Genomic DNA, 422,066 nt, shown 5'->3' on the forward strand with positions numbered 1-422,066 from the left:
GCTATTTCAGAAAACTGGTTGATCATTGGTTGATCTGATCCTTCACACGTACTTCAGTCAGGACCACTTTGTCAAAATAATCCTTTTTAATTTGCACAGTTTTATTTGGTGGTATGGTTCTGTTCTGGGACTGGGACAAAGACAGGAGGAGCTTGGGTGGAGGTGGGTTGCTAAATGCCAGCAGAGGAAGCAGGAAGGAGGTTAGGCTAGAGCTGTTTAAATAGACCACTCTGAATGCAATTTTCCAATACGAGGCGAACAAAGGAGTCAGCCGAGCCATCAGCTGATCTGCTACGATGATGATAACGAAGCTGTTAGAGCTTGATGTCGTGGCCTGCCTTAACTAATGCTACGCTGCCCTAACCCTAACTGTATCCACAACCCTAAATAAACCCTAACCCTAACCCTAACCACAACCCTAATTTAACCCTAACCCTAACCCTAACTGTATCCACAACCCTAAATTAACCCTAACCCTGAACACAACAGCAACCCTTATTTAACCCTAACCCTAACCCTAACCCTAACTATATCCACAACCCTGAATTAACCCTAACCCTAACCCTAACTGTATCCACAACCCTTATTTAACCCTAACCCTAACCCTCACTGTATCCACAACCCTAAATTAACATTAACCCTAACCCAAACCACAACCCTCATTTAACCGTAACCCTGACCCTAACCGTAACTGTATCCACAACCCTAAATGAACCCTAACCCTAACCCTAACTGAATCCACAACCCTAAATTAACCCTAACCCTAAATGTATCCACAACCCTAAATTAACCCTAACCCTAACTGTATCCACAACCCTAAATTAACCCTAACCCTAACCCTAACTGTATCAACAACCCTAAATTAACCCTTACCCTAACTGTATCCACAACCCTAAATTAACCCTGAAACTAACCCTTACTGTATCCACAACCCTTATTTAACCCTAACCCTAACCCTTACTGCATCCACAACCCTAATTTAACCCTAACCCTAACTGTAACTGTATCCACAACCCTAAATTAACCTGAACCCTAACCCAAACTGTATCCACAACCTTAATCTAACCGAAGTCCTAACCCTAACTGTATCCACAACCCTAATTTAACCCTAACCCTAACCCTAACTGTAGCCACAACCCTAAATTAACCCTAACCCAAGCTAAACTGTATCCACAACACTAAATTAACCCTAACCCTAACCCTAACTGTAGCCACAACCCTAAATTAACCCTAACCCAAGCTAAACTGTATCCACAACACTAAATTAACCCTAACCCTTATTGTATCCACAACCCTAAATTGACCCTTACCCTAACCCTAACTGTATCCACAACCCTAATTTAACCTTTACCAAAACTGGATCCACAACTCTAAATGAACCCTAACCCTAACCCTAACCCTAACCCTAACCCTAACTGTATCCACAACCCTAAATTTACCCTAACCCTAACCCTAACTGGATCCATTACCCTAAATTTACCCTAACCCTAACTGTATCCACAACCCTAAAATAACCCTAACCCTAACCCTAACTGTATCAACAACCCTGAATTAACCCTAACCCTTACTGTATCCACAACCCTAAATTAACCCTAACCCTAACCCTTACTGTATCCACAACCCTAAATTAACCCTAACCCTAACCCTTAGTTTATAACAACACTAAATTTAACCTAACCCTCACTGTATCCACAACCCTTAATTTACCCTAACCCTAACCCTAACTGTATCCACATCCCTAATTTAACCCTAACCCTAACCCTAACTGTATCCACAACCCTAAATTAACCCTAACTCTAACCCTAACTGTATCCACATCCCTAATTTAACCCTAAATTAACCCTAACTGTATCCACAACCCTAAATTAACCCAAACCCTAACCACAACACTAACCCTTACCCTAACCCTAACTGTATCCACAACCCTAATTTAACCCTAACCCTAACCCTAACTGTATCCACAACCCTAATTAAACCCTAACCCTTACCCTAACTGAATGCACAACCCTAAATAAACCCTAACCCTAACCCTAACTCTATCCACAACCCTAAGTTAACCCTAACCCTGACCCTAACTGTATCCACAACCCTAATTTAACCCCAACCCTAACCCTTACTGTATCCATTACCCTAATTTAACCCTAACCCTAACCCTAACTGCATCCACAACCCTAATTTAACCCTTACCCTAACCCCAACTGTATCCACAACCCTAATTAACCCTAACCCCAACCCTAACCACAACCCTAATTTAACCCTAACCACAACCCTAATTTAACCCTTACCCTAACCCTAACTGTATCCACAACCCTAAATTTACCCTTACCCTAACCCTAACTGTATCCACAACCCTAAATTAACCCTAACCCTAACTGTATCCACAACCCCTAAATTAATCCTAACCCTAACCCTAACTGTATCAACAACCCTAAATTAACCCTAACCCTTACTGTATCCACAACCCTAAATTTAACCTAACCCTAACTGTATCCACAACCCTAAATTTACCCTAACCCTAACCTTAACTGTATCCACACCCTTATTTAACCCTAACCCTAACCCTAACTGTATCCACAACCCTAAATTAACCCTAACCCTAACCGATCCACAACCCTAAATTAACCCTGACCCTAACCCTAACGTTATCTACAACCCTAAATTAACCCTAACCCTAACTGTATCCACAACCCTAAATTAACCCTAAACCTAACCCTAACTGTATCCACAACCCTAGTTTAACCCTAACCCTAACCCTAACTGTATCCACAACCCTAAATTAACCCTAACCCTAACCCTAACTGTATCCACAACCCTAAATTAACCCTAACCCTAACCCTAACTGTATCTACAACCCTAAATTAACCCTAACCCTAACACTTACTGTATCCACAACCCTCAATTAACCCTAACTGTATCCACAACCCGAAATTAACCCTGACCCTAACCCTAACTGTATCCACAACCCTAAATTAACCCTGACCCTCACTGTATCCACAACCCTAAATTTACGCTAAAGCTAAACCTAACTGTATCCACAACCCTAAATTAACCCTAACCCTAACTGTATCCACAACCCTAAATTAACCCTAACCCTAACCCTAACTGTATCCACAACCCTAAATTAACCCTAACCCTTACTGTTATACAACCCTAAATTAACCCTAACCCTAACCCTAACCCTTACCACAACCCTTATTTAACCCTAACCCTAACCGCAACCCTAATTTAACCCTAACCCTACTGTATCCACAACCCTAAATTAACCCTAACCCTAACTGTATTCACAACCCTAAATTAACCCTAACCCTTACTGTATCCACAACCCTAAATTAACCCTAACCCTAACCCTAACTGTATCCACAACCCTAAATTAACCCTCACCCTAACCCTAACTGTATCCACAACCCTAAATTAACCCTAACCCTAACTGTATCCACAACCCTAAATTAACCCTAACTGTATCCACAACCCTAAATTAACCCTTACCCTAACTTTATCCACAACCCATATTTAACTCTAACCCTAACCCTAACTGTATCCACAACCCTAAATTAACCCTAATCCTAACTGTATCCACAACCCTAATTAAACCCTAACCCTAACCCTAACTGTATCCACAACCCTAAATTAACCCTACCCTAACCACAACCCTAATTTAACCCTAACCCAAACCCTAACTGCGTCCACATCCCTAAATAAACCCTCACCCTTACCCTAACCACAACCCTAATTTAACCCTTACCCTAACCCTAACTGTATCAATAACCCTAATTTAACCCTAACCCGAACTGTATTCACAACCCTAAATTAACCCTAACCCTAACTGTATCCACAACCCTAAATTAACCCTAACCCAAACCCTCACTGTATCCACAACCCTAAATTAACCCTGACCCTAACCCTAACTGTATCCACAACCCTAAATTAACCCTAACCCTAACTGTATCCACAACCCTAAATTAACCCTAACCCTAACCCTAACTGGACCCACAACCCTAATTTAACCCTAACCCTAACCCTAACTGTATCCACAACCCTAAATTAACCCTAACCCCAACCCTAACCACAACCCTAATTTAACCCTAACCACAACCCTAATTTAACCCTAACCCTAACCCTAACTGTATCCACAACCCTAAATTAACCCTAACCCTTACTGTATCCACAACCCTAAATTAACCCTAACCATAACCCTAACTGTATCCACAACCCTAAATTAACCCGAACCCTAACTATAACACTAACCCTTACCCTAACCCTAACTGTATCCACAACCCTAAATTAACCCTAACCCTAACCCTAACTGTATCCACAACCCTAAATTAACCCTAACCCTAACCCTAACTGTATCCACAACCCTTATTTAACCCTAACCCTAACCCTAACTGCATCCACAACCCTAATTTAACCTTAACCCTAACCCTTACTGTATCCACAACCCTAAATAAACCCTAACCCTAACTGTATCCACAACCCTAAATTAACCCTAACCCTAACCCTAACTGTATCCACAACCCTAATTTAACCCTAACCCTAACCCTAACTGCATCCACAACCCTAATTTAACCCTAACCCTAACCCTAACTGTATCCACAACCCTAAAATTAACCCTAACCCTAACCCTAACTGTATCCACAACCCTAATTTAACCCTTACCCTAACCCTAACTGTATCCACAACCCTAATTTAACCCTAACCCTAACTGTATCCACAACCCTAATTAAACCCTAACCCTAACCCTAACTGTATCCACAACCCTAATTTAACCCTAACACTAACCCTAACCACAACCCTAATTTAACCCTTACCCTAACCCTAACTGTATCCACAACCCTAATTTAACCCTAACCCTAACCCTAACTGTATCCACAACCCTAATTTAACCCTAACCCTAACCCTAACTGTATCCACAACCCTTAATTAACCCTAACCCTAACTGTATCCACAACCCTAAATTAACCCTAACCCTAACCCTAACTGTAACCACAACCCTAATTTAACCCTAACCCTAACCCTAACTGTATCCACAACCCTAAATAAACCCTAACCCCAACCCTAACCACAACCCTAATTTAACCCTAACAACAACCCTAATTTAACCCTAACCCTAACCCTAACTGTATCCACAACCCTAAATTAACCCTAACCCTTACTGTATCCACAACCCTAAATTAACCCTAACCATAACCCTAACTGTATCCACAACCCTACATTAACCCTAACCCTAACTATAACACTAACCCTTACCCTAACCCTAACTGTATCCACAACCCTAAATTAACCCTAACCCTAACCCTAACTGTATCCACAACCCTAAATAAACCCTAACCCTAACTGTATCCACAACCCTAAATTAACCCTAACCCTAACCCTAACTGTATCCACAACCCTAATTTAACCCTAACCCTAACCCTAACTGCATCCACAACCCTAATTTAACCCTAACCCTAACCCTAACTGTATCCACAACCCTGAAATTAACCCTAACCCTAACCCTAACTGTATCCACAACCCTAATTTAACCCTTACCCTAACCCTAACTGTATCCACAACCCTAATTTAACCCTAACCCTAACTGTATCCACAACCCTAATTAAACCCTAACCCTAACCCTAACCCTAACTGTATCCACAACCCTAATTTAACCCTAACCCTAACCCTAACCCTAACCACAACCCTAATTTAACCCTTACCCTAACCCTAACTGTATCCACAACCCTAATTTAACCCTAACCCTAACCCTAACTGTATCCACAACCCTAATTTAACCCTAACCCTAACCCTTACTGTATCCACAACCCTAAAATTGACCCTAACCCTAACCCTAACTGTATCCACAACCCTAAATTTACCCTAACCCTAACTGTATCCACAACCCTAAATTAACCCTTACCCTAACTTTATCCACAACCCATATTTAACTCTAACCCTAACCCTAACTGTATCCACAACCCTAAATTAACCCTAACCCTAACTGTATCCACAACCCTAATTTAAACCTAACCCTAACCCTAACTGTATCCACAACCCTAAATTAACCCTACCCTAACCACAACCCTAATTTAACCCTAACCCAAACCCTAACTGCGTCCACATCCCTAAATAAACCCTACCCCTAACCCTAACCACAACCCTTATTTAACCCTTACCCTAACCCTAACTGTATCAATAACCCTAATTTAACCCTAACCCTAACTGTATTCACAACCCTAAATTAACCCTAACCCTAACTGTATCCACAACCCTAAATTAACCCTAACCCTAACCCTCACTGTATCCACAACCCTAAATTAACCCTAACCCTGACCCTAACTGTATCCACAACCCTAAATTAACCCTAACCCTAACTGTATCCACAACCCCAAATTAACCCTAACCCTAACCCTAACTGTAACCACAACCCTAATTTAACCCTAACCCTAACCCTAACTGTATCCACAACCCTAATTTAACCCTAACTGTATCCACAACTTTAACCCTAGCCCTAACCCTAACTGTATCCATAACCCTAAATTAACCCCAACCCTAACCCTAACTGTATCCATAACTCTAAATTAACCCTAACCCTAACCCTAAATGTATCCACAACCCTAAATTAACCCTAACCCCAACCCTAACCACAACCCTAATTTAACCCTAACCACAACCCTAATTTAACCCTAACCCTAACCCTAACTGTATCCACAACCTTAAATTAACCCTAACCCTTACTGTATCCACAACCCTAAATTAACCCTAACCATAACCCTAACTGTATCCACAACCCTGAATTTAACCCTAACCCTAACCCTAACTGTATCCACAACCCTAAATTAACCCTAACCCCAACCCTAACCACAACCCTAATTTAACCCTAACCACAACCCTAACTGTATCCACAACCCTAATTTAACCCTAACCCTAACCCTAACTGATCCACAACCCTAATTTAACCCTAACCCTAACCCTTACTGTATCCACAACCCTAAAATTGACCCTAACCCTAACCCTGACTGTATCCACAACCCTAAATTTACCCTAACCCCAACTGTATCCACAACCCTAAATTAACCCCAACCCTAACTGTATCCACAACCCTAATTAAACCCTAACCCTAACCCTTACTGCATCCACAACACTTATTTAACCCTAACCCTAACTGTATCCACAACCCTTCATTAACCCTAACCCTAACCCTAACTGTATCCACAACCCCAAATTAACCCAACCCTAACCCTAACTGTATCCACAACCCTAATTTAACCCTAACCCTAACCCTAACTATATCCACAACCCTAAATTAACCCTAACCCCAACCCTAACCACAACCCTAAATTAACCCTAACCCTAACCCTAACTGTATCCACAACCCTAAATTAACCCTTACCCTAACTTTATCCACAACCCATATTTAACTCTAACCCTAACCCTAACTGTATCCACAACCCTAAATTAACCCTAACCCTAACTGTATCCACAACCCTAATTTAACCCTAACCCTAACCCTAACTGTATCCACAACCCTAAATTAACCCTAACCCCAACCCTAACCACAACCCTAATTTAACCCTAACCACAACCCTCACTGTATCCACAACCCTAAATTAACCCTAACCCTAACTGTATCCACAACCCTAATTTAACCCTAACCCTAACCCTTACTGTATCCACAACCCTAAAATTGACCCTAACCCTAACTGTATCCACAACCCTAAATTAACCCTAACCCCAACCCTAACCACAACCCTAATTAACCCTAACCACAACCCTAATTTAACCCTAACCCTAACCCTAACTGTATCCACAACCCTAAATTAACCCTAACCCTTACTGTATCCACAACCCTAAATTAACCCTAACCATAACCCTAACTGTATCCACAACCCTAAATTAACCCTAACCCTAACTATAACACTAACCCTTACCCTAACCCTAACTGTATCCACAACCCTAAATTAACCCTAACCCTAACCCTAACTGTATCCACAACCCTAAATTAACCCTAACCCTAACTGTATCCACAACCCTAAATTAACCCTAACCCTAACCCTAACTGTATCCACAACCCTTATTTAACCCTAACCCTAACTGTATCCACAACCCTAATTAAACCCTAACCCTAACCCTAACTGTAACCACAACCCTAATTTAACCCTAACCCTAACCCTTACTGTATCCACAACCCTAAATTAACCCTAACCCCAACCCTAACCACAACCCTAATTTAACCCTAACCACAACCCTAATTTAACCCTAACCCTAACCCTAACTGTATCCACAACCCTAAATTAACCCTAACCCTTACTGCATCCACAACCCAAAATAACCCTAACCCTAACTGTATCCACAACCCTAATTTAACCCTAACCCTAACCCCAACTGAATCCACAACCCTAATTTAACCCTAACCCTAACCCTAACTGTATCCACAACCCTAAAATTAACCCTAACCCTAACTATAACACTAACCCTTACACTAACCCTAACTGTATCCACAACCCTAAATTAACCCTAACCCTAACCCTAACTGTATCCACAACCCTAAATTAACCCTAACCCTAACTGTATCCACAACCCTAAATTAACCCAAACCCTAACCCTAACTGTATCCACAACCCTTATTTAACCCTAACCCTAACCCTAACTGCATCCACAACCCTAATTTAACCCTAACCCTAACCCTAACTGTATCCGCAACCCTAAAATTAACCCTAACCCTAACCCTAACTGTATCCACAACCCTAATTTAACCCTAACCCTAACCCCAACTGAATCCACAACCCTAATTTAACCCTAACCCTAACCCTAACTGTATCCACAACCCTAAATTAACCCTAACCCTAACTGTATCCACAACCCTAAATTAACCCTAACCCTAACCCTAACTGTATCCACAACCCTAATTTAACCCTAACCCTAACTGTATCCACAACCCTAATTAAACCCTAACCCTAACCCTAACTGTAACCACAACCCTAATTTAACCCTAACCCTAACCCTTACTGTATCCACAACCCTAAATTAATCCTAACCCCAACCCTAACCACAACCCTAATTTAACCCTAACCACAACCCTAATTTAACCCTAACCCTAACCCTAACTGTATCCACAACCCTAAATTAACCCTAACCCTTACTGGATCCACAACCCTAAATTAACCCTAACCATAACCCTAACTGTATCCACAACCCTAAATTAACCCTAACCCTAACTATAACACTAACCCTTACCCTAACCCTAACTGTATCCACAACCCTAAATTAACCCTAACCCTAACCCTAACTGTATCCACAACCCTAAATTAACCCTAACCCTAACTGTATCCACAACCCTAAATTAACCCAAACCCTAACCCTAACTGTATCCACAACCCTTATTTAACCCTAACCCTAACCCTAACTGCATCCACAACCCTAATTTAACCCTAACCCTAACCCTAACTGTATCCACAACCCTAAAATTAACCCTAACCCTAACCCTAACTGTATCCACAACCCTAAAATTAACCCTAACCCTAACCCTAACTGTATCCACAACCCTAATTTAACCCTAACCCTAACCCCAACTGAATCCACAACCCTAATTTAACCCTAACCCTAACCCTAACTGTATCCACAACCCTAAAATTAACCCTAACCCTAACCCTAACTGTAACCACAACCCTAATTTAACCCTAACCCTAACCCTAACTGTATCCGCAACCCTAAAATTAACCCTAACCCTAACCCTAACTGTATCCACAACCCTAAATTTACCCTAACCCCAACTGTATCCACAACCCTAAATTAACCCCAACCCTAACTGTATCCACAACCCTAATTTAACCCTAACCCTAACTGTATCCACAACCCTACATTAACCCTAACCCTAACCCTAACTGTATCCACAACCCCAAATTAACCATACCCTAACCCTAACTGTATCCACAACCCTAATTTAACCCTAACCCTAACCCTAACTATATCCACAACCCTAAATTAACCCTAACCCTAACTGTATCCACAACCCTAAATTAACCCTAACCCTAACCCTAACTGTATCCACAACCCTAAATTAAACCTTACCCTAACTTTATCCACAACCCATATTTAACCCTAACCCAAACCCTAACTGTATCCACAACCCTAAATTAACCCTAACCCTAACTGTATCCACAACCCTAATTTAACCCTAACTCTAACCCTAACTGTATCCACAACCCTAAATTAACCCTACCCTAACCACAACCCTAATTTAACCCTAACCCAAACCCTAACTGCGTCGACATCCCTTAATAAACCCTAACCCTAACCCTAACCACAACCCTAATTTAACCCTTACCCTAACCCTAACTGTATCCACAACCCTAATTTAACCCTAACCCTAACCCTAACTGTATCCACAACCCTAATTTAACCCTAACCCTAACCCTAACTGTATCCACAACCCTAATTTAACCCTAACCCTAACCCTAACCACAACCCTAATTTAACCCTTACCCTAACCCTAACTGTATCCACAACCCTAATTTAACCCTAACCCTAACCCTAACTGTATCCACAACCCTAATTTAACCCTAACCCTAACTGTATCCACAACCCTACATTAACCCTAACCCTAACCCTAACTGTATCCACAACCCCAAATTAACCATACCCTAACCCTAACTGTATCCACAACCCTAATTTAACCCTAACCCTAACCCCAACTGTATCCACAACCCTAAATTAACCCAAACCCTAACTGTATCCACAACCCTAATTTAACCCTAACCCTAACTGTATCCACAACCCTACATTAACCCTAACCCTAACCCTAACTGTATCCACAACCCTAAATTAACCCTAACCCTAACTGTATCCACAACCCTAAATTAACCCTAACCCTAACCCTAACTGTAACCACAACCCTAATTTAACCCTAACCCTAACCCTAACTGTATCCACAACCCTAAATTAACCCTAACCCCAACCCTAACCACAACCCTAAATTAACCCTAACCACAACCCTTATTTAACCCTAACCCTAACCCTAACTGTATCCACAACCCTAAATTAACCCTAACCCTAACTGTATCCACAACCCTAATTTAACCCTAACCCTAACCCTTACTGTATCCACAACCTAATTTAACCCTAACCCTAACCCTAACTGTATCCACAACCCTAAATTAACCCTAACCCTAACTGTATCCACAACCCTAATTTTACCCTTACCCTAACTGAATCCACAACCCTAATTTAAGCCTAACCCTAATTGTATCCACAACCCTAACCCTAACCCTAACTGTATCCACAACCCTTAATTAACCCTAACCCTAACAGTATCCACAACCCTAATTTAACCCTAACCCTAACCCTAACTGGATCCACAACCCTAAATTAACCCTAACCCTAACCACAACCCTAATTTAACCCTAACTCAAACCCTAACTGTATCCACAACCCTAAATAAACCCTAACCCTAACCACAACCCTAATTTAACCCTTACCCTAACCCTAACTGTATCCACAACCCTAAATTAACCCTAACCCTGACCCTAACTGTATTCACAACCCTAATTTAACCCTAACCCTAACTGCATCCACAACCCAAAATAACCCTAACCTAAACTGTATCCACAACCCTAACAAAACCCTTACCCTAACCATAACTGTATCCACAACCCTTATTTAACCCTTACCCTAACCCTAACTGTATCCACAACCCTAATTTAACCCTTACCCTAACCCTAACTGTATCCACAACCCTAACAAAACCCTTACACTAACCATAACTGTATCCACAACCCTTATTTAACCCTTACCCTAACCCTAACTGTATCCACAACCCTAATTTAACCCTTACCCTTACTGTATCCACAACCCTAATTTAACCCTAACCCTAACCCTAACTGTATCCACAACCCTAATTTAACCCCAACTGTATCCACAACCCTAACCCTAGCCCTAACCCTAACTGTATCCATAACCCTAAATTAACCCCAACCCTAACCCTAACTGTATCCATAACTCTAAATTAACCCTAACCCTAACCCTAACTGTATCCACAACCCTAATTTAACCCTAACCCTAACCCTTACTGTATCCACAACCCTAATTTAACCCTAACCCTAACCCTAACTGTATCCACAACCCTAAATTAACCCTAACCCTAACTGTATCCACAACCCTAATTTAACCCTAACCCTAACCCTTACTGTATCCACAACCCTAATTTAACCCTTACCCTAACCCTAACTGTATCCACAACCCTAAATTAACCCTAACCCTAACTGTATCCACAACCCTAATTTTACCCTTACCCTAACTGAATCCACAACCCTAATTTAAGCCTAACCCTAATTGTATCCACAACCCTAACCCTAACCCTATCTGTATCTTTAACCCTAATTTAACCCTAACCCTAACTGTATCCACAACCCTAAATTAACCCTAACCCTAACCCTAACTGTATCCACAACCCTAAATTAACCCTAACCCTAACTGTATCCACAACCCTTAACTAACCCTAACCACAACCCTAACTGTATTCACAACCCTAAATTAACCCTAACCCTAACTGTATCCACAACCCTAAATTAACCCTAACCCTGACCGTAACAGTAGTCACAACCCTAATTTAACCCTAACCCTTACTGCATCCACAACCCAAAATAACCCTAACCCTAACTGTATCCACAACCCTAATTTAACCCTAACCCTAACCCCAACTGAATCCACAACCCTAATTTAACCCTAACCCTAACCCTAACTGTATCCACAACCCTAAAATTAACCCTAACCCTAACCCTAACTGTATCCACAACCCTAATTTAACCCTTACCCTAACCCTAACTGTATCCACAACCCTAATTTAACCCTAACCCAAACCCTAACTGTATCCACAACCCTTAATAAACCCTCACCCTAACTGCATCCACAACCCTAATTTAACCCTTACCCTAACCCTTACTGTATCCACAACCCTAAATTAACCCTAACCCTAACTGTATCCACAACCCTAACCCTACCCCTAACCCTAACTGTATCCACAACCCTAATTTAACCCTAACCCTTTCTGTATCCACAACCCTAATTTAACCCTAACCCTAACACTGTATCCACAACCCAAAAATAACCTTACCCTAACTGTATCCACAACCCTAAATGAACCCTCACCCTTACCCTAATCACAACCCTCATTTAACCCCTTACTACATCCCTAATCTAACCCTTACCCTAACCCTAACTGTATCCACAACCTTACCCTAACCACAACCCTCAATTAACCCTAACCCTATCCACAACCCTAATTTAACCCTAACCCTATCCACAACCCTAATTTAACCCTAACCCTAACCACAACCCTAATTTAACCCTAACCCTAACCCTATCCACAACCCTTACCCTAACCCTTACCCCAACCCTAACCCCAACTCAACCCTAACCCTAACCCTAAATTAACCCTAACCCTTTCTTTATCCACAACCCTATCCCTATCCCTAACCCAACCTTAAACCTCACCCTAACCCCAACCCTAAACCCTACAGGACAAAAGGCACAAAACAAAAAAAACAACTCAGAGCCAACATTTTCTCAAAGTTTGTAAAATGAACTACTTGTAAAGTCAACATGTAGTCCAAAGTATGTCACAGTTCATTCTTACATAGTATTAATATTATGCTTATCAATCTTACAGTTATGAGACAGTTGTCACACCCGGCAGGGGTCTGTGATATAAAATGTTTGAGCTCCTGTCTTAACAGAAAAAACAACCCTGTAGTTTTTCATGTGTTTATTTCTGAAGGTTCACAGGCAGCAAAAACAGATCGCAGAAATACTAACTCACACCTCACATTCTGATTTCCTCAGCCACACTCTGAGCTGTTCTTACATAAAGGTCCTGAGAATAAAAGGTCTGCTTGTATGCATGTTGGGAAATAATTAACATTTAGTCAGATGGAAACTAGTTCTTAAGTTCACGTGAGCTTCAATCAAATTCATGCTAAATTTTATTCATACAACAATGATTTATCTGGAGAAATTTGTTGTTTTAGCAGAACGAGCTCTGGATCAGTTTTATCCATGATAACTGAAGAAGATTAAAGAGATGCTAGTGCTCATCTTGACTTCAATTCTGAATTTTCCGATAAAATAGCAAACTTGTGCTTCAATGTTAGAATTTGGTATTGAATCTTATCTGTGAGTTTTTATGTAGTTTTACAGTGAAGTATGACAAAAAAACCATGCAAATTTAATCAGAAAGATAAAATGAAAGTTAACCTGCAGAGAATTCAATCATGCTTTTGTAACTCAGATCTTTGGAGGAATTGTCGGATGATTATCTTACTTGAAGAAATTTTGACCCTTTTTCCAAAGCAGTTAATGTTAAGTTGTGCAATTTTTTAACACAAAGTAAACGAAAACACCAAGAGTACAGAAGGAAGACAAAAGCAGAAAGGGGTCACATATGCACAGACATGATATAATAGCATTTCACAATCAGGTGATCCATGAAGCTTTTCACATGTCTTCATGCTTCTCCATCCAATCACCAAAACTGGATACCTGGTCCGCTGTTCTCCTTTATAAACATGTTGACTGAACCCTAATGCAAATAAGCTACATGTTTGCACCCCTTAATAGACAAAAAAATACAATCTAAAAATATCAGAAAAGGAAAAATAAATAATATACAGACTGTAATATATCCATCAACAGCACCATCATAGCTGATAGCAACCAGCAGGAGGCGCTTCATCATGAAACAGTCTCTGTGCGCTCTGTGAGACTTCAGCTGCTCATGTAGTGCAAATGTTCCCACAGAGGAAACACAAGTTCAGAAACACAAACAAGCCCTCAGTAGTTTTCAAAAGAAGCTAACCACTGTGTGTGTGTCAGCTGCTTCATGTGTGAACATGTTCAGAGTGTTCTGCATAGTAACATAAGTAGTGCTCCACTGATATGTTGACCAAATTTATCAGACCGTATTCTGAATATGTCTGTACGAGGCTCGAGTCACACCTGGACCCAGAAGCTTGCATTACGTTCAGCTCTGTCTAAAGCACATGATGCAGGTTTGAACCAGAATCTACTTACACAGTAAAATAATATTAAATAATCCTCTAACTAAGTCAGTTTTTTTATGACAGCAGTCCTCTGACTGCTTTCCCAAAGTCATGTCAAAGCATAATCTGTACACAGTCAACAAAGGACGGTCAGTTTTCATCCAAGCAGCGAAGAATAAAAAACATGAGATCAGTAAGTGTAATCTCAGATGTTTTTCAGCAGTAATGTAAATGTGATAAGGTTCTTTATGAATCCCTTTGTGCTCCTCACTTCAGTCAGAACAAGAGAACATCATAAAGGCATTCATTTTTAAAGCTGCACTTCATCTACTGGCCACTCTGTGCTGGCTTTAGTTAGAGACTGTGCATAAGAAGTGGATGAAGCCCAAAAGCACAGAGGTAAAAATTAACACCAACGCAGAGAGGTGTATAGGCTCTGTCCTCAGGAGTAACAAAAAACAGCAAAACTCCGGAGCTTTAAGATCCTGGGAACAAAGTTCTTAGTAGTGTTCTTTAGATGGCCAGCAGGGGGCGGCTGTACTTGTTCTATTGAATGAAACTACACGTAGAAACTTACCCTTCTTCACAATTACTACTTTGGAAAACATTTTTAGCTAAATTCTTAGTGTTGAGACTTCCATGAGACATCAGGCTGTTTTTTATATAAATAAAGATTTCAGCCTGGGTGAAATGTGTTATAGCAGATTCAACATTCATTCATTTATTGCAATTAAGTTTGCCCTTAGGAGTCCTGCGTTTGTTTTATAAGTACATTTGTTAAAAGCCTGTTTGTGCAACTTTAAATTAATGTAAAGATCTGATAACTACAGAAACACCATGCTAGCTAAAGAAGCCCTAGCCTAGCTTAGCTAGCACAAGATGATTTCAAGCTCCACCCTCCTAGTCTTACCCAATAACTCCTGAGTCTAAAAACGTAGCATGGAAACGACCCTGATGCTGAGTATAACAAAGGATAATATCGCCGTGGCAACCTCCACTTCTTCCACACAGTCAGTGACTTTGAGCAGACCCCTCACTCTGTCAGGTTTACTGGCTTCAGTAACTGAGGAGTTGTAGTCCATGTTCTCCTCTATTATTTTGTCCTGTGAGGCAGCTTTAGTGAAGGACTCTGGCCTGGAGGTGAATCCAGTATGTCCGCTGAGCGCCTCCTGTTATGTGCTTCCTAGCTGGTGATCTTCTTGCGAGGCAGGTAGGCATTAGTGATCTGGTTCATCACCACCAGGGCGGGGAAGAGGGGCAGCAGCAGAAAGGCCCACCAGGCGACTCCTCTGACTGTGGCCTGGAACCAGTCTGAGAACATGGCCGACACCACGGTGACCGTGGCCAGCAGGTAAACCACCAGGCCACATGTGGCGTGGTACAGCTTCAATCTAGGCGGGGAGGAGGGGGAGAGACGCAGCAGCTTTGGGAACTTCACACAGATACCGAACCCCGCCTGGAGTACGGTGGCTGCCAGGGTGCTGATGCCCAGGGTGCTGTGCCAGCTGACCAAGTGGGGGAGCTCTGACACGTTTTTACTGGCCACCATGAAGCCCAGCCCGGTGGCCGCCACGATCAGAACCAGAGCTTGACAGAACCAGTGGAGACAGACTTTATTCTTCCGAGATTTGCAGCAGAAAGGTGATCCTTCAGCCGAGAAGAGGAGGATGCCTTCAGTCAGACAGAAGCAGTACTGCAGGAGGAGAGGACACACACAGTCAGGATTCTCATCTTATTTCACAATTGTTTTCTCTCTTCTCCCCACATCTCCAGTCTCTTTACAGCTGTCCTCTCTTGAGAAGGACAAATGCTTTAAGAAGAATCTTCTCAAGCAAACAAAAAATAAAAACAAAAAGAGAAAAAGAGAAAAACCCATGCCAGATGTGTGTTAGTCTGCATGCTTCTTGTGGAAACAAGACATTTTCTCTCTTGGGTGAGATGGTATCAATTCTTTATCCCAAACTGAACGTAAACTCTGGGCTAAGCATTTTCTCAGGATCACTATCCATCCACTCATCTTTCTGCAGCTGTAGAAAGGAGAGAATGACTCATCAAAGTAAACATACGGCAGCCTGCTGCTGCACATATTTTAGGCACTATGGTCCCTGTCCATGCGTACGATGACAGACAAGCGGCAGAAACAACTGACTACGATTTAGTGTTATGTGTTACATTTCTGACTTCTCAGATAATTCCAGTTTTCTGATTCAAATTTGGGAATAAAAATATGAAATAAGATCAAAACTCTTTACTCATGTTCGAAATGTGGAAGTGAAGTAAAATCTCTGAAGTACAAAGAATCAGAGTCAAAGCAGTTCATGGTGCTGGGCGGTTTTCTCCTTTTCATGACAGATGGTCTAATAAGTTTACGATCTGTACTTCCTTCATGGGTGTAGCACCCTGCAAACCAAGATAATAAACTATGGTATGGTATTAACACCAATGTTTTTATATTGTAAATCTTTTTTTTTTCTTTGTACATTTATTTGATAAATCTCGAAAAATTATGACTTTATTCTAATATATTTACAACTTCATTCTCGTAAATTTATGAGATTAAGCTGTTAAATTATACTTTCTTCTTTTTTAAACATGGCCCTATTTCTCCGCTGTATAACAGTGCATGTAAATTTATTTGCCTTCAGAAAACAACAGTGGTGTAACACAAATCATGTAGATGCAGGGTATCAAAAGCTGCAGCATAGATTAAAAGATAAAGCCTCACACTTTTTAAAAGCCACACAATGTTGAATAACCATAATTTACTATACATGTAATATCTCTAAGGAGACAGTAACAGTGTTTTTGTCGCACTTAAAGTTTAAATCAAGACTTCCCTAATCTTGGGGCGCAGATGGCTCTGCGGTCTAGGTTGCACCCCCATGAGGTTTGCCCTCAAACGGGTTCAACTTCAGCCTGTGGCCTGTTTCCCATATGTCACTCTCCACTTTAGCCTCCTTTCCTACTCTACACAACATGGTTCTCCAACTCCTACCCTGGAGGGCCGAAAGGGTGCAGGTTTTCTTTCCAACCAAAAACTCCACCAGGCATACAATTCATTTCACTGATTACCTCACATTCAAGCAGAGAGCGGGGACTAATCAGTGAAATTAGCAGGGATCTCCAACTCCTATAGGTATAGGAGGTATAGGAGTTGGAGATCCCTGCTCTACACTATACTGTCCTTTCTCATCAAAGGCATGAAAAGCTCAAAAAAGTCTTAAAAAAAAGAAAACAGACTTCCCTGTTTTTTTTTCTAAAGTTAAACTTTTTATTTTGGCATTCATCTTTGAATATTAATCAAAAAAACTCCTTTTATATTAAAATGAGCAGCAACTGATTTTAATGTTTTCAGCAAACTTTCTGCTAATGGTCTGAAATATGTATTGTGCCATCCTAAGCTCAGTGTGTGTGTATGAGTGTGTGTGTGTGTGTGTGTGTAATAACAAAGCAATGAGTCATTAACAGGCTTGCATTGGAAAGAGAAAAAAGGGCAAATCAATCAAAAGTTTGCTGCTCAAAATAAAGTCTCTGTATCTGACAGGGAAAGGCATTGATGTGTGGACAGCTCCTCATCACGGCTGACACGCTGTGATGACTGACTGATGGATCACGCCTCACCACCGTGGCGGAGAAAGCCCGACACACAAAGTGCCTGAAGCCGCTCTGACAAACTGGCCAGTCCGTAACACAATAGCTGAGGCAGCTAGTTAGCATTAGCACTCCTCCCAACCTTCCTATCTATTATTCACAGTGGAAAGAAGACAGACACACAATGACCACAGAGCCTGAATGCCTCACCCACAAACAGTCAGAGGAGTTAATGTTCAACAGGACAAATACTGATCAGGTGTGTCTGTTTGATTTCTATATGTCAGAACTACTTTTAATATCTGGAACAATAACCAAGTAACCGCAAAGTCCAGCATCCATAAAGAATGCATCAGGAGAAGCCAGAAACTCAGCAGGAGAAGGAAGTGAATCTTTAATGTATTCAAATTTTGATCTACTTTACTGCATTGTGACTCTGATGGTAGACATAATCATGGAATATTTGTTGGAAAGATTTGTCAGGTTAAACCCACAGTTATCATCATTTTTAAGGATTATAGTGATCTGAAATTAACACACAACTCGGGGGCTTGTGCAGCTTTTGTGGTATTCAATAACGTGCATGTGTGTGTGTGTGTAGCTTTGTAAACTTACTGCAACAGACATACACACTGGATGCCAGGAAAAAAGACCTGGAACAAAAAAAGAAAACAGGTCAGCATCTAAAATAACCTGAAGTTTTCCAAGTAAACGTGTTAGTTTCACAAAAACATTGGTTTCCATATCAGAGCAAGTCTTCACTGAGCTACTTTAACTTTTTTATCGTGTATAGAACTGAAAAAATACAACAGTGTGTCGGATATCAGTTACTGTAAACACATTTTCCAAATTGTAATATAATCAACTATACTGTGTTATTGATGATCACTTCAAAAAAATATAAAGACACTAAAAAATCTTACAAGAGAGTTATAGAAATGTACTTTTACTTTAATAAAAACACAGAATATTAAAACACTGATGCATTAACTTCCCCTTAACTCAGCTTCAGAAGTCGTTAATGTTTTCATCAGATCACTAGACTGAAGTGGCTAACACTATTTACTACACATCTTTGTTACGCAGAAGGTTGTCTAGATCTAGATTTTAATTGGTGAATACTCCATGCACACTAGGAACTATACTTAAATCGTAATAACAAATTTGACCAAAATGATTTAAAATTTAATGGACAACAGAAGTTGACATCCATGATTCCTTCATATTAGAAACCCTTTCCACACAGCTAATGGCTACATGGAGAGGATATTTGAAATTACGTCCTATTTGTATTTGCTTAACAAGCAACAATAAACACTGGAGCCCCAGAAGTACACTAGCCAACTTAAAACTGAGACAGTTTCCACTTGATTCACGGAGCTTAATTTTTTTGTAGTTGCATTTATCTAAACTTAGTAATAAAAGTACACTCACTGGTTCCGGGTCTGGACAGCAGGGAGATGATGATGGTCAGACCCACTCCGGTGACATGAGCCGCTATCACCGCCACTCTCCGCAGCCACACATAGAGCCAGAAGTCCCGCATCCCAAGCCCCTCTCCCACCGGGCTGTATTCCACATCAGACGGCATGCTGCTCAACTGCCCACCGCTACACCTGCCGGGCTACCTGCACACGCCCCGCGTGAGGGTAAAAGGCGCGGTCAAACGGAAGAACAAGGCACATGCGCTGTAGAAACTTAACACGGTTTCCATGATGATTTTGTAAGAAAGTGAGAGCTGCCCTGAGAGGCACCGGACAAATAAACACCACCTGTACCTGCCTATACGCACCAAATAAAACAAACTTCCGGTTTACGCCTTTTCAAAATACTTCTCCAAATAATTTCTCTCAACCCAGTGGTAACAAGGAAGAATGAGTAAATGCGGTAAAATGTGTTAGCAGGATTTATAGTTACCTTTTAATATCCATACTTGGCCATTAGTTCCCATTGTTTATCCCTCTCAGCTTTCAGTTTAGAAATCCATGTTTGGTACTTTATTTTACTTTGAATAAAGAAAATCCGATTGATTTCCGGTAGTAGTATTTTTTATTTCTAAATACTTTATGAAACAAATTTAGAGACCGTTTTATCTCAGTGGGGAAAATAAAATTCAACAGTAGATTACAAACTGTTTTCCAACGAGTTTAATGCAAAAACGTCAAGCGTCCGTTTGACTCTCCTCCAATGGTTACGCACGCGCTCTGACAGGATTTGTCCGTTCACCATTTGTTGGTTTGTTGTGGTAAAATAAAATACATTCCCTTCTCAAAATAAAACCTCTATTCCGTTTGTGGAGATCCAACTGGCTCTGTGATTTATCCAAAATGACCTGAGACTGCTCGTCTCCAACTTCTCCTGCTAATAGTCCATGTTTTCATTAGACTTCCTGGTTGACGACAGAGATTATGACAGCAGCGGGATGACCCTCCTCCATTTCCTCCCCCTTCCAGCCTGTCCCCGTTCGGTGTCACTCATGAATTTTAACTTCTGGAAATTACACAGAGGATTGAATCTTTGTTTTTCAGTATTTAATGTACCCTCAAAATCAATGGTTTGACATGACCCACATTTTATGTTTTGTTTTTTTCTCTCTGCTACTTGTACAAAAATACGTTATTCTCTAGAATGCCATTTATCTCCTCTAAACTCCATACGTTTGATCATTTCTATTTTCTATCATTAATGTTATAATTTCACATCCAGGGATGGAACTAGAGGAGCGGTCACAAGTGGCCCTGACCCTTCCTGAACCTGGGTGGCCACCCGAAGTGAAACACCAAAAATAACTGCCTTTTTTGTTTTACCAGAGGTGAAACCTGTGATGAAGTCACAATCTTTTCATTTAGAATTTTTTTTTATACCACTTAGCTTATTTAGAAACATTTAATTTTTAAATCCTTATTTTGATATGGGCTCATGAATAGTTTTTCTGTCTCCTGAAAATGACAATGGCACTTTGACTTTTTTGTGGTTGTTAATGGTTGTTAAAATAGTTAAATTTAAGTAATGAGTCACAAGTAACATTAAAAACTGTAAGCAATTATAAAGGTGAATGTTAGATTGAAATAACTACTATCAAAACTGATAAACTAGAAAAGCACTCAGAGAGCGCAGACATCCGCCTAGGATATTGTGATTGTCACGCAACACTGAAGTCCTACTTTAATGTTGTACTCCCTTTCAGCAGACTGTCTGCTACAATTTGCTGTTAGTAACAGGTTTGTACAATAATTTTTTACCTGACAGTTGAAAATTATGATGACCCAGTACATATTTCATATTCCAGATCTTAGTATCCAGAATATTGCCAGGATCTGGATCATACTTTTACATCTGTTAGAAATTATGGTGACCTTTTCTTGTATTGTACAGCAAAGCGATCTGACCATTTATGGTGGAGTTATATACACAGATGGTGAAACTGGCTCTATCTCACAATGATAAAGAATCCTTTAAAAAAAAGTCCTGGATCCAGATGGTTGATCCGGATCACCTCCAAAACTTTATCACTTTTTCCTTATCCCATTTTGAACATTTCCTGATAATTTCATCAAGATCTGTTTGTTACTTTTTGAGTTATGTTGTTCACAGACAAAAAAACTATCCCAAAAACAAACTCCTTGGTGGAGGTAATAAATTGAAAGATAGGTAAGGTAAATATGATACCAATCTTTAAAATAAGTTGTCAATCTGTGAAAAACTCCAACAATAACAGTCATGCAAAAATATGTCATGCCACAACACTTTACAAGCTCCTGTTTCCTGTTTTAAAACCTGGTGGTGGGAAAAAAAAATCTAAAATGAACTAATGCTTTTTCATTGAAAAATTAAAAAAATGCAGTTTCAACTTCTGATATGTTGTCCAGGCACCTTTTTTAAGCAAATCTGTCTACCTGAATTCGTTGAACGTTTCTTCATCCTAGCTCCAAATAGAAGTCATGACGTATCATGCTGTTTAAGATACTTGAACATACTTTTCATACTAAACCAGGGTGACATTGTAACTTAAGTTAAACTAGGGGTCAAAATTTTTCCAGAGAGAGATTCCGTATATTGGGAATTTTTAGGATGAAACTAGAAAGCAATTTCTGAAGAAATTGCGCTGTGAATGCAGAATGCTGAAGCAGCTTGAGCTGAACTGCTAATGCAGAATGCTGAACATGGATGACTGAAGATATGTCTGAAAATGGCTGAATGAAGTCTTAAATAACTCACGCTGAAATGCTAATGCAGAGTACCGAACATGAATGACTGAAGATTTGTCTTAAAATGGTTGAATGAAGTCTTTAAAAGCTTGTGCTCAACTGCTAATGTAGAATGCTGAACATGAATGACTGAGGATACATCCGAAAATTGTGTAAAGAACTCCTGAAAATATTGCGCTCAACTGCTAATGCAGAATGCTGAATTAGCCTGCCATGAACTCTTGGATGAAAGGAAATGAATGGACGAGTAAATGGAATGGATGAATGAATTTAAAGTTGAAATGGTTGCCTCTATTCAAAAATTAAAGGAATTAATTAAATTTTATAGAACATTTATGGAAATAATGACCTGACTGAGGGAAAATGCAAGTCAGATATCTTAAACGCTGTTAAAATGTAATCCTGTGTGTTCTGTGTGTGTTTTTAATCATGTAAGCCTGTCAGCTGAGGCCCATCTGAAGCCAGATGTTGCCATGGTGATCATTGTTTACCAACTGCCATCAGAGAGCTGGTGGAGTCTGTTGATTCCCAACACATTCCCTTTGAAATCCGGGTGTAAAGGTGCTTGCAATTCTGACAAAAAGAATGATCATGAAGCGTGAAACAGTGTAATCGTAAATTGGATTTAAAAGTTTGAATGGCTAAATCAATTCAAGAATTAGAGTGAGGAATTTAAATTTAAAGAAAAAAATCTAGGAAAATAAAGAGCTGAATCAGGGAAATGGAAGTCAAATGCTGTTAAAGTTTGATACTTTCTGCCCTGTGTGTGTGTGTGTGTGTGTGTGTGTGTACGTGTGTGTGTGTGTGTGTGTGTGTGTGTGTGTGTGTGTGTGTGTGTGTGTGTGTGTGTGTGTGTTCAATCATGTAAACCTGTCTGCTGAGGCTTATCTGAAGCCAGATTTTACATTGGTGATCACTGATAAATAAACACACACATGCGTGTCTTTGTTCCTGGATGTTTTGATAAGTTAAAATAAACAGCTGCATGAGATCAAAGGTTTCCACGGAGACGGAGAGGGTGCAGGTGCAGGTGCACAACTTTGCCCTTGTTACTGTAATCTTCTGAAGATTTTGTGGCAAAGCAAGAGTCCGAATCTCCTGTCACCTTGCCAAAACCATGAGGGCTTGAATAAAAACTAGAAAAGCAATTTCTGAAGAAATTGCGCTGTGAATGCAGAATGCTGAAGCAGCTTGCGCTGAACTGCTAATGCAGAATGCTGAACATGGATGACCGAAGATATGTCTGAAAATGGCTGAATGAAGTCTTAAATAACTCACGCTGAAATGCTAATGCAGAGTACCGAACATGAATGACTGAAGATTTGTCTTAAAATGGTTGAATGAAGTCTTTAAAAGCTTGTGCTCAACTGCTAATGTAGAATGCTGAACATGAATGACTGAGGATACATCCGAAAATTGTGTAAAGAACTCCTGAAAATATTGCGCTCAACTGCTAATGCAGAATGCTGAATTAGCCTGCCATGAACTCTTGGATGAAAGGAAATGAATGGACGAGTAAATGGAATGGATGAATGAATTTAAAGTTGAAATGGTTGCCTCTATTCAAAAATTAAAGGAATTAATTAAATTTTATAGAACATTTATGGAAATAATGACCTGACTGAGGGAAAATGCAAGTCAGATATCTTAAACGCTGTTAAAATGTAATCCTGTGTGTTCTGTGTGTGTTTTTAATCATGTAAGCCTGTCAGCTGAGGCCCATCTGAAGCCAGATGTTGCCATGGTGATCATTGTTTACCAACTGCCATCAGAGAGCTGGTGGAGTCTGTTGATTCCCAACACATTCCCTTTGAAATCCGGGTGTAAAGGTGCTTGCAATTCTGACAAAAAGAATGATCATGAAGCGTGAAACAGTGTAATCGTAAATTGGATTTAAAAGTTTGAATGGCTAAATCAATTCAAGAATTAGAGTGAGGAATTTAAATTTAAAGAAAAAAATCTAGGAAAATAAAGAGCTGAATCAGGGAAATGGAAGTCAAATGCTGTTAAAGTTTGATACTTTCTGCCCTGTGTGTGTGTGTGTGTGTGTGTGTGTGTACGTGTGTGTGTGTGTGTGTGTGTGTGTGTGTGTGTGTGTGTGTGTGTGTGTGTGTGTGTGTGTGTGTGTTCAATCATGTAAACCTGTCTGCTGAGGCTTATCTGAAGCCAGATTTTACATTGGTGATCACTGATAAATAAACACACACATGCGTGTCTTTGTTCCTGGATGTTTTGATAAGTTAAAATAAACAGCTGCATGAGATCAAAGGTTTCCACGGAGACGGAGAGGGTGCAGGTGCAGGTGCACAACTTTGCCCTTGTTACTGTAATCTTCTGAAGATTTTGTGGCAAAGCAAGAGTCCGAATCTCCTGTCACCTTGCCAAAACCGTGAGGGCTAGAATAAAAATGAACACACCGTAGGAATCCTGAGACCCAGAGGAAGCTGTCCGTCTAAATTTCATGCATGAAGGTCAAGAACTGGACCCATTAGAGTGATAGATAGATGAGGGAAATTTGACTGATCTCTGAGTAAACCCCTCAGGAATTAACATGGAGGTATATGGTTTTTTTTTTTAACTTCTCATGACAGTTGGCCATTTTGTGAAAAAGTGCTCCATGCTTTTGCTTTAAAAACCACTTTGTCAGACGCAGGACAAGCCTACCTACGTTTTGACATATAATATGCCTATGTGGGGCAAAAATTGTGACAAAGAGAGCAGTTTTCGCAGAAATTTTCCAGGTTTCGTTTCCCCCTCTCCCCACTGAAATGCATCATGACCTTTGAAGGGTCATTGTGAAGAAACTATGAATGCTAGGAAACATTTGAAACCCACTAATTGAAGCCAAAAGATAGCTGAATATTTTGAAGTTTGAATGGAGTTTGTAGCTGAATGTATGACTGAATGAGGAGGGTTTGAAGCAGGCTGAAAAAATGTCCTGAAGGGAGAAAATTTTGAAAAATTCTGCATTCATCTCTATGGGACCGAAATTTCGTAAATCGTTGAACATCTCGGAAAGTATTTGTGAAAAGTTTCTGAAGAGTCATAGCCCCCTTGTCCCCACTGAAACACACGTTTTGAAATTTGAACGGTGAAAATCGGTTGAAGTTTGTAGGATCCTTAGCGGTCCAAAAAAGCGGGTGGAAGAATGAAGAAGAAGAATTTTTTTTGTAACAGAAGAACATGTGCTGTGAATGCATTGCTGCATTCACAGCAATAATGAAATAATTGTGTAAAAATTTTCAATAAACTGAAAAATCATGAACTAAAATCAAGAATCTAAAGAGCAGAAATAAAAAATAGAGCCTCAAGAAATCAATCACAGAAACCAAGTGTAAAGGACATTTTTAATCAATTTTTATAAACCGACATATTTAATTTAGCAGCATAACCGGATGGTCTTGAGGTATATCTAAATCCATACTCTGAATTTCAGCCCATCCTCCCACTCCCAGTTCTTCCTCAGACATCCGTCCAGACGACACATTCACACAGCGACACATCCAAACTGCACTAACTCTGCACATACACACAGCCTGACACACTCATACTGGAGCATTTGCTCAGTAGACAAAACACACACACACACACACACACACACACACACATTTGCACAAACACACATTTGAGTCCTGTTGGCTCAGTCTTGGACTGAGCAGAGCTGGCTCCCTCATAGTGGCTTGTAAGGCAGGCACACTTAATGGTGCAGTTTTGGCTGTTGGGAGAAAAGGAAAAAATGGATCAGTACTTCCATATGACCAATGCTTCATGAATTTATTCACAAACATGAAACCCAAGCAATGAAAAGATTTAAAGTATTTTAGACTTTCTCATCAACCGAGAAGTAACCTGGGGATGAGGAGCCAAAAGTTTTTATTAGTATGATCATCATCATCACTGTAACAGTGCTAATATTAATAGCAGTTCTAGTCTATTTGCTGTAAATGATACTTTCATCCCTGCCCCATCATTATCGTGATCGCTGCAAATGCTGAAATGTGACCTGTTGACTTTAACTACCCTGAATATTCAGATCAGTCTGTTATCATTACACTTCCTACGAGCACAACCCACACTTCCTCCTTTATTAACTGTAGCTTGCCTGAGCTGTTTTGTTGCTGATGTCCTCATTGTCTGTCTCCATCTCTCTTTCTCTCCAACACGATCCCAGCAGATGTCTGTGTAACATGAGCCTCAGTTCGACTCAGCGTTTCTGTCTGTTAAAGGAAGTTTGTCCTTGTAATTGTAACTCGCTAAATGCTGCAAAGGTCTTCACTCATGATGAGACTGGATCTTATCCTTTCTTGATGTTGGATATTTACTCGTAGCATAAAAGGGTATAGACAGTCCTTTTTCATACAGCATCTTGAGACATTAGTTTTAAATGTGTGCTATATAAATAAAACCAGAATGATTGACTGACTGACTGATTTAAAGCAGACTTTGTTACAGACAAGTCAGCCCACAGACCAAATGCTGAAACACGACGAGTACAGACTTTGATTTGACATTATGTTCGATGAATATGAGAGGACTGTTCAGTTTCAACAAACGTGGATTACTCTCCCATAATCAGTTTCACGTCTCTGTTTTTGTTTCTCATCCACCACCCTGATAAGAGGGGGAATCACAGAGTCACAACGCAGTTCGAAACACAGGGAAAACAATAATGATGAATAAGACTGACCTTCAAAGAGCAGGTGCAGAATCAATGTTATTTGAGTCACTATAAGGAGTCATGACAGAGCGACTCTGAACATCATTTGCAAATTTCACGACTCCATGTTGGTGTTTTGGTGGAACAGTCAGAGTGGGAGGCTCCCTACAAACTTAGTGACTGTATTGTGGGTCACTCAAGGTAAAGAGAGTAGGCCAAAATTTGAAGCAGCACTGGCAAATTGATGCAGGGTTAAATAAAAAGAGTGATAGAGAGCAAAGGATAGGAAGATGAAGCAGTAAACAGTACGCTGAGGTTATGTTCACACTGCAGAGAAAAGTGACCTGAATCTGATTTTGTCACTCAATGTGACCTATATCTGCTTTGTTCCTGACAGTCTGAACAGCTCAAATCACATTGAATCTGACATTTTGGAATCAGATTCAGGACTCATGGGCTACGTTCAGACTGCAGCCTTCAATGCTCAATTCCGATTTATTTCTCAAATCCGATTTTTGTGTTTAGCTGTTCAGATAGCACCTGTAAAAGTGACCTGACTGCAGACTGTGATGTGAACAGCTCACGCTTCAGAAGTGACACACATGCTCAGTTTAACATTAATGACATCACACACAGCACGGTGTGATGAGGAGCAACAAACAGAGCGAAACTGTGCTTCACAATGCAGGAAAGTTTGTTTCCATAACGCAAAGCCTGATGTTACAGCAGCTCACCTTGAGTAATCTCTTATTAAAGTAATTACGGCTATATTATATTTCTTATAACCCTTAAGGCGGACGCTCTCTCCCGCACCGGGGTCTCTCCCGCATCTCACAGCCGTAGTGTGCTGAACAGGTGAACAAAAAGGCAAAAACTTAGTTTTGTCATCTGTTCTGATGTTTCGTAGTTTGTCTGGGGGCAGATCAGACAGGAGCAGACGGATCTCTGACTGATGCTGTCTGGTAGGAAAGTACAGCAGCGCGCAAATACACACGGATGTAATGGACAGCAGTGGATCATCGGTGTCTCTGCGTCCTGTAAACTGTTATTTTAGCCTGATTAATCCATTCAAAAAGTTGGCGCAGTGTTAATAAACTAAGTTTGTTAGATATCATAATACAAACGTACAATTCATTCACCTTTATCCTTTATTGTGTGTAATGGAGACGCCAGTCGATCACCCCAGCGCTCCCTCACTTTTTCTCATCACTCATCCTTCTATGCATTGTTTAATGAAGCTTGTAGCTGGATAAATAACTAAAACTCTTCATAAAAAAAGCATACACTTTTTAATAATCACTTCTATATTAACCTCTAAATATGTTCTGTCCATGAAGTGACTTTGAAAACATTTGCCCTGAGGTAAACTGCGGCTGTAGAATGACGTCAAAGTCGCATTAAATGCGACCTGGCTGTTCAGACCGCGGTCGCATTCAGAAAAATCGGATATGTATCTGATTTAGTACCACATTTGAAAGCGGCCAGAGGAAAAGTGAAAGTGAAACTTAAGTGCATGTTCTTGTTTCTCCTTGCGGAGAGCTGGGGGAGAAACAGTCGGGGACTAATGTTCATCCGAGCATGTGGGTCACTTTAGTGAGCTTTTCACATCGCAGTCTGGAGACAGGCCACATTTAAAAATGTAATGTGAATGTTAATGTAAATAGGAATAGAGCATTAAGTCCTGCATTGTGAATGCAGCCTAAGATGTCATTTTCTGGTTTATAAATCTCTGCACAAATGTGCAGGAAGGAGCTAAATCGAGATTAAAGTTAGCTCTGTGGGTCTCTGCCCTCAGAGGAGCTCCCTAATCTGATGTCACAATCTACAGGTTTCCAAATACTAACAATTTGTTTCATTCCTTTAGTAACTCATAAAGATGCACAAAGATGTTTAACAGTCACAACCTGCAGACCATTCACTGTGAGCTAAAAACTGGGGTACAGAAGCAGACGCTAATAAAATGTCTGTTTTTTGAAAAATGTGAAAATACAGATAGACACCCCCACATGTTACTAATTCCAGGAAATCTTCTGAATTTTGCCTTTCATTACAATAAAAGTTAGCTAAATGTTGGTTTGTCCAGCAGAGTGTGTGGGTTAAAACTAAATACCTCTTAATTATCTGCTTTTGAGAGCTCAAGAGCTAATTTTTTGCTTCGGCAGTGTTAAAACAGACGTCATTTGATTTTTGCTTTTGCCACTTCCAAGTAAAAAAAAAAAAATCTGTATTGTAAAAATTTTAAAACCTTAAACTACCAAATACTTTATCAACCACTCTCAGGTCTGTCTCTCTTGCTGACTCACCTTCTGTGTGCCCAGTTTCTTCTCCACGCCCCCAGCCAGCCCCCCTCCTTTACTGTCCTTCCAGGTGTAAAAGTTGGAGCGCGGCGTGGAGGAGGCAGAGCTGGAGGAGGAGGAGGAGGGCAGGCGGTGCGCTGAGGGTTTGGAGGAGGGCGAGTGCTCCTCCATGCTGCCCCCTTTACGTTTCTTCACTAGCCCCTGCTCGAAGCTCCTCCCACTGCTCTGCCCGTGCAGTCCTGAGTCCCCCACGCCGCCCCGGCTGTGGGAGTTGTTGGTGGCAGAGGAGGAGTCTTGGGGTGAAGAATGGCCCAGAGGGGTGTGTGTTCGTTTGTAAGTCCAGACCGCTTTTGCGGCTGGTGAGTGTGATTCTGAGGGGGGGGGATGAGGGCGGGGTTTGCTGCTGGGGGAGAGAGTGCCATTGGTCTGTCCGTGTGGTAGAGGAGAGGAAATAGGGGGTTTTGAAGAGGAAGATGAGGAAGAGGATGAGGATGCGGCAGAAGGAGGTCGGCCCCGATCTTGAAGGAGTATGCAGTTCCTGTCGGGGCCTGAGTGTTCACCTTCCTGGGACGGGGCTTTGCGCTTTCGGAGGGCAGCAGCAGTGGCGGCCTCCTCTCGGAGCTTCAGCATCTGCTTACTGGGACGTCCCACGGGGTTCTTGAGTCTCCCCGAGCCCCCCTGACGCCCAACCACGGGTTTATTAGGAGACACCATGTGACCACCAGTGATGCTGCAGCCTCCGCTCCCCGAGTTCTCTGATGGCATGGCCGTGGAGGGTCTCCCTGGACCACGACTGGAGGAAGAGGATGAAGAGGAGGGTACAGTTTTGAGGGAGGAGCTGATGTGGCTTCCTGTACGGATCTTTGAATGTAATGAAGAGGAGGGAGACGAGGAGGTGATGGTCCTGGCCGAGGAAGGTGAAGATTGAAGGTCTGTGGCTTGAGGTATTTTCCTGCATTAAGACAAAACAATCCAGAAATCATTAGACAGACAGACCGGGCACTGCTGGATTCAAAAAGGGGGTTTGTTTTCTATCTCTAAAGCCACATTTCCACCAAGCGGTTCAGTTATGGTTGTCTCAGTAGAATACGCATTTTGTGGTGTTTCAGCTGACTTATCCCGGGACAGATCCCCAAATAATCGAGACGAGCCATTCCACTTTTTGGGACTCTCTTCTGACTAAACCAATCCAGAAGGTGGAGCTTTAACTCTGCAGTCCATTGATTGGTTGAAAGAATTACCACTTACTGTGCCATAGCGGCTGTATTTCTCTTTTGCAGCACAGTCTTCTGTGAAACAAAGCTTGATTGTGCTTTGTAACAAAGAGCCACATGGAAATCACACAGGAGGTGAATTGCGGGATGTACACTGCGTCGCGATGCTATGGCGTCATGCTGTTATGTAAGTGACTCAACTATCGGCACCTGGCTTACATGCCACCTACCACAAGGGGGCATGTTTGGTTGTGGAAACACAAACAGGATCAGGATCAACCAATCCAACCTGTACTGATTTAAACCAGACTGTTTGGTGGAAATGGGGCTTAAGGTAATCCTGTTATAGCTGCCCTTTTTTCTCTCACTGGTGTTGTAGAAAATTCTCATATCGGCCTCCATCTAGAAATGCCTCTTTTCAGCTGTTGTCTCTTTAAGGCTCCTTGCTCCAAAAACCCCCTTCCCTCTGATTGGCCAGTCCTCTGGAGGCTTGTTGAGGGCAGAGCTATCGGCAGACCTTGGTGTTTAAGGCCCACCCCTCCAAGTGTCATGAACCAGTGATGAGACCTCATAATTTCAGCAAGTCTCATTAGGACCTCGAGCTATTTCTATAGTGGAGCATTTTGATCAGTTTACTGACAGATCAGTAAATCAGGATCTTCAACATTTGTAGAGGTTTAAGAGTCAGCAAATATTTGGTATGAACATCCAGCATTGACACTTTATATCGTAAATATCTGAAATCATAAACCACAATTGAAACAGTTTGACCGAAAAGAACACAACTAACCCCAACCTTCAATAACAAAACTCTTTGACATCTCAGACAAAAACAGAACTGTGGGCGAAGGAAAGCTCTGATCATCAACCAGCCACACTGACGCACAGGTTTCTTTGTTCCCATGCTGCTGCAGGGCTCAAATGGCCTGAATTTCTTCATATGATCATGTAAAAAGCTCTTGGTCTACATCAGCTGATATTTTGTGGAATCAGTCTCCATCGCACTGCCAACTTCTCTGACTCCTCACCGCTGCTATTCTGGGCAGCAGGACACACCATCTGCTTCTTTTTTCAGTGACTAAGCAGTGAGATACACTCGTGTTCATCTGCTACCGTTACCAATGCTCAGCATCTGATCAAACCAGCCTCAGAACATTTACAGGGTGGGAGAATCTGAACAGGAAACCAAATGTGTGGAAGTGTAAATGTTAGCGTGGTAGAGAGATAAAAGCAGAGTTCAGTAACATACTTCCAAAGATGGGCGCTGATGTGCTGCTCCAGCATGCTGCTGAGAGCCGACCTCAGGTGATGAAGTCTCCTGTCAAATGTGTAGATGCCGTGACCCAACGAATGGCTGCCGAATGAACACACCTAGAGACGGAAGAGGAGGTGTTAAAGCTTGTTACAGCTCCTGTTATCTGAACCATGGGAGGCTCGGAGGCAGCTCTGACATCCTGCATTACTCTGAGGTCCAGCAGCTAAAGTCACATCACATTTCACCACTGTCTTTGTTTTATTTTACAGAGAAACGCTTTTAATTCATGCTTTTAATTCAAGAATCAAACAACACCAGGACTGCTTCTTTTTCCTTTTATGTTACATAAGAACTGCTATTTTAAAAACAGTCTATAGAATACAGGAATATATTGAGCACTGGACTGCTGTGGAGAAGAAAACAGAAAAATACATGGCTAGTGTGAAATATCTTCTATCCACACCTTTACTGTTATATGGGATAGACCAGCTTGTCCAACTGTTCCATTCTTCACTGATTTCTAATATCGTGTGATTTTAAAATATTTTCCAGTTTGATTTTGTTCTTCCCGGTCCTTCCAGTCGTCTACGTTCAGCTCTATCAGCTGGAGAAGGTTTATAAGTCATTGTATCAGGAGTGGTATGAATGGGCACATATGCCGTGCTGGAGACAAGGTGGTTGGACTGTTGCTATCCATTCTCATATCTTCTGGGAGTGTCCGTCAATGAGTGCTTCCTGGATAGGTGTCCAGGCTTCCTGGAGCAAGCACCTCTGAGTTTTCATGTTCTGTACCTGGGTCTTGCCTCTTTGTTGGAGCACAGATGTGAGATTAAGCTGCTGCAATTAATCTTGGTGGCAAGCAAAAAAAATTACAAGGAGATGGTTGAGCCTGATTCGGTCTTCCCGGGATGATTGGGGTGGAATAACTTGAGATATTTAGGATGGAAAAATTGACCTATCAATTAAAACTCCCAAAAGGCCAGTTTAAAAAAATGGAACAACTGGATCATATGTGTCTGTCATTTCTTTCCCCCAAGAGAGCAGATTTTATTTGATCTCACTGGTTATACTGTTTTGGAGTATAATTATTTTATTTTGGATGAGTTATTGACAACTGTTTTCTTTGACCGCAGCGGCAGGCAATCACTCTGGTTCCTGTTCATAAGTCCATGTACGCTGTTCTATCTTGATGTAAGCTGTAACAGAGTCCTTGTTAAATCAACATCTGAACCTGATCCAGCAGAGTTTAGCCCAAGCAAATTGTCAATACTGTCCTTGAGTGTATCCACTATTATTGTTTCTTTTTTACATCTCAAGCCACCTGAGAAAAGTGGACATTATAATGGACAAAGTAAATCAGATCTATGATTTATGACCTTACCTTGTTCGGTATCATCTGAGGTCTTTTACACACGTAGTTGGATATTTTCAAAAACAAATATCTCCCCCTCATTTGTTTTTAAGAATACTTGGGTCCACATAAACCTGAAACACTCGCCGATAAGTGCGGCTCAAAGCATGACAAATCCATATTTGGCAGTGTTTATCAGACGTGAAACCCGTGCCAATCCATCAGAATGAACCTCTGTCTTTCATTGGTGACGTTTGAGAACCAAAAACTCAGTTTCCCGGTGTATACATGAAGCGGTGAAACCCGATTTTTCCAAAATCTTCACTTTGGCCAGAGTTTTTAGAAAACATCATTTTTAGTGACATAAATCTGTGTTTTTGTGTGGATGACCGGCCTAAACATATAAAAATATATGGGTTTTCCTAGATACCCAGCTACATATGGACACGGCCTGAGAATAACTGACGTTGCATTTTTTCTGGATTTAAAACAAAACTGGAAGGACTTCTGTTTTCACTTTTACCTATGTTGCTATACTTTTTTTTTTATACCTGTCCATCCCAAATAAAGACACAACTGAAAAATAATAATTTTGTTTTTTATAATATAGGTCCCAAGTTTACGAAAAAAGGATACGTAGTTTGAATTTTCCCAGAGGGCAGAGGAGAGGAAGAGCAGCTAATGCAAATAAAGCAGAGAAACAGACAACTGAGTCATTATTTCCCTATGATTGTACCACAGCAGTGATGATCTAAAAAACTAATAAGCTCGCCCACACTACTGCACAAATGTGCAGGAAGGTGTCAGGTTTGTTTGTCTGCAGCCAAACTGCTTCACCCAGCTGCTGTGTGTTTCTCTGCTCTGCCCTCAGTCACATCTATAACTCTGATACAGACAGGCAGTACACATCGTCCTCAGTCTGTTAGCGTTTCTGAAGGATGTAGGCTAGTGTCTGCAGCAGACACATAGAGACAAGAGGAGAGATGCAGCCACCTCACCTGCTTGATTTAGGGCAGTTAGTCTAATGTCGTGGACTTGAACCACAACATAATGACTTCAGAGCTGTTGAAACCCAGCACTGATACTGTGAAAACCCAGCAGGGCTGTGATAAATCTGTGAGGGAGCTGTCAGTAGCTGAAGCACTCAGGTATGGAGAGTAAACCCTCAGTTTTTACAGCAGAAAGGTGCATGGATCACAAAGCAGCTCTGCAGCACACAGGATCTGTTGTCTGTAACGAGTCCTCACGAGGAAGAGGTACCTGTGAAACGGATCTATAACTTTCATTATCCTGAGGCTTTCTGTCTAGTGACACAAAACAACCTTCAAATATGACAAAAAGCAAAAGGGTGGCTCAACAGTTGTTTGAAGCAGTGTTTTTTTTATCAGGTGTGTTCACCCATAGTTTAAAAACCTGGTGTTTTTCAGGGTAATTATGACTTTCCTGTGGCACATATTCAGGAGTGGTGTTAAGTTTTTTTGCACATCAGATGGACAAACAGAAAAGTTAAATGAGACACTGGTTCCTCTTTCTACTCTGACTGTCTGAATGACACGCTCTGGTATTTGGAGAAACACAGACAGCATAACAATTTAAAAAGTTCACTGTGGGTGACGCTGATTTTTAGACTCTGCTCCCTGTAGACCAGAAAGAGCTCGGTGTGTCTTTGAAACAGTAAAATAGAAAATCTTTCTTTCATCGGTAAACCAATGCGTAAACTGCTCACCGCGAGCGGTCTGGGATGCGTCGCAGACGAGGAGAACTCCACATGCTCCTCGGCTCCTTCAGCGTCACTTTCATCGCTGGAGATTCGTCCGTGGACGAGAGGCGAGGGGGCTCGGAGGCTTCCTTCATCCTGACGTGGCTTCTCTTCCTCTGGGGTGCTCTCTGATGCAGCCGTAGACCGACTGTAACATGAAATAAAAATCAGCTGTTATTGAACTTCAGTACATAGCAATATCACATGTGCCTTCAAGATTTCTAACTGTTGCACCTGTCACCTCATAATTACTGGTTTTCATATGTGCAGAATTCTGACAACACTGCAAACATACATGTATATACATATATGTGTATATCTTTTTTTGTTCTACTCTGTACAAAGTTGATTATTCAATATTGTTATTATTATTTTCCCTACTACTTAGGCTCTATTTTTCCATTTTTTTAGTATCTAGTGTTTTTTAAGGGGCGTTTACACAACAACAATTTTAGGGTGAAACGCATAAGTTTTGTTGCGTTTCAGCCTCGCATTGAAACAGAAACGGTGTTTCAGCCGACCTAAAACTCAACTTTTTGAAGACTGCCTCCAGAGCGGGGTTTTTCTTAAACACTGGCATCACCGTTGCCGTGTAAACAGTAAGCTGGCGTTTTCAGTGGAAACGCTGACATCACACTCCACAAGAGCGCATACAACAGGACAACAATACCGTTGTTACGATCGTCGCGAACTACCATGTTGTGCTTGTGCTGCTCAATCTGCTGTATCTGCTGACTGTCTTTATACAAAATGTGCATCTGTTGCTCCACTTTAGCACTTAGTATTCCCCAATACACAAAATGATCAGCTCAACTCTACTTCAGTGGAGATCTACTAAAAGCGGCTTCTGGACAAGACAGTTATAGCGCCACCTACAGGCCTGGCATGCTTACTACAGTGTATTCAGTCCCTCGGCGTTTACGTGTAAACGCGGATTGTCTTCACTGCATTTTTTCTGCATTTCAGCGTTTTCAGGTGAAACGTTGTGTAAACGGAGCCTTAGTGTTTTCTATTACAATAATTGTACTGAGAGAGTGCAGTTTAAACCAAAGTCAAATTACTTGTATTCTTGGAAATACTTGGCGAATGAAGGCGATTCAGATTCTGATTCTGAACATTAAACTTGTCAGATCAAGCAATAAAGCATGCATTCACATGATTTGGTCAAACAGATGAAACTCTAGGAAGCCTTTAATTCTCTGCAGGTCATTGTGCATTCAGGAATCTGCAAAGTCAGTTTAAATTTCCTGAAAAAAAAACCTATGTGTAGGGACACCCCCTTCACAAAGCTTCAAGAATCAAAACATTTTTTCTTTGAAAATTTTGGCTTCACTTTTTCTGGTGTTCAGGACTGCTGCAGTTATTCACCAAATGATGTCCTTAGAAATCACTTCTCTTCCTGGTATCGCTCATTAGACTCTGACCAGGGCGGGGGCAGTGAGAGATTTGCCATGGGGGCAGTCGCCTCACAATCTAATATGCAAGAAAAAGTCTGACAGCTGCTGTTTTTGTGTCTTGCTGTCCTCTCATTGTGATATCAAATGTAACTGTTTCTCCATTTTCGAACCAAATATTCCTCTACGAACACTCTAAAACTCTGATTTACTTCTTGCACACCCCAGTTTTGAATAATGTTCCTGCACATCACAGATCCTCCTAACATCGTACGGGCATTGTGTAGCCGGGTTTTTAATCTGAAGATGCTGCTGTTCAGGATCTTCTTCAGAGAAAGAGACAGAGTGTAAGACAGTCTGAGTGAGAGTGTGAGAACCGCAGAGGACTGAAACTGTCAGCGGCTATATTTGGTGATTATGTAATGTGGTGCTTTGTAATTCAGAGGTTTAATAATGAGCAGAGAGCGGTCTGTGAACACAGTTTTATGTTGACAGTCAATAAGAAAAGGTTCAGCTCTAGTTCAGTGATTATTAAGCACACACAAACACACATCTGCTTCTGTAGGTAAGGATTCTCCCGCTCTTATTCATCACCGCTGTGAGCCAAATTATAAGTCTAATTCACTCCGACAGATCAAACTGTGAGTGGGCAGTAAAAGGTAGAGCTGTTTGAGACTTCAACCCTCCTCAGCTTCAAACTCTGCAAAGCGAAATGTTCTGCAGCTTTATTTTTAGATCCTATAGAGATGAAAGGTTGTCATGTTGCAGAAAGAAATGCACACTCTCACATGAATCATCAGGTAGATTTCTACTCACCTGAAAGCAGGAAGGCTGGCAAGAGGTCTCCTGCAGTGTGGAGCCCCTGCCTGCTCCCTGGGGGCCTCGGGACTGGGGGACCGGCCAGTGGAGGAGCCTCCATCCAGGGACTGGGCCCCTTTTTCACGAACCTTGGTTTTTAGTTCTGCCACAAGCTGGTCAAAGTTTTTGCTGCGGCCCAACACCTTCCTGCGCTGGTGGATGGAGTGGATCTGAAGGAGGGGGATGTGAATGATATGTCATTTTCAGATTAAAGATACAGACTTCCTGTCACAATCTAGCATCAGCTCTCCCAGACTTCACAAGGAAATTACTTAAAAAAAGTCAAATTAAAGTCTGGGAAAAAATGTCTTCTGTTTAAGTCATAAATGCAGCCCACTGAGGACATTTTTAAACTTTTGACCAGCGTTGTTCATGTGCCAGAGCAGCTTCAGAAACTAATAGGGGTGGGAGAAAAAAATCAAAAACGATTTATTGGAATTTTTTGTTTAAGAATATCAAAATTGTGATTCTTTATTAATATTTTTTTTTTTTCAAATTAAAATTCTTCATTTCAGTCTTTTTTATAAACTGGATTGGTAAAAGTTACAACTTTTATCCAGCAGGGGGTGAAAAGTTTCTCTCTGACTCACGCGATCTGCATTTTATGGGAAAATATGGCTCCTGATAGTCTGTAGACATTATCACCATTTAACTTTTTTACATTGTTTGGTGTTAAAAAAGAAAACTAAAAAATCCCCCAAATCATTAATATCAAAGAATCGCGATTGAAATCGAATCTGCTTCCAAAAAACTGCAACAGAATCGAATCACGAGAATAGCGTCCCAGCCCTTGAAACTAATCTTAAACATTTGAATAACAAATGCTGCAACATCGAACAACCTTCTTATAAACAGGAGGAACACAGTCAGGAGGCTTCACAGTGCAGTCACTGAACTCGTGCATCATTCACTTTAGTTGATATCAAAGTATAACCTCATGTCATTCGTCGTCTCTTGTAACAGGTGGAGGGAAAACACAGCCCTTCACTCCTCTCTGAGTGTGTTTACCTACACTTCAGGTGTGAACTGCAGCCTGCTTCCTGGTTGTTTTCCCCAGCACTCCTGTCGTTTCCTGTTAATCAGGTCATCCTGTCTCTGCTGGCCTGGATGTGGCCTCTCACACTCACTTCCTCCTTCACGCAGCAGCCGCCATATAAGGACTGAAGCTGCGCTGGGAGCCATTTTCAGCTCTCAGTTTCAGTCTGAGCTTATCAGAACATCTCTGACCTCACAGTCGCGTGTTTTCATCAGATTTACACGATAGACTTCAATGCAGCCATTAAAAACAATACATATTGAGAGCATCACTGAGTATTTAAATGACAAACTGACGGTCCCTGTTTATGAATCTGGACTTCAGGGGTCTAGACAGTCAGCATGAGAAGTGACCTGTTTTCTGTTTGTAGTCCGATGAGTATCAACCAATCGTGTGTCAGCAGGAAGAATCATTTCTCTCAGGACAGTTTATTAATCTCTAAAAATAGATTTTAACACACGAATACAGCTAGATGAAGAATTTTAAGGAGAGCAACATCTTTGCTTGTTGCTTTGCATGAAAACGAATCTGCGTTCAGACTTTCACACCTCCTGGGACGCATCAGAAGCAATCGATTTGACCTCTGTTTAACAAAAATTTTAAAATTAGACTACTGAAGAGGTTTCTTTTAAGAAGTAAGCCAGATTCACAAGGAATGTAGTTTTACTGATCAAGTAACATTGGGTTAGGAGAGATAGTCTCTCCATCCCCTTCCTTTCTTTTGATCAACAGGGCGCTGGGTGTCTCACTATTCGATTCAGGTCATATGAGAAGCTTGTTTCCCCAACAGAGGGGCGCAGAAAGTAGGATAGTACAGATCTGTTAACTTGGTACCTTTTCAAACGTTTGATAGTGGAAACGCCAACATCTGTATACCCTGCTGTACCAAGCCGAACCACTTGGTGGAAACATAGCTTTACTGTCTTCAGCTGCACTGAGAGCTACCTAAACAGAAGCTACTCCAGAGTTGTAATGGACCAAAGAATGGATGCACCATAAAATTTGCTGAGTGTTTCTATCGTCTGATATCAGCCTTGTGAGCTGATAATGGTAAATAATTCACTGATTGCAGTCTCTAATGTGTATCTGTTACATTAGTTTAATGGTCGAAGGTAGTGAGCTTTGCTAGAGTCCATCCATTCAAAGGATGTACTGATCAGAACCTGTTACAGGGTATCGATCTGATACTGACTGCAAACAACAAAGGGTTGGTCCAAATGACAGAGCAAGGTACACCCTGAACAGTTTGTCAGCCAGTGTTTCAGTCTGAGTCAGGTTACTGTTATTAGAAAGTCATCATGTATTTTGAATTGACAATTATTAAAATGCTACTTCTACAAGTTGTGCAAATTATTAACCTGAAGGATAACGGTTTTTATATGACTGAACTGAAACACTTATTGCTATTTTTGAAAAATAAGTGTGCAGACTGGCCAAAGTTTGGAAATAAATCCGAAATCACAATGATTTAAAGTAGAGATCCTGGTACCCATCCTGGTATCGGGTAGGGCTGAACAATTAATCGATTTTAAACCGACATTGCAATGTAATGGAATGCAATTTTCAAATCGCAAAGGCTGCAATTAGAAAAAAAATGTTTCATGTACACAGACCTGGAGGAAGTATAGTAACTTGAACTTGTCCTCCCTTAAAACCAGCAAAAGGCAAAATGCTGTTTTTTTTCTGGCAAAAAAAAACCCCTGTGGGCTACAAAGATCCATCCAGTAGGTCGTAGAGCCAGACCCCTTGTTCACTTTTTTCTGTATGGTTTGTTACTCTTACTGACAACAGGAGGTCAGTAAAATTTCACAGGGTTCCTTTTTCTTTTTCAATTAAGAAATGCAAAAAAAAAGTATTGTTTAAATGCTAACAGTATCTTTTGTTGGTTGGCCATACTATAGAATGACTTAAAACTTGTGATAAGTGAACAATGCAGAAGATAAAAGTTCCCCCCCAAAAAATCGTATGCTAAATCGCAATCACCATATTGGTTCCAAAATCGTTCAGCCGTAGTATCGGGTATCGGTGTGCCGGTGCCCCTCAAAGCTGGATCGGTATCAGTGGGAAGGGGCTGATCCAGGCAACGAGCTCTATGCCTTTTTTTGACAGGGTATAAAATGTTATAACTTTAAGAATTTCTGTACATTATGAAGCCTTCTTTTTCTGGTAACCACTCAAATATTTTGTAGTTTAGATAAATATTAACTTCAGCATTGCCATATGCTCATTTCTTGCTTTTTCCCCAAATCATTACCAGTCTTATGCCACAATTAGAGATGGGTACCTTTCACATTTGAACCGATACGGTACCGATGCCCGGTACCTGGTAATCGGTATCAGTGCTCAACGGTACCAATTTTTGGTACTTTTTGTGTTCATGTGGTAAAAAATGTCAATTTAAAAAAAGTAAGTAGTAATAAAATCTCAAATTTCTTTAACTTCACATATTTATTCTTCAATATATAACCTTGCAATGCTGTGTTCATGGCCAGCATGGAAAATTACCTACTCTTCCAGTCCCTCAAAGTCACAAGGATGCATTTAGGTACCTAAACATGGTGCCTTTTGATTTTCCATGAATCGGTACCCGGTACTTTTGACAGAAATTGGTTGGTACCTATAAAAGTACCTAATTCGGTATCCATCCCTTGCCACAATAAGGCATGCAGGTTATTATTTAACAGTGGTATCAGATCGGTATCGGTCGACACCCAGCGCCCAGGTATCAGTATCAGTATTGGAACTAGAAAACTTGGATCGGTATGGGGTAGGTACTAAATTAGGTACTTTTATAAGTACCGACTGAATTCCATCTCTAGTACCAAGTACCGAATGTAGTAGTACCTTGTACCTTGTACCTAAAATCAAAAGGTACCATGTTTTGGTACCTTAACATATCCTTGTGACTGTGAAGGAGTGGAAGAGTCGGTAGGCTGTTTTCCATACTGGACATGAACACAGCATGGCAAGGTTATATTTTGAAAAATGAATATGTTATACTAAAAAAAATAGATTTTATCGGTGAACAAATTCATATTTATTACCACAATAACTCACAAAAGTACAGAAAATTGGTACCATTGAGTACCGATACCAATTGCCAGTGCCTGATCGTTTTAAATGTGAAAGGTAACCATCACTATGGATCAGTGCATCCTTAGTTTGAAGTGATGTACTAATCTCAGCGTTAGGCTGAAAGATGGAAATATCTTAAAGTTGTGGTTGTATCAGAGTTTTTAACAGAGATTTTTGTTTGCTACAAGGTGACTTTCAATCTGAAATGCTCCTTCAACATGACAGCACTGAAGTGTGGGTGTGGCCCTCAAGATATCTTCAGTGAATCACAGGAAGGACATTTTACTGAGGGACTGCATCACCCTTTATGGCATAAATGTTGCCCGTATAACATAATCTGTCAACCATCTGACCATGGGGCGATCTCAAAACCCACAAGCCAAGCTGCAGCTCAGATGTTTACTGCACTGACACATAAAAAAAGAAGCCTCTTAACCTTTCCTGATCCAAATGGAGGGAAAAAAATAAAGGCATTAAAAAGAAAGACAGCAGAGACATGAGAAGCAGTGTGCGTGTTTCTGAGTGTTTGCAGCTTACATTGCATGTCAGGAGGCGAGTGCAGACCTTCTTCCTGTCCGGGTCAAGGACGCCGCAGTGTTTGTCCAAGTCGCACTCTCTCTCTGAGGAGACACACACAGATTCTCATCAACAACAACCTCACACAGGCAGCAAAGACTCCAAACATGTCCATATCTCTGCTCTTCACACAAGGCTTTATCATCTTTAAGAGAAGACTTCAAAAACTTTTAGACATTTTACACTTTTTCACAAGAACTTGTTACAAAAGCAACCTACAGCAAGTATTTCTGACACTGTGATACAGCCAAGTTTTTCAGGCATCCATCAGCCAAGATACGCCTCTACTTAATAAATTCTACACATCTACACTCGCTGTTAGAGGCTTCAGTTTTGCTTCTGACACCAATGTGTACAGCTTCATGAAAGATTAAAGCCTGTCAGGTTTTCCTGTTATTCTTCTGAGCAAATGCTGCGAGAGTAGAGTCAGAAATGCAAAACTTGACATGAAGACATCTTTTCTTTTGGTATTATAATCTGCAATGTGAAAAGTACAGATAATTAAACAGGATAGTCGTGTGTTGCATAATCATTTAAAGTCTATCTTTTATGATTCTGGACTTGTATTCTCCATTTTTCCACAGAAAAACCCTGCTTCTACTTTTTCCTCACTTAGATCATCCATCAGACAGAAACGGTCTTCTTCTTCTTCTCTAAGTGCTTCACACTGACCTCCTGTTTTACGTTGGTAACTACAACAAAGGTGACCTAAAAGCAAAGCAAAAACAAGGGACAACACCTCGACTTCCCTGAACACATCCTGTACTGAAAAAGGCTGCTTCTAATGTGTATTTCTATACAGCCTATATACACTTTGCAAAGTGTCTGTGATGAGGCTGGGCAGACAAGATTAAGTAGGTAGTAGGATCAGGCTCTGGAATTTATCATGGCTGTTTTTAAGACTATTTCAACCTAAAAACAACATTTTAAATCTATTTTTTAAAACCACTTTATGCACAAATTTTGACCTTTTCTGCACCATTTTGATTAAAAAACAACTATTGGCTGACCACTATTAGCTACTTGTCTTCAATAAAAGTTCTATTTCATACTGTTTTGGTAAAAATAACACAGGAGCTGCTGTGATTTGCTAAAGCTGTTTGTTGTGTAGTGCTTCTCTGACAGATCCTGAAATACAGCAGTAAGCTACAACTTAACAATGAAAAGACAAAGCAGCTGTGCCGCATTTCATATCTAATTAACTCTGGTCTCAAACGACAACTACGCAGCACAGATGCCACATTTTGTTAAATGCCTGTTGCTCTTCCTCGCCTCCTCTGCTCTCATCTTAGGTTGGAGGGACTGAGGCGTGAGGAGGAGGAGGAGGAGGAGGAGGAGGAGGTGAGGAGGCGAGGAAAAGAATCCAAGACGTACAAATCTAGAAATAAGCAAATGCTAATGTTGTCAGGCGGATATTAGCACAGCAGACACCACCATCACACTAAATGAGAGCAGGTTGTTGGTGGATACATGGGGAAATGAGCAGGAAATGAAAAATAAAGCGCTGGGTAAAATTAATCTAATTCACCTTTTGTTCTAGTTAACTTCATCCATCAAACCACGGCTGGGAAACAAACTCATGAACATTTAATCTTTGAGCTGCTGAAACAGATGAAACAGCTGATGCCATGACATCTTTCAGGGTTGTTAAATCCTGCACCATAGTATCATAAGACTCAAAAAAATGTTTACTCGTCTGGCATAAATGTTCCTCTATAAACAGTATTTTAAACGATCATTTCAGGGTGAGAAGAGACTGAAGAGACTGTGCTGTGTCTTTGGTAAAGGCTCACTTGGCTGCGTGATCTCAAATGTAAACATGTGATCAAAGTAAACAAAACGTGTCGTGCTGAGGATGTCAACCTTTCTTTGAACTGAAACTCACTTTCAGGTGAAAAGCAGATCTGAGTCTCACGCTGAGTCCTGTTTGTTAGCCAGGTGAGGCTGCATGTTTTGACTACCAAATGTCAGTTTTAATTACACGCCTGCATGCTTTCCTTTTTATCTGGTTGTCCATGCAGTGAAGCATTTTTTGTGTTTAAATCAAACGCCTCGACACTGATGACCTGTGCAGCAGAGTTAAACAGAGAACTAAGTGTTGTTCTCTGACAGTATTTAATGTTGTTTTACGTTATTGGTAATCATTAATCATCTAATCAGCGATTTCTTCTGTTTGAACCGCAATGCATGATGGTATATATTGCTCATATAGTGAGCATTGCTAACACACATTGTGGGATACATTGAGTGGACTATACAGTGAATGAACATGCTCACTCAGATTTCGAACAACACTACAAAACGGTGTATTCACTATATAGTGCACTATGTATCCTGAAAAGGGATTTTAGACACAGCTATAGTCTCCATGATGTTATCCATCTGTTCCTGAGCAGAAAAATAAACCAATCGTCAGCAAAGGTCATGTTAGAACTGCTGGCTAAAGAGGCGGACTTTGAGCTTCCTTACTAACAGCTACAGGGTGCCAGACCTGTCAGTCATGTTGGATATGCCTCTTATTTGGCAAACTTGTGATCTTAATATCTTCTAAACAACTGAGTTAGAAAACAATTGTATACCCATGTACAGTGTGTGCCGTTAGAGAAGTCAGCTATTCAGACCCAAACCGCCTTTTGAACCAGACTGTAAATGTGATTTTTTATGTTGTATAAGTCTGTTTTTCTGGCTTTGTTTGTATGTGTTTCTGGCCTTTCTGCAGCCTGCCTCAAGTGGACACTTGATGAACTGCAGCTTTTTGCACTTTGGCATAAGCTTCATTTTTAAAACCAGATGTTGTCTCTTGTCTATTCTTCATAAACCAGGAACATCTTCAATAAAACATACAAGGATAGCCAGACAGCATGGTGGTGGATGAAGGATTTACAATCAGTAGGGAGAGGGATTTGGTAATACTACGTAGGGAAATAAAAGTTGAAGTCTCTTAGCTGCAGAAGCTAGCTTTATCTAAAAAAATAAAAATAAACATCTGCCTGAAGCATGTGTGTATTTTTAATTTGTACTTACTGGAGGCCACTTTGTTGTAGGGTCGAGGGACCCGGTGGCCCGGCCCCACAGAGACTATAGGGGAGTCCTTCCTCTGACTCTGTGAGGGGGGTCTGTCGCTGGGCGATGGTCGACTTGGTGGGGTTCCTCCGTGCGGCCAGGGCGGATCTCTGAGTGATGGAGGCGGGGAACTCATCGGAGGCTCCAGAGGCGGAGGCTGCTTGAACACTGATGACTCTGTGTGGCTGCTGTGAGAGGATTTCTCCAGCGGGGAATGTCTGAGTGAAAGAGGGAGAAGTCCAAAGTTAACGTTCTGGCAAAACCTTGAACAACACGGGCAAGATCTGTTTTAAAGACAAAATCCTTCGAGTCAGCTTTTCGGTAGTTGAAGAGTTAAAGGAAATGTTCTGTCTTCCATCTCCTCAGCTAAAGAGAGCAGTTCATTCATTCAGTGAAATTATTCTGGCTTTCTTCAAAATATATACTGTCTGTGCCTTTCAGTGAGTGTTTCTCTGTAGGAGGTTCATCTGAGGTTGAAATGAGGAAATGCTTTTATAATTTTAATTGAGTGCATTAAAACATAATCCTAGAATACTCAATTTCTTATCCCTCCTGTGTCAGCCTCTTCATCTTGTTTATCAGGATTGAGGTCAACACTGAATGAAAATGCCTCCCTGCAACGCAGCTACAGTCGATGGAGACATAAGGAGCATAAAAACATTATTAGCTGACAGCGAATTGTTGAGGAGTTTTCACTAACTAGTCTAAAAAACGTCTAGAAACGCAAGGTAAACTTTTTAATTTGTGCTAAGAGACATGAGGTTTTCCTCTAGTGTGGGTTTGATCTTTTGAAGAGTGGTTTGGTGATATTCTAAATTTATGCATCATGGCTTATAGAACAAAAAACTCTGGCTGGCAGAAACGTAATTCAGAAGTTGTATCTCAGCTATCTCCCACGCTTTAAAATGTAATGGGCTGAAATAAGGATTAGCCAAAGCTGCCACCCAGGTTTGTATTCCTGAGGAAGAGGCTTTCTTTAGCATGGTTGTGAATAAAAAAAAAACAAAACAAAAAGAAGTTGTGGGTCGAGGGTCAAGAAACAACTCAGCGCTTAATCCTCCGCTAAGCTGCAAGTGTTGTTTTTAAACTTCAGTTTTCTGCAGATTAACCAAACAATACGTGGTAATAAGAAAGCTTGAGAGACGCTTGTGGCCAGATTTTGTTTGCTAAAGAAAGAGGACAGCCTATATGTGAGCCTAACTAACTTCCTACAGGGTTCATACAGATTTTTCATGGTCAAATTCAAGTACTTTTCAAGGAACTTCAAGGTCAATTTTCAAACTTTTCAAGTACTGTGAGCAGTTGTTAATTTCGTAATGTTAAGAAATCGATGCGCACACAAAATGGCAATTTCATTGTTTTGTGTTTAACAGCACATTTGTTCACAACTTCACAGAGAGGACTCGCATTTACAAAAAAAACAGCATTTTTTTTCCTGATTCTTGTCTTTTTACAACTTCTCAAAGAACTGATTCTTATCACTTGCTGACAAAACTGGTATCATTATCTTTGAAACTAAGAGTATTAGAAGAATTATGAGGATTTATATTAGTTTTATTATATTACAACAAATTTTTTAATGCAGCTCCCTCCTTTGTGAAAACAACATCCCTCCACAGTAGATTGTCCACAAACAGGGCAGACTGGGAGAACAAATTAAACGCACCCTTCCCAACACCGTGTATGTTAATGAAGCAGCTGACAGCTCAGTGGATCAGTCTGAAGACTAACAGTGAAGTCATATCTCCAGTTCAGACCCTCAGAATTAATCTGAACAAATCTGATTAAAAGATCGATCCTTGGACTTTATGAATCGATGTCAAATTTTGAAAATGAGGATCGTTTTTAATTTTGAGAATCGATTTTTTTTAACCCAGCCCTACTTTTTGTATCGAATTCTATGGTTTTTATTATTCTCAAACAATGAGTTAGAAAGCCACATCTCAGACGCTTATAATAAACCAAGCCGGTAGCGCGGCTTTAGCACGAACGAGCCATCTAACCTTTATGGTTTGATGCTCGGGGCAGGTTATCACATGACCGTTGTTCGTCTGTGCCGGGTCTCAATGAGAAACGCTGTTTCGTTCCTTCGTATGTACAGGGCGAGCCTCCCACTCCGCCGCGGCCGTATGCTCAGACCAGGCACGACCCGGTATTTGTAGACAAAACTTGTCACCGCCTGACCGCAGTAATTTTATAACCTGCCCCGGCAAACACCCGCAGGCAACACTACCTTTAAGTTAAATGGGACACTTCCTTCATCACTCATGCCTCGCATGTAGCATAAAAAGTTGGTTAGCTTCAACAGGTAGCAGGCTAAATGGCTAATTAACAGTAGGGCTAACAGGGTACTTTTCATGTGGCTGGCGAGTGCCGACTCGCCCATAGCTTCCACTGCAAACTCCTTTTTACATACATTGTAGTATGCTGCACGGGGATTTGCGCTACGTTTAATCCAAAATTTGTATTTTTCTTTCTCCAGTCAACGGTCATGCCTCCCGGCATGCTGTTAAAGGAACAATCCTCATGGGGGAGACGTCACAACGCACATATAAACAGACCAGTTATGTTACACCCGCGAGCCCAACACATGGAACGTTATTTTCCCGCCACAATTTTATTTTATTTCTCTCTATTGGATCGATCTGTTGAATTAGGAGGCTGAGTAGTTGTATACGATTATAAATTCAAGCATTCTCAAGCACTCAAATAGAAAATCAAGTACTTTTCAACCCTTGAAAACACAGCATGAAAAAATAAGCATTTTCAAGGATTTCAAGGACCTGTAAGAACCCTGTTACTAATACAGCTGCAGTGATTTATTTACTCAACTTCTATCTTAAATGCAGAGGTACCAAAACGTCTGCGAGTTAGCTTGGCTAGTCACAGTTTACATAGTTTTTCTTAACGTTAAAGATTCCAAAAGCTTGAAATGTTTGACTGGTTCATCCAAAAACAGGACCTCACTTCTCAAGCCTGGTTTATTTTTCTGCTTTGACTCTGTGAAACAGCTACGTTAGCCTTAGTTTCCAACACAACACACTTTAGGGCAAATCCCAATTCTAACCCTTAGCCCTTGGTTTTGAGCATGCAAGTGTAGTGAAGGGGTGTCCCAACTCCCCGTAAGATCAAGGGGAAACAAAGACAAACCGAGACCTCACGTGAAACCAAGAGGTATGACAAATTTCCCACAAAATCTTTTTTTTTTTTAATCAGATATCAAATCCTTTGCTACTTTACGTTAACAGTAGCCATTTTTTAACTGTTTTTTTTAAATCGTTTGTATAACGATCTTATTAACGTAGCTACAGCTATAGCTAATAAAAATTACACTGATGTCAGACAGGTTCGCAATGGATGGACTTCACTGCGGTGGGCTGCGTTTCATGAGTGATTGGACAGATAAACTGCATTCAGGAGATGCATCAGCTACGCAAGCTATGAAAGGCTAACGTTACAGTATTCAGAAGCTACATAATATAGCCTCTGAATGCCATAACGTTTGCTTAACGTTCGCTTTTCGTGATTGAACTGTCTCGTACTTATGTGATGAGATGCAGCGTGGGGGTGTCTGTTTGCTGTAAGTTTGTCACCTCAAAGTGATACTCCGGGATGGAACAAGTTGGGTCCTATCACAAGGTTTAGGGCAGAAATTACCCCTACAGCAGTGTTTTTGTGCAGCAGAAGCCCAGGGAACACGCAGCAAAGACCCCCTCCCTGCTCCTCTGCCGGTTTCCTCTGCACTCAGACGGGGCTAATTTTTACTTGACCAAAAACACAAATAAACGGACTCCTACCAAAAAAAAATCTGATATCGGTCTGCAATCACGCTTTATTTAGAGAATTTTAAGCACTTTCACACAAAAACACAGCTAAATAAGGCTCTAGTTCTCATCGTGTCGTAAAACGGCGCTACCTCCGCTGCAGAGCCACAGCTGGCTGCGAGGCGCTCGCCGCTTGGTGTATCAGTCCGCGCGCGCGGCGTGCCAGATATAAACAAACGCAGGTAGTCTGCCAGGACGAAGAGACACGATGAGAACTAGAGCCTTATTTAGCTGTGTTTTTGTGTGAAAGTAATGCGCTGAAAATTCTCCAAATAAAGTGTGAATGCAGACAGATATCAGATTTTTTCGGTGGGAGTCCATTTATTTGTGTTTTTGGTCAAGTAAAATATGGCCCCGTCTGAGTGCAGAGGAAACCAGCAGAGGAGCAGGGAGGGGGTGTTTGGTGTGAGTGCCCTGGGCTTCTGCTGCACAAAAACACTGCTGTAGGGGTCATTTCTGCCCTAAACCTTGTGATAGGACCCAACTTGTTCCATCCCAGAGTATCACTTTAATCTGACATCAGTTTATCATCAGTTTGTTAAAACGTGTTTTGGAAGTGAATAAAACAGTCGCTCTGCCTACGACAGCCAGCCAGCATCTAGGGGTGATGACGTAGCGGGGATCATTTTTAAGAAATGTTGTTTTTCCCCTTCCATTTGGCCATTAAAACAGAAGGCCGAAGGGAAGGGGTATAACGAAGGGGAAGGGGTAAGATTGTCAATTGGGATTGGCCAAAATACTTATGCCTTTGGGTGTCTGTGTCACTCTGCAGTACTCTGCCTTAACACGAGCTGGCAGTGCATTTTCTACAGGTGTAGTCATCTCATTAGTTTTCAGTAAGTCTACTTTCTCAGCTTGTTTGTGCACAGGGAACCACACCATCTGAACTTGGGGTGATAAATGCTGTCTGTGCTTGAGAAGCTGTGTGTACTGAAGAACAGCTAGACGCTAGCTGATGGAAGCGTTACTACCCGACAAAGAGCTCCGAAACCTGCGCTTACGTACCGTACTCCATCTTTGGAGTTCTTGGAGTGTCTGTACTGGGGCGGTGTAGAAGGCGAAGGTGGAGCTGCCCGTAGCTGTCCGACGCCCTGACCACGGCCCTCCCAGGATGAAGAAGCAGAAGCAGCGTTGGTCCCATGGGAAGGAGAGTGGCTGTGGTGGGGTCTCTGCTGGGGCTGGGGTGCAGGGGTGGGAGAGCGCAGTCTGGCGTACAGCTTGGCCAGGGGCCCGTGCCTGCGCTCGCAGTGCTTTTCAAACGCCTGTGGCTTCACCACTTGACCACAGTGGCTGCACACCACCAGGTAGAAGTCGTCATGGCCGGGGTAGAGCCCGAAGATGGACATGTCTGAGGAGAAAAGGTGAAAGGAGTGAGGAAAAAAAGAGTCAGGGTGTGAGGCGATGATGCTGTGTGATGAAAAGATGAAGAGCTCAATGAAAGAGTTATGATCAAAAACCAACATCATAAGAAGAAAATGTAACTTTAAATAGGGATACAGGGCCAAAAAGTGATGGCTTTGATGCTCAAACACCATCTGAGTGGGTTTCCTTCTGGACTCCACTGAAAAGTAGGTGTTGGCTTTTCTCAGAGTTTTGAATATGTATGTTTCTTCATAGCCAGAAAAATGACACTAAGGCAGATTTTAGGGATAGTTTGGATCCACTTGTCCTCAAACACTTACTTCACCTGGCATTACTGGATGTAGTGTGACCACAGGACCATTTGATCTTGTTTGTCTTTGTTAGTCACAACCCATAAATGAGAGACCTTCCAGAGTCACCAGAACCCAAAAGCCTTCATGTCTGGGTTTATGACATCAGTCAGGCTCAACATAGCTCAAAGGCTTCTTCAGGGACCGTGTTTGGATTTACTTACTGCTGCTGGAGGTGCTTGTGGTGTCTAGTTTGATGTTTTGAAACACAGGTCAGGCTTGGTGTGATTGTTGCCTGTAATTCCCAAAAACCACCTGCACTTTGTTTCCTCAGCAGATCGTCTTTTTGTCTTGGTTCTGAATCCACAGTTTAACTCTGGCTCATTCAAACATTTAAAAGATGCTTCTATGACTTGAATATGTAAACTGGCGTAGGTTTAAGTTATTTTCATGCTCATTGTGAAAATTCATGGTTTACCAGGTCAGTTTGTGAAATAAAAACTTCTGAAAAGCTGTTCCTGGAGCAACCCGCTGACCCCATTACTGATAGGTCCTCTGACACAGAGTCAGCAGAATACCTCAGCTGAGAAACAACGCCTATTTGTGTCATTAATTTCATCCAGTATCAATGAGTGTCTGACAAAAAAAATGTTTTTTCTGGATAAAACATTCTAAAAACATTGCTCCACAGCCTTTTTCAAAGACTGGTTCTACCTGAAGTTCTCTTTGTAAAAGAAACAAAAAGGCCACAAGACACTTCCATCCCAGCCAGTTGGTACATCTACAACTGTATGATAATAATAGTCCATGTTGACCTGAATGTAAGATGTTGTTTTTCATTGACAATAATGCTGAAAATGTGGGGGTCCTTTTATAACCGAGGTCTAGCTATCGACTCATGCTGATAGTTGTCAGGGGTCACTACATCTCCCCAACAGCAGAGAGCGCCAGCTTTTTGTAAAGTTAGTGATCTGACAGTGGCTGCAGTGATCTGTCAAACACAGCAGAGACACAGAGACAGGACAGGAGAAATGAAGAGGCGCGGTGATTGTCCAGAGCAAAGTGGACCAAATGTTGGGTAAGTTAACAGACAACTGAGGCTGAGTTATGGTGCTAATGTTGAGATAATGATGGTCAATGCAGAAGACATGTTAAACAACTGTCTGGCAGCCAAAAATATGAAGTTACGTTGTGTAGTATTGTCATATTTTTTTGATGTGACCGAAAAAAACAAAAAGAGCTCAAAAACTGTTAAAGAAAAGCATATCGTGGTCCTGAAAAGGCCTTTTCCAAGACACTGACAGGAGGGTGTGGGAGTTTATGGAACATAACAAAGGCACACACACTACCTGAGCTGCCATTGGAATAACATTTGAAACACAGATCTTAGTGATTGTATTTAAAACCAAAAATGAAATCAGTCTCTGTAATTATTACATCAATGATTTTCTCAGAGTTTAAATAAAAAATAATTAAAAAGTATATTTTGTTATTTATACTTGGCACACTTAAAAGTAAAGTAGCACAGCTAAACCCTGTTGTAACTTTAAATTTCCAGACATTTTTGGTTTTTCTAACCAACAAACAAAATCAAATCCTTTTTTTTTTAAGTTGGCTGCTGCGTGCTGGTGGGTTGTGTACAACTTCTGAATGCAACACACTTCTGCAGCTCCCCGCTGGCTTTGCCTTTACAAACTTTAAAGATGGAAGTCTACCAACCCACCTCTTCCTCATTGTTACTTTTATTTAGAGCAACGATGTGACGTAAAGATGCCCTGTAGTCATTTTAAACAGACTGTGAAGAAGAGGCGTACATAAGGAAAGGAAATAAGGAAACCTTAAAACCAAAGAAAATGAATGAACCCAGGCAGATTTTTTTTATTCCTCCATCTTTTCCAACTTTGATTTCTGATTTATTTTTACCTCGATGATAGACATTGATGAATCATGACTGAGCATTAGCATACTTTCACACATGCTGACACACATGACTGACACACACAAACACAAAGGGGAGCGTCTGTGAGGCAGCTGCTGCTTCGCGCCACCAGGCGAGGAGCCAAAGGTGCCTAAACAACACGCTACCCAGCTTAAATACTGGCCCTGGTCTCTGCAGGGCAGGACATCTGCTTAGTGAACAAGACAGGAGACCAAAGAAGGTACACACACATGCACACATAGGCCTGTCACAATAATCAATAAATCAATTAACCGAACGATAAATAAAAACGTCCTTGGTAAGTTTGCCAGCCTCGATAAACTGACACGTGCATGCATGTTTGTTTTCCTCCTCTCTTTCCACCAAAGAGGCTGAATGAGAAGATGGCTCACTACGTCTATCTTTCCTAACATTGGGGTGCATAGGTTCTACAGCGGATTTATAGCGGATTTATAGTGTAGTGAGCATCTGTCAAAAATGCGATCTTTGGGGTGAAGACTGGGCTGCTCGCGCGTACACATGGTGAAAGCTGAAGCAAGCGTCCTGAGGGGTAAGGAGGAAACACACGCTAATATGAGTGATGGCACCAAAGATATGGTTCTTAAGCCGCCTGCCACAGACCCAGTGTGGGAATATTTTGTTTTTTTATCAGAATGAACAAAGTGTGAGCTCATGAACACCAACGAGCTGATATGTCGCATTTGTTTGAAAATAGTGGCGACGAAGAAGAAGAAGAGGGAGGTGCAGCGGAGCCTTGTTCTTTGACAATCCGCTCTTACTGAGGCTTTTGGTCTGCAAAGTAAATAGAAATAAAAGTGCCAAATGGTGGGCGCTCAAAGACAGCTACATTGCCAAAGAAATGCAGCCCTTCAATACGGTTGAAAGCCAGAAATGTAAAAAATGTTTGACAGACAGTACGGATTGACTGGGAAAAAGTCAATTGTTACAAACAATTCAGGAACTGTATAAACTCCCTTTTATTTAGGCTATAGTTTTTATTGTTGTTGTTTTTTTTCGGAGTTTTGTTTTTTCTTTAGAGACAGGGTCTATGTTTTATTGTTTTTGATTAGTATTAATTATTTTCATTGACATGTATTTTTTTCTAAAAGAAGAGTCCATTTCATTTTCATTGTATTTTTTTCTCTTTCTTGTTTGTAAAATTTATTATATTTTTTGTTTAATTTATTTTATTTAAAAGATTCTGACCTTTTAATTACAGTTAAATACTCTTAAGAAATTTAAATTTCTTGCTTTTGATATGGTGTACTCACTTTATTATCCCATTTATCATAATTACATCAATGAAAACATGGAAAAAAATCAAAATTATATTGACAATAATATTGTTTATTGGCAATAATATTTTGGAAAATTATCATCTAGTAAAATTTGTTATCGTGACAGGCCTACGCACACATGTACTTTTATGGGTGTTTTACCTTCATGATTTTAGTCGTGATAAACTTTACTCTTTCTTTCAGATAAAAGTGTGCAGACTTACCCTCCTTACTGAGTGACATGGCCTCTGCAACCTTTTTGCCATTCTTGCTGCAGTCTTCCCCATCAGGCCCTGTAACATCAAACACAAAACACAAGTTCAGTAAGCTCCCCGAGAGGTCAGGTGTTTTCTTGAAGTTCATCAACAAGACAAGCCTCTTTGTGGCCCACAAACACAGACCCTTAAGCCGTGTTAAATTAAGAACTGATTTACGGGTTAACAGCGTCTCCACTGACTGCTGCTGGTGTTATGTTTCCAGTCACTTCAGGCACAATCTGCAAACAACAAGAAGTAGCAAAAGGTGTTGGGTGGCGGAGGAGGACTTCATTTGATTGTTATAGAATAACCGGCTCTTGTAGAGATGTCAGACCGTCAGATCGCTGACTTCAAGCTGAGACAGAAAACAGCACGATAAAGGCTGGTCCAATGTGACACTTTGTTGCAAACAAAAATGCACAGAGGTGTCCTGAAACATGTCAAAAAGGGGAATTAGAGGTAAGAAGTGCAACAAGCCACTTGGAGCTTTTCATTTATTCATCACTGTGATGGAAGCAAATACAGTTGTGCAAAAACTGCAGGATCCACTTGGCTGAAAACGCCAGATACCTCTTTTAATGCGATGGTTAAAAACTCACCGTAACAGCAGAAATAAACACGCTAGCAGCCTGATTTGTCTCGACATTTTGTCACTGTGTCTCGTTTTTCGTTTTTTTAAAAACTGTACAGAGAACACATTGTTTTTGAGACAAAGACGTATGCATAAGTTTGCATAATTAGGGGAGCTCCATCTCTTTGTCACTTTTAAACAGACTGAAATTTGAGGTTAAACCAGCATTTCCAGCATGGTGTCTGTCATGTTTTGGCCTCATAGTGCATAATCAGGATGGTGTCACAGAGATGTCAATGATTTATACAGTGTATGCAAGTGGTAGGTGTGTAGGGTAAAAAATGGTCAAATACAAAACTGCAGGAAAATTACAGTGTACTGACAAACTTCACACATTTAATAAGAAAAAAACTTTACGTTTTTTTTTTCAATGAACCATCTTCTTTTGAAGTCCTTACATAACCTCTGAAGATTCATGAGTTGCCACTAGTGGTGCAAAAGATCACAGTTTGACTACGATTCATTCTGATCGGCCCTGTTTCCCACAGTATCTGCCTCCGCTTTACATAGGGAAGTGTATGAAGAAGACGTCTGTCTTGGTAAGCCCCATGTAAGCTCAGAGTGTAAGAATGGGGAGGTTGTTACACAAACTACAGCGTTTGATAGTTAAAAAAAATAGTTTTGACCAGCAAGTGTAAGTGCATTTTGCCAAAATAAGAGGAATAATCTTCGATATGAGCTCCTGAAAAAAAAACATGACAAATAGTGATGGCAGCAGTGCGATGCCTGCACAGTCGGTATAAAATAGTTTCCACACTACACCGTGGAGATGATTGTTCATTGGTCCTCTCCTCCTCTTTTCCAATGGTTGAACAAAGCATCAGTGCTATGAAAGAAGGTCAACAGTCATGCAGTGCATATGTCCTCAAAGGTATAGTTTGAGTCATTTCGCCTTGAGATGTCCAGGTGTAGCCATAGCTTAGTAAGGAGTGGGGGGTTATGTAAACATCTCTTTCAGCCAATCCAAAAATGACCAGAACTGTGATCCTTTACCTGCAATACTAACACAGATTCATGCTTCGCCCCCAGTAACCAGAATAATGTGCTTAAGGTTAAGATTTGAACACAGAAAGACAACATCTGAATGATACTTTGATGTTAGAGGCTAAAGTGGATACGGTGAGTGGAAACTGAATGGATGGTTTAATGCTACCAATGCTATGTCTGTGCTCTCATACTTGATGCCACCCCTGCATAAGTCAGTGCTCCAGTTGGGCCACCTAAGTCGAAAAAGTCTGGACACGCCCCTGTCCAAATGTTAAAGGGAGATGAATGAAGGAGACGACGGTGGGTATCAAAGGGAACATTATAATTAAACGAAAAGAACACAGAGTAACGTTAGCCTGGATGAAAGGCTGGGCCAGCCAGCATCAGACTCCTCCTCCGTCACCGGTGTCTCCTCTCAATCCCCTTGCTGCTGCTACTAGCATTAGCACGCTAACTGCCTCGTCTAGTCTGGCTTGATGTTACCTAGCAGGCTAACAGCTAGCTTAGCTTTCCACGGTAAGAAGTTGCTCACCAAGGCATCCATACTAGCCTCCTTCCGCTCTGATGCCACCGCTGCCCGGCTGCTTTCACTAAATCAAACAGAACCACTGAACTCTGGCAGCTTGTTTCATTAACACAAATGCAAAAAACTTGCTCTCACAAATAAATCTACATTAATATGACAAGTATTGTCTTGAAGACAGCTTATGCAGAGGGACCTGGAAGAGAGCAACATGTTACCCACCCAGCGCTAGGACCCGGCAGGGTCTTTGTTTGGGTAACATGGTTAGCCCTGTCCTCCGTTTCCACGAAAATAAACCCCGCTGCTTTGATTAAATGGCTTTGTAGCTGCCAGTGTTTGCGTCAGTGTGCTTTCTTACCATCCGCCGCTGCCACACCGGCCCACTCGGCCCAGGCAGTCCAGCTTTGACCCACGAAATCATCGAGGCTAGGCACCCGCCGATCAAGAGCAGCCATTACTTTTACTGCGCGTTCACGCACCGCCATCATCACTGCGCGGCAAGCAGCTTACGTCATATTCCGCGTTCTCGACAGGACAGGAACTTCCTGCGTGCGCGTGCTGGGAACACCCACTCACCACAGACAGAGAAGGGTGGGGGAGTGGGGGTGACTGGATGAGGTCGTTCATACCTATGGTTTATACCTGTCAAACTTCCTGAAAGATGTCTGTTAAAAGACAAAAGTATGATTTTTATTTATTCTGAAAATAGTCTAATATTTATTCAGTGTGATGGACCATGAAACTATTAGGTTTTTTGGGGGGCTGGTTTCAAAGTTGGAAAATTCCATATAAAAGCTGTTGCGATCTGGACATTTTTTCAGGGACTGACACATATTATAAGATGCAAATCAAATAGTGGATACAACTTTTTATCTGTAAAATTAACATTACTCAGTCATTTAAGGGTTGGCTCTCTTGTACCACTTTCTTTCTATTTGGAGGCTAAAATATTGTAAATATACAATATCATGTACTAATAACAAAGCATGGGAATTTTTGTAAAAGGACTACAAACAGTCACTCCAGATAAAACCTCACAACTACTCAAAGATGAGATATGATGACAGGTCATTTCTCACCCTCAGCTTGACTGCTACACGGCCCACACATTGAAAAACTGGAATTGACATGTTGCAGTTGTTCTTTTCAATGCCTTATTTGTAAAAGTATGGTAATCTGTTTGTGTATCACTTTTGGTGTCCTTACCAGCGTTAATCTTTTACAGGGGATGTTCAAAATGATCCAAAAAGACCATTGTAGGCAAAGGATATGTCTGATAATGATTATGAGGCCATCGGATATACCGTATGTTTGTATTTTGTTGCATGTGACAGGAAAAGATGAATATTTGCTCCTAAAAAAAAAGGAGCCCTTCAGAAACATTCAGGGACCACTGCTGTTATGAAATCTAGGTTTTGTGTAAGTTAATTAATTAAGTTTTTTTTTTTTTTAGTTTTTATCACAAAAGAATTAGCTCCACATTATAAAAATATAATATGTTAATACTCAACTTTGAAATCAAATCTTGTTAAAGGTACAAAACAATAAAAACCAAATATATTGATAGTAAAACTATGCATGATGCAGCATAGAATATTAACAATCATACATAAAAGCACTCTACATTGTAAAGTAGTCATATGCTTAAATCAGTTTTGTTGGCCCTAATGACAGATTGACATTATGATAGGAAAATTAACAGCAACATTATGATTTTAATTTTGTACTCATAATGGTCAAAATAACTAGTCTCTGGTTTAATTGAGTGGGGTAAACTTTGTACAATATTTGCTTTGAAAATGTGACACAGAAAAAGTTAAACTAAGAATTGAATGTAAAATAAAGAAAGAACCTGAGGTTTATTGTGGAGTTTCTGAACTTTATGAAACTATTTGACTTCTTTTGTTTGATCTTGCTTTATCTCACGCCTTCGGTCTCTTTCATGTACTGATTTCCATGTCCGTCAGGTGAAGTGGTCCTGTCTGCGTGTCATTCATGTGTGTTTGCCAGTGTTTAAAAAGTATCAATTAGAGAAAAGCAGAGACAGGGAATGTTTCTTGCTGCATGTGTCCCCCTGTTTGAAATCAGCCTTTAATATTAATGTTCAAACATGGTCAAGCTGTGTCACTAAGTATTTAATTCTTTTTTTGTTTTCAACCTTTGCTTTGATTTAATATTAATTTTCAAAATCTCTTATTACAAAGTCATTTATTCTTTTGATAATTCATGTTTCCTCTCTATTTTCCCTTCAATCACAGTATAAAGCACTTTCATCTGATATTGATTTAAATGAAAAGTGCTGTAATAGCAGAGCTTTATTGATTAAGTGATCAGGACTGCATCTGAAGTACAGATGTATTTTGTTGACTTTGGGTCATCAGTTTGGGAAGAAAACATAAAATAACCCTTTGACATACAATTTTGCAGTTCTTTCTAACAGCATAAAGTGTAGCATTCAAAATAAACATGAGTGTGACATGATTTTAGATTCTCTAGGCTGTTGTTATAGTGTATCTCTTCAAAGGTAATGTCTCCATAATAAGTCCATAACCAACATCTGCTCAAGTTTGAAATGATGCCCACATTTTCTTCTGTTTTTTTTTTCCTCTGTTTTAGGCACTTCATCACTGCTTCCTGCACGCAGCAGATATGAGTCACTGGACCTGTCTACCTGTGAGTGACTCACTTCAGTAGTCATCACTTGAGGGGTGGGTCACTGCGCGTGGATGAGGCTATATGTTTGTATTCTCTTTACGCTTCTGTTCACTGGTGGAGTGAAGCAGGCAGAGCTTTTGCCTTCAGTAGTGATCAGAAGTCACAGGTTTGCACACGTGAACACACCTTCCCCTCTCCTAATCCCTCTAAGTAGTTAATCTGCTCACAGTTAGTCAGAGCGGTGCTCAAACACAAACACAAACATAAAGGCATGATATAAGTGTTCATCACATGGTCAGTGTGTCTCCTGAGCCCTTTTCTTCTTCTACTTTAACAGTTGTTCTGATTACAGCGATAACATGAAATACTTCCTTTGGTGCAGCCTAAAATGCAGTATCAGGTTTCTGATCTGGTTCTGTGATTTATCTGCTTCCTTACATCGTGTCTTGTTTCACTTCTTTCTTCAGGAGCCCTAACCTGCATCCATTAACATTATTTCCTTTATTTAAAAATTAAGTGTTAAAAAAAAAAAAAAAAATGAAGCGAGTGCACAAGTGCATGAAATCTGCAGTTCCGCCTATGTCCACTTGAGGCTCTATAAGACAAGAATGTCCCTTAAAGGTGCCTCTTCAAAACATTGCTTTTAATTCAATAAACATGTTAACAGCTTCCTACAACATAGTTAAACACTGTTTTCTCCATCCTTCATTTCTTCTCTTTTAAACACTTAACAGGAAATTGTTTTCCATAAATAGTCTATTTTGATGTATTGACTTAATTTGTATGAGGATTAAAATGAAATAGTTGATATAACAATCAGATCTTAAAAATGTATTTTTTTATTGTTTTTGCCAGCTCATGGTTGTAATGTGATACACCTTCTATACAGAGCTTGTAAGAGTTCTCAAGCAGTATGCTTTTATAATTAAACATTTATCTAAATTAGAAGCAGATGTACTAACTGCCAACAAATCAGCCAAGGTATTGTGAGATTCAGGATTGGATAAAAATGCAGAGACTTTTGCAGAACCAAAGACTTCTTGGAGGAATTTCTATAAGAAAGTAAATAAAAAAATAAATGAATAAATAATAAATAATTAAATAAATAAATAAATAAAAGAAAATCAAAAATAAAAAGGTTCAGTGCATACTCAGTAGAATTTGAAAATGAATCATTTCTATATCATTTCTAACTTGCCTATAATGCATAGTTCTTCAATAGTATTTCTCTCCAATAGTTCTCCATGTACTTGTGTCAACTAGAGACAGGGTTGTATTCAAACAATCAGTGACTGGTTATCAGTTAGTATCCAAGAGTACTTTTGCTAGCAAAAGAGTAGTACTCACTTTAAGGTAAATCCTATCCACGGAAACAACAGAAGATTTTATCAGAGAGAGTGACTAAAGTCACTCACAGTTTCAAACTAAAATCAGTGCAGCTCCAAAGCTTCACATGAACATAAGTCCAGAGATGCTTGAATCTCTGAATATCATTTAGCTTGTGACAATTTTTTCTCCTTTAAGCTTAACATTGATTGGTTTTGCTGTTTAAGCCTTAAAACACAAGGTGGGATCCCAGGAGAAAGCCCAGGTAGCTGAGATAAAGACAGGTGTAAAACAACCATAGTGAGACCAAACCTTTTTGAGCTCCCCCTGGTGGCTGGTTTTAAATGTGGGTCTTAAATCACGCCTTCATTGCGATAAATTGAACACTTATCAAGCTACAAATTTTTTTTTTTCTCAAACATGCAGTCAGTGAGAGCAATTCGTTTTAATCATTCTGATCAATTTCTTTGAATGTTTACTGTGTAAGTTCATCAATTTCCAAAAGTTCTGTTTCTGCTTAGAGGATTAGATGAAGGGCCAGTATGAAAAAATATGACACTGACACATCATGTGTCAGCTTCAAACTGACACAAGACTCTGTTCCTGCACTGACTTGAGGGGTCTTTAAAGTTTTATCAGTAAGTTTAATGCCTGTTTGGGTGACATCAGTCCGATGACTCCTCCACACATCCCCTCTCCCCGTGCCTTGTCTCCAGCAGCTTGACACGTTGGGGCCCTTCAAGGCAGTATTTTGGTGCCACATCACATCATATTGATATACAGTCAGTGGTTCAGACATACATTCTCCTTGAGGTAAGAAAGTGCAGAGCCTGTTCTCCCAGTTGTTGGAGGGTGTAGGGTTTCAATATGATAAAGAAAGGAGACAGATTCCAGCAGTTGCAGCTCTCATGTTTAACACATATCAATACAGATGAACCATTCTGCACAAACAAAGCATATAAAACACATAAAGACCAATTTCAATTAATAATTACATCAACATCTCACAAATCACTGAGCTCTAATTAACAGATTTATCTTTAAGAGTTGATAAAGCACCTGTGTCTAATTTTTAATGGTGTTCGAATATATTACTTTAGTAATAGTGCCTCTAACAACCCCTCATGTGTTCCCTACAGAGGCTTGGTGGTTAAAATAAAACAGCTGCACAGATTATCAAATCAAAACACGGGGGTAATTAGTTTCCAATGAGTGCAATGCAAATAGTCATCAACAGTTCAATACAAACCTTCACATGGACAGCATTGCCTTTCAAGCAGAGCAGAACTTTAGGCAGGAGTCATGAAGTGATACAGTAGAATAACATCTGGCAGTAAAATTTTCTGAGTTTGGATACACAAACTTATAATCATAGAATTTACTGTAAGGCATCTGTGTGGTGCAAAAATAATCAGCAAATCTGAAAATGTCACAAAAAAATCAAAGAGAAGCTGCACACAAAAATGAAAAATAAAGAGAAACCCAACATTGGTTAAAAAAATATGCAATGGACCAATTAATGTCGATAAAAATACATATGAACTGTTCATAAAAAAACGTCCCTGCAGGTTAATTTTCACAAAACAAAACGAAAAAAAAGTTCAGCTAGGATGTGTTCTAGTGTTACTGAGTAGTGTAAAGGTAACAATGATGAACAACAGCTGCTGGAGTAAACACTAAGAGTCTGCTATAGGCTGAATGAAGGCCAGCATACAGATGAGGGAGGCAAACACTCTCACAACCTTAAATAGCAACCAAAGTGATTTTCTTTTGCTTACAGTGTGTGATGTTTTTCCCTGAAAGTAAAGCCTAACAAAGTCAGGGTGTGTTGATAGAGCATGATCAACAAGGTACGAGTGTCTGTGGTGTAGAGGTAAGAGCTGGTGTGTTAATTTTAAGCTACAGAGACTCAAAAAGTCTCTGGAAAAACAAGATGTGTTGACTTTATTTGATTAAAACTGGTATCTTTTTTATACATGTGCTCAGATGATTTTTATGTTTTGAGGATTTCTTTTTTACATTCATGTAAAAGATTCCAGTGCTAACCTGATAAGATCAACACATCCTGTAAAACGCGGTTCACCTTAGAAGTGTGGGACCTTGGCCGTTTATTTGCTCCCACAGCCGCTGGTTGTTGTTCAAATTACAATGTAAGATTTGATAAACGTGGAGGTGCTCTGGTTCTAACTTGTGTTTTTTGTTCCCTGCTGAGGGAGAAGTTCAGATACTGGGTACTTGCATCACAGTTTCATCACTAGGTGGCTCCCCAAGGGGTCGACATGCAGTAAGTATATTGTGCTGCTGTGGAAGCAAATACACTGACAAGTGAACTCACTATTTCCTATTCTGAGCAGTGTGTCAGTGTTTGGTTTGTATTTAAACACAGCCTTACAGATAAAAGTTAATGGAAAAAAAACAGTGCTGTTCAGGTTAATGAGAGGGAGGGTTTTTTCTTTTTCAGACATTCTTTTGTTTCTATTTTTGCAGGTTAACATAAGAGACCAATGTTGGGCACAAAGCATTGCTGTGGGTGCAGAGCTGTGCATGAGGATCAGCGATGTGCCTAAGGACCAGGAGCTCCACCTTCCTCCATGGTGGCTGGTGGGCTTGGATCCTTGTGGAAAGGAGTTTCCTTGTAAATAAACCAGCAGTTACCACCCCAAAGGATCAAGTTCAAGAAGCCAAAGATCTGTGAAAACAGGACAACATGAGATGTTTACTGACAATGAGCAGGATTTTAGAGGGCTGGAAGTGACATGCAAGGTTATAACAGTTAACTAAAATGAAACTAAAAAGGAAAACTAAAATTTAAGATACATTGCAGTTAACTCAAACTAATAAAAACTAGAAAAGAAAACAAAAACGATAAGTAATATAAAACTGTATCTTGTGTTCACAAAACTACCTGAAACTAACCAAAATTAAAGACAAAATGTCCTTAGTTATAGTTTTTGACAATATTAATAGCCTTTAGGTTTTCAATTAATCCGACACATTTTCCCAACCAATTTTACGACAGTTTTCGGCAGTTGTCAGTGACGTACAACACCATCATAGGGACGTACTGGAACGTGCTTGTTTACTGCACTGACTGTCTGTGCGGTGTGCTGCAACAAAACGTAGAGGAGCAATGAATCAGAGAATCTGTAATAGTTTAATTTCATGTGAGTCTGACTTTATTGTTACAGAGTCCACGTTTCTAATTATTAAAGCTCATATTATATTAAGTTTATATTATTTTCTTGAGTTCAAGGCAGCAGCCAACATTTCAGTATCAGCATTGACTGAGCAGTGAGCACTATGTTGGACTTGAAAATCAACAGTATTAAAAAATGTTTACTGTGACCTTTTTGAATCTTGCACCTGGTTAATAAGGTATGAAAAAACTAAAACTAAACTGTAATTAAACTAGAACTAAACTAAAACTAAGCCTTGTTGCAAAAATCAAAACTAAATAAAAACTAGAATGCCTTCTCTAAAACTAATTAAAACTAAACTGTCATGGAAAAAAAATGTCAAAACTAACTGAAACTAAACTATATTGGAAAAAATGTCAAAACTAACTGAAACTAAACTATAATGACAAATCCAAAACTATTTTAACCTTGGTGACATGTAGGAAGGGTGCCACAGGCTGGACTTGAAGCCATGCTGCTCGCATGAGGCCTTGCCTCGGACAAGGGGCAAGGCCTTGTCCGGACAAGTTTTCCCAAATGATTGTCTTCTTTCTTTGTCTACATTAACTTTTACACATATTTTTCATCTCTCCATTCACACCAAAGTTTTTTTTGAAAAAGTTTTTTCAACCCAAACAACAACAGTGTACATTTAACAGGTGTTAAGTTGACCACAGATGAACACTGTGTGCTCATGCATGAAGATAAGTCCATACAGACATGGCTCCTAGACCACTTGGCTATAGCCCAGTGATCCTAGCAAGCTAGGTAGTGCCCCATGAGCTACGCCCTCAGGCTGGGGTTCCTTGTTTGAATCCAGCCTGTGGTTTCCTGCATGCCATTACCCACTCTCACCCTATTTCCTGTTCTATTCACAAGTCTATCCTTTCTACAAAAAAAAAGCCTAAAAATGTTTTTAAAAAACTTGTTGGCATTTTTTGAACTCTTGACATCATTAATTCTTTAACATTTAATTTTCTTCAGCATGACAACATTCACTATCAAACAAAGCTAACCCCATACTGCTGTGGCAAAGAGTGAAAACATCTGATTAGTGGAAGGGTATGACGATTCTTATTCTGAACACCAGGTGGCACTGTTTGTCCTTTGATACTGAGGCGCTCATGAACAGCAGTTTATCAAAGAAGTGGCATGTTTGAGTTGAAGTTTTATTGTGGTTATAAAATGTTGTTGTATTAAGGCCACAAATGTATGCTCATATTTTTGCTGAATTAGAGCGTGTGGACTCGAGTCTGATAAGACTAGCTAAAAATGGAGGGGAAAGAGCTTTCTGGTTTTTAGGAAGGATGTTTGAGGTGATTCTCAGACTGGGATACATACAGCCATAGAGAGAAAAGTAAACAAAAAAAAAAGTCAAGGCTTTTTCTTTTTTACTGTTAAAACGTCTCAATATTAATGGTACGGACATATAGACCTTCAGAACAAAGCATGATGCATTTTGGCTGAGATGGCTCTCACACCCAAATAAATCAGAAAATAAGGCTAAATGCAGCACAGTGAGTGTGAAAAAGCTGCAAGCATAACCAAGGTGTCTGAAGAGATCATGGTCCGGGTATGTGAAAGAAGGTGATGAGGTGAACACCATGAAGATTTGAAAAGTTAAAAATTGGAATTATTATCATTAATGACCTGTCATAAGACTGTAAAGACCAGCAGCTGTGCAGAGTGGTTTTGTCCAGGACTAAACTGGATCACGCTATTTGAAACTGACCCATTCATTTTGAGATGCTGTTATTTCGAATCATCTGCTCTGCAGCTGTCATAACTTCTGTAGCAGAGAGGCAGAGTTCCTCAATGCTAAAATGCGCTGAGTCAGAGGTTGTTTCCTTAGAGAGCAGATATCTCTACTTTCAGGAGTCTCTAAGTATACAGCCTCACTTTAACATAACTTACCACAGAGGCGTTGAGGCGGCCCATGGAAGGATATGCTCCTGGGGTGCAGATGCTCTTGCATTGCTCTGTAAGGTGCTCTGGGTTGGTGGCCCACTTGATGTCTGTCAGGCCTTTGCCCCAGGCTGCAGAAGACACAAACCACAGGAAGGCAAAGGCAGCAGTCACCACCAAGTCCTGGTGAAGGAAACACAAAAAACAAAAAGGATGTTAGTGTACACATGAAGAGGCATGAGTATTCAGAAGGCCCTAAGCTTATCTACTGATTAAATGATGTTAAAGCGTGAGCACTATCTTTTTGCATTTTGTTGTCACAAACCTGCAGTAATAATGATCTTTGATCCACCCCCCCTCAAAATTGTTAACATTGTGCAGTATGTTTAATGATTGATAATAATAATTAACTTTAATCATATAACATCAAGTTTTTCATCAACCCAGAGACTGCTGTTACTCTAGCATCCACTTGAAAAAAAAGAAAGGTCAGTGAACTTTTTTCTCAAGATTTCAAGTCCCACCTACTTTTTGAGGTTTTCCCCTCTCTCTTTCATTTTCAACCACCTTCAGCAGTCACAACACCAAGACTCCCCTGTTTTGCCTTTCAAAATCTTCATAACACAAGTAAGAATGGTTGAAAGCTTGAAAAACATGTCTCATAGAGTACTGAATTCAGCTGGGTGCAAAGTAAGTAGGTTGTTTCTCGTCCATCAGGGTTAGTTTATGACTAAATCCTGAATCACAAGTTACACCAAACTTGACTTTGACCAGATGTCACTGCGACTTCAGCAGCTGTGGCCAACATAAGACTAGCGAAAAAAAAATAGTAAAGGGCACGGAAAATGTGAACTCATAGAGTGTACATTTTCTTTCTCACAACAAAACTACACACAAAACAAACAAATACAAGCTTTAAATGGGGACTGGAGAAGGTATATAACTGAAACCGTTATTATAAAACAGCATTAGAATTTACACAGGACTTAACTTTAGACATGTTGTAACTTTCAGCACTAAGTGCAACATAAGCTAACACCAAGGCATAGTCCCAGCTGGTGCATCAGCCCCAGAACCCGTACATATTCTGGACAAAAGTCAGATTGTGTGCATGGACTGTTTTTTTTTTTTTTTTTTTTGTAAACTGACGTGTCCAACTGGGATTTTACACCCCGTTAATCAAGCCAAATGTCACAGGTGTCATGGTGGACTAGTACAGTACATTTTGCTTGTCAAAAAAGTGAGATACATAGTGATAAACTGTATAACTTTGAACACTATCAGCCTATAGGTAATATGTAATTAATCCAGTGTGTCTGTACGTTATGAAGCAAAATTAAAAAAGTGTAAAATGTGACTCCTCTCTTGTCTTGCCTTTCCTGAGTACGAGTTATTGTTTTTTTTTTCTTCTACGTTTTCCAACACTGGGGTAATATCGTCAGAGTAAATTTTTTTTATCTATTTTTTTTGGACAATTTTGTAGTTACACTGTCATATCCTGACAACCCTCCCCTGACCAGTCATGGGTAAGTGTAGGGGTCTAGAGGTCGTTGGGGTATTTAAAAAAAAAGGCTGAACCTAGCGGCAACCTCTGATCTAAGAATATAAGACAATGCAGAAGTGCTAAATTCTGTTGATTCTCAGCTTGAGGCTGGCTCCGGTACTAGAAGTCACATACACACCAAGCCAAAAAAGCATGTTCAAAGTAGAAATTAACCTATTTACAGCCTGGTTCAAAAAACACTCCTGTCCGAGTCGCTAATCTTACTATTGGCACACACTTTACGAGGGGTTAATTTTTTTCTAACTCGGCCGTTCTGAGGATATTAAGATTGCAAGCTCGCCCAATCAGAGGCACAGCTCAGGGTAATGTGACCAAGAGGCACCCTATGGCTGTACAAAAAGCCCTTACCACCACCACTATGGCCGCTAAAGTCGATGTGCTTCATTTCTTTTTCCGTTTCAGAAACAGACAGCTGACGTCGGGAGACTACGTCCATGTTTTATACTATGGGATGAACTGATGTGTGTACTCACCACAATGGGGCCACGGGTGGTCTGGCGGTACACGTGTTGGAAGCCCAGGTACAGGACCAGCGTGGCAGTGCAATAAAGGAAGGCAAACACGCCGATACACACAAAGAACTCAGCTGAGGAGGAGAAGTCGCCCTGTAGGAATTTGGGGTCGGACTCAGTGTCATTACAAAAGGGTATCCTGTATGGATTTGCTGACAACCTAAAATGACGTAAAGAGAGAGAAGAAGCTGTCAAATATTTCTCCAAGAGCTCCTGTTTTTACAGGTTTTACACAGCTTTTTGAGAGACGTCAAATGAAAACAAATCCTCACCTGGGATTCCCTTCTATCCAAGAGGCAAGCAGAAAAAATATACAGGGATTATACAAGGGATTTTACAAAGACTGTGAGCACAAACCGAGAGCAGTAGAAGAATAAAGCTGCATGGCTGAGGGGATAAAAACTTCATAGGGCACTGTTAATGTTTTGGTTTTTCTGTATTAGATATTTTATTGCCAGATCAGTATTTTGTGTTTGGGATGGGTTCAGGGTTGATTTTCTTGTAACACAGTGATGTAGCCAAACTTTCACCAGGCGGTGGCAGTATTTTACGACTGAGTTGTTTAAAAACTGGAAGAGGAGAGGAATCAAACGAGTGGTCCTCATGGCATGTAAGTATATGAACATTTGAGGTTTAAAAAAATCTTACTCTTTATATGACCTTCATGTCAAACTGCATTGGAAGATGCACTGAGAAAACGTGTTTTGTAAAGCACAGAAATCAGAGGGGCTTCCTGTTGTGATGCAGTACCTGAACGGGTAGGCAAACTCAGGCTGGACATCTAACTTTTCCTCCGGGCAGGTAATTTTAAAGTGTGTCATTCCAGAGTAACCTGCTGTGGTGGCAAAGGCAAAGATGGCGAAGACCTGCAGAGAGGAGAGATGCGTCAGACAGTACAAACCAACTGGCAGGGGTCTCCAGAAATTGCGTGGAAGACTAAATAAAGAAACAGACTAGTACTGTACTATCAAAGGTGGTCTTTTACATTTTAACTAAGACCATGGTATATTTTTTCTCCCTGAGATCACAAAAGCATCATTTTCAGGCATTTTCAAATGAACTCGCATACACTCTTCACTATCACTCTCTTCCCTGCTTTTGCTCCATCCAAACAGGAAACTAACCCTGCAACACTCACACACCCACACACACTCTCAGACATGCCACCATCTCCCTCTTTGACTCCGAAGAAGTATGACAAACTGTTTATTCTGAAACTGTTAAACCAAACGTTGAGCGCCAGCTTGTTAAGCTATCTAAAACGTCGATCTATGTATGAATGTAAATGCTTTATAACTGCATGTAACACAAGACACAAGACAGATAAAATACTAAGAAGAGAAAGAAATTTAAAAGAATAAAACACGCACAAGACAATTCAGATCTAAAATGTTGTATAGTAATGTTGGATGAGTATTTCACTGAGCTTCAGTTTTTTGCTTATTGCATCAGAATTTGTGTCCTTAGAAATCTCCGCTCAAGAAAGAAAAACACGCTGATATGTGCTGACAAAGAACAGACAGCAGCAGGAAAATGGAAAGTAAAGAGGAACCAGGACCACTTCCTCAAACACGCAACAGAAACTGACTGTGCAGAAAGTGTTTGATAAAATGAATCCTGCAGTTCCTACGAAATATTTACGAGCCCGTAGGAAAAAAATTCCCAGGGCTGCTTTATAACTGATGCCTTTGGAAAACATTTATCCAGCTACTTAGCAGTAAATTGAGGACAAGCAGACAATGTTGTTAAGACCCTGACTGCTTCTGTTTCATCCTATTTTTAAAGATGACACCACGAGCTGAAATAGAAACACAAAGTGGGAACAGAGCAGAGTGGGATTTCATACAGAAGTCTGTCGTACAGCCAACAGTGGCACACATTATACACATGCCACCCATGTCACTAATACCTGGGAGAGAGGAAAAAGAGTTTAGCCCCAGGTGGGAAACACATGACTGCTCTCTGCAGGACAGTGATGATCCAAAGCTAAGCCAAGCTTTCCATTTATTGTCTGTCTGTTGTGTAGATTCCACTTGTCACCTGGGGTCATGATTACTTCTCTATGACTTCATCGTATGTGTGGCTTCTCAGTTCAAGTGAAGTGGAACAATAGGTTGGTTTGATTTTAGTTTTGTCCCTTTAAGTGCAGACTTACCCAAGATCATTAACACCAGTAATGACTCATTAATCATACTGATTTTAACACATTTGTTCACATTTGTGAAGCTTTTTGTGGCTTCAGCGATATTTTTACTACTTTTCTCCTGTGTTTGTCTGGAGAACCTACATGTAACCATGGCTGCATTGTTTACATGTGAATTAGCTGTTAGCAGCCTGTAGCATGTCAATGCTAACTAGTGTAGGGCTTGATGATTTCCCTCGAGGTGAGGAGGAGGAGGTGAGGACGACATGCTGGTTCTCAGGTGTGAGCTGGGAGGTGATGACGTGGACCTGTCCTTCCATCCATCGTTGTTGGGAACGTGGGATCTATCTCCGCTAGGATAGACGAGCTAGCTGTGCTAGCCCAGCGGCAGAGGGGCTGCTGGAGGGCAGAGTGGCATCGTGCTGTTCATGGACGGGGCTGACGGAGCTGACATCGGGAGCCGGCGCCACATTGGAGGAGCTTCGCCTGCTGTGAGCAGACAGGATCCAGGAGACAGAGACTGAACAGACTGCTGGGGAGGCTCAGTCCTGGACCCTGTGGAGGTGGAGGCTGGCTGGGCTGGAGAGTGGTGGACGAGTGGTGGACGGGATGTTGTCATCTATTTTCTTGTGGACCTTTTTGCACTTTCTATACACTTTCTTACTTTTGTTTTCTTGATTGCTGCTGTGACTCCTGAATTTCCCTCGGGGATAAATAAAGTATTTTCTAGACCTGAGATGATAGTCAATAAATCAATTAATCATACTCAACTCTACTCAACTCAACTTCATTTATAGAGCACTTTAAAAACAACCACAGCTGATACCAAGTGCTATACACAGAAGAGGGTGCTTAAAAACAATTTAAGAACAATGAAAAAATTACTAAGAACAAAAAACAAAACATAAAACACTAAAACAAGAGTAGAGTCTCAAACTGGGTTTAAATGCCAAAGAATTAAAATGTGATATGATAAATAAAATGAACTTGATAATTTTACCGGCCTCAATATATCGCAAAGTGCATGCATGTTTGCTGTCCTAGTCTCTCGCCTCCAAAACAGGCTGGATATCAGGAGGGTCCACTCTGTGCATCGCTCTCAGCACCTGGGTGCATTCTTCCCATAGCAGAATGAACAGAGTGAACCCTCTTGTCAGTCATCCAAAATCGTTGTCTCAGGGGCTGCTAGCATCAGGCTAACATGAAACAGCATAAAATGTTGTGCGCTAACAGAAAGTGTATTCTGAACGCTTAAAAACAAGACAACTGGGCTGTTTATAGTTTGGGATGAAGCTGATGAAGCCGATGAGGGACAATATACAGTCCAGTAAAATTTGTAGGGCTGCAGCTATCGAATATTTCAGTATTCGAGTATTCTACTGAAAATTCCATCGATTAATCGAGTAATCGGATAAAATACATTTTTGTTTAGTTATAGAGCAGTTATTTTTCAAATGAAAATTTTTCTCTTTAAGAAACAGAATTTTCTGATACAGCATGTCAATAAGAGCACTTGCTTTTATAGCTCCAAAATCTGTAAACATACTTTACTATTTTGTAAAGTATTTTGCGCCTTGAACATCTCATCAAATGTTTCTGACCCAAATGGCACCCGTTTTGTAGAATGACCCATTAGTCTCCAAACTCCAGAAAAGAAGCTAGATTTGTTGCTAGTTGCTATTTTGTACAAGAGGTAGCTTGAGGGGTCTGAAAACTCTCTTAATATGGCCTCAGCTCTATTTGAAATTTAAAATTAAACGATTCCTCGAGGCGGAGAAAATTACTCGAGTAATTTTTGTAATCTAGTTCCTCGAATCATTCGAGGAATCGTTTTAGCTCTAAAAATTTGTCATCGGCCCTGGCCTACATTAGTTAATGTTGTGTGACATTATCACATCTGGTATTAGATATTATGAATGCATAATGGTCCATGAGGTAATTCATGGAATAGTTTATCCTTATTCATGCTTTTATTTGTGTTCTTGGTATCGAAAAGGGTCAAAAGCAAAAGGCAGACTTACTGAATCACAGTTTAGATCTGATAGTCCACAGTATGCTTCAATCCACTCAAAGTGTTAGGAAACTTTCCTTGAGTGCATGTAATCTTTAAACAGTAAGAAACTGCAAAATTAGTTTGATTTTTCATTGTCACAAGGGCACTTTTACCCCAAACCAACAGGGAAGGTTGCATTAATGGTGCTGTACAGTATGTGCTCTTAAGTATCTGAACACAGAGGGCTAAAGGGCAGTCTCCTCCACACACCTCTCCCCCTCCCAGGACATCCTTCTTCCAATAAAAAGCTCCTCATAACTGCATGTGATTCCTGCTTCCGCTCTTTCTCTCCAGAATAATGTCCTTTGTTCACTCACACCCACTTCTACCAAAGCGAGCGCAGTCCCAAACCATCAGGATCCCTTCAGCAGATGTACACAATAGGCTGAGGCACAGGAGGGAGGATTAGTGCAGTAAAGATAGCTGGTCTGACAGCAGAAATAAACACACAGAGAGAAACTGAGTGCAGTATTTAGCAAGCTTCACGCCCTCTGAGGATCTCCAGGAATGGGTTTCATCTTTCAGGTGTCTCTGGGTCCCCGCAGCATTTCTCAACTATCATCTGAGCCTTGTTTGACCCACCCAGACCAATCTGACAGAATCCCAAATAAGACCTGCCGGCAGGGTGAGGGTTCCCTGTCTGGGGTCTCGTATCCCATTCACACCCACCATTCCTCACTGCCTCTCCTGATCAGGGAGTGGCTGACAGATAAGAGACAGCAGCAGCCAGTCACAAGGTTCTGAGGGGAGCAATAATGCATTTTATAAGACCTTATTTGTCATGATGGAGATATAAAGCAATCGTGACCCAAAAAGATCCAGCAGGTCATGCTTACAGGAATAACCAACTCCCTTAGCGTGACAACCGTCCACCTGACACTGTGACAAACAACTGTTACTCGCTAATGTTCATGTTTACAGGATGAGGCACACGGACCAGTTTGATATTCAGTCCTATCATACTAAACATCTTCCAAATAGCATTACAGTGAAAGGAGGGGCAGTCCTTTTTCCAAGTGCTAAGATACTAAGAAAAGCCTCACCCTGGAGGAGTTCTTCCAGTTTTGGCCCTTTAAACCGCAAAGAATTTAAACTTTCTGTACTCCCTGGAGATTCTGAAAAAGGCTAAGCTTTGAGAATTAAAGCACCAATCGCTGGAGATCATTCAAAGCTCAGAAAACACCGGGAGCAAAATCCTGAAACTCAAAAAGCAGCACATCAATCGTTTTCCCAGAAAACTAGCAGCTAAATTTGTTCACAGAATTCAATCCACTGGACCTCAATGAGGAAATCAACAAAAGAGACAAACTTCAGAGAAAAACACACATTGAAAAATATATCAGACAGTTGCTCCAATTGTAAAGTAGAAATGTTATTCCTTGGAAATACTCCTCACACAGTTGAGAAAGAAATTAAAGCACAATAGATTTGGTTTTGTTTTTGTTCTGGAAGTAACTCTACGTCCTTGAGTTTGGTTTCACATTTGCAGGAGTCTTTGAATGAAACAATCTACACAATGGTTCCTCTTTAATAGTACTACTCTGTGTGTCGCAATTAAACGGACAAGCTAATCTCAGTGTTTAAAAATGATGCTAATGTGGAAGTAGTGCAAGGACAAAGACTCTCCATGAGTTTGCATTTTTACTGCAGAATCAGACAAGTTTAAAAACTGGTGCAAAAAACAGCATCTGTGGTTCGTGTTCTAATATGCAGGGTGATTTTTTTTTCAATAAAAATATACATTTTAAATACACATAGTTCGAGAATGGCTCCTTATTCTGCATAATTAGGGGTGTGTTTGATTGGTCATGTCAGTTGAACTTCTTCGAGCTATTTGTGAGGAGGTGAAAGGCCCCTCTCAGCTCCACCTCTGCCTGCTCCTTGACTGATTGAAGGTTAGACGGCGACAGCAACTGTAATATAGTGACCACCATTGTTGGGCTTCATCACACTTCTCCAGCAAGCGGTGACATCGCTAAGACTGTGTTGATGTTTTAAGAGCACGGTTTCAACCTAACTGCTATGGCAGTAATATACTATTTATCCAGCTTAACAATGAAGAAACCGAGACCCAAAGAAAAGTGCAAACAGCTAGCTTACCACAAAGAGCACAGATCTTTGGAGCAGAAGCAGCCATAAGGAATTCACGCATAAAATGCTGATAACGTTTTTGCAATGAAACTGGGCATACACCATGTGACAAAGGTATGCATGGCATGATCACACTCTTCAATACAGTGAACAATCTAATGTGGTTTAAATCAACAAAACCAAAGAACATATATTTACTATGAGTCATCATATTTTGTTTAATAAACAGTTCCTGTGTTTGCCTCCTCCTCCAAGCAGTGTAACAGCATAATCATCACTTATTATCTGACTGCAATAAATAACATAAGGCATTTTACCCTGGCCCCACATAAAAGGGAAAGAGTGCTCATGCTGAGTGAGAGTGCACACTGTGAGCACAGGAATTTTTCCCTTCATGTTGAATTCAGACTTCTACATGTCTTTATTGAAAATGCTAACATTGCAAAAATAACAAAAGATGTTTCAAAAATCCATTCACACATTAACTGTCTCTTGTCTGTTGTATTTCAACAGTAAGCTCAGGGAGATAAGCTTTTACATGTTTACACTGGGATATATCTTACTTTGACCTCTTTCTTGACTTTGCTTTCACTTAAGTAGATTACAGTAGTACACTTTCCAATCCTGGATACAGTACAAATCCTCAAAGAAGAATCAATACTACCATTTCTCACAGTATTTACAGTTCAATGGGGCACAGACTGGAGCTATGCTGCTTGATTCTGCACAGCTGGCTCTCCTTACAAGAGCAGTGTAAAAAGCTGGTCTGCATTAGCACTAAGACACACAGCATCAAAAACATGAAATTGCAAAATGATTATTATCATAGCTTGTCTATTCTGGAGGGCCTCATCTCTGGGATTTACTTGCTGCATACAGTTAAACTTATGAGGGAACAAGGCTTGGTAGCTCACAGTGGACGGTTGACATCATCTGGGTTAACGTTTTACTAAGGAAATCAGCCAGTAGCCTACATTTAGCATTGTAAACCAACGAACCATGGCCTAATTAACCTCGGAAAACCTAACCAAAAGCCCAGGCAACATAGTTAGAGATGAACAAGACAGATATAAAGTAGTCTGCATACTTTGACGTTGAGCTGCCTTCCAACAGAGCCCATGTACGGAAATATTTTTGCAGCAGTTTATAGTGGGCTGCATGGTATTTGGTGCATGTAGGGAAGAGTGTGAACATCGGGCAACAAAATCATGTCATAGGTATTAATGACTAAACTAGGTGACAAGGGTAACGTGGCTAGGCATCTTGGCATCTTGTTTAAGAGTTTTAAGATATTTTTTGACAGTACTTACCCATTCTAGGACACGAATAAACCCCAGGGGTTCCTTTAATGGTCCAAGATCCAGAGTAAATCCAGTCGTCAATTTCTGAGAACAACAAACACGGTTTTTGGAAATACCAACAAATAAACGAGGAAACGTCAGTTCACCCGAAAAAAAAAGACTGGATCAACTTTTCCAGTGCACTTGAACAACTTTCTCTACCTGTTTGTCACCTTGCAGCAAACTGGCCCTGCCCTTGTTAGCTAACCCCTGCTAGCAGCATGCTAACGCTAACTCATGCCAACCTGTTGGTTAAAGCTAACTCACCTACCTGAACAGTGTCCATGGAGACGTGCAACAGGAGGTTGTGTTTCGCTCCTAAATGTGTTGATTTGGTGGTTAAGTTCACTTTAAGTTAACCTCTCCGTTTGCACTCAACAAGTAGGAAGCGAAACGACGGTTACTGTCAGTCAGCAGGCGGCAGACTAACACAGTTTGTCAGAGACCTGCTGTCAAACCCTGAACAACCGGACTGCTGTCAAACCTCCAGCACAACCTCCGCTCAGACTTTTCAAAATAATGTTTTTATTTGCCGAAAAACAAGTAGTATTATTTTGAATATTGCCGAATAATTAGAGTTTAGACCATAAAAGTTATCCACTTTTTTATCTTTCACAATTTGAAAAAATTTCAGTTCTTGGCTCCAACCAGGGACCTGTCATGGGGTGGTCAGGGGTGGCTGGGGTCTCTCTGAACATCAGATATGAAAATCTTCCTAGGGGGACCTTTCAATGTATTAGGGCTGTGTTACACCCACAGACAAAAACACATAGACACAGCAAAAATACAGTCATTTATTTATCTATTTATTTTTAAATTGCTTAAAGTTTCTTTTCTTAAACAAATTTGTATGCTCGAGCATAAAGGTGAGTAAAACGTTGTGGCTATAAGATATTCCAGGAAAAAGAGCTATGGGATCCAAAGTTAAAACATTGCAGTCAGCACCTTAGTAACTTGGATGTCAAATTTACCTTACCCAAATAGTATTCACATTTTTGCCAGGGGTCAAATCAAGCATTAAAATGCAATAGACATACGTACCAGTCTTTTGGAGTCTGCTCCATGTTTAAATCCTGGTGTGACAAGATTCAAGGACAACAATTGTAGTTGTTACGTGCATGGGATTCATTTATTGGTGTATTTGGCATTATTTTAATTCAATCAATTATATCTTTATCTATGTCAGGGGTTCTCAAACATTTTTTGACCAAGGACCCCTTCCAGGTGAGATGTTTTTCCAAGGACCCCCTCATCATCGTAACACAGATAGCATATTTTAGTACTATGAAATAATGTACTCTGTTGTTTTTTGCAATGATAGAATTAAGCTACATTTATACCTAACGAGTAATTCCTTTTGTAAATCAAGAGTACATGTTGGTTCCAAAGTGTTTTTTTCCCCATTGTTGCGCACTATGAAGTGATAGGCATGTCATGATCATATCAGAATTGATGTTATGGCACAAACTAAATTGGTCTGGAGAATTGGGAAAACAAATGATTTTATTGATGCAAGAGATCCTAATTTGTTGACTTGCTTGTTGAGTGGTGTAGCAAACTTTTACAATCAATTTACAATTCTGCAGAATCCCCCCCAGCCATGGTTTGTACGACCACCCCAGGAAGTCTTAGGACCCCACTTTGAGAATCACTGATCTATGTTATGTTGTCTCTTGCCAGGTAATAGTAGCTGTTATCTGTGGATTCTGTATGGAGGATTATTCATACAATCTGTTCTGATTTATGGACAAGAACTTGGTTGTAGTTTGTTTAGTTTTCTAATTTCTTGTCTTTGTCAAATGTCAATAATTACTTCGTGAAGAACATGATAGTTTACTTGCCTTTGACCTGGAGTTTAGGATGTATGTGTTTGAAATATTACAAACCAAAAAAGCATTGTTTGCCGTCTTGTTTGAGTCAAGGTCTGCTGGCCAAAGGAAGAGAGAAGCTTGAAGTAAGGGGAACTCCAGTAGGTTGTGAGGCAACTGAAACCGCTGCTGGCTGAGGTACAGAGAATTAAGGTTTGGGAAAGATGGTTGGCAGACATGCTGAAACTGGTATGCAGCTGTCTAAGCTGCCTAAGCTACATTGGATGGTTGTCAGAAAGCTGTGAAGTTGTTGAGGGACCTTGAGGTGAAGGGATAAGGGTATGTTAGGTAAATGATTGAGAATATCCCTCAGCTGGTTGTGACTGACTGGGAGAACACCTGGTGCTCTTCTATCTCCTGAATCAACAGATCTGGCTAGGAAAAAGAAAGTGGTGGCTCAAGTAAAGCTGATATTTTAAACCAAAGGCAGCATTTAACATGGGCATACTCTTAGGGCATGGTCACACTGGCCATCCATACTGTGCCGAAGAACACCTCTACTCTCAAGTCCAGCTTGTTCGGCCTGTGTGACCGCACGAGTGCTAGGCATGGGCACGGTACACTTCTCTGCAAACTTTGGAGAGGTGTGCTACAGCACAGTGCACTTCATGCATGAGCACAAGCATGCATACACAACAAGGGCATTACATACAATCATAGTGACCACTCCTCTCGACAGTTGTTTTAAACATCAATTTGGGTGTTACAGGGCTGTGTCAGACCATAACACTTAATCATCAACCAAAAAATTTCACTGAATTCGAAGCAATACTTTTTGTGTCTGATTATACTGTGCTTTAGGTAAATAGATGCTTCGCGTTGACATAGGCGGCCATGCATGCCCAAGTCTGGTTCATTCTGGCCAGCAGGGGGAATGGTGCTGCAGGGGGGTGGAGGCATAGTGCTTGAGTATGGCAGTGAAATCACCCTCCAAATTATAAGGTTTACCAAGATGTAAAGCTGTTTCACATTGTCTCAAAACAGGCATTTTAAAGCAACAATTACTTTTAAGCCACATATACCTCTGTTGCCTCATGTAACTAAATAGCAACAATACCAGACATAAAATATTGCACATTTCACTTGAGTGTTAATTCATCAGCACAGTATAGCCCCAAAATGTTAAGAACAGCAAAAGCAACCTTGCTAAAAAAAGAGGCCCCTCATGTCAGAGTTAAATTTTTAGTCTCAGTCTTTGCAATATAGATTAATGTTGTGGATGAGAAACAGTTTTAAGTTACATTTTACATTTTTCAGCAAAAAGTGTCATACTTTATATAAATGAAATGTTTAGTCTTAATTCTGACCAAGTATATCAGTCTTATAAGATACATTCTTATTGTTTTGAGATAGTGTCTTAGAATGATTGACTTATGATCTTGCAACTCATTATCTTATCTTATTGACATTTTTCTGTATTGTTTTTTTTTTTTCTACAGGTGGAAACAGGTATGAGAAAGCAAGCGCCGACTGTTTAATTCCAGGAAAATTTGATGCCTGACTTAACAAGTTTGGACAACTGACAATTTTATGCAGCAACATGGATGGTAGCTGTTGGCTAGATGTTGCCTTTGGGGTCTTGTGTTGATAAAGGTAAGGGGGAGCAAATTGTTTTTTTTTACATAACGTGTTTCATACATTATACCAACTACTTATGCTTGAAAAATTAGAGACACACCATTATTGGTATCAAAACACTGTACTGAAATATTCAAATATACAATAGACATTAGGTACGTAAAACCAAAATGACGCTAAGAAGATTTTAATACAACTTAATGTGTAGTGCATTTAAATAAAGTTCAATAAAGTACAAGTACAATAAAGTTTAAATAAAAAGCAGATGAGGGGTAAATCAAGAGACACGAAAAGAAAAATGAACCTTAAGTCAGAGGAAAGAATTACAAACTTGGGAAAATTTCAATTTACAATTTTATGGTGGACGTCAACGCAGCACAGGATCTCTCCTTCGTATTTTCGTCCAGTCGACGCCATTTTGCTTTAGTCAAGTGAACTAGTGAAGCTACGGCGGTCAACGGCCCGGGACGTGTTTTTCCTACAATTTTTAAGTCTTTTTAAGCCTGAAACTGGTAATTAACACTACATACACTGTTTACATATCATATTCGCTACTTACACGGTAGCCTCAAAATATATTAATGTAAATACGTCAGTTATTACAAAACGATCAACCGTCTTTACACCGTTAATGCTAAGTTGACGTTAAGGTCGCGAGGGATCGGTGGGTTCGGTAGGCCTTGATATTATTATTGTTATATCAGTAGCTAAAATTTGCCTCACCGAGTAAGCGATATCTTGAACATGTCAAAACACGGCAATATGGGATTACAGAGGGTGTAACTCGTGTTATTGTGTGTATTTAACGTACGTCGTGTCATTGTATTCGCTTGACTACGTACAGCGGTGTTTCATTATTTGGATTGCTCAGCGGCCATTTTCGGTCTACTATTGTCATTCACAAGTAAGTTTATTTTTCTCTCTCTGTTTCTATTTGGAAAAAGACTTGGGTACTTCGGTTTACTCATTCCAAAGATTTTTTTTATTTTATTTTGCCATTTACGCTTAAAGGTACACCTTTTCAACTGTTTACTAACTCAAGCAGCCAATCACATGGCATCAACTCAATTTATTGAGACATCTATACATGGTGAAGACCAGCTAAAGTTAAAACTAAGCTTTGGAATGAGGAAGAAAGGTGATTTAAGTGACTTTGAACGGGGAATGGTTGTTGGTTCCGGACTGGCTGGTCTGAGTGTTTCAGAAGATGCTGATCGACTTGGATTGTCACACACAACCATCTCTAGGATTTACAGAAAATGGTCATTGAGGGTGAAAACAACCAATGAGCAGCGATCAGCTGGGCGAAAACGCCTTGATGATGCCAAAGGTCAGAGGAGGATGGGAAAAACTTTTGAAGATGATAGAAAGGCAATAGTAACTCAAATAACCACTGGTTATAATCAAGTCATGCAGGAGACCATCTCTGAAAGCACATGTAAAGCCTTGAGGTAGATGGGTTACAGCAGAAGGCGGCCTTTAATAATGACCCTTATGTCAGTCCTAGTTTGCTGCTGCAACATTCAGATGATGGGGTCAGTGTTTGGTTTAAAAAACATGAACGCAGGGACCCAGAGGCCTCCGTATTTGGAGTAGCTGCCCAGGGCTAGTACCCTGAAAGTGGACCATGTAGTTCTTTTTGATCCTGTGTAAAAATACTGGAAATATGATAACGTGGCAAGTGAATCCAGTCAAGAGTCGGGGAGTCATCATCATCAGGTTCTCAGTGACATCGCTAGTTTACATGAGCCCATAGTGGAGGGGTTGGGACGCAGTAACTCTGTGTGAAAATGTCTTCGTTGTATATGTGCGCATCTGTCTGTCTCCTATTAACCCTTTTCAGCTCTCTGGGGAGTGTTTTTTTTATTGATTTGTAGGTTTAAAACCATCCTCTTGGGCCTTTGGGGGGATCCCTGGATATGGATAGCTTTCCCCCTGTTGAGAATACATTGGCAGAAGATTTTTTTCTCTTCAGCATTGGTAACCAACAGCTGAAAACCCCTAGAAGCTTGAGTACCCTGCCCTGTTTTTTTCTACTGCCACAAAGTGTGCACAGTGCCTGCAAACCCAAGAAGAAGCTGAGGATTTTTTCAACTCATCATCCCTTTGTTGCCCTTTTTTTGCCACACCAATCTAAAGATTTTTGAAACCGTTTTTCTTTTTCCTCTCTGGCTGCTTGTGTCCCCTTATTTTTCCTTCTTTGGTTTAACCAAACATAAAAAAAAAGTAATGAAAAACCCCCAAAGGACTCTATGGTATCCACCATCAGTAATGCTTAGCAGTCCTGGCGGAGATAAAGATGTCTCAGAGAGTCTCAGAAAAGGGATGTCGTAGGAAGACAAGTGTCTCTGGGCGACCCACCCCCCTTTTCCTCTTATCTCACGGATCAAGTGTTCCTTCAGGACTCCACAGCACCACGAAGACTCTGCTCCAGCACTGCGCTCACGAGGGAGACCACTTCTCAGCCACCTCAGGTACAGGTGGCTCTGTTGTAAAACTCCAATTTGCTCTCAGTGTTTGTGTAACCCAATCAGGTGCTTTGTGCAATTAGAAAAAAAAATTGAGTTCATAACAAGGACAGGCAAAACATGGTATTTTGCAAAAGATCATTTTATTCAGAAATGCCCTGCGACTGGAAAGGCCAGCACTGCCTCTGTATTTCAGAACAGGACAGAAATTTTCAAATTTTTCCCATCAGATAATGCGGTAAATGAAAAGACAAATACATAGCATCCTAACCCTGCGTAACACCTGACAGAATGCTTTATACATGCAAAATATTTGTTAAGTGCTTGTTATTTTGTAAGTACAGGAGAGAAAAAATGACTAGCAGGCCTCTTGGCATTAGTTTTACATTTGCCAGCGTGTTAGGAAATTTATGATTATGATAAAATAAAATACATGTTTCCTGTTTCCAACATGTTCCTCTGCTCTGTGTTGTCAGGGAGAGTCCTATTGGCCCTGAAGAGAACCAACTGCTGGATTTGAAGACCAAGCCCACATCACCTCCGCCACTGAAGACGCATACCAGCATTACTATGACCAGCAATGGAGACGACTGCTTCTTCTTTTACTATTCCTTCTGTACCAAAGTAAGCAAAATGTGAACCCTGAGCCAGCACACACACACAAAAACACACAAGCACACACACCTTGTAACTCTGGAGAGCAACCACTGAATAGCCAGGTCTCATTGTTTGTTTGATTCAACTTGCAGGGAGACAGCTGCCCCTTCAGACACTGTGAGGCAGCTATGGGACATGAGGTCGAATGTAACCTCTGGAAGGAGGGACGCTGCTTCCGTAACTCCTGCAAGTTTCGTCACATGGAGATCACGGTAAGCAACATGTTTTTTGTAAAGGTGTTTTGTTTGGGCTTTTTCATCATCGTAATTAGATAGAAGAGGATAATGGATAGAGTAGGAAACAGGGTTAGAGATGAGGGAAACAAGCCACCCGGGGCCACCTGTTCGTGGGTGTACCTCATGGGGCACGATCTAATGGTGTGTTCCATTTGTACTTGGAAGTTGGGATTTACAAGTTCCGGGTGGGAAGTTTCAACAGGAACACCGCTTGAGGTCAGAATCTGACCAGTGTTTGTCACAATAAATCAGCCGTATACATAGTATTATTTGATGTTCGTTAGAGCCCGACTGATATGGGATTTTTGGGCCTGATGCCGATACTGGGGGCAAAAAGAAGCCGATATCCGATACATCGACTGATACCCGATATATTGACTGATATACGATATATCCACTCATATATATAATAAATTCATTGATGTACACAGGATAAATACTGCATATGAACACCAATTATTACCAGCTATTGAAAAGTTTCATCTTCCATTTGATGCATGGGACTTAAGTAGATTTTAGATAACAGTGTAGCTGCTTTCAAAACATGCAGTAAATACAATAATTACATCAAAATACATTGAAACATTTTCAAAAATTATTTAAACAAAGACAATAACTTGTAAACTAGAAAAGCAATTTCTGAAGAAATTGCGCTGTGAATGCAGAATGCTGAAGCAGCTTGCGCTGAACTGCTAATGCAGAATGCTGAACATGAATGACTGAAGATATGTCTGAAAATGGCTAAATGAAGTCTTAGATAACTCGCGCTGAAATGCTAATGCAGAACGCTGAACATGAATGACTGAAGATTTGTCTTAAAATGGTTGAATGAAGTCTTGAAAAGCTTGTGCTCAACTGCTGATGTAGAATGCTGATCATGAATGACTGAGGATATGTCTGAAAATTGTTTTAAAAACTCCTGTAAAAGCTTGCGCTCAACTGCTAATGCAGAATGCTGAACATGAATGAATGAGGATATGTCTGAAAATTGTTTTAAGAACTCCTGGAAAGCTTGCACTGAAATGCTAATGCAGAATGCTGAATTAGCCTGCCATGAACTCTTGGATGAAAGGAAATAAATGGTCGAATAAATGGAATGGATGAAGGCATTTAAAGTTGAAATTGTTGCGTCTATTCAAAAATTAAAGGAATGTATCAAATTTTAAAGAACATTGATGGAAATAATGACCTGACTGAGGGGAAAAGTAAGTCGGCTATCTTAAACCCTGTTAAAATGTAATCCCGTGTGTCCTGTGTGTGAGTTTTTTAACCATGTAAGCCTGTAGGCTGAGGCCCATCTGAAGCCAGATGTTGCCGTGGTGATCATTGTTTACCAACTGCCATCAGAGAGCTGGTGGAGTCTGTTGATTCCCAACACATTCCCTTTGAAATCAGGGTGTAAAGGTGCTTGCAATTCTGACAAAAAGAATGATGATGAAGCATGAATCAGTGTAATCTAAAATAGGATTTAAAAGTTTGACTGGCTGAATCAATTCAGGAATTAAAGGAAGGAATTTAAATTTAAAGAAAGAAATCTGGGAAAATAAGGAGCTGACTCAGGGAAATGGAAGTCAAATGCTGTTAAAGTGTGATACTTTCTGCCCTGTGTGTGTGTGTGTGTGTGTGTGTGTGTGTGTGTGTGTGTGTGTGTTCAATCATGTAAACCTGTCTGCTGAGGCTTATCTGAAGGCAGATTTTACATTGGTGATCAATGATAAATTAACAGACACATGCTTGTCTTTGTTCCTGGATGTTTTGATGAGTTACTATAAACAGCTGCATGAGATCAAAGGTTTCCACGGTGACCAGCTCGTCAAGGGCAGCAGGTGCAGGTGCACAACTTTGCCCTTGTTACTGTAATGTTATGAAGATTTTGTGGCAAAGCAAGAGTCCGAATCTCCTGTCACCTTGCCAAAACCGTGAGGGCTAGAATAAAAATGAACACACCGTAGGAATCCTGAGACCCAGAGGAAGCTGTCCGTCTAAATTTCATGCATGAAGGTCAAGAAACAAACCCACGAGAGCGATAGATAGATGAGGGAAAATTTACTGATCTCTGAGAAAACCCCTCAGGAATTAACATGGAGGTATATGGGGATTTTTTTGAACTTCTCATGACAGTTGGCCATTTTGTGAAAAAGTGCTCCATCCTTTTGCTTTAAAAACCACTTTGTCAGAAGCAGGACAAGCCCTCCTCCATTTTGATATATAAAATGCCTATGTGGAGCGAACATTGTGACCAAAAGAGCAGTTTACCCAGAAATTTTTCAGGTCTTGTTTCCCCCTCTCCGTGCTCTGTCGTTTGAATCTCCCACTCTGAGCCAAAACATTCCGTCCAATACACACCAATGTTAAAACGGCTCGAAGAGCTGAAATGCATCATGACCTTTGAAGGGTCATTGTGAAGAAACTATGAATGCTAGGAAACATTTGAAACCCACTGAATGAAGCCAAAAGGTAGCTTAATATTTTGAAGTTTGAATGGAGTTTGTAGCTGAATGTATGACTGAATGAGGAGGGTTTGAAGCAGGCTGAAAAAATGTCCTGAAGAGAGGAAATTTTGAAAATTTCGCATTCATCTCTATGGGACCGAAATTTCGTAAATCGTCGAATATCTCGGAAAGTATTTGTGAAAAGTTTCTGAAGAGTCATAGCCCCCTTGTCCCCATTGAAACACACGTTTTGAAGTTTGAACGGTGAAAATCGGTTGAAGTTTGCTGGAGTTTTAGCGGTCCAAAAAAGCGGGCGGAAGAATGAAGAAGAAGAAGAAGAAGAAGAATAAATTTTTTTGTCACAGAAGAACATATGCTGTGAATGCATTGCTGCATTCACAGCAATTATAAGCCCAGGTTAATCCTGCGTGGCATCATGAAGTGAGACGCTGTGTAGTAGCCTTATATTAGTCAACACACAGTAGCAGGAGCGACAGAATCTCCGCAGAGCAAAAAAAAAAATTTCAGCGGCTACATTTTGGCCGATGTTGATTAATCGGTAACAGGCTATAATCAGCCGTGGCTCTAATGTTTATGTACCAAAATATTGCTGTTATGGCAAGTTTTTTTCCGACTTAGCAACTGAAACACTTTAAACTCGGATTTAACGTCCCTCTTACTCAACAACATTTAAACAACTTGGAACCAAAGAAACCCGAAAACTCCCCCTTCAAGCTTTGCCCATTTGAGGCTGTTTGTGTCTTTAATGGCCATTAACGGAGGGTAGATTATAAGTCTCCCTGTAAACCTGAGGCGGGAGCTGCACTCCTGCCTCTGGACCTGTCAGGAGAAACACCTGGTGCTCTGTTAAAACAACCATATGTGATGTTAACTTGTCAGTATGTTTGGTTCTCTCTTTTTGAGCTTCTTGTCCCCTCAAATGTTTTTTTTTTTGACGGAAACATTTCTCCTGTGACTTCAGAGAAAATAGTGTTTATTTAATACATACAATACATGAATATATTGTCTGCATTGTCAGTTTTCACGAAAACATATGGAAGAAAAAAAATGCAGACTTGACACAGAGACTGTAGATTACACGTGAGTTTAAGAAACACATTAATAAAAGCTGAAGTTTGAGCTTGTTCCTGTGTAACACCTCCTTCAGATCTCACATTTTGTCCACCTAAAAACAGGATCTCCATGTGTATTTCATCAAAGATGTAAAGTTGCAATCTTCTAAAAAAACAAATCAAAACAGAAAAACAAGTTGCAAATGTTTGATCCACAGAATTGGGCTGGTTGCAAATATCTGATAAACATTGCAGTCGATTATAAGAGCTTTACTAAGTTTATAGTCTTTTCTGGGCAGGTATATCTGTTGAAGTGAAGTGGATAATTTGAGCTGAAGAGTCAGTCTCCTTTAATCATTCTATAACGTGTTAATTTCTTTCATCAACAGAAAAACAGAAAGGAGATCCCTTGTTATTGGGAGAAACAGGCCACAGGGTGCCAGAAGCCACACTGTGTCTTCTTCCATGAAAAGCCGCGCTGCATCGATGGAGTGTTTGTCCCCGCCAATAAATGTAAGTAGGTTTTGTTTGAGTCAGGATGACTTAACACCCTCCTATAAAGGACGCCTTTAATGATGATGTCATTCTCACAGCTCAAACCAAGATAGAAGAACAACCACTGGAGGAACCTGCTCCCCTGCCAGCTGCTCCTCTCCCTCCTGCTGCGACCAACCCCCAGCTCAGAGGAGTCATCAAGACCGAAGCTCAGGAGCCGGTACCGAGCCCCACTCACCCACCTGTAGTGATTAATCCAGCAGATGATGACGAGGATGAAGATGGTGAGCTGAAAGTCATCTCAGAGTGGTTTAAGCTCTCTTTAGTAGTCTATGTGAGGCAGGATGTGAGTTTGCTGTTTTATTAAGTGTTGATGTTTTTACAGACCAGTACTCCGAGGAGGGCGAGGATGGAAAGGTCGGCCCTTCTCCCAGAAAATTTTCAAAGTCAGGTGAGGATCTGTGCAGAAAGACAATGTTTTTATGAGCATCCTTCAAAATCATCCATCACCTTCATCTCACAAATGTGTGTGTGTGTGTGTTAACAGGCGACTCACTGAACTTTGGAGTGAGCACCCTGGAGGAAATCCGGTTGAGGAAGGCCCTGAAGGCCAGCATGAAGAAAGCTGGTTACCCCGTCCAGAGTGCTGACACATCGACTAACGGAGAGAAAGAGAACATCCGCTCACTCTTTCAACCTGTCACCTTTGAGCCAAAACATGGTGAAAAAGAAAAGACTCTTCTTGTTTCACACTTCTGTGGTTACGATTTCAAACAGTTCTCTTAATTGTTAAATGTTAGTAATTGTTAAATGTATTTGCTCGTCACAGTCACTGTAAGTTTAACAGCCCTAAAGTAGCGTCAGTGACTCACATTAAAGGATTAGTTTGGTTTATACAGCTTTTACATTGTTTATAGAATGAAGTAGAACAAAATACTCACCCAGAAGGCTTTCCTGATCCAAGCAGTGCTTCAGGAGATATTTAGATCCAAAATCGTGCAGCGGACGTCTGTATAATGGGATCCATCGGGGCATAGACAGCTCCTAAAACTGCATTAATCGTCCAAAAACTCATGTTTTTCACCGATATTCCATCATGGTCCGCTCCGGGTTAGTCCTTTGCTGCAGTCTGTGTCACTCCAGACAGCGCTGTGTGGCTGTACTGACCTCTGCGCACTGACTCCTTTCTTTGAGGGGCAAACGTAAACAAAGTCTTCGTCAGTTCAGAGGTCAGTACAGCCACACAGCACTGTCTGGAGTGACACAGACTGCAGCAGAGGACTAACCCGGAGCGGACCGTGATGGAATATCGGTGAAAAACATGAGTTTTTGGACGATTAATGCAGTTTTAGGAGCTGTCTATGCCCCGATGGATCCTATTATACAGACGTCTGCTGCACGATTTTGGATCTAAATATCTCCCGAAGCACTGCTTGGATTAGGAAAGCCTTCTGGGTGAGTATTTTGTTCTACTTCATTCTATTAACAATGTAAAAGCGGTATAAACCGAACTTATCCTTTAATGCTTTTGTCATTAGCTAACCCTCTGATTGTTTGCACTTGTTTTCCACCCTGGATGACTAACAAACAGCAAGTCCTTCAAGAATGGGTTTAGAGGCAGTTAATGTCAATAAACTGTTAATTTGTTAATGAAAAAAGTTTGACACAGATTCTCAGAACAGTTGACGTTTTTACCTCAGATGTCTGAACTGTTAAAGCCTCTTGCTCCAGGGTCTAATAGATATTTATGCAAAAGTCTCACATGCTTGCTAGCCAGTTATAATGACTGCAGTGCTCTGATCCGTAGGAGTTAAGAAAATAACCGTTTTGTACTGATCCTAATCAGCATCTGCTCTCTCTTTTAACCCAGAATCATTTGGCTTCGAAGAAACTGTGAGGCCAAGAGGCAGCGTGGCCGCCAGGTTAGGAAGGAAAATGCCTACCACGGGTAAATTCACACTCTTGTTTCTTCTAGTTTTCAGATTTCTCTTTGATGATATTGATAACTGTGAAAGGAATACAACATGAAAGCTCATCATTTATCCTTGCTGTAGATGTTAGAAGGGCAGAAGGTGTCCCACTGAAGAGGAGTTTGGCCGAGCGTCTGGGAAGAGTTGTGGAAGAAGATCCTCTGCAGCCACCTCTGAAAGGTGAGAATAAATAAAAACAAACTCACTGCCTGTAGTCTGCTTTATTGTTGTGGCTGACTTTACAAAGTCCTTAACTTTCGGTCTTTTGTTTCTGCAGCGTTGAAGCCCATTAAGGAGAGACTTGGATTGTCTGCTGGGTCTGTTTCACCCTCCCACCAAGGTAAGCAGCCTGCTGAACATGAGCAGCTGATATTCTGCTATATTTTGTCTCAAAAATATTTTTCATGTTCACTTGTGTGAAGTTTGGTTTATTGTTCTTCCTTCTTTTTCTGCACAGCTGACACTATCACTGAGCCCGTTACAGCTCCTGAGCAGATCCAAATCAAAACTCTGGAACAGATCAGACAAGAGAAAGCAGCAAAGTCTCAAAACCAGATAGACGGTTCAGGTTTGGCTCCAGAAGTCAACGTTACCAAAATCATCCCTAATAAAGCCACCAGGGGAAGTAAGAGAGGCATCACCATCAAAGATAACACCATTAGTGAAGTCAAGACGCTCTCTGAGATCCTCCTGGCCAAGAAGAAGAGGCAGGAGGCACAGCAGGAGCAGAACCTCAGCCCTAAGAGGGCCAAGCTCGCAGCAGAGAAAGCTCCAGGCAAAAACCAGGACGCAGCAGGACCTGGTTCTGGTTCTGAGGGCACTGCTGTGGGGGAGCTAAGAGTAAAAACCCTGGAAGAAATCCGTAGAGAGAAGGCAGCAAGGATTCAGACCCAACAGACCATGGGGACTGAAAACAAGAACTGTGACAGTGAGGAGAACTCTGAAGCCAAGAAGGCTCGCTTGCTGCACGTGAAGAAACCCAGTTCTCAAAGTAAGATGCCAATTTTGTTTCTTTTACTTTTGCTGTGAACTTTTTTCAGTTTGAATCATGTTTCAGGCCCTTGACCCTTCTAACGCACTTTTTAATTATGTCCAACAGGCAACAGCCCCCCAGAGAAGATTCCTGAAGTGACGGGGAATCCTCTGAAGCCTCTGGCCGCCCCCATGGTAAAGCCCCTTAAGGCTTTTCAGTATTGTCTGTTGCTTATTGGTCTCCTATTTTATGGGACTTAATGTGCTTAAAGTTGATTTTGCTTTGTCCTCAAAGGCCAGTGCTGCTAATGGTAATGGTGTCAAGGTAAAGACCTTCGAGGAGATCATGCGGGAGAAACGCCTCCGCAAGCAGGAGATGGAGGAGCAGGCTAAAAGCTCTGCTGAAGCAGAACCTTCTCAGAAACAGCTCCCTGAGGAACCCCTGAAGAGGAAGGTTCCTGTGAGAGTCAGCCTTAAATCCCCCGGCTCTACATCGCCTTCCTCCACCACTCAGGCCCCTGACACCACCGTCTCCAACCAGAGGCTCCCTGTTCGTAAGATGCTCCCGCTGAAATCCAGGGCTGCTTCATCCTCCAACAACACGACAGGTACCAGAGGAGCTGCCATCACTACTCCACAAGAGCCTGAGTCCAACTCAGAGAGCCCAACCAGCTCTAAGGAGGTCCAGGACAAAAACACAAAGACTGCAGTCACTCTGTCACCAGCCAAACAAGCAAGAGCAGCTCCCAGAAGTGCTGCTGCTGCTGGGGCTCCCTCTGCTGAGAAAACACTGAGCAGCAACAAAACGAATCCAGAAAAACCTGCAGGTACCAGAGGTACGACACTTTTTACTGTCAGAAATCACTTCAGTTTATTGCTCAAATTTGTGCCTGTAAAAGTCTGTGTTGGACTGTCACTGTTACATACACTGTGTGACTCTCCTTTGATGGCTTCCTGCACAAAGATAAAACTCCCCCACAGAGAAACAAATCCAGGAGTGTCTTTTGTTAAATGTCAGACTGTGACTGTCTGTCTTTCAGTGAGGCCCAAACTGAACGTGAAGCCGTCTGTGGTGAAGCCTGCTGTGCAGGTAAAACCAGGCCAGAAGAGGAAGGCAGCAGAGCGGTCTGCTGTGGCAGCTGTCAAACCTCTGAACAGCGCCTCCACAGTGCTGGAGGAGCCACTGCAGGAGAACGTGTGCAAAGAAAAACAGGTTTGCTCATTTTCTTTCTTTGTGGTAAATGAAAGAAAACACCCTTTTAATTGATGGATTTCATCGAGTCCCACCCCTACCATCTTGAGAGTTTGGTGTTTTAATGACCTCATGGTCCTCCTCTTCTTCTCCCATCAGGCGTTCCCATCCTCTAATGCTGAAGTTCTTCTGAGCTCTACTGTTCCTGGTAGTCCCAGCACCCTCCTGGACCCTGGCTGCAGCTCCAGCCCTCAGAGAGAAGACCTCCAGACTGTCCCTGTTTTCAAACAAAGTCTAAGCCAAGAAACCAAGTCCACAGTTAGTGTTCCTGCTTCCAGAGAGACCTGCACAGTCCCCCAAAGGTAAGGGGCCACACAGAGTTTTTAACTATAACAACACAGAACTTTGTAGGTTTGAAGAAACGTCCACCATGATAAAGTTTAGACTGTGAAGTGATGTCATGCAGTGGTTTGTGAGCCTCTAGTTTCTTGATGTAAACATAAAGTGTGCTGCAGACAAAGACTGTTAATGCTTCAATGAGAATACCTGGTGACATTTTCTTATCTGCTTCTGTTAGTTGTTAATTTATGAGCTTTTGCCCGTTTCAGCCCAGTCCTGAAGACTCCTCCTCAGCCAAAGTCGCGAAGACCAAGCGCTGCTGCTGCCCGTGCTGCCTCCACCTCCAGCATGACTGCCTCCACGTCTGCTGTGGACGACTTTGACGAGCTAATCAGCGAGTTCACTGATGACCACCTGGAGGACGATATGGACCCCGCTATTGGAGAGGACGATCTTCTGCAGGAACTCTCTGAGATGATTGACAGCTGAGGAGTCTGTGGAGTACAGATCAAAACCCTGCACTCAACCTCTTACTCACAAACACTTGTGACTTTTTATTTTATGAAACTTTGAGTTTTTATTAAATTTTAAGTTCTGGTTTGTTAGTCACATCATTGGTCTTCTCTCAGTTTCATTTTCCTCTCATGAGATCATCTGGTGGAGTTTTTCTGCAGGGCTTTCTTCGATCATGTCTGTTCATGATCGTTTCAAACTTATCAGGTTCTCAAAAAAGGCAGTTAAAAAATCTTCAGATGGTGAGAAATATGAGGAACATCTTAAATGTGAGGATGTTTAAGAATGGGAATGATTATTATGTTCTAGAGAAGTTGTATCTGTATACTGTGTATGCACTGGGGCAGAGGAAGCAATGTAGATAAAATGAGTACTGCTGCATGCGCAGTGGCCTGCCCTCAACTCTTTGTGTTTTATGTCTGATTGGATTAGACAGCTGTTTCTACTTTGATCTTTAAATTTGTGATTTCTTATTTCTTTGTTGCCTCGGACCTCAGCTCAGACCCTGAGAGAGAGAGAGAGAGAGCAGAGATTGATAATTGATAATTTCACATTAAGGACAGTTGGGTTAATGAGGTTGACGTGGTTTATATTTTTCCACCTCTGTCTGACTGTCCTTTTTTAATGTTTGTCTGAAATGTTTGTTTTTAAAATGAGTTTTTTTTTCAGAGGGAAAACTTTCAAACAACCAGTCTTATCTTTAACGTACACCTCAGGGACTGTTTCTGATCTTTCTGTAATACACAAACACTGTTACTCAGTTTGTCTTTTTCTAACCAGTGTGATGTTGGTTTATAAGTGTAGTCTGACATAGGATCAACTTGTTTTGGTCTAAATATGTTATGTCTCCTCTCTTTCCCTAACCCTTACTGTCCAAAGTGACCTGTACAGATATTAATGTAAATAAAGAATACTTTTAATGACCAAAGGGATATATGATGTTTGAAGGTGGGGGTGATTTTAGTTCTGACTCAGGATTGCAGATTGTCCTGTGTGAAATCAATCAGTCAAAATGTTGATTTACCTTCACACACACACAGGCAACTTCATTAGGCACACATGTCTAACTGCTCATCAACACAAATTTCTAATCAGCCAATCACATGGCAGCAACCTAATGCATTGATATATATATATATATATATATATATATATATATATATATATATATATATATATATATATATATAAAGACTTGTACTGTGTCCCCTCTAGATATTTTTTTTTGTATTTTTTTCAAGTACAGGATAAATCAAACAAAAGATCTTTCGCCAAGATATTTTGCTTTACTCTACACAGAAACTCCTAACATTTTGCCTCAGAACCTTTAAAATTTAAAGTTTGATTTACGAAGAGAGATAAATTATTTGTGTAAAGGTTGATTTAAACAGAAGAAGGAGAAAATATACAATGTTTTAGTTGTGTAAGTCACAGAATAGGGGAAAAAATCAGTGCAGTGTAGTATGCAACTTTGGTAAAAAGGCAACATTTACACAATTGTAATGGACAAGATGCACACCCAAAAAAATAGATTTGGATGAGGAAAAACAAAAATGAAGGTGTTATCGTAGATTTTGAAACAAGAAAAACAAATCAACTGGAATAAGTAGAAAGACTGAAACAAGAAATAAATCGTAACTGCTGGTGGTCACTGTGGGACGTGCTCTACAATAGGTGCCCGCACTACTAAGGTGAGTTAAGCCTAGTCATTGCAAGTGATAGTGATCTAATATCAAACATTACAAAGCTCAGCTCAGAAGGTCCATTTCTAGTGCTATCTGTCTTCCCGCTCAGCAGATGGCGGTAATGGTCAAGGACCCAGCCACACGTCATCACGCAGCAGCCGGTACTCTTCTACTTCCGGGTCTGTGGATGTAAACAGAAGGACGTTCCTCCTCTGGAGACCTCAGCGGCAGAAAACATGACCAAACTGGAGCTGCTGAACGTGTTTCTGAACGACAGACTGACGGCGGCGGCGCAGGAAATCTTCCGCGCCGTTAAGGATACCGTGGCCGAGTATCAGAGCGAAATCCTCCACACGAAAGAGGAGAACGAACGGCTTAAACGACTGCTCAATGTAGCTGTGCAGCGGCTCCTGCTGCAGCCAGGTGAGCACTGTGCTGAGCTGGTGCGGTTCCAGTCCTTCATGTACTTGGTGAACTTATTCAACAATGTAAGGTCGAATAAAGCGTGAAAAAGCTCAAAGTCTTTTGAAGGGGGTAATCCACGCAGTACCCGGTGTTTCGGTTCAACCGGTGACCCTGTTAACCTGCGGCATTGCCCTCGACGCCTCCTTGGCTTCTGTTCAAACAAAAAAAGTGTTCAAACGAACCCCCCATTTCACTATTTCATAGTTATGCTCACGTTTACTCAAAGCAGGGGTGTTAAATCAAACACAGGACAAGTAGGCTCTCGCAAGGACGTTCCAACAGATTTTGTTACTACGGTAACCACTGACGCATTCGAATCGAGGGTTAACAGGGTCACCCGTTAATCCGGAACACCGGTGGACATTCACCGGCTCTTTAGGTTCAGACATTAGCATCTACAACGCCAACAACAAGGATCTTATTATTCTCGTGTGTTTGATTACAACCTGCAATGTTCATTTTTCAGAATTAACGCACCTTTGAGCTGTTTCCAGAAGATACACTGTTTTCAGGAACTTGACCAATACAATGGGCTGTTTGTCAGAACAGATGAACTGGCAAAAGCATACAAGTCCAAAGCGTTATTTCAATGACTAACATTTTTTTTGGTTTAAGGAAAACAGTAACAAACATTTAAACAGTACAGAACTAAGTTTAAGAAAAATCAAAACACAAAGCTTACACACAGGATAACTTATTGCATAGACAACTATTAAGGAGGGAATGATCCACATCCTCAAAGACAGCTCTGTTATTCTCCTAAAAGACCGTCACAGGTGAGCTGGCTGTCTGTGTAGCTCCTTCCGCTCCATCAGCAGGAAAAGGAGGAGGTTTTCTTGACTTTCAACACTCAGTGTGATGAATAAGATACAGTTACTTCTGTATCACAATCAAAGGTTCAAGTTGCACCTGTTTTTCATTATTATTAAATCATATAGGTATTCATTCTGTCTACTACCTTCCTAATCTTTTTATTTTTATTCAATTAATTTATTAGTTGTCTGTCTGATAAGGTGTCAGAAATTGTGTAGACTATCTTTAAATAATGACACAATAACGATAAACACATTTTATTTATTGGGACTTTTATGACATTCAAGGTCACCTAAAATTCTTTAAACTGGAAACAGATTGTTTGGCAAAGCAGCAAAACACTTAAAGTATTAGATCAAAGCCCAACAGGTATATTTATAGTCATAGCTTGATTTCGGGTATGTTAAAGCTTCATAACAGTACCTGAAACATGCATGTGTAGCATATAAAAGCTATTGTTAGAACTGGATGTTTGCATTTATTGTGATACTTCATCTCTTAGGTATAAACAGAATAAGAATTTGCCAGGTATCTCCAAAAGTATACAAGGAAATTAACTGAATTTTTTATGCTCCATGTTCTGTCTTTACAAACATAAATAGACAAACATTAAAAAATCACAATTTTTTGTTAAAGCATAAAGTAAAATTGTGCACTGAATCAAATGACTTAAAAATGTGCAAAGGAGAAAATATACAAACAGGTTGTTGTATTATTCTTCTGTTTGATTCCACAGATTTACTGTGTGAAAAAATATTGAAAAAGTTTAATGACTTGTTAAAGATATTATAAAGAAGAACATTACTTTGTGTAATGAATCAGAAGATGTCATCTATTTGTGCATCCCTTAAAAAAAACAATGCTTGGCAAATTTGTTAGACCATCAACCAGTGTAGTGTTTTACTAAAAAGCAGAAAAATAGTAAAGCAGGTGATCATTTTTTGGTTGCCAAATTACAGTCATTTACTCGCTTTCCTAAACAGAATAATGTGTTGACCTTCTCGCTGCTGTTCAAAACTGTGAAGCGTAGAGAACTCACCAAAAAATGTTTTTCTCAATATCATGAGGGTGAAACACATGGTCATTTGGTGGAACTGATAAATGTCAATTCATACTACCAGTGTTGCTCATAAAAAATCTGATATTGTGCAAAAAAAAATCTATAAATATGATTTTAGCAGTGCACTACACTGTAAAGATGAATTTTAAAACTATTTTAAACCAACTGAGCCAAAAATATGGAGAAAACACTGATGTCCACGGCATACTGTCTTGGTCAGTACAACAAAAAACATTTTATCAAGTTTAGAAATGAAATATTTTAAATATGCTTTGAGATGATTTTTCTTAATAATTAACTTATTTCATCAGAACACTTGCATAACTTCTCAGAAAGTGAATTATTTAACATTCGTCATGTTTTTTTGCTCACACCATTTGACGGTTTAATGGTACTGATCCTTAAATTGTTTTGAAAAATTGTAGAAATTTCATATAAAATACTACAATGCAAACAGAAATGAAAACAACACATTTAAAAAAGTAAGCATCTAATGTTGTTTTCACAAGTTTAAAGCATATTTTTTAACCCAACCCTTATTGGTCACTGTTCAACGGCAGGTTGTCGTGTAACTCTGTTTAGCACTGTGTATAATCTTTTTTTACACAAACACTCCAACATAATTGTGTGATTGTTTGTGACCTTTCAGAACCTCGCCCTGTCTCCCCACAAGATGTTCTTCAGTCTTCTGAGTCTGAGTGGAGGAGCAGTGTGGATCTGCTGCCAAGAATTAAAGAAGAACCTAAACTCAGTAACCTTCATACAGATTGTTCCCAAGAAGAAAGTAGCACAGAGGAGGGAAACTGTAGTCACACTGAGCCACAGCAGAGGTCGCAAACTCCTCCAGCCCAAACTGTATGTAGCAGACAGAGTGTTTCTCCACCTCCAGTGACATCTCAGGAGATTAAAACGGAAAGTGAGAGACTAAAACAGCCAGAACACAGCCTACCGTCCTCTGCTGTGACTCTTTATTCAAATTGCAGAGCAACGCCAAGCGACAGCACTGCAAAAAGTCACAGAACTGAGAAAACAGACCAGCAGGTGAGAGGGACACTTCGCTCAAACGGGAAACAGAACACCCACATACTGCAGATAAAGAGCGTCAGGTCCCTGAAGCCACCTGCGCCCCGCTCCTCTCATCCGAGTCAGAGCATGCAGAGGTGGCACAGCTGCAAAGAGTGCGGGAAGGGTTTCAGCTTCGCCTGTCAGCTGGAGGTTCACATGCGCTGGCACACCAAGGAGAAGCCGTACAGCTGCGCAGTGTGCCGAAAGAGCTTCACCACGGTCAGCATGCTGAAGAGACACCACCGCATCCACACCGGGGAGAAGCCCTTCAGCTGCCACGTCTGCGGGAAATGTTTCAACCAGTCAGCCCACCTGAACACGCACTTCAGACTCCATACGAGAGAGAGGGCCGGCTGGAGCCGAGTGCAGCACTCTAAATGACTCACAACAACCTGACCACGTGTAAACCCAGAAAAATACTCCACATGCCCAACGTCAGGCTCAAACTGTGTACAGTAATGTCTTTGACTGTGTGTGTTGAATGTTGTGCAATAAAGTGTGGTACTTGAAGATTTCTCATCTGCTTATTTTAATGTAAACTATAAGCAACAAAGAGTATAAGAAGGAAAATCCACCATATGTTTTTACTGAGGTATCCAAATAAGTTTTTGTTGGCAAATGATTAAAAAGACACGGGGCAAGTACAGCAAAGTGAACTGAACAGTTTGACTGGTGGTCATCTGCTGCTTCCCACCAACAAAAACAATCAAGTCTGCCGGACAAGATCATCCACAGCAGCGAGGAGAAAAAAAATTTAGTTGGGTGGTCACCTGCTCAATTTGGTAGATTCTAGTTTAACCACTCTGCTTTTGTATAAATGTTGTGGAGAAAGATGGTGGCCTCTTTTGAGGGCAACCTGCTCCTAACACAGATTTAAAAAGCTAATTTGAAGTGAAAAAAGACATTAATTTTCATATTTAGGTGATTATTTACTCATACATATTCATGAATATTATGTTCTACTTTTATCATGTCCTTTCTGTTAAATGTTGCTTGAGTTCTACACACTGTGTCCTCAATATAAAATGCTTTTTGTTAAAAGTAACAAGAAGAAAAACAAAATAACAACAACAAAAAACAGGGTCACTTTTGCGTTACCCGGCCTTTGTTCTTTCTGCCTCTCGCAACATGTAAATGTTGATCACCACATGAAAACTGTAGTCAGTTTCCTGGAGGAGAGATGACATTCAGCAACACTGACATCTGCTGGTGATTTAAAAATACTACATATAAGAAACTACAATTAAGACTAAAGAGATTTTAGTAACGTCCTCCTTGTGATTCTGATTTTCAGAAATCTGATTTAGAGGAGGATGAGTCTCCTTTTACCCTCACAGTCACCAAACAGCTCCTAGATTTTGTTGAATTTGCTCAGTGTGTTTTTTTTTCCTGCAGCACTAAACATTAGCATTAGAGTAATCTTCATATCAAGGTTTGTGATCAGGGACAGGCTAAATAAGAGGGGCAACTTACAGATTGCTGAGAGCTTGTATTCTGGTGGTGATTGCTTTTTTTTTTTTCTTTTTTTTCTTCTTCTTCTTCTTTTTTTTTTTTTTTTTTTTTTTTTTTTTAATTTAAAGCCTTTTCACATTCCTGGCAACAAAATCACTAAGAACTCAAAGTCTTGGAGGAAAAAAAAATCCCTGGTTACACAGCCTTTTACATTCAGAATTAGAGTTAGCTTGGATTAAGGGTCGTAAAGCATGTAATGCACGTTTATTTTCAAGTTATTTATTGGTCTGTAGGGAGTTTTTTTTTCTGTTAAAGGTCCCTTATTATACAAAAAACACTTCAATAAGTCTGTTAATGAAATTTGTGGGTCTTTGGCTTTCCTCCCAGCCCACAAAATGTGATATTTCATGACAAAACCTGTACTTAGTAGTGCTTGTGAATGTAAAATCCTGACCTAAAACGAGCAGTTTGGATTTGGGGAATTAGCCAACGTCGGCGATTCCCTTTTTTGACATTTCAGGAGCAAGTCTGACCTGATTGGTCCACCGGAGCAGATACTCCCGAACCCCCTCCCGCCCACTCCAGCAGCCATCACTGCTATCACTGCTTTGATTTTGGCTCTAAACCAACTTCCAATCTCAGAAGAAGACAAGACTAAGTGGCTAGAGTTAATTTATCAAGGAAATGTGCCAGCTACACTCAGTAAAACTGTGCATGTGTGTGCTAGTCACTTCACTGCCGACTGCTTTTCCAACTTTAGACAGTACCACAGAGAGCTAGTGAATAGACTGGTCCTGAATCCAGGCACATTACCAACCATCCACCAACAAACCTCAGACCCTGGAAATGTGAGTATTTTAAATGCTTTGTGCTGTGGAGCAGATGTAAGAGCTTTTCCTCAGTGTCCCCCCTGTCTCTGTTAGCTTTGGGATTTTAACGGTAGCTGTGGTTAGCCTGTTGTTTTAGCCTGTAATGTTACGGTAAACGAGCTTCGCTGTTTTCTAAACATGCACTCGGAGCTCGTGGCGCTGCTCTCAGTGACGTGGAAGAGCGGGGCGCGAGTTTTTTTTTCCCCCTAGGATGAAATCGGGAAATCCACGCCCCCAATCCATGTGATTGGTTCCTGCAAAGTCTCTCACTTCAAGTCTCTCACTTCCACACGCTTCTACCTCGAATGCTCGAATTGTTTCTTAAATTTTCACTGCAATTACATAGTTGCTCCCACCACGCTGTGTTGAAAGTGTTTAGTTCTTGAATTGAAATTTGATATGTGGTAATTCTATAGTAGTGTGAAACTTTATGTTATTAATCTTTGACGCCTTTTTAGTTTGATGCTTTTACTTTTCATTAAAAAAATCAGCTTGGTTAATCATTTCTTTTTTTTTGTTAAACTCTGAAGCACTTTGAGCTGCATTTCATCTCATTTAAAGTGTTCTACAAACAGGCCTAGTATTATTATAACTATGTACACTTCATCATCACAATTATCACCACCATAACTACTTACCCAAATTGAATAACTAGATAATAATGCATAGATCTTCAGGTAATAGGATACTACATGGCTTCCTTGAAGTTGGACCACTAACACTCCATCAGTCAGAACCATATGTAGCCCAAACATTTTGAAGGAAACCGCATTAGCTTTGGAAGGTAGGCGCGCATTTCCACTAAATGCAAAATAGCATACAGATGATGCTGTTACTGAACGTAATTTAAGTGCAGAATATTTTGCTTTAACAAAATTTCTAACCTACAGAAGCGGACTTTTCGAGTTTTCGCCTCCTGGCCGCTTGCAATGCTGACAAAAGATAGCCATTACCACAGAAAAATATTCAAAATCCGCGCGATTTTAGTGCGTTTGTTCTTGTTCTGATTTTATATATCATTCTCTGATAGGTAAATGTAAACTACCTGTGAGGTGCCTCATTTCCCAGGGAGACCGATGGTGGCGCGTGTAATACACTAGATGACAAATCAGCAGGATTACACAGAAGAAGAACAGATGCTGCAGGAACCAATCACATGGGTTGGGGGCGTGGATTTCCCGATTTCATCCTAGGGAAAAAAATCTCGCGAGCGGGGTGTCAGCGGTGGCTCATTTACATATGAAGGTCACGCCCACTAAATCAGAGCGTTCTGAACAGAGGGGCTATGAGAGCCTGGAAACAATGCTGCTGTGCTTGATTTATTGGCTTTTTGGACCAAAACATTTTACTACCATTTCATGAAGACATCAATGATCCATATTAAACTGCAGAAAAGGAGCAGAATATGGGACCTTTAAGTTAACTATGTATCAGCATTATTCTTCGTAGAAATTGTTCCTAAAATTATTCAATATTTCTTTAGAACTTCACAGTTTCCCTGAAAAATTTACACCAGCTCTTTCAGTAAAAAGCATAAAGCTTGTGTCGGTAGGCTGTGCTCATACATTATTGAAGAATCAGACAGAGGAATAAGTTCTGACTGTGTATTGGTATCTATCTATGTTAGAAGTAAAACCCCCAAAGTTTATCCTCACTTAGATTTAATACAATTCGATAAAACAACATGATGTCAGCAAATGACATAAGAATAGTGGACAAATAGCAAAGGCCCTGAACTGTCAAAGAGAAGTTGGCAGATTTTGCTGCTGACTTTGGTATTTCTGACCCCAGCCTACATGTGTCAAGATTTCAAACCTTTTCTGTAAATAAAAGTACTGTTTACATAGCCCCAGTGCTTTGACATACCGAGGAGCTTAGATCTCCCAAATATTCTGGTCTGGTCTAAGAGCACGATCCTTGACTCCTGGGTGTTTCAGGCTCTCTGGTGTCAGGTTACTTGTTGTTGCTGTGACTGTTTAATTTGCATATCATTGTAGTCTGCATCTCCTCCTGCTCATGTACCTCCTGCAGGTGCATGTGATGCATTTCTATTAGCTTTTTGTTGTTGTTAAAGCCTGCCAGTAGAACACATTTCTCCCAGTGCGAAAAAGATGTTAGGGATAGGCATCAGTCTAGTCTAACATGATACAGAACAACATGCTGTGACAAAATGTGATTCATTTGCAAACAGTAAACCATATTGTACAATACAACAGGCTATGGTGCCATTATATACTTTACCACACAATGAGACAACAAATGACACGCTTGCAATACTACACAACTCACTCTGATACACTTAAGCAGGATTTAGTACACAAATCTATGGCCCAATAATATATAATTATATAGAATACAACACATCATGATACAATCTGGTTTAATTCAATAAAATAAATAAATAAATATGTGGCATACTTTAGCCCTTTAACTTTACCACCTTTTAAAGATTAGGACAGGATAGGATACAGTCAGCAGGACAGAAACTCTGTATATCTACCTGTATAACAAATCTTTGATAATTTTTGGTGAAATAAAGAGTGGACATCTTAAGTACTTAATATATTATTTAATTATTGTATTTATTTCACTGACTGAGTCTTGAAAAAAAAAAGGAACTCAGAAACACTTTGCTGCCAAAATACATATCCACTGAAACAGTTGTTTTTTTCTTTCTCTGGTTAAGTACCGTACTTGTTTACTTTCTCAGATTGTTTGGGAGAATTTTAATTGTCTTAAGACTGTTTTCAAGATGTGGTTTTAAAATAAGCCATTTATGTGCTTGCTGGGACACATGCTTTATGGTTGTATGTTTGTATTTTTTCATTTAAATAAATGAAATAAAAAATAAATATAAAAATAAATAAATATAAATTTAAAAAAATGATTTAAATAAATTATTTTTTTCATTTTATTTAAATAAATAAATAAATATAATACAACATTATAATAGAACATTATAAAGTATTATATAATAAAACCCTGAGTCCCATGGCATACTAGAAAATTTGCTATAATATGCTAAGATTGTATACAAATTGACATGCAATATGATATGAAAAATTATGTGATAGAACACAATATGATGATACAATGCACAATATGATACAAATAATTAAGTTGGCTCAGCACCATTGAATAAACTCAAGATAGAATAGAAACTTTCTGTGGATTGCATCTTAAAAACAAAGTGATTTGATGGACAAGCAAAAGCATTAAAAAAAATCAAACACAGAAATAATCCTCTTGTACCAACCCAACAGAAGAAAGGAGCTCAAACAAGAAAAGGAAAAGGACAATGAAATACATTAACACAGTTAATCAACTAAAGGACAGAAAAAGGATATAAAAAACAAAGAATCATATAAAACTGGTATAACTATAGCCCCATTAACAAAAGGAAAGAAATGATAAAACATGACATGATACTACTGTACCATGTGCTGTGCCATTCATGACTTAAAAAATAGTCTAACAGGTTATAAACCACGTTAGTCTGTTGTGTCAGCCTGATGAAAACAAAACATCTGTGTTTTCACAAAATATAATGAGAATAATTATGAGGAGGCTTTGGTGCTCATCCCCACCATTGAACTTACAAAACATCCACTCTCATAACATCAGCTTTTCAATTTCAAGATGAAGCTACAATCCAATTCAGAGCTATTTTTGGGTCAGCAGGGCAGACGAGGTAAAATCTGCATGAGATTTGATGGCATGTGGGTCTAAATTATGGAAGACAGATAAAGAGCAGCAAAAATTAAACTCAGTCCAGGTTTGCAGAGCAGTCTTTGAAAATGTGTGCCGCTCCAATGGAAAAAAATGGGGAGAAGGATTTTATCCTTAGGTTGTGCAGATGTCAGAATATTGAAGTGTAAAATATCGAATCCGGTGTTTGAGTTCTTTCGTTATAACATGATAGATGTGGACATGTGTGTTACAGACTCCAGGAAGAAATGAAAAAACTGCAACACTGAAGTATGTCTCCGTTTGTTGGGCAGGCGTTGCATCCTCCACCTGAACGCTAAACCCCTGGTTACGTGATGAGCGTGTGCACGCGCAGAAACATCCGGGGATGCGCGCTTGCAGACCGGAGAGAGAACAGCTGAAGGAGGGGAAGAGTGCAGAGAGTCCATCAGAGAGAGGGAGCGCTGCACCGCATTGACAGGAGACACGGAGTCAGAGGTCCGGCACCGCCGACAGCACAGCGGAGGTGGATAGTTTCTTATGCCGCTGCGGAGCTGACGGTGGCCGGTGCAACAGCTCGGACAGGAGCGGCGACCAGCGCAGGTAAGCGGACACTTTCTACTTTCTGCTGAGATGCTCTGTAGTTGTAGCTCCATCACACTGACGCAGCGGGTGGTGTCCCGGTTCTGACTGGGCCGGACCGGACTGGTGATAAGAACCGGGCCGGTGATGGATGAGAGCAGGGCGGGTCGCTTCAGCACCGGTTCGGCGCAGGAGGCTGGGACGGTGCTGCCCCGTGTCTCTGCAGTGTTATCCGGGCAGCCGGTGCACACGGGCCCCCGCCTCTCTGCGCATCTTCTGGATGATGCTGCGGTTTCGTGGGATTTTTGCTGCTCTGCGCAAACCGCAGATAAAGCTCTCAAAGTCCGGGAGAAATGATCGGGCCCGGGATTCCCGTGTGCATCTGCAGAGGCCTGTGTGTGTGTGATGTGTGAGGAGAAGTGTCATTGCGGAGGACGAGTGAACGGGGACGTTTAAAGGGCTGTCAAGTTGGTGTTGTTTAGTTAGGCCCTGGGGCTGCACACAGGGTGAGTCAGGTCTGTCTGTGCGCTGGATGAGGATCAGAGCCCATCACTGTGAGGGAGGAGACTCCAAAAAACAGGAGCATTTACAGACCATCATATCATGTCACATAAAGGACAACAGACACACACCTGAAAACACACTTCTCTAAGAAAGTCTTGTTTGTTAACATGGCTGCCTGCCGTGTGTTACTGAGCTGCATGAGCACAGTTAGTGGTGACCTTGTTGTGTTTGATGGGACTTAATTCTCTTATATCATCAACAGAGACTGAATGGCTTCATTTTTCTGGTGGTATTCATACACAGTCACTCTGTAGCCTGTGACAAGCTCAAATAAAGATTCATAGTCTGATATGTTGGAGTCATCCTGTCTCCTCAGGGGGTTTCCCTTTGTGAGCTCATTATGACCTTACAGATGTTACTTTATCATGTACTCTCTTCTTATCATATAGAGTTTTTTTTATACATTATGGAGGTGTTGTATTCACTCATAAGTGTGTTTCAACTGGCTGTGAATCTGAGCCATAAGCAGGGTTTGTCTCCTAAACATTTCTCATATTGCTTCTTTAGTTTGAAATGTACCTTAATTTGAGGATTGTTAGTAATTAAAATAATTACACATTTATTTATTATTGTTTACCTTTGGGTACAACCTCTGTGTTATTAACACAAAGAGTCAAGGGTTGTCTTCTTTCAGTGATTGCATCATTCATACTTTTTTTTTTCTTAATATCAATTTCACTGATTTAGGTACATATAAGGTGTTGTCTTGGGTTGTGATCTGATATATGAAACTATATACCCATGCTCTGTTAATATAACATAGATTGCAACCAGTGCAATCACTGCTAAATGAATAGACCGCAGATAAAAAGCACATTTCACTCTCACCATGGAGCAGTAGAAGTTTAGTAGCAAACAAATATCAGAAATACAAGTAGAGATAAAAACAGTCTTTGCTTTCTTGTCGTGAAACAGCAGCAATAAAAAACAAGTTAACATCAAAACACCTTCAAAATGGATTTTGCATATAATGTCCCCAAAGTTTTGCAGGTACGTCCATATAGAAATTCTACATTCTAATATTTGTGATCACCTGCACACAGCAAGAACTCACCTTTTACTAAGTGTCTTGTCTAGTCCTTACCCCTGGTATAAGCCACATTTACCTGAAAATTTACAGATATTTCATACAAAATATGATGCCACTGTTATTTCTCTTTGAGGGAAAACAGCTACCCGTGCAGCAAACAGTTTTAATTTAAAGATCCTTTGAGGAACTTTTTGTTAACAATGATTTTGGCGCCCCACACCAAAAAGTAATGGGTCTCTAATTTCACGTTTTTTTAATTTAAATCTGAGAGGACAGGACAGGACAGTGGGTACAGCAGGTAACAGGGTGAGACTGACATGCAGGGAAGAGGCTGTAGGCTGGGTTTGAACCTACCTGCTTGAAGGCTACCCTCATTGGGTGTGCACACTAAACCACTTGGCCGAAGCACTGCATGTTTTTTAGTGCGGTGTCTTGATACATTGTAATCACACTCTTTGCAGAGCAAACACACTGGTTTGGTTTTTAGACTTGGTGGTAAAAAAGTTTCTGGTTCACGTAGGATCAAACTGACGATTTTCCTTGCTGATTTTTTGTTTTATGGTAGACAGGGCGATGCTATTTTCACTTGTGTAGGACTGCTAATGTTAACTTTTCAGACGCACCTGCTCAATGACACAAAGCATTTTGGGTTAGTTGCTACAATTGCAATAGTTATATCGGTGTTGCAGTCAAAATTTGTAATAATGTTGGAATTTTTGTAAGAACTTGTCAGTGTTGGTGAAAGATGTTTTTCTCATCAGACACAAGTCTCAATCACATGGCAGCTGCTTTCGGGCCACATGTGGCCCACGGGCCGCTGGTTGAATAACGCTGCCACATATATGTACTTTTTTAAAGAAAAGGATCTCACCTTCCTATCGTTATTATTCAAATGTTTTTTTTTATTTATGGGCCATCTTTGGTGAGGAAAATGCCAAAGGATAAAGGTCATTAGGGGAAAAACAGTTCATCACTTAACCTGACACCATGCCCCACCTGAGGGTGAAGACGACACAAAGAAGACATCCATTTTTCCCTGGTCATATTTGTTGCTTTTATAGGTCATGAAGACGCATCAATGTTGATTTCAGTCCAGCTAAAATCTCCTCACAGGAGCTTTAAGTAATCCAGGCATCAGTTTTTATTTGTAGGATGTTGAAGTAAGGTGTTACCTGGACTCTGGCGTGTGAATGTGGCTCATGGAGAGTGCAAGGAGACATTTTGACTGGATAAAAGCACCTGGTAAGAGGTGAGGTTTATGCGGTGCAGTTACATATTTTGGAGGTCTTTGTCAAAATGTTGAGTACTGCTTCAAACAGGTTGACGTGTAGGTTTAGGGGCCACATACTCCTTCAGTACCTCTGAAACTTCATGTGACTTCCTGCACAGATCTTATTCAAGCTCTGAAAGTATTTTTGCTGCGGCTGTGTAACTGTATCAAAGGGTTTGCTTATTGACTTGTGTAATGAGAGCCTAATGCATGTTCCCAGCCATGGGAAGAGTGTGTGTATGTGTGTGTTTCAGTGTGTGTGTCCCAGCTGAATAACAAAGAGATTAAACATAAAGCCTGCAGGACAGCAGGAGGAGAAAGGGTTGAGCTCATTTTCCCAGCAGAGGACAGGGAATGAAACATCAGTTTTTAAAGTTAGCTCTCACTTTTACAGTCTTTATTCACAAATTGAACTCTTGATTGATTTTATTGATCACTGAATGAAACTTGACTAAAAGATGTCAATTATGCAAAAAATCTATTTGCACAAAACCATCTGCAGTGCAACGATTAGAGATAAACAAAAGCTTATTTGAATTTTCTCATTAGGTTTTTAATCTCCTGAAGACATTTAATCAGTGTTTTAGTTTAAGGACACGTTTAAGCTCATGCAGTCTTTAGGAAAACATAATTGTCTCTTTTTTTTGGTGTCAGGAATTCTGGCTTAAACTAAGAAGACGATGTGTAGAGCGGTCATTTCGTTCTGGAGTGAGCGTGAGCAGCAGTTGAGGACTGTAGAGGACTGTAAAGGTGAAAGTGGCAGCTCAGCAGTATTCACACAACAGGCCAAGTCATGAAGCATTCAGTGCAGTGAGGCTGTCTGCAGGCAATAAACACGAAGCAGCTCCGTCATGATCATCTGCAGACATGGAGTTCACGTTTCACACGACTCATTTATCTGGATTACTCTCAAATCTGATGTTTTTGTTAATTATCCATTTTAGTTATTACTCAGCTGCATCGCATACTTGACTCTGATTGGTCAAAACCCCAATAATTAGTCTGTCACATTCTCCTTCTGCCTGTTGACACTGTGAGAAAAAGGTTAGTGCCCATCTCAGGCTGGACACAGAGCAGGGAAATAATGACCGACAGCAGAGAGATGTGAGAATATCGTGAGGAGGTTCTGGTCCACAACTATCTCTGATGGAGACAAGAACAGAGCTGATGAGAGCACTTCAACTACTGGAAGAAGTGACAAAACAAAGTTCAAAGCTGAGATATTTAAATCCCTCATGTTTGAAGGCGATGTGAAAACTTTTAAGTCATCTTAAAAATACTCATGTTTAAAATTTGTTAATCTTTGACTACACCACGCCAGCCAGCGAAATTTAGCAGCAAGAAAAAAAATCTGTCAATTTTCTTGAAAAAAAAGGTTTGTTGAATTTATTTTTTAGTGATAGAACACGGGCTAAAACACAAGTTAAGTTTGTGATAACGGTCATTCCAACCATAGACTGTATAATTAATGGACGTAGTCGACACCCGTTTGTTTCTGGATGGCCAAAGCAAATTGCCTATTTCTCTCATGTCCCGTGACCTGAGCTGTGCCTCTGATTGGACAAGCTTGTGGTTTCAATATCCTCCAAACGGCTGAGTTGGAAAAAAATTCACCCCCTGCACAGTGTGTGCGATAGTGAAATTAGCGATTCAGGCAGGAGATGTTTTTTTGAACCAGGCTGTAAATGGGTTAATCTCTGCTGTGAAAACAGCTTTTTTCAGCTTGGTGTGTACATGACCTACGGTACTTCCGGAGCCAGCCTCAAGCGGACACTCGAGAAACATCAGATTTTAGCACTTCCGCATTGTCTTATATTCTAAGACCGGACGTTGCCGCTTGATTCCAACCCACATGCAGCAGTTAATCTGCAGTGGTCTGTTCAAACTTGAGAGTCTATCAATAAAATGAAAAGTGAGGTTACGTTAGCTCTGCTTGGTGAGGTTGGAGTTGGTAGATGAGCACTGGTAGGACATAAATAACCAGGAATCGCTAACGTTACTGACATGCCAAAGCACTGGGCAATGAGTAACACTAAACAGAAAGTCTCTTCACCTTCTGGACACTAAACTACAAACTGAGTTTAGAGAGTTTGATCGTCGTTTCAACAGTAGCGCCACATAACTACAAAAAGAATCTGTCTCAACCAAACAGCTACTGGCTGTAAAATGTGAGGGATTGTTTTCTGAAGGATTCGAAGCAATCATCCTCAGATCAGTAGTTTGTGCATGCATTGGGATGAACTGATGTTGTGTTGCCTCTTATATAGATATAACTGAGCCTTTTATTTTTTTTTACTGTGAGGAAGGTTTGCTCCTTGTCTCCTTAAAACTAAAAGATGTGATGAGCAGAAAGTGCTGCTGTACCTGTGAAGCAGCTGTTTGGTGCCTTCAAGGGTTGTTAAGGGACTTTGAGCAGTGTGTGTGAAAACACAACACAGATGTTGTCATCTTAGCTTTGTTCTGGGATTAAAATGTTCAGCATGATGGCAGGTGTGGGGTTTGAAAAAGTGGACATGTAGGAGGGAAGAGGACTAAAGATAGAATCTGTATGGTTACATAAGGTGAGGCTCTGTTGTCTACGCACACTTGTGACAAAATTTCTGGACTTTTAATCCCCTGTTTCTCAGGGATTTCCACCATATTTTTGTAGATCTGTCTGATGTTAGTCAGCGAACCGTGTGGCCAGACACACAGCGTGCAGGGCGGCTGCAGCCAAAATTTGATCCCAAAATTAAGAGGAAATGAATCACGAGTCTAAATGTTCTTCTGGACGACTATCTTCCATCTGTGAGGCATGTGGCCGAGCAAAGCCAGTCTTATCCATTCAGCATTCACTCTGTACTTCTCTATCATTTTTTTTTTATCTGCTCCACTCCACATCTGATCGTTACTCTTTAAAGTTATCACCTGACAGGGTTTACCACAACATATATCAGGCAATCATCCTGCAGCTTTCAAACTTTGAATCTGTGCTCCTCTCCACCCCATCTGACCCTCCTTCAACCCTTTCACCTCTCCTCTTTATGATCAGGGTCTAGGTTTAGCTCTTCAGATGTCCATGTGTCATCACACCCTGCATCCTTCACCACCAACACCAGTGTCTAGGCTGCTTTGTGGGGTTACCTCAGCCTGCAGTCTGCCTCATCTCCTCTATGCAGGTATAAGAACGCCTTAACGGGGTTAAGTTGCCATGACTTTGCACATTTATCATCTGGTCTTAAATTCTGTAATGCTCACTTGTAATTCAGTGGTTATTCCTGCATTTTATAACTTTAATCTAGTCTTGTGTCCTCTAATGCGATTTTTGAACTCTGTGAATAGCATGATGTTACACTGTCAGTGTTCCCTCTGGTGCTGGGTTAGCACCGCTAGCTTGCCCATTTTATTGAAGATTGACCTCACACTCCCCATAACGATGGATGGAAGGACAGGTCGATGTTGCCTTTTCTTAGGTAGCACCATAGCGCCAACACATTGCCCTTGCCTCCAGCTTGTGGTGAACATTGGGCCTGGCACCAGTTTGCATCCACATGCTATGAGCTGCTTACAGCTGATCTCATGTGGAAACAAAACAACCATGGTTAAGTGTAGGATCCCTGAACACACAGAGGAACAAACGCAGTAAAAAGACAGCTGCAAGTGTAAACAATTTGGAGACCATGGCCAACAAATAAGTCATAAAAAGTAATGACCAGCTTGAAATACACTAACACAAGATTAAAAAAGAAGAAACAAGATAAGGAAGAGAGAGCTATTTCACTGAGGAGCCACTCAATTAACGCTTAAAAAGACTTGAGAAATCAAACCTCACCCGTCCCTTTATCGTCTCTTGATACAGATATTAAGTGGTCTGTTTTCTGCAGTGTTTTGTGCTGTGTAAAATCAGAAAACTCTGCTTCTTCTTAAGGAAAAATGTTCACTATTAGGGGATGATATGGGGAAAATTTGTCAGGATCTTTTTCATGGCAGGATCAGGATCTGGATTTTGCTGTGAAAGTTTTTATGACTATTTTCTTATCCTTGATTCTTAATTTATCTTCATTTATTTGTGAGACATTACTAGATATACTTTGGTTTTTTTGTACGCCTCACAGATAATGTAAACATACACATAATTTAGAACAAGATTCATTTTAATGTCATAATTAATACATTATATAAAGTAAGCTATATAGGCCCCAAGTTACTGTGTACCTGTCAGTTCATAGCTGTTCTTAGCACTAAAGGAGTGCAAAATCATTTTCACTTGCTGAAAAAGTTCAGGTTCAGCCTGAATTTCTGGTCCTGAAGAACCGTTTACCATCATCTCTGTCTTACAGAGGATCTAATCCCTGAATTTGGATACAGTTGACAAGTAGTAGTAGACATTTGTGGCTCAGGAGGTAGAGATGGTCCTCCTGTTGTTGAAAGACTGTTTGATCTCATTGTCAGGGTGTCCTCAGGCAGGATACTCTGCCCTGAATTTCCCCTCAAGGTTGATTTAGCAGTGCACAAGCGTGTGGCCACTCGTGGTAAAATGGATGCAACCACATCCATTTACAATGAATGCAAAACAGAAATGCAAATACTTCAACGTCTCCATCTGATGCTGAACAATGTTTGCACGAATCTCATCAAAGATTCCCAAACAGAATAGATGAGGCAGTCAAAAGAGTCAAAAGATAAACTGTCATAAAAGAAGAGCATCCAGTGTGTAAATGACAAACACAGCAGCACACTGTAATAAGTATGTTAAACAGATGAATCCCCTTCTGCCCTGACGTCTGGTATTACTTCCATACTGAAAATGGGCCACAGCTCTCAGGGAGCTACAGATCTTCATCTACCTCGGTCTGCTCTGCTTCTGAATGTAATATGTTTTTCCACCATGAATTAAAGATGTCAGGGCGGTCGGAGCATCTTCAGTGTTTCTGCGACCTGCAGCGATGTTTTCTGAGGTGGGCTCTGGTGGGTTTGTGCCATGTGCCAGCAGTGCCTTCATGCTTGGTTTGCTTCTGTATGAAAGATGAACATGACACACTTTGAAATGCACCACGCACGTATCCAGCTGCAGGACCTTGTGTGTGTGTTTTCTTCACTTTGAAATCTGACCCTGTGGTGTCAGGTGTCAGCAGTTTGACTGAATCGCTCATGAATGACAGGAGAGGAAGCAGAGCGAACCTGGAGAAAAAAAACAAAGACAAACATGTCAGAATTTTGTGAGTCACCCTAGGGAGACAAGACCCACTTTTCTTTAAAGGAAATGCACTCTGTGATGTGTACGCAAAGCTGCTGTGACATGCCGACTTGTTGAGTTGGTGCTTATGTGACCTAATACAATGCAGTGAGACTCCAGTGTTGTCCTGACTCAAGCTTATCCTAGTAACTGCTGATTGTTAGATTTGGCTTTTAGTTAGCTAGTTTTCTTTTAATAAGGTGTTTTGGGTCTTGGTTTAATTAAGTTTTCTGTTACTTGAGCAGTTTGGGCTTCAGTGTGAATGTGAAGGTGTCCAAAAGAAAATGATGATTGAAAAAGTGTGCTAATGGGAACACAGTCTGACAGCTTTAGGTGAAGAGAAGCTCAGGGGAGACTAAAAATAATCTGATGCTGCAGAGAAGAAAAAGTTACACCAGTGATTTTAAAGTGAATCTTTGAACTATGACTTAATATTAAGAGTGTTTTACATGATAACGTTTTTTTACTTTGTGATAAAGAACGGAGAAGAAGAGAGAGGTCCTGTGGATATGAACTCTCTAAGTGTCTAAAATCCAGTAATAATTTCTCATAAGCCTCTCTTTGAAACGTTAAGCTCTCTTTAGGGTTTTTTTAATTCAACACTGATGTAGTTCAGGGTTTTGTCCAGCAGATGTCAGTGTGGTAACATACAACATGTGCAACCGCCAACTGCCACTTTGTCCTACATTCTGGGGACAAGTTTGGATTTGCATACGGTTGGGCCATTACGACTAGACTTAAACATGGCCTTAATTTGTATTTAAAAAAACATCTGTTGTGTTTGTCTGAGTCTTTGATGAAACAGTTTTTTCCACAAGTATTAACAAACAGTAAGAAAAAGAAAAAAAAAACATCTCAGACGTTCACAGCAAGAGCAAATATCTGGCTTGACACTGAAAGACAAAAGAGGTCAGCCATGAAACATCAAAATAATCCAGGAGTTTTTAAATTTTGATGCTTTTCTGGCTGTTTCAGCGCCATCCAAATGATGAAGGTATCCTGGTCTCAGCAATAACCTTCAAGGAAACAGATTATGTTTGCCACAGTTTAACCTGTTCTTCTCTGAGCCTTGTTTCGAGGTACATCTCTGAAATTACAAGCTCAGTGCTTCATCTTGGTATCAAAATCAAGGTAACACTTGTGATAGTTCACCAGAAGTGTAAGCAGCTGTGTGACTATAGATGCAGCTTTGCAGCAAGAGCATGCTGTGAACCATTGTGTTTCTCCTACCATTATAAAGGGAGGGTGGTCAGTCCCCTCAATGGAAACACCCACACTCCTGGAAGTCAAGTTATTTTTATTTTCCATATAGTGCCAGATCACAGCAGAAGCAATTTAGAGTTACCTGTCTCATATATCAGGTCTGTTCCTTGTCTTTTTTTAATTTAAAAGACTAAATAGGCTAATTTTATTTTTATTAATCTAATTTACATGATGGGACACCCTTGTGTTCACATTTTTCTTGTATGCCTGCCTCACTTCTTTAGCTCCCTGCTGTTTTTGATAGCATGTTGTTTAACTTTGTTTGATGGTCATAAAAGAGGGTTTGTATAAGCATGTTGTTGAGTTTCTTAGCTTTCTGTTGGTATGTCACGTCTAAATTTATGCATAACAGTAAATACTGTTTCAATGTGTGACAACTCCTGGTACAGGGGGTGTCAGGGAAGACTTACCCGCAGATTGTGTCCGTAGGAAATATACTTTAGACAACTTTTAAACCTTGTCAAGACGATTTTTGGCTCATGTCAAGCCAACAAAGGTTTTATAAGAAACTAAGTTGTAGATAAGTTCAGAAACAGCAGGTGGTGGTATGTGGTGGTGGTTTCACATGTAGAAAGGAAGAACAAGCATGGCCACAACAGGCTGATGAGAGATTAAAAATGGCATTGACAGTGTGAAGTGTCTTTAAATAAAAGAAAAAATGTTTCAGTGGATGAAATGATTGCTGCTTGCAAAACATGTGATTCTAGTGTTTAGAGAGGAGGAAAGAAATATTCTAGTTTTGACATAACCCATCTGCAAAGCTGTCATTCCAATAGAGACATGTTAAACAAACGTTAAACAGCAGTTCAGTTTACGTTTGAGAATTGGAGAAAGTTGACCAGACATGGTTCAGAGCTAAGGTTATAAAGTTAATTTGGAAAAGTATCTAAAGCTCTGTCACTCTGCAGAAGTATCCTTCCTTACCTATGAAAAAAGACATTATTGCAGCAGCAGTAAAATATTAACTTAATATTCTGTCTTATCATGAAGTGTGCAAGACCTACACATTTATAAATACTAAACTGAGAAACCAAATATTGCTCAATTGATATTGCATCAGGAGCAGCTTATAAATAGCAGAAAAACATCCTTATCTTACACTTTTGTGATAGTTTTAGTGTTTGCCTGACCCGTTGTATGTACACACAGCTATTCTAAGTCAACACAGCCCTGCTACTGAATATTAAACCTGTGAGCCTGAATGCTGAATCCGAGGCCCTGTCCTCTGGTGGGGTTCTCGCTGTTTGAGGAGCTGTTCAGCTCTTTACAGGAAGATAAACTAAACACATCAAAAAAATTAGTAGATATGTAACACTGGCACCAAAATGAAGGAGAGTCTTTGAAAACCTTTATTAGTCAGAGAGCAGATCACAGTGTGTACGTCGTGTAGTATACGGCAGCAGCAGGAGCCATATGGCTGCTTTCCCAGTGATCCCTCTCCTGGCTCACACTCAGCCAAACAGAGCCGCCAGTGCAGATGGGACTCAGCCAGCCCAGGTGGATTGTGGGTAAAATGGGGCGGTGCCCAGTGATGGGTGAGTTAATTCTGGATTAGGGAAGCCCACTGGCATCACTGTGATCACTTGGCATGTTGTGTCTGTTCAGGTATGTGTGTGTATGTGTGTGTTGCTAACCTGGCGTAGGTTTCAGAGCAGGCGTCCTCTTGAGTTTTAATGTTTCACCTGTGTGCAGATGTAGTCTGAACCACAGGTCAGCATCCAGTCTGAGTCTGCCAGAGGCGCAGACAGAGAGCTGGGAGCGGTCTCTGTCAGACAACAGGATGGAGCTGGATGCTTCTCTATGAAAACCTCTCCATAATTAATTATTTTTAGTTTGCTGATTTTAAATAACAAATTATTCTTTGAATTACTGCAGAGGAACAAATCAAAGCCAAACAGTTCACCATGTGCTCAACAATCCATCACAACAGAGCAGCATTTTAAGAAAACCTTTCACAAACTCCTCCTTATTTTAATACACAACCAACACATTGCTCTGTGTGCAGAGTGTTGTTTACAGGTTTAACTCTGTAAATTCATAAACGTCTTAAAACATCATCTGATGATGCTGTAAAAGCCTCTGGGAGCAAAAGGCAATCTTTAAGGATTTGATAAAAAGGACTATTTTTTTGTTTGTTTGTTATTGTTCATAGTCTAAAACTTAAGTTTGAGGTACAAGTCAATTTCCAGAAGATGACGGTTAGGGTTGCCTAGAAATGATGGTTTATATAGTCCGTAGACATCATCATCACTTTTTTTCTCATGGTCTGGTGTTTAAAAAAAAGTGGACTAAAGCAACAGGAATAAATGGCATGAAATTGAGAAAAAAATTTGAGGCATCATATCAATTGTCTGCAGCTATTCTCCTCCAAATGATGTCTTTGTAATCGTCTTCGTGGTTTTTCTGTCTTTTGCTGTGAAGAACTGGGTGCTGGGACACGAACACAGTCAAAGTTGAATTTTTTAGTTTGGGACTTGTCAACAACGAGCATTTTAATTGGTTGGATGTGTATTTGTCGCAAGTGAAACTTTGGAAAAATCAACCTAGGACCAAAAAAATGAAAGCTGCAATTTCACTCAGTGAAAGAACGCTGCTGGTGTGAAAGCTTGCATTGAAAAACAGTCGATTTAAAAAAAAAAAAATAACATGCGAAATATTTGCTCGAAAAATACACGTCTGGTGTGCAAAGGACTTTAAAATCCAAAGAACCGGAATTATCGCACTTAAATCGAATCAGCCACAAGTCTTTCAAGAACCGAATCTGGAGAAAAGCATGTCGCCCCAGCCCCAGTTTTTGTAGTATCGTATATTATGTTATTTGTGTTGTTTTTGTGTCACCTTGTGTCATGTTGTATTGTATCACGGCATGTCGTACAGTATCAAATGGTCTTGTATGATGTTGTGTTGGGTCATGCCTAGTGTAACGTAGTGTATTGCATCATTTTTTAACCTGTCTAATCTTGTTGTATTGAATCATATCTTATCAAGTCGTATTGTATCGTAAACTAATGGTGTTGTATCATTAAATCGTGTGGTATTTTAATTGTATCTTGAGCCATTGCGGTGACTCCAACCCCTATAAATGATCAATTCAACACCCAAATGTTGCAACTTAGGTAGCTTTTTATAGTCAAGTATTTTTGCGCCTTTCTATAAAAGTTGAGAAAAAAGAGTTATGAAGTTCTGTTTTTGTACAGATTAAAAGATGGCTGTTCAGGCTTTATTTATACTAAAATATTAGAGCAAAACAGGAACACTCCTGATGTCCAGACAGGTGCAGCTTCACCTCTATCTTTCTGATTCTTCCCTCCTGCATGCACCATCCCCCCGCTCCCCGCGGCTGTGCGTCGATGGCAAACCTTTTTCCTTCCATCTCCCATTGGTCTGCGGTTTCTCTCAGGTTACCTGTGCTGCTTCTTCAAGTGTCCATCAATTTTTCCTTTTCAGCAGCTTCTATTTTTAAACCTCCAGCTTCTGTTTCCTCAGAGGGCACAGAGGGATGAGAGAAGCAGAACAGAGGCAGGGGGAGAGATAAGAGGAGGGATGGAGGAGAGATGGAGGAGAGAGGAGAGAGGGAGGAGGAGGAGGCATGAAGCTGGAAGGATGGGAGCAGTAAAAACAAAGATTGTGAGTGTCTGGAGCGAAGGCCGGTGGCACAGCGGTGTCTGGCTGACTGCCAGGTGGAGAGGATAAACAGAGGATGGAGAGAACAGAGGGAGAGAAGGAGGGGAGAGTCTGGTACTGCTCCAGGCCCCGGTTTCCACTGAGACCACCGGCTGGATGGCGCGAAAACAGGGAGGAGTGTCTGACAAAACGACTCCTCTTGGACTGTGTGATTAAAGCTGCTTTTGTTCTAACAGTTCACAAAACACAGCCACAGAAAAATAATAAAAATCTGCCACTTAACCACGTCCTCATGGAGAGCAGACATCTGCTAGAGCTTCACGGGTCTGAGGAAGGAAAAGTCCTGAAAACACTTTCTGGGATCTTAAGAGGGATGGGGATCACATTCTGGTTCTTCAGGTGTTGTATTTACACGGTCATATTATATCTGTGGTTAAATCACAAACACACCTTAGTCATCTTGATGAAATTAAATCTCTAGCAGGTTGCTCAGTTGCTCGTGGAGTTAGCTATGTGTGTGAAAGAGTAAAGAAGATATTTAACCAAGGCAGAAGATAAAAGATAGATGCAGTTCATGTGGCAGAGCAATCTTACTGAGGGCAACACAACCTCTACCGAACTCTTTAGCATCATTCATTTCTGTAAATCAAAATGCAGAACCATCGTTTGTCTTTGGGTTGAAAAAGTCTGCCACCACTAGTTTTGACTGCTGCTGGAGGACAGTCATTATCTTCCTCAAATCAATCAATTAACTAATGGCTGTAATTAAACCAAACTTTGTAAGAAGTCATATTAGTAAAAATCTTTGCTTGTCAGGGTAAATTAAACATCAGCATAGACAAGAGAAACACCTTCCAACTACAATAACTAAAATTAAGCAAGTATGTTTGTATTTTTGAGTCATGTTCACCTAACAAGTAAAAAAAAAAAAAAAAAAAGACGTTTTTTAAGATATTGAAAATTAAAATGACACCAGAAATGGTCATAAATAGTTAAAAGAAAATTCACAAATGTACTTGTCTAGTTTCTGTTATTGTCATCTTTCTTAAAAAGTAAAAAAACAAAACAAAACAGGTACAATTTTCTTATCTGATTGGCAGATTTTTGTTCCCTCTACAAGTGATTGTGTCTCATTTTGTCTTTTAATATCCTAAATTAGACATTTTCTGAACATGTCTGGTGAATGTGCCTCAAATTAAATCTAATAAAGTTTTTTTCTAATAGAAATGAGAAGTAAACAGTTGTTTGGATTTCAGTTTTTCTGTGTTTTACTTGGACAGTATGGTTCTCGTCTTCCTACTAACTAATGGAAAAGGATGGAACTGATAAAGACTTTTGTTTATCATTTTAGTTTTACTAAAAAGGAAAATTTGACAAAAGTAGGATCAAACTTAAACATCACAGCAGAGTCTTTTCCTAAGAGGTAGGGATGGGTACAGAATTAGGTACTTTTATAGGTACTGCCTGAATTCTGTCGAAAGTACTGGGTACCGATTCACACAGTATCGAAAAATACCATGTTTAGGTACCTAAATAGGGATGGGTACCTTTCACATTTGAAATGATTGAGTACCAATGCCCAGTACCTAGCAATCAGTATTGGTACTCAACGGTACCAATTTGCGGTACTTTTATTGTGTATCTGTGGTAAAAAATATCAATTTGCTTAATAGCAAAATATAAACATTTTTAAACTCAACATATTTATTCCTCAAGAACCTTGCAATGCTGTATTCATGTCCAACATGAAAAATCACCTGCTCTTCCACTCCCTCACATTCACAAGGAGGCATTTAGGTACCTAAACATGGTACCTTTTGATCTTATGTGGATCGGTACCCGGTACTTTTGACAGACTTCTGTCGGTACCTATAAAAGTACCTAAGTCAGTTCCCATCCCTATACCTAAATGGATCCTTGTGATTATGAGGGACTGGAAGAGTAGGCAATTATCCGTGCTGGACACAGCATTACAGGCTTACATACTAAAGAATAAATATGTTAAAAGAATTTACATTTTATTATTAAACAAATTGGTATGTTTTGCCACAGAAACACAAAAGTACCGAAAATTGGTACAGATGAATACTGACACCGACTACCAGGTTCCGGTCAGGTACCGTATCGTTTCAAATGTGAAAGGTACCCATCCCTTCTCAGAGGCCACCATCACTTCCCTAAAGAGGGATGAGAAAAGGAACGTTGTAATCTACAATCTGACGGCTAGATAGTGTCTAATAATTCTATTCAGGGCTCAAGACTGCAACCTAAATGGTCACATAAGCTTCATACCTAAAGTGAAATAGCAAAAAAAAAAGTCCCTGTCAATCTTTACTTCATAGGATAACTATAACCTATTCATCAGCGTGCAAAAAAGCTGTGACCAGATATGTGCTGGTGTGAGTAACAGGGAAAGTTGGTAGCACCAGCGCTACCAGTGGAAAAGTTAGTGTAGAGCCCTGCTGTTTCTATTCTGTGCCTTTAAGTGAACATATAGCAGCCTGGAGGTTTGCAGAAAGAAGTGGCCAAAGTCTTTGCAGTTTGAATCTACCAACATGTAAATTTCCTCAGAGCTAAAGAAAGCTGATGTATCATGTCTCATTTGTGTCACTGTGTTGTAATGAGATTATCGAGGCTAAAGATCTGAACTATTCCCTCCGTCTGTCAAACAGCATCATATCAGAGATGAAACTCTCTGACTAGACCAGACCTGTTTTTAGATCCTCCAGTTTTGGCTTCATGTCTCAGAGTAACGCTGGAGGAGACGAAGAGACGAGTGATGAGGAGAGATAGAAGACAAAGGTCACCTCTCTGCTCAGTCGATTCACACTGAAGATTTTCCAACAGCTCCTCCTCAGGCGGCTTTCTAAATGTAGCTGCTGTGAGGTTCAGATTGGAACAGTCAGCAGATCTGATCCTCTGTATGTGGAGAAACTGATGTCTGGATTCAATTTATCTGGGTGATTACCAAGTGAAGGCCTGACTTATTTCCATGTCTTTATTTTCATGTGGATTACTCTTTTTCCTAAACCACTCAGACTATTATTGGTATCATTCACATGTAGACTCTGTATACAAGATTTATTTTTCACTTTCTGAAAGTCTGTAATTCACTTATTCTTCAGAAAAAAAGTGAAGATTGTGTGTTGTCTCTTAGTAATGACTTTCACTCATGAAGCTACAGTTTAACTTCTGTTTAACTTCTGTTTAACGTGGAGGAATCCTGACAGTTTTGCGGCACTTTCTGCACGTGTTCCTCCGTCGTCTCCTCCTCTGTTTCTGCGTCTGTGAGGGTGTTTGTGCGTGCCTTGCAGCATGACAACAGTCGGCCATGCATATGCATGAAGTGCAGCAGTGACACATGGCCTTTTCAGCTGTGATAAGGACAAAAAGTAGAAGAAACTCTCCTCTGATAACTTTCTACAGAGCTCCACACGCATACTAAACAGGAGTCCTCTGATTGACTTTGATGTCTGCTAAAACATTTGTTTTCTCATTTCTTGTCTTCATCGTGACTTTATTTATGATTATATGCTAGTTTTTTCTGTAAACCCAATCCTCTTTCACACATGCACTGTAGGAAGTTTCCAGAAGTGTGCTCCTTAAATTTGTCCCTGACACTGTGGAGTCTTCCTTCTTTGGATTCAGGGCTGCTTGGTGGCAGTTGCAGTGAACATGCATTAGACCATGGACTAACTAAAATATATAAAACTCTGATGAGCATTTTTGCTTTTACCAATGTCACATCTGATCTGCAGACACTGTCATTGTTCTTGTATTGAAAACCATTTCTCTTCAACCTCAGATGTTTCAACACATCGTGTTCTGTGTCGCTGTTCATGGTCGTCCACCTGTCCCATGATTCAGTTACTCACAGGCTCTGTAGCAGCTTTAATTTCATTGGCATAAACAATGATGATAAATGGTCCTCAACAACCTGTTTTTCCGTAATAAAGACAGGATGAGGAGATGAAATGACTTACTGATGTTAAAACTAGTGAACGTGCGTTTTATTTTCATTTACTAGACGATGACTGAAGGAACATGTTCATGGTGAACTGTTTGACATTTAAGCTCCGTTTCAGCCAAGCAGTTCAGCTCAGTTTGTTTTGGCACAGCACACATTTTACGGCCTTTCCACTGACTAATCCAGGGACAGATCCCCAAATAACCCAGACGAGCCACCTCACTTTTTTGGACCCTTCCGTAGGGGTGCCAGACTAAACTGTTCCGATCTTGGAAGGTGGAGCTACAACACTGCAGACCGTTAATTGGTCGAAAGAATCGTCACCTACCAGGCGACAGCGGCTGTATTTCTCCTCGTGGCACACAGTCTTTTCTGAAACAAAACTTGATAGTGCTTTGTAACAAAGAGCCACATGGAAATCACAAAGAAGAAAAATTAGTGGATGTCTCCCATGGTTGCTCTTTGTTTACCGTGTCACGTTTTTCTTCTTCATTGGATTTATTAGCGGGGTCCACTGTGTCTCGTCATTATTTAACCAATGCAGCTATCAGTATCCACCTTACACACCCCCTACCATAAGGAGGCACAGTTGGCTGTGGAAACGCAAACAGGACCATAGTTAACCGTGCCAACCTGTACCAAACCGTACTGATCTAAACCGGACTGCTTGCGTCATCTTTGTTTTCGTTGGTGATTTTATTGGAAAATTCTTTAATAGACTTCTATGAAATTAAAAACTGTTCACACATACGTCCCACTCCACTGAGCGAATGTAAATACAGCTTCAGTCTGAGGTTTTGTATCATCTAACTCTAATCATGCATCACAGTCTGTCTGTATGAAGTATGGATGTAGCCTCGGTTGCGCTGATGGAGAACCCGATGCCTCATAATGGTCGACAGCGTGTTGGGTTTGCTAACATGAGCTGACTGTGGAGAGGTGGAGCTGAGACAGATTTTAGCCTGCTGGCAAAAATCTACGACACAACCGCCTGAAAGTTACCTCAGCTTTGTATCTAAATGTGCAAGTTTTAGCAGTGGCTTCTGTCAGACAGCTGGAGTAACAGAGCTGGACTGTGAACGCACCGTGTGACAGGTGTGCAGCTGAAAAATGAAGAGGGTCAAATCTGTGTAAGCCCTTATCCTTCATTCCTCACTGGCATCAGGTCCTTTAGTGTCACTTGTATCTTTTTCTTTCATCTGTGTTCGTGTGTGTGTGTGTGTGTGTGTGTGTGTGTGTGTGTGTGTGTGTGTGTGTGTGTGTGTGTGTGTGTGTGTGTGTGTCAGTGATGACTGAAGACAGCTCCTGGCTATGAGGAGGAAGCAGATGCTGTGGCCGTGCAGAGGAAATGAGCCTCATTACAAAGGCTGCATGGTTAATCTATAAGCCGCTCCGTCCACTTTTATCACCTTCAGCTGAGAGAAAATCTGTTCTTCTCTCAGCTCGTCACTGTCTCTTTGTTCTCTTTGGCCTCCCTGTGTGACTTCAAGCAATAGTCACTCATTACGACTCAGCAGGGAGCTCAGACTGTAGCACTGGGTCATGATCCAAATCAGTTTGCACATCATGTCGTCCTAACACATTTAAAGCTTCTGCTGACTTCCTGTCTGTGTAGTCCAACAAAATTGTTTCTTATTCCATTCGACACGTCCAGACTCTGAAGGGAAACCCTGCAGCACATTCAGCCTTTTATAAGACTGACCATTGTCTACTCTAAGCTGAGTTTAGAGGTTTTACTTAAGGAAAACACAAGTCCTGATGTTAAGACTTCATGACATCGGATGTCCTGTTTCCATTACGCCTAGAATTGCACAAAACTTAGATATCACAATAAAAAATGTTAATGGAACGTTTAGAAAAACCTCCTAAATTTTGCTTAAAAGTTTTTACACTCTCATAATGTGTTTTTTCAGAAGTTTTTATAGTGAAGTTGATCACAAAAGTGCAATGGAAACACCTTTCTCGTGAAATTCCTGCAGTGTCTGGACGGAGGTTACGTATTATCATTTATAAGTTGAGTGCGAGTTGTAGTGGAAACACCAGCAAAGCACATTTGTGCTTTATTGAAACTTCAGAGATTTTGTTTTTATTTTGCAAAAAATGTAACAGAAACAAAGCTTGTGAGTGTTACATCCTGTGTGGATCATTACTATAATGCGTCATTTGTCTTCGAAAGATGCTTCTAACAAACTTATATCACAGAATCCTTAAGGCTACAGTAGATTCTTATGAATGAGTTGTAAATACTGAACTGGTTTAAAGATATTTCTCCTCTGTTTGACCTGTCAATCACCTTACTTTCTTCAAATAAGAGAAAAATGACACCTAATATCTGTTTCTCTATTGAAAGTTCATTGTTTTAACTTTTTATTTTATTTCTAAAAATTAAACTTTGGGTTTAAATTCTTGACTTTATGAGGGAATGCTGTAAAAACAGCAGGAGTGTCTTCCATCAACTTCTGTATTTAAAGTGTAATGAAGGGTCCAGCCTCCAGGGGGCAACAGAGAAGTGTCTTAGATTTGGCTTTGATCTGTTTCTTTTCCCCATCTCCACCTTTGATTACACCACAATAATTTTAAGAGTTATGTCCAAAGCTATCCATGTTTTCCATTCCCTTAGTTGTTCTCTAAAATTTTCTAGTGATATTATTCTAAAATATTGAGTTAATTTGCAGCTTTTGTTTAATAGTTGTTTTAATTTCTTGTGAAATAGTTTATTCCATCAGCAGAGTTTCAGGAAGAAGGTTTTATTTGCTTATATTGTCTCATAAAAGTCACACATGATGTGGAACGAAATAGGGATAACAAACAGTATTTCCCATGGGGTTTAGGTCTTTGAATAAATTATGATCGATCGGTTTCGATCAGGCTGTAGTTTCTCGCCTGAAAAGCCTCCATCTATTGGTGAGTTTTAATCTGATCCTCTGTGTCTGCTGCAACCTGTCTGAGTGTAACCAAAGCTGCGTGCCTTCAGGCCTCTTCCCACCGTATATCCCATCTGTCACCGCTCAGAGTCTTCCTGTAGCTGACTGACTGTGTCTGTCAGGTAGGTGAGGAGTGTTAGCAACAAAAGCTCTCCTTCGTCCTGAAGCTGACACACCTGAACGCGCCCACAAAGGACGAGCAGACGGCCCGCTGCGGTCGCCCTGCAGCTCTTTCCCACTGCTGTCACAGCTCCATTGATCACAGTTAACCCATCGCTGGATCAATAACAGTGTTCGCAGTCTGCCACCTGATATGAGAGGAGCTGACACCTTAGAGCTGCAGTGGAAGGGTGTGGTTTGTCACAAACACACACAAACTCAGGTTAAAAAAAGAGAAACCTGATGAATGTGACCTGAACACAGCAGAGAAAGAGAGAAAAAGGGCAGAGTGTTGATAAAGTCTGAGACACAGCGAGGCAGATCTTAGGTGTTTTCTTATAGGGTAAAGACATTTAAAGTGAAAAAATGGAGGGAAAACACACAAACGTGCATGATTTATTTTTTTCTTTTGGCTTTTGTTTGCACTGGTATAGTTTTGAGCTTTGAGTTTTAAGGATCATTGTGTCTGAGGTTACCTCCTTACAGAAAACATAACAGAGATTGAAACAGATTTTTAATCTAAACATGCGTCACAAACAACCCAAAGCTGCTGATCCTCAATAAGTTAGAATATATGGACGTGAATATGATATTTATGGTAGTTTTACCTTATTCAACTTTAGATTAACAGAGTACATTTTTAACTTTTATGGATAAAACTCACGGGCAAAGAGCAAATATCTCAGCTGGTTTCATCCATAGAAGAAAAGTTGTTTCTTTGGTATTTTAATTATTGTATTTAAAAATTTGTTTTTTTGATTTTTAAGAAAGAGGGGAATGGTGTGTTTGTTTGGGATTATTCCATCTGCAGATTAATCCACATTTGGTGCTCTGGTGAACATTTGGGGCAGCAAAACTGTGAATGTGTGATTCAGTGAAAATGAACTGAACATGTAACAAAGAAAGACGTCACCCAGAGCCACAGCGCAGCTCACTGATGAGTTTTTCAACTGTTACTGAACAGTAATGAGACAGAAAACAACACATCATTCCCAAATTGTCAAATAAGCAGATACAAAGTGGGAGACTTCCTCCCAAATCAGGAGTGTTGACAGCTTGCCAGCACTTCTGGTGTTAGGTCTGTTTGAAATAATGAGTTTATGTATGAGACAGATTGACAAGACAAGACAAAATCTAAAGACATTTGCTCGATAAATTTATCTTATTTTTATTAGGTTCTGTTAACCCCTAGGTTATGTTAACCATTAGGTTCTGTAACATTTTTAGCTAGTTATTGTTTTAAGTAATGCCTTGTTTTTATTTTCCTACTTGCTGTGAGGCTGCAGCGCTACCCGATGCGCCACTGTGCAGCCCCAACACATTTTTATTAACTATAATAATCCAGACATTTAAACACATGCATATTCATTGTTATTCTTTGCTTTTGTTTCAAAATCTTTTTTGTTGCCCTTTTTTAAAATAAAAGAAATAACCTGTTTTGTTATTCAGAACTTCAAACTTTATAAACAAACTTAATGTTAACAGTAAAATATTCAGCAATATCACAATTCCAGTTACTGCCCCCACAAAATAAATAATTAAATAAACAAATAAATAAATAAATAAATAAATAAAATAAAAAAAAAGTTTAAAAAAATAAAATTAAAAAATAAAATTACAAAAATATAATATAAAAAATAAAATAAAATAATAATGATGATAATAAAATAAAAAAAGGTACGACCAAATCATGAATAGTTGTTTCAATACTTCATCTTAGAGGATGGTGTCCATATAGCCTGACCTGCAACATGGATGTTTCTAGATTTTAGGTTAATTGAAGAACCTAAGATAATGTGAAAACACTGCTGAGAGGGTTTGTCTTTAAGAAATCGTCTTAATCTGAAATCTCTTCAAATGTTTGAGTAATGTGGGCAGCAGTCTTTGACCTACAATATCCTCATCAGTTAAATCACATATCGACACACAGAGGTCATTAACAGGCCGTGTTAATGGCTGCTGATGGGGGTAAGGTCAAAGGTCAAAGAGCTGCTTCTCCACTAAAGAGCCATGTGTTACGCAGATGTGTGTGTGTGTGTGTGTGTGTGTGTGTGTGTGTGTGTGTGTGTGTGTGTGTGTGTGTGTGTGTGTGTGTGTGTGTGTGTGTGTGTGTGTGTATATAGACAGAGCTTCTTCATTAGATTAATATTCCCTGTGATTAATGGGGTTTTGGATCTTCCTGCTCAGGAACCACAGATGTAAGTTGGCTCTATCACTAACCGAGGCTCAGCAGATGTGTTGTGTATATGATCCCTGTTTCATGATCTAAATCCAACTGAACATAAACACTTCAAGACAAGTGCTGAATGTCAACTTGACTTTGTTTTCAGAAACTGACATAAACACAGAAAAAAAATCAGTGAAAGAAAATACTTTTTAAAGGGTCTGTTAAGACTTTTTGTTTGGTGTTAATAGCAGTGACACCTCGGGATTAAATCAGTTTGTGTTTTTCTGGGATAAATACTGTTTTTATACATTTATGTTATGTGAAGATAATTCTCCACATCTGTCAAACACTCAGAAATGATTTTTCTCTGTCATCTGTTGACGGTCAAAGTCTGAACTTCCACATCAACACTTGAACCTCTGCTGTTTTTCCTCTAACTCTGACAAACTGTTGATAAAAGTCTGGAGGCGTTCATTAACACCACGTCCACTGTGGCCTGTAGGTCTGTGCTGGAGTCCACTATGGTGATACGCTACAGTACGTATACAATACACTCACAATGCACACACACACACCCACGCAATGCAAATCTACACACTTCACAATACCCACAATCCATCTGAAGCCTGAGATCTACTGTGCTCCTTTGTCTCTGTTCAATGCAGCCGTTTGACAGAGACACATAATGCAGAGAAAGTGAGCAGTGAATGCATTGAATGTGTACGCCTGAGCGCGCGTGTGTGTGTGTGTGTGTGTCCACTTAACAGAGACTGGCGTGATGTGCTCCATGTGTAACAAAGACAAACTCAGACCAGCTCCTACCAGTGAGCATATATTTAAATGTTTACATGTAAGAGTTTAGAGAAGGGATCTATATTCTAAAAGTTTTGTTTTTATTTTGTTTTAAGAAAACCTCTCTTCATCTGAACCTTCATCATGTTCTTTATTAGAAAACCACAAATTCACATATGATGGCCGTCATCTGTGGAGCTGAAAGGACAGAGAAGCTGCTCCTCTGCTTGATGTCAGAGAGAACAAAGCTCCTTTTTTCAGCAAGTGATAAATTATTGCTTCATGCAAGATGCTGTCCACATGCAAAGATTCAAGTGATTTAATCAAAGCTCAGAAATGCTTTTTGATGAAGTAAGCTAACGCTAACAGAGCTGTGAAGTGGGTACAGTAATTGACATGTCTTTTCTCAACTACAGGTTTTTGTCAGAGATTGTGTTGTGATGATGTCGCACTAGTTTGACCAAAGCAGGAGATAAAATGTAACATATTGATCATTTTGTGAAACAGCCTCTGGGTTTTAACACTGAAACAAAGTGCCTTGATTTATTTTGAAAGAGTTCAAAAGGCTGCTTTGTCTGTCTGTCTGTCTATTAGGCTGTGCCCCAAAAACAAACTCTTGATTTAAAGTTTCATTTAGTAACTGAAGCACAGAGCAGAGTAGGAGAACAGTACAGCTGGAAGACATCCAGCACGAGGTGGAGTTTGGTTGTCTGAGCGAAAATGTGACGTTGTCTCTTAGCAGGTGATGTAACCAGGTGGTAAATGTAATCTGTGGGTTTTGTTGGTGGGATTATCCACCAAGTCTTATAACAATCTGTTCTTATTCTGTTAGGCGTGTTAATGACTTACTTTCAGTAAAAATTATAGTATTTACGCTTTACGTAGGAACGCGCAAGGAAATGGGATACATGGAATCTGCATAAGAGAAAACATGAACCTTTTTTTACTTTTTAACACTCCACTCCGTAGGGCTGGGACGATTTGCTATTCTCGCGATTCAATTCTATTACTATTTTTGGGGTGCCAATTCAATTTAAATTGCAATTCTTTTAAATTTGTGATGTTTGTGATTTTTAGTTTGCTTTTTTTAACACCAGACCATTTTAAAAAGTTAATCGATGATGATAGTGTCTATAGCAGGGGTGGCCAGCCTGTGGCTTGCGAGCCGCATCCTGCTCTTTGCCTTTCGGTATGCGGCTCTTCAATCCGTTCATAAAAATATATATGTAGATATAGTTAAGAGTAGTGGTGTGCAGGGCCTTCTAAAATATTGATATATTGATGCCAATGTTGGGCTCACTATTGATCAATACTGGGGTGATGAGATTGATACTGAAGTTTCAGTTTCTCTTTTCTGCATGTACTCCTCTCAATCCCTCATGTGCTCATAGGTAGATAGATAGATAGATAGATAGATAGATAGATAGATAGATAGATAGATAGATAGATAGATAGATAGATAGATAGATAGATAGATAGATAGAGAGATAGATCTTGCTTTGTATTGACTATCATTTTATGTAATTTTGTTTAATTGTGAGAGGAAGCATGTTTGTAAGATGTGTGTAATGTGGCTCTTTGTAGTACCACAGTAATTTTTGTGGCTATTGGTCTCTGACTGGTTGGCCACCCCTGGTCGACAGACTATAACAGGAGTAGGGATGGGTACCGAATTAGGTACTTTTATAGGTACCGACCGAATTCCGTCAAAATTACCGGGTACCGATTCATGGAAAACCAAAAGGTATCATGTTTAGGTACCTAAATGCATCCTTGTGACTTTGAGGGACTGGAAGAGTAGGTAATTTTCCATGCTGGCCATGAACACAGCATTGCAAGGTTATATATTGAAGAATAAATATGTGAAGTTAAAGAAATTTGAGATTTTATTACGACTAACTTTTATTAAATTGACATTTTTTACCACATGAACACAAAAAAGTACCGGAAATTGGTACGGTTGAGCACCTATACCGATTGCCAGGTACAGGGCATCGGTACCGTATCGGTTCAATTGTGAAAAGTACCCATCCCTAAACAGGAGCCATATTTTCCCATAAAATGCACATCCCGTGAGTCAGAGAGAAACATTTCACCCTCCTCTGGAGAAAAGTGGAAACTTTTTTCCAATCCAGTTTTTAAACAAAGAGTGAAATGAAGAATTTGAATCTGGTTTTGATACTGTCAAACAAAAAAATCGTGGCATATTGATTTTTCGATTTTTTGTCCCATCCCTGCCACTTGGTGTCCATTCCCAAACTGCAGAGGGCAGTGTTTTGCAAATGCACATCTACCACAGTTCTAAACTAGAGTAGAAGAAGTTGTTTACACTGTTCAGCATTTTTTCTTTTGGCCAATTTCTCTTCTCAGCCGTTTTGCCGCAATGTCACGCTATTATTTGTTCATCACACAGTTCTCATGATGATTCCTATGTGATGAATCTTATCGCCAGTATTTTTGTTCGACACTAGAAGCTCAAAATTTTCGGAGGTGTGTGACGTGGAACCTCACGAACACTTCAAGCATAAGCCAAGCTTCAGTTTTAATTTTTACATTTACAGTATTTCAGGCCATGGTCATCATCATGCCTGCTTTTATGTTCACTTGAGATCCTGCAGAATCCTCCCTGTGGAAACTTTCATCAAGATAGGCCAGGTAAAGTCAGGCTAAGTGATGTTGCCCTTGAAAGTGTTGTTTATTACACTTAAATGAAGCTTAGCACTTAAGTGTTATAAATACCCACAGAATAAGTGACCATGGCTATGCTAGGTCATGTTAAACCATAGTTTGTGTTAATCTGTCCACCTCAGATTTAGGATTTTTGATGACATCACGCCCTCATCTCTGCAGCGACAGCTCTGTGTTTTCCTTCCTGTGTCGTTTCTTCAGCTCCATGGAAACAGATACTGGGGCTGATGGGAAGTGAAGTGTGCTGTGTCCTGTTTCTGAACCCTCCTGCATCATGTATGTGTTAGAGCTTTTGTAGAGTGGACTGAGAGAGACACACAAACACACAGTATCACAGTGTGTCTGTCTCTTCAGTCTGTCACTCTCCTCTGTTCACCCCCTCCTCTCCTCTCCTCTCTCCTCCCTCCTTCTTTTCAGCACCTCAGCAGATGGGCAGCAGTGCTCCCTCTCTCTGTTTTCCTCTCCGTCTCTCTTCGTCTCTGTCTCTTGGTGGGGTGCAGGCTTTTGATGCTAACACTGGCTCTGCGATCGACATCCCTCCCATCGCCTCGGGGGCTCCCTCCCTATTGTTTCTATTGTTTGGCCTTGAAAGTGGGTTAAGAAAGACAGCAGCAGCAGACAGAAGGGACGGAGGGCAGAGAGATGGATGGGGGGCAGTGATCGAGAGGAAGAAATGACCAAATCAAGGCGGAGGGGAGGAGGAGGAGGTGTCTTAGAATATGAATACAAGACATGGAGATGATGAAATGATGGGGGAGGATGATTTGTTAAAAAGAAACAGATTGCAGGAGAGATGAGATATGGAGGCCAGAAGGAGGTTAGTGGAGGAAGAGTTAAAAACAAGGGATGGAGGTGATGAGTCTACAAATCAGGGATTAAAGAGGCTTCAGACATCAGGAAGATGTCTAATCCGAGTCATTTCACTGTTTGTGTTCCTCATTACATGGAGTATGTAGCACTTCAGCCAAGCAAGCGATAAATCCAGCAATTATATCATCTTAAACCTGCATCATCTTCAAATCACCAGCATGGGACGACTTTCTTGGTGTGAAAAGATATTTAAAATTTGTGTCATGTTATGCTGTGATTGGCACATGTAGCATAATGGGATAGATTGGTAAAGGGTAAAGGCAAATTTGACCCCATCTTATAGATAAAATCAGCCTGAATCATTTTGTATCTCTATTTTGCATCAGTTCTTTAATGTACTGTTTAGTTAACTTATTTTGGCCAAAAGAGAAGGACTGCAACGCAACAAAGACATTCTGATATAGTTTGGACTTAAATAATTTGTAGAGTTTGCTAATGAATTTAAAGGGGCTGTAAGGACGATCTGTTTGAAGTGGGTTGCAGCAACACCTTTGGTCCGTAGTTGGCACATGCTGTTGGGATGACATGACTCTTAACAAGGCGTAAGACTTAACTTAATTTTTCAAGACAACTTTTTACCAGATGAAAGGACGAGGTTAGCCGTATACCAACAGTTAGATAGATAGTGTGACCCAAATCTCATACTTCCATACTCAAATACTCAAAATTTTGAGTATACTGCGTCAAAATGAAAAACAGTATGCATAGTATGCGAAAAATGAGTATGCAAAAGTACCCGGATGATGTACTCAAATCGGCCCGGATTTTGGGTATGCAGCTGTGGTCACTCAACGCACTCATTTCCTCCTCTGGCAGCAGTGGCGGAAGAGAGCTGTGGCCGTTGGCTCAGCACGGAAAAAATACAAATAAACAATACATACTGGGACATCTTTAGCCAGTAGGAGAAGGAGGAGATGTTGTTGGCGCCGATTACGGCGTAGCAAAGCGTGATTGAAATTCATTGTAATTACGATGAAAGATGGTGGATCTTGATATTTTGATCGTGTTATTAGCTGTGTTTAATATACTACTGAAAAGGCTTTGAAAATTTGCGGGCAAATAGTGGCGGTATTTGACGGAAATGCGCTGGAAGCCAGTCACAATTAGACGCAGAAGAAGAAGAGGTCGACATCATGTCGTCAATTCTCGGCAGTATGCGATTCGAGACAGCACTACACCCTCAAAATTCGTGCACTAAGCCAGTGAGTATGTAGTATGCTTAGTACACTCAATTTGAAAATTTTGAGTGCACAGTATGGAAGTATGTGATTTGAGACACACTGAGAGCTACAGTTTGAAACGTGACACCAAGCAACTTTGTCAGTTTGTACCATAGTTTAGTAGCCGTCTATATTTAGTGCTACTGACAGCCTGTTGCTGTTTGACGTGTTGGTAATGTGTAACGTTAGTGAATCCTGGTTATGTCCTATCAGCGCTCATCTACCAAGCAGAGCTAACTATCACAAACAGTTTAGCCTGTGTTTTAGCCTTTAGCCCTAGATTAGTCCAAGTAATTGTTTTTAGCAGAGAAAAAAAACACAGATCTTTTTCTCACTACTAAACTTAGGGACTGTTTGCACGACAACGGTTTTAGGGTGAAATGCAAAAGTATTGTTGCGTTTCGGCCTCACGTCTACACAGAAACGGCGTTTCAGCCGACGTAATACGCAAACTTTTGTACAACAGTACAACAGTACAACAGTACCGTTGTTATGATCCTCGTGGAATACCATGTTGTGCTTGTGCTGCTCAATCTGCTGAATCTGCTGAGTCTCTTTCAACTAAATGTGCATCTGTTGCTCCACTTTTGCACTTAGTATTCGCCGATACACCAGATGATTGGCTCAACCCTTCTTCGTTGGAGATTTCCCTTAAGCGGCTTCTGGACAAGACAGTCATAGCGCCGACTACAGGCCTGGCATGCTTACTACAGCATTTTCAGTCCCTCAGCATTTCCATGAAAACGCAGATTTTTTTTCACTGTTTTCCCTGCTTTTTAGTGTTTTCGAATGAAACGTTGTCCTGTAAACGGGGCCTTAACCCCCCGGCTTATTGTGACACAGTATTCCCGCCAGGCAGTGGCTATACAAATTTTTTGCTAACCTCATTAAAAAACAGAAAAAGAATGCTAACTGCTTAAAATAACATAAGAATCGACTGGAAATTCAGGTATATTGCTGTGAGATTCAGAAATAGAAAAATAGCAGAGGGTGAGTAAAATGCTGTAAAATGTAAACATTTTAGGCTGAAGTTGGCAATGTTCACCACTAGCTGCATCTTGCCCCCTGTGCTGGTTTACACTACTGGATGTCCAGTGTAGTCTTTACTTTTCATTTACTCGTCATTAAATATAAATTTGGCTTAAATTGCCCGACCCTGATTGAAAAGACTGCTCAGTTACTGATAAGTGAAGCCGAAGTTGGCTAATCTCATGAGTTTTCTCTACTTCGCCTCTGGTCAGTATCATATACTGAATAATATATGGAGGAAGTCTTAGTGATGTCACCCATTTTGTTCTGATTCAGAGTTTTTGGAGCCTGTCCTGTATATTGAATAAAGGTAATAAATGATAACAGCAGACAGAAACAGTCTCCTGTAACCAGCCGCAGCCTTCAATGAGACTCTTCACAGCCAAGCACAAAGTAATCTGAGGAGCATTCAGGCTTTTTTTCTGACAGAAACCTTGAAATTATCCAAAGAGCAGCTGCAGAGCAGGCTGATAGAAAGTAGAAGCCTTTTAGACGAATCAATGAGAGTCATTTTCTGACCAGGAATGACACTGACTCTGATAATGGGCAATTTAGACTTTAAATCACAGCAGACAGTCTTTTGGTTTGGTTAAATGTAGCATTTTACTGTCTGAATAAAACCCAGACATGTGATACACACACACACACACACTCACTCACTCACTCACTCACACACTCATATTCACAGCAGCACCGATTTTAAATGAAGAGGAAATCAGGCAGACAGATCAGGTCTGGAGTGGAAGAAAAACCCATGGAGAGCTAATGAGGGCTGCTGAGGTGTGTGTCTATGTGTGTGTGTGTGTGTGTGTGTGTGTGTGTGTGTGTGTGTGTGTGTGTGTGTGTGTGTGTGTGTGTGTGTGTGTGTGTGTGTATGTGTGTGTTCATGTTTTTGTGCAGGAAAGCTGACTATAAATCAGGCAGATATGTTTTGTATCTGAAACATAGAGGAAATCTGAATAATTGTTGCTCCTCACGTTGCTTTTGGTGTATTTGTCTCTCCACAGATGGAGCTCTGTTAAATTTGGCAGGGTTTTTTTTTTTTTTTTAATGAGAGCTAAACGCAGTTAACTGAACTCTTTCAGCGTCTGTGGCCTGTACTGAGCCGGCGCACTCACCCTGAAAACTACATAAAACACATCACATCTGTACTGGAACAGCAGCAGCTCTGGCTCTCTGCCGAACTTCTGTGGAGTCCAGCAGCTCAGAAAATATTAGATTACAGAAACTGATGAAGCACCAGCTTCATTCACAAGCACCATCAGCAAAATAAATAAAATGAATATATTATGAAGGAAAGGCTGATGCAGCATAAAGTGCACTTCATTTATTTTTTTCTATGTAAGCATTTTTCTTACCTGTATAGTTTGAAACCTTTCCCTTCTTAAGGTCATCCCCTTGAAACAGAAATTTTAAACGGCTCCACGTGTTCACATGTTAAACTACAAACACCTGACAGTTTAAAAATCATAGAAGTTTACTTTCACAGTTTCGGAGTTGCTACACCTTTGGTTCTGTGATCATGTTTAATGTGACAGCCCTTAGCTCCAGACACACTGTTGTGCACCATCCTAATTCATGAATAAGATATTCAAACAAACTTCCCCAAATACCAGGCAGTGATCTCTCTTTTTAAAATAAGACCCTTCAAACACACTTTCCACAAATCTACTTTATTCATGTCCTGTTTAGTCTTATCATTGGTGTTTAATTCATTTCTTTTTTCATTTCCTATTTCATTTATTTCATTTATTTCAAACAGTGCTATTAGAACTTGCTGGTCCAGACCGAGGACACTCTTAACTACCTACCCCTCTTAATTCTGTCCCTATAGGGGAGGATGAGGAACTACCCACCATTACACCCCTTTGTGTTTCATTTTTGATGTCAAAATCTATGAGGAAGCGCTAAAACTGCAGTTCATCAAGTGTCCACTTGAGGCAGGCTGCATAAAAACTGGAAACCACGTATACACCAAGCCAAAACATAGACTTTTACAGAATTAAAAACCTATTTAAAGCCTGATTTAAAAAACATCTTGGGTTCGAAACACTAATTTTGCTGTTAGCACTCGCTCTACAGGGGGTTCATTTTTTTTTTTTTTTAATAACCCAGCGGTTTAGAAGTTATTTGGATTGTTTGATCGTCCAATCTGAGACACAGCTCAGCTCAGGTGACTAACAGGTGCCCTTAAGCTGTTAGAAAGGAAGCTCAAAGCCCGTGTCATATCCAATGTGACTGTGACCACAGATTGGCTTCATTTCACTGTATCAGGAACAGACACGTGACGTCACAAAGACTATGTTCGTATTCTATACACTCTATGCAAAAAATAAAAAATAAAATATAAAAAACAGCTTTTACAGCAAAATAAACATATTTGCAGCCTGGTTCAAAACATGGTTTGGTCTTAATAGCTAATATCTCCATTGCACTCATTGAATTGGGGCTGAACTTTTACTCGGCTTGTATATATTATTAGTATAGTAGTAGTATAGTATACGTATACGTTTTGCCCACTTTTGAGGCTAAAGGTTTGCCTCTTTCCAATATGGCCTCTGTATATGAGAGGCTTTGAAACCCTATTTCAGAAACAAATTGGTGATGTCAGAGAAACTGTTCACATATGCTCAGTGGTCTTTAGCTGTCACAAGCTCAAAAAGATGACCTGACTGAAATATTCTAAAGACAATGTTTCATATTTGATAAGTATAAGGACAGATACAGAATTTACAGATACAAAAATCCATTCATTGTGATTTGGGGAAACAGCTATTTATTCAGACCTCTCTGTAATATGAGTTTTGAAAAACTGTCCTTGTGGGTAAAGATGTAAAACCTTGGCCCAAAACATGTGTCTTTCTAGATTTTTAGTCAAAACATTTAGTCTCCGTGGACTTCTCTCAGTCCCTCAGGGTAATGTTTTTCTTTGCAAAGCGTCATAAACTGGACTGGTTTTAATGGAGCCATTTGTTGTTAAAGCACATAGTATCTGAGCTAAGACCACAGCGTCTCCCAGATAGCCTTGATCACCACCCTCTACATGCAGGCTAAACAATGAGCTGTGATTAATTAAGGATTAATCCTGCTTTAAGCCCTGAGCGTGATAACCGAAGTGCCTCGTTCTCAGTAAAGAGGCCATTGAGCTAATTTGAAGAGAGGTCGCTTCATTCACTCAGCAAATAATGTGATGACTAATCTGTTCCCCTGGTCTATGAGCAGTGACGTGTTGTCAGTCACAGGGGACTGCTGCTCGTGTGTTTGTGTGTGTGTTCATGTAGTCTTCATTCTATAGTCATACGTGCAGTGGGAGTGTATCAGTGCTGTGAGTGACAGACGGTCAGTCTGGCCCCAAGCACTGAGCTGTCATCACAATCTGTGTGAGCCGACTCTGGGTTACATGCTCAAACTGATAATCTGTGTCCGTCTTGATTTTATTAATCTCAGGCTCTAGTGCTTCATGAACCTTGGTTTGTATTTCAGAAGCTGCAGCACTTTTTTATTGTTTGGATACACTTTTATTCCTTCCAGATCACAGGATATCTGTGTTTGTTTGTATACTGTCTCTGTCACTGGAAACTAAATAACCCTGTGAGCTCTTACCAGGATTTCAACATTAAAATTAGGTTGGAAATTTGGTTTTGAGTTCTAAGACTTTATGCTAACCATTTTTTGACTGTCAACATTGAAGTTACGACGTCAACATTTTGTTACATGATTTATTTAACAGGAACCATGACTATGTAAGCTGTGAGATGTTAAACAGGATCAAAAAGTGAGTGTTTTCAAATTTCACCTGCAGCTAAAGGAAACTGCATGTACAGGCTGTATTCAAGTCTTCTGAAGGCTGAAGTAGTTAATAAACACCTGAGAGTGTATGATAGTAAACAGATTGGCTGACAGTATGAAGTGCTTGAGCAGACAGGGTCATTGGATTAAATCCAGCTTTAGTATTTAATTATTTTACGAGTAGCTGTAATGCACTGTAATGTATTCATGTTAAGCTGGACATATACTTTGCAAATTAAAACTGATTCTGACCTAATTTTTAAATTAAAGGCTGATTTTAGAGACTGGACGGATAACAGCCTGGTCATGTATTATTTGACAAGAGTTGATTTCTTCTTGATTAGCTGCTGTCAACTAATCAGACAAATTTTGATGAACATGTCACTGGAAATGTTGAAAACAAACAACCATCTGAACTGACAGGCCATTATTATTAGTCCTCTACTTCCAAAGTGTCTAAAATGTCAGACTTTGTTTTTATCAGAAATACAACTTTAACAAATGAGAGGACGTCACAGAAACTATGTCCTTACTTTATACAGCCTATTCAAGGAAGGCAGTGAAACCAACAGAAGAAAAGCTTCACATTAAGCACTGATTTAAAGCAATCACCTCCAAAGCTATTATATGAACTCTGCCCTTTAGATTGTATAACATTTTATCGTATAAACTGTGTTGTTTAATTTTTTGCATGTTTATGATGGACTATAGACTGTATGAAACATGGACGTACTCTCACCGTCGTCACTCGTCTGTTTCTGAAACGGAAATTGAAGCACACTGGCTATAGCGGCCATATTGGTAGTGGCAAGGGCTTCGCCTACAGCCACAGGGCGGTCGGTCGCGTGACCCTCAGCTGTGCCTCTTATTGGGGGAGCTTGCGATCCTAACATCCTCTGAACGGCTGAGTTAGAAAAAATTCACCCCCCGTACAGTGGGTGCTGGTAGTAAAATTAGTGACTCAGACAGGAGACGTTTTTTGAACCAGGCTGTAAGTAGGTTAATTTCTGCTTTGAAAACAGCTTTTTTTTGGCTTGGTGTGTATATGACTTCCGCTACTTCGGGAGCCAGCCTCAAGCGAACACTCCAGAAACAGCAGATTTAAGCACTTCCGCATTGTCTCATATTCTTAGACTAGAGGTTGCCCCTTGTGATAGACTGTATGATACATGGATGAAGTGCTGGTGATGCCAGCCCTCTGTTTCTGATACAGACTTTGAACCCCATCTTCAGTGGGGCGGTATTCAAAAAGCTGAGCTCATCCCAACTTTTTTTGAGTTAAGATGAGGTAAAGAGGCAGGCCTTTAGCTTCTTCGCAGACAGCTGTATGCAAAAGACTAGACTGTATGTGGTCTTAGGTTTTCTGTAGCCAGCCTCTTGTGGATTTTCAAAGAACTGCAGTTTTTAGCACCTCCGCATAGGTTTAAGATTATTTGACTGTTAGTTGCCACTTGGCATCATTACCTCCCTTCTTAGTGGTGGAGGTATCAGATTAGTTCAACAACTGTTGCCCTTTAATTCAGCACTGAGACACTGTGATAAAATCACACAGGAGCATTAAACTTTAGAAGACCTTAAGCTGCAGAAATGTGTAACCATCCAGAGTAAATATACTGAAAGATCTCATCCTTAATTGTCCTTCCTCAGACAGCATCCACAGCCAGGCTGAAACATGTAATGAGACAAATAAACAGGCAGAATAGAGAGATGGAGGGAAGAAGAAAAGATGAGAGAGGAAAAAAAGAGAGAAAGCGGAAGATGAATACAGGAAGAGATGAGAGATGAAAGCCGACGAGTTGTTCAGAGGTCACCCGTCTGTTCTCGTGGTCCTGGCCCTCCAATTATCCCCGGACCTCGTTATCTCAGCGCTTAATTCAGCCCGAGCAGGCCGTCCACTAATTTGATTGGACAGGGCCACATCCTGGTCAGTGTGGACGGCCAATCGCCTGAAGGGTCATTCTCCTGAGGAAATGGGTACACAGAATTGTGTTTGGTTGAAGGATGATTGGGAGGTTAGAAAACACAGAGAGGCAGGAATGGATTCAGGATGAGGTGGAGCGAAAGCATGCACACACACACACACACACACACACACACACACACACACGCACACACACACACACACACACACACACACACACACACACACACATACACATACACACACAGGGATTGACTTATATGTGGATGCATCTGTTCATCAGGGCGTGGCAGAGGGCTGGTAAACCTTGATAAAGTTCATGGTCATAATGTTAAAGGTCAGTGGATCTGGATTGGAGATGAATATTACAGTGTTGATGGGTGAACTATTAAAATGTTTTGGGTAGACAGTTTAATCTCTCAAGTTTTCCAATTCAGTTCAGAGATCTACTTTTAATAAGTGAAGTGATGTACAACCCCTAAATTTAATCTCTGGGTCCAAAACAGGTACTAACATCAAGAAATGTTTTTTTTTACAGGTGATTAATTAAGATTTTAATACAGAAATTTCAATCACAGAGTCGTTACTTCAACAACTAAGGTACAAAAAAATACACATCCCCTCAATCTTTTTATGCTTCTGTCAAGTTTAAGCTACCAGGCTGTTCAGGTGACAAGAACACACCTATTGCTACCTCTTTCCAGTCCTGCACATCCAATAACACCCTCAGCATCATTCTGACAGAAAATGCAAAGTGATATATTAATATGATGATAAACACAGCACGATATCTGTCAGTTTTAAATCTGAAATGTATTATTGAACTTTTTAACATTAAGGCCCTTCTAATTAGAGCCCGACCGATATGGGATTTTTGGGGCCAATGCCGATACCAATACCGGGGGCAAAAAAAAGCCAATATATCGGCGAATATCCGATATATCGACCGATATATCGGCTGATATATATGATAAATTTATTGATATACACGGGATATATACTGTATATGAACACAAATATTTATAATACCCATATGATTCAAGACAGAGACAGAACACTATTAAATTAAAACAAGGAACTTTAATTATATGACTGTCAACATAAGAACTGTAGTGTAGACCAATGATGAATAAGAACAAGCTGTAAACACAATAATAAATAAAGAAGTCAAACTTTGAACACAGTAAGTAGAAAAAAATTAAAAATGTAAACACAATAATAAATAAAGAAGTCAAACTTTAAACACCTTAAAAAGTTAAGTGAAACTTTAAACACAGTAAATATATTAAAAAAAAAACGTAAACACAATGAGCAACTTAAAGGAAGTTAAAACACTGTATTATAGTCTTACATTATATAATGGTGGACGGAGGGGCCGGGCACTCGGGCAGTGTGCAGCCCAACACACAGACACACAGGAACAGGATAGACAGAATCTCCGAGGAGCAAAAATTTTTATAATTGGCTACATTTTGGCTGAAATTGATTAATCGGTGACAGGCATAATCGGCCCGATTAATTGGTCGGGCTCTGCTTCTGATACCAAGCTCAGAAGCCCTGTGAGGACTTGGGTCTACTTTTTACAAGAGAGCATGAATCCATTTAAAGTCTCGATGATGACACTACGCCGGTTGGCAAATTTTAGCTGTGAGAAGCAAGATCTTTCCTTTTTTTCCTTGAAGCAAAGGATTTGTCTTTTTGTGTTCACACATGAAGCTCACACAGTAAAATTGGGGAGATTTTTAGGAGTATGTGAATGTGTGAAAATGGCTCATGAAGTACTCTCTGTGACATGCAATAAATGCTTCAAGACCACAGGCTTTTAGAGGAGCTGAGGGAGGAAAGCTATGCTAATTTGTTCCTCTCACACTTATAATTTGTTTTGTACTTCTCAGCTTCCACCTGAGTTGGCCTCAAGATTTTGTCAAATTTACTAAGCAAGGAGTTGGACTGGCACAAAATAAACTTGCGACACAGCACCATTGACTTCCTACACCTCTTTCAAAGGTTGGATCATGTACACAGACACTGGCTGTGTCTCAGATTGTGTATTTCTGCACTTACACTTACTATTTGAGTGCACAAGTGCGTTCACGCTGACAGTTTGGAAAAATGCAGTGCACTTTGATTTCTCAGCTGGCGCACTCAGCCAAAAAGTGGAGTGAGGAACGGTGGACAGGGTTATGTAGAGGAAGGAGTGGGGACACTTCAAACGATGGTTGATGGATGTAATCAGCGAAAAGCAGAAGAACACCTGTGAAGGATTGTGAAATGCGATCATAGTTTCTGGTAAGTGTGAAGGTGCAGTGTTTGATTTGGTACAACACTACCCTGCAAGATTTTGTGCACTTTTCATGTGTACTTCATATAAGCCTGTGCAGACAGCCATCGATCATGTGTACTGTGTGCTCAGTTTATGTGTGTTTGTGTCTTCAGATACATCTTTACAATGCATGCTTGACTGCATTTCTAATACACGAACAAGGTAATCTGTTCCTAGCATCATCCCGTGTGTGTGTGTGTGTGTGTGTGTGTGTGTGTGTGTGTGTGTGTGTGTGTGTGTGTGTGTGTGTGTGTGTGTGTGTGTGTGTGTGTGTGTGTGTGTGTGTGTGTGTGTGTGTGTGTTTGTGTGTCTTCAGAGCTTTACTCCAGTGTGTGTACTGTAATCTGAGGTCAGTGGAGCATGGAAGGTCAGAATTGAATGCCAAGGCAGAGATTAGAGAAGAGTCAAGGGCATTAAACCCACACAATCACATCAGCCTGTGACCTTCAGACACACACACACACACACACACACACACACACACACACACACACACACACACACACACACACACACACACACACACACACACACACACACACACACAAAGCCCTGGCCTGGTGCTGACAGGTTAAAGTGTGTGAGTGATGCAGGTCAGCTCTAATGAACTGATCTCTTCCACGTGATGTGATTCTGTCCTTCAGTCATGTTGTACAAGCTCCTGTCTACACACCATAGCTTCACGCTTCATTAAAGAGTGTAGAGAGAGCAAACTATAAAAAAAGAACACCTTAAAATGAAATTATTTAGTAGATTCAGTACCCGGCACCTTTTGATACAGTCTTTTTATATTCCTAGTGACTCTTTGGAAGACAGTGACCACTTCATTGTTGAACGGCTATTGCCCTCTACTATGAATCAACTCACACACCATAATTGTATGCTAAGCGAAAGCACAGTTTTGATTTTTGTTACTTTTTCATTTTCTGAACTCCATGTGAAGACTTTGCTGCCTGGCAGCAGTGGAGGAAGCTTCAAGAAGTTGACCAATGGTAGAAAGTGAGATCTGCAGTTGTGTGGCTGGGCCTTTTTCATACTTCTACATCCAACTGACAATGTACCCTAGGACTGTGGAGTCTTTTTCCAAATCTATGCGTGTGGCCTGATGTGCAACTACTCCAAAATTTAACTCCATGTCAAAACGACACTGAGACCAAGCCCTGTCATTGGCGAGGTTGTGTTTCCTTTTGACCTTTTCTGCAACTGTCAAACATCCACCTTACATTTCATCTCCTCTGAAGTCTCCTCTGTCCTTCCCTGTAATAGTTTCTGTAAGATATACATGAATCAGCTTCAATATGGCATAACATGATTCATATTTTTTTTGAAAAAGCAGGAAACATAGTGGGGCCTATAGACAGTGGCTGAAAATGGTGGCTGAGGTTAGGCTCTTCAAAGACCGAGTAATGAATCATGTAAATCTTTTACAGAGGCATCAGAGGCTCAGTGTGGGGCCTGAGATGAAATTTAAGGAAACAAATTCTATCTGAAATTGATCAGGTCATTTTTATGTTATTTTGTTCTTGCAGAAGAGGAGGGTGCAGTTATTGGATCATGAGGATCCAGTTTTTACGAGATAGCCCCATCCAGTATTTTTATGGTCGCAAAGGAGCAGTGCTGTGTGAACTACTGAATTTTTGATGTATCTTCCATATTTTTTGGTGAATTTCTTTCTAAACTGACATTTTATATTTTCAGGCTTGCTGAAAACACACACTTTTATTTATCAGGAAACATCACATGATGGAGCTGCATTTTGTTCCTTTACTACCCTGTTTGATCCGTCATGGCTGAGGACTTCTGATGACTCATAATCCCTGCTGACAGCTTTTTAAATATTTACACAGGATGAAATCTTTGGCTTGAATCATTTTGAGTGGTTGGAATAAAAGTGACATCAGGAACATGAAAAAACTTCATGAACAGATTCATTTTTGATTCATTAATTCAAGTTTGTTAAAGCTGTTCAGGTCACAACAGTGACTTTACATGATGACAATAATCCTTCGTCTGAACCCTGTGTGTGAGTGTGTGTGTCCTTGCTGGTTGAGTTAATGTGTGAAGACCAAATATAACTGTGGCCCTGGGGTCTCACACTGCACTGACACATATAGGTCACCCAACCACCTACTTACAGTTTTTCTCCTCTTTCTTCCCTTTTCCCCCTCATCCCTTCCTTGTCTTCCTCAGTGCTTTCCTTCATCCTTAGTCTTTGTCTGCTAATCTAATCTGACCTCACCACTTGAGTCATAAAAATATGAATATGATGTGAGTCATTATAAAAAGATCAGAGCTCTCTTTGGTTAAAATTCAAAGCTGAAACTTCAGTACATTATTTACAGGACTCTGTGCTTTGATTTACTTTGTTAATTTGTTTTGATGATGAAAAGACTGACTATGAGGAGAGAAAGATCTGAATTATGTATCACAATCTGCTGTTTTTTTGTTTTTTTTTTTACATAGGAGGAGTTTTTTCACTAGACTGGAAGTCAAACCTTGTGTGTCTGGCTGTGAATCCATTAAATCACAACATGTAAAATTCACACTGAAGGAATTTAAACAGCTTTTATGGCTCCGTGTTAGAGGGACGCTTGAAGTCGGGAGACCAAGGAGTCCCTCATTGCCTGCCCAAATGATGATCCTCTCCTGGTCCATGTTGGGCTGGAAAGGTTCAAAACCTGTTGACTCCAGGGCCGGCTGCCCTCATTGTATTGGTTTGATTTGGAGTCAAGCAAAATACAATCTGGTTTTGGCTTGGCTTGTTTTATTTTGAAGGTCACTGGGTGTTTTTGGGCGATTTCTGAGCACAACTTCCTGTCCTGCTCAATCTGCTTTTTGTAGATTGTTGAGTCACTGCTCCAGCATCAGGCAAAAACAGGACCCTTGTGTATCTGATGTGTCTGACTCCAACTTGCTGGAGCAGGGACGCAGCCGGATCGCTACAGGCAAGATCCATTGAGTCAACATCTGGTGTATTTTGGTTGTTACTGAGTAACTTGTATGAAAGAATAGAGGCCTTCTTTAAGGGTTAAGGATTCTGTGCAGATTGCATAATATAATCAAGAATATGCCTTTGTGCTTTCATTCTCTCATTTTTTTATTTTATTTTTAAAGGAACTGCCTCTTTTGGTGAATTTGGTACCATATAATATTACCCTTGTCAGTGTCCCACGTGGAAACACTTAAGCATGAACTTTCAATCACCAGTTATTCTCTGATGATTTACATCAAATATCTGACTCCATTAGTAACATGGCTTAGCTTAGAGAATATTATTAGAACCATCTGCAGAAATCATTATCAGATCATCATAAATCCATGCAAAACTGCGTATCTGTCCAATTTCTGGGCCCCACTCTGCCTCAGGCTCCTCTACATCTGCAGTACCTCCTTCCACGGTTTTCCTTTAGCTGCGTTTCCGGTCCAGTCCGGGTCGGTTCAGTACAGTTTGGGACAGTTTGGTACAGTGAAGCCTGATCCCGTTTGCGTTTCCACAGCAGACTGTGCCCTCTCGTGGTAGGAGGCGTGTAAGCCGGATGCCGAAAGCTGCAGCTGTTAAACAATAGCGCGACGCCGTACCAGCTTACCCTGCTATTAAATCCAACAAAGAAGAAAAACGCGACACAGTAAACAAAGAGCACGGATGGAAGACATGCAGCATTTTGTCCTCTCTGTGATTTTCATGTAGCTCTCTGTTACAAAGTGCAATCAAGCTTCGTTTCAGAGAGTATGTGTGCCGCCAGGAGAAATGCAGCCACTGTCAGGGTAAGTGATGATTCTTTTGACCAATCAACAGTCTGCAGTGTGTTGCTCCACCTTCCAAGAGCAGATTGGTTCAGTCTGGCACCCATATGAAAGGGTCCCAAAAAAGTAGGTTGAATCGTTTGGTTTTTAGGGATCTGTCCCGGGATAAGTCAGTGGAAACACCGCATTTTGCACGCCGTACCAAGACGAACCGAACCGGTCTGCTTGGTGGAAACGCGGCTATTGTAAAGCTCACGAAAGTGTCTCTGGTTGGACAAAATAAAAGAGTGAGCTCAGTTGAAAGTTATCAAACAATCATCAAATCTATTAGGAACTGCCTGCCAACAGCTCCTTCTTCTTATCCTCCAAATCTTCCTCAGAAAGATGAGCTGTTACATCTGGAGTTTGACGGATGACTTACTCAGGGATAGGTCTAAGATTGAAGATGTAACCAGTCTTGATGTTAAACTCTCTCAGCTGTTCCACCTCTAAAACGTCAAAGCGTAAACGCTGTCCCATTTAGTACAAATCATAACTAAGTTTGTTTGGACTGCAGCACAGCTGATATGACCCTGTGCTGGACTTAAGTAACCATAAACTCTACAGTGAGGTCAGCCTCAGGGTTTAATCACGAGCAGAGAAACTCAACAGGTTAGTCCACCTCAGTTTGTGTCAGAGAGCAAGCTGCAAGAAGGAAATTGTCCTTTAAACAGGTACAGATGATTACAAACTACAAACCAAACACTCTTCTTCATCCTTTGTTGTACCAGAAAAACTAGTGAACACGCGGCTGAAGTGGAACTGAGGCAGACGTCTTTGTGTTCGCTCCGAGCAGTCTCATGAGTTCAGTTCATTAAATCCTAATGAACACAGGGAGACCGGAGACTTCACCTTCAGATACTCGCTGTTTTGTTAACAGATAAGCAGTGTCAGAGGGTGTGTGTGTGTGTGTGTGTGTGTGTGTGTGTGTGTGTGTGTGTGTGTGTGTGTGTGTGTGTGTGTGTGTGTGTGTGTGTGTGTGTGTGTGTGTGTGTGAGGAGGGAGACTAGTCTTGGGTGTAATTGGTTAAGGGACGTGTGAACTGTGCTCTGTTCCCCAGAATAACAAGCATGGCTGCAGGTGTTTCCCAGAAGTGGGGGAGGTGTGTGTGAGTGTGTGTTATCTCTTCCTCCCCACCAAGCCCTGATGTCTTTATAAGCTGTAGCGCACTTAAAGAAGAGTGTGATTGCTGATTATGTGTGTAGTTGTACTATGTGTGTGTGTTTCCTCGAGAAGACAAATGAGAGGAAATAGAAAATTATTCACATTTTGAGTCTTTTATAGAAAATAAAGCTTCTGTGTCTCTGAATCCTGATACAACAATCTACCAGAGGAAGTTTGATTAGCATTTCTTTAAAGGCACAAACCTCCTTGCATTCATTACACAGATAAATGTGTGCCACACTAATGTCATTCCTGAGCATGATTTTCTTCAATCCACAATAATTTCTACTCTAAATGAAGATAAAGGGCAGACATCATATGTACTGCACTTATGAATAATTTCCCAATGCCTCCTAGACAAACTGTGTTAAATTTCACATTTTTTTGTCTTTTCTAACAGACATATTGTGATAACAGGTTAGCTTTAGACATTGTCAAGTATTTTATTGTGAGTTAAGGATGGGTACCGAATTAGGTACTTTTAAAGGTACCGACTGGATTCTGTCAAAAGTACAGGGTACTGATTCATGAAAAATCAAAAGGTACCATGTTTAGGTACCTAGACACATCCTTTTGACTGTGAGGGACTGAAAGAGAAGGCAAATTTCGATGCTGGGCATTAACACAGAATTATAAGGTTATATATTGAAAAATAAATATGTTAAATTGAAAAAAAAATAAAAAAATAAAATACATTTTATTATTAAACAAATTGATATTTTTTACCACATAAACACAAAAAAGTACCCAAAACTGGTACCGTTGAGTACCGATACTGATTGCCAGGTACCGGGCATTGGTACTTTATCATTTCAATTGTGAAAGGTACCCATCCCTAATGTGAGTGCTTGTTTACTCTCTGCAACAAAGAGAATTTTCAAGACCTGAAACTGAGTCTCCCACTCTAGCTTATTATCTTTCTTTGTCTGTCTCTGCTCTCCACTGTTTCATACTGGTGGAAGAGTGGGTGATTTTCAAAGCTGGACATGAACACAACATTACAGGGTTATATATTGAAGAATGAATGTGTTAAATTGCAAAACTTTGAGATTTATCATCAAAGAAATGAATATTTATTACCACATAAACACACAAAAGTACAGAAAATTGGTACGGTTGACAACTGATACCGATTGCCAGGTACCAGTTTACATGACAATGGTTTTAGGGTGAAACTCAGAAGTTTTGTTATGTTTTGGCCTTGCGTTTGCATGGAAATGGTGTTTCAACAGACCTGAAACGTAAACTTTTCAAAATGGCCTAAAGCTTGGAATTTTTTCTGAAATACTGCCAACACGCAAACAGTAAGCTGGAGTTTTCAGTGGAAACACTGACGTCACACTCCGCTTTGCTCGAGCGCATACAACAGTCTAACAGTACAGTTGTTACGATCGTCTTGGACTACCGTGTTGTGTTGCTCAATCTGCTGTATCTGCTGACTGTCTTTATGCAAAATGTGCATCTTTTGCTCCACTTTTTAACTTAGTATTCCCTAATACACCAAATGATCAACTTTGGTGGAGATCTACCAATAGCAGCCTCTGAAATTTTTTTTATAGCGCCACCCACAGGCCTGGCATGCTTACTACAGCGTTTCAGTCTCTTAGCATTCCTGTATAAACACAGATTTTTTTCCCTGCTTTTTAGCGTTTTCGGATGAAACGTTGCCGTGTAAACGAGGGCTGAGACAGGGCAGAGTATAAAGTGCGAAACTGTGAAAAGAGAGTGCAGCAAAGGGACAAAGGTTAGAATCAAAGGTGAAGGTTTGAGTCTGCTCCAGCCCCAACATGACATGCTTGTTTTCAAACTCTTCCCATGAACAAACAAGTAGAGGATGTTGTGGAGCTTGAACCAAAGGTATAAAAATTGCACTGCTTGTTAGTTTAAAGGCAGCAACTGAGCAGCACAACACATGGTCCCTGAAGACTTCAGAGAAAGAGTAAACCATATGGTTTATATTTCAGTCAAACTAAAATCAGAAAAACATGTTTTTTATCTTGATTTGGTCAAATATTAAAACTGTTAATTCTGTGAATCAGTGGTTCAATGCTAACATGTACAGTAGATTTAAGTGGTTCTTTAAACAGGCAGGCCTGTCCTGGTTAACATGTGTACTCATGCATGTCCCTGTATGTAATTGTGTGTGTGTTTTAAGTGTGTGTGTGAGAGAGAGTGTGTGTGTTATTGATTAGCGCAGATGTTCCACATGCCACAGATGGCCAGTCAAGTCATTTTCTCTTGTTCTTATGTCGTCTTGGCACGTCATTAGACATGCAGGGGCTTGTACATTTTGCATCTTTAAGTTTGTGTGTGTGTGTGTGTGTGTGTGTGTGTGTGTGTGTGTGTGTGTGTGTGTGTGTGTGTGTGTGAGACTCCTATGGCTTCAGCTGACCAGCTGCTACGGGAAGCTATTGTGTCACCAGACGCCAGAGCTGTGTGTTTGTGTGTGTATGTGTGTATGTGTGTGTATATGTTGAGGTGCAGACATTGATGTTCTTGTGGATGTGAAAGTTATTTTTTTTGTCTTTTTGAGGTTAAATTGATTTTTTTTTTTTTTACTTGAACAGTAGCAGCACATCACATTTATCTTCAAGCTTGGATCAGTTTGTGGATTTGTGTGTGTGTGTTCCTGTTTATTTTTGTGTGCTTATAAATATGTGTTTACGAGTGGGTGTCAGGGGCCAGGGGCAGGGTGGGGGTGTTATCTAAGGAGGCTTAAAGGCTAAATGAATGAATGACCCGTGCCTCCGCTTGGCCCTTGTGTTCCTGCTAACTCATTAACTGTAGAAAAAAAACGACCACACCTCCTGTTGCTGGACACAAAGGCAAGAGTTAAACTCTGTGTGTGTGTGTGTGTGTGTGTGTGTGTGTGTGTGTGTGTGTGTGTGTGTGTGTGTGTGTGTGTGTGTGTGTGTTGGGGGCATGGTGGATAGGCAGGTTTTTTAGGAGGGGGCGGGGCTGTGGGGGTCAGAGTTTGGACAATAGGCTTGGCGCGCGACAACCTTTATTTGACTTGACAATCAGAAGTGTTTAAGGTCTGCCTTGTCCTGCTGTTGTCTGCGGGGGGCTCAGGGTCCCTCCCCCCTCCTCACTCATGTTGATGTTTGCCTTTTTATAACTCTCTCTGCTGTCTGGCCTGGAGCATACACACTCAAAAAAACTACTGTTCCTTTAATCACAAAATTATATTTTCCATTCTTTGTTCTTTCTCGTATATCATACATGGATATGAAGTAACAGTGAAGGATGTCCATACTGAAAATATTCCGTTTTTCCAAAGTGGTCCATTTTCAAAAAAGCATGAGATCTTCTCAAGACTTGCTGAATTGATGAGGTCAAGGATCTCCTTACTGGTTCATAACATTTTAAAGGGGCGGGCCTCAAACATCAAGGTCAGCTCATAACTCTTCCCTGACCAATCAGAGGGAAGTGTTTCTTTTGGAGCAGGAAGTCTGAACAAGCTGAATAAAGATACAGATTTTCTACAGGGTCACTAGAGGGACAGAATAAAGACAAAACCCCCTTCTCGAAGAAGGTATAACCCCCTGTGATTGTAAAACTAAAGACTGACTGATTTGATGCTCAATGTTTAAATTTTATCCATATTCATCTCCTCAGACTTCCTTTCAGTTTTCTTCTTTACAGAAGATTACAGCATTACCTGCTCTGTAGTGCTTCATCATCTCAGGTCTTCATCTAACACACATTTTGCTGCTTGTTAAGCCACACAAACATTTCACTAATTAATACAAACCACTGCAACACGGTGCAACAACTTCCATAATGAATGTGTTTAAAATGAAAGAGATACCACAGCTAAACGACTTTCAGGAAGTCTCTTACACCCAGGTATGAGGCTGTAAGCAGCCCTTTGTTTTTATTAGCATCTATTAGCATGAATTACTGTGCTTTGAATTATTCTGATGCTTGTGTTATGCAGATATTCAAACTGTTTTGTGGATAATATCAAGATTGACTTGAGTTTATGAAAATGTAGTATTGCTGGCAGATCACGTGACAGTTTTAATGGCTCTTCAACCAAAAACGGAGGTTAAAGTGTCAATAAATGCAGTGTATGAGTTGTGTTTCTGCACATTTCACTGATTCTTTCACTCCAGCTGGGGTTCAGTCGAGACAGGCTGAATGAATAAAAGATTTAGAAAGAAAAGGCTCAGCTCCTGAGTCTTCCTACAAACAGGATAATTGAGCCTAATTATTTTTGTTTGTTTCTCTCTCTGTTTCTCTGCTTGGGCTTGGGCGTAGACGTGATGTGCAGCATTGATGTAGCCATGATGATGGCTGCTCAATTACCAGTGTGTTTGTTGTTTACCTCCCGACAGCGAGGTGTCTTTCTTCTTCAGTGTCAGCAACAGCTGCTCCCTCTCCTCTCCTCTCCTCTCCTCTCCTCTCCTCTCCTCTCCTCTCCTCTCCTGTCTATGAGCCCAGAAATTTAATAAAAATGATCATAAAAAAGTCTTCTGAAGAAACCTAAAGCCTAGAAATACTGGTCACTATGGGAAGAGGTGACTCTGCCTTTATTCAGGCTAAAGATAAAGGAAAAAGCCATATGAGAGATGGAAAGGAGCCTCGTCTGGTCATTTGGCAAATCTGGCAAATGGAAACAACAGGTCATAATATAGTATGCAGCAGAAGTAAATGTTTAGTTAGAAGATGTATTCACTATTGTGGGCTAAACCGCTCAGGGTCATATCTTTTCAAATGGCTAAATGGCTTTGTTTTTCATGATACCCATCATCTTGGCATCTCCAAGCATGCGCTATTTCATTGTGAAGTGCAAAGTGGCTGGTCAATAGAAATAAAATTGTTACTACAAAGAACCATGGTTAAATTGTTTACACATGAGGTTCCAGCTGTGAGCAGCCTGTAGCATGTTGATGCTAACTGGTGCTGGGACAGGTGTTCACTGCAAGCTGAGGTGCTGCGGTGACAGCTAAGAAGACACTACATCGATCTGTCCTTCCATCCATCATTTTGGGGAATGTAAGATTTATCTGGTGTGTTGTGCAACAATTGAGAAAATGTCCTAAAAGCTCTTTAACAGTACAGTACCTCAATATAAAGCAGTGAACAGTTAGCCTCGATGTTTTGCTTGTTTTCTCTGAGTTGACTCTGTAGTCTGTGGGATGTCACTTTGTTTTAAGTATTTCAACTTGTCACCATGACTTTGTTTTGTCAGAGGTCAGATCTAGCTCTTCAACGCCTCTGGGTGATTCTCTTCCAGGTTCCAGGTTGTGCTGTGCCTGTTTGAACATCAGTTTTGTTTGGCATACGTCCCATTATTGTGTAATTCTGAATGTGGACATGTGTGTGACTCACATGTCCCTTGGCCGACTCTCCCAGAGCTCAGTGATTTAACCTGACGGGGTCGTGTAGGTGGATGGTCTGATTCATCCAGGAGAAGCCAGAAGTCAGCTCTGTGAGCCACACACAGGTTGCTGTATTCTGGGCTGACCGAGTCCTTGTTGGCCTGAAGGTTCAGGGTCCAAGGTGCTGACACTAAGAACAGACTTTCAGTGTTAGCTAATACAAACTTAAAGGTGCAGCTGTGACTTCCTTCATTATGTTGATGTGATTTCATTTGATTTAAGTGAAGTGTTTAATGTGAGAAATAAAAACCTCAGTTTAAACTGATTCCTACATCACTTAACTGACAACAAGCCTCTTCTAGCTCCATGACATCACATTACAAAACTGTTGCTCAATTTTTAAATTCTTCTTCTACATGATACATTAAAAAACACATTGAACTAAGCTAAAACAATGGTTTTTCATACCTTCAATTCTCATCTACAAAGGGATGGTCATGAGTAATCGAATGCTCACCGTTGGCCCCATTGTTCGAGTTACATTTTTTTATTTACGTACCTGTGCAAGCGCTGCTATGGCAACATAACTTAAACACAGCATTACATGTATGACCCAGCATTTTGTCTTGCCTAACTGAAGATATTTGGTGGGAAAATAATTAACGGATACAAATTTAGCAGAGCTAGATTTCAGCAAAAACAACTGTTTGACGACAGCTACAGCAACTCTCCAGGAACATTTAACCACAATGAAAGCAAAGGCATAACAACCTCCTACTACACCTGCGACATGTGAGTCAAGAAAAATTATGTCCGGAAATACTTCCCAAAAGCAACAAAGTTAACGTGCACTGCAAGACACGTGTTGTTAAACTTGCATGTCATAGAGTAAACCAGTTCAACGCTTCACCTCATGCGCTCAAAGCACAAGGAGAAAATAGTGGAGAGAGAAAACAGGAAGTCTTGCATCATGTCATTTGCTAGCTTGTTAGCACATCATTGTGACAAAACCAGAGCAGAAAAGATTTGCGTGCAAATAACCAAACTGGCAACTGGAGAAATGCTCCCATTAAGTTTTGTGGAAGGCTTCAGAGAGCTGATGGCGTTTGTAGAGCCGGATTACAAGCCACCGCCACGGAGAACAACATCTTAAAGAGTGGAACAGATGTATGTAAAGTCAATTACAGCCCAGGAGGTCCATGTCCAATGTTTACTGTATAAAAAAAAAAGAGAGAGGATTTGAGAGATTGTTCATTAGATACTTTGGGTAATCAAATACAAGAATTATAGTAAATTCTTATCCCTAATTCCTACATCTCTTAACTGACTAACGAATGGGAAACTGCAGTGTATGCATCAGAGGTCACAGCTGTTTCTTTTTTAAAAATTTATCTTTTAATTCTGTCACTCTAAAACATTAAAAAATGCATTGAACTGAGTTAAAACAATGTTTTTTCAAACCTTCAATTCTCATCTACAAGGCAGATATTTATGTTTGTTTCATGAGCAGCCATCTTGCCAATGATTCACTGAACACTTTGGAAAATGTGTGATGACACTTCATTTGGAGTCTGCCTCTGACAAATATATATTTTCAGGACCATGTAGCCTTCACACTTGGCTATACCTCTCTGCAAACGGCTGTAACTCCGCAACCCAAACATGAACGTGCAAAATTCATCCAGGTGGAAGGGCGATTGATATATCGAGACGGACGTGTCAGGTTTCAATAAAATGATAAATTTGTACCTTTTAACTTATCTTTGACTGTTGATCTCCTATAGTAGCTAATCTCTTGTAAGTTTGTTCGACCAAAGAGGCCAAGTAGTCACAAATCAGCAGAGTTTATAGAAAATCTTAAGTTCTTTAAACTGCTTTCAATGTCAGGCATTGGATGTTAAGTGTCAAATGCATTTTAATGGCATAAGAGCAGTCATCAGTGAAACACATGTAATTAGTTTCGTGATTAATTATGCACAACAAAGTGACATGAGAGGAAAGGGTTTGGTTAAATTTTTTTCACACTTGAACGTATCCAGTGCAAAATATTGAACAAAGGCCTGAGCTAACTAGCTGCAGTATCTCAGTTTACATAAAAAGGTAATTAAAAGGTGACATGTGGGGAAGTGTTTAACCTATTCCAGCTTTTTAAATGACAATCTGCCACTCTGCTCCAGCCAGGTTTACAACAGCTCTGTAAATATAACAAAGCTGCACATTTCACAGCCTGTTCTCGCCTTCTACCAACAGAAATCTAATTTTCAGAGAGAACATTGAACTTCCCTGAAGCACTAATCTGCTTGTTTGCTGACAAACATCAAAGCACATTTTTGGCCCAGGTCCTGAACTTGTTTGTTCTAATGAATCTGCTCGCTGGACGCCTGATTGAATTGAAATAAACAAGAAAGGAATTGTGGGAAGGTTCTGGGTGTCCTCTCTCAGGAAGCTGCGCTGCATGTGGTTGAAGATGTCTCTGCAGTCTCTCTTTTTCTCTTCATCTGTCTGACCTCCTCAATGAGTATTTTTAATCTCACGCTCCTGTGCTTCTCCTCCCACCCTTCCCTCCTAAATCTCTCCTTCTCTCCCTGTAAATTTTTAAACAGCTCAATTAGCGGGCAACGTGATACTGATGAAGAGGCCGCTCATGTGAGACCATGCATGTGTGAGAGCTTGATTGTTTGTTCCCATTTTCTTGTCAGAGGTGGAAATGTTGGTGTATTTCTGTCAGATGGTGTGACCTCAAATGCAGTTAGAGCAAATGAATTAACAACACCTTCTGTTGGACAGTTGTCGTGCATTATACCTCTTTAAAACACTGAGCCTAAGTGAGGCAGAATGCATGAAAATCCCATCAGTCGTAACTCAGCCAAAATGAAACAAACAGAAATCATCTGAAAACTTCTGATGGTTCAGTGGGCTGCATCGGTGCCTCACCTGGAACACTGTGTATCGGCTCAAAGTCCTCAACACAGCTGCTCCCTTCAGCTCTGTACCATCCTCTGTCTCTATGTTTTTCAGATGACTCCAAAACAATTACAATAAAAAGGTAAAAACTCCTCAAAACAAATGAGAAATATCCCCCACACAAAGGCAAGTTTATAATCAGTTTAACTGTATAGGTAACCAGAGCGATAACCCCATATGAAGCCATAAAATGTACTTGTTCTTATTGTGTTAACTAGGTGTATTGAAGTTTTTTCATGCTTAAAACAAAAAAATATGTCAAAATTTTTAATGTTAGGTTAAAAATTGTGAGCTAAACAAGTGTAGGACTGTTCCCAGGGTGAGATTTCAGGTTACTCTAAACAACTTGTTCAAAAAGTTACTTGTATACTTTGCCAAATCCTAAGTATGATTTCTGTCTCAGTCTGTCTCAGAGAGAAGGAGTACCACGCACCATGGATGCTCAACATCTTGACAGGTAGGTACTTCTGAATAATGCCAGTGGCCCAGCGCAGAGCTTTATTATGAATATTAATGGTCCGTTGAATAAGCTAAGACCCGCAAAGTAAAAGGAAATTCAGAAAATCCTCTGGACATAATTTTACAAACCAAAAAGGAGGACATGTCCTGGTGAAAGGGGACATGTGGTCGCCCTCATGTTAAGGAAAGTAACTCAACACCGCACAGAGTTCAGTCACAACAGATTTGTTGTCATGACCAGTAGTGCTCAGTTGTATATTCGGGGTCATAAAAATGTGTTTTTTCCTCTCAAACCGTAGATTAAGTAGCATATGATAAAGTTACTTTGATCTCACCCCATTGTTAATATTTGCTTTGAGCTACATATAAAACATTTCAGTGTTAGCTCCATTATTAGACACAGAAATTCACTTTAATCCCGACTTGTGCTGAATCCTCTGCTACTCCTAGGACAAGTTGTCTGTTTTCTGTGATTTTGTGTGTTAAAATAACCTCATTATTGCTGTTTTCAGTAAATTGTAAATCAGTCTTTAGTGCTCTAGCCCAGCAACCACCTGCAGCATTACGTTTCTATGCGAGAGAGACTCGAGAGCCATGCAACTGACCTGACGTGTTAGCACAAGCTAGTCACTGGTAATTGACTCATACTTGGTTAGCAGAAAGCCAACTCACATCATCTTTGCCCTGTGCTGCTCTCCAAGTGCCTGAAAGCGAGTGAAAGTTGAGCTAAGCTTCACCCTTGTTATGGAAAAACTTGATGTGTTTGGTGTTTCGTTTAACTTGGGTTGTGATTTGATTTTTCCGTGCTACGTCCACAATTAAAGTTCAGGATTAGCACACAAAGTCACTTACACACTGGGTGTGCCATGATTGGCTGAGGTTGCCATGTCCACTCTCCACCCAGAAATGTCCTGAAACAAGCGAAACATCAACACACAGGCTGAGGAGGGGATCAAGGCAGACACAGACACTAACACGCATGTTTAGAGGCCCAGAGGTGACGATTAAGCAGGATCATTCCTGTTAAAGTTGTCATTTTATTCTTTAAGGCACATCCTGCAGGCCCTACCTTTAAATTTCAATGGTGAACAAAGTACACAACTTCTTCACTTTAAGTATAGAAACTTCTGGTCATGTATTACTCCAATACATGTGACAGTTGCTCAGTAAAATTATGACTGAAGTTAAAATGTTGGAGTATTTTCTTTTAAAAATACTGAAGTATTCAAACTCCTCTTCAAAAAAGAAACTAACTCAAAACATTGTTGTACTGTAAAATATCTGACAAAATTTAACTTAAAGTTAATGTGACCTACCCACCAGACAGTAGAAAGATCCTACGCTTTATTTGATTTACTACCACACTTAGTATTCAGCGGAGACATAAGGTCAATGTAGGGTCATTGTCAGGGGGGCATGATATAATTTTGGTAAAATTCTGGCACAAAATCAAAGATGACGTAGAGTCTGACTCCATTTAATCAACAACGTAGTACAATCCCTGCCTGTCAGCCCATACAGAAACATCACAAGGATTTTTTATTTACCATGCAGTCCAATTATGAGCCGTTTAAGATTCCAGAAGAACAAAATGTCAAAAAGCCAGTGAGAGACAGATAGTCTTTGTGACTCCTTGGACTGATGGAAACTCTGAGCGTCTCATCTTACTTTGAAAATAACAGTATATGGGAATTCTTGCCAGGGTTTTTGCAGTAGGCCTGAAAAAAGCTGAAATATAGCAGAAACATCTGGAGGCTCAAAGGGTTCATTGTGCTGAATTACTGGATGTACTTGGCAGAAAAAGGGAATTAGGATGTCCTAGATCTTGTAATGTTGCCAGTTTTTTTTTCATTTTTTACCAAAAGGACTCTGCTTTTCTGGACACTATTTGACTTCAGCTTGTTTTGAGCTGGACGTCGCTCTGCCTTCATTGTTCATGAGCTGAACTTTAAACGACTTTCTGGAGAATTGTTCGAGTTCACTAACCATGTTAACTTTCTGTCAGTGGCGCTTGTTGCATGAGCTAACACTAAAGTACCTTCATGTAACGTACAAAGAGTTTCCAGGGGGTCTCGTGCTCTGTGCTGCGGTGGGACGATGCTGTATGTTATCTGAGAGGGGAAGCAGACAGACACAGTTTGTTCCTCCTCCTCCTCTTTGGCTCCATCCTCCATCCTCTGGACAAAGCCTTATTGATAGACGCCCACATACTGTATCTGCTTACCATGGATCAGCGCTACAATAACACACACACGCTGAGAGAAATGCTGACTTGAGAATGGGAAGTAATGGAATTTTCTGTATTTATGAGAAAAGGCAAACAAAAGGCCGACTTCCAAACACACTTAACCCCTGATAAACAGTGTTTCTGTGAGTCGCAAGTGACATTTGAAGTGTGTTGTTTTCTGTTTCATGTATGACGTATGTACACTGGTTCTGTCTAATGAGTTATTACAGCCACTGTTTTGTTCTGATTCATACAGCAGAGTGGGAGTGTTTGCTCTATTTTATTGTATTTGATCAAAAACTAACTCACCCAGTGCCCAGGGTGGGCTCGGTTCAATAACCACAGGATATCACTGTGTATGTGTGTTGTGAGTTCTGTATTTAGGGGTCAACAACACAGTTAATTAACTGCTGCACCCCTCTGGCAAATACTGTTATAAGTCCAGTTCTTGTCGAGCTGTAAAGCTGCCCTCATTTTTTCTGTCCTATATCCTTAATTTCCTCCAGCTTATTTGACACAGAGATCCTCCATCATTAGGCTGAAGAGAAGACGTTCATCAGTACACAAGCGCAGAGAGGTTTACACTGTAACCAAAGATAAATTTCTAGGCCGTGTTGATGTATGCATGGGTTGTCTGCATAGTAGAGACTATGAGGGACTCAGTGAGAATCTGAGTGGAGCTGGGTAGCAAAACTAATCTTTTCTTTTCTTTTAATAGTCTAATCTTTTCTCCGCTCTTCCTCCCGACATATTTTACTGTCCCTAAAAATTGCAAAAAAAGCATAGCAGCTGTCAATCATCGTTTAACGTGACTTAAAGGAACAGTTCAGTTTTTTTGAAGTGGGGTTGTATGAGCTCTATGTGACCACTAAGGACATTAGATACAGTAGAAAGTTGTCTCCTCTCCCTCAGTAAGACACAAACTGTAATCGATGGTGACGAGGAAATAGACGCTAACAGGGACAGACGGTACCAAATTCAAAGGCTATTTTCTCTGCCTATAAGAACTAAAGTCAAAAAGTAATACCACAGTTTAAGAGTACGCTACATAAAATAATTTTTAAGTGCATTAAGTCTTCAGAAATATAAACATTTATCTGGACCTAACTAACTGGTCATGTGTCCTTCCGCGCAGTGCTAGTGCGCTCCGTCCCCCCTCCTCCTTTCAGCTGTAGGGAATGTTAACAAGCTATGCTTCGAGCACCGGTTGTAGCCTCGTGTAAGTTTGATCAAGTATCATAATTCTTTTGTTTGTACTCTAAGGATTGTGAGGCAGCGTAGGAAATTCAAAATAGTGACTATGACAGGACAATGAAGTTCCATTCACTTTGGAACCAAAAGGATACCTGTATGAACCGGAGTACACAGAAGAAGAGCTGCTACAGATGGCGACTGAAAAAAATACAGAGCAAACATTCACGGACACTAATGTCCTTAGTGGTCACATAGAGCTCATACAACCCCACTTCAAAAAAACTGATCTGTCCCTTTAAAACCCAGTTTTTGATGTCCAAAACCAGTGATTTTTTTTTTTCGGAACAAAGAGGACTTGAACATAATGCAGTCGAGTATCTTCAAATCTCCACAGCATATGGATGTGAAAAACCTTTTTACGAGGTGTATTTTATTTTTTAAGTTTGACCACAGCTTAACTGGAGTGACTTGGATGACAGAGTTTTTGATCTGTACTACAACCTAGGGCTGGACAATTAATCAGATTTTAATCGTGATTTCAATTTTGCCATCTGACAATCATAAAAACAATATAATCGAAGAAAAACAATTAATATACCACACAATGTAGATGTATGCAAGTTCCTGTGCTTCATGGCTCTTCTGTGTTCCATGTGCAGCCACAGCGAGTGTGTGTGACTTATGTGTATCAATAATACTGTATGTGCCACTTGCTGGTTGTGTTTAAATCAGTACTGAAGTTTTTGAATAAGATTCAAATAATAAATGAATACTTGTGCATATTAATTGTGATTTTAATATCACTTAAAATAATCGGGATTCTTATTTTTACCATAATCGCCCAGCCCTACTACAACCTGTCACCAGGGGGGAGCTGTTATTGTGGCAACCTCACTTGGAGCCAAACAGATGATGTCCATTTTTTTCCCCAACCCCCATGGCTGTAACCCCTTGAGCTTGAAGTGGTCTGTTCTGGGATAAGGGGTCAGGGTCTATTTTACTTTCCCAATTTTTTTGAAATGAATATAAAGTAACAATGCTGGATGTTCATACTAAACGTGTGCAGATTTTCAGACTGCCAAATATCCACATGTAGAAATCTGTAAAATACTCAAAACACTCTGCTGTAAAAATAGCATGAAAGCCTAACTATATGTTCATGAGATCCTCACAAGATCTTCATGAGACTTGCTAAAATGATTGGGGGTTCGTGGAGGGACATTATTTGGACTAAAAAAGCTTGAAGGGATGACACCAGTGATCCTTCATGAAACCTGGCACAAAACTTCTTGAATCCAGTGCAAATGTCATAATGTTTTGTCTGACTCACACTGCTTAGTGTGGGTCAGCCATAGGTGTTATGTCTGTCCTGAGGAAGCAGAAAGCATCTATGCCTCAGACCAGCAAAACCCTGATCTTAAGTCCACAGCCACTGTTACAGTGCTTAACATAAAAACAGAGACGCACAGCAAAACAGACCACACTCTTTTCTTGAGAATCACATTGGAAACAGCAGATGAAGTAAGTCCCCATGTGACCCAGATTTAAACAGCTTTTTTTAGTTAATGCTCCCACTTGTAATAAAATATCCATGTTTATGCTCAGACAGTGGTGTGGAGTCTTTTTGTGGGACAGATTGGAGATGTGAGTATTTTTCCACGTCTCCATACTTACATCATGATGCTGCTTATTGGAATGGTAAAATCCCCCATTTACACACTCTTACACACAATTAAAAGGCATTGTTTCACAATCCTCTATTACGACCCTGTAACCTAGACCATGATGTCATCAGATATTAATAAAGACTAAAAGTCTCCTTTGCAGTCTGTGGAAAATACAGTGATGTGATCCTGTGCCTTGTGCATAGAAGCTTCTTTGCTGTTGATAAAGTTGTCTCTGCTTTTTTCATTTGCAGCCTGTCTCCTAATTCAATGTATTTACTTAGAAAAAACATGACGTCCACAAAACATCTCAAAGCATTGCTGTTTTTAATGAGCTGCTCTTTGCTCCCCTGATTGCCCCTCGGGGATAAATAATTTTTTTTCTGATTCTGATCTTGATTCTGTATCATCCACATAGACTTTTTTTTCCACTGAAGTAACAGAGGTTATCTAAAGACCTGAATTCACAGCCTACAATCTTAGAGTGTTTGATAACTTAATAATTTTAATCAGGCGAAATAATCCTCATCATTGTACAAGGTAAACAGCAAAAAGAGAACAAATCATCATCCCCAACCCTCCTTTAACCCCCTCAACAACTGCCACCTGAAATTTTATAAGCAAGGTTTGGTTATTTTAGCTCGATAAAAAGGAGATGAACAGGTGGCAAATTTTTTGAAACTCCTCAAGCACAAATCTAGTTCTCTCTAAATGATGCGTTTCTGTCATCTCAAATGTGTCTTAACTTGTGGATTTGACTTAGTTTGAGCAGGGATTTCTTTTTCTGTCACCTGCAGTTATTGACCTCTGTTTGATGGTGACTCCTTACAGTTTCTAAGACCTAAAATCAACACAGAATTATTCATGTAGTTGGCTACACCCTTACGAAAGAAAAATATATTGCAGCATATTGGAAAATATCATGTCATATATTAGGTAATATATTCCCATATATGAGATTTAGTATTTATATTTTGCAATATATTGCAATATATGGAAAGCGGCAATCAATTGTATATTTTGCAATATATTGCAATATATTTCATGAATATATAATATATTGTATATGTGCCCTCAATATGTTATTCCATGTGTGTCATAATATATCAATAATATATTACAATACATTTCAAAAAATATATTGGTACATATATTTTTCTTTCGTACGGGCAGGCTTAACCATTTTAAACTGATTCAACAAACTGTGGTGAAGCAAAGCCATTTTTCAGAGCTCAGTAGAAGTTAACAAGTGGTAATAACCTAACACTGGCAGAAGTATTACTCTGAGCTGCAAGCTTCAGGTCTAACAGGATGACTGATGAGGTGTGTGTGTGTGGGTGTGTGTCTGTGTGGTGAGGGGGGCTTAAGAGCACTTGTCTCGATGTCTGTTTGTCTGTTTGCTTGTCTGTTGCCGCTCTGAGCAGAGGTCAACTGACTGCAGTCCATCTGGGCACGAGTTGATGTTTTCTTGCTATTGTTTTTGCACTCTGAGTGTGTGTGTGTGTGTATGTGTGTGTGAGTGTGTCAATGTCTTAAGGCGCACGTCTTAAGGAGCAGCAGAGGGAGGGTGGAAGGTTATCCTATTGTTGTTCGGGCATATGTTTTAATGATATGCGAGGGTCATTTGCATGTCACAGCTAGCGGCGGCAGCGGGTGGTACTGGTTGGTTATTGATTGTTTGGGGGTGTGGTTGAAGACAGAAGGGAGCTGAAAATGTTGGCCAAGGTCAGGAGGTCAAGCTTAGATACACACACACACACAATTGCAAAATACACAAAGCAGAAATTTCTTTCTCCCTGAGCCTCAGGTCTTCCTCTACTTAACAAGAGGGAGGAGGATCTCAAGCAGACCTTACCCCCTCCCTTCCTTCACTCTCTACCTCTGCAGCTTCCTTTCCTTTTTCCTTTTTTACTCTCATTCCAACATTTTGAGTTTACTAAAAAAAGCACTAAAAGTCTCATGCCCTCATTTCCTGTTTGCGTTGCTTCACTGGTGTCTACAGGACACTTTCCGCCTTCATTATTCTCATAAAGACTGCAGAGGCGAGTGACAAAAACTGAAAGACTTCAGTGTCAACCACTGAATAAAATTCTTTCTGCAAATCAGAATCTCAGGACAGGATGTTGCCCCACTTCTCTCTCTCAGAGATGTTTAGGGTTCAGTAGCTCCTCAAGCTGCTCTTACATCTGTGCTAACAGCTAACTGTCATCATTTCCCCACTCTGAGAGCAGCCTGAGTGTGGGAGAGGAAACCGTCTAATGTAAAACAAACAGAGAAAACCAGTAAAGGGAAAGATATCCAAAAGTAAATACAAGAGAAAAATCTGACATGTTTGACATGACATCTGGTAAAATGGATTGTATCATGATGTTAAAAAAAATGGAAAAACGAATGGGAGCAATGATAACAGGCTGCTTGCTGCTTGCTTGCACTGTACAATTTGACAAAACAACCAAATCTGCTCATCCTGGTTTTGGACAAATCTCTTCCTGTAGCATGCCAATGGACAGACTGTGGACTTAAAAGGTGTGAATCCGTTTCTCAGCTTTAAACTCTTTACTGCTAACCTAAACTTTCATTATAGTGATTTCAAAACTGTCTTCAAACAGAAACATTCCTACACAAGTGTTGATATTAACCCAAAACAGTCACTATTACAGAAAGCTCTCTCTGTTCCTTTTTCCTGCTATGAGATGCATGTGTTTAAAGGGGAGTTCCCTGAAGATTAGGGATGTCCCGATGCGATACACTGATCGGTATTGGTATCAGATATGGCTATTTTTGGGGAATCGGATTGTATCGGATTTCATTACGTAATTGGGACCGATCCAGTTTTCATGTGTTTTCAGCACCGTCACGCTTTGCTGCTGCTTTAAATTAAACCACGTTGCAAACATGTCCGCTGTGTGGGATTACTTTTCTTTGGAAAGTATCTATATTAAAACAGCGTCTTGCGACATTTGTAAAGTGAGTGTTCCTTGAGGAGGTACCAACAGGGCTCACTTTAATACAACAAATATGATTCGTCATTTATAACGAAATCACCCAACATAGTACGGGATTTATCAGAGAAAGGTATTGGATTGGTATCGTCAAAACATATGAAACTAGAAAAGCACTCAGAGAGCACAGACCTCAGCCAAGCATGTTGTGATTGTTATGCAACACTTGAGTCCTACTTTAATGTTTTACTCCCTTTCAGCAGACTGTCTGCTACAATTTGGTGTTAGTTGCATGTTTGTACGGTAATGTGTTACCTGACAGTGTTGAAAATTATGATGAGCCAGTTCATATTTCATATTCTGGATCTTAGTATCCAGAATATTCCCAGGATCTGGATCGTACTTTTACATCTGTCAGAAATTATGGTGACCTTGTCTTGTTTTGTTTTGTTTAGCAAAGCAATCCAACCATATATCATGGAGTTACAAACACATATGGTGAAAATGGTCCTATCTCACAACGATAAAGAATCCTTTAAAAAAAATCCTAGATCCAGATGGTGATCTGGATCACCTCCTAAATTTAGTCACTTCTTCCTTATCCCATTTTGAACATTTCCTGAAAATTTCATCTGAATACATTTGTTAATTTTTGGTTTATGTTTTTTTGTAGACAAACTCTCCCAAAAACATAATCTCCTTGGTGGAGGTAAAAATGGGATCAGACCAAGTCAAAAAGTCTGTATCGGGACATCCCTACTGGAGATGTTATAAATAGTCCCAGTGATGCCAAGAAACACAGTTAAGTGTGAAAAAGGCTCATAGGAGCATGTTGAGAAACTGAAGAGAATAAGGAAGACTGCAGACAAGATTCTCAGAGAGCCCCAAAAACCTCAGCCAGGATTTGACCCTGCAGGATATTCAGCCAACAGTTTGACCTCAGTGTTTAATGAACCCTTTGAACCAGCCACAGCCTCTGAGGTCTCCCAAACCCTGGAGTTTACATGACCAGCTTCTGTGCCCATTAGGTTTGAGAGGGTAACAACCAATTAGGGGGACCCAACACTCAGCCGACAAGTGCTGTAACCCCATGAGCCAGTCAGTCAGTCAGTGAGAGGGGATCGTGTTTATGGCTCTGACCTAAGCCTGGAGGCCAGCGTGACATTTCTACTTTTTCTTAATGAACAGCTGGATGCACCGACTGCACGCAGCATCTTAAAGATCCTCTCCTCCAGAGCGTACACTAAACCCCACACCTGAGTCATGATCAGTTTGATTTCTGAAGATAAATCTGTTTGGATTACATGTTGGTGAAAATCTGTTTTTTCACAGTGTTGTTGAAGTGTTTTCTTCAATTTCACGTATCTGTCCATGAATGTACCCTGGGTTTTGCCTCCATACAGACATACACACACACACACTCCCACACACCGACCTTCCTCTCAGCCTTGTCTCGTCTATGAGAAAGCTCTTGTAGCCTCCAGCTGAGTGGGGGCATCCTCGCTCCCCCAACTGTATGCATGGACAACTGTGTGCATGTGTGTGTGAGATTTTGGTGTGTGTGCTCGCGTGTGCTGCATTCACGCATGGTCAGCCCTGTTTTCTCCGTGATCTGCGTGTGTCATGCATGTGAATGTGTTCATGCATGGCTGACGTGTGTGTGTTTGAGTTTTATAGGTTACACGTACATGTGGGGTGTGTGACTTCAGATTAGCCATAAAATAAAAAGCTTTTAATGTTGTCGTCTGAAAATTAAGAGCTACAAAACAGTCTCCTGAATGTCAGGTTAATAAATCAAAGTGATATATTCTCTCTGTTCTTCTCTTCCTACTTCACACAAACCACAATCAAACCCTCAAACCAGTGGGCTGCTGCTATGGAGAACAACGGACCAGTGCCATGACGTTTGGGTATAAAGACTGATAATGATAAAGTAGCCTTCTAGACACACACACTGTTAAAAATCAGTAGGCTGTGCTTACCATCTCCATAAACATGGTCATAACTGGACCTTAACAGTTGACCACTGAACAGAAAAAAACTTCGCTTATTTGAAAAACTGTTACAATAACAGGAAGTACAGACTAATCCTCATCATTTTATTCCATTGTTTAGAAGAGGTGACTCAATGTGCGCCCAGTCCTTGATGTCTTCTGGTTTTTGTTTATTGCTTAGGCCGGTGAGAGGGTCTTTGGCAAAGCTCTGCTGCTGTGGGCCCCTCGCTGGCCTGTAGCAAGGTGGGTGCCTTTGTGGAGGTGTCCTGGCCTGGCACCCGGGCAGATGGCCTCCTGTGGGTGTGTTTCCTGACCTGGCTCCTCTGTACTCTGCCACACATTTCTAAAGTCACGTAGCCTTTGAGTATGCCTGTGTCTGTGTGTGTGTGTGTGAGTGAGTGTGAGTTTACATTTTCACTGTATGAAAACTAATCTATAAATAAAGTTTGATTTGATTTGATTTGGTTATCAGCACCAATATAGGTTATTCTTAATTGCTACTTCTTAGTTTCCCAATTGAGCTGTCCAGGACGGGATTGATTTGATGCACACAAGTCTCTAAGACAACACCACTGGCTGACGAAGTTTAGGAGTGAGAAGAGAGATCTGTGTTTTTCTCTGCTGAAAATGATTTCTGTGATTAATTTTGTAGTGATGGTGTACACTGGAGCCTAAATGTCAGACAGAAAAAGGACAGGAGAGCAGAAGAAAGCTAAACGGGAGTCTGCTAGAGCACCAACTCAAACTCAACCTAAAGGCTTGAACACAGGAGCTAAAATGTTAGTGATCATGTTCATTCCAACCACAGTCAGCAGTTATTCTGCAGTAGTCTGTTCAAACTTGAGTCTATCAATAAAATGAAGAGTGAGGTTACAGACACATCTCACAGCACTGGGCTGCTTGTAGCTCTAAATATAGCTGACTACTACACTACAGGACAAACTCACAAAGTTTGCTTGTTGTCACGTTAGCCTTCAGATACATCGGAACACAGAGTTGCCATTAGCACGACATATAGCTAGCTACTGAGCTACGGTACAAAGTTTACTTGTTACGTTTCAAACAACAACAGTGCTACATACCTGTACTGATAAACACATTACCTCGCTGCTTTGTTTCCAGTAAAGTTGTCTTGAACAAACGAGAGTGTTAAAAAGAAGAACCGATTATTCATTTCTGAACCAAACACACACCTTGTCACGAGTCATGCCTTCGCTACAGAGTGTGTGCGAATCTTGGTCCAAACGTGGCACTGCAGTCCAATTAAACAGATCCTCCTCACAGTCTCTTTAAAGAAAAGAAAAGATATGAATGCAGATTGTTTTATCAGTGAACAGGGTTAAATTGCATGATTTATCCATGTGTTCAGAGTAAAAAGTTAAACTCATGCTATGGCTGCACACTCCCATATAAACCCATAATCCTCCCTCAAAAATCATAGTATTTATCATTTTTTTTAATTACACGCTTTGTTTTAATTAGTTTCCTTCAACAAGCATTTAGTTACTTTAATTTAACTTCTAAAAATATTTTGTTGTAATTAAGAAAATCTTTGATCTACTTTTTTTTTATCCTAATGTTTGAGCTTTGATTTACCTCCTTGAAAGATTGTTCATCTGATAACCTATAAAGGAAGGTTTTTTTTTTTCAATAATCTGATTGGTTATCTTCTTGAAGTGTGTTGGAGTTTCAGCTCTGGGCACAGATTAGGTCATGGTTTCATCATTTGAAACACCCTCTTTTCGTTTAACAACCAACCAAGGATTTCCTCTGAGAGGAAAAAAAACGTGCTTCTGTTTTTTATAATGAACACATGGCTGAACTGTACCGTCCACACACAGTGTTTGGCTTTAATGTGTGTGTGAGACGGTTGTTCATAGGGTTTAATATGTGTGAGTGTGTTTGACAGTGTCTATGTGCGTGTGTGTGTGTGAGAGAGAGAGAGAGAGAGTCATTAATAATTCATGAGGTGGGAGGGGTGAGGGTGAGAGGGCGGTGACAGATGGAGAGTCAGTGTGTGTGAGAGAGGGAAGGAGAGAGTGTGTGTGTGTGTGTACGGACGGGGAAACAGCGAGAGCACAGTGAGACAGGGAGAAAGGGTTGGAGAGAGTGAGGGACGGAGAAACAGATTGAATGAAAGAGACGGACAGAGCAGTGTTTTCATCCAGTTTTTAGTGCTTCATACGCCTGGTGTGTTTTTTCTCTCTGGTGGATTTCACTGACACACACTCAGTCTTTTTCTTTGCTTTTTTTTCCCTTTGGTTTCTTGGATGCTGAAGGACTGACGGGGATGGAGATACAACACAGTCACGCTGCACTGAAGTACACCTGGACGCCAGAGCTGCACTGACAGAGGTACTGAAACATGTTTATACTTTCAATGTATGTAAAAGAAGACCTGATCTTCCCACTGTCATGTTTGTTTCTTAGGTTTTTTTTTTTTTTTTTTTTAACTTAAGTCTGCTGGAGTAAAAATGACATTACAAGAACTTTACAGAATTTATAAAAACATAATCATGGCTTTCAAGTTGTATGAAAGAAGTACTCGAGATAAATTAGCTTAGCTCATTTAAGACAGTGATTTTGAAGGGCTTATGCTGGTGTGTATTGTCCATGTCAATCAAACAGTCTGTACTTACTGTACATAATAGTGTGTTTAATTATTTTTTTCCCATCTTTTGCACCTGGTTTGTCCACATTTGTCCACGCTGTCACACTATAACTTCAAACTACTCACCACTTTAGACACAAAGACTGCTCAGTCTAACGTGGCTCTGTTAGCTAGTTCTGAAACTTTAATTATTGCATTAATACGCTGCATGGTGTCTGCTTTCACTCTTTGGCTGTTATATTTGTGGTCTCTGTTGGTTAATAAGTGCCTCAGTGTCGGCTGCTTTCATTGATTCCTCAGGCTGATACAATGAAGAGAAATGAAATGTGGTTACAGCTGTCTGTACTGCTCCACTACACACACACTCTGATTAGACTGTCTGACACAGTTGATTGGAAAAATATTGATTATGTCTTGTGCGCAAGTTACCTCATTGGCCACAATTATACTTAAATGGGCCTGCCTGTCTACATTTCTGCATGTGTTTGTGTTGGTTAATCTGCCTCAGTCTCACATTGAAACTGGGAGCAGACTCAGCTTCAGGAGGTAGCTGGACTGGAGGCAGCCCGCTCTCATCACCACTGGCTGATAATAGTTCATTGTCTCATAGCCTTTGTTGGCTGTCTGTCACTTGTTAGCTCCTGATGTCAGGAGTGCAGCGTTGTAAGAATGAAATCACTGCTTGATTTCTGAAGCTTTTTTTTTTTTATCAAAGTGATGCCTGGAGGAGTGCTGGTATGGGTGTGTGTATTAGAAATGTAATATGGTTAGCATTTTGAAGCTAAGAAGATCTTGCAATGTTGACAGGCTTTGATTTTTAGAAAAGTAAAACCTCATCACAATTAGTAGCTACTTTTCACTTCATTTCCATCATCAGGTGTTCAATATCTACAGTTGAAATGCAGCAGTGTCCAGCAAAAAGTTGCTTTCTACGTTGGCCTGTTGACTATTTGACCTTTCAGCTCTATGGGATTTGGACATTTGCTCTTCAACCTGAACTGTTCACTCTGAGTATAGCCTCTGCACTTAAACTGCCCATTTCAACAGCTGCCCCCTGGGGACACTTGTCATAAAACAGTTTCTGACAACCTGGACAAATGAATATTTAATCAATATTCACACTCTTTACTGGAACTGGAACAGGAGGATGTTACCTTTGAATATTAGCTAGGCGTTGGATTAAGCTAACTCATGTTAGCTTTACTGGCTACTTTATAAGAATTGAGCGTGGTTTAAACATCTTCATTGAATTGATGTCGCACCCCAAGGCGTAGCTCTGTGTAGCCCATTTCAGTGCAGAAGCCCTCATGTGCACCTCTCTCCAAATGAAACTAGCTCTATGATTGGTCCACTGAGCGGGAATATGTTTCCTGTATTAAGAACATTTCCTGGATCGTAGCATGTCAGCAGTACGTTACGTCTCCTTGTTGTTCTTCTACAAAGTAGTTGCTTGTGAGAAATGAAAACATATCACCTTCACTCTAAAGTAAAATGCTTGAAATCCAGGTGAAATAGTGGGGAAGCGTTTTGGAGTAGTACTGCAAAGGGACGAGCAAAAACTAATGCAGAAACTCTACATGCTGCTGCCACCCCTGTCGTGTGTCCGAAACAGCTCAACAAAGCAGTTCATCTTCATGGGGTTTAGGAAGTTTGCTGGGAGATGAGTCTTCTTTTTTGAAGCAGCTCTTTGACTGACCAGCTCATGGCTAAATCAACAGTCACAGAAGTTCCTAGTGTCTGAAATTATCACAAAAAAGGAGCTGGTTTCAGTGTTATGATGATAATAAACAGCAATGTTTTATAATATTTTGTGTTATCCAGATGGAACAGTTTAAGAAACTCTGATTTCTTGTAATAAACACTTTGAACAATCCCAAGCTCTACCAAGATTTGAGTGGGGGAACATTTCACATCTGGTATCACTAGAGGCTCTAGTAGAGGACCAAGGAAAACACATGTATTGGACCCTTCCTGTGAATCCCTTTGTGACTTTGCTCACACACATTGCAAAATCAACATCTAATGTGTGCAGACTCACAAAAAAGCTAAAAAGCTGTGTGGTTTTATAAAGCAGAGCCTTGCTCTCACAGAAAATCAATCAATCATTTCCTCTTCCTTGGATCAAATTGAAACTAGCTGGAGTGTTGGGTTATAACGTGACACGCACATTCAGTGTATGTAAATGTCTTATACAAAATGGAATAATTTATCACGAGGTCTGTGCCTGTGTTAAAAGCCAGCTGTCATTTTTTTTTACTTTGTGTATGAGGTGTTGGAAATGTCTGACGTGAATTATGTCACTTTATTGAATGACTGTGGTGCCATGACAGCATCACTGTGACCTTTGAACCCTTCTGAGGTCAATAAGTCAGATCAATACAGAGCTATTCTTTCATTTATTGTAAATGGTTGTGTTGGAGGAGACACTCTGCTTCTCTTCTGTAGTACAGTTTGTATTTAGCCTGAGTACGATCATACTATGTGCATGGTGTCAAACAGTCTGTTTGAGTATATGTGTCTTTTCTGTTCTATTCTAGACGTCCACAAACACAAATAAGAGAGTTTTAAAAATGCTGCTGACCCTGTTAAGGTTTGAAAAGTCCTGGCTTGTGTTGTCCAAAATGAATCAGATTGAAGATAAAATCATGCAGAACAATAACTGGATATTTTCTCCTCACTACACCTTATCGTGTGACCCTTTTCTTGGAGAAACCTAACAAATCAGTTCACTTGGGAACGTGATGCAAGATCAAGCTGATTTTGGGCTTGATTCCCTTCTCCAGACAAAGTTGTGACTTTCTGATGGTTGTAAAGAATACCTTGGTTGATATTTTGTGGTCTAAATTGAAAATATAGAGAAAAAGGGTCTGTAAAAACATCATGGCTGTATTGATTTCAAATTACATATTTAATGTTATATACTTATCTTGTTGTAAAATCTTACACTCATATTTAGTATTTATGGTAGATATGCTGTTTTCTGAGAAGAGACAAGAATTCACTTGATGGTTTGTCACCATTTTTTCCTAATGTTGTGTTTGACTGTGAGATGATGATGATTTCCTTTTTCTGTCACTGTCCATTGTCATGTCTCACCTCTATTTTTTTTTGAGTCTTCAGCAAGTCTTAACATAAAGCAAGTGCTGCTGACTTTATTTGGAATATTTGCTGCATTTATTTGGTTGAGCTCTTCATTTCAAGATGCTGTTGCTGCCCACATAAGCTTGAGGCATTATATTATCCAATAATCCCCTGAATCAAGCGGCCTTATTAGCCTACAGAGAGCACCACAGCTTGAGTTAAAGTGGGGGTATTATACGATAATTTACACATGGATATAAAGTAAAAATACTGTATGTTCATTCTAAATGTGTACAGATTTTTAAAACTCTAAATATTTGTATGTTGTCAAAATCTCTGAATCTGTCTGTTAACTGATCAAAACAACCAGAAGACTAAATAGCAGAAGACCTGCTGAAGTAATGAAATTGTCACACAAAGATCTCCTCAAACACTGAAGTCTGCCCATAGCTCTGCCAGTGAGCAGCCTCCAGAGGGCTGGCCAATCAGAGGGAAGGGGGTTTGGGGAGTGGGGATTCTTAAAGAGACAGCAGCTAAAACCAAGTGTTTTGTGGTGCGTTCCATTTATCCTGGAATTGGGAAGAGGGGAGCGGGAATGATGTCACCTCGGAGTTAAAAGTGTTCCTGTTGCCACATCGGAAAAACTTGCCATAACAGCAATATTTCTATATATAAACAAGGAACAATACTATGTATACAGCTGATTTGGTGTGACAAATACTAGTCAGAAATGCTAAAATAAATGGAATATTACAGAAGCTCAATTACTCCTTACAGATGGGGCAGCCATCTTGGATTGTAAACTTGGAGTGGGTGTGGATCTGCTGACCCAGTAGGAAATTCCGACCTCGGGGACATTCCAATTGAAATTTCCTACTTGGAACTCATAAATACTGATTTCTGAGTACAAATGGAACGCACCATTAGACAGAGGTGGAAATAAGGATTTTCTAAAGTGTGAGAAAAATATGGAGTCTATTGAGCTGTAAATCAAAAGACCAGAGGAGCAGTATAGAGCCAAAAAAGCACTCCCTTATAAAAGAACCAGTGTATGTTAAGTGCAGCATTTAAATGTCCAATGTGTGAGATGAGTGATATAATTTGGGTTTTCAGGTGTGTTTGTATGGCTGCTATGAAGTGGTGTTTAAATGTGAGTTTGTAGGAGGGATTTTCATGTAGGGATGAAACAGTAACTACTGTGGACATTGTGCAGGTGGCTGTGGTGAAACAGACCTGCCTGCTCACTGTAAGAGTGTTGTTCACATTAGACACATGCAGCTGATGTTTATTCTCTCCATGTGAGTGTGTGTTTTTCTGTGAAACATGCAGGGGTGAGGACGATGGCTTTAATTTATCTCTAGTGTTTTATTTTCATGTGCAGGTGCACATGTGTGTGTGTGTGTGTGTGTGTGTGTGTGTGTGTGTGTGTGTCTGTGTTAGGATGTGATTGAGTGTTTGTTGAAGGATGCAGGAGGGTGGACAGGAGTGGGAGGAACACACACACACACACACACACACACACACACACACACACACACACACATACAAACATACAGGCATGCACTCACACACTCTGTCACACACAAATACAGTCTGTCTTTTGTTGCAGAGAGGAGGTTAATGCACCCAGAAAACAGAAAGAAAGAGAGAGCCTAATGGACAACGACGGGCCTTTCACAGCAAATATTTGGTTGGGAGGTCTCACACTAAAACCCATCCCCCTTTCTCTCCCCCTGTCTCTTTTTTTTCCTCCCCCTTCTCTCCATGGCCAAAGGGAAAAGATCAGAACAAATTGTCACTCTGTGATCTGCCCACGTTACATGGCTGTTTTCTTTCTCAAAAGAGCAATGCTGGAGGCCTCGTATCTGGTGCCAATCATGTTGTTGTTTGGGAGCAGACAGACGGACAAACGGACACAAATCTGATTTCAAGTTGTTGTACGGATTTTCCTGACATCATTAAATCATTAACACAGTTACATAGAGACATTATTACATTTCCTGTGTGCAAACAAGATCAAATATGATAAACTATGCAGCTCTTAGACAGGATGACTATAAAACACGGCGTGCATCTGACCCCAGCATGCTCATGCAAACACTTTCCACTCCACACTCCTCACACACAGCAGCTCAGTCAGGGGTCCAAAGCTTTAGGATATGATGACCCTGGTACCCCAAGGTGACCTTTGACATGTGCAGGAAAGTCAACTGTCCAACTCTGATGACGGCAGTAATTAGTGATAATAGATGAGCATGTACAGTGGAATAATGGAAAAATTAGCCTTCTATAAGAGTTTTGAATTACAGGGTTCAAGCAGCAGCAAATTTATCAAACTAATTGAAATGGAGTCTAAACATAGGTAGGATAACTGAAACATATTTCCCATCAGTCTCTTAAAGCTGTTGCTTGGACTGCTCTGTTTACGTAATCATAGAGATTTAGGCCCTCGATGACTCCTCTCCTGCCATGTCCGGTTAATCTGTGGTCTCTGAGTGTGTGTGTGCGTGTGTCCTGCAGCTGAGTGAGTATGTGTGTGGCCAGATAGCACAGGATAAGCCTGCATCAGCAGAATATTCAAATAAGAAACACATGCAGGCAGCAGAAAACAAATTCTCCTCTCATGAAATATTCTGTGTGAAAGCTCAGAGCTTAGTTAGCTGAAATCACAGAAATGTAGAAGAAGATGATGATGGTTCCTCCTAGGTTAAAATGTACATGGTGTTTGTGCCACTGCTTGTTTTAGCTGAAGCTGTAGCTTTTTCAGTTTATTTGATGTTGCATATAGAAATACTTGCTCTTGTCTTGGAAAAGATGCTATGACACTGTTTTTTTCCCATTATCATCCCAATTCGAGTCCAAATACTTAGACTGAGTGTCAGCCAATACCAAATACTCTGCCCATACCAGTGGAGAAATACTGGTCACTGATATTTTGTAACTTTTTCTCGTGTTGCACCTCTCATTCTGGTAATCATTAAGGTAATATTGGGAAAATGTACCTGGAGCTAGGAATAAGGCAGTCAAAAGCAGATTGAACACCTCACAAACAGCAGTTTTATGATGCAGTCTCCTCTAAAGCTTGAACACAAACCTGACGACTCAAAAACGCTTTTTATGTGGTGTAAATCAAACAATACATCTGGGTTGGACCTCCACCTTTAGCCATTTACGGCTCATCTATCCCTCCTCTCTTCTTCCTGTTGTGACTGCATCTGCTGTTCCTTCATGCAACAAATAGATGAAGAGCTTGAAAAGCAATCTTAGTGTTAAAAACAGTCAGTGGTGATTATTAAATTTATTTTTACATCTCAAGGCAAGGGGGAAAAAGGGCATATTCTGTTGTTTTTTTAAAACTTTATAACTCATCAAAGTGTATAAGACTCCGCAACCATGCAGTAAGAAAGCCAAGAGAAGTGTGAGCAAATAAGCCAAAAAGATTTTGTTTAAGTGGGTATAAAAGGGTAAATGCTTCACAAACTGTGCTGCAGTGTCTCTATGTGTTAGTGTTTTTTCATGCATTCAAAATTTGCCATTACACATTCATTTTATTAAGAAAACAGGCACTTTTGTCAATATACCTCAGTGCTAATAAGAGCTAATTTACTTACACTGATGCTAATAGCCTCACAAACAGTTTAAGTGAAATATTTTCCATCTGCTGGGAGCTGGTGGTAACTGCACCCCAGTGTTTACAAGAGTTGTTGCATTCTAACTTCTCAGAGATCAAAGCAATAAATCCTCACTGGCTGAGCTAAAATTACATATCTATATGTAAAATCTGTTGACAGTACTTTTAATTTACTGTTAAAATAATGATCAGGATTGAAATCATTTTGGAGATGTTTGCACATACGCTCTGTGCCATAACACACGGAAGTGCTTTATCTGTACAAGCCTACTCCAGGATCCAGAGCTGGATAAAACTATGAAATCTGTGTCACATTCCTACCATATAAAATGGAAAGAACTTTCTGTCTCCATCCAGCTCATTATAACCATGGAAAGAATGGAGCTCTGTCAGGATAAGACACAGTCCAGCTTTACGCAGTACAGTGGAGATGCTAACAGCCCATCTCAATTAATCAGGTGCAAAACTGGAGCAAACTGCACTTTGTGGGCATTTTTGCGCTTGACTATCATTAAAGCTATCTGCTTTGTGAATTGAACCTTGAGATCAAGCAGATAATGGGGGCAAATTATGCACAATTCTCAGTGCTGTTACTGCTCTCCATCCATTCTTGGTGAACTCCCTCCTCAGGCTTCCAGGTGGTGGTACAGATGTTGTGCCCACGAGACAGGAATTTAACCCACATTACTGCACCAACATCTGAGTGTGTTTGTGTTAAAAGCCTCAGGAACAGTCTGGTGTCTGTCTAACAATGACACACTTTACATGGTGAACACTCAGACACTAGTGTTTCTGGATAGAGATGTGGTAACCTACAAATGTCGCTGAGTGGATCTGTGTCGAGCTGCTCTTAAATTAACAATTTTACATCATGACGTGTAGACACACCTTTACCTATTCCATGTATCAACATATATCCTCCAGAGCAGACTGCTGGTTTCATTGGCTCAAAAGGCATATTTTTTAGCATGAGCAGTAAGACCCATGATGATAAGGAAGAGGTGAATACAGTAGAAAACACAAGATGTACTGGTGTATGTCTCATCCTAAGATGACTCCTGTAAATAATGAAACAGTAAATCGTCTCTACAAGCTCGTCTGTATCTGCCCTTTCTTAAAATGTGTCATAAATCCATCAGAGGAAAGGAGGAGAGCGCTGCCCCCAATCTAAAAGGCAATTTAGGGGGTGAACTATCGTACGTGTTTTTCCACTCACTGACTCTCTTGATTGGTTGGGTTTCAGGGCTCAGCTTGCCATTGGCTGTTGGTCCACTCACTCGTGAAATGGTTCCTTTAATTTGTGACCGAAGCTGCTGCTGCTGAGATGGCCTTTGCTTGATCTCTTATTTAAATGCTCCCAATAACTGGGATATGAAATGAAATATAGACGGAGAAGATCTATTCTTTGGGATCCATCCATCAAACTTTTTCATCTAAAGCTTTTAGTCATAGTATCTTTGTGATGATGTCAACAACAAAAAAGGATGTTTGTCTTTCGAAATGTGTGGTGTAGTCATAGGGTCATTTTTGGGTGTACTTTTGCTTTCAATGCTCTAAATCAGGTTTGTGCAAACTTATTTTTAAAGAAGGATAAAAAAAAAAAAAGCTTTCGGAGTTATTCCTCCTTCACGAATTCAAACTTATTTTTTCAACATTTTGGACCATATATTTGAATTTGGATACGTCATTTTAATCACCTTATCACTGGTTTACACACTGTTGTAAGTTCAAGTAAAGTCTCCTTTGGTTTCTTTTTTTCATTTGATTATTCATTAAAAAAATTGGAACTGGAGTTTGAACAGCTGAGCCACAGTACTATAAAACAAAGAAATACACAATGATACAAAGAGGCTTTAAAATCTGAGATCAACCAGACCATGCATGAGACAGATTTTGGTGTAACCCAAATACTTGAGCAATTTTTTTTGTCATTATGGACGTCATCTATTTGCTGAGTTCTTCCTCAGTCCAAACACTCTCCTGAAGGCTCCGACTCTCATATCTGATCTGTTTTGTTTCTGTCCAGCATCTTTTTAAGGTAGATCTTGCTAAAGAAACAAAATGTTAATTTTTACAAGAATAATCCTGCTTAATTGTCTCCTATGGGTCTCTATACATGTGTGTCAGTGTCTGCCTCAACCTTCTCCTCAGCCTGTATGCTGATGTTTTGGTTTTATTGGGACAATTTGAGGTGGAGAGTAAGTGTGGTTATATCAGCCTATCACAGCGCGCCCAGTGCGAAAGTGACTTTGTGTGTTGATGATTGCGAGTGGAAGCTAATGAGAGCAGCTAGGATTGTTCACCGAAGTGAAATGCCAAACAGATAAAGCTTTTTTCTAAATAAGGGCGAAGCTTGGCTTGACTTTTACTAGCTTTTGGGACTTGGTGAACAGCTTGGGATGAAAAGCGACAAATACCAGTGATTAGTTTGTGCTAACATGCCAAGTCAGGTGCACGGCTCTTAAGTCTCTCTTATGTAGAAAAGGGATGCTACATGTGGTTGTTGGGCTAGTAAGTGTGTTCACATAGTCCCGGTCGTGGCTGTGGGAGAGCGCTGGCATTGATCCAAGAAGGAGGAGCCCAGTTTGAATGTTGTGTTTACAAACAAGTAACAAAAATTCCTGCAGATCCTACCTTTAAGCTTTGAGAGCTTTCAGGCTTTGCTAGCTTTCTTATGAAACAGTTTTTTTTTCTTCACCTCTAGAGTCCTTTTAGTACAAAAAGACTGACAAGATGTGTTAGCAGGTATCCAAGTGGGACTGTGTGGCGTCATCCTGGAGTCAGAAAAAATGTACTTGCAATTACAACAAGTGACCACTGAATGAAGCTTAAAGCAGCAGAGAGCACTCTGGAAGCTGATATGCAGTTCCACCATAGAGATCATTGTGTTTAGAAGCAAATGACTGATAAATAGTGGAACACTGCACTGACTGAAAACATCTTTAAAAAATGATCATTTTGATGCTGTGATTTTTGTAAATTCTTCCTTTTCTTGCGCATTTGTACCTACATGTGTAAAAACTCACTCTGAACTCCGCGTGTGTGCGTAAGTGTTATATCTGATTGAAGTGTTAATGAGGTTTTTCAGGTCTAACACTCAGCTGGTTTCAAATTCACGCAACACAAACACGTTTACAGACTCTGTAAAAAAACACAACTGCCATTAAATTGTTAAATGTTTGTGCAAGTGTGCACACTCCTCCATCCACACACACTATCTTGCTTAATCCCCTCCCATGTATACACACACACACACACACACACACACACACACACACACACACACACACACACACACACACACACACACACACACACACACACACACACACAGACTTTATCACACCTTTTAGCCACTCCACCAGAGCAGTAATCACTACACACACACTCCCTCACTGACATGTCAGTCATTTTAACACCATGCTTCCCCATGGGGGGTTGGGGAGATGAGGGTGGGAGGGAGAATTTTAAAGGTGCATTACACACATTTCATTTGAAACAAAGAGGACATGTGCTTCTTTAGTGCAGATGTTGGATGTTTTCTGCACCTTAAACTGTAAATCAAATCTTAAACCTTAAACCAAAGATAATCAATCAACAACATGACCAGATGAGGAAAGAGAGGAGATGGAAAAGAGGCAGAAAATCTATCTGCTTATTATTCCACATGGTATAAAAGTTAGATGAGACTGATGTGAGAGCAGCTGTGATTTCCATAGGAAGAGATGAAGGTGCATAGATGTAATACTATCCTACATAATGAATGAATAGAGAGGCGCTGGAGGACAGAGAGGTATCCATTCACCGTGCAGCGAGACACACATGTCGGATAACAGACCTAATGTCATTTCACAGATTATCTGTGTTAAAGGAAGGAGGAGCAGGGAGGAGGGGAGGGAGAGACCTGGGAAATTACATTCAGTCATGGTATAATTATACCTGAAAAATTGGAAAGGACAACTGTTTATGTGTGTGAGTGTGTGTGTGGCTGTAGGACAGGCGAGCCGGTGGCAGAATGGCTCGATTTACCGCGGTAACCTCAAGGCAGATGGGCCCGAGGTAACAAATTAAGCCCGCTAGCTGAATCTGCAGATCAGCACAATGACTACTTATTCTTTTTTTCTATTAGGGAGAAAAAGTGGATTTTAAGAGCTTTTACAGGCTTCAAGTTTGAATTTTATATTTCTACAACTTCAATCCCATGATCTGAAGAGGATATAAAAAAAGCAGTCTTTGCCATGATGCAGCTCAGCTATGAAGTCAACAACCTTTTAACATGCAGCAGCTCGATCAATAGACGGACAGAGTCAATACATTTTTAATGCCAGTTTACAACTCTACATGAAAGACCTCTCAGACCTTCTAATCCAGCCTGTAGAGCTAATCTCCTATTCACAGTTGATGCATTTTAAATTGGGAAAATGAAAAAACAAGCAAAAAGTGGATTAAACCTACATTAAAGCTGTGGTATGACTTTGTAGCTATGTAGAGTATTTCTAAAAACTGATAAGTCATAAATAATTCAACTTCTGTACACTTGTTAAGTATAAAGAGATCAAAACTGGATTTTTTTTCCAGGCTCTAAATGTGTCTATTTGTTCAACAAACATGAATATTAAGGCATTTTAACACTGGTTCTAATGGGGATCCTTTGGCTTTTGGTGCCAGCTTCAAGTGGACACTTGAGGAACTGCATTCTCTTGCACTCAGATCATCTTTTATTATTATCAGTATTTTTTATGATGACATGAAAGGATTCAAGTTTTTCAGCCAGTTTCTTCTTCTTCATAGTTTGATGTGCAGCGACGTTTGCTCTCCCTCTTCCACGTGTTGTTGGAGACATTTTGGTGCATAAAACAAAATAAAAAAGAAAATCAAAACTAAAACCACACATACAGTTAACATTTTGATTACAGCTTTCAATTTAGAAAGGTTTTAGATAACATTTTTTTTGTCTGTTTTCTGAAACACCACAGTGAAGTGTGAAGAGAAGAGGTACATATATATAGATACTTGAGGACATGTAGGGTGGGGTCTGAGGGGACATTACAGTAGACAAAGCCACCCCTGAAAATCTCAGATTACATTTTCAAAAACTAGATGCAGAATTTAAGTGATGTATGATAAATAAAGAGATCAGTAGTATACAGTAAACACCCAAAATGACATCCTACAGCTGCTTCACAGTAAACCCCACTCTGAGTGAACATGCTGACTGTACTCTGTCGTGTTTGGCTTGTCTTGTAAGGACGTGTTTCTACCACATGCTCCCCAAAGAGTGTCTAGAGCCCAGACATGGCATGTTACATTCATGTTTATTCATCCATCCACTCTCTCGATAAGTCACCAGGGAGCTTACAGGGCACAAGGCTTGTTTTCATACTGTCTATGACTTTGCTGGCAGGCTTTTTTTATAATTAGAATGTAAAACAGAAACACCAGCTCTTCATTTAGGCAGTTTCTCTTTTGGTACAAAGACGAGAAGATGGTGAGAGTTTGCCAGGTTAGGAAAAAAAAAAACTCAGGATGTGATTGCTTACCCATGTGCAAGAGTCAGGCCCCAGATGCAGATAAACGTCTATTACTCATTTGGAAAGTGCAATTATTTTAGTATTTGTCTGGTCCTGTATCAGTATAAAGGATGGGTCTGGGACAGCTTCACATAAAAGAGCGTCTACATTACGAAATTATGACTAAACTGAGCCAACATCATATTACATTCAGACACACTTCTCCCAACAAGTGGAGCGGCTACACCCAAGACCTGAGACGGTCTGCAATTTTTCATCCTGTCACATTTTGATCATACAAATTCATTTTTCCAGACATTTGAGCTAATTTAGAGCTAAGAATATATTTATATTCATATTCTACATTTTAGGCACTTGTTTCCTGAAAGTAGCACAAAGAAGAAAAAAAGACTTTCTCAGCTATTGGAAATACTGTATTTTACGAGACAGGTGTAGGAGGCAGGATAGGATTCAAAAAGCATGCTTCTGTCCTTTGCCTGTGGTCGTTGTTTTGGTAAGACAGGTGTTGCACTTTGAATGTTATGTAAATGATAAATACATAAGAATAAAAGTGTGGTATTGGCTATTAATATGAACATTTGTTTTGATGTCTGTGTGGTTTTGACAGCATTTTGGAGGCCTAATGGAAACATTTTCAGGTTACAATAGATGTCTCTTGTTGCACAGTGGTGCAGTGGTTAGTGCTGATGCCTTGCAAAAAGGTCATTGGTTCGATTCCTCTGCTTGGCAGGAGCCTTTTTGCTTGGAGTTTACATGTGTGTGCGTGTGTGCGTGTGTGTGTGTGTGTGTATGTGAATGGTTGCCTGTCATGTTAACCTTGTGAAAGGTTGGTGACCTGTCCAGCTGGAATAGGCTCCACCCCCTACCGCCCTGAAAGGGAAAAGCTGTCAGAATAATGGATGGATGAAATGATGTCCCTGTTATCAGAATTTTCTGGTCATCAATTATTTTAACGTCTAAGATTGAGAACAGCGTGCTCCGTGGAGTTTTGCTCTGAAGCCACTGAAATTTGTCTGTATCATTCTGAATGTCATGCTTTTCTTTTCTTTTCTTTTCTTTTCTTTTCTTTTCTTTTCTTTTCTTTTCTTTTCTTTTCTTTTCTTTTCTTTTCTTTTCAAAGACCCCTGGGTTACATTCAGGACAGAAGGACACACTTCTTTGCATATAATAACAATTAGAAATGTCTCTGTCCATGGTGCTGAAAAGTGCAGGATAATAGATATTGTTAAAGAAGTTGCTTTCCTAAAGTGGAGCTGAACATGCAAGCACCAGACTCTGTGAATGTATGAAAAAGTCGTATAACAGTAGTTAAAGCTATATTCAGTGAAGTGGAATCCTTAAGTCACGTTGCAACTGTTTTGCTTTTGCTGAAACAACCTGCTTTCAGGCCTCGACAGCAATAAAAACAGCAGATGAGAACCAACATCTTAGCTAACAATATTATTGTGTTCTGGATGTTTTCCTGGCTGCTCCACGTCTCTGCTCTGCTCTCAAACCAGTCAGTTCAGACGTCAGTCTCTCTGACTTTGTGACTGCTCCAGGCAAAACATTTAACATCAAAGTTTACTGTAGTTTTGAAGCTAGCATGATGGTGCATAAGTGCTGGAACATGTCGATAAGACAGTTAGTTGGATGTTAGAGCCAAGACAGCCATAAAAGCCTGTTAGGAGAATGATAAAGAGATTAAATCAGGTCACAAACAACAAAGAGTGGATGGGGTTCAAAATAATGCATTGAAAATAATCCTAAATCACGTTAAATTTATGCAGCATGTGCCATTTCAGACTACATTTCTTATCATGACTCACATATGAAAGTACTGCCAACAATGAAAAGGAATATTTTAATTTATAGTGTTTAATCTGAGCAGTTTTTGTGGGTCATGATTGAAGTCTTTGTGCTGCAGAAAATGGCACATTTTGGTGTTAATTGAATGAAAATGTTCCTGTCATACCTCCCTGTGACTGTCACTAATCTTACACCCCCACCTTAAGATATAATTAGCCCCTCTCACATTCACTTACACTCCCCCCTCACACACACTCACACACACGTTCCCCTGCTGGTGGACAGCCCTCTAATTGTTGCCCTTTGGATTATGTTTTTTTGTACTAGTAAGCTTTTTGTTCTGTGAATTCAGCTTCAGTTGCATAAAAAAACACAGACAGACATAAAACACAAAGGTTGCATTTTTGTTCCCTTTCAGGCCTGTGTTTACTTCCTCTCCCTCCCTACCTACAGTCACCTCACACACACACACTCACACACACTCACACTTCAGATGCAGAGCTTTGATAATGGCAAACACACCTCTAGCCCCGCACTCCCGCTGGGGTTGGTCTCCCCAATCACCTCCTCCTCCTCATCTTCATCCCTCTTTACCCCCTCCTCCACCTCCACCCTCACTCTCCCCCTCATGGAGCTGTTGCTAAGGAGCCCTGGTGACCAGGGAGTTTTCTGATTGGACGAGGCGAGGTGAAAAGAGGAAGCTGGTGGTGGAGGAGGGATGGAGGGAAAGAAAGAGTTTGGAAGGGAAGGAGGGGGGAGATAATTTTAAAAAAGATGGGGTGTGTGAGGGGCTGCGGGGTGGGGGGTGTAAGATAGAGGAAAGATGGAAATAAAAAAACATGGCCAAAACACTTTGTTTTGGCTCACACAAAGAGACATCATGTCTGGAGACAAACACACATAAACCCACACTTTCTTATGTTACTGTTCATGTGAGAGTGTTTTCAAGCAAAATTTATACTGAGACAGAACCAAAACCAACAGTTCTTCAACCAACCACATACTTCAAATGCTTTATTCACCTGAAGATGTAACTATTTGTTTGTTTTTTTTACAGAATAAAACACACTCCCTCCTCTCTCACAGGTTTTAGGTTTTTGACCTTCCATCTAATTATTGATTAGCTGATAAATTAAAAAGTCAGTTGTATAAAAATGTCTGACAACTGTACTCCAAAAATCAGCCTCTTCAATGTGAAAGATTAAAAGACTGTACATTCTAAATTAACTTTATATAAAACGTGCTTTGTCTGGTTTTCTGACCACTGAAACAAGACAAACATGATGGCAGAGGCTGCTGTGCAAATCACCCTTCACTGTGGCAGGACTTTTTTATTGTCTCCTTATATTTTGTCTGGATAAGCAAAGTAGCTCTGTTCAAAGGTTTTCCTAAGTGTCTGGGTTCAAGTAAAGGATAATGTACAGCTAGGAGGCAGTAATGGGAACTCTCACAGGGTGTGACAACATGTGTTAGGAGTGGCGTCTGGCGAATAGTGGGTGCAAAGCCTCCCTCCTCCTTAGTCAAGAATGTGTTCTTTTTTGTTTTTTACTTGTTTTATTTATACTAAAAAAAAACATGAGAAACAAGCACCAGGCTAGTCATCTCTGCTGTACAGTGCTGGAAAAAGCACAGATAAAGCAAATACTGATAGCCAATAAGGGACTGTTGCTTGGGCAAGAAATGTGCATGTTAATGTGAATGTGGCTAATCAGCGTTGTACAAAATAATCATCAAAGAGCCATTCTCAATTTGCCCTTAGGGTAAATTCTGTTACTCTCGGTGGTTGAAGTTTGATAGCATCTGCAACGATGGACGCTAATACTATAGACAACTCTGTACCGTCTCTTTTCTAAAACTTTGTTCGAGAGGAGAACTTTGAGTGAAAAAATTGTTGATAAAAGAAACTAGACCAGATCAGCTAGACATTACAACCAGCCAACAGATAAGCAAAAGAGGTAAAACCAGAGAGACAGATAGTTGTTAAAAACTGAGTATAGCACAGCACAGCCCCACCTAGAATATATGCGTTGGGGTCTTATCAGATTCTGCCAGGGCTCTGTATCCAATACCTACCAAATATACATTATCTTGCTCATTTCTCAGCTTCTTAAGACAAAACACATAGGCATAAACTTTGATAAAAAAAAAACATTTTCTTGATTCAAAATGATTCATGTTCAGTTTTTAATAAGGAATAGTCTCAGTTATTCACGCCGGTTGTGGGGGGTCGAGGTAACCTCATTCAGATCTCCTTCTTCTCTGAACTCTGGGGTTGAGTTACCTCAAAAAATAACAAGAGTTACAACTTTTAATCTTGCTACTATCATCACCACTCAAGGTTTAAGTTTCTTGTAGTGACTTTTGACCTTATGTTTCTGTCACCTGCTCTGCTGCCATCACTAAATAATTGCAGGTCAGGGTCTAGTACACATCCATGTTGTTCAGCTTGCAAAATTAGCATGCTAACAAAGGGTTATGTTTCAGCCAGATTGTTCATCAATATGATGCTAACAGAAGCTAACAGGTTTTCCTCACTTAATGATCTATGGTTTTTGCAGATTCACTGAACAGGATGTGTGATTATTTCGCCTCTAGTGTTGCTCATGTCAGTGAAAGTTAAATGGAGGAGCTTTGACCAATCAGAATCAAGCATCTCAAACATTTGGAGGATCACTGAGAAAGCTGGGTAAAAATAAACTTGTGATAAGGTTGTCATTGTGTTTGATGTGGACGATTAATAACCACTGTCAAAGGGTTTCAGCCAATCAGGATCAAGTATTACATACAGCTCAGGGACATATCTCTGCTATCGATCATTTGTCATCGTGGGTAAGAGGTTTCCTATGAGGCTCATTGGGGTTAAAGTTTTATATTTGTGGTAAACTGTAACATGAAATAATCTTCATGAAATATCATTCGGTTAAATACTTCAATCTGATTGGTTGAACCCTGACAAAGGAGGGGATTATATCTCAATAACAGTCCAAGAGTAATATGTCTAGCTAATGTTTTGTTCCATCAATAATGTGCCTTCAGCTGAGGCTTTGAGCTCATAGTATTTCTTTCAGCTAAAGTCACATGACTTCCTGCTCTTTTGATGGCTGGGGGTAGTTGGTCTTATTGTATTCCTGTCTTTCACACCAGAGTCAGGTGACGCTCACTATGCCTCATGGATTTTTTTTTTTTTTAAGTTTAACTTGTTCGACTTGATGACTTTTGGATGAAAAGCAACCGAGAAAAAATACAGTTGCCTCAGTTCATGCAATGATTAATCATCTGACTGGTTATATCTGTGTCTGGTTTCACTAGTTTAAATTTCTAGCAGATTATTTCCAAAGCCGGCTCTTGTACAGTAAAGATGATGTCATCCACAGTGACATTTCATTTATGCTAACCTGCTCCATTTACCACAGACCAGTCCAGACAGACTGTGATTGTAGAAATCATTTGTCTGGTTATATCAGCGTCATAATCAGTCTTTCCTGTGCCGTGGTCTGCTGTGGTCACACACACACACATTATATGGACACAATCACACAGACACACACACAGGTAGGCAGAGGATTCAGCCTTAATAAGCCATTCACAGTGGAGCAGAGCTGCCGCCATCCTGTCAGAAGCCTCTGGCTGAGCCCTCAGAGCCGACCTAACATTTATTTAACCTCCAGTTGGATGCAGCTCTCTCATCTGCTTCAGTGCAGCTCACTGACTCACTGCTGCGCTGTCTGCTGGCCTGCTCGTGTGGAAGCAAAGCTAAATACTTTACAATATGAGGAGCATTATTCTGTATTGAAAAATATGCTAATGGCCACATTAAATCAACACACAAATATGACTGTGGCTCCAGAAACAAATGGGTAACTCATGTATAAATCATTATGGAGCCGTAGACATGACACACAGCTTTTGTTCTTGGATTCAGACTGTACTGGAAAGCCTTTTGTGGTGCTGCTGGACATATTTGGGCGGTTGCCAGCTCCCAGTGGGTGGGTGTGGTTTTTGACTGTGAGCAGTGTGCCGGAGGGATCACTAAATGCTCTCTTTGTATGTCATGAATACATGATGTCGTGATAAAGGTGAGAGGGGACGTCTTAAGTGAGATTTGAATGTCAGCAGGAGGTCTTCAATATTTCACATGAAGTGAAGAGGAGGAGGAGGGTTCGTTGTTTAGTCGAGTAGAAAAAGACTGAGCAGGAAAACTGTCAGGAGGTTGTGTTGCAGTGATTTGTGGCTTTATTTTTCACTGACAACTCACTGTAGGATATCTAACATCTGACATTGATGTGTACTAAGAAGCTTTGCTTTATTTGCACAAGGTTTGAAGAAGCATGAGAGGAAGAAACACCAAACATTTACCAACTTTAATAGGAACAGCTTCACATTAAGGGAGATTATCAGGTGGTAAATCACTGAAATTCATTTAAAAGAATTGTGCGAAATGTGGCGTTGAGACTCGGCCAAAAGTTTTTACTGAGTTGCCAACTGGCAGAGTCCTGTGCCTTAAAATTGAGTATTTTCACATTCTTACTAAAGAATACCTGCTCTTTTTACTGCTCCGGCGGGTTCAGCTAAGATATGGAGTAAAAAGCAAAACTTAAGGTTAAATTAATTTCTTTCTCATTGAAACTGAAGACGTTTTTGACCAGAAGTTCCAAGAACTTTTAGTTGGGTGTCTTAGTCTTCCTGGAGCTAAGCAGTTCCTGGAACTACTCTTCCAGGAGCTAAATGGTTACTATGGCCCATTGTTGTCTGCGTTTCTCCTAAGACCAGTCACATATGGAGAGTTAACAAGAGTAATTGCATTACGCTGCCACACCCTTAAGTCATCTGTTACAAGCATAGACTGTAAAAAAAATGGATGTCATCTTGCTCGGCTTGAAGTAAGGTCACTACAATAGTGCTCCCCCTGGTGGCTGGCCGCAGTATAGGTCAAAAAATCTGTCTCTCCAGTCATTCAGTCACAGATGGGCTGTGGTAAAACTTTAAAATATCAATACTCCTCATAGAAATGTTTATCACGTCCGACTTTTGTGGTGATTTGAAGATATCATTTGGCTGTCTTGTATTCAAGTCCTCTTTTTTTCTGAAAATGTTATGTTTTCATTAGTTCTACGATGTTAAAAACAAGGCTTTACATCATGTTTAATGATGATTGACAGCAGCCCTTCTTGTTTTTGTTTTTTCGGGGGTTGTAAAATATGTCGAGAGGTAGAACCAGGAAGAGATAAGACTCTTGAAAGAAAAATATATATATATATTACTTTTGTCACCCAGCTCCACTCAGATTCTCCCAAGATCCCCCCACAGTCTCAACTGCACAGACTCTGGCTGCACAACTGCAACCAATGACGGCGCCTGTGACGGGGGTATTCACATAATGGTAAATGGCAGAGCCACACTTTCCACTCTATATACAGTCTATGGTTTCAAGTGGTAGATTCTTTACCCCAGATCTAAATATAGATCCTAGTTCCTGCTGTCAAAAAGCACATAATTCCCCAAAAAGTCTCTAGTTCCTGCAGGTGCAAAGCACCTTCACTGTGTGACTGTCATGTGACCCCACTGTGAGACCTCAATTAAAAAAGAAGCATTGTCTGTAAGGATTAAGGGACATTATTTTGATTATCTAGACTACAGTTATATGTTGTATGTTACTACTGATATGCATCAGGCCAAGAGTAAGGCTGGTTTCATTTGCTGTGAATACTCGTCATGTCTGTCGATGTAACTATATTGCAATGCTGATAAAAGCAGGTTAGAATTATTTGGATGTTTAAGTCTGATGTCCTTCCAATGTTTTTATGCAGAACTGTGCCACAAATTGCCTTTTGAAGACATTAAATTATAAAATAATAAATAACTGAACCTATGTAATTAGGCTAAGGAGTGAGTGAGTAGGAGGTTTGTTCCTTGACTAGTTTTCTTTGAGTCTAGTTAGACTTTACAGTACTTTATGCTTGCTTCTTCATTGCTATTAAAAATGAAACAAAACACTGGGGTACCTCCCCATTCAAAACCCGTTTTGAATGGGGAGGTATTTTGTGATAACAGCCTAAACCTCATCAAACTGAACATGTTAGACAATCCAAAAATTTAATAGAGTAAAAAGAATCATGGCCATGCAAAGAAAGGCTTTAGGAAATGATGCAAAAGTAGTTGAGAAAAAAAACCAATTAGTAATGTTTTCATATCAAGCTTGAACTTTTATTTTTGGTGACAAATCTTCTCCATCCTTTCTATCTTCAGGGTTAGTCATGTCAGTATTGAACATTTTATAAACATGACATCACAAAAAGATGAGAGTAATTGAAGGAAGAAGAGTAACAAACACTGGTGAAGAGTGTTTTCAACATATAAGTCTGTTCTCTTCGTGATCCTGCTCCTCCATCTTTTCTCCTCTCCTCTTTTCTGCTACCTCCTCTCTCCTCCTCCTGTAGTATCTTCTCCTCCCACCTCCCCCTCTGTTTCTCTGCCTCCATCCCGTCTCTGTAGAAGTGATGGGTAGAAACTGACAGCGGGGAACGGACTGATTGGGGTCCCCCCCTCATCTTGTATTTCCTGTTCAGGTCGTCTGAGCTGCCACTGCTTCATGGAGGAGCTGCAGAGGATCTGGATGACTTCACAAGATGTGGTCCTGTTGTCTGCTCTGCTATTTTTTTCTCCTTCTGTGTGTGTTTGTGTGTTTAGATCTACTGTGCTGAGGCTGATGGCCTATCTTCAAGCATCAAGGGAAATATATATTACTGATATAGGCTGGACTGATACAGAGATTGCCGCTAAAATTGTCTTTTTTATTAAAAACTGACATCTAGTGTGATGGATATGCTTCAGTTTGACTGATTTTTTTATGACTCCTGCCGTCAGAATGTTGTGTGGTGGTATCAAGGAAGAGGCAAAGACCTGGTTCCCATTTGGGGAGTATTGAGATAAATCAGTTGTAAAACTGCTGCAAATGCTGCAGGATTTGTCAGTCAGCTGTTGAACTCAGTCTTCATTGTTTGAACTCATTAAATAAAAGATGAAGCCTTGACTGACCTTGACTTGACCAAAAAAGTCTGCAGAGTAAAGCTTTAAAACAGAATGAACTAGAAAAGCACCCAGAGAGCACAGACCTCCACCAAGCATATTGTGATTAGCATGCAACACTTAAGTCCGACTTTAATGTTATACTCCCTTTCAGCAGACTGTCTGCTACAATTTGGTGTTACTTACAGGTTTGTACCATAATTTGTTTCCTGGCAGTGTTGAAAATTGTGATCACCCAGTACATACTTATATTCCAGATGTTGGTATCCAGAATATTGTCAGGATCTGGATCATACTTTTGCATCTGTCAGAAATTATGGTGACCTTGTCTTGTGTTGTTTTGCAAAGCAATCCAACCATTTATAGTGGCGTTATATAAACATATGGTGAAAACGGCCCTACCTCACAACGATAAAGAATCCTTTAAAAAAATCCTGGATCTAGATGGTGATTCAGATCATCTCCAAAATTTAATCACTTCTTCCTTAACCCAATTTGAACATTTCCTGAACATTTCATTAAGATCCACTTGTTACTTTTTGAGTTATGTTGTTCACAAACAGACATACTCTCTCAAAAACACAACCTCCTTCCGGAGGTAACTAAGGATCAAAGGATGCTAAAGTAAAGTGTAGTTTATTGTTTAGAGTATATCAGCTGTAATATAAAATGTATCTGTTCATCGTGCACCTGTCAGTCAGAGCGTGTGACTGACACATCACACAGGTATTCTTATCACTGCAGGTGTCACTCATCATTCATTAAGGAGCCTCATGAAACAGCTCAGCCGACTTCACCCCAGGAACTCTGGGACTAACTTATCTGATAGCAGCAGGGTGCTTCCCTTCAGGGCTGAAGAAACACACACACACTCACAGACACACGTGTGTGCGTATCTGACCAATCAATCAACCTAGCATGGTCCCTCTCTTTCTACCCTTTCCTTTTCCCTTCTTGCAGGGACCATCCTTTCATTCTTTGTCACCTCCTTCTTTCTTCTCTGTTTTATCTTCAAAAAAATAAAACCAGTGAACTGCCAGTCTTCCCACTGAATCCCTCTTTATCTCCCTTCCTCCTCCACTCTTTCCATCCATTTGATTAAAAGTAGGTCATTCTGCAACATCGAGCTGCAGCTCCTACCAAGCATGTCATACACATATACATGCCTATCGCCTGGCAACCGCGCGCTCCCCTCCACCATCCCTTCTCTGTCCTCCACCCTTGTTTCCTCCTGCTTACCTTCCCTGGAGGTCGGGCTCTGTGCACAAGGCTGGATCTGCAATCTGACACTGCTTTGTTTTGTCTCCGCTCTGCTGACGGTGAGGGGCTGGAGGTTAATTGAGCAGGACTGAGAGGGGGAAAAGAGGGTTAAATTCACACACGCATACATTTTATCAATGGGGGTCCAGTGAAAGAGCTCAGAAACAGTCTACGGCTGAATCTAATCTTTATGTCAAAAAAGGAATTTCTCATTTCTTACTGAAAGCAAATGAAGACTTCTGAGCAGATTAGTGCAGCCTGTCTTATATTGATGATTTAATGACATACCTAAGCTTATATTTGAGAAGGAAGAAGACATGAGTGCTAAAGAAACACCAACTTTGTAAATCTTAGCCCTGTGAAAGGCTGGTGACCATTCCAGGTTGTACCCTGCTTCACGCCCAATGACAGCTGGAATAGGCTCCAGCCTCCTGTGACCCAAAAGGAAAAAGCAATAAAGATACTGGACAAAGTATTGGCTACTTCTGAGACAATGGGCTGCATGAAACATGATCAGAGTCTTGGTGAAATCAACTTTTGGTTTCTGAAATGGTATTGGGAACTGGGGACAGCTCAGTGGTGCAGCGGTTAGCAATGTTGCCCTCCAGCAAGAAGGTTCCTGGTCTAACCAGGTAACTATTTGGAGTTTGCATGCATGGGTTGGCTTTTTCCCACAGTCCAAAAACCTGCTCATCAGGTTGATTTGTCACTCTAAAACTCCCTCAGGTGTGAGTGTTTACATGAAAGGTTGTTAACATGTCAGTCCTGTGATAGGCTGGTGTCCTTTTGAGGGTGTACTCCGCATTTTTCCCAGTGACAGCTGGGATGGCTCCAGCCCCCCACGACTTCAGAGAAAAGCGGTGAAAGGTGATGGATTGTCAGCTGATAGTAGACCTGTGAAACAATGGGTTGCGTGAAACATGGTAATGATCAAGGTGGAGTCAGCTGTTGGTATCTGAAGTGTGTTTGAAAGTCAGGGGCAGTGGTGCAGTAAGGACGTGGTCACACTGGCCAACCATGCCGTGCCTAAGCACACTTTAGCCTTAAAGCATGTATGACATATGATCACCGCGAGCGCATCTCTCGACAGTCATTTTAAACCAAGCGGGGGTGTTAAAGGGGTGTGTCGAAAACAACTCACCATAAGTCCAAAAGTCTCTAAAGTTGTAGCAGTGTTCTCTGTGTCTCATTGTGCTGACTCTGATGAGATCGCACTTCATGTAAACAGATGCTTTAGATGGCGTAGGCGGGCTGTGTGCGTCTGTGATACCCGCTAAAGTCTGGTTCATATTGGGGTAGTGTGACCGCTGGCCGCACTCTCCAGCTGGGGAACAGCGCTGCAGTGGGGCAATCGTGCTTAGGCACGGCACAGTTTGGATGACCAGTGTGACCGCGCCCTAAAAAGGTTAATGGTTGGGGCAGGTCTTAATGGATAGTTTGCATGTTTCAAGAGTGGATTCACTCCAGTTTCCTACACTCCAATCCAGAAACACGCTCATCAGGTGGATCATTCACTCTGAATTGGTCTCTCTGAATTGCTCGTGGGTGGTTGTTTCTCCATGTCAGCCCTGTGTTAGCTCAGTGCCTTGTCCAGGCTATGCGCTGTCTCTCACCCAGTGACAGCAGGGATTGGCTCCAGCCTCCTGCAGCCCCAGCTGAACAGGCAGTAAAGATAATGGATGGATGTCGTAAAGCTGAAAGATGGGGATGACTTTATTGGAAATCCTGGCTCCAAGTAACTTTTGCTTTAGCTTCTCAAGAAACAAGTGTAGGGGTGAAGTGACGTCAGTAAAGACCTAAATAATTCCCTTGGCATTTTGTTAGTTGTAAACATGTTTAACTCTGTTTTCCACTTCCATACTTCCCTCATTTGTTACTCCAAAAGCTTCATATTGTGCACCGCCAGCTCTCACATTTCAGAGTCCCTGAACAGAACGTAAACATATTAAAAGTCAGAGGGCATGCTTTAACTTCATTACCACACAGGAGTAATGCTGTCCCACATGTGGTCATATTATCGCTCATGATAGATTGATGGATTACCCTCTATAAGCTAGATTACAGTTTCTGCCCACTGATTGTCATAAATATGAAAACTGGGTTAACAATGACTACACCGACACCTCCTACACATTTCCCAATTATCCCATCAGCTCCAGAGAGGAGTTGTCATGGCAACCCCTTTAAAGATCATCTATACCAAGGAAATGATGTCACTGTCGTGGATGTTTCCTGTAGAGCCTCGTTAAAATGTGACCCGTGACCTACTGCTGTGTGTGTGTGACTGAAGAGTGTGTGTGTTTCTATATGTGTGTGTGTATGTGTGTGTGTGTGGAGGGGGTGGATAGTAATGGACCGGGGTTCAAAGGCCTTAGCTGGAGGGTGAATTGGAGGTTGGTGGGTGGAGCTTCCATGCATGTATGGAGCAGAATATTACACCCACACACACTCACATGCAGAGCTTGGAGCTCGGGGGGAGTCATTAGTGAATTGGTGAATTGGTGAGTGCTAGACCTGTTATAGATCAACAGGGAATAGCAGGTAATAGACTGGACTTTAAAGTGCCTATTCTGACACACACACACACACACACACACACACACACACACACACACACACACACACACACACACACACACACACACACACACACACACACACACACACACACTCCTTGCCGTCCCGTGAGGCTGTTAAAAGCAGGTCAGAGCCACACTGAGCTGTGTTTGATGGAGAGCATCAGTTGTTTCTTGATTCTCTTCACACTCTCAGTCTTTATTATTTACACTGTGTGTACAAACATCAGCTTTACTGTCCCATCTTTTATTCAGGCAGCATGTGCTTCCTCACTGCTTCTAATGTCAAAGGAACCCTGAGAAAATGTAGAGGATTGAACTGATATAAATTTAAACAAAAGCTCAGTGCAGAGGCTGGGAGAGGAGGAAAAAAATAATCTGCTGATCATTTTTCAAAATCCAGCTTGAAATGTTGAGTCTTATATAACATGACACTGACTTTTGGTGACTGTTACTGATAATGTTCAAACATGCTGAACTGTTATCTCAAATAATAACTAAAGACATGAAAATATTGTTGGAAAACTTGGAACCCTCTGTAAAATACATAAAGAGATTTGGATGTTTTATCTCTCAAAGTGGGCGTTGGGTATTTAGACTGTCATACAACTACAGGATTGATATAGTTAAGACCTAATTAATGGTTTAGTGCTGCAAGATTTATCCCTCCAACTTTAGCCACTTAATAGAAAATAAGATCATCAGCAACACATTTGACACAGCTACCAAAATAAAATCATTCAAATTTGTTTATAAAATTACTTGAACTGTCAAAATGTCCCTTCTTTTGATGGTATACTTAAAATGGACAAAATGTTGATGTGGCAAAAACACACGTCATTAAACACAACACATTGAAAGCGACAAGGTGAGGAGCTTAGCAGGGAGTTGATGAACTGAGCTAGCTGAGCAGATTAAAGAGTGAATATTGTGATTTTAGAATAGAATAGAATAGAATAGAATAGAATAGAATAGAAAGTACTTTATTTATCCCTGAGGGGAAATTCAGGAGTCACAGCAGCAATCGAGAAAACAAAAGTAAGAAAGTTTATAGAAAGTACAAAAAGATCCACAAGAAAATAGATGACGACATCCCGTCCACCACTCGTCCACCACTCTCCAGCCCAGCCAGTCTCCACCTCCACAGGGTCCAGGACTGAGCCTCCCCTGCAGTCTGTTCAGTCTCTGTCTCCTGGATCCTGTCTGCCCACAGCAGGCGAAGCTCCTCCAATGTGGCGCCGGCGTCCGATGTCACGTCATGTTTTAAGGCAGCATACTGTCCCTCTAGTGCCCTGTAGAAGCGTTACATGATTTACAGCTTCAGAAAAGTCCCAGTTTTTCTCATGCTGGTGTTTTAGGAAGCTCTTATTTTAGCCTCTGTCTAAAACACTTTTTTTTAGCTGCTGTTTCTTTAAGACCCTGTTTACACAAAGTTTCACCTGAAAACATCATAGAAGAAAATCTGCGTTGACATGGAAACATTGAGGGACAAAAACGCTGTAGTTTGCATGCCAGGCCTTTAGTTGGCGATGTAACTGTAGAGACACACCCCTCCACAGACCAGCAAAAGTGGTGCAACGGATGCTCGCTTTGTTGAGAGACAGTCAGCAGATTGTTGTAATTGATTGTGCCATTGTTACTGTTGTTGTTTTCTAGTTTAGGCACTACAATTTAAGTTGCAACAGTGAAAGGGAAATGCACAAATTGAAGCATGATGTCAGTGTTTCCTTTGAAAACTCCAGCTTGCTGTTTACGTGGCAATAGTGGTTGTAGCGTTTCAGAAAAAATCCACTCTGGAGGCCGCTTTCAAAAGTTTTCATTTTAGGTTGGCTAAAATGTAGTTTCTGCGTAAACAAGAGGCCAAAACGCATCAATAACTTTGCGTTTCATCCTAAAACCATTGTTGTGTAAACAGCCCCCAAGTCTCCTGCTCTACAGCCCCCCTTCCCTCTGATTGGCCAGCCCTCAGGCCTGTCAGGGGTGGAGTTATGAACAGATCTTGGTGTTTGAGGCCCACATCCCCAACGTGTCTTGAGCCATTTCAGCAAGTCTTGTGAAGATCTTGAGCTATTCCTTTAGAACAAAACATTTAAAAAAAGTTAAAAAACAGATTCAGGGATTCTTTATTTTCAGTTTCAAAAACGTCTCACGTTTAGTGGGAACATCCAGCATTCTTCTGTATATCCATGTTTATTAATGGGAAAGCACGAAAGTGTGTTTTTTGCTTCGTGCTGTGTTGGTCGTATTGCTACACCACACACCTCAAGAACAAAACAGTTAAATCTGTTATTATTAATTTCCCGATGTGGTCTCACATTATTAACATCAGTTAAAATGTATTAGTGTGGGCAGGGCTTAAAGGGCAATCAAGGAAATCAATATACCTCCTGCAGATAATGTATACAGTCGTGCAGTCTGTGCCCATGAGGGATAATTTGATAGAAATTAGTAAATCTCTAAAGTATGATGAGGGTTGCTGTGTAGTTTGAGCTTTATGCCCATATCAAGGAGCTTATTGAGCCAATGTTTTACAATCAAAGCACTCCCCTGTGTTTGTTTTCAATTAAGACTTAATTACTTGATCGTAAATGAACGATAATGACCTCCAGAATAGAATTAAGTGAATGAAATTAGCTTACAGACAGCAAAAGGGAATATGTCTCTACAAGTAATTACATGTTATTAGCAGAGGCATTGTTGAGTGATCCCCTCCTCATGTTTTAGCCAATACTGCATTTTATGAAACAGGGGCTGTATGTTTGGTGCTGTTAGGTTTAGACATTGAGGTTACTGCAGCTCCTGTGAGCTTAACTCTACAAAGAATCACACAATAGACATGATATAATTCACAACCCCATGCTTGTGCAGAGGAGGCTATTGTTTCAGAGAAGTGTTTACCTCTCTCTGATCTCTTATATTGATAATTGGAAAGCTACATCTACATCTCTTGTTCTCCACACCTCTGATATGTACCTAACAAACGTCCGTATGTTGAACTGTTGAGCCATACACGCCAGCGAGTATCAGTATTATTACATAAAGCTGCATCCTAATGCACTTAGAGTGTCCTCAAGTAGGGCATACTACTACTGTGCCCTTTGGCAATGCACTTAACCCCATTAGAAATGTCTCTACAGATGTTCAATACATACCATACAGTAGTCAGCAGAGGTGTGTTGCCTAAACACATATCAGAGGAACTATTTAACATCAGACTGAGGTAAATATGATGTCAAAGCTGAACCGTAGTGGTATTCCTCATGTGCTGTGGCGGTATCATGTCACACAGATATACACCTTTCAACATGCATTTAAACTATGTCATGGAGAATTACATAACACATTTCTACATAATGCAGGAAAGGAAAATGTCCATATTTAATATTCATGTGCCGTGTGGTCGTTCAAGCTAAATTCTTCTGACTTTCAACCATATCCATATCCAAGCTGCGCCATAATCTGCATCAGCCCAAGATAAAACACACAGACCTCGGTGGACGCATCCAACATCAGAAACATGTCATCTAAGTCAGAGTGTGTTAGAGTGTGTTTGTGAAAACCAGAAGAGATAAAGCTGCTTGAGAACAACTGGTGGCTGCTTGGGGGTAAACCCGCTATGCTGATACTCTGTCGGTAATTCTGACATGAAGTGTGAAGTGTGCTGGTAAGATGAGGAATTTGCTGTTGATATGTTGTGTTTTTATTTTAGGGCCACTTTTTGACAAGGAAGTTGAAGGCCTGGGTCTGATATTCACAGTAGAACATGAATCTATTCACAGCACGTCAACCGAAAGTCCCTTTGATAACACCACACCGGCCAAAAAAGTTTATCATTGAGACGCAATATCTGTCCCCTTTCATGGAGAAAATGATTCCTTGGATTTATTTTGTTGTAATGGTGGACACTGGAGCTCAAATGGTAAAAGGACGTCAGAGCAGAAGAAAGCTCAACAGTAGAGTAATAGAGCAGGAGCTACAATACAGGGGCTAAGTGTTAGTGATAATGTTGATTCCAACCCACAGTCAGCAGTTATTCAGCAGTGGTCTGTTCAAACTTGAGAGTCTATCAAGGTTACGTTAGCTCTGCTTGGTGAGGTTGGAGCTGGTAGATGAGCACTGGTAGGACATAAATAACCAGGATTCGCTAATGTTACAGACATGTCTCAGAGCACTTAGCTGTGAGTAACACTAAACAGATAGACCTTCTTTACACTAAACTACGCTACTAAAAGTAGGTTTTCTAAAATAACGTGCAATTAATGGCAAACAAATAGTTCTCACAGTGCCTTAAGAAGAGAGGAAATATTTAAAAGGAGCAAGAAATCTGTTTTGATTTCTCACCAAGATTTGTCCATTTGGGGCTAAGGGCAGACATGGGGTTAGACTTGAGAGTCAGGGGCCATTAACACGACAACAGTTTCAGGATGTTACGGAGAAATGATGTTGTGTTTTGGCCTCACACTTACATGGAAACGGTGTTTAAGCCGACCTAGCCGATGCAAATTTTTGAAAACAGCCTCTAGAGTTTATTTTTTCGAAAAACGTTGCAGCCACCGTTGCAGTGTTAACAGCAAGTCAGGGTTGTCGGTGGAAACGGTGATGTCATGCTCCATTTCATGCATGCGCATACAACAGTCCAACAGTAACGTAACGATGGTCACGGACTACCATTTTGGGCTTGTGCTGCTGAAGCTGCTGTCTTTTGACAAAATGTGCATCTGTTGCTCCACTTCTGCACTTAGCATTTGCTAATAGGCCAGATGTTTGGCCCAGCTCTACTTCATTGGAGATCTACCAAAAGCCACTCCTGGACAAGACAGCTACAGTGCCAACTACAGGCCTGGCATGCTTACTACAGCATTTTCAGTCCCTCAGCGTTTCCATGTAAACACATATTTTTTTCACTGCGTTTTAGGGTGAAACGTCGTGCAAATGGGGCCTCAGTTTCAACATCTTTCATCATGCACTAACTGGCAGAGTTGCAAAGTGATAAGTCAATGCATCATTGACAGCCAGTTGTTTTAAGATTACTTTTAGTCAGTGTGCTCTGCTTCTCCATGGGGATAGTTGTCCCCCATACAGCTAAGCCTGATCAAATCTAACTGGTTTGTGCTGCTCAGAGAAGAAGGTGGCCACAAAAAGCATCTAATGCTAAAAGATGTTGTGGCTAGCTGACTGTCTCACACTCAGATACAGTTTTTTAGTTAATGAGGATACCCTGTGTACAGCTGCTGCACCACTTTGATACTTTAACATTTATCTCCAGAAGTCTTAAAATAGTGCATGATTCTTCAAAAAGGAGTAACTCTTCTAACAACTAGCTTAGCTTCTGCTATTTCAGCAGCAAGAAAACCCTTTGGTTGGACAAATCTTAAGCACAGAGCCCATAACAGCTTGGAGAGGAGACTCTTGTGGGTAGCTTTTTCTTACAGTATCGGATGTTTTTGTATCGACTGATCATATTTTCGTGTAGCACAGACTTTATTAATGATGAAGTGTGCTTGTATGTGTTTTATATCTCCATAGAGGCTTCTCCACTCAGCTCCTGGCAGACTGTGAGTTTGTGTGTGTTTCTGAGCAGCAGCAGTCGAGACAGAAAAAAAAGAGAAGGAATGAGCATCGTTTGATCCTAAGGGCAGTGGCTGGCGCACAGCCGTGCTCTTTGAAAGCACAAACACACAGTGGGAGAAACAACAGTGCTGCAGACAGTCCTGAGGCGTGTGTGTGAGTGTGTGTGGCTCCTCTTATATCTTCCTCCTCTACCCCGCACTCAGACTAACAAAGACTAATGAGCAGTCGCCACATCTGACAGGGGTCGTCTATTCAGATTTTATCTCCGCGCTGTCTCTGTGCTCAAACAAACTTGAGCTTATTTAGCCTTGAACATACTCAGAGGATGGTAATGATGTTTATTTTCTCTCCTGTGTCTCATCAGGTCTGCTGAGTGGAGACGACACAGTGGGTGGACAGACACAAGAGACGTGTCCACATCAGTGAGCGTAAGTCAAATTCATACAGACTGTCCTGAAATGCTTCTGTGCGAGTAATGTTTACTCACATCAATCCCTGATGCCACCCCGACTTTTACTCAGTTTTCAGGCCCACGACTTGTTAGAAAGTTTTTTTTTATGACCTCTAAAATCTTACAATTGTCTTATTGGTACATGGAGAGCTGGCAGAGCCTATTAAGTAAAAGATCTAACAGATGGGACTAGGAACAAAAACCTTTCACATTTGAAACGATTCGGTACCTTGAAAATGGTATCGGTACTCAACAGTACCAATATTCAGTACTTTTGTGTGTGTTTATGTGGTAATAAATATTGTATTGTATTGAATTGAATTGAATTGAATTGAATTGAATTGAATTGAATTGAATTGAATTGAATTGAATTGAATTGAATTGAATTGAATTGAATTGAATTGAATTGAACTGAATTGAATTGAATTGAATTGAATTGAATTTTTTATTTTATTTTATTTTATTTTATTTTATTTTATTTTATTTTTATTTCGGTCATGTAAGCACACTTATACAATATCACACATTGTCAATAGATGATCACATTGTACATGTCCGAAAGGGAAGACAGGAGAAGCAGAGCTTATCTAGTCCTGTCCCCATTTCCTCAATATTATTAGTAATATGTTTAGTGATGAAATCTCAAAGTTTTTCTATTGAGCATATTTATTTCTCAATATATAGACTTGCAATGCTGTGTTCATGCCCAACATGGAAAACCACCTATTCTGTCTCTCCTTCACAGTCACTAGGATGCATTTAAGTACTGAAACATGGCACTTTTTTATTGTACATGAATCAATACTTGGCTCTGGAGACCGGTCATGCCTAAATCGGTACCTATCCCTAGATGTTACAAACAAAGCTCAGTCAGTACGGTAAAGAACCAGCAGTGGGTCAGTTTCTTCAGTCAGGAGCAGTCAGAAGAAAAACATCTGCACGTCCCCACTGTTTTGGATTTGTCGCCTTTATATCTGTCTATCAATTTGCTGCAAAAACTGAAAACTAAGGTCTAATTTGAGTGAGAAATGTCTTATAAGATTGAATATGAGCCACATTCACCTGACAAGTCCAAAAAAGTCTCATTACGAGATAGTGATTGACAAACATGATGCTTGATTTGGTTAAAATAAAATCTGCAAATGGGATGAGAAAACTTTACTAATTAAGTGTTTTAAAAGAATAGGAATGTCTCAAAAATACACAAAAAAAAATCAGGTGTAATTTTGTCTTTAAATGTGTTTAATAAGACTTGCTTGGAGAATACGGCTCATATTATGTCTCATAAGTCAAGTTCTACTAAAAATTAGACATAAACACTTGCTTGGATTTCAGTTTTTCCACTGTGAGTTGCACAAAAAAACCTGAGAGAAACAACTCTAAAGGAGAAGTTAGGATTTCTGTTGCTGGGATTTAAACCATTTTCTATTTCTTTCCTGGCAACTATGAGCAGTATCCCAAATAGTTAGTAGTTGGTTTAAGTTACATTTATAGACTCACAAGACATCATATAGCGTTTACTTTTGAACAAGTCTAAACCAATTGGTGCAGATTTGCTTCTCGCACTAGATTTCCTCCAGTAGCTTGAACATAAACTATATCCTGATCTCAAGTGTCGGTGATCACCCAGGATCTATGTGTTTCCTTTTTTCAAAGTGCATCCACGTTTGTGAATACTTGTGGTTTCTGACCTTTGTTTTCGCCTATGTTTGATTGTTTTTTCACTGCCGGCTTGCTGTTTTTGTACGATCCTCATTCACAGTTTAGTGTTCCCAGCAGCCACGCTGAGGACGACTGTGTGTGATGGGTGGAGGGCGTTTTGGGGGTGTTTGTGGAGCAGAATTGATGTTGGGGGTTTATATGGAGGTCAGAGAAATAGCTGAAGGGAGAATGAATGTGTTCTTGCCTGGAGCTCAGCTACTTGGTGAGAGAAAAATCAGATTTCCCAGATGATGAATGCAGAGTGCATCGTAGGAACAAGTCATTATAATATCAAGGAATAAAAAAATGTAAATAATGGTTACAAGTAAAATGCAAATTGGGATTTGAAAAGGAAAGACATTTGCTGGTCAACTTCCCATCACCCTCACTTTTCACCGGGCTAACTTAGAATAGCAGCGATCTGCATGACCTACATTTACTCATATTATATATGCAGTGAATATATAATGTATGAGAAGGGGGATTAAATGTGATGTAAGTCATATTAGGAAGTAGGGAAAAGGGAAAAGGACGCATAGATTTTCTCTAATTAGGAGTCTATTTACCACAAATGAAGTCTCTGCTGGTTCTGGTTTAAAGCTCTGCAAAGATTTCAGGATAAAACTCAACACAGTATTACAGAGTTTCCCAGCAGCACATTAATGATTCATAAAAGCTAAATAAAGAAAGGTGAAACACAGCATCTTTTACTGGAAACAACTAGGGATGGGAATTTAAAGTAATTCTTGCAGATTATTTCTATTTTTATGTGAACCGTAAACAAAAATAGGGTCTTGACTGCCTGGACCGTAATTAAAGACTTTCCATATATCTTTTCCCACTCTCGTACATGTTGCTCTCTTTGGTGATGGCTTGTAATCTTTTCTGCTTTGGTTTAATCAAAAGGACATGCTAACAAGGCTAGCAATTGATGTGATGTGAGACTTTCCATCTCTGCTATTTTCCCCTTGTGCTTTGAGCTCATGTGGTTAAGCATCAAACTAGTTATTCTATGGCATGCAAGTTTAATGCCACATATCTAACACTGCACATTAACTTCAGTGTTTTTGTCAAAGTACTTCCAGACTTCACTTTTCTTGACTGTCATGTCGCAGGGGTAGCAGACGGTTCTGCATTTGTTTTGCTTTTTCCTTTGGTGTTCATGTTCCTAGCGACTTGCCATAGCTGCCGTAAAAAAGTTGGTTCTGCTGAAATCTACTTCAGTGTGCTGAAGCCGTGGCTGGAAAAGTCATAAATTTGTAACTTGTTTATTATTTTCTGTCCTTGTGTCTTCAATTAAGCGATGACAGAAAGCTTGGTCGTGTTGCAATGAATGTGGTCAAGTTACGTCGCCAAAAGCAGCGCTTGCACAGGAGCACAAACAACAAACTGTTATTTGAATAATGGGGTCAATAGTGAGTATTTGAGTACTCGATTTCTCTAAGCCAGGGGTGGCCAACCTGTGGCTCTTTGCCTTCTGGTATGTGGCTCTTCGATCCATTCATAAAAATATATTGTTACGGGTAGTGGTGTGACAATCAATCTAAAATGTTGATATATTGATGCCAACAGTGGGATTAGTATTGGTCAATACTTGGGTGATGTGATTGATACTTAAGTTTCAGTTTCTCTTCTCTACATGTGCTCCTCTCAATCGCTCATAGAGAGATAGATAGATAGATAGATAGATAGATAGATAGATAGATAGATAGATAGATAGATAGATAGATAGATAGATAGATGGAACTTTGTCTCTCCTGCAGTAAAAACAGAAATTTGTCTTTGACAAGGCTCCAAGTACAAAATTAAACACGCTTACAAACCCACTAAATCTTGCTTAGAATAGCTTAGAATCCAGAAACTGGATGGTTTTGCGTTAACAAGTGAACAAGTACCAACAATAGGGCTGGGTTTTGCTAAGAACCTCAGGATTAGATTTTGATTCTTTAGGTTGAAAATGGATTCAATATCAATTCGATTCGATTTGATATTGATTTAAGTGCTTCGATTATCGATTTTCATGCCCCATGTGAACATATGTGGCATGTCACCTCTTGTTTTGGAGCAATAAAACAACCCAAACGTCAGACTTTAAAGCTGAAGGATCTGGGTTTATGCTGCTGCTTTTTGTTGTTTGGTCTCTCATGGCCCTCGTCCACACAATGCGAATAACACGCACAGTCCCCCCATTTGCTAGGAGATCAATCCATTCAGAGGGATTTGCTGAATCGATATTGAATTGGGCAAGGCAATATTTCGATGTATTGATTCATCATTATTTTTACCCACTCCTAACCAACAAGACCACATTTCTTTAATGAGACAGACTTAGTTAGAAATAATGGAGAACAGCAGGTCTAAAGGACATTCTGACAAAGAAGGTTTGGTTTGCGACGTCCAGCAAACTCATCACAGCCTGGTTGACTCTTCTCTTGTACTCTAAAAACCCATTGCTGTAGGTCAGTGTTTCCATAAATTATGTCTGTCTGTGTTTGTGTATTAATGTATGTGGGTATGTGTTATTTATTTATTTATTTATGCATGTTTTTATAAATAGAGACAAACCCTCTTGCTTGCCATTTGACTTAGGCACACTCTCCTTTATTAAAAGCCCTTTGTGTGTTATGCAGATCAAGTTTCACAATATGCAAGCTTTCGTTGATAAGCTCACTGATATATTACTGTAATGACAGAGCTGTGGAGCTGCTTTTATTGCAGGCACAGCAATTAAAATCTTCACTGCACAAAATTACTCCAAAAATTCAGTGAAATATATTTGTATGTTAAATGGGAGGTTATTCCAGTTTTAGGACATGTTTACGTGCACACACAGACGAAATGGGTACTCCAAATCTACCTGATAAATGGTCATTTCACCTCCTGAGCCCTGATCCTCCGTGTTTGTCCCAGAAGAGCTCCATTAGCGCTCAGCAGCCTCCAAAATGAGTCTAATGGAATCCCCCAGAGCTGGAAACAAAGGCGCAGAGACAGTACGGGTGTTTGTGTGCACCGGGCAGGGGATGGGCCTAGATGAATATGAATGCTCTCCCTTCATGGACAAAGAGGAAACCTGACAATGAGCTTCATGTTTAATTGCTATGATGGAATGAAGAGATGACGATAGCAGACAAAATTAGGACCATAAAGACCCGTCTGTGCTGTCATGTTTGAAGTCATGCCACATTTTCAGTTTTACATTTTTTAAAACATGTTATCGACAATAGAAGAGCTCCCTGTAGAAGATCAGTTGTTGATTCTTTGTAAGACTCTGAAACAAAGAAGGTACTCCAAAAAAGAGCCTGAATGAAAAGCTGCAGCAGCTGATTCAGCCTTTTGTTTGTGCCTGTAATTATCAAACCTTAATCACACTCATCATGCGTGCCTTCACAGCTAATTGAAAAGTGCAGCAAATTTAACTCCTGTTTAAAGAGGATATTCTTGGAAACATAAATCATTGAGGAGGGGTCTATAGATTGAGTCCTTCGTCTGAAAAGACATAAACATAATTCATGTTATCAGACTTAATGACTCCAAGACATGAGTGATAAAAGAATGTATGCAATGTAAAGTTATAGTTAAACAAGAAGAAAAGCTAGATCTCATACATTGACTTATAAAACCAACAAAAGATGAAACTAGTCTTTGTTTTTTCATGAAGTCAATCTTTATGCAGATGATGTTTTGTTATTCCTACAGAAATGGACAAAAATTCACAAAGAGCCATACATGTTTGGATTTGAATCACTGAGCTATATGAAGACTTTAATTTTTACAACCCTTAAAAAAAAAAGAAGGATCTCCTGATGTCTTGAAATTGCATCCGGAATAGCCATTTGTGTCTGTTTTAGAATAACATTACAAAAGTTGTTGAATTGTCTCGTCTTGTAGACAAACCAAATGATTGAAATGACTTGAGCCATTTGAGAAACTGTATCTTTACTTTACTTTAGAGAGATCGACAGGCGGATCGGTGCAGAGTTTGCAGTAATGCGAACTCTGCACAGGTCTGTCGTGGTGAAGAGGGAGCTGAGCCGGAAGGCAAAGCTCTCTGTTTACTGGTCGATCTTTGTTCCCACCCTCACCTATGGTCATGAGCTTTGGGTAGTGACCGAAAGAACAAGATATCGGGTACAAGCGGACGAAATGAGTTTTCTCCGTAGGGTGGCCGGGCTCTCCCTTAGAGATAGGGTGAGAAGCTCGGCTATCCGGGAGGAGCTCGGAGTAGAGCCGCTGCTCCTCCGCGTTGAGAGGAGCCAGATGAGGTGGCTCGGGCATCTTATGAGGATGCTTCCCTGGTGAGGTATTCATGGCACGTCCACTAGGAGGAAACCCAGGGGCAGACGCTGGGGAGACTACGTCTCTGTGCTGGCCTGGGATCCCCCCTAGAAGAGCTGGATGAAATAGCTAGGGAGAGGGAAGTCTGGGCTTCCTTGCTTAGGCTGCCCCCCCCCCCGCGCGACCCGACCCCGGATAAGCAGCAGAGGATAGATGGATGGATGGATATCTTCACTTTACTGACTTTATTTGTGTATTTCTCAGTCTCAGACATGTAGCACCATGCCAGCATACATAATAAAGAGATATTACTTGAAGCAATGACAACAAATGAATGGTCATATACACTAGAGTTGCAGGAATTAATCTTTTTTAGTTTTCCCAGAAGCAACAAAATGACCATTTGTCACTGAGCGTGGATTGAGATGGTGCCGTTTTGATCACTTTTTAAAAGTCACTTAATTCAGTAGTAATAAATTTAATATTTCAAGTAAACAGAAACGTTAGACCAACTCTTGATTTGTGGCATCACAACATGTCCTGTGAAATGTTCCACAATCTAAATGACAAGGAAGGAATTCAAACCATAGTGGATGCACCAGGTAGCTAAGAATGATCAGCTTGATGACTATCTTGTTGGTTGCCATGCACATGGAAGATTTTTAGAGATTTCCAGTGCAGAGAGTTTGGGCTCTGGTTGACTGTAAATAAAATCTGTTGTAGTGTAATGTGTGGACCATTTCCTATCTCTCTGCTCACAATACAAACAAAACTTTCATTATTTGTGGTTTTATGTTGATCAGTTGAGGATGGGAAGTGTTATTAAAGACAATTAATGTGTTGTCACCTGCTAGTTCCAGATAAACTGTCAGTCCACAGAGACATGACAGTCAAACCAAGGAGAAACCTCAAGAAACTGAAGGAAGCTGAAGGCAGTAAAGGTAACCCACACTGAGCCACTGTATGAGGATGTAGAGTTAACCAAGCTACTGATCCAGAACGTGTTATTAACCCAGACACAACAGTGTTTGATGATCTAATATATCTAGAGGAGTGAATATTCATGGCTGTGGCAGTGTTATCACTGCAAAAATAACCACAAATGGTCGGTTGGTCACTTCGTTTGTGGTCAGAGCTCAGCTGACATATAAGTCATGAGAGAAACCTCTCTTTCACCCCCTAACTTAGTTTTCAAAGAACTGTTTTATTTAAAGCCCCATTTAACAGATTTATGTTAATTCCCTGCAGTTTCCAGAAGTAGGTTAACATGTGTCATGTGCGCCATGATTTTAACTCTGAGCATGCTTTTGCCAGCACTCACAGAAGGTCAGTAAGCAATGCTCAGTGATGCACAACACACTGTATACACATAATTCAAGCTAAATGTTAATTTTAGAAACAGCCTGCAACAGGCCAGTCTGTTTCTGTTAGAGCCTGTAGGATGAGCGGCAGCAGGGGGAGGACAGGCAAACATTCAGCTCTGTGATGCACTCAGAAACGCAGCGAAAGCATGAAGTGCTCACTGTGATGCTAATGTTTGCCCCAGGCGGAGGCCCTCCAGTCAAACCAAGGTAACTCTGACCTGGTTGTATTTTGGTTGGTCTGTTAGGTCATCATGAGTCTGTGCGTGTGTGTGAACCAACTTATTTTTAGCTAGGTCAACCAGACATGTGAACAACCTACAGTCTGGTTCTCCACCACACGATGAGAGCAGCCAACCAAACCAAAGCTGCCAGTTCAATGCAGGACTTGTGCATGAATGTTTGTGTCCCCTGGACTTCCCTGTGAAACTGTTAACCTGCACACTGACCCATTATTTCTCTGAGCCGCCTTCGTGACCAGGACTACACCAGAGCCTCCTGAGTGGCACACTGGGAGGACGAACTGCGGCTCGGCTGTGCCCCGTGACCGCACCCCTGAAACAATGTCAGACAGTTCTTGTTTTTAATCTGGCTGGAGTTGACAAGCTGACATTGTTTTGGTGCTCTGGCTCCTCTGCCTGAGGATTTTAGCCAATTCTGACAAACTCTTTCTAGAGAAGTCCAGCAGCTGGACGATGGAGGCCAAATAATGAGTCTGTGTGTCAAACAAGGGGGACAGTTCTCCAACCAATCAGCTTTAACTGTCTGATGACTGTTTGGAGTGGAAGTTGATGGCCAAAGTTTCTGAGCTTCCAGCTTCGCCAAAGGAAGTTCGTGGTCAAAGTTTTTGTGTTGAAAACTTTCTTTTCCATATGCGGGTCATTATTTAGAGTTTGGAGAGATCAGATATTTGGAGCACTAGATAGAGTATTTTGTTAGTTACTGGGATGCAACAAGTTTTGGAGTGTTGCAAAAATATGATACGACTTGCCCCTCTTTCAGGACATGCTTTATATATTACATTTACTGTATGGATGTGCATCACACACTTGAGTGCTATCCAGGAGACTCTGGCATCTGTTCAGCGGTTAGTCTACTACCCTCCATGACTACATGGCTCATCATTATTAGTGAAATATTATATTTCTTCTTTTGTCTTAACAGTTATCATACCATTCAATGGCTTGTTCTGTGACTTTTGTACAGGTTTTGCAGTGACGAAAGATGCACCGGTAGCATCTGTCTTGACGTTTATTTTGGTGTTTCTGTGATGCAGCAGCATGACATGTTAAACATTTTACAGCCAAACTCAGTCTGCAATTTTCACATGTAGCCAGGTATCTGGGAAACTGCATATATTATTATACATTTACACCTATTGTCCACACCAAGCCGCAGTGTTACGTCACTAAAAACTACGTTTTCTGAAAACTCTGGCCAAAGTGAAGATCTTGGATTACTTTTCATGGTTTTGTGTAGACGCAGAAAACCGAGTTTTCGGTTCTCTAACATCACAGCTGAATGATGTGGGCTCATTCTGATTGGCTGGCACGGGTTTTACATCTCAAAAACACTGCTTATTATGGTTTTGAAATGCCTCGAGCTGCACTTATTGGTGGATTTGCCCACTGCATGTGGATGAAAGTATTTTTCCAAGGTAAACACTCACACACGGGTGTTTACTCGTGCGAGTGTTTACCTTGGAATTGTTTTACAGGATACCTGACTTCAACGCACCTGTCCTGAAAAACAAATGTGGGAAGAAGTTTTCCCCTTGATGAAAGTATTTTTAAGAATGAATGAGGGGGTGATATTCATTTTTGAAAATACCCGACTACAAGCGTACAAGGCCTAAATCTCACAGCCTTACTGCTGTATTTTAAGTGACTGACGCTAATGTTTTAGACGTATTTTGAAATTGACATGAACACAACATTGCACGTTATTTAGTAAAGAATGAAATTGTAAAAGTGAAAAATTTAGGATTTTATTATTAAACAAATTAATATTTATTATCACATAAACACACAAAAGTACCAAAAATTGGTACCTTTGAGTACCGATATCCACTGCCAGGTACTAGGCATTGGTACCGTATCATTTTAAATGTGAAAGGTATCCATCCCTACCCGTCTGGTGGGAATACCCCACAACAACCAGGCAATGATCAAAACAATGTAGTTGTAATAGTGTGTTAAAATGAAGGACTCTCTTTTTTCTGACTGGGCGCTGTGACCTCCCTGAGTTTGTGTTGGATGCCTGGTAAACCTCATGCTGATACTAAGCCTCATTTGTCTCTCTAAAGGAACCCTGATTCTCACTCTGCCCACATAGAGTTTCTCAGAGTGTATCTGAAACAAATGGGTGCATGTTGAGGCAAACTGAGGACTTCATAATTCAGTTGCCATCTTCTTCTGCTAAACAGCTGTGGAACATGGTTTCGCTAACATTGGTGAACACAGTGTGAAACATCAGTTTTGTGAAATGGGTCGCAGGTTTTTGCAGCCTGCAGAGCAGCTGCTCTGCTCCTCTGCCATGTGAGGTAATGTGTAGTAGATTGCCTATGTGACAGCCACTGACCCTTTTTCCTGGCTGCATGTGCACTCAGTGTCAGTGTATCACTGTGTGTTATCATTTATAATGCACAGCAGTGTGTTGAGAGAGTTCCACGCGTAGAAAGAAGTGCTGACCTATTTCAGTGCTTGAATCATTTCTCATCTTCTCTCTTCATATCTGTAACTGTGTCTCCTCTTCATCTTGATTTCACTCTTTCCAGGTCTGTCCTGAAATTAGATCTGCAATACCAAACATACCAAACAGGTTTTGGTCTTCCCCTTATCCCATTCCTCTGCAGTGTGTGTGAGCATGTGTGTGTGTGTGTGTGTGTGTGTGTGTGTGCAGGCTAAAAGTCATTAATGAACAGAGATGGGCTGATACCAGTGAGGTGTCACAACAGCTGGGCTGCAGAGATACGCCTGGTTTTATCTGTCTGTGTGTGTGTTTGCTCAGAAATGAGGGTGTGTAAGGGCGTGTCTTTCTCCATGTGTGACTGTGTAGTGTACCTCCCAGTGCATCTGCATTCATGCATGTTGTGTGTGTGTGTGTGTGAATGAATGACACCTCATGCCAGCCAATACTGGGGTATTAGCTCCCCGGGGGCAGATTAGCTATGTTGTTGAATAGTGTTGGATTGACATACCACCAGATGGCTTATGCATAACACGTGTGTGTGTGTGTGTGTGTGTGTGTGTGTGTGTGTGTGTGTGTGTGTGTGTGTGTGTGTGTGTGTGTGTGTGTGTGTGTGTGGTAGGTGTTGGTAGGTTTGGGGTGATATCTGATGACTGCCCTGAGGCCACAAAGCTGTTGTGTCCCCTCTGTTGTGAAATCAGTCCGTTCCTGCACCAGGTCAAAGAGACAAAGACTCAAACTGAGGCGTGTGTGTCCTGATGGTTTGAATCAGTTTAATGAAAAGTCTTTTATCATATTAATTGGAATCAGAATGTAAAAATGGTTATAAAAAACTACTATAATATTTTTAGGCTCATTGTTGTGCTGACGGGCCATTTCATTCATTTCTAAATCCAGCTCTGTAGTTGCAAACAACAAATTCAGGTTCTACTGAAACCAATGTTGTGATATCATATGGAACTTTGTGTATCACAATGACAAAAGAAAAAAAAATCATTCCCTATTTTACTAAGTTGTCGACATGATGGGGCTATTTACTGAGTGATAAAAGATAAATTTTCTTTCAGATGCTATGATTCATAGCCAACAAAAATTAGATAATTTTATATATATAATTATATAATTATATAAAAATATATAAATATATAATAATGAAAAGTTTACACATTTTTCAAGGGAGTGCCATTTGAGAAGTTGGATCAGGTATGAAAGGGCAAGGTTATTGGGAGCTTTGTAGGTGATGAGGAGGATCTGGAAGAGGGTTTTGTGCTGGATGAGGGTCTAGGTAAAGTCCTGAAGGATGGTGTGATGTGAGCCCTGGAGTTGGAGTTGCTGAGTTTTGCATATATTGTAGTTTCAGGTGTCAGTAGAGATAAGTCAGGGATCTCAAACTCATGCCATGGAGGGCCAAGAGGCTGCAGGTTTTCTTTCCTACCAAAAACTCCATCGGCTGATTTCACTGATTAGTCCCTGCTCCCTGTTTGAAGGTGAGGTAATCAGTGGAATCAGCTGGTGGTTGTGGAATCAGTTCTTGGTTGGAAAGAAAACCTGCAGCCTCTTGGCCCTCCATGGCATGAGTTTGAGATCCCTGAGTTAAGTAAAGGATGCTGTTGCAGTAGACCAGTCTGAAGGTTAGGAAGGAGTGGATGAGAGTTTCAGCAGCAGAGGAGGAGAGGATGGATCTTTAAGTCTTGGGATGTTTTGGTCACTACAGATTGTACTAAGCATGGATGCAGCATCACCTGTTGGTGTTTGAACAAAAGTTTGAAACCCACCTATAAGAAATGCTGGCTCAATCTTATCCAGGTCAAACTTGACTCAAGAGGTGGAGCTGAGAAGGAGTTTTTGTAAATGGCAATAATACTCATGCCTTTTGGTCAAATCACACGTGTCCCTTATGCTGATTGATGAACAATTATTAGTCTTTATAGAACCAAAGCTGATGCATTAAAAGAAAAAAAAGCTTCAAACATACAGAAAACCAATTTTTGCAAACATGTTTAATTTTGTGTTTAAGTGTTGAGCTTCAGTGTTTACAAATGAGGTCAATGCAGCAGTGTAAGAAAACTGTAGTTCCATATATGTCTCTTTGAGGTTGGACGTTAGAGTGTCAGTTTCTTGAACACATGCATACAACCTGCACAGTTTAAAATCAGTTTTGGTATGAATATCTCATCCCCAAAAATGTGTCTGATAAGGGGGCACTTTGGACTTGTTTGCTCTCATGCTTGATGCCTGCCTCAGCTCTTCTTTTTTTTTTACATTCCCGGTTGATTGAAAGTTTTCAACATGGTGACTGCCTTTGATTGGCTTCAGATCTTCTCTTCAGGATGCCACTGAGACTACCCCCAAGTTTTATTTGGCTTATGATTTTAGTTAATCTTCCTCTCCACCATGTTTGACACTGTACAGACTAAGGAGAAACCAGGCATCTTCTGAAACTGGGATTAGTCTGTTGATTCTACATTCATCAATGGTTGTATGTGTGGGGACATTACTCAATGTAGAAACAAGCTAGTTTCTAAACACAAGACACACAGGAATAGATCTGAGTCCTGTTTTCACCAAGAAGAAGATAACTGTATGTGTGACCACGTCTTCTTCAGCTCCTCATCAATGTGATGTCACACTCTCCTCCTCCCATGTTTTCCATAATAACCTTATGGTTGACATTCCACCCACACACCTCCACCTGATCTCTCCTGTATCCTGTTGTCATTGCTCTGAGCTGTGCTGTGATTTGAAGCGGAGTGAACGATTGATCCTGGTGGGGGGACGGCAGCTCAACACGGGGGGGACAGGGATTAACAGTGGGCAGGTGGTCCTGGTATGTCTGCCAGTACACAGGATGGGCTGTCATGTGGAGGTGTTAGGGAGTTAATTAGAATCCTTGGCTTGTGGGTTGGCTGCTGAAGAAAGTGCAAGGAGAAAGGGTGAATTAAAAAAGCAGATGTCCCTCGGTCAGCCGTGAGGGGTTTGATACTCAATTTCATTTTTGTATGTAATCAAAGCCAAAAAGGAGTAACGTTTCAGATGTTTTCAGAAGATAGATGAGATCAGTTGACAAATCAAATCTGAGTTTGAGACTTCATGTTCTAAACCAGGGACTTATCTTTATAAAGAACAATAACTCTCTTTATAGGGAGAATTGTCCAAATGCCAAGTCTGTTCCCTCATGCCAGATTTAAACATCCTTTATTGTTAATAAGCATTTCTTGCTGCTGATGTGACTGCCTCACAGAAATATGCCTGCAGACACTAAGGCTTCTATTCGCAAAATAAGGTTGACCTGATTTTTTTAAATTTTCCTCCTCAAATCGCTGCATTGCACATGCACCAACAGTAGTCATGTAGATATCAAAGACACTAGTTCCAGCTGAGGCTCAAGCTTTGGCCTCTTTATGCTCATGAAATGAACCCATGCTGTAAAAAGGCAGCATCCCAGATCTGTACAAAACTGTTGCAGCAGATTCAAGGTATTTTTATACCATGCACAATGCGGAGCCATCTTGATTTCTGGTGTTGATCCTGTTGCTTTTAGTAATGTTTTCTTTTGTCAGTCCTAAAGTGGCATTAATTTGAACTACTGTCAGTTTAATAACCAGTTTGATACCTTTAATGTCTGTGGTTGCACAGTGCGTGCATGTTTTGTGCATTGCACCAACCTATGTGACTGTTTTCATTATTCATTTAACTTACTACTTCCTGTCGTAGTCTTTATGATTTAAAGACCACAAAGAAGCCATAAATGATCAACACAATTCTTCTTCCACTGCCTGTTAATGTATTAGCAGTGTAAATGCTGGACAACACAGATATGATTTCAGATAATGAGTGCATGCAGTGGGAAAGGCTACTTATTCCTGCTGTAACTCCTTTTTTAGAGGATTAAACATTTTTTCTTAGTTGCCAGTTAGAGCATAACAGGAGTCGCATGTTGTATCAAAGACATTTAATTGGTGGACGTTGTTCTCCGTCATCTTTTCTGGGCAGATGATTGAAGCCTTTTTCTTTTTCTGTGAAGCAGCTCATGATTGCAGCTTGATCCCACTTTAAGACTCAGAGCCACAGAGCTTCTCCTTGGCTTTGTTTCTCGGCTGCTCTCTCTGGGGAGCCACACGGGGACTCAGCTGTGAATGTAGGCCAGTGTCGACACACACTCTCTACTGCCAGAATGCATACACAGCTACACATTTACCCACACACACAAACAGTTTATTCTTCCCATATACTGTAAGGTCTATCACGCTGCCTTCATCCTAACCATCTGTCTCTGTCTCTGGGTCTGCGTTCACAGGTCCCCAAAGCGGCTGTCAGGAGAAACATCTAGCCAATCCGGAGAGGTGCGGGTCAAGGCCGGCCAATCGGAGGGGGAGAAATGTTGGGGCAGGGCGGGCAGACGGCCCTGGCTCTCGTGTCATTACTGCTGCTACTGTGGCGTGAAGCAGCACCAATAGAAGTCCCACAAGATCGTAAGTCACCTAGGAATCATCAGATTCACTTAAACAGAGTGTCAGAGGAAAAACTGGTGACACAAAGTACTACCGAACTAATGAGTTACAAACTTGCACATACCACTTTGGACAAAAATGGATCACAGCACCTGAGTGTTTATAAATTCAAGTCATTTTTTTTAGCTTTTTGTGTCTTTAAACAAATATTCCTGACTCCAGTTCATATTCTTTGCAGTTAAGGGCAGATAACTTAAAATCGGTGTTATTTTGTTTTGGTTTACAAGTTAGACAAGCCTGAAGTTGCAAAATTATAGTCTTCAGTGGCATCCTCAAACTAAGGAGTATAGAAGATTAAATTAATGCTAGTATTGGTATGGACTGATACCAAAGCCCAGGTATTGGTATTTGTTTAGGGACCGCAAAAGATGGATCTTTGTAACCCATGCTGTGTCCTTGTCTTTAGGCAGTCAGTGCATCACACATACACATTTATTTTAATATTTACTTTCAGCCTTTCAGTAATAATCTTGTTATGAACTATGAAATGCCTGTGACACAAAGTAAGAAATGAAGGATCCTTTAAAAACAAAACAAGCAGTATTTGAAATCTACTCAAAAGAAAAAGAAATTTGTTACAATTTAAATTTGCACCAGAGTATTATCGCTTGTCGTACAGAAAAAGTCTCAAGAGTCAATCTGTTTAAATGTTAAAAAAGAAAAAAACTCTTATTTTAACTCTAACTTTATTAATACAGTTAATTTACCTGTTTTGGATAATTCCTGTATTAATTTTTTAAGATATGAAACCATACCGCTCTGCTGGAGCTCAGGCGGTGATCCCATTAACATTTGATTATCATGAGAATAGACGGCTTCATATCCCGAGGTGATAGTGTGTCACTACAGGTGACTCACTCTCTGCAAATTCAAAGATGATAGGGGCTCATTGATTTCAACATGCAAACATTAATATATTATCCTAATTCTCTCTCTCTCACACACACACACACACACACACACACACACACACACACACACACACACACAGTCATTCTTACCTGTCCATTACAACAAGTATAAAAGCTCGGCTGCATTCGTCTGTTAAATGGATTCCTGAGGGACCAGTGAACAAAGGCATGGAAGAGAAAGAGGAGAAGTCATGCCTTTTTTATTTCTTGAACCTCACAGCACACCACGACACACACTCATGCACATGACACACCAACACACACTCAAACACACATGAACACACAGGCTCCTTACAGCTAAATGAATGTTTCACAATTGTAGAATGAAAAATGATTTCATACCCAGAAAGGCCCAAGGACACCTGGCACACACACACACGCACGCACACACACAGGAACACAGAAGGCCTTCAGCTGCTCTGCCTTTTATTCCTCAGCCCTCCTATGGTGATTCTCTCCGTGTGTTTTTTTTATAAGCCTGACCTTTCAACTCTGGACTTATGATGCCCTATTGATCTGATACACAGCAAATACACACTAATACACACACCATGCCTAACAAAAACCAATTGTATAATTCCTCTTATTACACACTGACCTCTCCTTAATGAATTCAGCTCTCTGTGTGATGAAGTGACAGGCGAGCTTTGATCCATTCCTGACAGATAGAATCAGCCCGTCACTTATATTAAACTCACTTACTCCATTCATTGTTATTACTCTGGGGATTTGGAGAAGTGTTTTTGGTGCACACAAAAACACATTAAATACATTTAAATTTCATTGATGATTAATTCGTTAGGTTCATAAAACAACATAATTAGATTATAACTGTATAAAACAATCTGTTCTGCACCTTCTTCAAACAGCACTTTGCTTTCGGCTGTGCAAATAAGATTTAGCTATCACCCATAACTTTTCCCACTTATTAGGGTGCGGTCACACTGGCCAGCCAAAATGTGCTGTGTTTAGCACGATGGCCCTCCCACAGCGCTGTTCCCCAGCTGGAGAGTACGGCCAGCGGTCACACTACCCCAATATGAACCAGACTTTAGCGGGTATCAGACACGCGCACAGCCCGCCTACGTCATCGTGAAGCATCTGTTTACACGAAGCGCGATCTCATCAGAGTTAGCACAATGAGACACAGAGAGCACTGCTACAACTTTAGAGACTTTTGCACTTATGGTAAGTCGTTTGTGCCCGACACAGCCCTCCAACACCCTCGCTTGGTTTAAAATGATTGTCAAGATATGCGCTAGCGGTGATTGACGTCATGGATCACACGCGTCGTCCGCGTGCTTGTGCTCATGCATGAGGCGTGCCAAAGCAGAGAAGTGAATCATGCTTAAGCACGGCGGTCACACTGGCCATTCGAAACCTGCTTTATAGCTGAAGCATTTGCCAGTGTGACCGCGTCCACAGCTACTAACTAGAAATATAAACGTGTTAGCAAGGAAAGGATCTTATCTGTTAAATATGATTCATGTATATATTAGCCTAATGATTCCTTGTCATGTGGTGTTTACATGATGGATTCTTATCTGTCTTTTGTGGTCGAGCTACCATTGAACTGTCATCAGCTCTTCTTTTTCTGAGCTCTGGAGTAGACAGACCTTTAAGATAGGCCCGCACAATATATCTTTTGAACATCGCCATCACAATATGCGCATGCGCAATAGTCACATCGTGCATGTGATGCGACTATCACATTTCCCCCATTTATTGGAGAAATGGAAAAAAAGCAACTGAAATTGAAACCTATTCTATTTTGTAAAGACACATGGCCTCCTGGATCCCTTTCATATACAGCAATCTTCATCATTCACAGATAAACCCCCTTAGCCTGGATTTAATGGTATTATAGGAATACAATGGTGTCATTGTGAGTCAACCAAATTCTTCCCAAACAGAGCTATTCAAGTCATCTGGTGAAAATTATATATTTTTTTAATATCGCAATATATCGCAACCCCCCAAAAATTCGTAATGTCAGTTTTTTCCAATATCATGCAGCCCTTCTTTAAGACTAAACAAAGTGACAACTTTTAATCTGCTGTTATCGTCACCACCACTCATGATTTAAGTTACTTTAAAGCAACCAGTAACCTAAAGATTTTCTCACTCAACGGGATCCAGTATAGAAATATCAATGTTGTTTAGCCTGCTAAATCAGCCTGCTAGCCAAACTGGCGTTATAGCCCCATGAGTTACTTCTATGATGCTAACTGAAGCTTACAGTTTTACTCCACCTCACAGTGTTTGGTGTCAATTAGCAGAAGCTAAACGCTTTGAACTCTTTTCCACATGTGGATTTGACATGATGTGTGATCAGTCTGCTTCTAGCTTTGCTGATATTAGTGAGAATTCACAAACTTAAAGCATTTTACAAAGGCAGAAGATAAGTAAGAAAGATGGTAATGAACCACAGTAATGCATGCTTGGAAAGACCAGTAACATAAAGCTTGCCAAAAAGAAATCAGTGGTAGATCTATACATAGTGTTCCAGTGGGATTATCTCTTTATTTAACAACTCTTTCTAATGTTAGCAAATGCATATTAGCACTATAGCTCATGTGCAGACATGTTCCTATCTAAAAGTCTCCAGTTTTGTCAAACCTACATTTGGCAAGTTAGAGAAATCAGTTGTGTGCCCCTGACTTATTATTCAGTGGTTTAGGGAATCAGGGGCAAGTATAAATAGAAACTGTCTCAGTGCTGTATTTTGTTTGACTGATTTATGACGATACAGGGTGGGAAATGATGAGGTTTTTTTTTAGATTACTATTCAAAGGGAGCAAACACACTCTGGATTTGGAGGAAGGAGATGTAAACAAAGCAAGTGTTGCCTGCTGTAGAGCACTGAGGCTTGAATTGTCATGACAAAGACTAAATGATTTTGTAAACAGTGTGAAAATTTGATCGATACAGCAGGTTGGTATGCTCCCATATCAGATTTCGGTAATGCAAAGTCAAACAGTAAATAACACTGAAATATCTTAATAAGAAGCGGATGGGCTGGATAACTGAACACATCTTAAACATGTCTTTAAATAGAATATTTGCAGATATAGAAGGAAAATCTCTGCTGTCCCTGCTTTGAAGTGTCTCATGCTGGTGTAAATAATGATAATTTGGCCTGCACTTCTACCATATCAAGCATAATTTCTGAGCATTTCCTGCCAGAATAATCACAATCAGGTCAACAATGTTCATTAAAAGTGTTTCATAAAAGCCCCCGGGGTTCTTCTGTCAGACGTGCTGATCAGATCTTATCGATCGTGAACCATTTTTCAGCCTCTCACGGTTCTTCATCACATTTTCTTCTAGAAAACTGATGCCACTTGACACGTTAAATCCCTGGTGACTCTCTCCTTGTAGTGTTTTATCAGAGCCGACTAACTCCCTGCTCTGTGTTGAAGGTTTAATGAGAATGCTCCCTCCCCCAGTCCTGCTTCCTTATGTGTCTTTATCTGCTTCATAGCAAACTGCCCTCTTGACCTCTATTGATGAGAGCTTTCCGCACATCTCTCAGGACGCATGCTTTCTCAGCATGCTAATATCCAAAAGGCAAATGATGGAGATTATTTGAGCTCAGCGGTTGAAAGTGTGAGGTTTTATTTTAGCTGCAAACACAGAGTTATTATAAGCTCTCAGACAAAACAGCCTTCACAGTCAGAGCAGCAAACATGAACACCCTGAGCACCTCATGTCAAGGCTCATCAGTAACTGTCACACCAACACAAGGTCAACCCTCTGACACGCTGTGGCTTCATTGTTGTGTGTGTGTTCCTTTGTGTAAGAGGAGAGGGGGTTAGATAGCAGAGAGGAGGTCCATATTTCTGCACAGATTTAATGCTTTGACAGGAATGTATTCAGGAGTGAGAAAAGAAACAAAGAATCTGTAGTCCATTCAAATAAATGTGATTTACTGTGTTCAGTGTGAATCTTTTCAAGTATTTAATGTAATATTTCCATTCTGTTAAAGTGAGATTTCAGCTGTTACAGTTTTGTTCACTCAAAGTCTGACGTGTTTTTGTTTCTCTTCCTTTCTGCCCATCTTCTCCTGAAACATAACCCTCTTACAGGTAAGTCCTCAGTTGTTTCCTCGTATAGGTTTTTAATTGCTCTAATCTGTATTTTTTAATACTTCATCACATATAGAACAGAGCCTTTAGCTATAACAGTGGTTCTCAACTAACCAACCATCTGGTTTAAATACCTTTAAATATCCTCAAGCGCTTTAGACCAACTTAATACTGCTTCAGTTTTTTTTTTACATTCACACAGAGTTGTAGTGAAGAGAAAGCACCTATCATTTTACCACCTTTCATAAAAACAGTTAAATTATTTACATGTTGCCGGGGATAAAACTGAATAAAATAGAAAGCGCCGCTGCAAGAGAAAACAACAACAAAGCCACAAAGACGAGTTTTTAAACTGGATGTGAAAACTTGTTGAAACTGATTCTGATGTCTCAGTGTTTTAACTACAAAGGCTAAAAAGACCACTGCTCAGAAGGCAGATGACTTCCATATTGTTATGTTAAAGTCTGTGGAGCTATTTTGTCAGACTAGAGGACAGCATGCGGCAAAAACAGCTTTTTACCAGCAATTATTTACACCAAGTAACATGTTTGACTTCTTAAAGAGTTTAGGATGAGATTTTTGTCCAAAAAATATTAACCCTGCAGAAACTGGGCAAAACCAGAACAGTGGTGGGAGGTGCCAAAGCTGATTTAAATGAAAAACTCCTCACACCAGCTTTACAACAAATCTTTGAAGTGCACATAACCCTAGTTGTGATATTTTATTCAGGCTGTTATTTGCTGTTGATAAAAGCAGTGATGATAAATTTTACATCTACAGGCTGCAAATAATAAAGACGAAAAAAAAAGTCTTCCAGCAGGAATTCAAACAATGCCGATGTACATGCTGTGTTTTTGTGGTGGAAAAGGTGCAAAATATTATCCTGCCTCTATCCAGGAAGACAGGAACTTTAAAATAAAAGCACTGTCCTTTCAAAATAAAAATGGTCTTTTTAGACTTATTATGATTTCCATTAGCCCCATAATTCTAGAAAAATATTAAATTCCAAGTTATTAAAGACAGAAATGACGCAGGTATTGCTTTTAATGAGTAAAAATAAAATTGTTTTTAGTTTCTTGAAATAAGAAAAATGTCTCAATATAGGAAACTGAACAAGTATTTTTTTTCTTACCTACTTGTAGATTTGTTTAAAGCAATTCAAGTGTCATTTTTTTTTTACCTTTTAAAATCTCTAAATGAGACATTATCTCATGAGACACATTATCTGGGCTTGTCATGTGAGTGAGGTTTTTTTTTCACTAAAAATTAGAAAAACACTTGATTACATTTTAGTTTTGCAGTGTGCTGTATTTCGGAAACAACATTATCTCAATGAAACATGGTTGGTAGCTGGGGACCACTGAACTTAATCATACAATAACAAACATAACAGTGTGTCAATGTTGTAACATTACACACTGTGTCGTAACTGTAGATAGTAATAATAATGTTGCTAATACGATTAACAATCACATGACAAATTCTCTGTGTGCTCTCTGTCTCTCTCTGACTTCACGTTGGACTAACAGCAAAGATCCTGAAAGACCGTAAGTCCTTTTTTTAACACATCACTGTTTCTTTTTTTTCCCATCAGCTTTACAGCTTGTAGCCTTACTAAATGACCGTGAAATAGTCTGGATGTCACAGTTTAGCCAACCTTTTACACCACAGAAGAAATACACTCCCTTCTAGAGTATTTTACAGAATAAAGGATGAAATACCCCAACAGATCATTGGTTGCAACTAAGAAGTAATCAGTGTTTATGTTAAATACTGTAAAACCCTATTCCACTGAGTGATAGCAGCATCCCAACATGTATGTAGTCTGTTAGTGTTTTGGGACGGGTCATAAGCCGAGGAGTCATTTCCATACCAATTATCTCTTCTAGCCTGGCTTTTATCAGAACTGAGCCCACTATAGGAACACCCTTATGGTTACCACGGCAACACGAGGAGCGTGTATTATACAGCGCTGTGGATTAGATTAGCTGGAAAAGCTTCAATTACAGAGAGAAACTGTTCTTTCATCTGTGTCAGGGATTCATCTGGTAGTCCAGTCACAGAGCTTTCTTTTAGAGCATCGAGCTCCTCCTTTAATCTAGCAGGCAGACGGCCCTCTGAGGTGCTTGTTATCTTCTGTTTTTGTGTACAGAGTGTGTGACTGTGTGTGTGTGTGCGTGTGTTTTGCAGGACTCAGTGAGCCAGAAAAGTATAAAGGGCAGAACCATGTTAGACGTTGTGTGTCTGTGTTGCTGAGGAGTTTGGCTTAAATGAGCCATTAAATATGTATAATACACTGAACACAGCTGGAGGTGGACGCTGTGAGCTGTTTATGGTTATTTTTTTTCAGGATGTAAGACAGGTTAAAACACATTTGTGAGGCAAAAAAATGGAATTAAACAAAAAGAGAGCAGGTTTGTGTATTTCTGCTTCTTGCACACTAACAAGCTCTTCAGTAGCAGGTGAGGTTCAATCATCCAAACTATGGGTGCTGTTAAGCTTTCAACAGTAGTTAATAGAAACATGATCAAAAGGTGTACTACAAAACCTTTAAATCCTTAATTATCAGTAGAAATAGAGCAAAGACTGTATGAAAAAATACAACTTCTCCTCAAAGTGAAGTCAAAATATCAAAAAAGGAGGTATTACACTTACCTTGTTGTTTTTGCATCTGTGCATGCATGTGCATGGGTATGTTTGTGTGTTTTTCTGTTCACAGCCGTTCCCCTGTAACCTTCTCTGTGTCTCTGTCCTCCCCCCACAGTAAAGCAGCCCCCCACTATAATCAAACAGTCAGTGAAGGACTACATTGTTGACCCCAGAGACAACATCATCATCGAGTGTGAGGCCAAGGGCAACCCAGTGCCAACGTAAGCATTATGCACACATACACACACACACACACACACACACACACACTTGAATTCAAAGGAATAGATAGAACTGCAGACTACTGTCGCACTCCTGACAAAGAGACTACAAGGCAAACTGCAAATGTATACCAATGATATTTATTATTTCATTATTTGTACATAAATTTCTTTTTTATGCAAAAAAAATACAAAATATGAGCAAGAAAATTTTCAGGTACAGCGATAACTTTGGATAAAATGTACAAACTACAGTTGTGAAACACTTAGCTGTATCACAAGATTAAACTCAAGTTTGGGCAAACATCAGACACACATCGCCCAGTGTAAAGTAGGAGGTCAGACCTCCAAGTCTTTAAGATGCACCTTTACATGTCAAACCTTGAGGAATTGTTAGTTTTGCTAAGTTAAAGTTATCACACCTCGATAGCATCCTCTGAAGTCCTGTTCCCACCAAGCAGTTCAGTTCAGTTCATCTCAGCACGGCACGCATTTTACAGCGTTTCCACTGACTAATCATGGGACACACCCCCAAATAATTAAGATGAGCCGTCCCACTTTTTGGGACCCTGCTGTGGGGGTGCCAGACAAACACCGATCCCATCTCGGAAGGTGGAGCTACAACTTTGTAGACCGTTGATTGGTCGAAAGAATCGTCACTTACTGTGAGACTGCGGATGTATTTCTCCTCACAGCACACGGTCTCTCTGAAACAAAGCTTGATTGTGCTTTGTAACAAAGAGCCGCAGGGAAATCATGAAGAAGACGAAATGCAGGATGTCTTCCATCGTTGCTCTTTTTGTTTACTGTGTTGCGTTTTCCTGTTCGTCAGATTTATTTGCGGGGTACACTGTCGCGCTGCTTTGGTGTCATGCTATTATGTTACTGATGCAGCTGTCAGCATCCATTTTTCACGCCGCCTCCCTGCTTTATGGAAACAGGGCTTAAGTCAGATTCTCAAAGTGGGATCCCAGGACCCCCAGGGGTCTGCATACCATAGTTTGAGGGTCTGCCGAATAATTTAAAAATTATATTAAAAGTGTGCTATATCACTGAAAAAGCATATAAAAAAACTGGGATCTCTTGCACCAATAAAATCATCTTTTTTCCAACACTCCTACCCATTTAGTTTTGTCCCATGGAATCAACTCTGATATGATCATCACTTCATAGTGCGCAACTTGAGAGAAAAAAAAACAAAACACCTGGCGCAGTGGCATGCAGGGCAGGGCAGGGATGAAAAGAAGAAAAAAGGCACATACCGCATGCGATTTTTGTCACCCAAGAGAGCAGCTTATAATATTTTAATCATTCAAAAGGGCAGTTTATTGAGTTTTTCCAACCAGGGAGCCACTTTGGCATACATTTTTGCTCCCAAGAGGGCACTTCAGTGCACGTTTCGACTTCAAAGGGGGCACTTAAGCACATCTTTTCAACTGTTGGGCCATGAGGGGGTTGACCACCCTCCTTGCCCCTCTATGCACACCACTGCTTGGAGTCAATAAATCTTACAAAATTAAATACTTGTAAAGTATAAATGTAGCCTAATTTTATGGTTGCAAATTACTACATAATACATTCTTAAATAATAAGAATATTGTGCCAATTATTGTTTGGATAATGAGGGGTTCTTGGAAAAATATCTAACTTGAAAGGGGTCCATGGTCTAAAGGAGTTTAAGAACCCCTGCTCTAAGTAAACAGAGCTCATTTTGAGTCAGATTGAAAACAATTGCAGGTAACTGAGAGGAAAACCTGTAAACTCCTCTTGGTTTTTTCATTTCTTTCCTTTACTTTTGTTGTCCCCCTGCTCTGTCTGTCTTTGGTGTCTCCTTGCCCGTGTCGCTGTCTCCATCTGGCAGTGAGACTCATGAGGGCTGACAGAGCTGCTCCATGAGCTCTTCTGCCACTCTGCCCCCCTCTGTCTGTCTGTCAATAACACGTCTCCTCCCAGGACGACCCTCACTTCCTCAGTGACGCCCCCGCCTCCCTTTGGTTGAATAATGTCGTACCCTAAAGCTCCTTTTCTGCTCTCTTACAGCTCCATAACTCAGCATGACACCTGTCTGTCTGCCCTGTGTAGCTTTAACCTGACATGTGGAGCTTTCTGCTGCTCTCACCATGTTTCCCTGCTCCCCCCTCACCCCCACCCCTCATACCCTCTCCACCTCATCACCTCTGTCCCTCTGTCCCTCTGTCTGGCTGTCTGCTCTGGTTGCTGTGAACCCATTAAACTTCCTCAGCTTTCCTGTAATTTCTCTGACATCTATTTGAGGTTCTGTTTTGTTTGAGTGTATTCCTGCTCTACAACCAAACCCTAAAATTAGACATTTACTGAATTCACTAAGCAGCCGTTTTATCCTGGTGTCATACTTTGGTTGGGAAGAGCAATGTTACATTGGTTTGTTGTTTCTAGATTTAGAAATTATGTAAATAAGGGGAGAAATTGGCAAATCTTGCAGTCCAAAGGTGCAGTTCATCAAACATTCAGGCTTTTGCCTCCTTTACGGACACACCAAGAGTTTATTTGTTTTCTTACAAATAAAAATAAAACCGTACAAAATGCATTTGCTTGCTCCGTTAACATACTTTAACATGCAAACATGCACATGTCACATATGCATCAAAGTCTCTCACACACACACATGCACGCACATACACAGATATAGAACACACACTGGACACACACAGGGTCTCCAGTGGTTACATCACTGGGGGGGTGACCAGCCCAGGACAGTGGTGCATTGTTTATTTGGAGACAGATTGGCTTTACGTAAGCCACACACACACACACACACACACACACACACACACACACACACACACACACACACTCACCCAGATTCTTGTGTACATGCACACACCGACACATCTCCACAATAAGGCACTCACAACCACTCTTGCATGCACACATACAGGCTTCCCCCTTACCAGGACAGCCATTGTGCTCCCATAATGCACTCTGTTGACTATTCATGCTCATGAAACATTCAGCGAAAAGGATCGCTCACTTATTCACTTGCAATCAGTCTCTCACCACACACGCACACAATCAAACACACACTTCCACACGCAGTTCTTCAATAGTGGCTCATTGTTCAGGCTCGGCATGGCGCAGCTCCGCACAGTCGCCTGGTTCAACTCTCCAAAAATGACAGGAAGCATCTTTTTGATAAATCCTGGCTCATCACTAAAAATAGAGGCGGGTTATGTAAGCATATTCAGAGTTCTTCACTAATCAGAAAGCCTTCTGGAAACACCACATGAAGCAGGATTAAGCTGCAAAAGTATTACACGCACACACAGAGCGTGTGCTGTGGCAGATTTCTGTGCTGCTGTCGTGTGCCGGTGGTAAAATGTAAGATGGCGACTGCCTGACAGGCTGGAGACTTTACATTTTATGGTTGTTCAAACAGTTAAGAGTTTTAACAGTGAATGAACTTTTACTACGATGATCTTGGGTTTAGTCTTTCTTCACAAGGCACATGCACTTTTTTTTCTGCCAGCCCAGCAACATAAATCCACATGAATTCGCAGATTCAGCCAATCAAATTGTCTGTTTTCATGCACATATCTAATCTGGTCACTTTTGTGAGCTGCAACGCACCATTCCTGCAAATTCCTCTTGATTAAACCCAAACAGGAAGTATGATTGTCCAAGTTCGTAGGCTTTTTCAGGTTCCAAGGGATAAAAGTTAGCATGATCTTGTACCCAGGCGTCTATGGAGAAACTGGAGGAATTCTCAGAAAACTGTCCATCTCCTTTTCTAACAGAATCACACTAGTAAATCATGTTTTTTTCAGCAGTGAAACCATTTCAAAACTCAAAATAAGCATCCCATAAAAACACCAGCACTTTAATCTTAATTTCTCCATGCTAACTCTTTGGCTGGTTTCTTTTGGCTTAGGTTCTCATGGCGAAGAAACGGGAAGTTTTTCAACATCGGGAAAGATCCCAGAGTGACGATGCGAAAACGCTCAGGGACTCTGGAGATCGGCTTTCGCAGCGGAGGACGACCAGAAGACTACGAGGGAGAGTATCAGTGTTTTGCCTCAAATGACTTCGGAGTGGCTCTGTCCAATAAAATCCTGCTGCGGGTCTCAAGTAAGAGCAGAGAAGAACACAATATTTGAAAAAACCACCATTAAAAATCCTTATTTTGTTGAAAAGGTGCAACCCTGTTAACGTTATGTAGCTGCTTTTGGGTAATCGTGATCAGAATTTGCAAATTTATACAAAAAAAATCATCAAGTGTTGAGTTCTAGTTGCAGCGTGACTGTGCCTGCTTTTGAATATTTATTAAACACAGCAGGAGTCATCAGAAATGTCCCACATTCTCTTCTCAGACTGCAAATACAACTGGTCTTTTTTAACAAAAATTAACACTTGTTTATGATTCCTCTCCTCCATCCCAGAGGCTCCTCTGTGGCCCAAAGAGGTGCTGGAACCAGTGGTGGTACCTGAGGGCTCCTCACTGATTCTCCCTTGCAACCCCCCACCAGGCCTGCCTCCTCCTTTCACCTTCTGGATGAACAGCGGTGAGTGGTTACACACAGTCACACACACACGTTCACACAGTGGGTCCTATGGATTATCTACACTGTTATTAGTAGAGGTGACCTGTTAACTCATCATCTGCTGCTGTTTTATTCTCTGTAGGATGGTTGTGATGTGAGCAGTCGTAGTGTTAGTGGAGATGATTTCTAAACAGTCATGCAAAGCAACCCAAAGTCATGTCAATCAGCATTCAGAAAGAAACGTAATCTTAGTGCTGGAAATGCTTTTTATTTGTTTTTAATCTCTTTACATTGTGTTCAGCTTGAGGTCTTTTAGGTCATCCACAGATTATTTTATTTCTCGTCAGCACTTTCTCTCCAGTGACCTCTGAGCTATGCTGCAGCAGGGTGGAAGCTGGTGCACTTCACTGCCCAACAAGGGACTATTTGAATGTGTTTTAAGATTTGTCAACTAAAAGACACCATAAGGGCTTAAAATAGTCTTACTTTATTTATCTGCCTGTTCAAAACACACAATTTAAAATGAGATTATCAGCACCAAAATGGGTGATACCAGAATATTCCCTGGAGAACACAAATTATATAAAGGTACACAGACCGAAAGTCAGAATGACGGCACTTAGCAGTCGAGGAAAAGATTTGCAGTGAGTTGACAGTGAGACGTAAGAAGTATGATCTTTTTTTCTCGAAGAAAATAATTTCTTGGATTCATTTTTCAGTAATGGTGGACACTGAAGCTGAACTTTCAAAAAGAAAAAGGACAGAAGAGCAGAAGAAAGATAAACAGGAGAGTGATAGAGCATGAAGTATAACACAGGTTAAGCAGTTTGTGATAATGTTCATTCCAACCCACAGTCAGCAGTTATTCTGCAGTGGTCTGTTCAAACTTGAGAGTCTATCAATAAAATGAAACGTGAGTTTACATTAGCTCTGTTTGGTGAGGTTGGAGTTGGTAGATGAGATACAGACACCTCCGAGAGCACCAGGGTGTGAGTGACACCAAACAGACAGTCTGAGATACAGACTCCAGCCAACAGATCACCCTCACAGCGCCCTTCAATTTATCTTGTATTGGTGTTCAGTTTGAAACTGCAGATGATGCTGTTGTCGTCCTGTCTCTGGGTTACTGTTCACTTGGCTGCAGAATCTGTTGTTACAGTCATTTCACATTTTGGTGTCCTTGAAGAAACAGAGACTGTTTCAGCTTGGGTTGCTGATCTGTGCCTTTGCATCATTACAAACTGCAGAAAGAGCATCCCAGAATATGATTGGAAAGAATGCTATGAAAGAGGGGGTGTTATATATGATACTTCAGCTGACTTGCAGTTAGCTGTATTAATTTTTGCATATGCATCCTACATAAAAGCAGGAAGCTACAGCACTGATTTAAAGTCTCAGTGTTATGCTTTTGTTTTGTGTTGCAGAGATCTTGTAACAGATGATGACTTGTTTGGAGAAAACATTTCAACATCTCTATCAAAACAAAGATTTTCTTCCCAGTTAAATAAACGGACAGTGTAGCTGTAAGCCTCTAACCCAGTGTGAACTCATGTCTCTCTGGGAAAAGCCCATAAGACACACACACACACATGCAAAAACACACACACTTACATACACACTCTTAGATCATCCACTGTACATCGTATCAGCATGGCATGTAGCCCAGACGCTGCATCCCGCTGACGTGTGATTAGCATCGCTGGCTGAGCTGCTGATTGGTCCTGAGGCACTGTCTTGACGGCCATACGGCTCCCGCCAGCCTGTGCAGTGAAGAAGCGAGGATGACGTCTTTCTGGGTGTTTGCGTTGGCATGCTGCAAGTTAACATCTGCCTAAAGCAGCTGTAGGATGACACATCTACAGCCCTACCAGAGCTAACGTGAAGCGACATAGAACAGAGGTTTACATGCTCATAGACGACCTTGAAGGGGGCTTTGCCTCGACATCTGGATCATTGTGATGCTTTGTTACGAATGAACAATGTCACAAACAAATGATTTTATCACATTTGGTGTAAACTCAGAAACAGGAACACGAGGAAGGACCCAAATGTGGATGACGACAGCAGAGACAGAACAGCTCAGAGTGTTTGTGACAAAGAAGCGTGATCACACAAAGCTTACTGGAAATGAGTCCAGGGAGGCAGGCAGGAATTAATAATGCAACGACAGACACAGTCCAGGAAAAGTCAGTAAAAACATGAGAGGAAGACACAAGGGGGAGCTGGATTTTTATAAGCAGGAAACACAGATAACTTCTTTTCACAGACTTTCCCTGCTTAATGTTCACCTGTCAATCAGCTTCTGTTCATATCTAATGTGCTCCTCTGGTCTGATCCCCTCTCTGTGTCCTCCAGCTATGATTCCCATCCCTCAGGATAAGAGAGTGTCCATGGGTTTGAACGGCGACCTCTACTTCTCAAATGTTTTGGCCAAAGATGCTCACACTGACTACAGCTGCAACGCTCGCTTCCTCTTCACACACACCATCCAGCAGAAGAACCCCTTCACACTCAGAGTTCAGACCAGTGAGTACACACACACACACACACACGCACGTTTTTTAGGTGTATCTTCATACACTGCACATTAATCATTTATGAACTTTATTCATTTTTGATTGTAACATTCTTGTGACCTCTGTTGTCCTGAGGCCTCTCCTACAAAGCAGGATTTGCGCTTGTCGAGGTAACTTGTGGGTTAACATCAGGCTTTCAGTTGTACAAAGGTGGATCAGATACTGTGAGGGGACTGTGCTTGCAGTCAAAAGCTAGAAGTCAGCTAAACAAAAAACATTTTTTTGCAAAATTTCTATGTGTTTATGTTTAAGTTTTTCTCCCCTTTACTTCTTAAGAGACTCTGTTTGACTTATTGCACATTATTGGCCATTATTAGCAGATCTATCATGCTCTAATGACATATGATGTTTTATCGCATATGACTTAAACAGCTGAGTTGATTTATTCAAGATTATTTGTTGACTTAAGTCACTATTCTGTGATTATTACAGTTTGTGCTGTGTTTGTAAAATATGATGATCTGCTGCACTGAAAAAACTGGAATCTAGGATAGTGTTTGTTTTATTTTTTAGTAAAAAAGAAAATGTCTTACTTGGCTTAATGCGAGCTACATTCTCCTGAATAATTCCCCTTTTTTTTTTTTTTCAAGATATTAAAAGATGGTTATGTCACTGCCCCCTATAGTGGGCGGCCTGGGTCCAGTTTCCTACACACCATTCGAACCTCTTTAAATGAAGGCAAAATAAATAAAGAGTGAAAAAAACTTAGGCAACACTTGGCCTGACGTCTAGATTTGTTTCTGGAAATGGTCAAAGATGAATCATGCTCTTCAGAGGAAGGACTCAGCAATGGAGAACAAACCTCTGTTGTCCTCACACGGACAAAATATGGACAAAATACTGAGCTCTGGAGACTGAAAGAGCCCAGATTCCAGTAATTACAGTGTGATGTCAGACTCATTGTGATTGGATTGTTGCTGCTTGGCTGATAAATGAGACGATCTGTTAAGCTACTTTCTCAGTAATGGTTCACCAATACTGTTTTTTCAACAGCTGATGTTGATAATTACAGAGCAGGTTTGCTGAAGGCTAGAAGTTTATTCATGCTCATTAAAATCAAACTAATACTATTGTATCAGCCAGTGACATGTTTCAGATAGATTTAATTTTTTAAAAAAAAGGAAAAAAAATGGGGTTTAGATGAAAATTGTAGAATGTGGCCTGTATTATTGATTCAGCCTAGAAGCAGTTTCAGATTGACCTGCTGTCATTTAGACTTAAAAAAAACTTGCTTTTATATAGGAGTACATTAACACTGTTCTCCAGTGTAGCAGACACAGATGAGGCAGCCTGCAGTGTCTGCAGAAATAGTTTTTTTATGCAGCTTCATGAGAACAGGTATCAGTCTATGCCAAATTTCACCACCTAGAGGTGACATCAGGACATGACACGAGATGTACGAAGTCATAATCCTTTATATTTTTGCAAAGAGGAGAATGAAATGTTTGAATTTCACATGATGCTGAACCTTTTCTTCCAGCCTGTGTGGTCCAGGTGTGCGTCTGTGTGAACTGATGATACAATGTGTGTGTGACTGTGTTTTCAGACGAGCCGTATAATGAAACATCTTACAATGCCACTGACCCGTACGGTGGTGAGTCACTTCATGTCTGGACGGCTCTGTCTTCTGTCCACCTGAGTCGTGTCGCACTTTAGCATGCCGAGCACACTAACCTGCTAGCTCAGTGAGGCTAAAGTCACGCACTGACCTCATACTGACTCTAGACACACACGTTTAACCTCCTAACTGCTCTCTCAAGCTGCAGGACTCACTCAGTGCTTTCTTCTGAAAATATGAGCAAGGGTAGCTGTGAGAGGAGTCTTTATCAGCTGATGCTCTGTTGGCTATCTGCTGATTCCAGGTTCTGATCTGAAACCTGTATTTGCCTTGATGAATGAGCGACATACCTCATATTTGTTTGCAAATAAGACTTATTAACTTATTTACTTATAGCCTTATCCTAGCTAGTGTTATTGTAAAACTCACATGTAAATTCAGAAATCTACTCAGAGTGGGGTTATGACTTAGTTTAACTGGAGCATTGGAGCACAAAAATGTTGTGCTTTGGCACAGCCGCCTTTTCTTTTAGGGATGTCCTGATCCAATCATGTGATCTGAAATCGAGGCTAATCAGGTGGTTACAGACTCAATTGGAATCAGACATTACATCCTGATCAGGGATTGGATATTTATATGAGCAAAAGGGAAAAATAGATCAGTATTTATTGTTATGTGATGGTTCAAAGTCAGACTGTCTGAACTCCACGCAGAAACAATACAGGGCACTTCGCTGCAGTGACACTTTGCAGAACAGAACATGGTAGAAGCTTAAAGCTGGGAGCGGGATGAATCAAGTAGAAGTATCGGATTGAGACTCAGACTCAGACTCGGGGGCAAAGAAAACCTCATCGAGACATTTCTATCTTCTACTTCTGGTCTCATGCTTAGGTTTTAGATGTAAACTGAGCTGTACTTACTAGTTAAGAATATTTCTACACCGCTGACTTTTTAGCTTTAACGTTGCTAATGCTAAGTTACATGCTCATTGTGCTAGGTTTGTGACAGCCGATGCCAGTAATCAGTGAGAGATGATCGGCCTGAATTTGCTAAACCCTGATCAGTTAAAATAATACCCAGATCAGCTTTTATCTGATAGATGCGATCAGGATTGGGGCATCACCAGTTGTTGGGTTTCTGATTTCTTTTTAGTATCTTCATTCCGTTTGATCTTCATTCTTAGATTAGTCATCCACAGTTAACGAAACGCTCGATCTCTCTGCGCCGTATTGGCGAACATAGCAGGAATCTAACCAAGTGTGCCAAGAACTGGATGCTATTCCTGATTATTTCTGAATCCCAAAGTATATCATCATAAGATGATCCACAGCCCTTGTTTCTCCTAATTCTCCTTCAAAATAAGATAAAGGCTAATCATACACATAAGTTGACACATTATAACTTACTCTCAACAAGTTTCTTTTATTTCCAACAGATCATATTTTGCTCTAGTTTGACAAAGCTTCATTGTACCATAAAACTGACACACTGCAAAAACTGACTCTAGGCAAGTGTTTGTGTCTAATTATCATCTATAAAAAAATGTTTTATAAGACTAAGAATAAACTTCTTTTACCTACAAAGTCCAGAAAATGTCTCATTTCAAGACATTGCAAGACAAAAAGAGTAAAAAAAATCTTTTAGTGAGGTGAGAAAAATGTGCTTGTCAGGTTTCTTGAAATAAGGACAGTGTCTTGATACAAGAAACTAAACATTTTTCTTACCCCACTGGTGGATTGTTTTTCATTCTTCAATTCAGGAATCATTTGTTGTCTTTTATTATCTTGGTAAAAGACATTTTCTGGACTTGTCAGGTGAATTTGGCTCAAATTAAGACATAAACACTTGCTTAGATTTCAGTTTTTGGGGTACAATACTAGAAATAATTTCAAGCGATGTGATGCTGCAGAGTCATTCTTCTTCAATCCATCAGTGTAATGTCAGCCAGCTTTTCATTAAAAACACATTTACATTAAAGGACATCATCTCCAGTGACCAATTGAACCAGATGTTACTTCCAATAAAAGACAAAACACCATCTTTAAAACCCCTAACACACTCACACAGCTGAAATATTCATCTAATTTAATCCATAATCTGTTTATTCCACCTTTCAATCAGTGTTAAATGATCACACATAATGAATAAACAGACATTAATTAACACAAATTACCCTCAGATCAAATGTACTGCACACAGAGAGCCTGGTCTGTACAATCATTGTGCCATAGACCATTAAAGAGCCCATAGCTAGAGGGGAGAGATCAGCCAAAGTGGCAGCATATGGGCTATTTGCTGAGCTGGGGGGGGCAGTGAAGCCTGGGGCAAGGAGAGATAGGTCCCCCAGAGAGAAGATCCTCCTTGTGATCCCTGTGACAAAGCAGAATGGTGCTTCTGAGGCCGAGCAGGAGGATTAGATCACATGATGAATATTCAGTCTGTATCCTTTCTGAGGTCATTAATAATCATGTTTGTATGGAAATAAGGCCTCAGCTCCTAAAAGCTCTTCATCCAAGGAGTCAAACACATGTGTGCGCGTTGAAAAGTGGAACTCTTGTGAGGATGGAAAGGGTCCAAAGCTGCTGTGCATCCTGTGCAGCCCTGCCAGCATCATTAGCAGGTTGTTTGTGTCGTTTCCATGGTGCTCACAGCGTCACTGTAGCTGCTGCCGCTGTAGTGTTTGTTCAGGAAGAACTTCGGCCTCTGTCTTAGCTAATACTCTGTGTCCTCAGCACTTTGCGTCCTCTTGTCGTTTGTCTTTCCCTCCCAGTGTCACTAACTAACAGATCTTTCACACCCACTTCTGTCTGTTTAAAAGCCACTGGAGAAGCTAACCGCTAACAGATGCTTTAATCCCATTCAGATCTGCATCCCAAAGGAGGCTAATGCTAATTCTGTGCTTTACAATTCTAAGCAGGCTGCAGCTGTCTGCTCACAGTGTGGTACTCAGAATGTATGTTGATTCACATGTTGTGGTTTCAGACATTAATTTAATTTATTTTTTCAAAATGGAGTTGCTTACATAATTTAGTTTTACAATTGCTTAAGTGTCCTTGCTGAAAATGGTCCAAACCTTTTTGGAGCACATAGCTAAATTTCCTTTTCACTCCTGGAGAATTCCTCTAAAGAAAGCATGTTCAACACACTATCAGAGTATAACGTCACAAAAATCTTGATTACATTGGGTTAAGCATTACCTCTTTAACAATACTGTGTTTGCTAAAGAAAATATTTAGATCTCAATGATGTGAAACTGCCTCAGAAATGCCTTAAAGAGGGGATATTCTGTTCTATTATATATTTTAAACATGCATATATAGTAACCATGCTGGATGTTCATACCAAACATGCAGACTTTCAAACCGCTACACATTGATTTATTGTAGAAATCCCTGAATCTGTCTGTAAACTGCTCAAAATGCTCCGCTTTAAAAATAAAGAAAATAAAGAAAGATTTTTAAAAGGTCTTCTCGGGACTTGCTGATTGGTTGGGTTCTTCACATGAGGATCTACCAACTGATCAATAACATGTTGGAGGGGGCGGGTCTCAAACACCAAGGTCTGCCCATAGCTCCACCTCTCACAGGCCTCCAGAGGGTTGGCCAATCAGGGGGAAGGGGGTTTGTGGCGTGGTGAGCCTTAAAGAGACAGCAGCCAAAACAAAGCATTACAGACAGAGGCGGATCAGATCAGAATCAGTTTTATTACTAAGAAAAATATCTCACATAATTTCCCAAAAAAACAGGTTCCAGGAAGTGTTAGTCACAGTGACTGTAAGACCAAACAGGTCATTTTATATCAATTGAAGAACACCCCTTTAACAACAGTGGTTCATCATTTAAGTAATTTGGTTTTTGGGGTTGGATAGCGAAACGAATAACTAAAAAGGATTGGAACAGACTTTATTTTCACCTGGACAACAAAACTAAGCTAACAATCTGTAAGTTTATACAGGTGGTTAGAAAGCTGACCTCACTGAATTCCTGATTGAAATGACTCTTACACTCGTGTAGTTTGCAAACGCAGTCTGAACTTGGCAGTTCTGTCACATCCCAGATTACACAGCAACACCAGCAGTTTGATGAATTTATGTCAAATCTTTCATTACAATTTGTGTTTAATTCCTCCAAGTGACCTGCCAATGACTGATGGTTATCTATCCTACAGTGATTATACAAAATCACCAGAAGACTGAAATATATGTGCGTTTATAAAAAGTCTTACAAGCTTAAAGTCAGCTCCAAGAAACACAAAGGCTCTGCTCAAAAGGTTCCAGTTTTGGCAAGTCAACAACCAGAAGTCTACTGCAGCTCAGGGCTTCAGCCAAGCCCCTCTAAAAAGTTTAACACAGGGAAGAGGGCTAACGGTATCAGCTCTGTGTCCCTAACAATACTTTATATTGATGTTAGAACTATTTAAATACATCAGCTATGAGCAAACTTTAAAAGTCTTCATTATTTAGCTTTCATGCTAATCTTTGACATCTTTAATCTCTTGGCAGACAGAGAGCAAGATCAATGACTCTGTTGTTCTCCCTGCATCTCTTAATGTCCCTCTTTGAGAGGAGCCAGAGAGCGTTAAACCCGTTTACAGGCTGTTTTGGCCTCACAGCAGACTGCAGAGACAGCCAAAGCCTGCTGGAGCTGGAGCAGAGCCACGGGGAAATGATCAGAGTGATGGTAGAGTTAGATTAATGTGGCTGTTTGCCTCACAGAGAGGAGGTTTAGCTCCTTATAAAAAGTGAGTCATGGTACTGAGGTAAACAGTGGTGCTCCTGGGTTTGATTCTCGAGGTGTTATTTGTGTGTTGTTTTGACCCCTCTTTGTTGCTTGTCTACAGGCCGTAAAGTAGTGGAAACCACGCCTACCTTCCTCTCACCTCTGGGGACAGAGAGCTCAAAAATGGTGCTACGAGATGAACAACTGCTGCTGGAGTGCATCGCTGCTGGACTGTGAGCTCACACACATACACACATACCATAAAGAGATCAGACTATGCAATCTATTAGTCTGTCAGTGTATAGGGTTTGGTTGAGCAAGTGTAAATACACAGCACACAAGCTCATGCTCTTTTTTTTTAACCTTTCCTTTCTATCCCTCACTTTTAGTCCGACGCCCACCATCAAGTGGTTTAAGAAGGGCGGGGACCTTCCAGCTCAGAAGGTGAAGTTTGAGAAGTTCAACAAAACCCTGAAGATAATCAATGTGTCTGAGGAGGATGCTGGGGAGTACGTCTGCATGGCCGTCAATCAGTTAGGCAGCACACGTCACTCCATCTTTGTGCAGGTCAAAGGTGAGAAACTGCAGAGAGGTAGATGTAGCCACTACAACATTACCAACCTGTGGTGGACTGTTATCACGCTGCACTGCAACATTTAACCTGACTGCCTGTGCTCCACAGCGGCTCCTTATTGGCTGGACAAGCCATCGAACCTGGTGCTGGCACCAGATGAGAACGGACGCCTGGTGTGTCGGGCGAATGGAAACCCCAAACCCAACATCCAGTGGCTGATCAACGGCCAGCCTATAGACAGTATGTAGAGCTGATACTTAAAAGATTTTAATCTTCTCACTTTGATCCAACACACGTTGAATCTCTATATTATACCTGCACAAAATAAATAGATATATTTCTTCATTCTCCTTTTTTCCCTTTCACCAGGTGCTCCTCCTAACCAGGGTAGACAGGTGCTGGGGGACACCATCATCTTTCGCTCAGTGCAGATGGGCAGCAGTGCTGTGTACCAGTGCAATGCATCCAACCAGCATGGCTACCTGCTGGCCAACGCCTTGGTCAGCGTCCTTGGTGAGTTAGGAACAGAGAGAGTGTTTTTTTTTTCATTCTATTTGCACAGGTACAGAACAGAAAATGCACATTTTTCTTTTTTGTTTTACTCCTAGATTAGGCAGCAAGATCCAGAAAAATATAAATGATGAGACACTCTATGCATTAGAGCCTCTGAGTAAAGAGAAGAAAAGACTCATCTTAGCTTCTTACCAGCTGGAGCAGCCCAATAAACTCTCTCTGATTATTTTTCTGCTACCTTTGAACTCCTCAAACATCATTTTCCAGACGTGTTACACTTCCATGACACTCAGACTCGTGTTGAGAACAGAAGTAGTGAACATTTTCTCTGCTCTTCCTCCTCTGTGCAGACATGCCTCCGAGGATGCTGGGCCCTAAAAACCAACTCATCAGGGTCATTGAGAACAACCGCACCTTCCTGGACTGCCCCTTCTTTGGTTCCCCTCTGCCCATCCTACGCTGGTGAGCCTGTGATACCTTTTTGTTTTCAAACAAAAATACCCCATCACTTAATTAATAATCTCTACTTCAACACCAGATATGGAGGTTATACATTTGGTTTCTCAGTTTAAATGTTTTTGTTTGTGTGCAGGTTTAAGAATGGACAGGGAAGCGGGCTGGATGGGGGTCAGTACAGAGTCTACGTGAACGGCACTCTGGAGATCAAACGGGCTCGGGCAGAGGATGAGGGGACGTATACCTGTGTGGCCAACAGCATCCTGGGGAAGGCTGAAAACCAGGTCCGCGTGGAGGTCAAAGGTCAGATATTATATCACAGCTGCACTCAGCCTCTGAGGCATCCTGCAGTGACTCAGTATCCAAGCTGACATAATCCTGCAAACTAGAGAATCCATCTGCTTATTCACACAGCAGTCGTGGTCTTCATGTGGTGCTCAGGATGGGAAGCTAGTTTTCTGTTACAACCTTGTGCTGCTGTATTTGTGGTAGCAAGTGGAATGAAAAGGAAACAGCTATTCAGCTCTACCATGTAAAACTAGATACAAAGTAGCAACAGTGGATGCCAATCCGAAATGAGTGCAGATTTTTTAAACTACTACATATTCATATGGTGCAGAAATCCCAGACTCTGTCCGTAAACTGAACAAAATGCTGCATTCTTAAAACAGCTCTTCACAAAACTTGCTGAAAATATATTCCTAGCCAGTTCCTGATATGTTGGAGGGCTAAAATATCAAGGTCCGCTCATAGCTTCTCCCTCTACAGGCTGTCAGAGAGTTAGCCAATCAGAGGGAAGGGGGTTTGTGGAATGAGGAACCTTAAAGTGATACTCCGGGATGAAACAAGTTGGGTCCTATCATAAGGTTTAGGGCAGAAATTACCCCTACAGCAGTGTTTTTGTGCAGCAGAAGCCCAGAGCGCTCACACCAAACACCCCCTCCCTGCTCCTCTGCCGGTTTCCTCTGCACTCAGACGGGGCCATATTTTACTTGACACAAATAAACGGACTCCCACCGAACAAGTCTGATATGGGTCTGCATTCACGCTTTATTTAGAGAATTTTCAGCGCATTACTTTCACACAAAAACACAGCTAAATAAGGCTCTAGTTCTCATCGTGTCGTAAAACGGCGCTACCACGGCTGCAGAGCCACAGCTGGCTACCAGGCGCTCGCCGCTTAGTATATCAGTCCGCGCTTGCGGCGTGCAAGATATAAACAAACACGGGTAGTCTGCCAGGACGAAGAGACACGATGAGAACTAGAGCCTTATTTAGCGGTGTTTTTGTGTGAAAGTAACACACTGAAAATTCTCTAAATAAAGCGTGAATGCAGACCGATATCAGACTTTTTTTGGTGGGAGTCTGTTTATTTGTGTTTTTGGTCAGTAAAATATGGCCCCGTCTGAGTGCAGAGGAAACTGGCAGAGGAGCAGGGAGGGGCTGTTTGGTGCAAGTGCTCTGGGCTTCTGCTGCACAAAAACACTGCTGTAGGGGTAATTTCTGCCCTAAACCCTATGATAGGACCCAACTTGTTTCATCCCGGAGTATCACTTTAAAGAGACAGTAGTGGAGCAGGAAGAGGCAGAGGCTGAAGTAATGGTTTTCTATAAACCAGTGTAAAAAAAAAGATTAAAACATGTTAGTAAATGTAAATTAAGCTGCTTTGATGGACCAGAGAGACAGAATAAGGACTTAAAAAAGCAAATGTCCCCACTTCAATTACACATAATATATAAATAGTTAAGAATCAAAGATGGCTTCACGCCTTTGAGACTTTGTGTCTTTTCATGTCCAGTTTTTTGACAGATTTAAAGTTTTGATGTCAGCTTTCTTATTTTTTTGTTGTGAGGACATCTGCAGCTAGATTTAACAAAGTGTAACACAGTAAACCCATTAATATAGCTTCCCATCTTGAGTGTCAGTGAAAAAAATGGCCGCTATGTGATGAAGGTGGAAACAGTTTTTGTTGAAATATTGCCAAGCATCAAACATGAACGGTTTCATAATGTATTGTGACTTAATTAAAGCATGACTGTTGTATGTTTAACCCAGGTTTATGGATCTGCTCTGAAATATGAAATGTGTGATGATTTTCTCTCCTCGTGCCAAACAGTCTGTTCCTGTGGATTAAGATCACATCTGTTGTGCCTTAATGAAATTGCCTTTTATTCTGTTTACTACAGTTACATTTGTAATCCAGCTGTTTAAACGGTTTTATTATCCAGCCTAGCTTTAAGAGCTGAACTAAAAACATCTGTACTGAACTTAAATGTCAAGCATATAAGATAATGATTTTTAAAATCATATTTTATCATTCTGTATCCTCCAATTTACTTTGACTACCACAGATTTGCTTAGTAAGGAGTATTTTGGAGGCAGCCTAGACTACAGTCAGTTTGTTCCAGTCTGAATAGTTTGTATCAAGGAGATTTTTCTTACAAACTTAAAATGTGAGACATTTTTAGAAAATCTGACAGGTTTAAAAATCGGTCACCTTCTTTAGATCCTTTTGCCTGCTTCAACATTAAAAGAGAGAATTAAGAAGTGGTTCTGGTAAATTTAGCTGTAAGTGTGTAAGTTTGTAAAATATTTTCAAGTGAGTGTCTTACGTCTGACTCATTGTACACAGTTTCATTTGTAATTGACCTTCCTGGATTCATTTTCAAACCAACTCAGAAGCGACACGAATCGTTCGAGCCCCGGAGCATCAGTCCGTCATCAGGGGCACCACGGCTCGCTTTGACTGTAAAGTGACCTTTGACCCCAGCCTCTCTGTTACCGTGACCTGGATGAAGGACGACAAACCTCTCCAAATGGGATGGAGGTAACACCACCAACACTGAACCTTTAACACATTAAACAACATCAAACAAAGAGAGAGTGACACCATAGAAGAAGAAGAAGACAGGCTAGCATCGCTTCGTGCAGAACTGCAGTTAGCACATTAGCATGTTAGCATGTTAGCATGAAGGAGATTCAGCTTCTCACCTCATAATGTCTCATCATTTGTCTCCCAGGTTAAAGAAAGACGAGGAGTCGCTGACCATCCCCAACGTGAACGAGGGTGACGAGGGGATGTACACCTGCACTGCTAAGTCTGACATAGACGAGGACTCATCCTCAGCCCGTCTCACTGTGTTAGGTACACTTACATGAAGACAGAGACAGACTGAGACTTCGCTTGGACCCTCACATGCCCTCACTCTTATATGATCTCATATAGCATAACTTGTAGCTTACGTAAGAGATCATATCGCAAAGAAATTAAACCTGTCAGGAACTTTTTGCTAAAGTTCAATTTACAAACTGAAACAAGCTAAGAGAAAGCACTGACCCCTCCACAAACACATGTCTTTAGTTTTTCTAAACTCTGCGCTCTTTTACAGCTCTGTGCCTTCACATGGAAATACCTCATGTTTTATTTTTGTTGCAGTTGTTACTGTTTACTGAATCACTGACGTAGCTTAGCTTTAACGTCCTCCCACTGATTTTGCATGCAGTAGGGTAGCGCCGTGCTGTAAAGGAAGTGTTGTAGTGAGGCTGTGCTGTAGTCTCAGTTTGAGCATCATGTGTGACCACGACTCTGACATCTGAGACTTCTGCATTAGTGTCATCACAGGGATAGTTCAAAAAGTTCTTACCATATCTAAAGATTTTAGACTTTTCTTCAGAATCAGGACTTTTTACTCTTTTTGCACCAACATGTAAAGTCACATTTACACTTGGACACAATCATCAGCAACACCAACAAAGACCTTTTTTAACATTTCTCTCCTCGGTAGTAAAAGAATTGATCTGTGACTGATCCATGGACAATATCCCCTCAATCCTTCCCTTGAACACCTGTTCATGAGGACTTTGTGAAGAAAGTCTGCATGCTCTGCACAGAGACACAGACAGAAGATTGCTGAAACCACCCCTACTTTAAAATAATCGACTCCCCTGTGATTTTTCAAAAAGTTTTGAGGATGTAACCACTGTGATGTGACTGGCCGGGCAGAGTACAGGATCTCATTGTCTGCTCTGTTAGTCTCTGTTTCAGATTAAATGTTCACAGAGCCAGGTATTTGTGCTGTAATTTGACCAACAGGCATGTCAAACTGCACAGTAATATACTGCCGATCATCACAACTGATGTGGTTTCACTGGATGAAGACATGACCCTTTTTTCAGTCTCTTGTAGTTGTCCCTCAGTGATAAATCATGAAAGTAGGGATGTTATAGAGCTCTGTCTCACAGCTGTATTATTTCACTCTGGAAGTTAGTCATGGCTGCAGAAGTCTCAGATGTTTGTGATGAACACATGATGGTCAACAACTGAAAGTGAAGCTGACTCGTAATAACAATATTAATACTTTTGTGCCAAATCAAAATTGAGTGATCGTAGACTAACCTGTAAACTCTAACCTTTATACCCTCTTCCTGATCCTTGACCCCGGCCCACAGAGGAAGCCTCCCTCAACCCCTCAGTCTCTAGTGCCTTGCCTCCAGGTAACACATGACTAAGGTGGAAATCTCTGTTCTTCCTTTCTTTTCTTTTTATTTCTTTTTTTTTCCTTTTCTTTTCTTTTCTTTTCTTTTCTTTTCTGTTGATTTTTATTTCTTAAATTTAACCTTTTTTCACTTTTCTGTGTTCAAAATTTGTGTCATAATGCTGTTGATGTTTTTTTTTTCCAATTATGTTTCGTGCCAAATATGGTTTTTGTTTTCTTGTGTGTTTTAGAGAAAAAATAAAGTTTTGAATTCAGAATGGGTTTTGTGTATGCATGCACCAAAATCCATTTTTCTAATCTCTTATTTAGTCTGGTATCTCTTTCGTGGTTTGGTCCAGAATCAGTTTTTGCCAATAATATTTCCCATTTCTTCAGATTTTATCCTGTTCTTTTTATTAACAGTTTCATAGATCAATTTTAGCCCATTTTTAAAAAAAATTTTAAGCAGTGTTCTGAAAAAAAAATCCAAATTATACTCTGAGATGATTCAGTTGTTGTATGTGATAATTCTCACGTCCATCACCTCAGACTTCAGCTCTGATCAGAAGAATGACCACAGTACACCTAGGGTGTCATGTGTGTTGCAGCATGCCTCTTCCTGTTTGTCACCCTCTTGTAAGGTAGTTTGTGGTATGTTGAGGTTTGTTCCTGTTTCTCTGCAGACCGTCCAGACCCTCCCATGGATCTGGATCTATCCGACCCAGCAGCACGCAGCGTTCGACTCACCTGGATCCCCGGGAATGACCACAGGAGCACCGTCACCCGTCAGTACACACTCTCTGAAAAAAGTCTTTTGCTCAGCACTCTAAAAGAACATCAGTGTCTAATTGACACTAACTCAGAAAAAAGAGACTGTTTGTAGTCTGTGCTGGATGAGAAACAGTGCAAAGAAGAGCAGCCAGCCCTAGGCTTTAAAAAAAAGAGCAGGAGCTATTTTCTCATTTCATTAAATTTTTATTCTCATAAATGTACATTTTTTTGCTAATGAACCTTTTTTCTTTGGGTTTATTATCATAAATAGTAAGACTAAATTCTCAAACTAAATCCTCAACACACACCAACCACCTTACATTTTTTTTTATACATTTAATGTAGAGTTTTTGGTTTGCGATAATTATAGTTACCTGAGTGGACAGGGCAGGGCGTTGTAACTCTGGAGCCCTAATCTGAACATCCAAACACAACCTCTCCAAAGAATAAATTACAACATAAAATACTGTGTCATCGATCTCTTCAGGTTTAAATCGAGTTACTCTTGTCTTCATCTCCATGTTCTTACTTCAGCGTATTAAGGGTTTAATCCTATTATACAACATTTTTCAGAAATGCCAGGTGTTTAAGCATTCACAGACCTTTATTTGTGTGTGACAGGTTCAGCTCATCCATGTTATGAACTCCTTTTGCAGTTATGTGAAATGTGTTTGGAAAATGTGAAAGGAGATGAGGACTCGGAAGGTTAAATGTTAGTTTGTCTCGAGTCCTAAAACCCTGGAGAGGAATTGTGAACACAGTGTTAAGAAATAGTGCAGCACTTATAATCCATCAGAGGAATAGGATTGGGAGGTCTGTACCTCATAAAGAAATAATTATAATGTGTATTTTTAGAATGGCTTGTAAAATTAATTCTGCAGAGTCATTAAGAGGAGGAGATGAGGGGATTAAATGGCTTTTTAACAGAAGACATGAGGTTACAGCAGCAGGAGGAGCTGACCTGAGAAGCTTAAAACCTGCTGAGCACTTCAAACTTATTACGCTTCATGAGAAAATGATCAAGAGCTCCTCTTTGTGCTCTTGCAGAGTTCCTGGTCCAGTTTGAGGAGGACCACTGGGACCCGGGCAGGTGGCAGAACTTGTCATCTTACCCCGGAGACCTCAACTCAGTCATTCTGCAGCTCTCGCCCTTCGTCAACTATCAGTTCAGGGTCATCGCCATCAACTCTGTGGGCCAGAGTGAGCCCAGCCGGCCCTCGCCTCGATACAAGACCAGCGGAGCAGGTGAGAGGCACACATAGAAACACACACACACACATACAAATCACAGGATGTGTGATTAAAGATGAAAAGAAATTGATTGATCCTGTAAAAAAAAACAGCTCAGCTGATTTTGGAGTAAGTGATGTCTAATTTTGGAATAAGACAGCAGAAGTCTTTCTGAATCTGAAGTGTGTTTTTGTGGGTGTTGTTTGATGTGTGTATGTTTGGTTTTGTGTTAAAAAAAGCCCCAGATTCCATCCCCAGAGGCCTGCGAGGCTGGGGCTCCAAGAAGGATAACATGGAGATCACTTGGGAGGTGAGACGTGATGCTTAACATTTTAGTAAATGTAGTGACTGCTGCTTGGCTTTAGGAATAAAAATGTTTGTAATCATAAAATCGTAACAGTGAAACTGAGCAGGCCTTTTGTTGAGATCTTGTCCAGATCTCATTGAGATCCTTAACGCTTCATAACTTTACATGTTGGGTTGTGTTTGTCTTTCTCCAGCCTCTGCTTGACCTGGAGAGGAATGGCCCAAACCTGCACTACAGCGTGTGGTGGAGAAGGAAAGACTCAGGAGAGGAGTGGAGCAATGTGACCACGGTGGAATCCAAATATGTCGTTGAAAGCACAGAAACCTACGTGCCTTATGAGATCAAAATCCAGAGCAGGAATGACTTTGGATCAGGACCTGAGTCCAACGTGGTCATCGGATACTCTGGAGAAGACAGTGAGTAAAACTCTTGTGAAAAACATTTTCTAAAGTGAGCCACTTCAAGATCTTTCTTTTTTTAATTCACTGTCTGACAAAACCTCTAAAATGATCCACATATTCTGCGTCCTTTTCTGCGTTCAGAGCCCACAGACGCTCCCACTGAGCTGCGAGTTTCAAAGGTGGACAGCACCAAGGGGAACGTCCACTGGAAGTCTGTCGATATGAACTCCGTCCTGGGAGAGTTTAAGGAGTACAGAGTGAGATGAAACATGTTTCTGTGATCAAAGACAGACGCAGAGTCAGTCTGAATATCGACTTTCCTTTCCCCTGCTCTTCACTTCACTCACTCTTCTCTCCTCTGCGTGTCCCAGCTCTATTACTGGCGTGAAGCCAGTCTGGTTCCCGGTCTGGTGGTCAGTAAGGAGAAGAAGACAAAAGGTTTTTACACAACTGCAGAGGAGCCGTCCGGCATCCTCAGCGACCTGGTTCCCTTCTCTCAGTACAAGATGTTCATGGTTGTGGCCAACAGCCGGTTTGAGAGTCCACCCAGCAACACAGTGGAGTTCACCACCAAGGAGGGAGGTGAGAGGACGCAGCAGAGACAGACCACGCCACCTCAAGGCGGGAGAGTTATATACAAAATTGTGTTTTGTGTTATACCTTAAAGGATTAAATGGCTTCATTTTAGATGTACCTGTGGTGTCATGTCTCTGTGGAGGCAGCTCTGGGCTAAAGCCAGTGAGGTTGAGGCACAGTGTTAGAGGAAAAACTCTCTGATAGGACACCATAAGTCTGTCTGAGTGTACTCAGGGTTTTTTAAGGGTACGGTTTTGATATTTTTTCAATAAAAATATCTAAAATGTAGCTTTTATTTTCTTTTCTACTGGTTTTGCTCAGTTTGTCCATCTCAGCTTTGAGTCAAAGTCTAAAAGGATTTGTTGTACCAATGTTTGGTTACCAACTTTGCAGTGTAGCAGGCTGAATCCCTGTCAGCAGAGCAAATACAAGCTGTATTTTCATAGTAGTTTTTTTAGAGAGGCCAAAAAATCTTCTGGCACAAAGAGACTGCGCCACTGGAGGAAATGCTTATATGGAGCTTGAGCACATCTAGTGGCCATTTGTGGTACTGCACCAGTAAAAGCTGGTTGTCTCGGGTCTGGGAGGGGAGTTTTTACTGTCCTCTTGTGTCCTTTTCTTGAACCACAGGCCTTTCTCTTGCTTTTTAAATCCTCAGGTTGATTTTTAAATGTCTGTTGGATTTTGTGTTTCTAGTGCCGGATGCTCCAAAGTTCTTCCGGATTAACCGCAAAAGTTTCGACACCATCCACCTGCAGTGGGACAAACCTTTGGAGCCCAACGGCATTTTGATCGGATACCAGCTCAGGTATCAAACAGGTGAGCTGCTCTGATTTATCATAGGCTGAGTGAGTACAGATGTTCTTTTTATGAGTGCATAGTTTCAAACTTCAGAGTGTATCAGAGTGCTTCTCAATTTGCTGTGAAGTATTTAAGTCTTTTCTGTGTTTAATAATTTTATAGCACTCAATGTTTTCAGAAGCTTAATAGTTTTAGCTTTACCTTCTGTTACTGTATCCGTTCATTGTAGACACCACTGGAAATATCCAGAAATTTCTCATCAACTACCAGCTAATCAGGAAGTGACAGATTTGATTTTGATGGATAAAGGTGAAAGGTCACTGTGATGTCCATACTTTTGTAGTCTGAACTGAATAAACAGTTACTCTGACATAATTTCGAGTCTGTTAAGCAAATAAGTTAAGTCAAAGCCATTTGTTGGATGTTTTTCACAGACAAAGAGTCAGAAAGTGCTAAATTTAGAAAGAAAATTATTTGTAGTGTAGAATGAGAATCAAAAAATAAAAGTAAGTAAAACTTCAAACAGAGCTTCCTGAAGTTATAAACAAATTTCAGTCTACATCCTGAAAAACACATTTCTGGCCATTATTATTTTAAGCTGAGTGTAACTCCAGTGTCAACAAGGGACACTGTCTTGTTAACGTGTCAGATTTGAAGAATGTTCAGGTACCACCCGCTCATCACTGTGACATTTCAAAGACCCTTCACTCGTCTTTCTATCTGTGGTTCTTTGTGTGTAGTGAACGGCTCAAGAGCGGGTCGTCCCCAGCTGGAGACGTTTTATCCAAACGTGACAGAATTCACCATCCGCCTGCCAGACAGATCAACCCGCTACAGGTTCTACCTGTCGGCGCTCACACAGGTGGGATCAGGAGAGGTCTTTGCGGAGGAGTCTCCACACTTCGCCAATGAAGGTGAGTGTTTCTAAAGATGGACATCTGTTTGTTCAGAAGTGTCACATCCCTGTGTTTCAAATAGTTAAGTTCAGAAGTGGAGCTGAGACAGGCTTTTAAGCTTCTGACCACTTCAAAGTCCTTCAGTACTTCAGTTCTTCAAAGTCAAATGCTTCTCCCTGTCGAGCATTCAGCACGGGATCAGCACCCTACCAAACTGTGTAATTACATTATCTCCAACAGCTTTCTCTGATGTAAAGCCACGATGGTTTGATAATGTGTCTACAGTGTGAACATTTGTTTTTCAGAAAAGGCAAAGTCCTTTAAGAAACATCATTTTTTAGATGTTAGGTCACTACGGAACTGGTCAAACAGATTGGTTTTAGGGAGTCCAAACTATTTTCAAAGAGGGTCACATATGATTTGGTGACCAAGGGCCAGTGGTTCTTACTGACAATTATTTATCACCAGTGAAAGTAACATATGAAAGCTGCATAGGAAAGCTGCATTTGTTAGCTATTTCTTTTAGTGTTTTCTGTAAAGATCAGTCATTAAGTGTGGTCAAACATACTTGTTCCATCATTACAGACTGATGAAATCAAACCTCACCTGTCCCCCAGGTGTCTCTTGACGCCAGATGATCAGTTGTCAGTTTTTTGCTGTGTAAACATCAGCAAACTCTACTTCTGACCAAGGAAGATGTTCTCCATCAGGGGGCGATATGGGGGAAGTTTGTCAGGATTTATTTTATGGCAGGGTCAGGATCTGGATTGATTGTTTTCAGGATGTTTTTAAGACTTTTTTGACCTGCAAACAACATTTCTGAACACGAAAAGAAAATGGACCTCAGGCTTAGATTGACCCCCTGAGTCTGATTTTGTAATGTCTGGTTTAAAGGTAATTTCTTATTTAAAATTCAAACTTGGTGTCTGATGACAGTGAAAGGTTGTGATCTCTGTATCCAGGTTTTTGAGATAACTGTGTCTCAGTTTTTTTTCTTATCTCATTATTCTTAAAATGCACATTTGACTTGACATCTGACCCAAATTTCTCTTTGATTCAGTGTCTTTGAAAGTCACTCAGATTATTTACAGACTTTGCTCAGAAAACAATCATTTTAGCCCAAGGAGCTAGATTAAGATCCGTGCATGGTCAGGTATCTCACAAACTGGATGGACTGCACTGTAACGTACCTCAGATAGTATGTGTCAGATATCAGATAGTATGTCTTATCCAACCTGTCAGCTGCTTGTTGTTCTCTTATACCTCTCCCCTCTCTCCTGTCTCCCTTTCCTCTCTGTTTTTTTTTTTAAATTTATTTATTTGTTGTTGTTGGCAGAAAACTTTACTGACACTACAGGGCTAGGTAATAAGGAATGAGAAGCACAGATTATCTGCCTGTCGCCTTCACTCACCACTATCCTCCATATCTGTCTAACTGTCCATCTTGGCAGCAGTGTAGTCCACCTTTGTTGTACTATGCCTCTGTAAACTCAGATTCATAACGGTAATTATGTCATTGTTGAGATTAGAAACACAATTTTTTTTTAGTTTGGTTACAGTTTTTGAAGCAGAAGGTTAGGGATATTTTGTGTCCATAAACAGTCCCATAACTTCCCAGCTTCTTTTTGAAAAGTGAAGATTAGAGTAAAGATCTTAGATGCTAATTTTATTGATGGACTGAACTGCTGCCTGTACCAACTCTTTCTTTTGTTTCCCATCCTTCCATCTGCCTGTCTGCCTCTTTTACCGCCATCTTTTTCTCATGTATGAAGCTGTCGTCTGTCTGCAGCTTCATGCTGTCAGGGATTAAAGATGCTCATTCGACTTGTTAGGATTCTGAAATGGTCTAACAGAAATACAGTGTTGATTTGAAATAAGAGAATTAGCATATTGTCTGCATAGAATTAATGACGTCAAATCTTCAGTGTTAAATTCTTTTGAGTTTGAATTCAGGTTGATATTTAACTTCTAATTTCTGAGCTAATCCCTGATGGCACCTTTTTTTAAATATCAAGCAATCTCACAGCATCACTGCTTCGTCCTGTCTGCTGCACAGCTGAGCTGATTCATTCACAATGGATACACTGTCATGATGCTGCTGTTGGTCTGAGAGTGTGTGAGTGTGTGTGGTTGTGTGTTGAATAAGAGGAAAAACACGTCCATACATCAGAATGTTGAGATAGGAAACATTTTGATGAATGATGCTGCTTTATGAGCCTGGTTCAGATGATTCATCTGCATTAAGCTTGCTCACTCACACTGGCTTCATCATCTTGCTTCTGACTTTAATGTCACCCTGTCGTCTACGTTTGTCGCCTCTGTTCACCCAGTCGGCTGTATATACAGCGCTGGGTGGCACAGGTAAGGTGACCTGTAGCTTTGGGCTCTGCCTCACTGGGCTGAAACGACTCGTTAACATGCTGATGTTTCTATCATCTGTCTTTCGTTATTCCTTCTCACGCTGGTTTTTGAGGGCATGCTTGGCATCGAGCCTGCTGATACAAGCATGCTGGCGGGTGGGATGGTTGTTTGGGAGTTGGTTGAGATTTTGCACAATGTGAGACGTTTGGTATGAGCAGGGGCCTCAGCCGTGGAGATGACCTCGACTTCAAGGTACAGTAAGAGTGACACTTGAGAGGCTCTTCTGCTTCCAACCAGAGGACAAGAGCCCCCATGGGAGGGCTTTTTTGTTTCTTTCACGTCAGCTATAGATGACATCCCCACAAATTTATCAGCCTCTGCTTTTAGTTTAAATATAATTAACATCATTCATACAAGACCCTAATTTAAAAACATTCATACTCCGCATTGTTTTTAAACCGCAAGCAGCCGTCCAGGAAACTATATGACTATACTGATAACCTGAAACCACTTTCATTTGAATGTTTATCACTCTTTAAAAAAATGTTTAGAAAACACAAGTTAAAGCTGCTATAAAGAGAATTTTAGCTACTTATGAAAAAGACCAGAACAGTATTGACTCTTTTTTAGGGTCAACAAAGTCAATCCAGACCATCAGCACAAAGATTAATCAATTGTAGGTAACTCTTTTAAATACCTGTCAGCATTTCTGTAGTGTAGATGTAAAATAAAGTATGTACAAGAGTACAAGTAGTACAAGAAGCATGCTTCTTGTACATTTTACACAACAAAGATTTTCAGAGTGATGTATTTTACTCTTAAGAGAGGGTGTGAGGATATTCTTAGTTTAAACACACCACTCAAACTTACATGAAACAAAATCCCAGACAGAAGACGGACAGCTTTGGGGTGCCAGAATCAACACAGACAAATAGTTTTTCATCTGCTTTTGTTTTTCTTACTAAATATGGCTGGATGCCAACAAACAAGTCAAAGGAGTCTTTCTTTCTTTCTTTCTTTCTTTCTTTCTTTCTTTCTTTCTTTCTTTCTTTCTTTCTTTCTTTCTTTCTTTCTTTCTTTCTTTCTCAATTTATTCATTTATTTACTTTTTACATGTGCTGAGTTTTCTTTAGGTTTATTTGGCTGTTTTATTTTAGAACATTCACAATCAAGTAAAATTCATTTGAAAAACAATGCATAAAAGACATATGATAATAAAAAAGGTACAGTATCTGAGAAAAAAAAATAATATTAACTAGGTAAAACATTGTTAGACAGAAAAAAAACAAAAAAGCTAACTGTGTCTAAACATGGGGTAACCTGAAAATGACTCTGAACATTAATAACGTAAATCTACTTCATTTTAACCAGAGCCAAACAAGAAGAGTTCCCCGGGAGTCACCCTCCTCTCCTGCTGTCATATTTGTAAACATGGATTCCTGCTCTAAATCATTTAAACCCACAGGCTGAAATGGTTTTCAGTGGGATCAGGTGTTTTAAACACGGTACATTTGACTTCTTTAGCAGTGTGTGGAAACTGTGAATAGATTCAGTGAAGGTAAAAGAAGAAACTTGATCTTTGTGATTATTTCTTTGCTGATGATTAAAGTTGTGGTTGATGATGGTGATGAGTGTTGCTGCTGCTGCTTCATGAGGAGCTCATTGTCAGCTTCGTGGTCATCAACCTGGTCGTGTGTGTCAGTGATGTTCCTGCCTCCCTGTTGTTAACCCTTTGCTCTCTCCCGCCTCCTCCTCCTGTAGTCGAGCTTACCGACGCCTCCTTGGGTGCAGAGCTCACCCCTACTCCTCCTCCCGCTCTACATCCTCCTACCATCGCTCCTACAACCATTAGTACCTCAGCTCCTACAACTGTGGCTACGACTACTCCTTCCACCACCACCACCACCACCGCTGCTACTACTACGACTTTGGCGCCCACAACCTCCACAGCTCCTGTGCTGGTCATCACCAAGCAAAATGATCAGACTGTATTGGGTACATGCTGTTGTCCCGCTTCGGTTTACACAGTCTCACTCCAGTTTTAGCTGAGCATCGATGATACTTCTTGATATCAAAGTACTTCTCCCACCTGACGAAACAGGAAACTACATCAGGGCTGCATTCCAATAAGCTGTGCTTTACCTGCTGCACAAAAAGTGGGGATTTCATTCAGAATATTGGGATGTAGCCAGAAAACATTCTCCTGGTCAGGAAGTGAGACCCTAAAGTTTTTAGTCATGATAAGACGAATACAACAGGTGAATTCTTGGGAAGAGTAGAACACTCAAAAGTCATCATGGAAGCAGGTAGTTTTTGTGATATTGGCAGAAATGATTGTCTGCTTTTTGAAGGCTCCAACAGCTTTAAAGTCCACTCCAAAAAATAAAACTTACACAAAGTGTAAACCAGACAGTCTGTGGACTCTCTTCCACTTGGATTTTTTATGAGTGAACAATTTTATTTGAGCAGTCCTTGATCAGAATCGCTCCCTTAGACACCCACAATGCTAGCACTATGTGTAGGTCTACCCGGAGCACCATGTGAGGTTGTTGTAACTGTGCCCTCTCTGCCCTTGCCCCCTGACCTTTAACCCTTTACCCCTGATCCCTCCACCCCCTGTGTAGTGGCCCCTGGGCTGGACATCTGGAATCTGACGGTGGAGCCTAACAGTAACTACGCTAACGTCAGCTGGAGACACAACTTCCCGGCCGGCAGCAGCGAGTTTGTGCTAGAGTTCACACTGGACAGTAAGAAACCAGACCAAGCCCAGCTTGAGAAACTGAAACCTAAAGCTGAAAATAAAACAGACCGAGCACACAGAGAATCAGTCCAGAGAGTACAAAGCACACCTGCTTGAAAAATATTTTACAAAAATTTAAAAATATTAGGGAAAAGTAAAATAACTTAGATATCTCCTCAGATTTATCTTTAACTTCTGTTTGCGGTGACAAACTCACAGAGTCATCATGTGCTCACAGGGCATCTTTCAGCTCAAGTGTCGTTCTTTACATTGCATTTACTTTTTAGCAGCCTAATCCCACCTAGCTAATCCCACCCAAAGAAAGGGTTAGGACCCCCTGGGGAGGTTGCCAAATGCCTTCTAAAATCAAAAACTTAATTTACAGTAGTGTGTTTAATCCATTCCTTCAGACAAAAAGGGGCGTTGCATTGTGGAAGTTAAACCACCACACTGACAAACTTGCAGAAATAGATTAATGAGGAACGTTTGAGTACTTCTCAACGTTGTTGAAGCAGTTAAATTACAGTTAAATTTTAGTTAAAACCATGCAAACAAAACAAGTTTAATCTGTTTTGACGTTTCTTAGTTGCCTTAAGACCCCCAAGGTGACTCAGCCAGGACAACAGAGGTAGGCTATCATTGGAGACCGATTAGTTTATAAAACACACCAATATGTGTGCACAGGTTGTCTAAATTTCTACACATTGGATAAATTAAGTATCTGAGGCCTTTTATGAGTTTTTGCCTGATTTTGGATCGCCTTGTTTGTGTATTCACACGGCAGGTGGTTGCCGGTCTCGTGCACTGCTATTTTGGGGAACATAGGCTGAAAAGTTTGGAAATCCCCGACTTAGCTCACCTGGTGTCGGGTCATCAGAGTAATCAATAAGAACATAAGTCTAGTCCACCTTTAACTTCACCACTGTATGTTATTTTCCATAAACAGCAAAAAAAAAAAGATACATGAAACCATTTAATTGATTAAAGAATACCAATTTGAGGACTTGTGTAAATATATTCCTATGGTTTGGTGTTGCTGGGTCTCTGTCTCTCACATTGAAGTGACTTCTGAAACCCAGGTAGCCACTTTGTGAATCAGGTGTGCAGGTGTTTGGGACCTTATGAAGAAACAGAAGGATTCAAATTCAAATTCAGCAGTAGTTTGCACATAATAATCAGAAAAAATGTCTCTTTAGTATTAGAGCATAAAGAATTAGTAAAACCACAGAATAAAACTTGAGGTTATAAGACATTTTTGTTGAAACATTTTTATATGAAAGTGAAAATATTCCATATCTCCCATTCAAGTTGACTTTCAGCTGCAGCAGAAGCTGCTTCCCTTTTGCCGTGTTGTTTAATGACCCTCTCTGTTTAACGGTGTAAAACTGTGATTATCAGCTGTCATCATACCACAGTTTGTGTCTCTCACAGTCTACTTCTCTCGTTTCTCTCCACACGTTGGAAATGTTAAATGTCGTCATGTCACTGATTACTCCTGTGTAGCGCACCATCACAATGGTTTCTTTCCCATGCTGCCTGGCTTTGAATGGCTCTGGTTGGACAAACGGGCTGTCGAGCTTGCTTTCTCTGAATTTCTCTGAATTGCTGTTTTAACATGTCACTCTCATGCTTCCATCACCACTTGCTTTTGCTTTGGGTTGAGCACTCTTGCAGCCTGTTTCTACAAAACACATCATCCCTCCATTTCTGGGATTCAGAGCTGGTTGAGATTGGTTAGTCTGGCGCTTGTTGCCTTTGAAGTTGCTTTCTACCAATTCAACAGTCTGTGATCTTTAATGAAGGATGGAAAGAAGGGAAGATGTATTTTTCCAAGGGTTTGGAAAGTGGCTTTGATTACAAATAATGATGGGGAGAGAGGAAGGACAGGGGGATGATGATGAAACTGATCTAAAGAACTAAGCTGCCTCAACTTATCCCTTCTCTTCTCTGAGATAAAGCTTGACTCTTGAGACAGAGTGGCTGTGAGCTTCTGACTTTTATCCACCTCAGTTCTTGATCCCTTCATCCTCTCCTGTCTCTGCCTGTGACTCAGGAGTTCCTACATGTCTGTCAGAGGGTTTAGGTGCAGAATGATGCTGCTTGTCTTCAGATTTTCTCCAACGTAGACTTTTATGAACACATCTCCACGAACCAAATTCACTGATACGACAGCAGTCACAGGCCATGGCATTAAAGCTAATCTGTAAATGTGGAAGAAAACAGCTCAGCATCAGGAGAATGATAGCAACATTTAAAGTCAGATAAGTTTGTGACTTTTACAAAAGATTTGACTCTTTTTTGCATCCCATTGAAAATACTAACACTTTCAAATGGTACGTGCAATACTTAACATCGTGTATCTAAACCGGAAGGCATGCCCTCTCTGTCTCTCTTTCGTTGGCGATAGATGTGATGTTTGGCTGGTTTAAGGACTGGTATTAACAGCATGGCTTTGGAATGAGTTCTGCTGGATAACATCAACCTGCTGATACGGTTGAAAAAGCATGGTGCATGACGTCACCACCTCCTCTCACTGCACTCAGAGTCATGCTCATAGCCTGGCCATGTCATGACCCACACGTCTTTCAGTCAGAAAGACGCAGAGTGTCTCGCTGCTGGTTTATGTTTTCACCTTGTGGAGAAAAGTGTTGAGCTGAGATTTACTGAGACCAACAATGCTTTGCCACCCAATATCCAATTTTACTCAAGAGATGAAAACTAGAAGTGCTGTTTAACCACTTCAGATTTATTGAACAAAAAATGTTTCACGGGGTAGTAGATGCACAAAATTTTTGTAGATGCACAAGACTTTCAGAGTGCCAGTGTGGGGATGGAAAACCTGCTCTTTGTTTCCATTTTTTTGGTACTCTCTGTGTGGCCAACATGATGAATACTGGGAATAATTGGATGGGGTGGTTTCAGATTGGGCTCTTTGATGGGTTGAATTTGGGACCAAGTTGGGCCAAAAAATAAGGGAGCTAAATCTTAAAGAGGGGGTATTGTGCTTTATCATATTTTAAACATGGGTATAAAGTGACAATACTGGATCTAATCTAAATGTGTTCAGATTTTCAAACTGCTACACAATCATATGTTGTAGAGATCCCTGCATTCATCTGTAAACTGATCAAAATGCTCAGTTAAAAAAAAAAAAAAAAGAAAAGAAAAGAAAAAAAAGAGATAGATCTTCACAAGTTCCCTATGGGACTTTCTGAAATGATGAATAGCAAATAAGGCTCTCCTAATTGGTTCATTACAATCTGGAGTGGCCTCAAACACCAAGGACTGCCCAAAGCTCCACTCTTGACAAGCCTCCAGAGGGCTGTCCAATCAGAGCAAAGGGGGTTTGTGGAAGAAGAGGGACCTTAAAGAGACAGTGGAGTGTTTCAAACAGAGGCTGAAGTAAGAGTTTTCTAAAACACCAGTGTGAGAAAAAAAATGACCTGTAAATCATAGGGTCAGTATAAACACAAAACAAGAAAGCACAACAGCCCCTCTTTAAAGGTCTTTACTGGTCTATAATAGCTGACTGAGACTTATTGTGCCCTCTGTGTTGTAAACTTGATTTGACCATTATGTCTGCGAAAAGAGAAACACAGGGCCCATCCTTGATCTTCTGTTTCTCTCATTATCTGCACAAATCAATCATCGGCCTGTGACTCAGACTCTGGTCGTTGGGTCCAGTTAGAGCATTAAAGACCTCTTCCAGAAATGGCCCATCTGAATGTTGGCAACATTCAACATTGGTCCAGTTTGGAGCCATTTATCAACCCATCTGGGATCTGGTCCATAAAAGTTGATGTTGGTGCACCCTTAGCTGGGTCTACCAGATGGAACCAACAAATCAGCCCAAGTAATTAGTTTGGACCCCACCGTGGTGTGCTGGTTTACTTTTAAGAGGAGATTCATGCTCTTGACAGAAATATAATCTTAGGGAGACAGACCAGTGTGCAAACTTAACTGAGCTCATTATGTTCGGTGAAAAGAAATATTCTACCCCATGCGTATGCTGAAATAAGTAGTTATGATTGGGATGGGCACTGCATTGTTATCAGTCTCACTTCACTTCAGCGTCCCTGCTCAGACTCTCAGGAGTCTCCCTGCAAAGCATTGAGATGCCAAGACCTCTGCCAGTAAGTTGTTGTGATGGAATGAAGGCCACACCTCCTGGAGTGTGATTGGCCCCTCTCTTGTGTCTCCAAGGTGACAAGACGGTGAGGGTTATACTGGTGAAAGAACAGCCCCCCATAAAAGTGGCGGATCTGATGGCAGGCTCCAAGTACCATGTGAGGGTTTACTCCCATGAGCTCAGCAGCGTCAGCAGCAAATCTGTCACCTTTAAGACCAAACCAGGTGAGGCCCCACCTGGCCAGGTGAAACCAGGGGTTCCTGCCAGAGGACTGAGCTGGGTACACGTCTGTCTGTTGTAATATCTGCACTGACTCAGTGAGGCTGGGTGAGTTTTATGGTTTGTTTTCTGATACCATGCCGCTTCTTCTAAAGGTAACTCGGTCAGACTTTGTGAATATTCTGACTCTCAGAAACTTTCTGCACCTTCACAGACACCTTTACCCAGTTTGTATTGGCTGGATGGATGCACCAATTAAGGCTGCACGATTAATACAATACAAGAAATGTGATTTATGGTGATTATTGATGTTTAAAATGCTTTCTCTATACATAAATTCTTGTGGTCATAGAAAATCAGCCTTATAGTTAACTCTGGCATATTTACATGGATGCTGTTCTGAAATGTATTTTGATATACCCTGTGACCTTAAAGAAATATATCAATAATTCAATTTCCAAAAAGTGTTACTAGTAATGCCGAAAACCCTGTTTGGTTTATTTATTATTTATTTGTTATTTATAGTCATGGACCCTCCAACTGTCCACTGCTACTTTTGCTAAGTATGCCTATTTGAACTTGTTGGCTAATAAACAACTGGACTTCTCCAATTTGGTTCATATCACTCTATAACAACACTGACCTGTTAGGAATGGTTACCTGTGGGACCTCGAGCTTTAACTTGAATGTTATTATTTTAAAACTCAGTGCTTAAGTTTACAAAACTCTGAGCTTCAATATGTGGCAGCCATTGAAGGATTTTGCTCTTGGGTTGTTGTAAAACTTCACATTTATTGAATGTGAAAGTTGATGTTAAAAAGCTTCAATGTTTTCCTGAGAGAAAAACACATCATTACTGTCATGACTGGATTCTTTGTCCGGTATCATTGTTGTTATGAGCTTGGGTACGAATATGGAGATGTTGTATCTAAGTTGTCGTCGACCTCGACTGAGCGCTTCAGGATGAAAGTAGCTTGACTCACCACGATGCAGAAAAGCACTCACTGTGTTTCTACTCTTCTTCTCTTTGTGTGTGTGTGTGTGTGTGTGTGTGTGTTTCTCATGTGTCTCCAGCCTACATAGACCAGGTGGACATTGCAACTCAAGGCTGGTTCATTGGCTTGATGTGTGCCATCGCCCTGATCATTCTGATCCTGCTCATCGTCTGCTTCATTAAGAGGAGTCGTGGAGGAAAATATCCGGGTAAGGCATGAAGCTGCAGCACTGAAATGAAAAAAGATATGTTTGTGTTTTCTTTAGCTCTATCATGCTGAGCTGCAGTGTGTGATTACGCAGCTATAAGAGTCCTGTTAATGTTTTCAGTTTCTGTAATGTCTAGGTTGCAGTTGCGTTACTGGTTTGGCAAAATATCTAGGTGGGTGCCCGTGTGTGATACTTAAAGAACTAACAGCTGGTGGATTACTAGGTTAAATAAGGATTAAACTAAAATGTTTTCTCACACTGACACATCTTACAAACCAATAATGTTTTATCTAACTGCTTCTATAACAGGCCTGTTTTTAAAACTGCATTGTGCGACCAGAAGTGACCGGAAGGCATGCCCTCTCTCATGGCAAAAGCAAATAAGAAATGAAATGAAAGAAACCGTCTTGTTCTTGCAGGACATCAGATGATATCAATAAACAGCTTTTTTGATGCACTAAAAGAAGGGAACTACTTGTCTTCAGACTTTCTCCAACGTAGTCTTTTATGAACACATCTCCACGAACCAAATCCACTGATACAATAGCAGTCACAGGCCATGACATTAAAGCTAATCTGTAAATGTGGAAGAAAATAACTCAGCATCAGGAGAATGATAGAAAAATTTAAAGCTATGGTCTATGATCTGAAACCCAGTTTGGCTGATGAGACACATTTGAAAAACGCAGCCTCACTCACCCCTCCCCACCATGTTCCAAGATCCCGCCCCCCAGCTCATATCGCCCTTCTTCGCCTCCTGATGACACGCCCCCTCCAACAGAGCAGGAAGCCGGCCGGCAGAAAATGTAACAAACAAGACAGTCATCCTCCTCGTAACACACAGTGGTAGCTTTTTCAATTAGACCGGTGCAATCAAAACCATGAATTAGCCGGCGAAGCAGGTCTGGTGTTGCCACTGCCAGCTGATCAGAGCAGAGCCGACTGTGGGCGAGGCTTTACCTTTCTCTGCAGCTTTTTCCACCGGTCGTATATTTCTCCAACATTCAGTCTCTGTTGGCACCTGTATCGCTCATAATTCTTCCTTGCTTCAGCCTTTTCCTTGAAACTTTTTCGTTTTCTTCCTTTCCCTGTGGAGGGTAACAGTAACAGCTTCCTGCTTTCAGTCTTCTCTGGCTCCATGATGCTTTGGTAGCTGAGCAGCTAGCTGATGTGAGAGGGGTAGTGGGGAAGGACAAGGTGGGACCATGGGCATGACGGTGCGAAGCGAGGGAGACAGGGGATTGGATGGACTCACGGACCAATCCGAATCATGCATGCCACGCACCGTTCGGATATGCAGCTTTGCAGCGGATATACTGAATTGATTTTTTCATGTAATTTGGACCATAGGACCATAACAGCCCTATAAATGGTGTTATTTAGATCTACAAAGCTCCCAAATTGTGGACCATAGCTTTAGATAAGTCTGTGACTTTTACAAGAGATTTGACTCTTTTTTGCATCCCATTGAAAATACTAATACTTTCAAATTGTACGTGTAATACTTAACATCGTGTATCTAAACCGGAAGGCATGCCCTCTCTGTCTCTCTCTTTCGTTGGCGGTAGATGTGATGTTTGGCTGGTTTAAGGACTGGTATTAACAGCATGGCTTTGGAATGAGTTCTGCTGGTTAACATCAACCTGCTGATACAGTTGAAAAAGCACGGTGCATGACGTCACCACCTCCTCTCACTGCACTCAGAGTCATGCTCATAGCCTGGCCATGTCATGACCCACACGTCTTTCAGTCAGAAAGACGCAGAGTGTCTCGCTGCTGGTTTATGTTTTCACCTTGTGGAGAAAAGTGTGGAGCTGAGATTTACTGAGACCAACAATGCTTTGCCACCCAAGATCCGAATTTTCCAAAGAAATGAAAACAAGAAGTGCTGTTTAACCACTTCAACTTTATTGAACAAAAAATGTGTCAGGGGTAGTAGATGCACAGGACTTGGAGTGTCAGTTTGGGAATAGAAAACCTGCTCTTTGTTCCCATTTTTAGGTATGTGTGGCCAACATGAGGGATACTGGGAATAATTAGATGGGGTTTAAAGATTGGGCTGTTAGATGGGTTGAATTTGGGACCAACTTGGGCAAAAAAATAAGGGAGCTTACTGTTTTTAAAACTGCATTGTGTTCTTAATCCAGACTATGTTGTAAATGGGTTCTATAAAATTTTGTGGTGCACTTGTTGCAATGACAAATAAAGTTCCATCTATTCTATTCTATTCTATTCTATTCTATTCTATTCTAAACAAGAACCAGAAAGACTGTTAAAAGAGACAAAAACAAATGAACATTAGGGCTAGGCTTATATATCAGCCAACTGGACTGCACAAAAAAAAATTAAGCAAAATGTTTATGTTTTATATTTGAAAAAAAAAATGCCTTTTTATACCTAATATCAGCAACCAGAAAATGTTTTTCTTTAAGATACTAACAGACCAAAATGATGACACATGAACTGCTTAAAAAAACTAGGGATGCACGATATTGGATTTTTGCCGATATCCGATATGCCGTTATATCAAAACCCCTTTTGGCCGATACTGATACCGGTACCGATAATCAAAAGTTTGTTTGTTTTTTTCACTGTAAAGAAAGCTAAGTCTATCCTGTACTGGAATTTATATGTTACTCTTATTGTGACGGTCTTATTTGATTAAGAAACACACATAAAACAAGACAAAAAAACATTTGATTTTACCATAAATAAGAAATGTATTATTTTTTCAAACTCAGGACATTCAGTATTGAAATACAGAAAAATAGTTTTTTTTAGATCACATGAACTTTAAATGTACAATGCATTTTTAAACATAACCAAGTTGCATTTGATTATTTTAGAGCTACTGTAACAACCTGGTGACAGACACAGAGCTCTGCAGTGCAAATAAATGAAGGTCTACATTTTATTTAAGGAGCTTGTTTTTCAGATGGAAAATAATAATAATCCTAACTGAATAGCACCTTATTGGCTGTGCCTATTGGCAGAAATTTTCATATCTGCTGATACCGATAAATGTGTTTTTAAGCTTTTATCAGCCGATACCAATATTGTGCCGATAATATCGTGCATCCCTAAAAAAAACTGCCAATTCGGTAAAAAGAATTTGCTTGAGGTTCTTTCTCAAAATAAGAATCATGTCTTTATACAAGAAATGAAACAGGTTCATGTCTTACTCCATTGACAGATTTTTTTTACTCTTTACAAACAAATCAGGTGCCATTTTTGTCTTTTAATATTTGGAAATAAGACCTTTTTCTGGTCTTGTCTGGTAAAGGTTACTCATATTAACAACACAATGTTTAAAGTAACAGCTTGATAATAAATGAAGGCAAACATATATCTATATGAGATCACATGAGGACTAACAGATTTGTTTTCCTTTAACGTGCAGACTTGTTGTGTTTTGTGTGTCATGAAATCACTGAAATATTTCTGCCAAACACTAAAAATGTACTTTTGCCCTCCTCTCCTTAGTCCGTGATAAAAAAGATCTCCCTTTGGATCCAGTGGATCAGAAAGACCAGGATGGATCCTTTGATTACCAGTAAGTATAACCTAACAGACGACACCATGTTTCACCTCAGGCCAGCTTAGTGCAGATCATGTATTTGTAACCAAGTTGTGTAACAGTTTAGGAGTATTGCTGTAGATTATAAGATGGTGTTAGGTGTTGTTGTGGAGGAAAAGGTGAAAGTTTTGTTTAGACTTTCTGCAACTGGTGAGCTGTTTGCTCTCAGCTTCATGTCTCTGCTAAATTTCAAATTGCAACCTTGTTTTTTCCAATTTTCCATCAATACCTGTGATCAAGATTATACCCCATGAATCAAAAGATTGTATCTTCCTTGACATTTTGCAGCTCACAGAAGTACCAAATATACACTCCACTCATTCTTAGTCCCATATCACTATTTATACTAGTTTAAAAAGTCATCATGTCATCCTAACAGTTTTCCAAAACAAATTTCACTTTTCAGACATCTGAGTGTGTTTTTAAGAAGATCTTCACAAGTGTGGAAATTTTACCTACAGCTACAGTTAACCACATATCTGTCTCATGAAGATAAACTAGCATTTCCCACTTCTAACACTGAATCTCATCTCTATCAGCAGCTCTGTGCTGGGCAAATGTTATACTCTAGGTTTAAAGCTTCAGTTCAGCCCAGTAGAGCGCCACTTGATGTAAAATTAAATGTTAAAAATCAAAATAAAAAATGGAGGTTATAAAAAGGCTAGAAGACCTGAAGACCCGAGGGCGCTCACAGGCTCATAGCAGATCTGAGAAATAAAAGGAAAAAGACCATTAAGAGATTTCATACCAATAAAATAACTTTTTAAAACCATGCTAAAACAGTGGGAGCCAATGCAGAGACTTTTTAGGACGGCACCAAAGATGTTGGGGTTTTCATCTGGCCTTGAATTCAATAAGAGTTATATCCTAAAAGATCACAAGATGAACGTCCTATGTTATCAATTTACTATCGCTTCAAACTACAGCAGGTTTTTATGATGTTTGTGCTACCTCTGGGATTTTAACAGTAGATACGAATGATCTTCATAGCACAGTTTACACAAAATGACACCAGAGGGAGTGAGTGATACCTGCTACTGTTTATACTGTTCACTGTGTTGGTGCAGGATGTAATGGTAAGTGATCTTTCTTTTGCTCCTTGCAGGTCCAAATAGCTTCATTTTTCTGAATGAAGCACCACTCTGTCCTCCTCTGTATCTGTCCACTTTCACTAAAAATATATTTAACTTTTCCCGTTACGTACGTGTTCTAACTGAGCTGTAAGAGAGGCACTAAGTCTTCTACCTTTAATGAAAGACCATAGGAGTGTGCAGCCACCTCAGCATCACACATTTGTTTTTATCAGTTTAACATGCTTCCCAAGTCTGGCGTTTGCAGCCGCCATCTTGGATTTTCGTGACCAGAAGTGACAACATTTAGAGGACAAGTTTTCAATCACAGACACCATGCCCTGATGCATTCAGTTTCTTTTTGTCTGTGAAGTAAGATAATTTCATTAGTTACGTTAAAACAATTAGACTTCTCTTCACTTAAGTCGCCCCCTGCTGGTCACTTTATTTGGCTTCAGTTTTGAAACTGGAGGATACATCCATTTCTTCTGTATGGCTCATGTTTTTGACACTTAAAACCCTTTTTATCACTTTTATTTCAATAAGCTAATAATCAACTCAGATGTAAATTCATTATGTTTTTATGTTATAGCTACATTTACATGGTTCAAATTTTTTATATTTTTACATTAATGTTATACACATCCAAAGCTATATAGGATGTACATATAGTCTGTATTATATAGTTATATAGCTCTGCTTTGCTTATCTAAAGTGTAAACTATATAAACAGGATCACTTCAGAACAGGTGTGATCAGCTCTATCATCACCTGAGTGTTGCTGTGCCTAACATCGTGTGATCAATCCCTCCTTCCTGCTTTTGCTTATCAATAATACCTCTGATGTTGACACCTGACCCCAGCGCACTGACAGTTCAGCCCGTTTCTTCTCTCACTCTGATCCAGCCTCTGTCCCTCAAGTCCACTTGGTGTTTGTGTTAGTGTCTGTGTGCATGCCAGGATTTACATGCATGTAACATGTAGAGCTTGTGTCCTCCTTCCTTTCCTTTCTTCTACGCTCTCTCTCTCTGTCTCCCCTGTTTCCTCACATCTCGTTCCTCTCTTTTCCCCACGCTGAAATGGGTCGTCTGTACCTGACAGGAACGAAAACGAAAACGAAAACGAGAACAGGTACTTTGGTCTCGGCACGGCATCTCTCCTGGCCTGTGCATGTCTCGGGGAGCAGATGTTTCTCCTGAGCTGTGGGAAACATGGGGCGGATGATGAGGTGCAGCTTATTTTGGGACATTAAAGAGGCAGTTCACAGATTTTATTGAGTCAGTCGGGATCTCGGTCCAGCCGAAGTGTAGTTCGCTCAGAGGTGTCTGAAAAACAACGTAAACAGAAGAAACTGCACAGTGAGAAAGAACTAGGTGAGGTTCCTCTGTGGGTGTCAAACTGTCCATCAAATAAACTATTGGTCTGTCAGGCTGTACATGGCTCACTTTATCCAGGTGAGAAGAGAAGCAGTGGTCCCAGGAAACTAGGGTTGGCAGGTTTAAGGTGCTTTTTGACCAGGAATTAATTGGTTCTTCCAGGATCTGAATAGTTCCTGTAGCCTATCAATCTTTCAATCTTTATTTATTTGTATAGCGCCAAATCATAACAAGTGTTATTTCAAGACACTTTACAAAAACATTTACAGGTCTAGACCCGTAAATGTTAATAAAATTTTATTAGCAGAAACCCAACATCAAGACAAGATAAGGAGTCTTATCTTATCTTAATCCACCACGAGTACAGGACTTTGTAGCATTTAGCAAGTTACAATGGCAAGGAAAAACTTTCCTTTAACGGGCAGAAACCTCGAACAGAACCAGACTCATGTTAGACAGACATCTGTCTCGACTGTGTTGGGGTTAGAGAGACAGATAGAGGAGAGATAGAATAATGGGGGGGATACACACACACACACACACACACACACACACACACACACAGAAAGGGAGCGAGAGAGAGACGGACGCAGTCCGAAGTTTGGTGCTGTGGCAACAGTTCAGGTGAAACCAGCAGGCCATTCCCTGCAACAATACAAAGCCGTAGCAGCCGGAGTCTTTCAGGAGCACAGCAGCAGGGCGTCTACTTCACCGATCCCCAGGAACCTACAAGACAAACTCAGATCCTCCCAGAGAGGTTTATGGTCAGTAACTATAACAGGACAGTAAGACTAGAAGTTAGACTGACAGAAAAAGAGGGAAACAGGAGCCCTGTGTGTCAGTTCCCCCCGGCAGTCTAAACCTATAGCAGCATGACTAAGAGCTGGTTCAGACCTGATCCAGCTCTAACTGTAAGCTTTATCAAAAAGGAAAGTTTTAAGTCTATTCTTAAAGGTTGAGACTGTGTCTGCTCCCCGGACCTCAACCGGTAAGTTATTCCAAAGAAGAGGAGCCTGATAACTAAAGGCTTGACCTCCCATACTACTTTTAGAGACCCTAGGTACAACGAGCAGACCTGCATGTTGAGAACTAAGTAGCCTAATCGTTGTCTGTATTTTGAACAAGGCCTAAAGTCCTGTGAAGGTTATCAGTCTAGCAATGTCTGTAAAGAAAATACAAGTAATTGCACAACATCACAAGACCAGTAAGGGGCAGTAAAACAACAATGAAAGCCACTTAACAAAAATTACTCCATTAAAGAAAAAGACAGGCTGGCATCTTTATGTCCAGTATCACACTTAGTCTGTTAGCAGTAAAAACACAGAGGGTGGTCCACCAACCAGAAATGTTCACGTCCTGGACCTTTTTAAAAGTACTACCCCCTAGGCAGTGCTGTTTTCAGGGCAAGATCACTTACCCTAAATCTAAATTAAGATCCCAGTTCCCAGGGTCAAGAAGCACATGGTTCCTCAAAAAGTTCCAAGTTCCTGCAGTCAAAAATCACCTTTATATTTCTGTTTTTTTTCTTTCTTTTTTTCTTTTTTTATTTTCTTGCTGCTACTTTGACATTTCAGAAGTTTCTGCTGTCAGATGTTGATGCAGTTTATGCAAGAAAGGACTCTGGGCTGTGGTAAGAGAAGCAGAGCTGATGACCTGTTACTGGTACAGTTTGACACCCCAGAGGACCTGGTTAAGACAGTGCAAAGAGAATAACTTTAAAGGACAAACTAAAAAAGTAAAAAACTATTAAAAAAAGGAAAAGAAAAAAGTCATAAAGATCCCCTTGTTTGGCTTTCCTCTTCTTTCAGAGATTTATAATAAGCAATATTTAGAAGAAGGGATGTTAATTATCATTAACTCTTGAAATAAAAACAGTTTACCCACCAAGCTGCATGGTAGTTTGAAAAAAATAAATCCAATCTATTGCAATAAGTGTCTTTATTATTCACTGTCTGCCACCAGCATTGTAAAAGCTGATTGCTGAGACCTGGGAATTCAACATCGCTTCAAAGAAGTCAGAAAGGGCAAAACACACAAGCACTCAGATTATCAAGAAACAAATTCATCCCTGTCTGCTTTAACTTGGTCCAGCTATCACCACTGTAGTGGTGCACACACAGTTTTTCCACGAGAAATTAGCCAGTTTTTTTTAGTTTCTGATACTTAACTCTGGATATTAGGGGTTTGCACTTCATAAATGAAGACATGTAGTGTTAGGAGTGCAGCTATTGGGACATAAGTTCTGTTAAAGTTTGTCTGATTGTCTGTCTGCTTGTGTTTTTCTGTCTTTTGAAACTTCATGGCAGCCCTACCAATCTGCAGTTAAGCTCAACACATGCTACGCTGCCAGGCTGTCATATGAACATAAACAAAATGAAACTGGGGTTAACCTTATCTCATGCTTTTATCTGTATTTCTGTCATATCATTTAATTTATGATGCTATGGTAAACCGCTACCTGTAGAGACTGATAGAAGTGTTGCTTTTCTCCCTGCACCGGCAATGTTAGCTCTCTTCTCTCTGTATCTGTTTATTCAGCATGTGGTGTTATCCATCTGTCTCATGACTGTGTTTCTCTCTCCACCCACCCCACTTTGTGTCTGTGTCCTTTGTCTTTTTTGTTTTCCTCATTGGTCCAAAGGTCTCTGGAAAGGTATGAAAGGAGACGAGTCTTCTGTTTCAACACCTGAGTCCTTTATGCTGCTCTGACAATTCTTCACTTTTCTTTTTCTTTTGCTCTTCCATTTATTATCTGTGAGGCACTCGAGTTCATTCTGATAAGAAACGAGTTTCCTTGTAGAGTTGTGGTACTTCAACACCAGTATTAATACAAAATGACATAAATTAACCACTATTTTGTGATTTGTTGAATGCACAGTATCACCCAGGCCATTGACCTCTAACCAGAGTCTGACATGTATGCACTCTGATTTGCTAAGTGTTGTGGCTGTATCTTGCGGTAGCCTTGGCTCCAGTTTAAAAAAAAAAAAAAAAAAAGTATTTTCCTGAAACCTAGCCTAGTTGTTCTGGCTCCTGTGCTCACAAAAATATCATAAAACTTTTAAAAATTGCTGGAGATTGGTTGGTTTCAAGTAAAGTCAAACATTAAATGATCAATCTTTATTTCTAATCCTAACCAATGTTGTGTCAGGACACTGAGCAGGTCTAAGCCTATTGCAGTACAAGCCTACAGAAGTCTAAACCTATAGCAGTAGGAGCCTATAGCAGCATGACTAAGAGCTGGTCTAGGCCTGATCCAGCTCTATCTGTAAGCTTTAATCTAAAAGGAAAGTTAAAAGTCTACTCCGAAGAAGTACAGAGAGTGTCTGGCTCTTGGACCTTGAGAGGAGACTGATAGCTGAAGGCTCCACCTCCCTTACTACTTTTAGAGATCCAACAGTACTTTAACTTCTTGAGAAAACCTGAGGGGGAAATTTTGAGACCATTGGTGCGAGCAAATTACAGGAAAGATAGATGATAGAAACAGTGGTACTAATAAACCTTGGGCAGCGATCTGGGAAACCTTTGGACAGAGAGAAACCCTGGTGAACTCCAACAAGTATCACAAAACAAGTATCGTATAACTTTTCAAAATTGGTTGGTTTCAAGTTAAGTTAGACAATAAATCCATCAATTTTTATTCATATAGCGTCCTAACCAATGCTATGTCAGGACACTAAGCTGGTCTAAGCCAATTGCAGTATAAGCCTACAGAAGTCTAAACCTACAGCAGTGGGAGCCTATAGCAACATGACTAAGAGCTTATAGTTAGAGCTGGTCTAGGTCTGATCCAGCTCTAACTATATGCTTTATTGAAAAGGAAAGTTAAAAGTCTACTCCTAAAAGTGCAGAAAGTGTCTGCTTCTTGGACCCTGAGAGGAGCCTGAAAGCTGGAGTACTTTAACTTCCTCGGGAAAATCTGAAGGGAAAACTTTGAGACCATTGGTGCGAGCAAATGACAGGAGGGATAGGGGATAGAAGCAGGGGTACTAATAAACCTTGGGCAGCAATCTGGGAAAGCTTTGGACAGAGAGAAACCCTGGTGAACTCCAACTCATCTTCTCTGCAGATAGATAAACCTTGGCTTCCTTTGGTTAATTTTATATTAGTTCAGGCTCATGTAACAAAGCCTTTGTCTCACAAAACATCCTTCCATCTCTGTGCAGTCTGTGCATCCATCTTTTCACTGTCTGCCCCTCTCTCTGTCTCCGTCTCTACTGAAGGTTTTTATGGTTTGAAAAACAGAGCTGGATTTCTGGTTCTTATAGAGTTGAATTTGCTGCATCTGAATTGTGTCTGACTGATGGAGCTTTGTCTGTCTTGGTATTTTTCACTCCTGATTATGAAGTAGTTTCTACAGTCAGTGCAGGATTTGTTTCCTGAAGCGTATCAGCATGGAGCATGATGATTCAGAGAGGCCACAGTGTTGATTTTGTTCTTTCTTACAGAAGGGGATCTGCACAGACTGTTTGATAACTTTGAAATGCAATATGAAGACATGTGCAGGAGGAAAACCTCCCTGAGATCACTTTGCATCCTAAATACATTTCCTGCTGTTATGCTACTGGCTTGATTAAGACGAGAAAGCTAATGCTAATCTGTAGCTCTTTTCTCCTTGTGCATGAAGTTCTCTTCCCCTTAAAATCAGAGTTAGGAGACAAGTGGCCATGCTCTGACCTGAGATCAAGCACAGCTCTGCAGATGGAGAGATTTCTGCTCTGATCTCACGTCAGAATATGACTAACAGTTAGCATGCGGATGCACTGAGTTTCTGGGGACAGTATTTATGTCTTTTAATCACCCCTGTCTCCTACAAAATACTGTGGGGTTACTTATCTACCTTTTCAGATGCATGTAGGAAATGTAATTGCTGCCTTAAATATTGTGTAAGGATTAATAGTTAGAATGCTTCTTGTAGCTCTTGTGTTCTTTGTAGGGTTGAGTGAGACACATGTCCGCAAGCAGAATTACATCTCCTCATGAACACATCAGTGAAAATGTGTTCATTGTAAACATTATTTTTAAGAGACAGGGTTGTTTTGAAAACATTGAGGTCAATACTGCACAGTGTTCTGCAATAGCAACTTTTCCTTTCGATGAAAAAGCATCTTCGCTGAAAAAAACCCAACAACATGCAAATGCAGCTTTGTCTTTAAAGGAAAGGTTTGGATTCATATCATTCTACCCCCCAAAAAGAGGCCTTCTTAAAGCCCAAAAGATAAATTACGCCAAAATATGGTTACTTTGTCACCTTTGACCATTGATATTGAATCTTATATGGGATCATCTGCAGGTCTCATAATGGCCAAATGCAGACTATGTATGAGTTTCATACACGGTTACAAAAGGAGGAACTGGGCAAGATACACAAGACTCTTCTCAATCCCAGCTTTGAATTAAGTGAAGGCAAAAAATTGGACTATAGAGGCTTAAACAAGTTTTAGAGGAGGGATTCTACATGGACTCAATATTGGCTTCATGCCCATTAATCGTACAGGAGATTACATATCTGATTAAAAGGAGTCCAGTTAAAGTTTATGACATAGCCTCTTGTTTACAATTTGGCAAGAAGGTCAGGTTCCAATAGCATCTGCAAAAAGCACAGAATGTATTTCAAAGAGGGGATGTCCATACTTAATATGTGCATTTAAAGTAAAAAAGCTGGATGATCAGACTGAGCACGTGCAGATTTTCAAAACGCTACATCCTCATATGTTGTATAAATCCCTGAAGCTGTTGGTAAACAGATCAAAACAGCCTGTTCTAAAAACAGCACAAGATCTTCCTGAGACCTTCAGGAGACTTGCTGAAACGATGAGGTCATCACATTAGGATCCCCTTACTGGTTCATGGCATATTAGAGGGACAGGCCTCGAACACTGAGTCTGCCCATGGCTTTACCCATGACAGGCCTCCAGAGGGGCTGGCCAATCAGAGTGAAGGGGGTTTGTGAAGTGGGGAGTCTTACAAAGAAACCAGTGTGGGAAAAATAGGGTTTTTTTTTCTTTTCTTTCCTTTTTAGCTGTAAAGATGTAAGACTACCAGAAACAACAAAACAACAAAAAGGATCTATAAAGCAAAAGAAAAAAAAAAACAAAAAAAACCCACTACTCCCTCTTTAAATATTAACCTAAATTTTAATTCTAAATTTAATTAAAAAGCACAAAAATCTAGTCATCAACAATAAAAAAAATGTGATTTTTAACACAACACTCATTCTCTCACCTAATGCCACTGACATTCATTTTCCTCTAAAAGTGGACTGTAACACTCAAATCAGCTGACAAATTAGTCACTTCTTTGTGTTGCTGGGACCATATACCAGCAATTATCTGCTAACCACGACTACCAGAAAAAGATCCATAACCCAGAGCTTTTTGTCTCTCCATCCAACAGGTAACATACACCTATGAGAGAGGAGTCCTTGTTTAAATCAAATATTTTTCTTATATTTAGATTATCATGATAAGTTTGCTGCAAATTCTCAGATCACAGTGATCAAACTGAGGTGTTTGGTACAATCCTGATGTAGAACTGAAACTATCCAAACCTCTCCTTTAGAGCAAACATGGAAAAGAAATGAACCTCATCTATCAAATAATAACAGTCTAAAAAAGCTGTACCTACAGTCACTGTACTGAGTGAGTTTAACAGAAAAGCTGAAAATATGAAATTAACATCATTTCTTTACCTGCAATGCTCTTAACCTTTCACTTTCCTGTGCCTGACTAACTCGTGCCGATGGAGAGAAAATGGTCCTGACCTCCAAATTTACCAACATCCCGCTCCTGTTTTAACGTCCAACTCTCTGACTTTCTTACCTTTGCAGCAGCGACGAGGACAACAAGCCTCTGCAGGGCAGCCAGACGTCGCTGGATGGCAATGTGAAGGAAAGTGATGACAGTCTGGTGGACTATGGCGAAGGGGGAGACGGCCAGTTCAACGAGGACGGCTCATTCATCGGCCAGTACACGGTGAAGAAAGACAAAGACGAGACGGAGGGCAACGAGAGCTCTGAGGCCACCTCGCCCGTCAACGCCATCTATTCATTGGCGTAGCGCTGTAGCAGCACACGGGGGACTTGATGACACCTGCTACGACAAACCCTGACACCACACACTTGACACACACACACATGAATATATGAATATATGAAACACATCTGACACAGAATAGACGCAGCAGGACCTGTCTGGAGACTGAGTGGGCTTCCTCTGCTAGTAAAGACACAGAGGGGTATGAGAGTGGGATTAGACCACAAGCCTTCATTTTAGTTTCCAGCTCGAAGAAATTGGCTCCTTGGAGGTGACGTTGGACAAAGTGGACAGTGCTGGTTGTCCCCTGTGCTCTGCCTGCCCTTTACCCACACAGACTTGCAGTGTGCCTTCTGGGCAGCTTTCAGCACTTGGAGGCCTCGAAAAACGTCCTTTAGAGATTTTTCTTTGGTTCATTTCTGCGCCAAACATCTCCGGCTTCTGTGCTCTCTCCTGGTGCACCCCTCGAAACCTCTGTGTAGCATCTCGGTTAAGTAGGCACATGAGGTCCCCTGCACACTCACACTATCCCCGTCCTGTAACATATCAGCTTCTAACCATCAAACTCCACAGGAATCCGGCAGATATGTTTATCATATTGATATTTACGCAGTGAAAGATTTTAGTTTCTCCACAGCTGGTAGACGAGTCATGAATCTTAACGAGTGCTGTATTCAGTCCTGGCATTCATTTTTGGTGCCAAGCAAATCTATGCACTATCACCTCCTCTACATCAGTCTTTGGTTTGAATCTGGTTTGTAAAAGTACACATGGCTTCCTTTTTTTAACACCTGCAGGCGTAACCACATGCTTTTATTCACCTTGCCTTGTACAATGATTTTCTTACCTCTAATCAAATGTCGTAGTGCAGACGTTCAAAAGCAGCCGTAACCAGAAAAGTGATTTCTGAATCCCATGAAGTAAAAGATGATATATATAATGTTTTGGAGCATGATAGCAGCTTAGAAAAACATGGAGGCAGAAGAGAGGGGGAAGGTAGTTTTGTTTGAGGAACAGTAGACTACAATCCAGTGAATTCCCTACTTAGCATGCAGGCTAATGCTGCATTCATGTCAATGGGAACATGCTAGCTGATCTATTTAGAGTTGCAAAACTTCCACTGTTTTCATTTTTATGCTGAATTTGTTGTTTTAATTTTTACACAGATTAATAAGTGGTTTTTAAAGAGTGTCCCATACAAAACCAAACACTGCAAATCAATCCGACAGTGTGATCACAAAAAACATTTATTTGGAGTTTAACTCCTGAGTGATTTTTGATTACATGTGTGTTTACATTTATTTTGGTTTCAAGCTGTGAGCTGGCATCTCCTCTCTCCCAAAGGACATGAATGCAGCATAAGAGGCTGATCTTCAGGATGTGTTCAGACTAAAACTTTGTGTTTTTATATCACATTTTCAAATTTCTACTCATTCACAGCATAAATAGGGTGTCTTTATTTAAAACTCCCCCTCGCATAAGCCATGTGCTTTTATGCAAGTTATTTATTATTTAATTATGCAGTTTATATGATAAACCACTGGAGAGGAAAACTACTTTTTTTTTTTTTTTTTAGTATTTATTGAGGTTAATTTGTTAATAGGGATGGGTATTTCAAGTGAAAATGACATGCCGTAGTCACTGCTAACAGTTTGCAGTTGACCTCTTTCAATTGGCAAAAAGTCAACAGATTTCAGACGCCCTACAAACTCTGTCAGACAGTTGTATCACATTAAAACTAGGAGCTTGTAAAAACAGCTGAAATTTTTTTTTTAAAGATGAGAAAATGGTCACATGAACAATTTGATTTTTTTTTTTTAAATATCAAAGGATTGTTTAAAAGTCACGTCCCATCCATAGGTGATAACTTTTTAATCTGTGCACATAAATTGTATTTTTATGGCTCAATATGCAATGAAGGCCTCTTTAATAATCTTGTTTTATTTAGTCTGAACACACTAAAAAATCTCCTCAGTCCTTCCCCTTTAGTTTTCTTATCTCAGTCAGATCTGAATATAAAAGAGAACTTGCATTAAATTCACTTAGAAAACTTGGATCAGTTTTCCCAAAAGATTCACAGCATGCTGATATAAACATTACATTCACAGCCACCTTTAAATGCAAGTTGACCAGCTTCCTTTTTAGTTTTTGCAAAAGAAAGAAAGAAGAAAAAGTTTGAGTAATTTTTTTTTAGAAGCTCAGTATTTGACTTGTCCAACATTCATACTGTCATGTTGTCATTCTGTCAGCAGACTGACGGACGGGTGGTCGCTTGTTTGAGCGAATTGTTTTAGGTTATTTTAGATGAAACGTTTACTGAGTGCTCATTGGTTTGACCACATTAGTTTGGCACTCAAACTGTTTCTCAACGGCACTATCAAACCCTAAATCAAATAGATTTTTACTGCAGTCAACGACTGGAGTTCACATTGTATTTTAAATATTTATTTTATATTTCTATTTATGACATAATGTGGATAGTATTAATATATTAGTCCTTAATTTAATAATTGTTATATACACTTTTTTGACCGACTTCTTCACACAGAAATAGCCAAATCAAAGATGTCTCCTGAATCTGTTGTTGCTCATCATGAGAGGCGTCAAACATTTAGTTTGTTCCAGATATTTTTGTAGCAGCTGGCTTTTCTGCTGTCGACAAAACACAACAGAGTAATACCGTCACTGTCCATTTACAAGATGATGTTTATCCACCTGTTTATTGTGCTGCTCTTCTCGTACTCATGATGTATTAACGTTAATCTGTGTTGTTTTCAGATTTATGTAACTTTTCCACCACAGAGACAATGAATATTGTTCTTATGATTGATTTGACTCATGTTCTGTACTTTAAGGTAAAGAAAAAAAAAATCTCTTATCTTTGTAAATATTTCAAAATTGATTCCCCCAGAGAAATGCTTTATTTGAAAAAAGGGAAGAAAGCATCACACTCATGTGTCCACCCAGCAGTGCGACAGGTGCATCTTTAACTGTGTCCTGCACCTTTGTAACGTAGCTTTGACTAACATTTGCACTCTGAAAAAGTTACAGGAATCATCCCTCACTCTGTGTTGCCCTTAGCTTTGACTTTGTTGAATATGGTACTGACTATAGCACGTCTATCAGTCACTTGTTTGATGATGGTTTGGATTCTATATTGCGAAAGAGGAATATGTGAGACTCTCTATGATGTAAATAAGATGTAAGTGCTCCTGCAGGTGTAGCATTGTCGCACTCAAGCTGCTAGTAGGCCTAAAAGAAACATGCATTTTCTGAGACATCTGAACAAAACTCCCTCCTTTAGTGTCATCTCTTTAAGACCGCACACACTCCTTCTCCCCATAATGCCTTTCACCTGACATGCCTGCTCTGCTGTGGCAGGGCTAGTCTCATTTCAGGGGTCACCTCGGAAGAATTTTGGAAGAACACAGGTCCAACCATCAGCAAATTGTCTCTGTGCAGCCTGTCTGTAAGATGTTGACTTGGCCACTGTGGTAAAACAGTTTAAAATTCTCAAGTGAACTGTTCCCAGAATTTATATTAAAAAAAGTTGTTGACGGGATAAATCTGACCCTGACTAACTTAACGAATAGCGTGCTTTGTAAAAGAAGACTTAAACCAGAGATTCTGAACATGAAGTCATATATTTATCTGGATTATTATCATGATTGGATTATCGTGAAGCTCAGTGTGGTCAGTCATAAACAAACTAGGTTATAAATCAGTCTAAAACAGGCATAGATGTGGAAAAGAGCAAATCACACCCACTTCCTCCTGTCATGACTTGACCACGCCCCTAATTTTGCAATTATTCAAAAACCTCAGCTTTCATAAAACCAATAACAGGTTATAGAAATCCATCTTATGTACAACTTTTAATGAACAGGAATTGAGCTCTTCAGACTAAAACCCTCTTAGTTTCAGGCTGTAAACAAGTTTGATTCTACGTTTTAACATTAGACCTAACGTGGTGTCCTAGCTCTAGTGGACACTTTGGGAACTGCGGTTTTAGAACTTATGCACTGGCTTCATTTTTCATCACCAGTTGCTGCTTGAAATAACTTTGGGTGTAGGGTAATTTTTTCATATGCTTCAATGAGACTTTGCTGTTGCCCTCTGCTGGCCATTAGAAATAATGCATCCATTTTTACTTCACTTTTGGAAGCAAGAGGGTACGTCAACCACTTACCGTCACTTATCTGAGAGACCAACCATTAGTCTAAAAACCAAAGCTGTATTCAAAAAATCTGAAAAGTTACCAAGAGCAAGTTTTGGGACTCTGTTTTAAATTATGTCAGTAGAAAGGACTCAAATGTGTTAAATTCCAACACTTGGTGATATCCCTTTTAAGCACTGATAAGCAGCCTGTGTAAGTCAAACATATCCATCTCTGTTCATATCCTACACTGGCTCTTAAGAATGTGTTTGACACTTAAATTTGAAGTTGACACAAAAATTCAAATTGGTAAAGAAAGCCTTATTCCCCTCTTATTTTGGCTTTGGTGTGACCCCTGAAATGGGATAAAAACACAGCATGTTTATGGGTAAAATGCGGCTTCACCACTGAACGATTATTCTCCAAACCCTCTGTCTCTAACCCCATCTCCCTCCTCCAAATATCCATATTCCCTCATGTCACTCTGCAGAAACTCAAAGCAATATCCTCTTGGGTTTTAACCAGCTGGGTGTTTCCTCCGATGCCGCTGTTTTACTGTGTGTTAACTCTCACTTTGCACCGAGCACAGTCACCTCAACAAACAGAACGGTGCTGAAACAGAAGAAAGGAGGAGAGGACATTCACTGTCAGATCACACGTTGGTTTGGGATGTAGGCCTGGACTTTTTCACAGGACTCACTGGAAGTTTTTTCTTCATGATCTGGTCTGGAAACCTGCACCCTGCTCTTCCCACATGGCCTTTCTCTTTCCCCTCTGAGTGGATCACAGCAGGGGAATATTGTAAACTGGCTATATAACAAAGAAAAGAGAATTATGCATACTTGCTGATACTCAGTGCTTTTTTTCTCTCGTCCTTTTGTTTTTGTGCACGGTGATTTGAGGTGCACACGGAGCTGACTGTCTCTTTTTACTGTCTGCATCATCTCAGCTCACCTTTCATGGAGGAAAAAGAAAATGTCAATGTGCAGATTTACAGCTTTGTGCGTCTCTCAGTTCAAAATGCTGCAATGTCTAGAATCTTACCGGCGCACATACGAGGTTTGCGACTGGATTTTTTAAATGATTGATCACATGCTGTTTGGCTTTTTGTATGACTTCTCATATTAGCATCTTCTTGTTTTTACCATGTGTATCAGAGCAGCTCGTCAAAGTCTCGCTTCGACACGCAAAATAACAGCTTTTTTAAGGTACATACTCAACAGAAAATGGCATAAATATATTCACCATGTATGCGTGTATGATGAGATGTTGCAACTTCTGCTAGCGACGCCTTCTTTATAGTAAAGCTATCTCCTTTTCTCTACCTCTTCACGCCTGCTGTCTCTCTTTGTCTGAGTTTTTGTCAAGTTTGAAGAAGACTCAACATTTTAATTCCACCACATTGATTGTTAAAACAAACAATAGACCATGTGAAAAAGTTAATTGATGATAATTATGTCTACAAACTATATTAGGAGCCATATTTCCATAAAATGCACATCATGTGAGTCAGAGAGAAACATTTCACCCTCTGCTGGAGAAAAGTGGAAACTTTTTACAATCCAAGATTGAAATTAAGAATTTGAATTAGAAAAAAGAAAAAACAAAAAACAAAATTTGTTTTTTGACAAAGAATCCTGATTTTGATATTGCCAAACAAAAAAAAATGATTTTCAATTTTTTTTTCTCCCACCCCTAAAAGTTATCTCATGACTCTACAGATCTGAAGTGTGGTCTGTTTGTTAGAATTTTAGTTTCAAGAGGATAATTAACTCTCTAATCATTCAAATGACATTACAGCTTTTAGACACTTTTCCAGAAATGTTTCTCTAATCTCCTAACTAGTCCTGGGACTGGATTAAAAGAAAAAAAAGAAAGATTTAATCAATCTCAATTAAACACGTTTTAATGTATTTGTTTGACACAAGACGCAGCTTTTCTCAATTCAAATAGATTTGAGTAGCTGACTTTTCATCAATAAAAAGACACATACATGGAGCGCCGATGGCTTAGTGATTTAGGTTGCACTGTGTGGAATCGCCGTCTGGTGGGTGGCCCTGGATCGAATCCAGCCTGTGGACTCTTTCCCACATATCAATCTCTACTCTCAACCAGTTTCCTGCTCTATCCACTCTCCTCTCCTCTCTGATGGCATACAAGCCCCAAACATAACTTTAAAAAATGAAGAAAAAAAAATTGACGAATACACAAACCTTATCAACAAAATCATGTTTATTTTCAATCAAATATAATTTTTAAGTGTAAGGATCAGTTCAAGGAGCATTAAAGCATTTTGAGCAGACAATGGGTGTCTTTCACTAATAGATGTGGGAAATGCTCTTACCCAGTGCCTGAAATAAGTGTGTGTGCAAAATCAGCTCGGGATTCATGACACAAGCCAATTTTGTTCCAGCCACCTTGTGTGTATCAGTGAATCAGAATAGTTATGCATTTGACAGGCGCATCATCAGCAATATGCATAATGTTAAATTTATGATTGTAAACTAAGTATTTAATTTAGGATTTGATATTGTAAGTTTGATTAGGGTCAAAGGCTTAAACTGTATGGTTATTTAATACATTTAGTCCAAGGGTCTTCAACCTGTGGCTCTTTGACTCCTTTGCAGTGGCTACTTGTAGCTTTCAAAAAATATTATTGAGATAAACAATTTGTATTTTTCTTACAGAGGGCCTTGATGATTAAACACATTAAGAAAAAAAAACATGTGTTAACATTTTGTTGAACTAAATATGCATCACCTCTTGCAATAAAGCTTTAAATTTATTTATTTTTTTAAAGATTTTTGCAAAATTTGTGACATTTTTCATATTTGAAAAATGAAAAAAAAAAAATTTAATTGCAACTTACTGAAATTTCATATTCTGAAAATTCATGAAACATGATGTTACATTTTTTTATTTACTTTTTTTTTTAATTAAGACATTTAATGTTCTATTTTGTAAACACAAAAATTTCTCTTTTAGATAATTACTCCCTAGATTTTTTTTCTTTGTTTAGAATTCTATACCTTATTTTGTCTTGATTGTGAAGGTAAAGTAGATTTTGTGGCTCCCCAATGACTTGAATCCAGGTGAGCCACAAGAGAAAGAAATGAGACCCATTTTTGCAAGTCTCAATTACTAAATCCAAGTTCTTACAAACTTTTTGTAAACTGTATGTTTTTAGTTAGTCTGTTAAAATTACAACTTTGAATAACATTAATGCTGGAGATGACTAAACCTTACTTTCACTTTTTTTGTTTTGTTTTGTTTAAGGTTATTCTTTGGGGCTTTTTCATGCCTTTGATGGGAGAGGAAAAGAAAGCAGATAGAGCAGGAAACAGGGCGAAGTGGGGAGTGACATGAGGGAAAAAGGCAGCAGGATTTGAACCTGTGCCACCCGCTTGGGGGCGAACTCCATGGGGCACGACATAGACCGCTATATTATATCAGCTGGACACTGTTTGTCATTCTGGACTCTACTAGGAAAAGAAAAACAAACAGGAAAAGTAAACCTTCACATTAGTAGTGACATTATCTTATTTTATTACACAGAAAGTGTAGAGAAGACCCATGTATAAAATCAGTGACTTTTCTTGTCCAAAAATAAAACCAAACATGAACGTTTTAACTTTTTATTTACATTACTCAGTGGTTTATTCACGTACAGAATGACACAAACTCATCACTCAGTTTTTGATCTTATAAGCTTATCAGAGTTAAGTTTACATAAAAACACAGGTTTATATCAATAAACGGCCAGGTGTAATGTAAGTCTAGTTTACAAAAAGAAAACTATAAAAATAGAGTTCTTTATTATACATTGATAAGAATAATATCATTAGTTACACGGCAGAATTAATAAAAGCTATACATTATGTGCTTTCGAGCTGGGTCCAGGGCATGTGTGCGTTTTCAACTGAGGCAAGAGTTTACTCCATTAAATGTGATGCCTGGATCTTACATGTGTAGTAGATGAGTGTTACATTTCAAAACAACCATAAATACAAATAAACAGTAACAGTAAAATGTGAAGCAGTAATGAGCAAACACTGGTCTTAGTAAGTCCTAATTCATTAACTTATGTAATATTAATAGTTGAGATGGAGCAAAACGAGTGTGAGACCCTGACACTTTCAACTGTTTGGTTGTCCAAACTGATATCAAATGGACATGCATCTGCAGAAAAAAAGAAATGTTCAAGTGTTAATATTTGTTTCATTCACATCCTCTGATTGTAGCTTCCTGACATGGCTTGTAAGCTATCAGTTGTAAATCTGCACACTCTGATGTGTTTTACAGTTGAAAGTGTTGGCACATTGGTGATGGTGAGGTGTGAACTGGTCAGATTTATCCCTCAAACATGTAAATATGCAGTTTGAATGTTACAGATGCTCTACGTACTACAGAGTCTCAAATATTACAACAACAGGAAGGTTACTTCCTTCCACGTCTGGTTCATGTCATCTAAAAGAGTCTAAATACTCAGCATAGTGAGACACTAATCCCTCCTCTTTCATTTCTGTCAGTCTTTACGATGAATCTTGTTGGAATCATTTTGTAAGCTGGTATTATTTGCTTGAAAATCAAACAGTCTTGATGAAACCTCTCCTTCTCCTCCAGGATCTGTTGTACACACTCAGTCTTTCTTCGTTGTCTTCTCGACTAAAGAGGAACTTCTGGAGGGTTGTTCCTTCTCACTCGGGCTTTCCTGCTCTCCTGTTTCAGCTTCAGTGTGCGCAGTTTCTGCTGTCTGCGTTTCTCTCGGTACCACAGCTGCTCGCAGTACTCGTCCACGCTCAGACTGTTGGTCCCCACCATCTGCAGGTCTTTGTAGGTCTTCAGAGGAAGCTGCTGCAGATGCTGAGGCAGCCACGAGTTCCTGTGACCTGGCTGAAATGGAGGCTGATGAGGAGCCCCACCCCGGCCGAGAAACCCAGCAACCCCGATCCCAGCCTGGCCGACGTGCCCCAAGGCCACGTGGTGGTCGGGGCTGTGGGTTTGCTGGTGGCGGGTTGGGTGCAGGCTGTCGCTGGAGATGACATGGACACGGTATCGGGCCAGGACCTGGCTGTAGGAGTGCTCGTGGCTGGAGCAGGTGTAGAAGCCAGAGTCAGACAGTTCAAGGCGCTGGACCAGCAGCCCACGCTTCATGTGGAGGGAGCGGTGGTCGTCACTGTTTGGGATCTGAGAGGGAAACACAAACAGATAGATAGTAAGATTGAGTGAATTAGTTTTTTTCAAACCAAACCGTACAAATTTAACACTTATCTATGGGAACCAAACAAGTGGCTCCTGTTGATTCCTCCTGTCAGAAGATCTAAACCACATCCTCTACTCTCATCCACTAAACTACTTAGACTGTTCACGTAGAGTTTATCCAAAAGTTAACTTGCTTTTATTGTTTTCTTGACTTTCTGATTTCTCATTATTATTTAAAGTTTTATTCTAAATGCTGAACATGTCTGAAACTTAATGTTTTCTTTAAATTTTGTGGATAAATGACTGAATTTGAAGTTGTGTTTACATGCAGTGAGGAGTATGCTGTATGAGAAATCTTTGGGCAGGAGTCAAACATCCTTTTTCTATATAAATATTGAAACATGCGTCAGAGAAACTACATGAACAGACACATATGTGCTATTTCTTCTCTTTGATAAGAGAGTCTGTGTCGTCTCCAGCTTCTATCCTGGAGAGATCACATTTCATGATACAGCTGCAGCTATTACTGCAGGTAGAATAATAGAGAGATGTAAGTTATTATCAGCATAACATCAGCATTCACAGATCAAGGATGATAAATTTAATGCTCGGCATAAAAAGATGTGAAAAAGTGCTGACAGGAAATATGCAACAACCACAAGCTTCAACAACAGTCCTCAAGTATTTCAACATGTCATAAACAGAAAACCAAAGTGAAAATATGAAGCAAAGCAATGGAAAAAGTGTTCTAGGAAGATATTTAAGAAGATGTTGCCTCCTGCACTCCCACAGGGTGAAAGCAGAAAATACAGTGATGCCAAGAGAGACTGCTGACCTCCTTGGTGTCCTGTGTCCGACTCTGCTGCTGGCTCTCTGAGCGCTGTACCGTCCACCTGAGCTCGGCCTGTGGGGACCGTGGAGCACACTCCAAGAAGGTGGAGTTTCCCTCCACACCATACACCGACTTCACATCCACGCGACCTGAATCTGATCAGGAAAAAGAAAAGGAGTCAGTGTGATTGGTAAAGTCGCTATGAATCATGAGACAGAGGGTCTCTCAGATGGGGAGGAGGGTACACTGCAATGACACAGTTAGGCCTGTAGAGGGCACCCTACTTCCATCTGCAGGACAGAACAGCAACATGAGGCACTTTGCGGTGTTTTTAAATTGGTTGTAGTTCAGCAAGAAAAAAATTAGATTTGATTTTTCAAAATGAAACATTCAATAAATGTGTTACAGTGACAACAAGTGATGTTTTTAAATACTGACAAACATCTTGTGAAGAAACCATTGATTCTGTGCGTGAGTCCAACTTCACACTAATGAAACTGACAGTGTAAAGTAAAAAAAAAAATGCATTGTATTCACAGTTACTATAAACAAATGTATTTATCTTCCTTTCTTTGAGTTTTTTATATCTAAAGACTGAAGTTAGACTTTCACAAAGTCATCTCTCTAGCGAGACCAAAAGTTTCCTCCCACCGCATTTTAATTCAACCGTTTCACTTACTGATAATGTGTGCAGTTAAAAGTTGTTTTATTTTTATTTATTTATTTATTTTAATTAAAGGCTGCATCTTTTGCATGTTTGACTGATACAAAACATCACAAGTTACAATATGAAAATAACTCAAGGTTGTTTTTTCCTTTGAATTTTTTTTGATCAAATCAGTTTTATCACCTGCTGAAATCTCTTAAGAAGCTCCAGGTTTAATTTTAATCACTTATATGACTTGTTGTTTGTTTATAATGTGCACTGTCTGTGCTGTGATGAGACTTATATTGCAAACCAAATTGCCTCTTAGGGACAATTAAGATTTTACAATGGAGTCAAAAAAGTTGTGTACAGCAGTCAGTCATGTACAATAGAGTAATGCTGCAGAGTTAAAGCTGCCTTTCAGTCCAGTCTTTGCCGTGCACAGTACGGTTTATTCAGTGTATATACTGAAATCCTGAGGTTAAATTCAATACCTTTTTAAGACTTTTTAAAAAACCTTTCAAAAGGTTTTAAGACCTTATCGCAACTTTAAGCTGTTGCTAGCAACCAATCTCTGACAGTTGTAGTTTGCATTTTAATATAAATTATAGAAGCTGAGAAGGAATAAAGTTTTAAAGAATAAATAAAACTTAAGGCAGATTAATTGACTTTCCCCTTACCACAACAAGTAACAGCTGTTATTCAAGACCAACTTGCAAAAAACTACCCAAGAATTTATTTCATCATTATCAAAATAAAAAGAAGAGAAGAAGAAAAGAACATGTGCTTAAGAATGTGTTATTTGCTTTCTATCAGACGGCTACTATACTACTGTACAAACTGAGTTTGTTGTCACATTAGCCTACGGATATGTTGGGCTGCTAGCGCTACGTATAGCCCGTGCCTCACAAATTTACAACTTTGCTCGTTGTCACGTTTCAAATGACAGCGCTACGCAATTGTATTAATAAATACCTTATATTGTTGCGTTGTATCCAGAAAAAGGTGATCTGAACAAAGAAAATTTGTTCCAAAACAAACACATGCTGGTCTGTGATGAGTGTGACGAGCAGAATGACCGTCCAAACACCAGGTGTGGTTATGTTCGAAGGTTCAGACCCTGAAAACATTTTTGAACTAGATAGACTATTTCCGTGGTGGATAGATGGAACTGTCTGTCTGGTGTGTCAGGTTAGTTTGTAACGGTCGCAAGGAGGAAAATAATATTTATGGAAACTACTGGGGTCGCCAATAAAATGTAATACCTCATATCATCACATTTAAGACTTTTTAATACTTTTTAAGGGCCTTAATTTTCCCACAATTGATTTATCAACTTTTAATACTTTTTAAAACCCCGCTGACACTCTGTTATTAGTGTGAGATTTAGATCCTAACATCAGACAGGGATTGACGGGAACGCATGGATGAGCTGCCATCTTCTGGAGTAAAGCTACCAAAGTTTAAAGGTGGAAGGTAGGTGAAATAAATCTAAAGTAGTCAAATGTTTGACTTGAACTAACAAAAACTAAAATACATTTAGTATGATCTTATTTTGTTTCAGATGCTTTTTTGGAAGCTTCTCCAGCTTTCTAACTGATTGTGCTCTTGAACATTCCAACCCCAGCATGGCTCCTTTAAATAAATAATCAAAGTGTATATATGTTGGTGGAAATCCTCTGTTTCTAAACATGCTGGTTGTCTGCTATGTAACTGTGGACAGGGAAAACTTTAAACAGGTACACTTTATTCATATCAGACACAGGAAATCCTCACCGTCCTCTGTGATGGGGCACTGACTCCAGGGGTCTCCATACTTTACATCCTGTCTCCTCGCCCTCCTGAAGCACACAGACGTACAGAAAAATGCACACATTTAAAATGTTTGCTGTGTTAGCTTGGAAATTTTTACTTTTAAATCACAGGCTGAAATTGTAATCTGAAAATTGTTTTTGTTGTTTTTTTGTCTGTGTAACGCTTTAACCACTTTTCCACCAAGTTGGTTCAGGGGCTGGTTTTGCCTAATCAATTTTTTTTAGTTCCAGTGTTTGTTTTGTTTTTTTGTTATTTCCTCAGGCTTTTAAACCTTTATTAGAAAATAATGGAGAAGCCACAGGGCAGGAAACAGGGTGAGAGTGGGGAGTGACACACAGGAAAAGGGGATGTTGGATTCGAACCCAGACTACCCGTTTAAGGGATGACCATTGGAGTGCACAACCCAAATTGCTAGGTCACACCAGCTCCCTGAGTTGTTTTAGTTTTGACAAGGAACTAAACTCAAACCAGAAAATGGTTTTTGTAATTGGCACCAACTCCTTTGGTTTAGAAGAAAGAACAGCGTCCATCAGGGGCTGGAGGTTGGCAGTTATTGTGGCTAAAATTACACCAACCAAACTTAGTTGTCACTAAAATCAAAATTCTGCTCAGTAATAACATGTGCATGTGTCAACATTGGGTAAAATCTAAATGTATTTGGTAGCTTTCTGTCTAAGTACATTATTTAACCACTGTTTTCAGACATGTAGGGTTATGGAGCTGGAGAAGAGAGACGTATTCAGTTACAAAAAGCAGGCTGGATCTCAGACGGTTTCAAAAGCTTGGTGCTAGTTCAGAATTAGTTCAGTTAGGTTTGAGAACCACCCGTAATTAGCTCACTGTTCCACAGGTGAAGGCCACATCATCACATCACTAAATGCATGGTCTTGAATAGGTTACAAAACATTGTCTTAGTTCTAGATCTAGATTTTTTTTTAACTGAAATAAATTTGAATCAATGGATCTTGTACTTTGGGTCTTGTCAAGTTCTGTGTGTTTTTTGAACCACTACTCTGCCCAAACTTGAAAACTGACAGATAAAATCTGAGAGGACACAAAGGATTAACTCAGTTCTTCTCATTATTCCATGTTTTTTTATTTTGCTTGATGATATAAATGAGTAAAACAGGTTGAAAACCTTCAAACAACAGAGAGAACATGAAACAAATTCAAAATTTAATAAAAGAAACACACATTATTTCAGTCTCTGAAGATTAAATTTTAAATTTGTAACTTAAAGTCATCTGAAATTAACACAGGAATATTTAATAACTAATGATAAACTCTGAAGCATGCGCTGTTAAAAAGGGTCCCTCCAGGAGCACTTACTGGGAGATTTGGTTCCCCTCACCTTCCTGGTGTGCAACATCCCCCTCTCTCTAGCTCTGAAGTGGTTTTTACTGTGTTATGATTTCTGAGTGGTTTTGAAACAACAGGTCTACTCTTTTAAATGTCAACACATCAAGTTTCCTCTTTCAAGTCAGCATAATAACACTTCTCCACTGATCTAAAAAGATTGACAAAATGGAATCCACATTACTACAGTCTGCAGCACTGCTGCCTGTGCTGGATCTAAAGATAAAAATTAATGTTGGAAAATCAACATCTTTTCTTTGCTACTTAAAGGGTTTTATATAACGTTTATACGAAACAATACATTTAAAGGTCCCACATTATGCAAAAATCACTTTACTAAGTATTGAAGTGAAATTTGTGGGTCTTTGGCTTTCCCTCCAGCCCACAAAATGTGATATTTAATGACGAAACCTGTACTTAGTAGTGCTTGTGAAAGTAAAATCCTGACCTAAAACGAGCTGTTTGGAATTTCTGGGGTTTGCCAACGTCAGCGATTCCCTTTTTTGACCAATCAGGAGCAAGTCTGACCTGATTGGTCCACCGGAGCAGATACTCCCTTCCCCGCTGCTGTTCAGAATGCCAAAGCTGAAGAGTCATCACTGCTCAGTTTTTGGTTGTAAACAGCCACACAAGCTTCCCATCTCAGAAGAAGACAAGACTAAGAGGCTAGAGTTCATTTATGAGGGAAATGTTCCAGCTACACTCAGTAAAACTGTGCATGTGTGAGCTAGTCACTTCATGACCGACTGCTTTTCCAACTTTGGACAGTACAACAGAGGGCTAGCGAACAGACTGGTCCTGAATCCAGGCACATTACCAACCATCCACCAACAAACCTCAGACCCTGGAAATGTGAGTATTTTAAATGCTGTGTGCTGTGGAGCAGATGTAAGAGCTTTTCCTCAGTGTCCCCCTGTCTCTGTGTTAGCTTAAGGATGCTAACTTTAGCTGTGGTTAGCCTGTTGTTTTAGCCTGTAATGTTACGGTAAACGAGCTTCACTGTTTACAAACATTGTGCATTAGGAGCTTGTGGAGCCGCTCTCAGTGACGTGGAAGAGCGTGACGGTATCAGCAGTGGCTCATTTACATATGAAGGCCACGCCCACTAAATCAGAGCGTTCTGAACAGAGGGGCTATGAGAGCCTGGAAACAATGCTGCTGTGTTTGATTTATTGGCTTTTTGGACCAAAACATGTTACTACCATTTCATGAAGACATCAATGATCCATATTAAACTGCAGAAAAGGAGCAGAATATGGGAGCTTTAAAAAAGTTCATTATAAGATGGCTCCATAACCTTACACATCGGGAAAAAACTTTGATTTTATTTGTTTTTATTCAGGGGCCCCCAGCCCCTGATGTACGCAGGTCTTTTATCTAGCTCAGTGAGGAGTTTCTGGAACTCTAGAAATACTTTTCTGGTTTGGTGCCTGAATCAGCTGGCTAAGTGGAAAGAGGTAAGGTTGAACCAACTCTGAGCTAGAGCCAGCCTCAGAGCTACTCCAATGGAAAAAGGGATATTTGTGAATGAAATGAGTCTAAAATGTTGATAATGTCGGAAACGTTTTGTGGTGTGCAGCAGACAGCAGACTCATCAGTTTAACAGCAGCTGACAGCAGTAGATAGTGTGGTTGCCTTTAGATAGAGCAGTTTAACCTTCTCTCTGTTGTTACTGGGAGTCAGCCGGCTCCTCTGGGCTGAAAATATGAAGCTACTGAGATTATGAATGAGGGACCCTGGAGCAAAATCAGGCTATGAAAATATAGATTGTTGTTTCAGCCAGGGTAAAGAGTGTTGTCATGTCTCCACGCTTCCCCTTCTTTCTTTCTTTGCATCATGTCCCTGAGAAAGTTCCACATCTGAACGTCTCTTTAGTCACGTATCCAATATCAATTTCTTTGCCTTCTCCTGTCCTAAAGTGTCCTGATATTCTTATCTAGGACAGAGCAGCTATAGAGTCATGTTATTAGTGAAACTAGAAACACAGAACTTTATTTCTCACGGCAGGGAAGTCTAGAAGCTGCAGTTATCGTTGGCCATGGATTTGTAGCTATAAGAATCCATAGATATATATCAGCTAATATGTTTGGGACCATAAGAAAACTCTGATTAACATATTTCTAACTGATAAAAAACAACATGCTGTTGCGTCCCATGAGGAGATATTTGTGCATGTCTTCACCTCTTGCTGGTGGGGAAGTACTGAGAGCAGGTCTGTCCGTCCCAGGAGCAGTAAGGATCTCTGGCCAGGCAGCACTCAGCGCAGTCTGTCCCGTATAACTCACACCTCTGCAGCCCCAGCTGGGCCACACCGAGCTCACTGGACACATACAGCTGTTGCTGTGGAAGATGAGTGAGAGAAAAAAACAAATCATCACTAAAACTTCTGCTGGGGGAGATAAAGAGAGGAGACGGCGGGAAGACAAGCTTTGGAGGAGCAAATATCGCTTTCTCTGCTAAGTGTTTTTCACACATAGGCTGTGCCTGGGCAGGCTGCCGAGGTTTCTCCTTAGACGCCCCAGTTTACTGCTGATCAGTTTTACATTCCTTCATTTTTTTATCAGCTGAATAAAAACACCAGCTGTTATCAGTGATTTAGGCAATCTCATCTCTCTGCCCCCACGTCTGATAACCTTTAACCGCTGTTTTAGAAGTGATGTGCAGCTGCTTGCTGCTGATGTACATGTCTCAGTTATGGATTAGCGGTCAGTCTTTAGTTCAGCAGGTGATTGGCTGGGTCAAAGAGACCTCATGGTGGCAGTCCAGGAACCCCATCTCTCTCCTCTCCCAAGCGGCCATGTTAGCCTTTTGTTCTTGGCACGCACTGCAAGGACTTTCTGTTTGGCATTGATTGCAATAACATCTGTGGTTGGAATCTGTTGTCTTTTTCCATAATAAAGACTCCATTTCCCATGAGCACTAGCATCTACTCTCACAAACAAGTGAGTCATTCTAAGATGTATGTTTGTTTTGAAGCAAATGAATGGGGAGCAGATCTTCTAACTCTTCTTTATTCAAAACAACTTTTCCCAGGATGCAAAGCAATAAGGTAATGCAATTATTTGTTTGTAGTTTTGTAGCACTATTGTTTGAAATGTGAGAACAATCAAACTTTATAAACCCAGTTTGTATTGTAGTTTAGTGTCCAGAAGGTGAGCAGACTGTTCGGAGTTACTCACAGCCTGGTGCTCTAAGACGTGTCTGTAATGTATAATGTTAGCGAATCCTGGTTAGCTATGCTCTGCCAGTCATCTACCAAGCAGAGCTAACGTAACCTCACTCTTCATTTTATTGTTAGACTCTCAAGTTTAAAAAGACCACTGCAGAATAGCTTAGCTTAACCTGTGTTTTAGCCTTTAGCTTGTGTTTAGACAGTGCTCCATCACTCTCCTGTTTAGCTTCCTTCTGCTCTTATGTTCTTTTTTTTTTTTGATGGTTCAGCCTCAATTAGTGTAACCAATGTTTCTCATAAAAAATCTGATACTGTGCAAAAAAGTTACTATGAATATGATTTTAGCAGTCTACTACACTGTAAAAATAAAATCTAAAATGATTATAAAACAACTGACCCAAAAACATGAAGAAAACATAAATGTCTATGGCATACTGACTTGCCCAGTACAACAAAGCCAATATGATTAATTATTAATATACTTTGAAAAGATATTTAATAACATATGTCTAATTTTATCAGAACACTTGAATAAGGTATTTAACACTTGTCATTCTTTTGTCATTCCATTTAACAATTTAATGGGACTAACTCTTGGTTAAAAATGGTAGAAAAGTTATACAAAATACTATGACACCAACAGAAAGCAAAAACAAACATCTAATATGTTATTTTCACAAGTTTGAAGCTTATTTTTGATACTAACCTTTATTTGTCACTGTCCCACAAAATAAATACATACATCCACCCATTCATTTTTTATACCACTTATTCTGTTAAGGGTCGTGGGAGGCTGGAGCCTATCCCAGCTGTCGTAGGGTGAGAGGCGGGGCACACCCTGGACTAAGTCGCTAGTCTATCACTGGGCTCAAAATAAATCCAAGAAATCTTTTTCTTTGAGAAAAAGGACAGATCCTGCTTCCCTCTGCTAAACATTGCGTTAGGTATCAAAGGGACTATTGGTCTCCGTGCCATAAATTGTTTCATGACCTACCAAGATCATCTGAACTGACCACAGATTTTATCTGTTTGTTGTCTCCCTGAACAGTGCAAAGGTTTCAAAAGTTGAAAAAGATCAGAAGACAGAGGGGGGAAGAAGAAAATATGACTTACCCGTTTCGTAGACAGCTCCATGCTCAGGACTGGAGTGGGACTCTGCAGAGAGAGAAAAAGAAAAATGATATAGATTGAGATAAAAGCTACATTTTAGAAAAAATAAATAAATAAATAAAAGTGCAACAGCATAAACAAACTCTAATACTTTCATCTTGATAGCACTTCTAACTAAGATTCAGTTAAGAAATCAGAAACAATCTCCTCAATTTGAGATTCACTAGACCTCTTTGTTGATCATTTTCAGAGATGCTTTACAGTTTGTGTTTATTTGTTGTTGGTTTTTTTTCATAATTTGTTGGGTTTATTTTTTGTTGCTCTGTGCATGCATGTATTTGTTGCATACATTTTACCAAACAGATTTCATGCAAATTAGTCTTTTTCTAAACTGTAAAAACAGGTCGGTCAACCCCTGTCTGATCAGATTACTGTAAATGCTTGAGTTGTTTTTTTTTCCTGATGTCTGATGAATGGCATCAAACTGCTTCAGCTGACTCAAGAACAAAATCTTTGGGAATGAAACTTTGTGCATTCAAAGCAAAGACAATAAACGAAATGTGGCATCTATTTAAAAACCACTGACATTATTCTCTAAGTGAAGTCCTTTCCAGCTGTGCAGTGAGTTAAGGCAGCTTCAGAGTTACGTTAAACACTGTGGTCGACTCTGAGGTCAGGACAGCTACTGAGATTAGAAATCTAATGAGTCTCTTTTTTTCCCTCAGAGGGCTAAATTACCCCACAGCTCCATTCCTGGCGCTCGCTGACTTGTTTCAGCATTTCACAAAGGGAGTTAATGACCCCTGACCACTCTGAGCAGAGGGTCCAGAAGAATATGGAGGAGGAGGAGGAGATAAAGGAGACTGGGAGGGCAGGAGTAAAGGTATCTGGTTATCCTGTCCCGTCACAAACTGACCAAGCATCCAGCACCTCCTCTTTGAAACCCAGTCAGGGAGCAAAGCTGCATCCTCTGGCTCAAATCCAGACTCACAAGGACAGAAAACTTTAAAATCAACTCTGATGTTTGTCGTCTGGCTGCTCGGTCAGTGCCAGCTGTTTAACTCCTGTCCTTTATTTGTGAGGAGCACGTGGAAATGGGTTAGTTCCTGTTTAAATCTCAGTGATATGTAAACAAACAAAGTCGCTGTGTTTCTGTCTTTCTTATTTCCCTTCACCTGCGCTCTGTTTTTCCAGCTCCCTCAGACGCCTGTCTTTGTCTTCTTCATATTCTCTAACCTCTTCTTCAGCTGCTATAAACCTCACACTCTTCTATCTTCCATGATGTGGGCTCTAAAGACTAAACGGTGGAGACTGTTTTGGAGTAGCTTCATCCAGCAGGGAAATTACAGGTATTTTAAGTATCACACTTTGATGGTGTGTAAATATCCACAAAAATTACATCACAGCCTTTACACTCTACTGGAGCAGATCCAGAGCTTTTTCACCCTCAGGTCGTGGAGATGAAGGTTCATTAAAAGTGGAGCTAAATTCCTCTCATGCACATGTTCTCTTCTGTTTCTATCTCTTCCCTTTTTTTTTGGCTGCAGCTGTATTTCTGACTTTTGGCCTTTTCCTTCCTTTTCTCTGCCCTCCTCTCTCCTCCTGTCTTCAGTATTACCTTATTTACACAGAGGATCATGGGAAATATGAGCCCTGCTATCTGTTTTTATGTTCAGCTGAGGGATTCCAGACAAATATGTCCCATTGGAAACTACATGTGAAGGCCAAGTGCAGCTTGTCTCATGGTCCAGGAGCTGGTGGATCGGCACAGAGACACCAAAACAAGCTCTGTGACTTTAACCATAAAAGGTCCATGTGTGTTTGTTTGATTGTCAGACTTTCGTATAAGGATCTAAAGAAATAAACTCTAAAAACCTTGAGAACTGAAGGTCATCAGAATGGTTGAGGTATTTCTCGGTACCTGGTCTTATAAAAACAGAACAGTGTCTCACCTGGAAGACCGTCAGCTCCTCCAGGATGATCTCCTCAATCTCTCTGTTGTCTTTGTTGACTGACACGGCCTTCAGCACCTTCCCATCATCTGCAATACAGAAAAAAATGCATTTATTTTTTCATATTTTAACAGAAACATGGTATAAACAAGATCTTTTCACTAAGTGGACAGGCTTTTGTGCATTAACCTGCACTTGAAGATGTGGCTTTGATGCATGAGTCTAAGGTATGGTATGAGGTATAGTAAATAAAAAGCGATTGTTTCAAAAAGTTACACAGCAGTTGTCAGAAATAAACAAATGTTTTCTTTTCTGTACCAAGTTGAGCAGGTGATTAATTCTGCTGCAAACAACAACAAACTAACGATCATTTTAACATGGGCTCCTGTAGTGTGTCCCTGTTTTTAGTGACAGCCTCATGTGGACACTTGAGGAACTGCAGATCTTTTTCTTCACTTTGTCGGCTCAACCCATTATTTTACTCCAAACTTCTTATTGTCATCAAAACTTCACGTTGGTTGTTTCTGTTTATATTGATTATTTACAGCAGGGGCTCTTAAACTTTTCAGCTCAGAGACCAACAACACCCTGCTGTGGGACAACACTGATAGGCAAGTCCAAAAACATGCAACAAGGCCTACATTACTTTATTTAGCTGATTAGTATAAAATCACAGTGCCTATGTACACATACTGCTGTTTCCTAAATTAATCTGTCTCCACTGGTACCATAATCCTGGCTCAATTAATACATTTCACCTCTGTTTGGTTAAATTTTTTTTACAATACTGTCGTAAATATGCTACCATGAATGATTTTTAATTTTGAAAGCATTTCAGGACCCCCACTTTTGGAACCAATTCAGTGACTTTTATTTGGTTTGTGAACTTTTAGTGGTTCCTACATCATCATGCCAGTAAACACTCAACATCTTCAGTGTTGTAATCATGATATCAGCCTGATTCTAACTTATGTAAGTACTGAGCTGTAAGAAGACATGCTGACAGTAATATAAAGTTGCTCTGTTGGAGTCAGTAACTTAGATCCCTGTGCCTCAGTCCTTCTTGGTGTGAAGATACTTTCACTGGAATGTGGCCTATTTCCACAGACACAGAGGACACATTCTGTCGTGGCTACTGTAGTAACGGAAGAATCTAGAAACTAAACATTTCTGTGAGTTACAACTGGAGCACAAACAGCAGCTGTGGTGTGTGTAGGCACATTCACTTTACATGTGAATCCAACCGTACAGGAGCACAGACACGCACAGACACACATGCATATGTATAATGTCATGATGCTCCCACAGAACCTCATAAATCTCAGAGATCTCTCGGTGGGAAACCTGCTGTGTGTGCGTGTGTGTGTGTACCAGTCAAAGATAGCTGCATGCTGTGTGTGTGTGTGTGTGCATGTGTGTGTGTGTGTGTCTACAGATGAGTCTGTCAAACAAACGGGCCCTACATGGACCTGTGATGGATGTAGAAGTCTGTGGCTCACAGAGACCTTTGTAACATTTCACTTCAAAATCAGATTACATCTGGATGCTGTTTTTCTGTCCTCTTGCAGCAGCGACCCAGAGGTTTTTCTTCTCTGAGTCCAAACCAAACACAAAAATATTCAAAGCTGAACCAACAAGAAGATCAGGGCTGTATTTTCTCTCTGCTCTCGATTTGTTTAATCCATCAGTTAACCTTTTTATTTTCTTCACAGCACATTTAAAGCAGCTGCTGACTAACGTGCTGAACAAAGAAAAAAATACGCAGGGGATGGTCATTGTGCAGGTAGAGAAAGAGACAAAGAAGTGGTTTATCTGGGCACAAAGACTTAAATGCTACTATATAAATGTACGCTTAAAGCAAGAAACAGCCTTCAACCTAAAGTTAAAGAATAATTTGAAAAAAAAAACCCAAACATTTCCTCTGCTAAATGATGAATGTGGCAGAGGATGTCCTTGGAAGATGGATATAGTTTGTCAAACAAAACAAAAGCAAGGACAAGTCATCAGTGGTTCACATGATCAATTACTGTGTGTTTAACTTATTTAGTGCAACAAAGAGACATTTCATAATGTCAGAGACTCAACATCTTTGAGATTGTGATTTAAAATTGAACATTATGCAACCAGGAGCACTATTTTATTACCCAAACACAAACAGTTGGATTTGATTTTGAACACCTGAGGACATCTTGTTGCTACATTCGTTTATTTTAGGGCTGGGCAACGATTAAAACTTGTAATTGTAATTAATGGCATGATTTCCCTGATTAATCATAATTAATTGTATTGTAAATTCAATATCTAATAATGAATTCAAAAGCAGTGTATAGTGCACTTTTATTGGAATGTTCTGCCATATGAACGAAAGTGCCATAACATCTGTCAAGCAAACACTAAATCAGTACTTGTTATACAGTAATAGTTAAATCACATATTTAGTGCAAATCAAATTTACAAAATGTAAATACAAAATTAAAGCTTATTGCCACTGTCAGGGCATTAAAGTGATACTCCAGGATGGAACAAGTTGGGTCCTATTGCAAGGTTTAGGGCAGAAATTACAGCAGTGTTTTTGTGCAGCAGAAGCCCAGAGCGCTCGCACCAAAGACCCCCTCCCTGCTCCTCTGCCGGTTTCCTCTGCACTCAGACGGGGCCATATTTTACTTGACCAAAAACACAAATAAACAGACTCCCACCGAAAAACTCTGATATCTGTCTGCATTCACGCTTTATTTAGAGAATTTTCAGCGCGTTACTTTCACACAAAAACACCGCTAAATAAGGCTCTAGTTCTCATCGTCTCTTCGTCCTGGCAGACTACCTGTGTTTGTTTATATCTGGCACGCCGTGCGCACAGACTGATACACTAAGCTGCGAGCGCCTTTAAGTTCCGTGTTGTTGCCCCTCTTCTCCATGCTTGTTTTGGTTACTCAACGTGTTTTTCTGCCAATTTCATTTCTGGTTCCACCGCGGTCAGCAACAGACATTAACAAAATAAAAGCATGTGAGCAACATGCACTAATGAGCGATAAAATATTCAATGGCGTTCAGTGTTTCCCACAGGATTTTAGGAGACTGTGGTGGGGGAGTCTCTGACCCTCGGTGGTTTAACTGTGTGTGTACGTTTTTAAGCGCGATGTATCGCCCTTACAGTAAGTGCAGTGTGGGACCATGGACATGAACATACACTGATAAATAAGAACTTACACAGGCATATCAGAAATATTTTCAATTTGATTCAGAAACAAAACCAAAAACTCACTCTCTCACAATATTTTGAACAATTTACTGAACAACATTTCAACAACAGATTATTTACACTATTTCCCGTGATCTGTGATCCGTCATCAGGCTACTGAGACTGTAGCCTACCCTTATTCTCTCACCTGAGTTAACGAGGTGTGTGTTTGAAGCTGATGAAGAAAAGAGAGCACCAGGATGTGAGTAGGTGAAAGGGAAGCAAAGTAGAAACCCTTTATATTGTTTTAACATACTAAAAAATATTTTTTGGGATAAAGGGTCTGATTACGATTCTTCTTCTCTCTGCTCCCTTATTTGGATTTGGGAGTGTAGTGTTTTCATTCTGTTTTTTTTCTACAGTGACTGCAGAAAATAGTCTAAATAAATAAAGATTCCTAAATTTGCTGCAGCCCACTTCATCACAAAATGAAGCCTAAATCAATGCAAGATCATTTTCTGACTGATATTTCCTGATATTTCTGTGTATCTGGCTTTGAGAGAAATTCATCTTCCTCCATGCTCTCTCCGTCTGTGGTGTTCACCGTCTTACGCTGACGTCAGTACAAAAATCGCAGTAGCACATGGCTACTTAATATGCACGTACTGATTTGCATTGGCCATATATGGTTACGTTCGGGCACGCTGAAGGTGGGAAAGGAGGCGTGCTCACCACATTCACGCTATTCTCGGCGCAGTGTGATTTATCACGGAGAATAGCGTGCAGCCGTGTGTATGCAGAGTTTGATAGATCTGAAAAGAATGTTGGTCGTATCCACGTTTTGCCTTTTCGTCGTAAGTGAAACTTAAGAGGACTTCGCTGTAATAAATGTAGGCCCCAGGAGAGGAGACTATGAAATAATAACCCGCGTCAGCTCGTCAGTATTGTACAGGTAATTGTACTGTGTGCCTGACACTGACTCTGAATGCGCTGTGATAATGAAACTCTTGAACCGAGACGTGCGCGGTGCAGCCATTCCTCTTCCCAAGAAGGGAGGCAGACAGCGCAGTGAGATACTGTGTCCACGGCCGCAGTTAGCATGGCCGCTAATGCCCAAAAAAGAAGTTACACGTACCTTAGAGTCAGACGCCTCGCTCTAACTTCGCTGGAATCTGGTTCGCGCCAAACGTAACAGGTAAAGAGTGACGTCTACGAGTGTGACCAGTGCGCGCGCACTCTTGTTCTCGCTTGTTTACGTGCGGTAGGAAAGTACAGCTGTGTAATGGTCTGACAGAGTGACGGATCGTATTTTTGTCTCCATATGAGACTGTGGCGGGGCCAAATGAGACTGTGGCGGGCCGCCACAGTCTCATTAATTAATGGGAAACACTGGCGTTAATAGATTGACGGGTTAACGCGAAAATAACGCGTTAACTTGCCCAGCACTAGTTTATTTATTTGTTTATTTGTTTAAAAGGGTATATATTCAGTCTTTAATTTCCTTCCTCAGAAAAGATAGGTGAATGGATAGAACAGGAAATTTGGACAGAGAGCAGGCGGTGGTGCACGAGCTAATGGCTGCAGGTCTGAACTGAAACCAGTGAAGAACAACACAACAAAATTAAAAGTGTTGAATGTGAGAACAGAGATTTCAACTACAAGAAAGATGCATTTAAAATAAAGTTAGTGTTTATTCGGAGAGTGTGTGTGCATGTGCATGTGTGACTGTCTCTACATGTTAGCTGGTGACCTGTCTGGGTTGTACACCACCTTGTGCCCGATGACAGCTGGAATTATCTCCATCCCCTTAGGGATCCAAAAAGGGAAAAGCAGTAAAAACTAATGGATGGATTAAAGAAGCAAAAGATAACCTCATGCCTCATATCGCTGTTTTATTAATGCAAATTACGACCCCATGGGGCAAATGTATATCTGTATCAGTAAAGGCAGAAGCAAGAAATAATGTAATTTTTCGCTCACCAAGCTAGCTTCATATGGTCCATTTGGCTAAATCTAAATTTATCACAAGTAAAAATGTGATAACTTTACTTACTTTATTTTAACAAACATATTCCACTGTTATTCTTTGTCCCTGTCAACCAAATCTGCAGGAGCAGAGGCCAGAGTTGATTGTACAATACAAGTCTAAAACAACATGAGACACACATGCTCTTAGAAGAAATAAACCTTCTCCTTCAGTCTTTTTGAACTTTGACATTTAAAATCAAGTGACTCTTCAGCCTGTGGCTTGTTTAAGAGACAGAGAGAGGAAGAATTGTTTATATTCATGTTTCATTACTGCATGACAAAATACTCAAAGCATCGCAGAGGACGGGCTGAAGCTGGGCCAAGGAGAGTTCAAGGACAGTGACGGAGGTTAAGTGTTTAGACGGGAATCCTCAAAGCTAACAAAGAAGACTGTTCGAGTTACAAAGCCAGCTGTGCGCCCTCCTCATATTTATAAGGACATCTCACCGAGGTCATAGGAGGTAAACATTTGTCCTCAAGCAGCAGAAATGTTAATGTTCAAATGATGGTTAACCTCCAGCTTCCTGCTTTGACAACATTTTCTACCTCCCTGTTTGAACTTCCTGTTTAGGTCCAGCACAGAGGCCAACAGGTCTCTCCTTTGAATCATAATTAGCAAACCTTATTCTGAATCCTTGGTTAATGTTATAGACCTTTAGTTAGAGGAGGTCAGGGTTTAGTGCCCAGGAAAGTCATGTTTTCTTCATGTGTTTCACTCTAAATAATTTATGTCTGAAGCTTTAATGCTGAACAAAAACCTGCATGAACACTTCACAAACAAAAAAAGCTCCTTTCTTTCGGGGAACCTGTTTGTAAGGCTGTTCAGAAGGTGCTTAATGAATAAATGAAAATAACTGCACTAAAACACCAGGCACAGGGCAGTAAGACAGCAATGAAGGTCATTCAGCAAAGATGAAACAATAGAAGAAGACAGACAAAACAGAATCTAACAGTGGAAAAACAATAAGATATTTATAGTTAGCCTGTTAGCATGGAGGAAAATCATCTTGTGCTGCTTTTTGGTTGTACTTCTTTGCACAGCAGATGGATTTGTTGACACTGGACAGGAGACGAGCAAGGCTGAAAAACTCTGGTTGATCTTAAAGGCTTTGGCTTAAAGAGTGACACTGCTGATTGACGACTTTCAGTGGGACGCATCCTTCTCAGACGTCTTTAGATTATCATAAAGTCACTGTCTGATGGGAACATTCTGACATGTATATAAAACTAAACAAGGATGGATTCTCGAAGACTTCTTCTGTGTTTCAACCAAGGTTATAATAGTTAACTAAAACAAAACTAAAAACGAAACTGAAATTTAAAATACATAGCAGTTAACTCAAACTAATAAAAACTAGAAAAAAAACAAACAAAAACGATAAGTAAACTTAAACTGCAAAACTAACTGAAACTAACTAAAATGATAGACAAAATTCCCTCAGTTATAGTTTTTGACAATATTAATAGCCTTTAGGATTTTAATTAATTAATAAATTAATTTTAATTAATTCATTTATTTAATTAATCAGACACATTTTCCCAACCAAATTTAGACAGTTTTCGGCAGTTGTCAGTGTCATACAGCACCATCATAGCGACGTATAGAGACGTGCTTGTTTACTGCACTGACTGGCTGTGCGCTGTGCTGAGACGAAATGTAGTGGAGCAATGAATCAGAGCATCTGTAATAGTTTAACTGTTACAGAGTCCAAGTTTTTATTGTATTTGAGTCTGCCTTTATTGTTACAGAGTCCAAGTTTTTATTTATTGAAGCTTATAATATATTGTTTTTTTCTAATTTATGTGTATATTATTTTTATGCAATTTATGTCAACATTATTTTAAATAATTTATGCTTATATTTTTTACACTAAGTTTATATTATTTTCATGTGTTTAAGGCAGCAGCCAACAGTTCAGTATCAGCATTGACTGAGCAGTGAGCACTATGTTGGACTTGAAAATAAACAGTATGACAAAATATTTACTCTGACCTTTTTGAATCCTGCACCTGGTTAATAAGGTATGAAAAACTAAAACTAAACTAAACTAAAACTAAAACTAAACCAAACTAAACTAAAACTAAACTAAAACTAAACTAAAACTAAACTAAAACTAAACTAAAACTAAACTAAAACTAAGCCTTGTTGCAAAAATTGAAACTAAATAAAAACTAGAATGCCTGCTCAAAACTAATTAAAACTAAACTTTAATGGGAAATAAAATGTCAAAACTAACTAAAACTAAACTATGATGACAAATCCAAAACTATTATAACCTTGGTTTCAACAAGTGTTGTAGACAGGATATCCACAGCTGAAGGTCTCCAGTTCACGAGGTCACTCTTTTAACTGTAACACCAGGAGCTGACAGACACATTCTCACTATCAGGCTCAAAGACGATTGTTTAGGAGGAACTAAACTGAGTCTATCATAGCTCAGTGTGATCTTGTTGTGGAAGGAGGGGGAATTAAAATCACTGTGGGTGATTTTATTTCAGAAACGTTTAGCTTGCAGGCCCCCAGGGCATCTGCAGAGGGCAATTTTAAGGGGTAGATCCCCAGAACTAAACTTAAGACCCAGTACTTTAGGTCAGAAAACCCCCCAAAAGTTCCTCCCAAAAGTTATTGCAGTCAAAAGTCTTTAAGTTATAAAAAAGTGGAGCTGCCAGTGCGGATAGTTTTAGTGGGTGTGTTAGCAAAAGGAGCACATTTCTGCAGTTATTATGTCGAGGTTTAATGGCGGGCTAACTGCAGGTTTGAATGCTACCTGTGATTTATGATAGTTTTTGTAACCTGCATGCTCCGTGCCTCATTTATAGAACTAAATGTAGAATTAAATCAGCTCCAACAAAAGTGACTGGAATGTGCTGTAAACTGCACTCTGCGACTGAGTGCACGACCTTCGTTTAACCTGCCAACTTTTCAAAGGTATATTTTACTTTTAGAATAAACCACCTTGACGCAAGCACGTGCCTGAGCACATAACTCACCCTGGCTGTTTACATACACACACAAACATTACCTATCAGACAAGATGGAAAGTATCAGAGTTCAAAATTCATCCTGGTGGAGGATGTTAAAATCAGAGCACTTGAAAGAGCTGAAAAGCATCTATCAGGCAGGTAAATGTGCTGTTGATGGGGGGATGAGAGACGCTGGAGAGGAATCCACTTAGAGGAGATGTATAGAGCTGTGGGAGCACCTCTGAACCCTCAACCTGTCACCAGCTGTTAAATAACCTCCACCATTTATCACACACGCATGCACACACACACACATACAGCTCCACACACACCTGGTTACTGCAGCAAAGGAAAACGCACACAAGCTTACACAGAGCAGACACACTCGAGAACTCATTCACCCTGTCAGGAGTCTCTCGTTGGAATGAAACAGTAAACGTCTCCATTTTTCACCTTCAGAAACTCTCTGAGGAGATAATGAATGAAAGTTTACACCCAACAAGTGAGCAGATGAAGCGCACTCAGCCTCGACGATCTGCTAATGATGAGGTTTTGCTTAACTGAAGCTGTGGAAAGATGATTTCACTAAATCTCTTTGTGTTTTGTTTTCTGCTCTCCAGGCTGTGGTTTGTGCTTCTCATGTATCATCAATGGACCAAAACTCAGAAATCAAATCAGCCCTGTGACAAAGGCAGATTTGTGAGGGTGCAAGACTGCGTGAAGGATCCTTTCCTCATTGTTTCTGACTATTTTAAGGTCTTGATTCACTTCAGAATTTTGCAGCTTTTGTGCCCCCTTGATCTATGGTGATGAGCTAAAAAGATACAGTGAAATCACCAAAGGAGCTCCGAGGGTTAATGCTCCCAAAACTGCTCTGCAGAGCAAAGGACACAGTAATAGCCGAAAAATAAACTATCCTATTACACTAAGTTAATATGTAAGGATTCTTCCTTTTTATCCAGCTCTTTGTGTATATTCTCAAAGTCAAAGGCTGTCAGGAAAATATATTATTTTCATGATTTACTCTGTGAATCAGACTTTGAGACGGAGCACACAGGTAACAAACTGTACAAAATTGGTGGTGCTTTTAGCAGCATCATTTCATCCTTTGTGAATATTACTTAAAGATTTTGAATTTTGTGATTGCTTGAAAAAATATGACTCCAGTGTTTATCTCTGTGAGTGAATTTCCTAAATGTAAAAAGCAAACCAATTTGCCTGTATAATTTTTTTAAACTGTCTTTTATATTCATAATCACAAGTAAATAATTTCTTATCCCTCTGTCCTCCTTTTACTCTGCTTTTCCCTCTGACTCCCCCCTCTCACCTGTGCCCAGGTGTAACACTTCATAAGATCCGTCCTCAGCATCCACTCTGTCCACCACAACCTTCTTCAGCATGTAGGTAGCGTTGACTTGGGTCAGGATGGGTCTGTCGCCCAGAGGCATGACGGGCTCCCACATCAGCTGGTGCTGCCGCATGAAGCTCACCACCTCGTCCGGGAAATCTTTGGTGGATTTGTGGAGAGCGTCGTATGTCTCACTGGGGCACTGTGGGTCAGAGAAATGACACAAGGGGAGAAGGTGAGGAGTTACAAATTAAAAATCAAAGACATAACATGTGTTTCTTGGAGATTTATGTGTCCATATACCCTGAAAACAGTCAACAAATCAAATACTTCCAGACTCAGAAAAGGAGATAACCCAAAATCTGCCATTGATCCCAGGTTGCAATAAGCTCCTCCAGTCAAATTTACTGGGTGTAATGAACTAATAAGATGGAATGGGCTTCATAAAATGGTTAGTACTGTCCACTCTGCCAGTAAAATCACTCCACATGAACAAAGTCTTCAACCTGCTACAGCTGGCAGGAAGCTCACAGAAAAAAAGGCACAGATAGGAAGTTGGATAGACGTAGCAGAAGCAATTGTGCACTGAGTTCCTCTCTAACATTTACAACACAGGATGAATCAGCTGCAAGTACATGTGATTAAGCAATTTTTACATTCTTACAGCTGTTTTTGTTTTTAATGGTTATGGCCAAACTTGCTTTTCTCACATTTTCTGTGAAGGGTTTACTTTCAATAAGGGATTCCTTCTCCAAGACTACCTTCTTTACCTTTTTAAGGCCTATTCAAGTGACATAAGAATTGATTTGGAAGGAAGATTTCGTATCTTTTTGCATTTTTTCCATGTGCAACTGAAGGAATTTCACTGCCATAAACTCACTATCAGTTTGGCATTGGCTGCAGTGACCTCCAACCTCTGCTGACTGTGGGTTTTAGTGAACACAAAAATTACTTTTCTTCTTGCTGCTAAAAAAGAAAAAAAATAGCTAGCTGATGAAGAGTCATTGAAGAAACAATGTATAAAGTTGAGACTATTCCAAAGTCACTTATAAAGTCACCACAGAGCCTTTACAGGACGCAGTGCTACCCAACGCAAACATTTAATAAGTACAGCTAAGTTAATGAGCCTCACATGACTTTTTAGGGTCTAAGTGGTGACATTCTTTTTCTTGATGAGAATCTTTTATTTCTAGAGAAGTTTTCATGAAAATGGCCGTATGGTGTCTGGTGAAATCCTGAAAAATGTACCTGCTACGCCTGGAGAACAGTGCCTTCATCTTAAGATAAACATGAACATACAAAAATTGTTTTGTTGTGAACACAACATCTCTGACTGTTTCATTTTTGCATTCAACTCTCCAGGCTTACCCAAACCTGCCTCCCCTCCATCCTCACACATGCACAAACACTGACGTGGCTGACCTCTTCTGCAATCAACCACATGATGCGAAACCACTCCACAGAGAGGAGAATTCCCCTGCAGGGAGAATGAAATAACACCTGACACACTCAAACACTAAAACCTCCGCCTTCCTGTCAAGTTGAAGTTTCCCAGAGGAGTTCACTGCTGGGTGTTAAATCACAGAGTTTAACCCTTTCACAGCTTCATCAGCTTGTTTTCATTACAGGGGTTGTGTGTGTTCAGATCCTGACCTCACAGGGAACTCTCAGTTATTCACACAAACATAAAAACCATCCTGTCAACACTCTGTTTAAAGCGAAATATAGGCTGAGAACTTTAATATGCAAGCAGCCAACGCCTCACCTTTAACTTATGGGACATTTTTATATGACCTAAGATAGGACAGTGGAGGGAACTGGGAAGGGGAGTTGAGAATAAGATGCAACAAAGGGCAGCTTGGATTCTGACCTTAGCACCTGCACTGAGAATCTAGAGTCTGTGCAGAAGCCAAAGGAAAACTTGTGCACCCTCTTGAGATGTAGGGGCTGGGATAAACTGTTTGAAAGCTTTGCTGAGAAAAGGCGTAAACAAATAAGTTTGCAATGCTGTAACATTAATGTAAGTGTTTGTGTGTGTACTTACAGTGCCGGGTCTGGGATAGGGGATGCGGCCCTTGTACTCCACCCAGCGATAGTCTGGACCTTCTTTGTGAGCAAACGGTCCGTTAAACGCTGCTCGTATGGATGCCATGGTGAACACACACACTGCTGAACCTCGAAATATGGAGCTGCAAGAGGAGAAGGTTTGAGTTAGACTAATAAAGACTGAAATATAGAGGCCTCAGAGATAAAGAGACAGATTCAAGGCAATGAAATTTAAGAGAAAGGGAAAGAGGGATTTAGCAGAAATGTAGGAAGAAGATGAGGTGGAAGTGAGGTGAACAGGGCAGGAAAGGAGGAGGGATCAAACGGAGGGGAGGAAGGAAGGAGGGATGGGAGGACAGAACAGAAATCAGAGTTTGGGTTTGCTTTATTACATCAGGGCTACAATAACACAACCAGCTGAACCTCTTCACCTTTAGCCCCGACACCCACCCTCACCTGACCCCCAACCCTGTGTCACACTGGGTGTGCACGTGCCAGCCCTGCGGGTGGTGCAGATGTAGAAATGGATGAAACCCTCCCAGCGACCTTTGTAGATTAAACTTTCAGTTTCTTTTTGAGAAAAGTCACAAGATTTGTGTACTTCCTCTTTTTGGTGCTTGTGTAGTTGAACTAAGTCATGTCACAATTACAAACAAATGTGAAAATCGTGAACCAAGGAATTACAATTTGAAAACAAAATATGGGGTTTTGTTTAGATTTGTACTATTTTGGATTATAATAAGTTTAGCTGTTCTGCTGTCATTCAAACAAACAAACAAATAAAAAAAAAACACTCGGAGGAATGAAAACGACTTGTTCTCATCAAATAAGCATTTTGTGAGTGGCTTTACTGTAATGCCTTCAATAACCAATATCAACCATTTTTTTAGTGATTGCTGTTAAAAATCAGTCACTAAGTGCTCAAATTGTTTTTCATGATGTTTTGAAGATTATCGTGACTAGCAAACGTTTTCAGTCCCGAATAATTCTTATTGTGCATTCTGAACAGTTTCCTGCATCAATTTTTGTGTTTTCTTTAATTGTGTGTCCTCCTAAGAGTTTTTTTTTAACTGTTGAATTAAATTTTCACGTTATGATAAATACACTGATTTAAGGACATCAGCTGTAAGCGCTGATGAGTTTCTGTAGATTGTGCTGAGCTTTAGCTATATACAAATAGCCTATGCACAGTTTGAAATGTAGTTTAGTGAGATGTTATTGGACTGACTTTGGTTTTGATCTTGGCAAAAAAAAAGTAAATACTCGAAACTTACAACATGATTTATTTCAGTGCCATGATTAATACATGATAAGATGAAAACTGGGAGCTGAAAAAAAAGGATCTCCAGCTAGGGATCTTTAATGTTAAAATGTCACAGTAAACACTTTTTATCATGTGTGTCTCTACAATCAGGTTAAATATTTCCTCACCTGGATGTGCTGAAAACACCATAGATGGTTGGGTTTTGGGGATCCTTGTTCTCAAGAACGAAGACGTCCTCTAAAACAACAAAGTTGTACAGCTTCAATTTCAGCACAAGTCAGTGTCAATTTCATTTAGGGTCACTACTTTTAGAGTCTTAAAATGTTACATTGTGTACGCTTGTCAATCACTTGGTACAAAAAAGAACTTAGTATTTAGGGGAGACTGGGTATGGTTGTGACACTTTTTTCTTCATTGACTCTAACACACTAAATTTTTGAGTCAGAGTTCTCAAACTTTAATGCAAAGTACCCACATTTGTTTACTAAAAAAACCGCCAATTTAAACCTCTGCAAGAATATCACAGACCTCACCAGGTGATGTCAAATACATGGTGGATCCCATGTGCCTTTGTGACTGATCTGACTGACTAACCTTTCTTTGTGACTTCATCAAATGCTTTTTTAAAAAAAAACATCTGCAGGTCCCAGTGTTTCTTTTCCATTGCCTAGGCGTTAGATAGTTGTACATAAGTGGATGGTTTAAAGATGGGTTACAACCATCCCCAGCCCTGTCAGCATGTTTTTAGCTAGCTGTATTAGCAAAGTGGATTGAAATTAGGATGGGAAAAATGCATCAGGTTTAGCCTGAGAAACTACAATTTATTCTGATACAAGTCAAATGGTTTTAGTCTAAGTCAAAAAATTTACTTTCTTGCTTCAAAATCTTTTTTTTTCTCCATAAAATTTGATTTCACCTGTTCCTATCCCTGAAAATCACCATGTGTGATCAGGTTGGAAGTAGGTAATTATTGAAATAATCATATGACTCCTATCTTACCCTTGATTGGAGGAATTGGTGGTGTTACGACTCCCCATGTTACAACCATACCTGGTCCCCCCTATTTTTAATTGTTGCACATGCTTGGCTTTACTTTGAACCCTTGGTAAATATCAAAAGTAAAGTGTTAAATAATCACAAACAATTATTCCAAGAGTTTACAGCTCAGTTGGTTAGATATTTTTTAATGTGAGAAAATAAGGGACAGGAAAGGAGGGAAAACCTCTTATCAAACATTGTCCTTCTCTAAGAACAAGAAAGAAGATAAAGGAAGAGAAACTCTGAAGACAGCAGGGACACAATATCTGTGACGGATTAATCGAAATATGTTCAATGATAAAATGAGGGTGTGAAGACGCTGTAAGGGAAGGAAGAAGAGGGAGGAGGAATGTATTACCCAGCTCATCAAACTGTGTATCAACTCCAGACGGACCAGGGACAGAGCAGACCAGCCTGGCTTTGAGGAAGGTGGTCCAGCGGTTGATCAGACTCCTCTTCCCTCCTACGTCGTTCTGGATGGAGTAGAGAGGAGAGAGTTAAGTGTAAAGGCTATGAACAGGGTGGAGCTGAATAAGTAAATAAAGAAAGAAATAAACCCAGCCAGGGTCAGATAAGACCTCAATGCTTCCTCACAGTTTCCTGCAACACCCTGTCTCGAATTATTCCCACCATAAAAAAACTGGTACTACATTTCCCATGAATAAAAAAGTCAATCTTTGCCAATTTATCTCTCTTTACACAGAAAAAAACACCACTAATATCAAATTGACAATTAAGTAGCTGTATCATATTGTTTGCATTTGCTGCCAGGCTGTTTTAATTAGCTTGTACCACAAGCAGTGTCAGCAATGGTTAACATTTCTTTTTTTAGGTTATATTTTAAGTCATATGGTTAAGGCTGGGAGTTGAACCAGCAACTACTGTAAATAAGAGTCTAGCCTCTGTGAACAAGACTTTGTGCTCAAACTGCTAGCTCTGATAGCTAACATTTCTGTCATTCTAGTTCTATAACTAGCTGAACTCATACAGTTGTTAGCTAGTTGCTGTATTCTCAGAATTTGCTGCTTTTCTACATACCTTGGCTGTTGTTTTAGCTAGCACACTGTTAGCATCCAGCTGCACTCAGTTTAGCTTATAATGTCTTTTTTAAAATGCCAACCCTAATCTTATTTCAAAGGTAATGATAACTGCTAAAATAAATGAAAAAAAAAAAAAACTTAGCGACAGTGAAATTGTTATTTAGCAGTTAGCTTATGCCTCTTGCTTACTAATAAGCTAGCATATCAGACGTTCAGAGCCATGAACAATGAAGCTGAGTTGAGTTGTGCTTACAATTTACTTAAAACTTTAATAGTCTTCACTATGACAGTAGCAAACATTTACTTAACTCTAAAGCTACTACTGGTGAACCTGCATCATTTGCAAACATTCTGATGCTTGCTATTTGCCAGCCAAGCTAGCAGGAGCAGGGACTTAACTTCTTGCAGTTCAAGTTGCTTTAGCTTACCTTTGGAGGGAATTACCACAAAGCTCCACTGCAATAAAAATATCTTCATAATATCTTTCAGGAGAGCTGAAGCAAAGCTAGCAGCTGCAAATAGCTGTACTGAATGGAATGCAACATCAAAAATATGATGAATAAAAAACACACTAACTCATCTTGGCCAGTCAAGAAAAACATCATACCTCGCTCATTGTGTTTTATGATGCTCTGATAGCCAGATGTGGGATTAAACCAGAGCATACCTTTACTGTGGTTAACCCTGTATTACCTCTTCTGTAAGTTTTAGTTCATTTTGTACTTTGAACAGAAATAACTTCTGTCTCTGTCTTTCTGTAACTACCTTACAGACTCGAGCCACGCGGCTGTACACCCTTTTGTCCCACTGTCCAGCTTCCACGGCCCTCTCCTTAAAGAAGAAGTAGACCTTGTCATCGTCAGGACTGTGGGTGTCCGGGATGGAGAAGGAGCCCACAAACTCAGGCTCTAAGAAAAAGATAATTTATGCAGATGCAGTTTATTTTATAGATGTGTCTTGAATACATTTAATTTAACAATTTTAAAATTTTTAAATGGATAAAAGTTTCTCACCATTAAGCCAGTTTTGATCGTATGCTTCAGTCCGGATGTAACGCTGCTTGCTCCCCTGTACAGAGGTACGAAAGATTGCAGCGTTGGCTCCCATAAAATCGACTGAGGTCCCAGCATAAAACTCCCCATCTATAAAACATAAAAAGAAACCCACATTAAAAGCCAAAAACGACATGCAGTGTGAGGTTTTCTCACCACTATTGAGCAAATCCATACAGTCCCTCACAATGTTTGCATTAAGCAGAGCAATAAATCCTTCTTTGTGTAAAATTTTCCATTCCTCCAGGGAGTAACTGAATTAACTGAACAAAACAGTGTTGCAACATTCACAGCTCAATGGTCTTATTTATTACAGTGATATTCCACAATGTTGTTTTCTTCATAGTATTTTTAAGATAAAAACAACCAATATTTCCAGACATATATTTGATAAAATGTGTAAACTTCTATCTAACCCAATTCTATTCTATTGTACAGAAAACCCCTGAAATCAAGAACATCCTTTTGTAAACTTAATTTTATCACTCCGAAACTTCAACTTCTAAACAAGTGGATTTGACAGTTTGTACTCCCCCTTTGTAGAACACTAAAAATTAATGTACACATTAATATACATGTTAAAATGGGATGAAATGACTCCAAATTACATGATGTGAAACAGAGTTGACAAACTCAGAGATCCCTGCCTTGAGGAGCCATGTTTTCTACTCAAACTGTTTCTTCCCATTCGCCACAAATTTTCTTACTCACATTTACAACTAACCTGTCAAAGTCTTTGTATGATTATATTCTCAAATTGTTTAAAAAAATACACAAAATAGTCTGAGACATATTATGTGTCCAGTTTAACCCAAAGACTGTATAACATATGGACGTAGTCTCCATGACATCACTCATTTGTTTCTGTGACAGAGTTTTGAAGCCACCTTTTGCAAAAGGAAAAAAAAAAAAATCTATCTTGTGTGTTTGTGGTTTCCAGTGTTTCTGCCATCAGCCTCAAGTGGACAGTGGATGAACTTTATTTTATTGCACTTCTTTGTTAGTTTCATTTTTTAGACTGAGGGTTGTCGCTTGTCTTCAGCACATTCACCACAGTACGATCCCTTTAGACATCTTCACAGCTCTTTTTAACTTGTCCAAGGACTGAGGGGTAGATTCTTCTAATTAGGCTCTATTTTTAGTGACAAAAGATAAAAACTGAGAGTAAAAATCTTAAGACTGACTCCATGTTTTCATAACTTTTCTTTTCAGATTTCATAATTTTCATGAAACACACCTAAAATTTCACAAACCTACTTTCTCTGTTTATTGCATGATACCTGCAAATGTCTTGCAGTCTTTCAGGTCATAAAATCTGAACCTGATCTGAAATGACTACTTTTGTACCCAGTATCAACAGTTTCTCTCCTGGTTGGAAAAAAAAATGGTGTAAAAGAGATTTAGCCAGCTTATAATTTAGTGGCAACCTCCAGTCTTGATCGTCTGAAGCCAGTGTAGTGATGAAGTGAATAAAGTTATTTGTGTAAGCCAAACACTTCGTTCTCATTGACTTATCAGACCATGGAAACCATGTCTGTCACTTAATTCCAGCTATTGGCTAAACTAGCGAGTTAGCATTGCTCTGGTTAGCATGTCACCTCACAATGTAGTCAAATTCAGCTTTTTTGATTACAACAGACTGAAGAGAATAAAACTCCATACCTCTCTGAAGACAAATGACAACTAAGTGATATAAATGTGCAAAACATTTTATATGAAGGCGTTTTATTTAAGTTTCCAACTTATCAATCTCCAAAACGGCTGTCTTGTAAACAACTTATTGCTCCTCAACAGAAAATGCTTTTCCATTTTTCATTTGCTATAAGTGGAGAACTGAAATCCTCTTTCTGGAGCTGCCAGCTCTGGTGCAGCTATCGTGCTGTAAAAGCTCATTTTGATAACTTAAAGCAGATTTTATGGGGGTCTACGTGTATCTGAGGTGTTTCATGTTTGTAGTGTTGCATGGACCAACAGCTGACATCAGAGTGTGAAGTTAGTGAAGCAGACCACACACGTCACAGCTGGACGGACGATGTGCTGCGAGGAATAAGACAGAGGAGGGATTGTACGCTGCAGAACATTAGTGTCACCAGAAATATGAAAACGGCTGGCAGAGGGTGACACAAAGTGATTTAATATATCCACAGTGTGTGGGTGGACTGCATAAGACCTACCGGTCAGTCTAGCTGCGAAGGGCTCCCTTGGACTGAAGGGACATTTTCCTCTGCCGGACTCCACGTAATGAGACAACATGAACTGTGGCTCCTACAGAAAAGAGATAGAGAGACCACACACACTCAGAATGACCGATACACAGAAAGAGGAAGCAGACTAGGCTTGATCTCTGATGTATTTCTTTGTGCATGTTTGTGGATTATCAGTGCACAGCGAGAGCTCTGTTAGGCGTGATTTACTGATTTTTAGTAACAAACACCAGCACAATTTCTAGATATTCACATCTCTGTGAGAACGATTTAGTGTGCTTGTGTTAGGAATGTCTGAATGTTTTAAAGTGAAGATTTATACATGATCTCAGTTGTTTTTGAATGGAGTGTAGGGAGGAATACCCAAATGAGGGTAACCAAATATGCTGAATAGAAAATAAGAGAAACAACCCACAGATATTTAGGAAAACTTGTACTGAAGACCTAATCTTTTTATATAATTACATCCATATAACGTCCTAGTCATACAACCTCTGTCAGATCAATGACTGTTACCTCTGTGTTGGGACTCAGGTGAAGGTAAGTGCACTGGGGATTGAAGGCTCCAGTTCCACAAGCATAGACCTGAGTTTTGTTGAAAGGTTGCAGCAACCGCACAAAGTTTGCACATTCGGTCTGAAAGGAAAATGAAGCACATCATTGTGTAAAACCAGGAAGCGAGGAATAATGCAGACATGTCCCATTCAAGTGAACTTAATGGTGATTAAAGGTCCCATATTATGCAAAAATAGCTTTTTTAAGTATTTTAGTGAAATTTATGGGTCTTTGGCTTTCCTCCCAGCCCACAAAATGTGATATTTAATGACAAAACCTGTACTTAGTAGTGCTTGTGAATGTAAAATCCTGACCTAAAACGAGCTGTATGGATTTTTGGGGGATTTGCTGATGTCAGCAATTCCCCTTTTTGACCAATCAGGAGCAAGTCTGACCTGATTGGTCTACTGGAGCAGATACGCTGCTGTTAAGAATGCCAAAGCTGAAGAGCCATCACTGCTCTGTTGTTGGCTGTAAACAGCCACATAGTTCCATGCTTGAGCTTCCCATCTCGGAAGAAGACAAGACAAAGTGGCTAGAGTTCATTAACAAGGAACTGTGCCAGCTACACTCAGTAAAACTGTGCATGTGTGTGCTAGTCACTTCACGACCAACTGCTTTTCCAACTTTGGACAGTACAACAGAGGGCTAGAGAATAGACTGGTCCTGAATCCAGGCACATTACCAACCATCCACCAACAAACCTCGGACCCTGGAAATGTGAGTATTTTAAATGCTGTGTGCTGTGGAGCAGATATAAGAGCTTTTCCTCAGTGTCCCCCCTGTCTCTGTGTTAGCTTCAGGATGCTAACTTTAGCTGCGGTTAGCCTGTTGTTTTAGCCTGTAACGTTACGGTAAACGAGCTTCGCTGTTTTCTAAACATTGTGCACTCGGAGCTCGTGGCGCCGCTCTCAGGTGACGTAGAAGAGCGGGGTGATATCAGCTGTGCCTCATTTACATATGAAGGTCACGCCCACTAAATCAGAGCGTTCTGAACAGAGGGGCTATGAGAGCCTGGAAACAACGCTGCTGTGCTTGATTTATTGGCTTTTTGTACCGAAACATGTTACTACCATTTCATGAAGACATCAATGATCCATATTAAACTGCAGAAAAGGAGCATAATATGTAATACCTTTTAAACTAAAGGTTTAGTGTCACTTTAATGCATGTAAAGTAAATTTTGATCTACCACCCAAAACCTGCTGGTTTAACTTGGCACAAAGGCTGCGAAGAGGATCAACAGTGTGCTCTGTAATACACTCACAAAACCCATTTTAATGCACAGAAGGTTAAAAACAACATCACATTGTTTGACGTGGATGATTTGCAGGACTAACTCTTGGCAAAGTGAAGACGCCAGGAAAAAATGGGAGCAAGCCAAGAAAGAGTCTTGAATATTGGACTACAACCTCTCATAAAACTGTTCATTACTGGTTTTACATTTCAGTTTTACACACAGGACATAAAATGTGGTTTACTCAGAGTTAAGGTTGCTTGAAGGTAGATTTTGGACAAAGCCAGGGCAGCTAGCTATGTTTCAAAGCTTTATTTAAAGATAAGCTAGCTGTGGTCTCAATTCAGCTTCCAGCAGTTAGTCGTTTAAGTGCATTTCCCCAAATGTCAAACTTTTCCTCACAGGAAGAAGGAAACAAAGCTCTGCACACAAATAAAGGGAGTACAGTTGGACTAAAAGTGGAACAAAAATGAGTACAAAACCCATATAAACTGCACTGCAAAGATATACAGACTATGTTTTATAACTGTTCAATATTTTACAGTTAATTTATTGTGATATAAAGATGCTTACCTCTGGATTTTTCCCTGCCATTATGCAGTGGGTCACATCTGACTTGGTAGCGGGCCAGTGGATCTGATTGAGAAAAGACAACAGAGGAACAGATGTTCTGAAATCTTCAGCTAAATTATGATCCTTAAATGTTTTATTTTATAAGATAAAACAGGTGATGCATCAATCATTCGAAGGCCCATCAGCAGCTGGATTAATGTCTCACCGTCTGCGTGGGCTGATCCAGGCTGTCGGGCCTCAACAGGTAGATGTGGTCTTTCCCTCCAACCAGCAGCCATCCCTGATCCTCGTCCAACAGCATGACCTGGTATCCCCCGCTGACTCCGCCCGTCCAGAAGACGGCTGAACCGTTCTTCAGATCTAAGACAGAGAAAGAAAAGACATTTATGGATAAACTGGGACATGTATGGCTTTTATTTGCTTCATTTAGTTGTTATTTACTGAAGGCAAGTAACTAAAAACACATAGCAGCAAACACAAGAGCAAGTTTTTATGGCCAATTTAAAGGATTTATGATTATTTCCATGTGAACACTGTTAAAGACAGCATGAAGTTTTTGTTGTGTCACGTTCTGCTCCTTCTTCACCCGATCTCAGAGAAAGAATGTGTGTGTTTCTCCGCAGCATGAACTGAAGCTGTGTTTTGGAGCAATGTCTGGTTTTCATACATCATGTGGAGGCACACATATTCGATTTGAACATATGAGAAAACACTGATTGGTTTCTGCTACTTCTACCTCCTGTGCGACATGTTTTTACCTCGCTTCACCTTGGTTTTAATCGAGAGGTAATTTCTTTATCAGACTAATTTTCATGCAGCCTCTTAGCAAATCCCTCTCTCTTGCTTCTGTTCTGATTTATGGAGCCCTAAGTGCTCTTAATCATGTTTCTGTGGGTTTTCTTGGTGTTTTTTGCTGTGGTTGTTTGCTGGTTGGGTGCTGAACTGGATATCATCATCTTTTTGCAAAACAACCAGGTTTTAGCCACAAATGAAGTAGCCTGGATCAACAGGACCCTGGATAGGTAGAAGGTTATTAATGGGTAGACGGATGGTAGAAAAACTGCTCTGCAAACAAACCGTAATGGAAATATTACTATTTTTATGTGGTAATTTTACTCACATTACAGTCTCCACTTTCTCTCTAAAGCTTATTTCTTTGTGATGATTGTGCAAGGGGTTACATTTCTTTTCAAACAAATTATCTTTTTGACAACCTCAAGTGCTAGAGATGTTGTTATTGTGCATAATAAGGGGTGTAGCAAGATCAACTCAGCTTTGCTTTTTTACCAGTCTCTAGATTAGCTGGAAAGTACTTAGTGTTGACATTTTTAATATGGAATGCAATTGTTCAGCTTCAAATCACTGCTCAACGAAGGCAGTGAGTTTTATACAGAGTGTGATTAAAAGCAGTAAACCCAACTGAAGGAAATATAATTCATTATTTCTGAGTGGACTTCAGCTAACCAAGATGCAAAAGGTGACAAATTAAGCTCCATTATTTACACATTATTTTAGCAATGATGTACTGAACATGTGCCACAAGTATTTAGAAAGGGGAGAAAAGTCCTAAAGTTTAAACACAATGAATCTTGTTTGTCACCTGATACGCTCTTATTACAGTAGCTACATATTAAAGAAACGTAGCACAAGTACAGGATGCTGGGATAATAATTCAGTGACCATGTGACCATTTTCCACAAACAACCCAAAAGCTGGAGAGATTAAAGATGCTGTAAGAAGGATCTGTCTTAATTGCACTCCCTCACCACCTTCTGGCCCAGAGTCTCCGCACAGTTGTTAATTACTTTTAGCGAGGCATCTGTTTGTTGTGGAATTAAATGGAGATCGGATTGAAACAAATTTCCTTTGTACAAGACAAATTTTTACTGAATACAACACGCCAAGGTAAGTTATTAATCAGTACAGTTACGTAGTACTACGGTTTGAAATGTGACACCAAGCAAACATTGTAGCAGCCAGCTTTAAGTAGCAACATCGGCAGCCTGGTGCTGCTCTGTAGGCTAACATGTCAACAAGCAAACACTGACAGTTTGTAAGTACTTCAGTATTTGTTTCTATTTAGTGCTGCTGGAAGTCCAGTGCTCTAAGACATGTCTGTAGTATGTAACGTTAGTAAATCCTGGTTAGCTATGTCCTGTCAGTCATCTACCAAGCAGCGCTAACGTAACCTCACTCTTCAGCCTGAGCTAAAGGCTAATTAGCCTTTAGCTCAGACTGTATCACTGTCCCATTTAGCTTTCTTCTGCTCTTCTGTCATTTTTCTGTCTGACAGTTAAGCTCCAGTGTCCACCATCTCTACAAAATTAACCACAGAAATGGTTTTCAGGAGAGAAAAACACAGATAATCTGTATAATGTCTATATCAGTGTGTTTAAATTTTTTTAAATGTAACGGCCCATCTGTTATTGAGGCAGAAGATCAAGTTTTTCTGAAGCTTAATGGAGTCATTTGAAACTCAAGTCTGTGCTACTTTACAGACACATTCCTACCTGCACCATCTGATCCACAACAATGTGAGTGACATTAGTTTGACAACAGCCATATGGACTTCAGATGTTGGTCCTGAGTTTGACAGCCTGATGGTTGGATGAGGACTTCATAATAAACACTGTGGGGGTCTTTGTGTATAATAGGGATCCAAACTCTGGATTCAGGAAAACAACTTGCAATCAAGTATTTATTTTTGATGTGGAAGATTTACTTTTTCTCCAGTTAATTAATTCAACCTCTACCCCTACCCCCTGCTGCAGACATGGTCACACAGTTTTTACACACTCTGAGACACACACACACACACACACACACACACACACACACACACACACACACACACACACACACACACACACACACACACACACACACACACACACACACACACACACACACACACACACACACACAGCAGAAGTTCATCAGGCTGCCAGCAGAGCATTTGCCTCTCTTGTCCCCGGGGAGTCGGGTTAAAGCAGGCAGAAAACGACCTGAACAAGCAGAGCAAATTAACCCTGAAACTCGGCCTCGGCCGGCTGCTGCCCTGCTGCTCTGTTTACTCTGTAACGCTGTCAGCTCGGCCCCACACTGCTGTGAACTGGAACTGGAGCGAGAAGGGCTGAATGACTGGGTTTCAGCCGAAAGATGTATAGATCTATACTTATGATGCTGAGGTCCAGAAAGTGTTTTCTCTGGCAGAAGTCTTCTGCAGTGATTGAGTTTCATGTTTTCTTAGTATTTTCTTAATTTTATTATTAAACTTCATAACTGACCTCACATTCTTTTCCTTCTTCTGTCAACGTTAGTGGTCTAATGGTTTGTCAGTGACCATTATTCAGCATTGATTTTAAACAGAAAGTAGTTCACTTTTATTACTAATGCCACTTTTTAAGATGGATTTGAGCAAATAAAGACTTCTCCAGTCCCATCATCCTCATTGGTAAAGTTTGCTCTTTTCTTAACTTTAAACCACTCAAAGTGCTGCTAGACTGTGGGTTCAACACACAACACACACTCACACTCACACTGACACACACACTGATGAGAAATATGTGTCCACTCCATGCACAGTTACACCCCATGGGCGAAGCCATCAGGCGGGATTTTGGGTTCAGCACAGATTAAAGATACGTTTTTTCATATATGATGGAAATAATAATCATCACCGCTGTTGTTTCAAAGCCTTGAGTTTGTGGTGCCCAAATACTTTAGAAGACTGTGCTTCCAATGCAGGCCTTTAAGCAACTGGACACAACTTTCTTTTCTGACCCCATGGACTGATACTTCTACTTAGTTTAATTCAAAATAATGAAAAATCCGAGGATTGTTGTCAAACTAAAGGTTGAAAGCTGTGCAGATACGTGGTACATTCAGTGCAACAGTTACTTTTTCCATCTCTTTATTGTCAGCTATGTAGTGACAGCTTTTATAAACACTAACATTGCCATAAATAAACAAGCCATCTTAACTTTAACTTTGAGTTTTGGGCTGCTTTTGTTGCCATAGACACACATAATACACATAATAAAAAAAGTTTTTCACATTCATGATTGCAAATCAGTCTAACCTTGATCATCTCCAAACCTCTGCTGACTTATGTTGGAAGTAACGCAATCTGGCCACAAATTATCCAGATTGTCTTATAGCGCGCATCAGTTTATGTAAAGAGAAGGGTCCAGCACAGGGGTCTGCAACCTGCAGCTCTGGAGTCTCCTTTTCTACTGTGCAGTTGCTCCCTGTAGCTTTAAATCAAGTTATTCAAAGATGGTTTTGATGCTTAGTGACACTGACACTAAATAAAATCATGTTTTAACACTTTGTTGAACTAAAATACATCACAACCTCCAATGAAGCTTGCCACTATTCTGCTTTACCTACCACAACATCAACACCAACTTTCCTGGCAGCTGTGGCTACCCTTAAGGTTTAGGTCCCTGGTCAGAAAACTGCACCAACAAAAAGACAGATTTTAATTCTGTATGGATGGATCCATTTAACAGTCAATGTACCAGTTCAATATACATGCCTGATATGTGGAGAGACATTAGCCAACAACAAAAAAAGGAATATATTTTTTTGTAGTTCTACAGTTTAAAACTTCACAAAACATCTTATTTAGATCGTAATTCAACATATTTCAATTATTTATAGATTTTTACACACTGAATTGTCTTCATTGTGAAAGTAAAGTAGATTTTGTGCCTCAAGAATGACTTTAATCCAGATGAGATGAGGAAAGTTTTAGGAAACTTTAAGTATCTCTCTACATAGCTCTCCCTTTAAAGATTCAAAGATTCATGATTCAAAACCTGTTATTGTCAATTTATGAGGACAAACAGAAAAATCAAAATATTGTACCTCTCTTCCTACAATATAAAAATGAATTATAAAACAAATCCTTTTTTTTTTTTTATTATTATTTTTTTCTACTCTTCTGTTCCACCTTCTGAGGACCATCCATCTGGCTCTCCTCTAGTTTCCTGCCTATTAAAAGGAAGTTTGTTTCTTTCCACTAATGGTAAATACCGACAGTGATTTGCTATGGTGGGAATTATACAAATCAATGCTGTATATGCAAAGCATCTTGGGATAACTTTGGTTAATATTTGGCAGTAATAAGAGGTGTATGTTTCTACAATAAAGACTGTTTTTCATAAGTAAAAAGTTGTCGGTACAATGACGCATGAATCTGAGTTCTCCATCTGTAATACATTTGTTGAATCCGGGTCAACTGTAGGTAAATCCATGAACTCTGGCTATAATGTGAACTTGAGTAAAAACAACTAATTAACCTTGAAGCCCCCCTGAGTTCTCCTGCTGCAGTAACCGCCCTGTGAGTCAGCTGGGTTGACCCCACTGTGCTGCGAATAATCACCTGAATGAGCGGAGGAAATTAACCATGAAACTCCAAGAGACCGTCATGACATGCAGCCTCTGCCGGGGAGTCAAAGGAGCAGACCCCACACTGTGAATCTGCAGCTTAACATGAACAGAGACGCCGCTGTGTGACTCTGAAAGAAGTCAGGTCTTTGAATGCAGCACGGCACATTTGTCACAACTCAGCGGCGGTGAAATCATTTAAAAAGGAATAAATCACAGCAGCTCCAGCATCCTCACTGCTTTCATCAGGGCTTACAACAAGAGCCTCTGCTCGCCAACCAGCCTAGGAAAATACAGAGGAGGATCATGGGAAACATCAGCTGGAGAGGGATGTGGTGGGTTCATATGTACAGTCATTAATCACACTTGGTCACACTTAAAGCCTGGACATGAAGCCAGAGCTGAAGTGATTCCTCTGACAGAAAAAATATCTGCAGGAGTGGAGAACGCTGTCAACCAGCTTTCCTACGAACCCGTCTCTTTGATTTATTATTTTTATCTTTCATTGTTTATGTTTAGGTTTTCATGTGACAGGAAATTAAATGTGTGAGTTAAAAGCTGTCCACCCAAAATTCAATCACAAGGCTGCACATGCTTCTCTTCTCTTTAATGCTTTATATCAAACTTTGCTACTAAGTTCTTTCAGCCAATGACAATTAAAGAGTCTTTATCGGACAACAACAAATAAATATTCTGCACTTTGATCATACATGACACCATTCTGACCTCAAAACCAGATTAATGTTGATGAAAGATCAGGAGTGACCATCAATATCCTTGTTTTGTTTTTTTGTTTTTTTTTCTAGTGTCTCAAATTTTAAAATCATGACAAAACTAAAAAAAAAATGTTTTTCAGAAGAAAACTGAAGAGATAACTGTATAAATCTGATTTAAAGTTTTTTTTTTTTTTCTGCAAAGACAAAGCAGTGTCACTTTCATCACAGTGGCTTTCTTCTGAGAGTTATCACAAGGTGCAGCTAAACTGTTCCAAATGTTTCTCCGTCACAGACGCAGACATCCCGCAGCGAACACATACAGTTGGGGTTAAGTCATCGAGCCAACTCTGCTTCATCTGAAATCAGATCAAACAGCGGCTGCAGTGTCAGTTTCATGGTACAGATGAGATCTTTACGGCTCATTTTTCATTCAGACAACCAGCTCTCTCCCATCACACACACACACACACGGTACTCAGGACATGATTTAGAATTAGCATGCTAGTCTGATTTGTTTTCCTGCTGTATCTGAGATGCACCTTGTCCATCACATATTTCAACGTAGACCCACTGAAAAAGGTTTCTCTTTCTACTTTTTGTTAAAAGAAATAAGCTTACAGTCTTCAACATCTCTTCCTCGGGTCAGTTGAGATCTCGCAACCATGAGAAATGAAGCTCATGTGGAAGTGCAAAAAAAACAAACAAAAAAAAAAAAAAGAAAAAGAAAAAAAAAACAGAATAAAAAGTATAATAATTCTGGAATAAAGCTACACTGTAAAAAACTGAAATCTTATCAAGTGTTTTTGCCCTCTTTTAAGTAAAAAATGTCTTGTTATACTTAATATGAGCCTCATTCAAGTGGTCAGTTCAGAAAAATGTCTTGTTTCCAGTTATTAAAAGACAAAATTGAGGTCTGAGTTGCTTGTAACAAGTTAAAAAAATCTGCCAATGAAACAAGAAAAAAATGCTGAAAAATTTGCTTGAAACTAGATTAATGTCTTATTATAACTAACTTTTCTCTTGTTCTGTTGGCGATTTTTTTTTCTTTTTACAAGCATGTTTAAACATCTTGAAATAAGACTTTTTCTGGACTGGTCAGGTGAATGTGGCTCATATGAGGTCTAGAAAGACATTTTCTACTAAAAATACGACAAAAAAAACTTCATGACGTTTCAGTTTTTTCCAGGGCATGCTCACTAAAAAAATAAATATATTTTTCTCCACATTCTGCAGAAAGGTTTTGTCTTGGATGGGCCAAAGCCAAGACATCTGGGTGGGACAGACATGGAGACAATCAAAGGAAGGAAGGATTCTATTTTATGGACCTGATGCACTTGGCTCTGCCTCACTGATCCCTGCAGATCACATCCATCAAGTGATCCAGAGATGGGGAACTGAGCTCATGATGAAAGGAAGCTTAGCAGGAGATAAGTCAGAGACCTCTTCCCTGAGGTGGACACGGCGTAAAGTAACACTGAAGACAGGAGGACATCCAGTGTTTACGTCACACAGAATCCTTTTTACATCAAGTGTGTCATTTTAGAGTTCTCTTGATGACTTATACAGCCTCCTGCAATTTTACAGTCATGTAAAGGATGAAACCTTCTAAAGCCAGGAAGAAAGTATTTTAAGATAAAATGTTTGAGCAGTCAGCCCCATGATGAGTATTGAAGCTTCAGTCTGCAATCCACCTGAATGGATAAATGTTGTGTTTCCTCTCCTCTGAGTCTAGGAGCTGATGTTAATTGCTTCTGACTGGTCAATGGGGATCTGGATTTCTGCTGATTGGTCGACGGCAAAAGGTCAAAACCTCTGAACATCATGAAGAAGGTCGATTCTGAGGAGTGTCCTTGTGTGTGTGTGTGTTGGTGAGGTTGGAGATTAGTCAGGTCAGAGGGTCAGTGATGTCAGAGGATGTGATCACATGTCGCAGAGTCTGCTTGTCGTCCTCTCTGCTTCTCTGGCCACCCAGTGAGCTCTCATCAACATCCAAAATCCTTACTCAAAGTCACTGTGAGGAGTTACTGACAAATTTTATGACTGACTATGGAAATTATCATCAGGTTTTGTCTTCATGGCTGAAACTGGACCAGGATTAGCAAAAAACAGCTCTATTTAAGTGTTAGATGGGGAAACTATATAACCAGAGTGTTCCCCCCTTACAGAGTTTAAAGGTCCCATATTATCCAAAAATCACTTTATTAAGTCTTTTAATGAAATTTGTGGGTCTTTGGCTTTCCCCCCAGCCCACTAAATGTGATATTTAATGACAAAACCTGTACTTAGTAGTGCTTTTGAATGTAAAATCCTGACCTAAAAAAAGCTGTTTGGATTTGGGGGATTTGCTGATGTCAGCGATTCCCTTTTTTGACCAATCAGGAGCAAGTCTGACCTGGTTGGTCCACCAGAGCAGATACCCCTGAACCTCGTCCTGGCCCACTCCTCTCCCTGCTGCTAAAGAGATTTCTCTCCAGCAGCGGGGAGGAGAATGCCAAAGTCGAAGAGCCATCACTGCTTTGTTTTTGGCTGTAAACAGCCACATAGTTCCATGCTCAAGCTTCCCATCTCGGAAGAAGACAATACTGAGTGGCTACTTTTTTTCTTTCAAAATAGAAAATAGTGAGTATTTGTCAGACAATGGTTAAAAAGAACGACTGGGTTAAAAAGGAGAGCGACTGAGTGCTCCAACCATTCACATTTGTGAGCAGTCAGATTGTTAACTGAGTAAATCTCCAGGTTCTCTGATGAGCAGCACGCTAACTGTGACAGTCTTGGTTTTCTCACAAAGACAACTTACTGCTCATTTCCTCAGTCACGTCTTGTTACAGTCCAATCAACAGGATCATTTCCACCAACCTCTCAGGGAGCTCAGACTCAACCAGGCATGACGGTGAGTGTGACTGTGAATATGTGCGTGTGCGCGGGCTGAGTGTGTGGTTAGCGTGTCTGTATGTGTGTGAGACAGAGGACAGAAAGTGGACTGGATAATGAGAAACATTTGTTAAAGATTTTAGGCAGAATAAAAGCATTGAGAGAGCTGGGTGCGTGCCGAACACCTGTGCAGCACACACATACACACACGCATACACAAAACTTTCAAAGAGCGTGTATGTGTGTGTGTAGTAAAAGTGATACAGAAAGATCAACTGTAAGGAAACAAAGTCATGGAAACAGAGAGACCTTGAGTTTTTAATGTGAGTGTGAAAGAACAGAGCAGGAAATAGAGTCTGTTCAACATCTTTGTCTGTGTGCGTGTGTGTTCAGAAATTAAGTTCGCAAATCATTAAAACACATTTCATGACCAAAAACAGTGAAACCACATGAAAACTATTGAAAACAAAATCATCTTGATATATTATATTGATGTGGCTGTTTGATCATATTACAACCAGGGGCCTAAGAGAACAGCAGAACAAATACATCTTAAACCACAGATAACAGTGTCGTCAAATCATTTTATGTTAAATGAACCATGCCTACTTGTTTTAGATTCCAAGTAGCTGACTTTTCTAAAGGCAAAAATAACTCAGACACCAGTCAGTGCAGGTGAATAATGAGAAACAGGTTTGCAGGGTCTAGCTCACATTAAAGGGATAGTTCAGTTTGTTTGAAGTGGGGTTGTATGAGTTCTATGTGACCACTAAGGACATTAGATACAGTAGAAAGTTGTCTCCTCTCCCTCAGGAAGACACAAACTGTAATCGATGGTGACGAGGAAATAGACGCTAACAGGGAGAGACCGTACCAAATTCAAAGGCTATTTTCTCTGCCTACAAGAACTAAAATCAAAAAGTAATACCACAGTTTAAGAGTACGCTACATAAAATATTTTTTAGGGGAATTAAGTCTTCGGAAATATAAACATTTATCCGGACCTAACTAACTGGTCATGTGTCCTTCCGCGCAGGGCTAGTGCGCTCTGTCCCCCCTCCTCCTTTCAGCTGTAGGGAATGTAAACAAGCTATGCTACGCCCGTTGTAGCCTTGTGTGAGTTTGATCAAGTATTGTAATTCTTTTGTTTGTACTCTAAGGATTGTGAGGCAGTGTAGGAAATTCAAAATGAGTGACTATGACAGCGACGATGAAGTTTCATTCACTTTGGAACCAAAAGGATACCTGTATGAACCGGAGTACACAGAAGAGGAGCTGCTACAGATGGAGACAGAAAGGAATACAGAGGAAACATCCACGGACACATTGTGGTGATCTGTGTTCTGCTCTCTTGGAGTTCCCTATTCTCCCCTGCAGAGCTTGGGCAGCGCTCTGTCACACACATTCTTTCACCTGCACCAGCAACCATCTCACTTGCACACCTGTTCCACCTGATCCCAACCACACTCAGGAGGCAGAATTCAAGCTCTGTGGAGACAGGAGTCAGGGGCCAGAGTATTCCTGCATCCACGCAGTGCAACGGCCAACTCTCCAGCGGTAACATGTGCAAGTTTTGAGTATCTTTCTGAATTTTTCTCATCTAATTACCCGTGTTTTCTCCTTCTCCTCCAGTGCCTCCTCTACTCTCCTCCTAGTCTCTACTGCCTGCACAGCTCTCACTCATTCTCTGGATTTGGTTCAGCAAGTTTCACCTGCACCTTTTACAGCAAAAACTAGTGCTGTCAGACAATTAAAAACTAACCTCATTAATTACAGTATTTGTCATTTTAATCTAATTAATCACATTTTAATCTCATGTCTGCTTAAGGTCCCCAAATAAAGAATATAAATTCCGGACATTACAAAGTTGTAGTGAACAACTAATCAAATGAATACACGAAGAAGACAAGACTTGTAAATCTGCATTTTTTTTCAACTGGCCAATGTCTGTGTTCGCTGCCATTGACATTGTGCAACCATTTACTGCATCTATAGTAGTAAATTACATTTTTAGCAAGGGGAGGCAGGGTCTGGCAGAGCTTCTCAATCAAAATCCTGCTCGTAAATTACTGTGGATGAGAGCGGTGCGCTCTTTGGATGAGAGATCAGCATGGATATGAGGAGAAGATGTGAGATGCCAGAGACACAGAGAGACGCTGCAAGTCAGAAAAGTTCAGGCAGCTCGAACTGAGGATGTGTCGCGGTAGTTCAGAGAGAAAGAGCGGTGTGATCGTGATTAATTAATGTAATTAATGTGTTAAAGTGGCAGCCCCAATAAAAAACTCTGAACTGCTTCTGTCTGCTTCTGGGTCCTCGCTCAACTACCAGCCAACTGACCTTAACAGTCATATCCACATCCTTGTGTTGGTTACTCATTGTTTTAGCAGAGTGACACTCAGAAACTGCGAAATGATGATGTGCTATGAGACACACAACAAACGACTGATATCTTTGGATCTCAACAACAACAACATTCATAAACAGTTTAACTGACTTATTCTGGTGTGATCAGAGCAGGGCAGACAGTGTTGAATTGTTCCTTTGAGTTTGTTTCACACAGAATAAGAAAGCCAAATTCCTGAAAATATAAGGGCCTGATTGTACATTAATTATCTGGAATATGTCAGGAGTTCATGTGAGAGAGGGCGAATGAAACAGAGACTACTTGTTGCAGCACAAACTGAATAACAGAGAATGATCCAGAAGATTTTCCTCCATGATGTTTCAGCTTTTTACGGAGCATTTCTTTTTTTTTTTACCTGGTTCTGTGTTTGTTTGGTGCCAGCACACTTTTACTGACAAGCAAATGAAACATATAGTGTACTCACTGTGATTCAATAAATGACTCATCCAGTGGTGGAAAACCTTGATTATTAAATAGAAGCCTGAGGGAGCTGAGCTGAGAGCCAGGTTAGATCATGATGGATTAATGAAAACATGTGGCGCTCCACTCTCTGCCTTTGCTGTTACACTTTAGGATTGGCGTTCATACATCATTAAAATGCCAAATAAATATCTGAAAGGCTAAGAATAACTACACAAGTCCATATTTGGCTATTTCTAACTCTCCTTAGCTTGTATGTTAGCCAAAATCCTCAAAGCTCATTATCTCCTCTGCCATCTCCCTCTGAGTCTGAACAAGCTACAGACACACACAGCAGTGATAACAGAGACAAATACATCTGCAGTCACACACACACACACATGGGTGTCTCCTTGTAAACACTCTTTAAGAAACACACATATTCCCTCTCTCACACACAGTTGTAGCTTCTGAGTCTGTTCAGCGTCACAGACTTCAGAGAAACACGTCTGATCAGAGAGCAGCAGTCTTCATACTGAAAGCATTTCCTCCAGAGAGCTTTCAAATTAAAACTCCAAAATGTGAGCAGACAGCCCATAAAAAGAGTGTCTGTTATCTGTATGAGCCTCACATGTGGCGCATTGTTTCATAGAAATAGGTGGAAGTTTAGGTTTGAGCCCAATGAGGCCAGGGAAATGTTATTAACAGAAAACCTCTGGCTTGACTTTGACAGCAGCTTCAAAAGAGCTTTACAGGTGAAACCAATCCAACGAGCACAAATCATAACCAATTCTATGAAAACCTGTTCATGTATCCCAAAGCTGCAGCTACAGTTTATTCTTTCAGTTCATTAAGGACACAATGGTTTCATGGCAAGAAGAAATTTGTTTTAAGATAAAAAAAAACAGAAATGACATCAAATGATAAAGATGTGTTTTTAATCAACCAAAGACGTAACATTTTTACATTTTTACCAAGAATATTGACCGTCTAATGACATGTTGTTCATTATACTATAAGTTTATATGTAAGGAGAGCTTCTTGGTGAATGCACACACACACCTTTTTTTTTTTTTTCCTTGTCTGAACTGTTCATATTTATTAATTGATAACTATTGTTTTATGAGGGTTTTTTCCTTCTCTTCCTTAAGGTTTTCTCTTGTCTACTATCGTTTCCTGTATTCCTTCTTGTCAGACAGGTTTTTTTTTGGCTATACTATTAATATTATAGGTATTGACATATTTTTTCCTTAGCTTTTAATTTCTCTCTTTTTTTTATCTTTTTATTTTTATTTTTTCGTCCTCTCTCTTTTGTTTGTTGATGAAGTGGGTAGGGAACTGTTAAAAATGTACATTTGTAGAGAAAAAAATTAGTTTGTGATCCTTGAAAACTTTATATAAAGTTGTGAAAAAGGAAAAAGTGGATTTCAAAAACCTTCATTATTCCACACACACTTTTGTCCTGTCAAGTCTGACATTAACCCACAAACAAACACAGATTCAAGTGTGATGTATGACTGTACATCCAACAGCTTGCAGCAGAGATGAGCAAAGAGCTGCAAAGATCTGCTGATCCTCGCTAACCAGCCAATGCTGACTCAAGTGACATCACTTTAAGACATTTGTTTACTATTTAAAGAGACAGTACATATTGCCTCTCAATTTTAGGCAGCATTCATGTAAATATGCCAGGGTTAATCATAAGGTTAATTTTCCATCTGTGTGACACTGAACCGTCTTTACTCAGCCTTTCATGGACACAATTCAGGGTTAATGTTTTTTTTTTGTGCTCCACTTTTCAAGCTTCCTCTGGATTAACTTTTGATTACCTTTATGTTCAGCTTTCACATTAACAGGGTTACGCAGATTTTGGACCAACGTCCACTTTCTGACAAAGTCAGTGAAGTCCTGATTTTCTGCCAGTACTAAAATGTATCATGATAGTTGTTCCTATGATCTGAGAGGTATGAAAAAAGTGACTCTGCTTCCAGTGACCTGCTCAAAAGAGGAATTTGGCAGCCCAACTCCAATACTACAGTTATCAAATATGTTCAGTGTCACAATCAGAAATCATTTTATGTGGAAAAATCCCGAGGACAGGAAGACAGCCAGGCACACACCCTGTGAACTGTCCAGTGGATAAAATGATTACTAACCAGAAGCAGGGTGGTTGAAGAAGGAAGCAAAACAGAAGCAGCATGGTAATGTCAGTGGACAAAAATCATTAAGTTAGAAGGGTAGTGTAAGAAACGAAGGGCTATCTTAGTGTTTTGTTGTTCAACAGAACATGAACAATGCAAAAATTATTTGAAAAAACAACAACAACAACAATAACAAAAACAACTGACTGAGAGAGGAGCTGGACGGGAATTGCCTCCAAAGAATATAGTGCATGACTTTGCATCTTGCATCTTACAAAGTTAAAACTGATAACTTGTCATCCGCAGGAAGTTAAAGTTTGATGTTCTAATAAGACATATTTTATTAAACTGTTTATCTTAAGACAAAACACAACAGAGATCAAAAAGCCTTGCATTGCAAGGAACCCCTGTTCTCTCCCAACCCCTGTTCTCAAAGAAAAACGTACTTTATCCTACAGAAATATCAAATCCATCCTGCCCCATGACCTCTCAGTTTCACTTAGCACTGCTTTAACCACCCACCCCCCTCCATCAACGGACAACCCGGACAAACTTATTACCCACTACAACAGCTGTCTCTCCACCTGCCTCAATCAGTTAGCCCCCTTAAAAACCAGAACTGTTTCTTTCACCCACCCTGCCCCCTGGTTCACCCCTCATCTCCACCACCTGAAATCAAAAAAACGCCAGCTAGAGAGACTCAAGAAAAACCAGACTCACTGTTCATATCCAAGCTTACACAGACCACCTCCAACTATACAGATCCGCCCTCACCCACGCCCGCTCCAACTACTACTCCAATCTCATTAACACTGGCTCGAACAACCATAAAGCTCTTTTCTCCACCATCAACAAGCTCCTTAACCCCACAAACAATACCACAGACTCCTTCACCACTGAAAAATGTAACTCCTACCTCTCATTCCTTCAAACAAAAATCAACAGCATTTACAGTTCTCTACCCACACCGCCCCCCTCTCATGTCTCCCCCCTCTTCACTGCCCCTCTCATCACCTCTCCACTTTGCAAATTCTTACCGATTTCCCAAGCCGACCTGTCAAAAATCATTACTACTATGAAATCCTCCACTTCTGTCCTCGATCCCATCCCCTCTTCCCTTGTTAAAGCCTGTCTCCCCACCATCTCCCCGCTTATCACCGCCATCGTCAATTCCTCCATCACCTCCTCCACCGTTCCTCCGTCGCTGAAACTGGCTGCCATAACCCCCATCCTCAAAAAACCTGGACTCAACCCCGATGACCTCCACAACTTCCGCCCCATTTCAAATCTCCCCTTCATTTCCAAAATACTTGAAAGAGCCATTGCATCCCAGATCAAGACCCACCTTACCAACAATAACCTGTATGAACAATTTCAATCCGGATTCCGTACCCACCACAGCACAGAAACTGCTCTCCTCAAAATAACCAACGACCTCCTCCTCTCCTCTGACTCTGGCAAACTCACCATCCTCATTCTCCTGGACCTCACTGCCGCCTTTGATACCATCAATCACTCCATCCTGTTATCCCGTCTCAAATCCCATCTCCTCATCACCAACGACGCTCTCTCCTGGATACAATCTTATCTAACAGACCGGAAACAATTCATCTCCACCAACAGCTGCTCCTCCACTACTGCCCCCCTGTCCCAAGGTGTCCCTCAGGGCTCGGTGCTTGGTCCCCTCCTCTTTATCCTGTACCTCCTCCCCCTCGGTCAGATTATCCATCGCCACGGTCTCCATTTCCATTGCTATGCAGATGACATTCAATTATACATATCCACAAATTCCATCAACCCTCAGATCCACTCCACCCTCACTGACTGCCTCTCTGACATCAATTCCTGGTTAGAATCAAATTTCCTCAAACTCAACAGTTCCAAAACAGATATCCTCGTCATAGGTCCACATTCCCTCACCTCCGCAGCCAAAGACTTCCACCTCACCTTCAACAGCACCACCCTTTCACCCGCACCCTACTGCCGTAACCTTGGAGTCATCTTGGACAGTTCCCTCAATTTCAACCAGCACATAAAATCAGTAACAAAAACAGCTTTCCACCACCTCAAAAATATTGCCCGCCTTCGCCCCTCTCTCTCCTTCCCTGCAGCCGAAACCCTCATCCACGCTTTCATCACCTCACGCATTGACTACTGCAATAGCATACTCTACGGCTCACCATCCACCCTCCTCAATAAACTTCAGTACATCCAGAACTCCGCCGCTCGCCTCCTCACTCACACCCGTTCCCGAGAACACATCACCCCCATCCTTCACAACCTGCACTGGCTCCCCATCCCATTCCGCATCACATTCAAAATCCTTCTGCTTACCTACAAAGCCCTCCATAACCAGGCCCCCCCATACCTCACGAACATGCTCCACCCCTACATCCCTTCCCGTCCCCTCCGCTCCTCGGATTCTAACCTCCTCACCGTCCCTAGGACCAAGCACCGAACCTGGGGGGACAGAGCCTTTTCAGTTGCCGCCCCCTCTCTCTGGAACTCACTCCCTCAAAACATCCGAAACTCCACTGACCTCACCATCTTCAAATCCAGTTTAAAAACACACCTCTTCCGCACTGCTTTCAACCAGTAATCCACAGTCCCTCCTCAACGCTCTATGTTTTTACCTTTGCACTGTAACCTTCCGTTTTTATCTGTTTTCTGTTGTTCACCTGTCTTTTATCTGCACTTTTAACTTTTTATGTAAAGCGACTTTGAGTTTTGTTGAAAAGCGCTCTATAAATAAAATTTATTATTATTATTATTATTATTATTATTATTATTAGGAAGTGAAAACTCTCAAATTTCTTTCAAAATAGGGTTATGTCTATTTTGTCTTTGGTAAAATGCTGAATTAGAAAAAAAAGACATCAAGGGGAAAAAATGTATGTCATTTTTTATTTGATGATTTTCTTCACTTACTTCTTTCATGACAGATTTTCAATATATTTTATATTCATTCATTTATTACAATGTATTTCTAATTACCCATTTTATTTAGACATGTGATTTTCTTAATTTTGGGGGGTTAGTGATTGGTGATCAGTGATCAGGGATCAGAGATCGGTGATCGGCCCATCTTTAAATATGAAACTGATCTTATATGATATTATATAAAGGTCTGACAGTCAGCCATTGTTGCTTTTTGCTCTGAGATCAAAAACTCAGGAAACTTTATTGGTTGTTTAAGTTAAAACATAAAGATTTTATTGTCTCACATGTATTTTTCAATGATTTTCAATAAAACAAGATTGGAACATTGAAGGTTTATGCTGTCAGTTATAAAAAACAAAAAGTAAAAATTGGTATCGGCCCAAATCGGTATCAGCAGGTCATGCTTTTTAAAGATCTGTGATTGGCCAGGAAATTGTGATAGGTGCACCCCTAATTTTCTGACTTCTTAGTGCTACTGACAACTGCTGAGGCTGTCTGAGGATTTTCAGAGCCTCTTAACATTCAAGAGGAAAGTTTTAAGAACCAACAATGAAACATGGCGTGTTTGTGTTTTGGATGGAAGAAACTAAAAGGCTGCAGACTGATGATCAGCTTGAGCAGTAGTTTTTATCTTTATCATCCATTTGAGTTTGAGCTCAAAAAGTAAGTCCCTATGAATATTTTACACATTTTGGCCTTTTCAGAGTCTCACACAACGTAGACAATGACAGACCTCACCCATGCTGAGAGAGAAGAGAAGGCGTGTGTGTGTGTGTGTGTGTGTGTGTGTGTGTGTGTGTGTGTGTGTGTGTGTGTGTGTGTGTGTGTGTTATCGCTCTCAGATAAAAGCACAGTGATTAGATAGGACTCCTCACCTGTCAGACATTCCTGTCTGCTCTGTGTCAGTCATTTCTGAGTATCACTGCCCGACAAATTCCAAACATATTACAGACAACGCCTCTGCTTTCATAGATCACACACACATTACAGACAGGGTGTGTGTGCATGTAAGAGGAGATAACCTGGTTTGTGTATGTGTGTGTTTGCTGGCAGATGTTTCTCCCACTGAACAGAAAACATCTGGATCTCTCTGAGATCTGACCCAGAGTTTGGCAGCATCACTGACATCAACAGCAGCCATATCAGAGTTCATCCAACAGGTTCACATCCGAGATACTAAACATTAGAAATATTCAAGGTGGATATCAAGTTATCCACTCTTAGGGAAATTTATTTTGAAGTCAGCGCTTTAATAAGAGGATTTTTATTCGAGCTGAAGCAGATATTTGATCATCAGGCCGTGGTTGGCACATGCTAGCTGTTACAGAGCACCGGAGGGAGGGAGACACCTCACAGCTCATGTGTTCTGAGTTTGGACTCGAATGAAAGCAGCTCTTCAGGATGATAGAAACCAAACCTCAGCTGTCCTGACACCAATGAATACCTTACTCTACATCTGCAGCAGACAACGCCTGTATGCATTACTCCCAGAGGGACGGCATCTTCTGCACACATTCTCTGCAAGGTTTCAATTTTAAGTTTGCAAAACTTTGACAGAAACTGACTTTTCCCAAAGATTTTTTAGGGAAACTCTCTGAACAATAAAAATGAAAGATAGTGACAAGGTGTGTAGTGTGTCATCATTTATGTTAAGTTCAAGCTTTTCAGTTCAGTCAAACCTCACTTCCTGCTTTGATGTGTTTCCCACCTTTGTGATTGAGGTCCCAACCCTTTTTTGTTGTTCCTGATAACCTAGTGCAGAAGTAGTCTGTGTCTCCCTTTATCCTGTGCCTGTTAATCTTGGCTTACCAGATGGATTTTAATCTTTCCAGCAGTCAGAGTTTTGAACAACTTTTTATGAATTTCTTGTTTTAATTAAATCTAAAAGATTTTTTTTACTGAGATTTTTTGTTGTCTCCAGAGTTGTTGTGATTCTTTTGTTACTTTTTTCTTCTTTTGTCTGTATTTTACTGTGATTTTCTGTTCATAATTTGTCTTGTTTATACTAGAGGTCGACCGATATGGGTTTTTTGGGGGCTGATGCCGATGCTTTCCAAATTTGGGCAGCCGATGCCGATATGCATAGCCGATTTTTCCAATTTGATATTCAGGCTGATTGTTAAATAAATATATATTTATCACATTTTTGTGAAACGCAGCAATTTCTGAGCAACTAAAAGAAATCTATTACAACAAGTCGTGTCCAGTCCTCTGAACATTTATTCAGCTTTCAAAACAATGACATATTTTGTCTGAGTAAACACACAATGTAACAAGCAGTAGTAAACATTCACACTCTTCTTAAAATGTCAAAAAAGAAATTTAAACTTACTAATATAATTTGAACAAAAGTATGTCATGTATCCAAGTGGTTCCACAAGTTTGAGGTGCTCATCTTTTTTATGCCTGATCAAAAATTGCTTCATTTTATACAACGGATCAAAAATCGGCTTTTTAAAAGAAAATACGGCCGATAGCCGATAGAGACAAATGTCCAAATATCGGCCCGATATATCAGCCGGCCGATATATCGGTCTACCTCTAGTTTATACTCTCCTGCAGGGCTTCTTATTGTTGCACTTTCTGAGTCATGTGTCTTGGTCTTTGAGTTTGTTCTTGTCAAATCATAATGTTATGTATTTCTTTTGCTCCAGTGTTTCCGGGTTGTTCTCCACACAAGTGTTTCTGAACTTTTGGATTCTGTCTGTTACATTGTCTTAGTTAGCTACAATTGGGTCTCATTCTTTGTTTGTTGCCTCGTAGCGTGACAAGATGATCAAGAAAAGTTGATGTTAATTGCAGGATTAATAAACAGACAATTTGCAGAAACCAACCTGCTTCATAACAAGCTTTATAAATTATAAATAATGACACCAAACCAGAGTTTCCTTAAACGTCCTCTCGGCTGCCTCCTCTGTTTTCCTGGTAACAGGAACCAGGTATTGAGTAACACATAATTCTTGATGAGGTCTGAAACTGGACTCGTCTGTTTGTTGTTTCAGTGAATTCAGGTAGCGATGTCTCTCTTCTGGTCTCTTCAGGTTTATTTGACAGAGCTGCCAGGACACATCCGGACTTTTTCCACCATTTAAACATTTACCTGCCTCAGCCCGGTGATCAAAGAACTCCTGAGTGTTATTTCAGGTATTTGTTTGGTGTCATTTACATGACTTTTTTCCTTTTTTAAAGATAATCTCTATGACAGGTTTTCCTCAGTTTGTTTCATCATGATTTCATTCTTTTTAACCCATAATGATGTTTGTTTGGTAGGTTAGTAAATAAGCTAAACTGAATTGTTACCTCCACATTAACCTGCTAGCTGTTAGCTCCAGTCCAGATGTTCTCGTCTTTCTGTTGCGGCCGTTCTGTTGAAATGTGTAAATAAAGTTTGACTGGCTGAAGCTTGACGTGTCTCCCCTCAAAGCCTGCTCATGTTTCCCCCTCAGTCTAAACACTTCCTGGTCTGGGTGGTAGGCCGTGTTTGTTTTTCATAACGGATCCAGAAGCAGGCCGTGAGCTGACACCAGGATGATGTCAAGGACCAATGTGGGTCAGTAAGCGCAGTGTTAAAGTATCAATAGCTTACAAGGCTGCTGTGGTCTGTAAGAAAACATGTTAAATATCGCTAATGTGTCCTCCTCCCTTCAGCCGTCTGCTTGTTCCTCCAGTCCCCTCACTGCTGTCACTGGTTTCTGAGGTACGTCTGTTCAGAGTTTGTCTGCTTTGGGTTTAAACCACATAAATGATTTTAAAAGGCTCTTATTGGCGCTCTCTTTTATCAAATTACTTCCTGACTGATCCCTCTGTGTGCATAACATGTTGTGTGTGGTTCGGAGCTTCCCTCTGTTTCCATTTACTGACGATAACATCTCAACAAGCTAGCAGAAAGACACAGCTGCATTTCTTCTTTTCTTCTTTGCACCTAATTTATCTTTTGTCTCAGCACAGGCTTAAGTAAAACTTAAAGTCTGAGTTCTCTGAAGATAAAACTGATTCTAATTCAGACCAGGCTGGAGAGAGGAAAACTCTCCGTGTCCTGACCAGAGCTGTCTGCTGGAAACATCCAAAGTTTAACATGAACCACTCTCCTCTGAAGTCTTCAGGGTGCTGACACATCAAACTGCTCCACGTCTTCTTTTACAGACGCACTTTAAAACTCAACCAAAGCAGGCAGCTGAGTCCCAGCTGTGCGGTGGTTTAGACACAGTTTGGATGGACTGCAGTTGATTCACAGACCAGACTGAAGCTGAAAAAGCTAGCTCGCATTTTAATCCAACAAGTCCAATCCCAGGTAACAGCCTGTCAGGATATTCTACGGTGGCTGATGGGTGTCAGAGGATTTGCAAAAGTCACAACACAAATGCAAGAGCAAAAAACAAGAATGAAAAAGCCACAACACAACGGAAATACAGCTGCAATGGCAGTTGAAAGAGGTTAGATATCCAAACTGACACAAAAAAGTTTTGAAAGTAAGTAAATGATTAACCTCATCTATGATAAATAAAGCTCAGTAGGGGTGTCACCTTGTGATATCCTTCATAGTGCTTATATTTCTTTATTTACATTAGCATTAAATCTAATCTTTATCAGAGCTTAAGTTATAAAAGAAAACAATCATTTCCTGACTTTCACAACTTTTCTGTGTCTGTTAGCAAATCTGCCCTTTTAACGTCCGTTGTGTAGTTGCTTTTGCATTTGTGTTGTGGTGTTTGCATTCGTGCAGTGAAAAAAACTGAAATCTTATTAAGTGTATTTTTTTAAGTAAAATTTGTCTGATTACACTGGATATGAGCCACATTCACCTAATCAGTCCAGAAAAATGTCTTGTGTCAAGTTGTTTAATGATGAAAATGAGGTCTGAATTACTTGTAACAATTAAAAAAAAAATCTGCCAATGGAACAAGAGAAATTTGCTTAAAACTAGAATAATGTCTTAATACAAGAAACTTTTCTCTTGTTCCATTGGCTGATTTTTATAACTTGTTACAAGCAATTCAGATCTTATTTTAGTCTTTTTATAACTTAAAACAAGACATTTTCACCTGAAAATACTTGCTTTTGCAAATTTGGTGACACCTATCGACCACTGTAGTATCCTCCTAAAAACTACCCATCACTATTTCTCTAGGTGCTAAAGGTACAGTGCATTACAATGGGAGTATTGTGTGATATCTTGAGATCAGAGGTAGAATAGGAAAAAGAAGCACTGGGCACAACTTCTTCATGGGACAGGAGCACATGAGAGGAGCGTAAGGATGGAAGAAACAAGGAGGAACAAAGTTTGCAAAAATCTCACACACTGTACAACATGCAGGAAATTTGTAACAAAGATTGTTTTGGTTCTTAAGCTCTGTTAGAAAAACAGCTTGTAGAGAAATGTGGAACATCTTAAAACGGGTGTGGCTACAACGCTGCACCAAACAGAATCAAGCTAGAATTAAAAAATTTCCAAGATCAAACAAAAACATGAGTTCAGGAACCTATCAGAAACTTGAAATACCACCGTGGAGTGGGGATGGGAATTTCTAAAATTTTGTCAATACCAATGCCCTTATCGATTCTGCTTGTCGATTTGATTCTTTATCAATTCCCTTATCAATTCCTGTTGTGAATTTTCTTAGTATAAAAAGTAGCTTCACAGGTTTTCTGTGTCAACAACATTTAATTAAGTTTATACTGTAAGTGAATAAAATGTAATTGGTCCCAGAGTCTGGATATTTCTGGGCATAATTAAACAGAAACAGATACAAACTGCACATAATGTGACATTGATGTACTGTGTTGTAATATATTAATAATTGAAGTAGGCCATCTAGTGTCTCAGAGTGGTTATAGCAATGGTTTAAGCTGTTTGGAAGCTTTCCATAGTTTTGAAGTCAGCCATGAGCCTTTCATTAGCCTGTTAGCTTCTGACATTTGAAATTCTCAGTATTTTTTACAAAGAGTTGATGTGATATGTGTCTGTGATGAAAGTTGAAATTCTATTCTGGAGCTAAAGTTATACTGATGTATGCTAACTGCTAGCATATAAATGCAGTTTCCCATATACGTTAGCATCAAGCTTATATGAATATGAATCTCCTGAGAGAGAGTAATGTATTTCTTTATGAAGTCAGTTCTTCAGTAAAACTTCAAGCTGAAAATCCTGAATCAGAGCTTTTTTGGGAAACGTTATCTAACTGCTAAGCTAAGATAGCTGCAGCAGGCTAGTTGATGTAAGGCCCAGCGGCTCCGGCACAATGTAAAGAATTGATAAGGGAATCGTTAAGCACAAAGACTAAAAATATTGATGGATTTAATCATTTCTTATCGATTCTCAACAGGAACCGGTTTTTTGATTCCCATCCCTACCGTGGAGGGTTGACTTGTCTGCAGAGGAGAGAGGTGAGGCAGTGGATTGATGAAGCGGTGCCAGAACAGACTGCTTTATCTCCTTCTCTGTCTCTGAGCTCAGGACCCCTCTCACACAGTGACAGTCAGAGCAGCAGGATGGTGCTCCATGCTGATGCTGCATTTCTGTTTCAAGATTGTTGGAAAGTGAACTGTGAAGACATCTGCTGAACTTCTACATCAACAAAAGAATTCATGTAAATGTTAGTGAATGATTAAAACAATGGAGCATCCTAATAGCAAACAGCTTTATGGCTGCATTTTTTTTCTAATTCTTTCAGAGCTTAACATCAAGATTGAGAATGAATTCCTCTCCTCTCCTCTCCAATGCTCTTCCTCTACTTTCACTTTAGAAACAATGGCTTTTAAATACTCCCCCCTCTCTTCACTCACTCCTTCCTCTATTTTTTTATTCTGCTGCCCACACAACCACAAAACCCATCCACCCTGCCCCCTTTTTCAGGTTCATTGACAAAATCCCAACCTCCAAATTCCTCTCTCAGCCACCTTGTCCTTTTTCCTCCCTCCATTACCCCACTCTCTCCTCTTAATAGGATTCCTCCAGCCTCCTCCCCACTCCTGTTACAATAAAGGATCTACAGTAAGAAACCTGAGAAACTAAGAAGAAAGCCCACCTTTTATTTCCCTTCATAATAAACCTCTCCATGTGTGAGGCATTGGACAAAAAAAGAGAGAAGGAACTTTTTATGTTTTCTTTGGAAGGACTTTTTTTTCTATAATTACTTCTCTCATCAGCAGAGTCTGAAGTAAAAGACCTCTCCACATGTCATCAAGCGAAAGCCTCAATGAAGGACCACACAGAGAACAGCAAGCTGCTGCATCATCAGAGCAGAAAGAGGAAAGAAACTCCAATTTGAAGAAAGTTTCAGTAGAAAATCCAACTCAAATTCTGCAGATCCAAACTTTTTTGGAAGTTTAAAAAAATGACGAGATGCAGAAACAGTTTCTAGAAACGGGCAACAAACTTCAAAACACTCCAGCTTCATATTTAGTGGTTCACCATGCTTTCAAATGATGCAGCCCTGATCTGTAGCTCTGCTGTTATTAGTAATTATGCCAACACAGCGTTTTCTTTGCACATCAGGCTCATTGCAACCCTAAACCGATCCCCTGCAGACCTGATTTTATCATGATGTATTTCCAGTGAAGAAGACAGTGACAGATGTGTGTCTGTGACAGAAGTATGAGGTGAAGCAGACGGAGCAGCTGGTTCGTGTGTGGAGCTGCTGCACGGTGCATTATGGAGCGAATGATTTCTTCTTCTCTAAGTGGGGGAGAGAGGATGGATGAGGAGAGGGATTATCTGGAGGACAGAGAGTGATGACATCTCTTAAAAACTTAGACTGCATTTCTCTCTCCACACACGCCGCTCTCCTTTAAACACTCCTCTGATGAACTGAACTGTTTATGCTGAATCTTGGCTCGAGCGCAGTCATCTGCATTTTCTCCAACAGCTCGCACATTTACATTTGTGTGTGTGAAAAAGGTCACTAATAAGAATTTTTTGATCATTTATCTCTAATTGCCTTTGATGGTCTTCCAGCGAGGAATCAGCATCATGCCTCACGCCTCAGAGCTCTAAATCACACTTAAAGAGTTTCCCTTTGAACTTCAGCTCTGATGACGGCCAACGTTTCATCTATCAAGCTTCAGTATGGAGGAGATCTCAGACATCCAAACAGCCTCAGACAGAGAAATAAACTGACCAGCTTACAGTTATGATAATGATGCCGCCTGTAAGGTCACATTTATTAATCCTATCTTATCTGCTGGGGTGTCCATGTTTCTTTTGTTGACATTTCAGGAACTGGACCTAAAGATGTTTTTCTTAAATCCTCAATTGGTGAAAATCTGCATCACATTGTTTGAACTGCTATGTATCAGTCCTGCTTGAACAAAACAAAGTTGTTTACCTCTTTATCTCACTTGACTGAATTCTTCAACTACTACGACATCAGAGTTTACTGAATAACTTCTCCTCCCTTCTTACTTAAGGTCTGTAAAGAAATTCTGTGAAGGCATAAAACAGACATTATCTATTAAGATCATAATCAGGGCAGTGAAATTTAAAGCATTCATCAGGTTAAATTAAATCATTAATCATCATACATCATGATGATTACTAATGCATTAATCATCCAATTCATTTGATTAAAACTTTTAACTCAGTTAACTCATCTGCAGTGCAGGTTGACTCAAAATCCCTGAAATGTCTGGCATTTTGGGCAGTTTGTCCATGTAGATTTGAGTACCAAAATAACAAACAAACAAACAAATTAGGGCTGTTGTTTTAACGCGTTAATTAGATTAATTAATTACACCGCAAATTAACGTGTTATAAAAATTAACGCAGATTAATCTGGATCCAAACCCGCGGGGCGTTCAAAGACGCACTTATTTTCAAATGTCTGGCAATTACAAACCATTTGTTCTACTTGGAAAAAGTGGTGTTCTCATCTGATTTTCAAATTTCCGACAGTCCCTGAATGTATCACACATGACGTCAGCAACATGCCTCTAACCGGGTGGAAGCGAGAGGACTGCCATCCACATCTCGTTAATTCACACGTCCTTTTTGAAAATCTGCAGAAAATCAACCATTTGCTCTAGCTCAATTCAGTAAAAACAGATAATACTACACTCTTTACTGCATTAAACAAGCCCTGAATGATTGATATATATCCTGTATTTAAATCTAAAGAATTCTTTGAAAATTTGCTTCCAACTTCCTGGTGTCATGTTTCAGCTTGGGGCTGCTCTGCACCAATCAGCAACAGTTTTTGTGTTCAGAGCATGTAAAACTGAAAATACTTCACTTTTCTTTGATCCAAGACTTGAATTAAACGTTTTGTACATAGTTCCTCACAGTTTTTAGCCTTTAGCCCTGATTCTCCTGACCTCATAGAAGTATAGAAGTTCATATTGCAGTGAAAATTGAGTCCACATCAAGTAAAAATGTGACAGAAGCAAAAACCGTCCTAAAAATCTAATCAGCTTATCTCAGGTGCAGGACTGTGTAGATTTTATGAAGACAGAACCATAAAACTTTTTTCATGTGTTCCTTATGCCTCAGGGTACCTAAAACTATGTTGTATATATTCCCACCTTATTTTTAAATGTTTTTTTTAATGTCTTTTAATGTAATTTTAATGTACTGGAATTCAAATTCTTTATTTTGGGACCTTAAGCAGATATGAGATTAAAATGCGATTAATTCGATTAATTAATTACAAATCCTGTAACTAATTAGATTAATCTTTTTAATCGTCTGACAGCACTAAAACAAATAAATAAACAAATAAAATAATAGTCGACCAACATTAAGTATTGTGCACACTCTGCAAGAAGGAGTTTTCTCTTCTGCTTCGGGGCTTTAGTAAGTCTTTCTTGGAAAACTTGACACAATTGAAAAGTGGACTGCAACAAACTTGAGACCTATTAATATCACTGAGGATGTGGTCTTTACAGAGGTTTTGCAAGTTGCCTCTCAAGATACATTGAACAAGGCTCCATCAAGAAGCAATAAGTTTTTTTGCTAACATGAACTGTTAAAAGTGTTTAACATACTAAATGTAAAAGTTTTTCCTCCTTTCTTGGGTCTGTTAGCTCACATGATTAATATCAACAGCAACCCTGTGATTAATATGATTCAATATTTTACTCGTTTGACATCACTACTCAAAACAAAATTCAAGTCAACTGAAGTATTTCTACAGATCAATTGTATCTATAGACTTTTTGAGTCCAAGGGAAATGTGTGATTAACCATTATTAAACACAGAATAGACATGTGATTAACTTGATTGATTTCTTTAATCACTTGACAGCACTAATCATAATATAGTCCCATAAGATACATATTTGTTTTTTTTTATGTCTCTGAAGTTATAGCAGACACTAAACAGTGTCTGTTTTCTCACAATCATAGCATGAAACACTTTTAGCTCTGCTGTTCAGCACCAACATCAATTTATCAGCTTTGACTTCTTGCTCCATTCAGTTACAAAGTGGTGATATTTCAAAATGTTTTTACACTGTAATGGACCCATACAGTGTCATAAGTCTACTCTTATTGTACTGCAGTTTTTACTCATAAGCTAAAAAAAAATTAAATGCAGATAAAAACAATCACATCTTTGGGACAAGAAGACTGGTTGCATTAGCTGTTATAAAATAGTCCTAAAAAGGGGTTACAGTATTTAACATTGAACATAAAAGAAAAAAAAATATATATATATATATCTATCTATCTATCTATCTATCTATCTATCTATCTATCTATCTATCTATCTATCTATCTATCTATCTATCTATCTATCTATCTATATATATATATATATATATATATATATATATATATATATATATATATACATATATATATATTAAAATTGCATTAATGATTACATGCACTGCTAAATCTTTCCTGTTTTTCCTCAACAGCCTCCAAAGTTTAGAGAAAACACAACTCTAGGGACTGTTGCTTTGCAATTAAAGATAAAATTTGAATATTTTGAAAGCATTTGAAAGCAAGGACTCTTAGTTGATAGTTGATTCCTTAGGTAGTTTCCTCAGTTTACTAATGAGAAGATTGTTCCACATTTCTAATATCATCAGACACCAAACCTTTGAGAGAAAAAGTCACTTATTAAGAAAAAAAGTTAAAAAATTAAAGAAAGACAAGGAAATGGTTTTTAAAGTACTTAGGAAATAAAACCTAAGGTGACACCCATCGATTGGTTTCTCTACAGGTTGTTGACCTGGAAGCAGTTTTTCATTACACTGGTCTCAATAGCTACCAAGCCACACAATTTAAAAGCACCCAAAATAAATATAATTAAAAAACAAATAAAGCTTTGACTATTCATGAGCGTTCTCCTCCGTGCCTCCTCTGTCTGTGTTGAAGTTAGGCTGCAATAAAACAACGAGAAAAACTTTTCTCAGATTAAACAGCAAAGACCAAGGTACAACCTATGTAGAAAAAAAGATGTAAAAAGAACAGTTTTAAATCCTCTGCTGAAAACATAATCACATCAGGTCAAACTGAGGCTGCCGTGTAAGCTGATCATCCAGCACGCAGAGACCTGAGCGTGCTCCTTTATTCATCTTTACGTGGAGTTAATGTAATGACGTTTTGGCCAAAGCTTCCAGTGTAAGAATAAAACCACCTACATGTTGTATTTAATGACTTCAGATTAACTTTTTATGACCACGGGCAAAGAGCCATGGTTTAGAGTCAAGTCCTGCACCAGTGAGGCAACATTAAACAACTTTCTATATGGTCCAAAGGTCGCAGGCATTTCTCACATGTACGGATCGCTTCAGGCCTCAAACACAGAAACACTGATGTCATGGAAAGCTGCGTGGAGGACAAAGCAGTATTTAAATTTCACTCTGGATACCGTTGTAATGCCCGCTAATAAAAAACATGAGAGAGAACATTTAAACACAAGGTGTTTATCCAGGTGAGGTATTCAGCATTCATAATATTTTACTGGGCACAAACTTGTTATAAATGTACTTCATAAAGCAGATCTGACAGATACGTAACCCTTTCTAAACACCAATCAACACACATAATGACTTTATGGAGCTGCTTCAGCGCTCAGCAGCCAAACCAGCAGACCTGGTCCAAACCCCAGACCCACAAATCATCCTCAGGAGGCAGCAGCTCCTTCTGACCAACAAGTTACAACTCATAACAAGTTCATAAATCAGACACAAAGACACAGTCATGATTATTCAAGACCCTCATGTTGAGAGTTTTCACAATTTACTCTTTGTTGAGCCTTTCCTGCTTGAGACTGTCTCAGATTATTCAATACTGAAAATTAGGGGAAAAACTACACACAAAGCCAGTTTCTTCTAATCACAACTGTCCAATATTATCACCGAGAAACTATGTAGGTGTCACCAAAAAACGTGTCCCTGTGCTCCTTTTTCTGAAGGCTCCTCTGCTGGGTCTGGTTCTGCTCGAGGTTTCTGTCTGTTAAAGGAAGTTTGTTATTACCACTGCAACTGGCTAAATGCTGCAGAGGTGGGTTAAAATGAGATCAAACTCCTAATCTTGTCTCAATATTGGATTTTTTTCAATGATAGAAAGAGTCTGCATTGTGTCAAAGCTGGAAATGGGATATCATTTCATTCATTCATTTTCTATACCACTCATCCTGTTCAGGGTCCCTGGTGGCTGGAGCCTATCCCAGCTGTCATTGGGCGAGAGGCAGGGTACACCAAGGACTGGTCGCCAGTCAATCACAGGGCTAAGTGGGATATCTCATTGGTGAAAATCATTTTCCCCACCTGCAGCAATGTAAACATATAGGTTTTAAACATAAACTCTAACGTGAATCATATCTTTCCCCAAATTATTACTCACATTTGGCAGAGAGTAAGAAACAAAAAAACTACACAGGATAGGATCAGATTATTTTCCACAAGTTGGACAGAAACCCCCAAAAACTCTGACCTGTGACTCTTTGCCACTTGCCATTGTCTCTCGTCAAGTGTGAACAAATCCATTTCCGGTGCCATAAGTCACAATCAAAACCAGCACATGCTGAGTTTCCTCCATGCTAACTGACTAACTTCTGACCGGCCCAATCAGGGAAGAGAGGCGGGAGCTGTGGGAGCAGACATGACGTCAGCAGACTTTCGTACTTGTCAGCGTTCCCTTGATTCTTAAGTTAAATTTATAAAAACGGAAGCTGTCGTCTAACGCCTTTTTCACAGCTGTTTCTCGTGATTCAGTAGTTGTTCATCTATTGTTTCTTAGAAGCATCGGCTCACATAAGCTACGTCATACCGTGGCTTGATGTGGATTGGTCCGTGGTGAGTGTGTTAATCAGAACGGTCGTCCAATCACCAGCTGCGGAAAGTCCCGCCTCTGAAAACAAATCGGAAGAGCTGCTACCCAGACGGACTTGTGAAATAATTCCATTGCGGATATATGAAACTGTCCGTCTGGCGTGTCAGGTTATAGGTCTTCAGCCTGCAGTGGAAGTGCGGGCAAACAATGGGACACAGGAACAGAGTAGTTTCTGGAAAATCTTACCAGGAACTTAAAATACCTCGAACCTTTTGGTTAAAAAACACCTCAATTTAATGATAAAAATGTTTTTGTATCCTTGTTATTTTACAATAAATTAAACATTCTTATTACGGATGGGCGTTTCAAGCAAAAGAGTAGTTCAATATTTGCCATTACTATTCAAAGATTATTTGAAATTGTCCCCACCCCCATTGCCACCCATCTGCATACACGTCCCAATCCATTTTAGCATCTCCTCGTTCTTGGTTGGGCTGTAAATCCTCCTAACCTGACACGCCAGACGAACAGTTTCATATATCCGCAATGGAATTATTTCACAAGTCCATCTGGGTAGCAGCTCTTCCAATTTGTTTTCAGAGGCGGGACTTTAAAAAAAATCCGCAGCTGGTGATTGGACAACCGATCTGATTAACACACTCACCACGGACCAATCCACATCAAGCCACGGTATGACGTAGCTTATGTGAGCCTATGCTTCTGAGAAACAATAGATGAACAACTACTGAATCATGAGAAACAGCTGTGAAAAAGGCGTTAGACGACAGCTTCCGTTTTTTATAAATTTAACTTAAGAATCAAAGGAACGCTGACAAGTACGAAAGTCTGCTGACGTCACGTCTGCTCCCACAGCTCCCGCCTCTCTTCCCTGATTGGGCCGGTCAGAATTTAGCCCAGTAAAATCGTTGGTCAATGGAGCTTTTCAAGATAGACCTGTAGGAGTTTAGAAACTGAATCAGGCAGGTCCGTCTGCTCTGCAAGGTTAAAATCCTCCAACCTGTTGACTCCTGGTCTGGCTCAGGTCACTACGTCATTTTGTTGCTGTAATCAAGTTAAATATGATCTGGTTTGGACATGGTTTATTTTATTTTGAAAGTCTCTGGGCGTTTTAGGTGGTTTGCACAACTACCTGTCCCGTTCAACCTACTTAACTTATATGTGAAATTGACACGTAACAGCTCCTGCATCCAGCATAAAACTGCGACCTGCTGCAGACAGGACACAGACATTGTTGCATAAACTTTTAGATTTTTTTAAGTTGATGACTGTCCTAATATTTGAAAATCATTGCCCATTCCTTATTCTTATTAATGAAATTCCATTTTTACCACATAACATGCAACAAAACACAACATAATGTGGCTTTGTTGTAGTAGCATAATTACAAGAAGAACAAGACCCTCCTGTGGTTGTCTTATTTAGCACAGTACGAAGTCCATTAGAGTCATCTCAGCTCTCACACACAGATCTACACAAAGCAGATCCTCTGACCTTCTCGCATCGTGATTCATCACAGCGCCACAGCCACAGTGTACAGACAACAGGAGGCGGTGACCCACATCAGCAGAGGAGATAAATTACAGGCTGAGAGATAATCAGCAGAGCAGAGCCACAGAGAGATACAGGAGGAGCTGTAAGTCAGCGTGAGTCTGATTTATCTCCACAGGGTCACCAAAGACACAAAAACTAAACTTCCTGCTGATTAAACTTTAATGTAAAGCTGAGCACAGCAGCAGCAGCTTCTGAGCATTATAATTACAACACAAACAAAGATGAAAGAGGGGGAAAAAGAATGACCTGGGGGTTACAGTTTTTACCAAGGACTGTGACAGCAGTAAAATTAGGACCACATTCCCATAAAACCTGACGGCTGCAGTCAGAGGACAGACACTGCTGCTCTCCTTATTCCTCCTTTAAGTGTCATCGAGTTCAGAAGCTTTTATTAGAGGAAGATGGACACAAGCCAGCACCTCTTATATACATGCTAATGAGCGCAGCTGGAAGAAGTCCCTGCTGTGCTGCAGCTCGGACATTAACTCCTGAATTTTTTAGAATATTAAGACTTGAGTTGCTTATCGACGAAGTGATGAAACAGTTCAGGAGGATAGAAATGTCTGTCTATAACTCTCTCCTGTTATTGCTGCAATGTTTACAGAAAGTGTAGGAGGAAGCGATGCAGAGTGAAAAATGTATTAGGAGGGTACCGCTGCATTCTGAGCCCAGGCTGAGGAAGATTTGTGGGAACGGAGAGATTTCAGCTTAAAGCTCCCAGAGCAATAGTTGGTTGAGATGCTTTACCTTTGACAGCAGTCACATTCATCACATATATTGCCTGCGTGCATTAGATAGCAGGCTGGACTCCTCACTGAACGGTGAATAATAATAATGCATGTACAAGGAAAACAGAAAAAGTAGAAAAGTTATGCAGATTGAGGAGAGTGAGGTGTTTTCATTTTAAACAAATTAACTTTTTTATCTCCTCATGCCTGAGCGCTCACTGCCAACAGCTGCAAACACAACGCAGGGAGATTCAGATTTACAAGAAAAACACATTTCACTGATCATGCTCACAGATAAAAAGGCGATTAAGGTCTTGTTTGCGTTTTGTCTGTGAAATCCTCAACAGTCATGCATCTCACCATCACTTGAAGGAGAATTGAGGACATGTCCTCCGCTCTCAGCTATCATCCTGTTTATGGGAAAAAGCTTGATGGAGGTTACTGAACTGCATCAACTATTTGCTCATTAGCTGACATCATCTCAGGAATGCAGCATGGATGTGACTGTCCAGATTATGAAAACATTCACACTGACCCATTATCTCTCGTTCAGTGATTTTAAGTGACGTAACATTCGTTTTTTTCATTCTTAGAAAATTTAAAAGGGTAAAATGAAGAAGAAAATCTCATGTGAGAGTGAAGAGGTTTGTTATGATTAGAGATTAAACCTTTAATACAGTCCAGGAAGTCCAGGATATCCTGTCTCTGGAGGAAGGGTCACAGACTGAGTTCTTACAGATGACCTTTAGAGGGCGACTTCACCAGTTCAAGAAATCAGACTCTTAAAGTGGTCCCAATATTCAGCCCTCTTTTGAGTTAATAACAGAGTTCAGAAAAACGTTCCACAGCATTACTTGAATTTGTATATTTACGTTTCCATTTGAGAGAAATGGAAACATAAAATTAGTTTAATCTGCAAGTAATCCAGGTTTAGATACCTCAACCAGAGCTACAGTCTGTAAAATGCCTCATCTGTTTGTTAAAGAAGACGCTCTGACGAGATGATTAATTTGTTGTAAAGTGGCTGTGAGGAGTTTGAAAGTGATCTTGATCTAGATATATGCCTGATCATAATCCACACTTTGAAATGAGATTATCAGGGCCAATATTACAGGTTATAGGCTATTACCAAATGTTACTTTGTAGCTTCCTGATCAGGTCAAGCAGGACCGGATTAATTTACGCCACTTCAAAGTCTCTATGACATCATCACGTCGGCTGACAACGTTTAGAAGTGAGAACAGAGATCTGTTTTTCTCTGCTTGAAAATGATTTCTTTAATCAATTTTGTGGCAATGGGGGTCTAACTGTCAGACAAAAAAAGGACAGAATAGCAGAGGAAAGCTAAACGGGGAAGTGATACAGCACAAGCTAAAGGCTAAAACACGCACTGATCTGTTTGTGCTAATGTTCATTCCAACCCACAGTCAGCAGTTATTCTGCAGTGGTCTGTTCAAACTTGAGAGTCTATCAATAAAATGAAGAGTGAGGTTACGTTAGCTCTGCTTGGTAGATGACTGGCAGGACATAGCTAACCAGGATTTACTAACGTTACACATTACAAACAGACAGTTTGCTTGCTGAAATATTAGCCTACGAGTCCGTAGTAGCCCTGGGCTGCTAGTAGCGCTACATATAGCCTGCTTCTGATATACGGTACAAACTAAGAACGTTTGCTTGTTGTCACATTTAAAAAAACAGCACTATGTAACTGTACTGATAAATACCTTGCCTCGTTGCATTGTATCCAGTGAAGAGTTGTCTTGAACAAAGAAAATTTCTTCCAAAACAATAACACGCCTGGTTAAAAGTCACATCTTCACAGCAGTGTGTGTGAGACTCCAGGCCACAAGGTGGCGAGGCAGTCCAATTATAACAGACCCTCCTTAAAGCATATTCAAAGCCCAAGCCAAAACTAGCATCTTCATTACCATCTTAGCTAGCGAAGCTTTATTCAAGTTTTGCTAGGTAAAACTTGTGTATTATTTCTCAGTTTATTGTCTTTTGTGATACCTACATTTTTTTTTGTCTCAGCTTCCTGTGTTTTTTTATTTTACCCCCAGGGTTTCCTCCGTCAGAACTATTATCTGCATTTCCTCAGCTGAGCTTGTGTGTTTCCTTGAGTCTTTTATTTAAGATGATTTACTTATTGGTAAAGGGGTTGAGATGGAACAGCGTATAGTCCTAAAATTGTTTATTTATTTACATCAAACAACATCAGATTATGGGACATCAAAGTTTTACTTTATTGAAGTTTTTAGTTTCTTTACAACCTGGAAAAATCCCTGCTCTGATGATTTATCACCTTCTCCCAAACAATAAAAAATCCACAGAACTTGTTAGTCTGACGAGAAAGCTACCTTTGTAACAGATAGGCTATGTGTGCTATTCCTCCTGTTAGTCTGCTACACAAATCTAAAAGGGATGGGCATATACAGATATGAATGATTACTTTCATACAAACAACTTTTCAGCATCATTCAGAACAGATATATAACACCAAGAAGGGTTATTATACATGTGAGAAATGCAATTTCTGTCCTGCTCACAGTTTGGCCACAAAACAAAGTCTGTGGTTTAGCCTCTGTGATCTACATCTGTCTCTCTAACACACACACAAACACACACACATGCATGCATGAGTGACTTTAAGGAGGTTGAAGAGTCACAGAGTGTTTAGTAAACACTCAGGCTGAAACAGAGCGAGGTGTCAGCTCAAGTCAAGCAAAGCAGAACGTGTGTGTGTGTGTGTGTGTGTGTGTGTGTGTGTGTGTGTGTGTGTGTGTGTGTGTGTGGGTCCCTCCTTCCCTCCTTCCAGAACTGCTGACAAACATCAGAGGGTAAAAAAATCAAAGCTGACAGTGTGAAACAACAGTGTACAAGAAACTCTAATAATAACATGTGTAAGTCTGTGTGTGTGCGTGAGTGTGTGTGTGTGTGTGTTTGTGTGTGTGCGTGTGTGTGTGTGTAAACCACACTATCATCTTACCTACAAGTATTAATCTGCTGTTATCTGTCTCCTCTGAGTCTTATCTGGTAACGAGTTTAAGATGGAGTGTGTGTGTCAGCTCCTGACTGTGCGACGTTAACCAGTGTCAGTGTGTGTGTGCTCATTGTGTGTTACAGTGTGTGGATGTTTCACCTCACTCTTACTCTCCATCTCCATCTCTCAGCTTCACTGAAACAATGTAGTAAAAAAAAGGAAAAGAGCACAAGAACCATAAATTTTATTTGACTCATGACCATCTAAGTATGATACTATGGTCCTGCATCACTTTTACCTTTTCAACATAGAATTAAAAAAATGCTTCCAAAATACAAAAAGGAATTTTAATTATGCCAATAAATTTACTATTAATGGGTATTAATTAACTGTTGAAATTCAGTGAGTAGACACAATTTAAAAAGCTCTAAAATGCAGACTGAGGGACAGAGGGACTGTATTCCCCTCTTCTTGTGCTATAACTCAGTGTTTCCCAAAGTGGGGGTCTAGACCTCAAAAGGGAGGCACCGTGAAATGCCCCCCAAACTCAAAAAAAGCTGTTTTATATGTAATAAAATGGGGTTAAATTTGATGTATAAAACCATCCAAACCTAAAAAATATTTGATCTGTTTTCACATTTCTTTGTTGAAAGCCTCAGAGATGAGGGGGAGGCAGACTCATTTAGGAAACACAAAAATATGTGCACATAGGTAGACTCATTCTCAACTAAATTAAGCATTTTGGATCTTTTTTTTTTTTCCGCCTGTTGTCTGTTTTTAGACTGGTCTATCAGTGTTTTAATACAGAAGGCAGTTGATGGTTTCTGGCACTGGCATTTCATGGTTTACGTGACGAGCAACATCAGGCTCAGGAACCCCTGATCTAACAGATTGTTTAGACATGTCTGAAAATTAAGCATCAGCTGACTAAAGCCTTCATACTGAACTGTAACTACCCATGTATTTTAACATGTTTTAAGACCATATCAACTTATCTGAAGCCAGATGAGCTGAACAGGACTGAAATTATTGCTAAAGCATGAAACAGAAGATCTATTTTTCTAGAAAAAAGTGCTGAATATCTCTTAACAGACCAATATAAAAACCTTCATTGTTAATATGTCAACATTTCCTGTTATTGTGGACAGATAATGGTATTTTAAAAACAATAAGATGCATATAAACTTTTGTTTAAACACACCTTTAAAGACTTAAAACACCAGCCTCACACACGCAGTGGGAGAACTGAGGTGGAGGAACTCCCGGCTGTAATTAACAGCAGTGCTCTCACCCTGACCTCCTCTCCTTCTGCTCCTCTCTGCTCTGCTTCGTCTCAGGTGGTTGACGGGTTCATTAACATCAGGAAACCTCCTCTACCTCATGTGTCATCCATCCATACCTCACTCCTTTCTCTCAGCTCCTTCTTTTCTTTCCCTTACGGCTTCTCCTAAACCCTCCTGTCACATTTTTTTTTTCATTTTAAATTTACTTCTTATCACGCTTCGTTCAGCCCCTTCTGTTGTTTCTTTTATCCTCTCTTCTTTCATCTCTCCTTTTCTCACCTGGTTTCTGCTTCCTCCCTTCTCCTCCCCCCTAATTTACAGCAGGGTCAAAGGTCAAGGTTCATAGCATGACACGACAAGGTACGTACTGCATCTCCAGAGGGGCTGCATTTAACACACTGACACACAGACACACACACACACACTCAGAGGTCAGATTACAGTGAGGATGTGAGTTTAACCTATCTCAGTTTTCTGACTGTTTTGTTATTCTTCCTCTTTCTCCCTGCGCACACACACACACACACACACACACACAGATATAAACACACGTTACATTCCTGACTGTACATTTCAGTAACAGTTTGGCAGGTTGTATAAAATATCCTCCAGAGCAAATTGAATCAGCTCTGACAGATTCCCTGCAGCAACACTGAAAGTTTATCTAATAATAAATGACAAACGCAGTCACACACCTTTCTCTGCGCTGCATGTGTGCTGTACATGTGTGCATGATGTGTGTGTGTGTGTGAGGCAGCTGTGGAAATCATAAATGGATATTTGCGCATAAGCAGAGTGCACACGCAAGTGCTTCAGGTCATGTTTTTATATCTGAGTGAACAGCTATCAAAATAAAGTGTGTGTGTGTGTGTGTGAGAGGGAGATAACACACAGTCCGCTCTGTACTGTCACAGATATCGCTTGGTGTACCTTTGTGTGCGTGTGTGTGTGTTACACAAATTTCCCATCCCACAGTCCCACATGAGGTCAGTGTGTTTTTCTTGGATTTATTCCGCATGAGCGTCGAACCTCCTGTCAGAAAAATACATCAGCAGCAGGAAAACGTCTCATCAGAAAGTTGAATCTAGTGTAAACCGACGGCGGCGCACATCCCTGAAACCCAAACACACACTGACACACTTATACGCATACGTTTGAGTTCCAGATGAAGTCAAAACACGCCTCAGTTCACTCCGCGCGAGGATAAGTCTGTTTTCAGATTGTGACGTCTGAGTTTAAATACTGTTTGACGTTTTTTTCTTTTTGGCTGAGCATCAAACAGGTGAAGTTTTGACTCTGAGGACACAGAGTTTTACCACGACTTACAGCATTTCAAAGGTTAAAGGGGATTATATACGAGAGCTAAAGAGACTTGGGTTTTTAAAGTAAGATTGGATTTTAATATTTGATCAAACTGTTCTATTTATTTTATTTTCTTCAGCAATTCAAATCACTTTACTCCTACATTTTAGTTCAGAAACCTCAGGATTGTTTCATTTTAACAGGCAAAAAAGGCAAATCAGATTTATTTAACCAAGTCACTCTTTTTATGAAGAAAGTTTACAACATGAGCTTCAATCACCGACTGTTAATCCGTCATGGTTTACAGATCACAGCTTTACTCTGCAAAAAAATGAAATCTTATCAAGCGTTTTGTCTTATTTTAAGTAATAATAGTCTTATTACACTTGATATGAGCCACATTCAGCTGATCAGTCCAGAAAAGTTTTGTTTCAAGTTGTTTAAAGATGAAAATGAGGTCTGAATTGTTTGTAACAAGTAAAAAAAATCTGCCAATGGAAAAGGAGAAATTTATTCAAAAATTTGCTTGAAACTAGAATAATATCTTATTACAAGTAACTTTTCTCTTGTTCCATTCGCAGATTCTTTTTAACTTGTTACAGGCAGTTCAGACCTCATTTTTGTCTTTAAACAACTTGAACTAAGACATTTTTCTGGACTAGTCAGGTGAATACAGATCAAATTAAGTCTAAAAAGACATTTTCCACTTGAAATAAGACAAAAACACTTGATAAGATTTCATTTTTTTTCCGGTGTAGATTAAGGAATGGGTTGTTTCCTGCAAACAAGGAACCTGCAGTAGTGTACTGTAGTTGATCTGCTTCCTCATCACAACTGTCACAGTTAAGCACACGCACAGTCTCAAAATGCCACTCCTCATGAGATGCCAACTTCCTGATCTCCTTTATCAAGACTGAGTACCACAACTTGGAAGACAGAGCTTTTCACGTCACAGTCCCAACTTTCTACACATCCACAACTCAGACTCATTTATCTCCCTATTACCTGAACCACTTTTCCCTTTTGAAAGCCGCTGGGGACTGGAGCCTAATCCAGCTGTCTCTGGGCTCAAGGCGAGGGTCACCCAAAAACAGGTCACCAGTCTGTCACAACATGTAGAGACAGACAACCATTCACACACATACACACACACTCACACCTACAGGCTATTCAGAGAGACCAATTGACCTGATGAGTATGTTTTTGGACTGTGGGAGGAAGCTGAAGATAATCTACACATGCAAGCTCCACACAGAAGGGCACCTGACCGTCAGGGGAATCGAACCAGGAACCTCCTGCTTTGAGGCAACAGCTCTAACCACTGCACCACCTTACAGCCTTCTGACTCTTTTATCTAATTTATAAATCACCTAAAAAATATACCTTTAAAAAGTTTATACTTCCTGACCTCTACTTTTCCCTCTACCTGTCTTTCACAAATTCAAACTTCTTTATAAAAGCGTGCAGTAAGTCTTAACAGTTGTTAACATGAAAGACGAGGCTGCCAATCACAAAATCACATCTCCTTTTTTAAGAATTAAATGACCTGTCCAAAAAAAACCTTTTAGAAAATGACTTGTTGAAGATAAATCATCATAATAAGTTGTGCTGTTCATTTTTACACTGTCCATTATGTGCATTAACAACCATGTGATGTGTACTTGTGTTTTGGATGGAGATTAACTTTTAGTATCAGTTAGACAAAGTTAAAGTTTGGTTGAATCTTTCAACCAGAATCTTTCACAAACACAACAATATTTAATTTATGACTCCTGAACAATTTATCTTAAGAATACATAAGTTCAGACATCCGCCAACACCACTGAGTGTTTTTTGGGTTAAAGTTTTAAACGGATGACTGGATGTATGAAAACCAAAACCTGAGTAGTATTTTGATTGCATTTAAATGTTTTTGACCTTAAATCTGCATGAACTTCCCTCACACAGAGAGCACCTGCATGTGTTTAACTGATCACATTTATATTTATGATTTTTTTCTTCTGATGTGGACTGGAACGAGAAAGTATGCAAAGCCGTGTGTTTTCCTGAATATATTTCTGTTACTGTGAAAGCCAAAACCTGCGCCTGCCTGTGTCAGAGGGTGTGTGTGTGTGAGGGACCATGATGGATGTTTGGCAGACAGTGTTTTTCAGAGGCCAGCAGATAATAAAGAGCAGACTGCAAAGATGAGAGGAGAATATGTTCACACACACACACACACACACACGCGCGCTCAAAAGACTAACAGGTAAAACATTTCTGTGTGTTTTTTTAAACACAATTATCTCTGGTTTTTCTCCTGCTTTTGGCCATTTACTTGTAGAAGATGTGTGCATGCATGCATAGACTCCACCCCACACACACAAACACACACACACACACACACACACACACACACACACACACACACACACACACACACACACAGACACACACACACACACACACACACACACACACACACACACACACACACATGCCTATTCAGGTTAAAGGCTAACAGAGTGTGTCTCCCTGCAGGATGAGGGCTGGTCTCTCTGGATTCCTGCTCAGGTCAGACATCGGGTCAGCGGTGACGCACACAATCTGTGTGTGTGTGTGTGTGTGTGTGTGTGTGTGTGTGTGTGTGTGTGTGTGTGTGTGTGTGTGTGTGTGTGTGTGTGTGTGTGTGTGTGTTCGTGTGTGTGTGTGTGTGTGTGTGTGTGTGTTTGTGAGGAAAACAAAAGAACATGAGCACAAAATAAATGTAGCAAATGAAATAAACGTACATAAAGAGAAACTTTTGCAGTTCATGGAGTAAGACCATGTGTGTATTTGACTGTGTGTGTTTTGTGTGTGTACGTTGCCCCTGAAGCTCCTGTCTGAGTATCTGCCTTATAAAACACTAATAGTCCATTTACTGTTGATCCTGCAGCTACAAACGCAGCGAGAGAACCGTGTCTTAGTTCATTATCTGGGGTTTACTGATCGCTTTACGGGCATGAAAACCACTGTGCTGCTACTGTTAATTAAAGAAAACCACAAACACACACTCACATACATGTTTCTTTCAACATGTAATCAATTACACATCGACAGTGACGTCATTAGATCTGCTTCAGAGTAAGAGAAGAGCAGCTTATGGAGGATGGGTTTAAGGAGGTCACGTTTTCAAGAGGAAAATACCTGGAAGATGAAGCTGAGTGACCTCTTTTTAAAGGAACAGTTCACTGCTTTTTTTTATTGAGGTCTTAGGCACAAAACTTGGCTATTAAATGCTTCAGATGGGGCCAGATCTACCACGTAATTTAGCTAACTCAAGGAAACTCTGACTTTATAACTTACTTAAGCGCAAGAAATCAATTTGGTGAATTTTAGCTCTTTACTTTGCCAACAGAAAGTTTAACACATGCATGTGCCCCTACCTGCAGCACACTCATCAACTGTTTGAGATGATAGGTCATCTTCACTTTGTTTCAAACTGTATCTAATTGGGATTTTTGATATTTTGCATCTCGCTGTGACATAATTTTAAGCAACAAATACCTGAGATTATCCAACAGACAAAGTAATGTGTGTAGAGTTTGTTGTTTCAGCTCAGCCTCACCTTCAGCAGCTAACACAGGTAGAGTAAGCTGATAGTGTCAACGTATAGTTTGGACCTTAACCACTAAACATTAGACGTCTAAAAGACATGCAGATCAAGTCTAAGGCTGTATTCAGACCAGAAAAGTCCTTTGGTCCACTTGTTTGGTCCGGACCAAAAGCGGACTTTATTTTTTCAATTGTATTCAGATTGTACTTTTTGCAAGTGGACTATATTCTGTAAACACATCCACGTGTGACGATCAGTGCTCTCGTTGGACAGCACTGACAAAGGGCGGCACACAGATTACAGACCCAGAAATGGAGGTAAACATGTGTTTGTGCTCTTATTAGAGCTGCAAAATCATTTTCAGTTTCAAGAGCAGCTCCTTCAAAGCAGGCTTAACAACACCGTTTACAATTTTGGAACAGGAAGACGAATGCCTGCAGCAAGGAGACGCTATGCTCTGCGTGTCCTGACCCACAACATGCGAGCAACTGTGTGGCTCAACAGAAGATGGAGGATCAGGTATGAACCAAAGACGGTCAGGTTACGGTGGCTTTATAGGCCCAAAAGGTGCATGTATCCTGTAGTTGGTTCGGATGGACCTTGGTTTGTATTCAGACCTGCACCGGAGAACCACGAACCGCACCAGAGTTTTTATGGAAGCGGACTGAGACCACCTCAAAAAGTGGGTCTCGGTCCAGGTTGTTTGGTCCGCACCAGGGTTTGTTTGTGTCTATTCACACCTGCATGGAAGGTCCGCACCAGCGTGGGAAACGAACCCTGGTCCGCTTAAAGTGGACCAAACAGTCCAGGTCTGAATACGCCCCATATCCCATATGTTGGTCCAAGACCAATTCTGGACGTTTACACAACATTCAAATTACGTCCTCTATTTGGATTTCCAAACACGACTCCACTTGGACGTCAACATACAGTTCAACATTTGAATATCAGCCTTTTGGACGTCAAGAGAACGTCTAAGCAGGAGTGAGTGAGCATATAGAGACGTTTAAAAAATGTCCTTTCACAGTCATTTTTGGCCACTAACTTTGGTCTCCTGAAGGTGCAGACTGGTCCTCTGGATGACGCCTTTCTCTGACATCCACTGAGCGTCCATTTATGATCTTTTCAGGACGCCAAAGTGAGTCAGTTACATCCAAAAAGGAGAGGAAGTCCTTTGAACGCCTCCTTGTGCAGTGGGTAGGTTGAGTCATTCTGCAATAAAAAACTGTGAGAGCTGAAAACTTTCTTTGAAGATACACTTTCACCTAGCTTTTTTGGTTTTCCGGCTGAACTTGTGAAAACTACAGAAAATGGGTAAAACAGCACTGTTCAGCAACAGTGAGCCTGTGAGCCACTGGTGTCCTCTGATTCAGGAAGATCCTGGAGTTTTGTTGTTACCAGGTCCTCCAGAGCTGATTAGGTTCATTTGCACACAGTTCAGACAACTGCTTCACCAGGTAACTTGGGATCTCTCCTGCTCTTCAGTTAGCACAGAAGTTTCTCCACTTTTCCTTTTGGTCTGATAAGCCTCATTCTCCATCTGTAAGCTAAGGTTCTTACCGGTTTCATTGTCTCTGTCAAAGTCACTCATTCTGGTTGTACTTTCGTCTGTTTTGATGCCCAAAAATGCTGATCAGTGTGCTGGTCAACGAATCTGCAAATGAGGTAAGAAAAATGTGCTCATCAAGTTTCTGGGAACGCCTCAGGGTACCGTCCCCAGGATCGCCAAGAGATATAATCTCTTCATCGTGTCCTTGGTCTACCTCGGCGTCTCCTCCGCGATGCACATGCCTAAAACACTCACAAGATGCCAGGACCACCTCATCTGGGTGCTCTGAGGCTCTATTCCGAACCCCTCCTGGATGTGCAAGCTCTAAACCCTGTCTCTAAGGCTGAGCCCAGACACCCAACGAAGAAAGCTCATTTCAGAATGCTCAGTCTTGTCTTTCCGGTCACTACCACAGTTCATGGCCATAGGTGAGGGTTAGAAAGTAGACTGACCAGTAAATCGAGAGCCTTAACTCTGCATCACTGCCAATGCCGCCTCTATCCACAGTCTCTGGCTCTGTTTTACTCTTACTTGAACAAAACCCAGAGACTTAAACTCCTCAACTTGGAACAAGGAACCCCCTCCAACCCGGAGGAGGCAGTCCACCCTTTCCCAGCTGAGAACCATGACCTGAGAAGTGCTGATCTTCATCCCAACTGCTTCACACTCAGGTGAAATCCTCCCCAGTGTTACGTCAGTGTTTGATGACGCCATCAGGACTATATCATCTGCAAAAATCAGAGAAGGGATCCTGAGACCGCCAAACCTGACTCCCTCCAAATCAGTGACAAAATGTGAGTTCTGGAGGAGTCTAACCCTGACTGGGAACAAATAACAGTTTGATTGATTTCTTTTAGATTAAATAATAACAATGAAGCCAGAGTGAGTGAGATTCTTAAGTGAAGTCACACGACTGTCTGAAAGAAACCAGTTTTATAAAGGCTGCCAAGAAATAACAACAGAAGCTCGATGTGTAACCCAAATGAGGTTTCAGCTTTCAGGTTTTTCAAAGCCTTCAGTGAAAGTTTCTTTTTCCACTTATTGTATCACTGACAATCACGCTGTGTTTCTAAACGTGTTTGACTGTCTCCTCATTAGCAATCATTCCAGCTCCTCCCCGCTCACTTGGACACAAAGCTTGTAAAAGATCGTAAAGAACAACACCGTCTCTGCTTCGGTAATTTCATTCATCCATCCACTCATTCATTCAGCAGACAAACATCTCACTAACCACCGCACAATGAAACCAGCCTCCCTGAACTAATCACTGCTGGAGAGGAAACAGTTGTTGGCTGCTCTGGGGTTGTTGGTTGCCAAGTGGGAAGCAGGCATTTGGAAAAAAGAAGTGGGTTAAATAGAGTGGAAGTGGAGGGATGACTACTGGTGTTAATTGTGTCTGTGAGGGTCTCTACTTCAACAATAAAAAGCCTTTTTCTGAATTTAGGTGAAGATAAATGTCTCATTTTCCTTGCTCTAAATGTATAAGAGTAAATGTCTTGGCATCAAGAAGCCACTTTGATAAAGCTGTAACTGCAGCAAAGCTTTTGGAGCATTTAGACAACATCATCTCTGTTTTTTTCTCTTTATCTTAAAATGAAAATCTCTGTAGCGTTTCTACCAAGCTGAAGACTGCATTTCCAATGAGCACCAAAATCTACCATGGACAATTATCTTGTGCAGGAAAACTGTATCAGGATTCAAAATGATGAAGTATTGTACGGATTGCAGCTACATCAAATCATCAACTGTTACATAACAAAGACTGCATTTTGTCAACTTTAACTTATTAATGTTAGCTAGATGTGCTGGTTTAACATTACTCGTCACAGCCCTGGTGTGTTGATGAGAGCACCGATGTACCTATACATTTCTGGATAATGTAGACATGCACACTGTTGCTCAAAGAGCAGAAGCATTCACATGCAGATCAATCCAATTCAAAGCCATTTCGCTCTTTAAGCTAGCAAAGCCCTGGTTTAGAGTTTCTCCACCAAGAGCATATGTCCAATTTGCTGATCCTGTTCCAGTACCTGCCAGAGCAATAATCATTTTGTAAAAAACAACAATAAAAAATAAATAAAAAGCAGCCACCAAGTTTTCTTCTTTCAAGAAGTGATGTAAATGTACGTGTACATGTGTGTCATGTCTTTTTGAAACAGAGCAAAGTGGCATAAAGCAGTGCTCACCAGTCACTCATAGCCCATAGAAAGTTGAACAAACCAAGACTATTGCTTTTATTTCTCAATGGTACTGTGTTCATCACCTTAGTTTGGGTGATTGATATGGGAGGTAAAATGGACACATAGGGCTCTAATTTCGTGGCGCAGCGCAGGGGGCGCAAGCCTGGTGCAGCCTGCGCAGTGCTAATTTCGTGCAGCACACCGCCTTGCACTGCCAATTTGACAATTTGGTAGACCGTCTGCGCAGAGATGGGTGTGACTGCGCGCCAGGGGGAGGTGTCAGCAGATTCATGTTGGGGCAGTGACAATTTCGCGCCAAAGAAAGTACGCTGAAAGCTCGCCAGCTCCAACCTGGTCTATCCTCGGCGCAAAGCGGAGCGCACGATCCGCATCTGTTATTTGGTGACAGGCGCACATGTGCGCACATGTCAACAAAGCCTCAGCGGCAGGTTTCCAGAGTGTCAGACATATTTTAATGCAATAATCAATCACAGCAATCGCAATTTAATGTAACTGTCTGAACCAGCATATACATTTATATCTATATTAACTGTCCCGTCACATCTGAAGTCAGATTAAAGCCGTTTGTCATAATGGAAAGTTAACCTGACTGCAGCTGGAAGTTTGATGCACATCTTACAATGAAACAATAAACAGCCTTAACATCTGATACAGAGTATATCTGGTTCTCTCATTTCATTTAATTCAAAGAAAAGAGGGAGAGAAAAGACGAAGAAAAAAAGAAACAAAATAAATGTGTGTCACTCAGGATTTACTCGTGATTTCCCATATTTCTCTGTTTTAGTCTTTATTTTTAACATGATCTAAAAAGATGGAGTACATTATTGTAAGGAGGATGAGGTGGAGACACTGGGAGAGTATACAGTGTATCACCAAAGGTTCTGCTATTTGGCGATGACAAACCAGGAGTGCAGGTGGATCAAAAGTATTCTGAATGGATAAGCCAGCTGTGTAACTGTCTCTTAATTTTGTACTCCTATTAATGACAAAGGAACAGATTAAATCTGTCCCGGGAGCTGGCCAACACGGTGACACGCTTCGTGTCCTCCGATGCGCCCGCTGTCCATTCTCCTGCAGCAGGGACAGCGGCTCTGACCGTCTTCACCACCGGGTCTCTCCAGACACTGTGTTGGGGATCACTCAGACCAATCAGACACTGCTCCTCGGCCGCAGGGCATTTAAAGGCGAAGAGAGCTGCTCATTTGATTGGTGAAAACAGCGCTCGGCTGTGTTAAACCCACTCACGCCTTTTCTCCTCCCTCTCTGCCATTTGCGCGGAGGGAGGCGTGGACGCGCAGCTCTGCGCTCATCTGCGCCTTGACTGCGCCTCTCTTGGCACTGCAGGAAACTTGCAAAGTGCACCGGTCACGCCCTGTCCGCGCAGCGAAGGCTGGCGCAGGGCAGGTGCAGGGCAGGTGCACCTGCGTTTGCGCCTTGTCTACGAAATTAGAGCCCTTAGACTCTTTGCACACTAAAAATTTAGCGCCACAATTGGCAAATATCGAAATAGGCATTCCATGAAAAGTGCTCTATATAAAGTAGAAAGTACTCTTTCCACTTCCCCCAAAAAGCTCTTAACAACCCACCTCCGATCCCAGCTCCTCCTTAAATGCTGTCTGATGTTGCCGGTGTCATATTTTTGCCTGCTTTGGGGTCTTTGCTACTGCTCTCTCTGCCCTGGGGTGTAATATAAGCACACAAAGAAGCAAGGTAAGGTGTGCTCTCCCTGCCTCTGGTTTGGCATTCTACTTATGAGCTAGAAAGGCAGGGAGCTCCTGAAACAAAGCCATATCACCTAATGCAACTTATTAAACAAAAATGTAAAATTCTCTTGAGCTAAAGTGGTTTTTGGGAATACGATTGTATCATCTGTCAATTAAGTCATACCATCGTGTAAATTTAAGGGCAAGAGTTGCAGTGAGCATGTTGTTTGAGCAGATTGGAACCGTAGACCATAGGTCAAAAACTCCAGCTCCCCAGCCATTCCAGATGGGCCGTGGACAAACTTAAAAAATAAATATGCCTCATAGAAATGTTTCTCTGTTTGAAGATATTTGGCTGCCTTGTGTTCAAGTCCTCTTTGTTCTGACAAGTTTTGTTAATTACCAAAGTAGTAAACCAAAGCTTTATGTCATATTTAATGATGATTGTCAGCTGCTGTTTTTGTGTCTTTTCTTCAGGGATTGTAAAATATGTTGGGAGGTAGGGTCAAGAAGAGATTAGACTCTCGAAAGAAAAAATATATATTTATAAATCTGTCACCTGGCTCTGCTCAGATTCTCTCTGAGCCCCTGGTAGCCTTGACTGAACCTCCACAGGGTTAGCAGGACTCCAACCAAAGTGAAGAGGTGTTTCCCAACCCGGGAAAAGATTCTTCCTCTGCAACAACCTGCTCATAATATTGTGTGGGCTTGTTCAGCATACTGAGTTTTTTCTCTAATGGCCACCAGTTACTGACTTGATTCAGACTATGATTGCTGAGGAATTGGGCAGAATGTATTTATCATATTTAAATGAGTTTCCAGTAATACATCAGAAGTTAAAGAAGTCATTTTTATGGTGCAACATACCTGGAGCATGTAGTGCTATATTTTCTGAGTAACACCAGAAACTTTCAGAGGTACGGCCCAAACAAACTTTTGCAGCTCCTACTTCTTGTGAAAAAAAAATCATAATGTAGGGCAGCAAGTAAATTAACTCTGTCCTGAAATAACCTTAAATCTTAACTCTTAAGATGACAGTTTAGTGTGTTAAAACTTTATCTAATTGAGGCAGTTTTAGATATTTATGGGCATCGTGGCGCTCATCAACACAGCATCACCCTCCGAGTTGGTGATCTGTTACTCCTTCCCGCTGCTCTCAGGAAGTGTTTTATTGAAGGAAAAAGCTCCAGCTGAGACCTCACAGAACAAAGTTTCTAGACCCTGGCAAAAGTAAAGGGAAAGTAATTTTACAGCATGTTGGACGACATCTGTACAGTTACGCTTTGAACACTGTGTCAGGGAGACATTACTTCACTGATCTTTATGATAGTGTTATAATATCCCCACTCTGACGGCCTTACATCTGCAGAGAAAATGTCTTTGCCTCTCAAAGTTAAACTGGACTTTCCTGAAAATCAGTCAGCCAGACATCAGGAAAACACTTCACTTTCATCACTAGTTTGATGAGTTTCAGATTCAGAGTTTATAGCCGAGATGTGAACAGATAGGCCCTGAACCAATAAGAGAGAAAGGAAAAGCTCTCTCTGAGTGTCCTCTCATTTTCAGCCCAATGTTTGAGGATTTGTTTTTTCTAAAAATCAACCACAAGTGAAAGGAAAAACTCACAAAACTGAACACAAACAGCCTGAAAAGCGCCAACAAAATGAAAAAAAGGTCTCTCCATTCATTGCAATGCGATGACGAATGACACTTGTGATTAATGTTGCAGCTCAAATGGGGCGCAGCAAATGTAAATTGAACGGGTGAAGTTATAGGCAATAAAAAGTACATTAACTGTAAGACGTAGAAATGAAAGTCAATCTGTCTTTTGTCCCACTCATGCTGTGGAGTTTGACCCCCTAAAGTTCAGGCGCTGAGGCCCAAACAGGCACAGAGACCCTGAAAGTCCAAACTGAGCAGAGTCAACACTTGGTTTCTATTTTTCCAGCAGGGACTGTTTCTGTGTTCAATTAGTCATCACTTTATCAAATGTAATGTTCATAAAAAAGAGGAGAAGAAGAATCTTCATCTTCCAGCTCAGTTTTTTCTCCACTGTGGTCCTGCTTGGGACTGTGCGGTCATCTGGGGGTTGACTCCTTGTTACAAAGACATTGAAACTATGCAGCTGAATTAAATCTGGGTTCAGTTGAGAAGTCTAGTATTGCGTTTTATTTGCTAACTGAATGAAATGTACAGACGTAAGGTCTTGTCGGGTGGCGCTAAAGACGTGCATGGGCAAATAAGCAGGATACATGTAAATGGTGCAAATTTGTGACACATTTAATGCTCTACTCGCTTCAAAGCATCCTGTGACATATGACAGAAAAGACCAGTGGGGGTTCATTTGTCCTTAGAACAGCACAAATTACGTGTATGTTCTCCTAACTTAGCACTGCTCCAACTAGCATAGCCAGCTCCACATTATACTGTAGCCAAGATCAAACTTGTTTGATATAAACTCCCAATATTTGTGTATCCAAAATGAAATGAGTTGTTCACGCAAAAAAGGACACTCAAAACATTTTGCTGTTGTGTATGCACAAGTTAAGCATACATTCCCATTCTGTGTGAACCCAACATAAGACATCACTGTCAACAAAAGCTCCAGGCCTTAGCAAACTTTACACTAAAGCCATGTTTCCAACAAGCAGACTAGTTCTGTTGGTCTCTGTATGGCACGCATTTTGTGGGGTTTCCACTGACTTATCTCAGGACAGATCCCCAAATAACTGAGATGAGACACCCCACATTTTGGGACCCTTTCGTATGGGTGCCAGACTGAGCCGATCCACTCTTGGAAGGTGGAGCAACAACACTGCAGACTGTTGATTGGTCCAAAGAATCATCACTTACCCTGACAGCAGCTGCATTTCTCCTGGCGGCACTCAGTCTTCTCTAAAACAAAGCTTGATTGCACTTTGTATCAAGGACAAAATGCTGCATGTCCTCCATCCATGCTCTTTGTGAACTGTGTTGCATTTTTCTTCCTCATTGGATTTACTAGCGGGGTAAACTGTGTCGCGCTGCTATGGCGCTATTATTCAACAGCTGCAACTTTCGGCCTGCGGCTCACACGCCGCCTATCATGAGAGGGAACAGTTTTGCTGTGGAAATGCAAACGGGATCAAGCTTAACTGTACCAAACCGTGCCAAACCGTACTGAACCGAACCGGACTGCTAGGTGGAAACGCGGCTTGAGTCTTTTTTGAAGCAGGCAGGCTCAGCCATGTGTCAAAAAACTGGTTAAGCTTTATGGTAAAACCCCTGATTTCCTCTCTGAATCACATGTTTGAATCAGGGATAAATCAGCTCAGTTTCCAGCTCATTCTTACATAAAGAGCAGATTTTCTGCTTTCCCATATTGAACTTTTAGATATAAAGTAACTTTTCTGGATGTTCATACTAAACATCTGCAGGTATTCTGCACTTCTGAACCTCTAAATATTCTCATTATGTAGAAATGCCTGAAGCCATCTGTAAACTGCCCAAAACATTTTTTCTATAACAAAAAAATAAAAAATAAAGACACAAGATCTTCCCAAGACTCGCTGAAATAATGAGGTCATGGTATAGACCTCTCCTAACTGGTTTATGACAACTTGGAGGGGTGGGCCTCAAACACCAAGGTCCACTTATAGCTCCACTACCAACAGGCCTCCAGAGGGCTGGCCATTCAGAGGGAAGTGGGTTTGTGAAACAGGGGAGTCTTAAAGAGACAGCAGCTAGCATTGCTTTTCAGAGAGAGGCTGAAAAACGGTTTTGTCAAACACCAGTGTGAGGAAAATAGAGATTTTTTTGGGCTGTAAATCCTACAAAGCTACTTCAGGGACACCTAAAGAACATTATAAAGACTAAAGAGAGCAGTATACCTGTCTTGTATGACATGCTGCTTGTCCATTAAAGGTCTCCTGGAAAATATGTGACCACAAGAAGCACTTAAGCATAAGGTCTTCAGAGTGAGTTTTGTTTACTTGTTTGTCATTGTCTCATGAAGCTATGGTAATGCAAGCAAGCAATCATTAAGATAAAGAATGAGAGCTTTGACTAAATAGCAAAACAGTCAACATGATTTCGTGCTTCGAGGATGAAAACAATGATGGGAAATAGTTGATAATAACTTTGTTTTGATGCTCAGTTCTCACACTTAGACAAACATGTTTTCTGCATTATTCCATCAAACACACTTTTCAGAAACATCCAACCTCAAAGTCTTCTAATGAACTCACTATGACCCAGATTAGTTGAACTGTCTGAAAACAGGTCGGACTGTTTTGAGGGAAAACTCAAATTAATCCCAAACTGTGAAGATCTGACACCAGGAACTTGGAGTCCTGAATGATGAAACACAGATCTACTTGTGTAGTGCAGCGTGTTCCTCTCTTGATGCGTTTCCTACCTGAGTGTGAGAGCTGCAGTCGGGGCCCAGTTTGGCTCCAGGTTCTGGCATCTGGACTCGGGCTGGAGCGTGCAGGCTGGAGCCAAAGCAGGAACACCAGCAGGATCTGAAGAGTCTTTCCTCCTCCTGGTGTCTGCAGGGCGGCTGCAGATACAGCTGACATCTCTGGCTGATCTTCACTGATGTGGAGAGATGGATGGAAGAAGGTGAAACAAACCGGTCACATCACACTCAGGCTGCAGCTGGAGGGTGGACAAATGAGAGAGAGAGAGAAAGAGGTTTATAGATTTATGAATAAGTATCTCAATAATTATCTGTCAGTTTTAGCAAATGTTCATGTTTCCAGTCAAAGTCTCCTCTTTACTTTTCCTCTGGTGCAGACACCAGATTCCTTTTGTGGGTTAAATTTCGTACACATGTTCGTGTCCACATTTGTGCGGTTTTAATAACTTCCAACATCCCTAATCTTTTTAACACAGGGGTTTATTGGCAGTAAATGTGTTTTACATCTTGATAACTTTTCCATCCCTCCGCAGACCACATGAAAGTCTTTTAAGAACGGCACAAGGGGACAAATTGATGGTGAATGGTTAAAATCCTGACATTAACATACCAGACCAGGAACACACAGCCCCCAGCAATTCAAGACGTCCAATTAACACCGAGCTTCAAGCACCAAACACTGCAGCAGACTCTTTTCTCTAATGAGCAAACACAAGCCTTTTAACTCAAACCAAACTCTGCAGCGCTCAACTTTTCTGGAACAATCTGTGAACATTATCACCATCATATTTACACAAGAAGAAGAGCTGTCTAAGAGCACAATATGACCTACTGGTGATGTGTTTCAAAGAAAGGGAGTGGCAACAGATTCCAGTAAATAAATCCAGCAGTGGCAAACACAAGTTATTACTGGAATTTAAGATGTTTACTTTCATATTGGAAGAGACTCCAACCACAAGAGCAGCCTCTAAATCTAAGAGACAAACCGAGATGTTTGGCACCACTTACACAATACGCAGAGGTCCCATTAATTACACATTTCTAAACACAGGGAGAGACAGAGAGCAGAGCTCTGTTGATCTGAAGACATCGCGTTAGAAAACAGTCTCAGAGTATTAGCTCTGAGAGTCAGCATTAAAAACAAAAGCAGGCTGTCATGGCTGTAAATCCAGAATTACATCACATAATACAATAAAAGCGATATTTGATACTCATATGACATCAAAACTATTCAGATTGTTAACTTTTTAAAGCAGGACGTTCCCAAAACAAAGGCATGTATCTTGAACACAGAGATAATTTGATTTACGTTTCAAACAGGACCAATATGTTTTCAGGAGATGTGACGTAAACAATCCCAAATTAAAGTCTAATTCAATCACTTCACATTTACAGAATAAACAAAACAAAGATTCAAGCTTTGCTTTTTAGACGTATTCTCATTTTCCCTCTGCACTTTGGACGTGTCCTCAGCGAGCTGGTAGACACCTGAATAAATCTGAAGTCTTGTGAACTTTACATGCAGCCAGAGCTGGGTGGCTGTGCTAATGTGGGAATGTTGCTCACGGGGGGGAAATGGGTCAATTCATCATTTTGTAGCGTTTACTTCTATGGCAGCTCGCCAGTTTTAAAAGTTTCATTTGAGAAACGCAAGAAGAAGGAAGCTGTTGAGAGAGGAAAGACAGGGAGCGTGTTAGCTCGCTACGCTGCTGACTGCAGACTGAGAGTCAGGAAGACAAAGTAGAATAATGGATGGATTATAAGAGAAAGGGGCATTTTAAACTACTCTCAAACCCTTACGAGGTGCCCCCCCATGCTCTTAAATATCCCTCCTTAGAGTTAGTCAGCACCTCTTATATTGAGAGCTATGTTTCTGTAGATGTGAATCGGTGCTGTTGTTAATCTACCTTCATCTAAGAGAAGTTCTGTTGTTATTGTTTAGCATTTCAGTCCATGAAGTCTTAAACGTTGCATAGCATGTGTTTTATACGTTCAGCATTTCAGCATAGGGCTGGGACCATATACTATTTTCGCGATATGCTATTTTGATTTTTGGGGTGCTGTTTCGATTTAAATTGTGATTCTGATTTATGATTTTGATTTTTTAACACCAGACCATGTGAAAATGTTAAATGATGATAATAATGTCAAACTATTTCAGGAGCCATATTTTCCCATAAAATGCACATCACGTGAGTCAGAAAGAAACATTTCACCCTCTGCTGAAGAAAAGTGGCAACTTTTTTCTAATCGAAATGAGGAATTTGAATTTGAAAAAAAAAATTGAATAAGAATTCCAATTTTGTTATTGTCAAAAAAAAAATCTCGGTATATTGATTTTTCGATTCTTTCTCCCACCCCTAGTAGCTGCTGAGCACTGGCCTGTAGTCAAGCATTCTTTTGCTGTCATTGAACCAAGGCTGAGACTTTCACACGTTCATTACAGAAAAACATGTTGCTTTAAACAAAATGTGCATTTTTATCTCAGTTTGTTGTTGGACTCTAGACAACAGAAAGTTTCTCAGTGCACAAGTTCTCCTGGAATAACAATCCTAGTGATGCACAAGGCGACGCCCCCCAATGTGGAAAGTGCCCCAGTAACACCAGGCTGACAACAAACAATCAATACAGAGGAGATGGAGAGATGGAGGAGGCAGGGTTGCTTGGCCCTCGGTGGATGAAAAAATATAAGTTGACACACACACAAAAAAAGATAAATTCCAATGAAAGTGGAGAAAAGAGCACTGTTGATTGCAAATTAAGCACTTTGTCGTATCACCGGAGCAGTTCTGGTCTCCAGTATCACCTCATTGCTCAATATGTTGCAGCCATAGACTGTAGCAGTGAGCACAGTCGCCAGAGCAAGTTGGAACACAGTGTCACCAACCCACACTCAAGTTTACAAAAAAAACTTAAATGTTAACTCTCCTTAAACTGCATTAAAATGTATATCTAATACAAAATAAACATGATTTTGCTGTTTCAGCTTATTCATTTATTCATTCATCTACCACAATCTATTTTTATGTTCACATTTGATTAAAATATAATTAATTGTGACTAATTAATCACAGATCCACTAATCAATTAGTGTCTTTTCTTTTTTTAATCGAGCACCACATTTACTTTAAACATCCCTTGACGTACTTTTTGTAGTTGACAATTTCACTCAGTTGGTTTAACGCACTGACAAAAAGTTTTACCACTGACTATCTGCAGAAATTGATTGAACGGCTACATTTAGACTCTGTCTCTTTTCTGTTTCTCTGTTCAAACATATTTATTATCTTTAATGCATTTCTTATATACTGCAGCTTGAGTGATTGCTTCAAAGTGATGAAAGGTACAATATGAGAAGACAGGAGCATTTTTTCCTACTAGTACCCTCACAAGTCAACCATTCAGGTTTTCAGATGATCAGTTTTATCAGGTATAACTCCTAAACATTAGCAACCAGAGGGTGCCATCAAGAGTCTCACAGTACCTGAGTCCTCAAACTTTATTTTATCTTTTAAAACTTCTCCCTGTGGAGATGCTATAGCGTAGTGGTCCAGGTCATGTGCCCTATGAGGCTGTTTCCTGCTCCATCTGTTTTCCTGTCATCACTAAACAAAGGCAGAAAAACCTGAGAAAATAACCTAAAACAGAACAAAACTTCCTTTTAGATCATTTTGACCCTATTGTTAACATGCCCGGGTGCAATGAGCCAGCTACTGTAGGAAAATTACTTGGAGAAATGAGTCAGAGCAACGAATTTAACTGTTATTTTACCCTTGGTGGCCAATTCTTCAGAATTATGCCCTGAATGTGATCTCTGACACACTGTTTTTGTTATTTAACTGGTTTAAAACCAGAGAAAATTGGTCCTGGACACCCAGACAAGATTTCACACAATTTTCCATCACATTTCAACAATGAAAATCTGGTTTGTACTCTCTAGGAAGACAAAAAATACTAATTCTTTCCACTGTTATTTAAGCCAAACCATGAAATTAATCCAGGTGGCATGGAGAAAAGGACAACAGTAATCTGCTGGGATGTCATCCAAAGCTGCTGGAGGATTCAACCTCTTTATCACATTAAAATTCATCACAATCTGTCACAGTGGCTGACCGGTTAGCGTCCTGTCAGCAGGTTTTAAAGAGCTCAACAGGTCAGAGAGACGCTTGCTGAGAGAGGAAAGACAGTCAGAGAGGTTGAACTCTGCTGCTGCTCCACTTTTTAATCCAGCCTCTGAAACACTTAGACTGAGTCTGTCTCAATGTGGAAAACTCAGACAAGCATCCAAACATCTCTTTAACAGTTTGGAGTTCAACACCAGGAGAATGATGACTAGAAAGCATTTTGTTTTCCAACCAAGCAGACTCTCCGACTCCCACCCACTTCATTTCTTCTATAAACATCAGTAACGGCTCATTTTATTCTCTTATTTTATCCAAACTCAACAGCCTGATCTTCAAAAGACACAATGTTCTGCTTTCTTTATTTATCATCTCTGAGCCCTGATGCTCCTAACAGACTCCAAAACAACAGGGTATGACTCAAGACTTAATCACAACCTTTAAAACCCAAAACCTTTCATCCACCACATGTTCGCCCTCCGGATCACCCCTTCAAATTAAAAGCACTGCCTTTTAATCCCTTATGACACATTTCACTCTGTAATTCTCTTTTTTTTGTTTCCTAATCTCTGAAAATAACTTCCAGACAAAACAAACCCAGTCTTCACCCACAGATCCTAGTGTCCTCTGTGGCTGTGACTATAATTTCTCTCTATGACAAACACTCTTCACACTGTTTGCTTTTGTATAACAGAGGAAAGAAAATCGAAGTGATAAATTCATGGTATTATGTCAGGCTGAGAAAGAGGAGAGAAGAGGAAAGAGATGAAAATAAATGCAAACACGAGTTTAATAAGACAGCACCTTCTGAGCATGTGCAGTAAAGAGTAAATAATTTGAAAACACATCATAAACTCCTCTAAAAACAGCCGTAAACCTTTCACTGTCACAGTGTTGTATAAAATAATCCAGGCAGTGAAAACAGTTATTTGTGTGAAAACAAGTAAGCACTCTTTTCCCAGTTTAGAAGCTGAATCCTTAAAACTGCATCTTATTTAAAGTCATCTGAACTCAAGAGTAACCAGTGAATCAGGAGTGGGAGGACAGACTACATGACACAATTTTAGACCAATCTGGCAGAGGCAGAGCCAGTGTTGCCAACTCCTTAGTAAGAAAAGTAGCTATTGGCTGAGCTTGAAGTTGCTACAAGTTGCTAAATGATGTTGTCACTTAATTTGCAAATTTTGCCATGAGTGTGTTATCATAATGGATGCTTTGGAGAGGATTAAAGTAAGGGGTGAGACAAAGGGAGTGGAAAAAACACCCAAAATATGTTTGTAACTACGAATGAAGTTAAGGTGTGTGTGTGCTCTGGGATGAGGGATGCAACCAAGGCAGCACCTAGGGATGGGTACCGAATTAGGCACCTTTATAGGTACCGACTGAATTCTGTCAAAAGTTCTGGATACCGATTCACGTAAACCCAAGAGGTACCATGTTTAGGTACCTAAATGTGTCCTTATGACTGTGAAGGAGTGGAAGAGTAGGTGATTTTCCACGATGGACATAAACACAGCAATGCAAGGTTATATATTAAAGAATAAATATGTTAGATTGAAAAATGTTGTATTTTATTATTCAACAAATTGATATTTTTTTACCACATAAACAGAAAAAAGTACTGAAAATAGATACCATTGAGTACCAGGTATTGCCAGGTACCGGGAATCAGTACCAAATTGTTTGAAATATGAAAGGTACCCATCCCTTGCAGCACCTACTAATTATTTCAGAAATCAGAAATATTTCATTGATCCCTAAGGGGAAATTACATTTGAGTTACATCCCTTCTGAGACATATAAAACACACAGTGACATGAGGGATACAGGATTGGAAGAACTGTGGAAGCAGCCAGTGTGTCCAGCGCCCCGTTAAAACAGATATGAAATGAAAACATGAGAGAGAAGAGAGGTGAAAATTTCCAGACTATGCCCCGAAGGGCATGTTTAGTAGTGTAAGAATATGCAATACATGCTTTCATGTCCCCAAAAACACCAGAAAAATCTAGATTTGTTACAAGTCGGCATCACTCTGTAGAGTTTCTGGACTCTGGCTCCCAACTCCGAAAACCCCCTTCCCTCGGGTTGGCCAGCCCTCAGACCTTGGTGTTTGAGGCCTGTCCTCCAAAGTACCATGAACCACACAAAAAATCCTTGATAGTTTGAAAATCTACATGTTTAGTCAGAGCATCCAGCACTATTACTTTGTATTAGGAATGTTTGATACCACTTTTTTCAGACCAATACCAGTGCAAGTACTCCCTCTCCCTTGAGTTCTGATACTACTAGTATTTTTGATACCTAAAATTTGAATTCTCAGTGATATATCATTTTGATCCAAAATAAAAGACAAGCAACTCTCTCTGAGTTTACGATTTATTTCTGATATTTAAAAAAAAAAAAAATTAAAAGTGAAAAATAAAATTAACAACCGTCAGAGTTTAAGTATTTTCAAAATGATCTGAAGTGCTTAATAAAACAGATGAACTGTTAGCTCTCTCTGGTTCATTCATGTTGTCTGAACAGAACCTGGTGCACATGTGCCATGGTGTTAAACTGCAGCAAGTAGCGCCAACTGCTGGCAAGGACTTACTTAATGTAACATTTTTACCTTGAGTATCAGTAGCCTTTACAAGTGCCAATACCTTGAAAAAAGGCTGGTAATGGCCGACATGCGATACCAACACCAGTACTCGCCCATCCCTGCTTTATACCCAACTTTAAAATATGTGAAAGCAAGAACACTCATGTTTTAAGGAAAAGTAAAGCCACAAACTGCAAATCCTCTGTAGACCAGACCGTCTCATGTGGTTTCCGCCTCAGAGGTTTTGAGCAGACCACAAAGACTGGCTCCTTCATTTGATGCTACCTCCAGATTGTGGGTTTCACTCTTGACTTAAGGAAATGAGCTCTTCAGAGCTGTCAGCATGGAGACTGATGTGGAGCAAACTGTCCCTTCCTTTCTGCTCATCTGACAAACTCAGTGTGTGTGTGTGTGTGTGTGTGTGTGTGTGTGTGTGTGTGTGTGTGTGTGTGTGTCTGTGTCTGTGTCTGTGTCTGTGTGTGTGTTTCAAAAAGAGACCAAGGAGACAGGGAGGAGAAGAGTTGACTGCACTGTTTTACAGTAGCGTACCTGTTTTAAAACATATTTATGCTATACTTTTAATCATAAGACTTGTTTTTATCTGTTTCAGTACATTTTACACCTGAATCTGTTGTAATTATTTATTTATTTAACTTTTATGTCAGATTTCTCCTAATTGTTGTCTTTAATGGTCTTAGATTATTTTTGCCTTATCGCTTTAATCTCTAAAATAAAAATAAATGGTGATGAAAAATAATGTAAGGATAAAAAAACACAAAGTGGTGCAATATTGAAATATCTGTAAATAAACAGTGTGTGTATTTTTGTGTGTGTTTGTGTGTTTGATTTGTCCCGAGGAAACTGTCGACAAGTGTTTGAAAATAAACCCCCAAAGGAAACTCATGGTTTGTTTTCTCTGTCTGTTGGTTTGATTTAAACACAGACTCACACACACACACACACCACACACAGTCAGAGCAACACACACAAATAAACCTGAGATACACAAACAAACCAACACAAAGCAAACCGGATGCTAACACTTTTGGAGACTAAAAATAGTTTGTTTCAGGGCGTGTTGGGTCAGCAGCAGGTCACATAGAAACATACAGAAGTCCTGTACAACTTTCCATCTGTTCAGTCCATCAAAGAGACGCTTCAAGCCTTTAAGATGTGAGAGCGTTCAGTTTTTAAGCCGTGAGACTCTCAGATTTCTCGGGCACAGGTGTGATGATATGATTGAGTAAAACGGTTCCCATGACCATCAGCTCGTATATCTTTATTTTCTCTTCCTGTTGCACCGCAGGGGTTCGGACTACACAATGAGTAAACAAAACATAACAACTGTGTCACATCCAGGTTTTCAGCCACGTCTGGACCGCTGCCATTGTACATGATGAGATGTGGTTTGACTGAATGATGCATTCTTCAGAAAACTTCCTGTGCTGTTTGTCGTAGACTTTAAGTAGCTGGGTTGATGCAGAGAAAGACGAGGTGTGATGGAAACATTTGAAGGAAAATCCAGAGAAGGAGGAAACACGTCAAATCATCAGATAAGAGACGGACTCAGACAGGGAAAGAGACGCTGTATCACACTGACCCTGTGACCCACATCCTCCATCACTGCACTCCTGAAATAGACTGTTTTACTCTGAAATGTCAACTCTTTGTGTGCAGCTTCCTCTCCCGGTGTAGGGAGATGTTTGTTTGAATAAGGCATGAATTAAAAGTACAAAATTGAGTTCCTGAATATAAAAAAATATGTCACGAACATTTCAAGCTTCAAAAGAAGAAAAGAACAAAGACTCAACTTTTGTTTTTACAGTTTGTGGCTGGATGACTTTCTCACTGCAGACATGCTAAACCTCTTATACTGACTGAACGCACTTGATGTGCAGGTTTCTTTAATTTACTGTCCCAACTTCAACGCAAAACTGTTCAAAACATCTTCTTACTGGATTTTTATGCTGCAAACATCACAAATCTTTAAGAACGAGTAACAATATGTGATCTGCAACAAACAATATACTCGTCATGCACGTTCAAAAATGTGCAAACTCTTAAACACATATACACGAGTGGTTATATGCAACACATGAAAATGATGGGATCCAAGGGGACAGAACAGCTTGTCAACAACAAAGGTGCTCTTGACCTTTAAGGTGCTCAGTGGAACAGTTCTTCATCCACAGGAGATTGACATTCATGTCGCCCCTGTCCCTCCCCCTCTGGACAAAGACTGCATCATCCAGGATCACTATTTTTGGTTAAGATCCTATCCCATCATGCTCTTGTTGAACTTTCAAGAAGAAAATGAACAACACAGCAGCCACAGCCGTCGTGTGTTCCGCTTAATTAGCCGACTATGAAAGTCAAATTAGCTGGTCTAGCATCTCAAGCATGATACATTTCCATTTTCAAAATATGCTCATCACTCCGTTGCAAATACAAATAACATAATACATCCAACTTAAATCCAAAGAGGGTGTGAGGGGTTTCAAAGTGAAACTTGAAAAAGTCTTGCCTGATCGTAATCCACACTTTAAAATGAGATTATCAGTGCCAATAAAGGTTGTTCTGAAATCCTTCTTCTTAGCTTTCCGATCATGTCAAGCAGCACCGGATTGATTTACAACACATCTAAGTCTCTATGACAACACCACTCTGGCTGACGAAGCTTAGTAGTAAGAAGATTTCCACCAGTCTTTTTCTCTGCTGAAAACAATTTAATGAATCTAAATCTAAATCTATATCTAATGGATTCAATTTTGTAGTGATGATGAACACAGGAGCCTAACTGTCAGACAGAAAAAGGACAAAAGAGCAGAAGAAAGATAAACAGGAGAGTGATAGAGCACAAGCTAAAGGCTAAAATACAGGTTAAGTTGTTTGTCATAATGTTTATTCCAACCCATTCTTTACCTCATCAAGCTGTATCAGGTCAAGAGTTGTCTTAAAAAAGAAAAAAACAAACATACATCTTGTTAAAAGTTGTGTCTTCACGACAGTGTGCGTGAGACTCCAGGCCAGAAGGTGGCGAGGCAGTCCAATCAAAACAGATCCTCCTTATAGCATCTTTAAGTGGACTTTTTTCCCCGCCAGCCCTCTAAAAAGTTGCTCAGGTTGAGCAGAGTTACTCTGTTTTATGAGAAATGTTTATTTCATGGAAATGTTTTACAGTTAACTTGAGCCAAACAACCAAAACCCAGATGTGCCATAACACCAACAAAAATGAGGTGAATTTTTCCAACAGAGAAAATTTTATGAATATGAAACTTTTTTTTTCTTTTTTTTTCTTTTTTTTGGAGGGGGGGGGGGGGGGGGGGGGGGGGGGGGGGTAAAGCCTGGAAATATCTAACAGTTCATGGGTCCTATAAAAAAGTTAAGTGCTTACACGCAGGATAAGTGCTGCAGGAGCAGATGCACGATACGATGCACCGCCTGCTCCACTGTCTGCACTTTTGACCTGCTCTGTAAAATCAGAGCCTCTGAATACTTTAAATGCTTTCTCTGACCCCCGTCTCCCTAGAGGGCATCAGAGAATAAAACTCGGTACTTCACACTCCTGCTCGAGGGATTAGGTGATTTCTTTGTGTTTACAGGAGACAAGGTGAAAATGAAGCAGCACACACGAGGGAGAGCTGAAAAATCTCACTTTAACAACCAGCTGATTTATCAGCAGAGGACGGCAACCTGATCCCGCTCCGTCCAGCTCTGAGTCTTTCACCTTTTATTGTTTAATCTGTCTCCATTATGACTTCACATTTTATTATTTTGTCATCTTTCTGTGTCCTCCCCACTCCTCCATATTTAATCCTCAACCAATCTCTCTCCCCTTCTCTTAGTCTTCATTTCTCGTGTCCGTCAGCCTGAGGAGGCGACAGCTTTACAGCGTTTCTCTGCCAGCGCTCTAATCCTCTAAATGATCGTATAACTCTCCTCCATCTATCTGTCCCTCTTTACTGATCCCTCATCGTCTTATTGCTTTGACTTCACATTGAGCTTTGTCTATCTGACTTCATTAAACATTTTTTCCTTCTTTCGTGCAGCACTGTGTGTTTTGGTCCTTCCTCCTAATCTTCCTCAATTTAACCTCCTGAACCTCCAACTGTCTCCAACTGTACACACCCTGTCTTCTCTTTACACGCGTCTTTCTGTCCCTGATGCATCAGATTACTCAGTGAGTTATCCTTCACACACCCTGAAAATTAGGGGAAATACAGGTGTGGTCATAAAAATGTGTCTGAGTGATTTACTCACCCTGCCTAACAAGGTACTGCCCAGAATTTTTACAAGGTTGAAGAAAAGGGACTTTTTAAAAAACTTTTTGGGGACTTTTTGTTGACTGAATGAGTGGTGTGAAAGTAAGTTTTTCAGTACATCAATCTTTTCCAAAAATGTTGTCACAGACTTTGTTGATTGCAGTGAATCCAATGCCCAAAACTGGAGGTATTTCACCGGGATGAAGACACCTTTTCCCATAAGCACCATCACCCAATAAAAAAACCTGTGTTAACATTTGTTGAAATAAAAGGAGAGCAGATTTTTTTAGCTCTACTTTCTGTGTTCAAGACATTTCCCAGGGTGCAAAGCGACAAGGTTCTGTGTTTATTTATAGTTATGTAGAACAATTGTGTGAAATGTGACAACCAAACTTTGTAAATTCAGTTTGTAGCCTAGTTTATAGTCCAGAAGGTGAGCAGACTTTCTGTTTAGTGTTACTCACAGCCTGAGCTCTGAGATATTTCTGTAACATAACCAGGATTCATGTGAGTGAATCCTGGTTATGTCCTACCAGAGCTCATCTACCAACTCCAACCTCACCAAGCAGAGCTAACGTAACCTCACTCTTCATTTTATTGATAGACTCTCAAGTTTGAACAGACCACTGCAGAATAACTGCTGACTGTGGGTTGGGATGAACATTATCACAAACAGCTTAGCCTATGTTTAAGCTCATGCTCTATTACTCTCCTTTTTAGCTTTCTTCTGCTCGAACGTCATTCTTCTTTTTGATTTTTGAGCTCCAGCATCCACCATTACTATGAAACAAATTCAAGAATTCCTTTTAGAAAAACTCCAGATGTTGCTTCTTACTTGGTTCACTCTCTTTTCACTGTTAAACTTTGCCAGCCAGCATGGCGTCATCTAAATAACTTTGGGTCTACATGCCGGCTCCATAAAAATCTGTCCTGACCATGGGTTCTGAAACATAGCATTTAGAATTTTTTTTTTTCACTTGTTATCTCATATTCAATAATGGATTATGAGCAGGCAAATGTACAAAGATGAGAACATTTCAAGACCACAGGGACTCCAATTTACATTTCTTAAATTAACCAATTTGGACCCAAAATAAAATCACCAGTCAAATTTTTGAAGCAGGCTTGACTGGTTTAGTTTTTAGAATATTTCCATGTGTTGTTGGTCATAATTTACTGAACCACTATTTTCCATTCAGGCCTAATTAAACCTGTCAGCAGTCAAAGCCGCTGACAGCTAAAAAAATTGTCTGACTTCCCTTGACGTTTTGAGGAATCGTCTTTAAATTTTTTGCACCCCAATAGTTCCCCAACAATAAATCAAACTTGATTAACCATTTACTTGTCTTTCAGAGCAGTGATGAGGTTTCCTTTCTGGTTTCATTGGAGTGTCTTAGCAGTTTTTCTTTTCTTTGATGGATTGTTTTTTAATCTGTCCCCTCAGAAATGATTTAATGATCCATTTGGCTCTCCTGTTTCTTTGTGACGAAACGTCTACAAAACCAATGAGAATCCCATCAGCGTCTGCTGGACCTGAAACACTTTTATGAAATACCTTACTCGTTAAATAAACAGAGGGAAAGCTACACTCTAAGATTTTATTGCTTGATGTAACTAAAAACCTCTGGAAGAGATAGTTTACCATCAAGTTCTTCTAACACCTTTCTAATGTGTGGTTCAGTTGTAATGAAAGACAGGGGAAAAGAGTCTGCTTTAGGCCCCAGAGAACAGGTGCACAGAGAAGGCAGAGGACCAGGAACCCCTGGATCCAGAAAACTTGGTACTTGACTATACAGCTGTGAAATACTTCTAAGACCCACGTGAAAAGGCAGAGCACAGATGCCTTGTTTACTGACATGTGACTTCAATTGATCCAAGGGATCCTAAAGGAGGTGATGAGCAGCTTATGTAACAGGAAGCTTCAGTTTATGAGCTCACATGGACTGTGTGCAGCAGATTTAACCACCGAAACGCCCTAACATCAGCAGTATGCATTTTTAAGACGGTTGTCGCCACCATTAAACAGAGGGAAGAGGAAGAAAACAACTCAGAAACTAGCTAGCTAGCTTTTACGATAGTGTGTACTCAAAATGAGGTCTTCTTTCCTCTTCCAAATAATGTCTCCTTGCTTATTTAAGGGTTTTAGTGACTATCAGAAAGCACTTGTCTCATTTTAGGTGTCAACAAAACCGCCTGCAGTGAAATAAGGCACAATCAAAACCTGCGCAGGCTGTTTCTCCTCCATGCTAACAGGCTAACTGCGGTGCTGCACACAAAGATGTCAGCCCGTGGTGTTATTTTTGCTGAATGGCTTTCATCGTAGAATGAGAATGAGAAATGAATGAGAAATCTTCCCCAGGTCTTTGGCCTATGTTGGAAACAGACAATAATGGGCCACAGGGACCATGTTTTATCAGGAACCAGAAGTTCCTGGACCTTCTGGTTGAAAAGCATATGTTGAACATCATTAGCAGTAGATGATGCTAAGAGAGTTTTTCCTAAGAAAGTCTCTGAAGTTATGTATCCCCCGCCCTCGTCTTTGCTCACCTTTCCTTAATTTCACCATAAATATCTATATTGTGCAATAATAACGAGGTAAAAACCTGGTGCCATGACAGTCTTCTACAAGTAGAGAAACCCTAAGAAGCGCTGGCTGGTGCATGTGGATGGAAAATTGGTCTCAGGTAGAAGTTCGAACCTCGTACTGCCAACCCAACCATTGGCTGGGCTCAGCTAGCATACTGGCTGAACAGCAAACTCCAAATGGTGAAAACAGATGGTACTAGAGACAGCTTCACAGCGACATGGAGACTGCATGCAGAACACTTTGCAGAGAGCTATAGAAATTTTCACACAGACAGTGACAGTTTGACCTTTCACCTGTGAGACATCTATAACATACCAGTTTGATTTATATTCCTACGTACCTGACTGTGTACCTGCTCATACATCTGTGAACTAAAAATCTCAAAGGCATAACTACACTCCTCTATGAATGGGATGTGTTCGCACTGAGCTGGATGGAAATGATGAAAACCTGAAGGGGCAGTAAATCTCTCTTTTTGACGTCAGAGGAGGGAAACATTTGCTCTTTCATGCCACTGGTTTGATTTACTCTACTGAAGCTTTGTGGACACTTACGGGTTATGCCGAGGTGAAAACTTTCGCAAGAAAGATGATACTGAACAAAAGGAAGACTTGTGAAGGTCACAAGTCTTTTGATCTTCATTTTTAAAACAGCTTTGGTAACACAACCTCATCCTGATTTAGAGGCCTGGTGAGGAGTTTTTTTAAGTCATCTTGAAAAAGGCTTACTCTAATATATTTGCCTGTTCATAATCCACCATCTAAATTAATGTTGTTGTGCAAAAAAAATTCTACATGCTATCTCTAAGTGTCACTGGTCTAGTTGGATTTAGTCTGGGGACAACACAAATCCATTTACAGCAGGTAGACCAAAGTCCCTTTGACGACACTGTACCAACTGACAAAGTTTATCCGTGAAAAGCAAGATCTAGACTTTTTTTTTTTTTTTAAAGAAACAGATTTTTTTTATTTATTTCAATGTATTTTGGACACTGGAGCTGAACTGTCAGACAGAAACAGGAAAGTGACAGAGCACGGGCCACAACACTGTTAAGTTGTTAGTGATAATGTTCACTCCAACCCACAGTCAGCAGTTATTCTGCAGTGGTCTGTTCAAACTTGAGAGTCTATCAATAAAATAAAGAGTGGGGGTACGTTAGCTCTGCTTTGTGAGGTTGTAGTTGGTAGATGAGAATCAAGCAGTATCCTCTGGTCTAAGAATATGAGACAATGCAGAAGTGCTAAAATCTGCTGTTTCTCAAGTGTCTGCTTGAGGCTGGCTCCGAAAGCAGCGGAAGTCACATATACATCAAGCCAAAAAAGCGGTATTCAAAGCAGATATTAAACCTATTTACAGCCTGGTTAAAAAACTGTCTAAATCGCTAAGTTTACTATCGGCACACACTGTATAGGGGATGATTTTTTTTCTAACTTGGCGGTTCAGAGGATATTAAGATTGCAAGCCTGCCCAATCAGGGGCACAGCTCAGGTCACGTGACTGGCAGGTGGCCTGTAGCTGTACGAGAAGCCCTTGCCATGTCCAATATGGTCACAATTCCCGATTTGCTTCATTTTTCTGTTTCAGAAACAGACAGGTGTAGTTGGGTAGACTAGGTCCATGTTTTATACAGTCTGTGGTGAGGACTGGTAAGAGATATCCAGGATACATGTTATGGCCATGTCTCAGAGCACAGAGCTGTGAGTAGTGTTGTCAAAAGTATCGTTTTATCGGTAAATATCGATCCTGAAATTTAGCAAACGATTCAATATAAAGTTCCCCTAGTATCCATAGATCGGTACTCAACATCTTTCCCTGGTTAGACATGTGCTGGCGTCAAAATATACACACAGAGCGCATGCAGCCCCTCCCTGAGTCCTGCCTCGTAGTTGAGAGCAAGAGAGAGAGACGCTAGCTTACACTGAATTCCAGCTGTGGTGGGTAACACCGTCACTCCTAGCCACTTTGGCGGGTTGAATTATTTAATTGTAGTTTTCTGAAACGGCATCTGAAATACTAAACACATTGCAGTATGAGAGGACGACACTACAACTCCTATGAGCACTGCCTGCACACAGTGTTAGCTCACTGGACGCGCTCGTCTCGAGCCTCTGTCTTGGACAGCCTGACAGCTCCCGGTGTTTAGCGCCTGGTAACGTGATTTAAAACTTCACTCACGTCTTTAAGGCTCTCTATTGTAAACAGATTCCAGGGTTTAAGTCACAAACTAGCGCCAAAACTCCTGTAACTTTTTAGAAGTGAGGACATTCATCGGATGGAGCTCATCTAAACCCACACTGCACTGATCTCACCAGCAACACTCACCTAGAGCAGGGGAGGGACGAGGAGAGGAGAGGAGCGCATGTCGAGAGGAGAAACTGGTCACAGATACGAGAAGCTGTAGGAACAATATTTAAACCTCCTAATGTACAAACATTTATCAGTTATATGTAAAAAGTTCACTCTGGAAATACTGTAAACAAACCAAATCATTCTAAATAAATGAAACTTATGGTCCAGTGTGACTTATAGCCTATCTGTTGTTTTCCTCTTCATGACCCATTTTTTTTCTTTTGATTGATATGACTTTAAAAAATGTATAATCATACTACAAAGTGACATAGTCCAGACAGTATGGTACCTCCAAATACAGTTAAGAGACTTTTGAATGCTTGACAAATATCAGAGGACTTTAAATAAGTGCCCTACCTCAGTACAAATGCACTGTTTTTTGTTGTTTCAGTTGCAGCTAAGTAAATGTGTTCTGTACTGTTCTGTACTGTTCGTTAAATAAAAAGAGAAGTTTTTGCACTGAAAATCCCTGTGGTTGAGTGGTATTGAAAATCGTATCGAAAATAAATATTTTTCAAAATATCTTATCGAAGTTAGAAATCCGGTATTGTGACAAGCCTAGCTGTGAATAACACTAAACAGTCTGCTCACCTGCTGGACACTGACCTACATGACAAACTGAGTTTACAAAGTTTGATTATTTCACATTTCGCACAGTGGTGCCATGTAACTACAAAATAAATACATTGTCGCTTTGCATCCTGCAAAAAGTTGTCTTTAAAACAAAAAAGTAGCACTAAAAATTTTAACAAATGACTTAAAGACATTAATGGTGCTAAGAGAAAACAAAGTGTTTATCCCAAAAAAAGACACCTCATATTTCAGCTGCTGCCATTGCAATCAATGCCAAACAGGTAGTCCTCAGCACTCTTAAGAACGCCTCTTTGTTTCAGAGTCGTTTCTCAACACCAGTGTGTGTCAGCCCTGTTTCCTCTTAACCACAAATCAGTTCATGCTTTCCTTCATAAAGGATATCTATATCTATTCCTCATGTATCTCCATGGGATTTCTCTTGTAACTGAATCACATAAATGATCTCAGGAATAACAGAACTTAATTTGAGTAGGATTTAGGGTTTGATTATCCTCAGCTTATATCATCTCCGTCACCAGAGAAAATGAACCTAAAGCCTGCCTGTAATATAAAATGATTTCAGATCCCCACATGGATTAGTCAAATAATTCTTATGCATTTAGGGAGAAAATCATTTTCTTACAGAGAGACAGAGATTTGGCTCTTGTAAAGCTTGTGTGAAACTTCAGCAGTTCAGGGATGTTGATGAACCCACTGGTATTAGATGTATTCAGTTTGTTCAGCCTGCTTCAGACATAATAAATATGAATCATTAAAGAGTCTTTTTACTCAGAGGAGGGAGTTATTGCAGCATACCTCATCCTGAGTCAAACAAAAGACTCATTTTGATGGAATTTATCACAGCAGGAGAAGAAAAACAACCAGCAGGAGTTTGTTCAGTGTTAGTGTGCAAGAGATACAGGATGACAAACGGTGGGTACACACAGTTGAATGACTTTGCTTTGAGGAGGATATAAACTTGCTCTGTCACTATTATCAGGGAGTTGGATGCTGAAAACTGCTCTTTCTATGATGGACTCTGGTCTGAGAGTGATTCCAAACTGATGGTATGAGAGTAATGTTAGATTCTGACTGATTACCCAGTGTACAATCGTGAAGGCCTACATTATTTGCGACATGTTCACTTGTGCCAAGATGAGATCACCTGCTGCCTCAGTATCAAGTGTGCACGCCAAACTTCGACCTACTACAAACTATGTACTGAGCTTTTTCTGTGCGTGTCAGAGAAGACTCAGTGTTATTCCTTTTGTTTCCTGGGGTTATAAAAGTTGATCCTGCGGCCTGTTTGGAGGCTCAGAGATGTGACTGAAGTCGACCTGGAAGACGTCAGACTCTCCACAGGAAAGCAAAACAACATTCTTGAATACAGGACAGGAGTGATAGAGCGTGACCGTGAAACTCTTCCAGAGTTTTCATGATGAGGAATGTGAACAAAATCAAACATGCTCTCACAAGTACATGAAGTAAAAAGAGAATTTTGTGTTATTTCTTTATGTCTGGAAGAGACTGACAAACCTCTAACTCCCCAACAATGATTAAAAAAATAGAATACAGTGTGGTCTGCTGGAATAAGAAGTCTTACTGAGACAGGTGGGATTTAACTCATGGGAGAGACGAGCCCCGGGGAGAGGTGGGATCTTTTTAAAGTATGAGCATAAGTCTGTGTTGAAGGGGACGCTGTCTGCTTTTTATTCATTGTGTCTACTCTGTGAGCAGACTGCATCAAGACGATTAGACCAGACAGACACATTAAGCTCTATCTTCCTTCTTTCCTGCTCTCTGGGTGTTTCTAGTCTCTAAAGGAAATACTTCCACAGCCATTAACAGTGACAGGATCTGACTAAGAGACAAACTCTCTCATACAAGGAGCAGCTTCAGTCCCTGAAGACTTGAGTGATGAAAGAGAGACAGACATAAATCTTTGAAAATTAGTCTCACTGTTACCTGAGTACAAGGGAAGTCCCTGTCCTTCACTTTGCCCCCCACTGTTCAACCACAAAACCATCCATCACATAAATATAACCATACAACAAAAAGAACCCTGTGTCCCACCAACAGAGCCCTCAGATCCATCACAAAACCTTCAGCCTCATCAACTGGACCCTTTGTTTTACCATCAGCTCATTCTCTCCCATCTCAGAGCCCTTAAGCTAATCAAAAATCCAACCTGTCTGATCATAGGAACACACAGCAGTACAACCCTCCACCCAAACAGACTCGGTGCCTTCAGCCCCCACGTCCCATTAACACAACCTCCTGCTTAGAGATGCACCAATACAAATACCAGTACCAGGGTTTTGGAATCAGCTAATACCAAAACAGATCCGATCCGTACCGATACCAATGTTAGTTTAACATTCACCATCCTTTCAAATGAGGAGAAGTCTTAAAAATTTGTTTTAGGCTTTTTCTAATTTTGTAAACCAAAATGCAATAAAGTGTATTTGAACTGACCAAGGTTAGAATAGTTTTGAATTTGTCATTATAGTTTAGTTTTAGTTAGTTTTGACATTTTTTGTCCCATTACAATTAAGTTTTAATTAGTTTTAGAGCAGGTATTCTAGTTTTTATTTAGTTTTGATTTTTGCAACAAGGCTTAGTTTTAGTTTAGTTTTAGTTTAGTTTAGTTTTAGTTTTTTCATACCTTATTAACCAGGTACAGGATTCAAAAAGGTCAGAGTAAATGTTTTGTAATACTGTTTATTTTCCAGTCCAACATAGTTCTCACTGCTCAGACAATGCTGGTACTGAACTGTTGGCTGCTGCCTTAAATACAAGAAAATAATATAAACTTAATAAAAAGATATAAACATAAATTATATAAAATAATGTTAACATGAATTAAATAAAAATAATAAAAACATAAATTATGTAAAACAATATATGAGCTTTAATAATTAGAAACGTGGACTCTGTAACAATAAAGTCAGACTCACATGAAATTAAACTATTACAGATTCTCTGATTCATTGCTCCACTACGTTTCGTCTCAGCACAGTGCACAGACAGTCAGTGCAGTAAACAAGCTCGTCCCAGTATGCCCCTATGATGGTGCCGTACGGCACTGACAACTGCCTAAAACTGTCTAAAATTGGTTGGGAAAATATGTCAGATTAATTTAAATCCTAAAGGCTATTAATATTGTCAAAAACTATAACTAAGGACATTTTGTCTTTAATTTTGGTTAGTTTCAGTAAGTTATGTGAACACAAGATACAGTTTTAGTTTACTTATCGTTTTTGTTTTCTTTTCTAGTTTTTATTAGTTTGAGTTAACTGCAATGTTTTTTAAATTTTAGTTTTCCTTTCTAGTTTAGTTTTAGTTAACTATAATAACCTTGTAACTGACTGCATTAGTATTTAATGGGATTATAAATGTGTGGTGAGTAAATCTCTCATACTAACAAGAGGAAGATTTCAACTGTAAACCTTAGCAGAGGATAAGTGAAGAAACTTGCACGTATTGTTAGTCGTAATCAGAGTTGAAACAAGCTTTAAATACCTCCAAACTGAAGAGGCACTGTAGTTATTTTCTTTCAAGATATTATAACCCGTGGCGTGGCTAGGGATCCGACTTTTTCTGCTCCTCATACCAATACCTGGGCTTTGGGTATTAAATGATACGGATACTGATCCGATACCAGTGTTATATAATAACTGGCATGCCCTAATGCGGAATAAGGCTGGTAACGTTTTGAGTAAGAGACAAAAAATAAGTACATCAGGAATTACTAAAGTTGACATTTATTTTAACTACAAGTGTTTAAATGGTTAACCTACTGAAATGACTATCTAATTGTAAAACTTCATACCCTGGAGAGTAAATCATAGTTTAGCCTTACAGCTGAAATACACTAGATGCGTCTGAGGTCCGTCTCTGCTGTGGAACAGACAAGTTCCCATTTAAATCAATTTCAAGTCAACTTCCGCTAGATCCGTTCCACTGCAAACAGCTGCCTGGCTGCTCCGTCATGTTGCAGGTAGTACACTGCCATTTTATTTTTGCTGTATGCATAGCTGTGACACATAAACTCAGCAAAAGGAAGATTGAGCGGGACTAGACATCATGACCAGAAACTACCTAAAAACACCCAGTGACTTTCAAAATAAAACAAATTCTAAAAAAAATCAGCTCGTATTTAGCTTGACTACGACAACAAATGGACACAATGAGCGCAGACAGACCAGGAGTCAACAGGTTTGAGGTTTTACAGCCCAACATGAATAAAGAGAAACTTATCGATGGAGTAGGAAGTGTGGGAACTCCTCTGTCTCTCAACTCCAGCTGTCTGTCAGTCATACACCTTGTCTGACTGAATGCACAGCCAGTGTGAGTTGACAAAAGCAGTCAACAGAGTGGAGCCAGACTGCAGATGTATCTGGTGCATATGAGGCGTTACCGTCAAGTACGGACTGATCCTTTCCCAACAATACCTGATCCAGCTTTGAGGGGCTGTATCAGGCCTGTATACCTGGTACCAGGATTGGATCTGTGCATCCCTAGGCTGTTGTCAATGATGTCAGATCGAACTTTTTCAGTCTATGATGAACTGATAACTAACACCAGGATCGTATCAGTGCAACCCTACCCACAAAAACCTTCATCACATTAACAGAACTAGGGGTTAACTGTTCATTGGCCCAATTCAGTTGAGATAATAAATGTTTGGCGGATTTCATATCTATCAGCTACAGACCCTCCACCCAAACAGCCCAAAAACAATAGAGGATAAAATTGTGTCTGATGCAACCATAGACCGTATGATACATGGACAAAGTCTCCATGATGTCTCGCATTTGTTTCTGATACAAAGTTTTGAAGCTCACTGTTGTAGAGTCATATGGAAATGCTAAACTGAAGTGTTGGGCTTTGAGCCTCTGCACTAACACCTGCAGGATGTCCATCTGTGGGTCAGGTGAGCTGAGCCTCTGCTTAGGCAAACTCCTAATATCAATATTTTTTAAACTGCTGAGATATAGAAAAACTGGATTCCTGTAAACTGTGTGCTGTTGTAGAAATTAGCTATTTAGATTGAAGTCATTTTCTGCTTTAGATCTGCTTTTTTAAATTGGTGTGTATGTTGTTTTCAGTTACTTCAAGTGGACAAATGATGAACTGCAGTTTTTAGCACTTCCACATCAGCTTCAACTCAATTTTCAGGTGCTGGCTTCCTCCTTGGACTTGGTTTTCCAGACTGTTTACCGAAGAGAAAAAGTGATGGTCGGACAGAAAAATAAAAGAAAGAGAAAGCGCACACACCCTTGAGTCAAAAACAGAAAGTATCATACTTGCAAAGTTTTTCCTGGGTCAGGAATATTTTGTTCAGTTACTAAGAAAAAGCTGAAAAATCCCCTCTGTGAGAAAACGCTTCCACCCTTACAGAAGCGCGAGGAAAGGAGTCTCACCCAAGAGTGATGTCAGGCCTCATATCAGCGTCCTGATCCTGATTCAGTGTTGACCCAAGATTAACCTCCACAGTCCAGTGAGCTACAAAAACACTGCTCAGCCTCATTGTTTCTGACTTACTGCACACGCACTGAAAGCATGATGGGACGAAACAACACATCGGTTAAATTCTCAGATGAAAGACTTAGAGGTCAAGAGAGAGACACACCCCGAGACAAGTGCATGTCTTGTTTTTCCACCAGGACGACCGAAGGCTGCGGTTCAAGACAAACAAACAGCGTTATGGGAACTGAGCTGCTCTGTGCAAGGGATTCTGGGAAGAGGAAACTATCTTTTAACCTCTCACTCTGCCATCACTGTTGGACTCTATCTGTGTGAGGCCTCGAGGAAACTCTTCTCTCCTTCCCTCTCCCTCCCTCCTTCTCTCTCTCTCTGGGGGTTCATGAGAAGAGGAAGAAAGCTGATGTCATCCACTTCCAGATGGCACCGTAAGGAAAGAGAGGAATAGGAAATGGGCCCCTTAACTCTTACACAACCACCACGTCCTTTAAGTTAGTCACATATTGTTTCGTTTTCTTCAGGCACATTGTGAGAACACAGGCTTTTAACAAACACACCTGCAGCCTGTTATTTATCTGTCACACAGCCCTCAGTTTGTGGACACGATGTTTTGGGAAGTCTAGGACAAACAAGCTGTGGTTCTTTAATGCTTTAGTCACTGAGAGGTTCTCATCTGTAACAGAGTTCCTACAGTTTTATCAACATGCAAGAGAAGACTGTCCTGATTGGAGAGTCATGATGAAAACAAGTACATCTGTACCAAAAACAAAGATATATTTAAAGTTTTCATGATGAACAATAATATTTAATCTGCAGGAGCAGGATATCCTGAAGAGTACATCATATCAGGAACATGTCGACATGTTCACCCTGAACGGCTTCAGACCGTCCAGTAAACATGTGAACTGACAGATTACAGCTCAGAGCTCTTGATCATTCATGAAACATGTCTCAAAGGAAAATATCTCAACATGTTTTCAGTACAAACAATGATGTCAGCAGCAAGTTTTAAAACAGGCTTAAAGAAACTCAAAGACTGTCTTCTGTTTCCTCAGGATGCAGTTCCCTGATGCCTCACTGTGACCGTCAGAGTAAAGGCCCATTTATCCTCCCTTAACGTATAAAAATGTATCTGTTCGATTCAAACAATGTTACTGTCACTGCTCACATACTTCCATACGTCCTTTATGTTGGCATTGCAGTTAACCAATACATCCACCAGGGTGGGCAGCCCGAAGTCAAAAGTTTATGGCAATGGCTGGGTTTCCATTACAGTTTTTCGCAAAATAAAAGCGATATTACTAAAATTTTGACAAAGTATATTTGTGCTTTGAACGTGTTTCCATTAAAGAACATTGCTTGCACAATGAGTCGATGTCCAAAATTTCTGTTCATGGCACTGAAGTATTTAAACTTAATCTTTGCCTTCCTCCCAGCTCCACTTTTGCACAATAGGCGTTCTGCATTCCTCTGTTGTTTTCTGTGTAGTATGGCCATTATGTTTTTCTCGAAAATAATTGCGAGGAAAGTTTCCGTCTCCTCCTCTGGGACGTACCACGTCATGTTTCCCCTGAAAGAAGTGATCATGTGACTGGGTACGTCACATCCTGTGACGTATAATTGCGGAAAAAGTGTTTCCATTGGACTTTTGCAATATATTCCAAACATCCAAAAAACGACCTCATGAAAGCGTAAAAACATTTTTAGCAATATTTTAGTGCTTTTTGAAATTCAGGTGTTTCCATTACTAATTTTTTATAGCGCTATTTACATTTTGCGCATATCCAAGGGTAATGGAAACGCACTTACTAATACTCAAAAACAAGTGTAGGGACTGTGGAGGAGGTATCAATAATGTACAGCTTGCATAAAAGACGAAAACAGAGGCAGCGTTGTGGCAGGTGGTGGTCGGTGAGGCAGTTAAATACATTGTGGAAGTTCTGTTATTGTTATTTCTTCTTCGTGTACCAACAAAGCTTTGTATCGGGTAGTAACAGCAATACTGTCCCCACAGTTTTCAGTGGTGCTGCCGTTTGGCCCATATCTTTAAGCTTCCGGGAAACATGCAGAAATACAGATGAAATTAACACAAAGCACTGACATATGGCTCTGTCCGTATCCATATCCGTTGAGTATAAATGGGCCTTAAAATGAGATTATCAGTGACTGAAATGGTTATTTCTTTAAAGTGAAGTGACTGTGCTCTGGTGATTTTACTGGTTCTAATCTGAGGCTGCTGACAGCAGCTAAAACAAAGTGTTTCAGACAGAGGCTGGTATAAGGGTTTTTCTAAACACCAGTGTGAGACTTTTTTTGCAGCTGCAAATCATGTGAAGGTCCTATGAGGGCACCAGAGGAAGTATACAAAAACTGATGATAAACACTTGTGATCCAAGGTCTGTGAAAATCTAGCATATAAATTTAGGATCTGTGATTAGGGATTACGTAGTGGAAGTTGCGTGCTGGTTATGATAAATACTCTATAATTAAAGGTTATTATCCTCGTTATAAAGCCATTTCCCCTGTCTGTATCCTTGACAATCACAAGTATTTAAAAAATGCAAACAGAAATATCATGTGAATTTGTATTTTATTAGCTTGAGTCTCGGATTAATGTAATAACATGATTAACCCAGATACCTGACTCTTTTCCTCATCAGCGTCTGTTTCCTGGAAAAATTCACAGATCTTAATGACCCGAGTGCAGGTGCAGCGTAAAGTTTTCTTTCTCACTTTGTTCCTGTGTTTTCGTTCATTCTTTCTTTTCATCAGCACAGGACTGAATCTGGATTACGACCAGAGGGAAACTGTTGCTCATTGTGAGAGTGAGGGAACAACATAATTAGGCTGCACACAGTCGTCTGATCAGGGGAATAAACCGTGTTTTTCACATTTCTGGAATTATTCCGTTCTCTTTCGCCTGTGTTTTCTCGTGTTTGTTTGATTTATGATGAATGTGTGTGCATGACAGTCTCTGCCTGTGTGCTCATAATCAGTCATGTGCAGTGTGAGTGATGTATGGGCACCGTGGGCTGAGACGGATGGCTGCTTTTATGTCCTGGCCTCTGCCTGTGGGGTTTGGGAAAGGGTGGAGTATAAAGAGTCGACCAGCAGGGACTCTGGGTTTATTACCCATTCAACACACTTCAGTCTGAGAGATATTTTCCTTTTTTGTGAGAGAGTGTGTGTTAGAAAAACTCTTCAGGCGACCTGCTGTTACTTATTTAAGATGTTAAACATCCATCATGTTCAAACTTGTGTCTGAGACGGGGGATCTACAGCAGGGTACCTGGCAACCTTTCAGACTTCCTGATAACTGAAGATCATTATAAAGACATCCTTTAGATGTATTAGTGGATGTTATCATAATAAATGTATTTTGGCTAAACCTGGCGTCCTGATAGTTGTCGTCATCACGGTCTCCATTTATAGGCTGGATTAGTCTGATGGTATTTACTGTGACTGTTTACTGCTGCTTGTTTAGATTAAACACAGCTGTGTCTCAGTGAAACATCTTGTTTTGATTCTGAGTGTGGGTGTATTTACGATGATTAAGGGCAGTTTGACAGCATTAATTCAGATCTATAATCTAATCTGAATCCTTTCTGTAGAACTATTTATCAGCTCTAATCTGAGGCTGCTGACGTCTGATCCTGAGACAAAAAGCTGCCACAGTAAACTGATTTTCTGACTACTTCAAGGGAATTAGGAGTGTTAGCAGAACTTAAATGATGCCTCTACACTTCAAAACTTCTGTGTATGGAAAAAGCTAAACAATTTTTTGTCGTATTTTAAATCATCCTGTTCAATTCAATATGAGCCTCCTCACAAGTCCAAAAAGTGTCAAGAGAGGATTTGTGTAACATAAGATTTTTTTGATGATTTTTTTCATGTATCAGCAGAATTTTGGACCAATTGTGGGTGGTAAAAAGATGCATTGCTAAGACACGTGAAAAGACAGTTACAGCAATTCAGCTAAAGTGACAAAAACATAAATAACCATCTCTAGCTCAGCCCTGGACACAACAGGTCTGACCTTGGCTTTATTATTTAAAAAGATGAATGAATCAAACTGTTTTCTTTTTGAGTCCAGACTCAGGCCTGGCCCACCTGGATACCTAGTAGGTCTCGGACGGTATGCTTTTCAATAGGGATGTCCGTATATTGCATTTTCACTTCCGATACGATACCGATACTGCAGCATTGAGTATTGGCTGATACTGATATTAATCTGATACAATATCAGCATTAAACATGCATACTTTTATTACTTATTTTGTAGTATGTCATGTTAGAAAAGGCTTGATTAAGTGATATTATTCAAACAAAGAACAGTAGTCAGCAACAGTGGATATGAGGAAAAACTGACCAATTTATTATTAACCAATGGGTAACAGAAATTTTAACATTAGACATAAGAATATACTAGTTATTAAAGAAAATAAAGAATAAATAAGAAGGCCCAGAAAATAAACTAAATAAATGAAATAAAAACAGCAGGAGCGGAGTCTGGAATGGACTGATATATCGGAGATTTTAGATGCATTCTGATATAATCCGATACTTGTTTTTTTTGCTGATATTGGACTGATATCAGACTGGGACAACTCTACTTTTTACTTGATTCATTTTTAAATGATTTTTGAGGTGCGCATTCCATTTAAAAGACATTTTTTGTTTCTGAATTTTTTGTTTTTTGTGATTTTTAAGTTTGTTTGTTTTTTTTTTAAACCAGACTATGTGAAAAAGTTGAATGATGATGACGTCTATGGACTATATTAGGAGCCGTATTTTTTCCAAAATTGCTCATCACATGTGACTCAGTTTTTAGAATTTCTTTAGGGGATCTGACATCCCAACTTTTTCCAACTCAGCTTTTAAACAAAGACTGAGATGAAGTATTAAAATTTGAAAGAAAAAAAAAAGATTTATGAACAAAAATCATTATTTAAAATTCTTGATCAAAATATCCTGGTACTTTAAAACATTTTTATGTCTTCCACCCCAAATACCTAGGTTTCCTAAGATAGGTTTAACAGCAGAGAATAAAACAATCATGTGGAACAATATAATCAGGAGCAGGGATGAAAGATTTTACCAATAGTCATATGAAAGTAAATTTCTGCCATTCAGTTTAGTATACAATTTACTCAAAAAAGCAGGATGGACAACTCACAGACATCTTGTGGTTTAAAGAGAAGTACAACTGAATTTCATCTGCATAGAAACGACTGGAAAAAGCTTTGAAAGTTATTTTAACAAACCCAGGAGGTGCAGATAGGGGGAAAACAACAGTAGGCCCAGAATAGTACCCTGTAGGACACCACAGGAAAGGTCAGGGGTCAGCTGGGACAGAAAAGACCTCCAAGGCTAGTCCAGAGACAGACACCCACAGCCTGAGCCTCTGATTCAGAACACTGGGCTTCACAGTATCAAACGCTGCCCACAAGGTCCAATAAGACCAGCAAAGAGCCCTTTCCTGCTTTAGACTGCATCAGCAAATCTTTAGTGACCCCGAGGAAAGCAGCCTCTGTTTAATGCTGCTGCCAGTAACTTGATGGAAACATGTTTAAAATATCATGAGATGTGGGCTGGTAAGATACTACATTTTTTGAAAACCTTTGGGATAAATGGTAGCTCTGATATGGGCCTGTAGATCATGTGGGATCAAGACGTGTTTGTTTTTTTTAAGTCTGAATGAATGAACTTTTGTTTCGCACAAAGGGAGCATCACACCTGAACCTTCAGTGGAATGTCCCTTTAATGATCTGCCATTACCTGAATTAGTGAGGTGGAGTCAGATCTGACATACTGCAATAACAGTGAAGTCCACATGTTGGCCAGAGCAGTCGATAAGTCTTCCCTGCTGGCTCGGACTCTTAACAGGGTGAAATTCCAATCAGTCTGAGGGGACCTTTAAAGCTGAGCCGCGGAGAAGGTAAGAGAAAATAAGACTGAAATTTACAGGCAGCTGCAGTGAGATAAGGGCGTGATCCACTTTGAGCCCAGAGACTATCAGTTCTTCAAACTGAGGTGTGGAACGTGTGAGGGGTGTAATAATTTGTGCTTGAGTGAACAAAAACAGCAGGTAGTATCGCTCTCAGGAGATCAATAACTGAAACAAGCTCTCTGTTGTCTTCATCCTGATGATCGAACCCCATAATCTGGGTAGTTACAAACCAAAAATTCAACTTTTTTAATAATAAAGCATATTTTTCTTAAAGTAAGTTCATGCAAAAGTAAAGAAAGACTGTTTCACCTTGACTTGGATGTTGGGGTCAGGGTTTTTTATGATAGGATTAGTCATTTTACTAAACACCAAAACTACCCAAAAAGAGTAGACCGTTCTCTTCCATGTCTCTCCCTGTTTTTGATCCAAAGAAAAATACAGAGGAACATACTTTTTTATAACGCGTTCACCTCAGAAGCTCCATCCCTTGATCCTCTCCGTGATCTCTGTCATCCATTCTCAAAATCATGAAACTGTTTTTATCTAAACAACAGCAACACATTCTCAGTTTGAGAGTGAGCTGCCTGAACTTTTCTGACTTGAAACGTATTGCCATGTCTTTATCTTGTATCTTTGTCACAAGTCTGTGGTGATCTCTCATCCAAAGAGAGCACAGCTGTCACCTACAGAAGTTTACAAGCTGATATTGATTGCCAAGCTCCACCAGACCCCCCCCCAAATGAAAAACATTATTGACGGATTTTAAAGGGAATCTGGAAGTTAAACATTGAGTATGCAGGTTTCTCTTTAAAAAAAAAAAAAGTAGAGTTTTACAGAAATAATTCTGCTCAATTTTCACTTCTGGGCCTTTATACATGTGTGTCAGTGTCTGTGTCCGCCTCAAACCCTCTCCTCAGCCTGTATGTTGATGTTTTGGTTGTATCTGGATGTTTCTGGGCGAAGAGTAAGCGTGATTAGGGTTATTATAGGGCTATTCTTTGTTGCTAGGCGCTGCCCAAGTAGCTGCCTGTTGCAGCAGCTCTCTCTTCTTTGTCCGTTTCTTGTCATTTTTTTCGTCTCTTTTTCGTCATTTTTGTATTTGCAGTAGATCATTACTTTGTATGGTTCATTGTTGGTCATTGACACCAAACTTTTATATATTTATATCGCTTCAGCAATATTTTTACTACTTTTCTCCTGTGTTTGTCTGGAGATCCTACATGTAACCATGGCTGCATTGTTTACATGTGAAATTAGCTGTTAGCAGCCTGTAGCATGTCAATGCTAACTGGTGTAAGGTTTGATAATTTCCCTCAAGGTGAGGAGAAGGAGGTGAGGAGTACGTGCTGGTTCTCGGGTGTGAGCTGGGAGGTGACGACGTGGACCTGTCCTTCCATCCATCATTGTTGGGAACGTGGGATCTATCTCCGGTGGGATGGACGAGCTAGCTGTGCTAATCCAGCGGCATCGTGCTGTTCACGGACGTGGCTGACGGAGCTGACATCGGACACCGGCCCCACATTGGAGGAGCTTCACCTGCTGTGAGCAGACAGGATCCTGGAGACAGAGACTGAACAGACTGCTGAGGAGGCTCAGTCCTGGACCCTGTGGAGGTGGAGACTGACTGGACAATGATGGACAAGCTGTCATCATCTATTTTCTTATGGACCTTTTTGCACTTTCTATACACTTTCTTACTTTTGTTTTCTTGATTGCTGCTGTGACTCCTGAATTTCCCCTCGGGGATAAATAAAGTAATTTCTATTCAATTCTATTCTGTTCTATTCTATTCTATTCTATTCTATTACCTCAACCAATCACACAGCACCCAGTGGAAGAAGCTATCCCAAGCAGCTATGATAGCGGACGTAGACCAGTGCAAGAAAACAACCAAAGTGAATTGAAACGTAAAACAGATGAAGCTTTTTCCTTAAATGAGGGTAAAGCTTAGCTTGACTTTCATCCTCTTTTGGGCACTTGGAGAGCAGCTTGGGACGAAAAGCAACACAAGTTGGCTTTTTATGAGTCGGCCAACCCAGTGATTAGCTCGAGCTAACATGCCAAGTCAGGTGCACAGCTCTCGAAGATCTCCCTCGTGGAAACATGATGCTACAGGTGGTTACTGGGCTAGTGAGTGTTGTTTCTTTCATTATCTTATTTAAATAATCTTAAAATGGATTATTTGTAATCTTACACACACAAAAGAAAACAAATTGTAACACTGTTAACATCTCACAACAGAAATAGAAAAGGAGACTATCAGAGAATTTTTATGCATCTTAAAGTTTGTTGCACTGGGATCTAGATTTTCAATCTGGTGAGCAGCCAGGCAAAGCTTTGAGTGTTCCACTATTTTAAATTTTCTATGTGACACTTCAGGACACGCTCAACCACCCTCCAACCCTCACACACACACACCCAGCAACCTTTAGACTGACACACAGCGAGACAGAAAGTAGTCCCCCCTCATTAGGCGTCTTAGCAAGCTCTGAAAGGAGCGTCTATTCAATGGTGGTGGTGGGAACACTGGGACCAACCGAGCAAAAAAACAACCCAGCAGGCAGGGAGGCAGACACACAAACACACACAGCAGACCCTCCCAGTTTCTCCTCACACACACACACACAAAGGGGTGAATACGTGTGAAGCTTAAATATCAAGACTTGTGTCCCCTCGCTTTTCTTCATCTCTTCTCCTTTCACATCTTCATCCCCCTCCTCTGCCTTGCTTGCTGTTTGTGAAGGAAAGCTGCCTTAATTCGTCCTGACAGATGTCACTCTGATCAGCAGCAGAAAAACCTCCATCACTGACACCACGCACCAAACCAGCAAACAAGAGAAAAAAACTGTTTCACATCTCTGTCTTAAGATTTACTGACGTCTTCTTGACAGAAAACGAGTGAACAAACTTGTTTCTGGTAACCGAGGTCTGTCATTGCTGTCAGGAACAAAGTTTGTCGTCTTCTCATCCTGAAGGTGGTGGAAGGATGGATCTCATTTCATTAAGCTGTTAGATTCACTTTGTGGTTACAGTTCAGTCACATAGAGTTAAAGCACCTCAGTGACTGAAGGCTGCTTTTTTTCTTCAAACAATAGTTTCTATCGGGGGAAGTGAGCGTGGAGGATGTGAATCATTGTTTGACACAGCCTTGACTTTTTTTCCTAGAAATGTGTCATAATGCATATTGTTCCGCTTGTTTTCTTTTGTTTACTGGTCGTTAAAAAAACACATCATTACTGAGGTGGTGTTATGTGTTGTATAAACACAAGCTTCCCCAAAAGGTGAACAGTTTCTACTTAAACCATGACTTTCTATCAGCATGTTCACTGTTAGCACACCAAGTCTGGGCTCATTAGGCTACATTAAGGCTATAAAGGGATTATCAGTCTACGTCATCATAAAGATGCACACGCATCTTGACCGCAGAAGCAGAGTTTAGCTCCATTCATTCAGAGGAGTTGGTGTTTTTTAAACACTAAATTCAGCCTGTTATCAGCATAAAAATGTACAGTTGTTCTGTGTTCAGTTTTTACAAACGATACTATACAACAGAGTGGGAATGCACGATATTGGATTTTTGCCGATATCCGATATGCCGATAGATCGAAACCCCTTTTGGCCGATACCAATACCAATAATCACAAGTTTGTTTGTTTTTTTCACTGTAAAGAAAGCTAAGTCTATCCTATACTGGAATTTATATGTTACTCTTATTGTGACGGTCTTATTTGTTTAAGAAACACACACAAAACGCAAAAAACAAAAAACCATTTGATTTTACCATAATAAGAAATGAATTATTTTTTCAAACTCAAGACATTCAGTATTGAAATACAGAAAAATAATTTCTTTAGATCACATGAACTTTTAATGTACAATGCATTTTTAAACATAACCAAGTTGCATTTGATTATTTTAGAGCTACTGTAACAACCTGGTGACAGACACAGAGCTCTGCAGTGCAAATAAATGAAGTGCTACATTTTATTTAAGGAGATTATTTTTCAGATGGAAAATAATAATAATCCTAACTGAATAGCACCTTATCGGCTGTGACTATCAGCAGGAATTTTCATATCTGCCGATACCGATAAACATGTTTTTAAGCTTTTATCAGCTGATACCGATAGTGTGCTGATAACATCGTGCATCCCTACAACAGAGGCAACGTCTATCAAGTTTTGACTGTCAGAGCAACCAGTGTTTTGGAGTTAATAGCAACCATGCTAACTGGTGACTCTCAGCCGACAGTATCAGTGATTAACTTCTGAGAGTCACCAGTTAACACTTTACACTGAAACACCAGCAACGTCTGCGAGTAAATAATTAACTCTTAACGTAGTTTTCTGTTTTTTTTTTATTATGAACCGGGTCTCGGACTCAGCAGTCTGTGTGGAGTTTTTTTTGGTCTGGAAGGTTTCTGATTTATTGACACAGGTTTACGTCCTGGTCTGTCACAGTCTGGTAAGTGTCCACGGATAATGCAGTCAGGAGCATTGAGAGACAGTTGTGTGTTTAAATTGCTCTCTGGGTACACGGCAGGTTCCTCCGCTTAAAAACGTCCGTCCATCTAATATCTGTCCACTTGCTGATCTCTTCTGTCCAATTTCACAAACCTGTGAGCCTTTTACCATCCGTATAAGTGATGATATTTAGCTTAAAAACACGTTTTTTGGTGGTTAACTCTTCCATGTCAGTTGACAAACCATTATACTCCGCAGTGGTTCTGCACCCAAGTTGCATGCGCATCCAGCATTGTTGATAAACAAATAATCCCTCTATAGATGTTCAGGAGAGAAACATAACTGTTTGGATTATTTCTCCTTTTCTCATCAGAGGTCTTCGCTCTGTGTACTTTCCCTCAGTTTTTAGGTGTGTGTGTGTGTGTGTGTGTGTGTGTGTGTGTGTGTGTGTGTGTGTGTGTGTGTGTGTGATCTGAATCTGTGCTGTGATAAGATATCAGACTGACGAGAGATAATCTACTCCCAAAGCCTCCTAATCTTTTATCGCTCTGATACTGACCCAAGCTATTACCAGATACACCCTGCACTCCTACACACACACACACACACACACACACACACACACACACACACACACACACACACACACACACACACACACACACACAGCTGGATAAACACACATACCCAGCTCTCACAGACAGAAGGTATAAAGTCTGAGATGTAATGAATAAAACACCTCAGTGGCTGAATACTTATTTGACTTGACAGAGGAAACAGTAAAGCGAAAATAATCTTAACTCTTCAAGTGTAAAAGAAAATAAAAACATGCAGGAGACACTTTTTTACCAGCTGTAATAAAAATAAAACCAGCACTTGTTTCTTTAAACTTTCAAGTGGGAAAAAGTGTCACAAACTCAGCAGCTTTTGTCTGGTTTTAGTGCCTGACATTAAACTTTACCAGCCGCTCAGATTGTTTCTTCTGCTTTGAGGAGCAGGAAGCAAATAAAGTTCCTCTGGAAACAAGAAAGTATTCTACTACATGTGTAAAAAGACGAGCTCAGGCTGTAGAGGACAGGAAGGTCTACTGATAAGTGGATGGACACACTTTAGCAGTTTCAAACAAACCAGAGTTTTGTTCAGAGAAAAAGTGATGCAACATGATGGTAAAGTGGTTTTGAGGATTTGCTGCTGACATAAAATATAAAATAAACATACATTTCTCATAAAATAATAATATTTTTCAGACTGAACAAACTCCTGAGCCTCCACTAGACAAACACAAGCTTTAAGTTGAAATTTATGACCTGTGTCAGAATAAAAACAGCAGAGAGCGAGGACACCCTGTGCTTCAGATCAGCCAGAAACTGAATCATTGTGGTTTGTGAAGCAGTTTTAGAAAACAAAGACTACATTAAGACTTACAGAGATTTAACAGCTAGAAGTCCCACAGACTATAAATGATGACTGACCAAACATTCAGGTGTTTTTAGAATAACCAACTAGAAAATTCCTCATAAGGATTCTTTATATAAGAACAACAACAACACAAAGAGTCAGCAAAATTCTGAAACACCACAGAACAAGCTGTCAGACCAGACGTCTAAGTGTGTTAAGTAAAAATTGTCCAGTTGAAATACTTGGGCTTCCTCCCACGGTCCTAAAACATGCCCTTCAGATTGATCAGTCACCCTAAGTTGTCCTTAGGTGTAAATGAATGTGAAGTGTTGTCTCTCTCTACATGCCCTGAGAAATAATTTGGTGGTCAGCCAAGGTTGAAGCCTGCCTTGAACTATACTAGGGTAGGCTTCAGCCCTTGTGACCACAAAATGAGGAAGTGGATGGATGGACTGTAATCAGGAATTTTTCATCTGAAAATCTGTGTGTACACGGAAATGCTGAGGGACTGAAGACGCTGCAGTAAGCATGCCAGGCCTGTAGATGGTGCTATAACTGTCTTGTCCAGAAACAGCTTTTGGAAGATTTCCACCAAAGTAGAGTTGAGCCAATCATCTGATGTATTGGCGAATACTAAGTGCAGAACTGGAGCAACAGATGCACATTTTGTATGAACACAGTCAGCAGATTCAGCAGCACAAGCACAACACAGTAGTCTGCAACGATCGTAACGACACTGCTGAACTGTTGTATGCACTTGCACGAAGCACAGTGTGACATCAGCTTACTGTTTACGCTGCAACGATGGTGGCAGCATTCCAGAAAAATTCCACGCTGGAGGCCATTTCCAAAATTTGGCGTTTTAGGTTGGCTAAAATTAGGGCTGTGTATTGATAAGGTTTTAACGATTCCAATGCCTTATCAATCCCTGCTTATCAATCCAATTCCTTATCAATTCTCTTATCAATTCTCACTACGGAAAAATAAGAACTATGTGATTACAGATAAAGTAAAAAAGGTCCCTTTATTTATATTTTTTCTTTTGTTTCAATGATAGTTATTATTATTATTGTTATTATTATTATTATTATCATTATTATTATTATTATCATAATCATTTATTTATTTATTTAATTATGTTAATTAGTTAAAGCTGTATCCTTTCAATCCTGTATTTTTAATACATACATAGCGAGTGCCCTGGTCGGGACACCCCATTCTAAAATATCTGGACACACCCCTGCATGTCAGCGCAAATCTCTTTGCAGGTACGTTATGTTGCTTCGCTCATCAAAAGATAGATTTATGCTGAACAGAGGGTTCAACCCGTGGATTAGAGGGAGTTACAACGCAAAATGGGACTTTACTTTCCCCAGGTAAGAGTCAAACAACTCCCCAAGCATGCAACGTGTCTCTGTCTCTCTCTCTCTCCAGTTAAATTGATGTGGATCGCCCATCTGCGTCCTGTCTGCTTCTCCGCAGTCACAAACAGGATGAGCGCAGACGTTTGTCACGAAATACTCAAAGGGCGCGTAAAAAATAATAAAAGCCATTGTAGAAAGTTGTGCTCTACAAAGCCAGCAGTGTGCCTGGACATATCGTTGGCTTCTAATCCCTCCAAGACCGACATGTCAGTCTGAGACCCATCGAGAACGGGAGACCCCGAGACCAAGACAAGACCAAGACCAAAGACTGTCGAGGCCGTGACAAGACCGAGACCACGAAAAAGTGGTCTCGAGACCAAGACGGGTCTCGAGAACTACAAACCTAATTCCCACATCGTCTTTTTTTGGTGGAATATAGCCACACCTTGGACTGTTAAGCGCGAGCCGGTGACACCTCTTCAACTGAGAGGTCTAGCAGCAACAACAAAAAGCACATGGAACGACGTCACCGTGCATTGCTCGTGGGGTGCGTTCGTTTGCTGTATTAGCACACCCCGGGGGAAATCGATAGGGGAACCGAAATGGAGTTTTACTAGCAATTCCAAGGACCCGGTTCCAAATTAGAACCGGTTATCGATGCGCAGCCCTAGCTAAAATACACATACCATGTAAACCCGAGGCTGAAACGCAAAACACTTTTGTGTTACCCTGTAAAACTGTCCTGTGAACAGCCCCTAAACTTTTAACTTTCAGAACCCAGAGGTACTTGTTAAAGTTTAGGAAAAAACATGACAGTTTTCACATCACCTTTGACCAATCAGTAACCTCCAGGGGTGAAAACAGGAGAAAATTCCCCAAAATCATAAACCGCAGTTCCTCAAGTGTCCACTTCTGACTAGCTTGACTTAAGGTTTTGCGTTATCTCCATGCTGCAGTCTGACGCAGTAAGCCAAACATATTTATAAGTTGCTGCGTCTGTATCACAGTAGTCCTCCTAGTCACAGAGTGATCGGTAACATCCTCCGATCACCTGTCTACTGTCTCACAATGTTTCCTGTGTCTTTACAGTGATTTGTGGGTGTATCATGTTATAATGAAGCCGATACAGGTTACCGTTTGATAAACTGTGACTAGTGGAAGAATAATAGAGAAGGGGAGTTTTGAAAGTAAGCTTCTACTTAGAGCGGCTTTGCAGACAAACTACAAAGGCTGCATCTTAAATTCAACACAGAAGTATGAACCAGTCTTCTGGTCCCATGTGAAAACACTTGTTTTTAAAGCAAAGAAAATATCTTTACAGCCTGGCACACAAAATGACTTTGATCTATACGTCACAATCCAATCAGCCTCCTTCAGCTCCATCTCCATGCCTGTTTCTAAAACAGCAGACTGTTGAACAGAGTGTTTCTAAACTGGCGGCCATCATCTTTGGACTTTAAAACACTTCTTCTGAAACAAAAGTTCGAAGTCATCAACTAGGGTCACATGCCACAGGTGTGGCACATGGTTCTGCATTTGTTATGTTCTTGCTTTCCTAGTTATGTTCCTAACGAGTTGCTGTAGCTGCTGTAAAGCAGCTGCTTTTGCTGAAATCTGGCTTGGTGTGTGATAAAGCTGAAGCCATGGCCAGAGAAGTCATAAGCTTGTATCCTATCAGTTATTTTCTAACCTAGTATCTTCAGTTATGCGAAAACAAAAAGCTGGGTCACACATGTAACACTGTATGTGTTCAAGATATGTTGCCAAAAGCAGCACTTGCACAGATGCATGAATAAAAAAGTGTAACTCAAATAATGGGGTCAACAGTGCGTATACACGTACAGGTTTACTTGAATCCCTGTTTAATACACCTGTGATTTTAGCCCCCTGGGTTTAGGTTTTCTAGAGGAGAATATTTCAGATTGGGATTATGTTCAGAATCAAAAGCTAACCTCAAGAAACCTCAAGACATGAGATGACAGGCTGACTTCTTGTCTGATACGTGTTTGTGATCCCACTGAGTCAGAGTCTTACATCATCTTTATTTTCTCCTCAATGACTGGAGACAGTTTTTTTTGGTATAGTCCCGGATTGGAAGAACAATGAGTATCAGTCTGAAACTAGCTCTTAGTCTGATCTGCCTGGCTCACACACTGGCTCCATCAGAAAGAGTTTGTAAAGCGTGTTTAATGCCAGGTTAAGAGGCGGGTTAAGAGCTTCTCCAGGTCATGTCCTCATAGGTTCAGGAATCTACAGGTGATACAAATGAACCTGTTTCCAGTCACACTCTGAGGTTACCTGCATCATAAAGATCATGAAAATATGAGGTCTGCTGTTCAGCACTTTCAGTGATGAATCCGCCCTCCATCACCGTCATGACCACGACAAAGAGCTTCAGAATTTTAAACATTTGAAAAACAGTCATTTGGGTTTATGAAAGTATTTTGTCTTTCCTGTTTTCAAAGCAGAGAAACCGCTTCAGCTGCAGAGAAGCTTCATTATAAGATTCTTCCAAAAGCATTTCCAGATAAGCCCACTCAGTGTGTGTTCATGTGTCTCTGTGTGAATGCTCTGCAGGGATTAGAACAAATTAAAGGGTGCTATTGTTTACTGTAACTCACTGTATCTGTGGTTCATTGTAAAACAATTCATCTCTCATGAGATACTGAAGAGTGCCTGACTGAATGCGTTTGAGAATTTTGGGTTGGAATTTGAAGAATACAACCATTAAGTAACAACAGACAAACTTTTGAGAAACTGACCCACTGGAGATAGAAAATTTAAAATCTAAATGGTTCCAAATTATAAAGTGGACGTAGGATCTGCTCAGTGCAGGGGTTAGCGCTGCAGCCTCACACTAAGAAGGTTCCTGATTGGTAACCTTACACCTCAATCAGATAAATTCAAGAAAAACACATTTAACTTGAAATTTATTTGCTTCGTCTCATCAAAAAGCACATGGTTCTTCTGGGTGCAAGAGTCACCTGACTTTTGACTAACTCCAATTCAAATCATCTCATGGACTCAAACATTAAAAGTAACTCCCCCTGATGACCTGCACGTAAGAAATCAGCTGATAAATAGATTATAGTTGTTAGAAGTAAGTTGTCTTGATGAGGGACTATGCCCTATGTCTCTCCTGTATCCAAAAAATTACAAACAGCACCATTTTTTCTCAAAAAATTCTTTGCCAACCACATTTTACAAACTACTCTCTGCTTTCTTTAACCGTTACCAGTTACTCTTCAGACACTTGGAGGCACATGTGGTTCTTTGTGTCAAATGGCATAATTTTAGGTCATGTTTCCAAAGGAGGTTAGTCTTCAAGAGAATTGCCCAGGATCAAATACAACTTGCTTCTTTCCTGCATGTCAATCCTGACTCTCACACTGTTTTCTGATCTATTCACTGTCCTGTCCTCTCTAAAGACGGCAGAAAATCCCCAAAATTAACATTAAAACATCAGTTTTGTGCTATGTATACAGCAGGGGTCCCCGAACTTTTCCCTGTCTGGGCCAAACAACTTTTCTCAGAGGGGGGGCCAGGGTCAGTTTATAAAAAAGTTTGTTAAAAAAAAAAAAAGTGTGACGATCAAAGAGGTGTCCAAGCTTAAATATTTATTGTTTCCCAGAAAGTCAAACATAACCAAATATTAACAAACTTTTCTGGGATCTTGACAGGAAAAAAATCAGAAAATACATGATAACGCTATTAATGAAATATATAACACTTGTGAAAAAAATAACTAAATCACCCTTTTCAGGTTTTTCACAGACCATAAAATATTAACTTTCTTGTAGACACCACTGTTTGCAGCTCTCTCTCTCATTAACTTCACTGTGAAAACCAGAAATCAAGCAGGCCAAGAAACTGAACTAAGTGATTCAACACCTACCAGCACAAAAAACAAAACATTTCACTACCAGTATGGTTGTGTAACCAAGTTTTTTTTTTTATGGAGGGGTTTCAGATAGGACACAAACTGCAGAAGGGTGGAATAAAAAGTTATGTTCCATGCATGTGTAAGTCTCGATCACGTGGCCAGACTAAAAAAACAAATCAAAATGCACCACCGGTATTGTTCAGAGGGCTGGGCAAAATGTGGAGGCGGGCCATAGTTTGGGAACCACTGGTATAGAGCCTGTTTTTTCCATAAGAGTAAAAAATGGTGAGCGATGTGCAGCTTCACACCACCACTGTGGTCATCTGCTGCTTGGATCAAAAAGGCAGAGGTCACAGCCCAATGTGAATTGGGCCAGGTTTGCAACTGGTGGATGTCCAAAAGTCATAAAATCAATGTTTCTTTCTGAGCTTTATTGTTAACAGCACATCAGTACCCGGAGGCTGAGAGATACAAGAACCATCTCATTTTGAAGCATGCTAACAAAGCTTTGGTCGGTTCATCAACGAAGTCCAAGAGCTCAAAAGATATCTACAGTTTCACTTTTCTTTAACTAATATCATTCAAACAAACATCAGTAATTGTTTCTCTTGATCCTGGAGATACTCTCTGATCTGTAACAAGAACCTAAAACCTTTAAGAAAAGAATATTAAGCCAATAAAACTGAAACTTTCAAATGACCAGATCAATGAAAAGGTCATCGAAACAAACACACTCATGGAGAAACACAAAGAAAAGTCTAACACACAACCTTGCACAAACACACACACTCTGTCCAGCCTCCTGTTGAGCTGCAGGGCAGAAACAATGGCCTCCTAAATAAAGCCCTTTTTTATGTGAACCACATTGTCCTGCTGTAAGTCAAATAAATGTTTCCTGTGAGGACGTGAAGTAAAACAAAGCCTTTCGTTTTCATGCACGTGAGTTAACATGCATGAGTGTTTGTGCTCAGTGTGTGTCTGTTGTTTTCATACCTGTATAGACAAAACAGAGACCAGCAGGGAGCAGACAGTGATATACAATGTGTGCAGAAGAACGGAGGACAAGAGTATAATATCAGGCTGCATGAGGGAGTGTTTAAAGTAGGCAGATAAATGTCTGAGTATATAATGTGTGTTAGTGTGTGAGCTGTATACTATGTTAATGTTGTTTATGAGACCAACCTGTGCCAACTATGTTACCTCAGTTCTACTGTTTGACTGCAAAACCAGTATTCAACCACTGCTCTGGCCTTTGTTGGTCTTGAAGGGAAGAGTTTTATTATTGTAACTCGACAAATCCATCCAGCACATGTGTTAAACATCTGTAAACTGTGACCGTGGTACTTCTCACTGTGCGTGCCAACGCAGAGCCCTCTAAGATGATGGTAGCAGTTAAGACAGCATGAAATGTTTAGGCAGAAAAGTTCAAACAGGCACGCTGGCGAACCACAAATTCATCTCACTTCATTCATTCAGTCAGAAGTTTTGGTCGTTTTCTTTTTATGTTCAGATGTTTTAATTTCTCTCCATCCAACCAACCAAACAATCATTCTGAAGCTCATAAGTTTGCCTAGAGCATATTTAAGGGGGCACTGGATTGGTCAAAGCCTACGTGTAAAGAGTCTATGGCCCTCAAATGGGAGGCACTGGTTCAAGCCCCACCAGAATCCTAAAATTATAATAAAAAAGAAACTTTTAAGAATATAAGAATGTGCTATTTTTGCACATAAACAAACATAATTACATTTTACTTACTTCATTATCAAATATTTCTTACTTAACTAAAAATCGAAGCATTATTAAGGGTATTACCTCATTAAATAAAATATGGTTATCACTGTTCTTAAAGTTGCCTGGTTAACACAGCATTCTCATCTTACAGGGGCTGTAGCGTGTCCCAAAGACATTTGCAAATCCAATCCAGTCCAATCCACTATATTTATATTGCACATTTTAAAAAACAATAACGTTTACCAAAGTGCTGCACAGTAAAAAAAAAACCAAAACAAATAAGAGCATCAATAAAACAAATAAAATGAATTAAATAACACATAGACACAAGTATTAGTCATAAAAATGAAGGGGATCACACTGTTCACATAACTTGCTGACTTATAAGCCAAGGAATAAAAATGAGTTTTAAGATGCAATTTTCTTTGAACAAGAGAAGAAGAATGGTGACTGCATCAGTTATTAAAGGAATAGTACAACATTAGTGACAGTCAATACAAAGCGAAATTAGTGCTGTGAAATTCAGAAACATAGAAGTCAACCAACTGCTGAGGAGAATGTCAATGTCAACTTTATTTATATAGCGCATTTACACCTGTAAAAGCTCAGAGCACTTCATGGGTAAAAGTTTAAAAAAGTTTACAATTTTTAGTAGCTTATAAAGTTTAAAAGTTCAACACAGCAATCATCATAAGTGACAACACTGCTGTACAGCTTGTGTCTGATACAGAGTTTTGAAGCCCATTGTAGACAGGAGCCATGTAGGAAATGCTGAACTTAAGCTGGCTTTGTTTATTTTTGGATGAGGTAAAAAAGCCAGTTGTAGCCCCTTAGCAGACAGCTAGGGTGCCCACCTGTCCGTCAAGTCAGCCATACTGGTATGTAGCCAAAACTTGTTTGATTTATAACTTATAAACTGCTGAGTTATAAAAGATTTCATCACAGTAGTCGTGTCAACAGAAGATGAGATATTCAGAGCAAATCCGTTTTTTCAATCAGGCTGTCAACAGATCAAATTTCTTGGCTTGCTGTGTTAGTGGTTTCTGCAGCCAGCCTCAAGTGGACAATTGAGGAACTGCAGTCTTTGGCATTTCTGCAAGCATTTTGCATTTCTGAAGTGGAGGTTGCTGCTTTATGACATATTTTGTTTCTCTTCTTTCTTATCTTTCCCGCTGATAAAATGTATCCATCCAGAAATCCTTGCTGTTGTTTCCCTCCTCCCTGAATTCCTCTTTGTGTAGCTCAAAATCTTAAAGAAGACAATCTGTGAATGTTTGTGCACCTGGGATTTGATTTAAGTGACATGAAGTAATTCAAAATGGCATTAAGTTATGGGTACCACAAGACTTGATAGCTGGAGCGATAAGCTTGAAGATATTACATTTTGTATCTCTAAAAATTCAGAGCCAGGTCCTGACTGGACTCTATCTTTTAAATACAGATGAAACCAAATATAATTGTTGTGTTTAATTCGATCCCGGTCTCTGAAGAAGTCATTGTCTGAGGCCTTTTTATAGGACTTTTATTTCCATAATATTTTTTTATTCTAGTAAGACTTTGTGTGTGTGCATATGCGTGTGTGTGTGTGTGTGTGTGTGTGTGTGTGTGTGTGTGTGTGTGTGTGTGTGTGTGTGTGTGTGTGTGTGTCTGTTTGGGTCTCTTGGCGCCAGCTGTGAAGTCTGCTCAGATGGTTATAGAGAGGAAGGAAGCGTTTGGCCTGGCAGAAATCCTTTATTGTTGCTTCAGTCCTGATAAGAGCTTATTAATTAGTAAGCTAGACAAACACAATGATACAATAGAGTCTGACAGAGCTGCTGGAGGGGAGGGGGGCTGTGTGTGTGTGTGTGCCAACTTATACACAGGCCAAGCAGACAGATGTTTTCTGCGTGGGTGCGGCTGTGTGTCTATGTGGTCAGCAGTCACAATAAATGGACCAGAGGAAGTGGAGGCAGGCAGAGGGTTGGTCAATCATCAGCTTGAGCTGGCAGTGTAGCTTGATTAGCATGGTGCAACCATAACTGGTGCTACAACTAATGACTGTTTTAATAAATGAGCAGTCATCAATCCTTGAAAAGATTTAATATTTCTGTTAATCAGAAACAGTAATCAACTTCTAAATTTGGCTTAAGTATCAGAGAGAGCACTGGCTCCACTGTTTCATGCAGAGAATGGAGCAGAAGATACAAAGACCGAGCAGATGAGGGGTTAAAAGGTAAAGATCTTACAGTAAGAAATGAGGTGCTGAGAATGTAAAAGTCACACCTCATGTCTCCACCTCTGGACTGTTGCAGTAAATATCAAAGTTGATTTTTCAAAGAGAAACATCACTCTTTTGCACTCAGCAAAGATGGTAAAGATCAGAACAGCATCACCCATCATTTCATCCCTGGAAAAAAAACATCATGTCTTTGCCTAACACAATTAACACACATGATGACATCCACGACTAATGACTGACAATTAAATGTGTCTGTAATTACCTTTGTCACTGATTTTTACAACTATGACAAAGAATCATTGCACCCATGAGCTGCACCTCCAGTCAAGCATCCACCTGCAGGCTCCAGATTGAGGGGCAAACATTATGCTAGCATTATTTATTCTCTGTAAAATAAACCTGGAGGCAAATGTTCTGCTGTTCACTCATATTTCAGACTAATATGATACGCCCAAATGAAGTTTGAACTTGGATGTTAATTTAAGCTGGTAAAAACAAATTCAAACAACAGGAGGTAAAGTGCTTTTTTTAAAAGTCTTTAATTTGTCCCTCTGGTGCCCTCGTAGCATCTTAACATGATTTACAACTTTACAGAATCCCTATTTTTCTCACACTGGTGTTTTAGAAAACCTTTATTTCAGCGATTGTCTGAAACACTTTGTTCTAGCCGCCACTTCTTTAAGGTTTCCTGTGTCACAAACCCCCCTTCTCTCTGATTGGCCAGCCCTCTGGAGGGCTGTAGGGGGCGGGGTCAAGGGCAGACCTTGGTGTTTAAGCCCTCCTCCAACCTGTCAGGACATCCTTGCATCCTGTGCTGACCTCATCATTTCAGCAAGTCTCATGAAGATCTCACAAAGGTAGGGATGGGTGCCTTTCACATTTGAAACGATACGGTACCGATGCCAGATACCTGGCAATCGGCACCGGTACTCAACGGTACCAATTTGTGGTACTTTTTATGTTTATGTGGTAAAAAATATAAATTTTTTTAATAATAAAATATTACATTTTTTCAATATAACATTTTTATTCTTCAATACATAACCTTGCAATGCTGAGTTCATGTCCAGCATGGAAAATCGCCTACTCTTCAACTCCCTCACAGTCACAAAGATGCATTTAGGTACCTAAACATGGTACCTTTTGGTTTTACATGAATCGGTACCCAGTACTTTTGACTGAATTCGGTCGGTACCTATAAAAGTACCTAATTCGGTACCCATCCCTACCTATGTGTAAATTAGGGGTCAGATTGTCAGTGGCTGCTTACTGCCACATTTATATCAGTTTACAGATTCAACAATTTCTACAACATATGAAAATATAGAGGTTTGATCTCCACGTGAAATATGAATATCCATATTTTGAGTTTATATCCATGTTTAAAGTGTGGGAAAGCAGGATACCTCCTCATTAAGTAGCACCAAATCAATGGTAGGACAGTTCCCGGTCTGTGAAGCAGTGATACTTAAGCAGCCACTGCTAAAATGCAAACCCTGCTTTGTTACTCGTTTTACTCTACCTAAGGACCTCACTTTTGAACTCTTCAGCTATTTACACTTTGTGAGTCAATAACTTCAGCATGACTCAAGTGTTTCTCTTATAGACACAGTCACACTAAATAACGATAGAAGAAGATGATAGGGTCAGAAAAAACACATACACTCAGTCTGTCATAAAGAGAGTAATGCGATTCTTTAGAAGACTCGCAGCTGCAGATAAATATGTAGTAAATCTTTGTCTCAAGGAAGGATTTATAACTGCAGGTGGTTATCACTCTGTTTCATTTGGCAGCTCAGACCTTCTTTTGTAACACTGACACACTACATCAGGCCAGAACAACATTAATAACACATCAGTTTGAGACACATTCATCCTGAACCAGTGTCACATTCTTAACATCAGCACATTACCTCACTCTTATGCTAATCCATCTTAGCTAGATGAGTGTTGAGTTACTCTTGTATACAAAGGAGATGTCCTCTCACCTTATGACAGACACTAACTCAAACAGGCTGTGACATTCTCCATCTGTGGAGAACTGTGTGGGATCCCTAGTAAATTTAAAACAAACATGTTGAATAATATGTCTGAACTCAGTCTGGCTGTGAAACAGAGTGATTAGCCAATGAAATGTCTATGAACTCATGTTGGTGCTGGAACTCTGACTTCAGTCAGGTTTGATGAACTGAGGAAGTGTCTCTTTGGCGCTAAGGGTGATAAACATGGCATGTTTCACTAACTCTGGTGTAGTAAGGTGTAGTTTTAAAAACAAATTCCAGCCCAGACTAGCTGGTCTGTGCTGAGTTAAATCTGCAGCGTAAACACTGTAATCCTCCACTGATAGTCCGAGTTCATCTGTTTGAGGTACCAGTAGGTCTCAGTGACACTATTTAGAAACAGATTCTTCTCTATCAGACCTTTCGTAGGACCCAAACACTTTCTCATGTCCGGCATGGCGTTCACAGCTAATCTCCTCTATTGTTGTCATGTAGGCGTCTCAGCAGAACCAGGCCAATGACCCACAATGGGTCCTGACCTCTAGCGTGTCCTCAGCAGACACTCCTTGTGAAGCGGCTCACAGATAAACTCTGCCCTGCTTAGCTGTCACGTCCTCTGGGACACCGACACTAATGTCATCCTGACTGGGTGGTCCACGCTCCGTCTGTGTGTCTGACAGCCAGTACTTATACACACTTTTGATATTCAATCACTTTCTATTCAACCAGCTTTAAGTAAAAACTAAGTATTACCCATCTCCTGGGTCTCTGGCTTGGCCTTGTGGTTTTTCTTTTAAAACATTTTGACACTTGGGACCACCAGGAAATGGCTTTAGCTTAGACACAACAATATCACAGGGTGAAATTATAGCCTAAATATCCTCCACTGGGTCCAAACTTTGTTAATCAAAACTAAATTAAAGAGGTCAAAGTGTACACAAATGGCCATAAAAAAGAACTGCTGGTTTGAATACATGATACTGCTGAAGTGGCATTTACTCTTAATGTATGTATATAAAGTAGCATGTGAGTCAGTCACAAAAATCCAAACAGGAACAATTAAGTGTCATAACTTATCACATAGAGCCACATTAGATGGTACTGAACGGTGTTAAATCAGAATATATTAATCATGGGGAATCACAGTGTTTGTAGCTTTGTACAGTTTCATAAGACACCACAAGACATGGTATCACACTATAGTATGACTTTGTTTGCACTGCGACATAATCAGAATCAGAAATGCCTTTATTAATTCTGGTGAAGACTACAGTACTCATACTGTAATGTTATACACAATGTAATGTATATAGTACAGTAATGAATGATATAAAACTGATTCTTATCATATTATGGCATCATATGACATTGTATGGTATTGTGCTGTATCATTTTGTATCAAATTTTATTGTATTGTAAAAAAGCTTCATGTGGCATTAAGTTACATCAAATTGGTTTAAATTGTACTTTATCATATCAGTAGTGTATCGCACCCTATTGTGTGGAATTCTGCAGGAAAACATTGATAGGTACCTTTCACATTTCAAATAATACGGTACCGATGCACCAATTTAGGTAATAGGTACCAGTGCACCAATTTTTCAGTACTTTTGTGTGTTTATGTGGTAATAATATTAGTTTGTTTAAAAATAAAATCTCAAAGCTTTTCAATTTAACACACCCATTCCTAAACATATAACCCTGAAATGCTGTGTTCATGTCCAGCATGGAAAATCACCTACTCTTCCATTTTCTCATAGTCAAAAGGATGCATTTAGGTACCTTAACATGGTACCTTTTGATTTTAAGTGAATTGGTACGCGGTACTACAGACAGAATTCAGTTGGTACCTATAAAAGTACCAAAAGTTTTTACTGTATTGAGTAGTAACGTATCATACCCTTATCCCATCTTCAGTGAAATTTTAATGAATGGTTAACTGAACTGTTCAGTTTTTAACTTGTGAACAGGAACGTGAGCGAAGTTCACTCATGTGGCAGTAAGCAGCCACTGACAATCTGACCCCTAATTTACACATAGGTAGGGATGGGTACCGAATTAGGTACTTTTATAGGTACCCACCAAATTCTGTCAAAAGTACTGGGTACCGATTCATGTAAAACCAAAAGGTACCACATTTAGGTACCTAAATGCATCTTTGTGACTGTGAGGGAGTGGAAGAGTAGGTGCTTTTCCATGCTGGACATGAACACAGCATTTCAAGGTTATATATTGAAGAATAATTATATCAAATTGAAAAATGAAATATTTTATTATTAAATAAATTAATATTTTTTACCACAAAAACACAAAATAGTACCGAAAAGTGGTACCGTTGAGTACCGGGACCGATTGCTAGGTATCGGGCATCAGTACCGTATCGTTTCAAATGTGAAAGGTACCCATTCCTACACATATGTGTGAGCTACAGTCCACCGGTGCCACGATCACCAACGGCATCTCTGCATCTCCTGCAGACAGTTAACACAATACAGTAACAGTTTTTCTGTCTGTGGTGCAACAACATACAGAGATTCATATATTTAGGGAATTAGCTTGAGGAATACAGTTGGCTTTACTGAAAAAGACAACTGTAGTGAAAAAAATGAACGTGAACTGGTTCATTTTTTGGACCATGGACTAAGTTCAAATTTTTCAAAAATGAACTATGAACGTGAACTGGTTCATTTTCATTGGTGTGAACTAGAGCTGAAACGATTCCTCGAATGATTCAAGGTACTCAATTACAAAAAATACTCGAGTAATTTTCTCCGCCTCGAGAAATCGTTTCAAAGATCAAAGGGTGGTATTTCAAATAGAGCTGAAGCCATATTAAGAGAGTTTTCAGACCCCTCAAGCTACCTCTTATACAAAATAGCACCTAGCAACAAATCTAGCTTCTTTTCTGGAGTTTGGAGACTAATGCGTCATTCTACAAAACAGGTGCCATCTGGGTCGGCAACATTTGATGAGATGTACAAGGCCCAAAAAATGTGTGTTTACAAATTTTGGAGCTACCAAAGCAAGTGCTCTTATTGACATGCTGTATCAGAAAATTTTATTTCTTAAAGAAAAAAGTTTTCATTTGAAAAATAACTGCTCTTTAACTAAACAAAAATGTATTTTATGCGATTACTCTATTAATCGATGGGATTTTCAGTAGAATACTCGAATACTAAAATATTCGATAGCTGCAGCCCTAGTGTGAACTGAACTTTGAGCTAGCTCACTTTTTGTGTGGGCTGGCACAACACAGCCCATATTATTGTACAGTGTCTTATATTAAATAATGTTTTCAAAAAAAATTGCTTAGTTTTTTTTCCTCCTGTTTTTTGTGTAACACAAACTTTTCAGTCATACGTCACATTAGGTCGATGAAGGATGACAAGACAGCATGTCACAAAAGAAATTACTGGCAAAATTCTGAGTAATAAACCCTGAACACTGTAAACATATTGCTGCATGACTTCTCTGTCCTCACGTCCCTCTGTTGTCCTCTGACACACAAACACACACAGGAAACAGCAGAGAAGGAGGAAGGAACAACAACAAAACACACACACACAGAGCATCCTAATGACCATTAACTACAATGGGACTATTATACATGAGTGAATGCATATCGCCTTGGGGGAAGACACACACACACACACACACACACACACACACACACACACACACACACACACACACACACACACACACACATTGGTTTGGTAGCTCTGTCGTGATCTTTTGTGATGAAGTTTCAGCAGTTTCTTCTGTTTTGTTTTCTAAAACTGCTCAGCACCTTCAAGCTGATGAAAGTTGAATGTTTAATCTTTTACCGCTCAAAAGATTAGCATTAGCTCAGGTGGCTAATGAGGTAGCAAAATATATCAAACAACATCGAAGAAATATGTCTGACTTAAGTGAAGTGATCTCTTCTTCTGAAGTTAAGTCATTAGATAAAACTCATTCCTTACATGAAGTCATGAATGGAGTCTGTTTTTCAGTCGGACCATCTTTGTTTTACTCTCTTTGGGTGTGTTGTTTGTGTTACGTCCTTTGTGGTACAGAAAATGTAAGGTGGGGAATTTCTTAGCCTCACAAAAGTATGTAAGTGTGTGTGTGTGTGTGTGTGTGTGTGTGTGTGTGTGTGTGTGTGTGTGTGTGTGTGTGTGTGTGTAAGCACAAGCATTTCCCAAAGCTGAAGAACTGTGGGCTGAAGGAAGTGGGGATTTATTCAATCACAGGAGAGCCTTCACAGAGGATGAAGAGGATGTTATTCTGGGCTCTTCATCAATGTGGCGTGTCTGCATGTTTCAGTGTGTGTGTGTGTTTTGCTGTGGTTTTCGGGTATGTGACATCTTAATCATGGCTGGGAGTGTTTTATTTTGTGGTTTTAACCCTGGGATCAGCACGGATGGGCAACAACGGGATGATGAAACGAACAGAAACTGAAAACACCACAAGCTTTCATTCATTCAACAACCACAAGGTAAAGGGTGGGGAAGCCTCGGCTGATTCAGGAGACTACTGGGTGGTGAGATATATCTGTTATCTGCTTCCTCTCTCTCATCAGCTACTTGTGTGCCATCATCATGTGAGACTCCTTACCCTGACTTTACTCTGAGGAGCACAAAAGACACGAGAGCCGCTGGGAGGAGAGTTAAAGACAGCCAGTGATGCTGAAAGGGAGCATCTGTGCACATCAACTTTCCCGAAATAAATACACTGTAGGTTGGGTTTGTAAAAAGTGCTTTCAAACAGTTATGGGAAACCTCTGTGTCCATTAGAACATGTTTACATTAGCTCTGGACAGGGAGAGGAGCAGTCTGCTCGAATGATGGTGACAAATGAGCGATGACAGTGTGACCAAGAGAAAGCTGAGGCTCTGATTGTACAAGATGCTAAATTTTCCCACAATAAAAAGTTTAATCTTTAACTTAGACATTGAAGGTTCAGCTCCAACTCTTGAGCACATAATTATGAAATATAAATAAACCATGGAAAGAAGCCTATGTTCATTATCTTGGTCAAATCTGAATCTTGACTTGATGGATTAAAATCATCCTGGGAAACGAGTCCCTGAAACTCTTGGACAGTCATACTCATTCAACAGCCATTAAAGTTGCCTGTATGCACAACAAAGTAAGAATATCAGAGTAGTGATAGAAAATAGAGATAGGATGGATTTTTTGGGGACAATTCCGATACTGATTGTAAGTAGGCAAGGAGGCAGATAACTGATATTTGAAGCCGATATTCATTTGTAGTCAAAGTGGAAATATTGGCGTACGAAATTTTGAACAATACAAACTCCAACACTTAACTGCAATCAAATGCCTTCAAGCATATGTTTATTAAACAGCTCTCAGGCTTAGCAGCATGTTTTAAAAGTCAAATGAAAACTTTAAAAAATAAAAAGTTTTCTACAGTAAATAAAGTTTTCCAAAATTTCTATGTAACTGCAATTAAACTAGACAGATTTGAGTCTGTGCTGCCTTTTACAGGCATGTAATGCAGCTGAATTAATTTTCTGTTTGGTTTTACATGACTGATTTTAAATGACCGTAGACAGGGAGGGACTCTGTGCAGAGAAGCATCAGAGCCGAAACAACAGTTTTGATAGGGTTTCATATTGGCCATCGGATATTAAAAAAAAGGCCAACGCTGATATGCCCCAAAATGCCGATAACCGTCCAGGCCGATAATCGATGCATCCCTAATAGCAATAACAAATAAAAATAGAAATAAAAAAAGAAATAAACAAGGAATAAAATAATAAACTTATAGTAGTTGGAATAGGCTTTATACTAGGGATGCACCAATATGAAAATTTTGGCCGATACCAATGTCCGATATTAATAATGCTTTTATGGCCTATAACTGATATTTACCAATATCAATATTGGTTTAAAAAAAAAAAAAAAAACTAAGAAAGAAAAAAAAGCTTGACACAGATGATGTGTCGAGGTAGATCAGAGAGAAAGAGTGGCGCAATCATGAGAAAAGACGAGCATGGAGACAATCAAAGGATGGAGCAGCCGAGATAAGCCCGACCAAAAAAGTATGTTTTGTCTGTTCTTTGCATCAAAATCAGGAAAAGAGACATAATAGAAGGGAGTCCACTTGTCTTAAGTAGTTTTGGTGTTTACATAGTCAAAGAGAACATATTATTTGGGGTCTTAAAAGATCGTTCAAGATGCTCTGAAAACGGCCGGCAGCTAATGAGTAAATATTGGCCCACTTTTACACATTGGCTGATATGTTAAAAAATGACCAACATTGGCTGATACCGATATTGATATCAATTTATTGTGCATCCCTACTTTGTACAAAAGTAGTGATGTCAACCAAACTCAAAGCAATCCTGGTCAGCCCAGACCTTCTGAAATCCACCGATGGTGACAGCCTGTATGTTTAGTTTCAGCTTCAGAAATAGTACTATGAGTCAGTGTGAGACTGAACTATTGAAATGTATGTAAACAGCTTAGTCGAACCAAAATCTGACAAAGCATAGCTCGATTAACACAACTGCGATTGCTATCAGCAGGACTCAGCAGGACTCAGCAGGACTCATCAGGTCTCGGTATGCCACGGCGTTCAACTGGAAGAGTAAGTACATGACAGTGATGAATAGGGTCTATGGCTCTAACACGAAAAACCAACATCATGGCTCCTACTTACATAAAGACATAGAGAGCTACAGCTTTATCCATCTCTGCTACTGTTGTCAATGTTGAATTTTGCTTTTTCTTGGGGCAAACTGAAACCAGTTGATTCACCCACAGCTTATCAAAACAGGACACAGCACCGCATATCAAAGCAGAGTAAGATTTTCTTGGCCAGAAGTCTGATTCTCTTTTCTGCATGAATACACAGACAGGACTACACTGGACTGACTATAGTCAGGAACATCCTGATGCTGCCACGTCTCCATAAGGGACACCATACTGCATTTCCCAAACTCCATCTGACTCTTGGCTACTCCTGTTAGCTCTAACCAATTTGTTTAGTAGAGATTCTCTCTAAAAGCCTCCTTCGTCTTCCTCCAGCTCTCTTCCCTCACAGTATTTCCTCCTCTGTGTCTGTGTGCATCTTAAATAACTAGAGTCATGCAGAAATCTCCAGCAGTTTATGTGATGAGCTGGTCAGCCTCAGAGATACCAGCTGGGTACAACGTAAACATAGCATCAACAACAGCAACAGCAGTGTGAGTTGTTGAAAACTGTCTACAACTGGCTGATCTCTTCTAACCTGCAGGCCTTAGCTGCAAACAACAATTTACTCTTCTGCAGTGTGTGAAGAAGAAGACGAGTCATGCATCAGCTCATCCAGCAGCTTGTTTGTTTTGAGGTCAGTTTGATCTGTGAACATGTTGTGGTGGTTTCCAGGGGATTGAAAGGATCACTCCATGTATTTGTGCACCACAAAGGCTCAGGAAGGTTATGAACTGGAACGTTTATGTCAGGGTGCTGTACAGGAAGCTCAGTCATGTGAGTTCTTCTGACTGAAACAGCAGAACAAACTCCACCAGCTCTTTGCTCTGGCATGAACACAGCTCCGGTCCATGAGCAGCGAGTCCACCCAGAAATCTATTTCCTCCTCATACTTAAATAAGAAATATAGTTGCACCACTCATTGTCTTGTAGCACTGCTTGTGGTGCACCAAAACAATTCTGGTTAAAGTAAGAACTCAGTTTGATTTTTTTGTAAGGATTTCTCCAGAGTATGAAATTGCTGAGGTTTGCATAAAAACTGAATCTTCTGTAATTTTCCAAAAAAGCAAACTCTGTCATTAAAGAGGTGAAGCCACAGTTAGAGGCAGAATGAAATCAGTTTGTTTCCTTAAAAAAAGGTAATGAACAACTTAAGCCTCCTGAAAAACAGCTACAACAAACCAACCTGTCTGTTCAATTAACCCCAAATCACACACACTGATTCTTCTCTTTAAAAAATCACAGTCTTTTTATGATGTATAAAAATGTCACTACAGAGCTTAGAAATTAAAAACTTAAAAATGATTTAACGGGGTATTGTTGGCTTTTGGAGCCAGCCTCAAGTGGACACTTGAGGTACTGCAGGTGGGCCATCCTAATGAGGAAACCAGGCATTTGCTCGGAGCCCTGGGCCCCTTACAAAGCCCTTTAAGGCCCCCAAAATTCCCTCTTTACAATGTCACCTTTATTTATCGTTTTTACAAGAATCTCTTCACCACATTGCAATGTCTAGTTTGATCTCTTACTCATGTTTTGCAGGGATCTAGACTGACCCTAAATGGTTGCATTCTGCCCCTAAAATTTGAGGCAGTGCAGCGCAGGTGAATTTTTATCTATTCACTTATGTGCGACCAATACATTTTCAGATTTTAATTATCTTTTTTTTTTTTTTGTTTGTTTCTGACAACTTCTACTCCACACTACAGCTCAGTCGCTGGCGATAACGCACAAATGAGCTGGTTTACCAATCGATATTACCTCCAAAAGGAGAAGAAAAGAGACTAGGCCTGCAGTTCTCAAGGCTGGTCTTGTCACAGCCTCAACGATTTTTGGTATCGGTCTTCTCCTGGTCTCTTTGTTTCTCGGTTTCTCTGTCTCAAGGGGTCTTGGACTGACATAGCCGTCTCAAAGGCATTTGTAGCCTATATTACTCAGGCACACTGCTGGCTATACGAATCCCAGTGTCTAATAATTCAACATCATTGTCATTATTAGGCACTCTTCAAGTGTTATCACTGACATTTTTGCATGTATTCTGTGACACAAACGTTGGAGCTCATCCTATTTGTGAATACTGACTATGGAGAAGGAGTCAGGTTGCCAATGGAAGGGAAGGTCCACATCAACTTTACCTGCATGGCCATAATGATGAGAAGTTGACTTTAACCTGGAGAAAAGTTGAGTCCTGTCTTTCACTGTAACTCCCTCTATTCTGCAACGAGCTACGAGCTGACAAGCAGGGGCGTGTCCAGACTTTTTAGACTGGGGTGCCCCAACCAAGGCACTGACTTATGCAGGTTATGTGAGCTCATACTCCCGTAAATAGCAGTTAATTTTGTTTATTCGTATGTTTTAAAAATAAAGGATTAACAGTCACAGATATACAGTACAACAGACAGTAGATGCAGAGGCCCCCCAAAATGACTTTCTGCCCGGAGCCCTCTAATGGCTGATTGGGTGCACTTTTTCTTCAACTATTAGCATCAAGTCTGCTGCAAACTTTATCTCACCAGCTCTCCAGAGTCCAAAATCCTTTATTTTGGCATACTGGATCATGAAAGCTGACTGGGAAGTTTTGTGTTCATGTGATGTAAAGAAACAAAACTTCATACAACCAAATCTAATTTGGACTGATGAAGTCCTGAATCCTGAACTCTGAGAAAAGTTAAAATTGGTCGCAGCCTGAGTCAAGCCAAGTCTTTCATGGCCTTGGGATCTGCTAAGCCTGCCTTGGACGTTCTCTGATCGTGATTTACAGATACATAAAAATCTAACGCAGCTGAAGACAGAGACTGTGGTTTGTCAAAAAAAAAAAGGGGAAGTGGTTTAAACAACAAACCCCACCTCCCCAGCTACACAGCCACAACCCTGAGCTGAATTCCCCCTTTAAGAAGTTACAACCACAGCTGAAAAATGTAGAGTTTTCAGGGTCTTGGTTTTGGATGAGGATTGGGATTGTTGCGTTACACTCTCACATAACAGAGACTTCACTGTGAGAGGGCTGTGGGTATGAGCTGAGAGTAAGGACCAAAAAGTGGCACCGTGCCTCTGTGAAGCCTCTGTGAAGCCTCTGGCATCTTATCAGGATGCCTTCTGAGCTCAAGGGGAAAATATTTTGGCCATGTCCAACTGTAATAAACCCAAAGGAGAACCCGGAGCAGGCTGCAGACATTTATAACCTAATCTGGGATGGGAAAGCCTGGGGATCCCGCAGGAGCTGAAGGGAGTACTTAGGGTGGAGGGCTTCTGGCCTTTCTGCCTGTCTGTAAACATAACCAGAGCAAATACTTCACTTAGCAGCAGACTCACAGGAGGATAGCTGGAGGTAGCACTGACCTTGAAATATCTAAACTCATTGGTTCAAACTGCAGTCAACATTTTTTGACCCGGGTTCAACAAATTTGTGCCTCGATTTTCCAGAGCACAGAGTAAAAACATAAGGAGAGTAAAATGTGACTTTAGATTGCTGTAATCCCCCCAAAAAAGCAAAGAGAACACAAACTGGTTTATATCTTCTCAGTTTGACCAAATAACATTTCTTGTACCTCTCTGAGTCTGAGGCAGCCTCACTGTCCTTCAGCTCAAGCACTGATCCACACCAAGAGGTCAGATGAATGAAGAAGTTACGTCAAACGTATAATGAAAAGCAGACCTGCGTATCTAATGGCCGTACAAACCCAAAGAAGATTGGCCTTTCATCCATGGAGAATGAAGCGCAGGTTTTAGAGCTCGTTTTGGAAATTGCACGGCAATAAAACAAGAGGCAATGACCTGAACTCAGGAAACATTTTGTACAAAACCAGCTCAGTGACTGACAGGAGAGGCTGGTAAGTACAAACTGAGCATCAAAATAAACCTTCAGTGTTTATACTTCAAACAGAAAGACAGGGATTAGATTCGCTACAACACTTTGGCTCAAAGGCTCATTTGAAATCAAAATATTTGCTGGTGCAGTCGAGGACAATTTCTGTTTTATCTGGTTACACTCAAGTTTAACCAAAACAAAATTCCAAACAGAGGAGAAAGTGCTGAAACTCTTCAGAGCTGCAGCTTTGAACTTCACCGCTATCAGGCTGCAGACATCAGATAAGAGTCTTATCAGGAGTCTTTGTTGATTTTAGTCTCACAGTGAAGTGGAGCGCTGGTCAGCTTGATTAGGTTTTAAGAACATGAGCTGAGGACCTACTGCCTGCTCACAGATCTCTATCTGTGTTTCTCTCCGTCAGCAAGGTGCTCTCACCCTCTGTCGATGTTCTCTGAATGTACACTCCTCACTCAGCAGCCAGCTTCAGATAAAGCTGGTAATCCCCTCTTCAGTGAAGGAGTCTGACTGAGAGGAAGTCAAGTGGCTCTGACAGGGTCCACACTGCTCTCAGCTCTCAGCGGGTACATGATGCAACAGCGCACGAGAACTTCATGAGATCTTCAAGAGATCTTCAAGAGACATGCTGAAACAATGAGGTCATCACATAAGGATCTCCAAACTAGTTCATGCCATGTTGGAGGGGTGGGCCTCAAACACCAAGGTTTGCCCATAGCTCCACACCCCATGGGCCCTCAGAGGGCTGGCCAATGAGAAGAAAGGGGGTTTGTTGGGCATAGAGACTTAAAGCAACAGGAGCTAACACAAACAGCCATCCATGATTCAGGCAATAGTCAGTAAAAATACCAACAAATAACTCACCTAGCTAATAGTTGCTGGTTCTGGTAATGACGTTGTTTGATTGTTCAGTCGATTTAATGAGTCCACTCCATGTCTGCGTTTTATTTTCAGATTGGGATGGAAGAACTTCACAATAGCAAATCAGTCAGTTCAGCCTTTTTGTCACACAGGCTGTCAGCAGCTGCAGGTGGACTCACCTCTACCATTTAACTTTACAGGTTTTAAAAACTCAAACACAAAGCTAGTGTTACTGTTCACTCTATTGAATAAAATCTACTTTTCTGCCATGATTTTTTTCACAATACAAAAAAGTAAAACATACTTGATCCACCGCCTCAGCAAAGCCAACATCTCTATCACCTGTTTGTACTATTTCAGAGTAGATGTCAATGTACAGTTCAACTGATGCACAAGTTCCCAAAAGGGCAGTACTTTAGTTCATACATACACACACACACACCCACACACACACACACACACACACACACACACACACACACACACACACACACACACACTACAGGTGACTGTTCAGCGTCACTCCATTATCATCACTGCAGCAGCAGCACAGGACACACAATGCAGCAGGAAAACAACAATCCACACACACACACACACACACACACACACACACACACACACACACACACACACACACACACACACACACACACACACACACACACACACACACACACACACACACACACACACAGGAAACAGCAGTGGTCTCACACAGATTGTAGAGAGGGGGTTTGAACTCCATAACAGGAAAGGACGGGGACAATCAGGGGACGTTTACTCACAGCAGAGACACAGGACGGTCTTTAGTGAACTCAGCAGAGGAGCTCTAAAAATCAGCACCCTGACCCTGATCCACTGTGTCCACAGCTCTGATACAAAACCTTTCTGTGATTTATTCCTTTACTTTAAAGTCTCCTGTAGAACAATTATGTAAAAGATGACTCTTTCAGTCCTCCTGGAAACATTTCAGTTATTATCAAAACTCCTTCACCTCCTTCTCCTCTAACTGATAACCTTAACATGTACTCCTTGAGCCTAGTGGCCACCACAGCCTCCACAAACACATCTGAGACATCAGAACAGTCCATTAAAACACATTTCAAACCTAATGATGGCCCCTGGAAGGTCTGCAGTGACTTTTGAACCTTTGCAACTATAAGACAGACAAAATAAATTACTTTTGGACCTTTTCAGACAATCTCCAAATATTCATCAGCAAAGGAAACAAAAATTAACCTGGCTTGAAAATATGAAGTCAAAAAAGGGAGCAGGTTAATTTGAGAGAGATCAATTATTAGTTGCATTAATTTGTCCTTAAAAAGAAAAACAACTGCCCATTAATTTGTCAGCCAATTTATAGTTAGTGTCATTTATCAAGTAAAACTGCATTTTTTTTCCAGGTCTTTCAGTGCCAGATTCTGCACCATTGATTTATCAATGATGAAACAAAGTTACGTTCTGGTCTGTTGGTTGGGCAAACCACGGAGGTAGCCTATCTGTCGGATGATGATAGTATTTATTTGTTTTTGCCACAGTCTTCATAAAAAGGGAATAATGGAACAGGAATTAACCACATAAGGAGATAAATATGCAGGTTAAGACAGCGTCAGTGAAAGAGACCTTTAGAAACACATTTCTCCCGCAGAAACAGCACTTTGACACACTCATGAACTTTCCTCCCAACCAGAGTCAGATTCAGCCCCAAAATGTTCCCCCCCGAGACATCAGCGGTAAATCAGCATCAATTCAGAATCAATGATCGAAACTGTCCCGAACTCACCGAGCAGAGCCTGAGTCTGGGTCTGGTGTGGGTCTCTGGACTCCCAGTTATTCCTCTTGCGCTGTAAATTCAGGACGGATGCAGGTCAGTCCAGTGTCCTCTCACCTGAAGGCTCCGCACGCTATAAACAAACTGAGCACATGTGGGCAGAGCTCCGCCGCTCCCTGTCCGCGCGTCAAATCAAAGCCTGTGATGCGTTCACGTGCTGCTCGGAAAATAAAACTCCCTAGCGTATCTATCTATCTATCTATCCATCTATCTATCTATCTATCTATCTATCTATCTATCTATCTATCTATCTATCTATCTATCTATCTATCTATCTATCTATCTATCTATCTATCTATCTATTTACAAAGTGGACATACAGCATCAGACTAACAAAACAAACAATTTATTTCTTTTATAAAACATTGAATTAAAAAAAAAGAATTTTTAAAAGAGCTGGAAAATCTGCTTGAAATGAAATAATAAAATTATGGATTACATGCGATAAATTGATATTGCTTATATAGAAGGCGTATACATATATATAACATATCAGTATTAGGCTAAAAGGAACTTTAAGAATAGAAAACAGTCATACACGATTTCATTTGATGTGAGAAAAGTAATGAATTTCCTGTTAAAATAAATGCTAGTGTTTTGTTTGTTCGTTTTTCTAAGTTTTAAATTCAAATCTATTCACAAATCCTTCTGCTCTTCAGTGCAAAAATGCCCCCAAATGCATTTAGAAAAATAAAAATGTCCTCATTATAATACACCAAAATATTAACAGCACACAAACACTGATACACTCTCCTGAAAGAACTGTTTCAATAAATGTCAGTTTTGTACAATTAATTTACTTTAACAAAGTTCATTATTTATTTCATAAAACAATGTTAATGAGACTAAGTACACCACATGTAAGAGTCTTTAACATTTATAATTCAGCCAGCAAAACAGTAATAGGCTGATTTCTATTTAGGAAGCTGGCTAGCTGTTTTGGAATGGTTTAGTTGTTGGGGTTTAATAATCATGTTTTAACAGAATAACCTTATTACAAGAGGAAAAAAGTCTGTAAAGAGAAGTTGAGAAATTGAAAAAAAAAACAACAATATACACTGTATATTATTTTACTGTTAGGTGTTGAATGTTATCATACAGTCAGTGTGTCATCTGCAAAAGATGCGTTTTTAAATAAAACGAGGAAATATGTGATTTGTTACAAATACATGGAGATGGGTGTTACATGATGGTCTTAAACTGTTTCACCGAATTGATAAATTTCCCACAGCACTAAGTGTCAGTTAACGTCTCTTCAGACTCTATAATCTGCTGACCCGAGCTCCCCCTTGTGGCAAGAGTTTGAAATGTCCAAGCTCAGGCCGGGTGTTAATTAAACTGTTAACTCGTGCTAATAATCTGAGTATTTTGTGTCGACAGACTTTGAAATATGATAGATCCATTTTGAATATAATTGATCTATAGATATTCCTACTTAAAAAGGAACTCATGACTAAAACTGACAGAGGAAAACTAGCAACATAAAAGGAGATGCATTTATGTATATCTTTTGAGTACATTGTTGTGGAAATTGATTTTATCATGATTTTTTTTTCTTTTTTACTCAAGATCTCCTGTCACTGTGGTTCCTTCACACACTTTAAAATCCTGCTTGTGTTGTTGAAACTCTGATTAATTTCTGCTTGTGTTAAGAAAGGTTTCCAGTTTTCATGCAAACACCAAGACTGATAACATATTATAAGTTTATTATTGTTACAAAATATTCCAAAATATTATTAGTTTGATGAATACACAGGACTATTTATTTGAAAGAAAAAAAAAAGAAAAGAAAAAAAAAAAGATTTAAGCCACTTGGAAGGTTGTTTTAAAAATACAGAAGGCATTTACGTGTTAGTCTGAGAGGTACAACTTTACATTCCTTACAAAAGGTTTTTAATTCATGAACATATGAAATGCAAAGAGTTTTACTTCCTAATAAACGATCAGAGACAAAAAACAAACCGAAACATAAAACAATCCGAGCCATGTAAAAAAGATGCACAAACATGAATATTACACATCCATCAAACTGGGACAGTATGTAGAAAGAGTTTATATTTACTGGTTACTTCTAAGTGACGTGTAGAGTCCTGAGCAGAATGGCATTAAAACTTTTGACTGGAAAGTAAACAGAAGGTATAAACTGAAAGAAAAGACAATAAAGCAGTAAACAGTGACACTGAACTGTCATCATCTTTGGTAAGGTTTAGTTCACTGTCGTTGCTTTATACTTTACATTTAACATGTCAGAAATAAGCAGAAAATATTAAGGCTGTTTGTTTTTGGAAGCACCAAAGAACCTATCAGAGAAGAAAAGTAGAAGAAGAAACATAGCAGCCCAAGTTTGTGACATCACCCCTGTCTGGACACTGCAGCAGCTGTCTCATAGAAATAGACAGAAGATAGTTGGTCCAGATGATTGCGTTTGCTTTGTTATTCATAAAAAGGCATCAATTTTTGTTTCAGTCAGATTCCAAAACCCATCAGAACTAACAGAATGAGGCCTGAGATATTGTTGGGGAAGGCTCTTTCTATGGCTGTACATTTGAGTTGTTAGTATTATTTAGAACATGCAAGATTAGTTGAAGTCACTTGTGATCCCTGTATGCCATGAGGGTACAGAATTATCAAAATGATCCCGTCTGACGGAAGGACGCTGAGAATGCAGGCTCAAGAATACATCACATGATGGATAAATGTTTTTGTTTTAAGATACTTGCAGGATGAAACAAAAGTTAAACCACTCTTTAGGGCCATCAGCTATCATCTGATAACGTTTTAGTCTCTGAAAAACAAGTTTAAGATTTTGAGGTTTTTTACTTAATAATTCAATTGAAAATGACAGATGTTTGATCCTAGTCTTCACTGGACTAGAAATCTCTGAACCAGCTGCTGTCTAGCAATTTAGCAGATTTATCAGCATTACTATGAAAATACGCTGCCTGGCCAAAGAAACGCCACCACCAAAAAAAAAGGTCAAACTCTAAAATTTTGTTGGACCGCCTTCAGCTTTGACCACAGCACACATTTCCTGTTGCATTATTTTGATAAGCTTATGCAATGTCACAAGATTTATTTCCATTCAGTGTTGCATTAATTTTTTACTAAGCTCTTGCGTTGATGATGGTAGAGTCTGACCGCTGTCAGTCAGCAATCAGTGAGGCTAACTGGAAAAAGGCTTTATTTTGCTAGGGAGCATAAAGATGGACTCTAGAGCAATGGAAGAAGCACATGTGGTCTGATGAGTCCAGACTGACCCTGTTCCAGAGTGATGGGCCATCAGGGTAAGAAGAGAGGCAGATGAAGTGATCACCCATCATGTCTAGTGCCTACTGTCCAAGCCTGTGGGGGGCAGTGCTCTGATCTGGGGTTGCTGCAGTTGGTCAGGTCTAGGTTTAGCAACAGTCTGTGCTTGAAGAATGAGGTCAGCTGACTTCCTGAAGATACTGAGTGACTAGGTTAGTCCATCAATGGACTTTTTCTTCCCTGATGGCACGGCGATATCCCAAGATGACAACGCCAGGATTCATCAGGCTCAAATTGTGAAAGAGTGGTTCAGGAAGGATGAGACATCATTTTCACACATTGATTGGCCACCACAGAGTCCAGGTCTGAACCCCATTGAGAATCTTTGGGATGTGCTGGAGAAGGCTTTGCACAGGGGTCAGACTCTACCATCATCAATGAAGATCTTGGTGAAAAATTAATGCAACACTGGATGGAAATAAATCTTGTGACAATGCAGAAGCGTATCGATACAATGCCACAGCACGTGTGCCATAATCAAAGCTAAAGGTAGTTTTACGCAATATTAAAACGTGTGGTCTTTTATTTTGGTGGGGACTTTTTTTTGGCCAGGCATTGTATATTGTTTGTAGAAATTAAAAAGCAAATCTGTTTATGACAATTAAGAGTCAAAGTTTTAGCCAATTTATTCCTGCTCTCTGGCATTCATCAGCTTCTTTTTTTATAAGCAACTAAAACCCACTGGAGAGTGAATGGTGAGAACGACCAAGACATCAAATAGAGAAAAAACAAAGATAGAGCTGATGGAAAACGAAATGACAAACAGAACATTTATGGCTTCTAGAGATACAAATGTCTTCTTTGGGTATAACAGTGAAGAGGTCAGTCTTTTTCATAACAAAATCTTTAAACACTGTGATCAGCTAAGTGTCAAAGGTGAACACCCAGCATTACCTGCTGCACCAGCTCAAAGTGATCCCAGCTCCACTGGCTACATAAAAAGAGCTTTTAATAATCCACACAGACATATCATAACATGAGTATCTGTCATAACCTCGGCAGTATACTGAAGCGGAGGAGAAATGTTTGGCAGTGAAAGCCCAGAGTGAGCACCAGTAACTGTCTTCAGTCTGATCTGACAACAGAGGTAGTGTTAGTCATCATCACACAAACATGCAGATTATTTTTCATAAAGCTGGATTATATGGAGCCTGTCAGGCATCAGGGAGAGTTTTTGAGCCAAACAGAATCAAGAATCAAAAAGTCTTTTAACTA

General features: G+C 40.2%; 7 protein-coding genes and 1 non-coding gene across 28 annotated transcripts; 4 read left to right on the forward strand and 4 right to left on the reverse strand.

Moving 5' to 3' along the window:
• Positions 1–13,692: 13,692 nt before the first annotated feature.
• Positions 13,693–20,998, reverse strand: cyb561d1 (cytochrome b561 family, member D1). The gene is made up of 4 exons (XM_074689690.1): positions 20,517–20,998; positions 20,034–20,227; positions 19,215–19,252; positions 13,693–16,701 (listed from the first exon to the last, which is right to left on the reverse strand). The coding sequence occupies exons 2-4, from the start codon at positions 20,188–20,190 to the stop codon at positions 16,192–16,194; spliced, it is 705 nt and encodes a 234-aa protein (XP_074545791.1). The 5' UTR covers positions 20,191–20,227; positions 20,517–20,998; the 3' UTR covers positions 13,693–16,191.
• A 5,160-nt stretch (positions 20,999–26,158) lies between these two features.
• Positions 26,159–56,949, reverse strand: atxn7l2a (ataxin 7-like 2a). The gene is made up of 10 exons (XM_074689364.1): positions 56,791–56,949; positions 54,259–54,327; positions 50,172–50,514; positions 45,304–45,560; positions 42,241–42,323; positions 37,551–37,762; positions 35,308–35,488; positions 32,225–32,346; positions 29,768–30,713; positions 26,159–26,522 (listed from the first exon to the last, which is right to left on the reverse strand). The coding sequence occupies exons 1-10, from the start codon at positions 56,918–56,920 to the stop codon at positions 26,505–26,507; spliced, it is 2,361 nt and encodes a 786-aa protein (XP_074545465.1). The 5' UTR covers positions 56,921–56,949; the 3' UTR covers positions 26,159–26,504.
• A 4,764-nt stretch (positions 56,950–61,713) lies between these two features.
• On the reverse strand, positions 61,714–75,682 carry sypl2a (synaptophysin-like 2a). Its single transcript, XM_074689596.1, has 6 exons — positions 75,469–75,682; positions 75,168–75,242; positions 68,321–68,436; positions 67,532–67,730; positions 65,504–65,677; positions 61,714–63,102 (listed from the first exon to the last, which is right to left on the reverse strand). Exons 1-6 carry the CDS (start codon positions 75,481–75,483, stop codon positions 62,977–62,979), a joined length of 705 nt encoding a protein of 234 aa, XP_074545697.1. The 5' UTR covers positions 75,484–75,682; the 3' UTR covers positions 61,714–62,976.
• Positions 75,683–79,056: 3,374 nt separating this feature from the next.
• zc3h11a (zinc finger CCCH-type containing 11A) lies at positions 79,057–91,920 on the forward strand. 3 transcript variants are annotated; one of them, XM_074688869.1, is made up of 17 exons: positions 79,057–79,155; positions 81,046–81,117; positions 81,588–81,735; positions 81,861–81,980; positions 85,899–86,022; positions 86,103–86,288; positions 86,390–86,455; positions 86,552–86,725; positions 87,875–87,952; positions 88,059–88,154; positions 88,252–88,314; positions 88,432–88,965; positions 89,074–89,141; positions 89,242–89,782; positions 89,987–90,159; positions 90,298–90,500; positions 90,747–91,920. In XM_074688869.1, exons 3-17 carry the CDS (start codon positions 81,682–81,684, stop codon positions 90,964–90,966), a joined length of 2,700 nt encoding a protein of 899 aa, XP_074544970.1. In that variant the 5' UTR covers positions 79,057–79,155; positions 81,046–81,117; positions 81,588–81,681; the 3' UTR covers positions 90,967–91,920. The 3 variants fall into 3 exon arrangements, with proteins under 3 accessions (XP_074544970.1, XP_074545054.1, XP_074544888.1); XM_074688953.1 differs by lacking the exon at positions 79,057–79,155 and adding an exon at positions 79,163–79,547; XM_074688787.1 differs by lacking the exon at positions 79,057–79,155 and having other exon boundaries at positions 79,163–81,117.
• LOC141799101 (small nucleolar RNA SNORA26) lies at positions 85,174–85,294 on the forward strand. The gene has a single exon (XR_012599228.1). It is a non-coding gene; the product is annotated as a small nucleolar RNA SNORA26 (small nucleolar RNA).
• Positions 91,921–92,820: 900 nt separating the features above from the next.
• Positions 92,821–96,546, forward strand: LOC141804814 (uncharacterized). Its single transcript, XM_074689482.1, has 2 exons — positions 92,821–93,098; positions 95,663–96,546. The coding sequence occupies exons 1-2, from the start codon at positions 92,912–92,914 to the stop codon at positions 96,457–96,459; spliced, it is 984 nt and encodes a 327-aa protein (XP_074545583.1). The 5' UTR covers positions 92,821–92,911; the 3' UTR covers positions 96,460–96,546.
• A 5,950-nt stretch (positions 96,547–102,496) lies between these two features.
• On the forward strand, positions 102,497–268,974 carry nfasca (neurofascin homolog (chicken) a). 19 transcript variants are annotated; one of them, XM_074672800.1, is made up of 36 exons: positions 102,497–102,689; positions 165,481–165,556; positions 196,641–196,704; positions 211,050–211,224; positions 217,792–217,809; positions 219,027–219,132; positions 223,040–223,236; positions 223,548–223,670; positions 226,005–226,175; positions 227,772–227,819; positions 232,623–232,734; positions 232,891–233,075; positions 233,184–233,315; positions 233,445–233,588; positions 233,939–234,050; positions 234,181–234,347; positions 236,724–236,871; positions 237,065–237,189; positions 238,494–238,538; positions 239,203–239,304; positions 240,338–240,535; positions 240,760–240,830; positions 241,021–241,243; positions 241,370–241,485; positions 241,600–241,810; positions 242,501–242,623; positions 243,346–243,519; positions 244,838–244,864; positions 247,624–247,857; positions 248,487–248,609; positions 252,806–252,955; positions 254,025–254,153; positions 254,290–254,325; positions 257,637–257,706; positions 259,878–259,931; positions 267,006–268,974. In XM_074672800.1, exons 4-36 carry the CDS (start codon positions 211,131–211,133, stop codon positions 267,232–267,234), a joined length of 4,197 nt encoding a protein of 1,398 aa, XP_074528901.1. In that variant the 5' UTR covers positions 102,497–102,689; positions 165,481–165,556; positions 196,641–196,704; positions 211,050–211,130; the 3' UTR covers positions 267,235–268,974. The 19 variants fall into 19 exon arrangements, 18 of the variants coding, with proteins under 18 accessions (XP_074528901.1, XP_074528975.1, XP_074528957.1 ...); XM_074672874.1 differs by lacking the exon at positions 267,006–268,974 and adding an exon at positions 262,818–266,999; XR_012598352.1 differs by lacking the exons at positions 259,878–259,931; positions 267,006–268,974 and adding an exon at positions 258,836–259,870 and having other exon boundaries at positions 254,274–254,325.
• A 6,049-nt stretch (positions 268,975–275,023) lies between these two features.
• Positions 275,024–417,639, reverse strand: LOC141789193 (semaphorin-3D). Its single transcript, XM_074668538.1, has 18 exons — positions 417,498–417,639; positions 359,354–359,595; positions 308,184–308,338; positions 307,979–308,041; positions 306,130–306,249; positions 305,584–305,674; positions 303,371–303,499; positions 303,123–303,265; positions 301,676–301,790; positions 300,447–300,516; positions 299,014–299,158; positions 296,949–297,171; positions 287,452–287,540; positions 285,503–285,544; positions 283,400–283,557; positions 279,823–279,887; positions 277,404–277,555; positions 275,024–276,553 (listed from the first exon to the last, which is right to left on the reverse strand). The coding sequence occupies exons 2-18, from the start codon at positions 359,514–359,516 to the stop codon at positions 276,032–276,034; spliced, it is 2,445 nt and encodes an 814-aa protein (XP_074524639.1). The 5' UTR covers positions 359,517–359,595; positions 417,498–417,639; the 3' UTR covers positions 275,024–276,031.
• Positions 417,640–422,066: the final 4,427 nt, after the last annotated feature.

The sequence above is a fragment of the Halichoeres trimaculatus genome, unplaced genomic scaffold (assembly GCF_033239565.1).
Source record: "Halichoeres trimaculatus isolate MK-OKI-2021-1 unplaced genomic scaffold, fHalTri1.1 fHalTri1_scaffold_1, whole genome shotgun sequence".
Lineage (NCBI taxonomy): Eukaryota > Metazoa > Chordata > Actinopteri > Labriformes > Labridae > Halichoeres > Halichoeres trimaculatus.

What these genes read in the sequence shown, in the direction of transcription:
- cyb561d1 (XM_074689690.1), bottom strand. Translation starts at nt 20,190, where the DNA reads ATGCCGTCTGATGTGGAATACAGCCCGGTGGGAGAGGGGCTTGGGATG. An exon ending in GCTGTCCAGACCCGGAACCA is followed by an intron (nt 19,253 to 20,033) that starts GTGAGTGTACTT and finishes TTTTTGTTCCAG; the next exon opens with GTCTTTTTTCCTGGCATCCA. An exon ending in CAGTGTGTATGTCTGTTGCA is followed by an intron (nt 16,702 to 19,214) that starts GTAAGTTTACAA and finishes CTCCTCCTGCAG; the next exon opens with TACTGCTTCTGTCTGACTGA.
- atxn7l2a (XM_074689364.1), bottom strand. Translation starts at nt 56,920, where the DNA reads ATGATGGCGGTGCGTGAACGCGCAGTAAAAGTAATGGCTGCTCTTGAT. An exon ending in CGGTGTGGCAGCGGCGGATG is followed by an intron (nt 54,328 to 56,790) that starts GTAAGAAAGCAC and finishes TTGATGTTACAG; the next exon opens with GGCCTGATGGGGAAGACTGC. An exon ending in GCCAGCCTTCCTGCTTTCAG is followed by an intron (nt 35,489 to 37,550) that starts GTGAGTAGAAAT and finishes TTCATGTTACAG; the next exon opens with TCGGTCTACGGCTGCATCAG.
- sypl2a (XM_074689596.1), bottom strand. An exon ending in TTATTCGTGTCCTAGAATGG is followed by an intron (nt 68,437 to 75,167) that starts GTAAGTACTGTC and finishes TCCTCTCTGCAG; the next exon opens with GTCTTCGCCATCTTTGCCTT. An exon ending in CCACCCGTGGCCCCATTGTG is followed by an intron (nt 65,678 to 67,531) that starts GTGAGTACACAC and finishes TTCCTTCACCAG; the next exon opens with GACTTGGTGGTGACTGCTGC.
- zc3h11a (XM_074688869.1), top strand. Translation starts at nt 81,682, where the DNA reads ATGACCAGCAATGGAGACGACTGCTTCTTCTTTTACTATTCCTTCTGT. An exon ending in GTTTGTCCCCGCCAATAAAT is followed by an intron (nt 86,023 to 86,102) that starts GTAAGTAGGTTT and finishes TCATTCTCACAG; the next exon opens with CTCAAACCAAGATAGAAGAA. An exon ending in TCTGCAGCCACCTCTGAAAG is followed by an intron (nt 88,155 to 88,251) that starts GTGAGAATAAAT and finishes TTGTTTCTGCAG; the next exon opens with CGTTGAAGCCCATTAAGGAG.
- LOC141804814 (XM_074689482.1), top strand. Translation starts at nt 92,912, where the DNA reads ATGACCAAACTGGAGCTGCTGAACGTGTTTCTGAACGACAGACTGACG. An exon ending in GCGGCTCCTGCTGCAGCCAG is followed by an intron (nt 93,099 to 95,662) that starts GTGAGCACTGTG and finishes GTGACCTTTCAG; the next exon opens with AACCTCGCCCTGTCTCCCCA.
- nfasca (XM_074672800.1), top strand. Translation starts at nt 211,131, where the DNA reads ATGTTGGGGCAGGGCGGGCAGACGGCCCTGGCTCTCGTGTCATTACTG. An exon ending in TGCCACTGACCCGTACGGTG is followed by an intron (nt 227,820 to 232,622) that starts GTGAGTCACTTC and finishes GCTTGTCTACAG; the next exon opens with GCCGTAAAGTAGTGGAAACC. An exon ending in CCTCTCCAAATGGGATGGAG is followed by an intron (nt 236,872 to 237,064) that starts GTAACACCACCA and finishes TTTGTCTCCCAG; the next exon opens with GTTAAAGAAAGACGAGGAGT.
- LOC141789193 (XM_074668538.1), bottom strand. Translation starts at nt 359,516, where the DNA reads ATGTCAGCTGTATCTGCAGCCGCCCTGCAGACACCAGGAGGAGGAAAG. An exon ending in ACTGCAGCTCTCACACTCAG is followed by an intron (nt 308,339 to 359,353) that starts GTAGGAAACGCA and finishes TCTCTGTCTTAG; the next exon opens with ATCTGAAGAACGGTTCAGCC. An exon ending in TGGCAGGGAAAAATCCAGAG is followed by an intron (nt 306,250 to 307,978) that starts GTAAGCATCTTT and finishes TTTTCCTTTCAG; the next exon opens with ACCGAATGTGCAAACTTTGT.